Source organism: Cervus elaphus, chromosome 16, assembly GCF_910594005.1.
Source record: "Cervus elaphus chromosome 16, mCerEla1.1, whole genome shotgun sequence".
Taxonomy (NCBI): domain Eukaryota; kingdom Metazoa; phylum Chordata; class Mammalia; order Artiodactyla; family Cervidae; genus Cervus; species Cervus elaphus.
In genome coordinates, this window is record NC_057830.1 from 32,511,601 (window position 1) to 33,088,316 (window position 576,716).

Genomic DNA, 576,716 nt, shown 5'->3' on the forward strand with positions numbered 1-576,716 from the left:
ATTTCCACAAGTCCATTACTGCACTTTCTCCCACCACACTTTGACTACCACCACACACAACCGTCTACACGTACATACATTTCCTTTTGCTTCTCTCTATTCAGTATAAAGCAAGTTAGCAAACAATATGAAAGCCAAGTGAATTTAAAGGGTTGATAACCTTTGAGACATGGCTGTGTTGTTTCTGGTTCATAGGGTCTAGACTAGATCCAGAAATTAGAAGTGCAGACACTTAGACTGCTTAACAATTTGAGGTCCTAGGAGAAAATAAAGACTGGTAGGAACAGGCAACAAATAGAAAGGGATAGTCTAATACTTTCCCTGGCACCAGGGGAGTCTACATATACTTAGTGATACAAAGTCTGGCAGATGTGCAGAGGCAGATGACGGTGAACCCAGAAGCTAGTCAAACATGGTGGATCTGCCTGGTGTTTTCAATTGTTGGAACCTGGGGAGCATCAGGGAAATCTCACAGCAGGGAGCAGCTCTATTTCAATGTGCAAAATGGTTGCCCCTGAAAACAAAGTGGCTGAGAAAATGAGTGGCAAGTATCACAGGCTACTAAAACTGAAAATGGGGAAAATATAAAGGGAAGGTCTATGATCATGAATGTCTGGAAAAGGGATCAGCACACTATGGCTCACGGTCAAATCTCAACCACTACTTATTTTTATAAATAAAATTATATTGAAACACAGCTACACCATTTGTATGTGTATTTTGTCTATTTCTGCTTTGATGCTCTAACAGGAGTGTTGAGTTGAAACAGTGATCACATGGCCTGCAGAGCCTAAAATATTTACTATCTGGTCCTTTCACAGAAAAAAAATTACCTACCCCTGCTTGAGAATGTGAGTTCCTGAGAGCAGAGTTTTTCCCATCTTATCTCCGTTTCTATTTTCAGTATCTACATTAGGGCCTGGCACATCTAAAGTATTCAGTCAGTATTTGTTAAGTGAATGGATAAGTAAATAAATGAAGGAAACCCTGAATGTTAAGAATCTCTTAACGTTCCAAGCTCCTTTTCCCAAAGAGGAGGACTGGTTCTGAGGACTAGGATGGGGTCTCTCTCAGCTGTGGAGAGAGCAAGATTTACAAAGAACATACCAGAACCTGAAGCTCATCCTGCAGACAAAAGGAGGTTCTCAGATGCCCCTAACTGCTTTACCAGAAGAAACCTCCCCTGTGTGTCTATTTCTGGAAACTAAGCCTAATTTTAAATCTGTAGAATTAGTTAAGCACCTTGATGGTTTTCGCTAATGAATTCTGATGGTTAATTATGCTTAGTTTCTTAATGGCTTTCTCCCTCCATTACAGCCCCTCTGTGCTGGCTTTTCTCAGAGGGCACAAATGATACCAACTGATTGGAGCTCTTCTTCTTCAAGTAAAGGTTTTGAGTTCACTGCAGGTTTCTTTTCCTTTCCTTGTCAATCCTCCTTGTTTTTACTGTTAATTATGAGCAGATAGAAAAAAAAGAGAATGGCAACCAGAAGAAATTATACTCAATATTTTGTAATAGCCTATATAGGAAAAGAATCTGAAAAAGAAGATAGATAAACAGATAGAGAAATGAATCACCTTACTGTACACTTGAAACTACTACAACATTGTAAATCAACTTTACTTCAATTAAAAAAAATACATGAAGAACAATCAGCTAGTTGTGTTCAATTCTCAGTTTTTAAAGTGTCTGCAACTTGGACTGGAGTGAAACTTGGTGTTAAATGACTACCCTTTCTCCCCAATCACCAAAGTTTCTAAAGAAGTGAAATAAAAGCCTCATTCTTAGAACTAGAGCTTGATAAGGATATTATATCCTACCCAAGGAACCACAACTACTAAGCAAGAGGCACCCCACTCTCTCAAGTCTCCTGGGTGAGCATGTAGTGAAGGCCTTCATTCGCCATTTCCCTCAAGGTTTTCTTTGTTAAATGAGTTTGTGTCACGACAGAGAAGTCTTCATACCCTGGAACTGTGGTCTCTTCTTGTATCAGTCTGCTCATGTTGTTATAACAAGAATATAATTTACTGGATGACTTAAACAACAGAAATGTATTTCTTACAGTTCTGAGCCTAGGAAGTCCAAGATCCAGGTGTCAGCAGATTTGGTGAATGGTGAAGATCCACTTTTTGGTTTGCAGATGGTCATCTTCTCACTGTGTCTTCACATGACAAAGAGAGAGCATCTCCCTGGTGTCTCTAACAAGGGCATGAATCCCATTCATGAAGGCTCCATCTTTGTGACCTAGTTCAGTTCAGTTGTTCAGTTGCTCAGTCGTGTCTGACTCTTTGTGATCCCAAGGACTACAGCATGCCAGGCTTCCCTGTCCATCACCAACTCCCAGATTTTACTCAAACTCATGTCCATCAAGCCGGTGATGCCATCGAACCATCTCATTCTCTGTCGTCCCCTTCTTCTCCCACCTTCAATCATTCCCAGCATCAGGGTGTTTTTCAATGAGTCAGTTCTTCGCATCAGGTGGCCAAAGTATTGAAATTTCAGCTTCAGCATCAGTCCTTGCAATGAATATTCAGGACCTATTTCCTTTAGGATGGACTGGTTGGATCTCCTTGCAGTACAAGAGATGCTCAAGAGTCTTCTCCAACACCACAGTTCAAAAGCATCAATTCTTTGGCACTCAGCTTTCTTTATAGTCTAACTCTCACATCCATACATGACTACTGGAAAAACCATAGCTTTGACTAGATGGCCCTTCATTGGCAAAGTAATGTCTCTGCTTTTCAATATGCTGTCTAGGTTGGACATAACTTTTCTTCCAAGGAGCAAGCGTCTTTTAATTTCATGGCTGCAGTCACCATCTGCAATGATTTTGGAGTCCTCCAAAATAAAGTCTGTCACTGTTTCCACTGTTTCCCCATCTATTTGCCATGAGGTGATGGGACCAGATGCCATGATCTTAGTTTTCTGAGCGTTGAGTTGTAAGCCAACTCTTTCATGACCTAATCACCTCCCAAAGGTGCCCACCTCTCAATACCATCACACTTCAACATATGAATTTATGGGCCAGGCCCCAACTTTCATTCCATAGCACCTATGCCATTAAAGGAAATAGACACATGCTTTCCTGGGTTTCCTGTCACTCTGATTGGTTTACATCTTCTGAGGTTTTCCATAAAAAAGTACTGGATGCAGGTTCCAGTCATCATACAACCCTTCTCTTCACTTCTGCACTCAGTGTGACTGTTTACAGTTTTGTTGTTGTCCCAGCACTCAGTCGTGTCTGACTCTTTGTGACCCCATGGACTGCAGCAAGCTAGGCTTCCCCATCTTTCACCATCTTCTGGAGCTTGTTCAAACTCAGGTCCATTGAGTAAGTGATGCCATCCAATCATCTCATCCTCTGTCATCCCCTCTCCTCCTGCCTTTGGTCTTTCCCAGCATCAGGGTCTTTTTCAACGAGTTGGCTTTGTATCAGGTGGCCAAAGTAGTGGAGATTCAGCTTTAGCATCAGTCCTTCTAATGAATATTCAGCATTGATTTCCTTTAGAACTGACTGGTTTGATCTCCTTGCAGTCCAAAGGACTCTCAAGAGTCTTCTCCAACACCACAGTTCAAAAGCATCAATTCTTCAGTGTTCAGCCTTTTTATGGTCCAACTTTCACATCCATACCTGACTACTGGGAAAACCATAGCTTTGACTATATGGACCTATGTCGGCAAAGTAATGTCTCTGATTTCTAATATGCTGTCTAGATTTGTCAAAGCTTTTCTTTCAAGGAGCAAGCATATTTTAATTTCATAACTGCAGACACCATCCACAGTGATTTTGGAGCCCAAGAAAATAAAGTCTGTCACTGTTTCCATTGTTTCCCCATCTATCTGCCTTGAAGTAATGGTCCCATCCCATCCCATCCAGCATGGGACCAGATGCCATGATATTCGTTTTTTGAATTTTGAATTTTAAGCCAACTTTTTCACTCTCCTCTTTCACCTTCACCAAGTGGCTCTTTAGTTCTTCTTCACTTTCTGCCATAAGGGTGGTGTCATCTGCGTATCTGAGGTTATTGATATTTCTCCCGGCAATCTTGATTCCAGCTTGTGCTTCATGCAGTCCAGCATTTCTCATGATGTACTCTGCATATAAGTTAAATAAGCAGGGTGACAATACACAGCCTTGACACACTCTTTTCCCAATTTGAAATCAATCCATTATTCTGTGTCCAACTCTAACTGTTGCTTCTTGATCTACATACAGGCTTCTCAGGAGGATGGTAAGGTAGTCTGGTATTCTCCTCTCTTTAAGAATTTTTCACAGTTTGTTGTTTACCATTTGCCATGGTTCACCACACCAGAAACTGCACGCAGTGTGTGAGCAGCCAGTCAAGTCCCAGGTATTTATTGAGTATCTTCCATGTATGTGACATTCACTTGGATATGTGCTGGAGACATAAGGATAAATAAAGTGAAATAAGGACCCATGTAGAGAAAAATTAAAGCTCCGAAGCATGCATATAGTTACTATCCAACAAACAATTGACTAAAACCCAGGATTATCTCAAAGTTCAACCAAGTAGGAATTTAACTGAAACATAAAACTTGGGTTCAATTACAAATATCAGTACCACCCAAATATCCCAGTCCTCCCAGGTGAGGTTGGTGGGTCCCGTTGATAAGGCAGTTAAAATTGCCTTTAGCAATGCACCTCTGAGGGCTTCCCTGTGACTCAGCAGTAAAGAATTTACTTGCCAGGGCAGGAGACTCAAGAGACATGGGTTCAATCTCTGGATTGGGAAGATCTCCTGGAGGAGGGCACGGCAACCCACTCCAGTATTCTTGCCTGGAGAGTCCCATGGACAGAGGAGCCTGGTGGGTGACTGTTTGAGGCTGCAAACAGTTGGACACAGCTGAAGCAACTGATCACAGTACAGCACAGCCCAGCTCAGAAAATTCAGGTGATGGGTCTGTTCTCAGTACTTTTTAATAAAGTAAACTAGAGCTCAGAAGAGTATTTGCATAGGACTCTGGGGACACATTGATTTCTGGATTGTCTGGGTATTTTTCAGGATTGATGCTGAATTGGAAACGACTAGTACTTGATTTGGAGTGAGTATTTAGAATTTTTCAATGTCATATTTGTAACTTTCCCTGTAATTTTCCTGTAATCTATTTTCAAAGTGAATTTAGAATTGGCTTTAAAAATAATGGATGCATACTGAAACCATGCTAGCATAAGTTTTTTTAGATTTAATAGACCTCTAGAAAAATGCTGAATATTATATGTCAATTTCAAACATAAAAGCGTACTCCCAATTCATTCCTTATTAGTATTCACTGTGGAGGAGCATGCAGGACTAGAAGGGTATGTTTTGGTCATAACCATAAAATTTTCATTTCTAAAAATCACATTATGAGACCATCTCTTTTATTATATAAAAATTTCAATCTCTCCCTGCTTCTCCTTACTGAATTTCCCTCCTCAAGTGCCATGTCTAAAATGCTATCCTTCACTTTAGCCTGCCTCTTCTCACCTCTTCAACAGCTTTCTCTGATGAATTGCCATCTCCAAGCAGGAGAGCACAGCAGTACTTTTAAGCATGAGAAATCTGCTTGATAAAGCTGCAGTTCACTATCAGACGACTTGACTGTTCAAGAATATTTTTTCAGTTTGGATCCCAGTGCAACTGACTGATTTTTGTGGAGTTGAATGTTAAAACTGGGATGCTTCTGGGGAGAGTAAGATGGGCTATTTGCAGTGGGCTCCTGGTCCCAAATGACAGCTGGTCACAGAGACACAGGGATGAGACTGCAGGCGGAAAATGCCCATTGTGAGATTTTAAATTTGTATCCTGCCAAGAAAAATTATCCATAGCATAGAAACAGGCAAAAGGATGAGTATGAATCCTTTAGTGCCCTGGTGAAACACTGCCTAACAAGCCTACTAAAAAGACACCTGGCTCTCTAGGGGAGTGTAACTTGTTTTGCACAACTGGTTAAGGTCCAGACATTTACAATTCTGTGAAACTGATAAGGTGGGCTGAATTTCTTTCCTGATTCTGAGACAAGACAGCGAAAGATGATACTTTCCTGGCTCTGTGGCATACTCACCAGTGAGCATCTAATTCATTAATCTTATGTCGACATTTCTGGATTTCCCATTGACCATAAACATCCCAAGTTTCCTTTTTTTTATTTATTATTTTTTATTTGGATGTGTAGGGTCTTAGTTGCGGCATGTGGGATCTAAGTTCCCTGATCAGGAATCAGATCTGGGCTCCCTGAGTTGGGAGCATGGAGTCTTAATCATTGGATCACTAGGGAAGTCCCTCATATTCTCCTTTTGAACTGGTGTTGCCATCCTTCTGTTTCTCCATTAATGATTCAGATGCTATATTGTGAAAACTTTGACACACGTTCATTCTCTACTGTCCAAAACTGTTTTTAAGTGTTTTGAACATTATATTTTTACACTTTTTACCAATCCACAATGCCTATACTGAACTATGAGTTGATACTGTTCGACAATATCTCACTGTCCTCATGAATGGCTTAATCATATGGCATTATATGCTTATTAAAAGCATTAATTTCTCTAAAGTACATTTAAATTATGGCATAATCCTGTGTCTCTGTTTTGGTATTTATTTTTGATATAGCAGGAGTTTCAAAAAATGAAAGAGGCCTCACTTGACTTCTGAGAAGTCCTGGTTGATCATCACCCTCTGAAATGTGCTAGAAAAATGTGAGAAAGTCTGTCCTTGTTGCTAAATTGTCAATGGAATTTTAAAGATGTATTGAACGTTAAGAAACATTAACACACACCCCTCTTTTCTTCCTGAAATAAGAACTTGAGGATGTCCCAAGGGGAAGGAAACCTTTCCCCCTTTCCCTTTGATTTTGTTTTTCTTTTTATGTCTCCTTCATAGTCTGGGTACCATTAACACCTGACATCAAAGTCACAGGCCAAAAGCATGACCTTCCTCAAAGGAATTCTAGAGAAAATTACTTTTCAAAAGTGGCCAGTTATAGTCATAGAATTTTGGGAACCTGAAGATAGAGTACAGAGATTAGAGACTGCCTTGCGGGGCTGCCTAGGTAATACTGATCTCTGTGTTCTTGGCAGAAGCCCCCTGGATCCATGAAGCACATCACCTGTATGTAACAGCAGCTCTGGATCTGGGGCTCAGGAAAATCACAAATTCAGCGTGTCCAAAGCTGAACTCATGATGCACTCTTTCTCATCTTCCCCATCTCATTCAAGAATCATATTTTCAGATGACAAATCTTGAAGTCAACTTTAAAGTATCCTTCTCTTATGATGGAATCCAGCCAAGTTCCACCGATTCTACCACCAAAATATCCCTTGAATTCATCCACACATCCCATGTCCATTGCCTGTAGCTAATGTGACACAACATTATTTCTCCCCTGAATGACTGCCATAGATTCCATAACTCATATACCCACACCCATCAGTTTCAGTAAATACAAAAAATAGCAGTCCATCAGCTCACTGCTGCTCCCTTAGAATGAATTCAACCTGTGACTTAGCCTACGAGGCTCATGAGGCCTTGCGCCCACATATCTCTCCAAGATATCTCTGCATGTATTCTTCTCCCCTTTATGCTGTCATCTCTGTCTGCACTGGCCTTCCTTCAGTTTTTGACTATGTCTGGCCCCATACTGCCTCAGGATCTTTCGCATGCTGAGAACACTCTCTTCTCTCCTTGGCACCTCAGCAGTGACTTCCTGACCCCTAGGTGGGTCAGACCTTGCTACAAGTTCTCACTTTACTTTGTGTTTCTCTATCAAACAATTTTCCACAAAGGGAATTGCAGCAGTATCTTAAGTGTTTGAATATTCAATGTGTCATTGATATCTGGAAGTATATATATATATATATGTTTCTCTTTCCCTTTCTGTATGTTTGTGCAAGGATGACTCTAGATCTGAGTGAAAATCTACCACTTTCTCTATACTCTTTCCACCATGTGAACACCAGGGAATTCTTTCTCAAGACCAAGGGCGTTGCACCATTGAGAGTGGGGAAACATGCTTTCTGCAAGAGGGAGGGGCCATTATGTATACCTATGACTGAATCATGTTGATGTATGGCAGAAACCAAGACAGCATTTATTGTAAAGCAATTATCCTCCAATTAAAAATTAATTATTTAAAAAATAAAATGGTTTGGGAACAGGTCTCACAGGAACTTTAGCTTCTCCTGATGGGTGAGGTGCTCCTGGAAGACAAGTAGGGGTTTTGAGCTGAAACATTAGGAGACCAAGGGCAGAATTTAGGACACCTGAGGTGGGAGCAGGTTGGTGATGAGAAAGAGAGGCTTCTGCCTCTGATGACTTCGTGTGTACTTCCTATGAGGAGCCTGGTCCAGATTAGACCTCTGTGAGTGGATCTGCTGCTAGGAGGTGATCTAGCAAGCCCACCAGGCAGCCTTCATACAAGTGGCAATTCCAAGTCACCTGCAGTGAGGCCACTCTCTGTCCCCTATGTGATGAGAGCCCCAGAGCATCTGTGAACCCAAGGGGACCTCTGGGATCCTGTGGGGAAAAAGAGAGAGATACAGACTTCGGGAGAATCTGGAATTTTAAAGACATGTTGGAGCACTCCACACTGATCTAGACTGCATCCTACTGTATCCTCTGGTAATGCTACGCCTAATACTCAGACGTCTCCCCTTTCACCCCAGTGAACTGCAACTTGAAAGAGATCTGGGATTGTCCCCAGATCACTGCATATACTCAAATTAGACAGTAACAAGACAAAAGGCTTGTTCAAGTGTTCCAAGGGAAACGGGGAGACTGAGCCATGTAAATGATTCTTAAGGTGAATATAACCTCAGAAGTGACCCTAATTTAAAAAGAAGCAAGTTTAGAATCCCAATGTGGACATTGGTAAAAAGAAAATGAGGGTTCTCTGACTGAGTCAGGCATAAGCATTTGGCTTTCAGCATCTGAGTAGACCCCTGACTTCCCTGCTCTTTTCTCAAGACATGCCCTGCTGGGCTGCTTGGAACACCACTCAGCAACCCAGGGCTGGATCATTCATCAGTGAGTCTGCTCTTCAGTTGCACAGAATTTGCCAGTTACAGCATGCTTTCTCATATGTTGTTCTCACTAAATTAGTGAACTGAAAATGTATTCTATCCTAAGACTCTCTGAAATTTGTACCTAAGAAGATTGTAAGCTTTAAGGGTCTTAAGGATATTCTTGATGTTGAAAGCTGGAATTTCTGGTTCCCAAAAAAGGTTCCTTAGTACACTGTGATGAGCTGCTTTTGGAGTTTCAAGGAAATAAGGCAAGGTTGTCCATGACCGAGGGCCTGTCTCTTATACTTTAGGCAGTCAGAAAAGATTAACTTAGCCAATTCCTGCTTTGGACGGAGAGGTCTGTCTGATTTATTTGATTAGTTATCGCATTAGACACACTGGCTTCATCTTAAATCTCCAGCCCTCTCTTACTTACATGTCAAGAATGAGTGTGGGATCCCCATTCTGCCAAGTCTGGGCTCCATCTGCTCACTTCTCCACACTGCCTCCATCAAACCTGCTGTCTGCCACATGTGTACTGACCCCAAGCAAACCCTGCTGTACTCCACCAAGACCCGTCACTACCCTGCTCTCCTCCCCTCCTACGTACTCTTCATCACTGGCTGTCAGACTCAGGGGACTGTCCCCACTTAATAAAGATAACATTGTTTAGATTGCATTTCCTAACATGATGGGGCCAGATTTTCAGCACAAAGCCAGCCCTTATGACAGACATGCAAATTATCTTAGATCCAAAGACCCAGGATCTGAAAGAAATTAAGGGCGATTAGAGCTAATCACTTGTAGGAGAACACATTTTATATTGAAAATACGACTCATGGCTCTAGGATGGGCAATTTGGCCATCTTCTCCTCTTTGTGCAGCTGACTGAGAGCAGTGCCTGAACCCTGCCACTCTAAAATCAACAGGATGCATGGAAAGAGGTCTACATTCTTTAAACTTCAAGAGAAACCTGAATCTTCATGGGCAAAGATGGGCATGATTTTAAGCTTCAATTTAATATTTGATAGACCCTTGAAAAATATCACCTGTGTTTTTTTCATGAAAAAAAGATTATGTTAATCTCTAGCTGTGCTCTGACAATATTTGTCTGACAAAAGACCAGTCAATACTAAAGGAAATCAACCCTGAATATTCATCGGAAGGACTGATGCTAAAGCTGAAGCACCAATACTTTGGACACCTGATGCGAAGGGCTGACTCACTGGAAAAGACTGATGCTGGGAAAGATTGAGGGCAGGAAGAGCAAGGGGCAACTGAGGATGGGATCACTGACTCAATGGACATGAGTCTGAGCAAACTCCAGGAGACAGTGAAGGGCAGGGACACAGGAAGGACTGGCATGCTGTAGTCCATGGGGTAGCAAAGAGTCGGCCAAGACTTGGCGACCGAACAACAGATATAATTTGATGGATCTCCATGAAAATAATTGCTATAGACTCTAATTACTTTTACCAAAAATTATGACTTCCAAATTCTCTTAGAGAGGGGAATACTGTCTCAGTCAACCATCTAGAGCCATTCCCTATCATGGTCCCCTACCTTCCCTATTCCTGTCTTTTCTCCAGATAAATTACTCCATTACATGCAAGGAGAAATTCAGGCTTGCAGCTGCTAAGCTGTGAAGCCAACCATGGAACTCACATCTGTCAATTAATTTCCAAAGGATATGTATTTTGCATTCTCCTGGAATAGGTTATCTGTAACACCCTTTCTCCACCAAGACACTACCCATTTTTATTTTTTCCTTCTCCGTTTATTTCAGCCCATCAACCTACTTCCCAACCTCTCTTCATACCACTGTCACATTAAGCAACTCTTTTTCCTTTCTCATATTTTTTAGCTTCTAAGGTTTTTTTTTTTAAATTTTTGGAATACAGCTGATTTAAAATGCTGTGTTAGTTTCTGTTATACAGCAAAGTGAGTCAGTTATATACATTCATATATCCATTCTTCTTTAGATTATTTTCCCATATAGGTCATTACAGGGTATTGAGTAGGGGTCCCTGCAGCTTTTGTTTGTTTGTTTGTTTGTCTCCTTTTATTCATATTTTACAATGGCAGAAAGAGCCAGAGTGAAAGAAAATTGACTAGAGGATTGGCAGTTAAGTACGATTATATTTATTCTCCATCAATTGCACTAGATAGTCAAGGATACCACAAGCTTTCCAAACAAGTCCCCTCATCTAAATTTGCTTGTCATGAAACAATTGCCTAATTTCCTGGGGCAATGTTATTCTTTTGGGGACTAATACTCCACCTTGGGTTTATTTTAAAATAAAACTTTATTAAATTTGGCTTAAGTAATTAGGAAAGTCCCATAAAGCCCTTGTATTGGGGAAGAAAAGAGATAAATTTTTTGTGGGGGAGAGGGGATCTATAAAGAAAAAATGTGCTAAGCAACTAGTAGTGCCAAGCAGGGACGTGTTTGATCTGCTTTAAAGAACAAACGTTTGATGAACCATGGTATATGCATCATTTATATGCTAATGAGTTCTCAAATATTTGTTGTTCAAATAAAATGCTCAAATATTGCCATAACTTGAACTACATACACAGTTTCATTAATATTTTTCTTTATATTTACTTTCTCATTTTTAAAATTTTAAACATTTTTAGTTGAAATATAGTTACAAGGTGTTAGTTTCAGGTGTACAAAAAGGAATTCAAATACATACATATATGTGTATATAGATAGATAGATAGATAGATAGACAGACACTTTTTCAATCCTTTTCCATTACAAGCTATTACAAGATAGTGGATATAGTTCCCTGTGCCATATAGTAGATCCTTATTGTTTATCTATTTTATATATATTATTGTGTATATGTTAATTCCCAATTACTAATTTATCTCTCATTTTTACACAAATAAGTACATTTTGAAATCACTTCATCTCATCAGATAGATGGAAAACAAGATTAAGTCCATAAATAGAATCTTTCAGTGAACCTTAATTCGAAGGAAATAGCACAAATTATCAAGTTCTGTTTAGATATGGCCTGATAAAGGCTTCTAGTCAATGACTTATTTTCTCTCTGTTTTTAAAGGAGACTGGCAAGGGTTAAAAAGTGTTGATCAAATCATAGTCCTGCATTAAGTTTTTCTCCTTTGGGGAATCAGAATATATGAAGAGGCTTGCAAATGGAATAACTTTTTGCTATGCAATTTTATATTCTTTAATGTATTATGCCCTTAAAACTCCCATTAATTTTTTATACCATGAGTGGTATATTTTGTTCACACTAGTCTCCCTCACTGATGTGTTTATTCACTCACTATCTCTATAAGCAGTATCATCAAGTCTTCTTGTAGATATTTTTTTTAATTTTTTAATTTTTTTTCATTTATTTTTATTAGTTGGAGGCTAATTACTTTACAATATTGTAGTGGTTTTTGTCATACATTGACACGAATCAGCCATGGATTTACATGTATTCCCCACCCCGATCTCCCCTCCCACCTCCCTCTCTACCTGATCCCTCTGGGTCTTCCCAGTAGATATTTTATATTTAGTGAATTGCCTCACCTAAAATCCCAATAGCTAGAGGTGAGCATCTGAGGCCACTTCTGTCAGAAGGTCAGCCTTTAGACCAACCCACTCCCTGCCTGGGCCTTCCCCAGTGGCTTAGATGGTAAAGAACATGCCTACAATGCAATAGACCCGGGTTCAATCCCTAGGTCGGGATGATCCCCTGGAGAAGGGAATGGCTACTGAATCCAGTAGTCTTACCTAGAGAATTTCATGGACAGACCACAGGGTCGTAAACAGTCGGACACACAGTGAATTGCCCAACTTGAATGTAACAAAACTTCATTCCTTTAAAATACCCTATAATTCAGATTGTTACTACTATTTTTGCAGTGAGCCTCTGAGACATCTTCCCTAATAATCAACCCATATTTGTTTCAATATAACCAACCTTAAGCCAAGGAATTCTTACCATCCTTTCTGACACTGTTTTGAATTGTGCCCACCTAGAAATTCAATGAACTCACCATGCAATTTCCCTGCACAGTCACTTAATTTGTAGGTCCCCATTCAATAATTACCAAAATTTTGAGTGAGTTCTTCCTTTTATAGGCCTCTTTGTTCATTTTAAAGGATCCTGGAACACCCCCTACAAGTGATGTCAGATTTCCTTTGCACCCGCCTGCTCAAATGATGAAACTGAGATGTACCATTTGCTGCGCAGTTTCTCTATGAGGACATGGAGATGAGTGAATGACAATTTAGACGGTGAAGTTTACAGGTAGGATCCCATTTTAAAAAAGCAAAATCAGAAATAAGTCTGCATGTGAAATAATGGTGAACTTTGAAATACTGTTACTGATGTGCATGCTGAGTTGCTTCCAACCTGTCTGATTCTTTGGGACCCCATAGGCTGTGGCCCGCCAGGCTCCTCTGCCCATGGGATTCTCCAGGCAAGAATAGTGGAGTGGGTTGCCATTTCCTCCTCCGGGGGATCTTCCCGGCCCAGGGATTGAACCCGAATCTCTAACTTCTCCTGCAACTGATAGGCGACTTCTTTACCAGAAGCGCCACCTGGGAAGCAGGATATTCTAGGCTGTGTGTGTACTTATTTTCTGTAGTAACTAAATCTTCTTCTGGAATCTCTAAATGCCTAAAATGGAAAACTTACATTGCTAATCATTGCATTTTTGGCACCCTTCCCTTCTTGTGTATGAAGCATCCCTGCCCCAGGTTAGCATGGGCTCTTTGTGGGTATCTAGAGTCTAACGCTCCTCCTCTCCATCCTCTTTCCAAGATGGCATCTGGTGAAGTTATTGCTAGGGATTGTGGCTAATGATGGGACAAGGGGCCAGGGTAGCCCATCCAGCTGCTGTTTTCCACTGTGCTCTCAGGGAGGAGCTCTGTCCCACTTATTATTACACACAAGCTTCCTCTCTGCTTAAGTCCCTGCTCCCAGTGACCTTCACAAGGACCAGGATTTAGGTCTGTTCTGCTCATTGCTGCCTTCCTGGCACCTTCGAAGTGTCATCTCAGGCAAACAGTTGGTGCAGGAGAATCACTTCTAGAATAAATGCATGAATGTAATTGGTTCCTCTTGTTCTGTGACCCTGAACTACATTGTTACCACTGAGGCCTTGACCTTGGTGGCCTCCCTGCCTACTCCCAGACCTGTGCAAGCCTGTAGGTGTCTAAGTCTCTCCCTTCACCTTGGAGGCCAACATAGAAATTTCCCCCTTCCTGCAAACTCAGACCCAGAACCACATATAAAAAAGGACGCTGGAGAGTGTACTGAGTCCCTTCTGTAGCTCAGAGAAAAACTCAGAAGAATAAAATGGTGATGCCGAGTCAATAAGAGACTGTCTGGCATTCTTTGCTTAAAAATTTAGAAAAGCTTTCCTCTCTTGCCAGGCTATTGTCTTTCTGCCAGGTCAGAGATCTTATTTTCATGTATCAGAAGGGGAACACTGACCCAGCTCTTTTACTTCCTCTTGCTAGAAACATAATTCTCCCCAAGGTGAAGGTATGCCTCTAACGGAAAAGGAGATGGGTTATGTTCAAGGCAATGCAAGAAAGAAAGACAGGTTTGTAAGTGAATCAGCCAACAACTCTATGGGCATATCCTTCTCATGAATACAAAGTAAAGTTTAAAATACTACTTTATTAACACTAGTACCTGGGGTAGGGGGAGTGGAATGGGCTTAGCGCAGGTATTATTTGTACTTTATTGTTGCATGCATGCATGCTCATTTGCTCAGTTGTGTCCAACTCTTTGCAACCTCATTAACTTTAGCCCACCAGGCTCCTCTGTCCATGGGATTTCCCAGGCAAGAATACTGGAGTGGGCTGCCATTTCCTACTTCAGGGGATCTTCCCCACCCAGGGACTGAACCTCTGTCTCTTGTGGCTCCTGCCTTGCAGGTGGATTCTTTACCACTGTGCCACTTGTTATGCACATCTTTATGTTCAAATGGCTATAGTGAACATTGTTACCTTCAAAATCTTGATAAGTGTAAAAATGTTCTAAGAGTAAAAAACAAACTGCTTGGATCTTCAAAGTTGTATGTGTCTGTATGTTTAAGTGCAAAACAGTACTAAGAACCCTCGGGTGGGTGAAAATCACTGGGGAACTGAAAACCCCAAAGGCCTGGGTCTCACCTCAGGATAACATACTTAGGGTGATCCTTATGCCCAGTGGGCACTGAGAACCACCCTGCAGTGTGGATGGTGGTGACAGGGATGGTTTGGGGTCAGCATGCAAGAGGCCCCAAGGAGTCTTCTGGGAAGACTTTTGAGGCACACAACTTTGCAGCATGGGCTAGAGAGGTGGAGTGATTACAGCACAATTCTATCACTCCGTGTGTTCTGCAGGCCAACTGGAGTAGGCAGTGACAAGCAAGCCAAGAATTCGAGGGTCATTTTAACAGAATCTCAATAAGATTCTAATGTTTCAGGCCCCCTTGACACTGACACCAGAAGTTTCAGTAATGAAAGGAAATAGGGACAGTGGCTTTGAAATCATAAACATACAGGTTTGGGATGACTTATGAGAGCAAAGGTTGGCAAGAACAGCCCCTGGGAAGTGATCAGCAGAAATGTGGTCAGAAAAGCAAATCAGACATCAGTATCTTTGTCACAGGCATCAGCAGGTGGATAATGCAGCCTTTGGTGCATCTTAGGGGCAGGAAACGTAGGCTAACCTGCAGCCAGAAGAGCTAGCTGGTCCATAGAGCATCCATGAGGTCCGTTCTGGAAAATTTTCAGAAGTATTTGTCAGGAATTTGAGGTGGCAACTGAGCTAGAAAAATACTGTTTGTCTCATCATTAGTCTGATTCATTCTTGGGCTCCATTCTGAAAAACGAAAAAAGAAAAAAATCATGCAAATAGCCAATCAGGATTTCCCTGGTGGTAGAGTGGTTAAAAATCCACTTGCCAGTGCAGGGGACACGGGTTCAGTTCCTGGTCTGGGAGGATCTCACATACCACAGGGCAATAAACCCATGTGCCACAACTACCGAGCCTGCACTCTAAGGCCTGTGCACCAAAAGTAGAGAGTAGCCCTTACTCACTGCAACTAGAGAAAGCTCATGAGTGGCAAAGAAGACCCAGTGCAGCTAAAAATAAATAAACAATAAATTCTTAAAAAAGAAATTTAGTTCTTTAGTGGACTTTTTGATTGGGTCTTTTATTTTTCTGGAATTGAGCTGCAGGAGTTGCTTGTATATTTTTGAGATTAATCCTTTGTCCATTGCTTCATTTGCTATTATTTTCTTCCATCCTGAAGGCTGTCTTTCCACCTTGCTTATAGTTTCTTTTGTTGTGCAGAAGCTTTTAATTTTAATTAGGTCCCATTTGTTTATTTTTGCTTTTATTTCCAATATTCTAGGAGGTATAGGGTCATAGAGGATCCTGCTATGGTTTATGTCAGAGAGTGTTTTGCTTATGTTTTCTTCTAGGAGTTTAAGAGTTTCTGGTCTTACATTTAGATCTTTAATCCATTTTGAGTTTATTTTTGTGTATGGTGTTAGAAAGTGTTCTAGTTTCATTCTTTTAAAAGTGGTTTTCCCAGCACCACTTGTTAAAGAGATTGTCTTTTCTCCATTGTATATTCTTGCCTGCTTTGTCAAAGATAAGATGTCCATAGGTGCATGGACTTATCCCTGGGCTTTCTATTTTGTTCCACTGATCTATATTTCTGTCTTTGTGCCAGTACCACACTGTCTTGATGACTGTGGCTTTGTAGTAGAGACTGAAGTCAGGCAGGTTGATTCCTCCAGTTCCATTCTTCTTTCTCAAGATTGCTTTGGCTATTTGAGGTTTTTTGTATTTCCATACAAATTGTGAAATTATTTGTTCTAGTTCTCTGAAAAATACTGTTGGTAGCTTGATGGGGATTGCATTGAATCTCTAGATTGCTTTGGATAGTGTACTCATTTTCACTATATTGATTCTTCTGATCCATGAACACAGTATATTTCTCCATCTATTTGTGTCCTCTTTGATTTCTTTCACCAGTGTTTTATAGTTTTCTATATACAGGTCTTTTGTTTTATTTCTCCAAAGACATACAGATGGCTAACAAACACATGAAAAGATGCTCAACATCACTCATTATCAGAGAAATGCAAATCAAAACCATAGTGAGGTACCATTTCATGCTGGTCAGAATGGCTGCTATTCAAAAGTCAACAAGCAATAAATGCTGGAGAGGGTGTGGAGAAAGGGATCCCTCTTACACTATTGGTGGGAATGCAAACTAATACAGCCACTATGGAGAACAGTGTGGAGATTCCTTAAAAACTGGAAATAGAACTGCCATATGACCCAGAAATCCCATTTCTGGGCATACAGAATTAAAAGAGACACATGTACCCCCAATGTTCATCTTGACACTGTTTATAACAGCCAGGACATGGAAGCAACCTAGACACCCATCAGCAGATGAATGGATAAGAAAGCTGTGGTACATATACACAATGGAATATTACTCAGCCATTAAAATGAATACATTTGAATCAGTTCTAATGAGATGGATGAAACTGGAGCCTATTATACAGAGTGAAGTAAGCCAGAAAGAAAAAAAAAAAAAAAACCAATACAGTATACTAACGCATATGTATGGAATTTAGAAAGATGGTAACAACAATCCTGTATGCCAAACAGCAAAAGAGACACAGATGTGTTGAACAGTCTTTTGGACTCTGTGGAAGAGGGTGAGGGTGGTATGATACGGGAGAATAGCATTGAAACATGTAAATTATCATATGTGAAATGAATCGCCAGTCCAGGTTCAATGCATGATACAGAGTGCTTGGGGCTGGTGCACTGGGATGACCCAGAGCGATGGGATGGGGAGGGAGGTGGGAGGGGGGTTCAGGATGGGGAACACGTTTACACCCATGGAGGATTCAAGTCAATGTATGGTGAAACCAATACAATGTTGTAAAGAAAAATAAATTAATTAATTAATTTTTTTTTTTTTAAATTTTATTTATTTATTTTTTTTATTTTTTTTTAATTTTTTTATTAGTTGGAGGCTAATTACTTCACAACATTTCAGTGGGTTTTGTCATACATTGATATGAATCAGCCATAGATTTACACTTATTCCCCATCCCGATCCCCCCTCCCACCTCCCTCTTCACCCGACTCCTCTGGGTCTTCCCAGTGCACCAGGCCCGAGCACTTGTCTCATGCATCCCACCTGGGCTGGGGATCTGTTTCACCATAGATAGTATACATGCTGTTCTTTTGAAACATCCCACCCTCACATTCTCCCACAGAGTTCAAAAGTCTGTTCTGTATTTCTGTGTCTCTTTTTCTGTTTTGCATATAGGGTTATCATTACCATCTTTCTAAATTCCATATATATGTGTTAGTATGCTGTAATGTTCTTTATCTTTCTGGCTTACTTCACTCTGTATAATGGGCTCCAGTTTCATCATTTTAAAAAAAAAAAAGAAAAGAAATTTAAAAGAGAGCCAATCGCCCTGCACCAGGACAAGCTGAGGGTCAGGAAGGCTTCACTGAGGTGGTGACAAGAAGTGTGCTCCCAGGTGGGCCCACACAATACAGGGTTTGGGTGGAAATTGTCACTATCTACTACTGCCCAATGTGATCAAGGAATCTTCATCAAGGCCTGCTTTCTTGGACTTTACCCATTGGCCTACATGTCTGTATGCCCCTTGGTGACATGGGGAATCCCTGCTTAGCGTATTGTCTGGGAATGTATTTGTGGTTTCATCTGAGTAGAATTTCCAGTTACCAACTTGTAACAGCAAGAAAAGTATCTGTCACCAGCTCTACTCCAAACATGAGGTTCAAAGTCCCAAACACTTAAAAAAGAAATCTGGTGTCTCTTCTATCTTGATTTTTCTAATTTTTATCCAATGTTGCTGTTTGGTTCTTATTTCTTTTTTCTTATTTGTGGAAGACCATTTCCCTCAGGCTCTATGTCTTCTGTCAGCAAGGCCCAGGCTAACTTATGAGATTCATGTGGTAGCTTATTTTTCAATGAAAAACAAGTGAATTAAATGTGATTACACTCAGAAGACCAAAGAATCATCCTACTGTCTCATTTTTGTGGTCCTGTATTTCAACCTCTCTGAAGAAAAATTCAGAGTTAAAAGGAAAAATCCAAAATATCAACTTACCTTTACATCTGCTTCTGCACATTCAGTGACCTTTGCAGTGAGAAACAAACCAGAGCATCGCTTGCCAAGACATATGTTTAAAATACAGATATATTTCAATAAAACTTAAGTATACTTAACACACATAAACTATGCATTTTTGAGGTATATTTTAAGTGCATAAATAAACAAGGTTGTAAAAACCAGTATATTTTACATGTTCTACTAAAGAAATAGTTTTAATGTGATGATGATGCAATTATGCTCTTCATAAAACTTTTAAGAATTTACCAAAAGTATTAGTTTATCACACACAAAAAAGAAATGAAGTCTGAGAATAAGACCTAAGATCAGAGTTGTATAACAAGCATCTCCTTTCATTCCTTTTTAGACTTCTTCTTGGTATAGCCTCAGGTAAGACTTCAAGTAGACTACGAACACCATTCAAATGGCCTCTGGTCCACCATCTCAGCCTTGCTCTCAGGCAGCCTAGCCTTACTCTGCCATGAGGGTCGGTTTTGTGCATCTGCAATGGTCAAAAGAAAAGCTGCTTTTCACTCAGCTAGCTTTTCCTTCTTGGAGCACTTTGGATCTTGCTGGATCATAAGTCCTGTCTATGGTACAAAAGACCCTGCCTTCCCCATCCTGGCCTCCTCCCTGTAGAGCCTAGTGAGCCTCCCTTGAGCTGCTCAGAGATTCTGCCTCATTTTCCCTTATATCACACAGGCTCTTCTCCTGAAGTAAAGGAAAACAAGACACATAAACTTACCCTGGCATAGAAATATGGGACAATTGGCATGGGGCCCTGGCCTAAACAGGGGTTTAGCTTCCCTGAGCTTCCTTAGTGGCTCAGATGGTAAAGAATCTGCCTGCAATGCAGGAGACCCAGATTTGATCCCTGAGTTGGGAAGATCCCCTGGAGAAGGGAATGGCTACCCACTCCAGTATTCTTACCTAGAGAATTCCATGAACAGGGGAGCCTGGCAGGCTATAGTCCATGGATTCACAAAGAGTCAGACATGACTGAGCAATTACCACTTTCACTTTTCATTTTAACTTCCTGGCCTAAATAAAAGAGTAAGGAGAATAGGGAGATATGAATTTTACCTAAGGTTAAAAACAAACTTGAGCGCTGCCCCTCTACAGCTTCATCAGATCCAGGCCTTGTGGTCCTTGGAGGTGAAGGCATAGTGACATTTTGCAGCTTGGAGGAATATTTGTGGTTCGACAAGCAGACCTAATAACTGCACTCTACCCATGAAATTTTCTTGAGCAGAATTCTAATAGAAATCAATCTCTTCCCAAGAAGTTTTCTGAGGAAACTCCAGCATAGATATCAATCTACTTGGGAATATCCATAGACGAAGAAATGAGAAAGAGATGAAGAGGGAGACCAGGTCAAAACAATGTAGGGATTTGTTAATAAGAGTGTGAGGAGAGGTAAGGTCAGCTGATGAGGTCAGCTGAGCTTTGGCCTTGGGCTGAATGCTCATTGGTTGGGGGTGGACGTAGGAGTGTGGATCCAGGTGGGAGACGGTGCCTTGTTCTGAGGTACAGTGTCAGGTCATGGCCATAACAGAGCAACAGGTACATCACTCATGGATTAGGGGAGCAGATAGAGAAAGTCCCCAAGGTACAGAGGAGGGTTGGTTCAATATGGAAACCCTCAACTTTCTCCATCAAGGAGTCAGGTTACTCTGTTTCTCTGGGGTACATATGAGATAGAAAGATGTACATTAAAAACATTGGTTTAAAAAACTAGAAAGACATTAGAACATAGGAAGGAAGAATAGACGCTTAGACCCCTTTGAATTGACTATCAATAACAAAGCAAACTGAACTTTCTGGATCTGCTCTGAATCTTAATGGGCAGGAGAATGTAAAAGTAAAGAGTGGGAATTCATTGCAGGGGATACGTGAGTACAGATGCACAACATGAAGCATCGCGTTAATGTGAGCATCCTTTCTTGGGCCATGTTGTCTTGTTTTATATATACATGAAGTAATATCCAGGGAGGCTTCATCTGTCCATTCATAAACTTGTTGCCACTATGCTGTTATCTCCATGGAGCTCTGAAATCTTTAACTATGGTCTCCTACCTTGAGAATTCCAAGGATGCAAATCTTTGAAATTCCTAGGAGTCTGGCTGTCTTGATAGTGAGTTGTAGATTTGCCACCTCTGGTCCTAGTTTTCTGGGGACCAGAGCAAAAATGTGAGCAAGCTCCGATGACCTTTCCTATGAATGCCTTGTGATTTTTCTAAGACAGGAAACGAAAGCCTGTGAGAAACTGGTAAACATCTCTTCAAGAATATCCTGTCTGCCTGGACTCAGAAGCCCTTTCTCTGTGCCTTCTTTGTGTGACTCACCTGTGACACATCTGAAGTTTCTGATGACAGCCCTGCTCATACGTATGCTGTTTCCTGCCTCCAGGAAGGAAAAAGAAATAAGACCAAATGTAGTTAAAAAGAGCAGTATAACCTGGAGAAGACCATGGCAACCCACTCCAGTATTCTTGCCTGGAGAATCCCACAGAGGAGCCTGGCAGCCTATAGTCCATAGGGTGGTAAAGAGTTGGACACGACTGAAGAAACTTTGCACACACAACTACTACATATAAAACAGGTAAGGACCCACTGCACAGCACATGGAACATACCCAATATTTTATAATAACTTATAAAGGAAAAGAACCTGAAAAACTTTATAATAGGCAATGCAGGAGACTCCAGTTCAATTCCTGGGTTGGGAAGATCCCTTGGAGAAGGGATAGGCTACCTACTCCAGTATTCTTGGGCTTCCTTGGTGACTCATATGGTAAAGAATCCACCTGCAATATGGGAGACCTGGGTTCAATCCCTGGGTTGGGAAAATCCCCTGGAGGAGGGCGTGGCAACCCACTCCAGGATTCTTGCCTGGGGAATCCCCATGGACAGAGGAGCCTGGCGGGCTACTGTCCATGGGGTCACAAAGAGTCAGACATGACTGAGTGACCAAGCTCAGCTCAGAATATATATTCATATATATATTTTTATATACATATATATAATATATATGTATAATTGAATTACTTTGCATACTTCAATTAAAAAAACAAAGAACAGTGTAAAACCTTTGTCCTGGGACCTGGAAATCTAGATTGTCATCCCAGCCCTGCTACCATCTGATTTTGAACCCTTAAGCAAATCACTTCACTTTCTAAGGTTTGAAGTTTCTTGTCTTTAGAATGGAGAGGTAGGACTAGTGCCCTAGGACTTCTTCAGCTCTTACATGATAAGATTCTTTTAAATATAAATTTTCATTTTTTAGGATATAGAATAGATTATACATCTAACACCTCTGTGCCTACCTCCTTTTATGAAACACCAAAAATTACCAATACTTTTCTATATGTAATTCCTTTGTATCAAATTATCTGATTTCAATCCCCTTCCCCCACCTCAGAGAGAATGCTATTCTGAATATAGTATTTATTACTCTTTGATAGTCTTTATACTTTAATTATATACATTTTTTGCCCCTAAGCAATATATGGTACTGTTATGCATTTTTTAAACTTGATGTGTGTAAATGTAGTCAAGTCTATGTGTATTCATTGGCAAGTGAAATTTTATGCTAAAAATTATATGTATGAGAATCATATATGCTGGTATCTGTTGTTTTATTTTATTAATTTTCTTTGTTATGAAATATCATCTTAAGAATACACAGAATATTTGTATTGATTCTCCGGCTGTTCAGCATTTAGGTTGTTTTCCATTGTTTACTATTACAAACAACCATATTTTGGCATATGTAGCCTTGTATACAAAGATATGTTCTTAGGGTATATACCTACATGTTTGACTGCTGGTCTCAAGAGGTGTGCATGTACAACTTTATTAAACTTCTTTTCCAAATTGTTCTCTAAAGTAGTTGTGTTAATTTAAATCCCTACCAGCAGGATATTAGAGTATGTGAATCTAGAAAGTGAGGCCCTGCAATGGTTTCTCCTGATAAAGCAGTGTGGTTTTCTCTTCATAGGTGGTGAAACATTTTGTCTAATTTATAGGTGACAATGATGGAAAGTTCAAAATTATTAACATGGTTCATCTATTCCACAAATATTCTTGAGCATCTGCTACATACCTGGCTCTGAAAAGTGCTGGGTATCAAGAGTCCCTCCCTCATGGAACTAACCATACATGCATTTATTAAATGTCTCTTTTATGCAAGGAGTTTATTATCTATTTTTCTCATTTAATTATTGTCATAGACATAGATTGGCAAGTAAAATATTGCCAATCCCATTTTTCAAATGGAGAAACTGAGGCACAGCAAAAGCACAAAGCTAAGAGATGGGATCAGAGCCCTGATGTGACTGTAAATGTCCTGTCCATTCCCCTGTTTTTTCCTTCCCTGCTGGTTGTCTTAAATCTTCTACACAGGCAAAGAAGGCCCATCCATGTGTGTGGTTCATGCCGAGATCCAGTATGGATAAACTGCAAAGCATGCGCCTACCCTCCAGACTCAGAAACCTGGAACTCCCCGAGGGGGACCTGGTCTCTCAAGCTCTCATAACGGGAAATATTTAGAAACTCCCGAGAAGAGTTCTTATATCTTCTACTGTGTTTTCTTTCTGTATCTTTTGGGGGAATTCATGTTTGATTATGGATGTCTGGATTATGGTCTCTGAGAAACAATAGTCATATCCCACAGAGATATGAAACTATGCAGGTGCCAAATAAAATTGAGTTCTGAAAACTCCAGCTTTGAGGTTTTTTTTTTTTCCCCCACAACATCTTGAAAGCATTTTCTCTGTGTCAACTATGTATTCTAATCCTAAAAGAAAGATCTTGATATTTGGAATATACAATATGCCCTTTTCCCTCGGCAAGGTGTACAATTAATTCCTTATGTTCTTGAATAAAATGGTGGAGTGGAGAGTGTCTCCAGGATCCCCAGAGCTTCCAGGCATACAATAAGAGTGTTTATCTTTTCATTTTCAGAAGCAATCACGACACACCCCTGCTTGCAGGAGAATGAGTAGTGGGGATTTCTTTCAATTGTTTTCCCAAAGACAGAGTAAATGAAGTCCTCAAGCCATCTGGTCGACCTTCAGCAGTCATTTACTATATTCATTTATCACATCTATGAGTAAACTACAATAACAAGAAAAGAGCTAGCCTCAGGAATAAGAATCATGGGAAAAGTTTAAATGTTAAGAGGTTAAAATTTATAAAAGGAAGAAATGGAAAATGGGAAAAGCTTCCTCATGCACCGTGCTCACCTCAGTCTGCTTGTGTTGACCCATCTGTCCTGCGGTCCTGGCTGACTCCTCATGTTGACAGGTGGTTGTTATAGCTCCCCACCCTGGGGGAAGGGATAAAGGGGGAATCAAATTTCTGGAGTAACTCCCTCTCTATCTAAAGTCAGAGGCTGAGTAACTTCTCTGAATCAGAGCATTTTAGACAGATAGCTTGGAATTCAAAACACTGCCAGACTCCTAAATCTCTATCCACCCCCCTTCAGCTCCCCATTACTGAGACCTAACTTGTTAATCAAAACCAAAAGTTTTCCTCAAACTAGAACAGACACACAAAACCAAGAGCTCATGGGAACTGGGGCCAAGATTAGCTATAGAAATGAGCTAGAGTAAAATCTTTCCTTCCCAATGTCTCCCCATTTCCTCTGAAGATGTACATGCAGTGCCCATATCTTCAAAGAACACCTCAATTGTAGGCTATTTGGTAAGAAATGATCTGTGGTTGACTGGTGCTACAGTAACTCTGGATGTGACCATGCATGCAGGAGGGGCAGCTCAGAGTCCACAGTCTGCGTGCCATCATCTGGCTGCAATGGGCTCAGGGAACAAATCCCAACTCCCCACCTGGGGTTGGGAGCCACCTTAATTGTCTTATCCCTTTGTATTGATCTAGAGGATACTTTTAAAACAGATTTGAAGAATCTTAATTTAGCTGTTAATTTTCATCTTAGGCTTCCTTTCCTGAATGACCTTTAGCATATGGATTTGGATGAGTGGGAACTTCTTACATTTTATTACTACATGTGTTAAGTTTTCCTTAAACAACTTTTTATTTTGTATTGCTTTTTCATACTAATCCTTGGAAGAAAAGCTGTGACCAACCTGAAAATGAAAGTGAAATATCCATGGAATTCTCCAGGCCAGAATATTGGAGTGGGTAGCTTTTCCCTTCTCCAGGGGATCTTCCCAACCCAGGGATCGACCCCAGGTCTCCTGCATTGCAGGCAGATTGTTTACCAGCTGAGCCACAAGGGAAGCCCAAGAATACTGGAGTCGGTAGCTTATCCCTTCTCCAGTGGATCTTCCCCACCCAGGAATCGAACTGGGGTCTTCTGCTTTGCAGGCAGATTACTTACCAACTGAGCTAACAGGGAAGCCAGTGACCAACCTAGACAGCATATTAAAAAGCAGAGACATCACTTTGCCAACAAAGGTTCATTATAGTTAAAGCTTTGGGCTTTCCAGTAGTCATGTATGGATGTGAGAGTTGGACCATAAAGAAAGCTGAACACCGAAAAATTGATGTTTTTGAACTGTGATGCTGGTAAAGACTCTTAAGAATCCCTTGGACAGCAAGGAGATCAAACCAGTAAATCCTAAAGGAAATCAACCTTGAATATTCACTGAAAGGACTGATGCTGAAGCTGAAGCTCCAATACTTTGGCCACCTGATGTGAAGAGGAGATTCACTGGAAAAGACCCTGATGCTGGGAAAGATTGAAGGCAGGAGGAGAAGGGGATGGCAGAGGATGAGATGGTTGGATGGTGTCACTGACTTGATGGACATAAGTTTCGGCAAGCTCCAGGATGTGGTGAAGGACAAGAAAGCCTGATGGGCTGCAGTCCATGAGTCACAAAGAGTTGGACACAACTGAGCGATTGAACAACAATTTTGTATTGGGGTATAGCTGATTAACAATGTTATATTGCCCAAATATCTTTTTTCATGGAGTGTGAGAAGAGTGGGCAATGGGAAGAAATTAGGACTGTAGTTGGGGTACACATTTTAAGGCACAAATCTTCCCTAGGCCATTCAAAACATAGACAAGACTACCAAATTTCCCTCTAAACAAGGCTGACCTTAGTTCTACCACTTTTCGGGATAATGGCCTGTTTTCCCAGATGCCCAACATTTTTCAAGATGTCAGGTAAGAGCTGCACATATTTTTTTCATAGTGTATCTGATTTTTACTTATTAAGAAAAAGGAAAAATTTAATTAATTACTGTGATCGACAGAGTCTGTGATACATTGCCCAAGTGCCCCTTTAATGAAGAATTTTTGCCCCAGCTGCTGGGTGTGCTTTTAGCAGATAACCTTTAATAGCAGATAACCTATTTTTGGGTCTCCTGCATCTAGAGAGAACCCCAATTCCCAAAGCTGCACCTCTTTCTATGGAACACAGCATGCTTACAGGGCAAAATCATTAGGTGGCTAATAAGAATACTACTCAATTTGTATCATAAAGAATATCAAGGATGGATGATAAGAAGTGATGCCTTATCACATTTGCCATAATCTATCAGTTACAAGCACATCACAGGTCCTGCCCACACTACAGGGAGCATCCTAGGGTCTGTCTCCCACATTGAATCATCAAAAAGGCTGCCAGCCTCAAGTACCTGAAGCGGCAGGTCCACAGTGCAGTGCCAACAGCACAGCTACTGGGGCCTTAGGACTTGAGAGACCCAATGGTATTAGCAAGGGCTGAAGAAAAGTTACAAGGGATTTATTAATATTTTGAATATCACATTTTATGCAACACAATAATTAATAATATCTTATTAATGTGATATCTTGATTGAATCATGTGATTTTTCTGGTTCATTTTGCTACAAATTCATCAAAACTTAGCAGCCTCATTTTCAATGATATAATCGAAAGCAATGTTGGTTTGCTCTTGGAAAATGTAAGATCAAAAATAATTTTTAATTTTGAGAAGGTTCTTTCTTCTGATAAAACCATTACTGGAATTGTTATGAGTATATTACAGATTGTGACAACACTGGGACAACTTTCAGATAAATTATTTCAAAATAAGACTTTAGTATATCTAGAGCATGATTCTAAATCCTTTTCTAAAAAGATTTAACTCTTCATACAAATCATTTTTGTTTAAGTCTGAGTTTAATTTTAAACATAAATTTATACAATGACATTTTAATGCTTCCTCTGACATTTCCTGTAATTCGTGGAACTTGTACAAGAAATTAAAGTGACTTTGTGATTTGTATATAACTCAAAATGCCTGTTATGTAGTCTATTGCTACATCTTCTTTGACAAGAATACATTGGTTTTTAAATTGCCTTTCTTGTTAGCAACTGGTTCATTGGAAAGTTCATATGAAACTACAGCTCTTTCCATTAAATGGGACAATTTTAAACTTAATTTCTATTTCTAGTGTATGGACCTATGCTTTCCAACCTTGCAGCAAATTCAAAACCAGAAATTCTACACTCTTTGAAGAATTCTAGTAATTCCCTGATATGCTTTATTGCAACGTCCTTGTTTATGCTTTCTAAAGAGCTCTGGTTCTAATAAAAATGTGTATTGTGGTAGTAGGGGGCAGTTCCCCCACATATCCAAGCAATTCTCAGATACCAGCTGAGTATCCCACAATTCAGCTCATTTCGGACACTATCTACCTGCAGATAGAATCAGATTCCACAGGTTAAGGGATCAGTTCTACAAGACTGTTCCCCCTTCACACACACACACACATACTTCAGATGCCAACTGCAAGTCCAGATCATCACTTGACCCATTGATCAGAGGTTCCAACAACCCACTCCTTGGTTTTGGCTAATTTGATAGAGCAGCTCACAGAACTCAGAGAAAACTTTTACTTACTAGATCACTGGTTTGTTATAAAAGGATATAACTCAGGAACAGCCAGATAGAAGAGATGCGTAGGTCTAGGTATGGGGAAAGGGTGAGGAGCTTCCATGTCCTGTCTGTGAGAGCCACACCCAAATCTCCAGATGTTCATCAACCAAGAAGCTCTCTAAATCCCATCCTTTGGGTTTTTACGGAGACTTCATTACATAGGCATCATTGGCCATCGGCCATTGGTTAAACTTCCAGCCCCGCTCCCCTCCATGGAGGTGAAGAGAGGAGACTGAAAGTTTCAACCTTCTAATCATATGATTGGTTCTCCTGGCAATTAACCTACCTCCTTGAAAGTGAAAGTGAAGTTGCTCAGTTGTGTCTGACTCTTTGTGACCCCATGGACTTTAGTCTACCAGGCTCCTCTGTCCATGGCATTTACCAGGCAAGGGTATTAGAGTGGGTTGCCATTTCCTTCTCCAGGGGATTTTCCTGGCCCAGAGATTGAACCCCGGTCTCCCGCATTGAAGGCAGATGCTATACTGTCTGAGCTACCAGGGAAGCCCAACCTACCTCCTTAGATGCTTTCTAAAAGTCACCTCATTAATATAACAAAAGTACCTCTCAGCAGTTAGGAAATACCAAGGGTTTGAGGAGCTCTGTGCCTGAAATGGGGATGAAGACCAATAATATATTTCTTATTATAACTCACAGTATTACACTTTCCTTTTGTAATAACCTACTGAAATGTTCACTGGCTGAGCACAGGTAGTCCCTCTCTCAGCCCTCAGGCTGAAGAGTCAGTATTTGTGCAGACGTCACAGCACCAGGCTGCAGGGATGAATGGGAAAGCTGGCCTCTCACCACAGGTCCCAGCCTTAAACTCAAGAGCTTTCTCTCCTTTCTTCCAAGACTGTGGCTGCCACCATGGTTGTTTCTGTTGCTGCTGCTGCCATCCCAGTCCAGGCCACCCCTGCGATCTTCAGAGCCCTGACCTGTCCCTGGTATGCCTAGGTGCACCAGGTACCCAGGCTGATTGCTTGGTGTGCATGCTAAACACCGACTGCTGTGCCTGTGGATCTTGCAGTATATGTACTGTCAGCTGGTTATTTCCCCTGCATACACACATGCCCTGTTGTTTTACTGGACTTCCCTGCTAGGCATAAGGTAAAAGATAAAATCATTAATAACTTCAAGATGGTGTTCACAGAGCATTAAACCAAGCAAGCAGCCCTTTAGGAGAATGGAGTCCTGTGTGACTACGTTGATTACATGCCCATGAAGCTAGCCCTGATGGCATAACTTGCTCAAAAAGTCAGTGTTCTTGGATGTCCTATGTGTTAGTGGCTGCTACACTGTCACAGGACCAAGCAGGGAAGACCACACAGAACCAAGAAGAGAAGTGCCTCCTCTTTCTAAATCCCACCAGGGTCCCTCTCATGCCCTCTGTTAACAAAGCTTAATATCATGCCAGATGGGAAAGATAAAATACAGTCCGGCTCTAGCATCACAGTGCAGGATGAAGAATGGATTTAGAGAGGTTTTCCCCAGTGGTCTAGTTGTTAGGACTCTGTGCTTCCACTGCAGAGGGCACACGTTTGATCCCTGGTCAGGGAACTAAGATTCTGCATACAGCACAGTGCAGCCAAAAAGAAAATGAATTTAGAGGACTAAAGAGTTGACTTAACTCCATTTGGAAATGAGCAGAGTTTGAAACGCTAAAGGCAAAAGGAATTTTACATGAGCACTGGGTTCTAGTTGATAGTTTTGTTCCATGAAGGTTTGGGTGAACAATTCTGACACCACTATGCATGTATACTTGGGCTGGGCAATTAAGTAGATGGTAGAAGCCAGGTTTCACTGTGATGAAGTGGGAGGTTATGAATAAGCAAGGGAATGAGGCTAGAATGATCCATGTGGTAATAAGTTAGAGTTGGAGACATCAGTATGAACCCATGTTTGGCTCAACATTGGAAGGACTGATGCTGAAGCTGAAGCTTCAATACTTTGGCCATTAGATGCAAAGAGCTGACTCATTGGAAAAGACCGTGATGCTGGGAAAGATAAAGGGCAGGAGGAGAAGGGGGGTGACAGAGGATGAGATCATTAGATGGCATCATAGACTCAATGGATAGGAGTTTGAGCAAACTCTGGGAGACAGTGAAGGACAGGGAAGCCTGGTATGCTGCTGTCCATGGAGTCACAGAGTCAGACAAAAACAACTGAGTGACTGAACAACAACAAAGATATACATGGTTACATGTAGAAATATTCACACAGATGAATGACCTGAGAGGGAGGGCTGGGAAGTGAAGGCCCATTAATTACAGTAAATATATCTAGAACTCAGATCTTGGTTTCTAATGTTGTTCTCTAATAAAGGGAATCAGGGCTTGCTGAAGAACAGGTTGATACTAGGACTGAGGCAGGAAACATTCAAAATGAGCCTGGAGTATCTAAGATGCCAAAAAATGGGAAAATGCAAAAAACCAAAACCAAAACCAATCTGAAAAAATGCACAGTAAGGGGGAGGAGTCCCACTGTAATGGAAAGGAATCCAGATGCCAGCTAAAAGAGTTCCAAATGGCCAGAGCTGGAATGATTTGAGCAATAAGATAAATAATGGAGTGTTAAATTATTGTCCAAAGTATAGTATTAATTTCTATAAGTCCATAGTGATATAAATAAATAATTGAATAAGTTAATAAGTGGGAGAAAATAGACAAGTCTTCCATGCTGAAGAATTCTTAATAATTAACGTAGCTACTCCTTCACCCTTAAGGTAGTACAACATGGAAGAAGATTTATAAAAAGAGTAACTTAACAGTGGAGACTCTGACAAACATCACTGCAAGCCAGATGATCAGAGGTGGCATCAACTCTGACAGGTCACACAAATAACATGTACTCTTCAAATGATGTGAAGAATGGCCCGTAGCTCTGTGACCTTCTTTCCCAAAGCACATTACTCCACAATGAAAAGCTCAGACAAATCCCAACTGAGGAACAGTCTATATAATAACTGACCTCAAAACTGTCAAAATCAACAAAAACCAAGGATGCCCAAGAAAAGATCATAATCAAGAGAAGTCTAAGGAGACTTGACTACTAAATATTATGTGTGGTCCTGGATGGGATCCTGGGGCAGAAAAGAACATGAGGGAAACACTGGGGCAATCTGAAGAAAGAATGGACTTTAGTTAATAATAATATGCTAATATTGATCCCTTAATTGTGACAAGTATATTATGCAGATGTAGGATGTTAGGGAGTACTGGGTGATGGATATACAGTGATTCTCTGTATTTAGATAATTCTCTGTATTTAGATAGATATCACTATCTTCACAATTATTCTGTAAACTTAACACTGCTCTAAAATAACAATTTATTTTTAAAAGAATAGATTTGAAGCTGAGAGACTGAAACTTGATAAGTGCATGACATATTAACGTCCTTCAGAGAGTATTCAACCCTGAAAGAGGCACTGGACTATAGAAGAGACAAAAAGCTTTGGTCCACTAACCTCAGCCAGCCTCTATCCTCAGCTGTTGCAATAAAGGCACAAAGGCACATGTGTGAAATGTACAGATGACCAGGGATGAAGCAGGCACCTGAGTCATCAGCATGTACTCCAACATACCGAGGCTGATCTAGCTATCTTCATGGCTGAATGTCCAACCCGCCCATCATGGGGGCCAATAATGAGCTCTTAATATTGGCATGAGGCAGAATGGCCACTTGGTGTCAAGTTGTCAAGTCAACTACATTGAACTTCTTTCACCTTCCAATCCTGCTTCCTTCTCTTCTCATCCATAAGCATTCATCCCAAGAGCACTGTTTAATAAACATCTTACATGCTGATCTCCAACCTAGCATCTGCATCCCAAGGAAAACCAATCCGTGACAAATGTCTGCTCAGTGTCAAGATCTATGCTGGGTGAGCTGCGTTTGTCATTTCTGCTATTTTTCACAACATCCTGTGAGATATTTTCAGTGGTGCCTACCTTTAAGAGTTGAGGCAGAAAGTCTCAGAGGTTAATGAACTTGTCCAGGGTTCTATCACTCTCAGGTTCATAGCTACTTCAAAGGTCATGTCTGGAAAGGCTACCATGGTAGCTATACCTGTTGTAAGATAAAGAAAAGGACACTAATGATCATTTCCTCCAATAAACCAGACATTTTGCTAGACCCTTGTGCCTGCAAATCATTCAGTTTCACTAACCCAATTAAAGTAGAGAGGGTTATCCCCATTTTAAACATCAATAAAGCCAAGGATAAGGGACTTTGGCTAGAAGAGCAGCAAAGTTGGTTGTGGAATCCATTCCTGTCTGAATTCAAAGGCAGCACACTCTCCTCCAGGTCAAACTGCTTACTCTAAGATCAAGAGCCTCCCAGAGAAAGCCTGAGAGATTGGAGACCCTGAGACACATATTTACCTAGAAACAGCACAAACTATGCTGTATTCATTGACTTATTGATCAAAAAGATGGGTATCTTCTTTCTCAGTGAGTTTCACAGATTTTCCAAAGGGGTCTCCCAACAGCCTCCTAGACCCTGCAGTAACTTATAATAAGTGTTGTTGCTGTTTAGTCACTAAGTCATATCTGACTCTTATCAATCCTATGGACTGTAGCCCACCAGGTTCTCCTCTGTCTGTGGGATTTTCCAGGCAAGAATACTGGAGTGGGTTTCTGTGCCCTCCTCCAGGGGATCTTCTCTATCCAGGGATCAAACTCATGACTCCTGCATCTCCTGCATTGATAGGCCAATTCTTACCACTGAGCCACCAGGGAAGCTCTAATAATAACGGTGCTTACATAATTTTTGATCCAAAGCATGATATGTAAGAGTATCATGGGACAATAGGAGAAAACCAGATGGCCATGAGTAAATGGAGAAAAATGCTCCCCCTACTATTGGGAAAAAATGTTCTATGTTTCTTACATATACTCTTAGTTCACAATTAGTGCCTCAAACTAAATCACACCGTAAGTTGGGTTTTAGGAGAGAGTGCTTTACTGAATGGCCCTGGCTTTAATGCACTGAGTTTTCCCCTGAAAATTCAACCACAATCCTGGCCTCTTAATCACATAGCCGCTTGAGTTCCACTCTGATATAAACACTGCACATTTCCGATTTGTGGAATTGTTTTCCTTTAATTAAATGAAGGGGGGAGGTGTAGTTATTTTCAACTCTCCGCACAAATTACTACCCAGTAGAAACAGAATCATGTATTGTAAGTAGTACTCATTCTATTTATTGTGCCGTCTATTGATGTGTGTTGGACTTGTTCTATTTTGGAGGCACTGCCATGGTAACTGGGCTCCTGACAAAGGCCTGTGTCAGAGCCAAACTTGTACATGCAGAACTTCAGATAAGTGATGAAATAAAGAATCAACCTCAGCAGGCTCAAAAATAACAATTTGGAGAATCATGTTTTGCTCCTGAGTGTTTTCATCCACAAAGTTGGGAAGTTCTGACAGGTAGATCATGGGATTTACTGGACATCAAACTGGATCTGAGCAAAAGGGTGAAAGGAAGTCTATTTTCACAGTCTCTTAGCACCCCCTGTCAACTTCTTTGGCTCTGCCTTTGGGTCAGGCTCACAGATTTAGGCAAAAAGTACAAGCTGGTGTTCAGCCTTTAGAGAACCAGGGTGGCTTTAGAAGATTGGCCTTGACTCCACGGCCCTGAGATGTGGCCTGGAATCTGCCCTTAGATAGCTCAGGGGTTTCCCCAAACCAGGATTCTGTTGCCACTTCTATACATGGAAGCCCTTGGAAGGCATGGGTGCCCTAATGTCAGGTTCCCTCTGAAGCTGGTGCAGGGAGGAGATGGGGAGGAGTCTGCCTGATTCTCCCTCCTCTGTAGAACCAGCAGATCTCAGTGTTCCTGTGGTGAGTGGGCACCTAAACCATGCTGACTCTCTATAGCCCAGGTCTGCAGGGACCAAGGACACAAGAAGGAAGCTCATATGAACAAAACTCCTTTCCCTGGAGGATTTCCCTTTGGATTTGGCATAGAAATAACAGTCTCTCATTACTTCCACTCAATTTCTTACTCTGAAAATCATAAGCAGTGACCAGGCCAAGCTCTTCCTTCCCCATCTCTACCCCATCCTCCTTCTTTTTCCTAGATCCCCTCAGCCTATCAGTTCAGGCTTGGTTTAGCTCCTGAGTTGGATCCAGGAGTAGAAGGGAGCTCACATGCTCAGGGGTGGCTATGGACCAGTCCATAGAACTCATCCTGGGGTTCAACATCAGTGGGAGAATTGCCTTTCCTTTTCCATTAGTTTTAGCCACTGCTCATGGCTTCATGAGCTAACTTATTCAGGTTTGAATTCAATCCAGAAGCAAGATGACCACCATTTATCTGAAACCTGCTCAGAAGAACTAAAAGTAGATGCCAAACAAGTCTCTGTCTGGGGAGCCATGAGCCCCAGAGGGAAGGTTAGTGGGAATGGCAGCATCAGTATGTATCTCCTGACCCCAGCAAGAAGAAACCAGGGCACAGACAAGCAGAAGGGGGAAAATGGAGGGATTTTCCTGTTTATTAGAGAAACAGATCTCACTTGGCTGAAATAAAATTTGTGAGATTATCCAGGAATCCCCACTTCTCACATTAGCCATCAGTTCCTATCCCCAACATTTGAGAGGTGACTGTAAACTTAGTGCAGAAAGGTAAGCTTAGTGCCCCATCCCGTTAGTACTGCAACAAAACACTGGTGCCCCACCTCCTGATCCCTGGTGTCCCCCTACCCACTAAAGCATTTCAGTCCTTAGTGCTCCCATTGGCCCTCCCCTATCCCCAAGCTTCAACCAGAAGGCTTGACTCTCTTGAGGGTTTTTGTGACTAAGGGGTCCTTGGGTCAGAAATAACAGATGTGGGCCTGGATTGACCCAGCTCTCCTCAACTCTCTCACCCTCTGAGTTTTCTTTTATTGATGATGGGAATCCCACATTTCTCTCTGATCCTACTTCTTATTTCTCTCCCCGCAAATCTCCCCCTCCCATAAACAACAGAAACAACTGCTTTCCCACTCAACAGTCTTCTCTCTTGGGATCCTGGGTATTTCCATTTAGGGGAGTCAGTTATCATGCTAGCTATGCCTTCCTCCCTTATTTAATCCATTCTTCCTACAGTCTGTCAAACACTTCCCTTGCTATGGGGGAGGGGAGAGCAGAGTTGGGGACCGTGGAGGCATTGAGACAACAGGTGTAGAAATCTTTTTAGATTAAAAAGCAAACTGACTAAGATGTCCACTGATGGTAATCTTATGATTTTTCTACAGGGTAGAGTTCACAATTTGGATAAAAAAAAACCAGTGCTGATTATCCACATCTGGGGTGAATATGTGTACAGGTGAGGGAGGTCACGGAGGAAGTAGGGAACTGGAGAAAATCTTAATAAACCATAGGAAGAAGACCAACATGGGGCTTTGTATTTTTAGGGGTGACAGAACACTTCCGGCCTGTTAGGACTTGAGATGTTAATTATAGGACCTGTGGATGTCAGCAGAGAGCTTTTAAAAGAATAATATAAGTGCCTAAAATCCCCCCAAGAATACAGAGCCCGTTTTTAGAAATGGCCGTCAAAGACAACAAAAGCCAAATGCGCAAATGCCTTCTACGCAAGGTGGTGCTGGGCAACCAGCTCGCTTTCCAGCCTCCCCCCACGCTGTTGCTAGGAAACCGAAGGGCTATACTTCCATCATCTCCATACTTGCTGGGAGATTGAGTAATTGGTCTCTGGATGTGCGTGTACTGCTTCCCAAAATATCTTTAAAAAGACGTGAGAGAGATGCGGAGCTAGTAGGTAGGATGGTGGAGGGCGGACTGTGTCCCCAGAGGGCAGCGGGTTCCAAAAGCCAGGACTGCAACAGAGGGGGGGCGGGGGGTGGGAGGGGAGGGGAGGACCCACGTTGGGGACGGAAGTGGGCAGCTGTTTGCAGCTTCCCCAGATTCTTTCTTCTCTTCAGTTTTCTTATTTGAGACTGATCTCCTAAGCAGAATCTGGAAATTGGTAGCGACAACTAAAATCTGGAGAGTAATGTGGTTTACTTTTTGTTCTTATTATTGACACAGCAGGGCTAGGAGAAATACTTTATTTTGTATGCACTTAAAATATAAATGCACATCCTTTGCAGTGCTGGATTATAGTTGTTGAACCTCATTTTGTGGGGCAGGGAGCGGGTGTTAGAAATAGGCAGGCTGTGGACATATACCCATGCACACATGCACCCAGGCCACTGTGATGAAAATGCCTCCTTCAGTCGCAGGGAGTCAAAGAAACAGGACATCAGGGCCCACAGCTGAGGATGTCTGGAAGTTGGGAAACAAAGTAATGAGACTTAGCACTGCTCCTAACAGCTGCAAGGCTGTTCATTACCTTTCTGTGCCTCAGTTTCCTCATCTGTGACCCTACATGGTTGAGATAGTCCATCCCCAGTTTACATTTCACATATTTATCTACATCTTGTTCCACCTTCTCCCCAGAGCCAAGGGACAAGGTCATATCATTGCTTTATGAAGGTTTTCAATCTTTCCTATTAATTATGTGAATGATTTCTGCATTTTGTATTTTTCCAATACTGATTCAAATTACTTGTTGCTGGAAGTCTTGAAGAGTAGACTTGCAAACAAAGTAAGTGACATTTAAATTTTATTGTTTTCCTTTTCGTTACACTTTTCATACACTTAACTTGTTCAAAAATTCACTTTTAATAGCATCACTTTTTTTAAAAAGCAAGGGAGGAGGATGGAAGGAGGCAGGGGGTTCAGGATATATTGACATTACATCCTGATCTTATAAATGAGATTTTAGAATCTGGGGAGTTTTCCTTATAGTCACTGGCTGGATGATTAAGTGTTATAAAATTCTATCAGGAATTAGGAAACTCACTTTCTAGTTCTGACTCTTATCTTTCCTACTTTCAACTCCTGGGACCATGACCAGACCCTTCTCTGGAAAATAGGGGGAAAGCCCATGCCCCAGTCCTCAGAGGAATGTTAGGAAACAAAATTGCCATAATATATGTAAATGAACTTTGGAAGTAGAAAGGGTGCACAGAATGTTCTGCATTCTTTTCACTGTGTGCCTGAGAAATTTATTCATTTATTCAGCAGGCATTTTCTGAGATGATGCTGCCACCAGGCCCTCATTAGGTATTGATTCACATGGCACATATCCATGGTCAATGTCATCCCAGCAGTTTGGGGGAGAGGGACCCTCGATTACTATGGATGACTGAATTCTCAACAACCACACCCCCTGGGTACTAGACCTTCTCAGAGGCTGAACCTTTGCCCAGTGTGGAAACTGCTCTTAAATCACTCTCATGAGTGTCTGTCGTACTGTGTTCTCAAACACTCCCAGTGACACAAACCTCAGACACTTTACTTCCTGTGTTAATGAGTGCTAGTTCCTGATCACTATACAAGCAGATGTTCCTGAGCCAAAACAAATAAAATTACGCCTATCTTTAGGTTAGCAAATATCTCCCACCCTTGGCTGAGCAGGCAAATAAGCAATGTTTTCACCTTTTTTTTTTCTCATTAGAGACAATAAAGCTCGTTGTCTCTGGGAACATCCAGACCCCCTCATTTTCCTTGTTTTTGAGACCATCTTGGAAGGTTTTGGATGGGCCTCTATTATGAGGGCTGTGAGGAGTGTTAGCTGTCTTGACATTACCAGTAAGTTGGGAGGAAGAGCCACACCTCACTTTTAATCTTTCTGATCTCCTTAGAAGTTGCTTTCTCCTTGTGCCAAGAGTGAGTTGAAACCTCGAGAACAAGGGAGGGAAAATGGGACTTGTGGGCTGGGCATTAGCTTTATCAGGCAGAGCTGAGTTCCTTCTCCTTTTGTCTTGGGTATTTGGCAAACACTCCAGAGTTTTCTGTAGGGGGGGTTGTGGGAGGAAGAGCACAAGGGAGTCATAAAAGGGTGCCAAGTAATAATGAATGAGAGTTATTCTGTGCACTCCCAGGAGATCTGAGCCCATGGGAGGCAGATGTCAGTTCAGCACCAGGAAGTGCTTGCTTAGGAAACTTTGTAAAATGCAAATGGCCTGGGGGGAGAGGGGGTAGGCTGGAGCAGGGCAGGGCAGGAGGAGGTGTTCAAATAAATTCCCTTTCACTGGGACTGGTCCCCCTGGCAAGGCTGTCCATGGGACTGCCCTCTGCGCCCCCTCCAACTTTGTGAATCTGTGAGGCTACAGGAGCTCCAGGAAAGACATTCTGATCCATAGTCACCCCTCTACCCTAAATCCAGAAAGGTCTTCTTTGTCCCAAACTAAGAAAGTATGATACAACTTTTCAAAGTGCTTTTTTAAAGTCCACACTAGAAAAGTCCCCAGGTCTGGCTGAATTGAGCAAAAATAACTATCATCCCTGGGGCTGGGGTGCTTATAATTTGCATGATTAAGGGAGTACTGGCCTCTCACCTGTAATGGTCTCATGCTAGTATTTCATAGCAATATGGCAGAACTTGAGCTCCAGTGTATCCAGACAGCTCCGTTTTCATGGTCACAGGCTGAGTCCAAGCCTTGTGTTTGCCCTGCCTGTTATGGTAAGCTAGCAGCTGGGTACTCTTCATCAGAACCCATGGTTGGAGAACCACCATCTTCTTCTGCCATTATGGGTAGCTGGAGCCCAGCCTTTCAGTTGATCAGGACTGATTGATTGATTGCTTTCAATACAGGGCCATAATGGATCTCCACGGAGCTTTGCAGGAAGAGAGAACATGTAATTTACTACTTAACTCCTTGGACACTGATGATCGGTTTTTCAAATCTATCTAGTGTTCTGTCTAGCATTGGTGAGAGTTCTAGGCCCTTCTTGGTCTGACCCATTCTCTGTTGGAGTCAAGTCCTCGGATGTTTCTATTTGGATGGTTGAAATTCTGATGCTGAATCTTATCATCCTCTAGAACAGCAATTCTCCACATTAGCTACACATTAGAAGCAACTAGAGAATTTACACAAACACACACACACACATAAAAGCCAAACAGTGTCTTGTCTAACTTGTCCAACTCAGACTAATAGCAACTAATTCTTTCAGGGTGAGGCTTTGGCTTCTACATTTTTCAAAGTTCTCTAAGTGATTCTGATTTACAACAAGAACTGCTGTTGCCAGAAAAATAGGGCTATGTGAAAAGAATCCTCACCTAAATGAAGGAAGAAAGTGTTGAAATTTCCAGGAAGATAGAGCACAAAACAAGTACAGAAAGCTTCTGTCTTGTTCACATACACATGCTTGGTAAAATATAACCAAATGGAAAAAGAAACAGAAAAATCTCCACAAGCCAAAGGAAAATAAAAGCCAAATTAAGGCCTGTCACTCAATTTGAGAGTAGATAGTCATCATACCTTGTGGATCAAGTGTCAGGAGGTGGTGGCCCTCGAGATGGCTATACTGTGTTGGAGGACGACTGTCCTAGAGGCAGAGTTCTCATTTCTGGCATCAGAATAACTGGATTGTGATGGAAGGTAAATGGGAAGCCCTTCTTGTATTTCCTGGGTGTCGATGAATCTTGAGATCTAAAGGATACCCTAGGAAGGGGTGGGGGCACACCCAGTAATTGCTGAGACTGGTTTGCTCCTACAGGTTGTGGACTTGAGTCACATCTTGAGCCTGATCTAAAGGAAATGAAGTAGTGGCATTTCCCACACTTAGGCTGGTATGTACAAATCCATACGTACCTGCTATAGAAGGAGAGGTTGTGGTTGTTGGTAGGCAGGTTGTTACAGCATCTGTGTGACTTTAGGGCTTTGCCTGGTGGCTCAGCAGTAAAGAATCAGCTTGCAATGTGGGAGATGCAGGTTTGATACAAAGGTTTGATCACTGGGTCAGAAAGATCCCCTGGAGAAGGAAATGGCAACCCACTCCAGTATTCTTGCATGGAAAATCCCAGGGAAAGAGAAGCCTAGCAGGCTACAGTCCATGAGTCATGGAAGAGTCAAACACAGCTGAGTTACTAAACAACAATACAATATGATGTGTGTATACAAATGCAACCTATATATTAATACTAAAAGTGATTAAATATCATGATCTATCTAATGAAAAATAGATGTCCTATAGATGAATATGTGATGCCATGTGAGAAGAGATTGAAGTAGTTAATTGGTATTTAAAATGCTATTATCAATACCAGACTGTTTGCTAATGAGGATAAGGGACGTGGCAGATTTTTGTATGTATGTGAAGTGATTGATTCCAAAGACTGAGGATTTATTCTAAGTGTTGTACAAGTGTCGTTGTTCCTACATGAAGGAGGCAGAATCTGGCAGAGCCCAGGTCTCTAATGCCAGGAATGCAGCTTTCAGTGACCAGAGCTCCCTGGGTCTTCCATCGCGTCTCCCCCTACCCCACCTCCATGTCACCTGAACAGAGGCCAGGCAGGTCTTGGGATTAGCACATCATTGCATCTGTGACTTCCATGCAAGGTCAGGGAAGGGAAGTTTCTGGGCCCACATTGCATTTTATATATGCTCACTCAGTTGTGTCTCTTTGCCACCCCGTGGACTGTAACCCACCAGCCTCATAGTCAATAATAAATTATTGCTTGTTGGATGAATTTGGTGTGACTATGTATTCATTGTAAAATATGCATTCATTGTAAAATACCACCTTTGGAAGGCAGGAGGGATGGGGTTTTTAGCTCTCGTATAGCTCTAACTGTGGGAGAGCTGACATGGGGGAAATGGCCAGATTTGCAGAGAGGTAGTCTCACATACCGCAAGCCTCAGCACCTGGTTGCTAGGCAACTGTCTCCACTGCAGGCTTACCCTCCTGAAGCTCATGAGTGGTGTGAAGGGGGTTAATGAGCAGTGGGTCCAGGAAAGCACCCCAAAGACCTTGCCAGATTTGGGCTTTGGCTTCATGTCAAATTCTTACCCCATCCCTAATGACCAAAATCCTTACACTCCAGGTTTAACTTCCTAGAAACTCTCTAGTCTCCTGGAACCTGGAATCTTGGCATCAACCCCCTCTCATAACTCCATCCATAACAGGGCTGGGATGTTGAATTGCTTTCAGTAGTCTCTGAAGGGCCTGGAGCCCAGACCCTAAACACCATGACGCGTGGCTAGGCCACACTCCAGCTGCGGACGTCGGGGAACCAGCTAGGTGCCTGTATTTCTATTCTGCCTGTTGCCTGGAGTGGGACCCAATGAGTTTCTCCCTTGTTGGGGGATTAAATGACTACTTCTCTGACAAATAGTAAGTACTACATTTGCTGGTCCATTTCTTTTGTTCTAATTTTTTGGCAAGTTCCTTGAGTCACAGTGCCTTAGTTTTCTCACCTGTAATGGGATAATAATAGTACCCACCTCTCAGGGTTGATTTAAGAGCTGGGTGAGTTACCATACTGAAGAGGTTTAGAGGGAGGCCTCCAAAAGGATATGCCCACAGAGTAGTCCCTGGAACCTGGTCTGATAAGGCAAAAAAGAGCAAGGAAGAGCTTTTCCTAGATTATCTGGGTGGCTCTTAAATGCAGCCACATGTATCCTTACAAGACAGACATACAGAGGAGGAGGCAATGTGGCTGCTGAGGCAGAGACTGGAGTGATGTGGCCACAAGGAATACCTGGAGCCCCCAGAGGCTGGAACAGTCAAGGACAGTCTCCCTGAGTGTCTCCAGAGGGAGCGTGGCCCCACCCACACCTCAGGTTCAGACTTCCTACCTCCAGGACTGAGAGACAAGACATTTCTGTTATTTTAAACCACTCAGTTGATGGCAATTTGTTACAGGAAAAGCAGGAAACTAATACACATACATAACACCCTGGCATGCACTGAGCACTTGTTTTGTTAGTCAATTTGTTCTTAAGGTTAGGACACCAGTTTGAATGAGGTTTTAGCCACAATACTTCAGAAGATATGTTCCCAGCCAAGCAATTAGGCTTCCTCTCAAGGGTGAACTAAAGGTGTGTATTTGAGGGAGAAAATGGGATGGGGTGTACAAACCAGGAGATGAGGGCTCTGAAAAGTTTGACTTTAGGTTTGGAATTTAAACTGATTATTGGGGTTTCCCTAGTGGCTCAGATGGTGAAGAATGTGCCTGTAATGCAGGAGACCCGGGTTCGATCCCTGGGTTGAAAAGATCCCTCAGAAAAGGGCATGGCTACCCACTCTAGTGTTCTTGCCTGGAGAATTCTATGAACAGAGGAGCCTGGGGTAGGGTATAGTCCATAGGATCGCAGAGAGTCAGACATGACTGAGTGACTTTTACTCACCAATTATAAATATACAAATAATAGGGATATAAAAACATTGTTTGGTAAAGGCATGGATCTTTTATAATCCAAATGGGTTATGACTGGCCAGGGCCTCAGTGGTTTACCCTGCGGTCTGTAATGCTGTTTCTCTGAGTGGGATCTACACTTCAGTCCTGCAGCGACGACAGGCATTCCTACTGGGATGTTTGGACAAGTTATTCCACCCCCCCCCCATGGCTTTGAATTCCCCAAGTCTCTACTGACTTTTAACCTGGTTGTGTCTTTTTAACTCAAGGAACATATATCTAAACCAGTGAGAGGCATTTTCATGGACAAAGCTCCTGAGGAGAATGATTTAAGGACAGGGCTGTCAAACTGTGTTCCTCAAGCCTCCACCAGGAATGCTGCCCAGATGCCTTCTGTGCGTCTCAGAGGAGATGGACGGGCAGCGGTCAGACAGTGGGGAACACGACTGTGAGATGCTAAGAAATACAAGTGTGAGTGGACTGCTCTGATGGCCAGGAAAAGACGGGCTGCCAGATCTCCATGAAACCACCCTTCTTTTATCTTCCTTCACCTTTAATTTAGGAAACACTGGTTAACGGAGAAGCCGAGAAGATGTGAAATTTTCTATCTGGCTACTTCTGTTCCTGAGTCCTTATGATTCTCAGAGCTGCCCCAACCCTAGACCACGATACACAACGTCTCTCTTATGGTAAGTTTCTTAGGTCTGATCTGTTAGAAATCCTGGTGATTCTATCTGCTCGCTCTGTGCTGTTTCACATGGTAGTCTGGAGACTCATGTGACTCTTTAAATGTAAACTAATTGAACTGAAATCAAATTTAAAATTCAGCTCTTAGTCCCACTCGCCACATGTCAAGTGCCCACTAGCCCTACTGGTCAGGACAGATAAAACACTTCTATCATCACAGAAAGTTCTTTTGGACAGAGACATTCTAGTTATCCAAGATCAAAGTTAAAAATGTCAGGTTATGGAAGGGTGAGCCAGGGGGAAATCTTTTATTCTCATTGCTTCAACTGATGAACATGGCAGGTACCTGCAGTGACCTTATCTAAAATACAGACAGACAGACAGACAAAGAGCACACCATGCCTTGTGAAAATTCTAGTAATCATCATGTCACTTTTAGTGTCTCTTTTGGAGGATGTTATTTATTGTAAGACATCATTTTTATTAAATACAGTGTGGTACAAGAGACTTTCCATGTCAGGTTGAGAGAAGCTGGTCACATGATTTACAAACAAAACTTTTTTTGTTGTTGTTTTAAGCACTGATATTCTGGTGTCACTTTGAAATCAGCCAAGATGCAGTGGGTCTTAATAAAGCAATGGACCTCCAAAAAGATTGCAAAACAAGAACCAGTAAGTATCAGTACAGAGACGTCACATTAAAAGGAAAATAAAGCAAATGAAAAGAGAGTTTTAAATACCAGGTCACAATTTAAGGGGCAGTATATCTTTAGATGTTGAAATGTGTGTATGTGTGTGTGGATATGGCCCGGATATATACAAACATCTCTCATGTACAGAAGCAGATCCAGAGACTATCCGCATCTCTAGGCAGATTTATGAGGGATAGATAATGATCAGTGAATGCAAGGAACACTATTTCACCATAATTTAGTCATTTGTCCAGGGATTATATATTTAAAATCCACATTTAATTCAAAGACCTCATATTGAAACACTTCCAGCAGTTTTATACATGTTTAAAGCAACAGTAAGACATACAACCTGCAAGATGTAGGCCTTTACATTTCATTTTCTCCATGTTTTTTTCTCCCAATTCAAACCTGTGGCAATTAGCAGCTTTTATTTTGCTTGCTCCAGTGTGTTGAACATTCAGCCTTCACTCAGGATCATTTTCATTAATGTACAGACCAAAGAAATAAACACAGACCTGGCCTAAAATGCATAGACTAAAAAAAATGGTATCTCATGTTTTCCCATTGCGTCTCCTGAGATGAATGTTAAGATGGCAAAGAGTTGCTTGGTTGCTCTTGTGAAATTCACAGTGTTTTGCCTGCAACACATATACATATATATATATATATATATATATTTTTTTTTTTTTTTTGCTTCTCTTTGTGTCTGTGATGAATGGAGCAAAGGAATATATACATAAATAAATAAATACATAAATAAATAAAAGTAAAAGAAAAAAAGGGAAAAAATACAAAAACTAAGGATATTCGAGAACCTTTGACTTATAGCAGCAGTGATCCATTCCAGCCCTGACAACAAGAACATACCCCTTCATATTTCTCTCCAAGTCCCTCCCACTGTGGATTCATTAGAATATCATTTGCTGTCTCAACCTCAGAGTCTCTGCATCCTACCATCACGAATTGGGAAGAACCTGCTTTAACTGCTCACTTAGCCATCTGAGGAGTTGGGTCTCTGGCATTCCCCCTCATGAAATTTTCTGTAACAGTGATATAGGGCCATACTGAAGCTCATCATGGGAAACAAAAAGTCCTCAAATGGGGAAAAAAGAAAAAAAGGAAAGAAAGAGCAAGAAAATTGAGGGTATGTGTGTCTGTAGTCATTTATTTAATTAGATACATGATTTCATGTTATTGGTATTATAGAAGGTCCAATGTAAAAAGGGAAAAGTTTAAAAAAAAAAGTCTATTCCTGACCAGGGGATCCTGTCGTCATGGTTCTTTGCGAAGGCCAGCGTTGTACACTGTTGTCTTTCGTGTTCCACTAGGATGTGGGAATTCACCTTGCAGGGGGGTCTTGGATCTCAGCACTGGCCTTCAGGACACTGGGCTCCCTACACTCCAGTGCGCTTCTGGAGTGCTCGGCCTCTGAAGACAAGTGTAAAGGGTTTTCAGTGGAACAGGTGAGCATAATACAAATAAATGTGCAAAAGGATTAAAAAAAATAAATTTTCCTTTTCTGGAACTTTACATAAGGAGATCTATTTCTAGCTGCATTTTCCTTTGCAAAGAGCCAGAAAAAAGGACTCGATGTAGTGGGATGGCTTCGATTCAGTTGTTATGGGAAGCACATTATCTTAAAAATGTCTCCCACCCATGCACAGAGTTGAAAAGTGTAATGGGGTCCTACCCACATGAAGAAGGGAAGCACTACCAGCAACATGACATTAAAAAGGTTTTGGTTATTCAGCAGATTTTAAGCAAATTATTCATACTGCACCCTACTTACAATTATGTCTATTACTGTGTGCCTATAAATTTATACATAAGCTCACAAACACACTATGCACGTGTGTTTGTCTATGTATAAATCAAGTATTTATAACACACATATAAATACATGGAAATACCACAGGGAGCGCTGCTGTGAACACATATTGTGAATTCTGATATCAACTTTTATAGCCTAGTTCAAAATGTTTCCTAAATAAGCCTGATTATGACATTGGTTCAGTGTGCAAAGGTTTAGCTGAAGCTATGAAGATGATTATATATCATGAGATCTCAGCTGCTTGCATCTCACATAATTCATTTCGCTCTTCTAATTCATATCCTACTTCATGAGTTTGTTAGCTAGCTTTCTCTTTCATACAGCTTGTTTATATATGAGAGTCTCTCGTGGACCAAATCATGAACTTCAGAGTCAAGAGTACTTAGATTAAGTCCCAGGGGTGCCTGGAGAGTTCTAGCATGTCATTTAACTTCCCCAAGTCTCAATTTCCTCACCTCTAAAAAATGGGAATAATTTGTCACCGTATGTGAAAAAAATGCTTGGGAAACTATGAAACAATGTATAAATGGAAACAACTGTCAGGCGAATTTCAGGCTAGAGAATCGGGTTTGTCACCACTCCTGTTGGAGTTTTTAACGAATCTGATGGCAGGCCCTATTCTGTGACCTTTGCGCTGCTGAATTAGGTTGGCCCTTTTCTTAAAATTATAAGCATGAGAAGAGAGGATTCTGGAGGAACAAGGGTGGAGACTCGAAGATGGTTTGTGTTTCGTCCGGCTACTTTAAAAGCAATCTGGGATCCTTTCAATGTGAGACGTCTCTGCAGTCAGTACATACTCTTGAGACAACAGAGGAAAAAAATTAATAATAAGCAGCAATATAAATAACTATAAAACTTTGCACTTGCATAGAACCTTTCATTTCAAGACCTTGAGGGAGTCAGAAGGTAAGAAGAATTTTTTTTTTTTTTTTTTGCTTTTTTCCTTCAGAGGAAAACACAGCACTGAAAGGGGAGGGGAATCCTTCCCTCCTCTCATCCGCTCTAAACAAATCCTTGCTCCAAAACTGCACAGCCCTCCTTTAATCTGAACCCTTCAAGTATTACCTCCTTTGCTTTCTGTTAAAATCAAACAAGTAACTTGTAGCTGCTTCCCCAGAGCAGTTGGCCAGTTTCACAAAATGACGAACCTGTGGAGGTTTTCAGGTCATTGCTGATGAAATCTAGAGAAGTTTTATACACACCTGCCTCTTCTTACTGCTTCACAGGGTGCCACAGTGTTTTAACAGTACTATGGGTCCTTAATAGGATATATACATGCAGGTATATATCATGGAGATATGGCTTTCATTATATTATTATGTGTGTGTTCCGGAGGGTTTTTTGTCACCAACCAAGAGAACAACTCGGCTCCCATGTCTCACAGGCCAGTGCAGAACTTGAAAGGACTATGGGGTTTGTCTTGTCCAACCCCCTTCATTTGACAACAGATACTACTGGGTTTCCTTTCGTTCTCTGTTAACGGCTACTTCTGATTTTTTGAGAACTGGCTTTCAATGCCTATAATGGAAAATAAGGTGCTCCAGTAATTAAGGGCACAAGCAAAACCTAAACAGAGCACTTGCACCTTCAGAAACAAACATGAAATAAAATGACCTAAGTTGAATTCAAATCACTCCCTTTCAATCTGGCTCATATTATAAAGATGCCAAGTTAGCAAAATTCCCCTCACAGAGGGTAGCAAGTTTTCTTGAGGAACAGAAAAAATTTTCTTCCTTGGTATAACTGATCACCCAGGTAACTGTAAATTTCTATTTAAATTTACAACCTCTTTTTGCAAAACCCGTGACTATGCCCAGAAGCACACCTCCAAAGCTCAGTCTGGGCATAGCCTCCCATTGGTATGCTGTGCCTAATTTTTTATTTTTACTTTTTAAAAATGCAGTGAAAAGAACAAAACGGCCTATTGACAATGGAGGACATTTAGAATGAAACCACTCTCCCAACCAGAGCCCAGAGCAAGGTCTCGGCCTGTGTACACTGAACATCAATGCCGCCCCAGGGTGGGCGAGTTTTCCACTCCCTTGGGGGCTGATTTTGCCCTTCCCCCAGCCCCACAGTGGGTGTGATGTCATTGAGGATATTCAAGTTTCAGGGTCCGTATTTATTAACAACCCATCACCACCATACGACCCAGAGACATTTATACTCAGCTAATGAATTCAATTAACTTCCCGTAATTATTTAAGTTATACCTTTTACGGATCTGCTCTACCTATCAGGGGCACGATGTCTGGAGCGGTAGTTTATGCACACAAGGTATTAATTGACGAAGACCATGCACAGTTTTGCTTGCACAGTTGGATGGACGGGTGGGGTGGAGGGCAGGGGTGGAGGGGAGTGCTGTCTGTAAAGTTCAATGTAAGAGAAACTTGCCTCCGAGTTTAGAGCTTGTCCTCTCTTTTCCAAGTCAGTGGCTTTCCCATCTGACCCTGAAATGATCTCTGGACGAGAATCCACCTGAACTTGACAAAGGCTCCGTGGATAACACTTGGCAAAGCAAACCAGTGCCACCACCACGGCCTACAAGGATGAGACTGTCGGAACGTGCTGTGTGCCATCTTGCCTCCCAGAAGCTGATTTTCTCTGTACTACACTCTAGCATTTCCGGTGATGGGAAAAGAATAGTCCATGGCACAGAGTTCAACAGTCTTTATACTCCTCAGAAAGGTCCTTGGGGGAAGGTGCCCGATACATTCCTCCCAGCTACCAGTGGCTGGGTTTTCTTAAGTGGAAACTGACGCCAATAGATTCCAATGGTGTCTTTGTTCTTCCCATACTGTGGTTGATAATAAATCTTCTTTCTCTCTGGTCTTAATCTCCCATAGATAAAGGCTTCCCAAATTGAACACAAGGTTTCCGTTTTCATACACAGGCTTAAGCCATCCCAAAACAATAAGAACCATAATAATAATAAATAAATAGAAGTGAATCCATAGAAACTCTCGGTGTCTGTACAGCAGAAGTGACAAAGTTTAAGTCAAATATTTGTTTTCCCTTTTTTTCATCCACATCAAAGGCAGGAATACAACAAGGCATTGTTAGTTGTGGTGGGCAAACTGGAGTATCTGCTGATATGACAAATTAGGTTTGTTAAGGCTTTTGTCTATGCAGTTAATAGTAATGCAGACGCCAGATTGATTAAAAAAGAAAAGGTGGAGGTTGTGAAGCAAGGAAGACAAAAAATAAAGGGGGGAAAAAAAAACTCGGGAATAAACCAAGGGAGATGGAAAGAGAGAAAGAGAATGCTAAAAAGAAGTCCATACTGTGTCTAAGAAGTACACGTCGCTTCCCTCGGAAAGCTTCTCGGTGTCTTTGTTGTTAATAGTGTCAGAGCGAAGAACAGCGGATTGATGGCATCGAGCGGCAGTTAAAAGGTGTTCATCCTCTCGGCCCAACTGAGGAAGTGCTTTGGGAAGGGCTGGTCTGGGGGAACGGGCCCTACCCTAGAATATCCAGGTAGACTGGAGATGCCTTGGCCAAGTTCTGAAGGAGGGTGTGGATGCCCTTGATGTTCTTCCGCATATGGGGCTCTCGCTGCCAGCACCCCAGCATCAGCTCGTAGACTTCCTGGGGGCACGTTCGAGGTCGCTGCAGGACGCGGCCCTGAGTGATGCACTCTATCACCTGGGTGGAATGGAGCACAGAGACAGGGTCAGACCAGAGGAAGAATAATGTGGATGCAATAAATGTCAGTGCAAAAAGAGGGTTGTTTTAGAGAAACCCACTCAGTGTTTCCTTTTTTTTTTTTTTTTTGGAAGGAAGAGAGCAATAGTCCTAGGTTTGTATATCATGGTTAATTTGATGGGTTCATATCCACTTTTCAAGTCACACTGATTTCACCAAAGTGGTGGAGAAATAATTTATCTAGATGGAACCCTCCCAAACCACACCCTGGAATTCCAATGGGTTTCAGTTGTACTGGCCTGAGATAGAACCAGGGTCACTTTTGTGCCAGGGAGTCCCAGGGTACAGAAATGAGCAGTCATTTTGGATAATGGAATTGGAAAAAAGACAGACTTGGACCTGAAGAAGTGAGGTGCCTGACCAAGAAGTAATGTTTAAATATAGACATAATTGCAAAAGGATTAGAAAAGAAAAACAAAATGCTTGAGTTTTTCACCAGAAGTAATGTACCAGCAAAATGTGCAAAAAAGGAGAGAAGCTTGAAAGCTTTTTGGAATAATACCAAAAAGCTAGCCGGACTCTCAGGGTGCCAAAATGCCACATCTGCTATCAATTTCCTAGATGAACAGCATGAGATGACTCCTGGATCCCCGCGCCAGAGAATCACAGGCACATCAGCAAATGCTGCTTTTCTCTTTCCAGAACTCTTACGTTTGGAGAGTGACCATGATACTTAGGTACATGGCAGGCCATGGGGAGGTGCTGCTCCCAACAAAGCCTCAGGGATGCCACAGGAGAGCGTTTCCCGACTTCCAGCCCAGGGATCTCTCTCGGTGTCAGCCCTCTAGGCATCTCGGTGCTGCTCGCCACACACGCACCTCGTTGTTCGACAGCTGGTACCAGGGCTGTTTCCCGTACGTGAAGATCTCCCACAACACGACCCCCAGGCTCCAGACGTCACTTTCGGTGGTGAACTTCCTGTACATGATGCTCTCCGGGGGCATCCAGCGGATGGGCAGCATCGTGTGGCCGCCGACCTGGCAGAAAAGGGGTAAGCAGGATGGCATAAGTCACCTGGAGACTCAGTTCCCATCATCAGGGGGAAAAGTGTGGAAGGGAGACGGGGTGCATTTTCCCCCTTTCCTTTATTTGTATTTATTAATTTTAACTGTTTATCAGGCATAAGGGAAATACAATTTGTTTATCCTCTCAAGCAACAGAGACAGAGGGCAAAGAGTGGTCAAAGGAATTTTTCTCACACTGTTTGCAGTTCTCTTTCTCAAAACTATATAGGGGCAGAGATCGTGATTGGGTGGATATTCATCTTGTATAAAACACAAACACACATACTTTCCATATGAGAATGACTTGATTATCTAATTAACAAGATAACTTTGGCCAGGATAACGAGGGTTCAGGATCCACAATGACCCACCAAAGGACTCTGTTTCCTTAGCAAAGCCACAGCTTCCTTATGCTTTAAATTGTCAGGGGATCACACAGAGCTGGCTTGAACATCCTTGTCACAACCCAGCAATGGTCAGGGCAGAAATGACTATTCCCATTTTACAGATGAGGCAACTGAGGTTCAGGTTGCTACAGACACAAAGAAATCGGGCCTTTGAGCTCAAGACTTTACTATGGCACTTCAACTGAAGTGATTTACAAAAGTAAATAGGTTAAGAGTGTAATAGGGAAGACTATTTTGTATTCCATTATAAGTTAATCACTAAAGGGATGCTGCGTATAAGCTTAAATTATACATAATGGCCCATTTCTGGGAATCCTGCTTCCCAGCTAATGAGCATTAAGCTAAAATACCTTTGTTTAATTCACAGGAAACATCCTGACCAGGCCCTTCCTCCACTGCTGGGAGGAAGAAATTAACGCACCCCTCCAGAGGCAGATGGGAACCAGGAAATGCTTGACTTTATCCCCTCCCCTCTAGTATAAAAAAGTCTGAATTCTGACACAGGCAAGATGGTTCTTTGGGGCATGAGCCTACCATCTTCTTGGTCTGCTGGCCTTCTGAATAAAGTGATTATTCCTTGCTCCAACGACTCATATCTCGATTATTGGCCTGCAGTGCAGCGAGGAGTGCAAGCTTAGACTCAAAGACAAGTATGGGTTTTGAAAAGCCCATTTTAATAAAAAACGCTAAGGCTGAGGCATTACATGGCAACAGCGTTAGCACAGGCGAAAAAAACTTTGACCAAAGAGATTTATTATTTCCTACTTCCTGGAGAAAAAGTAAGAATTCCACGTACAGGCTTGTAGCCCATCAGGGCTATCTGATTTTTGAACCGAGATCAGATTTATGCACCATAGGCCTGTGGGTGGCAGGTCCCACTTTTCATGCTGGTGAACCCCGGCACTACCTGCCCAGATGCCAAGCTGACATTGGGGCAGTGGGTGAGTTCATAGGACTTCAGGAATTAGACTTCCCTGACAACTGCCAGACCCTGAGTTCTGAGACCAATGCCACCAGTTTCTGCCTAATTACAATTCTCAGTGTCCCTTGGACAGCAAGGAGATCAAACTAGTCCATCCTAAAGGAAATCAACCCTGAATATTCATTGGAAGGACTGATGCTGAAGCTGAAGCTCCAATACTTTGGCCACCTGATGTGAAGAGTCGACTCATTTGAAAAGACCCTGATGCTGGGAAAGACTGAAGGTAGAAGGAGAAGGGGACAACAGAGGATGAGATGGTTGGGTGGCATCACTGACTCAATGGACATGACTTTGAGCAAACTCCAGGAAATAGTAAAGGACAGGGAGGCCTGAAGTGCTGCAGTCCATGGGGTCAAAAAGAGTCTGACATGACCAAGCAACAACAACAATAATTCTCATTTCTGACTCATTAAGGGAAGGAAATGGACTAACAGTGCCTAAAAAATGCTGCTCCACTCTGAAGTCCAAGGAGTAGAGAGTGTCAGAGACGTCTAATTTGTTAGGTAATTTCAAATGATGCTCTTATTAGCCAAGAAAGCACACATGTGAAAGGGTACCCACCTTTCTCTGTACAAAGAATACGAGTCTGACAAGTGGAGACATAACTTGCTGGCACAGGGTTAAGGTGCCCCTGTAGTTTTACATTTCAGGATTTTAAGGCATCAAAAGTTCAGGTGCTAAGTATGGGCTTGTTGCCTTCCATCAGATTCCAATTTCATCACTCTTTCCTCATTCTGCAGGAACAGGCAGTCACTGTTAAATGACCACTGGAGCTGCCTGGACATGCCTGTAAGTGATGACGGTACTCACTGCCAGGGTTGGTGTCTAAAACACAACCTCTACAACCCAGGTTGAGCAGAAAGGATGCTGGTGGTACTGATGGATATCTGCCCGGCTCTGCAACCCTGAAATCCCATGTACCCAGGACTTAGGGAAAGGAAATCTACCAACATTTTCAGATACTTACAAACACTGGGGACACCAAGCTGGTATGGGCTGCTGGCAGCCCACACCCAGCACCAATGTGGGTGGCAGGGTGGGGAGCTATGTGGTGCAGAGTGACATGGAGTGAGAGGTCTCTGCCTAGCTTTATAGTGAAAAGATATAATTCTATCTTTTATGGGAATAGTGAAATTATTGAAGTTGAAATATTGAAATTAGAATTAGAAAAATGTTGAAATCAGATAATGTATGCTCAGTTGCTTCAGTAGTGTCTGACTCTTTGTGATCCCATGGATTATAGCCCATCAGATTCCTCTGTCCATGGGATTCTCCAGGCAAGAATACATCCAATGAATAGTTAGTCTGTGGTAGTAAAGAGAAGACAGGGATATTATGGGCCAGTGTGGTGTTCTTTTGGATACGTGACCCCCAAAGTATTAAGAGCTAGCTCTCCACACTTGCTCTTAGGTCAGACTCTTCCCAGGTGGCACAGTGGTAAACAATCCGCCTGCCAGTGCAGGAGACATGGGTTCAATCCCTGGGTGGAGAAGATCCCCTGGAGGAGGAAATGGCCAGTATTCTTGCCTGGAAAATTCCATGGACAGCAGAGCCTGGAGGGCTAGAGTCCATGGAGTTGCAAAGAGCTGGACACAATTGACCACACACACACACTCCACATGTGTTCCTAGGTCAGAAGTGTCAAATATACCATAATCTGTAACCTTCCTCATTTCTTGCAGATCCATAATGAACAGAATTCCCTTGAAGTGTACCAGGAGTTTGGCAGAAAGAATAGATTTAACTTTGTTTAACTTAGGGAACTGAATTAATTTAAATGTGTTTTTGTAAGGGAGAAAGAGAGAGAAAGAGCCACTTACATACATTCCTAGAACTAGACAGTATAAATCCCACTTTGGGACACATTAAACTATGAAGATGTCAGGCTTTTGTTTTCTTTGTGTGTTCCCAGCTGTGGTGCAGTGGACAATACTCAACTCATGAATTTAGATGGGGGCCAAAAGGTACAGATTTCCAGTTGTAAAATAAATAAGTCCTGGGGTTACAATGTACAGCATGGTGACTATAGTAAATAATACTATATTGCATATTTGAAAGTAGATCCTGAAAGTTTTCATCACAACAACAACAAAAAATTTACCTATGTTAAGTAGACAGATATTATTAACTAGATTTATTCTGTGGTAGTCATTTTGCAGTACATACAAATATCAATTAGTTATATTGTCTACAAATAGAAGGGCTTCCCTGGTGGCTCAGTCAGTAAAGAACCTGCTGCAATGCAGGAGGCTGCCTGCAATGCAAGAGACCAGGGTTCAGTTCCTGGGTCAGGAAGATCCCCTGGAGAAGGAAATGGCAATCCACTCTAGTATTCTTACCTGGGAAATCCCATGGACAGAGGACCCTGGTGGGCTACAGTCCATGGGGTTGCAAGAGTCAGGCATAACTTAGCAACTAAACCACCAGACAAATAGAATGATATATGTCAAGTATACTTCAATTTAAAAAGCAAAATAGGAAATTCCCTGGTGGTCTAGTGGTTAAGACCCTGAATTTTCACTGCAGGGGCACAGGTTTGATCCCTGGTCTGGGAACTAATTCACATGCCACAAATGAAACTCTGGGCTCCAATACATACTACTCCATGTACTATTTCCTAGCTGGATAAACTTAACCAGTTGCCAAACCTCTCTGTGTCCTAGTTTTTCCAACTATAAAATGTGGGTAATAAACAATATATACCTCCTAGGGTTATCACAAGCTAAATACTCAAGCAGACAATATTTGTGAGGGCTTTTTATGAATTTTAATGCACTAAATGATTTCTAGGTGTTGCTTCTTTCGCTGGAGGCTTTATTATCTAATTCTCCCAATGGGAAGCAGCCATTCTAGACACATTAAGAAGAGTCAACATTACTGGTTTCCCATGTTCCTCCCTTGGCAATGACCAGTGCTGTGGGGCACCTCTCATTACAACACCTACTCTTAAGGGTTCTCTGCCCTGTGTTGCTCATGGCCAAAGAAAAGGCTCCTGTGTCCTTTAAAGGAGAAAAAAAAAAAAGATTGAAACTTTGATTTACATGTTTTCCCATCTGATCATTTATTTTACACTTGCAGTCTCTTTGGGACAGATTTTTCACTCTAATGTTTCCAAGAACCCCCTCTGAGATTTCACACATGCCATTATAAATAATGCTCTCCTTGTTCTAATGTCAAATGGGCCAGTGGTGGGAGCACCTAATAAAAGTTCAGACAGGGTTCACGAGTTATCTAAACCCATTTAGAACCTTTCTGAGTATTTCTTTTACCACCTTTTCTCAGGATTTTGGATCATGTCACAAAAGTGGCCCCCCAAAAAATAAAAAGAAAGAGCCACCCTGGTTACAAAATACTGTCACATTCCAGCCACAGTCACTGGGTGGTTTTTGGATCTCAGACCACCACATACTGTGCAGTGACAAACACAATGAGATATTTGTCCTGGGTTGTGCAACTTGGCAGTCGGCCCTCACACTCTTGCTTAAATATTTGTGAGATGGAAAGTGATCCCAAGTATGACATGCAGAGTCAGAACTGCTGCTCTGGTGCCAGGAGAGACCTTCCAGTGATCAACCTTGGTCAGGAATACGCTCTTCACTAAATGGACCAGAAGGAGCTGATACAACATGGGAAATCCACTTAACTGGGGCGCTGACTTGGCTTACAGTCTTTATTTTCCTCAACCCAAGAGACTGGAATTTTAGCTCTGTAATTAACCACTTGCCACTACTTTCCCACCATAATCATCTGTCAACACACAGCAGCTTACCTTTACAAAGAATTTCTGCTCAGTGATTTCACTTGAACCCACTAATTACCCTCTTGAGTAGACATCGGCTTGCCTTCATATTATAAATAATGCCCCCAAATTCAGAGAGTTGAAGTGGCTTATCTAGAGCCGTACATATAACTCCTCCTCCAGGACACCTTGTGGTTCATTCTGATGGCTGGCTTTGTGTTTCCGGCTTCTGCAGTCTCCAATCCGTGCCCTGAATTCAGCCAGCAAACAGCTGTGGCTCCTCACCCAGGCCAAACCTACTCGTGCCTTTTGGAAACTTTGATCTATTTTTCTTTTTTTTTTTTTAATTAATTAATTTATTTATTTTACTTTACAATATTGTATTGGTTTTGCCATACATTTTTTTCTACCTGCTCTGGAATGTCTCTTAAAGGCAAGTTCAAGTTCCATCACTTCAAGGAACTTATCCTCCCTGCTATAGCTCAGTGATATTTATAAGTGCCACGGAACCCAGCACGCCTTAGCACAGCTCTGGTAAAACCGAGGGCACTCCCTATTCTTGCTAATGGATCACATGCCCAAGAGGGAAGGGTGCCGATCGATCACTTAACGGCTGGCAAGGCATGGGGGACATTGGTTGGTAAGCAGACCATATCTTTGAGTTTCTTCCGAGTGTTGATATTTGGGGAAGAATTTTCAATGTGTTCCTTTGAAAAGATCAGCATTCAGTACTTTCCCATCCATTTGCCAATATCTCTAAACTCTTCATTGAACTGCCCTGAGATTAAATGGTTGGAAACTGCCTTACCTAATAGATGCCCCAAATAAGAACCATTCAGTGAAATTCAAATCTTCTTAATAAAATGTAATCCAGAATACTGGTGCTCACAGGGAGTATAAAAACTCTCTAAGTTGTATATGAAATCCCATTCATTCCTCAGTACACCCTAGACATTAATGTACAATTCTGTACATTACCATCTGTACAGTAGACAGGGGAGTCTATGGTGCAGACTTCATGCTAGTTGATCTGGGAATGAAGTTTAGGGAGATGTCATAATGAGTAACATGAGGGAATATTGCTCTATAAGATGGTCACTGACATCTCATATCCTCTGAAGTTGGAGGCAAAGGACAGAGACTTAGACTTGGAAAGTTAAATGATGGAAAAGGAAAGACTGGCTGGCCATCAAGGCTGCTAATCATTGTGACTTGCTTAAATCAGTGAAGCTAATCAGAACAATGTCTGGAGCCAGTGACCATAAAGAAAAAAAAAAAAAATTCCATACTGCCTAAAGTAAATCAAGTTATGGAAAATAATGGATTCTGTCATTAAAACATCTATGAAAAGAACTGTTTGGTTCTAAATATTTACTTCTATGACACCTCATAATTTTGATGGTGACATGTATAGGATGATCTGGTTAAAAAAGTAAACTGTTCTTGGAAAAATACCTAGACCTAAGCATCCTTTAAATCTATGTGTTTGAAAGGTGTTAAAACAACAAATCCTGGACAAAATACTAAAAGGGCCTTCGTAAAACTGTCTTGTGTCAGAAATTTTGTGTCACAATATTTATTTCTTACCCAAGAAATACTCTTTGGGTACATACTCTTTGGTCATTAGGTTGTAGATTGTGGAAATTTACCCATTGCTTAACGTGCAATGGATTTATTTTTCTACATTGAGAAACTAGGATGTAGGAAGGTCAAGGAACTTGCTGAGCAAGTGGAGACATGAATTGGTGACCAGCAGTATTGAAGCCAGCTTTCTAATCCACTATTATTTGGAGCTTAGGTTCTTTCTTATTACTTTCTTTTTAACAAATACACAAAGCATCTCTATCCTTGGTATAAGCTGAAGAGGAACATGCAATCTGTTTTCCAGGTACCCTGTGTTGATGAGAGGCGATAACAAGCTTAGCTCTCGTTCTCCTGTTGAGCTTCAGGTAAAACACATCTACCATCTTCCTTGCTCCCTCACTGTCTCTCTTCTCTGACAGCATCTATCCCTTTCAGTGTGGATCCTCCCACTCTATCTCTGAGTCCCTTTCTCTGAATCTTCTCTCAAATCTCACTTGTCCAGTCCCCTTTCAAATGCCAACACTGCCCTTTGTTTTGCCTAGTTCTTTTATCTCCCAAAGCATCATTCCTGTCCTCCCCACAGCTCATTCTCCAACCATGGTGATGCTTACTCTCCCCTCTGTGAATCTCAGAGGCATGGCAGCAGGCTGGAGCCCTTCTATAGATCCAAAGCAAGTGCCCAGCTGGCTTTGTAAATACTGATGATTTAAAGGTGAATAAAGTGGCTCAATGGTAAAGAAGAAGAATCTGCCTGCCAATACAAGAGATGTGGGTTCATTATCCTGGTTAGGAAGATCCCCTGGAGAAGGAAAGGGCAACCCACTCCAATGTTGGGAAATCCCATGGACAGAGGAGCCTGGTGGGCTATGGTTCATGAGGTCACAAAGACTTGGACATGATTTAGCAACTAAACAACAACAACACAGCTAATGTGGGACCTTCTAAAGTCAAGTAGCAAAGATCAACGATGCCTGGGAGGCCACGTTCAACTTGTGGTCTTTAGTGAGTGAGTGATAACTCATTTGGAAGCCAAACATTTTACTCCCTTAGAAACATGCAGGCCAAAGGGCAAGCCCCATTAAGGGATGATTAGCTGTCAGAGGCTTTTGGCTGCATTAAATATTGAAGAAACTCCTGGATCTCCTGGTCACACTCTACACCCACTTGCTTTGTTTCTGCAGTTTCTCCTGAGCTGTTCCTTAAAAATTCATGATATCTGTAAATTTTAAGAAATAGTTGGATCTTATGTATTTATTTATTATGTACTGCATCTGTAATAGGAAGTTAAAAAAAAAAGGGAGAGAGAAACAATTTGTGCAAAATCTTCTCCTTGGAGAACCTGGACCACTGTGGTCAGACTGCAAACACTTTATGACCATATCCAGGATCACATCTCCTATTACAAAGAGTGATGGGTGCTTCTGTGGCTTGTGGCTACCAAACCAGAGGATACTTCATGGGAAGTGATTCAGCTCTTCCTAGATGTTGTGAATGAATAGAGCTCCGTGAACACAGCCATGAATGAATGGGGTCAGGAGGAGTGCCAGGGATAGCCTGGTCACCCTCTCTCTTCCAGCGGGAAATGATTATTGCCTTACCTGAGACTGCTGTCACTTGCAGCCTAGAAAATATTTCATCATCTTTTATCAGTCTGGTCATAGAGGGTGTGACATTAATTTCAAGCCAAGTGGTTTCTGGATTAGTCAAAATATTTTCTGAATATTTTTTCCCATTGAGAATTCATTTTGTCTTTATTCCACCATGAAATAATAATATAAATAGTGGGAAAATACCTTCTGTTTGTATACATTTTCTGCTTTTTCATAGCACTTCCATATCTATTAGTTATATAATAATGGTACATACCTCAGAATATGGTTATGAAGATTAAATGAGTTGATATTAGAAAAGCTTTGTGGTGCCACAGTGTGATACAATTTGTATGACATTCTTGAGAAGATAGAACTATAGGCCTAGAAAAACTATGGTTGTCAGGGCCTGGGAATTTGGATGGGAGCTTGTCTTACAGATGTATGAGGGAAGTGGGGGTGGTGATGACCATGTTCTGAACTGATTGTGGCGGCAGTTAAAGGACTGTGTTTGCCAAAACTCAAAACTGTACACTAAAAAGGTCAATTTAACTATATGCCATAAAGCTCTTAGAATAAGACCTGGTACACATTAATAACAAAAGTACAAACCATATTAGCTATTGTTATGCTAAGAATTTGATTCCCTGATAATTTTCTGGGGTAAGCCAAGCATGTCCTTTCATCTCAGTTTAAGAGATGAGGAATCTCTGGTCCCGGAGGCAAAGTGACCTACCAGAGACCATACAGGTCAGAAGGCAGAGTCTACACCAGGACCCATCTCTCCAGAAGCATTCTGCCTCCAGGCTGACATGGAGTCAGACTCAGGGCTAGGAAAGGCTCTCTGCATTCATTTGCTGAGGCTGCCATAACAAAATGCCACAGACTGGGGAGCTAAAACAAGACATTTATTTTCTTACAGTACTAGAACCCAGCATCAAGTTTCCAGCCAGTTCAGTCTCTGGTGAGAGCTCTGGTTTACCAGCAACTTTGTGTAGCTTGTGTGAGTGCGGGCAGAGTGTGAGCTTTTGATGTCTCTTCTTATAAGGACACTAATCCTGCTGATGGGGCCCCACTCTGTGACCTCATTTGACTTCAGTTACTTCCTCAGAGACTGTGTTTAAATGCAGCCACATAGGGGTTAGGGCTTCAAACCTAAATTTGGTGGGGAGAGATACACTCAGTCCATAGCACTCTGCTTGCCACTGCTCCCCCTTCTGATTCTAGCACACTCCCACGAGGAGCAAGAACAGCTCCAAAAAGGAGAAGATGCACAATTCTGATCCAGAAGGCAGATCTGTAGTCCTCGGTCAGCATTTTCAGGGCTTCCCAAGTGGTGCTAGCCGTAAAGGACTCACCTCCCCGTGCAGGTAGACAAGAGATGCGAGTTCAATCCCTGGGTCAGGAAGACCCCCTGGAGGAGGGCATGGCAACCCACTCCAGTATTCTTGCCTGAAGAATCCCATGGACAGAGGAGCCTGGCAGGCTGCATTCCATAGGGTCACAAAGAGTTGGACACAACAGAAGTGACTTCACACACACATCAGTTTTTTTCATGCCTGCAAGTGAAGGCCCAAGCCACTGCTCTCTTCCCTTCCTGGGTAGTTCTCGACAGTTTCCCTGTTATCCGCTGATTCCAGAGCTTAAAAGATGCTGTTTTTCCATAGCAACTCCAGATTCAGCTTGTTCCCCTGCAAACCTCAGGGCAATCTCAGTCCTCATCTTGTCTACCAACTCCACCCCAGCTCCTCTGGGGGTAGCTAAGAGAGAGTAAGCAGACCCTGGGACTTCCCCATCATTTGTAGATAAAGGGAGAAGGACTTCCCAGACTCCATGTCACCTCAAGTGACATCCCTCATGGGTCCTGCTGCTCCTGCTTGTGCTCTCTGTACAGTTTCAGGAGCCAACCACCCCAGTCTTAGAAGTGAGTGTAGTTTTCACTTGATTTTACATTCACTCCAATCAAGAGCAAAGAAGTCTTCTCTCAGTAAAGCTTAAAACTGCAATTTTTAAGCTTAAATCATGTTTAAGAATCACATTGGGATCTAGAAACGAGGATTCTTCATTTTATCAAGAAAATGAAATTAAACAGTGCACCAGCCCTGAGCACTTGTCTCATGCATCCAACCTGGGCTGGCGATCTGTTTCACACTTGATAATATACATGTTTCCACTGTTTATAATAGCCAGGACATGGAAGCAACCTAGATGCCCATCAGCAGACGAATGGATAAGAAAGCTATGGTACATATACACAATGGAATATTACTTAGCCATTAAAGAGAGTACATTTGAATCAGTTCTAATGAGATGGATGAAACTGGAGCCCATTATACAGAGTGAAGTAAGCCAGAAAGATAAACACCAATACAGTATACTAACACATATATATGGAATTTAAAAAGATGGTAATGATAACCTTATATGCAGGACAGAAAAAGAGACACAGATGTATAGAACAGACTTTTGGACTCTGTGGGAGAAGGCAAGGGAGGGAGGTGGGAGGGGGGATCAGGATGGGGAACACATGTAAATCCATGGCTGATACATGTCAATGTATGGCAGAAACCACTACAATATTGTAAAATAATTAGCCTTCAACTAATAAAAATAAATGAAAAACAACAACAACAACAACAACAACAAAGAAAATGAAATTAAACAGTGATAACATCCCCCTTTCTCTGACTGCCTCCCCACGCCTTATCCCACTAACTCTTATCCATTTTGATGGGGAGTTTCCCAAGTGGACCAATGGGAGGATGAAGCCTTGGGAAATAATGAAGACAGCAGGCAGACTGACATGTGGTCCCGGTACCCCTACATCACTCAGCAATGGGAACTTGTACATTCTAACGATACACGCCTCATCCACCTGCCATTATTTTAGTGTTCAATATAACTGAGCTTACAGCCTCTTAAGCATTATGGGTTTTAGCCCAAGAGATCATCTGACTCTTTAGTACTTGAGACCAAAGTATTGCATCCTTTCATAGTGAAAAGCCAACAGGGACCGACCAGTCACAAGCAAAGGCAATCAGGAAAGCAGAAACTATATAGATTCGTGTCACTGTCTAGGTGATCACATTATGTCAGTTTAGTTCCAAAATTCCAATGTGAAATTGCTCTATGGAAATAACTCAGAAAGGCTGGATTCCGGCTAACTTTAAGTAAAGGAAGAAATCAGTGATTTTCCAACAGTGTAGGTGGGGAGGGGAAAGCTTCTCTGTACTACAAACAGCATTCTCAATATCAGTGGTAGCTACTGTGATTCTTGCTGTTCTCAAGGCATTCTGTTTAGTACACGGGCAGATAAGGTTTCTGGTTGGACACCACACATCTGTCCTACCATTAACCCCAGCTTGTTAGTTAACACTGAGGACCCTGTCAGAATGCACATTCCACCATTAACCAGAGATGAGGACTTAATACACCAGAGCCCGTTAAAAATAAGTAAGTTATCTTTCTTCCCAGTTCATTCTGATACAGAAACTGATGTCTGTGTCCACGTGAATGTAACATTAGTGGGAAAGTTGCTTTCTCCAGGGAGCTCTGAATGCCTGCCTGGCATCATTATGGTCCTTTTCTGCTATGTCTGTGATATATGAAATGTGCAGCGATTGTGACCTTGGTTATAAAAGACACGGTGATTTCCTAGGATGATTGTGAAAGCTAAGAAGTCATGTAACACAAGTAACTCTCAATTACAGAGTCCCCATGCTGTGCATGATGTTCTGTGCTAAAGACAATACTCACACTTAAATTTCATTTTTTCATACCTCTCCCAACATACCTACAGATAAAATATACCCATAGAAAATGCACATATTATAAGAAGCAGCTGTTTTGTAATTGTGAAACTGAAACGCAGTTTCTGACCAGCAGCTTTTCTTTTCAGAGTGGACAGCAAACAATTAATAACAGTGGCTGCTGAGTGTCATGGAAAATCAGTGTCTCTGGATGCCTCTTAAGCCATCCTACCAAACCACCTAGAACTGCAGAAAGAAGTAAAAGACCAGCGGTTGGGGAGGACCTGGGACATGTGTCTACGGGCCTAGCACAAGCTGCTTATGGCCACTGCGGAATTTCTTTAAAATCTTTAAAGAAATTTAAAGATAAATAAAGAGTTTATTTCATCTTTAACACCTTACATAACTGTTGCATTTGATTCCACAGCACATTAAGAAAAGTGATGATTTCTCCCTAAATCATGTATTAAAATTGATACTTCAGAAACCTAGATCATGCTGATTTTGTACCTTCATGAGTTCCTGTTCTGGACATGCCAACTTGTGTCCAGAGTCTAGGCAGATACCTGTTTGAGAGGCATTGGTGGCAGAAAGCAAAGGCTTTTCGAGTCAACAGATCTGGTTTCTTACTCTAGCTCAGCTAGTTACTAAGTGAGTGTAAATAAATTACTTCCTATCATAGTATCTTTCATCATATATACATAGGAATAAAATCTTATAAGCCTGAATCAAGCCTATACCCTTTCCCAACAGGCTAAGTTCTAGAAAAGCTGGTCAACAGCCCAGTGGCCAGAAATAGGCAAAAAGAAATATTCTAGCAATCACTTTGGGATGACAATGATAAGCCTGCACCAGGATCCTACACAGCCCTGAGGGGCCCCTTTCCCACTGTGGTCCATGTAGACCCTCCCTCCTGGGGGTGCCCAGCACGGTGTCCTGCATCACAGCCTGGGGGTCTTCTCTGGTGCTGACAAGACTCTCCATGTGACTTTGGCCAAGGCATCACCTCCCTCTAAGTCCTAGGTTTTTCACATATAGAAGAGAGACCCTGTCGTTATCTGTGAGGCTCCAGTGAGGCAGCTGAGATAAAATGTCTTACGTGGTAATACCCGATCCACGTGGCTTTATTTTAGTACATATCAACTCACTTGCACTGAAGTACCACATGCACTGTGGGGAAACAACGTTGGATGAGATTAGGTCCTTGCCCTCGGGAGCTCGCTCTATAATCATAACACAAGCTGGGGAATTGATGCTATGGTGGAAATGTGACCAGCGGCTAGGGCTTGTACACTGGTGCCTTTCGGTCCACTCCTTAATCTACTCTTGCTTCCAGCCCCCTTCCATTTAGAAGTTGATATTAGGATGCCTGAACATTTGCCACTGTGTCCAGAGGGTCACAGGAAAGGGAGAGTATTGGGAAAGAGCAAGAAAGAAATTTGCCAAAGAAGATCAAGGTCCTGATTCTCTGTTGAAGTTTCCTGAGAAGGAGTTGGTCACGCTGCCCCCATAGAGGCTGTGATGGCAAGGGTGTGTTAAGCTTTCTGGCTAATGTCAACATCCAGATAGCATGTACTACAGGCTCAACCAAACACTTTACACATATGATCTCACTGAGCTGCCCTGAACCACAAACTGAGCCAATGCAGGGATGCCGAGGACACGTAAGTCAGGAATCACCATCAGCAGCACGTGATGGAATGGGATCAGTGGCTTAGTCACAGAATGAGGATGGGGAGGCCTCACTTATCCCTTCCTAGAAGTCCTGAAGCACGCAGTCAAGGGTTGGTGAACTCTAAGAAGTCCTTCTGAGGATATCCTTCAAAAGACATCTCAACTCTCTTCATTTCTTTCCACCCCTATGTTGATCTCCTGGTCCTTTCCCTCCCTCAGTCACTGTGTCAGCTTCCTAACTGCTCTTGTCACTTTTCTCCTTTTATTTCTTTCTTTCTTTCTTTCTTTTTTTTTTTTGGTTGTGTTGTGTGAAAAGGCAGAGGAACCAGAGACCAAACTACCAACATCTGCTGGATCATTGAAACAGCAAGAGAGTTCCAGAAAAACATCTACTTCCACTTTATTGACTACGCCAAAACCTTTGACTGTGTGGATCACAACAAACTGGAAAATTCTGAAAGAGATGGGAATACCAGACCACCTGACCTGCCTCTTGAGAAATCTGTATGCAGATCAGGAAGCAACAGTTAGAACTGGACATGGAACAACAGACTGGTTCCAAATAGGGAAAGGAGTACGTCAAGGCTGTAAATTGTCACCCTGCTTATTTAACTTACATACAGAGTACATCATGAGAAATGCTGGGCTGGATGAAGTACAAGCTGGAATCAAGATTGCCAAGAGAAATATCAATAACCTCAGATATGCAGATGACACCACCATTATGGTGGTGAAGAAGAACTAAAGAGCCTCTTGATGAAAGTGAGAGGAGAATGAAAAAGTTGGCTTAAAACTCAACATTCAGAAAAATAAGATCATGGCATCTGGTCCCACCACCTCATGGCAAATAGATGGGGAAACAGTGGAAATAGTGACAGACTTTATTTTTTGGGCTCCAAACTCACTGCAGATGATGACTGCAGCCATGAAATTAAAAGACGCTTACTCCTTGGAAGAAAAGTTATGACCAACCTAGACAGCATATTAAAAAGCAGAGACATTACCTTGCCAACAAAGGTCCATCTAGTCAAAGCTATGGTTTTTCCAGTAGTCTTGTATGGATGTGAGAGTTGGACTCTAAAGAAAGCTGAGCACTGAAGAACTGATGCTTTTTTTTTTTTTTGTAATTTAAGAGAATTTATTTATTTATTTATTTACATTTTTTTCTTTTTTTTTTCCTTTATTTATTTATTTATTTTTTCAGTGGGTTTTGTCATACATTGATATGAATCAGCCATAGATTTACACGTATTCCTGTTGGTGGGAATGCAAACTAGTACAGCCGCTATGGAAAACAGTGTGGAGATTTCTTAAAAAACTGGAAATAGAACTGCCATATGACCCAGCAATCCCACTTCTGGGCATACACACTGAGGAAACCAGATCTGAAAGAGACACGTGCACCCCAGTGTTCATCGCAGCACTGTTTATAATAGCCAGAACTGATGCTTTTGAACTGTGGTGTTGGACTCCTTGAGAGTCCCTTGGACTGCAAGGAGATCCAACCAGTTCATCTGAAAGGAAATCAGTCCTGAATATTCATTGGAAGGACTGATGCTGAAACTGAAACTCCAATACTTTGGCCACCTGATGCAAAGAACTGACTCATTGGAAAAGACCCGGATGCTGGAAAAGACTGAAGGTGGGAGGAGAAGGGGATGACAGAGGATGAGATGGTTGGATGGCATCACCGACTCAATGGACACAAGTATGAGTAAACTCCGGGAGTTGGTGATGGACAGGGAGGCCTGGCATGCTGTAGTCCATGGGGTCACAAAGAGTCAGACACGACTGAATGACTGAGCTGTCTGGCCTTTCTCTGGTTGCAGTGAAGTGGGGTGGGGGGGCGTGTGCCACTCTGCATTATGGTTCACAAGCTTGTCTTCGGTGCCTTCTCCTGTTGCAGGTGGGCTCTCGGATGCACGGGCTTCGGTAGTTGCAGCACTCAGGCTGAGGAGTTGTGGTGCAGGGGCTCAGTTGCTCCGTGGCATGCGGACTCTTCTCTTGACCAAGATTCGAACCCGTGTCCTCTGCATAGGCAGGCGGATTTTCATCCACGGCACCACCAGGGAAGTCCTGTCATTTCCCTTCTTAACTTTCTCCAAACCACTGTCCATACAGTAGCCAGATCAATGGTCTTAAAATATTAATTGTATCAACGCCTTTGTTTTCTGCTATAAACTCTCCAATGACTTTGCATTGCCCTTAGGATAAAATGAAATGTCACTGGAGTGTCTGAGGGCACCCTAGCTGTTCTCAGCGCCTCCCTCCCCAGTCTTCTCTTTACCCCTTTTCTGACAGTAACCTCCATCTGGTCTTAAATGTCCTTAGTGCTTCCTCACCATGGGCCCTTCACACATGCAGCTCCTCAGTTTTTACCTGGTTGACGTCTATGAGTTCATTAGGACTAAACTTAAGTACTTTTGATGCTTAAAAGCAAGTTGGACTCTCAGGGAGTTCTCGCGGTACAAATCACTAGCATTGATGTGCTTATTTGTATGGTCACATGCTTGCCTATCTCCCTCTGCCTCTGACTGCAAACTTTCTGAAGAAAGCACTAGCCGGTGCCTGTATGCTCAACAAATATTTGTTAAATAAAACAGTTGCATCTGGCTCCCCAGCGGCCTAGTCTTGGTAGACAGACACTACAGTATGAAATAAATATGGAAGAAGAAGAAGGGCCAAAACCTCAAAGGCATCTTCCTGTCAACCCTCCTTGGGTCTGTCAGCACACAGTCCTTGGAGCCCGGATGGGTACGGGATGGGGACAGAAGGGGAAGGACAGTAGCCAATTTGCTTGGAGAGCGACACCCGTTTCTAATTTAAACTGCAAATAAGGAATGGAAACAGACATGTGCTGTACACAGAGTAACAAACATATGGGACCAGTTACCGAAAAAAGCCATGGAAGCCTGGAGATCAATGAGTTGAAGTGACACCTCGGGAGAGGAGAGGGTGTGAGGGTGTGGGGAGGAGTCGAAGAGGCAAAGGGCTGGTGTTCTCTCCTGGGGGTTCCCGTCTCTCTGCTCACCCTGAGGTATGTCCCATTGGCTATCCCAACTTCTCTGGATGAAGCCATCTTACTTACAGTGTCCCCCAAGTGGCCTCATCAGAACCTCCCCATGGGAGGGGCTTGTGGGGAGAGGGCGAGGTTGGGGGCAGACACAGGTGGGAGGGGCTGGACTGGAAGCTGTCCTGGATATACCAGCAGTACCTAGTCTCCGTGGCTGGGGAAGTAAGGGGGCAGATAGAGACTGATGAGAGGAGGTCTAAAGCCCTCAAACCTCCACTCAGCATCACTCTGCCTCCTGCATCATCTGCCCTCTGATTCTCACTGACTGCCGTAGCTGCATAGCCTTACATCCTGAGCAGAGTGCTTGGAATAACTAAAGCCCAGAGAAATTCAGCTAAAAGCCAAACCCCCATCTTCAAAGGACTATCCATTTCCATCTTGGCAGATAATATTTTAAAAAGCTATCATGACATGTTTTGGATTCTCAAACCCTCATTGCACAGAGGAGATTGATCTGTTTCATCAACTTGACAATCATTTGTTTGTTTTGGTATCATTCATTCATTTAGCAACAATCTATTAAGCTACCTGGACTGGCTGCTGAGCAATGCTGTGGGCACTGGGGTGGGACGTCCATCAGCTCCATGTTCTCATGAAGCCCTCAATTTAATGGGAGGTACAGACCATACATCAATAAACAGATATCTATGCCTGATAATGCCAGGGGTGAGAAACACTAAGGAAAAGGAGGTGAATAGATGGATAGGCTAGAGGGGCAGTGATAATTTAAACAGGAAGCTCAGCAAAGGGTATTCTAAGCAGGGAAAATCTAAACATAAATCTGAAAAAAGTGAAAGAACAAGACATGCAAATACCAGGAAGAAGGGCTTTCCAGGCACTAGAGTGAATGGGTAAAAAGGTCCTGACGTGGGAATAAACTTAGGACAGTAAGGAGACCAGTGTGACTGTAGTGACTATAGCAAGGGGGGGTGATAGGTAGGAATGGGTGTGGCATGTTACTGGGGTCACCACTGGTGGGGTTTTATGTAAGGGCACAGCTTCACTGAGTGGCATGTCTATAGCTGTGTATGAGTATCTGTATCTTAACTTCTATATCTAAATAATACGCTACATTCCAGATAGTATTTTAAGGCAAGCTACTTAACATTGTTTTAAAGCAAACACATAATCTATGCCCTAACTATCATTGCTATTCACTAAGGAGAGAAACTAAGACACAGACATCCGAGTGCACAATCAGAATCAGAGTCTGAGGTGGCAAAGGGAGAGCCCAAACCCACAAATCTTGCTTCTTTCTCTTTGATTTTTTGCCCCTTGTTTTGCACCACTTTCCCAAATCCATCTGGTGGATGACCAGCCAGGCAAGCCAGCTTTCTCTGAGTCCTGCTCAGGAGGAAATCCCTTCTTCCTCCATCCACACAACTCGACAGTGATAACGGATACTTTCTTTTGCAGAAAGTGATGGATTCAGGAAACACAGTGAGTCTGACCACACGGGTCCCTCGCTCTTTCTGTCAATGGAAGGAGGAGGGGGCAGGAGAAAGATTCTTTAACTTCTAGTCCCTTAAGTAGCACAGAAACATTCCTGAGTTTCTCAGAACCCTGAGTTATAGCCCCCATGATGTTGAGCTTTGGGATTTATGCTGATGGTCCCAGCACACTTCTCTCTGTCAGTATATAAGTAGGAAGTGCCCTCCACATTACCTTGTTTTTCCTGATTCCTCCCCCAATATTCCATCGTTACATGATTACATCTCTGCTGAGGTCACCCCTTGACTACTAAAAAATTTGAGCTTCCTCTGAGGAAGAAAACTACCTTGGTGGTATCCCAGGGGAATTAGGAAAAGATTTCAGAGCCTTGGAGTCCTTAATGCTTATCTATTCCTGTTCTTTCTTTGTGTATTTTGCTTCCTGCCTCTCAATCCCTCAGTCAACCTCCTATGACATTTTTTTTTTCCTGCAAATTCCCTCCCAAGGTCTCTATGCCTGCCAATTATATTTTGTTTATACCAAATCATCCATTTAGGTACAGATCATTGGCATTTAGCATATGACATTTACTGGTTAATATCTACTTGACTCCATTTACGGAAATAGCTTGCATGAAACACATAAAGGTCTTCAAGCACTCCTAATCTCCTCTGTGAACACAGACTCGGGGATAACAATTCTCTTCAGTCCTGAATTTGTCTTCAGAGATGAAGACAAGAACACTCCAGAGAAGGGCAAGGTTTATACAGAACAAACAAGCTACTGCAAATTAACTGAACACTGGGGAGAAAAGATCAGAAACGATTCCCAACTTAAGAATGTTGAACTTTGAAACAATCTGTGCCCCTTTCCAATGGTAGTGTGTCTTCTGCTTACCTAAAGGTTAAATGTCCTCAAATTTCTTTCCTTTTGACTCCCTGTCTCTCCCTTCTTCTTCCCTAAATATCACAGCTATCCTCACGGACCACCCTGTGCATGTGTATATTAGTTGCTGTCATGTCCGACTCTTTGAGACCCCCATGGACTGTAGCCCATCAGGCTCCTCTGTCCATGGGGTTCTCCAGACAAGAATACTGGAGTGGATTGTCATTCCCTCCTCCAGGGGACCTTCCCAACTCAGGGATTAAACCCAGGTCTCCAGCATTGCAGGCAGATTCTTTACCGTCTACGCCACCAGGGAAGCCCACTGACCACCATATTTTGGTTCAAAGCTAAGAGTCGCCATTGATTACCTATTCTCCCTCATTGCCCATATCCAAGTCATCATTAGGTTCTTTCAGTTTGACCTGCAAAGCATGCCCTGAATGCGCCCACGTGCTCACGTCCACAGTTACATAATCCAAGCCTCCTTGCGCATGTACTCAAACTTCTGCGGTTGCCTCCTCTAAGCTCTTCTAGCGCTACCCTCCAAGTGCTGTCCCAACCCAGAGGGCAACTAACCAGAGTAACTCTTACCCTAGCCTGGCCTGATGTTGAAGCATCCTTCGAAGACAACCTTACCTGCTCCCAGAAACTCCTTCCTGGTCTTGGTGGTCTGATCTGTCACCTCTGTCCCATAGCAATGACTTAGTGAATGACCTCTCTCTGCCCTGGGGTCATATTTTAACCTTTGCCTATGACCGTAATTTGAATAAAACTGAATCCTGGAGCAATAAAATGATAAAAAAAAAGCATACATTCAAGTGATTAGTTCTTCATGGGCTGTATTTGGTCAAACTTTCGAAGATAGGAATGTTTATTTTTTGAGGAATTTATGGAAGACTTTTTATCAAATTGCTAAACACGTTAGTGGTCACTTCATCACCTCTCTAAATAAAATCACTAAAGTTGTACCATTATTTTTAAGTGGGAAAAGTGGTTACCCTGGAGGAAAAAAAATAGGTTCAGCAGAAAAGGAACCCAAAGTGATCTTTATAAAGTAAACTGCCATGGAGAGACAGCAGCAACTAATAGCATCTGGGAAGACCACACACCCACACATCTGAGGCTCACACTAGTGGAGGGCCTCACTGGTCAGACTCTTAACGATCTCTGCTAATGAAAACTCAACCAATCAGAACTGGTCTCATTCTGAGAGTTATCCTCTTGGGGTGTTCAGAAATTACCAGCAAGCTTGCTTTGCATTTATATCACCCACGATCCTGGTCAGGAAAACTAGGAGTTTATTCAGCTGGAGGGAAGTAGGCTAAGGGGTGACCAAACATCATTTTCAGGCAAGGGGGCAGAACCTTCAGGAGAGCAATGCCTGGCTACTCGCACTCAAGGGCAGGTCAAGGAAAGGTGACAGACTAACATCTCACATTTGATATAATCAGCTTCTTGACATGAATGCCCAATAGGTCATTAACTGCCTGAGTGCTCAGTGAGGACAGCTGTGAAGTCCCCTGCCCTGCATCCTCTGATGCTCTGGGTTGAGATACCCAGTGGAGCTTTCCCAGTTGTCCCCTGATTTAAAAATTCCAGTCTCCAGCATAGGAAAAAGGAGCTCTGGGCACCTCATATTCTAGAGAAAATCTCTCTATCAGTCAGAGTCCAGCACCTGAAAGTTGGAACAGACTCCTGCTCCTGTAATAGAAAAATCCCTTCAGTAACCACGTACAGATTCCTCCCCTATCTGTCTGTGTGGGGAGAAAACTGGGGAGGGGAAGGAACAAGGGTAATGGATTCACTGGTCTGGGGGCCACTGGAGGAGTGTGTGATACCAACCACATGACGATCTAGAAAAAGCAAAGCTATGGACATAGTAAAAAGATCAGCGACTGATGGGCTAGAGGGAGGAAGGGATGAATAGGCAGAGCACAGAGGATATTTAGGGCATGGAAACTATTCTGTATGATACTATAATGGTGGCTACATGTCATTATAAATTCATAAAAACCCATAAAGTTTCCCAGGTGTACAGGCTTCCCAGGTGTCACAGTGGCAGAGAATTCACCTACCAATGCAGGAAATGTGAGAGACACAGGTTCGATCCCTGGGTTGGGAAGATCCCCTGGAGTAGGAAATGGCAACCCGCCCCAGTATTCTTGCCTGGAGGATCCCATGGACAGACGAGTCTGGTGGGCTCTGACATGACTGAACACACGCACACACACACACATACACACACACACACACACACACACACACACATAAAATGTAAAGTACTAAGTATGAACTCTTATTGAAACTTTTGGTGATAATGGATTCTTTTTTTTTACCATAGAATATACACATTGTTTCCCCCACATATGACTTGGGGCAAAAAACTCTTACTGACTTTTGGTGATAATACTGTGTCAGTGTTCATCCATGATTATAACATACCCTGCAGAGATTTGATGGTAGGGGCCGCCATGCATGTGTTGGGTTAGGGTTGTACAGAAATTCTACTTTCTGATCAATTTTCTAGGAACCTAAAACTACTTTAAAAAATAAAGTGTATTTTTTTGAAGTGTTACAGTAAGCAGGCTGTGGCATTGACTTAGGCCCCGTTGCTTACTTCGCACCCTGCCATCTAAAATTTCTGGAAAAGAGGTTGCTGTCAGCCCTCCTTGGTTCTCACTGTGATCGGCTATCCTTCACTGTGCTGTGGAGGCTCCTCCAGAGGGACTGAGAACCCAAGCAGTGAACACAGAAATATGGCTGGAGGAAACCCACAGAGAACACAGCAGGGTGGAGGCTGGCATGGACTGGTCCACCCTCCCAGCCCCAGGGCAGAAGCCGATGTACTTGGAAGTCCACTCTCAATAAGCAATGGGATGCTGAGCTGCTCAGGCATATCTGAAATGGGGAAGCAATGAGACTTTGGGAAAGAAGCCAAGAGAATTTGGGGCTGGGCCATTCTTACCAAGAAGAAATTAACTTTAGTGTGGAATGCACACATTATTCCCCCCGACATATGACTTGGGGCAAAAATCTTTTTTTGTTGTTTAATGTTGAGAACTTGATAGCTAAATTTGCTAAAGACAATCAGAAGGATGTTGGGTGTATCAGTATAGCAATGACGCTGAGCTAGTATAAATTAAGATGAGGAAGAACTGAAGGGTATTAGTGAGAAGTATCTTTAATGTGATGATTTGTGCCTTAATGGTGTTGTCAGTGACATAGTAAAAGATATTAGAATATGATTTTCATCATAATAGTTCTCTTCAAGGATATTGGAGTCTTGACAGACAGTACAAAGTGAGCTTTCATAAGTTACTAAGGAGGAGGAGTCTCAATTGAGGACAGTGAAAGTCTTACAACCTTTCTTACAAGCTTGGACAGTCATAAAAGAGAAAATGTCCATATTGGGTGACCGAAGGGTGTTCAGTGGGAGAGACAAACAGCTAACATGAGCTGACTGGGTGTTCAACCTTGTCCTCCCGCACATACAGATAAGTGACTGGGTTCTCTTACGTGAGCCAAGGAGGTGGGGCCCCAAGAGGCACCTGAGAAAAAGTATTTGAAAAATGCACCAAGAATCCCCAAGGACAAAGGACAACAGGGAAGAGCTTCCGTGGCTGAGAGAATGGAAAGGCTCCTCGAGGGGCTCAAAAAAGAAACTGACAAACCTCAGCCACAGATGAGGGTCCATTTGGGGCAAGCCTTCCCACAGTGGGGCTTTACTAAAATGACATTATCTGAGTCTGGATGATGGAACCATGTCAGGGGTGACATTGTACCATGGATAAATGAGGTGCTTCTTGTAGAAAATTCCTTTATTTTACTGAGTCAATTCACCATATGTCAAATTCTAAGGAATGAGAATGGTAGCAGAAAAGAGAGTTTCTCCATGCAGCAGAGCCCGAAGTCAAGGGTTCTTGGCTCCTTCCTTCTCAGGGAGTGAAACACCAGTGAAGCCAGGGTGAGGGGAAAGGAGAGTGAGGCAGGAAGAAGAGTTGCTGAGCTGACTCCTACATGGTGTCTGTGTGACTGACTGCCCGCAGGCTGCTTCTGAGAGGCTACGGGAATACTGGGTCTCAAGAGAGTCTGATTGAAGAGCAGACTGGGGAGTAACTTATCTACAGGCTCCTGACTCCTATTACCCAGAGGTTCCAACACCGTGTCTTGGCTTCCCTGAACTTCTATGTCGAGTGAGCTTACATCAGAGTGAGTCCAATAGAGTTTGATATCTCAGTATCAATGGAGAGGCGCCAAGACATGAGGTGAGAGGTACAGAATATGGGCGAGATGTAAGGCACTGTGGAGTCAGCTGGGGAACCCACACACAGCTAGCTGGTCATCGCAACAGGAGCTGGAGCAGAATGAAGGGGCCAATGGTCCCAAAGACAGGCAAAGCCAAGAGGATCTGAAGCAGGGCATGAGATGTATCTGCTACAGGAAGGGGGTTAAGCAACAACACCCCACTATCTCTTCCTTCTTCTGCCATTCCATCCTGGCCGGAGCCACCTTTCCCCACCCAGGTTAATAGACCCATCATTGCTTAAGCAGCCTCAGGTTATTCCAACCTCTTCTTAAATTTTCTTTGCTGAAGATAAAATCAGTCCCCATGTCAGGGTGACTTGGCACTCCTTCCATCTTATGCCTGGATTCACTCTTGTTCTCCAGCCCCAAGGGCTGACAAGCATCTGTGCTGGTCACCACATACTCTCAGCTCAAAGCTCACAGTGCTGGAGTTTCTTCAGGAAGGCTCTTTCCTGGCACAGGATTCGGCTCCATCTTAGTCTAGTTATCACTCCGGTAACCACACCTGTCCCTCAGACTTCCAGAGATGCCTAGATATGTGCCTCTAAACACAAGCTCAGTGATGATCCCCAACCCCTAGGACAAATTCCTTAAAGCCAATTCCTGCCTGACAGGACTTTGAGGTAGCCGTGCACAAAACTTGTGGTCCATCTATTTCATGGGACACTCAGATTCTTTTGGTCCCTGGTGTCAACTGGAGACTGACTTTACTCTTAACCAGTGACTTTGTCCCTGAGCTAATTCCCTGCTACTAGTGGGACCTGCTCATCATTGTGCCAGCCACCACCTGGCCCTCCACCTGCCCTATCTGGCTGCCATGTCTTCTCTACGAACTCTACACTGTGATGACAACAGCAAATCAGGAGTTGATGGAGAAGTCCTCATCAGCTGCCTCCATGGCCAGACAGAGACAGTGTGGATTCTACACTATGATGACAACAGCAAATCAGGAGTTGATGGAGAAGTCCTCATTAGCTGCGTCCATGGCCAGGTAGAGACAGGGATGCAGACACATGTTACTTATGGCTGAATGTGGACAAAGCCCCAGGTGATTCTGCGTGTAGGTGAAACTAGGTTTACCAGCTTGGAAACAGCCACAGAGAGAAATAGGGTTAGCAGGGGTGGGAGGGGGGAGGGGGCAATGAGTAAATCAGTCTCTTTCCTGCTCTTCCCACAGCATGCATCTGAGAGAGGGGTTGGGCTGCTATCTATTATCCTCCATCTCTTTCTCTCCCCATCTCTCCATACTTCTTTAAGTTTTCATGTAATGCCATGATACAGATGGGAGATCTGGTACTTACAGGCCTACTCGAGGCCAGCAGCTTTCTGGTTACAAACCGAGAATAGAGCCCTTGCTCTCTGATTCTGAATCCAGGGCCCACTGCCCTCCACTGCATATCCTAAGGCAACGGTCCCCAACCGTCTTCTCACCAGGGACTGGTTTCCTGGAAGACAATTTTCCCATGGACAGGGATGGGAGATGGTTTCAAGATGATTCAAGTGCATTACATTTATACTGCTACTGATCTGACAGGAAGCAGGACTTCAGCTGTAAAGTGAGCTATAGGGAGCTGCTGTAAATTCAGATGAAGCTTCACTTGCTGGCCGCTCACCTCCTGCCTGTGTGCCTGAGTTCCTAACAGCAGCATCGGGTCATGGTCTGGGGGCTGGGGAGCCCTGACTTAGGGCACTGATCTATGTTCTCTCCTGGGAACCACACAGGGAGAGCAGACTCTGAGGTCCCAATGCAGAATGTCTCTCCTTCAATAAGGTGTGATCAGGAGACAGGCAGGGCAGGGAATAGCTCCATTTTCCATCTGCAAAGCTGAGCTTTAAATGACTTGCCTCTGGGCATCTGTGCTCTGCCCACTAGCCCACAGTCACCTGGGGCAGAATCACTATCTTACTCTAGCTTATCCCTCTAACTGCTGCTGCTACTGCCGAGTCTCTCGGTTGTGTCCTACTCTTTGCAACCCCATGGACTTGTAGCCTACCAGGCTCCTCTGTCCACAGAATTCTCCAGGCAAGAATACTGGAGTGGGTTGCCATTTCCTTCTCCAGGGGATCTTCCTGACTGAGGGGTTGAACCCATGTCTCCTGTGTCTCCTGCAGTGCAGGCAGATTCTGTACCCGCTGAATCATCAGGGAAGCCATCCCCCTGACATGACACCTTAAATCTTCGTTGCTAAGCTTGGTGGAGTAAGAAACCATGAAGGAGGTCATTGCCTGGTCTCATCACAGGTATGTGCTTCATGCTGCATTAATAAATGTTGAGTGCCTAATCACTCACATTAATGGGAAGGGGACTACATCTTTAGAAATGCTTTTTCCCAAGGTTAATATTTCATGTTAAATCTATTCACTTTTTTGACATTTTTATGACCTGTGTACAGCAGTCTCATATGTTCACAATAATGTTCAAACTGAAAGAACATGATGATCACTTCACAAAATAAAAAGTACTCTTTGTTAAGTCGATTTTAAGCATCTCATTACATTTGAGACTCGCATCCAATCAGATCTTTTCCTTTTAAAACTTTGACTCCTTTATTTTCCCAGGCTTGAAACAATATTCAAAGTCTAAGAAGAGAATGCTGACGTCTCTGGGGATCTCAAGTGTCCATGTGTTTCTCATCCCCTCTTAAAGGCTAATTACCTTCAGACAGTTGAATGTGATCTATTGCATTAAAAACTTTACGAGTCTGGAATTGTTAGCTTAAATTTGGACCTGATCTCAAGTTTCTGTTTAGTTGGCTAGATAAAGGTGGTATGTTCCAGTGTTGGAAACATCACCAATCTGCGTTCCAGGCCATATGCTGGTTCTTTACATATGTTAATTTATTTAATTCTTGGGACAACCCAGCAAGCTAGGGATTATGATGTCCAATTCTCAGAAAAAGAGACAGAGGCTCAGAGAGGAGAAACGACTTGCCCAAGTATGTGACAGAATGACCCCAGCAGCACCTTGACTCCCAGGCCGTGACCATCTCTAGTTTGCTGGAGCTCTTATGGCACTTTGCCTTCAGCAGAGAACCTACAGAGGTCATATCTACTCTTCGCTTGAGCATCTGGGATGCCGCGGGTCCCGATGGGCTGAGTGAGACTCAAAGGCTATCCCAATGCAAAAAAAAAGAAAAAAAAAATCCAGGGATAAGGAGTCATTTTTTCTTAAATTCTACCAATACTGTAATTATTAGGGGGGAGAAAAACCAGCGGCAACAGAGTGTAGTCATTCTTGGGCACACAGTCCAGAGCAGTGTGATTCTTTCTGAAGCCCAGCAGGCTTTACACAGCAATTCCTGCTGATAGGGGGCCAGGGACTGCCTGCATCTCAGTAGGAATCTATGGGTTGCATTTCCCTTAAGGAAGGCTCTGCAAAGGAAAAAAAAAATGAAATAGAATTTTTCTAACATGTTTCTAAGGACTCACGTGGACTTTATCATTCACTGGCTATTTTTAAAATGGTTTAAGGCTACCTCTAAGCCCTGATCACAATGTCACCTTGTCTCAGGGGCAATCCTCCATTCCAGTTGGAGCATGTTGCATGCATGGCCACTGGGCTGTCTGTACCTCCATCCTTCTGCACGTTAGCGACTCATCAGGGTCTAATTTAGGCCACAGTGCACGCCGGGCAGGAACTCTTCAATCCCATGTTCTCTGCAATGTTCAGCAGATTTTGTTCACTCAACAAATGTTAAATGCCAGTAATAACTAACACCTTCTCTCTCTAAATAAAACACTATTTTGAGACAGCATATACATGACCATTGTGATTTAATCTTTTATTTAGAGAACAGGAAAAAAAAAAGCCACACTCATATTCTGTCAGCAATGAGTTTAGAAGTCTAAAACTGGGTCATGGTAACAGGATGGAGGATATGGGATGCTGAAGAGTTGGGAAGTATTGGAATGATCTGGGATCACTGGGATTATTCATTGGAATGAATAATAGTGTCTCGAGCAAGGTGTCATGAAGGAGACGGGGGCGGGGGAATGGGAAGAGCACTGGATAGGGGCTGGCCATTGAGTCAGGAGCCAGTTCAGCTGGTAGTTTCACTTTTGTGGGACTCAAGGGTCAAACTGGATGATACCTAAGAAAGGTCTGCTCATTCACTTCATTGAGCACATGCTTAACAACTGAAATGACTTAGCAGCAGCAGCAGCATGCATTTGATATGGGGAAAATATTGGCAAAGATGGTCCTCCCCCTTACAGAACTTAGAAAAAGTGAAAATATTAGTCATTCAGTTGTGTCTGACTCTTTGTCACCCCATGGACTGTAGCCCACCAGACTCCTCTGTCCACAGAATTCTCCAGGCAAGAATACTGGAGGGGGTTTCCATGCCTTTCTCCAGGGGATCTTCCTGATCCCGGGATCAAACGTGGGTCTTTCGCATTGAAGGCAGACTGTTTACCAACTGAGCCACCAGGGAAGCCCACGGAACTTAGAGATATTCATCAAATAATCTCAAAATAAGTGTGAAATTCAAGTGTAATGAATGCTATAGAGGAGTGGTACATGATGCATTAAAACTAGGAGAGATAGTCAAAATAGCTAAGAGGCACCAACTAAACGTAACCTGCACAGAGTTGTGTGTGAAGGTTCCTTATGCCTGGAGTCAACTCTTCAGTGGCTGAAGGAAACGGACTCAGGGCGATGGCTATTTACCAACTTGTGCAGAAATATTTCACATATTGCAGTTAGTGTTCTGGCTAAATATTGGCATTGCCTAAAAGCTTCTAATGGAAGGACTTGCTTTGGGCTGGAAAACTGGTTAAAGACTTCATGTAATGGTGACATTTGAGCCAAGACCTGAAGAATAATTAAGAATTAACTAGGTGAAGAGAGAAGGAAAATTATTCTAGGCATAGTGAGTGGAGCATGTTCCAAGGTCCTATGGCAGGAGGGAATGAAATGTGTTTGAGCAGCTTTAAAACTAGAGAATGCAGTAAGCAATGGAAGTTGAATAGGGGCTGGGGTAGGGGATTTAGATAAGACCCAGAACTTTTAGAATCTTACAGGTCAGGAAAAGGGTCTCATTTTTATTTTATTTTTTTTCTCACTGAAGTTGGTAAAGATTTTAAGCTGACAAGGGCATGGTCAGGTTTGCATTTTACAAAGAATAGCCAGGCTGCCATTTTAAGGAGGAATGGGGAAAAAAAAAAAAAAAAAAGGAGGAATGGCACTGGGAGGAGCTGAAAGGCTGCTGTGATCATCAAGGGGAGAGGTTGGTGGCTCAGACTAGGATCCTGGTGATAAAGGTAGAAAAAGCATGAAGTTCCTTATTTGCTAAATTGGTAGACGATAGCCAGTCACTGAGCTAGACCTGGGGCATGTTGGAGTTGGGAGCAAGAGAGACTGTTGGAAGGGATGGGGTTGACCATGAAGTGATGGAGGGACCACTGCAGTATCCAAGGGGAAATATGAGTGCAGGGGATGGTCTGGACTGGAGGTGTGCCTTCAAAGGTCAACTTTGCAACGGTGGTCACTGATGCCCAGATGGGGCTAAAGAAGCCTAGGGAAGAGTGTCAGGCTGAGGAGAGGCTTGAGAAACTCCAACAGTTAACGGCTGGCCTCTATCTGTGAAGTCTAAGGGTAACTAGGGCAGATGGGAAAGACAAAGTGGTCCAGCATCAAGGAAGCCTAGGAGGGAGAACATTCCAAAAGGTGTGGACAATTGTCAAGTGGGATGAGGACTGAAACAGTCCATTGGCTTGATCTCCTGAGAGGTTTCACTGAAGATTTACTGAGTGCTGCTATACTTTCCTTTTAACTCTTCCCTTTGAATTAATCATAGACTCACAAATAATTGCCTGTATGTGCAGAGAGGTCCCTTGGACCATCATCTAGCTCCTCCAGTATGATATCTTGCACGGATATAACATCAAAACCTGGAAACTGACAGGGCACAATACAATGAGCTGGACTAGAGACCTCAATCACATTACAGTAATAGATGTTCTGATGGAACAATGAGGACAGGAGTGGGCGGGGCAGGGAGTTAGAGGAGGGAACAGAGGCACGGTAGAGAGTAAATATTTATTATATTCTGCTCTGCTCCAAGCATGAGGCCAGACGCTGGGCACAGTGTGGACCCCTGTGGAAACCTTGACATCTACGGGATCTGGACAAGGATTCAGGGAAGAAGAGGTTGAGGTAAAAATCTACCTCTGGCAGTGGGTGCCAGCGTCAGAGGTCACAGCAGGCCCGGAGCAGGCGCAACAGTGGTGAGTCATTGAGAACAGGCTCTGAAGCCCAGCAGTGGTTGGAGAAAGTGCATATAGGGACAGAAAGCATCAGGGCTCTTCCTTCAGGACAGATTTTCTGAGGGGTTTGCCATTCCAATGCTTCTCAGATTTTACAAACTTGTAAGAACAATGGACCTTCCTGCACTGGAGCCTAAATCATTTCACATCTCTTAGGTTTTCCACTTGCATTTTAGAGGGAACTTTAGCTGGTAGGTTGGAGTAAAATATTCCTAACAAGCTCATTTCACAGGTAAATGCACTGAACCTCAACCACATAGCACAGCCCTTCCTAGATCTTGGAATTCAGACTTGATGACATTGGAATAGAGATCTCTACTTCCTACTTTGCCCTGCATCTCTATTGAGCTGTGTAAGTTGTCATTGCTCCCTCTGAAAGTTTGAACATATACTTCTAATATCATCCAAGTTGGCTACCCCCAGGTTTCAAACAGCCAACAATATCCCAGGGCATGTTTTATATTTGTCTTTTGTTCTGTCTGATGGATGGTCAACAACCTGAAAAATAATTAAGTATATAAAAGCGTAAGGATAGATCTTACTGCTGCTCCTCATTCCAACTACTCCCCCGCTAGGGTCATTCCATGAAGCCTTGTTTCCAAGATGGAAGGAGGCAAAGAAGAGGAAGTCAAAGGAAGACACAGGTGGAACATGATAGAAAGACCTGGATCCCCATAGGGATACATGGGAAATGAGGCTGCAGTCAGTCTCATTCAGACAGGTATGCTGGGAGGGTCCCCTCATCTACCCCATTCCATCTCAGCCACTGGGACTTAACGAGTGCTGGCTGCTATGTGAGAGAAGCTGCAACCAGAGGTTCTGGTCTTGCATACTGATTGGCCCACATTAATGACTTTTCATCCCCTCCCTGCAACAGCAACAATCCCCTCTTCCGTAATCACCCGTTCCTAGCAGAGGAGGCTGCTGCCATGGCAACCCAGCCATCCAGTGCTGAGAAAACTCACCATAGAGACGTGGGGAGAAAAATTCCACTGTTGGGTTTCCTAAGTAAAGGGGCTCAAAGGAAAGGGAGAAGGAGAATAAAGATCGGGGAGGGGGGAAAGGGATGATGTGACTGGAGTTGGGGCGCTTTCCCGGCTGATGGCTGAGGGCACCCTATACAAACATGGGTCCAGACACACAAACCCACAGAGAACAGATCAGAGGGGGCCTGGCTCTGTGAGACGCCATCTACATGCACTAACACCTTACCCGTGAGGTGCCCAGTCCAGAAGAGTGAAGACAGAAACACGCCTGCCACGCCTTTCTCCTTAATGAGATGCTCCCTCCAGACTCATAAGCAGAGAGTTCTCACATGCTCTGATCAAAATGTGGACTTTATCACTGAGAGCTTTTTCTATTATTTTCCGCTACTAGAAGATCATATTTGAAATAGTATCTTCTTTGAAAAGAGAGGAAATACATTCAATGGGATGTTCATATTGTCGGCATGTAAGTTTGTTTGGAAGCATCCTGCTTCCACCCAACATTGTGATATTGCTGTGAAGGAAGACACCAGGCCCACACACTCTTTAATAGAACAACAGACGGGGTGTTTGGTGATCCCTTCTAATTCTAGGGTCCCCCTTAGCATTGTCTGAAGCTCTGTCCTTTCTGAAATAGTTGAGTTCATTCTCCTCTGTTCTTTAAAACTCCCCTTCAGATCCCCTTTCTTCCTGTTTCTAAAGCAAGGCAGTGCCTTTTGCGTCATGAGCCCATGGCATCATTTCTGAAACACCCCAGCGTTCAGAAGCTGGAGCGCATAATGTCAAAATGGGGTGTTTAGTTCTCAGAACCAAAGCAAACACACACACAAATGTTCTCTCTGGGACCAACGTGGGAGACAGTTTCTAAAGGCCGACCACAAGCTGATTGTGTTTCTTGACAGTCCCCGTCTCTCAAAGGAACAAGCAAATTCCCCACGCCTTTCTATGTGCTTGACAACTCCCCAAAGCCAGCCAGGGCTGGGAGCTCACTTCAGATCCAAGCCAGAAAAGCCTGAGAGCAGGAGACAGCCCGCGCTTGGAGAACAGAGCACTGGAAACCACACAAAAACAGGAGGCACTTGTTTTTCAGAAAAAGCAGAGCAAAAACTTCTTTCGTTGTGTTAAATAATGTACAACAATGTCACATTTACCTTTGTCCCTCTGATGTCATTTTTGACACAAAGACTTTGTGACGTGCTTGCTCCCAAGCCCTGAATTTCAACGTGACCTTCGACAAATCTTTTGTTCATTTCTTTTCAACAGATATTTATTGGGCAAACTCTTCTAGATGCCAGAAACACAAAGACGAATATCCGCCTGGCCTCCTTTTGGAGAGTAATGGAGATAATGGCAGTCTCTTACATTTGCAGTCCACTTACAGTGTCCAAAGCACTTCACACACATCATCTAATTTAATCCTGGGGAATAGCCTGGCAGAGTGTAGATAAAACCTGGGCTGCAAGAAATGAGAGGCAGGAAGCCCTTGACAAAAGATGCCACCAGGGTTGGCGGATGGTATCCTTGATATTAACAACTTACTTTGCACTTAGGAAATTTAGGTGCTAAAAGTACGTGTTCTCTGGGTACCGAAGTGCAAGCCTGTCTGGGTATGGAAAGCCTCTCGGGAAATTAAATAAGTTATCCTTCAAAGAAATCTTTGAACGTGGGACACTTTATTCAGAAAGAAAATTGGCTTTCCTCTCAACAAAGACTGCAAAGAAGATATTTTCAAAGCAATGGCTTAATGAAGGAAAGAACACTGAACACGGAGTTGGGAAGTTAGTGGCCTGGTCCTACTCTGTGGCTTTTAGCAAATGAGGAAATTGGGCCAGATTATCTGTCAACTGCAGGTCCAAAATGTTGCATGATTGACTAGTTAGGTTTGCCATTTTAAATGTTTTTCAGCAGTTCCTGAAAACAAGTTGAGCAAAGACAGTTTTAGAAATTATGCAATGATTTCTACATACATGTGTACTTATTTAATTTCTAAGTGGTCTGGTGTCAAGGACTAAATAGCATTTTCTAGGACTTCTAATTTTGAGGTCCTCTATCACATGGACTGTAGGAAAGATAAGGATGAAATGCATGTTTCCTGGAACAAAATAGACATTTCATCAATATTTGCCTCATAAACACATGAAGACATGGATAAATAAATGAGGAACACATGGCCTTAGGGAGCAAAGAACAGCATTTTGTCCTGCGGACATCCTGGGGAATGCAAAAGGAGAAGTTCTGAGAAGTGTATCAAAGTATCTTGTGCTAAAACTAAAAGCCATGTAACCAGAAACAAAACAGTGCCTTGCGGGGAGGAGGGAAGGGTGGGTACATGTGTATAAGAAATTTAATTTTGCTACTTTAGTCCTACTAATGTTTCCTCAAGGTTAGCTTGGTGCTTTATTGTTGAGTAGTGAGTTGCCTGTGTTCTCTGATCCTAGATATTTGCATTTGGAAATGAAGTGCTCCCATTCTGACCCCATGCCAAGACAATTCTATGCAGATCCACACTTCAGATTTAAGTCTAGAATCCCAGCTTATAGCAAAGATATTTTTTGTCATTTTATGTCATCCCCTGCCATCAGATAAGCCACTTGTGGTCCTCTTGGCTCCTTGGCATTTGGCTTGTGAACTGTCGCACTGACAGGGCCCTCAAGGTTATGTCCACCCTGTATGTTGTGTAGGTGCAGCCTGAAGAACTGCCACCTCTAGACATCTCTCTCCCCAAAGAAGCCCTTGGCTTCGGCCATAGACGTCTGCCTACGGACCTTCCCGGGCCTCTGCTCTGCATGCAGCTGTGTCTCCTGGGGAAATGCGCTCATTCTTCTGGATCTTGTCAACTCCCTTCAAGTTACGGCATAAGCTTCTTGGTGGCTCTCTACAAACCACTGTCTACCCCCCACCCAACCCCAATACATGAGCTTCATCTAGCATTTACTTTTGCTGATAAAACTACTTATGGCAGTATCACTTTATGCATAAATTTTGTCTTTCCAAATAGGTTTAAAATGTGTAGAGTGCAAACTGTATTTAGCACACATCTATGTTCCTACAGTGACTAGTAAGGGTTAAGCAACCATTTGTTGATTGATGGTGATGACAAATTGAAATTATCATGGAATCATCACAGTTTCGGCATACAAAAATGAGTTGGGCGGCCATTGAGGATCTGGTCTCAGACATGTCTCTGCATCACTGAAAACCTGGACTTTTTTTGAGCTGTACCAGGTCCAAGGACACCAGTAACACCAATTCAGAACAACACCTGCCAGCTACAACCTTTTGGTCTCAAGGTGTCCCCTCAAAACCATGTAGTCATCTGGGGCCCCAACCAATTCTTACTTAACAAACATCCTTCGTGCCAACTCCAATTACAATTATTAATAGACAACTCATATAACTCACTATAACATTGCCATGTCTGTCTTTATAAGCCTCCTCCATTTTATAGTCTGGTGGATCATAATTCAGGTGATTTTAAATATCTATCTCCCGGCTAAAGTCCTAACAAACCCCAGAGAAACACCTTTTTATTTCAATTACATCTCTGCTTCTGAAATTTTGGTTAACAATGGATAATAAATACATCATAGGATGTATAATAAATACATTAAGGAAGTTCAGTTCAGTTGCTCAGTCGTGTCCGATGGCAGCCCACCAGGCTCCCCCGTCCCTGGGATCCTCCAGGCAAGAATACTGGAGTGGATTGCCATTTCCTTCTCCAATGTATGAAAGTGAAAAGTGAAAGTGAAGTCGCTCAGTCGTGTCCGACTCCTAGCGACCCCATGGACTGCAGCCTACCAGGCTCCTCCGTCCATGGGATTTTCCAGGCAAGAGTACTGGAGTGGGGTGCCATTGCCTTCTCCGGTTTAGTCGCTAAGTCATGACCAACTCTTTTGTGACCCCATGGACTATAGCCTGCCAGGCTCCTCTAGCCATCAGATTTCCCAGGAAAGAATACTGGATTGGGTAGAAATTTCCTTCTCCAGGGGATCTTCCCAAACAGAGGTCCAATCCCCATCTCCTGCATTGGAAAGGAGATTCTTTACCAAGATTCTCTGCCAGGGAAGCCCTTATACTTTAGTAATGGTAAGTTAAGCAATCAAGAAGAAATTATTTAAAGAGAAAAGCAGGAATAGAATTATCTCCTCACATGCACCATTGTTTAGTTAATACTTCTGCTCAGAAAAATAATTTGAATTATTCAATTTGGTATTAACTGATTTTTCCCTCTTAATGTTTCACTAAGAATCATGAGCTTTGAATATTTGTGAGACTAAGAGGAGGGATATAAAAAAGAAAGGAAAAGAGGGAATTTAATGATGGAAGATCCTCAAAGACTTGGGTTCCCCTCGCTGAACTGAGGAAATGACACTACTTGTATTTTCCTAACTTCAAAAAGAAAACAGGTGTGGGGTTTCTTACCCACGTGTTTTGTAAAACTGCATCACATTCCATGTGCTGAGTCATCTAAAGGTAGTCACTGGATCATTTCTTCTTCCACCCAAATCAGTTATTGACCAGGTATTGATGAGAGCCCAGCCAATTTAAAGCTGGGGGCTTAATTAACATAAATCTGTAAAAAAATCATTTCAGTGGCGTGGAGTGGCTACAAGGCTGAATTTCCTAAGAATTTCCTTTCACCTCGAAAGGCAATTTCGGGCCATTTTGGGTCTCAAATGCTCACTTTTTAAAATCGAAAGGTATCAAATCTAAGATCTCATTTATAAGAGAAAATGTGACCTTTCTCACTCAGTCTCAACAGAAATAGCCCCAGCTGATTTCACATTTCCTTAGTGAAATCGCCTGTGTTTCAGAGCCCAATTATCACATGATCTCTTCTGATCGAAAGCATACTTTTACAGGGTGTTTGGATAGAATGACCTGAGTGGAACAGTTAAATTAAAATCACTGTCCTAGACTGAAACACAGAGTGCAACAGTGAGTCCCCATTTATGGGCACAAGTTTCTCTCTCCCGCCTGACTCTGTCTTTTTTGCTCCTTCTCTTCAATGATTTATTAAATAGTTTCAGTAGATCTAAAGGAATTAAGTCTACCAACAAATGAGATGCATAAATGACCATGAAATGTTAATATTGTAAATAGAAGAAGTTTTGAGGTTGGCAAAAACTTTCAGTGGTGACTGGAGCAATCCCTTTAAAGAATTACTATCAGTCAGTCTGAATAAGGCATGAGAACCTTATCATTTGGCTTGAGGGGTGCCTGAAGCTGGCCATCTTTGGCCTTCAAATAGCAGTCAGATCAGAACTGTAGTTTAACCTTTTAGTGCCTCACTGTCTAGCAGCCACCTTTTCACTCGGGGTGGTTCTACAAAAAACACAGAGCAATTCTCTGTGTAATTAAAGTTCCAGCTGCATGGATCTGCTCACTAGAAATTCAAAGAGTCCTAGAGACCTGTCTCATAGTACCTTCTTGTTCCCACCGCCCTGACCCGCAATCCTCTTGTTTCCTCCGCTTTCCCACCCTTTCTGGTTTTTAATTCACCTCTGAAATTGTGACAGAAAAACTGTAAAATAATTAATAGACTCTCTTCCTAACTAAATCGGGTGCTCCTTGAAGGCATGTGTTATTTGTCTTAACACAGAGACTTAATAAATGTTGGCAGAATTAATGAAAGTTCCCTGTGCCCATAATGAAGGTGGCAAAAACATTATGTCCATGTGAATAAATTAAGTGTTTTAAAATCTTCAACCCAAATTGTGCTTAACCCATTCAGGGATAGATTTTATTCTTCAAAAAGATACCATAATAGTATTTATCCACATTTATGCCAAACAAGGACCATACATATTAATTCACAGATAGGTATCATCACTCTTAGCAAGTCAATAGCATACTGAAAGGGTAGGCAACTAGCAATTAATTTTCAGAGGGATAGTTAAAATCTTGGGCTGTGCAGGGAATACTCCGCAGGTTCCAATCCTGGCTTTCAATATTTATTGATGGTGTGAAAAGTAGGCTGAGTTTCTTCACCTTGATAGCAGGGTCCAGTATAGTCATGGAGTTGTTGGCTGAATTTTATGAGTGGCACCTATAAAGTATTCAGAGGGGTTTGTCCTCAGTAAGACTCCACAAGCTTGAGTCACCAGCCAGCTGCTCACAGTAACAAAACTACTCTTTCAAGCAGTGACACAAATTATGGGGTTTCAGACAGGGTAACTTTACCTTGTTTACATCATGGAAAAAGAATATGAAAATAACATCAAGAGATTGGTTCATACCTGATTGCCAATTCCCTACGAGCTTGATTTATCTACATAAAATAATATATTAATAAAGGGCTCGGCTGTTTCTACCAACACCCTGGCAAGGACAGATAAGAGATTTTTAGACCTTTTTTTGCGCAAAAGACACAGCCTTGTCCTGGTAGCTTAGTCAAAGACTTTTCTATGATAGGAGAATAAAGTCATGCTCACAGCCTGTAATAATAGCAGTGAGTCTCCTGTCCTGTTGGCTAATATACTAGTACTGTTTCAAGTGTTCAAAACATATGTCATTCATGTGATCACAACCATCTGCCAGAGATACAGGAGAAAGACAAGTGGAGTGAAACAGGGAGGTTTAGGAGGCTTTTCTTTTAAGAGGAATTGGTGGCAACAGTGAGATTGGAACCCAGGTATGTTGGCTCTTAACACCAAGCTCTTTTTAGTTTAACCTGAAATGTTTCTCTATGCACTACAGTTGATTTTCTAAAATGTGAATGCCTGGGGGGCCTGATCTATTTTCCCAAGGCCCCTCTACCATTCCCATGCACACCAAAGTTTGTGAGCCATTTCCCTACAGCGGCAACCCCCAGCCATTTTGGGCACCAAGGACTGGTTTCATGCAAGGCATTTTTTTTCCATGGACCGAGGTGGGGTGGCTGGGGGATGGTTTCGGGATGATTCAAGCGAATTACATATATTGTGCACTTTATTTCTATTATATCAGCTCCACCTCAGATCATCAGGCATTAGATCTCAGAGGTTGGGGACCCCTGTCCCAGAGTGAGGAAGCTAAAAATAACTAAATTATCTTATTCAGTTCTTATAATAGCTCCAAGATCTGTAATATTGTCATTTTAGATAAAAGAAACTGAGGCCCTAAAGGAATAATCAACTTTTCTGACATCATGGGTCAGTAAAAGAAAACTGAAACTCACACCTGTCTCCCTGGCTCGAGAGGCCCAGCTCCTAAACTTACTGCCTCTCAACACCCTCAAAAAGTGGGGTTTGAAAAAAAAAAAAAAAGCAGGGTTTTACTAGAGAACTTTCCAACCAGCTTATCTATAATTTCTACCAGGCTGTTCCTTTTCTTTGCAAAAGACCTTCCCATTTAAAATGATGGCTATTATGTCTCCCCACTCTCATAATGTAATTTAGGGATGAGATGTTAAAATAATCAGTTTGACAATGGAGATCTGAGGTTTTCTAGAAAGTTATTTTAAAATACAAACAAAAAACCCCCTAATTCCAGTGGGATCCATGCTCCTATAGCCTAGGTCACTTGCTACACTCCTCCAAATTTGAAGAACACTTTTGGCCACTGATTGGCACTTATTTTCTAAGGGAATAAAAAGGTAATTGACTTCCATTTTCATAACTAGAACAAGCTCAAGGATGCAAAGAGAATTGTTTATATATAATTAAGCAAAGAGTTAAAATAAAGGCAAGGGCCTGAGTTAGCAGAAGAAACGACCAACGGAAGTCTTTACAGCTCTCTTTTGAAATACTTTTCAAAGAACAACAGGTACTTTGTCCTGGAATCTGTTGATGCTGATCACAGGCCAGGGTCTCTGCTTAAGGGGTTGCATATTTCATTTAATGTTGTTTCTCTCTCCATCAGTCTTACATTGGGGTCATTAAGTTTTCAGGCAGTCATGGGAACAGAACTGATTATAAACTTAAAAAGACAGCAGTTTGGTATTAAGTTGCTGTCAGAAGGCAAATAGGTCGTCATTTTTAAGGCTAGGATTGGGAATACTTATGGGGCCTTTTTTTCTCTAGCTCACACATCTGAAAATGACTTCCCTATTAAGAACTGATTTGAAGGGTCAGAATAGGAAGTGCCCTTTCCCATCTCCCTATCCTTGCTTTGCCTAAAAAAAGTTGGATCCGGAAAGAACAAGACAGAAGAAAAAAACCACCACAGCTCTGAGGGAAAAAAACCCTATACAATCTACTTAACTACACACTATCCATCCCCTTTGACTAATAATCATACATCATTATACTTTATCTATCTATCTATGTGAAATGGAGATTAACTGAGGCTGTCTTATCTTTGAAATAATTTTTAAGTCAGAGTGTATAAATTACTTCTTTTAAGCCTAATGGGCACATGAACATTAAACAGTAGCTCTATGAAAGTTGGACCATAAAGAAAGCTAAGCACTGATGAATTGATGCTTTTGAACTGTAGTGTTGGAGAAGATTCTTGAGAGTTCCTTAGACTGAAAGGAGATCAAACCAGTCAATCCTAAAGGAAATCAGTCCTGACTATTCACTGGAAGGACTGATGCTGAAGCTGAAGCTCCAAAACTTTGGCCCCCTGATGCGAAGAGCTGACTCATTGGAAAAGACCCTGATGCTGGGAAAGACTGAAGGGAGGAGGAGAAGGGGACGACAGAGGATGAGATGGTTGGATGGTATCACCGACTCAATGGACATGGGTTTGAGTAAACTCCGGGAGTTGGTGAAGGACAGGAAAGCCTTGGCGTGCTGCAGTTCATGGGGTCGCAAAGAGTCAGACATGACCTAGTGACTGAACAATAATAACAAATACTACATATTGGACATCTTTGCATTCTGTACCCTACATTTTTGTATTCCATGGCATGTGTGCAAAAGTGTGATTTTATCATTAGCACATTAGTTCGTAAGAAGGAAAACAAATGGAAAGATTAGGGAAACGAGATTAAGGTGGATCTGAGAAAAGCATAAGGATTTTTGTGAGGATGAGAAGGCCTTAGCACACAGAGGAAGAGGCACTTGGTTATCATGTGGACTTAGATTAGATGCCTCCTTTGATACCATTTAAGGTCAAGGTCCTGCTGAGAAAGAATCCCGGACCATTGTGCTTTGCTTTGCGAGTGCTCAGTCAGGGACAGCCACCTGGGAAACTGCTGTGTGTCAGGCTTCACAGTGTGGCCATGGGTGAGTTTTTCTAAAAGCCACCTTGGCTAAGGGCCACCAAACTCTGCTCCCATTCCTAAACCTCTAATACTGACATCTAACAGTAAAACTTTGTGGCATGGGATTGTGTAACTCATAATTCAATCCAGTCGAAAGGGAAAATGTTATTGCATGGGAACACTAAGAAAATGCAAAACATTCTTTAGTTTACATTTGTACTAATCAGAATGTATATGCATTAACAAAGGCACTGGATAGAAATTCAGAAATTAACTCTCTTGGGTAGTTATTCCACATGATGCTGATCCATCACCTGGATTGTTATCCTTCTTGCCCACAGAGTTAGCTAATTTTTTGACTAAGCCAATTTAATTATTTCGGCTGCATATATTCCTCTTCAGACTAATCGATGAAAACCCAGAAACTATCATTTTAAAGGTTAAACTGCTAAATGATTCACAACACAGACATTTCAAAACAATTTCTCTCTCCAGAACTCCTTCCTTTTTATTCTGTGGACATAATAACTGAAGTGAAATGCTATTTTTTTAAAAATGCAATTCTTTCACTTATGGAGAAAAAGGACACTAGAGTTATCATACACTCTCAAATGACTTAAGAAACAATGAAAAAAATCAGCAATTTCCAATGATTATACAATTTGAACTATAGGTTAAATAAACTATGTTTTGTTTCCAAAATAAAATAGAAAACCATGGATTAGGAAAAATATTTGCTTAATTACATATAGATGAGTAATTACATACACACACATGCAATCACATCCCACATATTTTAAGGAATTACTCAGTTAAAAAAAAAATTTAGACCTCAATGTGTAAAAAGCACACAGGCAGAAAGTCTACATTAAATTAGAGAAACAAGAATGGGTTACAAAAAGTGGAGTGTTTGGTTTTGCCATTTGTCCTTTCCAGCCCCTTTGGAAAGGTCTGCTCAGCCTATGAAAGCATCACCTAAATTCCTATAAAAACCTGGCATGGGTATATGAATTTATTTCAGGCTACTTGCTCTCTCACAGTTTGACCCACCAACTCTTGCTTCCATGGTCCCAATTTCTTCATTACATCTACTCTAAGGTAGTTCAGCATCTCATGCTTTGATATCTCCTCTTGGACACCCTACCCAAATTGGACATGGCAAACGTTCCTTCAGATTCACATTCAGCCTCTGCTGTTGTACTGGAAAGGTGGAGGAGGGACTTTCTTGGCTGTTAATTTCCTGCATTGCCCTGGAGAAACTCATCAACAGTCAGAGAGACAGAGATCATGCAACTGTAATCAAAGGGATGCAGATGCACACCCAGGGGACAGTGTTTCATTTAAGAATTTGCCAAACTTTTCATTTGGTTACTCATCTTCTTAGTGTTGGTTGGAGACACCCAGGGATTGGGGATTAGCAACATTCATATCATGGTGCACTCTATCCAACTGTTTTAAAAGCTGGATGATGATACAGATCGAGTCATAAAGACAATCATATTCTGTGAGCCACTACTGGAGTTTATGCTATGTAAATCATTCAAAAGAAAAATATCCTGTGTACAATCATGCTCTTTGTACAGTTATTTAAAGTAATAAGAAAAAATCAATCTAGAAATCAGACTATAGGGAACAGTATGTTAATTATGCTAACTCAACCCAACGGAATATTACTTAGTCATCAAAAATAATCATTATACAATGATCATTCACTGTAACAATAAAAATGTTTATAATAAGAGACTAAGCACAAAAACCAAATAAGCATTTTAAGTTCAAATGACTACAACTATATAATGTGTGTGTGTACAATATATATTCCATAGAGCCTCATTAACCATAAATTTGTTTGCAAGTTTACCTACTCCCTAAAATATGTTTATCATCCCTATATCAATAATCACATTGCTTTCCTAGATATTTACAGGTATGTTCAGAGCAGTGAAAATGTTAGGTCATCTGCACATTCCCAGTTAAATTGGAACAAGGTAAAACTCTATCTTCTTGTTTTAGCTCTGACACTGAAAGGAGCATCCTTTTCACAATCTATTTAATGCCATTAAAAAAAAATCTTCTTTATTGGTGATTTCACTATTTAAAATGGCCTGCAGGGATAAGGCTAACGTGCTGTCTAGCATTCCTAACAGCAAGAAGGATGTGATGTACCTTACAGAGAAAAAAGTATGTGTGAAAGAAAAGTTGTATTCAAGCATGAGTTATAGTATGGTTGGCCATGAGTTCAACCATAATGGATCAACAATATATATAAAACAAGATGTCTTTAAACAGAAGCATGAAACAAGGCTATATTTTGATCAGTTGATGAAAATGTCATGATCAGCAGGAACCTAACCTTGTATTTTCTCTAGGAACAATGATTCAGTATATGCTAGCTCAGTTTCTGTAGAACACAACTATCACTAATAAAAATTGACTTCATATACATACCTATGCATACATATCTATACAGGTATACATATCTGCCTATATACAAATATATATATATGCACACAATATAAGAGAATTAGTGTGTATAAATACACATATATGTAACTATGTGAGTTTAAGAATGGTTTAGTTTTTCTCTTAAAATTTTAAAAGTTCTTTATATTATTGCTTTTACCATGAAAACATTTAAAATGGACAAAAGCCAAAGAACCCCTGCTGACTGATAACAGAGTTCCCTAGTCACATGTACAGATCTCTTAGAATTGGTGCCTTGCAATCTCTGTCAAACAAAACAGGTTGGCCAGCATGTGTCCTTCATGCACATTTCCTGGACAAATCACCTGATCTCCCAATGTTTTAACTGGCTCTACTAAAAGGTAAAAATAATATGGGGCCCTGCATGAATGTGTACATTAAAATCTTGCAATAAGTTTCCCAGGGAGATACTCTGATTCACCTGTCACTGTGGTCTTCAGAGCATCTACTCTGAATGGTTACTTGGTGCTATGGACTGAGTTTTCCCTTCCAAAATTCATAAGTTGAAAACCTGACCCCCTAATAGGAGAGTATCAAAATGTAGGGCCTTTGGGAGGTGGTTATTATTAGACATAGCCATGACTGTGATACCCTCAAGATGGGATTAATGCTTTTATAAAAATGGGAGGCGACAAGGAGCCTCTCTCTCTTTCTCTTTCATTGGTACACTGTGTTCACATGCCAAGGAAGGCCATGTGCTTGTGAAGATATAACTAGGAAGAGAGCCCACACAGCAAGCTAACTATTCTGACCACCAGAGCCCTGCCCTTCAGACCAGCAGAAATGTGTTTGCTGTTAACGCCATCTGGTCTCCAGCATTCTCTTCTGTAGCCCAAGCTGCTTCATGCACTTGGGCTCAGTCCTCTTGCCACCTGGCTCCCCACTGGGTTCAAAGGACAGGGTGCTGGGCGTGGAGTCATCACAGGCTGGCCACCTCCTTCTAACAAAAGGCTCAGCTCCTGTCAGCTGGTCGTCTCCAGGTGACTACCTTTCCGGGTCCAGGTAATCTCTCCTTCGCCCTGTTACCTCAGACCAACAGGTTATGAGGTCCTACACAATCCCTTGTGGTCTCCCTAAAGCCTACCTACATTTTTGTAAATAGTCCTTTAATTCAAATATGTTTCTCTTAAGTTCACCTATTTTCTGCCAAAACTCTGGCAGGATCTAACAAAACATAGGGATTGCTAAAAAGATTCTTTTTATAAAAGTATAATTCCAAACTTCATTTCTCTGATAAAGAGATTGAGACCCAAGAACTCCTAATCAACAGGTAACAATGTAACATCCTCAGGGTCACTGGAGTCATTACCACCGGGGTCACCAGGGACTTCCCTGCTGGTCTGGTAGTTAAGGGCTCACCTTCCATGCAGGGGACATAGGTTCCATCCCTGTTGGGGAGATAAGATCCCACATGCTGTGAAGTAACTAAGCCCAAACGCCACAGCTAGAGAGTCCGTGCAACCCCACGAAAGATCCCCCTGATGCAACTAAGACCCAACACAGCCAAATAAATAAGTAAATATTGGAAAAAAAAAAAAAAAAGCCAACAACAAAACAAAAAAGAAAAAAACGGGGTCACCATGGGGCAGTGGCTGTTTTATGGCCTATACCACTTGGCTTGTGATGACAATGACCATGTGATGGTAAGGAATGAAACCTCTTCTGGTCTGCCTAGAGTAAAACATTCATAAAACATTTTTATTCCCATACTCTATGAGCCAGCCCTTCCACAATCTCTGCTTCCATTTTTATTTCTGCCATGTCTTCTCCTCCCATCTTGGTTCCATTCACTGAAAAGTCTCCATTGTTCTAGGGGTCAGGAAACAAGGGCAGTGGGGGTGCTTGCTGAGAAGTGATTGCCTAGCAACCCATCTTCCTTCTTCCAAGGACAGAGGCTATTTGCATTTTGGGAAGAAAGTAAAAAGCTCCCCTTCTCCTGAGTCCCGGGGTAGGAATATCTTGCTGACCACTCCTCAAAGGAACCTTCCTTTCTCTGCGAACTCCCCCTGGGTGGCCTTTCTCTGCCTGTTGTGCTATGTGCCCTCCCCTCGGGGTGGGCTCCACCTTCTGAGGGGCACCCAGAGCTGCTGAGGGCAATGAGTGCCTTCTGGCAGCACCAGGACAGGGCTCAGAACATCCTGATCTCATTCAAGTGGACTTTCCTTTCCCACACTACTCTTTCCTTTTGTAGCTTTCTTTCCTGGAAACCTGCCACACCTAGGGGATGTCTAGGCCTGCTGCTCTTAACCCTCAAGCTGCCAGTGAGTTCCCTGAACTCACTTAGGGGAAGCTGAAGCCAGCCGAGGCAGGGAAACAGGAGGGCTATAAACTTCACTGGGAAGCTATTAGCTGACCTACACGAGGCGGGGACCAAGGGAAGAGAGACTATTCTTTACATCATTGGGGAAACTGAACTGGGTTTATATATGGAAAAATCACTATTCCAAACTAGAGACCTCCTACAAAAACATCTCATCCTCCATTCTTCTCAGTCTCCATGGGGAAGAAAAAAAGGATGATCCTCTTAAAAGTGAAGTGTGAAGAGTGGTAAGACTGGAGCCCTCCCTGTTTTTTGCTTTAAAGAGATAAACAGAACTCTTGGGCTATCTGGCTTCAAGTTGGGCAAGAACTTCAATCTTTGGAAGCTCTGAATTGCCATCTTTAAAACTGAGATCTTTAAGAATTACATTAACAACTGTCGACAGTGTTTAACTCCAGTAGCGCAAGGCATGTACACTGGGGTGTACTATTTAAAGAAAACCATTGCATTACTGTTTTCACCTTGGTTTCCTCTGCCCCTTTAGGGTATTCGTCTTGAGGAGAGGCCCTGGTTATCCACAGATAACCGACCTACAACCCTATAGAAGATACAGCTGGTGTTTTACCTTCCCAGGTAGCGCTGGTAATAAAAAACCCGCCTGACAAAGGAGACATAAGAGTCATGGGTTTGATCCCCGGGTCTGGAAGATCCTTGGAAGGAAGGCATTGCAGTCCACTCCAGCATTCTTGCCTGGACAGAGGAGAGTGGTGGGATATGGTCCATAGGCTCACAAAGAGTCGGACGTGACTGAAGCGACTTAGCACGTACACACAAGAAGATGTTACCAGGTTTTAAAGAACTTGGCACTCCTTGACCATTTTATGTATTGAGTTGGCCAAAAAGTTTGTTCAGGTTTTTCTGTAAGATGTTACTGATATGCATGTGTATTTCCTTGTGTATATATAACCCAAGACAAAGAACCATGGAAGTCTATATATGGCTAATAAATAAATAAACTTTTTTGGCAACTATATGGGAACTCCTTCAAGAGAGAAACAGTAGAAGACTAATCCTCTTATCTGTAAGGTGAGGAGATAAATACAAAAGAAAATTCTGAATGATTCATGGGAGTTGGTCTATGAGCAGAGAAGAAAGAAACAATTGTTTTTTAAATATCACTAACCGAAAAATTTTATCTCCTGTGGTAAAACAGGCATGGCTTTGTTTTTATTTGCTATTTTTACCCGATTTTTTAATTCGCTAAGAATGGATCTTAAGTCTTCTCTATGTAGAAAATATTTAGTTCAGTGGAACTGGGAATTGAGCTTTGAATTTTACAGCCAGAAGGACTATAGAAGTTACCTGACCCAAACAATATCATCATTTCACAATTGAGGCCCATACACTGAGGTCCAAGGAGGTTTGAATTTGCCCAAAGGACATGCAAGTCACACGGGTGGTTCCTAATGCACAGAAATCATTGCTCATGACACTTTAGGTTCATGTGACCACAGGCAGCTGACTTTATTAATGACAGGAGTAAAATGCTTGTTAGCAGGTCACTTTGTTTCACACTTGAAAGGGTTTTGAGGTATATATTTTTTTATGGGGATTAGAAATCTAGAATGCTAAAGCAAGGGGCTGAAATAGGCCACCATACTTCTATTCATTTCTCATTCATTCCAGTGGGAGCATTTTATTTTATTTTTTTTGTTTTTTTTTTTTGTTTTCCAGTGGGAGCATTTTAGGACACACGCTGTGTCCTACCAGTGCATGGGCAAGTAGAGAAGACAATTACAGCCAAGCATGTTCTTGGGTGGATGTTCTCTCTGCTGAAAAATTGGTGAATCTGTCTTGAGAGTCTAGAGAATAGTGAAGCAGTCATCTGGTAAAAAGTTTAATCAAGCATTCTCTGAGTTTCTCTGATCTGCTTACCATTTCTTTCTCTCATTTTTTTTTTCTCTTTAACTACTGCCGCTGTGTTATTCACAGCTTCAAAACTGTGAACATTTGGGAATTCTCTCTCTGACATGGAGAACCTGTTGGTCATGGTCCTTACACCATTTAAATAATTGTGTCATAAGTATAATGAGATACTAAGCCTTTATATTAGTCCATGCACATGAAATCAATGCCTTTGAAAGCTCAGATGAAGTCTGGCAAGTTTGAAAGAAGCAAGAAGAGTGTAGACTGAGGGCTTACTGGAAAGTGTTGGGTAAATTGGAAAAATAGTTAATTCTGGAAACAGAGTGTTTCATAAATTTCTCCCTGTGAACAGAAGAACTTTATCTGTCTGTATCCTTTTTATTTGTGCTAAAATAATTTACATAAATGAGAGTATGGTAGCTAATTTTGATTGTAAGGATAAAAACCTTGAAATCTTTGAACTATAAAGGACTTTAGAAGTAATCTACTTCACAGAATCCACCAAACTAAGTAAAGTAAAAATGCATCATATCGGTATGAATTTATTTATAAACTTTCACATTAGTTACATTTATGTATTATAAATAAAACAAACAAACAAACAAAAAAAAAAAGAAATCAAAGTTTTGCTATTTTCCAGTGTGTTAAAATTGTATATACAACCCATCTGAGCATGTCGGTTTCCATTAGTTTTTATTAATGGTTATAATGTACTTAGTATTAATAGTTATGTTAATTGTTATAATACACATAAGCAGATGACATTTAAATATAGAACTCACCACTGAGACTCCTCCACAAAAGTCCCTGTTTTCCACAGAACACAGTTTACAAAACACTGAGCCCTTTCTACACCATCATGGAAGATGGAAAGCCTATGCTTGGATGCTTCACTCCAGTGACAAGGAACTCATCTCTTGGCAAGGTTGCCCACATCACAGCTCTCACTCTTAGGCACTTCCTCTTTACCCCGAGCCACATCCACTTCATGAGACTTTTACCCAGCAGCCTCCGTCCTGGCCTCTAGAACTACTGTCTTCATTGGCAGGGAGGAAGCAGCTACTGTGTTTATATCTAGGCCTTCCCTTCTCTCCCCCCAATACTCCCGATTCCCTCAACTCTCTCACCTATGGCCTGGCCCCGGCCTTCTTGATCACTCTCCTCGCAGTGATCTCTTGCTTTTTAGAGCAAGAAATATGTACCCAAGAAACACAGCTGGCTTAAAATGACATCCAACTCGACATGTACCAACTGAGTGCATGTTCTCTGCCCAGCCCCTCTGAAAACCAGGGCAGGGAATCACACCACTGACTGTCCAACCATACAGGTCAGAAATCTATTTCACATCCTTGACATTCCACGCTTTGCATTTTTCATACCCAATCCACCACTAAGTCCTGCAGTGTTGCCTTGTGAATAGCTTAATAACCTCTTTATTGGTTTTGTCTCCACTGTCATCACCCTCGACCACCATACATACCAGCCTGTCTTTCCTGAACTTCTGTAAGAACCTCTTAACCCATCTGCTTATAGCTGCTCTGGCTCTCCAGAGTTGCACTACCCAACATGCTTTCATATTGTGGTGCTGGAGAAGACTCTTAAGAGTTCCCTGGACAGCAAGGATATCAAACCAGTCAGTCCTTAAAGGGAATAAATCCCGAACATTCACTGGAAGGACTGATGCTGAAGCTGAAGCTCCAATACTCTGGCCACCTGATGCGAAGAGTCGACTCATTGGAAAAGACCCTGATGATGGGAAAGGCTGAGGGAAGGAGGAGAAGAGGGCAACAGAGGACGAGGTGGTTGGAAGGCATCATTGACTCAATGGACAAGAGTTTAAGCAAACTCTGAGAGACAGTGAAGGACAGGGAAGCCTGGGGTGCTGCAGTCCATGGGGTTGCAAAGAGTCAGACACGACTTAGCAACTAAACAACAGCAACATCTTGCTTAAAATTTTAGCAGCATCTTACTCTTTCATGATAATGAAAAATGGCTGACAAAGTCCTTTGTGACTCAGTTCTCTCTTCCTTTTTGATTCTCCATCTGGATTGGCACTTCACACTCTGTGTTTAGCACACTGGCCATCTTTTGTTTCCTTCATTATGCTCTGCTTCTCTTGCAACAGGCCTTCCTACCTGTTGTTTTCTCCCCACTGGGCTGTACTTTCCTCCTCTTTTGTCCTAGTAAACCCAACCTGCAGGATTCAGCTCAAAGATTCCTACCTCAGTCTTCCAAGAGGTCAGATCCCTTGTTACAGACAATTATAGCCTGCAGGACATCTGCTTCATGACACTCATCACAGCTCTTACTTACACATGTTCATTTGGTCCACCTGGCTCCCCAAGTGGACCATTAGCTTCACTAGGCTGAGATGTGTTTATTTTTGCTCACTTTTCCCCTCCTATGGCACATAAGGTGCTCCAAAATATTTGTTGAGTAAATTAACTATGCAATTCCTATTTTGATATTTGATATCTGGTTCTATCAAGGCAATTGACCTAAAGTATAGAAACACATGACATAAATATGATCAAGAACAATTTAAAACCCGAAGCAGATGAATAAATGGAGAACTCAAAGTTGTTTCTAAAAGAATGTGTGTCTCTGGGTATAGTTAAAGAATGTCCAGCTTATCCCTTGACAATATGAAGTCTGAGATTTATGTGGATAGTAGGAACTAGGGAAAAGGAAGAAGAAAAGATGATAAAGATGATAAAAGATGATAAAGAAAAGACGAACAAACGTTGACACAATTTTCAAAAGGGAGTGAAGAAGCAAGATTACAAAAACAACTTACAACCAAACATGACCTTTGTCCTGGATTGAATTTTAATGGAAACTATTAACATTTAAAAAGGGTTTGAACGCACTTGGAAAAAGAAGCGATGGTGATCAGGAGCAAGCGCAGGTTCATCAAGATTAGGTCATAGTAGGTGGTCGTCCCCTTCCTGTTAGGTGAACTACAGGATAGGGACAAGGGAGAATGAAGAGCATGAAGTATATTGATTTCATCAAGACTCTTGGCAAAGACCCCTGCAGTATCCTTGAGATATAAGGAAATATGGGCTGAAAAGTGAAGTCGCTCAGTCGTGTCCGACTCTTTGCGACCTCTACCAGGTTCTTCCATCCATGGGATTTTCCAGGCAAGAATACTGGAGTGGATTGCCATTTCCTTCTCCATGGGCTGAACTTGTGGATAGTTAAACATTGGTATGTGCCTGCCTAGTTTAACACTGCCCTGTCCAGGACTGATTCACTCCAATGCTCTTTAGCTCTGAGGGGTTCTCTTTAAATGTTCAAATATACTTAAAATAATGATAGCTGACACACAAAATACCCACTATGTGGTGGGTACAATTTCAAGTGCATTTAATCCTTGCAACAGTAATTTGAAAAGGTATTATGGTCACTGCCATTTAACGATTGAAGAAATTGAGTGTAGAGAGGTTAAGGAGCATGTTCTATGTCACAGAGTTAGTCAGAGGTAGAATTGGAATTTTAACCTAGGCAGTCTGGCCCCAGAGTCTAAGTTCTGTATGCTACCCTAACCCCCACCACTACCTCCATGCTTCAGATGCTCTAGAATGCTCTCAGCCAAGACTCTACCGTATCTGACTGATGGTCATTCATGCACTGGTTTGTAATGTTCTAAAGTAGGACCTGTAATGTACAGACTCTCAAGGGATCCATGGGAAAAATTCAGAGGGTTCTGTAAGCCTGGTTTGCATCTAATTTTCACTAACCTAACAAAAGTTAGTATTTCCAATCCTTAATGTCAGCAGCAAACCACAGTACCGTCACCTATAAAAAGCAGATATTTTCATGTTACATGATTGTTGTTGCAGGTATCTCAACACATCATTTATGCTCATCACCTGTAAATTATAGGGGTTATTAGACCTGTCAACAGATCTCATTATTGAATATTTTAACAAAAACACTGGCATTATTATATTACATTTTAAACATGTTGTAACTGTACTGCAATGGAACGGCATACCTGTTTAGCCCCATGTATTTTATGTTATGCATTTAAAGCCTTCTTTGGGGAAGGAGTCCCTAGACTTCATCAGCTTGCTAAAGGGCAGAGGCTGCCCCATGCTGTCGAAGCCAAGTTTGCGCTACAGGGTGTGTGGCTTAGGCCATGATGATTTCCCTTCATGACATGTGTTTCATGCTCAAGCAAATAGTTATGACTAATCATGGCTGACAAAAGGTAAGCAAGTGATAGTTCTGGACCACAAAGAGAAAAAGGAAGCATATCACACAGAATATTAAAATGGGTTTTCTGCAGTGGCAGCTAAAGTTGTCTTTAAGGATACAGTAGAAGAAATACAGAGTACAAATCAACAGGCAGAAAGGATCAGGGAAGTCCTTTGACATTCTCAAAGACCTCATAAACATCAGTCTAGCCTGGGAGGGCTGCCCAATAGAGTATAAAAAGTGGTTGTAAAACACTCATGGGAGGAATGTCATAAATCCAGGGGACAAGAATTGAAAGAGTGATGGCCAATGTATGTGCCCCTATGTCGACACCCTGAGACCACCCTATAAAGATCTGAAACAGTGCCCACATTTCTAGGAACCCATCCAAGTTTCTGGCATGTTTATCTAAGCATTTCTCCAAACATGGGCGATGGGGCCCAATATACGCCACAGGGTTTCCATATTGTTCCTGTTCATTGATTAGAAGAATAACTCACATACATACTCTCTACGCCTTCCACAGTGGCTTCATGACAGCACCAAGGAAGAGGCAGAACAAACTTCTTTGCCATTTCACTGAGATGGAAAGTAAGGTCAGAGAAGTGAAATGAGTTGCTCAGAGCCGCACACTGCATACATACTGCAGGTGAGGATGAAACCAGGTCTGCTGTTTGCTGGTTCCATGTTCCTTGGCATAGTAACCAGATTAGAAATCTGGAAAGAATCCAGATTCCTTCTTTGAGAAGTCAGACTAGCTATATCTGAAGCCCTTTAAAGCTGTGGTTCTGAAATTTAAAGTATGCATCCCCTTTTCTCCTATAGCCAATCAAGCTTGAGGAATCTGTCCTACAAAGTGAACCAGTGTCCTAGCTGGACCTGTACGGCCACTAAGGGCAGAACTCAGTGAATTCACCGGGCAACATGTCTCCACCTCCCACAAAGAAGACTGGGGAAGCTGGGCATGTGATGAGAGCACCAGGGAGGTTCAGAGTGGGAAGAACATGGCTTTTTCCTTCCAGTGCAGGGGTTCAAATGTCAGTTCTGCCACTTGGATGAGCTATGGGGTCTCAGGAAACTGATTTCACCTCTCCAAATATTACTCTGTTCATCTGCATGTGGTTGAGAAGGTTATGTGTCAGGCTGAGATATAAAAAGAGGCCAGTGAATGATAGTCTTCCTTACAAGACCCAACATCAACCCTCCAAGATATTAGCAGGGGCCTTTTAGGGTCACAATTGTTTCCTACAAGGAAACCTAATGAGTTTTCCAGGAGAAATTCACTACTTGCTCTAAAAGAGCTGGGAAGAGTTCAAATACCTGAGGTGGCCACAAAAACAATAGCAAAATGCTGATGTGAGACTTAATTCACTGCTCAACTTCACCTTGGAGTAAAGTCTCCCTCTGTGCCCTAAAAACTGGAGCATCAATGACTATACTCTCACAAACGGTTTCTGTGCTCAAACGACTTCTGAGGCATGAGCCTCAAATCCTCCTCAGCCTCCTCTGCTGTATCCCCGTCATCAGCAACATGTGAATGAACCAAATTATCTCCAGGGCTGAGGGCGTGGGCCACATAGCTGGCTCCACCGTCAAAGGAGCCCGGCGTCATGTTCTCCACCCCCTTAGGAGGTGGCTACTGCTGTCGTAGGACTGTGAGGGAGGAAGGCAGCCTGGAAATGCCATGTAGGGAAGAAACTGTTCCATTTCAGCGTGAGGATTCTAAAATAGCTGCTAATAAAAAGCCTTCATACTGTGACACTTCAATACAGACACCCACAAGGATACCTTGACAAGCTGTTTGACTCCTCACAAGCTTTTTCTTGCTTTTCGTGCACAGGGCCCCCACCAGTCACCCACACAGACATACATCTATGCAGTGACAGAGAAGGCCAGCAGGGGTCTGCCTAGACTGTAGGACCAGCCGGGGAGCCCCGGTTCCCAGCAGGAGAGAGGCATCGCAGCTCTGATGTTGGCTTGTCCAGGTACCTGTCACAGCAATTTGAACCTGCTGCTTATTCTCTCTCTCTCCTTCTGTTGTCACTGACAATACTTAGCCAGACAATGAGTCAAGCTTACCTCCCGGGATGAGAGGGGAGGACATCAAATGATATTCCATTTACCAATTCAGAAATGCCATGGTTCAGTGGATCTAGGCTCTGAAGATAAGGAGAGTAGAACATGACTCTATGATAGTGATTAAAATCTGAAGAGCTTCTCCCACTGGAAGTCCTAATGATCCATTAATTACTATAGCACTATCTCCATCAGGAAAATAATAGGTCAAGTTTGAAAGAAGTTTTAACAGCACTTATTCTATTTCTGAAGCTTGATAATTAAGATCTTTCATAAAATTACTATGTGCATCTTAGCATAGATGAGACCATATTACCTACTTTCTATAAATGCTGCTGAGCAGAAACCAGATGATTCTTATACTTGACTGTCCTTCGGACTCACCTAAGAAGCTTGTTAAAAGTATTAATTCCTAATTCTCATCTTCAGAGATGCTGGATTAGTATATCCAAGGTGAGACCCAGTAATCAATATTTTGAAGAAATCACTTTGAGTTATTCAGTGGCATGGTCAAGCTTGGGATGCGTGATAGCACTAGGTAAGGTCACCCTGCTATGCCTCTTTAGCATGAAAAGAACTTGAGAAGTTGTCTAACAGTTGGATATCCTAAAATAGGGTTTTCCCAGTGGCTTGGGGGTAAAGAATCCGCTGGAAATGCAAGAACAGCAGGAGACTCAGGTTTGACCCCTGGGTCAGGAAGTTCCCCTGGGGGAGGGTATGGGAACCCACTCCAGTATTCTTGCCTGGAGAATCCCATGGACAGAGAAGCCTAGCAGGCTACAGTCCATAGGGTCGCAGAGTCAGACATGACTGAAGCGACTTAGCATGCATATTCTAAAGCAAATTTATGTTTGAGAATTCTCTTACTGGAATTCAATTTGGAACTTGTTTTTATTAGGTAAGTAGAATTTTTCAGTTTTTATGCCTTTACTAGGTTCTCATGACCACCAATTAATGACTACCAAGAGAAGCTGTTGTCACTCTGCAGAGATATACATCCTGGAGTTTTTAATGTCTTCGTATGTACACAGATTAGGTTAGGCTGTTGTAACAATCTCTTGTAATTTTATAATTCTTCAAATCTGGATCAATAGACGAAACAGGAATGTGAACTAACTGCCTGAGGACAGAATTCTAAGAAAGTTTTATGGAGAGTTGAGAGATAAAGTTAAATCATACTTGCACCTAGGACCTATTTCCACCCTGAAGTCCCACTATTATGGATAAATCTTTACTTCCAAAGACTTCAAGGGGAATGGTGTACAAGCTTTCTCAGACCTTCCTTTTAGGCAATTATCATAATCAATAAGAACCTAGAAAGAGCTCAGCGCTGTGCGAGGCATTACAGAGGTTAATGTTAGAAGCACATTCTACCTGAGAAGTACTTGTAATCAGGTCACCTAGTCTTGATTATAACTTCAGTCATCTGCAATAGTCTTTAAATTCAACACCACCTGCATCTGCTATTCTTTCTTTTTTTTTAATTATTTAAAATTTTAATTGGAGGCTAATTACTTTACAATATTGTGGTGGTTTTTGCCATACATTCACATGAATCAGCCATGGGTGTATATGTGTTCCCCATCCTGACCCTCCCTGCCACTTCCCTCCCCATCCCATCCCTCAGGGTCATCCCAGTGCACCAGTCCTGAGCACCCTGTCTCATGCATCGAACCTGGACTGGCGATTTATTTAACATACGATAATATACATGTTTCGATGCTACTCCCTCAAATCATCCCACCCTCGCCTTCTCCCACAGAGTCCAAAAGTCTGTTCTTTACATCTGTGTCTCTTTTGCTGTCTCGCATATAGGGTCATTGTTACCCTCTTTCTAAATTCCATCTATATGTGTTAATATACTGTATTGGTGTTTTTCTTTCTGACTTACTTTGCTCTGTATAATAACCTCCAGTTTCATCCACCTCATTAGAACTGATTCAAACACATTCTTTTTAACGGCTGAGTAATATTCCATTGTGTATATGTACCACAGCTTTCTTATCCGTTCGTCTGCTGATGGGCATCTAGGTTGCTTCCATGTCCTGGCTATTGTAAACAGTGCCAAGATGAACACTGGGGTACATGTGTCTCTTTCAATTCTGGTTTCCTCAGTGTGTATGCCCAGCAGTGGGATTGCTGGGTCATATGTCAGTTCTATTTCCAGTTTTTTTAAGGAATCACCACACTGTTCTCCATAGTGGCTGCACTAGTTTGCATTCCCAGCAACAGTGTAAGAGGGTTCCCTTTTCTCCACACCCTCTCCAGCATTTATTGTTTGTAGACTTTGATAGCAGCCATTCTGACTGGTGTGAGATGGTACCTCATCGTGGTTTTGATTTGCATTTTTCTGATAATGAGTGATGCTGAGCATCTTTTCATGTGTTTGTTAGCCATTTGTATGTCTTCTTTGGGGAAATGTATGTTTAGTTCTTCGGCCCATTTTTTGATTAGGTTGCTTATTTTTCTGGAATTGAGCTGCAGGAGTTGCTTGTATACTTTTGAGATTAATTCTTTGTCAGTTGCTTCATTCTTCCTTTAAGACTCAAGTCAAATTCTATTTCTCTCCCAGATTTCATCACACATGCCAATAAAAATCAATTTATCTCTACACTTCACAACATGCCTAGCATTAGAGTGATTCATTATGGTTCTTCTCCCCAAGAGATTTGTGGTCTTCTTTAGGTAACAGAATACATCTCATTCAGAATCTACATTTTGGAGAGATATGACTAAAAATTATATATGCAATACCATATTGGACAAATTCAGTCCTTATCCATCCAAGGTGTTCTGTCCCTGACCACAGGACAAAGACTGTGGGAAAATGTGAAAAGTGTGGAGTGTTATTAATATTCTGTTCACACAGCTTTTTCCAAAGCTTTCTTGAACTAGTTCACATTTTGAGTCTTGGGAATCTCTCAGAGGTAACAAGGAAGCTTAGATAATTTTCTCTTGCTCAACACTCACTGAAGATAGAGAAAATCTACTCTCTTGCGAAAGTAATAATCTTGTGTAGGCAGGAAAACTTTGATTGTAGAAGAAGTATTATGTAAATGTAAGTTACTTAATTAAAAAGAAAAAATCCTTCACAGGAAGTAGCTGATCTAAAGAGGTGGGAGAACTTGTTTTCTTTACTGGGGCTTACAAGTAGTTCGCTGATAGATTTTTTAATGACATATTAATCAACATTGAGAGATGGCAACTGTCTTCTACTTTTAGGCAAGGTGGAGCGACAGGGAAAAAATATACTGTCTCATCAGAAACAACCAAAAACTGACTTAAATATATACATGAAACAATTATTTTCAAAACACTAGATAACAGGCAATGAGAGATCATGATTCTTGAGAGGTTAGAAACAAACACAGTGAATCGCATGGTTGCCAAAGTTAATTCATTCATTGGTGGAGCGCAGCACGCTCCTTGAGTTGAGGAGAAGGAGCTGAGAACCCGGAGAGATCAAGGTGACTAGAGTGGATAAGACACAAAACCAGAGAAGAGAGAGCTGCACACAGAAAACTCTGAGGATCTACAGAAGGTGCCTTCCAAGTATTCAGCTGAGTATTGATCATTGCATGCAAGTGAGGACACCCTCAGTGGCTGGGAAAGAACTACCCAAGAGGATCAGTGCCCACTGCTCACATAGGACCAGGGATACTGCCAGTTCCCATGAAGCAGAGTGAAAAATCTCATGATTCATGGGGAATTAGGTCGAGTGCCTAGTAGATCTTGCCTCAGCAATGGGGAATTATTAGTTATAAAGAAAGCAGTGGTTTCGAAATGCCTAATAAATCGTACCAGCAACACACAAAGGGATCAAATAGTTTCAAGGCATTATAACCACATTTCAGAACAAAGCTCAAAAATATTTTTAGTAAGGCAAAATATCCAGCATACAGCAACATAAAATTCACAATGTCTGGCATCCAAAATCATAAGGCACACAAAGCTCTTGGAAAATATGATCCATGATAAGGAGAAAAATCAAACAATGAAAACGGATCCAGGACTACACACATGATAGAACTACAGGCAAACATACTGAAACATTTATTACAAACTTATAAAACATAATTATAAGACTATAGTTTTATAATATAAACATTTAAATATAAATTTAATATACAAATATAAATTTAAATATAGAATGTTTATAATAAACATTTATTATAAAAGTTAACTAGAGGAATGGAAGATATAAGAAAATAGTCCAATGAATGAAAATCAGACACTGCAGAAGAAAAAATTATGGAAGTTGAAGGCAAAATAATAGAAATTATCCAAAATGAAACACACAAAGGAAAGAGAATCCGAAAATATAAAAAGAGCTCAGTGAACCACGAGGAAGCTTTAAGTAACATAACAAATGTGAAATTGGAGCCCCTGCAAGTAAGTGAGAGCACAGAAGAAATATTTGAACAAATAATGGCCAAAAATATTCAAATTGATGAAAATTATAAGCCCACAAATCCAAGAAACCCAGTGAATTCAAGGGAAAATCTTTAAAGCAGCTTGAGGAAAAAGATGCATTATATACAGAGGAATAAAACTCTCCTATTGAAAAATGCCAGCAATTTTGTTTTCTAGCAGTTAATATGTGGCACTTCAATTTATTGTACTCAGCAAGCTTTAAAGGCAGATGCTCATTGAGAGTAAAGAAACAGAGGCCATGATGGCACCTAAGGTGAGCATGGAATGGTTTCTTTGCTCTTCTCAAAGCCACTCACTTTGGCTTCCTTTTCACCTGTAGTACAATCACAGTTTATCTAGATCTTCAGAAAGCCATTGATCTCTGCTAGTAAGTTCAGTCCTTGGTCTTGGCCCACGTGTGGTCAGTGAGGTATAAGAAGGAGTCTTTGCAGAAGAGTTCTGGGAAAGAGTTACTTCCTGACGAAAGAAAGGTGTATAGGTAGAAATTATTTTTTCCCTGCAGCCATCCTGCCTCCTTTCTCCTCCAATTGCAGTTTTGACATGTTTGGAATTGAGGCAACCATCCTTGAGCCATGAATAAAAGACCAAGAAAATGTCATGTGCCAGTAAATTGCTCTGACGCTGGAAAGCTTCTGAACCCATTAGAAAACTGCCCACCTGTAAATTTCTTGTAGGGTGAACAAAAGCAACTCCCTATCTGCTTGGCCTACTGCTAGTAGCTAAATGCTAAGTGCATTCCCAACTAACTGATAGAAAAGGGAAATCAGATATTCAAACTTTTGTCTTTAGGATCGCAGTTGGATGCTCTTTTCTCTGTATCATTGTTAGGTCTTTATTGTCAGTGTCCTTTTTAAGGGGCTCTGGTCTCAGTGATGCAAAGATATGGAATGTGACAGATATAAGACAGCTGAAGTCTAACTGCTTCCAGATGGGTAAAAATGGGAGAAAGTATCTACTGAAGATAGTTCTCAGTACTTTGAAGAATCAGAACCCTTCTGGCCCAGGCAAGTCAATGGGCTATTGCCTACCATCCTTTCCAGCACACCTGAAAACACCAATTTCTGTATGTAGTACTTCTGTGTACAAAGAGGAAGGGCTCTTGATTTCAAGAATAAGAGACTCAGAAGACTAAAAAACAAGAGGATTTATCCCATCATCTGTTAACAGACTCCACTAGTTGGTAAATGGATGGAACCAGGGGTCTGGACAAGGCCAGCTCTTTTGCACAGACTTTGGCCACTTCCTATAGCCCTTCTGCAAAAGCCACAAGTCCCAGTAATAGATTAAAGGCTCTAAGGAGTTCTGTAGCAAGGAAATTATTGCTTACCTTAGTGATCATGGATCTCTTTTACTGGTGAAAGAGATGGATCAGCTAATGAATCTAGTTTGAGAAACACTGCACTAGACCAATCAAATACATAGAGCAGTGGAGTTCTGGGGATCTGTTGGGCAGGTCTATTTTCATAAGCTGCCAGAATGCAATCTGACATGTCACTTTCTGGCATAAAATCTCTCAGCAGCTTCCCACTGACAAAAGGACCAAGTCCAAAGAATTTGGCATTGAAACAGGCAGCTGTGAAGTCTGATAATAATGTGAATAGCCTACTTTTTTAGCCTCAAGGGTATGTAAAGGAGCTTCATTCCCAGGCCATGCATTATGATGTTTTCACACCATCTCTTTTCCTATGCTACCTCCTATGCCAAGAATTCCCCCCTCCCCTCATTGTCCACAGCCTTCTTGCCAATAGAGAAATTTCTGGTTCATATCTTAAATACCAGTTCAAATGTCTTGTCTTTGTGAACTTGACTATGATTTCCCAAAGCAGACTGGTAGCTTTCTTTCTAGGGTTCGCTATACATATTTCTATTGATATTTCAGCATCCATCACATTGTGTTCAGGTACTCAGTTGTGTCCAACTCTGTGATCCCATGGACTGGAGCCTGTAAGGCTCCTCTGTCCACTAACTTTTCCAGGCAAGAATTCTGAAGTGGGTTGCCACTTCCTACTCCAGGGGATCTTCCCAACCCCAGGATGGAACACACGTCTCTTGTGTCTCCTGCGTTGGCAGGTGGATTCTTTATCACTAGCGCCAGCTGGGAAGCCCCTTCCTCATACTGTGCTGTGTGTGCTCGGTCACTTCGGTCATGTCTGACTCTTTGTGATCATACGGACTGTAGCCCACCAGGCTCCTCTGTCCATGGGCTTCTCCAGGCAAGAATACTGGAGGGGATTGCCATGCCCTCCTCCAGGGGGAATCTTCCCAACCTAGAGATCAAACTCACATCTCCTACATTGCAGGCAGATTCTTTACTGCCGAGCCACCAGGGAAGCCATTATCACACGTCTAAAGACTGCCTTTATTATGTAGTATAGTATCTAGCACATGGCAGCTGCTTCATTAATGTGTGTTGAATGAATGAATAAACGGACACTCACACCCTGTTACAACTCCAAAGCATATGTGAAAGGTTTTTAGGGAGACTTGAATACAAATTGAGTTAATTTAGAATCTTAAAACAATTTATGCAAATCCACTTTAACATAGAATCAGCCTGAACTCAATGTTCTGATTCCTGTCCAACAGGCAGGTTCCTCTGAACTGTGCTTTTTCTATGTCACTCAAGGCATAAAATTAAAGATGATTTCATAGAATAAACAACCTCTTATGTTTCTGGGGCCACTTTAATCAAAAGAACCTAACCGGAAAGGTCTATAATTGTTTGTGTGAAAGTTAAGAGTCATCATGTGAGTATCTATTAAGGAGAAAAATAAGGAAATGGTATCTGTAAAAGAGAGTTAATGACATAGAGAACATTCTTTTTTCAGGAAGAAGATGTGTTGCCTTTTTAAATGAATGTTCTTTTAAGGGTTCTTGGCAAATATATCAGAGAAATTTGTCCACTATAGTGTTAATGAAAATAAGTTTCAGCTCTGGGCTTTCTATTGAAAATAAATTGTCTGAGATAAAGATGTCCCTGTATCTCTAGCTTTGCTTCCTGAAGGCAGTGCTCCTAGATCCAGCACTAGGCCTGTCTGCAAGTCTGAGTATCTTCAGTTTTCATCAATAGAGCTAAAAAGACACACTCATCAAGGCTTTGCTTTATATGTGTCCTGTTCAGCATACCTAGTCTGTGCCACGTACTCTGCCAGTTTGCACAGATACAAAGATAGATAAGATTTGTCCTCTCTCTGTTCTCATATCAACAAGAAGACACGAGCAGATTTCCATGATGCAAAATGCTCTGTGCTGTAATGCTTATTTCTAAGAAGTATTGAGGGATCACAGATTTGTCAGCCATTATTCTGCTTAGAGGAAGTCAGGGAAGTGGTGGAACTGAAGTTATCTCTTAGGAATCAGCAGTTATCACCAGGTAGACACAGTGCTGCTCCTCATAGTGGGGATGACCTGGCATTTTACACAGCACAATAAAAACATCTGTGGCATGAGTTAAGATCTACCTATCTACTCATCTATCTATTTATCATCTACCTACCTATCTATTTAGAAATAGATTACACATTACAAGAAAATATTCCTTAAAAAACAAACACTTTTTTTTTTAAGACCAAGGTATGAAAATTAACCCTTGATTATTTTCATGTGCTTGTCTAGTTTTTAAATTACCTAAGCCTTCTCTCCTCTATGGTTCAGGACTTTATTTTCTAGTTTATCACCGTTTTTCCTCCCGGGTAGGCAGAGTAAGGGACAAAGTACCTAAAGTTCAAAACAGTTCTTTTTGCTACTTGTAATATCAGCTTATTTTAACAAAACTTGTCTTCCTTTCTCTATGCTGTTGATAAACTGTATTAAGCACTTGCAGACGATTTCCAGACTTGTTTATATCATTTTAACACTTTAGGATTCTCACCATGGCCTTTAACCAAGTTAGATTCACTTGCTTCTTTAAATGTCCACTATTAACGAGCTTTCTAATTCTGTTTCCTTGTATTTTCTTAAGTGAAAGATGAATTAAAGGATAGGATTGCTTACCCCTACCACCATAAAACTAAAATTCAAAGTGTTGTATAAGACTTAAAAGTGAGGATTTCATATCTTTGAGGCTCTGTACTCACCAATGGTCACCATTCATTTTAAAGGCATGTTGAAACCAAATCATGGAAAATACCAAAGCACACATTTAAAAAAATTCAGTGGATCCACTGAGGCATAGTAATGATCAAGTAGACTGAGATCCTAGGTCTCTGACAGGCAGAATGTGACAGAAATCTGGTTCAGATGCTTCCTAAATGCCAGGCTTCGCCAGTGGAGGGAAGGAATAAAAATGAAATGAAAGACTGGTACTGCAGAGCTGCTAATTAAAACAATTCAGAGAACATAAATGCTAGAGTAATTTTGGACCTGCCATACCAGGCTGGTTTCAATGCAAATGTAGTGTTCCGATTTCTTCCTTCTTTAGGAAGATATAATTAGCTCAGCTGCAACAGGGTGGAAGCTTTGAGGCAGCCGTTTCCTGGTGCTGCCAGCTCCCCCATGATGGAGGAACAGCTGCCACCCGCCCCTCCCGCCATGGATCACACGAGCTGGGGCCACCCCGCACAGCAGCTCACAAGCCACCATGAGCAGAAGGCTCAGGCTGCCAGCGGGATTGGTTCTTGCTTAAAGATAAAGAACATGTAACTCCTTAATCCAGTTGACTCCATGCCCAAACAGCATCTTTCCATGGAAGATACCCTTGGTGAAGACAAAAGTCCTCCTCCACTACTGTGCAGGAAGGATATTAACAGTGGTGATGATGATAGCCCACATCAGCCATAGCAGTTCCCCACCTTGGAGTGTGAAGGCTTTTGAAAAAATTAAGAACAAAATAACTACAAAAATGTGCCCACAAATGAGCTGTAAGGAGAACAGATTCCCCAGCTTCCATGGCAGAAAAGATGAAGAGAAACCATGATGGGGACAGGTTTAACACTAAGCTTATGGATGATTCAACGGATGGGTAACTTACGTGAAAGCAAAAGTGTCCTGGGAGATAGCCACACAAAGTCATGCTGGACTCACATGCAGAAACAGAGCAACAGCTTCTACTTGTTCATTGGACAAACTCAAGAGAATGAACTCCATGGATAGGCTTTTGGTATTTGAATAAGCAAAGATATTCTACAAATGAGTTCTATGACAGTAAATACATTAATGGAACCAAAAAGTAGATCACCATTTGAAAATTTTAGAGATAGCAAAATGAAATTCATAATTTCTTATTTTTTCTAAAGTGAAGTCGCCCAGTTGTGTCCAATTTGTAGAGCGACCCCATGGACTGCAGCCTACCAGGCTCCTCCGTCCATGGGATTTTCCAGGCAAGAGTACTAGAGTGGGTTGCCATTGCCTTCTCCAGGGGATCTTCCTGACCCAGAGAATCGAACCTGGGTCTCTTGCATTGTAGACAGATGCTTTACCATCTAAGCCACCAGGGAAGTCATTTTTTCTAAGCTACTACTAAATCAGCCAGTTCTTAAGCTCATCATCCACTTTGTACCAAATCCTACCCGGCCCACCTGTCACAGAAGTCAAGGTAAGTCTGGTTCTTTCTCCTCATCCTCAATGGGAACAACAAACAACAAAGTGAACATATAAACCTTGCAGCTGCAACTGAGTAGGGACCATGGTGGGATGATTAAATCAATGTGGCACCTGAAGCACATTTCTTAATGACTGGGATAGTTCCGTGAAGAACATTAACAAATAAAGAAACTGGGAATCATTATTTCCTCCAATCTATTCAGAAGGAAATACTTCAAGAAAATGTCACTAAATGGAGGACTTTCTTTTTAACAAAATCAGAATATATGGTAGATGACAAATGACAGTGTTTTAAAATGAATAAATGACCAAGGCTAAATTCTCATGTCTATAATGATGGTCATTGCTTTGCTAGTATTTTTAAAGCTTTCTAAATTAAGATATAATTCTTCTACCATAATATTTACCCTTTTAAAGTACATGTTCAATGATTTTTATTATATTTACACACATACTAAACACCCATCACACTACACAATTATAGAACATTTTCATCACTCCAAAAAGAAATTCCATATCCAGAACCAGTCACTTCTCATTCTCCATTGTCCCCTAGCTTCTGGCAACAACTAATTCACCTCCCATTTTGTGGATTTCTCTATTCTGGATATTCCGTATAAATGGAATCATGTAGTATGTGACCTTTAGTGCTTGATTTCCTTCACTTAACCATAGTAATGTTTTCAAGGTTCATATTGTAGCATGAATCAGTACATCATTCCTTTTAATTAATGAATAATAGTCTATCATACGGATGATCACATTTTGTTTATCTGTTTACTATTTGATGGACACTTAAACTGTTTCCACTTTTGAGCTATTATGAATAATGCTGCTATCTCATTTGTGTACTTCTGTGTGTGTGTGTGTGCGTGTGTGTGTACATGTGGTTTTAATTCTCTTGGGTATATACCAAGGAGTAGAATTTCTGAGTTATATGATGACTCTCTGTTGTACATTTTGAGGAACTGCCAAACTATTTCTAAAGCAACTACACCATTTTACATTCCCACCAGCAATTTATGAGGGTTCCAATTTCTCCACATCCCTGTTAACACTTCTTATTGTCTGTTTTGCCCAGTGGCTGTGAAGGGGTATCTCATTGTGGTTTTGATTTACATTTCCCTAATGACTGATGATGTTGAGCATCATTTTATGTACTTATTGGCCATTTGTATATTTTCTTTGGGGGCACCGAAAGAAACTTAAATCTTTTACCTATTTTATAATTGGGTAATTTATCTTCATGTTGTTAAGTTTTTCAGTCGTTTTCTTCAGAATTATTTTTCTAGAGATTGTAGAAAAGGACACTGAGTCCCACCTCGTTCAGTCACAGCTTTGAGAATGAAGCATAGCTTTATTGATTTGGATAATGATAAAGTTGAAAATATTTACTGAGCACTTATTTTGTGCCAGACCACTCTGAAACCTTTATTAACTTACTGTGAAAGGGAGAGCCATTGCCAGGGCCACATGTTTCTTCCCTGGATGCTCATCAAGATCAGTAAAGATTATTTTAATGGAAGAACCCATGTGTTCATTTGTCTCCTGGGACAGGGAAATGCCCCCATCTCTCCACTTCCTGCCAAGGAAGCAGAGCTAACAGAACACACATCCATTGGCATGTAACCTCCTGCCAAGTTTTAGCTTTCTAGACCAAACTAGTCATCCCTAGACTTAGAACAGGTGCTTATCAAAATGCTTATCACAATGCTTATCAAAATGACAAAGGAAGAAACCCCACAAAACAATCCACAGAAGAATTTGCAGCTAGGCAATGGGTTCATTGTCTTAGACTAATTGTAGCAAAGTCAGCTCAGCTAAAAGGCAGACAATGAGGTGAGGGAGGCTGCAAGGAGGAGTACAGGAGACAAAAGGACGAGGTTCTTGCTCAAAGATAAGTCATGATGGGAGGAGCAAAGGCAAGGACAGGCATGTTCTTCACCAGGCCCAATCTAGTACGAAAGGTAGTTCAGTTATGGGTTTTATCTTTTTAGGTGATGTATTTCTAGAACACTTATTTCTTTTCTTCTCTACATCCTTCTGCCCTTAAAAATCAAACATGACAACAAGAAAAAAAATGGGGGGTTTGAGATGGTAGAACACGATCCCAAATCTTCACTTTCAATATCAGAACTTCCCAGTTTCCAGAAAAGAACCTTTTCTTTCATACCCGAGTTCTGAGATCTCAGTTAACAAATCTAATATTCCAAGGGGGTCAACTCCAGGTAATCAGTGGAGTTGCATCATTGAATACAATTCTAGCCATTAGCATGTTAAAGGGTGGAACCCCAGACAGACTAGCTAGGACAGAACCTCTTATGAAGATGGCCACCAACCAAGATGGTTCTCAGCGGGAATTTCCAACGTCTTAGGGTACCTTCATTTATGTGAACAAGTTCACCTAAAGTCAAACCTCAAACAAAAGGCTCCAGGCATAATTTCACAGGATCAAAACCAAACCTCTAAATCCTTTAGCTTTATGGCCTCCTAAAGTCCTCAGGCTTCCCCTGGCACAACTCTCATGTTGAAATCTTTCTCTTGATGATATCTAGAGAACCATGGAAAGGACAGGATGGTGTTGTGGGCTAAATTATGTCCTCCCCAGATTTATATGTAGAAGCTTTAGCCCCTAGTATCCCAGAATACTATTGTATTCTGAGATGGGCCTTTAAAGAGGTGATTAAGCTAAAATGAGGCCATTAGGGTGGGCTCTAAACCAGTCTGCCTGGCATTCTTATAAGAAGAAATTTAGACACAGAGAGAGACCCCAAAGATGTACGTGCACAAAGAAAAGACCATGTGAGGATGTACACAGCAAGAAGGCACAGACTGCAAGCCAAGGAGAGAAGCCTTAAAAGAAACCAACCCTACAGTCACCTTGACCTTGGACTTCCAGCCTCCAGAGCTGTGAGAAAATCATCTGCTGTGCAAGCCACTGAGCCTGCAGTATTCTGTTGTGGCAGCCCTAGCACATGAATACAAGAGGTCCCCAGGGGAGGAGGGCCCTGGGGTCTCCTCAGGGGTATAGCCACTCACCCTGTAGTAGTCAGTGCTGTACACGTCCCGGGACATGCCAAAGTCCCCGATCTTCACTAGAAGGTTCTCGCCCACCAGGCAGTTCCGGGTGGCCAGGTCCCGGTGCACGAAGTGCTGCGACGCCAGGTAGACCATGCCTGCAGCGATCTGCTGGGCGATGTGCAGCATCTGCGATTGCGTCAGCTCCGTCGGCGGGTTGCCCTCGGCCATCAGCACGGCATCTGGTCCATGAGCCCTGGGGAGGACACGAAAGGCCTCGTGGAACCTTGGCTCTTTGCCTTGAGGGGTCCTGTGCCCCTCATCAGCCTCTGGTGTGGGAGGATACTGCTTGCCTTAGCGAAATAGGAGGCAAGGACAATCCAGCCATAGTTTTACCTCCAAAGCGTCCAGAATACCTAGGCTTCATTTCCCAGAAAGTCTAACATTTCCAGGACCCCGTGGGCCTGAGCAGTGCTCCCTCAACATACAGACAGGTTCACCTTTTAGGGCTCTGGAACTACGCTGGGATCAGGCACTGGCTAGATTCCAAAACCCTAGAAAACAGTGGGTGGCTGAAGCAAAAAACAAGTGAACAACAGCAACAAAAAAAATGCAAATTAAAATAAAACACTGGGGGAGAGTTTCACTCTCCTGGAGTCAGGGGTCATTGCACCCCAGCAGGAGCCCCACCACTCCCCCTCTCAGCCACGTCCTGCAGCAGAGGGCCCTCACCCAGGCTGGTTCCTCCAGAGTGCAGCTCTAATCTCCCCCACTTCACCCGTCCCATGGCCTGACATGGTTTCAAGCTACACTTGTCATCCTCAAGCCCAGCTCAGCAGAATAACTGAGCATCCTCATCCCAGGCATTCATTTCCAGTGAAAACTGCCATCTCCTTCAGCTCATCCCCATCCCTGATCTCCAGCTCCATCTGCACTGGCCGCCACAGAGGGCAGCTTTTTGAATCACAATACATTTATTCTCTCACTGGGGCAACTTTTATTCCCCATACTGTGTGGCGAGTGGTGAAGTATGGTGCTGTTGTATATCTTCTTTATCTTCTGTCTTATCCAGTTTTTTCCCCAGCTGTGCTGCAGCTTAAGGCATCTGAACAGTGGCTTGTGCTTCAGGCAAGGGAGGGTCTCAGTCTTAGGATGCCACTGTTAACCCCTTACCTCCACCCCACATTCCCCAACTTGGAATCCTGCCTGGTGAGCTAAGACTGGAGTCACTGCCCTGACGGACTGAGGGAGCGCTGCAGGGCCAGGGGGAAAGGCTACTTTTGCTGCTGGACCTGCCAGGACAGTCTAAGGGCTTCTGCCTCCCGAAGGCAAACAAGGGAGAAGATCCTTCAGGACAGTTGGAAGCACTTCAAATAAACATGAAGTCGCTCAGTCAAGTCTGACTCTTTGTGACCCCATGGATTGTAGCCTACCAATGTTTCTCCATCCATGGGATTTTCCAGGCAAGAGTACTGGAGTGGGTTGCCATTTCCTTCTCCATCAAGTAAACATAGAAGATTCTAAACAAATTTTAAAGTGGGTGACCCCATCCACAGTGTTTCAGAGCTGTATCAGAGCCATAATAATCCAAGAACATCCAATTATCCAAGAACATCCAACTCGTTTTGCCCCTCCTCCTACAGGCCAGTCCCACAGCCCCTCCCACCATGGCTCCAGCCACAGTGGCTCCCAGAACACACTGTCACCAGATATTTTGTTCTTGCATTTTCAGAGAATAAGCACTGGACAGGGAGGTAGGGAATTGCCCAGCTCTGGCTGTGTCCAGCCCTGTGACCCGGGAAAGTCTTTTAGCAAGTCCAGTTTGTTGTTGCTGCTCTTCAGCTGTTCAGTCGTGTCTGACTCTTTGTGACCCCATGGATTGCAAGCACAAAAGGCTTCCCTGTCCTTCACCATCTCCTGAAGTTTGCTCACACTCATGTCATTGAGTCAATGATGCCCAATCTGTAATTTTCTCATTAGTCAAAAATCTAAAGGTCTGTTATGTTGGGTTATCATTTGATTTGGCTGTAGTTGCTAAGTTGTGTCTGACTCTTGTGACCCAATGGACCGTAGCCTGTCAGGCTCCTCTGTTCATGAGATTTCCTAGGCAAGAATACCAGAGTAGGTAGCCATTTGCTTCTCCAAGGGATCCTCCTGATCCAGGGATCAAACTTGGATCTCCTCCATTGCAGATGGATTCTTTACTGACTGAGCCACGGGGGCTGTCACTGAGGTTCCTCTTATCCGAAAACATCTGGATATATCCTGTCCTGTTTTTGTACAAGGCAAATCCTGACAGTTATTTCACCTCCATTCAAACTCCAGCCCTGACTGCCAATGGTCACACGGAGGAGAATACAGGAAAAGCCTTGGCTTTTTTCTACTGAGACTCTCTCACTGGAGTAAGAAGTCTTACAGTGCAGTGGCCAAGGTTCTAGGTTACCAGAAATGAATTTGATCTCCTTCTACCATGCTAGTTTTGACCTCAGTGGGTGCAGACATCTCTGGGCCTGCTTCCTCATTCTGTGAACTGGGGATACTGACTATACCTTCCTAATAAGATCACACTGACAGACAGAAGAGGCTTTAGACACTGCTTGTACGGTGCCTTGTGGATTTTCAGTTGAAAGCCAGAGGGAAAGGCTTTGAAACCAAGTTTTCCTTAAAAAAAGAAACGGATGGTGATATGAAAATATGCATTATCCCCTGTGCATTTCTTTTTGTGGTTGGCCTGTGACGAGGCTCTCAGAACTGGCCCCATCCCCTCACTAAAGGTTACTCAAGCCCAATCCTTCCTAGCACTAACGGGGCAGGAGAAAGTGACAGTATTTTCACTCATCATAGGCAACACCAGGAAAGGGATCTAGAGATGCACACAAATTGTGAGAAATCCTGAAATACCCAGAAAATGTAAGCCAGGGTGAAATCGTCACAGATTCAGTTCGGAGAGTGGACTACTGTGACAACAGGTAATCTGTGGCTGAAATAAGGCTGTGTACCCTCTCACCGACGTGATGGACATGAATTTGAGTAGGCTCTGGGAGTTGGTGATGGACAGGGAAGCCTGGCATGCTGCAGCCCATGGGGTCGAAAAGAGTTGGACGTGACCGAGTGACTGAACTGACTGACTGACTGACTGACCCTCTCTGATCACATGTGCGTGTGTACTCATGAGGTTGTGTGCAGGCATGCCGAATTGCTTCAGTCATTTCTAACTCTCTGCTACCCTATGGGCCATAGCCCTCCAGGCGCCTCTGTCCATGGGATTCTCCAGGCAAGAATACTGGAGTAAATGTTGTCCCCACAAACTTTCTTCTCTGACACATTTTCCTCTTTATTTTGCTTGATGGATCCATGACCCTGGGAGTTACACCTGCTGCATTGTGGCAGCACCTGGACTGCTCTGTCCTCCAGTTTCTACGGGCACTGGACAGAGCTTTCCACAGAATTAGCACTGGGCGCTTCACGGAGCCACTGGAAGTTGCAGGAACTGTAGGATTTAAGGAACAAGTCAATTGCTGAGAGAAAGTGGGCGGGGGAAAGGGTACTGCTCTGTTCAGAAATGGTACCCCATGGCTTGTACAGTCTGGATCATTTTGACCCTCTATAACCTCATGAATGGGGCTTCCTAGGTGGTAAATAATCCACCTGCCAACACAGGAGACCTAAGAGACATGGGCTCAATCCCTGGGTGGGGAAGATCCCCTGGAGGAGGGCATGGCAACCCACTCCAGTATTCTTGCCTGGAGAACCCCATGGACAGAGGAGCCTGGTGGGCTATGGTCCATAGGATAGCAGAAAGTTGGAAATGACTGAAGCAATTTGGCACACCTGCACACAACCTCATGAGTACACACGCACATGTGATAGGAGAGGGGACACAGCCTTATTTCAGCCCCAGAAGTCCAGACTCCTCTAAGAATCTTTCTGTGACAGAGACTTTAGGAAAATAGAAAAAGTTAGAGGCCAGTGCAAAAGGCCACCTCTGTGTGTGCAAACCCCCCATCCTGCAGCAGTCCGCTCCATAGGACCGGAAAGCAGGCGCTCTCCAGGGCCCCCTGCCCTATACCCCCTTCCCTGGGGGGTGGGGCAGGCTCCTGCATCATTGACCAGACATTTCTCCTGCTCTGTCCTGGGTATCTTGAGTAGAAAGTCCTGGTGTAAAAAGAGGGCAGGCAAGGCTTTTAAATAAGTTCTTAAGAGGAGTGCAAGCAAAGGTGACAACACCTCTCTGCTTCACTCCACAGGGTACCCTGCAGCTCTTGGAAATAACAACATATTTCACCTCTTTCAGGAGTGCCTCAAGAGGGGAGAGCCCCTCTGGGCTTGGGAAGCAGGTAGCAGGGTCAGGCCCTAACATAAGGCCTGTTCCTGTTGGTCCTCAATGGCTTTGGGATGAATAAAAGGGGTGGGAGGATAACTCTAGACATCTGTCTTCACAGAGAAGTTCCAGTGACACTTGAGGACACAATTCATGGCAGCGTAAGGACATGGTTTCCTCCCAGAAGGAGAGGACAGACTGTAGTTCGCAAGCACATCCTTGCACCTGAGAACCTGATTCTTGGCATAGAAAACCTTTTGCTCCCAGAATTCAGGAGGTTCTGAAATTGAGCAGAAGAGGTTTTCAACAACTCCCCACCTTGTACAAGCTGCCAAGGGAGAATCAGGTGCCTGCTCCTTCTGGAAGGCAGAGAGGAGAACTAGGGATGGAGCTGAGACTGAAGGAAGCAACACACACACACATACACACACACACGTGCACAGTCTGAGATCAGAGAGGCATTTACTTGAATCCAGGTGAGTACATTTGAATTTATTTTTCTACAGTTTGGGGAAAGCAAAGCATTTTAAAATAGGGACATAGCCTAGAACATGGGAATAGAAGGAAATTAATTCTCCTATAAGCAGCTAGATATCAATTAAATGCAGCTTCTTTCCTTTCTTTCACATTAGATGAGTCAAACTGTGTATAAGCTCCCACTGTCCTCTCTCCCACCACCTGTGTATGTGTATTCATGAGGCTAGAGATGGTCAATGATCCAGACTGTACAAGCCATGGGATGCCACTTCTAAACACACTAGTACTCTCTCCCCATTTCACTTGCTGTCAGCAATTGACTTATTCCTTAAATTCTACCTTTCCTGAACTTTCCAGTGGCTGCATGAAGCCACTGGTGCTGACTGTATTGGAAAGCTCTCTCCAGGGCCTGTAGAAACTGGAGGAAGACAGAGTAGTCTAAGTGCTGGTGTAACGCAAAAGGTGTCACTTTCCCAGGATTATGGATCCCTCAACCAAAATGAAGAGGAAAATGTGTCAGAGAAGAAGGGCTATGGGTGCAACATCTGTTGATTACCTGCCATCACAATGGGTTTCCCTGATGGCTCAGACAGTAAAGAACTTGCCTGGAATGCAGGAAATCTGGGCTTGATCCATGGGTCTGGAAGAGCCCCTGGAGAAGAAATGGCTATCCACTCCAGTACTCTTGCCTGGAGAATCACATGGACAGAGGAGCTTGGCAGGCTACAGTCCATGGGGTCGCAAGGAGTCAGACACGACTGAGCAACTAACAATACATTAGCCTTTTCTAACATACAACATTAGCCATCACAATAGTCCTAACACCAGTCCATGAGATGGGTGTTATTATACCCCTTTTACAGGTAAGGAAACTGAGGCCGGTGGGGAGCATCTTCCTTATTTCTCTTAAGTTAAACTATCTACCAAGGAATCATAGCTAACAACTGCTAATCTTTCAAAGATTAGTTACATTTTAAAGAAAACAACACATTAGAGCCAGATGTGTCTTTGAGAGGCTCTAACTCAGACCCACCTGAGGGTTGAGGTGATTGAGGCAAAGTGGGTTGGGGACCCACCCAAGGGCCTCAAGCAGCTGATGCAGAACAGGAGGGAGAACTGTGTCTTCCAGCCCTCACCACTGAGACTTCCTACTTTCCCCATTGTGTAAGATCTTAAATGTGTGGCTTCCATTTGCATGTCTGCTTAATGTAAATAAAAACATCACTTGATTTCCTTCACCAAGGAGTATCGGGATCAACACACTTATTCTTGCCCCTGGTAGATGCAGGATAAGAAAACTCACTATGGGTTCCAGCAGGGTGACCACAACCATCCTCTATCTCCCTCATCAAACCCAGCCACCTTTCAGTTTACCTCACTGAGGTAGTTGGTGTATGAGTAGAAATCACTACTAGCAGGATTCAAGCTTCTGCTTGTTGAAAACATCCTACTGGCTTCTATGCGACGAGCTTTCTATTCATTCTAATTCAGCCTCATGCGTACCCTGCTGGCTCAGTAGTGTCATCAGAAGAGCTAAGAGACTTGCCCGAGGTCATTCAGCTAATACATGTCAGAGCTGAGATTCAACTCCAGCTCAGCATCCTGCCTGGATCATTAGTGTACCCTCAAGAGACACTGCTCTGCGATGCCTTTCACTTTGTGAGGTATCTCTCACTTGCTGTATCTTGCAGCCCCTCCCAGGCCCCTGCACCCATTGCCCCAAGGAAGGGACCTGCCTGAGAACCTGCCACTGAAACCAGACCCAGTTTGGCCAGTGCTGGAAATCCAAGCGACAACCCTATTTAGCAACCCAACAACTCCCTTTTATCCACCATGCTTCCCCTTTCCTCATTTTACCACCTTCCAGTTTCTCCCTGACCACACAACCCTCAGGTGAAGCTGGCTATCTTTTCCTGACTTCAGGGACTTGACCTGAGTCCTAATCCTGAGTCTTCCCTAGACCTGTCCTTCCTTCTAGATGTTTCACTCTTTTGATGTGTTCTTTTCACTCAATCCTCTGACCTACTGACCTCCTGGTTCTGCTTTCTGACCTCAGAACAAAGTCCAAATGTCCATCTTTCCAGCCATGACTCCTCCTACCTCCTTGTCTAAACCTCCCCTCGCCCTGGTTTTTCGCATTGTCCGGTGTCTCCAAGACTCATCGCTCTCAGCAGCCCAAGCCTTTCCCTGTGACACCCGGGAGCCTGAGCCATTGGTGTTTCCTTTATCAGAACAACACTCCTCTTATCCACCAGGCAAACTCCTACAGATCCTAAGGCCCATCTCAGATGTACATGTCATGTACCATTTAATAAAGCAACACTCAATAAATGCAGGTGGGAATCATTAGTGTCACATTAGTAGAGTTTGTTGGTTCAGGAAAAGAAGCAATGCAGTGGACTTGGGTTCTTTTTCTGTGGCAGGCATTGGTGTTGTCACTGGGATAGGTGGTTCCAGAGAAAGGTCCCAGGGCCCCTTGGTCATTCCTGGGAACTTCTTGTCCTCACCCCCAGATCGTATGAAGCCTACCTCCCACCTGGCTCCCGGCGCCTCCCGTACCTGAGGAATTTGTTGAGGTCCCCATGCTTCATGTACTCGAAGACCATTATGAGCGGGTCGCCCTCCACGCAGACGCCATAGAACTTGACAATGTGCTCGTGTTGGAGGTTGGTTAGCAGCTCGGCCTCGCGGTGGAAGTCCTTGCGTGCATTATCGCTGGCATCCTTCAGCGTCTGAGGACCAGGGGCAGAGCAGAGAAACCAACACAGCTTAGACTGAGGGCATGAGAGGGAAGCTGTCAAGAAGGAACTATTCTAGGGGGCTTAAGGTTCCTGGATGGGAAGGACATTCATCTCATGTATCACACACTCAGGTATCAAAAAACTGAAAACAAATGGCCTAATTCCCGAGGAAAAAAATGTTTATATGAAGAACTGAGGAAAAGCTCCTTCTGCATACGCAAAGTTTTTACAGTTTATGAAGCAGGTCCATAGGTGTTCTCCATTAAGCGACTGACATGAACTTTTCTTTTTACAAGATGTTGAATATATTTCCTTGTGCTATACAGTCAGTCCTTGTTTATTTTATATATATTAAATAGTAGTGTATATCTCTTAAACCCAGATTCCCAGTTTATCCATCCCTCCTTCTTTCCTCTTTGGTAAACATAAGTTTGTTTTCTATGCCTGTGAGTCTATTTCTGTTTTGTAAATAAGTTCCTTTGTGTCATTTTTTAGATTCCACAAATATTTGCCTTTCTCTGTCTGATGGTATGATAATCTTTAGGTCCATCCATTTTGCTGCAAATGGCATTATTTTGTTCTTTTTGATGGCTGATTAATATTCCATTGTATATATGCACCACATTTTCTTTATTTATTCATCTGTTGATAGGCATTTAGGCTGTTTTCTTGACTGTTACGTCTTGGCTATTATGAAAAGTGCAGGTATAAACATTAAGCTGCACGTATCTTTTTTAATTAAAGTTTTCATCTTTTCTGGATATGTGTCATGAGTGGGATTGCTGGATCATACGGCAACTCTGTTTTTAGTTTTTTAAGGAACTTCCACACTGTCCTCTATAATGGCTGTACCAACTTACATTCTGACCAACAATGTAGGAGGGCTCCCTTTTTGCCACGTGCTCACCAGCATTCACTATTTGTAGACTTTCTGATGATGGCCACTCTGAGCAGTGTGAGGTGCGGCTGCTAAGATTTTTATCATCATCATTTTTAATGGTCCCAACCATCATCTCTCCCATTTGGGGGCCAGCTGGCTTCCCTGATAGCTCAGTTGGTAAAAAATCCTCCTGCAATGCAGGAGACCCTGGTTCGATACCTGGGTCAGGAAGATCCCCTGGAGAATGGATAGGTTACCTACTCCAGTATTCTTGGGCTTCCCTTGTGGCTCAGCTGGTACAGAATCTGCCTGCAATGCAGGAGACCTGGGTTCAATCCCTGGGTTGGGAAGATCCCCTGGAGAACAGAAAGGCTACTCACTCCAGTATTCTGGCCTGGAGTATTCCAGGGACTAGACACTCCATGGGGTCACAAAGAGTCGGACACGACTGAGCAACTTTCACTTTCACTTTTGCTTGTACCTTCTAGGCTGCCCTGTGCACCTCACCCCTACTCATATAAACTTTGTAAAACTTTATATTATGAAGATCTTTGGTAGAGAGAAGAACATAATAAACCCTCAGGTACCCACCTTCCAGCTTCAATGATGAAGACATCTCCAGTCTTTATTACGTAAGCTCTCCAAAAAGACTTCCCTAGCTTGTGCCCCACACACCGCTGGCTCAGGAAATGTCTGTGCCAGCGAGCTCATGAAGGCCAGTCCCGTTGCCACAAAAACCATGTTCAAGAGCATGCCAGACGGGCCCTGGTGCCTCTAGTTTTCTGCTCACTCCATTCTGCCTCCCACCACAGTGTCATGACGGCACAATGAGCATTTGCTGATGCCACACACATGCTGAGTTCCTGTTCCATGCCAGTCCCTGACCAGAGTTGCAGCGGCATCAAGAAGATGTTGACCTAAATAGTGGCCTCAGACACTCATGAGCAAATAGGGTGATAGTCACAATTATAATTCAACCTCCAGACACAGTGCCTGAATGAACTGGCTCCCCTGCATCTTTATCCAGCTTAATCTCTTGACATGCCTGTCTTGCAACTTATGCTTCCACCTTATGAAATGTCTGGAGCTGCGCAAATGACACTGGCCACATTCCTCCTGCCCTGGCCATGTTCATCTCTCTGCCTGGTATGCTGACTTGGCCGGGGTCACCGGTGTTGGAGGTTGAATAATACCCTGCCCCAAAGGTATCCACATTTTAGTCCCTGAATATGTTACCTTACATGGCAAAGGGGACTTTACAAATATGATTAGGTTAAGGATCTTGATGTGAGGAGATGACCCTAGGTTATCTGAATGGCTTCAATGTCATCACAAACAAGGATCCTTATAAGAGACAGGCAGGAGGTCTTCCCAATAATCATGTGTAGATGTGAGTGTTGGACCGTAAAGAAGGCTGAGTGCTGAAGAATTGATGCTTTTGAACTGTGGTGCTGGAGGAGACTCCTCAGAGTTCCTTGGACTGCAAGGAGATCCAACAATCCTAAAGGAAGTCAACACTGAATATTCATTGGAAGGACTGATGCTAAAGCTGAAGCTCCAGTATTTGGTCACCTGATGTGAAGAGCAACTCACTGGAAAAGACCCTGATTCTGGGGAAGATTGAAGGCAGGAGGATAAGGGGACGACAGAGGATGAGATGGCTGGATGGCATCACTGAATCAAGGGACATGAGTCTGAACAAACTCTAGGAGATGGTGAAGGACAGGGAAGCCTGGTGTGCTGCAGTCCATTGGGTCGCAAAGAGTCAGACATGACTTAGTGACTGAGCAACAACAAAGAGGAGCAAGACAGAGAAGCTATTAGGATAGAAGCAGAGATCCGAGAGGAGAGAAGATGCTCTGCTGCTGGCTTGGAAGAAGGAGGAAGAGGCCATGAGCCAAGGAATACGGGGAGCCTCTAAAATCCAGACAAGGGAAGGAAAAGAATTCTACCCTAGACCCTCCAGAGAGAGCCAGAGCATCTTGACTTTAACTCAGAAAGCCTAATTTCAGATACCTGCCCCCAAAACTATGAGAGAAATAATCTGCATTGTTTAGGCCACTGAGTTTGTAGTAATCTGTTATATCAGCCATAAGAATAAATAGACTACAACTACACCTGGTTAACACCCAGCCATCCTCCAAGACTAGGCTCTGCCTTCACCTTCCTGAGAAGTGTTCACTGACACCTGCATTGTTGTCACATCCCTGTGGCCTGGCCTCCCAGGCTAGGTTGGACGACCCTCATAGGTACACCTCATCCCAACTCTATCAAATCACCGGCCATCATACACTCTAATTGCACGTTTATTTGCCTATCTGTGGTATAGATGGTGAGCTTCTTGACCCAGGGACTGTGTCTCTACCTCTACACTGCTGGCTCTGCATATAGCACCAGGCACATGGTGTATAGTCCTGAGGGGTTTGTGGAATGGGTGATAAAGGCCGTGAGGAGCACACACTGGGAGCAAAAGAGGTCAGAGGGAAGCCCAGAGGACTCCTCCTGGGAGAGGTGGCATGTGACTCCCTTCTCCAAGGAGACTGCAGTAAGTCATGATCAAAGTTAGATGGCTGATGGGAACATCCAGATTCACTTAAGCAGACACTGGAACAGAACGAAAGCACTGCCATCCGCCAGGTGTGTCCTGAGTGCAGGCTCAGCACTGAGTCCTGGGTCCAAGCACTGTCGGGTACTTGGTGGTCGTGGTGTAGCTCACTGCCTTGAGTCTGATCTCCCCGTGTGGATGCATCTGACCTGGACAACGAATGGAGCTTGGGATATGCCACAGGTCAAGATTCCTGGAGAGAAGACTGAGATGCAGTTTGGTGGGCAAGACATGTATTAAGGTTGCTCTTGGGATTCATACCTGTGGGAGGAATTGGACAGAGAGTGAAGCTAAGCTGTGATGCAATCTAAGAGAAGCTCATCTGCCTTGCAGGACGAGCCTTCAGAGTGGTCCTGAGTTGGGCAAAGGGGGCTGGGCCTTTATAGCCCCTTAACAATCAGTCATTGGATGGGGGACACACCAGAAAGGGAATATGACCTTGAGGGGACTTGCTGAGTCCTCATAAGTTGCTGGCAGTCAAGGACTGTCTGTTGCAGCTTTCCCAGCAACTCGGGAAGCAAGTCCTTCATTCCCAGCGGGGCTGGGTGGTCTGTCATTGATTTTACAACACAATGAGTTTGCAAAATGCAATTGACCCCACCTAAGACTGCTCTCCAGACAGTACACTGAGAATACAAGGGCCTGCCTTGCATCAGCAACAGGAAATATGAGAGCAGCAAGATCACAGTCTTTTCTGTTATGACCTTTCCAGAAGCTAGCATTTTCATAAACTGCCTTTAGTAGGATTTGAAGCTTTCTTTCCAGTGACCTGACCTAAGGAGACAGAAATTATAGGTATACTTCTCATTAGACCAGACACAGTTGCTTCTTACGTCAAATTCTAGAGATCCTGGAGATGTCATTCCAAAAAAAAAAAAAAAGTGTCTGGTGATGGGGTTCACTATTCTTACTCAAGAATGTGGTTTTCTGAGAAGTGTCCCTAAATGCACCACTGGTTCTGCCTGGAAAGTGAGCAGATTTGGGCCAGTGAGTGCTCAGAGAGGCCATAAAACTGTGATAGAGCCGTTGCTACAGAAACTGCACATCTCTTCATATAATAACAAAATGAACAGTGACTGAAATTTGAGGCCTAGGGCTCTGCTCCCTTTCAGCCCAGAAAACTGGGCTCATACACATTCAAACTAATCTCCTCTCATCTCTGTTGCATTGCAAGTGTGAAGAACTTATCTTGGCGATTTGTTTAGCTTGGTTTCACCCATCGGCAAGTTCTTAGCTGTTTTTTTTTTTTTTTTTTTCAGTCCACCCACTGTTTTGTAGATGAGGTGAGTAGATGGACATGGAGGGATGTCCCTCATGTCCTTATCAGCTTTGGAGTCACAGAGAAAAACACACACAGAGCATTTCTTACACTCGGATTTCCATTATGATTTTGGTAAGTGTCCGTCTCCCCTACGTCCTTTGACAGAAGTGTGTTGTGTTCACCCAATTCATCACTGGCCGCCTATCTCAGTGTCTGGCAACTTAAAGAACCCCTGAACCATGAGGTCTGTGCAAACTAGAGATTTAAGAGCACTGGGAAGGGATGGAAAGTGATTGGTCGTCTGGAAAGACAGAGCATGAGCCCAAGGAAGGAACAGAAATGAAGGGAGCATCTGGAAGAGAAAGCAGGTAGTGGGGTGCAAGGTTGAGAGGACAGCCCAAAGCACTTTCTCCTGGACAGCTGGCCCCAAAGTTTGTGTAGATTTTAACACTGGTGATACCCATAGGGGAGTAGTTCTAGCTTCACATCAAAAGATCCAGGTCCAAACCTTGGCTCTGCTCTGGACCTCTCTGAACTCTGGCTTTCTCTTCTTTAGGGTAAGGAAGGGGTGACAATGTCATCTCCTTCACAGGCTGCCTGGGAAGACTAGGTGAGATAGTCTAAGCTGAAATACCTCCCCAGCTCCCTGGTACAGATATTTGGGAGATTCGAACTTGAAACTCCAACCAATTTGCATTCAATTTGCTCATGCTAAGTAAGATCTTAGAAGGCCAAAAGATGCATGGATAAAGCATGGGGCCTGTCCAAGGCATGAAAGTGCCTCTGAGACTGCCTTGTTCCCTCCAGAAATCCCTTGAAGCCTGTGGAGCTTTCTCAGAGATCCAGTCTCTTTACGCAGTCTGCTCTGAGTTGCTGAGATGGTTCATTTCTAAGGCCTTGGTCCATGTTTAACCATAAATTGGAGAAGGCAACTAAGACTTTTAGGTCATTATCAAAAAGCATGTACACATTCTGCAGGTAAACATTCTTCTCAAGTTTCAGCTATGTAATATTGGCTCAAGAATGTTAGATTGTGTGTGTGTGTGTGTGTGTGTGTGTGTTAGAGAGAGAGAGAGATGAAGGGATGTCAGACAGCAGGGCAGAGTGGGAAGGAAGACAGGATTTTCTTGTGTTGGGGGCACCAAACTGAAAGACTTAACAAACATTTCATATTTCCATTCCCCAAAGCAAAATCCTACGAGAAGAGACTCACTCTCAGTGCAAAACTGTGCTTAAAAACTGTGCTTCAGTACTATTTCTGAATTTAAGAAAGGAGATCTCACTATTCATGGGACAAATGTATTTAACAAATCTGGCTTCATCCTATGTATGTGCCCATCCATTTTTACATGTCAAGTTCTTTTGCTAAATTATGATCCAATTCTATTTTAAGAGATTCAGAAAATATGGCGGTAACGAGTTGGGCAAAATCATCTTCTGAATTTGGCACTCGAAGGACAGAATTTTTCTAAGGATGGAACCATAGCCAGACAGCAATCAGAAGCTGGAAAAATCCTGCTATCAACCCTATTTATAAATTTCATCTCTGTTTTAGCACCATGGCTGATTGTCATTTTACTCAATTAAGGGTGGCTTGGCTAGTTCCCTAAGTCCCCTGGCAATGGACACAGGGTGGCAGCTTCCCTCACTGACAGTCCCTTCCACTTAAGTTTCATTTTGACAGGCATATTTGCCCCATCATTGAACACTGCTATTTTCTTACTCCTAGCATCTGCTTTGTAGCTTCATTTCATCTTATTCCTGGTGAATTTCCTGACACTCTAAAGATGCCATCCTTTCAGAAGACATTCTCAAGGGAGAAGACTTATCCAGAGCTTCAGTGAGTTACTGCCTGGTGTTCACATTGATTCAGAGTTGGAAGAGTGGATTAAAATGAAATAAACTCAAGTACAGGACTGAAGTGAAGGTAAAATAGGAGAAAAAAACAAAGGAAGATTAACATTCATCTGAAATGCCTCCACAGAATATTAAGGCTAATGGGAAGCTAGTAGGAGAAGCCAGAGGACTTATTTGAAATCATTGGTGTGACTGGATGCTGTGGAACATGACAAATGATTGTGCGTTCAAAGTATAGGTGGTTTAGGAGTTGTTGTTTGGTTGCCAACTCATGTCCAACTGTTTGCAACCTCATGGACTGTAGCATACCAGGCTTCCTGTACCTCATCATCTCCGGAGTTTGCCCAAGTTCATGTCCATTGAATCAGTGATGCCATCCACCCATCTCATCCTCTGTCATCCTCTGCTTCTTCTGCCTTCAATCTTTCCCAGCGTCAGGGTTTTTTCCAGTGACACAAGGTAAAATAAAGACTGTATCCTTTTTAACATGCTGATCTTATGGCCTGGCATGCTGTGGTTCACGGGGTCGCAAAGAGTCGGACACGACTGAGCAACTGAAATGAGCTGAACTGAACTGATACATTTTAGAGAGCAGAGAAACAGAGTTAAGGTGAACGATTAAAAAAAGAGATTATTATGGCAAAACCTTATTATGCACCATGCGTGCCACTGTGCTTAAAGCATAAAAGGCAATAAACTCTCCTACGAGGCAACCAGTATCTGTGAGAATTGTTGTCAACGTGCCTAAGTGTTTCTGGGTCAAGATCTGTTTCTAACTGAGACTGTTTACTCTTCTAATATCTTCCAGATCTGCATTGTCCAAAATGGTAGCCAACAGCTACATGTGGTCAGTGATAATCTGAAATATTGCTGGTCCAAACTGAGATGTGCTGCTGCAAGTGTAAAATACAGATTTCAGATTTTGAAAACTTGGTATGCATAAAATATCTCATTAATATTTTTAGATTCACAGTATGTTGAAATGAAAACATTTTAGGTATGTTGAGTTAAATAAAATACATTAATGAAATTAGCTTCATCTGCATGTTTACACTTTTTAATGTGCAGACTAGGAAATTTTAAAACACAAACAGTTTGTGGTTTGCTTTTGTGACTCACGTTGTACTTCTACTGGACAGATCCATTCTATAAAATCCACCTTAATAGGCTGTTAATGGGTCAATTTGCTTTGGGGGAATATAATGCTAAACTGAAATAGCGTTAAGACAGACACCCTCCTCATAAGGTTCCTTACAGGCAATGGTTACTCAAGCATTTAGAAGGAGATGGTGAAGGACAGGGAAGCCTGGCATGCTGCAATCCATGGGTCACAAAGAGTTGGACACAATTGAACAATTGAACAACAACAATAGCCACAAGCCTATATGATCCTTCTAACTTATAGGCTTATCTCTGAAGAAAAGTAGATGAAGCTTCTAACCAATTCTTACAAAAGTGAAAATTTGAGGAGTATATTTTAATAAATTCAGAGATAGAAAGAGCTTGATAGGAATAAAATCTTAGAAACTAAGTTGAGGGTAGTAACTGCCTCCTAACATTCCTAGAAATGTAAAAGCTAATTAGATGACTGAATAAAAACAATAATGATCACACACACACCCCCAGATAGTGCTCACTGTACTAGAAACCAACACTCTGTGTAAATTAACTCAATGATATGTAACCGGCCCTTGCAAGGATTTTAAATATATACCAAGTGGCCGTCTCAAATACAAGATTCATAGCCAGGGTGTTGATTGCTGCTATGTTTATTTTCACAACCATGCTCTTCATGGTTCCAACTCTAACAAGTCAAACCTCTAATGGGAATCATGAGGTTAATTTCTAATTCACATACTTTAAGTACTTGTAGAATTTGGGGAATAAGATTGATGGTTTGTGTGGCATATTATATCAAGTTGCATATTACAAATGCTAATCTTTGAAAGACAGGAAACTAATTCACAGCAATTGTCATATTAGAGAAATATTGACTCAAAAGAAAGAATCAGAAGTTGGCCTCCGATATGGACAATTGCAAGATACTTACAGGCTTTAAGTACACCAGCATTCAATTGACTGAGATAATTCCACTGGAGAGAAAAGAGCTGGTGGGTCACTGTGGACCCTGATTCGACTCTGAGATGGGCTGTCATGTTAAAGTCAATTAAAAAGTAGCCCATCTACCACAATGCATATTTTCCAGAGATGCGGCGGAGGAGTAAAATGAATACCCCATCTATGTTTGGTATCAGATGAGTCTTCCTTAGAGTGGAACGTACTGCTTGGTTTCAGCATTTCTGAAAAGATGTATGTAAATTGGAGAAAAGCCAAGACAAAAAAGGGTTAAGGAGACAAATGAACAAGACAAAAAACAGATCTCCCATCAAAGGTTAAAAGTTGAAGTTACTGGGGAAGGGACATTGATGAAGCAACTTAATAACTGAGGCCCAAGTGACTTCAGTACAAGAGGGATTCTGACACAGGAAATGTTAATGTGTGAGCACATGTGAGTGTGCACACATACACACACAGACACACGAGCACATATACATGCACACACTCACCAAGAAAGAATGCACTTCCACTACAAGAAGATAGAGATCTATTAAGCAATGTCCAGACAATAAGATGATTATGCCTTTTAGCAAGTCACTATTAAAAGTTTTACAATTTGTTATCAGAAACTTATAAAGATGTAATTGATAGTATTTTCTGCAACATTATATTCTGTTAAGGAATATAAACTGTCTTTTAAGGGCAACACTGGCAAATATTCTCTTAACTACTTTAATCTTGTCATCAATTTCTATTTGTGGGAAAGGAATTTCACATACTAAAGTAAATTAAGAAGAGGAGAGGGGCACAGGAAGAGGGAGGAATGGGTGAGAGACTTCACAAATGATCAAGATGTGAGAACAGAAGGATGACTCTTCCTAAAAATTAAAACGAGGAAGGAAAGAAGAAAGACAAGAAGGAGGAAAGGAAGGAAGGAAGAGAAGAAGGGAGAAAGAAAATAGCCATCTGGTTTAGAAATAAACTTGTGTGGGTGGGTAAAGTACTTGAATTGATGAACTCTTGACACTCTTTCTCATCTATAGACTGTTTCCCTGTTCCGGAACCTGTGGTTCTGGAAAGCGGATCTTTTCAAGCTCTTCTGCTGCCCTTACAAATATTTTAAGACCACTGGCTTTCGTTGCTTCTGGCCTATAAGTGGTCTCGTCTGTGTCCCGTGACCACACTGGACGCTTGGACTGCAGGTAGGTGCTTGGCAGGAACACTGAGTGGAATAACCGGACACAACGAATTTCCTTCTGAAGGAGTCTGAAGGTGAGTTATAGAGACCATGGGAGCAGCAGCTGGCAGGAGGCAGCAGCCCAGGCCAGGGGGCAGAGAGCGGGGAGATAGCTGTGCCACGCCAGCAGGGAAGCCTGGAGGCGAGACCTAGTGCCTCCTGCAAGGATAACGAAGGGACTGCCCTAAGGGCCAGCTCAGACCCCAGTGAGCTTCTAGATCCCAACTGCTCTACTCAGAGTGAGGTCCTGCAAGTCCTATTTGAGTTGGTCATCTTTCAGTTTTTCCTGTCAGATCTCCCTTCCCCGTCTTCTCACTTAGCAGCTCTAACATTCCTTCAGGGAACAAACGCCTCCCTACATTTGGTCAACATGTGTGAGGAGAGCTGACCTCATCTCCCATTTGCAGGGATAGGCATGTGACCCAGGCCTGGATAATCAGAACATTCTATTCCCTTGGCTGGAGGGCCTGGTGAAACAACTCAAGATAAACCAATAGAAGTTGGCCCTTTGACTTGTGCATAATTGTTGGGAAAGAGGAGTTCTCTATTGGGCTGTGAGGATGGCTGCATGTAAACCCAGGGCAGTTGTTGCTGAATCTTTACCACAGTATGCGGAGAACCTGCCCAAGAATGCAGTCAGCATAGAAGAAAGCAGAGCCGAGAGATGGTGAGAGAGAAAGAGAGAGAGAGAGGGAATTGCTGATGCCATGGAGCTAGCTATGCCTGAAGCTGGGGCATCTACAGCAAGGTTTTCCAGTAGTTTGGGCAAATAAATTCCCTTTTCTGCTTAAACCAGCTTGAGTTGGGTTTCCAATGAACATTATACTGCTCTTATTATCAAAGCTGATTGAGATATTTTGCTTGCATCCCCTCACGAGACCAAAGCACTCACTCTGGAATTTTCTTTATTTCCACCTATTCCCTTGAATTGCATTTCTACTTGGGAAAATAAGAAAATCTCTCTTATCATCATACGCAATTGAGCAAAACTACCCACTCCTTTGTATTACCTCATACATCATGTTGGATTTCTTCAATGTGGTTTATAGGGCATGTGTAGGATTCAGTACATGAAAATATGATGCACAGTGAGCCTGGGGCTGATGTGGAGGTCCGAGTTTTAGTCCTTGGTCTGACATTAAGAGATCTTGTTTAAGCTATGTGACTTTGGATTGCTCATTTATTTTCTCTGAGCCCCTCTTCTGTTTCCTCAATGGCAAAAAAGTATGAGTTAAACTAAAGAATTTCAATAATAGTTCTATATTCTGCATAGTGATTCAGTTATTTCTAAAATGACTTCTCATTAGATTACATCATATATACACATACATATACATATACTATAGTTAGTTAGTTAGTTAGTTAAGTCGCTCAGTCGTGTCCGACTCTTTGCGACCCCATGGACTGTAGCCCACCAGGCTCTTCTGTGCATGGGATTCTCCAGGCAAGAATGCTGGAGTGGATTGCCTTTGCCTTCTCCAGGGGATCTTCCCAACCCAGGGATCGAACCCAGGTCTCCCGCATTGCAGGCAGACACTTTAACTTTTGAGCCACCAGGGAAGCCCATACTATACACACATATAAATAACTGATCAAATCATTTCCCTACTTGGAAGTGCCACCTGCCAACTCTTTACTTTTTCAAAAGTCCATCCATCCATCCAGCAAGCATTTATTGCCTGCTACTACATACTAGGCAATGTGCTAAAAGGCATGATTCCTATCCTCAAGAATATGCCACTCTACTGGAGAAGGTAGACACATGTTGTTGATTAAATATACCCACAAACACATGTACTGATTAACAGCCTTAACAAATGCTCTTAAGGACAGGTACAGATGCCTTAATAACATGGAACTGGGAGGTCTGACCTAGACCAGGAAGAAGCAAGGGGAAGTCTCCTTGAAGGGGTAACTTGAGATGAGAGTTGATGGGTGAGGGGAGCTGCATGGCTCCTATGCTGGGCTGGGCCCCCAGGCATGGGCATGGCCATGGTGTGTTAGATGCTACATGAGCTGGCTCCTGGTAATGTGCCACAGAGTGTATCAGTCAACGTTGCCAAAACCCTTGCATCATTTCCTCTGCTGTTGACAAGCAAATATTTAGCAATATGAAAAGAAAAAGCCCTTCATTAGATACTAAAGAAAGTGCCTGCTGAGCTCGGATATCACTATTTCACGCCAAGTCTTCTTATGCAGCAAATCTATGACTCGTTTTAACTCACACCTCAAGGAAGTCACCCGACTTCTCTCTGGATTTGTCATTTATAAAACATGAGACGTGGGTTATAGATATGATTCCTAAGGCCTCTCTTGTGTTCAGCACTTTATGTTTCTAGGAATACACCTGAGTTAGCAGAGAGGGGGAAGAGAGGCCATGAATCCTACAAAGCCCACTTGTGGCTATATTTAAAAAAATGAAAATTAGTGCACATTCACAGCACAAGGAAATGTTGTAGGAATTGTAGCTATTGAAAAGCAAATTGGATGGAGCCAAAAATAGTTAATGCATCCACAGTTAATGCAGAGAAACTGCAATGAAGTGTTTCCTTGGCAATTGAGTTACTTAAAGATAAAGGAACTTATTTTGATCAAAGACTGGTTTCTATGCATCTCATTTTCTCTATGGGTTCTCCAGGTGTCTTTCAGTGGGAAGGCACAAATCCATTTCACTAAGAAACAAAGGTCATCCAAAAATATCAAGAAAAGGGCAACCCGACTGAATCCAAACAAGCAGATACTCTAATGGGAGAGGCTGGCTCAGGCCCTAAACCCTTGAGGGGCCTCCACAAGCCTAGGCTAACTCCCATCTTAAACTGACTTCTGCAGATCCCTCAAGCTCTTTAGTCATTTAGAACAAGCAGCGTCAAAATTTACAGGAACCTGACATCTGTCAGTCTGAATGCAAAACCTTGGATTTCAAACCAGTCAGCTTCTTCTAGAGAAGGAAAGAGGACAATAGCTGCTATTTCTTAGCATGCATAATCAATGCTGCAGGGGTTGCTAGGCAACGGGCAGGAAGGCTGTCAAACATCCCTGGGTGCCTCCAATGGAAGAGGAGCAGCCCCGGCAGCCACTCCTCAGAGGTGACAGGCTATGGAGGCCCTGGAGGCCACATTCAGTTCCTTTTTAAAAAAATTCCTTTATTGTGGTCAGGAAGGCACCACAGACATTTTCCTCCCAGACTTATCAGATAGTCTTTGAATACACATACAATTGGCCCACATGCCTAAAAATGAGCAGATCAGGCTGGCAAGAGGCAGCTCCACGAAATGTCCATGTGTTATTCTGATCCCATTCATCCCAGGGCCCAAGAAAAACTGGACCTGTTTCTTGTGTGGCTATAGCCTCTAGATCCCAGACAGTTATAATGGGCCCCCGCCCCGCCAAAGCTTGAAATCATTGTGGCAAAGGTAAGCAAAGCCTCTGATTTCCACAAAAGGCCACACTGGAGGTCAGGGAGATGAGATTTCTTTGGTGTGCGACCTTGAAGTTGAAATGACTTTTTAAGCTGTAGGTATTTTGTTCTCACTACTTGAGACAAAGGGACAAATTTTCTTTGTTTTCTTTTTCAGCAGTTTTGATTAAAGAGCAAACACTCCTCGAGGGTTGTTAATCTGCAAACAATTATTTGGCAAAGCTAGGAGGTTCATGGGGACTGGGGCCTGGGTCTGGGTTGAACATGGGATGAGGATTTAAAGAAGCCTCACCAACAGTAGTGAGGGGAAGCATGCTGTGGGCAGGACCACTGGCTGAACATTGCTGACACCTGCTAATCCTTCATCTTTACTAGATTGAGCTCTGAAATCCTGTTTAGCATGCATTTGGAAGGAAAAGTGATGTCTGAGTTAAAGGTGCCTTGGATTTAGCTGTGTAGCACTGGTTCCTTAAGGACACTGCAAGAAGTACAGAGGAGCAAGCACAGAATCAGAAATAACAGGAACATGAAAGGCGATGCCTGCTGAGAAATTTTGAGTCTATTTCTATCAAGCTGAAGGCTTTCCACGTGGCACTAATGGTAAAGAACCCACCTGCCAATGCAGGAGACATAAGAGATGTGGGTTCGATTCCTGGGTCGGGAAGATCCCCTGGAGGAGGGCATGGCAACCCACTCTAGTATTCTCCCAAGAGAATCCCATGGACAGAGGAGCCTGGCGGGCTACAGTCCATGGGATCGCAAAGAGTCGGACACGACCTGAAGCAGCTGAGTACACACTACCACGCTGAGGCCTCTCAGCTATCCCTACACTATCCTCTAGGCTTCCCTCATCCCCTACGACTTTCTCACATTCAAAGATTTCACCTTGTGACCTCATGAAGCAAACAGATCCCTGGATGGCCTCCAAACATCAGTGGGAGACATGGCCCAGACCTTGGCCCCAGGGTCCCCATTGTCCTTGTCTATGACACATGCAAGACTGGGGTTACATGTTCCCAGAATGTCTTGCAGCTCTATCCCTGTGTCAGGCTCTGAATCTCCAAAAATAGAGGCACCTTTTGGTCCCATTTTTCCAAAGGGGGAAAAAAAAGATAACAGCAGAAGAAAGCGAAGACTGCAGATATAACACTGCCAAATGTTCTGAACATTTTGTGCTTTAAAAAACTAACAAACTTTTTGAGTAAATGAAAGAAAAGAGGAAGCCATCTCAGCAGCAGGAATTAAACATCCTCAGGGTCCCTGCAGGATTCTCCTTTTACCCCGCTCACCCCGCTTGACCTTGATTCTCTCCCGCATCTCCCTTCCCCTCTTCTCTCCTCTGTCTCACGACCCCCTCCCCTTGCCTATCTTAGCAAGATGATGTTTATTTCATAGATATTACATTTCTCATCCCTAGAAAGGCCTGTCCTTTATTCACCCCCAAAGTATAGCTTTTTAGGAGCCTTTCCTGAGAGTTTAAGTGTATCTGAGCCACTCGGTTATGATGGCAAGGAAAGCAGATGCATGGTGTTTCATTAGGATGAACTGTAACAGAAACTGTGTTTAGTCTGCAGGTTGGGAAAGTTCAAGAATCATTTTATTTCTCTCCTCGGTTACCCATTACACATATTTTGAAGTATTTTAAGGCTAAGTACAACCGTAATGGAATCCATAACTCTTTTAAAAAATGAAAAGTTCCTCAGTACCATTTTTCTAGATTCCCTTATATATGCATCAGTATACAATATTTTTTCTCATTTAGACTTATTTCACTCTGTATAATAGGATGAACTGAGGTTCATCCACCTCAGTTCAATTTGCAGGGCAGGTATAGAGAAGAAGACATAGAAAACAGACTTGTGGACACAATGAGGGAAGGAGAGGGTGAGACAGCTTCGAGAGTAGCACTGGAAGATATACAGTACCACATGCAAAATAGATACCTGGTGGTAAGTTTCTGTGTTAACACAGGGAACTCAGCTCAGCGCACTGTGGCAATCTAGAGGGGTGGGATGGGGTGGGGATGGGAGAAATGTTCGAGAAGGAGGGGACATATACATACTTATGGCTAATTCACGTAGTTGTATGGCAGAAACCAGCACAACTTTGTAAAGCAATTATCCTCCAACTAAAAATGACTAAAAGTTAAAGCATTAAAAGACCAGAACAATAAACAAATAAAACACATCCATCAACTCACAAAGAAAGTTGTCCCGGTTATACTGAGGAAATAAATGCCATTTGTACAAATACTTTGTGTTTGGCCAAACAAACAAATAAAAACCAAAACTCAGTCATCTTACGTTAGGTCACGAAGTTACATTTTATTACCTGTCACGTACTTGTTCATTTGGCCCTTAATTCATGTTATAAACATATGCCTCTCTTAAGGGTTTTACATTAAATTGTAACTTGGTGATTTTTAAAAACATTTTGACAGTGCATATATAAAAGATACGCTAATATTTTTTGTGCTATTTGTGTTGATCCTTGTGATTTAGAGGGCCCAGTGGAAATTTCAGCCCTTTCAATAACGTTTATCTTATTGAAGATGCTGCTGCTGCTAAGTTGCTTCAGTTGTGTCCGACCCTGTGCGACCCCATAAACGGCAGCCCACCAGGCTCCCCCGTCCCTGGGATTCTCCAGGCAAGAACACTGGAGTGGGTTGCCATTTCCTTCTCCAATGCATGAGAGTGAAAAGTGAAAGTGAAGTCGCTCAGTCGTGTTTGACTCTTCGCAACCCCATGGACTGTAGCCATCAGGCTCCTCTGTCCGTGGGATTTTCCAGGCAAGAGTACTGGAGTGGGTTGCCATTTCCTTCTCCATATTGAAGATGAGGTCTCCTTTAAAAAAATTATTGTAATTTAAAATATATGCATTTATTATTTTATTCTATTTTCCATGCCATGCGGCATGTGTGATCTCAGGTCCCTGACCAGGGATCGAACCTGCATCCTCTGCAGTGGACGCATGGAGCCTTACAACCGCTGGACTGCCAGGGGACTCCTCAGGTCTCCTCTTTAGAGTTTATGGAGAAATGGTTATGACAAAAGACATTCAGACTTCTGTATTTCAATAAAATCTTGTGTCTCCTAGGGCGGTAAGATCCAACCCCCAGAGACGTTCCCCTTCCAGATGCCATGTCTGGGGCCTTGGAGACATTTGGAAGGGACAAAGTAAGTAAAACAAAACTTCTCGGCAGAACTGAGGCTGAGAGAGGGAAGTGAAGGCCACTGTCCTTTCCAGGTCTCCTGAACATGAGACAAGCTCCAGCTGAACTTGGACATGCTCCGAGCAATCTGAGGAGACAGCGAAGTCTCCAAGTTTGGTGGGTTGAATCATGTTTGACCCCACTGACTTCTGTCCAGAGTTCAGTAAACACTGACTGGGGAGAGTAGCTCAGAGATATCCACCGCCTGCAGGCTGGAAAGATGTTCCTGAGCAGAACCCATCGTCCCTGTGCCCCAAACATCCTTCCCACTGTCCATCACTTTAAAGTCCATCACTTTAAGTGTCCATCACTTAAAGGAATTTGGACACATCCACTATGGCAGATGTACTTTGCTCCTGAAAAGGCCACTGCAATAAAATAAAATAAAGCAACACTTCCACACATAAGTAGTGACCATGAGTAATGAGACATTCTGGAGTGTTCGCTTACCTTCACGGCCACCAAGATCTTGTCCTGCTCAGGACAGAGGTTATAGCATTCAGCGAGGAAAACTTTTCCAAAGGCTCCTTCACCTAGCTCCCTTTTCAAGACAATGTTGTGTCGCTTGATGTGCTGAACAACTGTAAGACAAACACAGAATGAAATTGGAATCGAGGCAGCCAGAGCTGAAGGAAGGCAAAGGGCAGGAGTCGGCAGGCTGCATCCTGAGCTCACAGACCTAGAGTCTCTCCTCTGCACATAGAAAACTGGAGGGTAAACTCAGCATCCATCCTCAAGGTCCACCCAAAGGGCTTCCAGGCAGTTGGTGGTTTAGGCTTGCTGTCCAGAATGGAATCACTGTTTTTGATAGAACCAAAGGAATCACTTAGTTGTTGACTGCAAAACATCATTCATGAGCTTTATGAACTAAGAAAGGGGAGAATTGAGAAGGGGATGGATATGAATGGCAGTTCTCTCACAAGCCAGACGCTTTGCATATATTCATCAGTTATGTCTAGTGGGAAAGGCAGAGAGCTAGCGAGGAAGCCCTAAGCCTTCATTAAGCCCCTTCAGACTATTGAGGGAGACATGCTCAGAGGGCACGAAAGGAAAATGCAAGATCTGTGCATTCCTGGTGCAGGCTGTGTCCTCACCTCACTTTTTGCTTCCTCACATGGTGGGCTCCATAGTTGAGTTTTGGTGACTTCTTCTGTCTAGACCAGAAATGTCTAGCCCATTGTGCTAAAGGCTGGCTTCCTTAGCTCCTTTCTAAGAGCAGGTCCTAGCCTTGGCTGTCCAAAGCCAAGAAGAGACATGTACAGAAGCATCAGGGGAAGGGGGACTGTTTATTCCTCTCATCCAGAGCTGAGCTGGCCCATGCCACTCATCCATCACCTTCCTGGAGGAGGCAGAAGGCGATCCAAAGGTGGTTCTTGGGGAGCCCAGTACTGCACAGTGGGAGGCAAGTGAATGATTCTCAGGCCAGAGTTGGTGGAGAAGCCCGAAAAGAGACTCTGCAGAGGATAGAGGACTCCACAGTGTGAGCTTGGGCCTCGTCAACCAGCACATCAAGTGTTGGATCCCTGAGCCCAGGGCTTTCACTGAGTCACTGCCACAAGGCTTTTCTGAACTTCTCATCCCTGAGTGGCAGACTGAAAAAAGAGACTGTGAGTCCCTCTAGAGCTTGGAATGTGCAGTCAACAACATTCTCTCATTGGACTCTTAGAAGCATTCTTTCCTACATTTTATACATGGGGAAACTGAGTCTGCAGGAATTTGAATGATTCATAGTGTGGGAATGGAGGAGTTGGGATGTGAACTCAGGTTTGTCTGAATCCAGAGTCTGTAATTTTTCTTCTACACCAGAAAGTTCTTTTTCAATTGTAAGTTATGCTAAGTGTGATGAGAGAAAGGGAAGTATGTAAGAGAGTAAAAAGTAAAAATAACCTCCCAGCTTCCTCTCTGCTTAGTTCAGCAGCCAGTTCAAATTATCAAAAGTTCCAAAGAAAATACAAAGCTTATCTCTACAGTTTTATTAATGATAATAACATGAATACCCATGAAGTCACCCTTCCATTAAGAAATAGAACATCACTAGTACTTTTGAAGCACCATTGTATTCTTTCTGGATTGTACCCATTTCCTACTCACCTCCCAGTGATAATCACTATCCTGAATTTTGTGTTAATCATTTCCCTTGTTGGTTTGCTACCACTGACATCTCCCCAATGAGAGACTGTTGCCTGTTTTGAAGCTAATAAATGGAATCATATTACGTGCATCCTTCCCTGTCTGACATCTGTCTCTCAACATTGTTCTTAAGACTAAATTAACACTGTGTGTAGTAGTAGTAATTCTTTTGCTTTTACTTTGTAATATTATGTGGAAGGACTGTAACACCATTTATTTACCTCTGCTAGGTTGATGGATATGATATATACAGTTTCTTCTTAGATACAACTTGATATAAAATGCAAGTGGTGATTAAGGTTTTGCTTTAATAGGATTTCCCCCCTGATAATTCATGTGGTTTGGAGCTATGGCTGCTTCCATGGGCCTCTGGGAACTCAGGGTGATAAAAATCAAAAGGTCTTTTATGAGCAACATTATTAATGAATCTAAGAATGTATATTAATTTCTCATGCTCCAGCAGCAATGCCTGAATTTAAGAGGGGAAAGATGTGTTCATTAGGAAGAGTGCCCATATAAAGAGATGAATGTAATTCTTGCAGAGAATTAGCTGCCCTATTTAAATCTAATATTTAACTCCAAGGTTGTCATATGTTCATTGAGAATTAAATTGCCACTTGATTTACTTTACACTCTAACCAGATCAAGGCTAGTATTTAACTTTCTTTTTCTGCATTTGATTTACACTTTTCTTGCCTCCCTCCTCCCCTCTCTCCTTTCTTTCTCCTTCTTTCCCTCCTTTTCCTTTCCTCCCTCTCTCCCCATCCCTCCCTCCCTCTCTCTCTTTCATTCCAAGCAGTAAAAAAAGCTGATGGGAAATAACTTTCTAAAGCTCTGATGAGGCCACAATTTCATCATCTTCCAAGCTAAAATTGATGAGACCAGTTTTACCACACTGACCTTGAAGGCAGTAGCCATATCTTTTAAGAAATGGGCTATTTTGCATTAATTTGCTTTGCTATGTTTGGGATATAGTAGATTACATGAATGGTGGCCTTTTGCCAATGGACTCCCTCTAAATAGAAGGAATTCCTCTTTTCTAAGGCTGGAAGCCATTGAGGGCACAGGTAACAAGCTTTAGTGTGTATTTGCACTTCTGCCAGGGTCTCATAGTGCTCTGCACACAGCTGGTGCTATCCAAATATTTGTTGGAAAATGTGCCAAGTGATAATAGAAACAGCAGACAAATACTGTTCAGTTTTATTATTTCAGTTAACTGACAATAATCCTACTGAGTGTGCAGGCATTAAAGAAGCCCAATTCTCCAAGATCTCAGGAGTAGGAAGAACAACTAGTCTGAAGCTATCACATACTTGAGCTAAGAATTTCTTCCCATTCTCCTCCAGGAGAGCATTGAAACATATCCCAAACTGCCTCATTGCCCGTTTCCCTCAATCACCAAAGGAAATCCTTGGTACTCTCTCAGACCATCCCTCTTTATCCAGCCTCAAACTGCCAAATTGCTCATAAGTGCCCCAAGCAGAGCCAATGCTAACCCCTTTGCCTCCCTCACAAGTCCTTCCATCAGTTCTTCTGGGCAAAATGCTGATCATCCAGTAGGCCCCTGTATCCTAAATCTCTCCTTAAACTTCTCTTTACCCCCTCAGCTCCAATAAAACCGTGGCTTTGCTGAGGATGGGCTTCTCTGATGGCTCAGCAGTAAAGAATATGCCTGCCAATGTAGGAGATGCAGGTCAGGAAGATTTGATCCCTGGGTCAGGAAGATCCCCTAGAGAAGGAAATGACTGCCCACTCAGGTATTCTTGCCTGGGAAATCCCACGGACAGAGGAGACCAGCAGACTACAGTTCCATGGGGTCGCAAAAGAGTCAGATACAAAACGACTTAGCAACTAAAACACCACCGCTGCGAGGTGCCCGAGGACACCCATGACGTCCCCCTCCAGCCCTCTTGAATGAAAGCCATCCCCACCCTTCACTCCCAGGTATGTCAAGGCCTTTGTGCATGATGTCTGACCATGACCCAACCCCCCCACCACACCATCTCCTGCTAGAGCCCCAACCAGTTGGAAGCATCTGCCTTAGGGAGCCATCAGCCTGTAGCACGTTGGGCCGCTTACTATGACATCTTGGCTGCCCCACTCACTCACTGAGCTCCTTGCTCACATTTTCCCTCTCTCCCTCCTGATACCAGCATTCTAAGAGCCCGAGGCACAGAGGAGTGAAGTATTAATAGTTTGCCCAAGTTGTACAAACACTCAGCTGCCATTTGTCTTGTGTCTTTCAGCAAAGCAGCTAAGAGGAAAGACATTGGGAAGTTTTGTTTGGCTGTTTGCATGGCATTTAGCTGACTTTTTCTTGGGACTAAGACTTTCTTTTTAAAATTTTATGTTATTATTATTATTATTATTATTATTTGGTGCAGGGCAAGCTGCGCTCATGTAGGATCTTAGTTCCCTGGCTGGGGATCGAACTTGAAGTGTGGAGTCCTAATCATTGGACCACCAGGGAAGTCGCAAGACTTTCTTAATGAAAAAAGCAATGCCCTGGTCTCTATTTTAGACAATCTCACTGTGGACAGGTGCTTTGAATAACACTGCCTTAAAGGGCCCTAGGAACATTTGGGTTCATTTTATACAAAGTATCCTTGGTCAAGTGAGTCTAAGTGAAAGTCACTTAGTTGTGCCTGACTCTGCAACCCTATGGATTGTAGCCCACCAGGCTCCTCTGTCCATGGAATTCTTTAGGCAAGAATACTGGAGTGGGTTGCCATTCCCTTCTCCAGGGGATCTTCCCAACCCAGGGATTGAACCCGGATCTCCTGCACTGCAGGTGGATTCTTTACCATCTGAGCCACCAGGGAAGCCCAAAGATTCCATGATAAATAAGCTATCAGGTAAGCATGTTAAAATTTTTTACATTCTTTATTTCTTAGGTCAGTCAAAGCTCTGCTTTTAATTTTGGAGACTCCAGTAAAACCACCTCAAACCCAATATGAATAACTAACAAAAATAAATAAATGAAAAGCCCAGACTCTACCATAAATAGCTTCTTAGATTTGAAGGGAAAAAACTCAAGACAATAGTTGATTTCTTTACATAAACTTTTTATAAAAAGTACCTTTTTAAAATTCACCTTGCCAAAGATAGGAGTACCCAGAAGAGGTGTGTGTGGTGTAGGGACCACCAAACTCCTGTGGTCTGCAGACTGATCTATGTATGTTCATATAGTCAAAACAAAGGGTGTGATTAGATTACTGTGCAAATAGATCTACTCTGTGGAATCAGGGAGAAATTGATGACCAGAAGTAATAATTGAGATGAGGGACTAAAAATTGTGGATGTCTTTATTATTAATGGAATTTTCCAGGGTGGAAATTCACTGCACTTGGGCATTTGCTTCCTAAGTACCAGAACTGAATGGATTTCTAGTTTTGTATTAGCATCACATTACAGCCACTGAAAAATGCATTTTGTCACAAAGAAGTTTCAGTAGTTGGTGGAGATGCTTGTAGTTTCAGATGGTTTAAATAAAATTTCTAGTATCAATTTCTCCCAGAAGTAAATAGCCTCTATAAACATGCAGGCTATAGTTCAACCCAGGTCTATATTTATTACTACTAAATCTAAAAGTAACAAAACAAACAAATAAGTATTACTCCACCCATTTAAGGTTGAAATAGGAAACATATCCTCTCATTTCCTCAGTAATAGAGTTTCACAGAGAACCTTGTCCCCCTGGACATAGTCTACTCATCACATGGACCTTAAATGGAGACATTCATGGAGTCTTTAATATACGCCAACTACTCCACAGTTAAAAGAAAAGACAACTTATATTTGTGAGTAGGACTGTATAAATAATATACCCCAGAAAATAATGTTCTGTATTAGGAGGAATCTCTATGTTTCCCTACAAACCTAAATGTATGGCCTGCCTCAGCAGTTCCAGTGCAAAGGAACAGATGCTGTGATGGAAACAGAAGTTAAAGATCATTGAGACCAACTCCCTCATGTGTGACAGCTGGCCAGTGAGTCTCAGAGAGATGAAGTGACTTTCTCTGGGCCACACAGCTAGAAAGCGACCAAGTTAGAATGCAGATCCCCTAACTCTCAGGAGAGTGACCTTGTACTCTGTAACACAAGCCCCTATTTGAGACTGCATGCAATGAGCATTCCCTGCCAGTAAAGTGAAAACAGGTATATCATTCAGTTAATTATCTCTTCAACTAGAAATACTTGAAACATTCACATTTATCATCTGAAATGGATCAAGCATCTCATAATGAAGAATATCATTACAAAATGGCCAATAAACATAAAATATGAGTGCAAAAAGTAGGCTGCCAAAGCTATGAAAACTGCTTGAGATTGATTTTAAATGCAAGTAACAAAAATTATTTACTAAATATCTTAATGTCTATATCATAAGGAGCATATTGAAACAGGTTAAATCATCCACCTTGAAAAAAGTTAATTTATATGAAAGATAGGAACTATGGTTTTGAATTTCATCTATATTTTTATTATTAAGATATAAATTCAGACGATATTGAAAATAAATGTGATTAAGACAAGAGATGTAAAACACACCAGGACAAGACAAAGCCAAATATTCATAAATAACATTAATGATGAAATAAAACATGTAACAATACTGAGCCATTCTTAAGCACTTTTCAGCAAAAAATCCCAATGTGCATTACCATCGATTAATTTTCATATCCCTCTGAATGAGGTCAATAGTCACATTTATTTTGCAGATGACACTACAATTAATTGACTAACTTGTGGTCATAGAGCAATCCACTTATCCTTTTCCAAGTGCAATTTCCAATGAAACAAGGAAATAGGAAGGAAAGAGAGAGACCCTAATATTAAGGTTCTGCTATTAAGGGCCTGGAAATGTGCTGAGAGGCTTACAAGGGTTATCAATCTTCACAGCAATCCAGTAGGGCATCCTTATCTCCACTTTCAGATTAAAGTAACAAGAAGGGGATCACATGTGCTAAATAACTCGTCTGAATTGATGCTGAAGCTGAAAATCCCAATACTTTGGCCACCTGATGTGAAAAGCTGACTCATTTGAAAAGGCCCTAATGCTGGGAAAAATTGAAGGCAGGAGGAGAAGGGGATGACAGAGGATGAGATGGTTGGATGGCATCATTGACTCAATGGACATGAGTTTGGGTAAACTCTGGGACTTGGTGATGGACAGGAAGGCCTGGCGTGCTGCGTCCATGGGTTCGCAAAGAGTCGGACATGACTGAGCAACTGAACTGAACTAAACTGAATTTGTGTTATACAATTGGTAACAGGCAGAGTTTAAATTCTTTCCACTACAACACTCTATCTTTCCTTGGCCTTCTTACAGCAGACAAAGTGAAAGAGAAAGTGAGCTTGAATTTGCCCACCTAGGGAATCATGGGTCTACATTTATCACTTTAGTTCGACAAACCTTTATTAAGCATGTACTATAGCCTGGGCTTCCTTGGTGGCTCAGATGACAAAGAATTTGCCTGCAATGCAGGAGACACAGGGTTGATCTTTGGGTCAGGAAGATCCCCTGGAGAAAGGAATGGCTACCCATTCCAGTATTCTTAGGGCTCCCCAGGTGGCACTAGTGGTAAAGAACCCACCTGGCTGGCAGTGCAGGAGACATAAGAGATGTGGGTTCGATCCCTGGGTCGGGAAGATTCCCTGAAGGAGGGCATGGCTATCTACTCCACTATTCTTGCCTGGAGAATCCCATGGACAGAGGAGCCTGGCGGGTTACAGTCCATGGGGTCACAGAAGAGTTGGATATGACTAAAGCGATTTCAGGTACTTTATGTGATCATGCAAGGAAAAAGAAAAATAAGAACTCAAGTCAGAGAAAACAGAAAAGAAGGCTAAAACAAGATAAGTAGAAATGTAGATGTGCAGATTCTAAGGTTCCACATAGCTATTAAAATTGCCATAACTCGACTCTTAAGTTTCCTGGCAGCAGAAGCCAAGAGGGAAACATAATAATTTATAAAATTTTGACTACTCATAAGTAAGAGCACAGAAATTCCTATGATAAGTAAGATTCTTCATGGAATTTAGTTTTGAAAGGAATACATCAAATGGATTTTACATTGGAAACCAATGTCCTTAACAACATCTGTAGTGTAAATAGTGAGCTTCCTAAGAATATTTCTTATGGCAGAGCTCAATAAGGAAAAAACATATGACACAAAAACCACCCTCAGTCAAACTCTATACAGGGAGTCCAGAGTGCTTATCATCATAATGGCATAAAAATCAATGTCTATGGGCCTTACTCAGGAATGCTTTGGGGATGGGGTTAAAGAAGAGATGTAATTTTCCACACCCACTGCTGGGCATAGAACATATTAGGCAATCAATACTATTTTATGAATAAATAATAACATGAACATGGAAAAATAGATGAGTGATTGAACAAGAAATGAGCATGGTAGAGATGAGGGCACTTAAGGAGGGGGAAGAGAAAAAGCAAGGATGAGGAGAAGGAAAAAGCCCACAGTGGTATTTAAGAAGTTGTGATTTGTACTATTTTTTCCTAAAGAGAAAGAGCAGACAATATGTAGCAAAAGGAGGATGAGGTTGGATCACAGAGGACTTTGAAGTCCTTATTAACAAGTCCAGACTCTTGGACAAATGACTTCAACTGCTTTTTGCCTTCATTTTGTCGTCTTTAAATAAGAGTTTAGATTAAACAGTACTTTAGGTCTGCTTCAGCACACGCATGTCCCATAATCAGTGAATCCTTGGATTTGTTTTATATGTAAGTCTTATCTAGAAGACTTTTGAGCATGGAAGAAAAGTGACAGGAACTAACGGTTCTTGCAGTAGTCCAACTAGAGGCAAAGGGGCAAGTTTAGGAGTCACGACAGACCTCCCTCTCACAGAGGCCCATGCTGAGCTGAAAGGCGGGCTCCGTCCAGCCACTCATCCATCCTTCCTCTCTAGTTTCCTGTCCAAGAAATGCACACAGCTCAGGGTGACAGACCACGGGGAGGTGGAGATCAAGTCTGTGACCCCAAACGGGACAGATGAAGTCACCAAGGTCTAATCCTGATGTTTTCAGGGACAGACAGAAAACAAGGAGCTTTAGAACAAGATCAAAGTGGATACATGAGAGAGGCAGGAGAAGGGGCCAAGGATGAGCATGAGCGAGCAGAAGGCAGACTGCTGGGGCCGGGGAGTACGTGAGAGGTTAGGAAGCAGAGGTGGTGAGCGTGGACTGCACAAGCGGAGGGTTGGGGCAGGGACAGACAGGTGGGTCTAGGGATGACATGGTGACTCTCAGGGGTGGGTACTTGGGGGATTTTGAGGAGGGAGAGATTTGAGGGTGTTTGTAAGTTAAGGAGAATATGCGTGCTCAGTCACTCAGTTGTGTCTGACTCTTCGCGGCCCCATGGACTGCAGCCTGCCAGGCTCTTCTGCCCGCAGGATTCTCCAGGCAAGAATACTGGATAGGTTGTCATTTCCTCATTTCCAGGGGACTTGCTCAACCCAGGGATCGAACTCTTGTCTCTTGCGTCTCCTGCATTGGCAGGCAGGTTCTTTACCACTAGTACCACCTGGGAAGCCCCAAGGAGAACAGTAGAAAGTAACAAATTAAATAGGCACCACAAAAAATAAATAAATAAATAGGCACCACAAATAGGAAGGAAGGGGGAAAAAAAGGAGAGAAGGAAGGAAAAGAAAACTAGTGGGACAGATGACTGGGGAAGTCACTGAGAATCCAATAAGACGGATGAAGCAGAAAAATTCAGAAAGAGAGAGGAACGGTTTTGAGTGAATCACCTTCTAAAAGGATCTCAGCTTTGATGCTGGACCACTGAAGGAGGAAGTGGACTTTCATGGATCCCCAAGAGGCCCAGTGGGACCCTTTGGGCTAAGCCTTGCACTGGGTCTAGTGATGGACAAAACAGACTCTTCTAAGGTGAGTTTGCCTTGCTGGGAGTGCACCAGGTACCTACTTGGATGCCCCTTATGACATCCAATGGCAGCAAAGGACCTTTTCCTCCTAAATCAAAATTTAATACCATGTGTTGAATGAGTGCAGAGCAGCTATGGGGGTAAAGGTAAGATTGGGTTTAGTCTAACCTGAAATTCACATTAGACAAAAGACTTGAGTTTTTTGAAATTAAAATACTCAAAACTTCTTGTAGAAAACAGCCAGAGAGGGGGAAAACCCCAGAAATCTTTCAAGCTGTTAGACTAAAGGGAACACCACACTTCAAAATACACATACGGCACATCCTTCGCTTTGACAGCCCCTAACAGCCAAAATTATATCTGTTCTACACTCTGGCATGTGGTAGAGTTGGATTGATTTGCCCTGACAGCCCTCCCTGCTGGAACAATACTTGTCAGTCAGCCCCAGCAATGTTTGTATTTTCAAGAATAATTATGCAGAGTGATTGTACAAGATTCTGGCAGGTGGGCCAGACAGGCTTATCTGCCTACTTCTCTAAACTTGTGTCCCTAAGTCCTAATGCTCTACCTGCTTCTGAGGATGGAAAGCACCCCTTTAATGCCCTCCTTCCCCTTCCCAAGCTGTGCATTATCTTCCATTTGAGGGGTCTATTCTGATGTCTGTTTTATCATTTGGGATCCTCCATTCTATGCTCTCCAAACAGAAACCTTCCTTTCTTCAATAATTTCATGTAAATCCATGGCTGATTCATGTCAATGTATGGCAAAAACCACTACAATATTGTAAAGTAATTAGCCTCCAACTAATAAAAATAAATGGAAAAAAATAATAATAATAATTTCAACTGGTAGCCACTATATTTTCCTAATTGACACTTTCAAGTTAGCTGGCCTTTACCAATGTACTTCTGAATGAAAGCTCCACTGTGAAAGACATGTTCCATCTTTGGTGGGGTTAATTCACATATCACACACACACACACACACACACACACACACACACACACACCAGTGTGCATTCAGTGGCCTTCCTATTCTATGTCTTAATTGTAACAGTTTATCCGATCTTAAATATATTGAATATCTTCTCTGTGCACATACTCTAGTAAGGGTAAGAGAAATGCAGATACAATGATAATGTGGTCAGAATGTGATAAACAGAGATGACAGGGGCCAAACAAGTGTTCTGAAAGTGGGGCCATTCAGTAAAGGTTCCTTGGAGTCATTGAGCAAATTCTAGAAAAGCAAGTTATTCTCCATGAGGAAAGCTCTGAATGCAAGAGAATGGGGCAAGCACTTAGCCTAAGAAACAGTGGGAGCCAGTGAGCACTTCATGAGTTCTGGGATTCCTTGCCAGCTTCCCAGGCTGCTTCCCATGGCTGTAGACCTGCCTCAATTCCACAGAAAGGCAATGGTTAGTAGGGCTGATGATACGTGATGAATGAAAAGGAAAGGATCACAGACAACGTTTTTGGGTGCATCCCAAGTGTTTTCCATCTTTGGTTTGGTTACTATACAACTAGTATTCCAAACAGAGTACTATGTTATTTCCTCTTCAATATGATTATTGGAAAACTTGTATTTTTAAAGGTAGGGCTAATTTTGTTTTCCTTAAAGGATTTTGCAATACTTTCAGCATCTTTCACTCCAACATACTTTTTTTTTTTTTCTTTCTCATTTCACCATTTAAGCTTCTATGTGTAAAGAATTGTGTTTGATGCTGGGGAAGGTTCAAGGGTGAATAAGGGCAAGAGGAAGCCAGGCTGATGGTCATTAATTGCACATCTGCTGCATACGAGATGTTATGTCAAGCCTTGGGCATACAATTTCTTATTCAGACATCCTGCTGGACCTAAGAAGAGACATCACTATCTTCATTTGGAGGTTGGGAGAAATAAGTCTTGGAGATGTTAAGCAATTTGCCCAAAGCCCTGCAGCTGGGAAGTGGGCAAGGCAAGTTAGAACTGTCTTCAAAACCAGGCAGTCTGTCCCAATAGAACACAAATATTTCCCCTAAAGGAACTGTAGTCTAATAGAGAGACGAGACAGAAAGTACACAGATAACAGTTGTACAAGGAAGAGTGTAAAACTCACAATGACAGATGTTTGAAATACAGTGTTGTGACTTGCATGTTTAGAAGAAAAAGTAAGTTCTTTAAATACAGGGTATAGGGTTGTAGGATGTGCCATTTGAATTTTCCCCTGTAAGTTGAAAGGGCTTGAAATGTTGGTTAGAAAAAAGAGTGTTGTTGAGTAATGAATTAAGACATCTCCAAATTGCCAGAACGTCACTGAATTGCTCATGTACTAGATATTCATATTAAGGCATATCCATGTTAAAATCCAAAATCTGAAATCTATTTAGATTGAACCAAATGAATTTTTCATTTTTGCAGGCCCAAATGAGACAAACATTAGGTATTTCATGTGACTTATTGTTAGGTTGTATCTTTACAAACAGAAACTCTGAAAGTTAGAAAGGAACTCATATCTTTTAATGTTCAGAAAAAGGAAAGTAATACATGCACATGATAAAAAACCAAGAGCCTTAAGAAAAAAGTTGTACCCTTCCATACTCCTCCCTGTCCTTAGTATTACTCTCTTGGGAAATCAATATAATACAATTTGGATTTTGGTTTTCTAGGGGTGATTGCCATAACTCTAATTAATAAGCTATTGTTTTCCCAATTTAAGACTTCTTTATTGATTCTCCACTTTATTAGAGGAAGATTTTGCTCACACTACCTCCCACTCAGTCTAATAATTAACTGCTGTATTAATTTTTAGCTCTTCTATTGATTATCTATCATACTATACCTCCATTTCAGCCAGTATCCTGACACTCTTCTGTATATAAGGCATATATATGGGCATATTAGCACCCCTATCTTCTCTCTACCCCATTCACACATTGGGGTTTATTCTTTGAGCTTGGTCTTTACTACAACTGTGCCAATATTATTGTCATGTACATTCCATTCACAATATGGTACAATTAAGGCTTTTATGATTCTAAAACTTGAACTGCAATAAACAACATTTATGTTAATATGATGGTGAAGAATCCACCTGAAATGCTGGAGACTCAGGTTCAATCCCTGGGTAGGGAAGATCCCCTGGAGAAGGGAACGGCAACCCATTCCAGTTTTCTTGCCTAGGAAACCTTGTAGACAGAGGAGCCTGGAGGGCTACAGTCCATGGGGTCACAAAGAGTCCGACACGACTGAGAGACTAACACTTCACTTCATGTAATTGTGACCAGCTTAATACTCTATATTACAAGGGTAAGTGAGTGCTGGGTCTACGTTTGTTTTTCATGACTAATGCCATGTAGAGAACTTCTGAGCCACTTGAAGAAGGATGTTCACAGCAGCAAGATCAAAAGACTTCTCTCTTCTAAGCATGTAGATTGTTATAGCATCAAATTCAAACAGACAGATTTTTCATTTCTCCTGCTGGTACTTAGCACACCTCTCAGATGGAAGTCTATAGTACTTCTTCAACACTGGGAGGTCATTTTTTGTTTTTTCTTTGATAATTTTCTCCTACCATTTTTCACAGTTCTCATTATTATCTGGAAATCTTAATAATCACATTCCATTTCTCCTGATACAATTGAATTGTGTGAATTCTCTCTCATGAATTAGTTCTTTTTCTCTTCTTGTCTAGCACTGTCTGCCTCTGCCTTTTTACTCTTTATTCTGGAAGAATTTCTTTTATATCTTTCATACCTATGATTGAAACTTCCATTTCTGCCATCATAGATTTAATTTGTATGAGTTCCTTATCTTATAATTCCTTTTCCTAGCTATCCCATTTTGATTTATGTGTATAAAATCTCAAATCAGAGGACATTTTCTCTTCTTTATAATTTTCTTCCACTCAAAAAATTTCTGTACCTTCCAAGGTCAGTTTTTCTCTCAGATCTTCTCTTTCAGTTGCTATTGTCCTCACATGTAGAGTGGATCTTGAATCTTATTTATATTGAAGAAAGAAAGTCTGGGTAGCTAATAAGGATTTCCTGGGTTATTTGGTCAGTATTGCCAATTTCAGAAGTTTAGTTAAGAATTGGATCATTAGATAAGAATGCCTTGCTTTAGGATGAATAGGCAGACAATGGACCATTTGGCTAGAGTATAAACAGGTCAGAGTAAAGAGAACAGTACTCTGGAGTTCTAATACCCATGCTACTACCAGGGTTTATCCTCTATGACAATCTGGCAATTTCTGCACAGAAGTGTTTTAGATTCTTTTTTTGTATGAAGATAAATATCCACTTCTCTGCCCAATTGGAGATGGGAGTGTATCCCTCTCAGGCAGCTGTCCCTTCCTTGTTTTAAGCCCTTTCTCACTCTTTCCCTTCTGCTGAACCTGCTGCACTTGCTAGTCCCAAGCCTGGAGCCACTCCAGCTTCCCCCAAACAGGGCACCCTTGCCTCTACTCAGATCCCCATGGCATATCCTGAGCTGAAGATCCCTCCTCTTTGCTTCATGGATCAGCATGGCAACCACGCTCCATCTATTTTCCAGAAATCTAATGAAAAATCTCAGCCGTTATAGCCCCAGCCTCTCCTTCACTTCATTGTTATGATAAAGGGCAAACAGATCCATTGCAGTCAGCAATCTATGCAGACTGTCTTCAGTACCTTACTAGGGAAGTTCTCCTTGGAGTCTCCACGCAGATGGAATGTTCTCAAGAGCTCAACCCAGGGTGCCTAAGGCCCTTAAATAAACTATTTATTTCACAGATGAGGACAGCAAGGCACAGTAAAAGCGCTAATTTCCCAGAGCTTAGCCAGGACCCAAAACCATTTGCTTGACCTCAAATCCAGTGCCATTTTCATTATACCCTGGTCCCTCTCATCATAGACGTTTATCAACCAAACACAGCCCATAGTTCAAAAGTGTAAGGACAGAGGAAGGCAGGGAAGATAAGGACTGCATGAAGTCAGCAGAATACGGCTATAGCCTGTCCCCAGAAGTCAAATCACTCTTCCTCTACAGCGACCAGATTTATCTCTTGTGTCCTCTGCCTATTTACACTCTCCATCTTCGATGAGCTGCAAAACCTGGGGTGTGAACTCACATCAAGAAGCACTGTGTTGAAGGCAGTTTATGAACTGAAGGCAGATTTATAATGTGATCGTCATGGTGCTTGGGTTCCATTCCACTCTGTCTTAGGATAAGAACATGTTCTGCATGCTTCTGTCAGCTGGAATACTTCCAAACTTTGCAGTCAACGCTACAAATTCAGTTTTCAGAGGGTTGTTATAAAAAATGCAGAGCTAAGTCATGTTACCTAATTGCACTGCTTTAGAGAAGAGAGGACCATCCCTGCCCACTGAACATGGGGTCCTGTTGGGGATCCTATATTGGGACAGACTAGTCTGGCTCTTGCTCTGGTTCCCCAAGTTTATAATTAAGTCCTTTATAGACACTGCCTTCTCCTGAGAAAGTTTCAGTGCAACTATCACAAAGGAAACTACTTATGTTGCATGATTAAAAATTCTGTTGTTAAATGTTAATAACCACTTACAGCTGCAATTAGTATGATCTAACATATTAAAATGACATCAAATATTCAGAGTAGATTACATCAAATTCATTCAAGAAAATGATGGGATCAACAAGGGATTAATTTCTTAAATATACAAACAGCTCAGTCAGTTCAGTGTCAGAAAAACAAACAACACAACCAACAAATGGTCAGAACAACTAAATAGACATTTCTCCAAAGAAGATATACAGATGACTAACAGGCACATGAAAAGATGCTCAACATCACTAATTATTAGAGAAAAGAAAATCAAAACTACAGTGAAGTATCACCTCACACCTGTTAAAATGACTGTTATCAAAAAGTCTACAAGTAATAAATGCTAGAGAAGGTGTGGAGAAAAGGGAACTCTCCTACATTGCTGGTGGGAATGTAAATTGGTACAGCCACTACAGAGAACAGAATAAAATTTCTTTAAGAAACTAAAAATAGAGCTATGATATGACCCATCCATCCCTCTCTTGGACATATATCTGGAAAAAGAGGAAAACTAATTCAAAAAGATGCATGAGCTCTGAAGTTCACAGCAGCACTAATAAAATATCAAAGACATAGAAGACACATGGATAGAAAAGATGTGGTATATACCTATAATGGAATACTACTCAGTCATAAAAAGAAGGAAATAATGCTATTTGCAGCAATACAGATAAACCTAGACATTATCATACTAAGTGAAATCAGTTGGAGAAAAACAAATATAATTTGATATCACTTATACATGGAATCTAAAAAAAAAAGATATGTGACCTTATTTATAAAACAGAAATAGACTCATAGAGAAAACAAATCTAAGGTTACCAAAGGAGAAAGGGGTGGGGGATAAATTGGGAGTCTGGGATTAATAGATACACACCACTATATATAAAATAAACAAGGAATTACTATACTCAATATCTTATAATAATACCTGTAATGGAATAGAATTTTAAAAAGAATATATACATATACATATGTATATATCTATCTATATATATAATATACATACATCTGAAACTAACACAACATTGTAAATCCACTGTATTTCAATAAAAAATAAGATAACAGAAAATAAAAAATAAGCCATTGTTAAATTTTATGGTATACTGAAGTTGAGGCAGTAATCAGCTGATGACAATTTGTTCCTATGGGTGTGGCTAAATGATGTCAGCCCTGGGTGGAAGCCTAGGGCTGAGTGGACAAGCCTCCAGGTAGAACTTGATTCCTCAGGAGGAATGAAATCTGCATGGGTCCTAACTGAGAGTTAGGACCTAACATGGGACTCAGGTCACTTATGTGATCCAGGTTCTTCTACCACAAAATACTTGAGGGAACCAACAGGATTTAGAAGGAACAATAAAATATTCTTAGATTTTAAGATGAATATGCACATGATTGCAGTGAACTGAACAGGAGTGAGAACCATACAAGTCCAGATGAAACCACCAGAGCCACGAGGGAACCAGTGGAGGCCCAGGAGGAAAATGTCCATTGAGGAAGAAAAGTGAGAAATAAGGCGGAAAGCACCCCATGGCAGGGGCCAGGCTGGTGGTGGGGAAGCAGTGAGTGAAAATGACCCCAGTTTGCAGGCAGGGTCTAAGAGGCAGAAAGGAAGCCTCAGTCCAACTGTTGCTGTAACTAACTACATGCGTGTGTGCATGCATGCTCAGTCGTGTCCGACTCTTTGTGACCCCATGGACTGTAATCCGCCAGGCTCCTCTGTCCATGGGATTTCCCAGGCAAGAATACTGGAGTGGGCTGGTATTTCCTACTTCAGGGGATCTTCCTGACTCAGGGATCAAACCCGCATCTCCTGCAGCTTCTGCTGCATTGGCAGGTGAATTCTCTACTGCTGAGCCAGTTGGGAAACTGACTAACTACATAAGTTACAGCAATTCACTTAATGTATCTGTCCAACTTCCATTTCTCTCCTCCTGCTGTAAAATGAGAATAGAAGTCCCTGACCCTTGCATCCTAGCAAGGATAAAATGGTATTCTAAATACAAGGCACTAAGAAAAGTAAAATGTACTATAACTGTTACATGGTATGACCACTGCTACTGAGCAATCTGGTGCTCAAGATTAAGAGTGCTTTACAGATATATTTTTTGGGGTTCAAGTCAACATTAACTATTATAGACAAACTATAATACTAATGGGGCCTTCTGCTCCAGAGCACTTTGAGGCTTACGAAGTACTCTGACATGTTATTGTATATGAGCATGGAAAAAGCTCTGTGGAATGGGCTATGAACACTTTCCTGAGTTTCATTTCACAGCTAAGGAAGCAGAGGCTCAGACAGGTTGAGGGGCTCATCCAAGGTTACACAGCTGGACAGTTATAGAACCAGAACCCAAGCTTGACCTTTCCATTCCAAGTTCAGTGTTCTTCACACCAGAGTGGCATAGTGGCATTCTGGAGACCACGAATCACAAAAGTAAAAAAAACCATGCTGGAGATAAGACTTGTAGATAAGATGTTAAGATCAATGTAAAACACTAGTGCAAATATAGTGCCAAACATTTGTCTACTCAAAGGATATGAACTCAAGAAAGGAGAAGTTAATGTGAATGGTGATTACAGGAAAAGCTTCACATTTTAAGAAAAGCTCTGGGTTTTCATGTGAAAAATGGAATTCTAAGAATAGTTGGAAATAAAGGAGAAGAAGCAAAAGCATGAAGTCAGGATGGTGAGACTAAAATTGCTGTGTTTAATCAGGGGTGTAGTAAGAGGTGGTGGGAGAGAAGTTTCAACAGAAGCCTTGATAGGTTAAATGGAACCAGATCATAAGAGCCCAAAGGTTAGATGAGGAGGTCTAGCTTTAATTCCATAAGCAGAATCTAGGTTCCTGAACAAGGGAGTGGTATTATATATGCGGTATGTTGAAAAAGACCCTGATGCTGGCAAAGACTGAAGGCAAAAGGAGAAGAGGGCGGCAGAGGATGAGATGGTTAGATAACATCACCGACTCAGTGGACATGAATCTGAGCAAACTCTGGGAGATGGTGAAGGACAGGAAGTCTGGCAGGCTGCCGTCCACGAGGTCACAAAGAGTCAGACACGACCTAGCGACTGAACAACCACAGAAACATACTGTCTGGTAGGATTATGCACAGTGTATCAAACTCACCCAGAAGCACAGAGAGTAGCTAGGAGATCATTGCCTTAACAACAACATACTCATGAAGTCCCTGGGCCACAGCAGTGGCAATGAAAATAAAGGGAAAGCTACAAATCTCAAGAGTCAAGTCACTGGATAATCAGAGCGAGAGAATTACTCACTCAACTCACTCAACTGCCATACTCCACATGACTCTCAGAAACATAAATAGCTTTCTTAATCATATTTTCCCTTAACCATGCTGCCAAATTAAGTGATCCAGAGCTGCCAAAGAAAAAAGTTCATTAAAAATCACTGGAATTTGTCAAAAACGTTCTTTAATTCATCCCTTGGTCTTCTATCCAGGAAGATTTCTCAGAAGTGAAATGACTATATATATACAGGCGCAAACACCACTGTGGTCACCTTCAGACGTTCCCAATGCCCTTAATTACGGACCCATGTCATATGACTCTTGTATCTAATGTCAAAACATATTGTCAAGTGTCCCTTTTCACTGGACCCATTTAAGCTCTGAGGGGGTGAAGTGAAGATGGGGAGAAGAAGCTGACGCAAAGAAGCCTCAAATATGAAGCATAGGAGGAGGAGAAGGACAGGAAGATGCAGACCAGTATGGTACTGTGGATGGACAGCCTGGATCTTAATAGCTTGGTTGTCGGGACCAGTCCAAGCTCAGCACTTCAGTCTGCCTTTCCAGCACTCATTATCTGAACCTTGCCCCAAAGCAAAACAGGCTAAAGGTTGAAATTAGTCCCCTTTCTTGTTTGGCTGGTGGGTTCATAGACATGGTCTGATTTGAACAGCTTCCATTTCCTAAGTGAATTTTAACAAAGACATACTTTCCCTTTAAATTTCAACAGCTCTGCGGTGTTTTCCATTCCCTCTTCATTTCAGCATGTATGCACCACACACACAGACACAGACACACACAGACACACACACAGACACACACACACACAGACACACACACACACAGACACATACACAGACACATGCATAGACACACACACACAGACACACACAGACACAGACACACACAGACACACACACACAGACACACACACACAGAGACGCACACACACAGACACACACACACAGACACACACACAGACACATACACACAGACACACAGACACACACACACACAGACACACACACACAGACACATGCATAGACACACACACACAGACACACACAGACACATGCACACACAGACACACACACACAGACACACACACAGACACACACACACAGATAGACAGACACACACACAGACACACGCACAGACACACACAGACAGACAGACACACACAGACACACAGACACACACACACAGACAGACACACACACAGACACACGCACAGATACACACACACAGACACACACACACAGACACACACACACACCTCGCACGCTGCACTGATAGCTGCCTGCCAGTCAATGAAGTCACGTTCTTCTGTCATGAGGATGTGTGAAATCAGCCATCTCCCAGGAGGTGGGCAGAGGCACGCACGATGCAATCAATGTAAACGGGGAATTTTCTGTCTCCTGAGCCTGTTTTGTTGGCTCATTGAGCGGAGGAGTGAACAAGCTTCCTTGGGTGCAGAACTGTACTTAGGAAAAACCTTTTCTTTTTATTGCCATTATATGTGATAATGACTTCATGAAAGTGTCACCTTTAGATTCACACTGGCTGGATGAAGCAGGCTCCCTGCTCTCAGAAAAATCCCACAGAACTGACCTCTTTTTCTCACGAAGACGTCAACAGCGATATACAACCCACACTCCACAGCCAGGCAGACCAGGGTCCCTCCAATGGCCCCAAGGCTGGGGACAAGCTCCATCACTGCCAGGATAGCTTCAGCACCTCAGAGCATCTCTCTCAGAGCTGATGATCACAGTGCCCCATGCCAGACAGTCATCACTGCTGCCAAGGAACTGTCAGCCCAGGCACTCCTCTGGCTGCACACGTATTCATGGGTCATTCCAATACAAAGACCTCCCTCCCAGACTCCAGCAGCCCAGAAATGGATGACTTAAACCAAGTACTGCAGAGCTTAATTGTATTATTCCACAGGGATTTTGTACTCCATGGAAAGAACTTATGAAAGACAGATGTCTATTTTTGGGTTAAACAAGCTTACATAATGCCTGATGGTGTGCAAAAAATGATTTGTCTTGTCTCACCTGACATTGTTAGACTACCTCCAAAGGACTTCCCTGCCCCCAGAGTTAAACCACTATCCAAAATAAACCAAAGCCAACAATTAGGCTTCCTTGTTTAAATAAGAAATGTACAGAGGGAGGAGAGTTCCAGGACACTGGGAGAGGGTGAGACCCTGGATGGCTAATTAACAGGACAGGGAAGGGAGTGTGACAGTCTCACACACAGTGGGCTGGCAGCCCTAACTAATTAGTAACAAATAATTTTACAGTAAGAGCAAGAACACATGTATTATGTTCTATAAAAGCTTAATAGATGTCACTATAAATCACTCCCATCTCTCCCCTGAAATTGAACTTGCAAGCAGGCCGCCTTGAAATCTTCAGGAATGAACAATGCAGAGCTGCCTGTTATCTCTTGTATCTCAATACGAAAGCAAGATTGCTTTTTTCCTGCCACTGGGCCCTTGACACATCTCAGCTGTTGTAACTGAGGTAGCATCAGTAACCTCTGTGGTACCCCAGCCCTGAACCAATTCTGATTATGGAAGGCAAGACATGATCAGCCAGAGTTCCTGGTAGGATCTCAGATCCATGGTGTTGCTCTGCATTGGATATCTGGTGTTTCCAGAAGGAACTTCCTGCCTGAGATATAGAACAGATTCCTTCATCTATGTCTCCTCCTCCTGACTGGAATTACCTGTGTGGAACATTATGTTGAGATGATGGGGCTTTGGGGAAAGAGTGCCATAAGCAACTAGTAATGTCTGCTAGGCACTGGAATTAGAAGCACTGTTGGTTTTCATTTTCCACCATTAAAAAAAAAGGTAAAATACATATAACACAAAATTTATCATTTTTAATGTGTATGTTTCAGTTTCAGTAAACACATCATAATTCTGTGCAACTATCACTACTATCTGGTGATTCCCAGGTGGCTCAGGGGTAAAGAACGTGACTGCCAATACTAGAGATGCAGGTTCTATCCCTGGGTCAGGAAGATTCCTTGGAGAAGGAAGTGGTAACCCACTCTAGTATCCCTGCCTGGAAAATCCCATGGACAGAGGAGCCTGGCGGGCTCTAGTCCACGGGGTTGCAAAGAGTCAGACACGACTTAGCAACTGAACAAGAACAAATCATTACTATCTACTATCTAGTTTTCAGAATTTTTCCATCACCCCTAATGGAAACCCTGAACCTGTTAAGCACTCACTTCCTATTCCCTGCTGTACCTCAGCCCCCGGCAACTACTGATCTGTTTTCTGTCTCTATAGATTTGCCTATCCTGGATATTTCAGGTGTGGGGAATCACACAATCTGTGCCCTTTTGTGCCTGGCATCTTTTCACTTAATGTTTCCAAGGGTCACCGTGTTGTAGCAGGTGTGAGTGCTGTTGTTCTGATCACCCTGACTAGTCCTGTCAAGATCCTAGACCATCGTTCTCCTTCAGTTTCCTAAATAGCATCTCAGTTCCCTTTGGATTCAAGAACCCACTATGAAACCCAGGCAGGTCTTTCTAGGCCTTTGTGTCAAACAGTTGACCTTCATTCTCATCCTCCCAGGCAAGTGGTGCAACCCTACTCTCAGAGGGCAGAGTAACTGAAACCAGCCCTCCACTGCTTGTTCCGCAACTATTGCTGCCATGCTCACCAACCAGACTGCCTTTCCTGGGAACAGAAGCAGACTTGACCCCTTCTTCAGAGCCCTGTACCTTGCTTATTCATGACTGAGAGATTTCAAAAGCTAGACTTTAGCCAGGTGAGTTCCCTCAGTCTTGAATGTGACCTTTGCTTCCAGGAAGACAGAATAGATATACTTTTCTCAATGTTTCCCACTAAGTACCACTAAAAATCTTTAACAATATACGTAAAGCACATATAAGAAAACTCTAAAAGGTGGAGAGAAGAAGTAATAATTGAAACTTCCCAAATCTAGGAAAGACACAAATCTAAAGATTCAAGAAGCATCCAAGCACACGAGCACTCCAAAAATATACTCTCTTTCTTCTTTTCATTCCTGTATGCTTCAGTCAGAAGAGGAAATGCTTTAGGAATGGATAGAGTGAGAAAGTTGAGGAAACACTGGTATTACTTGAGATGAGCTGGGGCTGTGTATGCACGCTAAGTTGCTTCAGTAATGTCCTACTCTGTGTGACCCTGTGGACTGTAGCCCGCCAGGCTCCTCTGTCCATGGGACTCTCCAAGCAAGAATACTGGAGTGGTTGCCATGCCTTCCTCCAGGGGATCTTCCCGATTCAGGGATCAAAACTGCTGCTGAGGGGAACCCAAAAGGGTGACATGAAGTATTTCTTTCTTTCTAAGTATAGCCAAATAATGATTAATGTGTGTGTGAGTTAGTTGTGTTTGACTCTTTGCGACCCCTTGGGCTGTAGCCTGCCAGGCTCCTCTGTGCCTGGAATTCTCCAGGCAAGAGTACTTGAAGGGGTTGCCATGCCCTTCTCCCGGGGATCTTCTCAACCCAGGGATCAAACCTGGGTTTCCTGCATTGCAGGCAGATTCTTTACCATCTGAGCCACCAGGGAAGTGATAATTATTAATACATTTATTTAATTCCCCTTAAATGAACCAAGTATCCCTCTTCCATGGATAAGCGGTATTATATACTGCCTTTCCTTTGTATTTCTCTAAATAGTACAATAAAAACATTCCCCTGAAAAAAAAGTTAACCCCAAACAGGATAAACCCAAAGAAATACACACTATGAAGATTAGAGTCAAACTTATGAAAACTAAAGACAAAGAAAAAATGTTGAGTGTACTGAGAAAAATGACACCTTATGTATAAGGGAAAAACTATTTCAATGCAGTGGATTTCTCATATGAAACCATGGAGACCAGAAGAAAGTAGCCTGACCTTATCCAAGTGATCAAAGATACTGTCAACTCAGAATCTTACATCCAGTGAAAATATTCTTCAGGAGTAAGAAAAGAAAACAAATCATTAGTAAATACAATATATTTTCCTTCTATTTTTGAGTTTTCTCATGTATGTTTGGTGGATGAAGCAAAAATTATAACATTGTTTTACTATTAATGTATATAGAAAAAATAATGAAGACAATTTTAAGTTACAAAGGGGAGTAACAGTTCTACATTTCATTTGAACTGGTAAAATGTCAAAAGAGTAGACTATGATAAATTATGTTAATATAATACCAAGAGCAAGCACTAAGGTATGCAAAAGGACACACTTAAAAATGCTATAGATACATTAAAATGCAATTATAAAAAATGTTCAACTAACCCGAGGAAATCAGGAAGAAGAAACAAAGAGAAATAAAGGCAGCAACAAAAGAGAACAAACAGAAAAAAAAAATTTAAATGAGAGATTTAAACCCTAAGATATCAATAATAACATTAAATGGGAGGATCTAAATAAGCCAATTAAAAGATAGAAATTCATATATGAATTAATGATACATACACAACTATATTACATCTATAAGAAAGTCACTTAAATATAACAGTATAGGCAAGCTGAAAATAAAAGGATGAATGGAAAATGATCATGGAAGCATCAATCAAAAGAAATCATAAATGGTTATATTTATATCACTTAAACTAAACTTTAGAGCAAAGAGAATTACCAGAGACAGAAGGAGATACTAGATAATTGATATGAGTCAATCAACTAAAAATACACACCAATCCTAAATGTGAATGCACCAAAAAATATGTAAAAAAAAGTGAGATCACTTAAAACAGAAGCAGACAAATCCACAAATAAAATTGGAGACTTCAATATCTTTTAATAACTGGTAAAACTACTCAACAGAAAAATCAGCTAGGATGAAGAAGACCTTTCACAGCATCATCCTTTAGGATTTGAAATAGCTCAACTGGAATTCCATCATGTCCACTAGCTATGTTCATAGTGATGCTTCCTAAGGTCCACTTGACTTCACATTCCAGGATGTCTGGCTCTAGGTGAGTGATCATACCAAAGTGATCATCTGGGTTGTGAAGATCTTTTCTGTTTAATTCTTCTGTGTATTCTTGCCACCTCTTCTTAATATCTTCTGCTTCTGTTAGGTCCATACCATTTCCGCCCTTTATTGTGCCCATCTTTGCAAGACATGTTCCCACCTGACCTGCCACTTGAGAAATCTGTATGCAGGTCAGGAAGGAACAGTTAGAACTGGACACAGAACAACAGACTGGTTCCAAATAGGAAAAGGAGTACGTCAAGGCTGTATAATGTCACCCTGCTTATTTAACTTATATGCAGGGTACATCATGAGAAACTCTGGACTGGATGAAGCACAAGCTGGAATCAAGATTGCCAGGAGAAATATCAATAACCTCAGATATGCAGATGATATTACCCTTATGACAGAAAGTGAAGAACTAAAGAGCCTCTTGTTGAAAGTGAAAGAGGAGAGTGAAAAAGTTGGCTTAGAACTCAACGTTCAGAAAATTAAGATCATGGCATCTGGTCCCATCACTTCATGGCAAATAGATGGGGAAACAGTGGAAACAGTGACAGACTTTATTTTTCTGGGCTCCAAAATCACTCCAGATGGCGACTTCAGCCATGAAATTAAAAGATGCTTACTCCTTGGAAGAAAAGCTATAACCAACCTAGACAGCATATTAAAAAGCAGAGACATCACTTTGCCAACAAGGTCCATCTAGTCAAAGCTATGGTTTTTCCAGTGATCATGTATGGATGTGAGAGTTGGACTATAAAGAAAGCTGAGCACCAAAGAATTGATGCTTTTGAACTGTGGTGTTGGAGAAGACTCTTGAGAGTCCCTTGGACTACAAAGAGATCCAACCAGTCCATCCTAAAGGAAATCAGTCCTGAATATTCATTGGAAGGACTGATGCTGAAGCTGAAACTCCAATACTTTGGCTACCTGATGTGAAGAACTGACTCATTTGAAAAGACCCTGATGCTGGGAAAGATTGAAGATGGGAGTAGAAGGAGATGACAGAGGATGAGATGGTTAGATGGCATCACTGACTCAATGGACATGAGTTTGAGTAAGCTCCGGGAGTTGGTGATGGACAGGGAGGCCTGGCGTGCTGTGGTTCATGAGGTCGCAAAAAGTCAGACATGACTGAGTGACTGAACTGAACTGAAGAAGACCTGAAAACACCATTAATCAACAGAATCTAAATGACATTGATAAGACATCCAATTCAACAACTGTCCAAGTACCTATAGAATATACACAACATAGAACATATCAAACAAATAGCAACAAATGTAAATGAACTAAAATCAAGTAGTGTGTGTTCTCTGACCACAATGGAGTCAAAATAGGACTGTAACAGAATGATTATAGTAAAATAATACACACATGAAATTAAACAGCACATCTAAATAATCCAAGAATCAAAAAGGAAGTTTCAAGGTAAATTTTTAAAAGTACTTTGAACTGAATGAAAATGAAAACATATTAAAATTTGTAGATGCTGAGAAGAAAATTTGGAGCACAAATTCTTACATTAGGAAGAAAAAACCTCAAATCAGTAATCTAAGCTCCTGCCACAAGAAACTAGAAGAAGCACAAAATATTAAATAAACACAAAACAAGCAAGGAAATTTTAGAAGATAAGAGCAGAAATCAATGAAGAAAACAAAAACCTTAAAAAAAAACAGTGAACCAAAAAGTTGTTTCTTCAAAAAGATCAATAAAATTCGCAAGTCTCTGGCAAGACTGACAAAGAAAATAAGAAAGAAGACTCAACAAAATCAGGAATGAAACATTATAGATGCTACAGACATTGAAAGGATAATAATAAGATACTACGTACAACTCTACACACATAAGACCAACAAATTGAATGAAATGAAATAATTCTTTGAAAAGCAGAAACTACCATAACTCACCTAAAATAAGATAGATGATTTGAATAGCTCTATAATTTTTAAGATTTAAAAACTCTCTAAAAGGAAATTTCCAATTCTAGATAGCTCTATTGGAGACTTCTAAAAAATATTTAAAGATTTAATGTCAATTCCACACAATTTCTTAAAAAAAATTAGATGAGGAGGGAGTATTTCTAAATTCATTTTTAAAGCTAGCATTACCTTGATATCAAAACCAGATGAAGACTGTACAAAAAAGAAGATGATAATCAAATATCTCTCATGAGTATAGATGTTAAAAATTTTGACAAAACATTAGCAAATAGAATTTTGTGATACATGAAAAGAATTATACACCATGACCAAGTGAGATTTATTTCTGAGATGGAAAATTAGTTCAATACTCAAAAGCCAATCAATTCAATCTACCATACTAACAAGCTCAAGAAGAAAACTCACATTACCTTATCCACTGATGAAGCAAAAGCATTTGACAGTATTCAACACTGGTTTTGGACAAACACTCTCAAAACACTGAGAATAGAGGGAAACTTCATGAACTTAATATGCACATCCGCAAAAAATCCCTACAGATAACATTATACTTAATGGTAAAAGCCAATGCATTCCCCTCAAGATCAGAACAAGGCGAGATGTCAATTCTCATCCTTCTTATTCAACACAGTATTAGAAGTTCTATCTAGTTCAATAAAGCAAAAAAGGATACAAGCATGCAGATGAGAAAGGAAGAAATGAAATGTCATGGCAGTCTATATAGACAATTACAAAAAATATATTAAAAAAAATCTTATCTAAAATAAATGAGTTCAGCAAGGTTGCAGGATACAAAATAAACATGAAATCAATTTTGTTTCTATAAGCTAACAATGAACATGTGGACACCAAAATTAAAAATTCAATACCATCTTAAATTGCTCCAAAAATACGAAATACTTCGATGAAATGTAACACAATTTGTTTAGGACATGCATGTTGAAAACTACAATGCTGATGAAAGAAGACAAAGATTTAAGTAAATAGAGAATTACACCATGCTCAAAAGCCTTTGGAGGCAGCAAGGCCCTGTTGACATTCATTTCAGGCTTTTGGCCTCCAGAAATGTGACAGAATATATTTCTGTTCTTGGAAACCACCATGTTTGTGATAATTTTTCATGGCAGCTGTAGGAAACTAATACAATAGCATTTCAACAAGAGGTGGTCATGCAATTACACATCATTGGGCAAAGAAACTGATCAAAGTCTCATCCATTATACAAAAACTGACTAAAAATTAATTAAGCTTAAATATCTAACATAAAGCTATATAACTTTTTTGAAAAAAACAAACATGGGTGACAATATTCAGGATTTAGGGCTAGGCAAAGCACTCCTAAATTTGACTTCAGAAGCATGATACATAACAGGAAAAATTAATAAGCTGGACTTAATCAAAATTTAAAACTTTTACTAATGGTTCTGTTAAGGGGATGGAAAGACCTGAAATACACTAGGAGGAAATATTTGCAACCTTCTATCTGGCAAAGTATCTAGAATACATAAATAATTTTCAGAACTCAATTGTTAAAATGCAACAAAAAATCCAATTACAAGATGGACATGAAAAGTATCTAGAAATGGCATGGCAGAAAATGACAAGAAAAGATATTCAAAATAATTAGCTGCTAGGGAAATGCAAGGTAAAACCACAATGAGATATCATTGCCTACCTATCAGAAAGGCTAAAAGAGAGATCATAACAACATCAAATGCTGACAAGGGTGAAGAAATGGGTCACTCATACATAGCTTATGGGCATGTAAAATGGTACAGCCATTCTGGAAAAAGTTTCGACAGTTTCTTAAAAAAAAAAAAAAAAGATAAATATGCAACTATATACCACCCAACAATTGTAACTCTGGGCATTAATTCTAGAGGAATGAAAACTTACATTCACACATTGTGAAAGTGTAAGTGTTAGTCGCTCAGTTCTGTCCGACTTTTTGCAACCCCGTGGACTGTAGTTCACCACGCTCCTCTGTCCATGGAATTTTCCAGGCAAGAATACTGGAGTGGGTATTCCCTTCCCCATAAGATCCTCCTGACCCAGGGATCAAACCTGGGTCTCCCACATTGCAGGCAGATCCTTTACTGTCTGTCCCACCAAGGAAGCACCTGTGTACACACAGTGTACACAAATATTTATAGTAGCTTTCTCCACAATAGCCCTAAACTGGAAACAACCCACATGTCTTTCAATAGGTATATGATTAAACATATACCTATATATGTATATATGTATACATATGCTGCTGCTGCTGCTAAGTCACGTCAGTCGTGTCCAACTCTGTGTGACCCCATAGATGGTAGCCCACCAGGCTCCCATCCCTGGGACTCTCCAGGCAAGAATACTGGAGTGGGTTGCCATTTCCTTCTCCAGTATATGAAAGTGAAAAGTGAAAGTGAAGTCGCTCAGTCGTACCCAACTCTTTCATACATATATACATATGTATATATGTGTATATATATATATACATATATAACATATACCTATACATGATTAAACATATACCATATACATGATTAAATCATATACCAATAGGTATATGATTAAACTGTGATATGTCTATACAATGGAATACAGTAGAGAAGTAAAGTAGAAGTCACTCAGTTGTGTCCGACTCTTTGCAACCCCATGAACTGTAATGCACCAGGCTCTTCTGTCCATGGAATTCTCCAGAGAAGAATACTGGAGTGGGTTGCTATTCCTTTCTCCAGGGGATCTTCCCGAATGGAATACAACTTAGCAATAAATGGAAACTAGTTGTTGATACACATAAAAACCTGAATGGTTTTCTGGAGAATTAGGCTGAATGAGAAAAAAAAAAAAAAGAGAGAGAGAGAAACTTCAAAAGATTGTATCTTTTATGACTCCATTTACATAACATTTTCAAAATGAAAAAATTATAGAATTAGAAGATTAGTGGTTGCCAAAGGATTATGGATGGGAGAGAAAAGTCAGGAAAAAGAAGAGAATGTAGCTATAAAAGGGGAACATAAGGAATCCCGGTGGTGATGGAGAGGCTCTGCATCTTGACTGTATCCTTGGCTACATCCCAATTGTGATATTGTCCTATAATTTTACAAGATATTATCATGGCAGGAAACTGAGGAAAAGATACATGGAATTGCTCTGTATTATTTCTTACAATTGCACGTGAATCTACAATTATCTCAAAGCAAAAAATTTAATTTAAAAATGTCAGAGACATGCCTTGTGCCATCAGGTAAGTTTTAAATATGGACAAAGCACATTACTTGCTTGTGCAGAACAGTTTGCCACTAAAAGCTACCATTCATTATGAACAATTATGGCTTTGGTCCCACCTGCATCATAAGTGAGCTCCTTGAGGGCCTGACTCATGTATTATTTATCCATAAATACCCAACAGTGCATAGAAAGCACCCTGCTATGTAATAAGTGCTCAATAAATGCTTGTTGACAATACTTTTATCAGTAATGCTTTGAGTATGTGAGCATGTGTATGGTGCACAGTTAAAACATTAATTGCTGCAAATGAGGAAGACATTAAAGAAATGCGTCATGGAGCAAATGAATGCCATCGTTAAAAAAGCAATTAGATCCTTTGTTTTTAAACTAGGGTTCTGTTTATTTTTCTTTGTTTTTGTCAGATTACAAATATAATTGATGTTCATTGCAGGAAAGTTTTAAAGTCTAGAAAAGTGAAAAGACCTTTCACTATACTGTTTTAATGATTGGATGAGTTACTTATTTGACATGCTGCATTTCCAAAGTAGTTCACCTCCATTTTCTTGTTCATTGAATCATCCCTTTATCAGACTTGAGTTGCTGTGCTGTACTTGGTCGCTAGTCATATCTGACTCTTTGCGGATGGACTGTAGCCCACCAGGCTCCTCTGTCCATGGGAATTCTCCAGGGAACCCACCGGGGTGGGCTGCCGTGCCCTCCTCCAGGGGATCTTACCAACCACCAGGAAAGCCCAAGAATACTGGAGTGGGTAGCATATCCCTTCTCCAGGGAATCTTCCTGACCCAGGAATCAAGCCCAGGGTCTCCTGCATTGCAGGTGGATTCTTTACCAACTGAGCTCAGACTTATGTTGAGGACTTGCCAAGGGCAGTCATGCATACCCAGAGGTAAATGTGCCCCTCTGCGTTTTCCTACAAATAAAATGAACTCAGTTGTTTGGAGGGTCCAGCCAAAGGACCCTATTTCTCTTTTCTTGTGGTTAGTATCAGAAAAGCCTGTTCCGTATATCTTGGTATCTTCAAGGGACAGTGCTTCCTTGTTAATGATAAATACAGTTGAGAATTTGCCCAGCAGTAAAGGTTTCCAGAAGATAACTCCAGGAGACATCTCCAGGCCAGGCACCACAATCAATAGAGAAGGCAAGAACCAGCCAAAGGCTATTAATTGGCCTTGAATAAGACATTGGGAGTTCAGAAACTGTAAACGTGGGCAAGATCCTGAAAGTAATTGAATGTATCCGAAACAGAACAAAGCAAAACAACTCAGAACAGGGTGCTAGGATACATAATCACGCTATATTTACATCAAATCCATATTCCTGGAAAAACTAGGAAAAGAAAAGTAAGCAAGAAACTTTACAGGGAAAAAAGTAATTACCTCCAAAGACAACCAGGCAAATTCCGTTACTTTATCAAGAGAAATACATTATTTTCCTCCCCTGATATTTGTTGCTGGTATAAGTTTTATCTACTAACCTGAGATGAATTAAGTAAAACTTTTGGAATTTTTGCTAATCAGGTACAAAAAATTTGTGTGCTAGTGTTTGTTCCACGTTTTGAAAGGGAAGTAAACTAATTCAGAGTGTGTTTCTGTTTGTTTATTGCTCCTGTTAATAATGATGGAGAATCAAAGAACCCAGATGTTTACAAAAATACTTAATGGGATGCTAAATGCAACATGCTTTTCAGTTCATTTTCTGAAAATGTTCTTTTGCTATGGAAATGGTTTGCAACTTATCTTGATGAGACCCATTCTTCCCAGGTGAAGGCCTTCTAACTGGGTTCACCATATTGTCTCACCTTTCATAGATAATGATCTAGTTGAAACCTGCATTAGAATCAGTCCTACTAGCTATGAACAGAGTGGTAGGTGTCAAGGTCACATTCAACACCACTTACTATTAGTGGTGCATGTGTGTTAAATCTCTTCAGGCATGTCCAAGTCTTTGTGGACCTGTCTGTGGACTGTAGCCCACCAGGCTCCTCTGTCCATGGGATTCTTCAGGCAAGAAGACTGGAGTGGGATACCATGCCCTACTCCAGGGTATCTTCCCGACCCAGGGATCAAACTCATATCTCTTAAGATGACTATCACAGCTGACTGTGCTGTTTCTACATGTAACCCTCTTCCTTTGTCTCTAAAAATTCTTGCTCACTGACTGTCAGAGGGGGGAGTCAGCCTTTGGAAGGGTGTCTACCACCCTCCCCCTGCCCCACCCTCCTTGACAACATTCAAAATAAAGCAGACTTTCTTTCCTTTCCACAAACCTTGCCTCTTTAATGGCTTTTCAGCAGTAAGCAGCTGGACCTCACTTTCAGTTACAGTATGACTTACTAATGAGCTAAAACATGCAGTTTGAAAAGCATTGGTTTAAAAGACAATTTAGTAAAAACACTGTCCTCTTATCCCCTCTAGTATTTTATCCTGTACCATGCAGGAGAAACAGAAAATTTCAATGTTCTTTAATTATGTCCAGCACATTTATTTTTACTGTGATAGATTACACATAACATAAAATTTAGCATCTTCACCACTTCTAAGTGTACAGTTCACGGGCCTTAAGTACATTCACACTATTGTGCAACTATCACCACCATCCATCTCCAAACTCATTTTTGAAAAACTGAAACTCTGTTTCATTAAAGAAAAACTCCCCACTCGCCTCACCCCCAGCCCTTGGTAGCCATTCTATGTCTGCTCTCTATGGATTTGATTACTATAGGTGCCTCATTTAAGTGGAATCATGCAGTGTTTGCCCTTTGAGGCTAGATTATTTCACTTAGCATGATGTCTCTAAAGTTTATCCATGTTGGAGCATATGTCAGATTTCTCTTCTTTTTTAATGCTGACTAATGTATACTTTCTTCCCTGGTGGCTCAGATGGTAAAGAATCTGCCTGAAATTTGGGAAACTCGTGTTCACTTCCTGGGTCAGGACAATCCCCTGGAGAAAGGAAGGGCAACCCACTCCAGTATCCTTGCCTGGAGAATCCTATGGACAGAGGAGCCTGGTGGGCTACAGTCCATAGGCTCAAACAGAGTTGGACACGACTGAACCACTAACACTTTTACTTTCCTTTCATTTCACTTAGCATAATGTCCTTAAAGTTTATCCATGTTGCAGCACATGTCAGATTTCCCTTCCTTTTTTAAGTCTGACTATTGCATACTTTGTATGAACACACCACATTTTGTTTGTTCATTCACCCACCCATTGATACTGTGCCTTGTGCTTTTATAGCCTTGCTTCTGTGTCCATATCATTTCCTGAACACTCCTAGTTTCTATCACCGCACCCCTAAGACACACACAGACACACCCTTCCAACATCCCACCATGGAGTGGGTATGGGGATAACAGTACTACTTGGTATCTCACTTGAGGAAACTTGGCTTCCTGCCACATCTCCACCAGCTTCCTTCTTCCCCTTCGAGGGACCATATGACGTACTCTCCCTTGTTCCCTACTTGGATCATATTTCCACAGTAAAGCTAACTACACTAACAAATCCTTTCTCATGAGTATGTAAACCATCTCAAGCCCTGAGTACCACATTTCACCTAAGGCTACACAGTCATAACAATGTCATCTCACCATCCACCTTTCTTCTCTCCTTTTTTTAAAGGAAAAACAAATCCATAGTGCTCTTCAGGGTTGACAAGCCTAAGTGAGGCTACAAACATTGGTATGGGAGACAAAAAAAGCCAGAGACTTATAAACTAAAATGGAGATGTTTTCTATTTACTTAAATACTTGGCTTTAAACGGCGTTACTTTCCACTGTTTTTCATGGCAAAGTTAGAGATCTGACTGTGAGAGAAATAGGCTTATTCGAGCTAGCCTCATAGTCTAACACCATGTATGAAATTGTTTCTGTCAGAGTAGTGTATTCAAAACACTGGCTTTATATTCAGCCAGCATATGTAATAGAAGAAAAAAAATCTCCTCTCTCTTCACAGAATACCTTGTGATTTAAAGTGATAACTCTAACTTTTCATCTCTGATATCAAAAGGGAGACAGAATTTGCAAACATTCACAGAAAATTCAGATGCCCTTTTAGCAATTAGTTTCCACTTTCTTAACTATATTTTCTCAAACTACAGTTGTTATGCAAGGATAAAATATAAGGGAAGTGGAGGATAGCAGAAAATGCCATCCAGAGAAGGGGTATGAAGAGGAGATAAAGCAAAGCATGTGATAAAACCATAAGGTGGAAGCCATACCTAGAGAATAAATGGCTGCCTTGCTGAGAACATATTAAAATTCAAAGGTATTTATAAAGATTAAAAATTAAGGTTGGCTGGAGTTATTCAGCTAGGCAAGTTCTCTGCAAATTCCATTAATAATTAAACCTTTTATACCAATCCATGTGATTCCTAGAGGAATGCATTAAAGACATGGTGTGTCCTCTGCCCAAGGTTAGGCAGGAAGCCAATTCAGTGATGAGGATTAGAATTCATGAATTCTCAGTTCAGAACACCATGTGCCTAGCATACATGGTAGAAGAAAATAACCTATAATAAATTCTGATTAAGAAAGGGAGTCCAGAGAAGAAGGTGTTTCGAAGTAAGGTCATTTCCATAGGTAAGCTGTTTTGCAGCACCTATCAGATTTTGGTTTCACTTCTCTTTGGCATTATAGGCACTGTTCATTGAGTCACTCATTTTTGAACAGTCTGTAGCAGCTTATTGTAATAGCTAGAGCACCTGCTTAGTAATACTCTAGGCAGGAAGCTCTACAGATTCATTGATGATGTATCCCCCTGTTTCAGTACAAAGTCCACAGTCTTTCAGTAAAATCTCCTAGGTCAGGTCACATCCTTACTGTGTTCTGGAAGGAGCACAGGATAGGAAGGAAGAAGGAAAGAATGAAAGAAAAAAGAAAGAAAGTAGGAAGAAAAGAAGGAGGAAAACAAATTAATGAATGAACTAATGGCGGTAGGACTGAGAGAAGGAAAGATTTTCCTGACTACTGAGAGTATACTGCTTTTTCTTTTTTTTAATTTAATTAATTACTTTTAATTGGAGGGCAATTGCTTTACAATATTGTGTCCCATCAAAAGAACATGATACATTGAGATCAAAGACTTCATCCAATTTAAGGTAGAGTCAGTATTTTAGTGTTGGAATGACTGTAACATGGGAATTGGGAAAGATGATAAAGTCATAAGAATATGATTAGCTACAGTCTGTTTGCAAATTATCAGCTCAAAATTATATCTCTAGTTTATCCCATAGCTTTCACCTCAAAGTCACCACTGGTCACAACATTGATCCTGCTGCTGCTGCTGCTTTCCAAAAAAACTTTACCCAGGGGCCCTTGCTTATACTTATTGGCCAGAACAGCATCACATCTGTAGCTGCAAGAGAGTCAAAAGAGCCAGTTAATAAACCTTTCAGCAATAAAGGAAATATTCTATCCACGCTCTCCTATGTCCTAGCCATTTGAAATAAGGAACTGAAATTTTAATTTTATTTTATCTTAATTAACTCAACCTTAAATAACTATGTGTATAGATTTTTAGCTGGCAATTCCAATAGAATGGGAAAATCCCCTTGTCTTCAAGTTACCTGGTGACTGCGATGAGATGGGCTGGGATGAGGTAAGGGATGAAGCATCACGAGATAATTTATTTGTAAACATGTGAAACCATGCTGTGCTTAGTCACTCAGTCGTGTCTGACTCTTTTTTCAGCCCCATGGACTGCAGACCATCAGGCTCCTCTGTCCATGGAAATTTTCCAGGCAAAAATACTGGAGTGGGATGCCATTTCCTCCCCCAGGAAACCATGCTAGGAGCTTGATAATTATTGTTGCACTGGGGGTTCACAGAAGTTAAGAGAGTTTTATTGTACTCATTTTACAGAAGAAAGAACTATGGCTTGGTTTGAATAACATGGCTCTAAAAATGTAGAGTTAATAGGAACAGTGTTGAGTCTTGAACAGGAAAGCCCATGCCGTTTTCACTGTCACAGAGAAGTCACAGGGACCAGCAAGGACAAAGCAGGATTCTTAGGCGAGGTAGGCAAAGCTGGAACAGGGGGGAGGTAGCAGCTGTTTTTGACAGGAATACCCTTTTGTCATCCCTACCCTTCTATTACTAAGCCTGTGGATTAATTTGCCTAATTCCCTTCTCCCCATAATAATCTAAAATTTAAATATTAAACAAAATTAAACCAATGATACTCATTGTTTATACAAATTCAGTTCTAAAATTACTGAAAACAGAAAACAAAGAGCACCCCAAATCTCACCCCAAAACTTCTCATCTCTCTTTGCCTTGAACTACTATGAAATAGAACACAGATTCACCCTAATCCCAGGTTCCCAAAGAATACACATGGATCCTTTGAGCTGTTCAAAGAACATACAAGAAATTTTTAAAGTTTCCTGCCTCCTCATTAGTGGGAAAAAGACAAAGCTCCTTACTAATAGTTTTATGGTAGTCTTTAGATTAAACTCTTACTAGGCAAAGATACAAAGCAACATTGCATCACCGATTCAGTGGACATGAACTTGGGCAAACTCCAGGAGATGGTGAGGGACAGGGCAGCCTGGCAGGCTGTAGTCTATGGGGTCATGAAGAGTCGGACGTGACGATGACTGAACAACTGCAGCATGTATCTTTACTTCAAAGGAAAGGTGAGTGTCTGGGCATTGTGAGCAGCGGGGTTATGACTGAGACATGGGTGGATCTGGGGCTTTTCAGAAGCCAGCAGAGGGGAAAGGGGAGCCAAGACCCAGGGGTGAGCCACATTCTCCAGAACCACCATTACTATTGCATTTTAGATACAACCATAATATTTTGAATAAAGCAGGATTATAAATAGACAGACGAAAACACTTATGCTGTTATGCTCTTCATAATAATTTGGGGGTTCTTGTATAAGTATTAGTATGGTTCAGTCTTGCTTATTTTATAGGGTTCAGAACATTGTTGAAATTTTTATAATTGTTAAAATTATAAAAGAGCTTATAGTAATTTATATTTGTCCCTTCATTTTGGGGGTCCTATCTGTAAGTTAATTGTTGGGAAAAACCTTAATTAAATGTGTAACCTGTGATTGTGTGTTTTCTTTTTTAAAACTGCCATTCTGTTTACAATGTTCCTCTTAGTAATTTTATTTCTAGGTTAAAATGTATGTTGTTCATCAGCACAAATGGCTCCTCCCTCCTGTTACCTACTCACTCATCTTTTGGTCAATGTGCTGCTTCCTCATGCTTGAAAAAAAAGTGTTTGCACTTAAATCGATGGCCGTCTTTGGCTGTTAAAAACTCCTTAGCTGAAGATTTGAGGAAATGAATTTTAAGCGGATCAGTTAAATGAGGACTTTTGCATTATGATTTTATGCAGGTTGCCCTCTGTTATCTTAGAAGAGCTGAGGAGGCTTCCTTTCTGATTCAATGATTGGAGAAGATGATATTAAAGATCCAATCCCTGGAAAAGTTGACAATTTATCATTAAACTCACACCTGCAAATATATGTAAATATATTTTTTAAATAGCACTGTTGGATCCTCTCAAAGAATGCCTCTGAAATGCAGCTGCTGTGGCTGACTTCAGCGTTGCTCGCTCTAGAATTATCAACCCTCGGAGCCACAGATCATGTACAAAGTTAAAAAGAAACCATGGAAGCCAAGCTTTCACTGTGCCCATGGAATTCTTAGGACTCTTTGTGGTGGTTCCAGATTTAAGGATGAAAATGTCAAGAATATCCTTTCTTCATGATCCTCAACCCAATGAACATACCCCAAAACAGAATCTTTCACACACCCTGAACCTCAGGAGGGTAAGAGAAGGGCAGTATCAGAACCCTAGTCAGAAACAGGAAGACTGACTTCTCATCCCCTCTCTGCTATTTATTAGCTATGAGATACTGAATTAGTCCCATACCCTTACAATGGTTTTCTTATGTTTTAACTAAAGAGGTAGAACTACATGACCTTTAAGATCTAACATTCTGAATGTGACTGTGGCTATAGAGACACCAGCACTTCCTTTCCTTGATATGAATGAAATCTAATTTCCATCAAGAGAAGCATTTGGTACTGTGTCTCATAGGTAAAATGGAGCAACGAGATATCTGGTTTGCTTGAGATGTCCCCAGACTGAGTTGCTCCCTTATTATGGCCTCCTTCCTTTGTATCCACCCTGATGGGTATTATTACATCAGGTCTCTCCTTGGATTTTCTAACTGGCCCTAAAATACAGGCCAGGCAGGGAGGTTTTTTCCATAGACCAAGGAACTAAGAATTTGAGGAGCTTAGCATCCACACAACAGGGGACTGGACTCCCGGTCTGTGGGCTCATGTACTATAGTGTTGCTGTGTTCTTTGTCCAGACACATTCCCAGTCTTCACTGTCCTCTCTGTCCCTAACTCTATCTCTGTTCCTTCCTTTCTCCTTTCTTTTCTCTATGACTCAAAATAAGCAATAGAAATAGAAATGCTTATGTAAATAGTATAGAGTAGTTCGGCATGTTATTTGCACAACTGGTTCAAATTCCTGACCTACGTTCAAATATGTTACTCAAACAATGCCCTTTTGAAAGACCTAAATAGACATCTCTCCAAAGGAGACCTACAGTTGGCCAACAGGAACATGAAAAGATGTTCAATATCACTGATTACTAGGGAAATGCAAATCAAACCCACAGTGAGGTATCACCTTGCACCAGTCAGAATGGCCATATTAAAAATATTTACAAATAAATAAATGCTGGAGAGGGTGTGGAGGAAAGGGAACCCTCCTATACTGTTGTGGGGAATAGAAGTTGGGTGCAGCCATTATGGAGAACAGTATGGAGGTTCCTTAAAAAAACCTAAAAATAGAGCTACCATATGATCCAACAATCCCACACTTGAGCAAATATCTTGACAAGATGAAAACTCTCATTCAAATATATTCATGCACCTCAGTGTTCAAAGAAACACCATTTGCAATAACCAAGACATGGAAACAGCCCAAGTGCCCATCAACAGATGACTGGTTTAAGAAAATTAGGTGTGTGTGTGTATATATATATATATACACACACAATGGAATATTATTGAGCCATAAGAAAGAGTGAATAATATCATTTGAAACAACATAGATAGACCTGGAGAATGTCATACTAAGTGAAGTAAGTCAGACAGAGAGAAACAAATGTTATATGCTATATATTATACTATATATATATGGCATATATTATTTGCTATATGAGGAATTAAAAAATAATATAAATGAATATGTACACAAAATAGAAATGGACTCAAAAGCATAAAAAACAAATTATGGTTACCAAAGGGGAAAGAGAGGAGGGGAGGGATAATTTGGGAGTATAGTATTAACAGATACAATCTACTATTTTATAGAATAGATAAACAATAAGATGCTACTGTATAGCACAGGGAACTGTATTCAATATCATGCAATAACCTATAATGGAAAATGATCTGAAAAATAAATTGATACATAACTGAATCCCTTTGCTGTACGCTTGAAACTAACCTAATGTTGTAAATTGACTCTACTTCAGTAAAAAGAAAACAATGCCCTTTCGGCCCTCCATGATATAGTCCCAGGGATGGGAACATCAGACAGAGGACGGAGGCCTCACAGCTGGAAGGGGAAGCGACCTCCCAACTTGCCTGAGAGAGGGAAAACAACCAGATCCTAATGACTGACACAACTGTTAAACATTCTCTTTGTATTGAAGGTACATATTTAAAACTCACATAGAAAACACATTTATGATTTCCAGTGGAGGAGGGATAAATTAGGAGGATGGGATTAACATATACACATTGCTATATATAAAATAGATAACCATCAGGGGCCTACTATAAAAAAAAACATGAAAACAAAAGCATTGCTACCATCCATGCCTGGAGTCCTATGCACACCCCCTTCAGATATTTTAGGCACACATCTCCTGTAATTGCCTGAAATACATGTTCAGTTTTTGATGGGGAGTTACTGTAGAATTAGATAAGAGAAAGAATAAAATCTCTAAGTCATTAGAATTTTCTGAAAAATCAATACTCTTGATTGTCTTTAATAGAACCATACTTAGCATTTCTCAGTGCAGTGAGACAAGCATCCATGATGGCATATTTCCAAAGGAATTATTAAGGCATCAGTTTTGAGAACCCTCACCCTCCCCAATTTCAGCACTCAGATCACTCAAAAAAGGGCACATTTGTACTACCCCAGACTCTGCTGGCACTATAGATGAGTATCTTGGTAAAGCAAGCCTTCATTCAGAAATAAACTGAATGAAAACAATAGAAAAGCTTTTTCCACAGTAACTTTAAAGCCACTGTATAATTCTTCAAGTCTGAGTGTGTATATAGCAAAAATAAGGTCCTTCTGTCCAGTCAGAAATATCTACTTCATCTAAATACATTGTTCTCAGCCACAGGCAGACCCGATTTTTTATATCACAGTGTCACTTGGAAAATCACAAGTAATTACAGACACAGCCCAGAGATATTGTGGGTTTAGGTCCCGACTGCCGCAATAAGGTGAATATCACAATAAAGTGACTTGCATAATTTTTTGTTTGTTTCCCAGTGCATGTAAAAGTTGTTTCCTCTCTACTGTAGTCTGTTAAGTGTGCAATAGCATTTTGTCTAAAAAACAATGTACATGCCTCCATTAAAAATACTTTATTGCTAAAAAAAAATGATAATCATCCTCTGAGCCTTCAGTAAGTCACACTGACCACAAATTATCATAACAAATACAATAGTGAAAAGTGTGAAATTATGTGAGCAAATGCTGCTGGGAAAATGGTGCCAACAGAATTGTTCAACACAGGGTTGCCCCTCTTCACTTTGTTAAAAAAATGAGAGAGGGAGAAAACATAGTATCTTTGAAGCAGAATAAAGTGAAGTGCAATAAAATGAGATGCGCCTGCTGTAAGGAGGAGACAGTTTTCTGAGGAAGCAATGGCACCAAGGATATCAGCTGTGAGACAGAAGCAGGCTCCTGCAAGCCCAGGGGCCAGACATATCCAAGCCACTATTTTGTGACTTTAGCAAATCTCCTCACTATCTCTCAAATGGTAAAGAATCTGCCTGCAGTGCAAAAGACCGGGGTTCGATCCCTGGATCAGGAAGATCCCCTGGAGAAGAGAATGGCTACCCACCCCAGTATTCTTGCCTGGAGAATTCCATGGACAGAGGAGCCTGGTGGGCTACAGTCCATGGGGTCACAAAGAGTCAGACACAACTGAGCGACTGATGCTTTCACACTTTCTTTCACAGTCATTTCCCACTAATACATCAGAAGTTGTAGCATTTCCATCAAAGATGAATCTGTCTTACAAAGGGGGCTTTCAAAACCAGTTATGGATGTCATGGAAAGAATCAACAGTAGCAGACAGAAGCCCTCATCTCTGTCTGATCTATAGGCTTTTCTGCCTCTGGGTTTCCTTACAAGTCAAAAGGAGCACCGCACACAAGAGAATGGGTCTGGCTTTCTACCCACCGCAGGGCTAGGCTACAGTTGCCATGGTTACAAAGACAAGGACATCCCTGGTCTTCCCCGCACAAGCCTTTTCAGTTGCCATTTAGTACATCTTCTTCATATCCCTGTGTGACAGGAATGAAATCCATCACTGTCCCAGCTAACGTGGGGGACAACCACCCTGTGAGAAATGGGATACAAGTGCCCCCAAGAAGTGACTTAGGGGGTGTGGGTGAAAGGCTTGCTGCTGCGTCCCATCCTTCTGGGTCCTAAGGCACTGACTACACACCTAACAGGCATTATTCTCAGCTTCACACTGTTTTTGTCCAGGGACAGGACTAGAGGACTAGCACCCAAGGGACTCCTGTGCCTGATTAGGTGAATGACGGTGGTGACTGGTGTTAGAGGCTCCAGAGCAGAAGTCAGAACCACAGCATAAAGAATGTCACAGCAGTACCCACAGCACGGGGTCCCAGAGGATATAGGGCCTCAGTTCAGTTCAGTTCAGTTGCTCAGTTGTGTCTGACTCTTTGAGACCCCATGGCTTCCCTGTCCATCACCAACTCCCAGAGCTTGCTCAAACTCATGTCCACTGAGTCAGTGATGCCATCTAACCATCTCATTCTCTGTCGTCCCCTTCTCCTCCTGCCTTCAATCTTTCCTAGCATTAGGGTCTTTTCCAATGAGTCACTTCTTCACATCAGGGGGCCAAAGTATTGGAGCTTCAGCTTCAGCTTCAGCATCATTCCTTCCAATGAATATTATGGATTGATTTCCTTTAGGATTGACTGGTTTGATCTCCTGGCATAGTGGTTAAGAACTCGGGCTCAGAAGGAGACCTCTGGAGGGCTAGTCTAGCTCTTCCATTGGCCAGGTGTCTATCCAGGAGAAGTCACAGCACCTCCCCCCCCCCCTCCCGAGGTTTGCTTGCCTCCTATGTGGAATGTGGATAATGGGGTTAGTAATAGTGGCATTTCTTGCTTAGATCTGTGACCATGACTCCAGGAAAAGCCAGACAAGTAGCTCTAAGAAAGAAGGTGGCCCACTCACCCCCCACAGGATACCCATTTCTCCTGCTCCTAACTTCCAGCTACTGTCATGGAATTCACCAGGGCTTCTTGACTCTTCACCAACCCATGTCCTCTCACCTATCCTAGTTAGCATCCTCCCCATCCTTCTCACCAGGAGCCACTGCTAGAGAAAGGCAGAAGAACAAGAGTTTTGCCACCTGAGACATCTTGATGTGGGGGCTTTGAGATATCTCATGATTAAATTTTAAAATGTATGGTAGGAGGTCATTTATGTAAAAGTGTAGTCAAAAGGAATGGGTTAAAAAGGGTATTTTTTAAAAAATCAATTTCTTTTAAAAAAGCAGACCCTTCAAATGCACTTGTTCTTGGTCAGTTTCCTTTCAGAGATGTGTTAGAGGAATCCTATAGGACATGAAATCTCTTTAGAGACATACCACAGAGGTCTAACGTGAAATTACTTCTTTCTTTCCAATTTCGGGGGATTTCACAAGTCATCAGAATTGGGTTAGTTTGGGGGAAGAAAATATGAGTTTTCAATTCCCATCACTGCAGACTCCGTCCATCCAACATCTTACTGAGCACTTCTGCGGTGCCAGACAGTGTTTTAGGTACTGAGGGTGCAACAGTGGGTAAAGGAAACTTTACCCTTGTGTAAGGGGTGAGGAAAATCCCTACCCTTGTGGGGTTTACATTCTTGGCACAGTGCCTGATGCATGGACGCATGCATGTACTTTCACCCTAACAACCAGATCATCCTGCTAGATCTAAAGTGGTTCTATAATTTCTTTAACAAGTGGAGCCATGTATATAACTAAAGTTGTTATGTTCAGAAAAAAATGTTTAAAGCAACAGATCTTGAATTGTTTCACAGAAAACCGGTCAACAGAACAACAACAAAACAAGACAGAGAGAGAGTGGCTTGCTCAAATGCGGGCAACCTAAGAATACTAGAAGCGCTGTTTAAACATCAACATAGAGACTTCCCTGGTGGTCCTGTGGTTACGACTTCACCTTCCAATGCAGGGTGCTAAAGATCCTGATCAAGGAGCTAAGATCCCATTTGCCTCCAGCCAAAAACCAAAGCATAAAACAGAAGCGAAATTATAATAAATTCAATAAAGACTTTAAAAAACTGGTCCACATCCCAAAAAAACCTTTTAAAAAAGAAAGAAATTAATATAGACAGAGAAAACAATCTTATGGTGACCAAAGGGGAAGGTGGCAGGGGGGTATAAATTAAGAGTTTGGGATTAATGCATATACACTACTACATATAAAATAGATAACTAACAAGGAACTACTGAACATAACAGGGAACTATACTCAATATTTTTTAATAACCTATAAAGGGAAAATAATCTGAAAAAGAACATCTATAAAGCTGAATCACTTTGCTGTATACGACATTGTAAATAACTATATTTCAATGAAAAAAAATTTTTTAAGAAATTAACATAGGCCTCTGAAAGAGAACAATATATCACACTCTTTAAAAATCTTACTGGATGAGTTTAAGATACTCGGAGCACCACTCACCCTTTATTATTAGATAATAATTCTCCAAACGGACTAAAGTAAGCAAACAAGCCCCTTATTCAAACAAGCTTCTCCAGAAGGGAGAGGGGAAAGGGGAGCACAGGAAACCTGGCAAAGACCAGCCTTCACAGTGCTCCGATCCTTCTCTGCAATACTCTATCGATTGGCTCACACTCCCCAAAGATCTGAAACATTTTATAACCAAGACCATAATTGAATGCCATCAGGGGTTCATGGGGACTTCCCTCTTTAACATTTAAAGAGGCGATAAGCACTAGTTTAAAAGCCATAAACCTGACCAAGAAGCCAAGGCAGTCCCACAGATGGATCCTGCCCTTCCGATCCCTGCTTCTTAATGGTGGCCACAAACACCTGGCCACTGGCTCCAGGGACATGCGGAGCGAGTTCCCCATCGCTCCTCTAGGGTTTGACAATCTGGCTGCCGAGACAGGCCGACAAGCAGGAGAAGGAAAGGGAGCTGCTTGGGAAGAATCATTTCCAGGGAAAAGCAATTTATAAAGCCTTCCATCAAAAACTGCTGACGGGACAGGTAGTGGATCAGATGTGCTAGGAACCTCCCAACCTCTCCACTGCTAAATTCACATCCAGGCAACATCCCTGGCTTCAGAGAAAGGGGAAGTCTCTGTACCAACATCACTGCTTAAACATTAGAGCTGGAAAGTTGCAGAATATGTCCTTAACATTTAAGACATTAAAAAAAGTTTAAAGTCCACGGAGCCTCTTGTCTTTCTTTTTATCTTATGGCCAATATACTGCACCTCCCCACCCTTCACTTCCTCCCCTGTCCTGAGTTTGGTAAGCTGTACACATTGTTGCCCCAGGTTGTCTTAAGATCTAAGCATTATATTTTCCCCATTATTCTTGGTGGTTTAGTCTCTCAGTCGTGTCCGACTCTTTGTGACCCCATGGACTGTACCCTGCCAGGCTCCCCTGTCCATGGGATTCTCCAGGCAAGAATAGCAGAGTGAGTTGCCATTTTCTTCCCCAGGGGATCTTGCTGACCCAGGGATCAAAGCCAAGTCTCTTGCCTTGGCAGGCGGATTCTTTACCACTGAGTCACTTGGGAAGCCCATAGATCTGTATATTTTCCTGCAGTTTTATTGCAGCCATGCCAAGTTGCCAATGCATTATCTTCTCTGATGCCCGTCCAATTTCCTTCTCTCTATTAAGTTTTGTCTGCAGCTAATTAGAGGAAAGGTTTATGAATTGTGTCCCAGTCTTGTATGGTTTTTTTGAAGTCATCATAGACAATATTATAGATGATTGATTGTATCTGTTGTTTTGAGATGCATATGGCACTTTATTAATTTGATGTCTGTCATCACTCATGTTTCCATGTATTTGTAGATTAGGCTTCATGGTAGGATTTTTGGAGAGGAACGGTTTCTTGAGTGATAATTTTACATGAACACCATATTTCCAGACTGGAAAACTCAAGGAAGCTTCTTGCTCTCGGCCAGCCTTAAGCAAGGCACGCTGAAGTTCAGATAGGGTATTTCAGGGGAGGTGGGGGTAGACAGGGAATCTTCCTGTTATTTGCTGACTGATCCATGTAATGAGATAGAACAGTAAGTTGGGACAACTAAACTGCAATAATCCCCTTAAAATTGCTCCACTTTGCCTTCGTTCAGCAACCAATGACCTATTAAAGTACAAAGCTAAATAAAATCATCTGTTAGTAGAGATAAGCGTGATTGCTACTAGTCTGGTTATACAAACTGTTCCCCATTAAATTAAGCATGTGAGATGCAAAACAAAGAGAACCAGCTCACAGTGGGCATGTGTTCAAGGCATTGTAGCAGCAGCTTTCTCAGAGTAATGTGGGTGCACAGCGCAATCTATTAAAACTTCTCTGAGTATGGGGTCTGACTAGTGCATACGATTTCCAGGCACCTGTAAGACTTTTCATTTATCCGAATAACAGTGAACATCCTCACTTGGGAACCTACTTGCTTCACAGCCTGGCCCTCTGGACTTCATAGCCTAATGATACCTCCTTGCAGCACTCGGTTGGAGAGGCCTCCTGGGGTGAACTTCATCTGGGTTGCCCTTTCTTTGTTACTGTATGTACCTCATTTATCTTGGAAAGTAGAGGGACCTGTTTCTTGTCATCGAAAGAGCCCTGTGGGCTTGGAAAAGCCTCAAAGATAACATCAGCTCCCCATGCAGCTCTTTTCCCTACACTGGAGGCAGAGCCGGCGGCGTCTTGCCTGGTTAGCCAAGAATCTTCCCCCTGCTCAGGAGATATACATCGTTCTCCTCCTGGATTGCTCTGCAGGCCTTGAAGCAAAGTCCTTCCTCCTTCATCTCAGGGAACAACCAGAATAAAGCCAATAATACAGGTCTGATTGATAGACACAAAGGCAGACCCCTAATAAACACAGCCAGGTCTGGAGTTCATGTGGTCTGTGTGTGCATCCCCAGCCCTCTGATGGCTGTCACGTGCCTACCTGCACGTCCTCATCCACTTTGTCATCAAGAAGCTGCTGCTGCTGCTGCAGGCTTGAAGGGGCCAAAATCAGCACACAGGGTCGACTGGCCACAAATTGCTGAACAGCCAAGGATGACTCCTGGAGCAAGAATCCCTGCTTCTCTATGAGGCAGCAAATGGAGCCATAGCTCTCAGAGCACAAAGAATTACACTTTCACAATTTAAGATTTTTGAAGTATTAGACAAAGAAGCCCACTTCTCATCCAGAAGACATGTTGTATAGTCTCATTAATAAAAGGCTCTAGAATAGGCAAAATGAATCTAAGCCTTAAAAAATCAGAACAATGATTGTTTCTGATGAGGGGGTGGAAGGGATTGACTGGCAAGACACAGGAGGAAAGTTTATGGGGTGATAGTAAGGCTCTGGGTCTTGATAGGGGTTTGGCCACACAGGAGTAGGCATTTGTCAAAGCTCATTGAATAGGACATTTAGGACTAGGGTAATTCATTACATAAAAGTTTCATCTCAAAGAAATTAGGAGAGAAAGAAAGAAGGAGAAAGAGGAAGAGAAGAAAGAACAGATGGAAGGAAGGAATAAAGGAAAGGAGAGAGGGAGGAAAGGAGGAAGACAGGCAGGGAGAGAAAAAGAGAGACAGACCATAAATAAATATTGAACTCTAACTTTTGTTTGCTGATGTGTTTAGGGTTGAGGTGTCCTGTTGTCTGCAGCTTACTTTGAAATACTTCTAAAAATGCACGGATAGATGATAAAGAGGTCTTCATTGGAGAATCCAGATGGGTTTAGGGATGCTCACTGAACCATTCTTGAATCCTTTTGTTAATAAAATACAGGTAATGGAAGGAAGAAATCCAATTCTACTCTTTAGAAGTCAAGTTTCAGAGTTGGTAATTTGGGGGATATGGCAAGGGAGCCTCTCACCCAGAAAGAAGGCCAAGACATGAGAGGCAAGGCTATCACAAACAATGGCGGTGCACACAGCTCTTCCTGGACATTGCATGGATTCTGTTGCTCGGGGCCTCTCTCTCTCTCTCAGCTCTGCAGGGCTGTAATATACAATTCTGCTTGGCAGCAGAGTTCAGATAACTTAAACAAGAAAAATGTCCTTTGGATAATTTGCAGACTTTGACCTGAAATAAGGGCAGATGCATTTAGATATATGATTTGTTTTCTGGCTGCTGCGCTATTTCAAAGTATCCTTGTTGCTGCTTGTGATGGAAAACGCCCCCACCATCAAGGAAATGAATCAGACTGGGTTACTAAAACCTTACCCTTCAGCTCTCCTGCCTAATATCCATCTTACTATCATATTGACCTAAGTTCACCTCTTTAAAAAAATTCTTTTAGTGTGATACATGCTGTAAAGAATTTTTTTTCTTTTTTTTAAAGCAGACTATATTGGCTGAGCCAAACAAATTAAGTTACATCCCTGGACACCTTAACAAAACAGGGTCCTTTTAAAATTTCTATAAATTCTAATTTATAACTCTCAATTCTAAGGACTAAAGAATGAGAACAAAGATATGAACATCAATAAAAATGACTGGTATTTGCTTTGGGATTCAGTCCTAGATAAGTGAGATAAATACATGAACCAACCATCTAGTGTCTCCTAGATGTATCCCACTTTCCTCCGAGATTAGCCCTCCCACTAAATTCCAAGACCCAACCAGACAGACAGCTGAGAAAAGAAGAAAAACCTGGAACTCGTTTTCCTAAATGGCATGTCCATGGTAGTGTGTCAAGGTTAAGTAAAATCAGAGTAAATATTACCATAACTCCCATAAGAGTTCATTTTACTTGACTATCCAGGGAATATATTTTTATACTAAAATATAACACATATATTCTGGGACAGTATGCAGAATTCCCATATTGTAGTAGACTGTTACTTTGGTGGCCTCAACACACTCTGACTCCTTATTGTCGTGTTCTTATGTGAGCTCCTGACTTTGAATCCAGACCAGCTCTAGGATCTGATTTAACCAATAGAGTGCAGTGAAAGCAAGACTCTGCTGGTTCTAGACCTTAACACTTAAGGCCTTTCAGCTTTCAACGCTGTGCTTTTAAAAAAAAAAGTTTGACTACCTTGTTCAAGAAAGCACAAGCATCCATGTGCAGAAGTCCACGTGGAGGGGAACTGAGTGTCTTGACTGACAATCCTAGCTGAATTCCCAGCCAGCTATCACACAACTTGCTGCTGTGTGCAACAGACCATTGTGGACCTTCTTGAAGTCCAAGCCAACACTGTATGAAGTAGAAAACCTCCTGGTCAACCCACAAGACTATGAGAATTAATCCATTGTTCTTGTTTTAAGCTGATAAATTTGGGGGCAGTTTGTTACTCAGAATTAGATAACCAAAGCTTATGTTTAAAAATAAAATTTGTGATTTCAATGAAATGTTAGAATTGAAAAAGGCATCTTACTTAGAATTATCCCCTGAGACCTCTATCTACCAGTGAAGGTAGTTCAGTGAAGATGATCAAGAAGCATTTCCTCAAAATGCAATTCATGAGAAGATGAGAGATCCCCTAGATTCAGGTGTATTTCCTAGTTATTATATGATCGAGAGGAACCGAATGTCCAATGCCTTTGGTAAATGATCAGAGATAAGCATTTTTTAATCCTGCCTGTTCATACCAAGGTGATTGTTAATGGGATCATTTCAAGACATTATGAAGGCAGGAGCCTCGTTTATATCAGGCATTCTCTTCTAGTTCTCTTATCATTCCTCCCTCAAATTACTGTTCTTCTAAGAGCCTCTAGCCACATGGCCAGTTGCAACTAATCCTAGACCGGGAGAAAAGATCAGGAAAGTCTGGTCTATGTCTGTTACACCCAGGATAAAGAACCTAAAGCTACGGCTAAGAAAGGGACTCTCACTCCACCAGTGCATCAAATGGACCCTTCATAGCAAGACCTTTAACACCTCCCAGCCAGATTAAATCTCTGAATTAACATAAAGAAGCCATGGCCCAGGTCAGGACCCATCACATGAGGGCAGTAGGGGTCATAGTCATTAGCAGCGATCAGTCACACCCTTGGACTTTATGCAGAGCACATGGTTGGAGCCTGAGCAATGGGAACCTGAAGTGACCCAAGTTGAGGAAGAAAAGAACAGGAGACACAGGAGAATATCTATTGACCACAATGAGCCATGCATTAATGCACTGCAAATCAGTGAAGGTGATTCGGTGAACCAGAGCAGGTGGGTATCACTATCTACATTTGTGCATACTGCGATGATGTTGACAAAGTACTTAGAATAGCAGTTGGCTCTTAATAAATACCCCAAGGCATAGCCATGAGTATTTTTTATTGTGTAGTTAATATCATTTTACAGAGTGGAAACTGAGGCTTATTATGGTTATGTGACGTGTCCAAGGCCACACAAAAGCAACTGCGTGGGGCCAGGATTAAAGCCTCAATCTGCCTGATGTCACTGTCTCCATACTCGGAATAAGGATGGTGTTGTAAGGAAAGTAGTTTCCTCCTGGCAATGGCTGAAAAAGTGACACCTTTAGACTATGCCCCAATGATATGGTAAAGTTATGTGGAAATTCAAAATACAAAAATTTGGGGGGTTCTGTTAAAAGCATTGAGGATATTTTAGAATGACATGAAGGGGAAAATTTCTTAAAAGATGTATTTTTAAAAAGTCATTACTTTCAGTAATTACAAATGAAGAAAGTTCATCTATGAGGCAATTAACTAATAGATAAAGGCTGAGCTTTGCAAGGATTTCAACCAAAGCAGATTTTGTAACCCATGATTTGCCGCGATAATACACTCAATCTTCTACTATTATGGTTGGACGTCTGGGGTCAGGTCAATTTCACAGTGCGTGACACTCTAAGGATGAAGCCCCACCCCCTGGGAATTTTCCTAGGGTCCATGCCCAGGTGCTTGGTGATGAGTGCTTGGAGACAGAAATCTTCAGGTGCTCTGAGGTGGGAAAAGCTGGGTTTTCATCTTTTCTCTGCCACTTTCTCCTGAGACTTCAAGTCTTACTTAAACTCTCCAAGTCTCATTCGTCTTATCCCTAAGAAATTGCCTGAGTCTGAACTTTATCTGAGATAATGTAAGTGGAAACAGTTCAAGGTAAGTCTCAAAAAATTTCCTTTCCTCACCCCTTTCCAGAACTGGTTAAGTTCCTCTCTAACATCTAAACCCAAGAATAACATTTTCTTCTTCTTTCTTTGCCCTGACTGACTTTAGTTTGCCTTGTTAACTACTTGGAAATTAATGAGGCAGAATTTATTTTGTTTTCTGTTCTACTCTGTGGTTTGTCAAGAAGCCATGTACCTTAAAAAATGGGTTTTGTCTCTTCTTGTAAAATTAATTTGAATCTTAAGCAAATAGGACACAAAATAAGATCATGTGTCCTTCTTTTTCCCCATTATATCAAGAAAATAATTTGCCACCTCCAGTAACATTAATAAATGATCTTTCCCTTAAGGGAAAAAAAAAAAGTGTAAACTCAGTCCTTTTGTCTAATCCCAATGTAAGAGATTTTTCTACTGGGGGTCCAAGCCAGAAAGCTGAAATCTAGATAACAAAGCAAAGCTAAGAATGGACGCTGCCATCTTGCTGGAGATGGTTATCTAACGTCCTAAGAGGCAGTGACTAGCAACAGCCAGAAGGAGAAACAGCATCTGGGGCCACACACAGGACTCCAGCTTTTACATCACTGATATATTTGGTCCGGCGATGGAAAGAACGCTCAGAATAGTCAAGATGCAGGGAGGCTGCCATTTTTGTTTTTGGATATAAAATAATTTTCTTCCTGAATCTCAAATAATTTGACTCCAAGGCTTTACCAGCTGTCATTAAAGATGCTAGTATCATTTTTTAATTCCTTTGACAGAAGGAAAACAGCTCCTCAAGGGGGGTACTTAATTTCGTGCTAGTCACTTGATGATGAATAGGTCTCTAGGTCTTTGGCAGCTGTTGGCCAGATTCACACCACCAGGGGAGGATGCAGGATGATGGTAGATAAGCTCAAGTCAATCCCTAAAAGTTCCCTTGCCTTGAAAAACTCACTTAGGGAAAGCACCCGGCTTAAGGGGATGAGAAGAAAAAAGCAACACACACATTTGGTTACAAAACACCAGTTTTGGCCTTTGCAAGAACCTCTTCCATTTCCTGAAATATGATCCATTATCCTAAAATAAAATGTGTGACGAAATGACACAAGTCATTGATTTTTTTTTTCCCCCTTGGATGAACCACATACCTTCCGCCCAAGCAAAATTTATTCTCAGGAACAGCGTCCAAACCCACGCGGAATCTTAATCTTTTGTTCAAACCCCACATACGTTTTACCCTCAGTAAGTTTAGGTAGAAACTGATAGCTAATGCTTTTCATTAAGCCAGTCAAGAAAAACTGCTTACTGGGTTTTACTCCTTCATCAGCCTAACTAATTACACCCATTCACTGTTCCTTTCAGACAGAGATTTCAAATTCCGACTCTCAAAGACTCACACCACCCAAGAGACATCTGCTTCCTGGCTCACTCTGTCTCCTTTTTATATTACCCAGTGAAAAATACTCGGTGGCCCAGAAAATGCCAGTTAAGCAAAACCTGGAAGTGAGAACTTCCAGGTTTCAAGCTGGTGAAGGGTCAGGTCAAGGAGAAGGTGTTGAGATAAAGGTCATGGGAGATGGTGAGATGGAAGACAGAATGGAATCTTCTCAGTCAACACACTCAAGGAAAAGCATTCAGCCTCCAGATTTCAGTGACCAGGCTCAGATACCTCTGCATGGTGACAAAATGAATATAATGTGCACATGTTCCTGAGGCCAAGTTGGCCTGAAACACTCTGAGGCACAAAGTTGGAGCGAGGGCTCCAAGGAGGACAAAAGCATGAGGTTTGAGTGATAATAACTAAGGCTGAACTTGAACGCCAAGCCTAGATAGTTTTCAGGTAGCAATTCCATTTCTCCAAACCATTAAATGTGGGATATTTTGGAGATTTGGGAACCAACAGCTCCACAAACTTGGGAAACAACTTCCCATTCACAGTCCAAACTAAGATCCCATGGATCCCCTAAATTCAAACTAGGGGAGGGAAGGAATAGAAGTTTGGGATTAGCAAATGCAAACTATTATATATAGGATGAATAAACAACACGGTCCTACTGTGTAGCACAGGGAACTATATTCGATATCCTGTGACAAACCATAATAGAAAAGAATATGAAAAAGAATACACACACACACACACACACACACACATATATATATATATATATAAAACTGAGTCATTTTGCTGTACAGAAGAAATTAACACAACATTGTAAATCAACTTTAATAAAATCAACTTCAATAAAACTTTTTTAGAAAATAAAAAATATAGAAAAGCTTAAAAAAAGAAAATATGGGGGTACAACTTCAACCTTATAAAGTATAACCTTAACTTTCTAAGTAAAGTTCTTTGTTTGGGAACTGCGTTAAATGAGTCCACACCAAATTCTTCATAGTAGTCACAAAGATCTACAAAATCATAGTGTTGAGCTAAAGAATGAAAATCGATTTCCCCTGTGCAGTGTATTCTGAGTTCTTTGAAGATGTGATCTTTCTGGCTAAATAATCTATTGGTAGAAACAATGTAAAGAAGCAGAGCATCTTCAGAATTGCTGTTGGAAAACTATTTTGAACACTGGGTTTACAAAACCTCATAGGAAATAGGTCCTCCTGACGCCTCTTTCTTCTAAAGCTGCCCAAGCTGACTCTTGTTTATGCTTTCAGCTTAGGGCTTTCATAAGTGCATGACATAGTGCTTCTCTAGATTATTAAAAGCAAATAAATAAATAACTTCTACTACAAGTTCATTTCACGTACTCAATTTATTACAGCACAAAGAACACCAGATGTGGTTCACATTTATATTGCATCTTTAATAATAAATATCTAGGGGTACTGAGATTGCGCATATGTGATAGCCTTACTTCACAAAGCTGTGTAATAGCTGGAGATCATGTTTTGAGGGCCTGATCTCACTAGTTAGAACTTGGTTCTTTTTCAATGATTTGTCACTTGAATCTCATTTTGAAGGGATTATCAGAATACAGGCTTCTGGCCTTTCAATTTTAAATTAGTGAGGTCATATTTTAAAGGCTTAGTAATTTTTGATCAACGAATCACAGATTTCTGAATCGAGTAGCTTGAATGGGTGATAGTAATCATCTCTACTTCAGAGAGTTATAAAGTACTGGTTAGTCCAGGGGCACATCTCAGGCTAGCCAATGGCCTATTTCTTTCCACTCTCTTTGGCTAAACTAAGAAGCAAGAGAAGAGCCTTTTCCCATTAGTTTCCTTACCTCTCAACCACATCCAGGATATATTTTATACACTGCATATTTAGCTTTGTGGCATTAGTTTTTACGTTTAATGTTTTGAGAAGGCACTTCGATTCTGAGAAACACAAATAATAGCGTCATTGCAAAATACCCTATTTGCACTGAAATATAATAAATAAAGAAAATGTTTAAAATCACTCTTCCTGGCACTATCCACCATGTAATCAGTGTTAAGTGTCTGTGATCAATTGTGCCTAACAAATTGCTCAAGCACCATAAGCATTATGAAAAGACCACAGTTTTATTAAACACTGGAAATTGTATTTTTCCCAGTGGTTTTACTGTAAGATAATGAACTCCCTGTGAGTGGCGGCAGAGATGCAAATTCAATTTTTCACAAGACTCACAAATACCATGATATATTATGCTGGTGGAGACACGGTCTCTGTCTAGACGAAATGAAAAAATTGCCTCGGATTTAGTAAATGTGTATAATTAAGAAAATATGAACAGCTAATCATCAATATTGCATGCATGTCTGTATCTCCAATCTTGTTTTTTTAATTTTAAATTCTAGTTGAAAGCTGAGCCACTTCTTCTGGGTTTCAGGTTTCACTTTTCAAAGAGACGATTGATATTGATGAAACCAGAAGGCACTCTAATCAGGCCCCAAAAATGTACTAACTTTTCCTTAAATTTTTCTTTCAACCGAGTGGCATGCCTGGGTTTTAATTTATAAGAGCAGGCTTTATTACACAAATAAGCAGACACTGTCTGGGGGGACAAAATTGAAGCAGCTCTGATAGTTTTATTAATTTATTTTATTTACTTCTGGTTTCCCTTACCCAATCTTATTTATGTCAAAGTAAGTTGAAGCAGAATTCATTATGTAGTGAAATCCAATTTGAACACTTTTTATTGGGACATGGTGATTCAATCATTTCTCTCCTTAAATCCTATTATCTCTTCTCACATTATTTTGTACAGATCAAATCACATAAGATGAAATTCCAAAAGAAACTTAAGATGTTCCGGACAGGGATGAAATAATATCTGAATAATTCCTTATACTATGAATACTATTATACCACAGTTAACATTCTTATCATTTTTCATTCTAGTAGCATATTTTCACTGAAGAAAATTAACTGAGTTAGCAAACTTTCTTAAGTAAACTTTTGAAGCAATATTAGTTTCTAATTGATTTGATGTAGTATTATCAGAAGTGCTGAATTTAATCTGACCCTGTTTGGGCATTTTGACACTTGGTTTATTATGTGTAATAAAAATTTGCCTAATTACTACCAAATCTTTTCCTCTTTAAATAGTAGAGTTTAGGAATTCTCAAATTTTGGTAACTTTATAAAATGTTTGTGAAGAACTATTTATCTCCCTGTGTCATTGTGTCAGGTATATTGTTAGTATGTCGGGACTCCTCAAGTCATAAATGAATCTAGTTACCAAAGTCCACTTCCTTGTTAATTATTTAGAGTCCTTTTCTCATGGAAACACTGAAGTTATACATAGAATGACAAGACTATCCCCTAAATGCCTTTTAAACACCTGTGCCACCATACCATACCTTCCAAATCACAGTTTCTTTGTTTTAACCCATCATGAGTGAAATTATTTCCATCTTTAGAGACCTGTAAAAGCTCTATGCAGACCAGAGAGGGTAGCCAAATCCAGCAATTCAAATGAAAATGTTGCCTAACTTCTACTCCTAACAGAATCAGAGGGGAATTTAACTGGTTAGCCATGTCAGATGCCTGGTGAAATACAGATGTATTTTTCCCCCCAAAACTACAGTCAGATTACAAGTACAACAATCATATACGTGCATTCATGTGTTCCTTCAGTAATTCACCACATGTTTATTGTGCAAAGTCCTGGACACTGTTTTAGGAGCCAGAGATGCCAAAGCACTTGTGTGTCCACTGAACAGCCTGTGATTGAAAACTTACAAAATTGTCATTAAGTCTTTCCATCTGCAATTTTCAATATCACTCAGTGACTACTGCCACTCAATTCCTCGGTGAGACATGACTTCCTGAGTAAACACATTAATCATCCAATATATGACTATACATGCTGAACCTAATCTGAACTTGCATCCTCAGCACCTCCCTACACCACCCCATCCTAGAGTTTTCTTTGTTAAAGATTCCAGATAGTATTATTAGCCAGAGATTTGTTGAATTTCATTTCCTTAGGAAATTTTCCATATTGGCAAATGGGAGATACACGTAAAATACACATAATGCTTATTCCAGGGTAAGCAAAAGACTCATCAAATTCTCTTTGGAAATATTTCAACTCTGCTTCTCCGATGCCTCATCCTCTTTAGTCTCTCCAGCCGCTCTTGGGCTGCACTTCCATAAACGCTAAAGGGCTGCCCAAGCTTTGAAGGTTTGTGCTGACATAAGCATGGAGGTTCAGGGGGCCTAGAAATCTCCAACAAACAATAGTTTGATTGTATCATTATTTGTTATGATGGCCTCTGAATGGCAATTGAATAATTCATACCCCAAACTCTGCTCTTTTCTAAGTTTTTTTTTATTTATTCATTTTTAATTGCAGTATAATTGCTTTACAATTCTATGTTATTTTCTTCTAAGTTTTTTTTTTTTTAAGATAATTAGGAAAGTAAACAGTGGGTCAGAAAGAATTTATTCATTTTGGCTCACCTCACCGTTCTCATTCACCTGCCGTCATCATGCACAGTGAAGAGTTGCTATGTGATGTTTTGGGGAAGCATGTACTATTCTACCTAATAGGAGACAAACATGAGATCATACACACAAATCTGTGGGAGCAGATACACCCATGATAAAGTAGATACCTTAAAATAACAGCTCCTCGATGTCCCCTGACCTTATTGAATGTCCAGATGAATGCTCTTCTCATGGAAAAAAATGCCACTCATCAAAGTGATTCATGGTTTTTAAAAAGACTCCTTAAAGGCTAAATATGTACAAGAATCTTGACCCCTTTCAAATAGGCAATTTGGAAATATGGATCTTTGCATGGAAAATGAAAAAAAAAATGAGTCATAGAGGATGAACCAGAAATGTGATTCGTCTGCCCTACAAAATGTTCACACATGGCTGGCACCAAAATTGGCTGTCTGTAGAATGGTCATCGAGAAGGCAATATTAGCCTGTGTCTTCTTGGTCTTCCTGGAGCAGGGTAACCTGGGAAGGCACTGTGGGTGCCTTGACACTTGCAACATTGCTTTATAAAGCTCAGTAAAAGTGTGCACTTCAACCGGCTCCTAGAACTCTTGGCACTCTGAACTCTGTCTTTGGAGAAACAGACATCAAGTTCACCTAGGAAAAGTGATGTGCTTATCTTGGAGGAGGGCTTCCCTGGTGGCTCAGAGGTTAAAGCGTCTGCCTCCAATGCAGGGGACCCAGGTTCGATCCCTGGGTTGGGAAGATCCCCTGGAGAAGGAATGGTAACCCACTCCACTATTCTTGCCTGGAAAATCCCATGGATGGAGGAGCCTGGTAGGCTATAGTCCATGGGGTTGCAAAGGGTCAGACACGACTGAGCGACTTCACTTCACTTCACTTGTCTTGGAGGAATGAAGGTGTTCAAGAAAGAGTCAAAGATCTATGATATATGATTCTTTTCCTAGGATTTTCTGAAATAAGACAAAAAAAGGCAAACTTTTTAGAGTGTGCTGAGCTAGGGGAAGGCTTCCCAGGTGGTGCTAGCGGTAAAGAACCCTCTGCCAATGCAGGAGATGTAAAAGATGTGGGTTCAATCCCTGGGTCAGGAAGATTCCCTGGAGAAGGACATGGCAACCCACTCCAGTTTTCTTGCCTGGAAAATCCTGTGGACAGAGGAACCTGGTGGGCTACAGTCCATGGGGTCGCAGAGTCGGATATGACTGAAGCAACTTAGCATGCATGCACGCATGGACGGGGTGGGGGAAGCAGGATTTAACGTGATTTTAACTAGCAAAAAATAAAAGTAAGGGTTTATTATTATTTATTTATTATTCATGATTATTTCGTATTTCTAGTAATGACTCCATCAAGAAGACCTACCTGCTGCCCCAGTGGGCTCTGCTAACCTTACATTAGAGAATGGGCCTGGGGTCAGTCTACCACTGGCTTCTTTCTCCTCTAACAATAAGCTCACTATCTGCCATCTGGCACTTCCCTGCCTGTGTGTTTGAAGGTTAACACACTCAGCTTACCTTGATCAGCTCACATGAAAGGTACAACACCAACAGTACACTTCCTCTTGCAGAGTTTGAAAATTGCTCTCCATTATTTTTGGAAAAGGTCAGCAGGAACCCCCAGCTGGAAAGAGCCCCAGACTTAAAGGGGGCCAACTGGGGACTGAACAGAAACTCTCCCACATTAGGACTGTAATTTGGGTTCATTATTTCCCCTCCTAGCCTCTCTGAGCCTCAGTTTTCTCATCTATTAAACAGAGTAATAATATCTATCCTGCGGCGCTGACAGGGTTTCATTTGTTTTTTATGTGAAAATGCAACTTGTATAAGGCTGGGCACATAAAAGGCATTCGATATTGGTTGCTTAAGATAATCAAAAAGGCACACATTACAAAAGGGGCTCGTGGCATTAAGGAATAGGCTGAGTGAAACTGAAGTATTTAAAATCTCAAAAGGTATATCTCGAATTTATCAAATCTCATACTAAAATTCCAAATGTGGGAAAATGAAGCAATATCTATTATCTAAATTTCACTTTTATTTTAAAATTTTATCCAGTTTTTTTCTAGATTAATTCTCAACTTTGCTAAGAAGATCTCCTGACCCTCCTCTCCTTTCTGCCTTTTTAAAAGAATCTTTCTCATTCTGTCTTTTCTTTTTCTCTCCTTCTCTTTCTTTTCTCTCTCTCTCTCTCTTTGGCAGTCTTGTTCATTTCCTCACTCTGGAGAGTCACATATGAAAAAAAGTCCATCAGAAGATGAGAGTGCCTGTCTGTGCAGATATTTCAGCAGACAGCACTGGATGGTTAGTGCTGGGGATGCTGAAGCTGGCTGATTCAGAGGAATGCATCTCCAGGGACAGAGGAGATGTGGGGAGGGAGAACAATTAGGTCAGGAATGCAGGAAAGAAGAGAAGCCTGAAAGCTAATCAGCCCAGCAGCTAATGTACACAAAATGGCATTTTGCAAAGACCAGAGATTTACACAAGATCCTGGCCAGGAGTCTTGAGTCTAGGGCTGAGTTAAAGTGAGCAGAGTGAGATTCTTGCCCTGTGCAAAAAATTTAAGGGAATACCCCAGATTCAGTCATTAACATGAATAATGTTTTTTATTCTCCATTATTTATTATCACTTTTTCAGTGAGTTGATGTACAGTATCATATAAGTTTAGGTGTACAATATAGTAATTCACAATTTTTAAAGATTATATTCCATTCATAGTTAGTATAAAATATACTAAAATATTAAAGCATTACAATTAATGTCTTAATGCCATGTTTTTAAAAATTAAACATTAAAAAAACAGTTGTGAAGGAGAAATATGAAAATTTAAAAGCCAGGATTTGACCTTGGATTTGTAGCACTCACCCTAATCCCTGCTTTCTCAAGTCTGTCTATTAAGAATTTTGAAATTTTCTTCATAGGTTTTTCATTAATTTTTGTCTTTTAAAATATTGCATTCAAATGAGATTTATCTCGACAGCTGATATTGTTTGGTGCTCCTTTAAATTCTGCACTTTAATTGAGGGCCTCACCCATATTACCCTAATGCTGGCTCTGCCAGGTACAGTGGGGGCTGTCTGAAAGCCCAGAGGAGCTGCTTGGAGCTAAATGGGAGTCAATGGAGACAACTTCTTGGATACTGTTGGTGGTGCTTTTAGGAATCCCAACACTGAACTAAATTCTCAAGTTTATGTAAGAATAACTATTAGTTGGTGATAAAAAGTAGGCAACGGACACCACAAATCTGACACTCTTGTCTTTATTGGCGTAAGAGTTTGGCTCTGAATGATTAACTACATCACAAATTCCAATGCAACAGATATCATTTCCATCAACAAGCCTCTACAGTAAAGATTTCCAAGCTCCATTATCATTCATACATATGCGGGACAAGCCCTGGAGGTTCTGAACATAGTAAAAGAACGCAGATCATGTTTCAGGCCCTCTCTTCAAACATAAGAGAGGGAAATAAAGGTAAGCAACACGTAGCAATCAGCAGAGTCCCCTCCCTACCCCACCTCCGCAGACCCTGGTGCAGCATCAGAGGGCACAGCAGCTGAGATCAGCACTGCCAGGCAGCAGGCAGGAGCCCAGCCAGCAGTAAGAGGCTCATTGCTTGTTGTGGAGAAGCAGGAAGACTTTCGAGACAGGACCACACCAACACTCAGACTGGGTGCCCCTTAGCTGAAGTGTCTCCTTGGGGAACATCATCAATGCGAATTCACACAAGCCCCCTCTTTCCAAAAGTGGGCATAAGGTATGAGGACCACATGGATTCATCCCCAGTCCTACAACCCCTCCCTAGCTTGGCCCGCACACAGAAGCTTGACCCTCGATAACACAGAGCTCTTCTAAGAGAACAAAAGAGGGCCCCCTGGGATGTCAACACCAAGGACCATACTCACATATCAGCGATCAGACCCCAATCTGGCTAAGATTCACTTTAATTTAAAACTTGGGATTCAATGTGCAGGAAACAGCAGAGTATACACAAACTCAGAGAAGACACATCTTTCAGGAAGTGAGTGATACGGTTATTCTTGGCCATCAACTTCCTCAAAGTCTAGGAGCTCAGGAATCTAAGGCAGAGCTCCTCGTCACCAAAGTCTTCCTAGTTTTCCTCTTCGGAGGCCAATGCTAATAAAGGTCTAGGTAGGGCTCAAGGCAAACTAAAATCTTGTATGTACCCAAGGAAATTTTAGTCAAAATAAAGGTTCTTAAGAGAGAGAAAAATATCCTAAAAATGACAACACTTGGGAAAGAAGAAAATGGCCCTCTTTAAATAAGGGTTAAGAAGCGACACAGAAGCACAACTGCTTCTCTGGATATCAGATAATGGCATTAATTGAACTAGGAATAAGGATGAAATGTCACCGTTAGCATCATGGTTCCTGAACCTTCATACATAGAGAAAAGGAGGGAGGGTGATAGAATGATATGAACAAAGGAATTTATATTTATGGGCCAGAGGAAGTAAAGCCAGGATAGAGACAATGTGAGGCCAGTTAGTCCAGCTGGCTGGGTACTCTATTAATAGAAAGTAGGAATTTGTCCCTGGGTAACAGTTTCTCTCTGTTCATTAGCAACAGACTAAAGGCCAACCCACTAGTTAAAGCAAACTCTTTTCAGGAACAAGGGTGGAGATGAGTATTGGGCATGAGAGCATAAATGAATCTGAAAATCCATCCTTCTTTCAGGAAAACATGTCGGGTGACCACTCAGTGGTGCAGAGATATCATGTAATCTCCTGTAATGAAGGCATTCCATAACATGGAGACCAGCTCTTTTAATATAATTAGATAGTGTGGGATTGTATCCTGTCCCCCCTGTATCAACCACTTATTGGAACATTAGGAATATGGCACTTAGTCTAAATGTCATCATTATCTAATAATCACTTGGGTTCCACTTTAATGCACCCAGAAGGTCAATGGCATGGTTAAATAAATGTGCTAAATAATAACAGCAGGGTAAAAAGAATGTTGATGTCTACCTATATTCATAGCATGTACAGGAACTGATGAAAATAATAGAGAAACTAGATGTTAGATTATTGTTTTCTTTCTAGAATTCCCCTTTGGTTCCCCACTCCCTTTGGTTCAACACTGAACAAATCTAACTTCTTACATATCATAGGAATCTATGTATTCTGGAATTACTTTTAGAACCTATCAACTTTAATAGGGCTCTGCAAAATACCAACTCTGAAATACTCTAGTATGTCACACTGCTGGTAGAGGTCCTCTGTCCAGAACGCCAGCTTAGGCCTTGATGCTTGAGACATTAGAAGAGGAAGCCTTTCATGAGAAGACTCCTGAGGAAATCTCATGAAGAGGATTACTGGGCCACTGACTGCATCAAGTTTAGGTAAGGCAGGATGTCTAAGGAGAGACTCCAGTTTATCAGAGGTCCTTGCACAGCCCAGGAATCCTGGGAAGAAGAAAAGGCATCTCTACATAGTGGAAAGCAAATCAGATGTAACCAGCCTGACCCTTTCAGATCCAGGACTCCTGGCTCTCTGAAAGGAGCTAGCCTGTCAGGGTGAAGAACTAGGAGGCAGAAAGTGATCATCTGCTCCAGTTGAGCAGCCAGCTACATCTGGAGTCATGCAGAGAGCTGATCCTAAACTGAGGCACTCAGGCTTCCTTGGCAAATGAGGGAGCCTTTTGCTCCCCAAGTCCTCTCAGCCTACAGCTTAAGGTTTGTCTCCTCTGTGACACTCACCCTGAAAAAGCTGAGCTCCTCTGGATTAAGGGTCACTCGAAACCTGAACTGCCAAGGTCAGCCCAGCCCACCTCTGTCTTAACTCCTATGTTGCTGCTGTTCAGTCACTAAATCACATCCAACCCTTTGTGACCCTGTGGACTGCAGCATGCCAGGCTCCTCTCTCTGCCACTATCTCTGGATTTTGCTCAAATCCATGTCTACTGAGTCAGTGATACTATTTAACCATCTCATCCTCTGCTGTCCCCTTCACCTTCTGCCCCCAGTTTTTCCCAGCATCAGGGTCTTTTCCAGTGAGTGAGCTCTTCATATCAGGTGATACTCCTGCGTATAACCAAGCAAATATAAGATCTGACACCAGCAATGATACACCCAGTGAGCTTCCTACAGACTTTCCAACACAATTCACCCAAGACAACCCATTACTGCAGAGATATGAACAAAGCCCAGTACAAATAAAGGCCAGGGTTCAAGAGGTTAGACTTTATATCATGGGAGGTTAAAAGGACAGTCACAAGATGACAAAGTTTGATATCCAAATGATATTATCAGTAGTTATCTCTGTCAGAATTATAGGTAAGTTTTTATTCCATCTTTGTTTCTTATGTTTTCCAAATTTCCTACTATAACTTATATTATTTATTTTTAAAGAATTGCATTTTAGGGACTCTGAAGGCATTTTGGTGAATGAAGACTTAATTAAGTCTTGCCTGTCTTACTAGCAGAAATCAATCATCAGAGCTATGCCAACTAGGGAGATCAATCCATTATGATTTGCCCAAGACTGTCCTGTTTTAAAAGAACCTCCACAACCCTGGTTGTGAGGGGGGGGAGGTACAGTTACTGTGATACTTACATGTCCTTATCCTTTGGATCACAAATGCTACCTTCTAATTTTTACGTCCCTGAGGGAGCTCAGGCATTCAGAAATACACAGTATCTTCTCAGCCAAAGGAAGTGGGCTCAGACAGCGAGCCCCATGAACACTCTGGGCTGCTGTCTCCATCTCAAGAGGCTGCTTTACTCCTAGAAGCTAAGCCTGAAGAGGGAGATTGCCTTTTGTGGTTGGCTGTCAGGTTGAAATGAGAAGTAGATCTCTCTCCAATTCTTTCCTGGCCATGGTATGGAGCAAATTCATCTTACATACTTCAGGAGAAATATCCACTATCAAGGGGCTTCCCAGGTGGAGCTAGTGGTAAAAAAAAAAAAATCCACCTGCCAATGCAGGAGATGTAAGAGACACGGGTTCCACCCTTGGGTTGGGAAGATCCCCTGGAAGAGGGCATGGCAACCCACTGCAGTATTCTTGCCTGGAGAATCCTATGGACAGAAGAGCCTGGCAGGTTACGGTCCATAGGGTCTCAAAGAGTCTAACATGACTGAAGCGACTCAGCATGCACACACTCACCAATTACCAAGACAAAGAGCAAACAAAGAAACTGCAACATAGTGAAGGAAGGGCAGCATGGCTGTGCCTCAGAAGGAGAGCTGGCATGATGACAAATCTGAGAAGAAGCCCAGCCATCGTGGCTTACCCTTTCTAGCTGGCAGAATTAGCTGAGACAGAGAAAATCTGCACTTCACAAAGAGAAAGCCTGCACTCTGTTACATTAGCTGCCATGAAGGATTGAGCTATGAGCAAGTATCACATCCAAGAAAAACTCCCCTTCTGTCATCTCTACTTAACCACAGGGAGCACTCAAGTGTTCAAAGCATCTGGGTAACAGGAGCTCCCCAGCAACATAAGGGGCTCCTCTGCATATGTGTTTGCTGAGCTGGTTCTAGTCCCCAATCTGCTGGCATATATGAGAGTGACCAACCGGAAACCAAAATGGTGCTGCATTTGATTAGATTCATCCTGCTGGTATCCCTCTCCAGTTGGGCTGAGCTTTGGAAAATATCCAGAACAAACACTGTAGGATCCTGCATGTGCTGGGATGCTTCTAGCACATCAGTGATGATTTGGCGAAATTGAACTGAACTGTCTGGTGTGTGAGGGGGTGCATAATTTCCTCTTGATTGGCCAATGATGTGGAAGTAAAATCAGAATATCACTGTGAGTGTCTCTGTGACCTAAATCCATAATCGTTTTTTCCTTTTTTAGCCATTAACTGTAAGATGGATTGTTTTCTCTAAGAGGTCTAGGTATCCTATAATTGGGTGATATTTCTTTTTTGATAACAAGTCATATCACCCAGGGGTCAAATGCTAATAGAATGAAGTCTCTTATTTTACATAGTCATAAATGTGCTTGAATTTTCTTCTCAGAGGGGTTTTTTAACATGTCTTACATTGTACATGTAATTATGCAGCATGTATTTATTTCCTTTCTACAAGGAAATTCAAGTTGCTTTTTTTAAACATTATTTGCTAGCTTCTTACCATCTCCTCTGGAGTTGAAAGGAGAATATAGTATCAAGCTGTTATAGCTAGCAATGGGAAACTATGGCACCAAGAGACAGAATTGGATTGGGACTTTACAGAGTCTATGAGCAGTGTGCCATGAAGACCCCCGTGAGATAGGTTGTCAGCCCACTGTGCCATAAACGAAGCAATTTCTAAGGATCCTAAAATAACTGCATTCTCTTGTCCCTAACACTCATACTGGCCAAAATAGACCTAGGTTATTTTTAAAGTGCAGGCCATAGCCTTCAAAGGGATATAAACAGTTCCCAAAGCAGCTATCTTTTGGCCAATTAAATACTTAGAAGCAAACGTACTTTTGAAAGACAAAATTAGTAGGCAAAGGACATAATAAAGTGCTAAAGCAATTGTTTCTGCCTGTTTTTAAACCCTATAAAATGGACCGTCATAATGGACCATGGGCACAGATTGCACTGAAGTTTGAAGATGACCTCCAATAACTCTCAACCCTTGATCTGATGAGCTCCTGGGGTCTTGGATATACTTCAGAACTTTTGCTCAGGTGTACTCAAAGTAATGTTACAAATATGTTCAAAACCTCTGCAGTTCTCTGAAAAATACCACTTCCATTACCTCCCCTGGCTGGTAACACAATGACAGTGTAGGTATGGCAGCTAAGAGAAGCAAGAGGGGTGCCCTGCATGATCTTTTCAGCTACTGTTAAAACACTCCCTCCCTTTATTATGTTTTATTTCCTTAGTCTTTGCTGGTCTATGAATCTGTGCATATCTACATAGTTGCCTAATAAGCATGTAACCAATGGGAAAACACACACACACACACAAACATATACACACACGCAAACTCTAATGCTTAGAGGAGCATGGCACACCCTGCAGGAAATCAATCAATGTCCATTTCATTGGAAATGAAATCAAAATGGGGAAAATTCGGGATTCCTTATCTGCATCTTCCACAGAGAGTTAATTACTAGCCCTAGATACACATAGAGGGCATGCGCTGTGAGAACAAACACATACAGTACATATTTAGAGACAATTCTCATTTAATGAAGACCCTCCACCTAGGATTCTAGCTAATTTATAAGGCTGCTCTAGGAAAGACACAATTCTAGAGATGTCAACAAGTCTAAATGGCATTTGCTTTTCCTGCAGGGGAAGCTATAACGCATTCCCACCCTTCAAAAGAACCCAAGATTGATGATTCAGGGGTTTTGTTGGGTACAGTGGGTTTTCTTTCTTTTTTGTTTTTCCAGTTCAGAAGGTGTGTTTCCATTGTACCCTGTCAAAAATGTTCTTAGCAGACAAGGAGAGGACAGTAGCACAGCTGCCCTTGAGCCAAGTTGGTCAGTCCTACTAGGAAACAACCCCATGTGGTCAGATGACATGGTTTTCAGACACGTCTACACAGACTAGTTGAATTAAAGACCAACTGCAGCCTTGATGTCGCTGAGCTCCTCAGCTCCATCTTGCCATCCTGATTGATCGAGGAGATGGGTCTATAGTTAAAGTGGCATAGCACTCTGAGGGCTTAGTCATTAGAGCACACTGCTTTCTCTCGGGAAGGCAACTTCTTGCTTGGCTAGGTTTTGGAAGCTAAGGAGTGACGTCAAGATGTTGTCTGGCCAGAATTTGCAGATAACCATAGAACTCTTCTCCTCCATCAGGCATGGATTTAGCCTCCTTTAGTTCCTGCAGTGACACAGGAGCCTCCAAATACCAAATTATTATCAGGCGGTCTTGGGGGAACCTCTGGGCCCTGCAATAAAGTAGACAGACTTGCTATTGGAAAGTGCTCGGGAGCAATTCAGCCTTGTTCAGATTGTTCTAAAATCCTGCAAACCACCTCTAGATTTTGAAAACCTCTCATAGCTCCTGAGAGTGAAAAAGTACTTTGGGGGATATAATTTAGCATCATCCTTCACTCAAATAATCTTACACAACATTTAAAGAAACATGGTTTAATCGTGATTTTTGGTTCACTTATTGTTTTGGTTTTAGAACAAAGTTACACAAGCAGGGAGGCTGTGTCACTTTGGACAAGCTACTTCTGAGCTTGTAAAATCTGTAAAATCAACTGTTTTTATTCATTGATCTTTAAAGCCATAAACAGTTGGTGTATTGTGGACCAAATATGATTTGTGCTAATGTATTTTGTTGGTCCCACTCATTGTTTTAAATCTTGGAGAAATCACATAAAAAAAAAAAAAAAAGCCTGCTCTCTGGAAAATTTGGAATATCTGGTAATACCAGGCCCATGTTCCATCATGATCTTCACCACAGCAGGTCATCTTTCTGATCCAGCCTGTTTCTCATATTGACCCTATAAGTCACTGGGGTTTAGGATGCTTGCTCTAAGCTATCCTAACCTTGTGCTTTGTAATTACACAGCGTCTTTCAACACTGGACTCTCTAAGAAGACTGCATGTGGGCAAGGAACAAGCCATCATTATCACCCAATTTCCAATTCTTAATATTATAGGAATATTGTGGGTAGTCAATAAATGTGTGATGAATTGAACTTCACTTTCTACATTAGATTCTTACAATTCAGTGAAATACAATGGGATCACTGTTTGTAAGATCATACACGTATTCTAAAGCCAAAATCTTTGAATAGCAGAAAGCTTTAGGAAAGAGAAGTAAATGTGCTGGTTTGTGACCCAAGCCTCTGATGGGTCCATCAGAGACTGTATGTTTCATATGATATGTTGCTTTAAGCATATGAGGAAAGTTCCACACTTTTTCTGAGAGCTTCTTAAATTTGTTTTTCAGATGTAACCTATCCAACTCCTTGGAAGAGCCCCTCTTTAAAGGTTAGCTGTGAAAATATTTGAAGGGAATAAGCTAACTGAAAGCTAAGCTACCAAAATTTCGTGGGCCTACAGTGACAAACCCCTCTCCTTCTGTATGTCAGATCTATGCATTTTGAATATTTTAATTTTTGAATGACTACAATTAGGACCTTCAAAGAAAAGATTCTTTGTTAAAGGCTTTTTTCTGCTAAAATTCTATCTAAATCTACTTAAACTGGTTAATACGTAAAAAAGTCATCTGACATTAAAAAATCTATGTAGGTAAGTTTAATAACAATAGACCCAATGAAAAAGTTTCAATGTAAAAGGTCATTTATACTTGTTACAAGTCTGTTAGTAATTAATATTTCAGTAATATATAGCCATATCTGGTCAACATCTGGCCCACATCAGAGGCAAATAGTGTCCCATGCTATACTGAAGTAGTTCAATGGGTATAGTTTCTGCCCTCTAGGAGCTTACAATCTAACCTGATTTTAATCAAGACTACAGAAACATATACCAGAGTGGAAACACCCAGGGCTTCACAAAAGGTGACAGACACATTCAGGATAAAGGAAAAACAAATATGGGGTAAAAAATGACATTTAAGAAAAGGTAAAGAGAGAAGAGAAGTAAATTGCTTCTTCATTCCCATTTCTTTGAAAAAGAATTTATGGAAGATGTGTTATTTTAAGTGTTCTTAACATCATGAAAGAGCATATGGCTTGATGCTTGAAAGAAAGAAAATTTCTGCTAGTATAAGATGCTAAGTGATTAAGAACACTGAACCAGTCAGGATGGCTGAGTGAAGGGCTAGAGTTTATAAGGAAAAACCAATGGTCTGGACACCTCTGGTAGAGGACAGAAGCTGAAGAGAAGCTGCCAGTCTCCTCAACTGTCTTCCAGTTCCTTTCAAATGGGAGTGGTATAGAGTGGTTGAACCATAAAACCAAAACTCCTTAAAATTACCAAAATGTCTAATCAAAAACCTCTGTAAAAACCTGCATGGATGCTAGACTAAGGAAATAACCTTTATAAATTTTCTTGTGGGATTTTGAAGGAAAGAAAGCACATTTAGAAAGAACCACAGACTCAGAAGCCATCTAGCCTATTTGATTCTATAGCATATGTTTGTTTGTTTGTTTCCTTGATCATTGGTTCATTTTCTCTTATTAGGCTTGTTGGACTAATGCTACCTGCTTGATTATTTAGCTTTAACTTTTCTCCATGGACAAAAGCAAATTTTTGAGTACAGTTTAATTTTAGTCAACCTCAACTATAACAGCCTCTGGTTAACTGAAGTATATTATATAGTCTGGTACTGGTAGTGGTGACAAGGGGGGCTCAAAATACTCTGTTCCTAGTGATGACAATCAAAATGATGACAGATTCTCTCATTACAGTATCTTACATTGCTTTATCATTTCACTGTTACGCATGCAGGACATTTCAAGAACTGTTAGGGGACGCTTATCTCAACAAAGAATGCACATTATAAGCAAGGCCTCCACACATCTTGTTTACACCATAATTATAATATCAGAATTAATAATATCTTGATTTCAAATAATACCTTTTATTCCAAGGAGCTCAGTATTCTTCATATATGCTATTCTATTTATCTTGTCATATTACAAATTCAACTGAAATCTGTGGTAGGGTCTCACATATTACAAGATTATAATACTGTTCTTCCTAGTGATTAAATTCAAATTCAAATCCATTATTAAACATACCTCAGGAAATATTTGAATGAACAGGAGGAAATTACAGATGTTTGTTTATATTTAAAAAATACTCACTGCTAAATCCCCTTATCCATGAGAGTTCTCAGTCCCCAAAAAAGACTGACTTTCGGGGAAAGTCAGTCCCCAAAATCTAACCTTGAAATAGTCCTACCTTACCTGAGACAGGTAAGAGCAGGAGAAGAGTATTTAAGATGGGGTAAGAACATGCAAACAGACAAAAAGATACCCACTTGTCAGCGCCAGGGAACCTAGGGGACCTTAGCCACCTGATAGTCTGACCCTCAGAGTCCCTTATTCGTGTTTAAGGGAAGGCCTATAGTTCCGATGACATAAGCCTGTTTGTTCACTGTGGTTTTATTTCTTGTTGTCCTTCAGGCTTTGTTCTGTTCTTTGTATTTGAGCAGTGGCTCAGAAAATAGGATAAGAGTCTCCAAGAAAGATTTAAGCTCTCCAGTAGAGGCTAATGTGTTCATCTGGTTCTGAGAAACATGATTCAGTGTAGGCATACCTGTTGTGAAGTCCCTTTGTTATTGTGATATCACAGTAAGTCTCATGATAAGAACTAAGACTGAACAACAACAACAAAAAAACACAGAGCTACTTAAATTGATACCACCTGTGTGCAACACAGACCATTCCTGACAACCATTGGTGTATTATTTTAAAGACTTTCAATAAACCATATTTGAATCCCACCAATTGCTTATCTTCTGTAACTGATGTATGTGTATTCTAATGACACTTCTGGTTTCTGTCTCTATCTTTTTCAAGATAAGCATGCCTTAATTCCAAGTTCATGTTGACAAATGGTTTTGGAAAATGGATCCCAAGAGAAGTCAGTTCTGCCCACAGTTCCAATCCCAGCAGGGGACACACCCTAAGAATGCTATAATCAACAAACTAAATGATCTATTCCACGGGCTCAAAGCCTCAAGAATCCTTAAGACATTTCACTTCACCCTCCCCTCAATCATCCTTGTCAGGGACCCTGATAAACATGCTGTGAGATATAGCTATGAAGCAAATGGGCCAGTAAGTATAAACAGCTGTACTTACATGTGTCTGGCTTGAGCTGACTGTTGGTAATGCCAAAGTACTGGGGATTTTCAATGACAGGAATCTTGGTCATTCCAATAATGACAGCATCAGGGCCGCCCTCTGAAGACGACGGGGTGTTACTCCCATTGGAGATGTGATGGAGTGGGCTGGCAGAGTCGTCATCATTGCTGATAACTGAGGCTGGGCCTGAAGTTGGAAAAACATATATTCTCTTATAATTCTTCATGGTTTTGTTGAGCTATAATTCATATATATAAAATTCACACTTTTAAAGTATACAATCCAATAGGCTTTAACATATTCAAAGAGTTGTAAAACCATCAGTATAATCTAATTTTAGGACATTTTTATCATTTCAGTTAGCAGTCACTCCCCATTCTCCCCACTTCCAGCCCTAGGCAATAATGAATTTACTTTGTATCTATATAGATTTACCTATTGTGGACACTTCATATAAACGAGGTCATATAATATGTGATGTTTTGGGACCAGCTTCCTTCATTTAGTGTAACATTTTAAAAGTTGATTCACATTATAGCATCATTACTTTATACCTTTTTATAGACAAATAGAATTCTATTGTATGGATATGTCATATTTAAATTTTTGGCTGTTATGAATAATGTGGCTATGAGCATTCATGTACAAGTTTTTGTGTGGACATGTTTTCATTTCTCTTGGGTGGAATCGCTGGGTCATGGCAACCCACTTCAGTATTCTTGCCTAGAGAATCCCCATGGACAGAGGAGCCTGGCAGGCTGCAGTCCATGGGGTTGCAAAGAGTTGGACATTACTGAGAGACTAAGCATGCACACACAGTAGCTTCATGGTTAAGGTTTTGAGGAACTGCAAAACTATTTTCCATATTTTATAGCCCCACCAGCAATGTATCAGGGTTTCAATTTCTTTACTTCCTTTTCCTGTAATTTGATATGAAGCTTTCCTCTCTGTTCTCTGAAAATCTTTAGAACACTCATTGAAACTCCCAGCATGAATCTAGGATTCCTGTTGTACAGTGTACTGAAAGATGACCTATGAGTTCAAAGATCGGATCCTTTCTCCACTCTTTGGACAGGCACTTACCTTTCTGTACCTCTGCATCCACTTACATGTGTAAAATGTGCAAAATGATATCTTTTTGTTACTTTAATAGGCTTTGAATGAAACTTCTGATGAAAATTTGCTTCATATGTATAAATTACTAAAACAAACTTACAACTGGTCAACTAAAATTGCATTGGACTGTCCTATTACTATGTTCACTTTCTCAAAGACTACACCATTTTTGCCTACAAGATACTTCCACAGCAATAATGGATCAGTCCAATAGCAAAGTTCCGTGCTTTGCCTTTAGCTATAATATTATTTGTAAAGCAATTACTTGCATATCTATATTAAAACAATAACCATAACATTTTTTCATACCAGATTTGAACTTTACAATCCAAAATCTCAGAATGTATATGTCTATAAATATGTTCTACTGTGTCTTATGTAAACAATTCATCCATTGACCACTAAACCCATAATGTTTGCAACCAAAACACATTTCCAAAGATAAAGGTCTACATTCATTAAAAACTTCATAACAATTAAAATCTCATGGGTTCTTAATAGACACACCCTACAGGAAAAGTAGACAAAGTCCCCTAGACATATAGTACATGTTTCTGTAGTATATTGAATAGGTACAAGGTCCCAAAAAAGGCTCCCAGTGGCCAGGGCTACTATAATAAGCTAAGAGAAATATAGGAAGAAAAGGATATGGAGGAAAGACAAAGAGAAGACTAAATCCAACGTGCAGCCAAGACAAATGTGTGGTAGGGAAATGAAAGCCTGAATGCCTATTTCCTGAGCAAGGCCATGTGTGTCCATCCAACCCCCAGGATGTCTCAGCACCTCCATGCAATCTCTACCTTCTCCTTCACATTTAACATTTTATGTAAGAAGCACAGCAATTCTAGAAACAAAAGCTGTTGCATCATACATTTTTGAATACCCTCTGAAATATCACAGCAATCCATCCCCAACCCCCAAAATCCATTTTCTCTCTTATATGGGGATTATTACTGTTTAGAGGGATAACAATTGGACATTCCCCAGCTAGCTGTCTTAAACTATGTAGAAGGCAGCCAACTGCTATTACAGGTAATTTTTAAAAGCATTCTCTCATGGGGATGTGTATTTAAGTTGCCTTTAATGATACACTCTGGCTTACTTCTGCAAGCAAGTTATCACACAGCCAATTTAGAAGCCACCGAACACTCAAGCCGAGGGAAGCTCACCGGTTGTGCTCATCTTGAGCCTCGCTCACTGGTGTTTGTAAACAGTGGAAATTCTGCCAAGAATAGCTATACAAACAAGTTCTTTCTAATATCCTTAACCATCCCTGTTTTATGATTTGCTTTCTGACAGGCCCCTATCACCTAGAGCTTAAACCCAGAGGTGGAAAATGGAAATGCGCTACGCTAAGGTTTCTGCATCTTGTCAATAAGACCTTCCCCTACGGGCTTCCTTGCTCCAGTCCTGGCTCAGCTGTCCCCTCCTTCGAGGTTAGCAAAGCATGCTACTACCCGACCTCCCCGGGAAGAGTGCGGGGAAGGCATTTCTCAGCAGATTCCAGGCTGCACATTTACCCCAGAAATGCAAGAGCTGTCATGTTCAGACACTCCACATGCTGTCAGAAGGCCAGCAATATTTGCTTCTGAATTCCCTGCAACAGTTAGAAACGCACTGATCCCAGTTGCTTTGTCTCTGATTCTCTTTTGGCCCAGGGCAGGCTATCCACATTCCCATAGCATTCAATCATTTTGGAGGAGGTTGATACTTAGAAGACAATGTTGAAATTCCTCCAGGAATTCAGGCTCTGAAGCATCTGCCATGTACATAGCAGAGCCTTACTTAAAGAGTTCAACCAAGGGACTTGCTCTCCGCTTCTCGCCCATCACCAAAGAACACCCTTTCCTTCCCCCGCCTTGCTAAGTAAAACCCCCAGCTCTGAGGTAACAGATCCCAAGGGAACGGGCTCTCTGTTTGGAGGGAAATTTTTTGAGCACAGAAATGGTATAAAGCACCAGAGATAATTTTTCAAAAGCCTTTTCACTTTGCCAGAAGGTCACTGTTGACAAATCTGAGCAACATATAAACCTCAACAATTTATCAAGTGGCATGTTAATTCAAGTGCTGTTTGTTTCATTATTGATGTTCCAAATCCTGGAAGATTGATACGGCTGGCAAGGCTGCAGAGTTTCAGCCATTTTTCTATGAACATTTTGATCTAATGGAGCACAGCAAAGTCGGGAAGGGGAAAGCTCTCGGGGGAGACGATGAATGTCTATATAATTTGACAGCAGCCTGTCTGTGCATATCATGGATGTCTCGTTGTGTGTCTGCGCACGTGGAAGAAACCCTGAGAAAAGGCAGACAGAAGAAGAATCGGGGGCACATCACAGCATGTGAGAAATTCATAGGAGGACTTGAAAAGATGTCTTATAATATTAATAAGAAGCTTTAAATTGCTGGGTATGTGCAGCTTGCTGAGTTTGGGGTAGATAATTCTAATTACTGAGCTGACAAATAGGAGCTATGCCTGGAAACATTTTTAGCCGATTTTGATTTTACTGTGTCTCACATACAAGGAGGCATTTTTCTTTTCCCAGAGCTGCTCAGTAATATATCTGGCATACATGACTTTACAGACATTGTTAAGACTGGCTGAGACCTTTTTGCCCTAGTAAGAATCGATGTAGGTCATCTGGAGAAGCAGTTTCCTTTTGTCAAGGCCAACATGATTTCGAGGAGAGAAACAGATTATTGTTAATCAGATAGCCATATCAACCATGTCTTTTGTTTTCTGCATTCTGCTGCTTCAACATCTGGGGCCTTGGTGATGGAGGAGGGACTGCCAATTCCTAGAGATAATAAAGTGCTTGCCTACAAAAGTATGTTTCATATACAACATACATGTGGTTAGCTGACCTATCCACAGTCTATGCCCCCAAACCACATTCCTTATCAGGCTGTCACACTCCAGGCCACTACCCACCTGCCCCATTATCCCAGAGCCATGTATCAGACAACTAGGGACGGTCCCTATACCCCAGAGCCCATTGCCCTTACTCAACCCAGCCAATCCTATCCTGCTTACCCTGCCTCACCCATTCCTTTCTGCAGAAACCATAGTAGAGGCTCTTGTCTATGTTTTACCCTCACTCCCTCTGCTTCCTGATGGGCCCCGTGCCCCCTTCAGCATCATGGTCCCCACCATGGCGTGGTGTGCCCTCTTCTCTTGGGATCTATGAGTAACAAACTACATTTTCAGTGGCAATCATCTCCTGACTATGGTGTCAACGCACCTGAATAATAACAAAACCTACAAAGCACAGCACCTCTGATGAGCTGTAGCTGAAAGAACAATTCTGAAGGATTCCCTCTGCGGTAGCCTGAAAGGATGAAGCCCGGTTTTTGAAGCTTACAGGGAATAAGCACCTCTCTGCAGAACAAACTGGCCTGGAAAACATTCACACGGTTGCAGTGATTTGCTGTTTAGTGGAGGAAAGACCTCATCTCACAGCATTGTTGTGGGAGAGTTTATCACTCAATTCCCCTCTTCAACACAACCACAGACAGAGTGAGCACAAAGCCTTGGAAAGGGCACCTTCAAGATTGCACAGGCAGACAGCCTTCTCTCCGCTATCTTGGCAATATCTTGGCAAATCACCTACGATCAGCTGGATCTGAAATTTGCCCCAGGTCATTGCAGACAAGTCCTGAGCTGGTTGTACTTAATGTTCCAACTTTGCTACATTCCACCTTCTCTTTGCTGGTTAAGAGCTTTAGTTATTGGAATTCCTGGGGCAAGTTAAGGGTCAGGATGACATCCAACATCAGGTCCCCTCTGGCTCAGTGTCTGCCACGTCTGGGCCCAGCGAGTGCGATATTTTGGATCACTGGACAGACAGTGAGAAAGATTATCCTTTAGGAAAGTTCTGCTATCAGGCTCGACAAGGGAAAGGAGACAGGTTTCTTTGTATGAATGGGATGAACACGCAATAGGTGGATGGTTTAGAACTAGAACACTGACCCTGGTATACTTCCCCTATTTTACAATTTTCCCTATAACCAACTTTGCTACCAAAATAAATGCCAACCAACAGATAGTCAAGATGGGGCCAGATCTTGGAAATACACAGGCAAGATGTAAAGACAGTGTTTTTTCATGCCTTCTAAGCAATTCCTGTTCATTGTCTCTGTACCCATAGAAAATACTGAACAAATTAGAGGCCCTGGGAGATCACACCTGATTCCAATCCTAGTGATGAGCTACATTATCTGCACTCATTTGGTAGCTACAAACTCTGCTTTTCAATTGCCGGCACATAGTCTGAATGCGAGGAGCAGAATGCAATCAAGCACAAATCATAGCGTCTGGACGTTAGAGTCTTGCTTTGAAAGAGAAGTGGTCATAAATGAACAGCTGATTTCCCAATTCAGAAATTTATTACATGTTGGCCAATGGAAGAAAGTTAAGATCCAAGCTTGCCCAGACTTGAATATTCAGCCAACTGTTTGCTATACGTGGAGTATAGTCTCATTTTATTCCCTTAACCTTTAAAATGCAGCCACAAGCTAGATCTGGACCACAGTTCACACTTCCTCATAGGATAAAACAAGTTGCTGCCAAAAATACAAAACCATCTACTGAAGTCAATTTTCCTTTTCTGGAAAATTCTAGACCTCTTGCTTCAGCAAAACAAAATTTGGGATCACAGAAAAAGAATCAAGGGCCAAGAAGTATTAATAAAGAGAGTCAAAGCAGTTTCATCCTAAATTAAACAACACAAACTCATTACTTATCCAAAGAAGTAGGAACTACTTACCAACACCTTGTCTTGATTTTACTTTCCCAAATCCAAACCATGAGAAATCTGAAAACCACAACAAAACATAAAATAAACTTCGAAAGGGAAGCGTAAACCAGAGGCATTCAGCCCTATCCCTAGTGAAATAACAAACCCCCAAAAAGCTCCACTGGGGACTAAAGCTTCCCCTCAAACACCTGGAAACAAACCCTTGGGTTTTTGTGTAAAGATTTATTTCTCGTCCTGAGAGCAGGGAGGTTGGGATCAGATAAGAGGCGGCAAGAGCCTGTCTTCACGAAAAATGGCCAAAATCCAGGGTTCAAGGCACTGAGCAGATTTTCCTCCTCACTGTCTCTCTCTCCCCTAAGTATCAAATCATCAAACAGGGAAGCAGGGGTGAAAACAACACAGTGCATTTGACAAACGCACCCTGGTTCGCAACCATGGACATGTGGGGAAATAATCAAAGAAAACAAATCTTTTCTGGAGCAAAGACAAGCAGTACAAAAAAGGAACATGAAATCCCATGGGAGAACTGACACTCAGGCTGGATGGGGATTCAAGAGGAAGAAAGAGGATCACGATTCTACATGGATTCCACAACCGGCTTGCTGTGTGATGGTGGGCAGCTCCCAACAGCTTCACACCTCTTTGTAGCACAAGACTCCCGAGGCAGGTGAGGGGAAAGGTCTGCCAAATGTTTGGAGGTCCTCAGTGAAAAAACCCACAGTGAAATTCCTGTTTGCTTCCTGGGCCCTACTGTTCCTTTCTAGGTAATTTCCCCTGGGTTCAAAGTAAATTCAGCACAGCAGGGAAATCTCTGGATAAGAGGCCAATAAAGGGTTTGTTGTTGTTCAGTCACTAAGTCGTGTCTGACTCTGAGATCCCATGGACTGTAGCATGCCAACCTCCCTGTTCCAAATTTACCCAAGGTAATGGAGCCCCAGGTATGCCTAATAAAGAGAATGGAGCCCAAATAAGTAGCAACTGTGTTTCTCAGCTCCTTAGATCTGCAGTGATTTTTACAGGCAGCTAGGATAAAAGGCTGGAGAAGGCAATGGCACCCCACTCCAGAACTCTTGCCTGGAAAATCCCATGGATGGAGGAGCCTGGTAGGCTGCAGTCCATGAGGTCACTAAGAGTCGGACACGACTGAAGTGACTTAGCAGCTACAGGATAAAAGGCTACATAAGAAAAGAGCCCATGGAAATGAAAAATGTATATAAAAACTCTTTGCACACTCAAAAATGCCTTACAAAGTTGTCATGATTGCTATCTTTTTAAAGTACATTTAAGCCTTTCCTTTATTGGTATTCTACAACTTCAGCTGTAAGCCAGTTTTTACTTCTGATTGGTACTTCTCTGAATGTTTTTTGCCAGATTTTAAAAGGCAGAGGGAAGGCCTGGCCTCTAACCAATGCTAAAGAAAGATTCGTTTGCATGAAGGCAGTGACCTCATTTACTGGGTCCTTGGGTAGCAAGGCCTATGGATTTCTTAGTTACAACCAACCTCTTTCAAAACAGAGTGAATTTTCCTAAAGGTCACTTTTGTTTTTCTATATTCTTTTGATTTACTTAGTTCTAATTATCATCATGGATTAAATATTTGGACTCTTTTTTCACTTGAGTATTTTCTCAAAATCATCTTTCTATCTAACCGAGCACTCACTGAAGGGCAAGGCCATAGTGCCCCTCACAGATTACCCACTTCAGATTATTGTCCATTATCCACTATCATAACCACAACTTCCAGGAATATCCTGGTATGTCTTAGGTGCTCCCATCTTCATTTTTAGAGATCATTCCCTCAAGATAAATTCCAGAAATAGAATTACTGGGTCAAAACGGGGAAATACTGTTAACGTTCTCAATGCACATTATCTAATTGCTTTCTCGCTACATGAGGTCTTACTTTCACCAACAGTGTATAAGAAGGTGGATTGTGTAATTCCAAAAGGAAAGTTAAGGGTGAACCACTTCTGATATCCATCCTGCCATTGGTAGGTCTCTGACTAATTGAACAAACACTTGCCTCCCATCTTTGCCACATGAAACCATTCACTCCCCCCATCTGTCCTAGGCTGGTGTTTGGTCTCCCTAGGTGCAGTAGGGAGAACTTCAGGTATGAAAAGAATAACAGTAAGGCAGATACCACTTGTGTAGTTATTATAATTCACCAGCTTCCTCTCCCACCGCAGACTCCTCCCCTTGTTCTCAGCCAGACCTTATAATAAACCCCTGCTCCTTGACAAGAGACTGAGACTCAGAACAACTGGCTGATAGGCTTAACAAACGCCACAGTTGTTAGCGACTGAGCAGGGACTCAGCTTTCTGATGCCAAATCCAGAATTTCTTTCTTTCATAATTGCTTTTCCAATCCTCCAAATAACCAAAATTAGCCAAAGTGAAGAGAATGGCAACTCATTCCAGTATTCTTGCCTGGAGAATCTCATGGACAGAGGAGCCTGGTGATCTTACAGTCCGTGGGATCTCAAAGAGTCGGACATGACTGAATGACTAACACTACTACTACTACAATGTCATGATTAGGATCCAATTTTATACATGGAAGAACACTTGAATTAGTCATTCATTCCTCATTTTTTTCTTCAGCCGGCATATTTGAAGAGTCAAGAAAAAAGAACTGCATGTTATTCCCTCAAGGAGACTAAAATCAAGGATCAGCTCTCCTAGAACAACATCAGGGGTATAGGGGAACTCAAAGGAGGGCTATTTAGCTGAATCTGGGAGGCAGGGTAGGGGGGAAGTTATGGGGGAAGAGTTCTCTGACTTCTTGACAAGAGACTAAAATTCAGCAAGAATGGGAAAAAGCAGAGGGGGATATTTTCACTGTAAATTGTTCAGTTATGATCAGAGTGGGAAGCATCATATTTGTCAAGGGGCTGATGCAGCTGGAAAGAGAAAAAAAAAAAAAAGCTGAGACCATAAACAAGGGCTAAGCCAAGAGTTTGGAATCTATGGTGATATTGCAGGTAGACCCTAGAAACCAATCAACCAACCTTAGGCCAGGAAGAAACATGATCAAAATTAATTTTAGAAAGTGATTGCAGGATAGCAACAGGATGATACTAGAGAAAGACTGAGGGCAAGAGACTGGTTGAGGAGGCTTTTAGAGAAATCAGGGCCTGAGAAAATCATGACCTGAGCCTGGTAGTAGGGAAATGAGACAGGGACAAGATGGAGACTGCTGTCTGGTCTATTCAGGGGAATCAAGAGGACTTGGACATGGATTGTAAGTAGAGGAGAGTATCAGAAGTGAACAAGGATATTCTTGAGTTTAGACAACAAGACACATGGTGATGCTGCCCAATGTCTCCAAGGAAACTGACAGAGAAATAGACCTAGGGGTTCAACTCACAGGGTGGATATGGGGCACAAATCCCAAATAAGGTGACTATGTGGAAGATTCCCCTGAAGTAGGAAATGGCAACCCACTGCAGTATTCTTGCCTGGAAAATCCCATGGACAGAGGGGCCTGGTAGGCTACAGTCCATGGGGTCATAAGGAGTCTGATAGAACTGAGCACCTAAGCAGCAGCAGCACGTGCAGAAAACCTAAGAGGGAGACATCGAGAGTTTGAGTCTCAGGTCTCGAGCTCAAAGTTGTTGTTGTTGCTGAGTTGCTAAGTCATGTCTGACTTTTTGCAACCCCATGAACTGCAGCACACCAGGCTTCCCTATTCTTGACTATCTCCTGGAGTTTGCTCAAAGTGAAAGTGAAGAAAGTGAAGTCACTTAGTTGTGTCCAACTCTTTGCGACCCCATGAACTGGCTAGCCCACCAGGCTCCTCCATCCATGGAATTTTCCAGGCAACAATACTGGAGTGGGTTGCCATTTCCTTCTCCAGGGCATCTTCCTGACCCAGGGATCGAACCCAAGTCTCTCACATTGTAGGCAGACGCTTCACCATCTGAGCCACCAGGGAAGCCCAAACCCATGTCCATTGAGCCAGTGATGCCATCCAACCATCTCATCCTCTGTTGTCCCCTTCTCCTCCTGCCTTCAATCTTTCCCAGCATCAGGGTCTTTTCGGGTCAGCTCTTCGTATCAGGTGGCCAGTGGATCTGATCAAGTTTAACCAGAACCCAGAGTCCAGTGGAGAACAAAGGCTAGAGGCTGCATCTGAGACACATTTCTTCTTTGGGCATGCAAAGCACTCTTTTTGGCAGGTACAAATTAAAGAGTACAACTGAGGCTAACTTTTAACAAGCTTGTTCCTAAGTAGCTAAAATATTTCTAAGTCCTTTTTAACATTAGCACAATTATTATGTAAGAGAGAATGTAACATCCTTGACCATATGCCAAAGTTCTTGGAAAATTGAACAGGCCAGGCAGAGCACTATCACACTGATACCTCTCTCCCCCTCCAAAAGCTGTCCCTTGCTCAACAACTTTTTCTTGATGAATTTCAGCAGTAGTCTTAAAACCGTGATACTAAATGTTAACCGCAAAACTTTCCCATGAGGCCAAAAAGAAACAATTTCTCAATTTCCTGCAACGTTTCACCCATTGGGAGCAGAGTCCTGCCAAACATTCATTTATTTTCTATTTAATAAGAGACACTTTATTCACTGAAACATAAAGGGCTCCTTCAAAAGCAAATATAGTTGCAGCAAGCTTAAAGGAACTCCTTCTTTTGGAATCTAGACAAACAAAGACTCAATATTATGAAATTAACCAATTAAATCCACTTCTATTGAAGAAAGTTCTAGAAAGTTTTTCCTCATCCAGAGAAAAGGAAGATAGAAAAGAGCATATCACCACATCAACAGCTCTAAAGTGAGACTCAAACTAAATAAAATAAATAGCAATAAAGATTGCTTTTCAAATGTCTCTTAAAGGAAAACTTAAATTTAGGGGTTGAAAAGAAATATTTATGATGTAAGGGAGAGAATCAGAGGAAGGAGGGAGAAACAGGCAAAGTGGAAGAAATTTAATCTTCCCTGTGGTGCTGAATGGTACAAACACTAAATGTGATTGTTAGAAGGGCTCTGATCTCAAGAGGATGTCATTTATGGAGTTTTGATTTGTAAGTTTCAGAAAAAAAATTGTTTTTATACGTTAGAAGGGAAAGCAACTCTTCCAACTCTGGAGGAATTAAAATTTGCTGAGTTGTCAATTAAAATTTCTTTATAATTTTCTTTTTATTATTGAAATTTCTCTATATTTCAAGGCAAGGTTCATCACCCTTCAACCCCAAGAAGAGCATCTCTAATGCTGTGATGATAGAAGCACATGGGAAAATATGATTTACTGACAAAAATGCACTTCACCTCCAACTTTTCATGGCCACACCCATTCCCTGGAGGACCAGTGAGAGAGGAGCCAGGGAAAGTGTTCAGCCCAGAGTACACTCCGTAAGTGCCTGGGTGAGCAGCTGACTGCCTGTCACCTCACACAGAGAAGGAGGATGACTGGTCACTGCATTGCAAAGGAAATGAAAGAAAAGGACCGCTTTGCTGATGATACAATCATCTCTCTTTCCAACTGACACATAATCAGAGTGAGTAATAGTTTGCTTCAAATTAATTCCAGTTCCACAAGGCACAGAACAATGTAGTTTGGGGCCAAGTTTCCACTTCGATTTAACTTAATCTTTTAGTTAAGGACACAACCTTTATATAAGTCCCATCTCCACAGACCAGCAAGAGGGCTCGCTTTAAGTTAAATCACAGTTCCAAAGGGTTACAGATTCCTTCTGACCAGCCTCCATTGGCTCCATCCTTTTCCTTCCCTCAAATTTCCAATGTGACTTATGTTCACTATTCCTAAGAAAAGTAACACTGAACACCTCCAATTGACAAATTTGAAGAAAAATATCCATATTGTGGGGCTTCCCAGGTCTATTGGTAAAGACCCACCTGCCAATGCAGGAGACATAAGAGATGCAGGTTTGATCCCTGGGTCGGGAAGATCCCTTGGAGGAGGGCATGGCAATCCATTCCTGTATTATTGCCTGGAGAATCCCATGGACAGAGGAGTCTGGCAGGCTACAGTCCATAAGGTCACAAAGAGTCTGACACAACTGAATCGACTTAGCACAGCACAGCACACACACACACAGTGATTAACTGACCCCATGACCTCTAAATTCCAATTCACAAATTCAAAATCGCATTTCATGTATATCTGTATTTTTCTGGAGAGAAAATCCACATATGTTTCTTTGGATTTGAAAATGGTGGTGCTGCTGCTAAGTCGCTTCAGTCGTGTCCATGTGCAGAGTGTGCAGGAGCAGGAAAGAGACCACTGTGGCCGTTGGACCACTTGTCCAACTCTTTGTAACCCCATAGACGGCAGCCCACCAGGCTCCTCTGTCCCTGGGATTCTTCAGGCAAGAACACTAGAGTGGGTTGCCATTTCCTTCTCCAATGCATGAAAAGTGAAAAGTGAAAGTGAAGTCTCTCAGTCGTGCCCGGGTCTTAGCGACCCCATGGACTGCAGCCTACCAGGCTCCTCCAGCCATGGGATTTTCCAGGCAAGAGTACTGGAGTGGGATGCCATTGCCTTCTCCTTGAAAAAGGTACTTCACTGCAAAATGCTAAGAACCAGTGAAATACATATAAATAGTTTCAGAGACAAAAGTTTAAATGCGTAGGTACTCCACAGCTGGGCTTCCCTGGTGGCTCAGTGATAAAGAATCCGCCTGTCAATGCAGAAGACACGGGTTCAGATCCCTGGGTCGAGAAGATCCTCTGGAGAAGGAAATAGCAAACCACTCCACTATTCTTGCCTCCCAGGGACAGAGGAGCCGGGTGGGCTACATTCCGTGGGGTCACAAAGAGTTGGACAAGACTTAGTGACTAAACAACAACAACTCTGCATCTAAATTCTGTTTAACTATATTCCCTATCAACTGTTGAACCAGGTCCTCAGAACCATCTGCCATCTCCCACTTAGACTTCTACAGTGACCTTCTCCCCTGTCTCCTGCTCTCGTGTTCTTGCCCCCTCTGAACCTCTTTTCCATAGAGCTGCCAGAGTAATATTTTCAAGTATCGGTCAGATTGCATTCCCCCACTGAACACCCTGTAAAGCTGTCTTGTCACATCTAGTATAAACTTCTGATGATGACTAGAGTCCTGTACTACGTGGGTTCCCCCACCCTCCCATCCCCTAGGAAACGGCCACAGTGGTCTCTTTCCTGCTCCTGCACACTCTGTACATTTCCCTGCCTCCTCCCCAAATCCTCTGCTCAGGCTTTCCTCACAGCTAACCACCTCTAATCCTGCAGTTTTCAGGGCAACTATCACACTTCAGAGGGGCCCTGGCCTCAACCTTGTAACCTGAGTCTTTCTCAGCCCCTCTCACTCACTACCATCCCTTTCTCCTCAGTGCACATGTGCATGTCTTTAGTCCTCAGTCGTGTCTGACTCTTTGCAACCCCATGGACTGCAGCCCTCCAGGCTCCTCTGTCCATGGGGATTCTCCAAGCAAGAATACTGGAGTGGGTTGCCATGCCTTCCTCCAGGGGATCTCCCCAACCTAGGGATCGAACCCAGATCTCCCACATTGTGGGTGGATTCTCTACCGACTGAGCCACCAGGGAAGCCCAAAAATACTGGAGTGGGTAGTCTATCCCTTCCCCAGGGAATCTTCCCAACCCAGGAATCAAACCAGGGTCTCCTGCATTGCAGGTGGATTCTTTACCAGCTGAGCTACCAGGAGCCCCCCTTCTCAGTATGTACCAATGAAGAATCTGACTCACTTCCGGTATTCTTTCTTATCTTTACCCTTTTCTAGAACTTGAGTTCCACGAAGTCAGTGACTGTCTTAGAAGAGGCTCCACCCTCCTGAAACAGACTCTGACACAAGGACTCGAGTGATGAATCCTTCAGTTTACTAGGAAGGGATCCAGGAACACTAGAGTGGGGGATAGCCCATGACACAGGGAGAGAAAGAAGCCTGGAGAAGATATGTTACCCAGTGGGTTACACTGGGGACAATGAGAGCTCAAATCCCTGGGTGCTTGCGGAGAGGGTGTAGAATGCATCTCAGAGTTTTTCTAACCAAAACATGAGGAAGTTGTGTCGTTTACCTTCCAACCACCGTTTGTCATTCTGCTAAGAGAGAGCCCTGGGGCAGAGTTCCGAGTGTTTGGAGCAAGACACTGGGGGGCAAGCACAGGATGATGGGACCCGAGGACCTGGTGGGGGCGCCAACAGGATTTGCCACAGGAATCTTGTCTATGTTGCTCACCACCACCTCTAGCGCCTAAAACAGGCCCTCAATAGATACTTATCAAGAATAATCATATTTAAAAGCATCACAGTAGGAAGGACTGCAAGTCTAATAATAGCATCAACAGGCAAATTATACACTCAACATAAAAACCACAATATTTTGCAAGTATATTTGCTGCCCTCTTGATTAATTTTTTCTCCCCACCTGCCCTACCCCCGATCCCCGACCATGGAATCTCAGAAAAGTATTTAAAAGTGAGCAATACCCAGAACCCAGCATTCTGGGCAGGAGTGTGGAATAAACATGCTGGACCAGATGTCACATGCGAGGTGTCACTGGATGCTGTAAGAAAAAACTTCATGACCCTGGGTGGGTCATTTCTCCCCCTCATGGGCTCTGCTGCCTACTCCATGAAGACAGGGGCTGAAAAGGGGCTGAAAAGGTCCTTTTGAGCCTTAGAAATCCATAGTACTAATCATCAGGCATGTATGACTGGGAATAAATTGCCACTTGGCCTTCCATAGCTTTCCTGAGCATGGGTATTTTGGGATTGTGAGATCATGGGCAATTTAAAGAAAAGCACTCTGTCCACCGGCCTAGATTTCCTCCTGCTAAATAATACTCAGATCCTTTGGGGTCACTATTTCCTCATCTTGTGAGAAGAGCCTGTGCTCTGCAAAAGCAATTTCTAAAAAAAAAAAAATGGTACTTATTGAATACTTGCTAGATGCTAGGACACTTACTAGAGATTAGATATTACTTTAATTAGGGAAAATTGGTCAGCTTCTATTCAAGCATTAAAAAAAAATAAAATTAAGCTAAAGTGATTTTTAGATCCTACAAACTGAAGTTTCAGAAGCCGCAAGTGAGAAGAGACAAAACAGACTTGCTCAGAATGTGGCAAAATGGCCTCTTCCCCTTGAAACATTTAATTTTGAGTCCAAAATGTTGCCAACCACATCCCTCTTTCATTTTGAACATGTAGACTATTTCAAAGAAAATTCATTTAATCTACATCTCTGTCATTTACAAACATTACAAAGTGTTGGGTGTTTTGTTTTTTTTTTAATCTATTGTAAATTCTGAAGGTTTATTCTTTAACAAAGGAGGTCACACTATCTACTCTGAGTGGATAAAAAAAGGAAATTGTAATTCCAAAGGGTTAGTTTTAAACTTGGACCTTTGAGAAAGCCAGAAGCAGACTCTGTTTACTAGTAATAGTTGACAAACGTTGAGAGAGGCATATCAAAGCTTTGCCTTTCTGAGGTACCACCTCAGCGAGAGCTCATAACACTCTATAAACACTTTTTTTCAGCTGTCACAAACTCCTTGCAGGGAAGACAGGTGATGTCTGGTTGCACACACACAACATTTCCCTAATACTGTCTTCACATTCAAGAAATCACTGCCTCAGATTCACCCCACACACCCCTCTCTCTGCAAAGCAACACTGGTAAGCACTTGGAGCAAGTCTTTTGGGAGGGAAATTGGCTAAGTTTCATCATTTGAGAAGTGATATTAGTGGCCTCAAAGTGAATGACAAACCCATAGAGTCTGACAAACACTTTATGTCAGACTCCCCTGAGCTTTCATTTCCATGGAAAACCTAAACAGTGGCTCAGAGACCTGAGCCGACTTGTTCAGACCTGTCTGAGGTGCCTTCACCAATTGAGGCCAAAAAGTGCTTTCTGCTCTTCCTTGCACAAAAACTGTCACCACAGGACATGCATTTGAAAATGCTTTTGCAATTGTTGCTATAGATTCATAGTTATATTCATATTTATGCATATATATAAATATAACATGCAAATTCTTTTTTCAGTTTCTCTAAACCAACATTTGCTGCAGCTAATTCAAAGCACCATGAAGGAATTTTTTTTGTGGTTTTATTATGGAATTTTAGAAGGAGTAGGAGGATGGCAGCATTTCTAGCCTTCTCACTTTAAAATACTTTCAATTGTATTCAAATCCTTCTCTCCAGTCTTGGGATGTGGTGACCTTTGCCTTTCTTTCCAGTGACCCACTGTCAAGCTCCTTCCCCACCAAGACTCTTGACTCAAGACTCATCCAGCCAAGGTCAGGAAATGTGTGAGGCTGATACAATAGCTAAGATGTTTATTTAATTTTATTACCTTGTGCTCTTCTATTAGGAAGCTCCCATAATGGAATAGAACATAATAGGATTATATACACTTATAAAGCTGGGTGCTGAATAAAAATAATTGAATAAAATAACCATAAATAGAACAAAATGAAAACCCACTGTTGAAAATGCAGCACCAGTGACATGAACTAACTATCAGCCATCCACTTGCTGCTTAACATCACTAGAGGTGGTTACACACTGTTAGTGGAAGAATCTCAAATCCATAAGATGTAACTGCATTTCTTTCCTTTGTGTTTCCTACTAACTGCCCAATGTGCTCTTTAAGATCCACTGCTTTTCTGAAAATTAATCAAAATTGACTGGCTAGGTCAGGGATTCTAGAATTTTTGCCTCCCCAGGGAAGTTGGACAATGTCTGGAGACATTTGGGGTTGTCACCATGGGAAGGGTGAGGTGGAGGAGGTATGCTTCTAGCATGTGGTGGGTAGAGGCCAGGGATGATGGTAAACAGCCAACAGTACTCAGTCCACCTCACAACAAAGAATTTAAGTCTTAGAACATCAAGGGTGCCTTAATGGAGAAACACTGGCATAAGTCATAGCCCAGCAGAGGTGGAATTTCTCCCCAAATCCTGTTAAAAAGAAACCTTAGCCTATTTGATTTCACTGTCACTATAAAAGTCTCTTCTCTCATGTTATCCAGTGTTCTGGTCACTGGTCCCTCTCAGTTTCTCATACCTCACAAGAAATAGCTATAACGTCATAATTTTTGTTGCTCCCAAACACCAAAAAATGCTATCCTGGTCCACATGGGATAGGCAATGCAGTATGGGAGGATGGGAACTGCATTTGGACTCCAAGGCTTGGGTTTGAGTCTTAATACAGCAGTGTGTGTGTGTGTGCTCAGTCACTGACCTGCCTCTTGAGAAACCTGGATGCAAGTCAGGAAGCAACAGTTAGAACTGGACATGGAGCAACAGACTGGTTCCAAATAGGAAAAGGAATAAGCTAAGGCTGTATATTGTCACCCTGCTTATTTAACTTCTACGCAGAGTACATCATGAGAAACTCTGGGCTAGATGAAGTACAAGCTGGAATCAAGATTGCCGGGAGAAATATCAATAACCTCAGATATGCAGATGATACCACCCTTATGGCAGAAAGTGAAGAAGAACTAAAGAGCTTCTTGATGAAAGTGAAAGAGGAGAGTGACAAAGTTGGCTTAAAGTTCAACATTCAGAAAACTAAGATCATGGCATCTGGTCCCATCACTTCATGGCAAATAGACGGGGAAACAGTGGAAACAATGGCTGACTTTATTTTGGGGGGCTCCAAAATCACTGCAGATGGTGACTTGCAGCCATGAAACTAAAAGACACTTACTCCTTGTATGGAAAGTTATGACCAACCTAGACAGCATATTAAAAAGCAGAGACATTACTTTGCCAGCAAAGGTCCATCTAGTCAAGGCTATGGCTTTTCCAGTAGTCATGTATGGATGTGAGAGTTGGACTATAAAGAAAGCTGAGCACTGAAGAATTGATGCTTTTGAACTGTGGTGTTGGAGAAGACTCTTGAGAGTCCCTTGGACAGCAAGGAGATCCAACCAGTCCTCCTAAAGGAGATCAGTCCTGGGTGTTCATTGGAAGGACTGATGACCACTACTTTTTGTATTTCCAAGGCACACTGTTCTTTGCCTGTTATATTATCTCACTCTGAATTTTAATTATCTACTTCCTTTTTGAAACTTCTCCTCACTGGAAGTTCCTTATGTGCAACAAAAATATTTCTGTCTTGTATCTCCATGGTACTTCTAGCACTGAACACAGAGGCTGGTGCAATCTAGGTGCTCGATAAAGATTTATTGAATGGATAGACAAATGAATTCCAACTTTTCACCATTGCATTCATCAATCAAGAGCCAAATTTGGAGTGATGTGGGATCACAGTTGTGTTAAGACGCTGCACTGCTCCCTCTCCTTCCTGGCCAGCGGAGGATTAGAAACCACCCCCCCGCCCCCCCACTATCACCAATCCACATAACTTGCTTTTACAAATGAAAGGGAACAGAAATGACACATATTTAATAGTTAGTCATAAGTTTTCTACTTCCTTTTCATCCTATCACCATGAACCATGAAACCTCATGTTTGGATGTACTGTGTTGTACATGGAGCATGAGGAAAAATAATCTCTGTTTTAGTGGTTACTTATTTTTACAACATCACTAAGCCTATTCTAACTGATACAATAGTGAAGTTTCAAGTGAATCTTACTAAAAGATAATCTTATCTATAAAAATATCAGGCTTTTATTTCATTCAAAGACTCTGATATGTATGGTTAAGAGAATACATTCACACACATGGACTCTCTAAAGCATGTGCAGGTGTGGGCATAAATACATAATGTATAAATATTCATGATAAAAGAATACAAAAAGTTAAAAAAAAAAAAACTCACTGTAACTCAAGTGAAGAAATTAGAATTGGGTGAGAAAGGATGGAGGGTCAGTAGGAGGTTCAAGAGGAAGGGGACATGTATACTTGTAGCTGATTCACAGTGTTGCACTAGCAGAAACCAACAAAAGATTGTAAAGCAATTATCCTCCAATTAAAAAATAAAACAAAAGCAAAACAAAAACTAATGCCTGAAACAAAATGTTTTTCTTTCAGTTCAGTTCAGTTCAGTCACTCCGTCGTGTCTGACTCTTTGTGACCCCGTGAATTGCAGCACGCCAGGCCTCCCTGTCCATCACCAACTCCCAGAGTTTACTCAAACTCATGTCCATCGAGTCGGCAATGCCATCCAGCCATCTCATCCTCTGTTGTCCCCTTCTCCTCCTGCCCCCAATCCCTCCCAGCATCAGGGTCTTTTCCAATGAGTCAGCTCTTCGCATCAGGTGGCCAAAGTATTGGAGTTTCAGCTTCAGCATCAGTCCTTTCAAGGACTGAACACCCAGGACTGATCTCCTTTAGGATGGACTGGTTGGATCTCCTTGCAGTCCAAGGGACTCTCAAGAGTCTTCTCCAACACCACAGTTCAAAAACATCAATTCTTCAGTGCTTAGATTTCTTTAGAGTCCAACTCTCACATCCATACATGACCACTGGAAAAACCAGACCTTTGTTGACAAAGTAATGTCTCTGCTTTTTAATATGCTACCTAGGTTGGTCATAACTTTCCTTCCAAGGAGTAAGTGTCTTTTAATTTCATGGCTGCAATCACCATCTGCAGTGATTTTGGAGCCCCCCCCAAAATAAAGTCAGCCACTGTTTCCACTGTTTCTCCATCTATTTGCCATGAAGTGATGGGACCAGACGCCATGATCTTAGTTTTCTGAATGTTGAGCTTTAGAACCACTAAATATAAAAGTATTGTACTAAGCCATAAAGGAGAGGGGAGGGATAGTGCAAATCAGAATGAATAAACAGATGAGAAGAGAAACAAGAAACAAAAAAGCAAACAAAGAATTCAGACTTGTAAACTTGCAAGCAGTCCCCTTAGAAGCCCATGCCTTCATTCCAAGGATTTTGGTCCTATTTTTCACATTTCCGAACTTGTCGTGGGGAATTATCTTTAATTAATATAACAGAGTCTTCAAACTATGGGAATCTTCATTATTGGAGAGGAAACTTTGATATTTTAACAGTCAAAGATCACTTGGAGACAGGTCTGGTGGAATGTATGGGTGATTAAGCTGGACCACATCACAATTATTCTCCAGGGGGGTCCAATTATGTAGGCTCAAGTCTCCACCATTATAGAGCTCATAACTTTTCACTGAAAGCACTTCTGAAAGATGAATTCTAAAAATGCACAAGCTCTCTTTTCCAGTGAGTCTCAAACTTTTACATAGTTCTAAAATCATGACTAAATGTCAGTCACCAGTAACTTCCTGGCCCCTTAATTCATGGCGATTAAGTAGAGACAATGTGAGTGGAAGCATGGCTGGGTGTTCTTCAAGGCATCCATTAGAAGCTAGCTAAGCACATTTACTCCCAGACTGTATTATCATAAAAGCAATTGAATCCTGGTGGATAAAAGCCCACTTAAAACAGAACTTATTAGAGATCATTTTTGTTTGTGTTCTGGATTATATTGTATATTCCCCAAATTCATATGCGTGCACATGTGTGTACTCTTTTGTGACCCCATGGACTGTAACCCTCAAGGCTTCTCTTTCCATGAGATTTCCCAGACAAGAATACTGGAATGGGTTTCTATTTCCTTCTCCACAAATGCATATGCTGAAGTCCTAATTTCCAATATATCTGTATTTGGCCTTTAAGGAGGTAATGAAGGTCAAATGAGACCACAAGAGTGGGAGTTTAATCTCATAGGACTGGTGTCCTCTTTTTCTCCACAAGGCCACAGTAAGAAGGTGGTGTCTTCAAGCCAGGAAGAGGGCCCTTGTCAGGAACCTGATTGACTGTACCTGATCTTGGATTTCTAGGCTCCAGAGCTGTGAGAAAGTAAATGCTTTTTGTTAAAAAAGCCACCCAATCTGATATTGTGCTATGGTGCCCTGAGCAGACTAGCCCAGTTTGTTTGTTGGCTTTTTCGTTGTTGTTGTTTGTTTGCTCTTGTTGTTGCTGTTTGGATTGCCACCCTGTATCCACTTCCTTGTCCCCAACTGGTCATGATTTTCATTTGGTTATCCACCTACTCCCAAACAACCAATTTGATTCAAGATGGAACCAATGGCTCAGGCACAAAAATTCATAATTCCATTCCCTGCCCATAGTGTGGCTCCAGAACTGGCATGTGACTAAAGTGAGACTGAACAAAATCAAGTCTGGGATGCGTGTACAAAGGTTGACGGAAGTGATCCCTGATGGATGGGATCTGGAGGGATTAGCATCAGGACTGAATGAAAATCATCTTTGCTGCAACCATGAGAGAAAAGTTTGTCTCTGAGTCAAGCCAATCAGTGCTTGAGCCTCGGATCAAGCCATATCTAGAGCTTGGTATTTACTCCCTGATGGCGTCCTTATTGTTCAAGGCAACTGTAAGATGCCAAAGTAAAACAGGGATGGGGCAAGAGTCATGTAACTGTCAGTAAGTCGGTCCTGCAGCCCCAGAAGCTGGAGTAAATGGGTACCGTATTCTGGAGTCCTTCCACGCACCCAAGTTTTATTACCACTAATGTTGAATCGGCCTGTTATGGAGATGTAAATGTCCTGTTCTTCAAAGGCTTGTTTGACAGGATGAAAAGCTTTGGGTTTTCAATGACTTTGACTCTTCAGGAGATGGGAGGACAGCCTATTTTAGCAATTTCCATGGGAATGAATAGACATATACTTTAGCTATTCAAATATTTAACTAGCTCCTTTGTTGTTGTTTTGAATTCCAAGGAGCTGCAGCTGCCTGTTTGTGTCTGTTGTGCCTTTAAGGGGCTTGCTGATTCAGTGGGATCCCTTGAATGCATTAATTAGCCTTCTCTCATTTTCCCAGCCCATGCCTATGAAGAAATGAGCATTTACAGCTCCAATTGTGGAACCATGTGAGTCTTCAGGGTGCCAGATAAAGGCAGGCTCAGAACTACCTGCTTTTTGATGGGCAGTTTTACACTGGCAGCAGCCTGCGAGATGAATTTATTGGTGATTACTATTGGCAGGAGAATGAAACACGGGCCTGGATTAAAGTGTAACAGGGGAAAGGGGATATTAATCAGCCCAGGTACATGAGTCAGAAAGAGGTGAGGATGCACAGAAAATAAAATGTTATGGAAGGCTGGAAAATGATTTATCATTTTTAATATATATCATCTAAACTCACTCTTTATAACTGCTTGTAGGTCTCCATGTTGTGAAGACTTGGGCAATAAAACACTCCTTTAAAACACTAAGGTTAAAGATGCGGGTGGGGAAAATAAAGAAGCATGAAGAGTGAACTGACTGTAAAAGAAAGACAAGTGTGTGGCTTAAAATTAAATTTCCACTCTTTTCTTTTAAAATTATTTATAAATAGAGATTTTGCTTGGAAAAACTGCATTCTATTGATAAGACAGAAAGACGAGAAGTCTTTCTGGGAGGGTTCATTTCTCAGATCATTCTTAAAATTATTATTATATGAGACAATGTACTCTTAAGAGCATATGTCCATGACAGGCTTAACTGTTAAGCCAACTGATTAAATTATTATTAACATTGAATCCTTGAGCTTGGAAGCTTGGTTCTACACAATTAAGCTCTAATTTATGGAAGTTAGCAAGAAGAAAATCTAGTTGACAGTGATATGAAATGAGACATCTCTTCCCCTATTAATAGTTACTAGTCTTACTTGAGATTTTTCAACCCAGGAAATTGTACAAAGTATTTTCAGGAGGGTTTCCCTTTCTGCAATGGGAAGAAACAAATAACGGCACATCCCTCAGCATTCTGTAACACTTTCTAGCTTCTAACAGTAACTGTTTGTCTCAGTTTCCCTTCAGAAATATCAGCTATGTCTAGGACATGTGTATGTTCCCCAGAACCACCTGGAAATGTAGTAAGAGAAGAATATCAGGGGCTTCATGGTCTCTTCTTCATTTACCTCCTTCACAAAAGTTCTCTGATGTTCTATGACAAGCTATGTTTGTAAACACAGAACCCATTGCTTTTTTTTTTCAAACAGTGGACCATCTATGGCTGGACTCATGCTAGCTGAAAAAGCAATGGCTTCTGCTCTGGTCCAGGCCTCTCCAGGTCTCATGACAACCGCTATCTCGACCTACTTAGCCTCTGCCTTGTTTTTACCCTCCTTAGTTCCATCCTCCATTCTACAGCTGGACAGAACTTGCTAAAATGTGCAGATCTTCTTCAACAACACTACTTAAATTTGATGGAGGGCTCCACATCACTGCCCCACAACCCAAACTCCTAATCTGGGGCTTGGATTCAAGTTCCTCTCCAGACTTGTCTCTTCCAGTCTCTTTTCTCTCATGTTAAGCCCTAGAAACTGAGGTAGCAACTGAGGTAGCAACTGAGGTAGCAGCTGGTAGCTCTTTGCTTAAATTGTGCTGTGTCTTGTCTGTGCCTTAACCCTATGTCTTTGCTTACGCCAATCCTTTCTCTAGTTTTTTTCCTATGCATCCTTTGCTACTCAAGGCGCACCTCCTTTAGCATGCCTCTCTGATCACTTTGGACCAGGCTAAATATTTCTCTTCTCTGCTCACATGAAACCTCCTTGCAGGGGAGGGAGGCAGAAGCGGGGATCAGGATGGGGAACACATGTAAATCCATGGCTGATTCATGTCAATGTATGGCAAAAACCACTACAATATTGTAAAGTAATTAGCCTCCAACTAATAAAAATAAATGAAAAAAAAAGAAACCCCTTGCAGATCTTGATTAAAATCAAGCATTATAACAATTTTTTCACATATCTAACCAAGTCCTTGACTAGATTATACATCTTTGAGAAGCCTCCAGTCTTTCAAGTTTTTATTGCTAGACAGTACATGGCATACAGCCTCTGCCTCCAGAAAGAGGAACATATAAGGCTGACTCATTGCACACTACCCCACTGGTGTCCTTGGAGTTGTTCAAGTCTGGGCAGGGTAAGGCAGCATGTGGTCCTCACTAGAGGTCCACATCTTTGACCTCTAATTCTCTGCCTTCAAAAATCACTGTGGAAAATGCAACCATCAAATCCATAAGAACACATCAAACCATTACAGCTACGAAGACCAAGCATCATTTAACTGAGCAGCTAGCCAACCTGTCAGTAGGGCCCTGAGGAATGAAGCACAACGGGCAGCCACCTTCAAGTGAAGGAAAGTGAGAAGCAACTATGTACAATATCCAAGACATTGAAACAACGCAAATGCTCATCAACAGATGACTGGTTTAAGAAGACGGGTATGTGTGTATGTATATATAATGGAATATTACTCAGCCATAAAAATATGAAATAATGCCATTTGCAATGTGGATGGACCTAATGAAATAAGTCAAAGAAAGACAAATATTATATGATATCACTTATACATGAAATCTTAAAAATAACACAAACAAATCTATTTACAAAACAGACTAAAAGTCAGAAAATAAACTTTTGGTTACCAAAGCGGAAAGGGAAGAGGGATAAATTAGGTGCATGGGATTAATAGACACAAATGACTATATGTAAAATACAGAAGCAACAAGGATTTACTATATAACAGAGGAAACAATATTCAATATCTTGTAATAACTTATAATGGAAAACCATCTGAATATATGTATAACTGAACCACTTTGCTATACACCTGAAACTAACACAATATTGAAAGTCAACTAGACTTAAAAAACGAAAATCCCGAAGCTTAGGAGATTTCTTCAGTGCTAGCAGAAGCCTGCACTGGGCAAAGAGGCTCTGAAAGGGGAGTGAGGGCTACAGGAATCAAGGTTTACCTGCTTCACAAGCCTTCCTGAACACCTTCAGGTATAAGAACTACTCAGTTATTGTAGAACCAAGAAATCAATCCATCGATTAAAAGTGTGTAATACAATGGGAAGGATTAGCATTTCCTGAGTTCCTCCTATGTGCCAGGCATCTTATTATTGGATGCTCACCATTACACCATCAAGTAGATATTACAACCACTCCTGAAATGCAGAGGAATTCAGTAATCTTTGAATCATACAGACAGGAAATGGAGCAGAATAAATGCATAGTCAAGAATTAGTCGGAAAGCCTCGGTCACAGGGATGATCTGGGGAGTCATCCAAGTATGTACCCTCTCTCATACTTCTCCCCATACAAATCCTCAAGGTCTTTCATAAACTTCTGGAAAACTGAGTGTTCCCAATCTAAGGTTTCCTAAGACCTTTGAGTTGGGTCTTGTAGTGGATCTAGAACATGTCTGTCCATGTTCAGACAAAGTCAGATTCGACCTAAAGAATGAAGGATTCTCATCAGTGAGGCCAGGTCGTAGTGCCAGACTGTGGACAAAGTGAGGTTACAATTCTCACATGGAGGAAAACCCCAATCCTTCACTGAAATCAGGGGCCCAGGGAGAGTGGGCTCCCACAGACATGCAGGTCATCTCCTGACACAGTGTGAGCGGCAAGACAGCACCAAGTGCGTGACAAGGAGAGGAAGAGTCAGAGCCCCAGCCCCGGGAGCGCAGCCAGACACCAGCAGTCCTGCCGCTAAGTCGCTTCAGGCGTGTCCGACTCTGTGCGACCCCATAGACAGCAGCCCACCAGGCTCTCCCATCCCTGGGATTCTCCAGGCAAGAATACTGGAGTGGGTTGCCATTTCCTTCTCCAATGCAAGAAAGTGAAAAATGAAAGTGAAGTTGCTCAGTCGTGTCTGACTCTTAGCGACCCCATGGACTGCAGCCTACCAGGCTCCTCCGTCCATGGGATTTTCCAGGCAAGAGGGCTGGAGTGGGTTGCCATTGCCTTCTTCAAGTGGAGGAAAAGCCTGGAGGCAAATCAACAACTTTGGCTGAGGGTCTTCCTTTGAGTTCAGAGCCAGTTTTATTAAGTCATCCAGAATGAGGATGGGATTCACACACAGAGCCTGAAAAACAGTGTTTGCCCTCCAATAGTGTAAACATATGTTTTATGAAGATAACCCTGGCAGTCATGGGAAAAATTATTTACAAGAGGGCAAGACTTGAATCAGAAGGGTGCTGGGCTATGAGGTCCCTGATGTTGATCAAAAAACCCAGGACCTGGTCACATGGAATAGAATTGTATCCCCAAGGACGTGAACACCCAGACAGAGTGCTCGGTCCTTTACTGTGCTTCGGAGCTACAGAGGCATGCAAGGTGGATGGAGACAGGAGAAGAGGTGGGATTCCAGAGTCACCCACATTGGCTGGGTCATCAAATTTCTGGGGAAAGGGATTAATAATTTTGCCTGTGGCTTTAATGTTCTGTCTATAAGATGCAACATATCTGAATGTGTAGCCTGTCTGCTAGTGATTAGGGCTCTGGGGACAAGTAAGATGGATGATGACTAACCAGTTGCCATAACTATCACAATTTGACAATAATAAGTGATCGGGGAAAGCCCCCCTGAGGTGGTACTTGAGCAAGGATCTGCAAGAGGTAAGGAGAGCATTCCAAAAGAGGGAACTACATGTACAAGGTCACGGGGAGAGTGTGCCCAGGGTGGCTGTGAAGAGCAAGATGGCTTGGGAGTTCAGGTATTCTAGGAGGGAGATCAGGAGAGACAGAGAAAGAAGTGGGTGTCAGTGTTTGTGGTCTGGGGAGGTCGAAGGACTCTTGGCTGGTGGCAGAGAGTCAGTAGAAACAGGATTGGTGGGAGGGGTTCTTGAGATGATGGAGGCTGGCAATGACAAGGTCAAGCAAACATCTCCAGGAGAGCTTGACCACAGCAGGACAGACGGCACATTTCTCACAAAGGACCAAACGGGCTGTGTGTTTTCCCTAGTCAGTGAGAATAATCAATAAGGAGATCTTATTTTACTTCTAAAGTCTTTAGGAATGGAGGAAAGAGGGAGGGAGGGAAAGAGAGATATCGGTGGCCAGACACACCACTCGAAACATGGAATTTCTGAAAGCAGAGCTTGAGAAAAAAGACCCGAGAAACCCAATACCCTGTAGCTCAGAGCATCCCTGAATCCTTCGTCCGGACCGCTAATAAAGAGAAGCAATTTGTCTGCATTTTGCAGACAAGTCTGAAGTGCTGGCAGCCTCCACACATGCACCGTTTTTCAGGGATCCAGGAAAGAGGAGGCGGCAGCAGGACTCCCGGGCAGCAAAGCAGAGAAAAGCCACAGGCATGCTGGGGCCTGGCCTGGAGAGGGAGCCTCCTCCTCTGTGCTGGCTCAGGCTCTGAAATCAGCTCCATGGCAGTGAAGTGCACGCTTGGCCAAGTTCAGCACAGACCCAGGCATGGAGCAAGCACTCCGTAAAGGTTTGGTGGTGTCCAAATGAAACCTCTGCTCTGGATCTTTCTGGAGCCTAAGTGCCTTCGGATGTGGGCCAGACTGTGCCAAGCCCCTGCTGAGGGAGGGATGTGCCACGGTGAAAGGAGATGGTGGGGCCAGTGGTTTGAAGCTCCAGATTTTTATTCTCATTTCTGTCCAACCCATAAACCTACGGTGAACGACGACTGTGTGCAAAGCTCTGTGCAAAGAACAAGGGATCTCATGGAAATCCGTCCATATTACATATTTATTAAAGCAGAGAAGACAAAGTAGAGGGCAAAAGAAGTCAAATTAAAATTTGTGCTCACCTGTGGTCTATAGTAATGGGCTTCCCTGGCGGCTCAGAGGGTAAAGCGTCTGCCTGCAACGTGGGATACCTGGGTTCGATCCCTGGGTCGGGAAGATCCCCTGGAGAAGGAAATGGCAACCCACTCCAGTACTCTTGCCTGGAGAACCCCACAGACGGAGGAGCCTGGTGGGCTCTAGAGCCTGGTGGTCTATATTGTTTCAGCTTTTTAAAAAGTCTATTTTGACATATATGCATTAATATATGATATGTAGAATCTAGAAAAATAGTACAGATAAATCTATTTGCCGGGAAAGAAAAGAGACACAGATGTAGAGAACAGACGCGTGGACATGGATGTGGGGGAGAAGGAGTGTAGGATGAATTGAGAGAGTAGCATTGACATATATACACTTCCTTGGTGGCTCAGATGGTAAAGAATCTGCCTGCAATGTGGGAGATGCAGGTTCGATCCCTGGGTCTGGAAGATTCCCTGGAGAAGGGAATGGCTACCCACTGCAGTATTCTTGTTTGGAGGATTCCAGGGACAGAGGAGTCTAGTGGGCTACAGTCCATGGAGATCACAAAGAGTCAGACACGACTGAGTGCAGGTACTTTAGATAGTTTACACGTGTAACACAGCTAGGAAGAACCTGCCGTATGGCATGGGGAGCTTAGCTCGATGCTCTGTTATAACCTAGACAGGTGGGATGGGAGGTGGAGGTGGAAGCAGGGCTCCAGAGGTGGGGCGGGAAGAGGGGCGATATGTGTAAACATATAGCTGACTCACTTTGTTGTATGACAGAAGCTACCACAACAATATAAAGCAACTATGCTCCAACATTTTTTTAAAAAAATGTATATTTTGACTCTTTTGGAAAGAAATTCTCAGAACAGAAGATGAGAGCTACCTCAATGTTTCACACATAAAACTTAAAAATACCCATTAGGTTGACAACCAAACCACAAATGCAGAGTAATAAATAATACATAGCATTCGTCAGAATCAGTACCAATGTGGGTTAATTACTACAGTAATAAAGGAAGTGAGGTAATTTATTTTTTCTAAGAGTTAATGAAGTCAATGTTTCGCCTTCTTGTACACCTCGGCATTTTCTTTGTTTTAAAAATTGAATCTAAGTCTCATAGGAAGACATGGCAAAAAGAATCATTAAGGCTTCTGTGTAGAATTTCAATTATTTCTAATCAATGAAGCAGAAGGTAGATAGTATTTAAAACAGTTCTACATTTTAAAGACAAGACTTGACTATTTTCAGCAAAGAAGCCATTATTTATTTTACTTTAAATTATATGTCAGCAATAAAAGTTGACAAAATAGTATATGTTATGGGAAGAAAAGTAATACTAAGTATGTTGAACTCACTCCTGTGGTATAATTTTTTTCCTTAAAAGCTTTGGAATAACTTTTTGCATTATAAAACACATGCTTATCTTCTATAGAAAATTTGAAAAATACAGAAAGTATAAAAAAGAAAATGTAATCCCACATTTCATAATATTGACATTCTGATGATTTTATTTCATTTTTTTTTCTGTGTAAAAATTAAGTTTGAAATCAGGATGCATATAGACTAGATACAGTCTAATATTCTAAATGTTTCACTTTACATGGTGAGCACATCATTTACCTTACTATCTTTGGAATTTTGCTATCATTTAATTAGTCATTCTCATACTATGGAACATTTAGAGTTTTTTCTTTTTCTTGTGCTTTTTTGCTTGTTTGTTTGTTTGTTGCTATTGTAAATTCTATGGAGAGTATCTACTTTATTTATTATTTATTTTGACTGCACGGGGTCTTCACTGTGGTGTGTGGGCTTTTGGCCGTGGCAGGCTTCTCTTGCTGCAGAACATGGGCTCTAGAGCTTGAGGACCCAGTAGTTACAGCATGTGGGCTACAGCGTGTGGGATCTAGTTCCCCAACCAGGGATGGAACTCACATCCCCTGCACTGGAAGATGGATTCTTAACCACTGGGCCACCAGAGAAGTCTTGAGAATATCAACTTTAACCAAATAGCTTCCTCCCCATCTCTGTCCCTGTTTTCTTCCAGATTTACTGTACTGATTGCTGTTGTTGTTTTCCTACTCTGAGGGATATTACTTTACCATTATATTGTCTAACATTATTGCTTACATATGGGTGAGCTATTAAATAATCTGGTATCCTGCCAGAGCATAGAAACTTTAGATTCAGTACTAGGTTTAAAAACCGCTTCTCTGCCATTTTCTAGGCACTAATAATATCTATAAATATTAAATCTTTCCCTTTTCCTTAAATAAGTCTCTTCCATCCACTTGACATCTTGCTGCATTAGCTAGAACTTCCTGAACATGATCAAATCATAGTGATGATGCACAGATTCTTGTGTTGCTTCAGATTTTAATGGGAAAACTATTGAAATTTCACCAGTAAGTCTGATGGTAATCATATCAGATGTAGACTTTTTATCACACAAAGAGGGTATTCTTCTTAGTCTAGCAAGTTTTATAAGTTATTTAATATTGTAAACACCTATACCAGATGGAAATCACCAGATTTTCTTTTGTGAGTTAATCACTGGATTCTTACCTTATCATAGTAGCTTTGGGGTTATTCTTTTATTATTAGGTTGTATAAAAAGTTATCTGAACTTTTATCTTTTTATATATAAAAGTCCTCCCTTTAAGGACTTCCTTGGTAGTCCAGTGGTTAAGACTCCATGCTTCCACTGCAGGGGGTGTGGGTTCTATCTGTGGTTTGGGAACTAAGATCCCATAATCCCCAAGGTCATGCTGCATAGTATGACCCCCCTTCCCCCCAAAAAGACAAAATTTTAAAATAATAAATGTCTTAAAAAAATAAAGGCCCTCATTTTTCCTTTGGACAAAATGCCATGTGACAAAATCTACCCCCAATGCCCCAGATTTCACTAATCTTAAGAACGTACTGGTTCCAAGCAGTTTCTGAACATTTTACATGCATCTCTAAATGCTCCTATAAGGTGGATAGTATAGCTACTCCCATTTTAAGATTGAGGAAATGTAGATGCAGTGTTGTCAAACATTTGGTTTGTGTTCACACAGCCAGTGAACGGTAGAGTGAGGACTTGGCCCCAGACAGCCCAACACAAATGTATGCTCACAGCTACCATGGCCATGCCCCTAGCTGGGATTACATTTGTATCACCTGCCATGAGGGCCTGCAGTGAGTCACTTGACTTCTCCTAGAAACAGTTTTCTCATCTCTTAAGTAAGGATGATAATAGGAATAATACCCACCTAGCAGCACTGGTGTGGCACTCTCTATGACACAGAAGAAACACTCAATGAAATAACAGTTAACATTTCTCATTACTGTTTTTAATGTTCTTAACAAATATTGACTAAACGTCTACTCAGTGCCAGACATTACTCAGGGTATCTGAGAAATAACACAGCCCTCATGGAACTTCTGTCATTGTATATTCCGAAATTATTTGAGATTACTTTATTCTATACATATGACACTTTACCACAACTCCCAATCCATTACTTGCACATTTGAAACTTAAAACATTCCCAAAACCCAAAATTAAGCTCACTTTGTGTTAAAACCAGACCTGAACCACTGTGAGGCTATTTGTAGACGACTTATTTCAGTTGGCACGACTAGTCCTAGCTTCACTGAAGAAGTATCATGGAGGGTGACTACCAAGAGCTCCCCCAGGTCCTACTTGAGGTGGTAGCAATATTCACTGGAGGAAGCATCTTGCATTTCTAAAATTTAAGAAATCCCTGAATCTAAAGCATCTGGTTCCAAGGGTAAAAAAAGTGTGGTCCTATACAATGTGTGATAATATTAGATTATGTCAGAAAAGAATCACATTACATTAGAGTAGAATCTAATAGTGCAATTAATTCCTTCTCTCAATTAGAACACAAGTCCTGGGAGGGAGGGAGGGATAAATTAGGAGTTTGGGATGATTAACATATACACTCTACTATATATAAAACAGATAAACAAGGACCTACTGTATAGCACAGGGAACTCTATTCAATATCTTGTAATTACTATTAATGGAAAGGAATCTGAAAAAGAATATATATATATATATATATATATATATTTGTATGTATAACTGATTCACTTTGCTGTACACCTAAAACTAATACAACAGTGGAAATCAACTTATTTCAATACAAATTAAAGAAATAATGACTTTCTCAGAAAACTAAAGGGCGGAAGTCCCTTGAAGGCACTGACTTGTCTCACCCATCACACTGTTTCCCTCAGTAACTCACATGCTTCCAAGTCCCTGGTAGTTCTTGACAATCATTCCACTCAAATCAATTCAGTCCAAGAGCATGTTCTTTGATCCAAGATATTTTAGTTCCCTGAAGGGCTTTTCCTCAGATAACAGTATCAATCCAGCCATGTTTTTTAACCAACTGTGGGGAAAACCGGAAGGGCAGACCATAGGAATGGCTGCCCTTGACTTGCATGTCTATATACCTAGAGACGCTTTTCTGCCTCATATCTACCTGTTTGGTCTTCAATATCTGCAAAGTAGCCTTTTTATTAATAAAATTCTTGAAAGCTGTCAGCCCATCTTAACGATTTTATCTTCACCATAAGGCTAACTCAAAACCTTTTGGCAAAAGAGTAGAACTATGGTGCTTGCTCAAATAGTAAGCAACTCTTATTTCCCTATGGTTTCTGTTCAAAGATGGCTGCCTGATCGAATGGGATTCAGCGTTCTGCCTTGGCACAAGGCACGTGATGTTAAATTCTGCCTTACGCTTCAACCACAAGAGCCCTCTTATGTTGCTGGAGCTGCTTCATCGTGTCAATGGTTTTGAGTTGTATATTAGACGAGAATCCCTGCACAGGTGATTCCAAAACTGCCTCAAGCCGGCTCTATGAGCCATGACTAGGAAGAACAACAACTGACATGACTTTCACACATTAGATTTTTCAAAGTACTTACACATACATGACTTCAGAACTGTTTCCCACCATTTGACCTCCCCAGGTCAACCTTAGGGGCCATTACCTGCGCGGCTATCTTCAGCGTGGACAGAGCCATGATTTTGCAGGACTTCACAATATGACAATCACAAGGGATGTGGGAGGAGGACAGCTTTGATTTGTAGCCAACCTAATGCATCATCTGTGGATTTTAGTGGGCTTATTATTATCTCTATCTGAATCTCACAGTGGCAAATGCCAGAAAAATTATCCCATAGTTCTGGCATCTGACAGACACACCCTTGTTTGATGTGGAAAAACCCACAGTTCCAAAGGCAACAATGGCTCCTTTTAAAGCCAGGCTAGTTTCACCAACAGGAAATAGCTCAGCACACTCTATCTTGCAGGGCTGGGTCATGCACAGATGAACATTGACTACGTCTACTGTGATGATTGATAAGGATGACAGGGCAAGAGAGGAGAGGTGCCTTGCAGGAGGCCAGGTGCTCAATAATTGCTGATTGATGAATGGTAACAGCTATTAAATGCCATCCTACTCTTGAAAATATACCTAAGTTAATTCAAACTCCCTGATAAAATGGCTGTGATTGAATTGTGCAAGTCTTTCTTAACACAGACATGCCTGAAGCAGTGGGAAGAAGTGCATAAGTAGTTGTTAGAGGTTTCCCCTGCCAAAGGAATTCCACTTACCCGCAAGAGAAGACTAAGCAGTGTCCAATAGTAAATGATATGGGGGCTCCGTGTTCATAAATTATTAAGAATTTCAAAAATGTTGACAGCAAAGCATTAAACCAAGAACACAGCCCTTTGGCAGGGGACTTGTGTGAAGACACAGATTCACTCCCGTGAAGTTGGTCCTGAGCATGAGTAATGGTTTGTATGTAATGTTACAGTTATCCTTCTTGTTACCTGTAATTGGTGGACTTCTGGAGTAACAGACGGCTTGACAGGTGGACAGACCTAATAACCTGAGTCAGGAAAGGTGGGATCAACTGCTATCTTGGTTCCACATGAAACACTTCCCTCAAATAAGAAATGGAAAATGAACAGGAAAACTGGAGGAGTCCCAGAAGCTCCAGGCAAAGTGTTGACCTTGCTAATCAAGGAGGAAATGTGATTAGGAGTTGATGTTACCCGATGGGCTCTAAAGTCATTCCCACCTTGTAAAAAGAGGCTCAGTGAACAGAGGCTCAGAAGTTAGCACTCAGTGAAGAAGTGCTAACCCTCTGGGGCTCAGGTCTGATTACCCTGGAGGCAAGCACCAGAGCACCCCAGGGTCTGCTAGCCTGCTAGCCTGTTACCAATGTAGAATCAGAAATCTGCCATTTACAATTTTATTTTGACCTGATTTCACTTCTTTTTTAGGTTAGATAAACACAGGAATGCCCAGCTAAATTTCCATTTCAGACATTGAGGAAATAATATTTTGGGTAAGCGTTTCTAAATCCAGCAACTTTTTGATAGGTTCTTGATAGATTCTGCCTCCATATTTTATAAAGTTCTATAAGAAAATGTCGACTTCTCCCAGCTGAACTAGAGTTTGAGGGAGGTGACAGTATAACACCACAGGCAGGAATGGCCCCAGTGACTATAGCCAAGCTCCCCAACTGGAAGGGAAACTCAAAAGAACTAAGCAAAGGAGACACCTCTGTGCCCATCCTCACCTGTCTGTGGTTCTCAACCTTCCTTGCCCCCTGGGATCCCCTGGGGTGTTTTAAAGACATGGATACCAAGGTTCTATACCCCAGAAATCCTTATTTAATTGGTCTGAGAGGTAGTCAAAGAAGATGGAATTTCACAAGTTCCCCAGGAGACTTTGGGATCGACATGTCCACACTGCTATATTTAAAATGGATGACCAACAAGGACCTACTGTATTGCACATGGAACTCTGCTCAATGTTATGTGGCAGCCTGGATGGAGGGGAGTTTGGGAGAATGGACACATGTATATGTGTGGCTGAGTCACTCTGCTGTGTACCTGAAACTACCGCAACATTGTTAATAGGCCACACTGCAATATAAACAATTTTTTAAAAAGATCAGAAGGAGAAAAAGGTACAAAAGGCCACCGTGAGTAATGTTTTTCCATCAAGTCAGGCATTTATATATGTGAACATATTAGTGGGTGTTTTAGAGAAATATCTTCTTGCTTTTGGACTGACTTTGCAAATGAGGCACTCGCATTACTAGATAACAGTAGCCATATGAAAACAGAAAACAAGTGAAACTGAAATCATTACTAAATATAGATGGAGTATTAGGCTCTTCTAATTATTATCAGGAAGTGAAGCGAAGTGAGGTGAAGTGAATGTCGCTCAGTCTTGTCTGACTCTTTGCGACCACATGGACTATACAGTCCATGGAATTCTCCAGGCCAGAATACTGGAGTGAGTAGCCTGTCCCTTCTCCAGGGGATCTTCCCAACCCAGGGATTGAACCCAGGTCTCCTGCACTGCAGGCGGATTCTTTACCAGCTGAGCCACAAGGGAAACCCAAATAAAGCCTATCACAGTTTCCACACTGGGGAGGGTAGCCTTTATAGTAAATAGCTTATTGCTTCTTGTTTCAAAATGTAATAATTTTAGACATGAAAGTTACCCATCACTGGTGAAAAGTCTGGACTACATTGACATTGAATAAAATATTTATTGTGCTTAAAAAAAAAAAAAAAGAAAGTTCCCCAGGAGAGAACTATTGTGCTGAAACCCCAGTGAGTTACTGGATTTGGTTCATCAATGGATGTCACTATTAAAATGTCAAGTATATATCTTCCAAACAGAGGGTAAGAAACAGATTGGACATCCACTTAACCATCTACAGAAGTGATCATTTCTCTCTTTCTTTTTTTCATGTGAAGTGCTAAAAGTGCAAGCTTCACCTTAGAATCAGTTGGTACCCAACCACATCCCTAGATATTTGTGTTGACTTAATCTGGTGTGGGTCCCAGGCAAAAGTATTTTTAACAGCCCTCCAGGGATTCTAGCCTACAGTATGAACTGAGGACCGTCTCACAGAACAAGGGCTCTCAAGCTTCATAGTGCATCAGAATCCCTCAGGGAATGTTTAAATATGCAGATTCCTCCTCACCCCAAACCACCATCCCATCACAAGTAGGCACTTTAACAAGCTGACTCTGCTGTAGCTGGGGCAGTGGACTTCTCTGACAGAGAAGTCCTCCCCCACCCAGCCTTGCCTTCACAGGACCCAAAAGAGGTGCAGGGTCTGCTCAGACTCCGTTTTGGGACTGGAACAGTTACTGATATCACTTTATGGTTCTGACAAGAAAACCAAGGATTGGGGCCAATCCCCCACATCCTTGCATGAAGCCAGAGCCATGGACAACAATGTGATATTTTCAACACATAAACTATCTCATCATGTGATACAACTGGGCCTTCTTTTGCTGTTTCCACATTTCCCTGTTTCTGATATGTTGCCCTAGGCCCCCCATCACCTCCATCATGTCTTACCTATCCTTTCAGGGTCAGCAGAAATGCCAGTTCCCCAAGAATCCTTCTCTTGATCTCCACAAAACAAGAAATTGTGTCTTTCTGTTCATAGTATCCCTGTCTCAGTTTAAACCTCTTGAATGGTATCTTATTCCATCTTGCTCTATTTCTTTTGTAAACTTAAAATTACCCGTGAGATTATAAACCTCTTGAAGCCATGTCTCATCTCTCTGTATCCCTTTAAAATGCCCATCATTATTGTGTGAATGTCAGATGCTTGTGTACTAAATTGTGATTATTGCTACAACATCTCAAGCCCATAACTAATGCTACAACATTTCAAGCCCATGAAACCTATTGTGTTCTCAGTTAAAGGGACAGCACCAAAGTTAACAGGAGAATACAGGAGGATCTGAGTTCATTGAATTTACATTCTGAATAACAGCACGCAAGGAAAACGCGTCTCTCTATTTTTAAAACAATGCTTTCTGGACATAACCACAAATGAAATTTCTGAATCTTTTGGAGTTGATTAGGATGCTACCATGAAAAATAATTTACAAATTCTATTTTCTGAGACTGTAAAAGACCTTCCTGTTTGAGCTCAAATAGTTTGCTTTCTTAAAGATGTATCTTCCTTTAAGCTTGGGACCTATACCTACTTTCCCATTCACAGAGAAGAGCTTGTGAGAATCTAAGTTTACTTCTATCTTGCGAGCGTCTCCTGATCACACATTTTGTTACTTGGCCTAACCCCCAAAGTCTCCCTTTTCCCCTTACAGTCACTGAAAGTTCTCCAGAAATTGTTGTGTGTAGACGCTGGCAACAGAAGGATTGGATTGAACTCTGGCTGTGACATTTATTAGCTCTAGGACCTTAAGTAATTCAATGGAGCCTCTGTTCCATCTCTGAAAAATGGGGATAAAAGTAGTACCTACTACGATTAGTATGTACCACTACCACCCTATCTCATAGGAATGTTATGAAGATTTCAGGAGCTGGCATATGCTGACCACTTAAAAGCACTGCCTAGTACACGGTACGGCTTCCAAGGTGGTGCTAGTGGCAAGAACCTGCCTGCCAACGCCAGTGCAGGAAATGTAAGAGATGTAGGATCAATCCTTGGGTCGGGAAGATCCCCTGGAGAAGGAAATGGCAACCCACTCTAATATTCTTGCTTGGAAAACCCCATGGACAAAGGAACATGGTGGGCTACAGTCCATAGGGTCGCACAGAGTCAGACATGACTGAAGCGACTTAGCACTCAAGTACATGGTAAGTTGCCTCTCTTTGACTCTGGGAGACCAGATGCATTGTCTTTTCTTATTGGCAAAGAGTATACACATGTGCGCACACACTTTTAACTATAGGTTCACACATATACAAAATAACATATAAACATGAAAGCAAAAAATAGGGGAGAAAACTAACAAAACTCAAAGCTAATAAAAATGTAAGAGATAAGCGTACTATATGTCTTTGGTGTGACTGCAAATTAGCCAATATGTCCAGAAAGTAAATACTGTAAGAGTCTTAAAAATATTAAGACCTTGCGATTTAGAAACATTATGTCTGTGAATTAACCCTAAGGGGAAAAACCCAAAGATATGAACAACGGTTTAGGCACAAAGATGTCCGTGACAGTGTTTTTTAAAAAAGAAATTGGAAATTATTTAAATGCCCAATACTAGGAAATGATTATAAACATTAGGATTTACTCACATGATGAAATATTATGAAGGATTATGGTATACTCACAGGATGAAATATTATGAAGCCATGAAAAAATGTTTATGAGATATGTTAATTCCATGAAGAAATCTTTATAATACACTCTTTAGTATATATAATAGAAAATAAAAACCATTTCTATTATTATACATGATTGACCCTTGAATAGCATGAGGTTGAACTGCATGAGTCCACTTACATGTGAAGTTTTTACAATGGTCAATGCTACAGTGCTTCATAATTCGTTGTTGACTGAACCCAATGATGTGAAACCACAAATATGGGAGACTGACTATATGGAGGCTGTTCACTGGAACAGAGGGTCAGTGCCCCCAGTCCCTGAATTGTCCTAAGGTCAGCTGTATAGCATTATTTCAGTAATGTGACAATTATATAGAGAGATAGGTTACTGAGGGGAGAAACCTAAAATATTTCTGGGTGGCAGGGGTCTTGTAACTTATACAGTTTTTAAAAACAGAGTATAAGGATTTTAAAAATCACATGGGAAAGGGCATAACATAGAATATGGACATCAGAATTAATTCATTCATTGTATAGAAATTTCAAAATATTTTATGTGATGTTTGAAAAAGCTTTAGATATTAAACCACTCCTACCTGAAATAGGGTAAGAACACATTCATGCAATAACCTCTCTTATTTATTGCATGACCTTTCTCTCTTGTAGGCTAAGATCTATTCAAAGAAAGCTGAAAAACGAAACAACGGCAACACACATACCCCTCAGGCTACCCAGTAAAGCATGAAAGGGAGTGAGGGGAGTAATAAAAAGCCCAGTTTGCTTCAGCTTTATGAGCTACTTATTCCCATCACCTTTCTAACCAACACTGCCAGAGTGGAAACATTCATAAAGACTCATAAACCCTTCCTGGTTTAGCTGAAATGAGATGGTGTAGAGCCTTCCAGGTGTGGACCCTGTACACAGAGGTGAAGGGCGCTAGGACCGACAGGAGCTCCCTTTCAGGGAGGCTTGAGCCTAGAGAGTGTGATCCCAGGATGGGGTGGGGAAAGGTGGGGAAACAGACAACGGTGGGGTCTGAATGCACAAGTGTCTCCTAACCTGCTCCTACTGCCAAAGCCACTGTATGTTTCCATATTCCACGTAAATGACAGGAATCCCATAATGCCTTAAATCCAACTGCAAGCGGGCTAGGTAAGGAATGTCAATTGCTGAGGGAGGGGGATCTAAACCACTCCTATTCTAGAGAAGTGACAGCCCAGCTCTGCCCCCAGATGTTTTTGATGGCACATTTCCAAGAATGATTAGTGTTGTCATGCATTGATAGATGAGACGCACAACACCTTCACATTCAGTGAGAGAAAAAACAGTCCTTGTTATCTCTTGTGGAAAGGCAATGACCATCCAGAAGTTCCCAGTACAAAAGAAAAATATGGGGCTTAGTGAAGAGGATTAAACTGCTTCATCCATCAAAGGCAAAAAGAGAGTCATAAATCCGTGAACAATCCCAGAAGGCATCAGATGGACCCCACCATCCATCTTGGAACGTCAGAGAGGAGCGCATGTGGGTCTTTGAGATGCACCCCCATCACAGCCTCCTCTCACACTTGATCTGGATCCCGACAGCTACTCAAGCCACAGAGACCAACCATAAGATGATTTAACAAATCTGATTCTAAGAAGAACTTGAGAGCAAAATCAGCTTGATTGTTCCATTCGGAAGAAGCAAAGCCATGCTAAACTGTTGGTAGCTTGCATATAGCAGAAATAGCATCCAGGAGTCCATGGAGGAAATTTGTCCCCAGATGTGCCTAGTTTGACTATTACATTGTTTAATAAATATTCCACATGACCTGCCAGTGTTTTAAAATCAGGAAATTTCATGTAAGAAATACTGATTTCTGATTTTTCTTAAAAAAAAAAAAACTAAAATGAAATGGACATCCCTACAGAATGAGCCACAACCTGTCAGCAGAAGTGGAAAAGTGACACCCTTTGAAGAAGTGGAAAAGTGGCCAGGAGTCCACTGCACAGATTGATGTATTTGCCTGGACCCCAAAACAGGCAATGAGTCCACAATCCCTGAACCACTGGTGATATCAGTAAATGTAACAACTACACATTCCATTCTGCCCCAACTTGTTGAAGAGACTGACAGACATTTTCTTCCTTCCCTTTCTTTGAATTTTACTAGCCAAAAACAAAAGTCAACCAATAAAAAAATTTCATGTTTTTCCAAGAAAAAAAAACATACTGAGTGAGATTCAAGAAGGATAAATCTTTTACTGGGGGGTTACTAATGAGTCTTTTGAGTTCTCTTTGGAACAGGTAAGAGAATTCATCTGTTTGGAGGGGAGGATGGAAGGTGGGGAATGTGTCTTATTCTCTAGAAAATCTTCTCCTGAAGCCTGAATCTCTCTAACCAAAAGCAGAATGAGGGAGAAGAAGGAAATCTATGGAAACGTAAAATTTTCCTGTCATAAGAATAAATCCTAAAAGACAAATTTTTAGCTTCAACATAGAACGAAGTTATAGCTTTTTGACAAACGATGTTCTGGGTTGCCATGACAACCGGGCCTGTTAGAGGTGTACATAGAGAGGCCTGCCCATAAATCAGAACACTTTAGGAAGGGGTTAAAACAAATATTTCTAGACTATTCCCAAGCGGTAGTGCCAAAAATGTAATTATAGACATTTGTATCAGTCTGCCATAAAGCATGACAGCTCCAATTTTACAAAACGTTAATTAAAAAAATCTATTAAACCCATGTCCCTCTGAGAGAAATTAATATCACACCTAAGGTTGGGAATCAGTGCAACACGGAGGCTGTGAAAATTGGGATGGCAGAGTCAGAAAGAGAGGCTTAGAAGCAGACTACTCCATAAGCAGTTTAATGAAGAGTTTGTGCTAGATTCTGATCCTCCAGAGAAGAACCACTCAGATCCAGATGACAGTGCTGAGAGCTTTCTGGAAGCTTGAGAGAACTCCAAAAAGTAAAGATTTGGAGATGGAATTGGAAAAGAAAAGCTGATAGATGGAAGTTAAGCTCATGTGGAAACATGAGGATGAAGCACCTAAGAATCATTCAATCCAGGAAGACACGATAACAAGCAGTAACTTTCAATGAGGTCAGGAAAAATGAGAGTTAGCTTAAAATCAGACACTGAAAAAATGCTTCTCAAGTTAAAGGTCATGAGACTCCATTCCAAGGGTCACAAATTGGCAGCCTGAGGCCAAACTGAGTCCAGAGAGAAGTTCTCTCTGGCCTGCACAGTGTTCTTTTTAAAAATGTAGAGTGTTTGCCAACATTTAAAAATCAAGAGATTGGACATAACATTCTGAATTCTGCTCTTTAAAAAGCAGATGATTTGGCAGCAACAGGCCTAGATTGCTGTGTGGCCTGTAAGTGGAGCTGGGATAGAAAGCATAAACTCCATGAGGACAGGAATTCTCCTTGTTCAGTCCTTGTCCTGAGCAACAAGAATAGTGCAGGGCATGTTAGAGATGTAAAAGGTATTCGGGAAAGTTTGAATGGATGAGTGGACAGCAGCTGCCATCTTCCCTCTTTACATAAGACTCTCCTGAGGTCTCTTACCCAAAGTACTACCTGCCTAGCCCCTAAAGTCATCTGAGTTTTCCACTTTGCACTGTAAGATTTGTATTTAGTTGGGACATCATGACAGGAATTCCCCACAGAACCCTTTCTCATGGCCACATGTGCAGGCCACTGAAGCAAAATGACAATGCAGTAATATTCTTTAAGGACTTAAATCATCCAAAAACAAGCTTCCCTTGTAGGTTTGGCATCAACTTTCATCCTGCAGGCAGAAAGCAAAACTGTGAGACTTGCCACAAACCTCCTTCAGTGCTTGGAGCAGAGCAAGTAACACTGATAGATTTGATCATTCATTTGTTCATTCAACAAACACTGAACCACTTCTAAGTGTTACTGGCCATGTGATATGTCTCTTTAACCTTGATGGCCAGAGATTTAAATTTTTATTAAATGAATGAATGAGTAGTAGAAACCACTATAGACAAGAAATATATTGTGAATCTACTATGTGCCATATATATGTGTGTGTGTGTGTGTGTGTGTGTGTATAAAGTAATCCTCAACTTTTTTGTTTGAAATTCTTTCCCCTATTTTGTAGAAAAGGAAGCCTAGACTTGAGTCCATAGCATGGGTAGAACAGGAATTTGAGCTTAGGTATGCTTGGCAGCCACACTGCGTGCAATCCATTCTGCTACCAACCTCTCAGCTAAACTCTGTTCTCAAGAGGAGTGGGTTCAATAGTCACCTCCAAAAATAGTTTCAATTCTGATCCCTAGAGCATGGGAAGGTGATTTTATTTGGGAAAAATCTTTGCAAGTTAAATAAGGATCTCAAAATATCATCCTGGATGCAGGGTAGGCTCGGAATCCAGTGACCATTATTCCTTTAAGAGGAAGAGAAGACACAGAGATACAGGGAGGAGAAGGCTTTGTGAAGACAGAGATTGGAGTGAAGCATCTATAAGCCGCAGGACCCCAAGACTTGTCAGCAAACACCAGAGGCTGGAATAGAGGCAGGGAACCAACTTTCCCTCTGATCCACTAGGAGAAACCAAGCCCGCCAAGACCTCAACTTCAGACTTCTGGTCTCCACAACGATGACAAAATGCATTTCTGCTGTTGGAAGCCACTTAGTTTGTGGTAATTTGTTGGACCAGCCCTAGAAAACTAATACCTTATAATATTCCTGGTCCACAGGACTGGAGAAGTTCCCCCAGAAAACTCTGTACTGTTCATGGTGAGGACTGTGCTGCATTTGGGATCCTAAAGCTTTACTGATCATCTTTACCTCAGAAGCTCCCTATCTTTGATGAAGCCTTTCAGCCTGAGGTCCTACACAGCTGTATCCAGAAACTAGCTCAAACCTCAACAGAAGTGAACTCAGTTGAGAGCTACATATACTTCCTTTGCTTCTTTGCAAGCACAGCGTGTACCTCTGTCAGGAACGGTATGTGGTTCAGGGCTTTGGAGAAATTCAACTTAATGCAGCAAAAGAGGACCCATGCTCTCAGACCAGAGGATCAAATAAGGCTTGATACCACTATGTGAGGATGAAGTGAAGTGACGTGAAAATCGTTCAGTCGTGTCCTACCCTTTTCAACCCCATGGACTATATAGTCCATGGAATTCTCCAGGATAGAATACCGAAGTGGGTAGCTGTTTTCTTCTTCAGGGGATCTTCCCAACCCAGGAATAGAACCCAAGTTTCCCACATTACAGGCAGATTCTATAGAAGGTGTGAATTTTGTGTGAGCTGTTCTGGGGAAGCTTCTGGGAGAAAGAAGGGAATCTGTGCTGGGTCTTGAAGAAGGACAAGAGTGAGGATAATCATCATGTTGTTCTTGTTTTAGTCACTAAGTCCGACTCTTTTGTGACCCTTGGACTGTAGCCTGCCAGGTTCCTCTGTCCATGGAATTCTCCAGGCAAGAGTACAGGAGTGGGTTGCCATTCCTTCTCCAGGGGATCTTCTTGACACAGAGATTGAACCTGAATCTCCTGTATTTGCAGGCAGATTCTTTACTGCTGAGCCACCAACAATGGTATTATTTACTGAGCACCTGCAATAGGTCAAACACTGTCCTACTGACCTGCAATAAATTTCCCATGTATTTCTCCCAGTCACCCCACAAGCTAGACATTTACTTTCATCATTTTCTTGAGAGGAAATTTGAGACTCTGAGAAATAAATGCCAAGTTCAAGTTCACCCAGATAATAAGTGGGAGGACTCAACAGTTGAAAGTACAGGTGGTGGGAGAAAGAGGCTCCAACCAGGTGGAATGAGCATCTTGGGAAAGAGAAATAGAGGTGATAGAGGGGGAGGGGATGGCTGCAAAAACAGACTGGAGAGAGAATTACCTTTTGAGGAGATTGGTTTTGATCTACTTAGCTGTGTGAGTCCCTAGAGGTGTGAGAGGACAGAACCAACCAGCACAAGTCTGCATTTTGGGAGGAAAATGGTGCACTCAGGGATGAAAGCAAGAGGGTGAGAACACCCATTTGCTCCTCTCAAGGGTCTTATGGGAGGCAGGGGTGATGGGAGTGACAAACACAGAGCGGGTTTGACAGCCTGGGGGGCAAGACCTGGCTTGATTTTAGGACCGCCTTCAAGGGGTGAGGCCAAGGAAGCTGTCCTGGCTCACTCGGAAGTTGGGAAGGAAGAGTCAGCCACAGACCACAGTAGAGGGCACAGGGCAAGGGCTGCGTGGGCTGACGTGGTAGGCTCAGGTAAAAAAAAAAAAAGAAAAATCTGATCTTCCCTTGCCTCTGAGCCCCTCAGACTCCAGCGATGTCTGGTAAGCAGATGGTGCTACAGCTTCTGCCTTTCTCCCTGTCTCCAATGGATTCCCTTCAAGGGGAACTGCTTGGAGTTTAGAGAGTATATCTTTAATTAAACACATGAACAGTTTTCAATCCTCCAAAGGAAATAGAATATTCTAGGTTTAAATCAGGCAAGATGTGTCTTACACGCCCAGAACTCAGTACTAGGGCACAGGGCACCCCAAATACTACCTACATCTCAGATATGAAGCATCAAACCCAGTGTGAAAAACTTGGAGCTGGGAGCTCCGGGCTCAAGCGAGCCCTCTCAGAACTGTCTAGGGAGTCGCCGGTTCACAGCATCTTCCGAGTTTCTACTGACCTGCCCCTGCCTTCTCCAAAGAGCCATGCTGTCCTCCCTCCAGGTAACCCAAGAGGAAGAGACCAGCTGGGAATCTGGGGCCAACACACCAAGTAGTCAGGATCTAAGATACTCCCAACTCAGCACCCCGATCTCTGAAATAAGCATCTGGAAAAAGTGTCAACAAGCAGGGGACGGGACTGGAGGCAGAAAATCCAGGTTGGAATTCTGGCTTGGCCTCTGCTTCTGTGGGCTCACTGGGCAAAGTCACAGTTCCCTATGGTGGGATGTGCTGGGCCTGGCTGTCGTGTGCCTAGTCTGGGCAACAGCCAGCACGTGTGTCTCTTTGCTGGAGGGCCACCCTTGAGCTTCTGGAACCCACTTCTGTCTGTTGGGACCCTCAGCCAGTGATCAGGGGGACATGAAAATGAAAGCCTAACTTCCAAATCTCTGGGGGACAACTTACACTCAGGGGCTCCCCCTCCACAAGGCTTTGTCTGAAACCCTCTCCTGGGGGCCGCCTACCCTGTCCTGCCTTCCCCACTCCTCCCCTGGGCAGCCCGGAGACTCACCCTTCATCAATCACTCCCACGGGAATCCCCAAAGCAGGGTCGGCTTCCAGGAAACTCAACCAAAAGACCAGTATCTGTTCAAGGCCATTGTGCAGGAACAGATCTTAAAAGCAGCGAACAGAATAGTCAGCACAAGGGTCACAACAGGAAAAATCTGGCAAAAAGACGTGTTTTGTTTGGCTCGCGGAGACTTTAAAAAATGTGAAGAGCCTTGCCAACATTTAAAAATTGGGAGATTTCACACAAAACTCCAGATCTTCCCTTGCCTTGAAAAACCAGAAGGTTTGACGACCGTGAGCCTGCATTCCTGCACAACAACACTAGCTGGGGTGGGCTAGCTCTGCCCGTGCACGGGGCCACTCCACCTACTCATTCCCATGACCCATCTGGTCTCCTGAGTCAGTGGAGTTGGCAATCTACGGTATAGCCCATAGAAAGCATTCAGTAAAGTCTGTCGAATCTGAACAAGGATTTTTCTTGAAAACAATTCAACTCGAGGCTGGGGTGAAGAATTGTGTAAGAGGACACCTCGCTCTGCTCCACTCCAGCTCTTTCCTCAGGCCTGGCAAGGGACTTCCATAAACACTCTTCCGAAAGAAGCTGAATCGATGAGGAGAGCTGCCACCATAGGACATTTGTTTGACAGGGAACACAAAATGAAGTGAAATCAAGTCACTGGTAGTTTGGGGAGGCAGGCAAGGAAAGCAAAAACAGGTCTTAGCTTCAGATGTCGTTTTATGTTGCCATAAATAAAAGGATGGCTCCAGCTCAAAAATGACATTTTAAACATTTCAAAATGTTGACTTGCCCAGTTTGCACTTCTAAAAAAGAAACATGTATGGTTGAAGCCCTTTAAACCAATATAACTGGTAGTAGGTCATTTAAAGAACTAAATGTTCCCTTCAACTCTGGAGCCCAGTGGTCCAGCCAGGGGTGTGCAGGGCACTGTCAGATGGGCACTACGTTTTACAGAGAGATGGGAAGTGAAATCATCCTGTATATCACACAACTGGAGGTCAGATAAGACTGCGCCCATTGTATGACAGCACCCTGTGGACCCTCAATGTCAGGGAGCAAAAGTGATCAAGCTACACCCTGAAATCCACCTGTGCTCTGAAATCCACCCTTTCATTTGCATAAAGTCCATGCTCCTGGGGGCTGCTCCAGCACCAATGACTGAGCCTGGTCTGGTTGTAAGGCAGACACATCCCAGAAGACCAGGAACTCCTCGGATGGCCTTCTGTGGCTCACAGACACCCAGCAGCCCCAAATCCCCCAAATCTACCCCAAAGCTCTGCCAACACCTGCTTAGAGAGTGGCAATCGAGGGTGCTTCACCCAGGCTTTCTTCCCGCCCCATCCCCGCAAAGCACTGCTTGCTAGGCAGTCTGATGCTCCTGCAGCCTTCTCCGGCTTCTTCTCCATTTTCTCTCACACAAGAGTTTTTCCTGATTAAAAAATCCTTGCAGCTTTAATCCCCACTTGGCGCCCGCTTCTCCAAGGACACATTCTGCATTCAAAAATTCATCCTGCCTGTATTCTGAAAAGTCTGTATCCTCTACGCAATAATCAGAGGCTCCCAACTTTTGTGACTTTACAGGAATCCAAAGAAAAAAGTACTTAAGATGAGTATTCAAGGAACTGGATATGGAGTTAAGATAAAAAGAAGGAAGGGAAGACAGCTTCTCAGTAGTTCCCCCATTCTGACAATTTTCTACTGAGAAAACAGGCAGGGAGATCCCCAGAACACAACCAGCTCATGCCTCTCGGAAACACTCCCTGAGACTTTCCTGATTACCTGTCTTGCTCTGGAGTACCAGCCGTTAAACTGCCATTTGAGGACAAGATATACAGTCCGTTGGAGAACAGCTGACCAAGAAGTCCTTTGTGGCCACAATAGAGACCACAAGCCTATCATTCTGCATACCCCAGACCTCAGCATTTCCGACTGTCATTTTGTGGAAAGGCAGAAAAGGGAAGTTCACTGCCTGTATGAAAATGTAAATGTGCCTGACAACCAAGGAAAGAAAGAACACAGCCACACACACACACACACACACACTTATGCTGCTAAGAGGGTTAATGCTTTAACCTTCAGGCTGGTTATTTCATAATTCACAGCAAAATAGAAAAGGGAGACAAAATCAGCAACATCGTTTATAAGCCCTGGAAGTTTCCAAGCTGTCATAAATAAGGATGGAAGAACTTGCCAAGTCAGAAAGTTGGCCAAGTTTGAATCCACTCAATCCTTATATCTTGGAGCTCAGAATGGAACACCAACCTTTTGGGATTTGTAATAACTTCTTCTCAGCAAAACTTTTTGCTATTTATAAGGAAGTAAAAACAAAAAGCAAAAAATACAATACAGAAAGTTTTCTAAAGGAGCATTAAATCCCAGTGAGCAGTGGGGAGGTGATAATAGTATAATGTACTGGAATTAACTTCTCATTCAATCAAAGCTTAACTTATGTGATACACCTTTTCCATGTGTGTGTGTGGATGTGTGTGTGTGAGAGAGAGAATTATTATGTCTTTTCTTCCTTCCTTTCTCTGTTTCACTCACATACCATCTCACTTTTTAAATACATATTCCACCCAACCAATTGTAAATTTAAAATTTAACTGTTAAAATTAAAGAATAGATAAAACATAGCTGTGTGTGTTTATGTTGGTGGAAAGGCAGCCAGAGGAAAATAAAAAAGAGGAAGGAAAAGAAAAAAGAGAGACAAAATAGGTACCAAGAGCTGGGACACCTTTCACAAATTTATAGTGGGTCAAAAAGAATTAGAACCACCAAGGTGAAGAGCAGAGGCCTGACAGCTCTCTCAGAGTTTGCAGCTGGGGGTCCCTCAAGAGAACAAAAGAGCACTGTCCTCAGAGAGTGAGGGCCAGAAGCATGAATTCCTAGGCAGACAGATCTCATTTGTGGAACGTTGGACAAGTTAACTTTTCAAGTCTCTTTTCCCTCTTGTAAAGTATGCATGATAACAGTGTCAACATTGCAGACACTGTAACTGTAAAACCATGGCCCAGGAGGTCACGGAGGATATCTGTTTTGCTAACTGTGGTATCTTCCCAGTGCCTGGCTCATGTGTGATCTATAATTGATGATTAATACTTACTGGATTTTGAATAGGATCCGGCTAAGATAAAACAAGATAATGTATTAAAGAATTTATTGATACTTCCCTGGCGGCTCAGATGGTAAAGAATCTGCCTGCAATGTGGGAGATCTGGGTTCGATCCCTGGGTTGGGAAAATCCCCTGGAGAAAGGAAAGGCTACCCACTCCAGTATTCTGGCCTGGAGAATTCCATAGACAGAGGAACCTGGCAAGCTACAGTCCACAGGGTCTCAAAGAGTCAGACATAATTGAGTGACTTTCACTTTCACTTTTCACTTTCATACATAGATCGCAGTGGGGTGGTGCTACAGAAAAAGAATTCACCCCGGGTGGTTTCACATGAAGAGATGTAGGGATGATGTAAAGACATTTGGGCACGTTAAAGGGACAAACAAGAGGTGATGAGACATGGAGACTGACCACAGAGGGAAGTTTTTCCCAGAGGGTTGAAGGGACAAAGGAGTTCACCAGCATTCAGCTCAACAGTATTTAGAGCAAGAGGGCCATAGAGAGGTAGTTGGCCTCCCCCGAATCCAGGAGCCTAGGTAAATGCAGAGAGAAACGTGGCTCTGAGTGTAATATCTGAATAGCCTGAAGCACCCTCATAGATTACCTATTATTACTATTCAGCAATCCCTATTGTGTCTGAGCCTTTGTGACCCCACGGATGGCAGCCCACCAGGCTCCTCTGTCCATGGGATTTTTCAGGCAAGAATACTGGAGTGGGTTGCCATTTCCTCCTCCAGGGAATCTTCCTGACCTAGAGATTGAACCCAAGTCTCCTGAATCTCCTGCATTGCAGGTGAATTCTTTACCCACTGAGCCATCTGGGAAATAGACTATCTTAGTTCAGGATTCATAGTTCATGTTAAAAACCTAGAACTCCCCCAAAAGTCCAAACAGTGCTGGCACCTCTGTACTTCCCACCCAGCTCCAGGGTTTTCAGAGAAATTGTGTGAGCTTACCTGAAGCTGAATTCTAATCCATAAAGCAATCTAATCTACCTTTTTATTTATCAATTCAACAAGACTAATTACTGTAGGATGAGAACTAGTAGAAAGAGATGGAAGAGAGGCAAACCAACACAAAAGAGGCTTTGCCCTTCTTCCTTCAAAACGCAGTAAAAATTTCAAAAGAAGAGAGTGAGAGAATTGTCTGTTCATTAGTTTATGGTTGAGCAGAGATTTTGATTCAGTAAACACAGGCCCCGGGGTCTGTGGTATGTGAGATGGGACTTGACCAAATGACTGGAAAATTAGCATGTGCCCTTGGCAGTCTCTCTCAGTCACTGGCTGCAGACAGGACATTCAAGGACAGGAGCAGCGACATGACCGTGCGGCTCAGAGGCCAGAAACTGCTCAGCCATCTCCAACACCTTGTCCCAAAGTCCAGGTCCTCTCCATGGAGATAGCAGGGTGTGTTCTCAAGCAAACCTCCCCTTCACGTCCCCGACCCACCTCTTCACTGAAGTGGTTTCTCTACCTTCACGTATCCTCACTGGAGAGCTGGGCTTAGTCGCTCAGCCATGTACAACTCTTTGTGACCCCATGGACTGTAGCCTGGCAGACCCCTCCATGGAATTCTCCAGGCAAGAATACCGGAGTGGGTTGCCGTGCCCTCCTCCAGGGCATCTTCCCAACCCAAGGATCGAACCCAGGTCTCCCGCACTGCAGGCAGATTCTTTACCATCTGAACTACTAGAGAAGCCCCAAAACACTGGAGTGGGTAGCCTATCCCTTCTCCAGGGGAACTTCCCAACCCAGGAATCAAACTGGGGTCTCCTGCATTGCAGAAGATTCTTCACCAGCTAAGCTACCAGGGAAGCCCAAGTGACTGCCTCATATGAATAGGAAGTGCTCCAGATTCAGAGCAATAAGAAAACTCACTTCGGAACAATCAAAATCAACAAATCCATCTTCAGGCACAATGGAAAAAAGGCAAACACACTCTGAGTTTTCAACAGCTAATTAGCAATGGATACATACTGGATGTAACTTCTGTTTTATAAGGTGAAATTTAGAAAGCAAGTGTCAAGTTCACTACAGTGCCACGTACTGTCAAGTCAAGACTGGCAAGGACTTTGTGAGCGGCATGAATTACTGAGGGAGACGGGTGGGGGGGGGGGGGCTGTTTACTGGGATAGAGCCTCTCCTGTGACTTCAATTAACCTTACTGTTCTGCATCTGGACAACAAGAATCTCCGAGTTAGCCTGTGTGTGCTCAGTCACTTCAGTCATGTCTGACTCTCTGCTATCTTATGGACTGTAGCCGACCGGGCTCCTCTGCCCATGGAATTTCTCAGGCAAGAATACTTGAGTGGGTTGCCATGCCCTCCTCCAGGGGGTCTTCTGGACCCAAGAATTGAACCCACATCTCCTATGTTTCAGGCAGATTCTTTACCCACTGAGCCACCTGGGAAGCCCCCCAGAGTTAGTCTACCTGAATTCAAATCCTGCATTCCCCCTCATTAGCTAGGTAACTTGGAACAAGCCCCTCATCATTCTGTTCCTCAGTTTCCTAACCTTTCCAATGGGAGCAATATTAGCATCTGCCTCATAGACTGTTAAAAGAACCATGAAGCACTTAAAATAGTGCTTGGCACACAGTTGGAAACCAATACCTATTTGCCTGATACCTGTTTATCATTGGGTCTACCTTTTAGATCCAATGATAAACACTGCTTTTAAAAGTGTTAGAAAAGGCAGTAACAACTGTAAAAATACTTTAAATTATGTGCTGGTAAAACTTCAGTGCCACTTACTTAAAATGATTTAATAAGAAAAAAAAAGCCCCAAATTACAAAATATTTTTAAATAAATGAAATGTCATTACCCCAAGTGTGACCAACTGTATTGCCTGCTATAGCTATTATGAAAAACTACATCAGGAATCAGAAAACCCATTGTCTGTAAACACTTGTTTCTAAAGGAACTTGAAACAAGTTTTTCCTTTCAAACAATCTCTTAGCCAATTCTTGTGTTATTTTTATCCTTAGCCAAAGATTTTCAAATATATAATTCAAAAGGTAAAGATAATGGAGGAACCCCTTCAAATGACGAAAATTTCTGACTTAATGAAGTGAGAACAAAAGAAGAAAACCATATTTGGGATATGACCTTCAATGCTTTTCTTCCAGAATCCTCAAGCTGCAGAGCATCACTTGAACTCACTGAATAATCATAATACAAGTCCAAACTACAGCTTCCCATGTGGCTCAAATGGTATGCCTGCAACGCTGGAGACCCTGGGTTGGGAAGATCCCCTGGAGAAGGGCATGGCTACCCACTCCAGTATTCTCACCTAGAGAATTCCATGGACAGAGGAGCCTGGAAGGCTACACTCAATGGGATCGCAAAGAGTCAGACACGACTGAGTAACACACACACAGGCCCAGTCGAATAGGACTAGGAGACGAGGGGACCGCGGAGATGCTTGTTGCAGGGGCCGGGGTGGGGGGGCGGTCCCACAGGCCTCTTCCTATCCCCTTTCCTCCTAACCATACCCTGCCCCCCTACACACAAGGAAATGCCTGGGCTTGGGTCACTTTGAGAAAACAGTCCTTTGTCCTACACAGGTCTCCGTTTCCCTATCTGTAAAGGCCATAGTCAGGAGAATTAAGGCAGAGACCGAAAACTGGCAGCCTGGGAGTAGTCCTGGAATGTTTTACATGGTCAGCACCCTCGTTCTGCAAAGGCATGAATTTGTAGCTGCTCTTTAAGAATTAGAACATTTTGCAATTAAAAAAAAAAAAAGTCTGCACAGCTGACATCTTTTGGTAAATAAAGGATCTGGCAGCACTGAGATCCCAGTTCCATAGGAACACAACTGACTAGTGCTGAGAACTGGCTGCCACCTATGTGCTATGAAGAAAACAAAAGTAGGCTAAGGATACAGGATGTGATTACTTTCCAGGTGGCGCTAGTGGTAAAGAACCCGCCTGCTCCATCCAGGGTCAAAAGGATTCCCTGGAGGAGGGCATGGCAACCCACTCCAGTATTCTTGCCTGGAGAATTCCATGTATGGAGGAGCCTTGCAGGCTAAAATCTAGAGGGTCACAAAGAGTCGAACACAACTGAAGTAACTTAGCATGCATGTATTAGCATGCAGCATGCATGCATGCAGGCCCAAACAGATCATGACCTCTTATTCTATCAAAATCAAATCTGACTGTGATCAGTATGCAAAAAATCACCTGGGCAGGGAGAGGAATCTAGGAAGAGATTTAGGAGAACCCCTGAGAAAGCTCCTGCTTGGACCACATCCAAAACGACCCAGGGAGGGAAACGCCCCCTTCGTGAGGACTCTATTATTGGCACCCATGCAATTGCTGAATGACCCATACATGCAAGTGAGTCTGTGAACCCAGGGCATTTATGGAGGCACACTCAAGCACAGTGCAAACCCATGTACTTTCAAGTATTATTATTAGTGATACCCAGTACTTCTCCCCACGCCAAGTACATCATCTAGGTCTCATAGGAGCCCAGTGGGGAGACACTGCTCCCATTATCCTCATCTCTTGAGGAATGAGGTCATGAAGTAGTTTCCCAAGGTCATTTAGTCTGCGGGCAGAGCTGGAATTCAAATTCGCTAAGTCTGCATCCAGTGCCTACCACCTCAGATTACCACACAACTTTCAAATTACCATCAAAACCCATTCTCAGCTCAGCACATTTAAAAGTGCCTTAGAAAAAACACAAGTCACCAGCACTAAACAGGTTCTTTGAAGGCGGTCGGCATACTTGGCTCAATAAGTATGTATGACATCAGGTCACATTGTTTTTCCAATTCCTAAGTCGTTGATTTAGAGTGAAAACACTTACAAGGTTACAAGAAAGTGAAAGCAATCTCAAGTGAATCAAAGCTGGGGACCTTGATTTTAGGTCCTATCTGAAAAGGGGAAAATGAGAAGAGACAGTGGGGCCAGGCAGGAAACGGAGACCAAAGGGGTGTGAAGTATGGGCACCACGTTCACAGTTAAGATTCAAGATGGTACCTTATCTCTGTGCCCACTTGTCTTCCTCCCTGTCTCCCTCCCTCCTTCATAGCACAAGTTATCAGGTTCATTTGACCACAAAGTCAGTTAGAACGGAGGGACAGAGCACTGAAAATACCTCCTGTAGGAAGGTGAGTCATTCCAAAGGACTTTCCCACGGGATGTTACGTTTCATCTTTTTAATCCCTTAAACTTCTTGCTGTTTTTTAGGATTGCCTTTTAGCCAATGAAAATATATCTGATGCAAGAATCAATAAACCGTAAATGTGCAACTCACACTGATTGAAATTTAAAAAACCTTTTTTAGAAGAGATTTATTTCAGAATCTCCAGGGGCTTTGGGACTCCCCCACACTCCAGTGACATTTCTCACACTTTCTTCTAACACCTTTAGTTTTGAACACCACCAACGACACATGAGGTGATGGTATGTATTTGAATAAGGTGAGGGGTGGAAATATACAAGTCCCTACAGAGAATGCAAGACACATGGAGATGAATTACAAAACTTTATTGACTTGTTAAAAACATGAATGAATTCAGCAAGTACATTTATGGTCTATCCACATTGTTAAAACAGTACTTAAAAATAAAATAAAAATGATTATCCATTATTTACAGGAAATGTGGAAAAATGACTTTAAGACCTGGAACATTATGGGGAACAAAACAGGGCATGAGAATGATTCACAGGCTGCCTATATGGATTACAGCAAATGGATTTAAACATGACATGAGTGAAACTCAAAGATCTGTCTTTCTCTGGAGTCTCCTGCTATTTTTTTCCATTTCTCTCTCTCCCTTTTTTTTTCTTTTGTATTTTCAGCGTCACTGAGGTATAATCAACAAAGAAAATTGTAAGATGTTGAAAGTGTACAGTGTGACAATTTGAAATACATATACAATGTGAATAGAACCTCTTGCTATTTTATATTTGTTTATAGAAGCTCCATTCATAAATGGATGGTGGTGAATTGTAAAGGTGGTGAAAATCTCTGTTCTTTCCTTTACCTCTCACATGCTTATTTTTCTGTGAAACTAAGACTCCTGACATACCAGCGTCAAGCCATCTTGGGTACGTACCAATGACCAGCCTGAGGCTCCAAACCACATTAGCCTGTATTAAACTCAGGGTGATCTCACTGTCAAAATTAGATGGCTGGGAGGTCCCTTTGTCCCTGAAGACCAAAACAAGGAAATGGGCTAACTTTTGAGTTGAAAACTGCCTCCTCTGACAACTGTTTTCATATCACTTTCTGGATTAGGAAGTCTCTTAACTTAATTCAGCCTGGCAGCACCCCACAGAAAATTGTATCCTTGCCCTGTTCAGCAGGGTCCTTAACCTTCCCAGGTATCCTTGAACAGACCTGTCATGGTTTATAGGCACTGTAGGTATGTGAACATAGCAGAACGCACTTAATGGAATGGCTACTTCTGCCCTAGTTTCCCCGGAATACAGTCTGCTGAGTAGCACAAGCCTGGGGGTCCGCTGACCTTCACCAGCGGGGAACGGCACAGCCCACGTGGCTGAATGCAGCAACCCTGTGAAGACCCTGGAGTTTACGGAATCTATTACCTGGAGTCTGGACAAAAGAAGATGAAATGAGCTTCTATTGTAGTGGGAGGAAATTAGATGAAAACCAAGGGAGGGGGCACTAGACAGAAAGCAATGGAGCAAGTGAAAGCATAAATCATCTTGGAGAGCTAGAGAAGAGTTAATACTGGTCCCAGTTTAGTGCTTCGATTCCATTTTGCAAAGAAAAAAAAAAGTGTGTGCAAAGTAACCAAATAAAAATAAACTCTCTGTCATGGAGTCAATTTAGAGTGTTGGAGAGAGAGGAAAAAAAATCAGAGATTTTAACAGAATCAAGGAAAAAAAAGAGGAGAGAAAAAGCAGGAGAGCTTGCATCATGCTGGCCCTCACCCCTGGCCTGAATTCATGGCTGTACTCCTTGAGTTGTTTACTCATCCAATGGCTGAATCCTGATGGCCTCTGGTCAATGTTGGGGGGTGGGGTGTAAGCCGGGTGAAGGGTGGGAGGGAGAGTTCAGAGCCAAAAGTGAATCCTGGGTTCTGCATTGCAGGCTTGGGGCTGGGATTGTTCATGCCTCATTTCTATTCCTTACTCTTGGAAAGAAGATTCAGTGGGTCAAAATGAAACCAGTGCCTGCTGCAGACCAGGAGAGAAAACCCATGAATGCATGAAAGTATGTGGAGATTCATTCCTGCTGTTAAGAGACTGATCTCCTTTAGTCTCAGACTGATGTATCATGCAATGACAGTGGGAGTTTATTCCTCTCTCTCTCAGCTTCCTGGGAGGGTCTCAGTGGGACCTGAATCAAGATACAGGACCTGAGACACACCTCTTGAAGAGGACACACCTGCTTTGCATTCACCAACGGGCTGTATCAGTACATTAAGGAAAACCGACTAAGTGGGGCCATGTGCTTTCCCATCTGAATCTGTGCTTTCCCATCTCTCACTGGATACAGTGAAAGAACAATGATCTTGCTTTAAGACCAGAGTAACAAACTGGCAGCCCACAGACATGTTTTGTTGGCCTACATAACGTTTTAAAAATAACTGAGCCAACTTTTTAAAAATAGAGACATTTCACATAAAAAATCCAGGTTTCAAGTTTCTCTTAAAGAATCAGAAGGTTTGGAAATCTGGACCGTCATTCCTGGGAGGCAGGAGTTGGCTGGTCTGGGTGACAGCCGCCCCTCTGGAGGGGATGGTGTTCACTCAGCTGGCCCACGTTGCTCACTTAGGATACCTGCCTGGCACTAAAATGCCACATCCTTATTGGAGGATGATGGACTTGATCTCAGCAAAACTGCTGCCTTTCTTTTTATAATGCTGGAAAAATGCATTCTATATCACTTTAGGATGCTCAAAAAGATTTCTTACAGTGGACATCAAAAGCAAAGAATGAGAGGGGTGGTCTGGTGCACAGAAATGAGAAGTTGGGTTACTGATGGAGGTCTTCAGAGATTTAAGAAAAAAATGAAAAATAAAGAACACAAGAGCAACTGAAACCATTTTCTAATAGCCTGATGTTTTCATTGTTCCCTAGGAGATGTCAACTGCTCTTTGATTCAATTGCCTTATCTGTCCACTTTTCTCCATTTTCTCCAAAAATCTAGCTGCAACTCTTTTAGCTATTGAGGACAAATATTCTTTTTTTTTTGCTTCTTAGAGTCTGGGATACTTATAAAATAGTCCTTAGAGAGTTTATTGCCTTTTTATGACTCCACGGAATAACATAAAAACTTTAAAAAAAAATGCACCAAATGGCCGATATTTAAGAACCCTGACTGTCCCGACAGCCTGTGACAGGCTCTCAGTTTGAATATCATTTTTCTTTTAGGGGGTCAGGATTTCTGCAATAGCTGGCCTTTTTGTAAATTGACACCTTTGGGAAAGATCAAAATCTAAGTAGTGACAGGAACTGTCATTCAACAGTGGGCAAGAAAATGGGAATTCAGAGAATATTCAGACCTCTCCCTGCCCAGGGTCAGCTGCCCGCACACTCAAAAGCCCTTTGGGAAACACAACTTCTGAGAACAACAGCCTGTTTCTGCCTTGGAGGAACCACCCTTCTTTCAGGCGTGGATACTGAGCAGCCAAGTCAAATGCTGTAATCCATAGGACTCTGTGAAATGCCCACGTCAAGCAGTAACACATTTCGTGGCTAATGTAAAAGATACAGTACAAAGTATTCATCTTGGAAAATCTATTTATATCAAATGGTGCCTATATGGATCCCAGTTTGTTGAGATTAATGCCTTGGTTACACAGAATTCAAAACAATGTTTCTGAATATGTTGGACCAGTTAAAAATCTATAAAACCTTAAAGCTGAACTGCAAAACTGGAGTAACTATCCCTCCCGCCTCCACCGAAAGGGCTTTTTTAAAATGTCAGTAAGTTTCTAATTCAGCTGTGACATCTATGGGCAGGTGTGAACAGTCAGAGCCAACTGTGTTTTCAAACAAGATGCTCCGGGCCTGGCTCTGAAGTTCCCCCAACAGGAAAGGTGTGAGGCAGGCAGGAGCAGCCAGACCTCACAGGGATCCCATCCCGCCTGGTGCACACTCAGCCAAGTGCATGCAAAGGTCACTGTGATGGCCACGTGCGTGAGACGGGTGTCCATGTAAGACTAAGGCAGGGATGCAGGATTCTGTAACTCGAAGGCTGCCCCCGCAGCACTGAAGCTGGACATTATAAAGCACGTATTCATTAGCGACCTGCCACCTGTGTGCTGCTGGGGTCAGGAAGAGCTGTCCGGCTCGGGAAAACCCAGCGGAGTGGAGTATGTTGCAGAGGACTACCCTTCTTAGAATGTGGTCTCCTGCTCACAGCAGGCCAGCCATTCGGCTCGCGGGCCTTTTCAGAGCAAAAAGCTACAGTTCTGTCACGGGAACAGCATGAGATGCTGCGGCCCTCTCACTCGGAAAACTTCTAAAAAGCGGGTGGATCACAGAGGTCAAATAAAAGGGCATATGCACCATATGTATATATTTTACTTCTTTCCGATTTTTCTGAAACTATGCCTGACCAAAATCCACAGCCCCTGACCAATTAGCCTGTTTCTTTTCATTTTTCATTTCTTTTTTTGTCTGCTGATAACCTTTAAGGAAAGCATTATTGGTGATTACATTGACTCTGGACCTTAACAGCCAGTGAAGGAAAGAAACTCCCAAGGATATCCCCAAGTCTCCACAGCAAAGGAGCATATGCCCTTAACTTTTTTAGTCACTGCTTTCTAGGTGGAAAAGTGAAACTTTCTGAATTCAGTACAGATTAAACAACAGAAAACAGTGCTAAAATTCATGTTAAATGGAGATTACACTGTTTAGTGTGTACTTATACCTGTTCCTACATGTAGATTTGTTTTAAAACTTTGCAGTTCACCTTTAATAAACAGCAACATTGAAAATCAATACATTTCCAGTAGGGTCAAACAGCACACACCTTTCTGAAGAGAAGCACAATCCAACAGTATTTCAATTCAACTTTGTATTTGAATGATCGTGAGAACAAAAGAGACGCATTAATTTGTTTTCTTGACTTTCTTAGCTGCCTGTGAGCTGTCTCTGCATTGGTGTCCCCAATCCACAGTTCACAGCACCTGCGGGCTTCATGCGGTACCTCCTGCAAATACCACCCACATCTACCAGGAAATCCCAGGTAAGTGGCACTTCCCAGGAAAGGTCAATGCCGGCCCCCAGAGTCCAGCTTACAAGGCGGCATCAACCAACAAGCACCACAGCCCCCTTCTCTGTCTTTTCCTGTATTTCAGTTACCCATCCAGTGGAATCTTATGAAACAAAACAAAACCTAAAAGAAACACAAAATAAAACATAAGTCATGCTCAAAAGAAAAATCAATGGAAAATAACATGCAAGTACAATCACTTTTAAAAGAACATAATAAACATCAAAACTGAGACACAACATGGAATATGCCTGAAAACATAAAGATAATGTCATTACAAAACCGGAATCAGGAGAAAATGGGATTCTCAGTATCGTCCAGCTTAGCTTTAGACTTAAAACTGACTTTACAGGGCACGGGAAACGCAGGAAAGAGATGCAAAGGATTCCCGCACACAGTTCCACCCACAGCTGTCTCAGATGTTAACACCTTAATTTAAGGAGCAGAAATCTGTGCACAGTAAAAGATGACCCCTCAATAATTTTTATATATAAGGAAAAAAAATCCGAATAATAGATATCTACCCAAATTCTAATTTTCTTTTCCTACCTATAAAACCAAATTATTTCTAAAATAATTAATTAATTACTCAGCCAGATCAGAGAACTGGCTGACTTCACCTGGAGAAATATTGAGCTCATGTGAGGATTTAGATTCTTTTTTAGGGATCCTACTATTAATTGTGTGTGTGTGCATGTGTGTGTGCGTGTGTGTGCACGCACGTGCTCAGGCATGTCTGATTCTTTGTGACCCCATGGACTGCAGCCTTCTAGGCTCCTCTGTCCATGGAATTTTCCAGGCAAGAACACTGTAGTGGATTGCTATTTCCCTCTCCAGGGGACCAACCTGACCCAAGGATCGAGCCCTTATCTCTTTCATCTTCTCCAATGGCAGGCAGATTCTTTACCACTGTGCCACCTGGGAATCTCAATTAATTAACTGCATATATTTAATTAAGTACCATACCATATCTATGGCACATATATAGAATCTACTATATAAAATATGGTATATAGCATATAGCATGAAGTATATTTGTATGTATATACATTACATATACAATTTAAGACATGTAGTATCTAGTACACATAATATATAAAACATATATAATACTTAATGTCAACTAATTCTGCACACATCTACTGAGCACCAACCAAACAGTAGACACTGTAATACATGATGCAAAAATAAGGAAACTGGAGTTCCTTGACTTCAAATACTTCACTGACTCCAGATGGAGAAAGAAGAGGGAATCACTTGCACAGTAAATCTACTTTGTGCCAGGCTATCTGCCAAGCTCTTTGCTTAAATTAAAGTCACTATAACCTTAGGAGATAGGTTCTATTGTTATACCCACTTAACAGGTGAGAAAACTGAGGCCCAAAGACTGAGCAGCCTCTCAAGTTCTGACAGCTAGTGTGGGACAGAACTCAAATTCCCACCCAGAACCTCTGGTGCTGTGGCTGCCCCACCATGACCTGAGAAGTGATAAGCTTTTTCCAAACTTGCCTGTGAAAACCCAGCAGGAACAGCGAAGGTTTTACTACATAGAATTCTGTGAGTAAATTGCATGAATCTTCATCAGCTTCATAAGTGACAGAATAGATGATGTCATAGTAGAAACCCCCAAGATGCTTCCAAGACGTTTTCAAGTTTAGCTTTGGAAGACACTTCTAAGCCCAACCCTCCAGACTCTCGATTTTCCTCAACCTGGTGTCTGGTCTGCCAAGTGCTGCTGTCATCTGCCTCCAGAGCTGTAATTACCATCACCAAGCTGTATGATCATTTACGACAACACTAAGAAAGTCTATGGAGCTTAATTTCCATGGCATTTCTCTCTGCTGCCCTTCCAAGTCTCAGGAAAAGAACTAGGGACAAACGCCAAACATCGTTTATGGATTTAATCACCCACAGAGCACTGAGAATTTAGGAAGCACACAGGGATGCTGATTAAGTCTCCTTCATAGCTGTCTCTAGTCTCTTTCTAAAAACCCAGCCTCCAGGCAAACACAGGCAGCACTCGTTGAAGAGTGCCCTATGGCACACAGCTCGAGAACACCGAATGAACTAACCTTAGCTACTCTTTCAGGTTTCAAGAGGGTGGATCTCAAATTCCTTCCCATTGAAACAGTGGGATTAACAGGAGGATGTCAAGTTTGCCAATAAAAGCAAGAAAAGCTTGGAGATACAAACAGAAGACATCACCCTCAAACAAAATCTTTGTAGATTCGATATACCAGTTTCTCTGAACATGCAATTTTAAAGCGTTTACTTGATTAAAATAACAACAGATTAAACTGCTAATGCAAACCTTATTTCCACCGGGTTTATGGTATTGGGTTGGCCCAAAAGTTTGTTCATGTTTTTCCATAACATTTGATGGAAAAACCCAAACAAACTTTTGGGCCAACCCCATACAAGAACTGGAAGAGTCTACTGATGTCAGAGTGTTTAATTGGAACCAGGATGCTCTTCCAATTTGCTTCTATTTGCCACTTTCCTCTGCCATGCATCTCCCCAACACGCACTACAGGCTCTTCTTCTTTTTTTTTTTTTACATTTTTCAGACATAGAGAATAGGCTTATGGACATGCAGAGAGGGGAGGAGAGGGTGAGATGTATGGAAAAAGTAACAAGGAAACTTACATTACCATATGTAAAATAGATAACAATAGGAATTTGCTGTCTGGCTCAGGAAACTTAAACAGGGGCTCTGTATCCATCTAGAGGGGTGGGATGGGGAGGGAGACGGGAGGGAGGTTCAAAGGAGGGGATATATGTATACCTATGGCTGATTCATGTTGAGGTTTGTCAGAAAACAACAAAATTCTGTAAAGCAATTATCCTTCAATAAAAAATTAAATTTAAAAAATGAAAAAAAACAATAATGTAAGGCTCTTTTATTTATTAAAATTGGGAGAAACAATTTGCTGGACTAGATGAAAGCTCTTTTAGACTGCCATTTGCTCCGGCTGCAACAGCATCTGCCTCATTTAAGTTGATGTCATGTCCCTCTGTAACCTTCTTCTGCTCTGCCTTTTGTGATGTGTCCTCAAAGACAAACATCTCAGTTCCACACACCCATGCAAGAAAAGCAAGTAAAGCCACCCTAAAATACACACTTTATGTCTTTCTTGATGAAAAACCAGCTTGTTATAATGATAAGCAGTATGTAATGTCTGCGTGAAAAGCATGGCTTACACCACCCCTCACCTCAAGCAAGGCAAGTTAGTCTCCTTCCCATATACTTGAAACTCACACATACCACTGATACACTTAAGATACACCACCAACTCATGAAAAATTAGTTTCATTTAAAACTTGACTTCCTTAAGAAAATGCATCCAACGCTTCATGTTTCCAAAGGGTTGATGGTAAATTTCAATTAGGACCCCAATTGAGCCACCAGGATCTAATGACTTGTGCCCTCTCATGTTATAAGAAACCCCCAAAAAGGGCCACAAAATGATATAAAACAATAGATCATTATTTTCTCCTAGTGAGGGGGAAAGTTTTTAGACCACAACAAATGGCTGAACATCTTGTGGGTTTAGCAGCCAAACGAGCTGTCTAGCTTCTGAGTCTGAAATATAGATATTTTGACAATGTGACATTCTGAAGCGTTTGCAGAATTCCGATGGTGCACGGTAGTTATCGTGACAACAGCTCCTTTATCAAAAACAACTTTAGAAAAACTGCCACCGCTGCTTACACTTAGCTGAGCTAAATAAGAACAAGGATAAAGCAGGTGCTGAATGAGAAATGTGATGTCAAGTTGAAAGCAGAGAAGAAAAACCCGGATGGGTCTCTGCTATTTGCTGATTCTGGATCCATTTATCGACCTCTTCAAAGAGAAGGACCAGGGGGCTGAAGGTCAGTGAGGCACCGTGCTTTCTGTACCATTGGCTTCTGACCCATTTAGATTTCTTTACATTCAAACATGCACACATTTTTCCTCCTATTACTCAGAAGCAATCAGCCATAAAATGGCAAGGATCTGCAGTACATTTAAATTAACAGCAATTTATCTGAAGCAAAAAGGAAAACTGCTGAGTTGAAAGGATGCTAAGGGAACGGAAGAAAGATGCAGCTGCAATCTAAAAAAGCAGATCTTATCGCATTTGTTATTGGAGAAGCAGAAAAGTGCCAGCTTGGTGTCTGCAGGGCACAGCGCCACCTTGAAGACAGCAAGGTGCCCAGGGGTGCCAGAATGGCAGCTCACCTTCATTGGAAAGCAAAGCAAACATCGCCGGAGCCTTGTGGGAAACGTTTACCGGGTAAAAATCAGAGAATCTCCTGTGTTCTTATAGGACTAGGTGTCCAGGAAATGGTGGGGGTAAAATGCTTTCCTTCAGTTAGACTTGAGCTAGGTGCAATTTTGTTTTATTTTAGCACTTGGGCTGAAACCCTGATTGTCCTTACTTGACATCTCTGTAAAACATCTAGTATCAGTTGGTTGTTGCATCAACTAGCCTTTGCTTTTGTGCCTTTTCAATTATATTTTATAGGTGAGTCACTCAGCCCACATGGCTGTTGTGATATGTCCATGGTCACCCAGGAACAGAATGAGAGCTGAAATATAAACTCAGAACTTCTGGATGGTCAGTCCCTCTTCTTAAATGGTATCACCTGCAACTGTGGCAAAAAATTTCCCAACAGTTAAACTTAGATCCTTATCTGCACTCATTCCAAAAGCTGCTTAACCATCCTTCAAACACCCCGTTTTCCTTCCCAAGGATGTTCCTTTTGTCTACACACCATCACACCTCCTAAGATCACCTTCTAACAAGCAAGCCTTCACCATTCTCAAAGATCCAGCATAAAAGCCATATCCTTCGAGTAATTAGTTCACTCTCTCTTAACTTCTACAGCATTCTCTTCCATTCACTAACATGTTCTTCTTTTGTACTTTTGCTAAACTTCTGTATGTTTTCTGTTTACTTTCCTGCATCCTAGACTTTAAGCACAGGAGGGTAGAGAGAACATATCTCTACATCTTCTATGCCCTACTTGCCTCTCATGCTACCAAGGATAGCATGCATTCTAAGCCACAGCATAGTAATGTCTAAAACTTTTATTGAACTTTGATAGACTTGAGAACAGAACCAAAATGGAAAGGAGGGGAGAGACAATACAGTATAGGGTCTGCTGCTTCTCGCTGCTAACTGGGTTAATCAAATCACTTCAAAGCTTCCTGTATAAAATCACACATTTGGTCAGAAGTGTATGGAAGGTTGCAGAGTTAAGACACAAGAGCACCCAGTGAGTGCCTCCTGAAGCATTTTTAGCTCTTGGGGGAAAAGTACTAGACTTGGTTCATTCTAATTCTCATGATGATCAGAATTATGGGGTGTGGATGTGGGGAAAAGAAAGCTGTTGCCCATTTGTTAGCTGAAGACCAAAAACTAAAATAAATGGCTAAGGTCAGCAAGGCTTTTAAAGCTCAGGTTTGACTTCATAAAATGAAGTTGAGTTATGAGCTGAAAATTAAAGCAGGAAACACAAAGTTCTTGGCAAAGCCTGAATGTGTAAGGAAAACCAAAGCTCTTGCACAATTAAAATTCAATGATTTGAAGGAGGATGTGATCTGATCAGCAGGGCCTGATGAAAAGTGTTCAAGACCACAAGCACCATCACATCAGGGATTTCACATAGGATGGGAGGCACATCCAAAGACCAAGGCCATTCCAATTATCTGTGGAATAACCTAAATATGCCATAAGCAGAGTAGGAAAGAAAAAAAAGTTTATGGTTTAAGGGGCATTAAATACTCAAAAGGCTTGTACTGCAAACACAGTGAAATACCCAAATCAGTCTATTATCTTCCTGTGGGTTGTGCCTTGCCTTCTGACTTAGGACAATAAATATACACTGCAAAATCTATAGGGTAACTCTTTGTAAGGTGAAATGAGATCTTCCTAAAGACACTATTTCATGATTCTCAGACCAGAGGCTTATCAATGACTCAGACATTCAATACATAAGCATGGCATTGTCAATTTCATTATAGAAGACCACATACTTGCTGCTGCCAATATAGATTTGTGTCTAGATTTGTTTTTGCCAAAATACTCCAGACAATGATTCTTCTTAGGATATGAATCCAGAGTACGACAACGTAGTATCCAAACAGAAAACAAATGACATAAAACCTGTTGCTCAATTAACCTATAAATTCAGAAACCTGCAAGAACCTCAAACATACAGAAAGGAAGTTGCGCAGCTCTGCTCAGTCATGGGTAAAACTGAGGCCCACAGACCAAAATGGATCTGGAAATAAACTTCAAGAAAAGTAAATAATGCATAAAATAAGCAAGAGAAAACTAGTGGACGTGGGGCAGCCAGAGCTGGTCTGATGTTGATGATGATGGTGATGATGGGGTGGTGATGATCATAGAGAAGATAACGATGGTGGTGATGACAGTGGCGGTGATAATGAAGATGAAAGTAGGAGATGGAAAAAGGAGGAGCAGGAGGAAGTGGAGAACTTAGAGGTAAAGTACTGCTGTTGATGTACTTGGGAGACCTCAAGCATGTAGACAGGGAAGCCCCAATTATTGGAGAGTGAACACAGATATAATAAGGCCTCAGAGTAGAACTATGACCCCATGTCTAAATTCAAGCTGATCCTTCAAAGAAGAGAGTAGGTAAAAGTAAAATTTGTCCTGGACCACCACTTTTTGATTAGGCATTCCCAGACATGCTTCAGCAACAGAGTCTGAAAATTATTAACACTTAGGATGCCTGCTAAGAAAGCAGCTATCAGGGGTCTTTGGAGTGCCCAGTGTCCCTGCCTATTACTGCAAAGCAGGAAAGTCAGATCCACTAATGGTTCCAATGAAGCAGAGAGGAAGGTCAAACAAATTACTTTCTCTTGAATAGAAGTACCTCATAAATCTCATCTCCATTCAATTAGCAGAGTGCACAAGATAATGAAACCTCAGCTAAGCACCAAATATTCCAGAAGGCAAAACAAAGAGAAGTGAGGTTGATGATCTCTACTATCTGACTACAATAAACATGAATTATCCAAATCCACCTGAGAACAGGCTCAAAACACAAAGGCCTTTGAGCTATCTGGAAATGGACATCTTGGGAGGTGGGCTGCATTCGATGATCTGGTGCAGACAAAGTGAAATTGCCAAGGGCCACATCCTGAGGGCTTAACTCTTGCTCTTCAAGGAGTCCAGTTACTGTGGGCACTCCCCCACCCTGGGATGCTTCCCTCTCTCATATGTTGCCTCCATACCACCTCCTCCTCACTGCCCAGCCCCCACAAGCAAGGACATGACTGTCAGCTGCCCAGGGACCTGCTCCCAGACTATAGTTCTACCTCCATGGCTGCTTCAGGCACATTCAGGAAGCTGCCTGCCTTCCAGATTCTCGTCTGGCCTCAGCCATTTACGCAGAAAAGTGTGTGTGACCGAGTTTAGAAACAGGAGACTCTCATGGGGCAGGAAGGAGGTCCTCCACCTAAACGTGCCCTTTTTCTCTGGGACCTTTTCTCCAGGACAACATAAGCAGAAAGACTTCCATCATCTCAGAAGTTATCTCACCAGAATGAAAAATAAAGCATGCCTCTCCTCCAGAACATCTGAGATGCGATAGGGAATTTGGGGTCTGGAAGGTGGTTCACCTGCCCTTGGTGAGCCTATGAGGGACATGACCTGACACTTTTATGCCAAATTGAAAGTCCCAGATCAGACCCTTCAGAAGTGAATCCAACTCATATCCAGCGGTCATCCCTTACCCTAGCAAGGTGCATAAGGTAAAGGCCCAGACGTGCTCACCAGTCTGAAAGAATACCAGTCCATTCCTGCCACCAACAACAGGATCCATAGTCCAAAAGCATTTCCCCATCAGGTGGAACTCCTGGGATGTTAATGCCACAGCCAATACCTCTGACCACTCCTTATCAGCAGCAGGTGACCCATTTCAAAAAGTCTCGATAATATGGAGAACCTACTCTAATCGCCATAGGAAACATGAAAAGTGCAAAGTCAATCCCATAGACACAGCATTCAGACTTGGGCAGCCAGCTGAACCCCTGACTTGACTTAACCCCAAAGTTCTGGAAGTCTCCACTGTTGTGACATTCTTATTTGCTCAAAAGAGCTTTTCTTGGAAAAAGCCCATCTCGCCTCACGACCCTGACTAGCCCAGCAGCAATATCTTACAGCAGCTGGAACAGACGTCAACCTCAGTGCTTTAAGCCTGGCAATACCCCTATCTGAAAGACAAGAGATTCTCTCTATGCCTCGATTCTTTCATGCAGTAACACAGGAAGTCCCTTCATATTTCCTTGGTTCAGGTACAATTTATACATGTAGAAAACTCTGAATTTTCAAGATAGTGCATTTTTACACACACCAGATTTCACAGTTTATTTTCTTTTTTAAATAAAGTATGCATGGCATACATGGCATACCAAATATAACAGCTTGGTTAAGAATTATAGCAACCATGCCAAGAATCAACTAGAACCAAGACACTGGAAAAACAATGTATTCTAGTTGTTTTTTTATAATGAAAATTTAGTGTATCCAAACATCTGACATTATTTTAAAGAATGCTTTCCATACCTTACAGGAAGTTCTTTAGTAAGTCAAAGTGATTAAAAGGGAAAGGCTATTTACCTTGTAACTCTACACACATTATTACTTCAAAACAGAAATCATCATCCACGTAAGCACAGAGGCATTCAAAGGACATGTGACGGACAAATGCACTGCCTTATGTGAAAGTTGTAAAAATCTATAATGTCACATAGATGAAAGGACAGAGTATAATTACACGGGCATAGAAGTAATGACCGGATTATAAATTGTTCTTCCGTTCTTCATAATTATGGCCACTTACCATCCACTGTTTAACTCTACAAGATTCTAGAACTTTATTTATAGCTGGCATTGTAATCAGAATCTTAATAAGTACAATTGCCCTATATTTTTATCTTCCTTGTTAATTGCATGAGGCCTGAAAGAAAACCACAAAGATGGCTGTTTATACAGCAAAAAGCAGCCTGAAGCCAGCAGAACTGAGCTTGGATCCTGGCTCTCCTGGCCACGTTGGGGGGGCCTCTCTGAGCCTCAGTTGCCCATTCTAGAACAGTGATGAAATAAATCTAACATACTGAAGTGAGTAGAGTTCATATGAGTACCTAATACTCCCCAAGCCATTTACAAGTTCCTCAGCTCAGTACAGTCGCTAGAATTAGGACATTCAGACAAGGTGCCAAGCCTTGGAAATTACAAACTCTCCTACCGATTTTAAAAAAAAATTTCATTTGAAATAATCTCTCTCCTGACTGTGGTCCACATTCATTGAGCCCATTTAGGACTTTGTAGTAAATGCTCACTATGACTTTGAACCAACTAATGATCATATCCTCCCTTAAAGCTTTCTAGATTGGAAGTTTCACAAACACTTGCCCTGTTCCAGGCTGTGTAGCCAAGAGTCTTTCTAGTTTATCTCCCAATTTTATACCCTCTTTTGTTTCATTTTTCAGAGATGCCCAAATGTGTTTTTGAGGCTATATTCTCTCTTATTCTCTCTGACTCTATCTTTCTCTAACCCTGGCTCTGTCTCTCTCTCATGTCTTACTTTCTCTGTATCTCTGGGCCCTTCTCTCATTTTCTCCTGTGGACAGGGAAGAACTGAGGCATATGTTGACATCATTATTTTTGTTTATCGAGTGGAACTTATGTTCTAGATTTTAATATGATATAATTTTCTCTTTAATAACCTAATTTAGTTTCCACTTTATTGGAAGTTATCTTACTATTATGCTTTTGGAGTTATTTTGTTTTACTCTACTAAGACACTAGGCGCTAAAAACATTCAATTTATAAAAATCTGATTTCCCTATACCTTCTCAAGTATATATGAATCATATTTAACCCTTCTTTTGGGAAGGGGAATATCATTTGCTTGTTAAGTATTGAAAAGGAAGGTAAGCATTTCCATTTTACAGATAAAAACACACAGGCAGAAGTGGGCTCAGTGATCACATTTTGTTTAAGCATACTTTTTTTTTGAAGTACAGTTAATTTACAATATTGTGTTCGTTTTAAGCATATAGCAAGGTGACTCAATTGCATGTGAATATATATAAATATATATTCTTTTCTGATTCTTTTCTGTTACAGCTTGTTACATGGCATTAACTATAGTTTCCTGCACTATATGGTAAATCCTTATTGTAAGTATATGTTTCATTCACTGATCATACAGTAATAAATTACCTTTCACTGTGATGACAGGACATCAAAACATCTTTTTGAATTATCTTGCATAATTCAGCCTGGCACTTTAGGACAAAAAAATATTCTCCAGCTTCATTTCCAAATCAAGGACATCTGTCATCCACCAAGAGACAAATGCTTCAAGAACCAAGGGGACTTTAAAACAGGTGAAGTCCATCCACCACTGGGGTGTGCTAGGATGCTTCTGTGCTATTCTCTAGGATAATCATATGCTACTCACGGTAATAATTGTACTTTCCAGATTTCCATTCACAGTCATGAGCAGGACACTTCAATCCTGCAAGCAACTCAGCAGCCACTGCAAATGATGGCTTTCAACTGCATTTTCAATCATAGGCCTAAACAAAGTTTTTGTCATAAGCTATCAAGTAAAAACTCACAGAAGGAAACTTTGCTCAAAACGTCCATTTTCACACTCCTGCGAAACTGTGGTCCTCTCAGTTAGAAGCCCTGGGACTGATGGAGAAGGCTGTGTTGAACCACAGCCAGCCACCAAAGCCACGGGCTGGCCAAGGACACTTTCCCACTCCCCTCAGGAGGTAAAATGGCCTTTTGATGCCAAAACTGTGAGCTCTGGTTGGTGACACCACTGACTGCGAAGAGGGATTCAGGGATTTCACACCCATGATGGAAGACATCTGAAAACCATTCCATGACTTCAGTTCCAATTCCAGAACCACACACACAGAAAAAATTGCAACTCTAGATCCAGAGTTGCCTCTGAGATGTTGCTCATTTCCTCCCATCTAGCATCTTCCAGCAGTAGCTAAATGAACCAAACCCTAACTAAATTTAACTTAATTGCACCTAAATTACAGTCACAAAGCCCCTTCAGAGATTCAGTCAATTTCTTGAGGGAGAAAGTAAATGTTTTAGTATATAATTATAAACTTAATTAACATAAAATAAATTAATTAGGGACTTGCGCTCGTACTGAACACCATAGTTTAGCTGTTTACGGTTGTATTTTCCAAGGAAAGCTAAACCTGGAGAAGAGGGCAAACATGTTTTAACTAATTCCATCTCACCTCTCTGAACCCCCAACTGAACTGTCAGATTACTGGTTTATACATGGCATCTAAAATTCTACAGAACTCAAGTGGAGAGAGCTTACATGTTCCTCTCTAGGAAAAAAAAAATTCCCACCCTAAACCATCATAGCTCCACTAGTTCCGAGCTGGCAGTTCACTGAAATAACAGATGATTATTCAAAGCAGAGTTCTCCGTCCCAGAGTATAATGACAAAAACTCACCTAGAGCCGAAATAACCATCTGCCACAGATTTTTCCACATGGTTTGTTTGCTTGTTTGTTTTTTTTTTAATTCTGAGAAAGAATTAAAAAATGGCTTTGGCAAAGAAAGATGATTTCACAAAAATGACCCAGTTTCCAACCTGTGTTGCCTGAACTACTGTCCTAAAATTGCTTTTATCTGACTAAAGAGAGGAAGAGGCTGAGAAAAGGAACCTTGAGGGTGATCTTGATGGCACAGAGTTAAGTTTTTTGGTAGGTGAAAAAAAGTCTTGTTCTAATTTTCAAAAGTGTCCATAGTTTCTAGGAACTCCAACCTGCATCTCTCATACTTTTCTCCCTTGACTGCTGTGAAGGTGGAGAATAGCTGCTGTGCAAAATCTGACCCACGGGGAGGCAGGAAGAAGAGTGGTTGAGAGTAGGATTCTGAAACTAGGATGTGTTTCAAAGTCACACACAATGATGGTGTGGCTCTGGGGAGAGGCTGCCTCGTTCACTCATCAGTAAAATGGAACTAATGATGGTATTTAATGTGGGGTTCCTGTGCAGATTAGATAAGTTAATATACATCAAGTGCTCAGAAGAGGGTGTGACGAATGATACACATTCAATAAATATTAGATATTTCTGCACTCCAGCTCTTAGCATTTGTCCCTTTGAACCAGAGAATGTGCTTTGTTCAAATCGAGTTGTGAATGTTTACTAACACAGACCTAATATGCTGGGCCTTCTGGTCAACACATGCACCAAGTGGAAAAGACAGCCTGGTACTGATATTGTTAATAAAAGGAATCCCCGTGTTCTAGATAAGAAGTGATCTATGTGGTCACAGAATCAGAGAACTGAGGGAAGAAAGGACACTCAGAGACCCTGTAGCCCCTGCACCCTAGTGTCCCCAAGTCACCTCAAAGGCACAGAGCCAGCGAAGTGCAAACTCAGGTGCTGGCTACAGACACAGACCTGGAACAAAATGTCAACGTGGTGCCAAAGACAGAAATAGAACCAGGTTGTTGTTGTATTTTTTTTTTTTTAATTTTAAAATAAATATCCCCATGCCCCAATGGATCTTGTCCGAGAGTTTTGAATGCACTTCTGCTAAATCACCTATTTATCTTACTTTATTTTTATCCAAACATTAAATTGATTTCCACATGGAAGGGAAGTGGACCCCAATCACTGTGTTCAGCCATCACAGAATCACCCATGACCAGTGATGGTCACATGTTTTCTGTGAAGAGCCAAATAGTAAATATTTTCAACTCTGTGGGACATAGTCTCTGTTACAACTAGCATGTCCCTCTACTGCTGTAACGTGAAATCAGTCATGAGATATGTGAAGGAATGAACTGCCTCTGTTCCAATAAAACTTTATTTATAAAAGACAGATGGTAAGTTTCACCTGACCCACAGGCCATGGTTTGCAGATCTTTGATTAATGCAACCATTGCCTTATATTGCTTTTACCTTAGTTCCTTTACCTTTGCACCTTAAGTTTCCTCCTTAAATGAACTTTCATACTATTCCAATATTCTTACTATGATATGATCGATATGCAGTAGAATCTAATTTATGGTGTACTAGAAAGAAAAGCCTGCATGAATTTATGAAAACTCTAAATTATGAAATATGTTTAAAGAAATGCAGCTTTATTACTTTCATATATATACAGGAATTGAAATTAAGCCAATAAAGCATTTCCAGCATGTTTTGGCAAGTAGGGGGTAATTCAGCCTTACCCTAAAGAAAAGAAAAACTTAAATTTATATAATTCATCAACTATTTTCATGAGATTTCTTCTAAAGGGCTTAAAAAGTTTGTTCCCTAAGACAGTGGACTATGATTCCTACTACCCTGTCTTATTCCACGATTAGACTATGGTCTGATTTGGTGATTCTTTTGTTCACAGAAGATGCCCAAATACTCCACCAAAACCAATTTCTCACTAAATTAATGATCTGAATCAGCCAGAGTTTTTGAACTGTCAGAAAAACTAAACAAATTGTAATCCTATGACATCATAGACTGCCAGCATCTCTTGAAACAGCTGACCTTTGGTAGATATTGTGGGTTGCTATTCAAAATCCAACCACAAACCCCTTTTCCCTTGCCTCCCTCTACCTTTGAGGAAGAAAGGCCAATATTATTGATTTTCCAGTCTCCCTTGAAGCTAAGGGTGGGCATGTGTCATAATCCTGACCATTGAGATACAGCAAGAAGTCTGGGGCTGGTGGGGGCAGGGGGGTCCTTCTCTTCTTGAATGAAAAGGTCAAACTTCATTGCCTTCTTTCTACCTGGCATATAGATTTGACACGTGGAGGCAACACAGTCACCCTGAAACCACAAGGTCACGAACATGAGAAAAAGGTCTACCTGATGCTTCCCAAGTGGTGCTAGTGGTAAAGAACCTGCCTACCAATGCAGGAGACCTAAGATTCAGGTTCGATCCATGGATCAGGAAGATCCTCTGAAGGAGGACACGGCAACCCATTCCAGTATTCTTGCCTGGAGAATCCCACGTCCAGAGGAGCCTCACAGGCTACACAGTCCATGGGGTCGCAAAGAGCTGGACATGAGTGGGGTGACTTAGCATGCACACAAGCTAAGGAAAAGGTAGAAAGCCAGGGTCCCTGAAGGCTCCATTAGGTCATCATGATAGCTTTGGATACAGGAATCCTGGTTGTATGAAACAGGCCTCTGTATAAGTGACTGCTTGTGTTTGCTTGACGCATTTCAAGGAAGCTTTGGGCTTATTTCTCTTATTCTCAGGGCTGGGGACAGGGAGAGGTGGAGGGTAAGGAGGACTCTAAAGAGCCCTACCTACCACCGAAAAGAAGTGATTGGCTTTCAAGTGACTGTGCTGCATCTGTGTGACACCTGGAACTCTCTGCAACAAGCTGGGTGAGGAGCCAGGACAGAACTGCCCTAAGGACAGTCACCTGGGGCCCCAGAGAGCCCGAGGGTGGGGGTAGCCAAACCTCCCCCACGCCTCCAAAGGGGTCACAGAAGGACCCCCAGAGAAGAATGATGCCCTCAGTTACATGATCAAGGAGACAAAGAAATTTGGGGCAAGAAAAGGGGTATTCAGAAGAGGAGAACTGAGCAGAGAAAAGATGCAATGTGAACGTATAACTCAGTGAGCCAGGCACTGAAGAGGAAGCATGGGGACTGGCCAGCCATTGGCTGAGTCCCAGGGTTAGGTAGAACTAATAGACCCCCCAGATGTCTGAGGGTATGGGGGCTGAGGAGCCTGCAGCGGCTCTAGAAAGCAGCTGCCCTTCATGCATCTTCTCTTCTCAGGGCCCCTAAGAGCTGTAAGATGATGCTGTGCTTGACCTGGGCCCATCTGTGTGATGGCCTCAGGTCCTCCGGGTTTCCCTTGAGCCCAGAGCACTGAGCAAGAACATCCATCAGTACCTGTCACCAAAGAGGACCAGAGAAATGACCAAGAGCATCAGGGGGCATGAAAGCAGGCAAGGGAGCCCCAGAAGAACCTGGGTGGCCTAATGCTGGAGGCCATGGCAGGCCTCAGAATGTGGGCAGTGAAGAAACCCAGGATGGAGGACCAGAGGCCAGGAAGATGGTGAGAAAAGTCTATCCCACCCTGTCCTTCAGATCGCTGAACTTCCAGGGTCTACCCGAAATGACAATATTAAGAGGAAAACACAGACCATAAGTGATAGTCTCTCCTAACACAGATCTCACGAGACTGTGTGTGTGTCTTCCCTTGTTATCTCACTGAGTCTGTCTTCTCATCAGACACAGCAAGACGGAAACACGGCAACGAGGGTGAGGTGCCCGTGCTGCAGACCACGATGTGACAAAAAGGAATCCAGTCTACTGAACATCAGATTCAACCCTCGCCCCAGACCCCCCAAGTCCCTCGACAGCCAAGAATTTCCCTCCTCAAATGATACTCACCTCGACCATAACTACACATCTGTGAAAGACATGGTTTCCTCACATGTGTGATAGTGTGAGGCACTTCATGAGTACACAAACTAATTTAAAGTGAGCTTTCTCCTCGTATCAGAGATAAGAAAACCAGGAGGGTAAATAACGCGCCCAGTCTCCAACAAACAGTAAAACACAGCTCTATCCAACCTCAAAGCGCACCTCATGGTACTGTTTTGGTTTGGCTTTCAACTGGGCTCTGCCATTTTGTTAGCCCATCTGCATTGCTTTTTTAATCTGTTAACTCTCTCTCCCAAAGAGGAAAGTCAGGAGCCCTCACAGCCTTTGCCCCAACCCAGAAACGGACCAGTGGCCCCCATTTGGAGGTGATGCCTCATTCTTATTTCTAGTCAATTTCCCCCAATCTTCTTTCCTGTAATTTGGTATTTTCATAGATACAATGTCTCCTTTCTCTGTCTCTCTGTCTGTGTGGTTCTTAGGCACCATCAAATGCTGAAGATGAGGGTTGAAATGCTCCTGGATGTAGTCCCAGAGAGACACACATATCAGCTGTGACTACCAGGCCTCCCCCTCCTTGCCAAACTTGCGTCTCTGGACATGAAAAGAAAGCAGTGCGAGCTTGTATGTCGTCGACTGGATTATCTGAAAGCTCCCCGGCTTCCACAGCAGGGACTGGCATGGGTTTTCTGGAAAGGGCCGAGCAGCAAAGGTTCCCAGCTGTACGGTCTACATGGCGTCCCTCTGAGGCAAGCATGCCACTCTGTTGTTTTAGCAAAAAAGCAGCCATGGAAAATAACACACGGAAGCTGCCATATTCCACTAAAATTTTATTCGTAGAAACAGATCTGGCCCACAGGTGTGCCGATCCCTGTTCTGTAGTCATTTCTGTGACCCACACAGCAAGAGGGCTAGTTGTCCTCCCTTCCTCTGAAATAGCATGGAAATTATTTCACATTAAAATATCTCAACCTGTATAAGTTTACCTATAAGCTGTACCTCAAATGCCTTCTGGAGAAAAAAAAAATTCAAACTCTTGTTTCATAAAATAATCATCTGTGTTTGTGACTGGAGAAGTGAATGCCTCAGGGTGGGCAAATGGTCCTGGAGCCGCTGGGGTCTGTGGGCCACAGCTGGGAGAAGATTCCTGGCCGTGCTCACCATCCCCAACTTTACCATATGAAAAATTCTGCCTCTCAATTAGCAGTGCAGAAAGAGTAGTACTTTCATTATAACTCATGCTCTGCAATTTAGGTCATGCCTACGGCAATCAATAAAACCCTCCACTTAGATTCTCCATGGTTAATTTGATTCCCCCCCACAACCAGCTCTAAACCAGTAGAGTTGTTTTTTTTTTTTTTTTTCTTTTTTGTTTTTTTAGTTGTTTTCAATTAAACCAATTTGTCACAGACACCTCTGTTCTCGATAGGGTAGTTTCAATGCAATTTCTTTTTTGTTTTGAAAAGTGGGCAAAATGCATGTGCAAGTGTTAGGTTCCAACCGCTATAGTTTGTGCAAAGAGCTACTGGAAATAGAGAAGAGGTCACACACCACACACACACACAGTTGACTTCCTTCATAGTCTGATTGTGCACATTCTGTACACACCTTTGAGTGTGTAGAATGTTAGATCGTGATAGTGGTGCTGATGGTGACGATAGCTCCACTTTAATCCATCATTGGTACATGACGAACACCCTCACACATGTCATCTCAAATCCTCATGGCAAATCCTCTCCCTGTTTACAGAAGAGGAAATCGAGGACTAGAGAACTGATATAATATCTATTTCACAGGGAGGCTGTGAAACACTGAGGTCAAAAGATAGCTCAGGGCTTAAATCTCCTCCACCTTACTAATTTGTGATGTTGAGCAACTTTCTTAATCTTGGGCAAGGCTAGGTGTTCTCACTTGTAAACGGTGATAATTACATCTTTCTTAAGACTGTATTGAAAGAACCAGATGAGAAAATATCTATAAGCTCCTAGATGGACGGCTTAGCACATGCATTAGTCTGAACCAGAAGAAAAGGGCTCTATTTAACCACATCCTAGCCTAGGAAAGTGATAATTTCATATGGCTTAAACTGATAACAGCTCAGCAAATGGCAGTATTGTTGTTACTGCTCCAGGACAATAGCAGGTGGCAAAGAAGGGATTTTAATCTGAATGTGACTGATGATAGAAGCCAGTTCTTTTTTGCTAACCTAGTGATCTTCAGAGAAATACAATGATATTTCTTACAGAGGGGTCTCTTGATAAACTGAAAATGACATCATGGAACTGGTAAATGATAAGAACATGGATGTTTTTTCAGTTTACTAAAAGCATTTTATGAACAGGGCAAAGCTATTTCATAATCAGCTTGGTATATCCAAAACTTGTTTGGAGTATATTAACCAAATGTCAGTTGAATAAAAATGTGAACTGTCTCTCTCCTTTAATGTATGAAGGTTCATGATCTATTGAAAATTGGGATCTGCCTCATTAAACAGTTATAATTAACTCTGCTCATAATATTCTACAGTGGAATTGCTGTTGTGGTTGATACTTAACGCTAGGAGGATAATTCAGCAGCATTTGAAGAAAGAACAATCAGATTTTCTCTTTTCACATTTCATGTTGGGAACTGGGAGCAAACTGAACTTTCTCTTCCCAGGCTGGGGAATCTTAGGGTAAAGAGACTTCCCTTCCCCTCAAATGCCTGTCTGCTCATTGAGAGGTTTAAAAGAAATAACTTCCCATCTGAAACTAAACTACTTGTTGTTTTACCATGTTCCCAGTGGTTACATATGTTGAAAGAGTCTAGACATTCTTCAAGCTTGAGTTACTTTTTAGACAATGTCTTTCAAACTCAGAGACAATTATAAAAGTTTTTTCCATAAAATATGAGATTTTAATCTCCAGGGTGTTGCCTTATAGGATCTTAAGACCCAATCAGAAAGAGGAAATTCTCCCCTTATTTTTTTTCTAAATATCAATAAATAAGGAAACATCATTCTTCGGGGCAAAAAATAGAGAGGAAATACCATAGTCAAGAACGCATTTGAAAATGTTTGCATAGTATTTTCACTGGAAACCACATGTGTTCTCTGGAACTTTTCAGGGTGTCTACCCCTGAGGTGTCCACAGTCAGAAAAACTCTCTGGTGAGAAAGTTTTAAAAGTAACTGTCATCAGCACTGGTTCTGCCTGCCTTTGAGTCTGAATGGAACCAAGGATTGCTTTGGAATGTTGCAGAGAGAATGGTCAGTTATTTGACTCTTTTCGTTTGTTTGTTTTTTTCCCTTTTTGGCTGATGGAGACATAAGCAAATATAAGAAAATACTAGGACAAAAGCAGTTAACTCTAAGTGTTAATATAGATATTCTGGCCAGAATCCTCAAACAATGAGACGACCAAAAGGAACACATCTACTGGACAAATAAGAATCATAGGCCAGGCCCCCCTTTCATCTCTTGATCACCATTTGGATGCTGGGTTGTACAACCATCAAAGCCCCCTTCATAAGGTACCAAAAGAGCATCACACTTGCTCTGTTCAGCAGAAGAATAAGATGCTTGAATTTCTCTAACAGTAGTCTGTCAGAGAGAACCTTTATTCTAAAAAGCTCAACTAAGCCAATATATACTAAAGTAAATAAACAGAGGACCTCCCAAGTGGCTCAGTGGTAAAGAATTTGCCTGCCAATGCAGGAGACACAGAAGATTTGCAGGTTCGATCCCTGGGTTGGGAAGATCCCCTGGAGAAGGAAATGGCAACCCACTCCAGCATTCTTGCCTGGGAAATCCCATGGACAGAATAGCCTGGCGGGCTGCAGTCGATGGAATCTCAAAAGAGTGGACATGACTTAGTGACTAAACAACAACAAATAAACTGAAGAAATGACATGACTAGGCAAATCCCTAGGGGGCAATGTTTACGTTTAAAAGGAAAGAGCCAATGAAAATATAACACAGAAATAACTAAAGAGGAGACACATGGATTAATAAAACCACGTTACAGCGAGTGTTTTGTTTAGCAATAATGATTGCCTTATTGGTACAGATCAGCAATTCTAAGAGGGATTTCTCCATTGATTCCCTAGTTTCTATCTTGAACTAAATTAGTCTTTCAACTCCTTGAAACTGTATTGTAAACTCCCCTTCATACACCCACCACACTGACCCCCATCTTCTCCAACACCCCTATTGGCTCCATAAAACCTTATCTTTCTGCACTACATCCACCCAAACCTTTTAGGACGGATGCATGGGATAGTTTTCAAAACTTTAAAAAAGACTAGCTGACATAGCAAATACCAAGCATGAGTGACCTTGAGGATATTGATCAAGCTCTGTCTCTCTGTTACAGAGGTAGAGAAATGAAGCAGTCTTCTAAATCATTCATGGATTCCTTTTCTATTCTTCTATTCAACTCCCACATCCCTCACCCAAGCCAGGAATCTTCACCCTTACATCTTGGTGGGAAACAGTCATATTTCTTCTGTCATCATGTTTGAGAAGAAAGTGCAATTTTCCCACTACTTAAAATAGTCAAGGAAAAACTGATCCACAATCAACTAAACAACTGTCTTGGAAAGATTTACTAATTTTTGCTCCTTCTGTGAGGCTGATGGTTAAGTCTCCCTTAGAAATCTATTAAGAAGGTAACAGCAAAGAAGAGAACAATTTTTAGCTAAAAGTTTGCTTGACTTCATTTTTCTAGTTAAAAGTTTTCTCTGATAGAATATTAAGATTGGCATATAGACCACTTAGCTTACAGACTGAGAGTGTGTCCATGAACTAGGGAGAAACCCATATTAAAAATGTAATTGGGAGAACGCATTGCCTGGGAGAAATAGAATGTCATATCTACTACATCATCAACACCCTAACACACAACCTATTTATTACATATCCCTAATATACAAACTATTTATTATGTTTCTCCAATACACAAGCTATTTACTACGTACCACCTAATGTGCATGCTTAGCTGCTAAGTCAGGTCTGACTCTTTGAGACACCATGGACTGTAACCCACCAGGCTCCTCTACTCATGGGATTTCTCAGGCAAGAATACTGGAATGGGTTGTCATTTCCTACTCTAGGGATCTTCCTGACCCAGAGATTGAACCCACAGTTCCCGCATCTCCTGCATTGGCAGGTGGATTCTTTACGACTGAGCCACCTGGGAAGACATGTACTCACAATATACACAAGCTATTTTGTTAACCAACTACCTAACAAGCTCCTAGGAAGAGAGTAGCAAGAGCTGCTATGGGTAGGAAGACAGCAAAGTGGTAAAGAAGTTTAGGGTTAGGATGAGCTTGACTGATAATCTCTGTCTTCAGAGGGCAAGAAATGGCATCAGGCAGGGGGTGAAGAGAGAAGAGAGACTTTGGGGGGGGGGCGCGGTGGAGGGCAGACAGGGGCAAAAAAGCCCTCCTGGATTTAAGACTGCCACCAACTCCAGGCTGACCTCAGCAAGCCCTGGGGTCACTCTGGGCCTGTTTCCCCAAGAAGGCTGAACCAGGAAGCCTCAGACCCCCATTTGCAGCTCAAACACTCAGAGGTCCTGTGATGCAAACTTGTCCTTCTTTGCCACCTCTAGACCAAGCCCTGCGTGTCGGCGTTTTCAGTTGGTGGATGCGTGGCAGCTGCCTCTGAGGGCCAAGTAATTGAGGCATTCTGCCTCCTCACTCTGTGCGGCCAACGCTTGGGATGCTCAGCTCTGGGCTATCAAGACCTGGCATGAATACAATTAATTCAGCTCACCTCCCCAGGACTTCTGGCTGTTCCCCAATTGCTCAGTAATTTCACAATCTGCTTGCTTGAAGCCAGTTCGCCTAGTGATCACTTCTTCAGGTTGCACCTGAGGACAGCCAGCAGCTGCCATCTGTCCCCACAAGCCTCCCTGCTTCTTCTCACCTCTTCACGTCACAGGGCTGCAGCAGACACCCCAGCCCCTGCCGTGGCAGAACCAAATGGGTCTTCAACTTGCTTGACTCTGGGCTTCTGGGCCCTGATACTACCAAAACGCCTGGGCAACACTTTCTCAGTGGCCTTTTCTCCAGCCTCTTCCAGTTGACCAAGCTGGGGCCTTCAGTACTGGTGAGCACAGGTAAGCACAGATGATTTCTAACTGTCTCTGTTCCCTGGATTCCTCTAACACCTCTGTCAGGCATCTCCAGCCTCCATCTGGCCATTTTCTCCTCTTCCCCTCCACAGTTTTGTGGTCCCCAAGCTTCCCCGTTCCTAATCCTCTGGCAGCTCACCCACGGCTACACCGTCCCCTTCCTGGGCTCTGGTCTGTGTTCTCTGGTCTGTTTCTCTCTGCTAGAAACAGACACCTGTTCTGGAAGGATCTGAGTTTATCTGCACTCAACTTGGTAACACTCAAGGTTGACAAAGCCCCTCTCCTACTGAAAGTTCTCTCCAGGCTCCCTCTAGAAACAAGTCCATCCTAGGCCACCTGGCCACCCTCTCCAGCTCTGTCGCCTGCCCTTGGTCAGTCCACCTGGACAATACTCGACACTCCTCTGTCCTCCAACATCTTGTGTCTCAGACACACATGACACCATTCCCCCAAAGCACCCGACCCTGCCCTCATCCCACAGTTCAAACCTCTACACAGACTTCCCTTTGCCACCTCCCTGCCTGGGGGACTCTTACCTTCAACGGCCAAGCTCAAGTACTTTCTTCTACATAAAACAGTCCTGGGTCTCTGAAGCTGGGGCAGAAGAGCTCCCATCTGAGGCCCCAGAACAGACACTGATAACAGAGTGTATCACACTGCTCTCTTTGACTCAGTTTTCAGCAAATTCATTCAGCAAATACTTCTCCAGGGTGAACTTCTACTCTTGATAGCCCACATAAAGAACAGACACTCAACCAAATGTCAAAAAAGGGGCCTCAATGAATCTGATCAATAACAGCCAAATTTATATTCTTGTTAATTTAGATTTCATTTTCCTCCCATTTTTGGGACTTTTTAAAATTTCATTTTCATTTTCTTATGAAGTATATTACTGTGCATGCTAAATTGTTTCAGCCATGCCCAATTCTTTGCAACCCTATGGAGTATAGCCCACCAGGTTCCTCTGTCCATGGAATTCTCTAGGCGAGAATACTGGAGTGGGTTGCCATGCCCTCCTCTAGATCTTCCCAACCCAGGGATTGAACCATCCCTTCCATCTCCTGCACTGGCAGGTGAGTTCTTTACCACTAGCACCACCTATGAAGCCCACATATATTACCACTGCTATTTAAAAAATATTCTAATTCTGAAAGGTAATATTATATTATACTATATATATAACAATCAAATATCATGTGTGTGTGCTCAGTCATTCAATTGTGTCTGATTCTTTGCAACCCCATGGACTGTAGCCCACCAGGCTCCTCTGTCCATGGATTTTTCAGGCAAGAATGCTGGAGTGGTTGGATTGAACCCACATCTCCTGTGTCTCTTGCGTTGCAGGTAAATTTTTTACCTGCTGAGCCATTGGGGAAGCCCACTTATAATAGTGATGATAATAACTAAGACTAATAATAATAATAAACTTGTTGAATGTTATTTTAAAGCTTGCTATGTGCAATAATATAGCTAATATGTGATGTTAACCATATACTAAACTTTCTTCTAAGTACTTCACATGTATTAATTCATTTAATCTTCATAACAGCTCTAGATGTAATATCATCATTATTCCCTTCTAGAGGTGAGTAAACTAAGGCACAGAAAGGTTGAGTAACAAGGCCAAACTCACAAAGTTAGTAAATGCTGGAGATCCAGTTAAAACCCAAGAAACTGACTAGTGTATTAAACTGGCCGCCTCTCTGTATCCTATCCCACTCACCACAAGAGCATCTAATAGATATTCTTTAATTCTTACAACTCTCACAACTCAGAACAGGTTTTGAGAGGTTAGAAAATTCACCAAAGGTCACACAGCTAGTAAGGGATGGACATTGGAATTAAAAACTCAGTGTTCCACCTAACTTTACACGTGTGAAAAGATGAGATGCAGTAAGAACATACAGAGTTTATTAAGGCCCATCCATACAGTCATTACTGTTTAGGCAGCCACATTTCACCATGCTCCAGTCCCCCAAGTACATGAGGAACCTGTTCATATCATCCTAATTTCACAGATATATAAGGAACCAGTGCCTTGCTCAGTCCAGGAATCATGTCTCCTTGATCTGAGACTCCAGAGCTAGCCCCATTATCTGTGTCATTACACATGAGATCATTTTGCACCAGGCCATTCTGAATACGCAGTTTTCAGTAGCATCACTTCAAGCTTCCAAAAATCTGACCAGCTTGGAAACAGAGTTGCTTCCCCCTTGGTTCAGGAACAATACTTAAAAAAAAAAAAAGAGCTTAAAATTAAGGGTGGGTTTTAAAGATGTTTATAAAGAAACCCCTGATTCTTAGAGAACCGCTACCTACACCTGCACTCCTAGGGTGTCCACAGTTCCTTAGAGCAGACAAGGTGTTTGCAATCACAGATGTGTGATGATCTCTGGGAGCTGGGAACCTGGAAATCAAACACTGCAACATTAAAATCTTTCCCAAAAATAAGTTTATTTCCCACTGTCCCTTTTTCAGTTTTGAACTAGTTTCTTTCTTTTCATAAAGTTTTCATTTTTCTGGTTATTCGACTAAAAAAAAGATTAAAAGACTAGCCTAATGAAAATAAAGAAAACAATACATCCTATTTTGGAGAAAAACAGAAAAAGTAACCAGAAGCAGAGACAGAAGGATCAAAAAAACAAAGGGGCAGGGGGAACAGAAAAGAATAATGAAAAGTAATAATACTAACACTGAACATCACTGAAACTCTGTAACTGATAACTGATATCACCACTCATCAGTCAAGTTACTTCATCTTCTATATCTTTAATTGCCTTATCTGTACTTCCTCATCAACTCAAGAGGTTTTTGAGGCTATCAAACGAGATAATACATATAAAGTATGGAGTCATTTCTGGAACAAAGCAAAGGCTCAAAAGTTGATAACAATTTATGGTGGTGATTATTTTAAGGAAGACATAAATTTCACCATCTTAATTATCCCCAGGGGACTCTGGGAACGTGAAACTCTTAGAGGACTGGGGTTGGCAACCAACAATGTAGAGACTAAGGGCTCACACTGGGACTCGAAGGCTCTGGTTGCCTTGGTTTTGCACAAAAGTATGCATGACTTTTGGAATTCTCAGGTCATGTTTCTAAGAGATTTCTCAGTCCCTTTCAGACCAAAGGTACAATAAATTCTGGTGCACGCTGCCAGGGGAGAGGCTCTGATAGTGTGGTGCTTGTGTGTAAGTCACCAAATTGGCTAGAAATGAAAAAAACTTCAGTCCATCCTTTGTCTGCAACGAGGAGCTTTCCCTGACTCTCTAAATTGATGTTTTAAGAACAGTGAATGCCTTCCAAGGACATTTTCCTAATGCAATTTATTAAAAAACAAACAAAAATCTCATAGGAAAAAATAAGACACAATACACAGTTGAAAAGCATATGCCATAAACTCTGTGTAATTAGGGACTTTTCAGACTGAAAGGTTCTTTAGGACAGTATTTTGGAGACCCAGTTCTTCTATGAAAGCTTTTTTTTTTTCTTTTTTAAAAAAAGTATTATTATTTTTTTATTTTAGAATACTTTTAGATTTACAGAAAGAAAAGTGTTCATGTACTGCACATTCAGTTTCCCCTATTATTAGCAATTTATATCAGTATAGTACATTTGTTTTGCTTAACTGTTTTTTCTAATTGGAGTATAATTGCTTTGCAATGTTATCTTGGTTTCTGCTGCACAACAATGCCAACCAGCCATATGCATACATACATCCCCTCCCTCATGAGCCATCTCCCCATTGCACCCTTCAGCAGGAGCAAAAAGTAACCTTTCTCTCCAGAGGACCACAGCAATACCTCTGTCTCTCTTCTTAAAAATTAGTTATGTTGGCCTTGAGTCATATAGAAGCCACTTGACTGCAAGGGTTACTACTTATTTAGCCTCATAATCACTCCTTTTTCCATGCATCTACATAGCAGGTCCTTCACAAACATTTGATGATTCAGCAAATACACTCATTAGATTCAGAAATAGTTACTGTTTTCTAACCAGGGTGGATGAAAAAGACAGCTGGCCTGGGGCAGCCATCTTATTGCTGGAAATGATTTGTTTTGACCAGTAGATCATGATTTTGGTTTGGGGTTTACCATTCCTATTGTATCAAGAGGGAAAAGAAGTGGGGATATTCCTTTCTAAAACTTCTGTGATGCTATTTGCATTCTTAAATTGCTGCTAACACCATCTGTTTATAGGTCTCAGGAGAAATACAATGAGAGGATAAAGAAGGGAACTTCTCTCATGAAATGCATGAAATCAAATTAAATAGGATTTATGACTCTCTGTCTCCTCTCTCTATCCAACCTCCTGGAGAAAATGGATTCTACTGGGTTCACAAAAACATTTCATGAGTGTTCAGTTCTCAAAGTAACTAAATTGTGATAAGGAAAAAATACTCAATAAGAAATGAATGATGCCCCCAAAGGGTTATTTTTTTCCAATTGATCTGAATTAAAATGTTAATAACCCAGATGAGTAGTGTTCTAGTATTTTGATTCAGTGGACATTGGGTACTTTTTCTTCATCATATGTAAACACCAATTACTTGACAAACATTCTCTGGCCCCACCCCACAGGAGATGTCACTGAGAGGAACAGAGTCCTGGCCTGGGACCTTGAACATGGAGACCATGAAAGGTGTATTGGTTGAGTGTGTAGCGTGGAAATGAACAGTGTTGAATCAGCACACAGAAATTACATGCCCAAACACACACACGTGCCTTCAAGAGCAGCTATCAAAACCTACACATTTAACACAGATACAATCTCATTTCACTCTCAACACACTCTGAAGAAGAAGCATCACCCTGATTGTCCGGAAGGGAGAAAGACAACTGAGAGATGAGGAAACTACCCAAAGCCACACAGCTAGTAACCCAGATCTGCCAGACTCTGCCCATGCCTTTCCATCAGGTCACACTGCTGCTTTCTACCACGCTGCCTTTGCCACACATTTTAGGAACTCATTTTTTAAATCTTACCCTGAAAACACGCTAATATCAGTTTGAATTACTTGAACTTGGTCAACACTATTGGCAGCCCTGTCTCAAGCCCTGCTCCCCAGCCCTCCTACTCACACTTCCTGATGCCCCAAGTGTTCTTTCTACAACATACACATCACTGAGATACTTCCGCCATGCAAAATCCTTTGGGATAAATCCTATCCACGGGTTACCCAGGGACCTCCAAGGTGGTCTCATCTCCCCAACTCCCTTCTTGTCTCTCTGCCCAATTCTCTACACTCACTCTGCTCAGCTAAACCAAAGTCCTTGCAAATATATGAATGCCACAAGTTTTCTGATTCAGTCATGCCTTGGGACAGGAACCTCCAACCTAGAATGCTGCCATCCTCTTTCTTCCCACCCCTCTCCCAATTCTTACACTCTGCCAGTTCCAAAGCCCCCTCCAGTATTCATCTTTAGGACCAATTTCTAACATTTAGATATTTTTCTTCAAGGCTCCCACAGCAATCTGCACTTACCCTCTCCCAAAGCACCCTCCAAATTATGGTTAAAGTATCCAGTGACTCTCTACTTTCCCAATAAAGTGCAGGCTCCTCAGAGATGGGGCCATCTGCCCCAATGCTTAATATGGACACATGTTTATAAATGAATGAAGGTAAGTGGGAAGAGATGACAGTAAACATTTAACCTTTTAGGGTGAATCTGACTCAGAGAAATGTCTGAGAATTATTCAGAGCCAACTTGAGTAAACAATGGGCTTGATCAATCTGGGTAACATTGCTTAGGGTTAAAAACCACTTCAACAAAATATATTAAGATAGAGGCTGTTGTTGTCAAGAAGAGAAAGTCAACCCCTGTACATACAAAATGTCCCTTCATAGGCTGCTCAACATTTCCTAAATAAAACACCTGTGAATGGAAACATCATCAGGAGTGCTTATTATCAATACATGACACTGATGGCTTCTCATATCGGGGTTTGTGGGATATACCCAGTAAGAGGGTATACCCAGTAAGAGGGTATCCATAGGACAACATCAGTCATGCACTTCTTTTCTGAGAAATTCTTGCAGCTCTCCCATAAGAAGCTTTAGCAAGCCTCTCTTGGACTCCTACATACAATCTCTTTCCCAGTAGAGAAGTCAAATCCCATATTCTCACCCTCTTCAAGATACAAGTCAGTGGATAACAGAAGATTAAGCATCAAAGCTTGATCAAAGGCACTAGTTTAAGAAACATAATTTTGCTGAAGTCAATTCTCACCAAGCCATTAACATATCTGTAAGTTCTTGCAAGTGAACAGACACTGTTAGGCTAGGCTGTTAGACTCCAGAGTGCAGTCCCTTACAAATGCTGAGGCAAAGAGATGTCACTGTCTCAGAAAATATGGTACTTGGTGATATGACAAGTACAATGGTATTTATCATCTGCGTCCACGGCTTAGTGGACACGAGCCATATCTGAAAAGGGAAAGGGTGATTCAGCTTATTAAGTATGCAGAACATCATCTTTCAATACAAAATGGTCCTTGATGACTTTTTTTTTTTTTTCATATCCAGTGGTTCCATCCAATCCAAGTGGGAAAAAAAGGAGGAGAACAAACTACAACTTTTCTGCTGCAGCTACAGTCACAGTAAAACTAGGCATTGTCAGGCAGAATGGAACTCAACAGAATATACAAACAACCTCTTCTTTCTTCACAATTCTGTCCCCTACAGAAGGGCCACTTCCTCATACTTAACTCTTGCTGCCTCCTTTCCCTATTTACTTACAAATGATTTTACCAAGTCTTCTGAGAGCTAGATTTCAAGTGTGTTCAGATTAGAAATTTCCAAAATAAAGCTTTCTATAAAAACTTGAGTTCTGGCAGGCCCACATCCCTGGCTTGGTAAGCATTCCCTGTTGAACTGAAGATGAATTGTCTGGCAGTTAATGAGACAAATGACATAAAGTTGTCATTTGGTGAAACTTCAATGCCAAACCCTGCTCCTCCCTTCCACTGGCTTTTTTCCTAGCAGGTTATCATATACTCTTTTAAACAGTTCTCTCTTATGCAACTATTTAGTTTTAAAACACCCTCCAAGGTATTCTCTAAAAGTCCTCCATTAAAAAATCATTACAAATGGCCCTGCTTACAAATGACTTTACCAGCTGAGAGATTCTCATGTTAAAGTAAAAGGCACTAAAGGAATTATCATAATAAGTGGTTAGTTAGCTCCTTGTTGAATCTTTTGTTTTCAGTCCTTACAGAGAAGACTCCTACAACTTGAACTATCTTCTATTTACCATACTTACATGGAGCATATGCTTAAAATAACAAAGAAATGTCTAAGTTATGTCAATTATATCCCTACACTGTCCATGATTATACTTGATATATTTGTACCAGTCCTACCTGGGGCCCCCAAATGTAGTCAAGTGCAAAACTTTGGTGATGTTTCCACCAGAGGGCATTCATCTCATTGAAAACAAATATTTTTCAACTGTTTGCCTAAATTCAGGATACAAGGTAAAGAATGTTAGTTATACTGAAATGGCTAAAGCACATAATTTGTTTATGAATCTAGACATTCACACTTTCAATAGGAGGCAAAAAGGCTGAGTCTTCTAGTGTGGGCTGTTCTTGAATCATATGCTTTCTATATAAGGAAAGATGTACTATGAGTATGGGAAAGTTTTTCTTATGTTCTAAGAGGTAAGATACATTAGAGAATATTATGAACTCAACAAATGTGTCAACAAAACATGCATGTCAAGAGCAACTCAACTATTGATTTTAGGAGATATCATTAATTATAGATTAATTTGAGGAGCTCTAGCTCTTAAAATTCTTCCACATCCTAAAAGCATTAAAAGACCCCCATAAAAGCAAAGATTATTATTTAAAAAAAAAGCCTGTTTCTCAAACATTGTATCATCTTTTCTTCTGACTGGACAACACAGTTACTTTGCACATGTAGGCTTGGACACTGGAAGACAGAAACAGGTCTGACCTTCTTTGGAAAAGCCATGAAAAAAGGAAGAAAGAACAATAGCATACACAAAGATCACACATCTACCATCATTTTATATTCTGAATCCTGATAGTCCTCTATAAAAAATAAAACCCGTGTAGAGCCATAACAAACATTGTCCAGAAGGACTCACATACTGAATTCCTGAAAGAATCCATATCATCATCATTCCTTTTTGATGTTGTTCTTGATAAGCAAACATCAGTCATATTCCTGAAATTACCACACACAACCTAGAAAACTTCCCATTTTTTCTTTACAAAACAGACAGAAAAATATTCCAGGTATCATAGTTTACATTTCTACCTATAATCATGTGATATACTAACTTTTAACTGGTCAGTAAAAACTATTAATCAGTGAAATCTAGCACCACCCCTGACCCTGGTGGCACTTTTGAACATATCTCACTCCCTTTCTAAACAGTCTTCAATTTTATATAGAAAGCAGATGCATCCACAGTAGGGACCACAGATGCTTAAGGTAAAGTTGCAACAGAGCACTGGGCCTTGATATTCCTTTCAACTAGAACTGCCTTCTGTCTGCATCTCACTACTCATGCACCCACCAAAAGAAGTTAAATCAGCAGCCTGTTACAAAATATTAATACATAGAGTATTGTTATTTTATTAGCAAACTGCTGTTTGTTCTCGTAAGGCAGGGGTCAGCAAACTTTTTCTGTAAAGGACCAGAGAGCAAATATTTTAGGCTTTGGGGGCTACACAGTCTCAGTCATAACTACTCAATTCTGACTCTGCAGCATAAAAGCAGTCAGTGACAAGCTATAAAGGAATGGGTAGGGCTTTGTGCCAATAAAACTTTATTTACAAAAACAATGGGCCAGACTTGATTTATAGGCCTTAGTCCAACAATTCTGTCTTGAGGGGATGCCGCTGCTGCTAAGTCACTTCAGTCGTGTCTGACTCTGTGTGACCCCATAGACGGCAGCCCACCAGCCTGCCCTGTCCCTGGGACTCTCCAGGCAAGAATACTGGAGTGGGTTGCTGTTTCCTTTTCCAATGTACACATGCATGCTAAGTCGCTTCAGTCATGTCTGACTCTGTGTGACCCCATGGATAGCAGCCTACCAGGCTTCTCTGTCCACAGGATTCTCTAGGCAAAAATACTGGAGTGAGTTGCCATTTCCTTCTCGACTTGAGGGGAAAGCTCAAATATTTTTTCTTCTCCTGTACTGGTGGAACTCTAATTGCACCATAGCCCAGAGGTCCCTAATGGCAAGCATATTAATCATAACCAGATTTTCAAAGAAAAAAAAATAATATACAGTCCCACCTACAGTGACTTATTTTCTATTTGCAAAATCTAGCTGCTAAGGGTCTTCTCTGACCCACTAGTGATGTAGGTTGTTAATGCTGGTGGTCATGGCCATTTGGTCATTGACATATCCACAGTATTGATACCACATATAAAATAGATGGGGCTTCCCTGGTGGCCCAGATGGTAAAGAAGCTGTCTACAATGCAGGAAACCCAGGTCCAATCTCTGGGTCAGGAAGCTTCCTGGGAGAAGGGAATGGTTACCCACTCCAGTATTCTTGCCTGGAGAATTCCATAAACGGGGGAGCCTGGAGGTCTACATCCATCCATGTAGCGTCACAAAGAGCCAGACATGATTTGAGTGACTAACATTTTCACTTTCACTTTTCATAAAATAGATAACTAATGAGAGCCTAATGTATAACACAAGAACTCTACTCAATGCTCTGTGGTGACCTAAACGGGAAGGAAATTCAAAAAACAGGGGAGGCAGGTATATGTATGGCTGATTCACTTTGCTTTACAGCAGAAACTGATGCAACCTTGTAAAGCAATTATACTCCAATAAACTTAAAAAAAAAACAAGCTAATAAAAAAGAATTGTCCTGATTTCTTCTTGGTGCCTCTGCTGTTTACTTGTCTTAGCAGTGGATAGAAACAGTAGGAGGCTTCACCAGAAAAAAGTCCTACGTGGCATTAAGATTTCAGATGCAATGCACTGTGAAAAGTTCCTCAAATGTACACACTCTTCTCCTTTCTAACTAAACACCTCACCTCCCTTTTACTGAAGAATATCTGAAGAACAGATAAGTCACCAGCACCCTGCTTGAAACGACTCATCACTCCTGAGACATCCCCTCAACAGGGGCAAAAGAATGCACAGCAGACATTTGGGCTGGCATGGTATACCCTTCTCAGAGAATCTTCTCCACTTGCAGACCAAGAAAACTCCTGAAGATAATTTGTCTGAGTGTGTCTAGACAAAAATCTGGGACAGTTAATGCAAAACCCTCTTTTTAAAAATTAACTTCTATTTTTGCTTTCCTCAACAAAGGCAAGATGGAGGAGGTGGTTGGAAACTGACATCTTGAACATGGCAGTTAAGTCGTCTTTTCAGTTTGGCCTGACCTTAAGCAATAAATCTATGTATTCCATCTTTTCACTTGTTAATTCATTTGCTTTATGCTGGAAGACAAACCCCCTTGGAAATGGGTGCATCATATTATTAGAAAAAAAATCAAGTTGTAAAGGAAGCTCTGAATCAGTGTTACCAGGTTTCCAACAGAGTTGATGCAGAGCCATCAGATGTGCATCTATGTTTGGTGGGCTTTTTTTATTACTATTATTCATTAATATTTTTATTCTTGTCCGTGTGCCCAGAGACCTTGGCAAGATGAACATTTTATAAATCTGATAAATAATTGAAGCCTCCCAATCAATACCACCCAAGGGAGAGGGACGGCAGCACTCAAGTCTGCATTAACGTCAAGGTCCTCCCTTCTAGTAAATGCTGAGGGAAGAAGACAAAGCCAGAGGCCAGGAGAAGCTCATCTCATTGGGGTGGGCTCACTGCAACAAGCCAGCTCCTTCTACTTGTCCCTCCGTGGCTTGGGGGAGAGAGGGCGGAGGAGAGCAAGTCAGTCCACTATGTCAGGCTCATATGATGGGTACAGGTAGGCTAAAAGATCAGGAGTTCCTGTGAAGCCCAGGCCCGTGAGCTGGGCAGTTCACACAGGAGCGAGACTTGCACTTCAGGAGCTTCACTGGAACTGCAGTGTCTGGGCTGATGCTTAAACTCTGGGAAACTGTTTCAGTCAACACAGCAGTAAAGCGCTCCAGAGAGGGACTTCACAGAGCTCTGCAGCCAAACTAAGCCCAAGGGGAATTCCAGGGTCAGTCTCATAAGAGGGAGGCGCAAAGCCTCACGAGTGCTAAGAGGATCACCATGCTCCTCATCCATCCATAAACACAGGTGTCTGGTTCCCAAATATATGTCATTACGATTCTACCGATAACCCCTTTATAAAGACTCATCACTGGTTGGCACCTGAGCAGCTTTCTGCTTTTCTAGAAGTATCAGTGACGATCAAATGGCACCTACCGGCCTTTCCATAGAAGAGAAATAAGTTGAGCTGGCAGTTGGTTTATTTAAAGGAAGCAAATAGCTAAGCTGGTGGTAACCACAATGTAAAGGAAGACTTTTTAAAAAAAGAAGAAAAAATCATACTGTTGGAAACGAACTACAAAAAATCATTTAGGCTATGATCCTGCCTTAAGGTAAGCCTATCTGTGAATTTCCAGGGGCAAACAGAACATACATTATCGTAGAAGATCGTGAAATGGGGGGTGGGGGGGAGCTTCTACAAGCAAACTTGCATGGTCAAACTATCTTCACTGTCAAAAAATTATTAATTTTGACTGCTCTGCAACGGATTGCTCTTCTCCAAACACTTGAATTCTTTGAAAGCAGAGAAAAACACCAGAAGTCAAAGAAGAATTCTCTTCTGCAATCTTCTGGAAGATTTAGCCTCTACTTAGACATTCAAAGCCAAATGAAATCAACTACTTTGCAAGATAATCCATTTACAGGCAACAAAACTTATGTATTAAAAAGTTACCATTAGTCCAAATTTTCCTCTGCTATTCTCCCTTGTACTATTTGCCAATTTTGTAAACATCTCTCAGAGTCTCTTCAGAGCTCTCTGAGTTATGTTGTATCTGTCAAACGAGGATGAGAACAGGTTCAGTACTTAAGCAGTGCAAGCCACACTATAAAGCGCCATAGGTGATCCCACTATTCATAAGACATAAACACTCTGTTTTCTTAATGTAAATTGCTCCCCTCCTGTAAGGGGCTTAGTTGAATGCCCAGACTGGAAGTTATTTACCTCCTAGAGTCTTTCTGATAGAACCAACCCTCAGTACAATCTAGGGATTCAGAAACATTTTTTTCCCATGGTTTCTAAAAAATCTATTAATTGGACCTAAAATTAATAATAAATATGTCCTACTATCTATGGTTGGGTTATGATACTCTGTGGGTTCCTTGCATTTCTGTATATTTTACACTGAGAGGCAGTCACTGTTATTGGTTCTGGATTATCATTTTAAGGATGTGTGTATGGTAAACAGCCTTTAGAGATAGAATATCTTTGGAGCAAAGGGAAAGTGTGTTTACTGCCCACTTTAAAAGATTCAGATTCCCTATGTCTGTGTCTCTGTTTCTGCTTTGCAAGGACCAGTATAGCACAGGGAAGAAAAAAAAAGGTACAATCTGTTTGTAGGACACTGCTGTTTAGTCGCTAAGCCTGTCCAACACTTTTGTGACCTCATGGACTGAAGCCCACCAAGTTCCTCTGTCTATGGGATTTTCCCAGGAAGAATACTAGAATGGGTTGCCATTTCCTTCTCTGGGGGATCTTTCCAACCCAAGGATTGAACCCACATCTCCTGCATTAACAGGCAGGTTCTTTACCACCAGGCAAGCCCAACACATATATTGTAAAGAACCTGCCTGTTTCACACACACACACACACACACACACACACATATATATAGTAGGATATATATTGAACCAACCTAAAAATGAATTCCAACACACCTTAGGTGCAGACAAATACTATTTGATTCCATGTATACAAGGTACCTAGAAGTCAATAGACCTGAGTGTGAGCAAGCTCCAAGAGTTGGTGATTGACAGGGAAGCCTGGCGAGCTGCAGTCCATGGGGTCACAAAGAGTCAGACACGATGGAGTGACTGAACTGAACTGAGAATAGTCAAATTCATAGAGTCAGAAATACATTGGTAGATGCCAGGGGCCAGAGAGTGAAGGAATGGGGAGTTAGGGCTTAATGGGGACAGAGTTTCAATTTAGGAAGGTGAAAAATTCAGGAGATGGATGATGGTGAAAGCTACACAACAGTGTGAATGTTCTCAGTGCCACTGAACTGTACAGATAAATATGGTTAAAATAATATGCTTTATATGACTTTTACAACAATAAAAATATTTTAAAAGATTCAAGACTCCCTAAATTTTGGGGTCTTTTTCTATAATACCACCCAGAATATGTGCAGACTTCTATCTGAGTCCATCTGCATCACCTCCGTGAGATGTGGGTCAGAGAGAACTGATGTAAACATGCTGCTCATGCCACTTCCTGTGGAAAGAGTAAGAAAGCCCCAGGTCTTTGACTCAGGAGTCTCATGTCTTCTGCTGTCATCTATGAAACTGTGGCAAACCAACTTGTTGACTTGCAAGTAGAATAAAATCTCAGACCCTTCACTGTTCTCAATACCTGCTGCTGATAGAGCTTTTAAAAAGTAATCTATATCTATATTAATATTTCTGTCTACCCACCTACCTACCTAATGAGGACTAATTATTTGCCTCAGAGATTCTTTATAGCTGTCTTGGGCAATTGTGTATAAGACAGCCCACAATGAAGTTACTGGGATGGAAACTGCAGAGCTGTTTCACTCTATTAAAGGTAGCCATAAGAAGCTAGGTAAAACGGGCATAAACAAAACGAAGATTAACCTTAATGTCGTGTATGTACTCTAAGGCATGGCTTCTCAAACTTTAATGAACATATAAATCACCTGGGAATCTCATTAAAATGCAGATTTGAATTCAGGAGGTCTGGGATGAAGCCCAAGTAACAATTTCCCAAGTGATGCTGATGATGCTGGTCCAAGGACTGCACTTTGACAGCAAGGCTCTAACAACAACTAATATATATTATATGGATATTAACACTCTGATATTTGCATAAGCTCTAACATTTTTCATAAAAATATCTCCACCAATCCAGTAAGTCCATATGAATCACTGAATATTGGTCTAAGAAAGAACACTGAAAACATTCTTGAGTACATGATTATGAGTGCTTGTACACTTAAATGTGGGAAATATGAATATTTGTTATGAATTATCCTTCAGTAGAAACAGTGGAAGACTTTATTTTTTGGGCTCCAAAATCACTGCAGATGGTGACTGCAGTCATGAAATTAAAAGACGCTTACTCCTTGGAAGAAAAGTTATAACCAACCTAGACAGCATATTAAAAAGCAGAGACATTACTTTACCAACAAAGGTCTGTCTAGTCTATAGTTAGTCTAGTCTAGGCTATAGTTTTTCCTGTAGTCATGTATGGATGTAACAGTTGGACTAAAAAGAAAGCTGAGCACAGAAGAATTGATGCTTTTGAACTGTGGTATTAGAGAAGACTCTTGAGAGTCCCTTGGACTGCAAGGAGATACAACCAGTCCATCTCAAAGGCAATCAGTCTTGAATATTCATTGGAAGGACTGATGCTGAAGGTGAAACTCCAATACTTTGGCCACCTGATGCGAAGAGCTGACTCATTTGAAAAGACCCTGATGCTGGGAAAGATTGAAGGTGGAAGGAGAAGGGGACGACAGAGAATGAGGTGGTTGGATGGCATCACCGACCCAACGGACAAGAGCTTGAGTAAACTCCAAGAGTTGGCAATGGACAGGGAGGCCTGGTATGCTGCAATCCATGGAGTCACAAAGAGTTGGACACGACTGAGTGACTGAACTGAACTGAACTGAACTGATCCTTCATTGTGAATTATAAACACATTCTATTCAAAGAACCAGTAGCAAAGGGAACACACAGGAAAAGACCTTCCTTGAGAATACAGAGTCTTTTGACTGTAGCAAGAATAAAAGAAACAGAGCAAATTACAATCTTACAGTTTATGTTGCTGGTAACTGTATTTCTGGTAAAGCTTATGTTGATGGGTTAAGCATAACAGGGAAAGAGAACATAATATGTGGACATAAGACAGACTCTGGGAAAGCAAATATTCTGTGGGGGAAAACCCAGTGGGCAGGGCTTCAGGGGCCTGTGCTGTGGTCCCAACCCTATCACCCCCTTGCTGTGAGAGCTCAGAGAAGCAGTCTGTCCCCACCTGGCCACTTCCTCACTCCTGCTTCTTGGCAGTAGGTTTCAATCAACCACACACAGAGACTCTCAGCCTCACAGACCCTTTTTTAAAGAGTGTCATCAGCCCAAATAAATCAATCTCTCTGTCTCATCTTATCCACTTGGGGGAAAGTTGGTGAGCCAATTTGAAAAGCATGGGAGAGGGTCCAGAAATAAATGAAAGGTGGAAATTTATGTTAGAATTGTATCAGGAAATACTTGGTTGCACTTTTACTTCATTCCTTTTCCTTCTTCCACTGTCTCCTTTTTTTCATTTCTTTGGTCTTCTCTTCTCCTTCCTCCTTTCCCTCTCTCTATACTCTCCCTTCAAAAAGATAGCTGGAAAGGCAGCAAGGTGTATTTCAGTATTCCACACATTTGTTTCTGGTGAGCTTAATGACTTGCTTTTAAATAGATTTCTGTGGTAAAATATGCTTAGGAAATCCTGGGTCAAACAGATAAGAAATGCAGCATTGCCTGCCACATCAGTAAACAAAGATGTCATAGTCATCAGCAACTGCAGTCCTCCAATGTGAGACAGTCAGCCCTGAGGAAACTCAGCAAAGAAAGGAAAACTTGCCGTCTAGTAGCCATCACACTGCAGCCACTCCCTGTGGTGAGCCCTGAGGAAACACAGGATACTAGCCTCAGACAGCTGAGGTGCACTCAATTCAAAGATATCTCTACTGAGAACCGTCTCAACAGAGATGGTCTTTAATAGGCAATGTACACCCTGCCTCTCTGAGAGGGGACTGCAGGGTGCTGTGTTTTCTGTATTTGACAACAGGACCACATAAACCAGTCCTCCCCCTGCTAGGGTTCTGAAGAATTCACTCTGAGAGAGTTCTGGCACGAAGATTTTGGATGCCAGAAACAAGCTATCGTGTTTCACCTCGAACAAGCCTTGGGCAAGTCATATAACCTTAGCCTCCAGTTTCCTCATGTGTAGCTAGGAGGTCGGTGACATCTAACAGATGGGGCTATTGAGGAGACAAGTAAGATGAAGTATAATACGTGTCAGGCACAGAGCCCCCTCTCCAACCAGGGCTTTTAGATTCACAGGTGAGGTTAAGCCGTGTCCCTTAAGGGCTAGCTGACAAAGCATCCATCCTACTGAAAAACTGCCCCTGGAGACGAGGCCACTGGCCTCTTCACTGACTAGTGTTGTCTAGTCCTATCCCCTCAGACCTGAACATTCCCTTCTAGGGGCTTCCCACTCGGCTGTGTGCGCTTGTGACCACAATCCCAACAGATGACATTTACCAAATGAATAAGGGAGAGGAAAAAAAAAAAACATTGAGATAGAAAAGGTCACAGAAAATAAGCAAAGGCAGAAATGAGGGCAGGTCAGAGAGTTTCAGGCATATCTGTCCTGAGGCAGCCTCAGTTTGGCCTCCTGAGGGGAAGCATGGCCTCAGGCAAGTAAAATATAACCTCTCTTCCATTTAAAAAATAAAGATAATGATGCCTTATCTCACAGCGCTGTGCTGAAGAATTAAGAGAGATCAGATATGTTACGCACTTAGCACAGAAGGTAGCACAGAGTTTATGTTGCTCAGAACAATAAAAGCAAAGCTAAATGTTCTTTTGAAGCTAAGGGGGAAATATAGATGCTGTTACTCGCAAATCCAATTCTTTGACTTCTAGATTGGAAACTGGATATTATGCTCCTTCTGAGGAAATGCCAGAAAAAGGAATACACACAGGGCATCATTTCCTACATCTGACTTCAGCTACACCCTGTGAGTGGTGGTAGATGTAGTTTCAATGCTGCCATTTTGAGTGAGTGAGAGAAAGAGAAAGAGAGTCTCTATTATGTAGTGGCCTCCAAAAAGATTAAAGTCAACAATGGAAAAACAATATCTCAGATTTGCTGAGAACCACTCCCCCGCACTCATCCCCTTCCTCACAGCAGTCAGGTACAGAGATCAACAAGACTCCCCTTACCTCCTCCACCCACTACTACATTTTCCCCATGCCCCATACATTTATCAGTCTATTGTCATCTCCCTCTCTCTCTGTCCTCAGGGCCTATCACAGGGCAGAGTCTCTTGCTGGCCCAAAGCATTTGTTGAAGAAGTGAACAAATCCCACATTAGTTATTTAATAAGCATGACCACTCAAGGATTTACAGTCTATCAAAATAATATGAAGACCATGAAAACAGAATTTTTTTAAAATAGTAATGTTATTATAACTCATTTGAACAGTTTTATTAATCACTTCTAACTCAAATAGCAAACCAAGGCAGCAAGTAAAACGTCATGACAGAAGCCAAGAAATCAACATAAACAAGATCACTCTTCACTTTGAGATGTTCTAACCCTGCCTCTCAATGACTTCCTGACCAATCCCTAAATTCAGTAGCTCCCCTGTGACCTCAGGAATAATTCTAAACTCCGTGGCACACAAGAAGGCCTTTTGCATTTTGGTCATTGTCCATCTTACTGTTATCATCTCGTGTCATTGTCCTCTTGTATCTGCCCCTCCAGCAACATCCAAACTACCTGATAAGAACCTTCATGCTAGGACAGGTGCCTTCTCCACCCCCTCCTCCTTTACTCTACCTTCCAGACTTTACTAGAGGGTTGACAACCCTCTGAAGCACTCTCTGATTTCTCTTCAGTTCAGTTCAGTTCAGTCGCTCAGTCATGTCCGACTCTTTGTGACCCCATGAATCGCAGCATGCCAGGCCTCCCTATCCATCACCAACTGCCAGAGTCTACCCAAACCCATGTCCATTGAGTCAGTGATGCCATCCAACTATCTCATCCTCTGTCATCCCCTTCTCCTCCTGCCCTCAATAAATCAGCCCCCTCCTACATGGGGCTATTTAGATTACTGCCATGTCACCTTCTTAGATGTCAGACTTCCTCTGGACTACAAACTTCTGGAAGACAAGTAATGATGTACACATATTTACTCCCTGTGCCTGATACACTGTATACCCTCAGTAAGTTACTGGAAGAGCAAATAAATGGATGCATGTCCACTGTTACACACTTTCTATTCTCTCATCACTGTCCCTCCCAACTAATCAACGTTCAACCATTGACAAGAAACACTGAAAGGATCTGAGGTGAACTTTATGAAACTTTAGGGAATACTTAATATCTACTGAGCACTATCTTATTAACCTTTAGATTAAATCAGAATTCCTCTCTGAAAGTGAAGCGGGTATGTTGATTTTACAGATTAAAAAAAGAGAGGGAGAGAAGGAAACTCAGAGAGGATAAGCCACCAAAAAAGAACTTAGCAGGACTTGAGTCCATGCTCCTTCGGCTACCCTATCTGAACTCAAATGCAAATTTCTTTTCATCCTTTATCATTTCAAAGGATGCTCTCTTTCCAATTGTCCTCCATTATAATTCTCACCTTTTAAACTATGTCCCCTAGCAGCCCTCAGATGGTGTCTGCCTACCAAATCTCTTCTAGCCTACTGAACACAACCCACATTCCTCTTTCTTCCAGATCCTCCTGCCCCAAAAACCTGACCAAGTGTTTCCACTGCCTTCTAGTTCTTCAGGGTCTCTTCTGCCCAAGTCTCTTGGATGGCTTTGTAACAATTTGCAATAACATAGCATGTACACCAAATATGCATGGATCTTTGCTTTTTCCTTATGGTGAAGTCGCTCAGTCGTGTCCGACTCTTTGCGACCCCATGGACAGTAGCCTGCACCAGGCTCCTCCATCCATGGGATTTTCTAGGCAAGAGTACTGGAGTGGGTTTTTTCCTTATAGTTTAGTTCAAAAGACATTTACTGACCTACTGACCATTAACTCTGACTTGCACCATACAAGTACTAAGGACACAGGGATTCAAAAACAAAATTGTTGACCGTGAGGAGATCTCACGTTAATGGAAGGGGTAATAAGTATGCATATTCCTTCAACATGATGGGTTAAGAATTTTTCTGGATGATTATTCATGGTACAAACACAAACATGCTGTGGTAAGTTGCTTCAGTTGTATCCAACTCTGTGAGACCCCATAGGCTACTGCTTGCCAGGTTCCTATGCCCACGGGATTCTCCAGGCAAGAATACTGCACTGGGTGGCCATGTCCTCCTTCAGGGGATCTTCCTGACCCAGGGATTGAACCCATGTCTCTTATGTCTAATCTGCATTGGCAGGCAGATTCTTTTACCACTAGTGCCACCCAGGGAGCCCATATGCAAATTCACAAAAAAAGAACTTTGTCCATTGTGAAGTATCAGAGAAAGCTTCCTGGAAGAAGTGATGCCTGAGCTTCATGTTTAAAAGATAAGTAAGAAATAATCAGACAAAGGAGTAGAGGAGGGCACTTGAGAAACAGGAAACAACTAGAGTTTGTAATAAGTGCTATCACCTTATAGAAAATTCAAAGACATCTGATATGGTTTCTGTGTACTCTTGTTGAAATTTTTACATGTGCAGGGTTTGTGTCCGCAACGAATAATTCAAACAGGTTCGGATACAGATGGCTGATGGAAGTCCATCTTGATGACCAAGCCATCATTGCCATTACCCTTCATTTTTTTCTTTAAGGATCTCTGTTTGGAACAGACTGATGATTCCTGTAGAGGAGTTAGGGCTCTCAGAACATGATGCTCCATTTAGGGGCCAGGACAGTCATTTTCTAAATAGCATCCTGGTACAACACGGTCCCAGCACTGAGCATGGCCATCCCGGAAAGAGAGCCATGAGAGAAACCTCCAACCTCTGCTCTGGGAGCACATTCCTGGTGCCCTGTTCTGCTTTCCAACTTCTCTGGAATTCTGTTTTTCTATGAAACACCCCAGATTCGGTCATGAACTGGACAGAGAACTCCCTGTTCACAACAAATGGATGTGACTTGATTCAAGCACTTATTAGAAATCATTTTCAATCACTCCCATTCTGGGAAATTAAGTTTGGTGTTTGGTAATGCATTTTGCTATCACTTAATAAAGAGACGGTCTCCTCCAATATTAGTAAGTCATATGAATGCTGATGTTGGGATGCCTCTTTGATAGCATCTAGAACTAGAACTAGGCAAAGGAGTCAGCAGGGTAGCAGTCAAAAAAGCTAAATCAGTAAAACCAGAAAGATTTGGGGTTCAAATTGTGATTCTGCCAATTACTAGCTCTGTGACTTGGGCATGTTAATAAATGCCTCTGGACTTCAATTAACTCATCCTTAAAATGCAAGGTTATTATGAAAATCAAAGAAAATGTCTCAAGAAAGTGGCACACAGTGGCTTCCCTCAATAAATGATAACTATAATCTATACTTCACTTAAATTTTTAATTAAATTTTAAGATCACTCACTTGCAGATTATAGCTCAAATTGGCAGACAAGGGATTAAAAATAGTTTTAAATATATTTATAAAAAGTATCAAGTAACATATTTAATTTCTTAGAGCTCCTACAGAAAATGCTGTCTTAAGTCAGTTGCTCAGAAGTTGACTCAGAGCAGCGTTCATGGCAGGTGATTTATCCAAGGGGGGGTCCCAGGAGAGAGGAAAGCGGGAAAGGGAAGAAGAACATCCAAGAAAAGCTGCAATTTCAGGTGAAGTCTCAGCCTCAGCCTGACCCTGCAGGGAGCTCTGGAGTGTAAATTACACCATATATCCTGCAGAGAACTTGTGAATTATCCAACAGAGTTGGCCCAGCCTAAAGGCAAGGGAGTGAGCTTGCTCCTTGTAAATGAGTCAGTTATCAGCAAAGCAGTTGAAGGAAGAGAGTGCAGAGTACTGAGCTCCCAGCCACTTTCAGTTCTGTGTGTGTGTGTGTGTGTGTGTGTGTGTGTGTGTGTGTGTGTGTGTGTATGTGCTGGGGTGGGGCAAGAGTGACACACTCTCAAGGCTAAGCCTCTGAAGGAGGTCTCAGATGCTAGCCCTTAGGAGCAACTGTACACAGAAACCAGGGAAAGTGCACAGGACCAGTGAAAGGAGTTTGAGAGCAGCTGGGTGGAACAAGAACATTTGCAACATTAATCAAGAGAATTTCACGGACCCACATCTATGCTGACTTTGCCTTTTCATCATTGGACTTGGGCAATCGCCCAATAATGTACCTTACACTGAAAATAAATCTATTTTTATTTGGTAATTTACAAAATCTAAGTTTGAAGTAAATATTTCCTAGGAGTATGAGACTCAATTTTGAAGGTTTACCCTGAGGCACCCAAAAAATGAGCTCTTCAACCTAATATGATTATGGTTTTCTATTGAAGAAAGTTGTGCCAGTCACTAATAGAGGGCACTGACCCTGCTCAGACAGAAGTGATTGAGAAAGGACAGTGGGCAACTCCTCAAATACCAAGAGAAAAACTGGCAGCAACGATTCCTGGGATCTTCATGCATATTCATTTAACCATCTATGTAGCTCAAGATCCTGGGATGCTATTTAAATTGAGTTGTATAATCTATGCATCTGGTTTAAGACAGATCTATACTGCAAGATTCAAGACTGCTTTATTCAAATAAATTCTCATAATGTAAAAATATAATTTCTTATATCTTCATGAGCTTATCTGTAGAGAGTGTAAGGGGACTTTAAGACTTCGGGAAATAAGGACTCAGTGGAGACAGCCAATTGGATAGATAGCCTGGGGCACAAGGTCACCTGAAGATTAACTAATATATTATTATAAGTGACTATAAAAATATGAAATATTAAAATATTTAAAAAATAACACATGTACTTAATTTGTTAGGGTCATGAATGGTTCCATACACCCCCTTTTCAAAAATTTCCAATAAGATGCATAATTTAGCAATTTACAATTTAAGGCATGTATGTCAGTACAAATACTGTATAAGCAGATATATTATAATAAAATTCATGAAAAATTTATGAGGAGCCTAACAGACAGATAACAGTGGTGATAATGGACACCTCAAGTCTGTAAACTTAATAAGTTACAATTATAAATAAACAGCCAGTAACCACAACAATTGCCACCAAAGAGCAGGGGTTGTTTCTACTTTTGGACTCTCAGAATACCACAGGAACCCAAGAGATTTACAGAAACTCCTATGGATGTGGGGAGGGTGGGAGAAGGGGAGATGACAGAGCCTAAGAATGACTGTTTTCTTCAAACAAAATTCTCAACTTTTACTACTGTTACAAAATATTTGCAATGAACTATCATCTCAGGGTAAAACGTTTGATAAAACTGGTGCTAAAACAAAAGGATGAAGCTACTTAGACTTGGTAATCCCCACTCTTGGCATAAATGGTACAGACCTAACAGAAGCAGAAGATATTAAAAAGAGGTGGCAAGAATACACAGAACTGTACAAAAAAAGATCTTCACGACCCAGACAATCACGATGGTGTGATCACTCACACTCACCTAGAGCCAGATATCCTGGAATGTGAAGTCAAGGGGGCCTTAGGAAGGATCACTACGAACAAAGCTAGTGGAGGTGATGGAATTCCAGTTAAGCTATTTCAAATCCTAAAAGATGATGCTATGAAAGTGTTGCACTCAATATGTCAGAAAATTTGGAAAACTCAGCAGTGGCCACAGGACTGGAAAAGGTCAGCTTTCATTCCAATCCCAAAGAAAGGCAATGCCAAAGAATATTCAAACTACCACACAATTGCACACATCTCACACGCTAGTAAAGTAATGCTCAAAATTCTCCAAGCCAGGCTTCAGCAATACATGAACCATGAACTTCCAGATGTTCAAGCTGGTTTTAGAAAAGGTAGAGGAACCAGAGATCAAACTGCCAACATCCACTGGACCATCAAAAAAGCAAGAGAGTTTTAGGGAAAAAAATCTATTTCTGCTTTATTGACTATGCCAAAGCCTTTGACTATGTGGATCACAATAAACTGTGGAAAATTCTGAAGGAGATGGGAATACCAGACCACCTGACTGGCCTCTCGAGAAACCTGTATGCAGGTCAGGAAGCAACAGTTAGAACTGGACATGGAACAACAGACTGGTTCCAAATAGGAAAAGGAGTACGCCAAGGCTATATATTGTCACCCTGCTTATTTAGCTTATATGCAGAGTACATCATGAGAAATGCTGAGTTGAATGAAGCACAAGCTGGAATCAAGATTGCTGGGAGAAATATCAATAACTTCAGATATGCAGATAACACCACCCTTTCGGCAGAAAGTGAAGAAGAACTAAAGAGCCTCTTGATGAAAGTGAAAGAGGAGAGTGACAAAGTTGGCTTAAAGATCAACATTCAAAAAACAAAGATCATGGCATCTGGTCCCATCACTTCATGGCAAATAGATGGGGAAACAGTGGAAACAGTGGCAGACTTTATTTTGAGGGGTTCCAAAATCACTGCAGATGGTGACTGCAGCCATGAAATTAAGACACTTACTCCTTGGAAGGAAAGTTATGACCGACCTAGACAGCATATTAAAAAGCAGAGACGTTACTTTGTCAACAAAGGTCCATCTCCTCAAGGCTATGGTTTTTCCAGTAGTCATGTATGGATTTGAGAGTTAGACTATAAAGAAAGCTGAGCACCAAAGAATTGATGTTTTTGAACTGTGGTGTTGGAGAAGACTCTTGAGAGTCCCTTGGACTGCAAGGAGATCCAACCAGTCCATCCTAAAGGAGATCAGTCCTGGGTGTTCATTGGAGGGACTGATGTTGAAGCTGAAACTCCAATACTTTGGCCACCTGATGCAAAGAGCTGACTCATTTGAAAAGAGCCTGACGTTGGGAAAGATTGAGGGCAGGAGGAGAAGGGGATGACAGAGGATGAGATGGTTGGACGGCATCACTGATTCAAAGGACATGGGTTTGGGCAGACTCTGGCAGTTGGTAATTGATAGGGAGGGTTGACGTGCTGCGGTTCATGGGGTCACAAAGAGTCGGACATGACTGAGCAACCGAACTGAACTGAACTCTTGGCATATTTAAAGTCTGATTACAGTTCTCTGCTTTCTCATGCATTGTTTTGTAATTGAAAAGGTTTGGGATTGATAAGAATATGATATGTAGTATAAGACACTGAACAGAGGAAAAACTGAGAAATCCAACCAAAATTAATACTGTCCAAGAATCTGTGCCAATGAATGGGATTATCCAAAACTGTGGCCATGTTTTCCACTTTAGGTTCTCATAATGCAAGTCCAAATATGGCAGATGTGCCTTTTCAAATATATATATATATATATATATATATATATATATGCTGGTAATATCGGAGTTTGTTTCTTTGAATTTGCTAACCCATTAGCATATAAAGTGATAGGTGAGAAAATAAGCTAGAATAAATGCATATTACTGGGAACTTCCTAAGCAGAAAGATCTACATGACAATCACATACTCAAGAACCCAATGCAGATCTCATGGGGAAAGGATTCAGAGGATTCTGCTCTACATCACCCAGGCTAAAGGATAGGAACAGTGGATTGAGGGAAAGGAAGGAGAGGAGAGAAGATTCCCAAAGATGATGGTCAAATACTTCCAAAAGAGGGAATAAAAAGAGGGCGAAGCATAGAGACAGAAAAATATATTAAGGAGATCTGGTCATAGAACAATTACATCATACCAAACCCAGACCCCTTTGTGCATCAAGAAAGAAGACCAATCCACACCACATGATGGCAAAGTATTATCAGCAATTTGTCGGGAGGATAATAAGCAGGATAATCAAGTGCATTCTTACTCTGTGGAAATGCACAGCTTCAAAAAAATACAGCCTGAGCTTAAGTACTAGCCTTGTGTTTCAAGACAAAAAACAAAAACAAACAAAAAAAAACATCATACAGAGAACATGGCTCCCACTTAATATCTTAATATTTAAGCATCATGATAAGAAAACACAGAAGAATCTACATGATGTCTTTGCTCACTGTGAAAATACATCATTTGAATTTTCAAATAGTTGGCACTTTGCTCCCAATGGCAACTGAGATCTCAAAAAGAGAGAATTTACTTGAATTATATCAGATATGAAATTAACTGGAATGTAATGACACTGTACAGGAGGCAGTGACCAAAACCATCCCAAAGAAAAAGAAATGCAAGAAGGCAAAGTGGTTGTCTGAGGAATCCTTACAAACAACTGAGAAAAGAAGAGAAATGAAAGGTAAAGGAGAAAGGAAAACATACACCCAACTGAATGCAGAGTACCAGAAAACAGCAAGGAGAGTTAGGAGAGCCTTCTTAAGTGAACAATGCCAAGAAATAGAGGGAAACAACAGGATGGGTAACATTAGAGATCTCTTCAAGAAAATCGGAGATATCAAGGAAACATTCCATGTAAGGATGGGCATGATAAAGGAGAGAAACAGTAAGGACCTAACAGAAGCAGAAGAGATTAAGAAGAGGTGGTATCTTACCACAGAAGAACAGAAGAACTTATACACAGAAGAACTGTACAAAAAAAAATCTTAACGACCCAGATAACCATGATGATGTGGTCACTCACCTAAATCCAGACATCCTGGGGTGTAAAATCAAGTGGGCCTTAGGAAGCTTTTGGAGGGGATAGAATTCCAACTGAATTATTTCAAATCCTAAAAGATGATGCTGTTAAAGTGCTGCACTCAATGTGTCAGCAAATTTAGAAAATAGCAGTGGCCATAGGACTGGAAAAGGTCAGTTTTCATTCAATCCCAAAGAAGGGCAATACCAAAGAATGTTCAAACTACCATACGATTGGGCTCATTTTACATGTTAACAAGGTAATGCTCAGAATTCTTCAAGCTAGGCTTTAGCAGTATGTGAATCAAGAATTTTTAGATTTACAAGCTGGGTTTAGAAAAGGCAGAGGAACCAGAGATCAAATTGCCAACATTCACTGGATTATAAAGAAAGCAAAAGAATTTCAGAAAAACAACTTCTGCTTCACTGACTATATGAAAGCCTTTGACTGTGTGGATCACAACAAACTGTGGAAAATTCTTAAACAGATGGGAATATTAAACCACCTTACCTGTCTTCTGAGAAACCTCTATGCAAGTCAAGAAGCAACAGTTACAACCAGACATGGAAAAACGGACTGGTTCAAAATTGGGAAAGGAGTACATCAAGGGTGTATATGGTTGCCCTACTTATTTAATTTATATGCAGAGTACAACATGTGAAATGCCAGGCTGGATGAAGCACAAGCTGAAATCAAGATTGCCTGGAGAAACATCAACAGCCACTGATAAGCAGATGATACCACTCTAATGGCAGAAAGTGAAGAGGACCTAAAGAACCTCTTGAAGGTAAAAGATGAGAGTGAAAAAGCTGGCTTGAAACTCAACACTCAAAAATTAAAATAATGCCATCTGGTCCCATCATTTCATGGCAAATAGATAGGGGAAAAATGGAAACAGTGGGAGATTTTATTCTCTCGGGCTCCAAAATCACTGCAGACAGTGACAGTAGTCATGAAATTAAAAGCCGCTTGCTCCTTGGAAGAAAAGCTATGACAAACCTAGACAGCATATTAAAAAGCAGAGACATCACTTTGCTGACAAAGGTCTGCAAAGTTAAAGCTGTAGTTTTTCCAGTAGTCATGTACTGATGTGAGAGTTGGACTATAAAGAAGGCTGAGAGTCAAAGAACTGATGCTTTTGAATTATGGTTCTAGAGAAGACTCTTGAGAGTCTCTTGGACTGCAAGGAGATCAAACCAGTCAATCCTAAAGGAAATAATTCCTGAATATTCATTGGAAACCGAAGTTCCAATACTTTGGCCACCTGATACAAAGAGTCAAGTCACTGGAAAAGACCCTGATGCTTGAAAAGACTGAGGGCAGGAGGAGAGGGGAGTGACAGAGGATGAGATGGTTGGATGGCATCACTGACTCAATGGACATGAGTTTGAGCAAGCTCCAGGAGTTGGTGATGGACAGGGAAACCTAGCATACTACCGTCCATGGGGTCACAAAGAGTGGGACATGCCTTAATGACTGAACAACAGCAAGCCCTTGGAGTGAACAGGGCTGCATAAAAGGAATCAGTGAAGATGAGAAAAATTATAAGATAACTCAAGGCATAACTCAAAGCCTTGGTCCTACCCTTTTCTGGTCCCAAGTGGCCATGGTCTTGTGAAAACTAGTAATCACAGAATCTTATGAGTGCGTAATGCCGGGGAATGCTGACCACTAGAAACTTTAGACTATCATTTCAGAGTGTGTGCTGAATGTGTATCTGGGTGTGTATACATGCATGAATGTTGGAGACTGGGAAAAGGTGAATCCTGATCTCGAGCAACAATGAATTTTCTGTCTCTCTCCTGCTAAGAGTTTAAGCACCATGAGGCAGAAATTGGGTTTAATATTACATTTCCAGAGCCTTAGAATAGTCCTACTCAGATAATCATTTTTTAAACTGAAATCAAAATGATTTAGTTACTATTTTTCTTTATTGCATATTTTTAAGACTTAAGCCTTATCCTAAATAATACTTCCAGGAAACCAAGGGTATGATGTACCAGGCTTATTTTTCCTAATTAATATTAAAATAAACATAAAACTATCAAAATTAAAGGCATTATTCCCAAACATCCCTTAAACCAGTTTTGTTACCAGTGAGTATATACGTCCCCAGCTTTGGGAAATATGGTATCATCCAATGGTAATGCATACCAGTTGCAACACATATTGGTGACATCCAGTGGCAGTACATAAAAAGCAAATTTCGTGTGGAAATAGAATTTGTTTATTCTTATAATATTTCTTAGTTTCGTAGCATAAAACATTAAAGCTGGAATCATAAGGCCTGGCTCCCAGCCCTATATCTGCCACAAACCAGCTGTGTAACCTTAGGCAAGTCACTTAAGCTCTCTGGGCGCCAATGTTCTCATCTCTGTAGTAAGGACTTGGGATGATTCCTAAACTCACTGGCAGTTCTTACTGTCTTTGATTCTACCAACAACCAAAAAGGTGCAGGAGAGAATCTAAAGTGATTAGATTTATTACACCTACTTAATATTTAATCATAGTGAAAAGGAAAAGCAGAAGAATTTGCATAATGCTCAGTGACTTTGAGGAGCACAAAGTAAAATCTTACAAAATAAAATAATATTTTAGACACAGTAATACTGTGACAATAAGTCTTTTCTGTAACCCCACGACCCTCCCTAGTGTAGGCAGCTGGATACCAAACCTCCATGGCCTCAAGGAAGGATTATCCAGGATCCAGATAAAACTAAAATTAAAAAGTAGAAATTACTGGTCAAGATCAGAATGCTCTTTTTTAATTTTTTTAAAATAAAATCTAGTAGAAGGAATGATTAAAGCAGAAAAACACCCTTTTACAACACTCATAAATTAAATAATTGTTTGAAGAAAGCATCACAACTGAGATTTGGCAGAAGAAGATATCTGCTAGATGTCAAATTATCACTCTACAAATTACCTACTAATTGCAAAGGGAAACTTACGTTTACAAAGAAAGGATCTGATGATCGCCATTTTTAAAAAGCAGTCCAACTTACAGAAATAGTGTATCAACCTGACATTATGGGCTTCTAACTGTGATACACTGTGAACATACAGCACCTCTGTGATGGTCTTCTTCCCAAAAACATTTCACGGGAGATAAGCAAGTTAGGTTCCAGAGGACAAAGCGTGTAACACCCCCCGCCCCAGTCAAGCATGGCAGCTGGGGAACCAGAGAGCCTCTAGTCAAGTTTGGAGATTCCACAAAAGACGACCCCCTTTTTGGAGGGACCTGATAAGGTGGCCAAGAAGTCAAGACAATCTCAAGCCTAAGACGGCAGGAACTGGAGCCCACCCTGGGTCTAGACAAGTCTCCTAGAGTTTCCTGAGTCCCCAGATCTTCAACGACACCCTTGCAGAGAGGAGTGTGAAGGCAGGGGACCCTTCTTAGGAACACAAATGTACAACTGAGACCCGTACCACCTGGTAGCCAAGGACGCCAACCAACACAGCAGCCGCCAACATGGAGAAATGACCACCAGTGACCACACAACCCCCCCTCCTATACAGTGGCACCTCAGCATCTCCAAGCACACGCTCCCCTTGAGGAAATGAAGGCAAGAAGGAGAGATCAGACTTGAGGGGAGAAACACTAAATCGTCCATGGTTGCCCATAATTATCTGAGATTACCCAGAATGGTAAGAGGTTAGGTTTCCACTGCCTAGTTCATAAAGAGCAAAGAACAGATATTTAATTGAGCTATGAGAAATAAAGTCACACATCTTACAATCTGTGCCCGAAATAAGTGCCTGCCCCATCCACCATCCTGTACTAGACATTTTAATATTCCTCCACCCTTGTCATAGCCTCACAGGAGACCAAGATATAATGTGGGGAATACATTAGGCATATAAATATACATCTGAAGTCACCTTGCAGTTGTCTACACTCACAGCTACATGGAATACAACACAGAAATTATTTATAGTCTATGGAATGCATGTGGCTTTCCAATATGAATAAATCAAGATTTATTTCAAATCAAGTAAAAAAGCTATGCTATGAAGTCTGACTCAAAAGAGTTGGGAAGAAGATCAGCTGTTGGTCTGCTTCCTGAGAAGCCCACACCATTGCAGAAACAGAGAGCTAGGCGGAGCTGCCTCTTTTTTGAAGCTGGGATGCCAAAGGTACCCCTGCTAGGATATATGCCTCGTGCAAATTAATAGGAAACAGACTTACTGGGAATGCCAGTTAGATAAGGAATAGCTTCTGTTTATAACTGAGAGGCAATATTTTCTTGAGATGACTATAGGCTGAAAACATATTCAGGATTATTTAGTATTGACCATATAGACACAGTATTTCCTATGTTAATAATAGATCACGGTTTCAGAGTGGAGAAAAAAGACTTCATCATTACACACCAAAATAATAAAGGACATCACCAGAAGTGCGTGGCAGACTCTTTTTAGTGATTGTCTGATGGTTCTGAATGGTTTTGTAACAGGATAGTAGATATTAAAGCTAGAGGAAACCCAGAGATGTCCTTTGATCCCACACTCTTAATTCTGGTCTTTACACAATCTTCTTTTACAGGTACGGGAAAGGCTCAGTTGGGTGGTTGACTCTGCTTAAGTCTTCCCAGAACTACTAAAGTTGACAACCATGAGTGTAAACAGAAACATGATCTCATTCCCAGCATCCTCCCCTCCCACTCCACTCCCACCCTAAACTCGAGTCCCCTTCCTTCCTTCTACTGGCACTGGTTAGGGCTGAGATGACACCTCTGCCTTCAACTCAGGATATTAATCTCTTACTGAAGACTTGGTGAGTGAGAATGGATCTCTCTCTCCCTCTCTCTCTCTCTCATTGTTTCTTGTCTTCAGACCACTAAAGCTCCTAAGTGATCACAGAAGAAGCCCATGCTATTCTATTTCTGCTGATGTCTTGATAAAAACAAAGATCTTCCACGGCCATTTGCCTGCCCAAGCCTTGACTTTTCTGGGAAAGCAACATCTTAGTCTGTGATTATATTAATATGAGTTACAATCAACTGCATAAGGAAAATTTTATTTTCTCCAGAATCCCTCTTTTCATCTAGTTTTTTTGGGGGGAAGTTTTTAAATTTTTATTTTATATAAAAGAGCTAGTATTGCTTCTACATAAGGATGATCCATTCAAGAGTCATCAAAAACTAAAGCCTGTTTTTGTTAAAAGAAATTATTTGTAATTCAACACACAAACGGGAAGCATATCATAATAGGAGCCTCCATGAGCTCATATTTCTAGACATAAGCTGATGGTTACTGAGGGAAGAAGGGCTCCCTTTCCCATCCCACCCCTGCTTGCTCTTTCTAATCCTTCCCTACAGTAAATACTCCTCCCGAAAGAAACTAGGAAAGATTACATACCAAATCAATCAGTACATGAAATAGATTTCTCATAAACTCCAGAACAATTTAAATAAATGAATTGCTCAAAGGATGATAAAATTAGGAGTTTGCAATAATTTGTACACAGTATCTTCAAGGACAGAAGAGCTTAAAATAAGCATATGATTCAGCAACTTTACATTCATAATGCATACCCATAAAACATGGACACATTAAAATTACAATTTTTTCTACATATTCAACTAATAAACCTTAAATATACACGGTATGCATTTGAGACATTTTTTTGCAATCCTGATTCAGAATATGTTCAAACAGGACTCTCTCCATATTCTTTTCCTGAGTTTGCATAAATGCGTGTGTGCGTGCTCTGTCGTGTCCCACTTTTTGCAGCTCCATGAACTGTAGCCCACCAGGCTCCTCTGTCCATGGAATTTTCCAGGCAAGAATACTGGAGTGGGTTGCCATTTTCTCCTCCAGGGGATCTTCTCAACCCAGGGATCAAAACCGGATCTCTCGCATTGCAGGCAGATTCTTTACCACTGAGCCATCGGGAAAGCTCAGTTATATATTACTAAAACATAAATCTCAACAATAACTATCTTACAGAATTCATTCAGTGAGCCAGGCCTGAAACTAAGCACTGATTTAATCCTTGTAATCAATTAAGAGATGGATATTATTCCCTCTACCAAAGAGGAATCTAAGATTTACAGAGTTTAAAAATCTGCCCCAAATTATGGTTAGCAGGTGGGAGACATGAAATCTGAACCCAAACTTGTCTGATTCATAAGCTTCCAATATTTCCATATACTCCTAGGTTTGAAGACTTAAGAGTTAACAACTTACAAACATGAAGGATGTGCAGTATTCAAACAGGCTGTCTTCTGAGTTACCACGTGACAGTTCCGCTGATTTAGAGCTAAATTTACTCCCCGAGTCATTCAGTATTCTTGCCCAAAATAAAGTAGGATAAAACCAGAGCATATGTTAGAACTTAAGCCAAGTTATTATCTGTCTTCTTCACAAATTCTGAAAAGCTGGTCCACCAAAATCAGATGCTAGGAATGAGGAGGAAGAAAATCAAAATAGGGAGGGAAGAATGCTAAATTAGGAAGCACAGAGATGTGGAAGGACAAAATGACAGGGAGAAAAATGAGAGGTTAAAAAAAAGAGAAACAAAGGATGAAAACAAGAAGAAAAGTAGCAGATTTTCCAATTTTGGAAGCCTTTTTTCAGTGCATGATGATCTGTGTAAGGTCAAAGTGAGTTCACCACAGGATTTATGGAGGACCAAAGAGAGGATAGCAAGTGCTCCTGACGTTTAAGTACAAAATCGAATTTCTTAAAGGACTCTCTATCTTTTCGCAAGACTCATCGCATGGGAAGTCCCTAAACAATACAGCTGCACCCTCTACATAACAGGCATACCTGGGTTCTCCCCTGAATCGCACGGGGCTTATGGGAGGTCTACGTATGACAGGGAATTTTAAAAGTTTGAGGTCAGTGCACTTGAAAAGCTAATGGGAAAAACGCTGCTGCTTCGGCTTCCTGCAGTGCCTGATGGAGCCATTCCTGAAAGTTCTGGGCCCATTTTCAATATGCTGCAAAGTAAAAGCATGTTCTGCCCTCATGTAGACAAAAGCCAAATGGTGACCCTACAAGAAGTAAGAGACTTCAGATAGTAGATCTTCACCTCATGAACATAAGGGTAAAGCTTTATATAACATCTCCAACAGACAAGAAAGGCACACTTGGGCTCTTTTGACAAATTTTCACTTTGTCAAATTACTCAATAACTCTTGCAACTGAACATCTTTTATGAAATTTCCGAGGATTTGATTGCTATTGACAAACATAGTTCTCTACTAAGAGAATGCTAAACTCTACTGAAGCTGGGGAAGGAAGTTTAAAAAAAAACACCAACTATATTGTCTGATACTCTTGGGTGAGAATAAAATAGGAGACCCAACAAAGTTTATTACTTATTTTTTTTTAAAAGTCACTAAGCTCTTCAAAATTTCTTTTTATTAATGACTTTCTGATTCCAGAAAGTTAAAATAATATTGTTGGTCTCTCTCTAAAAATGTCCCACAAACATCTTTATTGAATCTATGTCTGAAAAAGACAGAGTACTTCACATCAACTTAAAAATAAAAAAAGAATTTCAAAGAGATTAAAGATCAAGTTAAAAAACATACATACAAAGTAAAACTAGTGAAAGGAATATCAAAAAAGTATGTTTACAGTCTCAGAGACGGGATGACTTCCTCAGCAAAATGCAAAACTTATATGGAAAATATGGACAGATTTGCGTCTACAAAAAAATGAAATGTTTGCCAAAAGCTACTATTTTAAAAGTCAAAAGAATAGAAGAAAATGTGAGCAATATATATAGCCAATAAAAGATTAATAGAGACAATTTAGAAGGTAAATCAACAAATAAACATTTCTTTCTATTCTCCACTTGATAAAGATGCTTAACCTTATTATTAATCAGAACAGTATTTTAAGTGAATTAGCAAAAATATAGAAGCTTGATAATATCTGATATGGGTGAAAACATAAACAAAACGATGTCTTCATCTACTATTGGTGGGAGTAAAAATTAATAAAGCATTTCTGCAAGGTAATCTGATAACATTTAAAATCAACATATAAAATATACAAACCTCTTCTCTCAGCAATCCATTTCCAAATATCTATCTTTATAAGTAAGATGTTAATTACTTCTCTACAGATTGGGTAGAAATATAAGTCTTTTTAAGGTTTCCAATTCATTTAAAATAATAATGTTACAAAACAAAGTTACAGTAAATATTTGTATTGTTGCTGTTTAGTCACTATAGTAATTATTAAATGCCAGTAACATTTCAAAATGCTCCACACACATGAACACAGTTTGTCTTACAAAAACTCCCTGAGATCGGTACAATTATTGCCCTAGTATGGAAATCCTGAGGATGAGAGGATGAGAAATTTTCTCAAAGTCACACACTTGAAATGAGGAGAGTCAGGATTCAGACCCAGGTAGCCTGATGCCAGAGTCCTCAGAAATACTAGGAACAGAATGCAGTAGATGCCTAGAAACTGATTCAGAAAGATCTATAAGTTAAATTGGTACTTCTAAAAAGAAGTAAAGCAAATTTGTGTTATGATTTCTTTATGCAACCATAAATGACTGTATTAAAGTATCTACATAATGAGTAAGCCATGTATTTTATTATTGACATAATATATGCACTGGGAATAGTTAAAGGAGGTTATCATTAGGAGTGGAAATGGCAGTGGAAGAGGAAGGTGAGTTCTATATATCTGTGTATCTCTAATATGCTTGAAATTTTGAAAAACAAGAATGTATTCACATGTTACTGTTATAGTACTTCTAGCTCTATGAATCATAAATGTGCTTGAAATTTTGAAAAACAAGAATGCATTCACATGTTACTGTTATAATACTTTAATGTGATTTGTCTTAAAAAAAATAGGAGAAAAGGGAACCCTCTTACACTGTTGGTGGGAATGCAAACTAGTACAGCCGCTATGGAAAACAGTGTGGAGATTTCTTAAAAAACTGGAAATAGACCTGCCATATGACCCAGCAATCCCACTTCTGGGCATACACACTGAGGAAACCAGATCTGAAAGAGACACGTGCACCCCAATGTTCATCGCAGCACTGTTTATAATAGCCAGGACATGGAAGCAACCTAGATGCCCATCAGCAGATGAATGGATAAGGAAGCTGTGGTACATATACACCATGGAATATTACTCAGCCGTTAAAAAGAATTCATTTGAATCAGTCCTAATGAGATGGATGAAACTGGAGCCCCTTATACAGAGTGAAGTAAGCCAGAAAGATAAAGAACATTACAGCATACTAACACATATATATGGAATTTAGAAAGATGGTAATGATAACCTTATATGCAAAATGGAAAAAGAGACACAGAGATACAGAACAGACTTTTGAACTCTGTGGGAGAATGTGAGGGTGGGATATTTCAAAAGAACAGCATGTATACTATCTATGGTGAAACAGATCACCAGCCCAGGTGGGATGCATGAGACAAGTGCTCGGGCCTGGTGCACTGGGAAGACCCAGAGGAATCAGGTGGAGAGGGAGGTGGGAAGGGGGATCGGGATGGGGGATACGTGTAAATCTATGGCTGATTCATATCAATGTATGACCAAAAAAAAAAAAAAAAATAGTGTGTTGGGGGAAGGGTCATATGGAAAACAGTTTGTCCTTACAGATGTTTCTATACAACTGTGTTTCTGGCTTTCAGTCACATTTTTCCCTCTTTTAAAACTTGATCCAAATATCTGTTAAACTCAACCTCCTAAATTTTCCAGAATTGTTTTCAGCTTATATAAAAGGCGTTAACCTTTAACCTCTTTAGCTTTGGCCCCACTCTGTTTATGAATATTTTTAAAGAACTGAAATTTTGGTTGCTCTTGAAAGACATTTAGAAGATCATTTATCTAAGAGGAGAAACTTAAACTAGCGGTCTCGAGTCTGGGGTTAAAACCTGGTTCTGTGTTCTCGGGCAGTATAGTCTTTTGGTCAACTATGAATTGGAACTATCAGAAGGCATCTGGGTGGTTTATGTGTAAGCAGAGGGGCCTGCAGAGAAGATCTGTAGGCCATCAAACCTAAATAAGAGAAAAGGTTTCCTATTCTAGTTCCTCCTGTGGGATCTCTTGAGGTCACTTGGATACTTACTCCAGAAGGACAAAGGATGCCTCTTTATGGAGGGAGTAATATCGTACGTGGACTTCCATCAGGAAACACAGCTAACAGAAAGCTGATGGCCACCACTGCTCTTCCCCAGTGTGACGGCTGCCAGCCCCGCTCTGCCCTTCTGGCTCCCTTGCTTTTTTTCCAACCCTGTCCCCATCAATGCCATCGGGCAGGGCTCCCGAAGTGGAGCACTCTGAGAAGACTTGGCAACCCTCATGCCCCTAGATGCTTCCATTTCCCCTTTATGTGAACTTCTACATTTTCAACAAAGAAAGAGGGCCAGGAAGCAATGTGAGAACTAAATACAAGACTGGGTTACAATAAAAATGAGAGAATTCAAAAGCCGGGTTGCCCGTTCCTTTGGCAGTAGAGCTGCTCTGGAAAGGGCCTTGAGCTCTACTTCAGTGAAAATTAAAATGAATCATAGGCAGTCTTCAAAGAAAAGGGATCAAATTATGTACTTACCTATGGGGTATTGATATAAACATAGATTTAGATAGAGGCGTTATACAGTTCATGCATCCATATTAAGTACACATATGACTAATCCCTATACAGAGGGCCAAACCCTAACAGAGGAGCTTTATTCAGGACTCTGGAATTATGGTAACTAGATATTCAACCAAAAACCAAAAGAATGGTGTCAAGACACAGAAAGAAGCATAAAGAAATGGACTAGGGTAAATTCTACCCCTCAACATTTTTATTGAAACAGGGCTGGTAGTCTATTAGATGTGCCAACAAGAGGTTTAAAGCATATCAAGCGATAATGAAACATAATTTCTAGGCTCACACCAAGATGGGAGCCACCATCTGGCACTTCTGCCAGCCTCAAAGCTGGACAAAGCCACATATTCTGAGGCCGTAAATTCAAGAGGCAGACAGGAAGAAATTGAAGATGCTTATGTGCAAAATGGAAAGCCAAAGTGAACCCTCCAAACTTCAACAACAATAATACTTTAAAACTGTATGTGAAAACCTATATAATCCTAAGACAAAACCTGAACAAAATGACTTCCTGTCTATGACCATTACTTAACTGGAATAATTTTTTTAAGTATAGAAGCTTAGAAAAACTCCAAGATCTTTCTTTAACCATTCACATACAAGCGAAAGTTGCTAGTTGTGTCTGACTGTTTGAGACCCCATGAACTGTATATACAGTCCATGGAATTCTCCAGGACAGAATACTAGAATGAGTAGCCTTTCCCTTCTCCAGGGGATCTTCCCAGCCCAGGGATCAAACCCAGGTCTCCAACGTGGCAGGCAGATTCTTTGCCAGCTGACTCACCAGGGAAGCCCATTTACATACCAGTTGGCCTCCAAATATTTACTGTTTTCCAATTACTAATGTGGATGGAGTTGAAAATTCTCTGTGGTCTTTCATTCTACCAGTTAAAATTAATCAACTCTCAACTTTGGCCTCAGCACTGGGTAAGTAATGGTGAACAAGATCATTATGAACTCTGGAGCTCATAGTCTGGCCTCTGTCTTCTAGATTACACCATCAGGATTCAGTTACCGTGAATTGACAGAAGAGATTAAAAAAAAAAAAAAAACCCTACAAAGCTTACAGTCTTGCAGTCACATAGACCTACCTGAAAAGAACGCAGCACTGCTGTATTCTAAGATCTAAGTTTAACTCCCCGCTTTGGAATTTAAGGATCACCTTTCCATGGAAAGCAATGCCATTGATGATGTTTGGGTTCTAGGGTTGACCTATAAAGCTTGAGTTGCCCTGCATACAGCTGCAGTGTGATTTTAAGAGATTTCTGGTTTGGGTTACCCTGGACCCATTGAATCAATAGTATTACACTGTAATTTACAGTCTCAACACTGCTACCATGGACTGAAACAGTGGAGGCTGAAGCATTCAATGCTGGGATGGGTGAAAACCTAGAAATACCTAAGGATGGGCTGGCTGCCACCCTTCAGTCTCAACTTATCTCCAGGACAAGGGAATATGAATGGGGGTAGAATGTCCCCGAAGGTGCTTAGGAGGGTAAGAGTTTCATTTGGAACAGCTCATTTGCACATCAGCCATTGGCCTCTCATAAAGAACCAAGGCACTGGTTCTGGCCAAGCCTACATACATTTCTTACTGCTGTCACTCAGAAACCGCTAGTGATGTGTTTTCTGTTTATTTCAGAGTATAACAGTGTTTTCACATGTTCTCTCCTTTTTAAGGTGCATGTTTTTTCAACAGTAATTCAAGTTCTAATAGCATTTAAAGTACATTAACTTATTTTTAGTGAAGTATAGTTGATTTACAACTATACTTTCAGGTTTACTGCAAACAAATACACACACACACACACACACACACTTATATATACAATATATACACAAGTATGTTTGCATGCATGTTCAGTCACTTCAGTCTAGTCCAGCACTTTGCAACCCTATGGACTGTAGCCCTCCAGGCTCCTCTGTTCATGAGATTTTTTTTTTTTTCTTTTTAGGCAAGAATACTGGAGTGGGTTGCCATGCCCTTCTCCACAGATCCTCCCCACCCAGAGATCAAATCCGCATCTCCTATGTCTCCTGCATCCCACTGAGCCTCCTCGAAAGTCCATATATAAGTGGATATATATTCTTTTTCAGCTTCTTTTCTATAGTAAATTATGACAAGAAATGGAATACAGTTCCAAGCAATACAAGAGGTCCTTTTAACTTACATTAATTGCTAAACACCATGTTTTATGCAGTTTCATTACATGAACCTCATCTTCTTTTCCAGATCCCCAAGTTACAGCTCAGCATCTGACCATAAAACAAGAACCTCAACTCAGGCCCATTTGCTCAAACTATGGCACAGATAGACATGTAGTTAAAAGTAGAGAAGGAAGCTATTCTAAACAAGAACCTGAGTCTCTGAGACAAATTTTTAAAATTTGTAATTTTTTAAAAATTTTTTATTTTTTTAAAAATAAAATTTTAATTTTATGTCTAAAAATAAGGGAGTAAAACATAAGCTCTAGTAGTTACTGCATGAAGAAAGCCATCTATTGGCTCTGTGACAAGGTTAAGTAAAACCTTCTCTTACCGATCATTAAAAGTACATTTAGGTTATACCCGAAAAATTATAGGTGCTTCAGAGTGGTCATCCCAAATTATACAAATAAGATACATTTTTAGTCTTAGTGCTGGAGTCACTATATGAAACAGGATCTTCTGTGAAACAAAACATCTGCCTTTTATTCTTCTCTATCACTACACTACAGAGCATGTTCACATTTACAGACCATTCTTCTGTTATTTTCTTAACACAAAGTAGAAATGAAGACTGACTCCCTAATATTGCTCCTACAGTTTCCAAAGCCTTTCTGAGCTCCCAGGAGGACCTAAGACATATCCTTTCTCTGAAGACCTCATAAGATGAACACTTCCAACGCTACCCTCAAGGCAGAAAAGTGATAGAGCTAGAATCTCTGTCCAGTAAAATTTCTCCTTGGGGATATTCACCACAAGTGCTTCTAAGGAAAAGAAGCATCTGATCAAGATGAGGAGAACCAAATCCCATGGCAGGTGGCTGACACACACAGAGGAAAACCCTAGCCCAGACCAGGGCACCAGCTGAATCCAGGGACACAGAAAGGTCCTCAAAACCGTGGGTGGGTCTGGTCTGCAATGCTTATCCCACAACTTGTCACTCTTGGAAAGAGACCTGGGAGCCCATGTGTATCGCATAGAAAGGTGACTCTCCGAGAATGTTTGGGAAAAACAGCATCAGCATTCCTTGGAAACTGTTAGAAATGCCAATTTTCAGGCCCACAGCAGATCTATTAAATGAGAAACTCTTGGAGTAACCCAGAAAGTCTGTGTTTTCATAAGCCCTCCAGGAGTTTCTGAGGCAAAGTCAAGTTTGCAAACCACCACCGTAGGACTAATAAAAAATCACTGTAGTACACCCCCCTCCACCATCACCACCACTCACGCCTTATTCATAACTGCAGAATGAGAGATCTTTCCTCCTTCAGAAGAAAGAGGCCAAAGGCGGAGTCAGGAGGAGGTTTAGCCATTATATTTAAGAACTTTACTGCTGTTCCTCCTCATTCATTTCAGGTTTGGGCATCTTGTTCATGGGCACACACAAAGAGAAAGGTGAAAGCATCAAAATGGATCTGATCCACCCCAGAGCCTGCTATACACTGGATAACCTACTGCTACTTAAACATCACTTCCAAGTAAGAAGGCAACAATACTAGTAAACGTGACGAGCAATATAGACCAAGAAAACCCACCCAGCTGTCTCCCCAACACAATTAAGACACCACTAACTGTGGTGTCACAGCTTTCCCCAGCTAGTGGCATTTATAAGAGACCATGCAGAACTCACCAATAACATCAGTCAACACATAGGTTTAAATATCGGAGCAAATGCTTTTTAATCACTAAAACTCTTGCCTACTTATATCGCCCCGAAATGAATTTTCAATTTTCTAAAAGAGACCAATAGTCTATTGTGGGCAACACAAACCCTAATTTTTAATCGAGCACTAGGAACTTTTCCACTAAAATAAAAAATGACTCATTCACAATGCTTCAGTGTACCTCCAAAAGCTGTTCTTATTTTGCTTCCCAACACTTTAAATTTCAAAAGATGAGAATCTGAAAATGTAGCAGCAACACAAAAAGCATGCCACGGAAATTCTAGAAGTCAAATGTACAACAGAAAGGACCTTTTTTACACAAAATATGTGTGTCTGTCACTTGCCTACAGGCACTAGCCTGCCTTTCTGAAGTAAAAGCAAAACTCAGACATAATTAGTCACTTGAAAACTCAAGAAACCAGTTCCATGTCTTCTGGGACAACTGTCCTCAATGAAAGTGGGTAGTGCTGAGTAATCAACATGACTTTGCTCTGTCTTGATTTGTAGTATCATAGCTTTGTTGCTGTTTTCTCAGCCTTCAATCCTAGTCATTGTAAATCTAGCTGCTTCCTTCTTTAGTGGTAATTAGCATTAGTCATAAGCCAAAAATGATTCCACATAAGTAGGAAAATAAACACAACCCTTCTTACCTTTCATGCCAAACTTGGAGTGTCTTGCCAACTTTAGCAGAAATAGCATTACCAGTAGACAAAATCCCACTACAGATGCAATTACCACCACAGCATAGACCTACAGAAAAGAAAAGAGGGCAGTCATGACCTTGGTAATTAGTTCCTTGTACCCTGAAGCTGTTGCTGCTGCTGGAGACAGTTAATATTTATTGAATAATTACTACTTGATTTTCTGAGAACTTTATGGATATCAATTCACTTATTCTTCAACGAACCTAGGAAGAAGTATATAGGTCCTATTATTATCCCTATTCTACAAGTGAGAAACTGTAAGTTAAGGCTAATAGAAATATTCATCCAATTGATATTATATAGATAAACTTATTACTAACACATCATATATTATATAATATATAAATAATGGGTATTTTATCTATCTATCTATCTATGTACCTACATACCTATCTAGAAAGAGAAGAGAGTGAATATAAAACATGAATGACAAAGACCTAATAAATTTTGAAGCTGCTGAAAGATACAGGAGAGTTCATTTCTCTATTCTCTCTGCCACTGTACATGTTTGAGAGTTGTCCATAATAAAGATTTTTTTTTTAAAGTTGGCTATTGTTGCTCTTAGGAAATCAGGATGCCTGGAGCAGTGAGCAGGTCTAGAAGGGAGCAAGAAAGAACTGGAAAGTGAGCTCAGCCTGTGAAGGCTCATGGGGTTGTAGACTTGACATGTGACCTTTTTTGTACATATGAGAAAGATCAATAGAGGTTTTTTTTTTTTTTTTTTAATTTAAAAGTATGATTGCAAGTTGTGAATCACACAAGAGAGACAGTAAATGCAGATCTTTGTGAATCTTGTCACAGCTCCGAGCTGGAAATCACAAAGGCACAAGTGCATAATGCTAAGTACACACTAATAATTTAGAAACAAAGATGGACATAGGGTTATCTTCCATTTTTGTTATTCACCCCAAAGTCTCACTTCCAAAATATGTCTGTTTTTATAAACCAGGAGTTGGCAAACTTTTCCTGTAAAGCCTCATACTGTAAATACTTTAGGCTTTGAGGGCCTAGAGACTCTGCTGCAACTAGTCAATTCTACTGCTGCAGTGTGAAAATAGACACAGAAAATATGCAAGCAAATGGGCTGGTCTGTGTTCCAATAAAACTTTATTGACAACAGGAGATGGGTAGCTGTATCTGGGTATAGTTTAGCTGGAACTTAATTAGCACCCTGTGGAAAGAAGTGCTTGATGGTTAAGGTGATTTTGAAGTGAAATGAAGTGAAAGTTGCTCAGTCGTGTTCAACTTTTTGCAACCCAATGGACTATATGGTCCATGGAATTCTCCAGGCAAGTATACTGGAGTGGATAACCGTTCCCTTCCCTAGAGGATCTTCCCAACCCAGGGATCAAACCCACATCTCCTGCATTGCAGGCAGATTCTTTCCCAGCTGAGTCATCAGGGAAGCCCAGGGATGCTGCTAAACATAGTGAAGTGCCTGGGACAGTCCTCCACAAGAAAAATTATCCATTGATAACAATGTTAATAGCACTAAGGGCAGTGTAGTCTTACTTGGTGCCAAAATAAATGCTAAATTTTCAAAAAGTGGCTGATGTGTCTGCCTCATCTTGGAATGAGGATGAGGCTGACAGAACTCCCAGTCAATACCTGTAATGAAACAAGAAATAAGCTTTTATTGTTTTAAGCCACTGAAATTTTGGGATTTTTGTTACTGCAGCACAGTTTATCCTGATTAATATACCTATATAATAGACTATATAGGGTATTCATATACCATAGTGAGAGGCAGTGTCAAGTGGAGATTAAGAAGATAGATTCTCCAAGTTCAGAATTTAGATTTACCACTTATTAGTTGCATGGTTTACAAATCACTTAACCTCTCAGCATCTCATAATCCTCATACATAAACTAGGGGATATAATAACTCTACCTTGCAGGTTGTTGTAAGTCGTCAATCAGTTAATACAGGTAATGGGCTTGACACAGTGCCTAGTTTAATAAGTAATTAATTATGTTTGCCACAATGATGATAATGATGATAATAATAATAAAACTGAGATTTAGAAAAACATAAGAAAGCAGCCCAAGATCATACCTCTGCAGCTTGGGACTGAAATAAAAGTCTAGCAAATATAAAACCTGTGATTTATGTGTGATTTATCCACTACATTGCATTTTCAAAGTGTGTGGCTGAGAGTGAAAGCAGAGTAATAAAAAACACATGACTATAGCTTCCCAGGTGGTGCTAGTGGTAAAGAATCAGGCTGCCAATGCAGGAAACAGAAGAGACACATGTTCAATCCCTGAGTCAGGAAGATCCCCTGGAGAAGGAAACGGCAACTCATTCCAGTATTTTTGCCTGAAAAATTCCATGAACAGAGGAGCCTAGCAGACTACAGTCCAAGGGGTCACAAAGAGTAGAACATGACTGAGCACATACACACTCAAATCCCCCCGGCAGAACCTTCAGATGGGGTTAGATGAAGACAGCATTAAATAAGCCGCAAAACAGAAAAGAGCACATGCCAAACACTTGTCCAGGGTGGAACAAAGGTGTGATATTTCTCTTTCTCTGCTGCTTCAGTTGGGAGTGGCTCTCCCAGGCAACACGTCTACAGATGTTTGAGCACACACTTAATTCTGTCTCTGTGACCTATATACAAATAGAATTGTAGTGATTCCTAAAAGACAAGTTAGGAATCAACTTGTTCTAACCAAGATCATTTCCCTCCAACTCATCTGACGGTTTTGTGTATTTCTTTTTCAATCTTTATTTCTAACTAACATTTTCATGGGAAAGAGATCATCAGTTATAAGTTTCTCTACCCTATTGTTAAATTCCAAAATTATACAGATAAGCAAGTTCAAGCACTATCTTATAGGAAGGAATCTGAGATGAAGAGAGATTTGGAGGACCTGCCCTGAGTCCCAGGATCTCTCTGCAGAGCCACAGTACAGTTTTCCCCACTTTGGAAAGTACATGGTTGGCATTCAGGAGACCTTTGTCCTTATGTTCCCAGGATACCTCATCTTTACCAGATGTGACAGCTCACGGATGCTTCACTTTTCTAAGACTCTGTTTCATCATTTGTACGTGGGGATAATATACCTACCCTGCATTCTTTATTTCATTATGGAATGTTTATGTTAACTTAGAAAATGGAAGGTGATTGACTCCAGAAAAGTAGTTAATGATCTTCTAGCAAATATTTAAACTTATTGAAGCAGTTCTAAATGTAAAGAATGCTTTAATAAACAAAGACTCCTATGGCAACGAGAAGAATCATTTCCTCAAAGACAAATTATTTGATAAATACAGAGTTTCATGTACTGTGTATATTTGTGTTGGGGTGGAAGTGTCTTCACATGGGAGAAAAGGAGTAAGTTTGTTGGCTAGTTGGTTGGTTGCTTTTATTTAAGGCTGCTGCTGCTGCTGCTAAGTCTCAGTATACAATAATGAGCTGTTTTGCTCTGAAAATTCAGCAGCATTCATGAGGAGCATTTGTTGCTTGCAAGTGTCTTCCAAAGGCTTTGAAAATACCACTAAATTTTGTATCAGCTCCCTGACTCTGAAACTTTTCTTCTAATCTAATGATTTCTGGTGATCAGGAGCTATTGATGTAGTAAATGCTTGATCCACACATAATTTTGAAATTTTATTTAAATTCTACAAAACACTGACCTGCAATCTCATGCAAATTCCTAGGGGCTACAGGTGGAGTCAAAATATACAGACTTTCAACAAAGATTATTTTCACTGATCTTGCTCTCCAATACCCTACTATAGACAGTTCAAACATTGAGATATACCAATTAGGGGTTTAAATTTAGCATTTGGATTCAAAAGAGAAAACTGAAGTTAGCATACAATTTTTAGTAATTGATATACATACACATCAGTGGGTTTAATACATGCTCCTTGGATTCCTTACATACTCAAACAACATTCTCAAACCAAGAAACATTAAGTGGTTTGGTATGAAAGTAAAAACTTAAATGACTGCACAAGGAAGGAATTAGAAAACATCCTGCAGTTGATTTAACACAGCAGTTTTTCTTGCGTTTCAATGCATGTAGGCATCTGTGGAAACGTGTGTGTGTCTCAAAATACTGGATGTGCATGTTATAAGTTGCAGTTAAGTTGCATCTCTTTTTGAGCCTCCTGGTCCCACTGCCATGGTCCTGGTTTAAATATTCAACATATCTCTTTATTATTGAAACAAACACCTAAATCATCACCCCACTTTCAATCCTTCTCTTCTGAAACCCATTGCATAGTGTTCATAATCAGTCTAATCACCTCTAGGTGTCAGGTACTATTCCAAGGACTAGGAATACAGCTGGGAAAAACACTGACCAGGTCATCTATACTAAGAATCTTACTAAAGAATCAAGGGAAAAAAAAAGGGAAAAAAAAAAAAAGAATCAAGGAAAGGAAAAAGATATTAAACATGTAAACAAATAAATACTCAAGATAATTATCACAATAATAACTGTTCAGAAGAAAATGAAATAGGGTAATGGATGCTGCTAGCCACTCTAGATAAAGCTGTGTGGTGAACATTGGGAAGTGCACACCTCCTAGAGAAAAAAGCAAATGTGAAAACTATGAGACAAAAGTAAGCCTGGAGCATGCAAGAGAGCATTTTAAAAAGATAACTGGTACACAGTGAGGAGAGTGTGCAGATGAAGTCAGAGAGACAGACAAGGGCAAGATATGTAGGGCCCTATTAACCATCATGAGGAGTTGGGTTTATAAAGCAAAAGTTTCATTACAATACATTGAGAAGACTCTGAGAATGACAATAAAAGAGTGACCCTATTTGTGCTTTAAAAAGGTCACTCAAGGGAGAGGGCTCAAGACGGCAGTGTAAGAAGATCTTAGACTCATCTCCTACTATGGATGCAGCAAGTCTGCAACTAAATATGAAATAATTCCCTCAGAAAAGGGTCTGAAAACTAGATGAATAGAGCCTCCACTTGTTCCATGACAAGTATAGTCATGGGAATGGTGTGTAAAAAAGATAAAGCTTTGGAATGTATTCAAACTTAAGTTATTACCAACTTCAAACAAGATAGTGCTTATATACAGTGTTATATGTGAACCTCCCAGTAATCACAAGGAAAAAACTTATAGTAAAAAGAGGAAAAAAATGATAAGAGAATCTAAACATAACACTAAAGAAAATCACCAAACACAAGATAAGAGAGAAAGAGAATAAGAAAGGAACAGAAAAGAACTACAAAAATAGCCACAAAACAACTAACAAAATGATGACAATATATACTGGTCAATAATTTCTTTAAACGTAAATGGGCTAAATTCACCAATCAAAAGACATGGAGTGACTAAATGGATTAAAAAGCATGATCTGTTTGTATGTTGCCTACAAAATACTCACTTCAGAAGAAAGAACACACACAGGCTGAAAATGAAGAGATGGAAAAAGAAGTTCCATGAAAATGGAATAAAAAGAAAGCTAGAATAGCTATATTCATAACAGACAAAGCAAACTTTAAAACACTGTAATAAAAGACAAAGAGCATTAAATAATGATAAAGGGGTCAATCCAGCAAGAAGATATAACATTTACAAATGTATATGCACCCAATACAGAAGCACCAAGATTCACAGAGTAAATGTTCAACATTCAGAAAACAAAGATCATGGCATCTGATCCCATCACTTCATGGCAAATAGATGGAGAAACAGTGGAAACAGTGGCAGACTTTATTTCTGGGGGCTCCAAAATCACTGCAGATGGTGACTGCAGCCATGAAATAAAAGACGCTTACTCCTTGGAAGAAAAGTTATAACCAACCTAGACAGCATATTAAAAAGCAGAGACATTACTTTACCAATAAAGGTCCATCTAGTCAAGGCTATGGTTTTTCCAGTAGTCATGTATGGACATGAGAGTTGGACTATAAACAAAGCTGAGCGCCGAAGGATTGATGCTTTTGAACTGTGGTGTTGGAGAAGACTCTTGAGAGTCCCTTGGACTGCAAGGAGATCCAACCAGTCCATCCTAAAGGAGATCAATCCTGGGTGTTCATTGGAAGGACTGATGCTAAAGCTGAAACTCCAATACTTTGGCCACCTGATGTGAAGAGCTGACTCATTTAAAAAGACTCTGATGCTGGGAAAGATTGAGGGCAGGAGGGGAAGGGGATGACAGAAGATGAAATGGTTTGATGGCATCACCGACTCGATGGACATGAGTTTGAGTAAACTCCAGGAGTTGATGATGGACAGGGAGGCCTGGCGTGCTGCAGTCCATGGGGTCACAAAGAGTCGGACACGACTGAACGACTGAAGTGAAAGGGAGAAATTGAAAGAGATACAGTAATAGCAGGAGACTTAACACCCCACTTATATCAATGGATTGATTATCCAAAAAGAAAATTAATAAGGATGTATCAGACTTTGACATGTTAGACCAGATGACCTTCCAGATTTACATAGAACATTCCATCAAAAAGCAGTAGATACACATTCTTCTCAAGGGCATGTGGAAGGTTCTCCAAGACAGTTCACATGTTAGGTCAGTAAACAAATCTCAATAAATTTAAGAGGATTAAAATCCTATCAAACATCTTCTCCAAAGACAATTATATGAAACTAAAATTTGGTCACAAGAAAAAAATTGGAAAAACTACAAAAACTGGAGATTAAGCAACATGTTACTGAACAACCAATAAGTCTTTGAAGAAATCAAAGAAGAAATAAAAATTCATAGAGATTAATGAAAATAGAAATTTTTCATACCAAAGTTTATGGAATGCAGCAAAACTGGTCACAAGAGGGACATTCATAGCAATACAGGTCAACCTCAATAAACAAGAAAAGTCCTAAATAAGGAAGCTAACTTTCCACCCAAAGGAACTAGAAAAAGCATAACAAATGAAGCTAAATATTAGTAAAAGAAAGGAAATAATAAAGACCCAGACATAAATAAATAAAGACTAAAAAATAGAAAAGATCAATAAAACAAAAAGCTAGCTCTTTGAAAAGATAATATCAATAAAACTTCAGCTAGACTAATAAAAAAGAGACTCAAATATATAAAATCAGAAGTGAAAGAGGAAAAACAGCAATGACATCATAGGAAAACAAAGGATCATAAGAAGCTGTTACAAACAATTATTTTCCAAAAAGTTGGACAAACTGGAATAAAAGGATAAACTCCTAGAAACATAATTTTTCAAGACTGAATTATTAAGAAATAGAAGATCTGAATAGACAAATTACTAGTGAGGAAATTAAAACAGTAATCAAAATTCTCCCAACAAGCAAAAGCCCAGGACCAGGTAATTTTAATGGCAAATTCTACAAAAACATTCAAAGAATATTTAAGAACTATCTTTATTAAATTCTTCAGAAAAAAAAAAAAAACAACTGAAGAAGAAGGAACCTGCCAAAAGCATTCTACAAAGCTAATACTTCCCTGGTACCAAAACCAGACAAGGACACCATGAAAAAAGAAAATAACTGGCCAATATCTTGATGAACATAGATGCAAAATCCTCAACGAATATTAGCAAAATACATCTGATATGCATTAAAAGGATCACACACCACAGTGAAATGTAATTTATTCCAGGGATTCAAGGATGGTTCAATATCTGCAAATCAATCAATGTGATATATAACATTAACAAAATGAAGGATAAACAATCACACATGATCATCTCAATATATAAAGAAAAAAGCACCTGACAAAATTTAACAACCACTTATGATAACAACGCAACAAAGAGGTCAAGAACAAGACGAAAATGTCCACGCTTGCCGTTTTCATTCAACATGATGTTGGAAGTCCTAGTCATAGGAATTGGGCAAGAAAAAGAAATGAAAGCACCCAAATCAGAAAGGAAAAAGCAAAACTGTCATGATTTGCAGATGACAAGATACCATATTAAGAAAACTCTGGAGTCCACCAAAAAATTATTATAACCAGTAAATTAATTCAGTGAAGTCACAGGATACAAAATCAATGTTCAGATATGTATAGCATTTCTACACACTAATAATGATCAGAAAAATAAACTAATAAAACAATCCCCTTTGCAATTATACCAAAAAAATAAAATACCCAGGAATAAATTTAACCAAAAGTGAAAAGACCAGCACACAGAGAACTAAGACAATGATGAGAACTTGAAAAAAAAAAACAAAACACAAATAAGTGGAAAGATATTCCATATTCATGAACTGGAAGAATTAATCTTGTTAAAATGTCCATAGTACCCAAAGCAGTCTATAGATTCAGTGTAAACTCTATCAAAATTCCAATGGCATATTTCATAGACCTAGAATAAATAATCCCAAGATTTGTATGGTACCATTAAAGAACCCGAATAGCCAAAACTATTGTGAGATAGAAGAGCAAAGTTGGAGACATCTCACTCCCTGATTTCACACTGTACTAAAAAACTACAGTAATCAAAACAGTTTGGCATGGGCACAAAAACAGACACACAGATCAAGAGACAGAAGTGAGAACTCAGAAATAAACCCATACATACAGACAATTAATATACAATATATAATATACAATATACAGACAATTAATTTATAACAAAGGAGCAAAGAACATACAGTGGAGAAGAACAATCTCTTCAACACAACAAATGGTGCTGGGAAAACTGGACAGCCATATGCAAAAGAATGAAACTAGAAAACTATCTCATGCCACCTGCAAAAATTAACTCAGAATGGATTAAAAATTTGAATGTAACACCTGAAACCATAAAATTCTTAGATGGAAGCATAGGCAATAATCTCCCTGACATTAGTTTTAAAAATGTTTTTGTAGATCTGAATCCAAAAGCAAGGGAAACAAAGGCAAAAATAAATAAATAAGACTTCATAAAACTAAAAAGCTCCTTTACAGTGAAGGAAACTGTCATCAAAATAAAAATTCAACCTATGAGTAAAAGAAGATATTTACAAATCATATATCTGATAAGGGGTTAATATCCAAAATATATAAAGAACTCATACAACTCAACAATAGAAAACCAAACAACCAGATTAAAAATGTATGGAAAATCTGAATAAACGTTTTTTCCCCAAGACATACAGATGGCCAACAAGCACATGAAAATATGTTCAACATCACTAATTATTAGGGAAATGCAAATCAAAACCATGTAAGATATCACCTCACACCTGTTAGAATGGCTACAATTGAAAAGCAAGAAATAACAAATGTTGGCAAGGATATTGAGACAAGAGATTCTTCAAACACTGGTGGTGAGGATATAAACTGGTACAGCCACCATGTAAAACAGTATGGAGATTCCTCATAGAATGAGAAGTAGAATGACCCCGTTATTCTACTTCTGGGTATTTATACCAGAACATGAAAACACTAATTCAAAAGGATATATGCACCCATATGTTCAATGGACCATTTCTAGGGAAGAATTTTAGGCACAGAGAGTGTGTGTCTTCTATTTATTATCTCCCAGCAATGAACAGGTATCTGGGATTCAGTGTCAGGCTGCCTATTTCAGGACAAGGGGAGTCTGGTCACTGTAATCCTCTCTCCCTTCCAACCCAGCTTTGGGAACTCAAAGAACACCTAGTCCACCCTCTGTCCCTGGCCTCCCCTCCTCAAGAATCCTGCTCATACATTGCATTCCATGCTCAGTGGTCATGACTGTCCACTGGGAAGCAACATTCATGGCTTTCCCATGAATGATCCCGTTATCTACTTGGTAAAGCTCTGTTCCCACCACCCCCATGCCACACCACTGCACTGGGTTTATGGCAGCCAAGAATGGACAAGAGGCTTGTATGATACTGTATGATATCACTTCTCTGCAATTTAAAACAATACAAATGAATACACATGCAAAACAGAAACAAACTCAAGATTTAGAGGCTTCACTGGTGGCTCACTGATAAAGAACCTGACTGCCAGCTCAGGAGATGTGGGTTCAATCCCTGGGTCAGGACGATCCCATGGAGGAGGAAATGGCAACCCACTCCAATATTCTTGCCTGGAGAATTCCATGGACAGAAGAGCCTGGCGGGCTACAGTCTATGGGGTTATAGAGAGTCAAATGTGACTTAGCAACTACACACATGTTCAATGCAGCATTATTTACAATAGACAAGATGTGTTGACCACCCAAGTGTCCATCAGTAGATGAATGGATAAGATTTGATATGTGATATATATACATATATATATATATAGGAATATTATTTAATGGAATTATTATTCAATGGAATATTATCCAGCCATTAAAAACAATGAAATCTTTCCATTTGTGACAATATGGATGGACCTTGAAGATACTATGGTAACAGAAATAAGTCAGACAAAAGATAAATACCATATGATTTCACTCATCTGTAGAATCTAAAAAAACAAAACAAACAAACAAAACAGAAACCAACTCATAGATACAGAGATCAGATTAGTGGTTACCAGAGAGAGGGGGTCAGGGTGCGCAAAATGAGTGAAGAGGGTCAACTGTATGGTGACAGACGGTAACTAGGCTGGTGGGATGATCACTCTTTAGTGTACACAGATGTGAAATCACAATATAATACAGCTGAAACTTATTTAAAAAAAAACTATTTTAAAAAAAGTCACTCAGGCTGATGCATGAAGAAAGGCCAGAAGATCACAAGAGTGGGAGAGGGAGACAGGATGGAAGGCTGTGGCAGTCATCCAGGAACAAGCAATTGTGGCAAACTTTCTCTGCAAAGAGCCAAATGATAAATATTTCCAGCGCTGCAGGCCATACAGACTTTGCTACAACTACTTCATATGCCCTTGAGTGCAAAAGTAGCCACACACAATATGTAAATAGGCATGATTCTATTCTAATAAAACTTTATTTATGGACATTGACATGTGAATTTCATATAAAGCTCATGTGTCACAAAATATTATCCTTCTTTTGTTTTTTTCCAAACCACTTAAAAATGTTAAAACTATTCTTAGCCTACAGACTACATAAGCTGAACTTGGCCCAAGGGCCATAGTTTGTGGACAGACAGGTTTGAGGTTTACAAGGAGGCAGAACTCACACGATATCTGACTGGGTGCACATGGCAAGGAAGGAAAAGAAAAGAATGGAGGAATCTGCCGGGTTTTGACCTGAGCTGCTGCCCGAGAGTCCTGGGGAGATGAACTCACACCCCCTTTAATGTTCTTCACTGTGCCATAAATCTAACCACCTAGCACTGAGGTTCAAGATCTCACGGCCAACTTCCCCAGTCTTGCCTCTGACCACCATCCTTCACACGCCCTGCCTTCCAATCAAGAATGTTTCCAGTTTGCAGGCTCTTGCTCACACACCTACAAGGCCCTTCCTCTTCTTTCCTCTGTGTCCAAATCCCATGCATCCATCACAGGCTGTGACACCTGTCCTACAGACTCCTCCAGCTCTCCTAAGAGGAAGGACCAGGGTGCCGCCCCTCTACATCTACCACTCCCATTGCCTTGCTCAGCCTCTGTTTGCATTTTAGGTGCTAATATTCACATCTCAGGTCTCTGACCTAAGTATAAGAACCAAAGGGATAGATCTGTATTTCATTGATATTATTATATCCTCCCATGGCCAGCCCCTTTCAGAACTTACTGGATTTCTTACATTCTGTAGGCACTGAAATTTTTATTAGGATATTTAAGGAGACAAGTGTGAAGATGTGGAAACAAGAACTATACATATTCCTGAATGAGATGCTGGGCTGGATGAATCACAGGCTGGAATCAAGATTGCTGGGAGAAATATCAATAACTTTAGGTATGCAGATGATACCACCTTAATGGCAGAAAGTGAAGAAGAACTAAAGAGTCTCTTGATGAAGGTGAAAGTGGAGAGTAAAAAGCTGGCTTAAAATGCAACATTCAGAAAACTAAGATTATGGCATCTGGTCCCATCACTTTATGGCAAGCAGATGGGGAAAAAAATTGGAAACAGTAAAAGATTTTATTATCTTGGGCTCCAAAATCACTGCAGATGGTGACTGTAGCCATAAAATTAAAACATACTTGCTCCTTGAAAGAAAAGCTATGACAAACCTAGACAGCATATTAAAAAGCAGAGACATCACTTTGCTGACAAAGGTCCATATAGTCAAAGCTATGGTTTTTCCAGTAGTCATGTGCAGATGTGAGAGTGGGACCATAAAGAAGGCTGAGTGCTGAAGAAGTGATGCTTTCAAACTGTGGTGCTCAAGAAGACTCTTGAGAGTCCCTTGGATGGCAAGGTGATCAAACCAGTCAATCCTAAAGGAAATCAACACTGAATATTCACTGGAAGCATGGATGCTGGAGCTGAAGCTCCAATATTTTGGCCACCTGATGTAAAGAGCCAACTCATTGGAAAAGACCCTAATTCTGGGAAAGATTGAGGGCATGAGGAGTAGGGAGTGACAGAGGATGAGATGGTTGGATGGTATCATTGACTCAGTGGACATAGTTTGAGCAGACTCCACAAGATAGCGAAGGACAGTGAAGTCTGGCATGCTGCAGTCCACGGGATCACAAAGAGTCAGACATGACTGAGCAACTGAAGAACAACAACTGAATGAGAAATTTGGTTTCTTGATAGTCTAGTAATAATCTTTTAAAGGACAAAATTTTTTTTGAGAAACAAAGTTTTTGAAAGTTACCATACCATGTTTTATTTTCACTAACAATATCTAGGGGCTTCCCAGGTGGCATTAGTGGTAAAGAACCTGTCTGCAGGAGACCCAAGAGTTGCAGGTTTCATCGCTGAGCCAGGAAGATCTTCTGGAGGAGGGCATGGCAGCCCACTCCAGTATTCTTGCTTGGAGAATTCCATGGACAGAGGAGCCTGGCAGTCCATGTGGTCACAGAGTCGGATATGACTGAGCAACTTAACAGGCACACACGCATGCCCGCAGTAATAGCTAAGGCTTTCTATTTTTCTACAACCTTGCCAACATTTGTTTGTATCTGTCTTTTGTTTTGTTTTTGGCTTCCAAGTGACATGTGGTATCTTAGTTCTCAGACCAGGGATGGAACTCATGTCCCCTGTTGGGTGCAGGGTCTTAACCACTGGACAGCCAAAGAAGTCCCTGAAGGACAGAAATTTAAAACAGGAATCATCAGCAATAAGTCAGAGGCTATACAGCACCTTTATGTGTGTGTGTGTTGTTCAGTCGTGTCTGACTCTTTGTGACCCCATGGAATTCTCGAGGCAAGAATGCTGGAATGGGTTGCCATTCCCTTCTCCAGAGGACTTTCCCAACTCAGGGGCTGAACCTGCGTCTCCTGCATTGCAGGCAGATTCTTTACCATCTGAGCCACCAGGGAGACCACAGCACTTTTATAAAGTCTCTTAAATCTTTCTATTAGTTCCTCTACCCTTCAACACCATATTTACATCTGAATAAAAGTGTTTTGTTGAACGACTGACATTGAAGGTCCCTCAGGCATTCAAGCAATCAAAAATGCTCAAAACCAGTTTAGGAAACAAGTAAGCATTTCACTCACCGAGAGGTGTTCCCGACCCGTGTCAACAACACCTGTGGGAAGAGTTCCATTGCTTTTGTTTGTGGTGTCCCCAATGTCATTTGCTGCGGTCCCGTAATCTTAAATTGGAGAAAGAGGAAAAAGAAGGAAGTATGAAGTTGTCTTTAGGCTGCAATCCAACATGAGCCACAGTAGAATCCAGAACAAAGCAAGACAAACCACAAGCTTCCAAACCACTGACAGTGTGGCTGGGGAGAAACATGACGCCCCCCACCCTGGTTTAAATTCACTGTAAGACTGAGTGATGTCAAAATCGTATTCAACTCAGATCTTTACATCACTGCTTTGTTGGTCAAATTCCAAACCAGGTTTAGGATTTTTCTCTGCACATGAAGGTTTTATATTATATAATATTGTATATAATATCAATATATTCCTTTTTTGATAAAGTATTTAATGAAAATACAAAAAAATTGGCCATACAAGAGTCATAGATTTATAGGCCTAGAAGAGTCTTCGGAAATTGAGCCTAACCACCAGTTTTACAGCTGAAGAATGAAAGCTCAGAGATGTTACTAGTAATTACTAGTTTTAAGGTCAACTGGCAAGAAGGCAACAGAGTCCAGAAATCAGACTTGAAATCAGCAGCACTGATTTCCGGACATCTTACTTATTCACTTAAAATAGAATGTGGACTCAGCACTGAGAGCGACTTGAGTCCACATTTGAACTTTTTAAAAGAGTTCTGAATTGCCAATATTTCAGTTGCAGAATTAATGTATAGGGAACTTCACCAACACAACACTTAGAATTGTGAGGCTATGTTCTCATAGTTCTCAAATTTAGCTGCTCCTCTGGATCAATTTTAGCCTACATGGATCAGGATAGAAATAAATGATTTTTCTGTAGGGAGCATCTTTATTATTATATATAAAAGTCATAAATAGTTTTTAGTAAACTTATTGCAGACAATTTTTTTTATAACTGGTTTGTATTTTTATTCTAAATAGACATGGTGCCTTCAATTTCCATCTTGAACAACCAACCTCATTAAGCCAGCCCCAGCTAATCTTCCCTTGGTAGAAATATCATGCTGGCCTCAAGGCAACCAATTTAAATTATATTCTTATTAGCAGAGTGTTCCTTTGAATGTGAATGAAAATTAACAGAAATAGCATTTATTTTCTATCTGTGGCTGTTTCATTCTTAACTGCAAAACTATATTTTTACCATTTTCATTTTGAAAATATTAGAACTTATTAATATTTCAAACACTAGGAGATATCATTTATTTGCTTATTTTCCCTCTTCATATTATATCCAGCTACTCATACAAAATTAAATCATTAAAGTATCTACAGTTTAATATAACAACATTTTAGGCCAAATATCCAAAGTGTGATCTGAGTCCAATGGAAAGACTTAATTTTAGAGACTTAAAATTATTGGAAAGGAGTTCAAAACATAATTTTAAAATGGAAAAATCACAATACAATTTCTCTGTGATGCAATTTGACGTACACTTTCTTTAAACTATATCAGAACAAATAAATATAAAAATACACAAATCACATCCACAAAATCACCCAAATCACAACAGCCTGGAGGATATATGGCTTAACATGCATAAAGCAAGAAAAGACAATTTAATTCCCTAGATAAAATTAGCTCAAGTTAAATATACACACATAAACACAGAGAGAATCATTTTATATTTAAAAGTGCAAATTATTTTTACATTAAAAATATAAATATACACATTTGTCAAGGTGTGCATCAGAATTAAAGAATAGACTATTTTATAAAATAATTATATGAATGCAACATTTTGATCAATGTAACTTTTTATCAATTTTAAATTTCAAGCCAAGTCTTGAAATTGAGCCTGCCATTTCCCCAAAAGAAGCCTCCTGGTCATGAAGGTGGTTTCAAAACTATTAACAATGGATTCTCATACCTAGTAAAATGACCCTGGAATTCAATTAAAATAGCAAAGGAAAGATGAGATATTTGGTAAGCTAATACAGTGGACAGTTTGGTTCTCTCCTTCCACATTCCAAAAGTAAAAGGGTTAGTTCCTCAGTTGTGTCTGACTTTTTACAACCCCATGAACTGAAGCCCTCCAGGCTCCCTGTCCATGGAATTCTCCAGGCAAGAATACTGGAGTGGGTATCCATTCCCTTCTCCAGGAGATTCTCCCAACCCAGGGATCAAACCCAGGTCTCCTGCCTTGCAGGCAGATTCTTTACCATTTAAGAGAGACCCATTTTATTCAAGGGAATTTATTCCTCTATTAAAGTTGATCTAAACTCCAGGGGTGGATCTATTTAACCAAGGGTTAATCCAGCCCTCAATACTGGAGGCAAAAAATGAACCATGACCAATTGAGTCCTGAGTCAGAAACAGGGAGGGTTTGATGGAGGTCTCTGGGAAAGTTCCCCTTCTTCTGGAACAATTTCAGAAGTTCCTCCCTTTCTCCCATCAATGTGAATGACTCATTTTAAGACCATAAGAGAAACAGTCTTCAGTGAAGTCAGCACAATGGGCAGGAGGGTGCAGAGATGGAAAAACACAAACAAACCTGGATCCCTGATGATACAGTTGAGTTGCTGGTTTCACCAACCTTAAAACATGCCTTGCCTTTGAGGTTCCTGTCTCTGAGCCAGGCTTTTTCATTACGTAAGAAACATAATTTTGAATTGGGTTTACCGTCATAGCCAGAAACTGATACACCTCCCTTTTCTTGGTAGTCAAGGCTTTTAAACAGGTAATTAGTTCCCAATTATGGAAACAAAATGTCTGTTACAGCAGAATGGATTTACTACTTCCAAGAACAAGCATGAGAGAGAAAACACTATTTACAGGCATTGTAAATATCAAGGGAAAACAGCCATCAATACCGAATGATTTTTGAAGTATTATTTTGGCCTAAGTCATGCTTGAAGTGTATATTTAATTGAGCTTAAAGTTCTTCTTTCAGTTGATTTATTACATTTTAGACAAATATTTTGAAAAAATACAAAATACAGACCACATGATAGCTACCTTCATAAATTACATCAGGATAATTTGGGTTTGCACCTAAAAAGCAAAACAAAACAAAGATATCTTGTTAAGTATGAATTCAAAGTTAAAAAATTACTAACTAAACCCACTAAAATTGGCTAAATACATATTGAAGGTTTTAATTGGCTAAATACATATTGAAGGTTTTAAATTCAACAGGTTATTTTATAGGTAAATAAAATCTGAAATTCTAGGTTTGCTTCATGCTAACCTTGTTGCTCTTCCCAAGCCCACAACCCCTGTCTCTATTCCAGAAAGGAAAAGAAAAGGGCAAACAGAAATTAAAAATCACTTTAAGGAGAAAAAAATTCAACCATCAGTGAACTATGACCACTTTTTTTTTTTTGCTGTTTTCTATTAAACATTTGATCAATTTAATTGTAATTTTGGTATTTTCATTCCAGAAAAAGATAATTTCTGATTCACTTTGATTATTCTCTGATGACTCAGGGTTTACTTTCAAACTTTGTTTTGGCAGGTCCATTTGTATTCACAAACACATTATTAACCAGACTGGATGATAAAACCTAAAGTACAATTTTTCTCTCCACTTTGTCTTGAGGGATATTTCCAAGACAGAATAACCCTTTTATTACCCTAATATAACACAGAAAAATAAAAGTACTTTCTCTACTGAGGTTACAAAAAATGTTATGTCAAGAAGGAAATTCAAGAGTATGCCATTTTTTTTTTTTTTTGGATATGTCTTTATTGATGGTCAGGATATTCTGTTTTAAAATAGTCCTAAGAAAATTTGCAAAAAAATTTTTTGCCTTTTTAAAATCACTGTTAACAAGAACAGGTGACAAAAAAAATTTGCTACTTATTCTTCAATCAAAACTATTGAAACTATAGTATCTATATGAAGGCCTGCTTGGAATTAAAATCAAAATTTGATGTAACATTTAAGTGATTACAAAATGAATTTCCAAAGTCACTTTCTATGCTTTTAGTCTTTCCTCACTGTGTGAAAAATAAAATTTGTAAACTATAAAATTTACTTTATTCTCATTTGATTTCTGAACTCTTAGCAGAAAAATACTTAAAATGAGTGAACTTTGAGCCTATTTTCTGTTTTTATAGCTCTTAGTAAATAATCAAGATTAATCTAAATGAAGAGCCAAATAAAAGTGATCCTAATATTCAAATCAGAATTTCAATACAGTTCACCTAGAAGATACCTATTTTAGCAGGAGAAAAAATAAGTAGATTGCTGTGCACTTTGATTCAGGGATATTACATACTGCTGTGCTTTGTACAACTCTAGGGGGCACCATTAAGACTGTCATCAATGTTAATAGAATCACCTGAAATTGTGACATGCGCAACCTGTACAGACACTTCTGATGACCCTATGTCAATTCATGCAAAGTCATCATTCCAGTCATTCTCAACTATATTTTGAGTTTTATAATCCCAAACATCATTTTGAAATAGCTTTGAGTTATAAAATATCAATAGACATTGTCAGAATTATTTGTAGCTGACACAACATTCCTGAGAAGACTCTTGAAAGTGACCCTGCAGGTTGAAGGGGAATTCAGTGAATAAAATGAGGGAATGTCTCAGTGGAAGCTCTGGGAATGTCATTAACAGGACATCTGCCCATCCTCTGAAGTCCTTTCTCTTTGCAACATCCTTGGACCTAATGACATCCCCCCAAAGTTAGGATTTTCCACAACTGCTGAAGAAAAGGTTTTATATTCCCAAGAGAGAAAGTCATTCTTTGCACTGCTCAGTAATGTTACTTTTTTTTTCTTTTGCTTTTAATTTATTTTAATTGGAGGCTAATTACAATATTATAGTGGTTTTTGCCATACATTCACATGAATCAGCCATGGGTGTACATGTGTTCCCTATCCTGAACCCCCCTCCCACCTCCCTCCCCATCCCATCCCTCAGAAGATCCCATTCTGATCCAGTCCCGCTGATCTCTCAACATACAATCTGAATCTGCAAGGCATCTGCCCACTAGAGTCTGGCTCCTCACTTCTAGACCTCACTCTAGGTCTCCAAGGCCCAGAATCTTCTCACCATGGCCCTGCACAAATTTCCTAGGACTGGTCAGCCCCTTCCCTACAACAGGGGGCCATGCCACCAGCATGAGCACCCTCTGACACAAGACCCAGGGAGGGGTGAGGAGTGAGTGTGAGCCAGGACAGGTGGGCTGAGGTGTCCACATGCACACCCATCCCCTTCATACAGCTCTCACCATATCACCGGAAGCCCAGGGCAGGGGCCATGACTGGGGACCAGCTCTACTGAAACCACTGTGCTCCAGCTTGGAACTCCAAGAGTCTGAGAATTCGACCTGCAAACCCAGGCTTCCAGGTCATTATAAATATATATTTGCCAAGGTAACAGAATGGACTAAGTCGCTTCAGTCATGTCCGACTCTTTGTGACCCCATGGACGGTAGCCCTCCAGGCTCCTCTGTCCATGGGATTCTCCAGGCAAGAATACTGGAGTGGGTTGCCATGTCCTCTCCAGGGGACATTCCCAACCCAGGGATTGAACCCACATTTAGTATGTTGCAGGAGGATTCTTTACCACTAGTGCCACCTGGGAAGCCCAAGGTAGGAGAACAGAACTTATTTTTTTTAATTTAACAAGTCATTAACTTGATTTATATTTCTTAAGTATTTCAATTGAAGTATGTGGACCCTCATTTGTACTAGATTAAACAACCATCTAAGATGGCCTGAGGTCAAGGAGTTTAAGTTTTAAACCCGGGACAGTTCTGAACAAATTCGTGCAGTTTGTCCAGGATGGGGGCCTTTCCTGGACATAGGAAGTGATAAAACTGGGACGAGTCGGTCACTCTGATTTCTTCTCATACCCTCAACAACCCCACATGCAGCCACCACCTGATTCCATCAGAAAGTAAAGAGGCTCTATGGATTCAGAGCCAGATTTATCTAAACTACACATGAACGAACTTCACCGAATATGACTGATATACAGGTATATTCAGGCTCATCACAGAAAGGGAACACCCAAACTCATTATTCACACAAAGCCCTAGGAAGATCCAAAATGTTGAATCAATTCAATATAGCAAATGGATACAGAAAAATGGGATTTGGGGGGGATCAAAAGGAAATAGATTAACTCAGAACCTGGAAAACAGGTCCTTTTACAGACTTTTGATTCATATCAGTGCATGGCTTTTCTACCAAGTTCACCATCAAAACCATGAAGTCAGGTCTACACATTCTGAAAAGCACTATACTTTCCTTGTTTCATTGTCCCAGATGCATGAGAAGTATTGTCATTTTACTTTCATTGTCAGGAATAGCCAAATTTAGCACAAGATTATGAAACTCACAGAAAGACAGTGTGGGAGGAGCAATTTTTTTTTTCCTCCCTACCATACTGTACTATGTCTGATGAGGACCTGCTCATCAAAAGAAAGAAATGTCTCTTCCTGTACAAAGGTTTAGAAGGCCTGCTACACGGAAGAAAGCACGGACCCAGACTTTACAAAATGCTAGGGTCACATTACTCCAGCTGACCCCAGCTTAACAAGCATATTATTTTGCTTCTGGCAACTTCTGAGTCAAGCTAAGCTTCAATGATGTTTACATGCTAATAGCACAGTAGCTATTAACATCATATTAAATGCAGAAACAGGAAAAAAAATCACCATTTCCTTTTCAGAATTTTGGCAATGGTCAAAATTCAAAGATAACTGCCATTTTAAAGTCTAATTTCTCACTGGTTCCTTTTATTTAGCTTGAATTCATTCACTATGTATCATTATGTGCTAAAGGTAGGAACCACTGTTGGAGACAATCAGTATTAAAAAGTGAGTGAGAAAAGATAAACACAGGCTAGGAGGGGGAAAAGTCAATGAAAAGAGAATGAATGAAAGACAAATGCACTTGAGTAATGCACTTGTCCTGGAAATTTGAGAAGGGTTATGGGGCGACTGAACTGAACTGAACTGATGGTTCTTCAAACCAGAGTCTCCTGCATTGCAGGCAGATTCTTTACCATCTGAGCTATAGGGAAGTCCCCGAGAGAGAGAGAGAGTTATGGTTTCTTGAGAGATTCCCCAGTGGCTCAATGGTAAAGAACCCGCCTGCCAAAGCATGAGATGCAGGAGATGTGGGTTTGACACCTAGGTCAGGAAGATTCCCTGAAGGAGGAAATGGCATCCCACTCCAGTTTTCTTGCAGGGAAAATCCCATGGACAGGGGAGCCTGGAGGGTTATAGTCCATGGGGTTGCAAAGAGTTGGACATGACTGAGAATAGCACGGCATGATTTCTTGAAGACTATCCTAGTAGCTCTCATCAACTAAGAAATCTCAGACAGAAGCAACAGAGGTGGCCTCAAGCTCTAACGCTTCGTGTTGGGAATCTCCAGAATAAAATATGGACTTCCTGGGACTCCCTTAACACACTGGCATTCCAAAGGAGCAGCAGACTGTTCTCTACCTCCACGGCTCACTCAGGTGTAAAAGCTACAACTCTTTCCCAACCAAAACAAGATGAGTGCCCATGTCTGTCTGTCTGATGTTCAAGGACTATCTTCTGAAGAGTCTGTTGAGTACCTCAGGTGCTACACTCACTAGTACCTTGTTGCTGACCTAAGGCCTGTGATCAGAAATTATGGGAAGAGAGTTAACAGGTCCAGAGTGCAGCCTGAAAAACCCCAAGTGAAAAAGAACCATGACGATTGTATTACAGCCACACATACACTCCTGACAAGGCTCTGTGTTCAACGTGCCACGCCTGCACCTCCAAAAGATGGACCCTGAGGACACTTAAGCTTCTAAACATGGATGACAGAATCACTTCCCCCACAACGATATCCAATCAATGTCATCCACCATTCCCTTAAATCCATGCTGAATGGCTTAATGTGAGGGCCTATTTACTTCTATCTTCTAGACTCATTTATAGCTCATGAGTAAATCTTATGACTTTGTATAAACCTTCATAAGTAAATCTTTATGATTTTTTAACTGCAAAACACTACAGTAAAAGGAAAAACACATTTGCAGGATTAAAAAAATTGGGGGAAGATAGGTAGCCTGACCAGAGGGTTCACTTTCCACTCTGCTCTAGAGATAAAAATAATAGCGGAGGCCAGAAGACACATCTGTTTCTTTCCTTTAGGCTTTTCGTCTCTAACGCTTTAAAAAAATTTTTTTTAAGACTTTCCTTTCAATTCTTTTTGCAGACTCTCTTTAGTGTGATTTTTTAAAATATTTCAAAGGATTCCATATGATAAAAGAATAGCAAAAGATTTGTTCTTTTAAAATAAACTGTCCTTTGCTTTGTCAACAGTGTTTTCTAACTCAGGGCAGACCACCTTTTGATTTCCAGAGCCTTCTCCCCATCCCTCTCAGAATGGCAGGTGGAACTCAGGGACCAAAAACATCGGTGGTTCAGGCGTCTGGGTCCTTTTCTGGCTGAATCTCTGCAGTGCCTGCAGCACTGAGAGCCTCTTCCCTTTTTCTACAACAAAGGAGTCTTCCACCCGACAGAAGAGGATAATAGCATTGGCTTGGCAACTCCTCAGGAGCTTCAGGAGGCGTAATTAATTAACATTAGTCCTCTTGAGACAAAAAGAGCTATTTAAGTATAAATCTTAATTATCATGATTATTATGAGTCTATAGCCGAACCATACCCTTCTCTGTTTTTAAGGCAGAAAAGCAGGCAAAACTTTTCTGCCGTTCACTCCCAGGACAAGACATGGGTCCTGACAAATGGCCTTAAGAACAAGTAGTGGGGGTGGGGGGTGGGGCTTTATATTTTCTGAATGTGTAACATTTGGAGAAATTTCCTCACACTACATTCTTTGGCCTAAGTACACCAAGTCTAAATCTGCCAGTTCGAGGGCAATTCTAAGTGCTGTAGAGAGCGCTAGTTCATCCAGACGTCATGAATCTTTGGATAAAATGGCACAAATGAAAAGCTGTGGGGAAAACTCTTCCAATATTTATAGTTTGCTTCTGACGCACATTTTGCATAGGAGACAACTGCTCCCGAATGAGGCAGCATAAGTCACTAACTCCCACTGCTTGTGTGAATGAGCATTCTTGAGCTGTGACATTCTTCCTGAATGAGTGGGCCATAAAGGCACTCTTTATGTACCGCCTAAAGAACGGAAGGCTTTAAAATCTGGGTATTTTATCATCTAGCACTCTGGTTAGGTTTGTTCCAAGCCTAAAACATTCATCATTTGGGTCATGATTTCGACAAGAGAATCTACTCTTAAACAATCGATGTGTTCATGTTTACAATAATACCTGACCTTGAATATTCTTGGAACCTGTACCTTCTAATCAGAAGATGCTAGCAAAAGCTCCAGGTTTCTTCCACATGGCCCTCACAAGCAATCTCTCTGCTGTGAATTTCTGCTTAGAATTCTGCTTAAAAAGTTACCCTCTCCACTTCTAATCTCCACTCAGTCTCCACACACATTCATGTTCATGAAGCAACTTTTCTATATGTGGGACTGAATTCCAGTGACAGCCACATAATGGATCAATTTCATCTTCAGTCAGTCAGTCAGTTCAGTCACTCAGTCGTGTCCGACTCATTGAGACTCCATGAATCGCTGCACGCCAGACCTCCCCGTCCATCACTAACTCCTGGAGTTTACTCAAACTCATGTCCATCAAGTCGGTGATGCCAGCCAACCATCTCATCCTCTGTCGTCCCCTTCTCCTCCTGCCCCCAATCCCTCCCAGCATCAGGGTCTTTTCCAATTTCATCTTAGACAAGTCTTATTTTTGACCCATAAGCTAAATAGGATACAGAAGAATCGTTGGAGAATCTGCAGATAACCCCTTGCTTTCTATGTGTGTGCCTGCACCACCATCTCTACTTATTCCCTCTCCTAAGCCTCCTTAAGTCATCATGTTATTGTTGTTGCTTAGTCACTAAGTTATGTCTGATTTTTTTGACCCCATGGACTGTAGCCCGCCAGGCTCCTCTGTCCACGGGATTCCCCAGGCAAGAATACTGGAGTGGGTTGCCATTTCCTACTTCAGGGAATCTTCTCGAGCCAGTTATCAGACCCCAGCCTCCTGCATCTGCTGCATAGGCAGGCAGTTTCTTTACCACTGAGCCATCCCAGAAGTCCCGAGCCATCCTGCTTTTAGCTAAACCCAATCAGAGTGCTTCTCTGTGCACCAACTACTCCATGTTTTTATCATTATTCCTGGTTAATGCCCTTGGAGAGTCAGCGAGGTAAGCTCAGTGGATGCCTGAATAGTCCTTCCAGTGTTCACACTGCCCCCGCCCCAACCCTCGCCAGATTTTGCAGGGAAAAAGTGATTAAACTGCCTTCACTACTCAAGTGTGATCCATGGATTTGCAGCACCACCTGGGAGCTCACTCATTAGAAATGCAGATTCTCAGGCCCTTCTCCAGATCATGGAATCAGAATCCGCATTTAACAGGATCCCCAGGAGATCTCATCACTCATTAAAGGTTGAGAAATCCTGATTTGCAATTCCTTGGCAAGTGTGACCAAAATCAAAAGACCCCAGTGTTCAAAAAGGATAGTACTTTTTCAGTGGAACAGAGTAAACCTGAAAATAGCGTACCTAAATATTGAGGGGGCTGGATAACGACTGCAAAAATGTTAGGGGTAAGGGCAAGAGATGTGTTTTGCCTCTAGAGGCATATCTCTGGGTCCCACTGCAAATGGGAAGGGGGAAGGGAGAGAGCTTAGACACCTGAGGCAGCTTATATTCACCCACCCTCTCTCGGAACCTAACACTGACTCAGTTTTCTGCTAAAAAGGCCAATTCTAGAAAAGCTCCTGTAGTCAAGTGACAGAGTCCGGGGGTCCTCTTCTCTGGGCAAGCCCAAGCCCCCAGATAAGTGAGGATAAAGCCAAAGCTGAGATGAAGCAGCTCTGAGATGAAGAAGCTCTGCTTCTTAGGAAGCAGCAAGTGTCTTCCTAAGGCCGGAGAGCATAAGCACTAGGGAGGTGAGGATGGGCATACGGTCATCATGTTCTTGCCCTTCCCCCAGGAGCAGACAGCACTGAGCTCCTCCCTGTGTGAGGTGAGGGGCCCTGAGGCCACTCCCAGACATATTCCTCTTCACAATCACCTTTAAGTAAATGTTAGAACCTGACATTTTACAGAGAAGGAAAGCTAGATTCAGAGGTGGTAAGAAAATTGCTCAAAGCCACAGAGGTTATGAAAGACACAACTCTTAGGCGAATCAGAGCCTAGTCTCAAACCCTTCCCACTGTGGCAAAGATTCCCTTTGAATAACGGGGAGAGTGGGATAACAATGATTAAAATTCCAAGCTCACACACCAGATCTGAGTGAGTCATGTAGATCAACACAAGAGACAGGAGTTTATTTCACTGAAAGTAAAAAGTAGAATGTTTGAGGTTCTACCTACTCCACTTAGTTTTTCTGTTCAAGTTGTCTACAAAAAGAGAACATTCAAAGGAGTGCTTACTTCTTTATTGCCTGCAATTTCTGCATATCTTCGGCTGAATAGGGTTCCTTCCTTTCATGAGTAGGTCCTGCCTAATAGCAGGATAGGGACATCCCGGGGAATTAGAAGCCAAGAGAGACAACCACAAAGAGAAGCAGGAGACAGTAATGAAAGCCCAAGTGTTTCTTCATCTTTTATCATTTTGTGGGTAGTTGAAGTGTTTTCTATTATTGGGAAAAAGGACTGTGTTTCATCACCATCCAGTAGGTAGCCCAGCATTTTCTGTTTCTCAAACCTCCAGAAAGTGAAAGTGAAATCCTTCAGTCATGTCCGATTCTTTGTGACCCCGCGGACTGTAGCCCACCAGGCTCCACCACCCATGGGATTCTCCAGGCAAGAATACTGGAGCAGGTTGCCATTTCCTTCTCCAGGGAATCTTCCCGACCCAGGGATCGAACCCAGGTCTCCTGCAATGAAGGCAGACGCTTTACCCTCTGAGCCACCAGGGAAGCCCTCCAGAGAGAGACCTGACAAATTATTCAAAATCCTAGAATTCCAGTACAACAGGATGTTAAGCAAGACTCTTTCTGCCTTAGTAAGTGACACCAAAGTGAGCACCAAAGGCGGAATTCACAAAAGCAATGACAGAATCCATGTCCTTTGAAATATCTGATTCATGAAGAGATTTTCAAAGGTCCCAGAGAGGAGAGAAAAAGGAAGGACTTATAAAGAAGTTTCTTTAGGGAGAAGTGTCACCATCATCACCACCCCACCGTGGGGCTTCCAGAGCTGCACTTGAGAATGTGACCTGTCTTCTCTGCAGGTGAAAGGCTCAAGGACCAGCGGCTGACTCTGCCAGAGATGGCTCAGGCCACGTGTGGTGGTGGGATGCAGCTGACATCTGGGTCCCACCTGTGCACCCAGAATTGTCAGGACAAGGGATCGTGAGGGCTCCCCTGGACCAGATGGAGGCAGCACAGAAGGAAGTCTATGGGGGACTCTAGAGGGCCAGAGGGAGCCCCCAAAGTACAAAGCTACATTCCTGGGTATGAAGGAGGAGCTACTTTCAGCAGCCAGAACACGGATGCATTTATGTCATGGGAGCTTCAGGAGAGGGGGCTACAGAGAAAGGAATCCCAAAGGTCTCCAGGAAAGATGATCTGTGAATCAACATTGAACACACCCAGGTCCCAAGAGCACAGACCACCAGCCAGTACACTTCCCTGCCCTCCATCCCCATGCCCATCCCCTCCACCCAGGCAGCACAAATGCTTAAGTCTCATTAGCTAGCTCTATCCCCCACCCCCATGCTGCCAGCCTGCGCAATGAGGGGAGAGAAGACTGACCCTTAAATCAAGTCCAGAGTTGATTTCTAACTCAGAAGCGACATTCTGCTTTGCAGTTGAGGTTCCATCTGCAACCTCAAGTGATCCAAGGATTGTCTGTTACTCAACAATGAGCAGAAAAATCTTGCTTGGGTCAGAATTCCATCCCAGACAAGTGACTCTCACCCTTGGCTGCACACTGGGATCACTGGGGAATCTCAAAAATGAAAAATGCCAAAGCCCAAGCCTCACCCTGGAACCACAGAATCAGAATTGCTAGAGATGGGCCCCAGAAATGTGTCTTAAAAAATGAAATGATAAAAAAAAAAAACAATTAAAACTCACCCATTAATGTGCAACAAAGAACAGGATGCTACTGTTCTAGTAGACCAATAAGTGACTAAATAGTAAAGGGACAATGGAAAACCAAGAGGAAATGAAATGAATTTGTCACCAGCTGTGCTCTTCCATGTGCTAGAAAGATAAAAATCACTGTTCTCCAGATGTATTTTGAAGCAAAAAGCTCCTTGTTGTACTTTAAATATAATTCAAAACTGACCAGAGCTGAGTTCAATTCCAAGCATGAGGAGAAATAATCAATGTAGTGTTTGAAAATCTTGACTCCCTTTCTCAGTTGCAAGTCAGGTTGCCAGTGATGATCTGGACTGGTACCTGGGTCCTGCTGACATCTAAAGACCTGATAACACCTGATCCTCCTCACAGCACCCTGGCTGGGGCTGGTGTCTGGTGTCAGACTCTGCAAGGTTCCAGCACTCTGGAGAGACACACGGGATCTTTACTTCCAGTCTCACATCCCCACACCTGTAGATGGCACCCTCTTGGCCTGGCTGATGCTGGCTTGGGGTCTCTCTGCTCCAAGTGGAAAACAGAGCGTCTGCCGCAACATCCCATGTTTCCACTCTATGCAGTGTGAAAGGCAATTGGGACGGTCACTAAGTTCAATCAGTCATCCTCTTCCATGCTCACTCATTTTTATATTTTTAGGTGCTTTTTATTTATCTGTTTTTATTCCTGTTTTAATTTCAACATGCTTCCTTCTCTATCTCCAAAAAGAGAGTGAATTCTTAAACAAGGTGACCAGATTTCATGGAAATCTGAGTTCTGAGCTGAATGAGGAACACACGTGACTAAAGACAGAAGAGCTGCTGTTTTAATTCGTCTGGATTCATACAGTGATGCAACTGACTTCACAGAAATCCCAGACTGCCTGGTTCCTGGTAAGTCCAGAAACTCGCAGTGTAAACAAAAGGATCTCATCAAAACAACTAGGGGAAAAGTAGCTGTAACTTCGTATCATGGAGATTTGTGACAGCTGAACTTCTTGATCAACTATTGTATGATGACAACAGAAATACTTAAGGACCATAAACTCAAACATGACCTTAAGGTAGAATGTACATTTAGACCAGCAGGGTCTAAATATATATAGTATTACATATACATATATATAATATTTCCCTTTGTAAATTTTTTTTTTAGTTTTCAGAGGAGTTAAGAGGGAAAGAAAGCATTTCTAAGAAAAGCCATTATCTGTAGGCTACAAATCGCATAAATATCCACAAAGATTCTATCATACAAGCCAAGTGAGGTCAGTCTCTTAACTGGTCTCACTGGTTTATGGCCCATATGGGCCATTTATATCCACTTTCACCCTGGGCCAAGTCTCTTTCATTTCCACTTCCATTTATTACTCCCTGATAATGGGTCCTTGAGTAAATACTTAAAGTGAAAGAAAAATCAGTCTTTTCTAAAGCCATATTTATTTTAAAGATCTGATAAAAAAGAATAAATGGAAAGAAAGAAAAGGAAAGAACATCTTTTAAAAAATATGGCTTAATTTTTGTTGTAGATAAATAAACAATTATTTCCTTTTAAGGGAATACTTGAGAGACTTCGAGCTGTTCTTAGACCAGAGAACCACTTTTTCCAATCACTAGCTAAGTTAAAACTAACAAAAGCCATCGATAAAAATGAGGTCACATGGATGAGTTAAACTGTATCAAATATTGGTATTGTATAGAAATGTTCAAAAGAAAACACATAAAAATCCTATCTAAAATAGAAGCTTCTGGCTTTACACTGACAGAACTGTGCTCATATCAAAGCTTACAAACCACTTCTAAAACTTTTAAATGCCAGACCTTCAACCTGGAATCAAGTTCACCTCCAACAGTTTCAGAAGCCAGTTGCTGGCGAAATTCACATAAATCCTTAAGTTTAGATGAGAATAATGTACCAATGTGACGTCAGTTTCTTAGTTTTGACAAAAGTAAGCAGTGCAAGATGTTAGCAACAGGAAAATCAGATGAGGGGTAGCTGTGAACTCTTGGTACCATCTCTATAACTTTTGGTAGATTAAAAATTATTCACAAATAAAATGTTCATTTAAAAACATAAAAAAGCCACTGTCCCAGAAGCAGAGATTCTGGATTTAACTATAAAGCTGTTATCCCCATAAATGTGCAGGAAGAAAATGAACACAGTAATCTAGCGATTTACTACAGCGAATGTAGCCAAGCAACTAAACTCTCAATTAAGAGGAAGATTTAATGAAACAGACAACAACTGCCAGGGTGTCTGGGTAAGGCATCCAAACATAGCTTGTTTTATGTGTTCCTGAAAGGCTGTTTGTAAATCAAACTTATATAATTCAAATCACATTTTGAGCACACTAAGGAAGCTGGTGCATTTTAAAAGCTGTTGAATAAATACCAGGATAACAGGAAGATGGATTGTGTAACAAGAATTATTGCCCTCTCATTTGGTGAAGGTGGCTTGGCAGCCATCACCCTTTGTCCATGGGGCTGTCCTGGGAGCCATACTAGTACCTGCTGCCCAATTAGCCCCTGCCCCACTGGCCTCCAACTTTCTATTTTCCCTTCTCTCTGCAAGGCTGGCTTTGTGTGGCTTTGATTAATTCAGAGCTATCATGGTGAGGAATTCTAATCATGAACAGTTCCAATATCCAAACACATGGCTCATCCTCCACAATGGTATCAGGTATTTGGGCAATACGATCAAGCAAGTAAGAATACTTTCACTGAACAAGAGTGTCTGGAGCAAGTAAACACATGATATTGTCCCTGCTGTTACTGGGGCTCCCACTGAAATTCTTCTGCTGACCATGGACTGGACTCCCAATATGATCCATCCTTATCCTAATTCAAACCATTGGTCAGATGGGAACATGTATCACTCTTTGAAAAATAATTCAGGATTCCATCAATGGATGCCTTAACTCAGTCAGCCCAGGTAAACAAAACATTCCACAACACTGGTTTCTCAGCCACAGATGAGGGAGCAGGATTCTGAATCCCAACTGGTTAAAGGGTCAGAAAATATACCTCAAACAGTGCATGAACTGACCAAATTCAGTTCACCTGCTCACAGATTTGCTTGTATTTTGTCACTGTGGGTACAAAATCTCATATAACACTTGAGAGAAAAATAATGGGTGTGTTGTCAGAATATTGTTCAAATTATTCATCCCTATCACCTCCATGGGAGAAGTATGAGGCCCTGCCCCTGGATTGGCCCTGGCCCTATGATTTGCTTTGGCCAGTGGCATACAAGTTGAAGAAACTGTGCACCAATCCCAAAAGGAGGCCTTCTGAAGGCTTGCATTTTTTTTTTTTTTTTTTTGCTGTCCTCCTGCACTTTGTACTTATCCTAAGAAGTAGATCTCCTGTGTAGCTGCTGCTTCTGCACCCTGCACCCCAGAACAAACACATGCAACAAAATTCCCCTCGCTGATCTACAGGCCCATGAGCAAGATGAAATGTTTGCTTCAAGCCACTGGGTTTGGGAGTGGTTTATTATACTCATGATGTTGTCAAGAGTTGAGTGATACACACTAGCCCTCTCCAGATGCAAAAACATAAGGTACTCACCATCATCGATTCCAGGCCAGCCCATGAAGTGAGCAGAAATCTGTTTCTCATCCTTCCCATATTCATTCTTGGCTACTAACTTGTAGTCCCCATTGTTCATGTGAGTGGGGTTATCCAGCTGGAGGCAGCCGTGGTACTCCGTATGATTGGTAACATGGATTTTAGTACAGATGTATTTGGACTCATTCAAAATTGCCCCGTTATAGAACCACTGAAGCGCTGGCTTGGGATTGCCTTTCACAGTGAATGGAATGCACCAGTGGTGGTCTGAGGTTGGAGATTCGAGAAATGTGATAGTTGGAGCAACTAAATTGAAAAAGAGAGAGTTAATAGCATCAGAAAGCTCAGAATTCTCCCCATCTCCAAATCTCTGTGTCATAGATAGCGGGGATCTTACTCAACCATTGTTTGGTTTAAGAAAACATATGACCTGCAACTCCGGAATCCATCAATATTTTGTATCATCATCAAATTTGATTTAACTTTTACAGAGAGCTTCAGAAAGAATTTGTTCTGCCTAAGATCCATGCATCATAGGCATCTTTACATCTATTCAGTGTGAGAATCAACTCCAAACAGATCCCAGTGATTTCTGACAGTGGAAAGGGCTCATCTGAAGTTGACTTTGGTTTCTAACACATATGCCTTGATATTATGGAGACATTGAGGACCACTATTCTTACAGGGCTGTGCTAAATAATACAATGACAAAAATGACTTTGGAAATCTTGCCTGAAGCCCGGATTGCACATAAATTTTCCAAAACAAATAAAACTGGTCAATGCAAAGAATGTTACTCCTGATGTTGACTGATTATTATAAAGTCTGATAAATTGATATATTTTTCACTGATTGTCAATAGTAAATGCTCTTTAAAAGCATCACTTTTCATTATAGTACAGTCCATTTTTGCTAGAATTTCAGATACATCAAAGTTTTGATCCTTTAAATGTCTGAGACCCTATCTAAACCTGAAAAACAAACTAGATATTATTTTAAAATTAAATATAAAGCACTTTATTCTTAAGGGAAACAAACACTATCAGGTAGCATCTTTAAACAGAGTACTTATCCTGAGTGAAGACACTTAAAACCCCTCTTAAGTGGGATTCATGCGGTCCATTTTCATGGGGTCTGACTTTGATAAGTATAAAATTGAGGACTGGAAAAGACCTTTGAGACCTAATAGTATCATTTTTTCAGATGAAAAAACCCAAGTGCTATGAGGTTAAGTGATTTGGCCAAGGTTACTGAGTGAGGAAAATCTGGACCAGAAATCCAGAACTCCTAATGCCCTTCCCTTCATGCCTCACTTCCTGGTTATACATGTTCATCACACAAAGTGGGGAAATCATAGCCTGGCAACTAATACATCTGAGTGGGTCACTGCACAGGATCTCTCAGTTGTTAATATTCCCTATCACTTATTTCTCATTATCTAAACTTTGATAGGCTAGACCAGCTCTCCAGACCAGGGAGTCTACATAGATACTAACCTAAACTGAAAAACGTTTGAATTGGAGTGCCCTTATTTGTAGGTCTGTGTGACACAAGGACCACAGTGGGGGAGGGACAATACTTACCTTCCTCCCACCAGCCCAGGTCCCCACATGCCCAGGCCCCACTTCTTCCTGCCACCACACTCTAATATGCTTTTTGTGAGGTGCTGACTTAAGGACATAAAGCTGGAAGCTTGGTTGTACGTGTTTGGGGATGACACTGACTTCAAGATTGGTCAAAATCATCAGAAATTATGAGTCCAGGACCTTCTGGGCATCGAGATAGTATTGACACTGGCAAAAGGTTGGTGATTTCAATCATTCACTCCAACAGTCACATAAGGAATGTGTGTTATGAGTGAATGCTAATCAGTGTATCAACACCTTGTGTCCTCATGTGTATTATGCACATTCCTACTTGTGCACACTCGTGTTTTTCTCAGCCAAATCCTCATTTAGAGTAAAACCTCATTAATTTATACCACGGCAGCTCAGAATTTGCAGTGATGTGAAGATTATATACTTTTTACTGAATACGTACATCATTCACATTGAATGAGACAATCTGGAATGTTAAGATATACGTTGCATTGTTTACGATACTGGAAAACAATGTACATATGCTAAAGAAACATTAATATCCTTTATCTTCAGAAGACAGAAACTTAAAGCAATTATAATAATAAAAGTTTTTTGCAGGTAATAATAATTTTCGGCCATTTTAGTAGTATTCCTTCCACTTCCCACAGAAGCTTGATGTCAAACTAATGAGGTTTATTTTTTGTATCGACAATATATTGAGTATGAACAGCCAGCCCAATACTTTAGGTATCACAACTTTAAAGGTTCATATTGCTTTTATAGAGAACAAAATTTAGAAACTAGTTTATCAAAATTTAAACTACAACTTATTAACAAAAGGAAGATAACCAGCTCAAAATATGTTCTATCAAGAAAAGACAGGATAAGGCACAATAGGACAAGTTTAAGATCGATATAGAAGCTTAAAGACAACACATGAACAAGAGAGATTAGCAGAAATAGAAGGAATGGAAGGAGCTGGTAACATTTCTTAATTAAGGACGCACAAAACACTGCATATACTTTTTTCACGCACAAAGCAGCAGAGGTCCCCGACCACAAATGCAGGTGTGTCCACGATCTTTTCTATTAAAAACACACGTTGATCTGATTACGTACAATGTACAGTGAGGTTGACAGAATCTTGATCTTCTCCTACAAGATTTTCTGCCACACAAGAGATTTGCTTTCCACTGTCATCAGATGAAATGTTAGTTATCCTTAAGGATCCCTGTGTGTGGCTTGTTTCATTCTACAAATGAATTAACAGACAAAAATAATCTTGATTAGAACTGAACCCAAAAGTGAGAAGATTTGGCATTTCTTCCCCTAACTAGAGCAAATCATCTATAACATTAGAAAAAAATTCCAGTTTAATGAAGCTCAATAAAAGGGGCAACTCAGAAGTTAGTCTGTTATCTCTGGATTTCAATGATAAATGTGTGAAGCTGATTTAATCCTTGACTTCCTATCTACCTTCTTCAAAGGGAAAAAACCACAATGAGAGTCACTCACCTTGCTCATGATGAAACAAAAAGCTTACTAGAGACCTACAGACTTTCCAATCTATGAAGTATACATAACTAAAATACAATCTGCATTTGTCTTTGTTTAGTAAGAATAGACAGAAAGTAAATATACAAAAAAAACTCATTGTAAATCTCTCTATGTGGACCTATGAAATATTAAATGATCATCACTAGGTTAATACAATCTCAAGTTCAGAGACATTCTCATCTCTATGCACACAAACACAAGCCTTACCATGTGCTTGGAAACCAGATTACCGACATCCCAGTACAAATTCGGAACTGGGTCACCTGCAACAGTACAAGATAATGTGATAGACTTTCCCTCCTCCACAGTGAGGTTAGGTGCGGCCAAATTTGCTGATGGCAAACCTGTGGAGCAAGGAAAGTAAAGGAAGACATATACAAATAGTTAGGTGCATTATCAAAATAACAGCAACAAGCTGAAAACTCTCTCTGCTTTAAAAATCAATCATTATTTGCTTTCTGAGACTGACTTATGTTGATCTGAAAAAATGCCAAATTGATAAGCTTTACAGATTTGATGAGAGCCAAGAGATAGATGTGCAAAGAGATTTGAAAACAAATTTTGCATGTGTTTCAAAAATATCACTGCAGAATAATCTTTTATTTAAAAAAAAAAAACCCACTAGTTTGTAGAACTACATCTTCTGGTTCTTGTTCTGTTTTATAGTTATCAATCCAGTTGTTTGCACATAGTCATTGTATTTGTAGAACATCTTATTTTTTCCTCAGTTTTCTCTTCCACTTTTTTTTACAGTCAAGGACAAAAGGGTGGGAGGCATCTACAATTTTTGCATATACACACTTTTTTCATTAAATAACTCACAAATCTAACCCACTACCAGAACTATATTTTTAAAGAGATAAACTATGATCTTGAAATATAAATTTAAAAATCAGATGAAGATTCTGAAGCAGTCCAATTACAGAAGTTGGTTTCAAAGCATTTTTCAAAGATAATAAATTTGAACCATACAGCATTAGAATGTTTAAAAGCTATATAAATCATAGTTAAATATTACAGGTATACTTGGTCACCCTATTTATGACATGATGAAAAAAGTTGTATAGATCATTATCCCAGTGAAAAGCTATTTTTTGGAAAAACCCTGAGAAATTGTTACCAGATGAAATTCTGATGCTTATAAATATTTTTTTAATATTTCAAGACAGCTTCATTTTTATACTTTTATATTACAAAAGTCAGCTTTTCTTATTAATGCTATCACTTCATTAAACTATTACACTATTTGGGTGTTTATGCTGCTCTTATTCATAATGTTTTTAACATGAAGGTGGGTCTCAGAATACGTCAGGTCCTGCCAGTCAAGTAAGCCTCTCACTTGGTATCAGAAACTCAGCTTAGGACTGCATTCACCTCAACAGCTCTGTCCCATGGAACTATGACACATCATTAAACTCAGGAGGAACCCACAGGTCAGAAAAGGCAATTCATCTTCAACAGCCGTGAAATTTCAATTAGCCTGCCCACCTAGGGGTTTCTGACCTGCCACCTTCACGATATTATACATAAATCCTCCTCTTAAGACATAGTCCTTACTGACAACACTATTATTATTTATTCCTGAAACCAGACTACAGCAAGATTTACATAGTATACGTCTCATGGTATTCCCACAATTGGTAGAGGACTTCCCAACAAGATCTGGCTTTCAGTGGCTGGTGTGACATCTTCAGAACCCTTCCTTCTCGTCAGCCTTTAATAGAGAGCAATGTTGAATCTTTCACAAGGTTCCAAACAGCCCCCTAATATCCTGAGCTTGTATTGAGCAATGAAACATATACAAGTGATCAAGAGGCAGTGCAGTTGACTGGAATGAACACTGGGTCAGGAGTCAGAAGCCCTAGACCCTACACCTGGCCCATACTTATGCCATCGGGTGAATCATTTCTCCTCTCTCAATGTGATTTATTCTATATTAAATATACTGTTCAATCAGAAAATTTAGCTAAGATTTTTCCAGCTCTAGAATTCGGTGACAACTTTCATGACAATTAAGCTTCCCAATGTAAGAGGCTTGTCATGGCAAGATATTAATATAAGGAATGGGTTTATTTTTAAAAAAATCTTGAAGCGAGTGGTATGATCTAGGTGACTTTTTCCAAATATGCATTTCTTTAACAAAAAATACACTGCCACATAGTTTGAAAAGTCTATAATTCTACAAAATGTGTTATAAAAAATATTCAAACTATCTTTCAGATCAGGAATAAGACAGTGATGCCCACTTTTGCCACTTTCATTTAACATAGACTTGGAAGTCCTAGCCACAGGAATCACACAAAAATAAATAAATGAAAGATATCTAAATTGAAAAGGGAAAGGAAAACTGTCACTGTTTGAAGACAACATGATATTATACATAGAAAATCCTAAAGACACCACCAAAATACTGGAGCTCATCAATTAATTTAGTAAAGTTGCAGGATACAAAATTAATATACAAAAATCTGTTGCATTTCCAGACATTAACAATAAACTATTTGGAAAAGAAACTAAGAAAAAATTCCATTTACAATTGCACCAAAAAGAATAAAATACCTAAAAATAAATCTAAGAAGGTCAAACACCGTACCTGGAAAACTTTAAGACACTGATGAAAGAAATTAAAAACAACACAAACAGATGAAAAGATATATGGTGCTCATGAATTTGAAGAATTAATATTGTTAAAATGACCATAATACCCAAGGTAATTTATAGATTCAGTGCAATTCCTGTCAAAACACAAATGGCATTTTCACAAAACTTGTATGGAAACACAAAGGACCCCAAATAGCTAAGACAATCTTGAGAAAGAACAAAGCTGGAAGTATCGTGCTCCCTGATTTCAAACCATATGATAAAGTTACAATAATCAAGAGTATGATGTTTGTGTTTATCACTCATTCGTGCCTGACTCTTTGTGACCCCATAGACTATATAGCCCACCAGGCTCCTCTGTTCATAGAATTCTCCAGGCAAGAATGTTAGAGTGGTTGCCATTCCCTTCTCCAGGGGATCTTCCCAACTCAGGGATCAAACCTGGGTCTCCTGTATGGCAGGCAGATTCTTTATCATCTGAGCCACCAGGGAAGCCCAAAGAGTATGATACTGGCACAAAAACAGACACACTGATCAATGAAACTGAAGAGAGAACCTGGAAATGAATCTATACTTATATGAACAGTTACTATTTTACAAAGGAAGCAAGAATATATAATGCAGTAAAGACAGTCTCTTCAAAAAATGGTATGAGGAAAACTGAACAGCTACAGTCAAAAGAATCAAAGCTAGACTACTTATTTATACCATGAACAAAAATAAATTCAAAATGAATTAAAGATTTAAATGTAAGACCTAAAACCATAAACTTCCAGAAGAAAACACAGGCAGTATACTCTTTGATATTGGTCTTAGAAAAAAAAATTTTAAGGAAGGGGGGAAAAAAAATAAATGTAACTTTGTTGTTGTTGTTTAGTTGGTAAGTCATGCCTGACTCTTAGCAACCCCATGGGCTGTAGCCCGCCAGGATCCTCAGTCTATGAGATTTCCCAGGCTAGAATACTGGAGTGGGTCGCCAGTTCCTTCTCCAGGGGATCGTCTCAAACCAAGGATCAAACGTCTCCTGCATTGGGAAGTGGATTCTCTCTCTTTTTTTGTTAATTAATTATTTTATTTATTTAATTTTTCCTTTCCATTTATTTTTATTAGTTGGAGGCTAATTACTTTACAATATTGTAGTGGTTTTTGACATACACTGACATGAATCAGCCATGGATTTACATGTGTTCCCCATCCTGATTCCGCCACTCCCCCCCCACGCCGCCTCCCTCTCCATCCCATCCCTCTGGGTCTTCCCAGTGCACCAGCCCTGAGCACCTGTCTCATGCATCCAACCTGGGCTGGTGATCTGTTTCACCCTTAATAGTATACTTGTTTCAATGCTATCCTCTCAGAACATCCCACCCTCGCCTTCTCCCACAGAGTCCAAAAGTCTGTTCTGTACATCTGTGTCTCTTTTTCTGTTTTGCATATAGGGTTATCGTTACCATCTTTTTAAATTCCATATATTATGCGTTAGTATACTGTATTGGTCTTTATCTTTCTGGATTACTTCACTCTGTATAATGGGCTCCAGTTTCATCCATCTCATTAGAATGGATTCACGGGCCTGGTGCACTGGGAAGACCCAGAGGAATCGGGTGGAGAGGGAGGTGGGAGGGGGGATCGGGATGGGGAATACATGTAACTCCATGGCTGATTCATGTCAATGTATGACAAAACCCACTACACTGTTGTGAAGTAATTAGCCTCCAACTAATAAAAATTAAAAAAAAAATCACAAAAATACAAAAAAAATTAAAACAAACCAAAAAAAAAAAAAAAAAGAATGGATTCAAATGAATTCTTTTTAATGGCTGAGTAATAGTCCATAGTGTATATGTACCATAGCTTCCTTATCCATTCATCTGCTGCTGGGCATCTAGGTTGCTTTCGTGTCCTGGCTATTATAAACAGTGCTGCAATGAACATTGGGGTACACGTCTCTCTTTCAGATCTGGTTTCCTCGGTGTGTATGCCCAGGAGTGGGATTGCTGGGTCATATGGCAGTTCTATTTTCCCTTTTTTAAGGAATCTCCACACTGTTCTCCATAGTGGCTGTACTAGTTTGCACTCCCACCAACAGTGTAAGAGGGTTCCCTTTTCTCCACACCCTCTCCAGCATTTATTGCTTGTAGACTTTTGGATAGCAGCCATTCTGACTGGCGTGTAATGGTACCTCATTGAGGTTTTGATTTGCATTTCTCTGATAATGAGTGATGTTGAGCACCTTTTCATGTGTTTGTTAGCCATCTGTATGTCTTCTTTGGAGAAATGTCTGTTTAGATCCTTGGCCCATTTTTTGATTGGGTCATTTATTTTTCTGGAATTGAGCTGCACGAGCTGCTTATATATTTTTGAGATTAATCCTTTGTCTGTTTCTTCATTTGCTATTATTTTCTCCCCATCTGAAGGCTGTCTTTTCATCTTGCTTATAGTTTCCTTTGTTGTGCAAAAGCTTTTAAGTTTCATTAGGTCCCATTTGTTTATTTTTGCTTTTATTTCCAATATTCTGGGAGGTGGGTCATAGAGGATCTTGCTGTGATTTATGTCGGAGAGTGTTTTGCCTATGTTCTCCTCTAGGAGTTTTATAGTTTCTGGTCTTACATTTAGATCTTTAATCCATTTTGAGTTTATTTTTGTGTATGGTGTTAGAAAGTGTTCTAGTTTCATTCTTTCACAAGTGGTTGACCAGTTTTCTCAGCACCACTTGTTAAAGAGGTTGTCTTTTTTCCATTGTATATTCTTGCCTCCTTTGTCGAAGATAAGGTGTCTGTAGGTATGTGGATTTATCTCTGGGCTTTCTATTTTGTTCCATTGATCTATATTTCTGTCTTTGTGCCAGTACCATACTGTCTTGAAGACTGTGGCTTTGTAGTAGAGCCTAAAGTCAGGCAGGTTGATTCCTCCAGTTCCATTCTTCTTTCTCAAGATTACTTTGGCTATTCGAGGTTTTTTGTATTTCCATACAAATTGTGAAATTATTTGTTCTAGTTCTGTGAAGAATACCATTGGTCGCTTGATAGCGATTGCACTGAATCTATAGATTGCTTTGGGTAGTATACTCATTTTCACAATATTGATTCTTCCAATCCATGAACACGGTATATTTCTCCATCTATTTGTGTCCTCTTTGATGTCTTTCATCAGTGTTTTATAGTTTTCTATGTATAGGTCTTTTGTTTCTTTAGGTAGATATACTCCTAAGTGTTTTATTCTTTTTGTTGCAATGATGAATGGTATTGTTTCCTTAATTTCTCTTTCTGTTTTCTCATTGTTAGTGTATAGGGATGCAAGGGATTTCTGTGTGTTAATTTTCTGCTGAGCCACTAGAAAAGCCCAAATTTAACTACAGCAAACTAAAAAAGATTTTGCAAAGCAAAGGATATGATCAGCAAAATGAAAAGTTTCCCTTTGAATGGATAAATATTTGCAAACTCTGTATCTGATAAGGGGTTAATATCTAAAGTATACAAAGAACTCATGTAACTCAATGTAAAAAAGAACCATTTAAAAAATGGGCAGAGGATCTAAACAAACATTTTCCAAAGAAGAACTATAGATGTCCAATGGGCACATGAAAAGTGGTTCAACATCACTAATCAACAGGGTTAAATCAAAACCACAATGAGATAACACCTCATATTATTCAGAACAGCTACTACCAAAAAGACAACAAATGATAAAAGTTGGCAAAGAATGGAGAAAGGGGAACTCTCATGCACTGTTGGTGGAAATTGAAATTGGTTCAGCCATCACAGAAAAGAGTGTGGAGATTCCTTGGAATTTTTTTAAAAAAGAACTATCATATAATCCAGCAATTTCACTTCTGAGTAATTAATCCAAAGAAAACAAAAACACTAATCAGAAAACATATCTGCACTCTTATGTTCATTTCAGCATTGTTTTTACAATAGCCAACCTAAGTGTTCATCAGTGGATGAAGATGAAGAGGTGCTATATACATACAGTGGAATACTAGCCATATAAAAGAATGAAATCTTGCCATTTGTGACATCATGGATGGACTTAGTCTCATGCTAAGTGAAATAAATCAGACAAACACAAATACTGTATAATTTCACTTATAGGTGGAATCTAAAAACCAAAGCAAATTAAACAAACACAAAAAAACAGATATACGAAACAATCAGATAGTGGCCAGAGGGGAGTGGGGTAGGAGAGGAAAGAAATAGGTGAGGGAAATTAAGAGGTACAAATTTCCAGTTGCAAAATACTGATAGGTTTGAAATGTACAAAAAGGACAGTGTAGGCAATACAGTCAATAATTATGTAATATCTCTGTATGGTAACATAACTAAGGCTGAGCATGGTGATCATTTGAAATGTATAGAATATTGAATCACTATGTTGTATATCTGAAACTAATAGAGTATTGTAGGCTCTTTATACCTGAAAAACACACAAAAAAAGTAAACTTATAGAAAAAGAGATCAGATTTGTGGTTACCAGGTGCTGGGGATGGGTGGAAGGAGTGTGGAAGGAGAGTGAATAAAGCAGTCAAAAGGTACAGGCTTGCAGTTAGAAGTAACTACTAGAGATATAATTTACAACACAAGGAAACACTGTTTCCATTTCTTTAATTTTGTACCTATATGAGATGATGGATTTTCACTAAACTTACTGTTAAAATCATTTCATGATGTATTTAAATCAAATTGTGCTGTACACCTTAAACTTATACAGTACTGTCTGCCAATCATATCTCAATAAAACTGAGGAAAAATATAACAACTACAAACACAGGGGGAGAAAAGAAAATATTCAAACTACCATGTGAAAAATAGTACCCATATGGCATTATTTCCTGTTCCCCAGAAACACTCATTTCATCTCTTTTAACTTCCTTTTGGGTATTGATCTCTGTATCACTAAATATTGTGCTTATATTGCTGCTTCTTGGTTTTTCTGTTTTAACATTATCTACTGGCCTCTCACCATGGAAGATGAGAACTAGGCTCATGCTCATACAAAAAGACAGCTCTCCTACATGCCCATACCACATTCACACCACTCTATGTTCATATCTTGCCAAATGCTATGAAGTTTTGTTGTCTCAATGTAAACATGAAGTTTACTATAACTATATAAACCTTACTGACATCTGAAGCACTGTATTAGTTATATTTTATCAAATTTAAGACTGCATTAAATATAGGATGCAGTACTGTGATAAGAACCACTAAGAAAGGGCAAAAATGATGTCAATTCAACTATGATGTAATGCCTTCTCACCACTTACATCTGCATTTAGTGATCAGACTTATTGGGTAACCCATCTGTTTTAAACCTTTCTTTCCTGTATCCTGTCTTTTTTTTTTAATCTGCTCTATTTATGGGGAAATTTCCTCAGATTTACCTTGCAAGCTTTCTCTTGATATTTTCATTTCTGTCATACTTATAGTTTCCAAGGCTTGTTGTTGTTGTTCCTGAATGGTCTGCTATTATTTAACACTCTTGTGTTTATTTCATGGAAGCAAGAAGAGATTCTAATCCCTAGTATCTATGAGACATTAATGATAATTTCTTGTGAATTTTTCTTCTGTCTAAATCAACTTTGTTTCTCACAACTTTTTCTTTCTTTGGATGTTTTGTATCTGCCTTTAATAAAAGCTTTTCTCAAACAGTTTGTGATCTTTGGCTATTCTTTAAACTTTAAGAATGGGGCACTAGAATCATTACATATTAACTGCCAGTATCATTGTAGAGTTTCACTATTATCGGCCTCTTTAATGGATACCACCTGGAATCAGTATCCTTAAATCCTTCTCCGGATGGTATTGGTCAGATTATGCAGATAATGCTCTTCCAATGTCCTGTTCAGAAGAGGAAGAAAAGTAGAAATACAGGTTTCTCTGGCTTCCCTGGTAGTTCTACTGATAAAGAATCCACCTGCAATGAAGGAGATCCCAGCTTGATTCCTGGGACAGGAAGATCCCCTGGAGAAGGGATAGGCTACCCAAAACTCCAGTATTCTTGGGCTTTCCTGGTGGCTCAGGCAGTAAATAATCTGCCCAAAGTGCAGAAAACCTGTGTTCGATCCCTGGGTTGGGAAGATCCCCTGGAGAAGGAGATGGCAATACACTCCAGTATACTTGCCTGTAGAATCCTCATGGATAGAGGAACCTGGGTTTGCAAAGAGTCAGACATGACTGAACGACTAAGCACTGGCTATTTGAAAACAGAACTTTCCTATGAAACCTTTTGAAAGCCGAAATGACATAAAGCAAAGAAGCAGTAACCTTAGCACAGAATAAATCAAGATAAAGCATAAATTCTCACAGACACATCTCAAAGCTATAGTGACTTGATGAGATGCTGAGTGTAGTTCCCAGGAAGGAGTTTGGTGGTGCTACTCCCACTGCTCAGGGTACCCGCTGCCTCTTAACAGCTCCATGCAAAACAAATGCTGAATGCCACTTTTGCTCTTCACCTTGCTTTGTACAAGCAAAAATCCTCTTCAGATTTCTTTTAGAAAAGCAAAGTGGTGTAAAGCAAACAGCTGTATGTAAACCCATCATTCTATGACTCTCTCAGCCTCAACTCCACTTGGAGTTCCTCATGATCTTTGTTATATCCTCTTTAGAAAATAAACTTCTAGTCCATATACACCTTGGATGTATGGGGCAAAAATCTTTCAACCACTCTCCTGTATTCAGTGTTACACTGAACTCTTCACTTTCTGAGCCTGGTAGAAGTTCTGCCCTATAAACCAAGCTCTCCTCTTGGCTTTCCCCATTGCTAACTTGGTAACCAGTATTTTCAGCATTCACTCAGTTACTAGTCATCCATCTACTTCCCAGTTTGCAACTGCAAAACCACAAAGGTTTGCTGACTTCTCTCCCATTTTCTTATATTTACAGATTAATCTGCTGAGTCCGGAAAAACCCCAGAGCCAGGGCTTGCCATGGTGCTTGTTCTTGAGGTCTGAGCTCCTCACTAGCTGGCTCCATCAACAGACACCTTTCCTGGCACCTCAAACATAAACCAGTGGTGTAAACCTCTTACCTTTTACAAATGTATCTAACAGTGTGGAAATTTCAAGCACAAAAGAGGTTAAAATAAAGATTCTCAGCAGAGAATGCTACACCATAACCTTAATTTCCCCTGTAAAATCTACTATGTTTTTTTTTTCCTTCAAGTTGAAATTTCCATGATTTACAATTCTAAAAATGTTTGCTTAATTACAGTACTAGCAATAATGTTTATTGTGCATTCACTGTACTAGGAAGTCTTATCTAGTACTTTATATTTTTGTTTAATTTAATTATTACAACCAAACTTGAAGTATTTATTCTCATTCAATTAATAAAGAATGTGAGTTTTGGAAAAGTCAAATACCTCTTCCAAAGTTGCCTAAGTACCTGGGATTTGAACTCAAGACAAAGGTGTTCACCATATAACACATTATCTTCCCAGACTGCATATATCCATTTTAGCACAGACTATAAATACCAATACATATCCATAATCTGGGAATTTGGTTCATTTAAAAAATACTTATACATCTATTTGTGAAGGAAGAGTGAATCTCCTTTATTTACAGAGAAATTGTATCACCCTGTCATAGCAGTTTCCAAAGGAATCTGTGAAAAATTGGCCAAGTCTAGATCTTTTAAATGTAAAGTCTTCCACAAATGAGTAAGCATCTGACTCACGTTAATTCTACAGCATTAATATGCTGGCCAAAGACTCAATAATGGAAAAAACAATCTGTACTTGAAATATCACTTGAGGTTTAATTAGCACAATAAAAATGAATTGGGAAGCATGAATAGCCAAGGCAGGATAAACCATTTGCCAGGCACTACTTCCTGGCTTAATAAGATTTGAAATCAGCACAAGTACAGAGCAAAGCTCAGCAATGCCTCCAAGAGCCTACAGCGCTACAGTAATGGGATCCTGATTTAAGTTTCAGGGCTGTCTTCCTTTGCACTCGGAGAAACCTCACTAGAGATAAGAGATGACCAGCTGTCTGGACATACAGGCAGCTCTGAGGCCTGGAAGAGCCCAGAAAAGGAGGCAGCTCATCAATGTATTGGTTAAGGCCCTGGACAGACAGATGTCAGTGAGAACCAGACTCACTCATTAGCTGTTTATTCGTAATACTTGGTAAGCTTTCATTTCATCATCTAGAAATAGGGATACTGATGACACCTACTTTCTAGAGCTTTTAGGATGGCTAATAAGATACTATGGAAAATATTCCAGATAAAGTCTAGTGCATATAAAGCCCTTAATAAGTATTAGCTATTACTGTTACTGGAGAGGTGGCAAGAATACACTGAAAAACTATACAGAAAAGATCTTCATGACCCAGATAATCATGATGGTGTGATCACTCACCTAGAGCCAGACATCCTGGAATGTGAAGTCAAGTGGGCCTTAGGAAGCATCACTATAAACAAAGCTAGTGGAGGTGATGGAATTCCAGTTGAGCTATTTCAAATTCTGAAAGATGATGCTGTGAAAGTGCTACACTCAAAATGCCAGCAAATCTGGAAAACTCAGCAGTGGCCACAGGACTGGAAAAGGTCAATTTTCATTCCAATCCCAAAGAAAGGCAATGCCAAAGAATGTGCAAACTACCACACAATTGCACTCATCTCACACACTAGCAAAGTATTGTTCAAAATTCTTCAAGTCAGGCTTCAACAGTACATGAACCATGAACTTCCATATGTTCAAGCTGGATTTAAAAAAGGCAGAGAAACCAGAGATCAAATTGCCAACATGCACTGGATCATTGAAAAAGCAAGAGAGGTCCAGAAAAACATCTACTTCTGCTTTATTGACTATGCCAAAGCCTTTGACTGTGTGGATCACAACTAACTGGAAAATTTTGAAAGAGATGGGAATACCAGACCACCTGACCTGCCTCCTGAGAAATCTGTATGCAGGTCAAGAAGCAACAGTTAGAACTGCACATGGAACAACAGACCAGTTCCAAATATGGAAAGGAGTACGTCAAGGCTGTATAGTGTCACCCTGCTTATTTAACTCATATGCAGAGTACATCATGAGAAATGCTGGACAGGGTGAAGCACAAGCTGGAATCAAGATTGCCGGGAGAAATATTGATAAACTCAGATACGCAGATGACACCACCGTTATGGCAGAAACTTAAGAAGAACTAAAGAGTCTCTTGACGAAAGTGAAAGAGGAGAAAGAGCTGGTTTAAAACTAAACATTCAGAAAACTCAGATCATGGCATCTGGTCCCATCACTTCATAGCAAATAGATGGGGAAACAGTGAAAACAGTGAGAGACTTTACCATTTTGGACTCCAAAATCACTACAGATGGTGACTGCAGCCATGAAATTAAAAGACCGTTGCTCCTTGGAAGAAAAGTTATGACTAACCTAGACATCTTATTAAAAAACAGAGACATTACTTTGTCAACAAAGGTCTGTCTAGTCAAAGCTATGGTTTTTCAGTAGTCATGTATGAATGTGAGAGTTGGACTATAACGAAAGCTGAGCATCAAAGAATTGATGCTTTTGAACTGTGCTGTTGGAGAAGACTCTTGAGAGTCCCTTGGACTGCAAAGAGATCCAACCAGTCAATCCTAAAGGAGATCAGTCCTGAATATTCATTGGAAGGACTGATGCTGAAACTGAAACTCCAATACTTTGGCCACCTGATGCAAAGAACTGACTCATTTGAAAAGGCCCTGATGCTGGGAAAGATTGAAGACAGGAGGAGAAAGTGATGACAGAGGATGAGATGGTTGGATGGACACGAGTTTGAGAAAACTCCAGGAGTTGGTGATGGACAGGGAGGCCTGGCGTGCTGCAGTCCATGGTGTCGCAAAGAGTCGGACTCGACCGAGCGCCTGAACTGAACTGATTTACTGTTATTGGGCTTCCCCAATGGCTCAGTGGACAAAGAACCTGTCTGTAATGTGGAAGATATAGATGTGGGTTTGACCCCTGGGTCAGGAAGATCCCTAGGAGGAGAAGATGGCAACCCACCCCAGTATTCTCCAGAAAAATCCCATAGACAGAGGAGCCTGGGCTATAGTCCAAAGAGTCACAGAGTCAGACAGGACTGAGTGACTAAGCAAGCAAGCAAGCAAGATTACTGTTATTACCAACATTAATATGAATATTTAGCTTTAATTGGTACATCTGGATTTAAAGATGTGTATATTTTACATTTTGTCAGATTTCTTCAAATAAAAATAACAAAGCCATAGCATAATATCACAAAGAAATGAAATGTACTCAAACAATCATGGGGGCTATAAGATCAACGGAAGTTAAATGGTTCTTTTAAAGCAGGATTTCTTAGCTTTTAATATACTAATGCACATAGTGAACATCAGAGTTATAGAATTTTCTATAGTTCTTTCTTTCTTTAATCTTGGATTATTTTTTCATACACAGAGCATCTCAAGGACTTAAAAGCTGCACAGAATGTAGGGTGGGAAAAGTTTGGTGGACTAGATGTTGACTCAAGTTCCTGTCAGGGTCAAGAATAAATAATTGTACAAGCAAAAATCCAAGACCCACGTCTAAACCCTTGCCGCTCAAAGTATAGTGTATGGAACAAGATATTTGTTAGAATGTAGACTCTCAGACCCCAACTCATACCTGCTGGAAAAGAAGCAGTTTGGTGGGGGGAGGGGAGGTGGTGGTGCTGCATTGCATGGCAGGCAGGATTTAAGTTTCCTGACCAGGGATTGGACCCATGCCCCCTGCAATGGATGCATGGAGTCCTCACCCCTGGACCACCAGGGAAGTTCCAAGAAGCAATTTTTTTAACAAGAACTGCTGGTGATTCACATGCACATTAAAGCAGCTTGGGAAGCACAGATCTAAAGAAAGTCAGCCTTTTCACTGGATAGCTGATGATTTTCTGCTGAGGTCTGCTAGCTGGTATGTCCTTTCAGCCACATCCAGGTCAACAACCATTGACACTGCTTCATATACTGGTGCACACTTCTTGAAAGTTGATGATATTGACTAGATCACTAATTCAAAGTATGTGTGTTTTCAATTCCTAATAATTGAGGAAAACTAACTTCTACACTTTTTGAAATATCAACTCAACATTGCAATAAATGAGATGGGTCAAGTTTGGGTTTTAATTTCAATATCCATCTGCAGGTCTGGATTATGTTCTTTTCCACCTCATTTTAGTGAGCCTTAGCTCTGTTCATTTCTTATTAGATCATCACTCCATGGGTATAAAAATATTCAAGTAAATTATGATTTTTGCCTGCTTTCTGTCTTCTCTCCACTCACTTTCTATCTTCTTGGCATATCTTCCTATTTTTGTGTCCCCTAAGCATATATATTTCACTGCCAGGAATGAAGCCAAAATGAGCCTGACCTATTTAGAAGTGGCTGCTTTACACCTGGTTGCAAAAATGACAGAAAATTAGCAAAGTGACTTTCCAAGCTCAAATGAGAAGCTGTGCTTCTAGGCTTCTGTGAGCTGTCATGACAGTGACAGCAACCACAAAACTTCTAAAAACAAAAATCTGAACAGCTGCTGACAGCTTAGAAAAAACAGCTTTATTTGCCTTCTAAGAAGATAAAGAAAAGCAACGGTCCACTGTGTGGCTGGCTGTATTTTAGAGGATAAAAACCAGTCTCTAATAAAAGGAAGCAAAGCAGTAAACTAGACTTTGTAAATGTTTTTCAGAAAAAAAATATCAACCCAGCTAAGATGCCAGGGAAATAAAGTTGTTTACCAATCTAAATTATACATGGAGTATTAATATAGCATTTCATCTTCTGTGAATGCTAACAATGCTGAATTACTATCAGTCTGTTTTCCTGGTTTAAAACAAACAAAAGGAGTATATACATATATGCTAAAGAAATATGCATACTATAAATTATAGTAGAAACAAAAGTAAACAAAAAATAAATCATTAACATCAGTTTACCTCAAGGAAACAGGCCTCTCTTCCTGGACACCTGTGACCCAACCTTTCACAACATAGATAGTATTTTGTTGATGTATCATAAGGAGGTTCTACACTAAAAGTCCAAAGGTTGGTAAAGTGGAAAATTGAAATTGTCATTACAAATAATGAAAAAATCAAAGGCAAACCTAATTTCAATCCATGGGACCATTAAGGGTGTCTTATATGATAACTACACAGACAGTCAACCCTCAACTGGAATTATCAGCTTTTATTCACTGTGGTTATTTAACATATATGCAGAGTACACCATGCAAAATACCAGGCTGGATGAAGCACAAGCTGGAATCAAGATTGCCAGGAGAAATATCAATACCCTCAGATATGCAGATGACACCACCCTTATGGCATAAAGTGAAGAGGAACTAAAAAGCCTCTTGATGAAGGTGAAAGAGGAAAGTGAAAAAGCTGGCTGAAAACTCAACATGCAAAAAATGAAGATCATGGCATCTGGTCCATCACTTCACGGCAAATAGGTGGGGGAAAAAAGGAAACGGTGACAGACTTTACTTTCTTGGGCTCAAAAATCACTGCAGACGGTGACTGCAGCCATGAAATTACAAGATGCTTGCTCCTTGGAAGAAAAGCTATGACCAACCTAGACAGCATATTAAAAAGTAGAGATATTACATTGCCTACAAAGGCCTATATAGTCAAAGCTATGGTTTTTCCAGTAGTTATGTATGGATGTGAAAGATGGACCAGTAAGAAGGCTGAGCACCAAAGAATTGATGCTTTTGAACTGTGGTGTTGGAGAAGACTCTTGAGAGTCCCTTGGACTGCAGGGAGATCAAACCAGTCAATCCTAAAGGAAACCACTCCTGAATATTCATTGGAAGAACTGATGCTGAAGCTGGAGCTCCAATACTTTGGTCACCTGATGCAAAGAGCCTACTCATTAGAAAAGACCCTGATGCTGGGAAAGATTGAAGGCAGGAGGAGAAGGGGATGACAGAGGATGAGATGGTTGGATGGCCTCACAGACTCAATGGACATGAGTTTAAGCAAGCTCCAGGAGTTGGTGATGGACAGGGAAACCTAGCATACTACAGTCCATGGGGCCACAAAGTGTCAGACACGACTGAGGAAGTGAACAACAATTCACTGTGGGGCCAGCATGTTCTATGGTAACTAGTTACCAGTAAAATAGGTTGAGGGCTTTGACCCAAAAGAATACTGCCTTTTAAATACATCTGTTGCCTGCTCAGAACCAAGCATTTCATCCACTACTAACACCTCCTGAAGACACTCTCTTCCAGAGATTTAAATCATAATTACAGTACAAAAAAAAAAAATTACAATATAAAGCATGCTGTTTTTTAATAATTCCATCCAGCCAGGGGAAAAGACAGAAAGGTTTGTACTGCAAAACTAATTACTGAAGATCAACCAAATGTACAGGAACTAAGTACAAGAATTTAGAATATATAGTGTTATAAATAATGTCATTGAAAAACACTAAAAAAAGTAGCCAGAACACTTCTATGTGGAGTAATAAATCAGCACAGTCTGGAATAAGAACCATTCTTCACTAGCACTTGTGTGATTCAGTTTCTGTCTTCAGAACTACTGCTCATAATACCCCCTTTCTTCTGATTAATGTGGAAATTTTGCATGAATATGTTTTGTTGCCTTGTAATTAATAGTTTTCCTAAGGTTAAAAGGGACTTGGTGGAGAAACAGACCACAACATGTTTCACAGCATGAATAAATTTACAGTAATTCACGGCAGGAGGGGCTGTTAGAAAAATATTGTGAGACATTTCAACTGTGCTGTGAATGGGAACGAGAACTGTGCAGTTCAACTTCCCAGCCTTGCCTACTGAGCTCACTCAATCACTAAGGGCAGAGGAGAAAGAAGAAAGGATATTCTTCCAAAATGCAAAAATGACAAAACACTTCAATGGGAACTGCAAAGTGCTAAAATATGGAATAACTTGACTGGAAAAATATAAATGTTTAAGTCATCTCTAATTAACTGACATATCTGGAACATTATATCCAAAATCTAGTCCAATCTGATCATTAATATAATGCAGTTCATGCATTTATTAATTGATCAATTCAGCAAACACTAATCAAGTGACTGTTATGTTCAAGGGATACATCAGGCACCATGGAGGATGTGTTTTTGCTTATTAAATGGAGCGAATTTGGGGACTTACCTGGTGGTCCAGTGGTTGAGAGTGTGCCTGCCAAGGCAGGGACACAGGTCCCATCCCTGGTCCAGGAACTAAGATCCCATATGCTGCAGGGCAACTAGGCCCATTATCTGCTGAGCTGGAGCTCTAGGGCCCATGAACCACAGCTACTGAAGCCCCTGCACCCAAAGCTTGTGCTTTGCAACAAGAGAAGTCACCACAGTGAGAAGCCCACGAGCTGCAACGCAGAGGAGCCCTCGATGGCAACAACTACAGAAAAAGCCCTCACGCAGCAACAAGGACCCAGCACAACCAAAAATAAATTAACCAATAATTTTTAAAACGTAGAGAATCTGTTTATCATATAACGCTTACACAGTTCAGTTCAGTTCAGTCACTCAGTTGTGTCCGACTCTTTGCGACCCCATGAACCGCAGCACGCCAGGCCTCCCTGTCCATCACCAACTCCCTGATCTTGCCCAAACTCATGTCCATTGAGTCAGTGATGCCATCCAACCATCTCATCCTCTGTTATCCCCTTCTCCTCCTGCCCTCAATCTTTCCCAGCATCAGGGTCTTTTCAAATGAGTCAGTTCTTCTCATCAGGTGGCCAAAGTATTGGAGTTTCAGCTTCAACATCAGTCCTTCCAATGAACACCCAGGACTGATCTCCTTTAGGATGGGCTGGTTGATCTCATTGCAGTCCAAGGGACTCTCAAGAGTCTTCTCCAACATCACAGTTCAGAAGCATCAATTCTTTGGCACTCAGCTTTCTTTATAGTCCAACTCTCACATCTATACATGACCACTGGAAAAACCATAGCCTTGACTAGATGGACCTTTGTTGACAAAGTAATGTCTCTGTTTTTTAATACGCTGTCTAAGTTGGTCATAACTTTCCTTCCAGGGAGTAAGCATCTTTTAATTTCAAGGCTGCAGTCACCATCTGCAGTGATTTTGGAGCCCCCAAAAATAAAGTCAGCCACTGTTTCCACTGTTTTCCCATCTATTTCCCATGAAGTGATGGGACCGGATGCCATGATCTTAGCTTTCTGAATGTTGAGCTGTAAGCCAACTTTTCCATTCTCCTCAATGCTTGCACAACACAATACTAAAAGGGGAAGTTTTTAAAGAAAGCCCACCTTATAAAGAAATAAAATCCCAATAGCTCTTTTTTATTGAAATTAAAATATTACCAGTTGCAAACCAAATGCAATAGCCATAGTTACTGGCAAATTGTTGGGTTTACAGTGATGAACTACATAAGCTCATACTTCTATGAGTTACTCTTAGAGTTAGCTAACAAGTTTCATCAAAAAAGAAAAAAAAGTGGCAATAAGATAAACTCCATCAATCTGTGACTTAAACACAATAGATATATAGATATGTTTTAAAAGTTTGCTGAGGGTGAGACCTAAAAGAAAAGCCAACTGACCATTAATCCATGTTTTAAAGAAGACTTGAGGATATTATCCAACTTATCCAACATGGAATTTCAGAGAGAGAATTTAAATCCAACAATCTATTTGATGCTCAGTCTAACTTCTCCTAAAGAACCAAAGTTGGGAAACTGTTGTTAGGAAAATTAATATGTGACTAAGCCCCAGACTAAAGCCTCTCCCTTTCATCTCAAATCTCTAGAAATTACATCGATTTTTTTTTTTAAATACACAACCACATTGGAAAATGAGAAGCCATAGTATCGTTGTATAAGAACTATGAGAAACTGCTGAACAAAAGAAAGTAGGGAAATGAAATTTAAGAAAAACAGCACAGTTCCAAATAGACACAAGAGTATGTACTGCAACGAAACAGGGAGGCTGCAGTGCTGACCTGAGACTGTAGGGCACAGTGGGGCATCTCCTCCACCAAGCCACTGGCTAAGAAAACAAGCAGGAGTGACAAGAGGAATAAGCCTTCCTCACCCCACCCTGGCCCTCCCACCTCAGGCATAGCATCCAACAATTGCTGCTGCTGCCCCCAGGTAGAAGCGATGAGTACGGGAAGTTTACAGGAGAAAATCAGTCATGCTAGGTACTGAGGATACCCGAGAGATAAGATGAAACACTGTATGGAAAAGGGTGTTTCAATCATTAAAAAAAAAAAAAAAAAAAGCATCACTAGCGATGTCAGAAATTAAAAATTGATTGGCAGAAGGAAAAATTCAGTAGCTGGAGAAATAGCTGAAGGGCAAAGTAGTGAGTAAACAGGCCCCCATTATGCAGCACAAAAGAACCGGCAGATGGAAAGTATTATAAAAAGAGTGAGAGGTAAGGAGAGAGGAGCCAGCAGTGTAAATAACCAACTAAATAAATTAGAAAATTCTTCCAGGACTGAAGATGTGAATACTCACACTGAAAAAGTACACTGAATGTCAAACAAAATAAAATTTTAAATACACACACACACGCCTAGTTACACTGTAGTAGCATTTAAGAATAACGTGGATAAGGAGAAAATCCTAGAAGATTCTAGAGAAAAAAGAAAAGCATGGGCTACCGATCAAGAAAGAAGCATCAGGCTGGCATTGGGCTTCTCATCAGCAATACTGAACACGGAGAAAATGTGGTGATATCTGCAAAAACCTGAGGAAGTTATCTTGAGTCTAGAATTTTACACTCAGTGAATTCCAATGAGAAGAAAAAATACAGGCTGATTTTCCACTGGGCAAGAACACGAAGATTTTTTTTTTTTAATTTCTCTGAAAGAAATATTAGAAGATACACTCCAGCAAAAAGAAAAACCACTCAAAGAGGAAGTAGTGGAATACAAAATTCCAGGACATACAAAGAAATAGTAAATCCTCAAAAACATCAAGTAGCAATCTAAAAATAAAATCCCACATAATAACAATCTGAGAGAAGGGAGGTGAAAGTACAGGGAAGTAAAAGTATCTTTTCTCATCTTGTTGGGTATTCTTTCTGGATACTTACAGAAAATATGTTTAAGTATGTATGATAAATATTTTGGCCTTCTATAGTTTATACATAAAGAATTTATAACTTTCAAAAATTAAGAAAAAACAATGACCAGTATCAGTGAAAGAAAAAGGAAAGAAAAGGAGTAATCTTATAGAAAAACGGGCAAGACATAAGTAGGCAATTCAATGAAGAATAATTGCAATGTCCAAAAACAGAAGATACTCAATAGCAATCAGGAAAATGCAAACTAAAAAGTAATGACATACCATTTTTTTTAGAGATACAAAAAATAAGAAGCTTGCTATAAGGTACAATTTGCTAGGGTGGCTATAAATTGGTACAATCACTTTTCAATGTACAAACCATATTAACCAAAAATGCTGTTTCCTACTCTGTACTCTAGAAAAGGCTTTGCCTCTGTATGTATGTACAAAGATTATGTATAAGGATACTTGTTGAAATACTTTTGTAATAAAATGGGAAATACCCATCAATATGGAAAATTTAGCATAATCAAGATATATTTTACCATGAATAGCACACAAGGGTTAAAAAGATATGATAGATCTATGGTTGCTGATCTGAATGCTCACAAACAAGCAAAAGACAAGTTTAATATGTAAATGTGGGAAATTATTTTTGCAAAGTTTATATTAATAGTATCTGTGCAATTATAAGGGAAAAAAAAACCTTTGGAAAGAAAGTAAAAATCAGCAGAGAAAGAACATAACACCTTAAGAACACATACAAAAAAGTCTATCAGTTCATCTTTTCTAATGTTGCTTTATGAAAAGCATTGTTGACATTGAAATTAATTGTGAATATTACCATAAAAGTAATCATTCAGTCCTAATCAATCAACCAAACACATGCCCTCTGACAGTGGATTCAAGGCCTCACTCTTATACACAGAGTTCATTGACTAATTTGTAGGAAACAAATTCAAAAACATTAAAAATTGGCAAATTGGTCAGGAAACATTAGAACCAATTCACTCCTATCCCTCCCCTACCCTAATCACAATGGTCTATCAACAACACATTAGGGTGGGTGTATTACAGGAATGTTCTCAAGACAATATGGTCAAAAGTTAAAATTTAAAAAATTGAATTGGTTTCAGGCAAGGGCAAAGCAGACGTCTATTAAGAGCCTTTTGTGAAATCAGAGCAGGAGTCAGATGCTTTCCCTTTTGCCCTCTCAGTGGCTGCTGAAACAGTGTGGCCACAATAGCCATGGGGACTTGGGAGCTAGCCAAGAGGCCAGGTGACTCAACATTCAATTTCTTGTCCCTCTAGGAGATTTCTCTTGGTGGTACAAATTTATACCAGAATAGAGAACAGTTATCAGGAAAAGATAGATATTAAAAGCTTTTTTTATTTTTTAAGTATTGGCTCATAAAGAAAGCTGAGAGAAGTTGACAAGGGACAAAGCTTTATTCCCTATTGTGAAATCAAAGGGCCCTCGGTACAACAAAAATCTGGGGAAAGAGTAACTGCTGTCTTCTAAGACTCCTTGGGGGAAGAAACAAATGTTTATCATTCCTTTATTACATTCTCATTAAAAATGAGCAGCAGCTATATTTTCCTTAAATAAAAATTGACTCCAAACAATAGACCCCTCTGAACATGAAGACTTGAAAGTTTATGGTTAATACACAGATTCCCCTCGGACAAGAACCAGGTGCTACATGACAGTCCACTGTGTCACCAGCCACTGGGCCAGAAGATCACATTTAATTGTGAACTGATTAACTGGTTGGCTGATTAAAATTTCAACAGAGGAATAATATGCATATGTGGCTACTGCAGAGGAATGTCCCAAGAGCCCTCAGCAGTAAAATCCTAACCAGAACCCTTGGATTTTCCTTTCTTGTAAACATGCTGGCACTCACAGAGCTATGATACAGTGCCCTTTTAAATTCTGGAAGTACAAATGCTGGGGAGAAAAATGGGGGACAAAACTAAAAGAGACTGCAAACCCAGACAATGGAGAAAGCAGGTTTAAGGGCACATCTGTGGCGCCCTACCAAGAAACACTGACATCTGCCAACAAGACAAGTTTAAGGGCATGTTCTGTATTGAATCGTGTGATCTCACACTGCCAGGACACATTATGCCCTGGGATCCTTCCTTGACATCAACAGTAGCCAACACTTTTGGTACCAGGGATCACTCCACAGAGTGAGGTTGTGGGGAGCGGAGGTGGGGGGGGCAGTTCTGGCAGTAATGCCAGAGTGATGGGGAGCAGTGGGGAGCAGCAGATGGAGCACTGACCACTCTCCCACTGTCCACCTCCTGCAGTGCAGTCTGGTTTCTAACTGGGCGGTCCACAGTCCCAAGGGTGGGGGACCCCTGCTCTACAGAGCCTGGGTGCCAACCAAATGTATATGGCTAGTGAAGTACCACACTCTCAGCAGACACTGTTTGGATGGACGGATGGATGGACAGAAGAATGAAGAAAGAAACAAAGGAATAAACAGTGTACATGTTTTCTGCATGCTTAAAATCATCCACTGAGCATTAATATTCTACTTGCAAAGAATGCTCAGCCAAGTTGCTCTTAGCTACTGCACACAAAAGGGGCCCAACCCAGTTGAGACATCCACAGCATATATACAGACTCTGGGTGATGATAACCTTCACAGTCTCTCTATCACACAATGGCACTTAGATAATTAATAGCAAATAGAACTCATTGATTCAAAGGTATATTACCACAATGGGGTATTTGCAGGTTTGCCAGTGAAATATTCTTGCTGTTTTCATCCAGACAGTACAAATCCTGAGTTTCTGGACTAGGTTTAGTCTCCTGAAGAGTCTTGATCCACATAATGTCACAGGAGCATGTAAATGGGTTGCCCACCAGGATCCTACATGGAACAAAAATGAAATCCAATCAGTCTTCTCTTTCTCAGTTTTAGCTATAGAAGTGTTTAACAAAGCACTAATAACATGAATGCCTTCCAGCTGGCAATCTGTGGAAGACACACCCATCTTTATAGTATAACTACTTATTATTCACTCATTAATTGAACACTGATCTTCTGCTATGTGTAAACAGCCCCATAGAGGCTAAAGGGTGCAGAGTGATGTAAGACCTTTCAGACCCATAGGGAAACAAGATAGGAACAGAAGTAACTATAATGTAGTACAGAAAACAATGTCTCATAAGATGGAGGAAAATAAGATGCCATGACAAATTTATCAGAGTTATTACACTGTTACCTTCGTAACAGTGGCTTCTTAAGGGAAGAAGCCAACATCACGTTTTCAGGAACACCAACATACTGACTTCTAACCAGGCTAGAGATTCACGTGTTACCATTTAATAAGTTCATACTTCAGTGGAGGGCAGAGCAATTTTATCTGAATTAAAAATGAGATTATGAATACAAGACAAAAGTGTGAGTGCCAGGAGGGTATACAATGACACAATCACAGTCCAGTTTTGTGCAAGAAAGTCAAATTGGAGTGAATGTGACTGACAGAACCTGGAAGGAAGCTCTCAGACATCTCTCTCTCTTTCTCTTTCTCTCTCTCTCTCACACACATACACACACACAGACAGAAAAACACACAGACACATACACACACATGCGTGCACACGTCCCAAGCTCAGGTTTCCTGAGAGCAAGGGCAACAGAGCCACAGGCTGAACTACTTAGCCCCTTGTCAGAGGGTGTTCACAGAGAAAGCCACCATTCAGCCATGCTGCCTTGGACTCCTGTGGCCTGTGATTGGTAAAGGAGGAAGTAGTCAAGAGGAAAATAAAAACCACAAGAAAAAAATCTTTAAATGCTTTTTTATAATACTCAGTGGCCTATTTAAGATGACTTCCATTTATGGAAATGAGCCTCTAAATGAGGCCATTTAAAATCATTATGTAGGCTCTGCCTGGCATTAACCACAATACTTGAGATTTCCTTGAGGACAGGACCTGGGCTTTGCAACATCATTTACTCCTGTGGTTTTCTGGTTGGATTCTAAGAATCTCAGGGAATCCCTGGAGACTTTTCCAGGAGTTTCTTTGGGGAAAATGTGGTCAAGGCATACTCATTTAATTTGTGTTGGCTTGATGGCCTCCAATTATCCCTCCAACACCAAAATAAGAGTTGACACTACTAGGTGTGGAATATGCAGTTGAAATCCACAATGTTTAAACCCCAACTAAGCTGTTTCCTGGTGTTCTGAATCCATGAAAAACTAAGAAGGAATAAAGAAGCAAAGGGATCTTCAATTATAAATACACGAGTGTTCATCCAACCATACAGCACAGGCAGACAGCTGGCTTCTTCCTCTCACACACTGAGCAGGCTTCTTTTGCAGTGATGGTTACAGCAGATTAGACTTAATCTGTTTAGGCTTCTACCTCTTCCACTGGATAGCAGAGTCCTGGAATGCACAAACCTTTCTCCTTACATCCCCATGGCCTAACATCATGTTAGTTTGATTTGTAACAGGCACACAGTTAACATTTGTTGAGTGAATTGATCAAATATGCTACAGGGAGACTATTGAGACATGTGAAAATGAAACCAGAATCCAATTTTTAACCCATCACGAAAAGTCTGTGCAGTGATGCTCAAAATTTTTATACTGAATAGCTTATTCTATTTCACATATCTTCCTTAAGTTTTGTATGCCCATCCCTAAGTTAGAAACTTAACTCAAATGGCTCAGATAGTAAAGAATCCACCTGCAAAGCAGGAGTCCCAAGATAAATCCCTCGGTTGGGAAGATCCCCTGGAGAAGGGAACAGCAACCCACTAAAGTATTCTTGCCTGGAGAATTCCAGAGAGAGAGGAGCCTGGTGGGCTACAGTCTATGGGGATGTAAAGAGGTGGACACAACTGAGCACGCATGCACAGGCTTCATTGCTAAAATAGGCCAACAGAAGCCTCAGTTCATCCTAAACTAAACTCTTGGTGGGTTAGAAAACCAGTGTTGCCACTTTCTGAATTATGTTCATTCCAAAAGAGTTGCCACCATGCAACTCTCATTATTACCTAACTCATTAACTTGGTATTGCTCTACCAGTAGCATCTTCTAATCTGCACAATTTCTTTGTGAATATGGGTGGACCCTACATCCCAGGCCACATATAGGTTAAGAAAAAGTTATTGCCTAGTATTCAAAGACCTGGTCCACCTTTGCTCACTTCTGACACACACATCCTGTGCCTTAGGGTTCTTTGTGGGGGAATGTCAACAGTTTATACTTGCTTCACAGTGACAGCACAAGAATTAAGAGGACTTCCCTGGTGGTCCAGTGGCTAAGACTCTGAGCTCCCAATGCCCAGGTTCAATCCCTCATCAGGGAACTACATCCTACATGCCGGAACTAAAAGATCCCAACTAAAAGAACTAGCAAAGCCAAATAAATAAACAAATAAGAATTCAGCACACTTGGAAATGCTGGCTATCAAAGATGAATAAATTTCAATGATTTTCCTAAAGGGGATTTAGGCATGAGGATAAATTCTGAACACAGTGACCGACCCTGTAGGAAATCTCACAAAGATAGGTGGGTAGGGAGAGTGTTGTCTCTACTCCAGTGTTCACTAAGGGCCAGTGGGCACTGTCATTTGGAGCATAAACCAACAGCGCCTGCTGGTTTTGCCCACTGGTATTAAAACTTCCTCCTTGAATGCATTTGCTCTCCATTAAGGCCTGAACAGAACAAAACCTAACCAATGCTATGAGATGTGTAGCCATATTTTTCACACAAAACCCCTGTCTTTTCCTCTCCTTTAGAAAACAAGTCCTTTATGTAAAAACAACATTTAAACTCATCATAAATGATATATTACTATTGAGATTTCTATTTTTTTACTGCTGAATCATACTCTCGTGAAGGAATAAAAAAAAGTTAGCCCACAATTAAGAAATCATTTTTCAACTCATTTTCAAATTTTGATATAAAAATAGATCTTCAGCATCACTTATTTTTAAAAATACTTAATTACACTTCCTTTTGAAATTATTTTCCCCAAATGCCATACAAAATTATTACTTACAGCTCAGACAAGTCAAGGTGACGAAAATGTTTCCTAGACAAAATCGTCAGTTTATTTCGGGTAAAATTGCTGAAAGGAATCAAAAACATTAAATGTGAATTACAAGCATACATTTCAGGAATAAAGTATTTAGAATTTTTTTCAAAACATAATTTTATTTGATCATGGTTCCTGCCTTACTTAGATCCAGTAATCTTCTTTCACCTTGAGTGATAGCTTAGTTTTTCCTGCCTCTGCTATAATTCTCACTTGAAAGTGGAGTTGGGGTGGGGAAGTTATAATTTTCATAATGTCTATTTTAAATCTCTTTTTTACCCAAAAGTTTCTTTTCCATATTCTGAGCCAAGTTATATACCTCCTAGAGATATTTGGCCTTCTGAACAATTAATAGGAGGATTAAACTAAACTAAATTTAAAGCAAAACTCATTAGATGAAAAGATACTTCAAAAATAAAGAGCATCATGAATATTCTGAAATATTAACATGACACACAAAATTTTGAATATTAACTGAATTTAACACATCCTAATCAAAAAGATAATACCTATTGATTAACTCTATGTGCTTGCTTCTAAATAACTTCCAAATAACCAAACAATTTCACAATGAGAACAATAAAAACAAAATACCAGATAAACAAATAATATCTCAGATTTTGTCCAGAACAAATAGTCTAGCAACATATCATTAGATTTGGACCATCCAGATAATGAAAACATGTCCTATTTGCAACTGAAAAATACTAACAAATTTGCTGACATGTTTCAAATATATACTAACAGTTTCATTTAATGAAACAGGAGTTTCCGTTTCCAGTGTTCAGAGCCATGAGACCTTGAGCTGGGAAATTCAAAGCACTAATACTGGCAGCTGACTCCTGTGAATTTGTTTACTGGTTGAATTTATTTTAAAAGGGTGCAATGCTTGGGCCTCTAGACATGTGTTTAAATAAGTAACATGAATGTAAAACAAATATTAGCTTTTACAAAACAGCTGAGCCTTCAACAATTTGTGATGAGCCTTTCAATGCATGATTCCAGTTAAGCAAAGTGAGCACTGGGCTGAGTCAGGTAAATATGGGAGAGCTAAGGGGGAGCAATCTTGGCCGCCCTGACGCTAGTGGGTCGTGTCCATCCCACAAAATCATGGGTCAGAGTCTCCTGGTATGTCTGGCCAGTCTCCTGCAGAGAGAAGTTAAAGATCAGGAGGAGCTAATATATGAACTAACACTAGTCAGTGGATGGATAAAGATAATGCCACTTTGGCAGCTCATAATTCAAGAAGGCACGTGGTCACTTCCAGCTTAATTCTGTATTGAGATTTCCTCTCATCCACACCAAGATGCCCTCTTTCTTCTATGCTGGCATCTTCTCTCTTCACACTGAGTGTAAAGTGCTCACCCACATGAAAAAATAATCCAGAGGAAAGTTGTCAAATGTGCCCACATAAGTCTTTTCTTTTGGAATGTGAATTACAAATGGGTTTCACTAGAGTATAATACATTGACAAGTTACTCTGTGTCTTCACCACAGCCTGTGAGGCACACATGTTTTCATCTTCATCCCAAATCCCCATTCTTCTGAAGGAAAAAAAAAAAAACACCCTTATTTTCCTCCCAAGAAGAATGAGGAGTGAGGACGCAAAGAAAGAGGACATACTCATTATCACAGTTCCAGGTCAGCTAGCAAGCCAGCACAGGGGCAGCTGCCCTGTCGAGCTGCTAGCAGCACAGCCCAAAGCCGGGAACAAGATGAGTTTTATGAACCATACTTATTACTGGGGCCAAAAGCCAAAAGGGAGGAGGAGGGGAGGAAACAAAATCAACAATCCTCTTACTGTTTGATTATAGAACGTTTGCAAAGGAGCTAATTAGCACCTCTGCAAAGCCCCTGGAAAACACAAATACTGGTTTTTCTCACAGTTTCTAAGTTCTCAGGGCCTGGGCAGGAATTAAAGGCACCTAGAAATAAACTCAGGGATCAGTCCTAGGGGGCTCTGGACAATCAGCGTGGTGTACTAAATAAGCACAGTGTAGGAGAGGAATGATGAAAGTAACAGACTGGATCCAATCTGAATGTCCCTAAAGCCCAAAGTGAAACAGATGCTCTTGTGAATATTTTTATTTTGTTGGGAAAACTGAGAGAGATAATCAGTATATCCCAGGGGTAGAGAGAAATAGCCTTTCCTACACAGATCTTTATCAGCTCCCTTACAGTCATGGTGCTGAGAGTCAACTAAGGATGCTGCTCAGGAAATCAAGAACACCAGGGCCCCGAATTCTCAGTCATAGGAAGAGGTTGAGACCCAGGTCTCGAAAGACAGACACCTGAATGAATCCCTTCCTCCCTGCCACTTCCTAAAGCCAACTGCTGAAATGAATTTCTATTTTGGCCATTAGAAGCCTCTTCTGTCATGTGACTTTCTGAAGCTTACTGACACTCTGACTTCTGTCTGAATATCAGCCTGACTTCGTGCTGTCTTACCATTTGACAATCGCCACAAATACCAATAATGTTTGTAGTTTGATCAATAATTAGATTTCCCAGTTGTTGGCTTTTAAAAAACTATATTATGTCCATCTCCTTGGTTTCTTATTTTCAAATGACACCTCTTTGGGAGACTTGAACAAATAATTGACTTTAAATAAGTAAGTAAAGCCCAGAGAATGCTATTAAAATTATTCTACCATATATCAGCCTAAAAAAAATTACAAAAGGTGGCTTTGGTTTTCATATAAATATCTTAGAACAAGGAAAGTAGGGAAAATAGAAGAGGCACAGTAGAGTCATAAATAAATCTATTTGTAAAACCATAATTAACCATAACCCACTATATAGATCATAACGTCAGGGGAAGTGATGTAGTAAAACAGCCCGTCAAATGCAGTCGTTGAGTAATTCAGATCTATAGTCAGCAGTAATGAAAATACCAGTACATAACCACCAAGGTCATTAATTACACTTAAGTGATTGCATTAGAGCATTTCACCTTTTACTTGTGTCCAACTTCTCTCTTGTTTACGTTATCAAGGCCTACGTAAAGACACCAGAATTTGTGCAGGCAAACCAACTACAGAGATGCTGCCAAAAAGCCTCTAAATGAAATGTGTTAAGAAAGTTCCTTGGAGTTTTATCACCTTTCTCCAAAAGTTCTGCATTTTAATTCTACAGACTTTATTTTCAAATTGACTTCATCATTAATGCCACCTATGAAATATAAAGCCATTGTACTAGCTTGATGAAATTAAGGTTTTTCCTAAGATCAACAAATCACCATGGAGTGTCCAGGCAATCTACTCAAAGAGAATGACTTATTTTATAGACTGGCCTGAATAACAGTCAGGGAACTGTTCTACCCAAGACAAAGAAAGAGGACAAATGTTACAAGGGATGATTCTCTCATTATATGCAAAACACATTTTATTTTCTGTATTATTACGAAAAGAACATAGCCAAGATGAGCCCTGCATCAAAATTCTGCCACTCTCCATCTGGAGACCTGATTTTATGAATACATTTATGAAATGGGAATCAGAAAGATCCTTCCTACCAACTGTTAGAAAAATCAAGTGAGATCAAGCAGGTAAGAATTCTGCAGGTAGACTGTAGACTATGAAATACATAAGGTGTTGTTGCAGAGAACCTGCAAAGCACAAGAGGTGAATGCAGGCAACAGTCCTCCCACAGAAATTCCTGTTGAAAACTTGGGGTGTGGGGGGTGACAATCAGAGCTTAAGGGTGGGTAATCCTCTGCTTCATGAAGAAACATCTTAGGAAGGCCACACCTTATTGACTAAGTGCCATGTCTAAGAGGATTTAACAGTAAACAGCCTAAGCATTCCCACTGTCTATATTTCCATTTGACGTCAGTTGACATCACCCTGACTTCAGTGGAAGCCTTTGCTATTGTTAAAATTGTCTGAACCTCTGGCAAGTTTCGTGATTGATTTTTCTCCACTTTTATCAATCACGGCAGATAGCTTTTAGAAAATGAAGGTTCAAAAGAGGACCTACCGTAGGAGAAAGTGCATGAGCAATTTTTAGTTCCCTGTGAAGGCCAAGGCCAAGTCAGTTTCTTTCAATTCCACTAGTTTGATGTCTTCCAGGGAACATGTCATGAGTCCAAGGAAAAGAATCGAGAACGCTGCACAGGACATAGTTTTCACATCAGACTCCTTTCTGTTGGCCTATTGCTCCGTCCAAGATGGAAATGGCCCAGAAATTCATGAAAGGGAATAAGTAGGCTGTTCTAAGTACCCCTCTGAAGCTATTCAGAAATCAAAGCTAATGTTTCTAAGCTATTGTCGAAGCTATACTAACTTTTAAAAAGGAGATTTCTAGCTGGGAAAGGAGGAAAATAAACAGAGGGGGAAAACACTGAATAAATTGGGTCCTGGGAAGCAAAAGAACCAAGCTTTACTTACATGTGCTGTAAGTTGCTGTTTTTCAGGAATGCTTTATGAGCCACAGACTTTAATCCAGAATCCACAATGGTCCTAAGAAAGTACACAATGGCGTGAATGTTAGAACTAATGAACACCCGTCCCTCTGACTATTACAGAGCATAAAAAAGTTCTGACATAAAGTATGCAAGTTCTGAGTACTCACAGGTTTTTCAGTCCCACATAAGCTTCAAGATCATCTTCGTTGATGATTTCTAATCTTTTCTGATTTGCAATGTAACTGCAAAAAAAAAAAAAAGTGCAAACTCAAGACTCAATGCAGGCAATCCATAAAAATTAGGTAACTTTCATCCAACCTCATCAGACTGCTCAAGGTGATCCCTCCTCACCCACCTGGCCCCACCATTTACTTTAAATACAGCAAGGGGAGGAATACCGAGTGTGATCAAGGAGAAACCATGGTGGAGCAGGTTTCATATTCAATGACAGGACCATCAGGTTTCTTATTAAATTTTTATCACTCTTTCAACTAACAAGTTCAGTTTGCCTCTCCACTCAAGGTATCCCCTGGATACAGAGGTGAAAATAACTTACAAATGCATCCACTACCTCTCAAAAGCATTTCAATCTGTGACAGCCACAGGGATGCTGGAATCACCACACAAGACAAGTCACATCTGCTCTTACCTTCCAAGAGTAGCAGTCCCTCCTTCCTTTTACCTCCGGAAACACGGAAGCAGATTCCCCTCCCCCTTTCTCTATCTTCATCCCTTCTTCCCAACCCTCTCTTTTCCTGGCCCAGGATCCACTCTTTCTGCTTTTGTCAGTAATGAAATGAAATTTTGCTTTCAGGAGCCACATTTCACAAATTCCACATTGCCCTCATGTACTCTCTGTAAAGGGGCTTCCCACATGACGCTAGTGGTAAAGAGCCTGCCTGCCAAAGCAGGAGACTTAAGAGATGTGGCTTCGATCCCTGAGTTGGGAAGATTCCCCAGGAGGAGGGCATGGGAACCCACTCCAGTATTCTTGCCTGGAGAGTCCCATGGACAAAGGAGCCTGGCAGGCTACAGTCCATAGGGTCACAAAGAGTCAGACACGACTGAAGTGACCTAGCACATATGCACGCAGGCACGCACTCATTCTCTGTAGAAACCTCTTCCCCATCTGCCAGTCCTTCAAATACAGGAGTAGACAGGGAATGCTGGTTGCAGAGAGAGCTCCATCCCCTGGCCCTGATGACTGGCTTAGAAATGTGCTCTAACCTTGACTAGACTAATGAGAAGCTTCCCTAAAATCAAAAGATGAATGCTGTGACCATGCCTTTCTCTTTCTCTGGGATCTTAGCTGAAAGATTACACAGGCTTGGGGATTCCATGAGAAATATTTCTACCACAGGGAAAGGTAATGTTCAAGAAGGAAGTCAGCACACAGGAGGAAAGAGAGCTAAGAGATAAAAAGAGGGAGAACTCTGAAAATGCCACTTAAAGCCTTTGGATCCACTTGTCTCTGAGGTTAGTTTTCACTAATGAAAGTTTGATCTGAAATTTCTGTCACTTGCAACGAGTAAAATCACTGGTAATATAAACACAAAGCTATCAAACCTATTACCATGGAATTACCCTGTGCTGAAGTTATCTCAGCATCTGTCTATTCACTTTTCTTAGATCATGACCTCTTTCTGAAGATAGCTGGATCCTGTTTTATAATTCTTAACATGTACCATGGGGCTTCCCTTGTAGCTCAGTCAGTAAAGAATCTGCCTGCAACGCAGGAGACCCAGGTTCAATTCCTGGGTTGGGAAGATCCCCTGGAGAAGGAAATGGCAACCCACTCCAGTATTCTTGCCTGGAGAATCCTATGGACAGAGAAGCCTGGCAGGCTACAGTCCATGGGGTCGCAAGAGTTGGACACGACTTAGCAATTAAACCACCGCCACAACATGCACCATAGCATCTAACAAAGCACCATGTGCAAAGTAGGTCTTAAAGGATGAAGGATGGACAAATGGATGGATGGATAGAAGAATGAATGGGCAATATCTGGAGCTCCATAGACAATGCAGGAAGTTGTATTAGAATGGATTTTTCTTTCTTTTCCAAAACATTTAAGGTATATAACATCCCAATTAAGACACTGAAAACAAATATGTAACCCTACTGTTAACAACATTAATTAAATGAGAAAAATAATAGCCAATGAGGGAAAAGATATAGCATCTATAGGTCCCTTCTGCTCAATCCAAAAAAGGAAAAAAGATATCAAAATACATGGTAACTATTGGGACACCCATTTTTAGAAGATAAATGTTAGAAATAAAATAAAACACTTATTCTGAGAAAACAAACTTTAGAAATAAAATAAAAACGTTCTGAGAGAACCAAATCACACAAAAGAGAAATAATTTTAAAAGGACCCACATAAATTTGTCTCCTGTTACATAAGAAAGCAACATCAGGCAACGTCCAAGAAAGGGGAGCATCTTCTACTCAAAGGGCTTGGCTCTCCCCAATACCCGGGGCCTGGAACATAACAGACTTGCAGGAAGGATTCACTCCCTTTGCTTCTACTTCACACAGAAAGAAACATTTTCAGACTCCGCCATGATTACCAAACAACAAATTTTAACATTATGAGTTTTTATGAGATATTTCAAAATTACCACACTTTAGATATTTTTTTCCCCCAAGATTTTCAATCCACTAACATTTTCCAGTAAAAACCATAGTAACCTCCCTGTTCTAAGTCACTTCCCAATAAAAAACCACATTCCAGAGAGCCCTACATTTTAATACTTTTTTCATGCACTTGGCAGAAGAAAAGGACAAACAACGTAGGCAAGGTTTCCTTCAGGGTCACAACCAGGATTCCAGAGAACTTGTTCCCTCCTCACAGCTGAGCTAACACGGTGGCTGTCACTGTTCTTAAATCCTCAGATTCTTCAGCTCTCTCTGCCTGCCTCGTCACCGATAGCATCAGGGCTTGACACTCAGGAGGTATTTAATCAATGTGGCACAAAGCATTTATGTTTAACTTTTCCTGTAATTATTTATGCCCTTTATTTTATTTTTATTTCATTTTCATCAGATTTTCAATTTATAAACTCCCCACTTGTATTCAATAACATACAATAAGCTAAACATAAAAACGAAAAGCACTGAAGAAAGCAAAGCCAGGGCAGAGATGTCAGTGAAGCTAGGAATTGGGTTTAAAATGCATATTTTGGGTTAGCCAAAATGTTCATTGGGGTTTTTCTATACGAGCTAATGGAAAAACCAAATGAACATTTTGGCCAACCCAATATTTGCTGGAAAAGGACCACAAGCTTAATTCTAAGCTTTCCAGTGACCAATGCCCAGGAAGAGAAGAAAAGAAAGATACATTTACTCAATGGTAAATTCACAGTGATCATGAGATGAAAAATAAGTCAGATGTTAGGCAACACATAACTCTTCTTGAATCTAAGACAAGACAGAAGATTTTGCTGAAAACCATCAAAAAAAACCATGCGAAATTATGAAAAGTGGTCACTGGAGAATATTCTTCTACTGTGGAGGCAGTAATGCCCTGGATAAAGAACGGATTTTCCTCCTGGTCAAAATGGAAAAAAATCAACTGAAGAGCTGGATGAAAAAGTCAGCAAGTGCCCCTCTGGATGCCAAGAATTCCCTGTCGTAAGTTACCGTCTGCACAGATGCCCACAACACAGCTGCAGGCCAGAAACTGCTCATGAAATCTACCCCTTAAGAAACATTCTTTAGGTACCATTATGGAGGAATCATAGACTGGAAGCCAATAAAGTTAATAACAAACAATTCACAGAGGGGAACACCAACAGTCCAGGAACATATGAAAAGCTGCTCACCCCTCAAGGAATCTGAAATGCAAACTAAAATAACATGGACTTACCATTCCTTTCCTGCTAGCTGGACACAATGTTTAAAATCTGACTATATAAAGCATTTCTAAGGATCAGTTATTTCTCTCACATTGCTTGGGGGAGCATTGCTCAGGGGACACAACCACTTTGAAGAGTAATTTGCCAGTACCCTAGAAAATCCTACATCACACGCTTTATAGAGTCCAGCAATTCCATTCTAGGTTTTCACCTGAGAACCACACAAGGAGACATATGCAAGAATATTCACTTGTAATACAGTCAGAATAAAAAGCTGGAAACTACCCAAGGGTCCATCAATTAAGAAACAATAAAATGAGGTATGTTAAATAAGCTGGATTGAACCAGATCGTCCTATTTGAGCAGAAAGAAATCTTCAGGCTAAGTGAGAAAAAAAAAATAAGCAAAATTTCAGACTGATATGTGCTTATAATATAAAACAATTAATGTGAACTTTTAAAAAGACACAGCAAGGTGGGGTGGAGGGATAAATTGGGAGACTGGGATTCACATATACACACTACTGTATATAAAATAGATAACTATTAAGTACAGAGAACTTTACTTAATACTCTGTAATGACCTATATGAGAAAAGAATCTAAAAAAGAGAGGATATATGTGTATGAATAACAGATTCGCTGTGGTGTACAGGAGAAAGCAACACAACACTGTAAATCAACCATACTCCAATAAAATTTTTTTTAAGCAAAACAATAAAATGACATAAAACAATACTACATAGTGAGGGGTATTTTTAAGGTATAAAAAGAAGAATGCAAGGACGGTCATCTTGGGAAAGGAGAATGGGTTTGGGTCAGGGATAAAGAAACAGAAACTGTAAAACTATTTTATTAAACTATTAAACTTTCTTTTCTTAAAAGAAAAATGTGTTTGCAACAAAAAAGACAAAAATATTAAAGTATCAGTTCTGAATATAAGCACGTGAAGTTACTGTTATGTTATTACACTTCTAGGAATTTTTTTAATGTATGAAGAAAAAAGAAAGTGGGAAGGAAGGGGAGGAAGGAAGGAAGGAAGGGAGAAAGAGGGGGGGGGAGAAAGAGGGAGAGACAGAGAAAGAGAAAGCCACAAGAGAAATGACCACAGGGAAGATGAACTCCGCGCTTCTCAGTTACTAGGTGACCAAACACACTTGGGCTCGAGTCCCTGGTTCCTTGGACTGCCCAAAACCAAACCTTCTAAAAGCCTTCTGCTCCCTGCCCCGGAGCTCCTGGATGGGACCAGAAGACTAAGGAGCAAGCTGGGCTGCCCCCTACTGGTGACTTTCACGTGCCTCCACCAGGCTCTTGGCAACACCAGGACTTCTGCCCTCTCTGTCACTAATCAGAAAAGCAGAAGCTACAAAGACTAACCTGGGGTTAAGAAGGAGGAGGAAGGGCCAGGCCAGGGCAGACAGCTGAGAGATGCATGGACAGGCAGCCAGGCAGACTCTCTTTTGAGAAAACCTTTTCCTGTCACTCCAGTCAAGGTGATGTCCAACTCTGAGGGCTCTTTACTGAGCCAAGCTTTGCTTAATAGAAGCTTCAAGAAGGGTTTCATTGTCAACAAAGCAGTGGAAAGGCCCAGCATTTTGCTACAGACCTTTCTCTCCCTGACAACCCCTAGCTCCTCTGGCCCGTGCCTACAGGTCTGGAAAGCTAAGGTCCCAGGGGCTTCAAAGCAGAAGCCCATGCCCCAGCATTCCCATGAATGCAGACAAGCTTTCCAGCTTCTGTCTTTCCAACCTGCAGATGCTGCTGCCTTAGCTCTCTCTCGTTTTAACTTTTTTATTTATATTGGAGTATATGATAAGGGTGAAAGAGAAGAGTGAAAAAGCTGGCTTAAAACTTAACATTCAAAAAGTGAAGATCATGGCATCCAGTCGCATCACTTTACAGCAAATAGACGGGGAAAAAGTGGAAGCAGTGACAGATTTTATTTTCTTGGGCTCCAACGTCACCATGGACGTTGACTGTGACTGTGACAGTGACTGCAGTCATGAAATTAAATCGGAAGGCAAACTATGGCAAACCTAGACAGCATATTAAAAAGCAAAGATATCACTTTGGCGACAAAGGTCCATGTAGTCAAAGCTATGGTTTTTCCAGTAGTCATTAGGGATGTGAGAGTTGGACCATAAAGAAAGCTGAGCACTGAAGAATTGATACCTTCAAATTGTGGTGCTGGAGAAGACTCTTGAGAGTCCCTTGGACAACAAGGAGATCAGACTAGTCAAACCTAAAGAAAATCAACCCTGAATATTCACTGGAAGGACTGATGCTGAAGCTGAAACTCCAATACTTTGGCTGCTTGATGCAAAGAGCCAACTCATTAGAAAAGACCTTGATGCTGGGAAGGATTGAAGGCAAAAGGTGACGAGGGCAGCAGAGGATGAGATGGTTGGATGGCATCACTGACTCAATGGACGTGACTCTGAGTAAACTCCGGGAGCTACTGAAGGACAGGGAACCCTGGTGCACCGCAGTCTGTGATGTCACAAAGTCAGACACAACTTAGTGACTGAAAAACAACACCACCATAGCCGATTGACAATGCTGTGATAGTTTCAGGTAAACAGCAAGGCAATTCAGCCATACATACATATGTATCCATTCTCCCCTGAGCTCCCCTTTAAGGACAGTAGGCAGCCTTTGAATAGTGACAGAGACTTGGTGGATTTAGATGCTTAAATCTGATACCCCTTAAGGATTTCTCCCTTTTACCTCCTTGACCTCCAGGTCCCTCTGGCCCACCATCTGCAATATGTGCAAAATCTTCATTGGCCTTTGACCATCCTGTTTTGCCCAAATATGCCTTTCTCCTTGATCAAATCTATCTCTACAGCTCCTTCTTGGACCTCATATTAAAAGGGTTGTTTCCTACTGTTGATATTTACTTTCACTACATCCTACCTAGTGGTAGACCACTATCTACCACCCTAAAAGCTGGAACTTCTCAATGAATTCACCTAAAACTATTCTGTTGTTGTTTAGGCACTGTCTAACTCCTTTGCGACCCAATGGATTATAGCCCACCAGACTCCTCTGTCATTGAGATTTCCCAGGCAAGAATACTGGAGTGGATTGCCCTTTCCTTCTCCAGGGATCTTCCCCACCCAGGGATCAAACCCACATCTCCTGCATTGGCCGGTGGATTCTTTACCACTGAGCCACAAGGGAGCCCCAGAACTAATCTAGGCCCCTCCAATGTCTGAGATACTTCCTGACTTACAGGCAACATCAAAAAGGCTTTTTCACAATCAGAACGTTTTTATTCCATCAGTTGGCAAGCATTTTTTTTTAGCATTTATTTTCCTTCTTAACTTCATAATTAAGAATTAGAGGGAATGGAGATACACTTTGTACCCACCACAGTATTTTTCTACTAATCTATATAACTCTCCTAAAGTAAAGTCACTCAGTCGTATCTGACTCTTTGTGACCCCATGGACTGTAGCCTACCAGGCTACTCTGTCCATGGGATTTTCCAGGCATGAGTACTGGAGTGCAAGGGTTGCCATTTCCTTCTCCAGGGGATCTTCCAGACCCAGGGATCGAACCCGGGTCTCCAGCATTGCAGACAGACGCTTTACCGTCTGAGCCACCCTTATCCCTGGATATATAACTCTCCTACTGAATTGTTAACTCCTCAAACGGAAGAGTGTTACCCATCAAACAGTTGCATGTCCATTTCCTAACTCTGAGCTGATTCTCATGGAATACTGGGTAACTTAAAGCAATCAATCTGACCTCCACATTCCCCATTAGAGTTTTTATTATCTCACTGGAATGACCAGACATATATACACCATAAACATTAAATGAAGATTGTGATAATAAGAGACTTCCCTGGTGGCACAATGGTGAAGAATCTGTCTGCCAATGCAGGAGACCCGGGTTCAACCCCTGGTTCTGGAAGATCCCATATGCTCCGGAGCAACTAAACCTGTGCATCACAACTACTGAGCCCAAGTTCTCAAGACGGAGAACAGTAACTACTGAAGCCCATGTGCAAGGCACAATCAAAAAAAAAAAAAAAAAACTGTGATAACAGAAAATAAATTCATTTGTCATACAGAAAACAAGGACACAAAGTAATGATCAGAACAGAAGACAGCCAATTTTGAAAGCAAAATTTGTCCTATCAAGAAGCAAATTTAAATCACAAACATACAACCTAGTCAATCTAAATACTCATTAATTTTTCGTAAATGATAAAAACTAACTGCTCTCGGAAGAAGAGCATTCATTCGCCATCTCGGTCTCAGGAATGTTAAGGCTGGAAAGAATCTTCGGATCCAGCTGTTCTTGACCTTGAGGGGGTGATGCTCCTGAGGGTCAGTGCTCACTGCCACAGCATCTGATGAGCAGAAGAGATGTTTCTGGGCAGAGATGAAGCAGCTGCACCACAAGGGCATAGTGAAAGTACCTACAAGACACGACTGGCCAGTGAAGGCTTCCATAAGGTCAGTCCTTGAAGGGTCCCCAGAAAGTCAACAGGTAAAGAACGCAAACGTAAGCAAAGCCCACACTATTTGCCATTTTATTCTGTTTCATCACCAAAGCTTCTCCAGCCTCAATGTGACATCCAGGACCCTAGGCCTAACGAAAAGTTCATAGGTGGCTTTTCAGGGAAAAAAGAGAGCGAGTGAGAGAAATTTAGGAAAAATTCACAGAAACGTTTTTGAATTACAGTTTCCTAGAAAGGATACTCATCCCATTTGAAAATATTTCACATTGGCTTTAACAACCTATCAAATAATTCCTCCAGGCAACCTTTCCAAGTAACAAAGAGTGGTTTCTAATGCATCTTTTCTTCCTGTGTATTAGCTTAACAGCAGTATCACTCCAAAGTAAAATATCCCTTTACTTTAGACTTTGTTTGGAGAAGGAAATGGCAATCCACTCCAGTATCATTGCCTGGAGAATCCCCATGGACAGAGGCACCTGGCTGGCTACAAGTCCACGGGATCACAAAGAGTCGGACATAGACTGTGCTAGCTAAACTGTACTTTGGCAATATATCAAGAAGAAATAGAAAGAGCAGTGAATATTTCTAATGGTCACTCCTCAAAATGGAATCATTTCCCAATACTCTGGCCACCCCCATCCCACCCCACCACATAAATAAGTCATTAAGCTAACAAAAGTAGATAAACTCAAAATTCACAAGAGACTGTGATATGAGCTAAGGCTTACAGCCATGGGGTGAGGCATTTCAACTCTGATCGGATCCTTTCTGCCATAAGCTATCCATGACAGGTAATAAGATAGTGCTTTTTTTTTTTTTTAATTGCCCCTTGGGCTTCCTGGTGGTCCAGTAGTTAGGAATCCACCTTCCAAAGTAGGGGACACTGGTTTGATTCCTGGTTCAGGAAGACCCCACATACCATGGGGCAACCAAGCCCCTGCACCACAATTATTGAGCCTGTGCTCTAGAGCCCAGGAGCCACAGCTACTGAAGCCGCGTGCCCCAGAGCCCATGCTCTACAACAAGAGAAACCACCACAATGAGAAGCCCACACACCACAACTAGAGAGGAGCCCCCACTCTCTGAAACTAGAGAAAACCCGCATGAAGCGATGAAGACCCAGTGCGGCCAAAAATAAATAAATAAATAGTTAAATAACTGCCCTTGTTCCCTGAATCCACAATAGGGTGGCTTTAGTTTCTCAGCAAACTGCTAAGAAGGAGCTTTGAAGATCAGTCCATGATGAGCCAAAGCAGGATTCGAAAGAAGACTTTCTCACTCCTTCAATCCAATCTTCACAGAGGGTCCACTACCCCACCTGTGACAACATGAATGCAGAGAATACCAAGTAAGCAGGCTCAGAACCTGAATTCCAACAGCCAGTCTAATAGCACAAGCTAATTAGCATCAGCACGCCTATGTTTTTGACCAAGGGCATAGAAGTAGCCCCAGTAATTCTTCTTGATAGAATGCTGTGTGCCGGACACTGGGGTATCCATGGGTGTCTCACTTAACTTAGCAAAGCTACCAGAAAAGCACTATGATTTTTTTTCCTGCTTTTTGAAAGAGGAAACCAAGGCCCAAGCTTGCCAGGTCACATCCCCAAGATCCCAAATCTACCTGCCTCTGAATTCTGAGCCCAGAACCACTGTACAGCACTACTAGGACCATTAACTTGTAAATCCTTCACCTATAACAAGAAATAATTTCTAAAGTTTCTACAAAATGGTCCTTTGCAAATAATCACAGCCTGAAAACAACAGTCAATGAAAAGGAATGAGGACATTTTATAGGATGCTCTCATGTATTATATCTACATAGAAGTAACAGGAGATAAATAAAATATCTTCTCAGATTTTACACAATGCCAAGCTCTGAGAACTGCAGCTTCCTAGAATAGCCTAAATTCCTTGGGAACTTAAGAATTCAAGTGCCTGTGGAGAGCATGTAGAGAAAACAAAACCCTCCTACACTGCTGGGGGGAATGCAAATTAGTGCAGCCACTATGGAAAAGAGTATGGAGGTTCCTTAAAAAACTAAAAATAGAGCTACCATATGTTCCTGCATTCCCACTCCTAGATATACACCCTGAAGAGACAAAAGATCTAATTCAAAAAGATACATGCACCCCAATGTTCATAGCGGCACTATTTGCAATCACTAAGACATGGAAACTAACTAAGTGTCCACTAGCAGATAAATGGACAAAGACTTTAAATATATATATATATATATATACACACATACACACACACACACACACACACACACACATACACATATATATATATATGTAGGGAGGCTTCCCACATGCCACTAGTGGTAAAAACCCACTTACCAATGCAGGAGACATAAGAGATGTGGGTTCGATCCCTGAGTTGTGAAGACTCCTGGAGAAGGAAATGGCAACCCACTCCAGCATTCTTGCCTAGAGAATCCCACGGACACAGGAGCCGAGCAGGCTACAGTCCATGGGGTCGCAAAGAGTCCGACACAACTGAGCAACTAACACTGTTCACTTTCCCAGGTGGCTCAGTGTTAAAGAATCTGCCTAATGCAGGAGACACGGGAGATTCGGGTTTGATCACTGTCGGGAAGATGCCCTAGAAAAGGAAGTGGCAACCCACTTCAGTCTTCTTGCCCGGGAAATCCCATGAATGGAAGAGCCTGGTGGGCTACAATCCATGGAGTCACGAAGAGTCGGACAGGACTAAACAACTGAGCATGTGTGCATGCATATATATATATGGGCTATTACTCAGCCATACAAAAGAATGAAATAATGCCATTTTCAGCAATATGGATGGACCTAGAGATTATTATACTAAGTGAAGTCTGACAGAGGAAGACAAATATTGTGATATCACTTATATGTGGAACCTTAAAAATAATACGAATGAATGTATATACAAAACAGAAACAAACTCACAGACACAGAAGACAAACTTATGGTTAACAAAACAGAAGAGGAGAGGGATAAATTAGGAGTAGGGGGTTAACAGATGTACATTACCCTATATAAAATAAATGACAGAAATTTACTGTATAGCACAGGGAACTATAGGCAACATCTTGTAACAAACTATTAATATAATGGAAGAGAATTGGGAAAATATAATAAAGATATACATATATATATGAATAACCAAATCACTTTGCTGCACACCTGAGACTAATACAATATTGTAAATCAACCATATTTTTTGAAATCCAAGTGCCTGGAAAATAATGTGCAGTGCGAGGGAACTACACTACCCTTGTGTAAACAGGCCCCACTAGCTTCACCTCTCACCAGTTGTATGACCTTGGGCAAGTCCCTACACCTCAGTCTCCTTGTTTATAAAACAGAATAATAAGAGTACCTGCCTCAGGGAGTTGTTGGAACAGTGAGAAATCTGCCCAAGCACATATGAGGAACTCAATTAATGCTAATTATTAACAATGAGCAGAAGCCTGGGGCCCAGGGGCCAGCTTGGTCACTAGCTGATGAAATGAATCTCAACCTACCTCCAGTGCCCACATCCATGCAGGTGGAAATTTGGGCTTGATAATATCTCAGTTCCCTTCAGCACTCAAATTATAAGAAAAACCTCAGCAACATATCACGAAGGAAAAATACCTTGGGTTTCTCTCTGAGTATTTATATAGCACTTTTCTTATCCATCTCTATCAGTGGAGTGATTACCAAAAAGAAACACTGCACTTTGTGACCAGAAAAATTAATTACGGAAAAACACCTTAGAGCTGAATTTCTACCTAAAACATATCAGTCTCTAGCAGAAAAATATAAATTTGACTTAAGCTAAATAATAGCCTCCTATGAAAATTTAGGATTAGACCTCAGCCTACAAATAATGTGTCATGTAAACCTTATACCGGAGGGTGAGAAGAGTGTCAACATCATTAAAACAAATAAATTCTGTTTTTAGCTGCTAGCTTTCCAAAATGGAAAGATTTCCCATTTAAAAAATTCTGAATTTCCATATTCTGTTATAGATCCAGAAGGTCTTTCAAACTAGACTAGCATTTCTTTCTGGCAACCTTCAACAGCGAGCATTGCCGCTGGGGGTCTGGGGCACATTTCCAGTTGGTCACAGTCCATCCTCAGCTATTTCACTGGCCCATGGAATGATTTAATGACACCTGATTTAATTCTTGCTTGTAATTTCCTCTGAGACGTCAAACTTCCAACTCTTCTCCTACACTGGTATGTCATCTCCATGCCCAGAGATCCTTAAAATGAGTCTTATCAGTTAAAATGACACAGAGATCACAATAAAAATACCTCTTGTTTTTAAAGAAGTTACTTCTACCTGTTCCAGAACCTTTAGAAACTTCTTCTGCTGTTAGAAAAACGTAACTAAAATGGACACAGACATAAGCCAAGTATAACTTTATATTGTTCTTGGTAGAAGGGTAGAAAATCCCCAAGAGGAGCAAGAGATATGTTTTTCCTGACCAAAAAAAAAAAAAAAAAGGTTTTTCTTCCCACTAATTTATTTACTATTTCACATTAGTTTTCAGATCTTTTGATAGATCATAATAACCTTCCATAGCAAACCGGAGGAGACAAGTAACTAAAATGTGTACCATGACACAGTTTCGCCACGTCAGATGAACAGCTCTGGGACAGAAATGGTCCTGATACAGAACTGCTATCAAGAAAGAGGCGTAAGTGATACTGGAGCCAAAATTTTTATTTCAGACAGGTGTACTCTAATATTGGTCGATGTGAAAGTGAAAGTGTTAGCTGCTCAGTCTTGTCTGATTCTTTGCGACCCCCTGGACTGTAGCCCGCCAGGCTCCTCTGTCCATGGAATTCTCCAGGCAAGAATACTAGAGTGGGTAACCATCCCCTTTTCCAGGGGATCTTCCTGACCAAGGGATCAAATCCAGTTCTCTTGCATTGCAGGAGGATTCTTTACCATCTGAGCCACCAGGGAAGCCCTTGGTCAATATGAAACCACCAGGAATACAAGTCAGCTCACTGGGTCACTCAGGGTACACTCTTCAGTTAATTTATCCTGGCAGACCCATGAGAGGCCATCCTTCTCAAGGGTGGGGGCACCCAGGAGCCTGAGAGGACTTTTTGTCTGGCTGGGAAGCCGTCTGGTCACACCTGCTCTGAACAGTTTCCAGGCTAAAACCATCTCTGCTGGGCTCTGTGGGTGGATCTCTGTGGTCTCGATCAAGCATCTGTCCACGTTCCGAGGCTGTCCCAGCACTGCTTCCCTAGGCAAGCCTGGACCTGCCTGCTGGTACCTCGGCAGCTCATCTTGTCCGCAGACAGGGTGGCTTCCACCTGGGTGGGCACACAAGTTGGGCTGCTTGGTCTCGTGAAAGGATGTCAGCCCCACCATCTGTTTGTCTGGCTTCCAAAGAGAATGAATCCGGCTTTAACCAGGAACAGAGTCAAGCTCTAGTCAGAGGGGACAACTTCAGATCATCTGCAGTCCTGCTTCCAGCCTTGCCTGGCTCAGCAAAAGGGATGAGGGGATGGGTAACTAAGATCCTGCATTGCTTCAGTTTTATAATTACAGTACTGGGAGATGAAATTCTTGGACCATTTTAGTGTCCTTGCAGAACTGATGCCCTTGTCATTGCCCCCAACTTTCACTGACTTTCTCGGTAAGAAGAAAATGAAATCTGCACTTTTCATAAGAGCTGTGAATTGCATCACTCATATTCCCTGTAAAAGAAACTCTTTTCAGAACAGACTGCCAGACAAAGCTCTGTTCCTGCAGAATTAGTAGGCATTCTCCCCGCTAATAATGAGCTTCTCTTACACTGCCAAGAAGTTGAGGACAAATGTTGTGCTCAGTTACAGCAACTATATCAACCGTTAAGAGTTAGTTGCAGTTCTTGTCTCTTTTTTTTTCCTCACTCCTCTCTCTCATTTTTATCTTATTAACCTTATTGTGTAAAATAATCATCAGTTATTCAAATACTAGTGATAAGTTGATTAATTGTGACATTTCTTATATTCATTACTCAATATGTGGTTGCCATTATGATCAGTATGCTGGTACAACAGGGTCATTTTATAGTTTTCAAAAGATGAACTAGAAAATCACTTAATCCACGATTTTTTGTGTGTTTCAAAGTGACTGTTTACAAAAAGTAAAATCTTGCAATTCCAATTCAACACAAAATTATCTTTTTTCCAGATTATCTCTTTTCCTCTTTTCCCATTATTTCGGGTCAATCAAGCTTTCATTGACAAATAGTGTAAAAAAAAACTTCCGATGATTAGCCCAGGACTTAAGAATTCTAAAAAGCATTCATGTCAGCACAAATCACAGCATAGCACACTTTTGAAAGCTCCTGGCTTCCGATCAGGTCAAATCATTCCACAGGAAGAGAATTTGGGGAACTGATATTTCTGCTCTAACTTCCAGATAGATCAAACGTGGCACAGGGGGAAATGAGCACCAAGCATAATGTCAAGAAAAAAGAATGATTCAAGTGGTAAAATTTTAGAATTTCTGTGAAGGTCTGTTTTGATATTGGCACAATTTTTCGGCCCACTTTATAGGCTGTGGGAGTAAGATGAATGATAGAATGTGAAAAACACTTCCAATTTTGCCTTCACCGGTTTCACGTCACATGCGAACCTTTAGTGGCTTTTATAGAAGGTTAGAGATTATTTTCTTTGGAGTTAAACTACAAAGATACTGGTGAAAAGGGATTCTAGTCATAATTGGCCATGTGAAGTCACAATAAAGAGAAGCCATTTTACAGAAAAGAAATGTGAGTGCATCAAAAAGTCCCAAACAAATCTCTTGTAGAAACGTTTAATTCAAGGAATATATTATAGCTAGAAAAGATGCATATTTTGGAGGTACCTAGAGAATCAAATACATGGAGATGGAAAGTAGAATGCTAGTTGGGGGAGGGGAATGGGCAGTTGTCATTCAACAGGTATAGAATTTCAGTTTTGCAGATGAAAAGAGTTGTGGATTTGAATAGTTGTGTTGGTTGCACAATAATGTGAATGTACTTAAGGACACATACTGTACATTTTAAATATGGTAAGATGATAAATTCTACTATGTGTATTTTACCAGAATTTTAAAACAAAGAAAAAGAGAAGGTATATACTCTGTAAAGGTCTTGCAATTAAAAATGAGAAAGACAGTAAAAAGAGAAAATGCAATACAAATTGATTGATAACCTCCAGAGACCATGGGAACTGTTGCAAACAATCTCATAGATAAAATGGACCAGGACTATTGGAGAAAACAAAGTTTCAGAACCAAGATCATGACCTGAGTCACAGGAGCTAAATCTGACCCATCACTGCTCAGCACGCAAATGTCCAGTATCCCAATCAGCTGAGCGCACCAAGATGGAACCATGTACGCCAGGGAAAGGGTATACAGAGGCTCCAATAAGGAGAACCAGCACCCTTTTACATCCATGCTCCTAAACCCGGCAACTTTCCAGTGCCACACTCAAGTCAGATTCTTCTGCTTTTCTGTACTTCCCAAGACCTATAGCGTCTACTCTCCTTCAAAGCACAATTGAGGATAGCCACACAATAAAAATAAAAACAAAAATAAATAAATAAAATAAAAACAGACAGCCAAGCTCTAACTATGTGTTATGCATAGGTACAATCATTTTACATGCATCAGCTCATTTTCACCTCACAGAAACCCCACGAGAAAGGTTCTATTATTATCTCCTTTTACAGATGGGGAAACTGAGAGAGCGAGGCCTCTATTTAACTAGTCCAAAGTAGCAGGGGCAGACGAATCTCAGAATAAGGCTCTGAACCCTCCAAGTCATCCTGCCTCATAACCTCTGTGATTCCCAACACAAACTTCCAAAGAAAAGGAAATATTAATTTGTTGATCCATCTAAGCGTTGCTATTGACACATGATTTTTCAATTTGGAAAAAATATATAATGAGAAAAGAAACATTTTAGGCACAGTTTTCACAATTCCAGAATCCTCCTAGGGTACCTTTAAAAAGAATTATCCAACCCTAAAGAGCAGAGACATTACTTTGTCAACAAAGGTCCGTCTAGTCAAGGCTATGGTTTTTCCAGTAGTCATGTATGGATGTAAGAGTTGGACTATAAAGAAAGCTGAGCGCTGAAGAATGGATGCTTTTGAACTGTGGTATTGGAGAAGACTCTTGAGAGTCCCTTGGACTGCAAGGAGATCCAACCAGTCCATCCTAAAGGAGATCAGTCCTGGGTGTTCATTGGAAGGACTGATGCTGAAGCTGAAACTCCAATACTTTGGCAACCTGATGCGAAGAGCTGACTCATTTGAAAAGACCCTGATGCTGGGAAAGGTTGAAGGCAGGAGGAGAAGGGGATGACAGAGGATGAGATGGTTGGATGGCATCACCGACTCAACGGACATGAGTTTGGGTGGACTCTGGGAGTTGGTGATGGACAGGGAGGCCTGGTGTGCTGAGGCTCATGGGGTCACAAAGAGTTGGACTTGACTGAGTGACTGAACTAAACTGAAAGAGCTGAATAATTCTTAAAATAGTACATTCAGATCTAGAACTTTCAGGAGCAATAATAAAATCTGTATGGGGAAGAGAGAAAAGTGGAAACCTGCAGCTACTGATGTTTAACTTCTGGGACAGATTCCCCATTAACTTCTGGGGACAGAGTCTATGCTTTGCTGTTCTGTCTGTGTCTGCAATATCACAAAGCTTGTAGGAACACAAGTTGGGGCGGGGGGAGAGAATCCTGCACAGTTGTTCTTGGAAACATGGATCCCCATGCTTGAGAATTCCCTTGAAGAGAGGTGAGGGTACTGCAATGGGCCGAGCAGTCTGGAGAGCCTGACCACCCCTCTGTATGTGTGTGTATTAGTCACCCAGTCACGGGACTGCACCACTCTTTTTGACGCCATGGACTGTAGCCTGCTAGGCTCCTCTGTCCATGGGATTCTCCAAGCAAGAACACTGAAGTGGGTTGCCATTCCCTCCTCCAGGGGATCTTCCTGACTCAGGGATTGAACCCGTATCTCTTGGATTGCGGGTGGATTCTTCACCATCTGAACCACCAGGGAAGGCCACCCGTCTGTATCAGGTCAGTTCAGTTCAGTTCAGTTCAGTTGCTCAGTCGTGTCCAACTCTTTGTAACCCCATGAACTGCAGCTCACCAGGCCTCCCTGTCCATCACCAACTCCCAGAGTTTACCCAAACCCATGTCCATTGAGTCGGTGATGCCATCCAACCATCTCACCCTCTGTCGACCCCTTCTCCTCTTGCCCTCAATCTTTCCCAGCATCGGGGTCTTTTCAAATGAGTCAGCTCTTCACATCAGGTGGCCAAAGTATTGGAGTTTCAGCTTCAACATCAATCATGACTGCATGGATCACAACAAACTTTGGAAAATTCTGAAAGAGATGGGAATACCAGACCACCTGACCTGCCTCTTGAGAAATCCGTATGCAGGTCAGGAAGCAACAGTTAGAACTGGACATGGAACAACAGACTGGTTCCAAATAGGAAAGTGAGTATGTCAAGGCTGTATATTGTCACCTTGCTTATTTAACTTATATGCAGAGAACATCATGAGAAATGCTGGGCTGGATGAAGCACAAGCTGGAATCAAGATTGCCAGGAGAAATATCAATAACCTCAGGTACGCAGATGACATAACCCTTAAGGCCGAAAGTGAAGAAGAACTAAAGAGCCTCTTGATGAAAGTGAAAGAGGAGAGTGAAAAAGTAGGCTTAAAGCTCAACATTCAGAAAACTAAGATAAAAAAAAAAGAAAGAAAAGAAAACTAAGATCATGGCATCTGGTCCCCTCTGTATGCTCCTATGCAAAAGCTCTGTACTTCCTCTATTCTACAGCACATAATGGCTCAAAACTACCATGAAGTCAAGGTCAGATCCATAAGGCAAAGACCCAGACAGCCTTGTCCCTGGGCCCCTTAGCTCTAGGCAGTGGGCCCTGGCATGTCAGAGGCCCTCACTCTGGTCCTCCTCCATATGAGGCAGCAGGATACTCCCGCCTGGAAATCACACCTGCCCTTCTTGACCTAGTAGGACCTCAGAATTTTCTACCCAAAGACCCTAAAGCCCATTCCCCGGGCCTGTGCAGGCCTTTCTGTGGGTCTGTCCTCCTGTTGCAGATGAGCATGTTCCTAGGCACAACTCTGTCTGTGTGTGTGTCTGTGTGTCTGTGTGTGTGTTGGTGGGGGTGGGAGGGTCCAAGGTTGCTGTCTGTGGTGCTATTGATGAGTTCAGTTGTGTAGGACAATGATCTGACTGGGGACCTACAACAAGCCATATAAACCGGAGGAGCTGGCCTAGGTCTTATTACCTAGGACCCAGAAAACTACCTGGTGGGAGAACATAGTCAAACCATATTTGTTGATTAACTAATTGACTAGATGAATGAATAAATGGATCAATCAAGCAATCAATCCATGTATAAACAGTCAATGCCTATCCTCCATTTCAGGTATCTGCTGGAAAAAATAACTTTGTCAACAGAATGTCTATGGCACACTGAACTGTACATGTATAGATATTAATCTACAATAAAAGGAGAGTGCTGACAGACTGGACTCTAGGGTAGGCTGGCGTAAATAAAAGGTTCAGCAATGCTTTCAAGTCACCAGGCAGTTAAGCTCTAGGAAAGTTCTGGAGTTTTTGTTTTTTTTTTTTTTTTTTTAATGAGAAAGCAATTCCCTGAGAAAATAAATGAGATGGCAAAGAAGTTAAGCCCCAGAGGGCCACCTGGGTTTACCATGAGAGTCAGTGACTCAACCAAAAATAAGACTTTTCTCTTAAGAGTTTTATGCTCGTTCCATAATGACCATTCCTTTTTAAGTTTAAATTTCAAAATACACGAGTCTAAACTATTTTCATTTGTTATGTATATTATGAACATACTGCATCGTGTAAACATAAATAAATGGATGTTATTTATCTCAAGGGAGAATTATCTCTTTGGATTATTCAACACAATCTGTTCACCTATATTCTTCCCCACTCTATTTTTAGAAGACTTGCAAATCTCATATGTCTATCAGTTGCTTTGTGATCAGTTTTGCAAACAACCATCAAAATGTCTAAGATGACTGATAATGTCAATTATTATAAATATAAATGAAGCACCATGAAATATTACAGGATCAGCCCAACGCACCCTGATTGCAAAGGTGCAAAAGGACGTGCAACAGGTGCTTCATTAAACTGACATACTGTTCACACCCCTGACAAATGCACAGCCTCTACCATCCACACTACAAGGATAAATCACATCTGAAATTTCACACCAGAGTCGCTTTTTAAGTGAAGCGCCATAAATGCAGTCGCAGGGAAAACTGCATTTGATCCACAGGGATATCCATTATTAGCTATTATACAACAGAAAAGGCACAAATCTTCCTCATTAGACCCATGTGTTCATTGGAGATCGAATTTCCCTAATATGACTCTTCTTTCCTGGATTTACCCCTGTTGTTGAGCTGATTGGTTCTGCATCTCTCTTCATCTGCTTACATTCACCCTCCATCTCTTCCCTGTCTCTCCTTCCTGCTGGACACATAATAATCCTGTCTCATCAAAGCTCTTCCTTTCTTCCTTTCCAATGATGCTGTGTCTACGATGAATTGATTTCTTACTGTGCAGGAACCAGCATAGTGCTATTTAATTCCATAAAGGTTATTTATTTAAACAAACATCTTAACCTGATGACTTTATGAAAATCATGTCTAGAAATGTACACACTGACAGCCCAAAGAACAACTTTATAAATACTCTCATTTGGAATTCTAAAAGATAGATTTGTAGGGGAAGGGGATACACATGTGTGTGTGTGTGTGTGTGTGTGTGTGTGTATCCTTGTGTCTGTAGACAATAGGGAGATCTAGGACACTGTGCTAGGGAAGAGCAATAAACAAGATCCACGTGGTCCCTGTCTCCCTGATGGCTCAGACAGAAAAGAATCTGCCTGCGGTTCAGGAGACCCAGGTTTGATTCTTGGGTCAAGAAGATCCCCTGGAGAAGGGAATGGCTATCCACTCCAGTATTCTTGCCTGAAGAATCCCACGGAGAGAGGAGCCTGGCGGGCTACAGTCGATGAGGTCCCAAAGAGTTGGACTGAGTGCCTAAAACTACTTCATACTATAAGAGGGCATACAGACTGGTAGGTAGGCCTGCATTTACTATATTAAGTGACCTATGATGGGGTTGGGAAACACTGGGTGGGGGCTGTAAAAGCACTTGGTAGAGACATATAGCCCAGAGGAAGAGAGGCAGAGGAGGTTAGTCAGAGGCAGGAGCCATGAGAATGGTATTCCCGGCAGAGAGGACAGCCAGTGTGAAGCCTTGGAGGTGAGTGAGACTATAACTCCATAGGGCAATTTAAAACTCAGGGAGACTGCATCATCCTATTAAAGAATGGGAGAGGAAAAAAATGAGGCTTGAGAAACGTGCTTGAATTAGAGGGTGCAGGGCTTTTATGACTTATTAAGAAATTATGAGATTTTAATATACAAATATAAATGTTGTCTTAATTTAAAACATCGATATTATGTGGGGGGAGCTAGGAAAGCAGTTCCTAAAATGCATATGGAAAAATTAGCATGTAAGAATAATCCTGAAAATTCTGAAAGTAATTTATGAGTAAGACTAATACAAGTAGAAAACACATAAATATATGTGAAACTTCAGAAGATAAAAAGTTTAGTGCTAGTATGTAAACAGACAAACTGTTTAACAGAAGAGGATAGATCCCAAAATAAGCCAAAACACAAAGATGATCTTTATACTTAACCGTATCAGAATTCATTTAAAATTTAAGTATTTAATTTAAAATTGTTATTTAAATTAGTGAGGGAAAAGTTGAATAATATAATCAATGGTGTCAGGAGACCTGATAGACTGATTAGCTATCTTGAAACAGTTGTTTTTACTACTTCACATTTTATATTTTAAAAATCCAGATAGAGAAATGAAGCATGAAATAGTAAAGGTAAAAGAAGAAAATATAGGAGACTTATTTTATACTCCTATAGAAGGAAAGACTCTTTTTAGCCACATTTACAATACAGAAGTCATAAGGAAATAATAAATTTTACTACAAAAACATTTAATTCTGTGTTACCAAAAACTATGATCAACATCAGAAGACAAGCAAAACATTAGACAAAGCATAAATTTTCTTATTGCTAAATAGATTTTAGGAATCAATTTTTTGAAAAGGTCACCAATCCAATAGAAAAAGAAAATGCCTAAGGGATATACAGTTCACAGAAAAAGAAGTACAAATGGCTTGTTGTGTGTTAGTGGCTCAGTCTTGCCTGACTTTTTGCGACCCCATGGACTCTAGCCCACCAGGATCCTCTGTCCATGGGATTCTCCAGGCAAGGATACTGGAGTGGTTTGCTATTTCCTTCTCTCCAGGGGATCTTCCCAACCCAAGGATTGAATCCAGGTCTCCTGCACTGCAGGCAGATTCTTTACCAACTGAGCTACTTACATATATATATAAAGATTTTTAACAAATCATAATTAAAGAATTGCGAAATAAAGTGATGATGCTACACTATTTCCCAGAAATGTGATTGACAAAGGTCAAAGGTTTTGATAACAAACAGTATCAGCTTGGCTGTAGAAAAACAGGTGCTTCCAGTTTGGGTGGCAGAATAAAACGATGTGATCTTTTTGCAAGACAACTTGGCAATATCTATCAAATCACAAATGTCATGCACATGCCCCTGTAATTCAAACTCTAGAGACGTTTCCTATAGATAAAATTATGCAAGTGTGAAAGAACTTGAACGCAGGGTGTCCAAGTAAAAATTAGTCCAATGAAATCTATTCCTCAATGACTACTGTGTGAATGTGAAAAATAAGGTTGCAGTACATATGCCGATGCATGCATGCTTGCTAAGTCCCTTCAGTCAGATCCAACTATTTGGGACCTTATGGACAGTACCTCGCCAGGTTTGTCTGTCCATAGGATTCTCCAGGCAAGTACACTGGAGTGGATTGCCATGCCCTCCTCCAGGGGCTCTTCCTGACCCAGGGATGGAACCCACATCTCCTGTGGCTTCTGCATTGCAGGCAGTTTCTTGAGTCACCAGGGAAGTCCCACATATGCTGATACAGAAACATTTTTAAGATACACTGTTAAGTAAAAAAATACTAAAATGTAGACAGTTATATACATATATATGTATACATAAACGTACATATGTATATACATACCCACATATGTGAGTAGACTCATATGCTTGAGTAGACTACTTCTAAAAGCAGGCACACAAACTAAAATCAAAGTTTCTACTGGAGAAAGAGACATAGGGATTGGCTAGTTGGAACCCATGATGGAAGAGAGACTAACTTTTCAGGATATACTTCTTTATACTGTTTATATCTCTTAAAACATTCAAATATTAATTTTAAAAAACTAATTATGAATAAAAGTCCATATAATAGCGTTAATGCATTTCAAAGAAAAAAAATGTGCAAAATCACTTTAAAGACTCAGAAGGGCTCCCAGGCTTGAGCAAGTCTTGGCTAAAGGCACTAACCTTTCTAAAGAAAGAACGTGTCAGTCAGAATTGGTGCTGGGCAGTGAATAAAGGCGAGAGAAAGGAGTGTCCATCCAGGGGACACAGGCCTGGGCCAAAGTACTTCAAGTTCTGCATTCCCCTTTGTAAAGGCTCTCCCATTATGGAGATGGATGCCTCAGGCAAGCTTAACTTAATGCCATTTAACATTCTAAATGCAGAATTAAGTGCCCTTGCTCTAATTCCAAGATCACCAAGCAAGCTTCCAGTTAATAATTTGTTCTCTTTTATAGATCTGCTGGTGTAGAAAGCAACTGTTATGCTGACTGTGTGTCTGAATCTATGTGACAGTTATATGTTTTACTGTATAGCAATATAGTAATAATCTGGTTTTGTTTTAACCTAAAAAACCACAACTTTGGGCTTTATTTTAAGAGACATGGGGAGCCATGGGGTGATTAGAAGCAATGACATAAGGTCAGCATTTTGGAAAGCCCACTCCAACATAGTGTGGTGTATGGATACAAGGAGGGTAAGACTGCAGACCAGAATGCCACATAGGAAGCTGCTGCATTTTAAGCAAAAAATGACGGTGGTTTTGAGTTAACTATTTGGTTGTATAAGTATTTGTTTGATGTTTCTTACTCCTCCCAGACTGCAAGCTTGGTAAGGAAAAGAAACTAGGTCAGTCTTGCTTGCAACCATATCCCAAGTACTTAGCATGACACAGAGTAGATCCCAGTTAGTATCTGTTGGAAGCAAGAATAAATGAATGAGGGAATCTGGACAGTAGAGATAAAAAGAATTAAAAAGAATTAGACAAATATAAAAAATATTTAGAGAAGTGAATTGACAAGATAACTGAATGAATACAGGGGTTAAGGAGTGGGAGGAGCCAAGGTTTTGCCATGCAAAACAAAACATTTTGACCAAGTGGGCAGTGGCGCCATTCATTAAGGTAGGGAACACTGGAAATGGGTTTGGGGTGACCATGATGATTTAATTTGGAAATGTCAAGCGTGATGCACTATGACATATCCAAGAAGGATGTTCAGTAGACAGATGACCCAAAGGTCATCACTATAGTTGATGGGGACAATTATTAGGACATCAGGAGAATGCAGAAGGCAACAGAAGTCATAAGTGAGGGTGACATAGCTCAGGAAGAGAAGCAGCCCTAGGACAAAAGCTGAAGGGACATCGACTTTAAGGAGAAAAGCAGAGAAAAGGAAGCCTTTAAGTAAGAAGACTGCCCCCAGCCAGATGGTTAGGGAGAAAATGAGAAAACCTCATTGACACCAAGGCCAAAAAAAAGAATGCTTCAGGAGGGAGTGAGAAATGAGGCCAAGTTCTGCTAAGAAGCAAATAAGAGAAGGGCAGAGAAATTTGCCTTAGATTAGTTCTATGAAGGTCTTTGGGATGCAGTGGAGAGCAAGTTTGATGAAGCAGTGGATTGAGATTGGATTCAGAGGGGAGGAAACAGACAAAATGCAGACCAGACTTCCAAGATCAGGAGTCAAAGAAAAAGAGAAAAGGGCCAAGACTAAAGGGACCTGGAAGGAGAAGAAGGGGACAGAGCTAAAGGAAAAGTTTTCTAAGATGGAAGGGACCCAGTCCTGCTTAAATTCTGACACTGACAAGAGGAAGAGACTGAAAATTCAGACGGGAGAGGGCAAGTCATCAACAGAGAAAATTAAAGGGGATGGGTTCTGTCATAGAGGGGGAGTGATTAGTTTTAGCTAAAAACACTCCTGCCCTTCCCATGTACTGGAAGGGAAAGGTTGGTTTCAGATACAGGCAGTGTGTCCATATGGAATATAAGTGGATAAAGCCACAAGAACATCACAATATTGACAGAGAAAAAATAACCAAACTCAGCTGGGCTGTTGTCATCATAGAAAGCAGGCATGCGGATTGCTCACATCCCGTCTACACGTCCACGCCTCCCACTATTAACAATGAAAAGTATGCACATTTGGGAGGAAACACCCTCTGTAATTGGTCCCAGGTCTGGCTGAAGCTGAAAACAATCGCCACGTAAATGTGGGTTTTAGCCTCATGTGCACTGACTGTCCTTATCACATTATATTAAAATTATATCTCTCTCTCTCCCACTATGTATAAGCTACTCAGAGGCTTCTTGACTCAGTAAAGTACCTAATGTGTCTGTAGCATCACCAGTGTCCTCAATAAACACTAGGTAAACTGAACTAATGTTTGCATGAAGTTTGACTTAGATGACAGGCGGCCCACATGACGATCAGGAAACGTGGTAAACTATTCCAGCCAGGACGAAAATGAAACTTGGTGGAGGCAGAAAGATGAAAGCTGATTTCAGGCAAGTTCCTGCTTAGGGGGTCATGGAAGGTGAAGAGTGGCAAAAAGGCAAGCCAATTAGAGATCCTTCTGGAGCAGCAACCACAGAAATGGACCAAGAGTGGACTGAAAAGGTCAGAACACACACACATGGTAGCAGGTATTCTGAGCAGACGGAAACGGGTGGATTAGCTGATGCAGTTGCCCAAAAGTGCAGGTAGACAGTGCATGTTAAAAACACTAACCTCCGGGGGTGCGGGGGAGATAGCTGTTTCAACGGGTGGGAAACCTTGGGAGCACTGCCACACAGGCTGGCAAGGAGAAGGTAATCTGCAAAGCCATCTAACCTGAACCAAAGCAGTTAACCTAGAGAAACTCACAGATGGGACTCTGTTCTTTAAGATACCTAGAGACCTGGAGCAAGATCTAGGTTAGCCCTGGAGGAGGAGGCAAGGGTGAATTCCAGAACAGAACAGAAAAGACTGGCACCTGTGGCTGCCTGACTCAGAATCACAGAATTTTTTAGAGATTAGCATCCAACTAAGCCCAACCTTCAGTTTCAGGATGAGGGAACTGGCTGATGAGATTAAATGGTTCATCCAGGATCCTGAGTTCTGAAACTGTCAGAGTGTGGACTTGAACCCCAACTCCCATCTCCCCATCCAGTTACCCAGGGTCCTTTACGCTGCTCCCTCTCTGAGTGAGTTGACCTTGGCAGGCCAGTTTCAGTTGGAACCATGGTGGTTGATCCACGGGTTCTGCAACCCAAGACTTCTTCACTGTCCATGAAAGGGGCTTTGCAGCCAACCATCTGCCTGAGCATGTGTGTGCCTGTATGTTGGGGGCAGTGTGGAAGGGAATAAAGAACAGAAGAAGGAGACTGAAGGGTCACAAAGGGAAAAGGCCAGACCCAGGAGGGCAAGGGCAATACGATGGCGTGCACGTGCTAAGTTGCTTCAGTCATGTCCGACACTTTGTGACCCCATTGACTGTACCCAGCCAGGCTCCTCTGCCCATGGGATTCTCCAGGCAAGAATACTGGACTTGGCTGCCATGCCCTTCTCCAGGGGATCTTCCCAACACGGGGATTGAACCCACGTCTCTTATGTCTCCTGCATCGGCAGGTGGTCAGTTAGCAGAGGGGCTGTGAAGTAAGGCTGAAAGCAGACCAACAAGGCTGTGAGGTTGGCTGGGTTTTCTCTGGCTTGCCAGAGAACTCAGCGGCCATCGTGTCAAGCTCTCTGCCCACCCCAGTTCCCAGGCCGGCACACACATTCCAAGACAACTGTGCCAAGGCCGAAGAAGGGAAGCAAACTGTTCCCACTGTGAGCCACAGTCAGAGGATTCAGGCCCAGGCCCCTCTGCCACTTCGCAGCAGGGGACTTCAGGGCACATGAAATAGAAGCAACTTTTATGGCAAAGATTAGAGTTCACAAGAGCCTATCTTCTTAAACGGCACCGTATTTCAGAGGTCGAAAATCAAAACTCTAATGTCTTTTGGTTTAAATAACACTATTGTAGAACTGTTCGAAAATATTTTTTTGTTTCTGTTGAGACTTGATCAAAGAGGACAGACACATGGGTTTCTGAGTAGCTGGGTCAGCTAACCCAGCACGGAGTCACTGCTCTGAAGCTTACAGATTTCACCTAGAGAAGACCTTCTGTCAGGTCCTCGTTGAGAGAAATCCAGAATGAGTAAAACAAAATTAAAAGTCTGAGAGGGGATATAATATATAGCATGGTGACCACAGTCAATACTGTAGTATATTTTTGAAAGTTGCTAAGATAGTAGATTTAAAATTCCCATCACTAGAAGAAAAAAAAAAATGTTCTAACTATGGGTGGTGATGGGACTTCCAAGGTGGCGTGGTGGTAAATAATCCATCTGCCAATGTGGGAGATGCAAGAGACTCAGGTTAGACCCCTGGGTCGGAAAGATCCCCTGGAGTAGGAAATAGCAACCCACTCCAATATTCTTACCTGAAAAATTCCATGGACAGAGGAGCCTGGCGGGCTATATAGTCCATGTGGTCACAAAGAGCAGAATACAACTGAGAGACTTGCACACACAAACACACACACACACATGTGGGGTGATAGATGTTAACTAGATTTATTAAGGTACTCATTTTGTAATATATGCAGATATTGAAAATCATGTTGTAGGCCTGAAACTAATATAATGCTGTGTGTCAATTAAATCCCCAAAATGTCTATCTAGATGGTTTAAAGAAGCAAATCTTTAACTGTTAGAAAAAATTTTACAACTCAAGATACTTAAGTCTGAAAGGCCCACACCAAGCAGAGTTTTATACCTATATTTATATATTCATAGACACATTTGTACACACAAATATAACTCTAGGGTGTGTGTGTCTGCTCTGTTCAGAAAATGATTGGAATATGAAGATAATAGGAAAGGGTGGGCAATAATAGGTCATTTTTTGCAATAAAAAGAGGGATTCTAAATGATGTATGGTTATCAAAATTTTTATTCTATACTAGAAGATCCCATATTCTCCAGGGCACACAAATCATTTACCTCTTAAGAGTACAACAGATGACGAAGGAGAAGATGATGGTAGAAGAGAAAGATACAAGATGAAGCCTCAATCCACCTCCTTCCCACTACTGTGCTGTTTAACTTGTGAACATTTATTTGAATAACTACACTTCTCCTAAAATTGCCTGTACTCTCAAGGCCAAATCTGAATAGGCGGGTCTGAGCAGACAAAGCCCTAAGCAAGACTGCATAAAATTCTATCCTGAATTACGCTCAGCTTGACCAGAGAACCCCATGCAAGCCAACCAACCTGACAGTCCCTCTGAGGCTGTCAGGACCTTCCCACCTACTTCAGAGCGAGGTTTTAAGCCTAAATAAGCAGATGTCTGTAAAGTGCTCTCCAGGACCCTTGGGGAGAAGCCCTGTGTGAAACCAGAGGTGTGTCTCAGAAGTGTGCTTGTACTGGAAAAGGCTTAGCACAGGCCACATACAATGTATAAAATGGTACCAGAATGAATTCCGAATGGGAGTCAACAACTTAAGCTTGCGCACTGGCTCAGCTATCCATCTTGGGGCAATCAGAAGGCAGAGGCAAAGAGAAGGCTGGAAAGAATAGTACACTCCAGCCACAGGACTTTCATGGGAGCTAAGACAGTCTCTGTATACAAGGCTGTGGGTTCCTCCACCTACATAACCACCCCTGACTGTGGCAAAGACTCGGGGGCAACAGCCTCCATTATGCTCTGTCTGCTCTGCCCTCCCTCCAATCCTAACCTGCCCGGATGGTCCAGTAGGTGCAAGGGCAGCGTCTCTCATGGCAGCCAACTCATGAAGGCCTTTCTCTGCAACCTAGCTTTTGTGAAAGTGTTAGAGAAGAGGAAGAGTTAAAATTAAAACAAACAACCACACTCACAGTAAAGTAAACAAAAAAATATATTTGCCCCCATGCAAAGATCAGGCTATTGATTTGTGATCAATAGTTCATGAACTTTTAACTGCTCTGTCTCCAGTAGAGACAGGTTCCCATAGACTTAGCCAGACTAAATTTGTCTTCACATCCCTAATGCTTCTAAAAGGGTGGGCTGGAGTCAGGTTCAGTCCAAGGAAACAGAACAGAGGGGAGGCCCCCTAGAGGGAAGGTTTTGGCACTACCTTTGGATGCTAGCAGGAAGCCTCTTGGTGCCATGATGTCTTTAATGTGCCATGGCCATAAAAGCAACTCTCTTCTCTGCCCCTCATTCATGCAAGGGGGGTTGAAGCAGAGCATTTCTAAGGCCCCTTCTCCTTCCTTGATCTTGATTTTAAGTGACCCTGTGAACTTGGACTCATCACCCGAGCACTAACATGCCACCAGTCTTCTTAGTCTCTCACATTTAAAAAGACGTGGATGTACTCTGTAATGACCCATATGGGAAAAAAATCTTTTAAAATGTAGGCATATATACACATACAGCAGTTCAGTTCAGTTCAGTCACTCGGTTGTGTCCGACTCTTTGTAACCCCATGGACAGCAGCATGCCAGGCCTCCCTGTCCATCACCAACTCCCAGAGTTTACCCAAACGCATGTCCATTGAGTCACTGATGCCATCCAACTATCTCATCCTCTATTTTCCCCTTCTCCTCCCGCCTTCAATCTTTCCCAGCATCAGGGTCTTTTCAAATGAGTCAGTTCTTCACATCAGCTAGCCAAAGTATTGGCATTTCAGCTTCAACTTCAGTCCTTCCAATGAATATTCAGGACTGATTTCCTTTAGGATGACTGGGTGGATCTCCTTGCAGTCCAAGGGACTCTCAAGAGTCTTCTCCAACACCACGGTTCAAAAGCATCAATTCTTTGGTGCTCAGCTTTCTTTATAGTCCAACTCTCACATCCATACATGACTACTGGAAAAACCATAGCTTTGACTAGAGGGACCTTTGTTGGCAAAGTAATGTCTCTGCTTTTTAATATGCTAAGTTGGCCATAACTTTCCTTCCAAGGAGCAAGCGTCTTTTAATTTCATGGCTGCAGTCACCATCTTCAGTGATTTAGGAGCCCAAAAAAATAAAGTCTGTCACTGTTTCCACTGTTTCCCCATCTATCTGTCACACATACATTTATATATATATATATATGACAGACTCATATATATATATATATATATATATATATGACAGATTCATTTTACTATACACCTGAAACTAACACAGCATTGTAAATCAACTATATTCCAATAAAAATTAATTTTTAATGATTTAAAAAGACATGGATGGTTTGGAGAATTCAGAGCAGATGCTGAAAACATGCACACAGGACATGATGATGTGGAAGGTCCTTAGAGTCTCTCACTGCCAGGCTCTAAGCACCACTCCTTACTTCAGAGCTGATATATAAAGTGAACTTTCTCCACAACTGAAGCTTTGTGGAGCTTCAGAATCAGAGTACAGGGTCCAAAGCCCTTGGTTTACATCTGACAAGTTCAGACCTGGAAACATTAAGGAGCTGCTTCCAGATCACGTAATTCCAGCTTTCTGTAACATGGGTGGAGCGGGGAGTTGAACTATGCAAGCTTAGTACCTATGTGTTATTTTTCTCCCCAGGTTTATAACAACCATAAGCATTCATTCATTCCTTCATCTCTGAGATCAATATTTACCATTTCACAGTCCTCTGGACAGCCCAGAGAGCAAAGCAAATGGTTAGAAGGCATCCTGATTATGTGGGCTCTTTTCCTCTTTTAATAGAGATCTATCAGAAATCAAATATGAAGCTAAAATTATCAGGCCACTGCAGGGCTCAGATCTCTGCCACCTGGGGGTGGGATTTATGTTTTTAAAACTTAGAACAAATAGATTATGAAAATGATCAATCAACTATTAATAACTCAAGGTTCAGATTTTTTTTCCTATCCCTTTCTTTCTCTTACATACACCAAACGAGGGAAAAAATTGCCCTGTCTAAATAACCTCTCCCCTAAATCATCCAACTGATTTGTAAACCGTAAGTAAAATCAAAAACTGGCATTGCTATAAGCAGCAGCAGGTTCAATGCTACATTCTACCCTACTGCTTTGAACCTACAAGAATTTCTTTAGAGAAGCAGTAAAGTTAGTTGGGTGGATAATGTCAGGATATAATATTCAATAATGGCTTGATATTGTTTCTTTTCAGAACAGGAAGGATGAACAATGAGCTAAAACTGGAGGCACCTGCTTGGTACCAAAGATTTTTTAGAAAGAAGAAGAAGAAACAAAAAGTAGAAAAAGAAAAATTAAATTCCCTTTCCCCAGCTAAAGAAAAGGTCTAGGTTTTATGCCCCTACAACCTAGAGATAGTCAAAGCAATCATGCAGAATGTTCCTGGGGAGAAAGAGACCTCAAGTCTCAGCTGTTCAGCCAACTTTTTGACTTAGAAAATGTCTTTACAAGGGAATACTGAAATAACACAAACAGAGGTTTACGGGATAGAAACAGTGAAAGATCTTAAACAAAACTAAACACAGAGCTGGGGAGCTATGACCACATCATCTTAATTTCCCATTACTTGCTTGTAATAATATATAACCCAGGCTCTTCGCTCAACTCTAGTGCTCTGAATTCCCATAAGGAAATATCACTTTTCAGAGAAGAAAAATAATCAAACACATTTTCCTGTATAGTCAGTGAGAGGTGATAGAGAGGGAGAGGTGGAAGAAAGTAGGGTCAGAAGGTCACAGGGCTTTTCGATTGCTTTATCCAATGTAATAAAAACTTCCTCAGTGTAGAGATAGAAAGCATGAAACTGAGATTTCAAATGGCTGTGCTGAGCTGAATTGTGTGAATGCCTTCACTAGGAAGAAAGACTGTTTTTAACTTGTTTGCAAGTTTTATTGAATAATGAATGATGTAAGTAAGACCGCCTAATTTATTAACAAGTCCAATCTGGCTTATGCAACCACAATCAAAACTTAGGCTGCAGTTCTTAAATGCATGTAAAGCACAATTCAAGGTTCTAGAACTCCCAGTGGAGGGGCTGAGAAGTAAATATCAGAGTGATAAAATCTGATGCCTTTGAATCCTTCTAAATGCCAGAATTTTTTAGTACAATTAACTGCAGCAGTGGAAAAGCTTACGCAGGTGAGAGAGCCAAATTTAATGTATTAATGACATAACATTACAATTGCTTAACCAAGCCAACAATGAATCGCACACAGAGGCTTGAGCAGCAGAAGCTACAAATCCTATTTATGTTGTACTAAGAGGAAAAATATTAGATTGGTCTCCAAATATCAATCCCAAATCAGTGAATGTCACCAAAGAAATTTAGAAATAAAAAGTCCCTGCTGGTCTTCATAAAATACGGGCAATACAAAATTGCATGCCCTTTAACAGCCATGTGAATACACTTAGCACTTCTGAACAGTACATTAAAGATGGTTAACGTGGTAGGTAGATTTTATGTCATGTGTTTCTGACCATAATTTTTAAAAATCCATGACCTATTTTACGTTTAAACCATATCTCTTACCACTGGGTGAGACAGAAGTGTCTTTTGCGAAGCATTTTGACACAATCTGAAACTTAAATGGCTGATTACATAACTCCAACAACAGACTTTACTCTTGCATCCTGTTTATATGTGACAATAGTATTGTTTGTAAATTTAACTTAGCACTGCTTTGGGATAATCATCTCCAAATAACAGAAGCTGGCACTTTCTGGCAGTGTGACCTTAGGCAGGTGTGATGTGTAACTATAGATGGACATAGACCTAGACATAGGTCACATCAGTGGGTAAAGAATATGAGACAGATACTGTGAAGGGAAGATTTTTAATAAAACAGGTTCAAACAAGGACTCTGAAAATGAAATGTCAGCATGGCTTAAAACATACATGTAGAATCAAAAAATAAAATCCTCCCCCTTAATTAGTCTACAGGTATATTTTTTAAATGTTCTACCATGGCTTCTCTCTGAACCTTAAAAGGCACAGTGAATGTGACTTTTCCCTTGTGTGCTTAGCCACTCAGTCGTGTCCAATTCTTTGCGACACCATGGACTGTAGCCCGCCAGGCTCTTCTGTCCATGTGAATTCTCCAGGCAATTTCCCCAACATATAGATATTGAAAGATTTACTTTTTTTTTTAAGATTTACTATTTTTAAGTGATATAGTAAACTGTTTCAGCAAGTTCTAATCACACTTTATTCAGCTACATTACTCCTACTTTTAAAAAACAGAAACATATAATTTCAGCTAAACTTCATTAAACTAGAACTTTAAAACAGGTTATTTTAGGAATACCACTGGGTCTAATAACAAAGTTAAAAAAAAAAAAAAGGAAAGTGTAATTTGGTTCCAACTGTAGCTGGTATCCACTGGCCAAGAATTGAAGAGCTGTTCAAGCAAATATTAATATGTAAGAAAGAGAGCACAGATGGTGTCATATAAGGATGAGAGTGAAACAAGCCCAACCACTGATGTCATTTTGATATCAAAGCAGCAGAATTCAAAATAATTATATGAAGTGCTTTCCAAACAAGGATCTCAATACATTTTACAGATAAGGCCACTGGGGCATAAACTGATGAGGCACAAATAAAACTGAGGGAATGAGCGGAGAAAAGTACTTTTTCTCAGAGCTCACCTCTATCAGCTTGACTCCTGTTTCTAAACTAATTCCCCATTCCTATACACTGAGCTTACACACCTCTCCATTCTCTGAATCTCAATGGATTTTCAAATCAGAAGAAGAAATTGAGTAAAAATTAGGAATTATGATTACCATTATAAGATGAACAACTGTGACAAATGTTTTAGTAAATGTAAAAAAAAAAAAAAGTAAGCCTGAAAATAGGAACCTGCCATCAGATAAAAGGAAATAACAATTGTGAGAACTGACATAGGAAAACTCTACTCAAATCTGTTATTAATAATTTCATATCTATCAGGAAGCTAAGACCACTCAGGCGTAAAATAATATTTTTAAAGAGAGTTTTCCTCCAATTACGGCCTTAAAATTACTAAACTGAAAAAAATAATAATTAGCCCTATGTTTCCTCCTTCATTATCTATCTAGCACCTAATACAGAATTTTAAAACAATCACAAAAGAAAATAACATCTAACTGTTTTTAGGCACTCCTCATGGTCTCAAAATAGTCTGAAGGGCTCTGAATTCCATATGGCTTCCTCCATCTGACTACTGACACCCCATCTCATGAAAAAGACACAAATCCTGACAAAAGGCCACAGACACTCTGACCAGCCTGGCGAGGCTCTACCAGCCCAAGCCAGGGTCGGCGCGGTCGGGACCCTACCCACCCCTCCTCTCCAGCTCTGCCTGCTGCTCTCCTTGCCAACAGGATTGCGATCTGAGCATCCTGGATCCAGCCTGACAGCTGGCGGCTCCCGGCACGTCTCAGCACTGCTGGGCCGGCACGCTTTCCTCTGTTCTGTTGTCATTTCCTTCTGCCTGAGCCCTCTAACAAGAGCATCACCAACAGGACAAACAGCAGAGGCTGGGAAGGCCTCTTACTTACATTAAAAAACAGGTTGTCTCGGTCAACAACGTTGGCATAACCAGGGTGTGTGTTATCCGTGGGGGGGGTGGGGGGAGATGCATGCGCACTCGCCAACCGGAAGGCCACAGCCCAAGCCCTACTTTCAACGCTGCCTATGGTGGTGTCAACAGCCTCAAGTAAACCGGGAGAAACTTTGCCTTACAATCCTTTTTATGGATGAATAAAACATCATGTTAATGAAACATATAAAAGGGCAAAGTTGCTGGCTGGGGGAGTCTCTAATAGAGGGAACAGGGGAATGCTAGAGAAAGGACTGGTGAGCCCCTAGTTGGTAACAGATTTGTCACAACGCATCAGACGAGGACAGAAATACACAATTCTGCTTCTCCAATGGACCAGGACAAGCTCGAGCACTTCCAGGGACACAGGGGTCCCAGGGTGAAGACAGCATTCATCAGAGTATCCCATGCTGCTTTATCATCCAACCTCCTCCTGGGGAACTGTTCAATGGGCAATTAAGATTTATAATCCAAATGATCTCAAAATTCTATCTCTGGGAAGTCAAGTCCAAATTAAATCAGACCAGGCTTTTAGGCTTCCAAGGATCGCATTTTCTCTTTTGAGCCAGTGCATTTCAACACTCGGAACTTCTCCTCTTACAGATTATTTTCAAGGCCATCTCTGGATGCAATCTCCTATGCAAAATCTGATGTATAAAATGAAAAAGGAAATTGGTGAACTCCAACTCTCAGAGAAAGAAGCTAAGGGGGAGACACTCTAACTTCCTTCAGCAGATTTTTCAAAAGTTACTTATTTTAACCTCCTTTCTCATAAATATTACTGGAACTGCTCCTAACCCAATATACACAGAGAACCTGATGAAACAAAAATGTCCAAAACTTAAGTTATTGCATATGGAAAGACTAAAGAACACCCAGCAGGGCTTCGAAATATAAAGGGCATAAGAATAGTACATAATAGACATCTATTATTTAGAACATTTTAAATTATCACACTTCTCCCAGTGTTAACAGCACCAAGGCAGTAAAACAGGTAACTGACACACGGCCCAGCCCTGCACCTCTCTTCTCTGACTTCTCCCCAGACTTGAGACAACATTCATGCCCAAGAGGGACCCCCCCCTGGCCAGCCTAGCCCTAGAGGCAAAGAGAGGATGAAGAAGGAAGAGGACCAGGAACTCACATTTCGGTGATGTTCTCGGGATCTGCACTGGTAGACTCCAGCCTCGGAAATGCCACGATGCCAGGAGAAGGATCGCCGCACCAGATCCTAGAGGCGCTGCACTTGCAGGATGTGGGACAGGCAAGAGCGGCCCTCCAGAAGCCCACAATCAGCCAGCAGAAGCCCCAGAGCCGCGCCATGGCAGGCCCATGCCACCTGGTCCAGGACGACATTCCTAGCCACCAGTGCCAGCCCAAGTTAGCCTAAGTGCGTGTCGCTGAGCTGTCCCGGCCGGTCTCCCCTGCCAGTGCCGAGTGGCCTTTGCCGCGTTCACCGCTCTCTCCTCTCGCTGCTGGTCTCAGGCGCGCAGAGCCGAGCGTGTCAGGGGCTGAGCGTGTCCTGTCGGGCGGCACCGTTCACAGTGGCAGGGGCATCTCGGGCCTTCTCACAGGGGGCGCTCCCGCCGCTCGGAGCTCCGCGGCGGCCGCCGCTGCATGGCCCAGCGAGCCGAGCACCGGCCCGCGGCGCTCCCGGGATGCTCTGGGGCTCAGGCTTCTGGCTAGACGCGCGCTGCGATCCGGGACGCACCTCGGGGCTGCGGACAAACAGATACGCGTAAGGCTGAGCTCAAGTCCCCATACGCCACGAACTGGGGTACTCTCCCTCCGCGCTCGCGTCACCCCCACCGCGAGCCCAGCCGGGATACTGTGGATAGATGAGTGCCCAACTCCGGCCGGCCCTAGAAATAAACTTGCCCCTCGATGGCACTGACGCCGCGCCCACTGTGCCCACTCTCTCCCGGTGCCTAAGGCTGAAGGAGGGGAAAATGGGGCAAGGGTCAGGATCCCATGGCACCGGCCAGGGGTAGGACTCCTTAAAGGGAGGCGCGGAGACTACCGAGGACGCTGGTTCCGCGACGGGGCCCCCGAATGATGCTGCAGAATCCGCCACGGCCCCTGGGCGCAGGGGGCGCGGGCAGGTGGCGCGGCGCGTCCCACCTGGGGAGCCGCCGCGACCACCCCTAGGGGGACAATAAGGGCCGAGACGACGGAGGTCACTGTCCGCGCTGCTCACCCCGGCTCCGGCGCCTACCGCCCGCCGGCGGCGCCTGGGTCCAGGCTCCTCCTGCCTCTGGGCACGGAGCTCGGAGAGCTCGGGCGAAGCAGCGAGCGAGGCTCCTGCTCCAACCTAATTCCGGGAGCCGCCGCCGCCGCCGCCGCCGCCGCCGCCGCCTCTGCTACTGCTGGCGAAGTGACGTGAGGGCTGACGCAGAGCAGGGGCAGAAACTCCAGAAAATTAGTCTGAAATCCAAAAACACACACGCTCATACACACACAAACCCATAACACCCTCCAGACAAAAGCAACAGGGAGGGGAGGGGAATCTGGGGGTGAGCGGGGAGGAGGGAAGCATCGGTGCCACTGGCCAGAAGCAGACAGCAGCAGCATGTGGGAGTTCACACACGCGCACACCCGCACACAGCCTGGCCGTGTAGACGCGCGCGCCTGTGTGTGCGTGTGTGTGCGTGCATTTAGACCCAGGTACCTCTAAGCGGAACCATTCCCCGGCTCTGACACCTCCCAGTCCCTAATTCACACCCAGGTCTCTTCTAAAATCGCAGTAGAGGCCGTCTCCTTTTTTGAAATGGAAACCGGGCTCGGTTCAGCTCTGAAAAAATGCGCTGATTCTTATTATAGGAATCCTCCCTCCCTTTTCCCTCCCCGCTGCATTCTCCTTTCCCATCCTGCCTAAAAGAGAGGACGAGCTATCCTAAAAATAAATAAATATTGTAAACACCGAAACGTGTCCAGCGTTGGTAACCAAGGATAACCGCCCCCATTCCGGGTCATCTATTTGGGGATCGGTGTTTTCGGAGGGTCTTCCCGTTGGTGCTTTGGCAGACGGAGGGCAGTCTCCAAATGCAACTCCGGCTCTCTAAGCGGGTCTTTTTTCCTATCGTTTTCTGGCATCACACGCCCGGGAAACAGAGACTTGTGAGGGGAAGGGAGCGCGCCTGACGCGTATTGGGTTCCCTAAATGCGCGGTAGCAACCCTGGCCTGTCCGATGTGTGGCGCCGCGTCATTTTGTCTCATCCTTCAACCTGGCAGGACGCAGCCATTCCCAGATCTCAGCTTCACTCCCCGCGATGCCCACCCCCACGCGGGGCACCCAGAGCCCTCGCTCCCCTGCCGTACCTTGCGCGTTTTCGTGTGTGCGTGGGTGAGAGCGAACGCGTGCCTTGCGCCCGCGCTGCCCGGAGCGCGACACACATCCAGCTACTGAGAAGCCCGGCGCGGGCAGAGCCTGGGGGTCTCACTAGGGACAAACGAGGTGATCCGGGAGGGTCGAGTGACAAACCGTAACTGCTCTGAGGGCGCAGTTAAATGATGGCTGCGGGGCATTCGCAAGCCTTGTCTGAGAATCCGTCTTCGCATTTGCGGCTCGGAGAGTCTCTTTTTCCGCAGTCATTTAAAAGGGAACTGGGAAAATGCACCGCAGTGCCTGACACTTCCGAGGGCTCTGGTGCCCCCGCGCGGGGAGAGAGCGCCCGGCACGCTTGGGAGCACCAACCCACGGCCGCGGCGGCGCCAGGCACTGCGCGGGGGGCGCTCTCTGGCTCCAGATGCGCAACCCGCGGCGCCCGACGCGTGCGCACCCCTGCCCGACCCGTGAGCGGCTCACCAGCTCTCGCCAGCTTCCTCCCGGGAAAAAAGGCTGGCAGACCTCCCCTCGAAAAAGGGCGACGGGGATGGGATCTCCTCCAAAAGATAAGCATGGCCACAAATCTATCCGAAAATGCTGGGGGTGGGTAAGATCGAGAACCCTGAACGCCAAGGTGAATGCTGAGATCTCGGCTCTGCCTTAAATATTACAAGGGAACTGAAAGCATTTAGTGGGGCTTTCGTACAGACCCTGGGCGCTGAGTGTAAGCGGGAATCCTCGGGCAACATCCAAATGATCTCTTTGCAGGGCAGGAAGACAAGGCCAGTAGGCCTTTCCCTCACCTCCATCACTTGGCTGTGACACGCCTTGAGTGCTGAACTGGCCAGCCTAAAGTTCATTTCACTGCTCAGCCCCTGTTGGGGGAAGATATGCCAAAGTAGAGAAGCCAAAGGCAAAAATGTTTTGGTCCAGGTCATACAATAACATTCCTCCTCGTGTCTTGCCAGTGTCCTTAACGGAGCTGTCCCTGCGGAACACCTGGGGGAAGTGTGTGTACAGAAATACATCTCTCTCACATCTCCACTAGATTCCCATTTTTCCCAGAAGAGGTCCATTTGCACCCTACTGGCAGTAAAGTGTCAAGGCAACATCCAAAGGACCGCCAGTTTTAGAGTGGTTTGCAGATCAGAAGATTCTAATTATGTTGGAATATTTTTAGAATTTGTATTGTAAGAGATATGTAATACTAGTGTATTTAGAGTCTAACTATGCCCCTACCGAATATCTCTTAAAATTAAAACTAGCAGCCCCACTTCTGATCAGCTTTCTATTCCTGCCCTGTTTCTTCTATAGTTCTTACCATCTTTTAATAAATAATTTACTTATTATATCATTTATAATTTACATTCATATTATTTCTCTTTCAGTAGAATATGAACTCCATGAAAGCAAGGATCTTTATTTTTCATTAATATATCTTAAGGATGTAGTCGGTATTAAAATATACGTGTGTGTGTGTGTTTAATGAAATTAACTGAAGTTGAGTTTCCTCAAACAGGCCAGCTACATTTTCTTACCCTCTAACCCTGCAAGTCTATCTGAATAATTCTGCCTGGACACCTTCCTTTCCATCTCTACAGTCTTTTCTGTGCTGTGAAAACTCACATCAGTTCTTGGAGCCTGACTTTCTGTCTTCTCAAGTCACCAGGTATGTTCTGGCAGGAGACCAGGGACAGCCTCCCTCTATTTCACACTGGTATGTCAACATTTTCATGTACAGTGCCTGAAACACACTGGACAATCAATAACTGTTTCTTAACTGATAAAAGTACCAATCTACCTCAATTTAAGACCTACAAGATATCAGGGTTTCTCAGACCATGTCTGTATATGTGATAGTGAACAGTTTTCAGGTGAACAAAATAAAATAGGGATAATTTCCCCAAAATCATATGAACTCTTCAAGGCAGAGATGGAGACTAAGCATTGCAGACTCTTGTCCATATTGGACCATGATATTCCTAGAACAATGTTTCTAAGACTATTTTCACCATGTGCGATATACTAAGTTGCTTCAGTGTGTCCAACTCTGCATGACCCTATGGACTGTAGCCCCCCAGGTTCCTCTGTCCATGGGATTCTCCAGGCAAGAATACTGGAGTGGGTTGCCATACCCTTCTCCAGGGGATCTTACCAACCCAGGGATCGAACCCTAGTCTCTTACATCTCCTGTATTGGCAGGTGGGTTCTTTACCATTTGCATCACCTGGGAAGCCCATGGCCTACAGTAAAAAATGCCTTTTAAATCAAAATCCAATGCACAGGTACATATATGCATATGATTAATACAAAAGTTCCACTAAACAAAATTTGTTTTAATACATGGAATACAGTGGTATTTTGTTTTCTATTTTATGCCATTTCATTTTCTAGTGCTTGTAATAGCATAATAAGTTGATCTTAACCTTCCAAACTGGGTGATTAAAACAAACAGAAACACTGCCAGTTTCTGCCTCTGACTAAGATGGAGTAATAGGCAACATTTAGCCTCCCAACCAAACCAACAACACACTGAACAAAACACCTGAAACAACTTTCAAGACAGTGGGCATAAGGCAGTGAAGGGTGTGGCTCAAGGCAAGGGAACTCAGGCAGAGTTCAACTCCCTGATATAGCTGAAAGTTCAGGGAAATCAAGGAAGGCAGAGTTCCCAAGGACAGAAGCAGTGAAGAGGGTGATGGAGAGAGAGAGAGCACTCCAGAGGTCTGCAGAAGGTCCATCTTAAGTATTCAGTGAAGTGTAGTACTGATTAGCACATGCAGATAATTAAACTACTTGAAAAGATAAAGGGAACCAGGTCAAAGAAACATTCAAAAGGGAAATTGAAAATATGACATATCAGAATTTGTGCTCAGCAAAGCTAGGAGGGTGGGGAAGGCAGATGTTAAACAAATATTTAGAAAAAGAATTCGTGTGATGCCACTAAAGCCTCTTCAAGTATTTAGGAGGGATTTTATAGCCTATGTCAGGTAGGTAGCCTACTAAATGCCTATGTCAGCAAAGAAGAAACGTCTCTAACCAATGACCTCAATTTCCACCTTGAGAAACCAGAAGAAGAAGAACATATGAAACACAAAGTAAAATGGGAGATGAAATAATAAAGATCAGAATGGAAAATAATGAAATTTTTTAAAAAACAGAAAAACGAGAGAGAAAATCTATGAAGCCAAAAGACAATTCTTTGAGAAGATGAGTAAAATTGATAAATCTCTTGCTAGGCTAGCCAGAAATGAAAGAAAGAAGACACAGATTATCAATCAGTTCAGTTCAGTCGCTCAGTCATGTCCAACTCTGCTACCCCATGGACTTCAGCATGCCAGGTTATCAATAACAGCAGTGAAAGCAATGACAACGTCAGAGAGTTGGAAATATTGTGAACAATTCTATGCAGATGAAGTTGACAGTTTAAATGAAAGAGGTGTATTTTTGAGAGATAAAAGATAACAAAGCTCACTAGAGAAGGAATAGATTACCTGAATAGTCCCATATCTATTTGAGAAGTTTAATCTATAGTTTAAAATCTTCCCATTAAAAAAACTCCATTTTGTTGTTGTAAGGCAAAAATCAGCACAACATTGTAAAGCAATTTCCTCCAATTAAAAAATTAATCTTAAAAAAATTTTAAGAAAAGAAAACTCCAGGGCCAAATGGCTTCTTTGATGAATTTCACAAAATAATTAAGGAAAAATAATACCATAAAATATTTTAAAATTAACACAATTTACCATACTTACAGACTAAAAAGTTAAAATTATATCATGATTTCAAAAACCTTAGGAAAGTATTTGATTACATCTACCCCTGAAAACTCTTGGCAAGCTAGAAATAAAAAGTAACAGCCTCAATTGATAAGTAAAATCTATGAAAAAACCTACAGCTAACATAATGCTTAAAGTGGAAGACAGAATGCTCTTTCCCAAATATCAACAAGGATATCCAATTTCACCATTTCTATTCAACATTATACTGGAGATTCTAGTCAGTGCAGTGAGTCAAGAAATATAGATTTTTAAAAATCCATATTGGAAAATAAGAATAAAACCACCTTTATAAACAAACAACATGATCTCTTACATAGAAAATTCAATAAACTCTAACTACAAAAGTGAGTGAAGTGAAGTGGTTCAGTCATGTCCGACTCTTTATGACCCCACGGACTGTATCCTACCAGGCTCCTCCGTCCATGAGATTTTCCAGGCAAGAATACTGGAATGGGTTGCCATTTCCTTCTCCAGGAGATCTTCCTGACCCAGGGATTGAACCTGGGTCTCCTGCATTGTAGGTAGACACTTTACCATCTGAGCCACCAGGAAAGTCTTCAACTACACAAAAGTTACTCATATTAATAAGTGAATTATGAAGTTTGCAGAATGCAACTTAAGTGTTTACAAATTAATTGTATCATATACTAGTGATAAAAAATCAAGAATTAAAATTTTAAAATAATACTAATTACAATAGCATAAAATATAAAATACTTAGAGATAAAACATAATGTAAAAAGGAAAAATTGATAATTAGGTTTTATGAAAATTACTAATTTCTGCTCTTAAAAACACACTTTTAAAATAATGAAAAGAAAAGCCCAAAACTGAGAGATTTCTTCGCAAATCATATATCTAATAAAGGGCTTATAGAGACTTTATAAAGAACTTGCAAAGCTTAATAATAATAAACAATTGCAAAAGTATGCAAATGATTTCAACATGTATTTTATCAAAGAAAGTATACAGTTGGCAGATAAGCACATGAGAAGATGCTCAACATCATTAGGGGGAAATGCAAATTAAAACTATAAGGAGATACCTATATACCAATTAGAATGGCTAAAATTTAAAAAGTTCACTATATCCAGTGTTGGCGAGAATGTGAAGCAATTGGATTTCTCATATACTACTGGTGGGAGTCTAAAATAACACAACCACTTTGGAAAAGTAGAACAGTTTCTTAAAAAGTGAAGCATATACCTATCATGTGATTCAGCCATTCTATGTATTTCAGTTTCAGTTTTCAGTTCATTCACTCAGTCGTGTCCAACTCTGTGTGACCCCATGAACGCCAGGCCTCCCTGTCCATCACCAACTCCTGGAGTTTACCCAAACTCATGTCCATTGGGTCAGTGATGCCATCCAACCATCTCATCCTCTGTCGTCCCCTTCTCCTCCTGCCTTCAATCTTTCCCAGCATCAGGGTCTTTTCAAATGAGTCAGCTCTTTGCATCAGGTGGCCAAAGTATTGGAGTTTCAGCTTCAACATCAGTCTTTTCAGTGAACACCCAGGACTGATCTCCTTTAGGATGGACTGGTTGGATCTCCTTGCAGTCCAAGGGACTCTCAAGAGTCTTCTCCAACACCACAGTTCAAAAGCATCCATTCTTCAGTGCTCAGCTTTCTTTATAGTCCAACTCTCACATCCATACACGACTACTGGAAAAACCATAGCCTTGACTAGATGGACTTTTGTTGACAAAGTAATGTCTCTGCTTTTTAATATGCTGTCTAGGTTGGTCATAACTTTCCTTCCAAGGAGTAAGCGCCTTTTAATTTCATGGCTGCAGTCACCATCCACAGTGATTTTGGAGCCCAAAAAATAAAGTCTGTCACTGTTTACCCATCTATTTGCCATGAAGTGATGGGATCAGATGTCATGAACTCAGTTTTCTGAATGCTGAGCTTTAAGCCAGTTTTATCACTCTCCTCTTTCACTTGCATCAAGAGGCTCTTTAGTTCTTCTTCACTTTCTGCCATAAGGATGGTGTCATCTGTATATCTGAGGTTATTGATATTTCGCCCGGCAATCTTGATTCCAGCTTGTGCTTCCTCCAGCCCAGTGTTTCTCATGATGTACTCTGCATATAAGTTAAATGAGCAGGGTGACAATATACAGCCTTGATGTACTCCTTTTCCTATTTAGAACCAGTCTATTGTTCCATGTCCAGTTCTAACTGTTGCTTCCTGACCTGCATACAGCTCAAGAGGCAGATCAGGTGGTCTGGTATTCCCATGTATTTATCCAAGAGAAATGTCCACACAAAGATTTAACATGAGTATTCAGATTATTTTGTATAACCAAAAACTGGAAACAATTCAAATATTCATCAATAGGTAAATGGATAAACAAATTGTAGCATTTCCATAAAATGAAATGCTTCTCAACAATAAAAAGCAAGCAGCTATTGATACCTGCCACCAAATGAATGAATCTAAGAATAATTATGCTAAGTGAAATAAACCAGGCAAAAAGAGTATATCCTGTATCTTCGCATTTTATAAAACTGTAGAAAATGTAAACTATCATGACATAAAGCAAATCAGAAATTGTTAGTGATAGGTGCAAGGAGTGGGCAGGGAAAAGCCAGAAGGAGAAATGAAATAGGGGCACAGGAAAGTTTTGAGGATGATGGATGTATTCATATCTTTACTGTGGTGATGGTTTCAATATTATCAAATTGTTTATTTAAATTTTTTTAGTTTATTATACATTAATAATTCCTTGATAAAGCTATTTTTAAAACCATAACGAAACACTATCCTAGATCCTTCTAATGTCAATTTCTTGTTCCCATTGAAGTGCTATTAGAACCACCCTAAAGGAAGCACTTTCAAAGTTTGGAGGCTTTTTAATAAATTCAGATTCAGTACTTTTCTAATTTTATAACAGCCTACTATGTAAGAGTTTTTACATTTGGGGGCTTCCCTGGTAGCTCAGATGGTAAAGAATCTGCCTGCAATGCAGGAGACCCTAGTTTGATTCCTGGGTCAGGAAGATCCCCTGGAGAAGGGAATGGCAGCCCACTCCAGTATTCTTGCCTGGAGAATTCCATGGAAAGACCATGGGGTTGCAAAGAGTTGGCTACAACTGAGCAATTAACACTTTACATTTTGAGGGGAAAAAAAATTGTGAAAACTATCACTCAAAAGATGGATAGCGGCCCAACCTAGAAATAGCCTAAAGGTCCATTAATAGTAGACAAATTCAGTAAATTACAATGCTTCCATCCTTTTTAATATTATACACCCATTTAAAATGTTAAAACTATATACATTTACCTGGAGGTATGTCCATAGTTTATTAACTGAATAAGGCAAGTTGCATGGTAATATATAGTCTGATTCTACACAGAAAGCCAATATTGTACTTTGTGGATGTGTGGAGAAAGGCAAAGAATTATTGACATCAAATATAATATTGGTAACCTAGAAAGATCAGAGAGGTTGTTGGCAGGAGAAGTGGACAGATCAGAAAACTTGAGAAATATTTCTTTGGTGTTAGTAACTTTCTTATCCATCATATGCCTCCTTTTCCCACATTTCCTCTCTTTGTTGACTTTTTCCCCCTCAGATTCAGTGTTACCTTGTTTCTAGAGTTTCTCTCTTGGGTGGAAAGAACTGAATCTAAAGCATGTTTATAATCTAAATAATGTTCACCACTGGATGTTTCACTTTCCTGAGAATATCTGTATGTTAGTAGAGGAAATGGGGGAAGACATAATCCAAAGCAATTTCAGGTACCACAGCATGTACAAATGGAAAATATTTTGGTATGGAGGAAGCTCAACACTGGAACCAAAGGCTGTTACTCATCATTACCCGCTACTCCCTCTCACCCCAAAGCCCTGTTTTACTGTTCAAAGGTTTTCAGATTTACATCCTCCAACTCTGAGTTGGGAGTCTCAAGTTTTCCTGTCTCTGCCCACATCGTCTGTGAGCTCCACGCTGCCCTGTCACTCTGAACCTTAGTCACACCCATGATATCACCCCACTTTCTTTCTTCCCTGTGTCCAAACCTTCCAATTTTAGCTCTTAGTTGTACACTTAACACACACTAAGTCAACACAGACTTATGTAGTTTATGAACAGCTAAAGAGAAGAGCATATGGAGAATATTTGAGAGCTCCAGGAAATTGACAGGAGACAGGGATCAAGAAAAAGAAATGCAAGAGAGCAAAATGGCTCTCTGAAGAGGTCTTACAAATAGCTGTGAAAAGAAGAGAAGCAAAAAGCAAAGGAGAAAAAGAAAGATATACCCCATTTGAATGCAGAGTTCCAAAGAAGAGCAAGGAGAGATAAGAAAGTCTTCCTCAATGAACAGTGCAAAGAAATAGAAGAAAACAATAGAATGGGAAAGACTAGAGATCTCTTCAAGAAAATTAGAGATACCAAGGGAACATTTCATGCAAAGATGGGCTCAATAAAGGACAGAAATGGTATGGAACTAACAGAAGCAGAAGATATTAAGAAGAGGTGGCAAGAATACACAGAACTATACAAAAAAGATCTTCATGACCCAGATGATCACGATGGTATGATCACTCACCTAGAGCCAGACATCCTGGAATGTGAAATTTAGTGGGCCTTAGGAAGCATCACTATAAACAAAGCTAGTGGAGGTGATGGAATTCCAGTTGAGCTATTTCAAATCCTAAAAGATGATGCTGTGAAAGTACTACACTCAATATGCCAGCAAATTTGGAAAACTCAGCAGTGGCCACAGGACTGGAAAAGGTCAGTTTTCATTCCAATCCCAAATAAAGGCAATGCCAAAGAATGTTCAAACTACTGCACAATGGCACTCATCTCACATGCTAGCAAAGTAATGCTCAAAATTCTCCAAGCCAAGCTTCAACAATACCTGAACCGTGAACTTCCAGATGTTCAAGCTGGTTTTAGAAAAGGCAGAGGAACCAGTGATCAAATTGCCAACATCCACTGGATCACAGAAAAAGCAAGAGAGTTCCAGAAAAGCATCTATTTCTGCTTTATTGACTATGCCAAAGCCCTGGGCTGTGTGGATCACAACTGTGTGGATCAGACCACCTGACTGCCTCTTGAGAAATCCATATGCAGGTCAGGAAGCAACAGTTAGAACTGGACATGGAAAAACAGACTGGTTCCAAATAGGAAAAGAAATACTTCAAGGCTGCATATTGTCACCCTGCTTATTTAACCTACATGCAGAGTACATCATGAGAAATGCTGGGCTGGAGGAAGCACAAGCTGGAATCAAGATTGCCGGGAGAAATATCAATAACCTCAGATATGCAGATGACACCACCCTTTTGGCAGAAAGTGAAGAGGAACTAAAGAGCCTCTTGATGCAAGTGAAAGAGGAGAGTGAAAGAGTTGGCTTAAAACTCAACATTCAGAAAACTGAGATCATGGCATCCACTCCCATCACTTCACTGCAAATAGATGGGGACACGGTGGCAACAGTGGCCAACTTTATTTTTGGGGCTCCAAAATCACTGTGGATGGTGACTGCAGCCATGAAATTAAAAGGCGCTTACTCCTTGGAAGAAAAGTTATGACCAACCTAGACAGCGTGTTAAAAAGCAGAGACATTACTTTGTCAACAAAGGCCATCTAGTCAAAGCTATGGTTTTTCCAGTAGTCATGTATGAATGTGAGAGTTGGACTATAAAGAAAGCTGAGCACCGAAGAATTGATGCTTTTGAACTGTGGTATTAGAGAAGACTCTTGAGAGTCCCTTGGACTGCAAGGAGATCCAACCAGTCCATCCTAAAGGAGATCAGTCCTGGGTGTTCATTGAAAAGACTGAAGCTGAAGCTGAAACTCCAATACTTTGGCCACCTGATGCAAAGAGCCGACTCATCTGAAAAAACCCTGATGCTGGGAAAGATTGAGGGCAAAAGGGAAGGGGATGATAGAGGATGAGATGGTTGGATGGCATCACTGACCCAATGGACATGAGTTTGGGTAAACTCCAGGAGTTGGTGATGGACAGGGAGGCCTGGCGTGCTGGAATGCATGGGGTCGCAAAGAGTTGGACATGACTGAGCGACTGAACTGAAGTGACTGATAACTAGGTGACCCTGAAATTTAAGTGTGAACTATCTATCTGACTAGATCTCATGGTAACCTCCAGATTGTTTTCCTAGTCTATGTCAATAGTGTTATATCAATACCCATACCTGTCCTTGTGTTGTCCTATTTTACCAAGAGTTATCTTATGACACCATCAAAGAACTGCTTTTTTTTATTTAAACAGAGGAGTTTACTTATTCCTCAATAAGCAGTTATGGATGCCTCTTCTGTGCCACCCAGCCTAGATTTATTATGGTAGTCATTTTCCTGGTTCTTACTCAATACAACTACAATCCACAGTGTTTAAAGCCATATAATCCTTAAAGTTTTAAAAGTACAATTATTCAGTTGTGTCAGACCTCTACAGATATTTAACTAAAAGTTCCTCCAACTGAAGTAGTAACCCATTAATTAGTCAGTTTAGTGGGTTTGATGAGGATATTTCTAATGAAATAGACTAAGCTGTACTAGAATAGAAACCATCAAGGCATATCACACATGTAAAGATAATATTATTTCATGAAACTCATTATGGGGTGGACTGGATTGTGGTATGGATTTATTTCTTACTGTGATTCACAAACAATTTTGAGATCCACTGTCATTTGCAGAAATCCTCTCTACAAGGGGACATAATTCTAACTTGGCCTAAATACTTCCAGCAAACGTCTTTTATCAGTGTATTAGTAATAAGCACTTTATAGATTATATTGAAGTTAGTCATAAACCATCACCAACTCTTTGAGGGAAGGAATTCTCTTATTTGTCATGGTAACCTTGTCATCTAACAGAATACCTTACATGGAGCTCGATATATGTTGGTTGAACTAAAGTTAATCCCATTTTGTACACCTCTAATTACTATAAAGTTCTACTTTTATGAAAGTCTGTATCTGCATCCCTAATAATTTTCATCCTTTGTGCCCTAGTTTTAACCTCTTAGCTACCAAAGGAAAAAAACATGAAATCCTTTTTCCATGTCACATCCCTTTCAATATTCAAATGTAGTGTTTTTGTCCTATTTAAATATTTTATCCATTTCTTATTACTTATTTCCAAGGGTTTCAACATCATTGTGATCCTCAAGGTCCATAATCCTCTACCAATATCCTTCTAGACCCAAACTGTCCAATATGGTAGCCAATACCATGAGTGGTTGAGTACCTTAAATATGGCCAATCCAAAATGAAATGTGCTATAAGTGTAAAATAAACACTATAAAGATTTAGTGGGGAAAAAAGAAAGAAGGAAAAGTCAAGAAAAAGAAAGAAAAAAAATATCTCATTAAAATTTTTTATATTTGTTTACACTGGAATAATATTTTGAATTTATTATGTTACATAAAATATATCACTAATATCACTTATGTGTTTCTTTTTACTCTTTTTAGTGTGGAAAAATCTATTTACTTTTGTTTTAAAAATTGTCAACTCAACATTTATCCTTCCTCATTGCTGTTTTCTTTGATTCAGTGACCCAGATAATTGAATCTTTTGGACTCTTCCATATAATCTTACAAAATCTTAAATCTTACATCCAATATTTTAATTGTTCTTCCTATATTTTTTCACCTGAAGTTTTAATATACATGCTTTCCATGAATCTATTCAAATCATTGACAAAAATTATTTAACATGATAGGTTCAGACATTCAACTAGAGACATTATTTAGGGTGACGTTCATTCCTTAAGTAATTAATTCATTTTTACACTGAGTGTGGATGTTTAACCAAGAATTCACCAAACTGAATTTCATATGATGTCTCCCTGGAACTTTGGCCTGAGCTATCTATGTGCCACATACCCAATTGCATAAAGACCGAGCTTGTATTGTCCACTAGTAGTTCTTCGTTTGAAGGGATTTGTTTGTTTTTGGTTTTGATTTTATTTTCTTTTTTTTCAATACCCTTGAACTCATCTCTCATGCCAACTCCAGATCTGTCCTCACTCTCACCTGAAGTCAACCAAGAACTCATATTCCAGCTTTTTGACCTGTATCTCCATTTCTTCCTTTGGTCCCTCTTCATCCTTACACCTTGTTGCTATAATATTTAAATATCAGCTCCTCCAAATGAACTTGTCTTAGCTGTCCTTTCATTACTTGTTGCACTGGGTCATCTTAGATAAAAATTCCTCCTTTATAGCTTAGGCTTATGAAACTCAGCTACAGCCTGCCTGTCCAAATTTGCACTCCTCCTCCTTTCCCTTGATGGGGAAAGACTGGGCTTAAAGAGCAGAAAGGTAGAGTAGGCAAGTGAGGGATGATCTGAGAAACAGAATGAATAGTAATTTCACTCTGGAAATCACTTTTGCCCCTTTTTATATAACTGAAGCATTTTGTATTCTGTTCTTCCATGTGCCATCTCTTCCCAAGTATTACTTCCAGTTGTTCCTTGATGACATAAATAAGGTTGGTAATGACTTTTATCATCTTTGCTGCCATTTTAAAATATTATGTTAAAAAATGTTATCAATTTCTTTCAGGTACCAGATGTCAGGTTCTTGTTAACCACCCACATGGGTGCCAAGTCTCTTCAGTAGTGTCCGACTCTTTATGACTCTATGGACCATGGCCCACCAGGCTTCTCTGTCCATGGGATTTTCCAGGCAAGAATACTGGAGTGGGTTGCCATGCCCTCTGCCAGGGCATCTTCCCCAACCCAAGGATTGAACCTGTGTCTCTTATATCTATCTGAATTTGCCTCATGGGGATCACTCATGCCTATGTGGTGAGACTTTTATATTTTAGAGCTTGCCTTCTCCTTCAAATCAGTGTTCTCTTTTAGGATCAGCAGGTCAAAGAATTTTATCTATTTTTTTCTAAAAAAATAAATAGATGAAGATAAAACAGATAAAAACAAAACAAAACAAAAAATGAACAGTGTTACCTGAAGTCTAGGATGCATGACAGTCTTCTCAACAGCCCCTACTTAGCCAGTATGATCTCTAGTGCTGCAGACAGGGCAATCTTGTGGGTGTCCATGGGCCTGTCATGAGTGTCCTTGCCTCCTCATCCACTGAGTCCTAGGGAGCCCTATAATATCCAAGCAACATTTCCTTGGGAGAAGGACAATGGTATCATCCATGACTGAAGTGGAAGCATCCCAGCAGAAAAGAGGATCAAGGGGCAGAATCAGGCTGAACCAGGGTTGCCTGACACTCCTTTCCAATTAGAGATGCTCTTTGTGAGACTCAAAATTTGTGCTGTGCTTTGTTTTAATAAGAGAGACTCCTCATTCCTCTGCACAAGTCTTCTCTTCCAAAGTTGTGATTTCACCTAAAAGAATTGAGGAACATCTGTGTGGAAGGCTTATATTCCTAAGTTTTTCCTTTTCTGAATTAAATAGGATGGAAGTTAAGCAGCTTCAATAAAGAGACCCCAGAATTCAGTAGCCCAAACAAGTAGAAAATGTGTTTCTTTCTCACATCACAGTTTAGAACCAATGCATATTCCAAGAAGGATGTGTGGAGCTACTTCGTGGGGTTATCCACAGACCCAAGCTCCTCTGAGGGTGTATCTTCAGGTACTATTTCACCAGCCTGTAGAAAGAAAGATGACAGGACATGGTGGGCAAATAATTTCCTTCTGAGGAAATGACGTGGAAGTTTACATCACTTCCACTTATTTCTCTGGTAAGAATTTAGCCAAGAGGCCATTCCTTTACCTCAAGGGTCAGGATGTATAGTCATTTAACTGCATCTGACCAAACATTCTGAGAAATTTGAAGCAGGAGGTTCTGTTACTCAGGAGAAGAAAAGGAAAATGGACACTGAGACCAACCAGCAATATTTGCCACCATTTTCTAAACAGAAGTTCAGCAACATACAATCTAGATTTTTCCTGACTGAATAATCTTTAATTTAAAACAGTATTTAATGGACAATTTAAACTTCCAGTGACACCTTGACACCTTCCCTTGCAGTCCCTGAGGAAAAACAGCCTTTCTGCCCCATTGATCCCTTCAGCTAACTCTGAAGTCAGCCTTTTACACATGACTTCATTAATAAATATACACACAATACTGTGAGTGGCAAAAACTACTGCCTTCATTTTCATTTCTAAGGATAGCTCTAAATTTTAACTATTACTCTAAAAAAAATCTATAGGGAACATAATTTGTTTGTGCTTATTCCTTCCAGTAGCTTTAACTAAAGCTTTCTTCCCATTATCAAAATAATAATGATGAACTGACATAGAAAAGGACTATCTGCAGCATCTTGCAATATACTCATTTTTGCTCTAGAAACCATTAGGCTTGAGTTTCAGTCTCAACCATGCCACTTACTAGCTTGTGTGGTGTTTCTGGAAAAATAATTTACCTGTTCTAATCCTCAAATTTGCAAGCTTCCTAGGTGGCACAGTGTAAATAATCCACCTGTCAATGCAGGAGACACAGGTTCGATCTCTGGGTTGAGAAGATCTTCTGGAGGAAGGAAAGGGAACTCGCTCCGGTGTTCTTGCCTGGAGAATTCCTTAGACAGAGGAGGCTGGCGGGCTGCGGCCCCTGGGGTCACAAAGAATCAGACACGTTGGAGCACGCACAAATCCTCAAATTTTCCTGTCTGTAAAGTGAATATGGCAGCTTGGAAACATGGCTGTGGATTTTTTATACCACTCCCACTGAGAAGTAGACTCTGTGTCCCCTCCCTCGAATCTGGGCAGGCCTGCGAATTCCTCAGCCAATATAAAGTAGCAAGGGAATCACTGTATGACTTCTGAGCCCAGATCATCAAAGAAGATGCAGCTTCCACTTTTTGCTCTGTAAGACTTGTTCTTGGAATCCTGAATCGCTACATGAGAAGCCCAGCTACCCTGGGGCTAGCATGCTGGAAAACATCTCAGTTGACAGTCCCAGTGACATTCAGCTTTCCAGACATACTTAAACCCTACCTAGCCCCCACTCATAAAATGGAGCCTCTTAGATCCTCCAGACCAATCTCTCCACCAACTGATTACCACTGAGTGACTTATGTTGATGCCACTAGGAACAGAAGAATTAGATGAACCTGGCCTGAATTCCTGACCCATGGACCTATGAAGCAGAGGAAAATAATGAAATTAGTAGTAAAATTAAACCCACTAATTTTGGGGTAGTTTTGCTACACAGCAGTGGATAACCAAAACCACAGGGAGTAGACCACCTCAATGGTCGCTTTCTGCTCTGATATTCTAGGATTTTATCAGTTAGAAATGGAGGTACAGCTACCTCATTTTCACTGACTGCAAAATCTTCTCCATGTCTCTTATATTTCTCTTCCCAGATCCTCACCAGCATTACATAATTAATTAATTAACCATCCATCTTTAAAGTAATTGCTTTCCAGCAAAAGGATAACTCCTGTAATGATACAAATAATATTTGGTTATTGCTTGGGAAGATGATACTTTCTATAACCTTGGAAATTTTGAAGGTACTCTAAGACTGCTAACAATAAGCAGCATCTATTGATACAAGTCAGTGAAGAGCTACCCACTCAATTTTCATATCCTGACTTCAAGGGAGATGTTTGGTAATGGTGGATCCTAAACCATCAGAACTTCGCTTCTCTTAATTGACAAATACTGCTTAGCACTGGAAATATAAAGAGAAATAAGACATAATCCCTGTCTTCCCAGGTGCCTCAGTGGTAAAGAATCTGCCCGCCAATGCAGGAGATGCAGGGGACAAAGACTTGATCCTTGAGTTGGGAAGATCCTCTGGAGAAGGAAATGGCAACACACTCCAGTATTCTTGTCTGGAAAATCCCATGGACAGAGGAGTCTGGTGGGCTACAGTCCACAGTGTCTCAAAGAGTCAGACACGGCTGAACAACTGAGAATGCACACATATACTGTCTTCTAAGAGCTTTTAGGCCTATGGGAAGATGTGTAAAAGTAGAACATTTCAATTTGCATGATGTAAGACTGAAGGTATGTGCTGGGAGATATAGAAGACAAAAGAAGAACAGAGATCTCCATCAGAGATGTAAGTATGGTTTCAAGGAAGCAATTAAAAATGACCCTTGAGCTGAGTCTTAAAGGATGCACTTGATTTCTCGGGAGAAATGACCAGGAGGATGGCAAGGAGGCTGGAAACAGCTGGCATCTGGGTGGAACCACTGCCTGCACCTTTCCTCTGCTCTGCTCCCCAAATTAGCACCAACTGTTTATGCTGGCTTCTTGCCCCAAAACTAGACTCTAAGAGGAATTGATGACTACTTTCTTACTATCAATACTTCCTTTTGCTCTGATCAGACTCTGTCCTGTGGTCAGTCCACCCTCAGTAAAGCAGCTACTGCTGCTGCTGCTAAGTCGCTTCAGTTGTGTCCGACCCTGTGCGACCCCATGGATGGCAGCCCACCAGGCTCCTCCGTCCCTGGGATTCTCTAGCCAAGAATACTGGAGTGGGTTTCCATTTCCTTCTCCAATGCATGCATGCGCGCTAAGTCGGTTCAGTCATGTCCAACTCTGTGTAACCCTATGGACAGCAGCCCACCAGGCTCCTCTGTCCACAGGATTCTCTAGGCAAGAATACTGGAGTGGGTTGCCATTTCCCTCTCCACGGTAAAGCAGCAGCCTCTCTCAATAGCGTTTAGTGATTCCTGCCGAGACCTGCAGCTGACAGGCCCTGAAACTTTGCAACTGCTTTCATGTGTGTTCATCTCGTGGTCTTTCTTTCTACCGAAGGGCCATAGCCCTTGGCTTTATATGATCTTAGAACTATTCTAGCCTAAGTCTGATGAATAGAAAGCCCTATACACAAAGTCTGTATCATGATTGCATTTCTGAAGTCATCCCGGGGGTGGGGAAAAAAGATTACTCTGTAGAACTAAATTCACCTCTTCTTTTACTTATATATTTAATGTTTTATGTTGTGATAAAAGTCACATAATATAAAATATACTGTTTTAAACATATTTAACTGTATATTTCAGCTACACTAAGTACATCCACATTATTGTGTGAATCTCACCATCATCCTTGTCTTGATTTTTCACTTTCTTAAACTGAAACTCTGTCCCCATTGAACACTAACTCTGCATCCCCCAACCCCTGACCCCTGGCATCTCCCAATATACTTTCTGACTCTATGAGTTTGACCTCTTATAAGTGGCAAAATTCACCTTTCCTTGAAATTCTGTTTTTCACCTATGTGATTCCTCTTTCTTAAAGGACCTTCATGTTGAGTGACCTCATGCCTTTATAATATAATTTTCTGTCAGAAGTCTTGGAGATTCTGCAAGGCCCTTTAACAGAAACTGCAGCTTTTGCCTTTCCCCTATCACTCTTTGAAAGTTTCAATATATCTTCTCTACTGCTGGAGGCCTTCTCCTGAACACAAGGTAAGATTTCTTGTGGATTAAGAGGGAAGGTGCTGGGGGCTGGGAAATGCTCTCCAGCTTCCCATCTCCTCTCACCCTCACAAGTGAGCTGAGCAGAAGAGAAAATTCTGTCCCCAAAGACAATCCAATTTCTAAGGATAGTCAAAGCTAATTCTGGGTTTTCTGTACTCCAGGATATTTCCAACGATCTTCAAGGAGTGTTATCAGATTCATAAAACACAACCAAGAAATCTTTTTTTTTTTCTGCTTCAACTTGAAAAGCCTTGTCGCTTGGTTCTTCTAGATTGAGGGGGGGCATCCTGAGAGCCATCCCCAGGAATCTTACAACTCCAAAGCCATTGTCACCCACTGCCCTCCAGTGTCCTTTGAACTCTTTGTTCTCTAAATAACTGAAAAAGAATACTGCAAGAGAGATAACAGATTATTTATGAAGCAAAGGCATGTGCAGTTTTAAATTCTCAACTTGCCTGTCTGTGCCTGCAACTCCACCTTTAACAAACAGGGAGAATATTTTCACACATCTTCTATCTCACAGTGCTCTTGGATGAGTAATTAGAAATTGTAATTGAGTATGAAACTTTAAGTCTGAAACTTTCTTTATGTGATGGATATCACCTCCAAAAGTGGTGGTATTGCTTTTATGAATTTCATTTTGCAAATGAAGAGTCATACAATGCAGGCATCACATCACTTCGCTGTAAGTTATTGAAGGATTGAAAGTGTCGAGGTTGTCCACATTTTCAAGGTGGAGAAAACAACAATGATGGGAAATGCTACCTCTGTGTCTGGGAGGGACGGCCCTGCAACTGGCCATCATGAGAAATGGCAAGGCACAGAAAGAACTCATCTCATCCCAGCAGCAGCAGCCTGCCAGCTTCCTTTGCTTTGGGGATTTTGACATAGTTATGGGTTGGTTATAGGACTGGGTTACCTCCATACCACCTGGGCAACCTTGGGTGTTTCATTAGAGAATGCCAAAGAGCTTCCTGCTAAGTTAGCCGTTACTCCTCATTCAACTTTTTATCCTGAATATGATTTTCTTTGCAGAAAGGAGGGTGTCCCAAAGTGGTTAGCATTCTCCTTCATTTTGGATTTCAGTGGCTACAGGAGGAAGAGAGGGTCTTTTATTCTTCTTTTTTTATATTTGCCTCTGAGTGGAACCCCATCTGAATGCTTGCTCAAGTTTGGCATAACTCTTTGTGTAAAGAAGATATTTCTTTTTCTTGTTTTCATAAGAACACTGAAAAGAGGTCATCATAGGCTAGCCCAAGACCCCTTCCATTCCAGAACCAAAGCTGCCTGTCTGCTCCCCCCCAACCCATATGGTCTCTTGTTTCCCCACACCCCCTGTTCCTTCCTAGGGTCTTTGCTTTGGAACAGCCAAAACACGCACATGGGACCCAAGCCCACATGTATTTATCAGAGACTTGAGACAATGAGTGGAGCCAAATTTTAAAACAAAGCAAAACACAGCACAAAATAAACTGCTTGCATTTACTTTAATCTCTTTCCTTCCCTCATCATCCTTCTTGATTGCTATTTATTTTTCAGTATTTCTCAGCAACATGAGCAGTTTTGTTTCTGCTCTGTTTTCTATCACTTTTCTCCAGACAACCACAGGCAGTGAAGCAGACCTAAGACTGCCATCTTGTGCTCAAGATGGTTATCATTGTTTCTTTTGAAATCAAAAGTGATTTGTGGGATTTGGGAGAGGGCCTTGGAGTCCAGGTCTGATGTCCTCTGACCTAGGTATTCCCAGAAGCTTTTGAAATTTCCCCTCCTTTGGCATTACTTTTTCTTGGCCTTCCCTCTCCAGAGTGCCATGAGTCATCCCTTAGTTGAAAGCCATATTTTTCCCCAAATGACTCCAAGTGTGTCTTAGAATAATTATAGTTGATGTGCCACTAGCTAGGCTTTTATGACTGAGCCCAGTGGCCCAAGCTATGGATCACTAACTGCTCAGGGGCATTTAATCACTAAGGCATAACACGTAGTTTAAAACCAAAGACCTAGTGAGTATTCCCCACACCCCACTACCATCTCTGCATTGGAAACTGACCACACACAGATGGTGAAATATATGCCAGGACCTGGGCTGGATATCCTCTGGGGCCAAGATCCCAAATGTGCTGTACTCAGAAGCTTTGGTTGTGTCCGACTCTTTGCAATCCCATGGACTATAGACTACCAGGCCCCTCTGTCCGCAGGATTTTCCTGGCAAGAATACTGGACTGAGTTGCCATGTCCTCCTCCAGGGCATCTTCCTGACGCAGGGATGGAACCTGTGTTTTCCTTCATTTCCTGCATTGCCGGCAGATTCTTTACCTGCTGAGCCATCAGGGAAGCCCAAGATCCCAAAAGGCCTAGAAATAACCAGATAGGCTACTCTCAGGTGACATTTTAATGCCAATCACAGTAGAAAGTGGGTTTACATCATTAACATGGGAAAGACAGAGCAAAGGAGAAAGGTAGGGGAAATAGAAGCAAAGAAAAGAACCACAGGCCAAGAGAAACCTTAAAATGATCATAGGTGCAATGGGCCAAAATGAGAGAAGAGAGGTCCACAGAGGAACGAGCTCTGGACCAAGAAAACAATAATCCCAGAAAAACAATGACAAGGGGAGGCAACATTGACAAGGGCTGACAGTGTCAGGGAGTCCACAGGGATCGTCATGAACTGGAATGGGCATGTGCCAGCCAAAGAAGTCAACGCAAGGACCCAGTTGTCAGGGAGGAACATAGCTTTACAATACTGAATCTTCTGATGTTTAAGGAGAATCTATAAATTTACATTTGCACATGAGATCTTCACATCTTTTTAAGTTGGTTCAAAAAAAAAAAAATACTGTGTGGGACAAACCTGTATGTAGACCAGAATGAACCTATGGCAGCTGATTTAAGACACTCCCCTATGCCAAACGCAAAATTTTTATTGAAACATGGGTGCATAAATAGTTACAATACTGTACCTCTGTCCTGTCCCCCTGTGTCTCATTCAAGAAAGTTTGTGCAAACTCAAGTAAGGTAATATCATTGATGGTTATGACTCACTTCATTTCTTTTCAAAAAGCATTCACACAATTAGACATCTACAATCAAAAAAAAAAAGGACCTTGACCTTAACTTTATTCCTTATACAGAAGTTTGTTCAAAATGAATCATAGGCTTAAACATAAAACATAAAATTGTAGAAGTTTTATTTTTTTCAAAAAGCATAGGAGGAAGTGTTTGTAATCTAGGGTTAGGCGAAGAGTTCTTAGATTTGACATGAAAAATGTAATCCATATGAAAAAATTGATAAATTTGACCTCATCAAAATTAAAATTGCTTGTTCTGTGAAACATATTGTTAACAGGATGAAAAGACAAATTATAGAGTAGAAGATATATTTACAAACCACATAACCAACAAAGAGACTTTTGCTAGATTAAATAAAGAACTCTCAATGCTCAGTATGAAAAAAAAATACACAATCCAATCAGAAAATGGATCAAGAGATGAAAAAATATTTTACCAAAGAAGAAATACAGATAATAAATACTCAAAAAAAATTAAAATCATTTATTAGGAAAATGCATATTAAAACCATGATGGAAATATTATACATCTATCTGAATTATGAAAATAAAAAAATAGTGATATCACTAAATGCTGACAAGTTTCACTCAATTGTTTGTGGGAATATAAAATGGTATAATCACTCTGGAATAGTTTGGCAGTTTCCTCTAAAATTAAAAATGTACTTATAAAATGACACAGCAATTGCACTTTTGGGCATTCATCCCAGTGAAATTAAAACCTATGTTCACACAGAAACTTTTATTTGACCATTAATAGCAGTTTTATTCAAAATAGCCAAAAATCCCTTCAGCAGGTTAATTGTTAAACAAACTGTGGTATATGTACACCATAGAATACTATTCAGCCATAAAAAAGGATCAGCTATGAAATTATGGAGACACACAATAACTTGGTTGGAACTCAAGGGAATTATTGACAATAATTGTCAAATTATTGACAATAATTTGTCAAATTATTTGTTAAATTGACAAAAAGTCAACCTCAAAAAGTCAAATGCTGTATGATTCCCTTTGTATAATATTCTCAAAATAACAAAACTGTAGAAATGGAGCACAGATTGGTGGTTGCCAAGGGTTAAGGATTGGCAGAGGGAAGAATGTTAAGGGCTGGAGGGTGGGTATAACTACAGGAATGAGTATGAAGGATCCCTGTGGTAATGGTACAATTTTGCATCTTGAATATGAATGGTAGTTACACAGAGCTACATGTGTGATATAATGCATTCAACTACACATACACACACAACACGCACACAGATGAGTGCAAGTATAACTGGTGAAACCTGTATCAGCTCTCTAAATTGTACCAAAGTCAGTGCCCTGATTTTTATATAGTTCTATATTTATACAAGATATAAATACTGGGCCAAGGGGAGGCAAGGAGGCCCATGGAACCTCCTTGTGTATTTCCTTTCAATTTCCTCTGAATCTGTAGTTATTTCAAAATTTAAAAATTTTTTTGATAAGGGGAAAAAACTTTATTTAAAGTTACTGGGAAGAACAAACACAAACAAGTTATGTTCCCTATAGATTTTTTTTTAATAATGGTCAAAATTTAAAATTATCCTTAGAAGTTAAAATAAATTGCAGCACACTAAATATAAATAGTAATATATCATTCATGCTACACTTTGCAACAGAATGTAGCACACTGTGCATCCTTGCACCTGAATTGAAAATCCAAGCCCTTCTCCTTCCCTCCAAACTGGATTGCACTTAAACAACCTCATACAGTAGCTTTCACAATTACTGACTAATCCAGTGTCCTCAGAGGAGACTAAATCAAACATCTCAGGAACAAAACTGTCTTTGTCATTCCCCAAAATCCCATCGGTTCAGGACTTTTCCTCACGTTACGTGAACTGTGAGTCACCTACCTTAGAGATAAGTTGATGAATAATGAATGATCACAAAGACAGTAGAATGAGTGGCTCAGTGTATTAGCCAGGACAAGCTAAATGCTCTAAGAAACAACCCCCAGTTCCAAGTGTTCTAACACAATAGAAGATGATTGCTCACCATGCCAAGTCCAAAGCAGACATTCCTGATTGGATGAATCTTCTCCCATGGTGACTCAGAGGATCCAGGCTGCTTCAGGCTCATGTACTCTGTCTTTGTTACATACTTGCTCCAGCATCACTCAACTGAAAAGAGCAGAAAAGAGAGAATATACTGAATGGAAACAGGGTGCTTTCTGGGTCATCTGGGAGCAGCATGCATCAGTTTCTCCAGCACTATTCACAGGACTGTACCTACAAGCAGGTGGGCGCTAGGGAATGCCATTCAGCTGAGTGCCCAGGTAGAATGGATTTGCTGAGCACACAGCAAGTCTCTGCTGCACAAATCTTTGTCAAGGGCTCTTTCTGAAAGTGGAAGTTCGCTGCTGAAAGACTAAAGAGGAAATGGGATAAGAGGCAACCTGGGATTTAAGTAACTGGAGTGTGGGACACAGAAGGTTCTATATGGAAGTTTTATTTGCAGGAACTACCAGAAAACTATAACTTGTCAGCATTCAGGGGGATCCTGAAATTTCTACACAACTGAAACTTGCTCTTACAGCTACCACGGTGTGAGCCCATATGTTTTGTCAGTTATTTTTCTTGTTACTTAAATGATATCATGCTTAAAAGTATTCACTGGGTGTGATAGTTATACACTGTAAATTATTCAGACTTCAGTTCTCCCCTCCCATTTCTTAAACATGAAATAATTTTTTTTCTCAAATAGAGCCACAAAAAGAGGGAAACTCATCTCCCACTAAATTCCTCCCTTATAAGAAGCTAAAGCTGAGAGCATAAGATGCCTATAGCTTCTAGAAAATGCAATTTTTAAGTCATCTTTCTTCATAGTACAGAAAACTGCCAGAACTTACAATTAAGAAATTCAGTTACATCATGAGGAGATGACCTAGAAACACAACTCTTCCTTGGCCACACCCCCCAACTGGACTAAATGTGGCTTCTCAATGGCACAGATGGGTTATAAAAAGATTTAGTCATCATAAAAATGCTCAGAATGTGAAACAAACCCTCTAAATATTTATGAAAGATCCATTTCTAGCCCAAGATGGGAAATATAGTTTATCTCTACCTAATATCCACACCAAATAACCCATGGAAATGCCCTTCTGGTTCTGAGCTCCCTACAAAATCCTTGCACATACCCATAGGGCTCCTCATAAACAAACATTGCTCCCACATGCTCCTGGAACAGGCTTCTGAGATGGTCTCTCCTGTTAACGGTGTCATCATGAATCTGACTCATTCTTCCAGCCCTCTTTCTCCCTCACTAGCCTAATAAGAAGATCAGCAAGCTACTTGGAAGAAGATGCAAGTCACGTTTTTAAATTAAGCAGCCAAAAATTTCATTAGAAGTGCTTTACCAAAGCCAAAACAACTGCAATTTTTCCATATACCCATTTCTAGATGGAAAGGAAAAATAACAAAACCTAAACTCCTACAAGATTTTTTCACAAAACCAGCTGTTGGATCACTTAGCTGTATCTTCATTATCTACAGTACAACAGAGAATAGGCAAGGAAGATTCACTTATGTTTCACTGGTTATAAACTCTAGACCAGAGGGTGACTTCATATACATTAGACAGCCTTTGATAACAGTGAATAAAATAGCCAGTGTTCCAGTTAATTGGAACATTTCCTCAGATGTTACCATTCATGGAAGCTTGTACTACATATTAGAGAAGTTGATCATTCAGAGATTAGGTGCACAGTGGAAGGCATTTACCAGCATGCTGCAGTGCTAAAAATTCAGGTATGAAGGAAGGTTAGGTGCCCAGTGATATATCCATGGTGGACACTCAAAACAACTCTGAATGAAACTAGTAAAATAATGTAAAGAATTGAACTGATGTTAGTTGTGCACCTCCGGCATATTGAGCCTTTAGTCTTTATATGATGGCTGTTATTGTTCAGTCACTAAGTCCTGTCCTACTCTTTGTGACCCCATGGACTGAAGCATGCCAGCCTCCTCTGTTCTCCACTATCTCACAGAGTTTTCTAAAATTCACATCACTTGAGTCAGTGATGCTATCTAATCATCTCATCCTCTTTCCCCTCCTTCTCCTTCAATCTTTCCCAACATCAGTGTCTTTCCCAATGAGTCAGCTCTTCACATAAGGTGGCCAAAATATTGGACCTTCAGCTTCAGCATCAGTCCTTCCATTGAATACTCAGGGTTGATTTCCTTTAGGATTGACTGAATAGCCTTGGAAATGAATCAAGATCATTCTGTTGTTTTTGAGGTTACATCCAAGTACTACATTTCAGACTCTTTGTTAACTATGGGGGCTACTCCATTTTTTCTAGGGGATTCTTGCCCAGAGTAGTAGATACAAAGGTCATCTAAATTAAACTAGCCCATTCTCATCTAAGATGTCAATATTCATTCTGGCCATCTCTTGCTTAACCATGTCCAATTTACCTCATCAGTTCAGATCAGTTGCTCAGTCATGTCCGACTCTTTGTGACCCCATGGAATGCAGCACACCAGGCCTCCCTGTCCATCAACAACTCCCAAAGTTTACTCAAACTCATGTCCATTGAGTCAGTGATGCCATCCAGCCATCTCATCCTCTGTTGTCCCCTTCTCCTCCTGCCATCAATCTTTCCCAGCATCAGGGTCTTTCCAGTGAGTCAGTTCTTCACATCAGGTGGCCAAAGTATTGGAGTTTCAGCTTCAGCATCAATCCTTCCAATGATTATCCAGGACTGATTTCCTTTATGATGGACTGCTTGGATCTCCTTGTAGTCCAAGGAACCCTCAAGAGTCTTCTCCAAGGGGCAGTCCTAAGATGGTGGAGAAATAGTAGGGGAGACCACTTTCTCCCCCACAAGTTCATCAAAAGATCATTTGAACGCTGAGCAAATACCACAAAACAGCTTCTGAACACTGGCAGAGGACACCAGGCACCCAGAAAGACAGCCCACCATCTTCAAAAAGAGGTAGGACAAAATATAAAAGATAAAAAGAGAGACAAAAGAGTTAGGGATGGAGACCTATCTCTAGGAGGGAGCCGTAAAAGAGGAGAAGTTTCCAAACACCAGGAAACCCTCTCACTGGTGGGTCTGTGGGGAGTTTTGGAATCTCAGAAGGCAACATAACGAGGAGGAAAAAAATAAAAAGAAAACCCACAGATTACGCGCCTAACTGCAACTTCCAGTGGAGAAGTAGCCCAGATGCTCGCGTCTGCCACCAGCAAGCAGGAACTCAACAGTCAGGCACAGGCTGCATTGCTTAGGGTAAGGACCAGGCCTGAATGCCCTGAGGACAATATGAGGGAGCTAACCTGTGAGATAGTGAAAGGTTGTTGCTGAACGATAAAATGCCAGGATTCTTGGCCTCCGGAGGAGATGAATTCAATCTGGGGCCAGAGACGAGGCTGGATCACTCAGAGCTTTTGTGTAATAAAGTTTTATTAAAGTATAAAGGAGATAGAGAAAGCTTCTGACATAGGCATCAAAGGGGGGCAGAAAGAGTACCCCCCTGCTAGTCTTCAACTGTATGTTATATAGTCACTAGCAGTCTGTTAATGAAAAGAAAGGAATGTCTTAAAACTCAGAATGGCACCAGGCCCCTTATTCCTAAATTGCATTTTGTGAAAATCTTGGCACCAGATAATTCATCCCAGGCCATAAAACGATTGACTTGAATCTTGTAGAAGGGCAGATTACCACACAAATAGTTTCATTTACATAGATTAGGAGAACAATGCCTGAGTATAAAATACAGGTTTGTCAAGTAGGTTCTGAGCCATTTGGCGGAACTTGAAGACAGAGTCTGGGGTACATTAACATAGCTTAAGACAAACATTTCCATAAGAAAAGATGTATAGGTTAACTCAAAGTTTGAGAATAGTTAGCTTCAGGTGAAACCAGGTGTCATGGCAACACAGCATTTTAAGAGAAACTTCCTTTTAAATTTGTATAGAGAAGGAAAAAAAATATCACCAGTTTGTTTCCTCCTGCCGCTTAAGAGAAATAAAAATGTCTGGCACTTGCAGCCTATTTCCTCCATTTGGAGACCCCTGGCCTTCCTGCCTGTTACCCTCTCATTAGCAACCCAAACTGTGGGATAGCCAGAGAGACGGGATAAAAAAAAGAAGAAGAAGAAGAAGAAAGAGAGAGAGAGAGAACTTTCCTGTGAAAAGCTCTAACCTAAGGCACTGCCAGACCCACTCACAGAACAAAGGACTGAGCGAACACCAGAGGAGAGCTATCTGGCTGCAGACCGGCCCATTCCCCACCGGAGGCAGGGAGGCAGGCAGGCAACAGCCAGAGCCAGAAGGCAAGGGGCAAACTCGGCCCCAGAGATGGCATCCTCTACCAAACTGCAAGCAGGTTCCCAGTTGCTAACAAAGTCTTCCTGGGATCCTGGACAGTTGACATCCATCAGGAGGGTTGCTGCCAGAGATCATCTCCCCAGAGGAGACACACGGAACACCTGAGGCGGTGCTCCTGCTCTGCACCCAGGAAACCAGGAGGCTGGGATGGGGTAGGTGATAAGACTCACCGCCTACCTGGAGTGGGCGCTCACCAAGCACCTGGTCGCCTGAGCTGCTCGGACCTGGAAAGGGCACAAAACGCAGGCCCAACTGAGTCTGTGCCTTTGTGGAGTACCCGAGAACCTGAACCTGAGTGGCTTAGACCTGGAAAGTGCACGCAACCCAGGGCCCACCTTAGACAGTTCCCCTGCAGAGCAACTTGGAGCCTGAGCAGTGTAGATGGGGAAAGCACACACGCCATGAGCAGGGCAAACCCAATGTGGCCCAGACACTGTGAAAACTCCCCACACACACCAGTGATATTTGCTTGCAGTGTTCCTCCCTCCCCACAGCACAATTGAACAACTGAGCCTAAATAAGCGACCACCTTCAACCCCTTGTGTCAGGGCGGAAGTTAGATACTGAAAAGACTTGCAAATAGAGGAAGCCAAAATAAACAAAGAAGAGGGAACTTCCTTGGAAGTGACAGTGCAACAGATTAAAACCCTGTAGTTAGCATTGGCCACACTGGAAGGGACCTATAGACCTTGAGAAGTATGAGCTGGAACAAGGAACTATCTGAAACTGAACTGAACCCACATTGCCCTCAACAACTCCAGAGAAATTCCTAGATATATTTTACTATTACCATTTTTTAAAGTTCTTTATTACTCCTTTAATTTTCATTCTAAAATCTACTATTACCTTGAAAAACAAAGACCATATTTTTAAAGCAAATTTCATGGGTTTTTTTTTTTATAACTTTTGCGATTTTTTTTTTTTAATATTGTATTTTTGACAGTCTAACCACTAGATTTTTAATCTTTGCTTTTTGGTATTGTTATCAATTCTGTATCTTTAATAATCCAAGCTTCAGTACCCATTTTTACTTAGGAGTGTGATTACTGGCTTGATTGTGCTCTCCCCTTTTGACTCTCCTTTTTCTCCCTCAGGTCACCTCTATCTCCTCCATCCCCCTTCTCTTCTCTGCTTAACTCTGTGAATCTCTTTGGGTGCTCCAGGCTGTGGAAAACACTTAGGAAACTGATCACAGGCTAGATTGGTCTCTCTCCTTTTGACTCCCCCTCCTCTCCTCCTGGTCACCTCTATCTCCTTCCTCCCTCTTATCTTCTCTATGGAACTCCATGAACCTCTCTGAGCGTTCCAGACTGTGAAAAACAAATACGGAATTGATTACTGGTTAGAGTGCCATCTCCCCTTTTGATTCCCCCTCTTCTCCTGGTTGCCTCTATCTCCCTGTTCCCTCTTCTATTCTCCATTTTACTCTGTGAACCTCTCTGTTGTCCCCCACTGTGGAGAATCTTTTCACCATTAACCTAGATGTTTTATCATCGGTGCTGTATGGATGGAGAAGTCTTGAGGCTACTGTATGATTAAGACTGAAAGCCAGAGGCAAGAGGCTTAAATCCAAAACTTGAGGACAACAGAAAACTCCTGACTCCAGGGAACATTAATCGACAAGAGATCATCCAAAAGCCTCCATACCTACACTGAAACCAAGTTCCATCCAAGAGCCAACAAGTTTCAAAGCAAGACATACCAAGCTAATTCTCCAACAATGCAGGAACATAACACTGAGCACAAAAATACAGGGGGCCAAAAGTCACACCAAATCCATAGACACCACAAAACTCACTACTGGACACTTCCTTGGACTCCAGAGAGAAGAGGTCCAGCTCCACCCACCAGAACACCAACGCAAGCTTCCCTAACCAGGAAACCTTGACAAGCCACTTGTCCAACCCCACCCACAGGAAGAAACCTCTACAATAAAGAGGAACCATAAACTTCCAGCATACAAAAACGCCACCTCAAACACAGCAACCTAAACAGGATGAAAAGGCAGAGAAATATTCAGCAGGTAAAGGAACATGATAAAAGCCCACCAAACCAACAAAAGAGGAGGAGATAGGGAATCTACCTGTAAAAAAAAATTCAGAATAATGATAGTAAAAATGATCCAAAATCTTGAAAACAAAATGAAATTACAGATAAATAGTCAGGAGACAAGGATTGAGAAGACACAAGAAAAGCTTAACAAAAACCTAGAAGAAATAAAAAAGAGTCAATCAATAATGAATAATGCAATAACTGAGATCAAAAGCACTCTAGAGGGAACCAACAGTAGAATAACTGAGGCAGAAGATAGGATAAGTGAGGTGAAGATAGAATGGTGGAAATAAATGAAGTAGAGAGGAAAAAATTAAAAGAAATGAGGACAACCTCAGAGACCTCTTGGACAATGTTAAACACCCCAACATTCAAATCATAGGAGTCCCAGAAGAAGAAGACAAAAAGAAATTGCATGAGAAAGTACTTGAGGAGATAATAGTTGAAAACCTCCCTAAAATGGGGAAGGAAATAGCCACCCAAGTCCAAGAAACCCAGAGAGTTCCAAATAGGATAAACCCAAGGCAAAATTCCCTAAGACACATATTAATTAAATTAACAAAGATCAAACGCAAAGAACAAATATTAAAAGCAGCAAGGGTAAGACAACAAATAACTCACAAGGGGATCCTCATAAGGATAACAGCTGATCTTTCAATATACATTATTCAAGCCAGAAGGGAATGGCAGGACATACTTAAAGTGATGAAAGAGAAAAACCTACAACCCAGATTACTGTACCCAGCAAGGATCTCATTCAAATATGAAGGAGAAATCAAAAGCTTTACAGATAAGCAAAAGCTGAGAGAATTCAGCACCACCAAACCAGCTCTTCAACAAATGCTAAAGGATCTTCTCTACACAGGAAACAGGAAAAGTTTATAAACTTGAACCCAAAACAACAATATATTGCTTATACTTAGCAATAATTACCTTAAATGTAGATGGGTTGAATGCCCTAACCAAAAGACAAAGACTGGCTGAGTGGATACAAAAACAAGACCCCTATATATGCTGTCTACAAGAGACCCACATCAAACCTAGGGACACATACAGACTGAAAGTGCAGGACTGGAAAAAAATATTTCACACAAATGGAGACCAAAAGAAAGCAGGAGTAACAATACTCATATCAGATAAAATAGACTTTGAAATAAAGGCTGTGAAAAGAGGCAAAGAAGGGCACTTTATAATGATCAAATGATCAATCCAAGAAGATATAATAATTATTAATATACATGCATCCAACATAGGAGCACCACAGTATGTAAGGCAAATGCTAACAAGTATGAAACGGGAAATTAACAGTAACAAAATAATAGTAGGAGACTAATAGCCCACTCACACCTATGGATAGATCAGCTAAACAGAAAATTAGCAAGGAAACACAAACTTTAAATGATACAATGGACCAGTTAGGCCTGATTGATAACTATAGGACATTTCATCCCAAAACAATGAATTTCACCTTTTTCTCAAGTGCACACGGAACTTTCTCCAGTATAGATCACATCCTGGGCCATAAATCTAGCCTTGGTAAATTCAAAAAAATTGAAATCATCTCAAGCATCTTTTCTGATCACAATGCGGTAAGATTAGATGTCAACTACAGGAAAAAAAGCTATTAAAAATAAAAACATACGGAGGCTAAACAACATACTACTGAATAACCAACAAATCACAGAAGAAATCAAAAAAGAAATTTAAAAAATGCATAGAAAAGAATGAAAAAGAAAACACAACAACCCAAAACCTATGGGATTCAGTAAAAACAGTGCTAAGGGAAAGGTTGATAGCAATACAAGCCTACCTCAAGAAACAGGAGAGAAATCAAATAAATAACCTAACTCTACACCTAAAGCAACTAGAAAATAGAAGAAATGAAGCACCCAAGGGTTAGTAGAAGGAAAGAAATCTTAAAAATAATGGCAGAAATAAATGCAAAAGAAATAAAGGAGACCATAGCAAAAGTCAACAAAGCCAAAAGCTGGTTCTTTGAGATGATAAATAAAATAGACAAACCATTAGCCAGACTCATCAAGAAACAAAGGGAGAAGAATAAAATCAACAATATTAGAAATGAAAATGGAGAGATCACAACAGACAACACAGAAATACAAAGGATCATAAGAGACTACTATCAGCAACTATATGCCAATAAAATGGAAAACTTGGAAGAAGTGGACAAATCCTTAGAAAAGTATAGCTTTCCAAATCTGAACCCGGAAGAAATAGAAAATCTTAACAGACCCATTACAAGCACAGAAATCTAAACTGTAATCAGAAATCTTCCAAAAAACAAAGGCCCAGGACCAGATAGCTTCACAGCTGAATTCTACCAAAACTTTAGAGAAGATCTAACACCTATCCTACTCAAACTCTTCCAGAAAATTGCAGAAGATAAACTTCCAAATTCATTCTATGAGGCCTCCATCACCCTAATACCAAAACCAGACAAAGATGCCACAAAAAAAGAAAACTACAGACCAATATCACTGATGAACATAAATGCAAAACTCCTTAACAAAATTCTAGCAAACAGAATCCAACTACATATTAAAAAGATCATACATCATCACCAAGTGGGGTGATGCAAGATGATGCAGGGATGCAAAGATTCTTCAATATTTGCAAATCAACCAATGTGATACACCACATTAACAAATTGAAAGATAAAAAACATATGATTATCTCAATACATGCAGAGAAAGCCTTCGACAAAATTCAGCATCCATTTATGATAAAAATCCTCCAGAAAGCAGGCATAGAAGGAACATACCTCAACATAATAAAAGCCATGTGTGATAAACCCACAGCAAACATTATCCTCAATGGTGAAAAATTGAAAGCATTTCCCCTAAAGTCAGGAACAAGACAAGGATGACCATTCTCACCACTACTATTCAACATAGTTTTGGAAGTTTTGGCCACAGCAATCAGAGAAGAAAAATAAATAAAAGGAATCCAGATTGGAAAAGAAGAAGTAAAACTCTGTTTGCAGATGACATGATCCTCTACATAGAAAACCCTAAAGACTCCATCAGAAAATTACCAGAGCTAATCAATGAATATAGTAAAGTTGCAGGATATAAAATTACACAGAAATCCCTTGCATTCCTATACACTAACAATGAGAAAACAGAAAGAGAAATTAAGGAAACAATCCCATTCACCATTGCCATGAAAAGAATAAAATACATAGGAATAAACCTACCTAAAGAAACAAAAGACCTATATATAGAGAACTATAGAACACTGATGAAAGAAATCAAAGAGGACAGAAATAGATGGAGAAATATACCACGATCATGGATTGGAAGAATCAATATAGTGAAAATTAGTATACTACTCAAAGCAATCTATAGAGTCAATGCAATCCCTATCAAGCTACCAATGGTATTTTTCAGAGAACTAGAACAAATAACTTCACAATTTGTATGGAAATACAAAAAACCTCCAATAGCCAAACAATCTTGAGAAAGAAACATGGAACTGGAGGAATTGACTTGCCTGACTTCAGGCTATACTACAAAGCTACAGTCATCAAGACAGTATGGTACTGGCACAAAGACAGAAAAATAGATCAATGGAACAAAATAGAAAGCCCAGAGATAAATTCATGCACCTATGGACACCTTATCTTCGACAAAGGAGGCAAGAATATACAATGGAGAAAAGACAATCTCTTTAACAATTGGTGCTGGGAAAACTGGTCAACCACTTGTAAAAGAATGAAACTAGAACACCTTCTAACACCACACACAAAAATAAACTCAAAATGGATTAAAGATCTAAGCATAAGACCAGAAACTATAAAACTCCTAGAGGGAAACATAGGCAAAACACTCTCTGACATAAATCACAGCAGGATCCTCTATGATCGACCTCCAAGAGTAATGGAAATAAAAGCAAAAGTAAACAAATGGGACCTAATTAAACTTAAAAGCTTTTACACAACGAAGGAAACTATAAGCAAGGTGAAAAGACAGTCTTCAGAATGGGAGAAAGTAATAGCAAATGAAGCAACTGACAAATAATTAATCTCAAAAATATACAAGCAGCTCTTGTACCTCTATTCCAGAAAAATAAGCAACCCAATCAAAAAATAGGCCAAAGAACCAAACAGACATTTCTCCAAAGAAGACATACAGATGGCTAACAAACACATGAAAAGATGCTCAACATCACTCATTATCAGAGAAATGCAAATCAAAACAACAATGAGGTACCATTTCAAGCTGCTCAGAATAGCTGCTATCCAAAAGTCTCAAACAATAAATGCTGGAGAGGGTGCAGAGAAAACTTACAGTGTAAGTAAAACATACTCTTACACTGTTGGTGGGAATGCAAACTAGTACAGCCACTATGGAGAACAGTGTGGAGATTCCTTAAAAAACTGGAAATAGAACTGCCATATGACCCAGCAATCCCACTGCTGGGCATACACACTGAGGAAACCAGAATTGAAAGAGACACATGTACCCCAATGTTCATAGCAGCACTGTTTACCATAGCCAGGACATGGAAGCAACCTAAATGTCCTGTGGCAGGTGAATGGATAAGAAAGCTGTGGTACATATACACAACGGAATATTACTCAGCTATTAATAAGAATGCACTTGAATCAGTTCTAAGGAGGTGGATGAAGCTGGAGCCTATTATACAGAGCAAAGTAAGTCAGAAAGAAAAACACCAATACAGTATATTAATGCATATATATGGAATTTAGAAAGAGGGTAATGATGACCCTATATGTGAGACAGCAAAAGAGACACAGATGTAAAAAACAGATTGTTGGACCCTGTGGGAGAAGGCGAGGGTGGGATGATTTGAGAGAATAGCATTGAAACATGTATATTATCATATGTGAAATAGATCTCCAGTCCAGGTTTGATGCATGAGACAGGGTGCTCAGGGCTGGTGCACTGGGATGACCCTGAGGGATGGGATGGGGAGGGAGGTGGGAGGGAGGGTCAGGATGGGGAACACATGCACACTCATGGCTGATTCATGTGAATGTAATGCAAAAACCACCACAATATTGTAAAGTAATCAGCCTCCAATTTAAAAAAAAAAGAGTCTTCTCCAACACCACAGTTCAAAAACATCAATTCTTCGGTGCTCAGCTTTCTTTATAGTCCAAATCTCACATCCATACATGACTACTGGAAAAACCATAGCTTTGATTAGACTGACCTTTGTTGACAAAGTAATATCTCTGCTTTTTAATATGCTGTCTAGTTTGGTCATAACTTTTCTTCCAAGGAGCAAGCATCCTTTAACACATTCAACAAGACTATGAAATGCGGTATATGGGTGCTATCTCAAAAATGACAGAATGATCTCAGTTCATTACAAAGTCAAACCATTCAACATTTCAGTAATTCCAGCCTATGCCCCAGCCACTAATGCCAAAGAAGCTGAAGTTGAATGTTCTATGAAGACCTACAAGACCTTCTAGAACTAACATACAAAAACGATGTCTTTTTCATTACAGGGTATTGGAATGCAAACACAGGAAATCAAGAGATACTGGATTAACAGGCAAGTTTGGCCCTGGAGTACAAAATGAAGCAGGCTAAAGTATAACAGACTTTTGTCAAGAGAATATGCTGGTCATAGCAAGCACATATTTCCAACAATACAAGAAACGACTCTACACATGGATGTTACCAGATGGTCAATTGAAATCAGATTGACTATGTTCTTTGCAGTCATACATGGAGAAGCCCTATGAAGTCAGCAAAAATATAACCTGGAGCTGACTGTGGCTCAGATCATGAGTTCCTTAATGCAAAATTCAGGCTTAAATTGAAGAAAGAAGGAAAAACAGCTAGACTATTCAGGTATGACCTAAATTAAATCCCTTACAATTATACATTGGAAGTGACAAACAGATTCAAGGGATTAGATCTGGTAGACAGAGTGTTTGAAGAAATATGGACAGAGGTTGTACAGGAGGCAGTGACCAAAACCATCCCAAAGAAAAAGAATTGCAAGAATGGAAAGTGGTTGTCTGAGGAGGCCTTACAAACATCTGAGAAAAGAAAAGAAGCAAAAGGCAAAGGAGAAAGGAAAAGATATACACAACTGAATGCAGAGCTCCAAAGAAAAACAATGAGAAATAAGAAAGCCTTCTTAAATGAACAATGCAATGAAATAGAGGAAAACAACAGAATGGGAAAGACTAGAGATCTTCTCAAGAAAATTGAACATACCAAGGAAACATTTCATGCAAAGATGGACACAATAAAGGACAGAAATGGCAAGGACCTAACAGAAGAAGAAGAAATGAAGAAGAGGTGACAGGAATACACATAAGACTATATAAAAAAGATCATAATGACCCAGATAACTATGATGGTATGGTCACTCACTTAGAACCAGACATTGTGAAATGTGATGAAAAATGGGCCTTAAGAAGCATTACTATGAAAAAAGCTAGTGAATGTGATGAAATTCCAGCTGAGCTATTTCAAATCCTAAAAGATGACACTGTTAAAGTGCTGCATTCAATATGCCAGCAAACTTGGAAAACTCAGCAGTGGCCACAGGACTGTAAAAGGTCAGTCTTCATTCCAATCCCAAAGAAAGGCAATGCCAAAGAATATTCAAACATGCTGGTAAGGTAATGCTCAAAATCTTTCAAGTTAGGCTTCAAGAGTATATGAACTGAGAACTTTCAGATGTACAAAGAGGATTTAGAAAAGGAAACCAGAGATCAAATTGCCAACATCCGTTGGATAATAGAAAAAGCAAGGGAATTCCAGAAAAACATCTATTTCTGCTTCATTGACTACACTAAATTCTTTGACTGTGTGGATCACAACAAACTGTGGAAAATTCTTCAAGAGATGGGAATACTAAACCACCTCACCTGTCTCCTGAAAACCCTCTATGCAGGTCAAGAAGCAACAACTGGACATGGAACAACAGACTGGTTCAAAATTGGGAAAGGAAACCTAGATGCCCATCAGCAGACCAATGGATAAGAAAGCTGTGGTACATATATACAATGGACTGTTACTCAGCCATTAAAAAGAATACATTTGAATCAGTTCTAATGAGATGGATAAAACTGTAGCCCATTACACAGAGTGAAGTAAGCCAGGAAGATAAACACCAATACAGTATACTAACGCATATATATGGAATTTAGAAAGATGGTAATGATAACCCTATATGCAAGACAGAAAAAGAGACACAGATGTATAAAACAGATTTTTGGACTCTATGGGAGAAGGTGAGGGTGGGATGATCTGAGAGAACAGCATCAAAACACGTATATTATGAAGTGTGAAACAGATCACCAGTCCAGGTTGGATGCATGAGACAAGTGCTCGGGGCTGGTGCACTGGGATGACCCAGAGGGATGGGATAGGGAGGGAGGTGGGAGGGGTGTTCAGGATGGGGAACACATGTAAATCCATGACTGATTCATGTCAATGTATGGCAAAAACCACTACAATATTGTAAAGTAATTAGCTTCCAACTAATAAAAATAATTGGGGGGAAACAAATGGGAAAAGAGTACATCAAGGCTGTATATTGTCTTCTTGCTTATTTAACTTCTATGCAGAGTATATCATTAGAAATGTCAGGCTGGATGAATCACAATCTGGATTAAGATTGCCTAGAGAAATATTAACAACCTCAGATATGCAGATGATACCACTCTAATGGCAGAAAGTAAAGAGGAAATAAAGAGCCTCTTGACAAGGGTGAAAGAGGAAAGTGAAAAAACTGGCTTAAAAATTCAACATTCAAAAAACGAAGGTCATGACATCCAGTCCCATCACTTCATGGCAAATAGTAGAGGAAAAAGTGGAAATAGTGACAGATCTTATTTTCTTGGTCTCCAAAATCACTGCAGATGGTGACTGCAACCACAAAATGAAAAGATGCTTGCCCCTTGAAAGGAAAGCTATAACAAATCTAGACAGGGTTAAGGAGAAAAGACATCACTTTTCCAACAAAGGTCCATATAGTCAAAGCTATAGTTTTTCCAGTAGTCATGTATGGATGTGAGAACTGGACCATAAAGAAGACTGAGCACTGAAGAATTGATGTTTTTTGGATTGTGGTGCTGGAGAAGACTCTTGATAGTGCCTTGGACAGCAAGGAGATCAACCCTGTCAATCTTAAAGGAAATCAGTCCTGAATATTCATTGGAAGGACTGATGCTGAAGCTTAGACTCCAAAATGTTGGTCACCTGTTGTGGAAAGCTAACTCATTGGAAAGACTGAGGGCAGGTGGAGAAGGGTGCAACAGGGATGAGATGGATGAGATGACATCACGACTCCATGAAGGTGAGTTTGAGCAAAATCCAGGAGATGATGAAGGACAGGGAAGCCTGGCATGCTGCACTCCATGGGGTCACAAAGAGTCAGACATGACTTAGTGATTGAACAACAATTTACCTTGATTCATGAACCTAACATTACAGGTTCTTAGGCAATATTGTTCTTTACAGCATCAGATTTTACTTTCACCACCAGCTGCTTCATTTCTGCTTTGGCCCAGCAGCCTCATTCCTTCTGGAGCTATTAGTAATTTCCCTTTCCTCTTCCCTAGTAGCATATTGGACATCTTCTATCCTGGGGGCTTATCTTCCAATGTCATATCTTTTTGCCTTTTCATACTGTTCATAAGGTTCTCACAGCAAGAATACTGGAGTGGGTTGCTGTTTCTTGAAATGGCAACCCACTCCAGTGTTCTTTCCAGGAGAACTGTACAGACAGAGGAACCTGGCAGGCTACAGTCCATGGGATTGCAAACAGTCAGACATGACTGAGCAACTAACACATACACACACACACCTCCAGTGGATCATATTTTGTCAGAACTCTTCACTATAACCCATCTGTCTTGGGTGGCCCCGAACAACATTGTTCATAGCTTCACTGAGTTACACAAGCCCCTTTGCTATGACAAGGCTGTGACCCATGAAAGGGACAAAGTGGCTACCAGATAGATATTCCTGTGTTCCCTCTTTGATGAATAGGGAAATGGAAGTTTTGAAATAACTTGACCAAAATCATACAAGTAATTGGAGTGGAGCCAAAATTCACTTTTTATATTCCAAAGACCTTGCTTTTTTCACTGAGCCACACCTCACCTCATGGATACCCCTGTCATCAGCCCCATCTCATTCTTCACCCATGCTTTCTGAGGAAAATTAGTTTCTCCACACCCTGAACACTTTTTTTATCTCAAACACACCTCAACCAATTTATCTTTCATCTTTGAACTTTCTTCTAAACTCTCTCCCAAAAGCTTTTCCCATATTAACCCCACAACTACATGGTTTAACACAATTATGGAAACAGCTCCTAAAGTCACATTCACTGGAAAACTCAAGCTCATTTGAGCACAGAGTGCCTTTCACCACTCTCCCAACATACCCCCAAATCTCCATCTCAAGTTTAAAATTCATACTTTAAATATAAGCCCTTCTCTTAAAATACCACTTGTGTAGATAAGAGAAGTTAATATCACTCTCCCAGGGTGCGCAGAGAAAAACTTTCCAAAAAATGCTAAGCACAACATCAGATGATATCTATCTAGATGTAGCATTCTGGAAACAAGAACAGGCAGACAGACAGAAGGATGAAAATGTTATGAAGTAACTATCTAAGTTCTTTGCTAGAGTATCACAGATAATGTGACACTTGGAAGACAGAAGTTAGAGTCACAAGCACTGAAAACAACAGCCAAAGTCACCAATTGGGAGGAGGTTGAAACTCCTGCAGTGTGAAAAGGTGGGGGACAGACCATTGCTGTGTTGCCCATGCCCTCCATTTAGAACAACCACAGTGAAGACATGCATTTTGGGGACAGTGGATGAGTCAGTAGGCTGAGAGGCCCTTTAAGAATCAAACTGGAATACAAAAGGAATTTAACAAAGATTAGTATTGGGTTGAGTTGGCCAAAAAGTTCGTTTGGGTTTTTATTCTGTAAGATGTTACCGAAAAACCTGAGTTAACTTTTTGGCCAACCCAGTGATAGAAAGACGATTAATAAGATAGCACTGCCAGCAAAAGAAATAAGCTCCTGTCCTTCAGAAACTGAGAAGCTGTTTAAAATATGTGACATAGGGTGTAGGCCAAACAGAAAACACCAATTGTTTCTACCCACAGGCAACCAACACTCCACGCTTGCAGCACAGTCTCCAGACATTTATAAATTGAGTATACTCCCAAATTTGCCAGTGTCCTCCTAAGGAGAGAAATAAGCATCCTGGCTTGTGAGTGAGAAGCAAGGGTCTTACAAGCTGTAGATACTCAGGAACTTTGCTTATTGTTTTATCTGTGTGTTGCATAGTCATTCCCAGTCAGTAAACATCTGACCATGGTCAGAATGCTTTCAATAGGAGTAAGATGTAGCCTTGTGAAATTGAAGGAATTTGTGAAAAATTATAGGATGCATGTTCCAAGTCCACATACACCTAAAGGGATCAGTTATACTCCTTACTTGGTCCAAAAGTGCAAAGAAGGAACATAGCTTTTAATAACTTGGCAAAAGCAAATGAGGATTAGCACTGTGGCTAAAAATTGTTTAGATTCTTATTGTTCAAGAAAGTAATAAAAGATCAGGTGATCACACATGTCATGTTAAGTCAACAGGAGACAATGACCTTGTCCTTTGTTGGTCCACGTGTAACAGTCACCCAATGCACTTTGTTATTTCTAACATCCTATTGTGAGAAAGGCTGTCAGAATCACTATTAACTTGCCACATAATTCATAGAACAAATGGAAGACATCTGCCTGGGGAAATCATACAGATCTGCTAAAAAGATCCTTCCAATTATCCATAAAATCAAATCTGGGGAATTCCTATATAAAAACATAAATAGAACTTCTCAAACTTCTCAGCTTGATGCTCAATAGCTGTGGGAATATATGTTTTTGTTTCATTTTGGTTGTGTTTTTGTGTCTGTGTGTATGTGTCTGTCTTGTTATACTGAGCTCAGCAGTGCACTGCACTCTAAAAAATAAAAATTCATCAACAATTATTTGGCAAAATCACTGGTCAAAGTATTAACTCTAGTGGTTTTTCCAAACATATGTGATTGTATTAGACCAGAGGTCTGCAAACTTTTCCTATAAAGGTCCAAATAGTAAATACTTGAGGTTTCTGTAGCACTCTTCTGTCATTACAGTGTGAAAGCAGCCAGAGACAACACATAAATGAATGAGGTGGCTGTTTCCAATAAAACTTTATTTGCTAAAACAGGTGATGGGCAGGATTAGGACCACAGTACACTGACCATGATAGATTTATCTCCTAGAAGAAGACACAACTCTCTGCTACTGCCTGGGATTTCCTTTTGATCACTCTCTGACAATCTCCTTGTTTAAGACACACACATATAGTGTGAACTCTAGTTACCTCTGTAAAGTAGCTATCATATTTCATGCATTGCCAGGAGGGCTGATATTATGGTCAGGTGACTCAACCTCCATCCCAGTGCTTCTCAGCGTACCTTCCTTTACTGCAAGTGACTGTGAGCAAATTTACTGACTGGATTCCCTTGTAGTTAGGGGACTGGAGATAATGTTGTTGCTTCCTGACCATGGCAAATGTGAAAGCTCCCTGGGAAGCCTAGGTCTGTATGTGATTCGGGGAGTTGTTCCTGTCAGTTCAGGCTATAGCCTGTTCTCCATAACTAATAACTGTGACTAATACTAACACTATTACCAATACTATTAGTGATCATATTAGGAAGTTAATACTAATCCATCTCCCCAAATTTTAATAATAAATATACATACAATGTATGTATAAATATTTAAAATTATTTAAGTTATTATTAATATACTATATTATTTTAATTATTTATTCAGTTCAGTCACTCAGTCGTGTCCAACTCTTTACAACCCCATGGACTGCAGCACACCAGGCTTCCCTGTCCATCACCAATTCCCAGAGTTTACTCAAACTCATGTCAATGGAGTTGGTGATGCCATCCAACTATCTCATCCTCTGGCATCCCCTTCTCCTCCTGCCTTCAATCTTTCCAAACATTAGGGTCTTTTCAAATGAATCAGTTCTTTGCATCAGGTAACCAAAGTATTGGAGTTTCAGCTTCAGCATCAGTCCTTCCAATGAATATTCAGGACTGATTTCCTTTAGGATGACTGGTTGGATCTCTTTGTTGTCAAAGGGACTCTCAAGAGTCTTCTCCAAAACCACAGTTCAAAAGCATCAATTCTTCCGTGCTCAGCTTTCTTTACAGTCCAACTCTCACATCCACACATGACTACTGCAAAAACCATACCTTTGACTAGACTGAACTTTGTTGGCAAAGTAATGTCTCTGCTTTTTAATATGCTGTCTAGGTTGGTCATAACTTTTCTTCCAAGGAGGAAGTGTCTTTTAATTTCATGGTGCTATCACCATCTGCAGTGATTTTGGAGTCCAAAAAATAAAGTCTCTCACTGTTTCCATTGTTTCCCCATCTATTTGCCATGAAGTGATGGGACCAGATGCCATGATCTTAGTTTTCTGAATGTTGAGCTTTAAGTCAACTTTTTCACTCTTCGTCTTTCACTTTCATCAAGAGGCTCTTTAGTTCTTCTTCGCTCTCTGCCATAAGGGTGGTGTCATCTGCATATCTGAGGTTGATATTTCTCCCGGCAATCTTGATTCCATCTTGTACTTCATCCAGCCCAGAGTTTCTCATTATGTACTCTGCATACAAGTTAAATAGGCAGGGTGACAATATACAGCCTTGATATACTCCTTTTCCTATTTGGAACCAGTCTGTTGTTTCATATCCAGTTCTAACTGTTGCTTCTTGACTTGCATACAGATTTCTCAGGAGACGGGTCAGGTGGTCTGTTATTCCCATCTCTTTAAGAATTTTCCACAGTTTTCTGTGATCCACACAGTCAAAGGCTTTGGCATAGTCAGTAATGCATAAGTAGATGTTTTTCTGGAACTCTCTTGCTTCTTTGATGATCCAACAGATATTGACAATTTGATCTCTAGTTCCTCTGCCTTTTATAAATCCAGTTTGAACATCTGCAAGTTCATGGTTCACATACTGTTGAAGTCTGGCTTGGAGAATTTCGAGCTTTACTTTGCTAGCGTGTGAGATGAATGCAATTGTGCAGTGGTTTGAACATTCTTTGGCATTGCCTTTCTTTGGGATTGGAATGAAGACTGATATTTCCCAGTCCTGTGGCCACTGCTGAGTTTTCCAAATTTTCTGGCATATTGAGTGCAGCACTTTCACAGTGTCATCCTTTAGGATTTGAAATAGCTCAGCTGGAATTCCATCACCTCCGCTAGCTTTGTTCATAGTGATGTTTCCTAAGGCCCACTTGACTTTGTATTCCAGGATGTCTGGCTCTAGGTGAGTGATTACACCATCGTGGTTAGCTGGGTCATGAAGATGTTTTTTGTATAGTTCTTCTGTGTATCCTTGCCACCTCTTCTTAATATCTTCTGCTTCTGTCAGGTCCATACCATTTCTGTACTTTATTGTGCCCATCTTTGCAAGAAATGTTCCCTGTATCTCTAATTTTCTTGAAAAGATCTCTAGATCCTTCAAGAAGTAATAATAAAAATAAAATAAATAATAAATAAAATAAATTTTAAAAATAAAATAAAATAATAGAATTTCCCATTCTATTATTTTCCTCTATTTCTTTGCATTGATCACTAAGGAAGGCTTTCTCATCTCTCTCCTTGCTATTCTTTGGTTTTTGTTTTTCTTTTCTTGTTATTCTTTGGAACTCTGCATTCAAATGGGTATGTCTTCTTTTCTTATTACTCATTAATAATTTATAAATATAATGTACAATTTTTTAAATAAATATACACAATGCTGTTTATATAGTTAGACATAATATACACACACACATGCACACAATTTCACTACATAAAACATGATCTGGACTTCAATGACAATAAATCTCCAAGATCTAGAGAAATCAAACATTGTAGTTCAATAATGTAGCTAAATTAAAACAATAATTTATAAATTTCTTAGATTATTTTTCAAACTGTGTATAATTTGAGATGTGCTTCCCTGAAAAGGAATTTCTTTAAAACAAAAATATCAAAACAACAGGATATTAACCATAAAATATCAGAAAAATAAGGACTTCATCATTGTGATTCCACATTTTTATACTAAGTTGCTGTCACAGACAATAAAATGATTGGATGAATGAATAAAGTGATTTTTAAACTTATTGTGAGTTAAAAAAATCTCTGAGCAACTGAATGTTGTTGGTAGTAAGGCTGAATTGCTCAGTCTGATTGAGCCAGGGAATCCAATATTTGTTAATGAAGATGTCTCCTACTAGGAAGATGCTAAAGACAAAAGGAATAGAGATTGTAAAATGAACAGCAGTAGTATTTTTTACTTTACAATCTAATCAAACTGGTTCCAGAAACAAAAATAAGGCAGTTTTACTCACCCAGACTGGCTTATAACATTTAGCAAATGGAGGAAATTCTACTTACCTACTGATCATGAATTTTAATTTATCCTCTTATTAATATGGTTACATGAAGTTGGCTTAAAACTCAACATTCAGAAAACTAAGATCATGGCATCTGGTCCCATCACTTCATGGCAAATAGATGGGGAAACAATGGAAACAGTGAGAGACTTTATTTTTTGGACTCCAAAATCACTGCAGATTGTGACTGCAGCCATGAAATTAAAAGATGCTTGCTCCTTGGAAGAAAAGTTATGACCAACCTAGACAGCATATTAAAAAGCAGAGACATTGCTTTGCCAACAAAGGTCCATCTAGTCAAAGCTGTGGTTTTTGCAGTAGTCATGTGTGGATGTGAGAGTTGGACTGTAAAGAAAGCTGAGCACGGAAGAATTGATGCTTTTGAACTGTGATTTTGGAGAAGACTCTTGAGAGTCCCTTGGACAACAAAGAGATCCAACCAGTTCATCCTAAAGGAAATCAGTCCTGAATATTCATTGGAAGGACTGATGCTGAAGTTGAAACTCCAATACTTTGGTTACCTGATGCAAAGAACTGACTCATTTGAAAAGACCCTGATGCCAGGAAAGACTGAAGGCAGGAGGAGAAGGGGACGACAGAGGATGAGATTAGTTGGATGGCATCACCAACTCCATTGACATGAGTTTGAGTAAACTCTGGGAATTGGTGATGGACAGGGAAGCCTGGTGTGCTGCAGTCCATGGGGTCACAAAGAGTCAGACATGACTGAATGACTGAACTGAACTGATGATGTTATATGGCGTTCCACTCAATGGTGACCTTGTGCAGAATATCCTGGAACATACTGAAACCCTCTGTTTGCCTCTATCAACCCTTCCCTCCTGGGCACATTCCAGGCAGGGGAACATGATTCTGTGGCAAGGGTGGTCTTCCTTTGTTTTTCTTTCTTTAATTTATCCTAAGCTTCTAATTCCAAAATATATATTCCTAATAGGCCAGCTTCATCACCTCCTTTAACTCTTCATAACAGCGAGTTTCCTGTTTTCAGTGATTCCTAACAAAATGTCAGGAAAATTATTCCAGTGAATGTTAAAATGCTTACATTTTAATTTCCTGGTTTATAAAATATTTAAATTTGTAAAGTGCAAACTCCAAGAAAACATGAGAAATAATGAAATGGGGATCGTCCCTGAAGCCAAGCTACATACAATAACCAACCCTTACTGAGTGAGCACTTGCAAGGAGCCATTCATTGCCTCATTTAATTTTGACCCCAACTTACTATTATTATCCCCATTTTACAAATAAGGAAACTGAGGTTTGTTAGTATTAAGCATCTTGGCAAAGACACACATCTGGGAAGTGGCGGACTGGAACTCAACCCCTGGTCTGATTTCAGTGATTGCTCTTAATTACTGCCAGGGGCTCCTAACATCAGTCACAGCTGGGCCTGGCTAGTGACAATGCTTTTGGCATTCAGCACTGCTGAAGCAAAATATATTCATTTTCTTGAAATTATTAGATTATATCCTTTCCACATTTTTTGGTTTTTAAGCACTACTCTTTTACACTACTATGTGATACACTACTATGTAATAGAGGTACATTAGGGCATTAATGTAGCTTGTCCCTCTCATATAACAACCCATTGATTCAGGTTGCTCTAAGGCAGATCTCTTCTGAGCAGCAACTCAAGAATCCTGCTTTCTTTTATTGTATGGATCCACCACTTTGGAGTTCTTTACTTTAACCATAGGCATGAAAATGGGAAAAAGAGTAGAAGAAGCACTCTGATTCTTAACTGCCTTGATCTGGAACTGAATCAAGTCAGTTCTGCTTATATTCCATTGCTGGATCACAATCAAATAGTTTCTCCTAACTAGAAGCGAGACCAAGAAATAGTCTTTCTGTGTACCCAAAAAGAAGTGGAGAATTGAACATTGGAGAACAATAGAAGCAGCTCCAAGAGATGGGAGGCAGACAGTACATGGTTTGTATCAATGTCTTTATCTAGAAAAAACAACTTTGGCAATTCAAGATTGAAGTCCAAAACATTGTAATTATTCTTTGATTTTGTTGTTGTTCTTCAATTCCTAATTTGTGTCTGACTCTTTGCAACCCCTTGGACTGCAGCATACCAGGCTCCTCTGTCCTTCACTATCTCCCAGAGTTTGCTCAAATTCATGTCCATTTAGTTGGTGATGCTATCTTACCATCACATCCTCTGTCATCCCTTCTCCTTTTGCCTTAAATCTTTCCCAGCATCAAGGTCTTTTCCAGTGAGTCAGCTCTTTGCATCAGATAGCCAGAATATTGAAGCTTCAGCATCAGTCCTTCCAATGAATAAGCGAGGTTGATTTCCTTTGGGATTAACTCATTTGATCCTTGCTGTTCAAGGGACTCTCAAGAGTCTTATCCAGCACCATAATTTGAAAGCAATTCTTCAGCACTCAGCTTGCTTTATGGTCCAACTCTTGAATCTGTACAGGACTAGTGGAAAAACTATAGCTTTGACTATATGGACTTCTTGTCAACAAAGTGAGGGCTCTGCTTTTTTTTTTTTTCCCCACCTTTTTTTCTCCTTTTTTACTTACACTAATACATCGGTAAATCAGCAGTTGCATTCTGTTACCAAGATTGTTATGTTGGGAGAGGAAGAAAAGGGAAAAAAGGCAAATGCTTTCTTAGAGGCAAATATATATATATATATATATATATATATATATATATACCCCCCTTAAAAAAAAAAAAAAAACTGATCAGAAGAAAAAAATGAAGAGCCGGGAAATAAAAACTAAGATTCCCCAAGCTCACCAGAGCTCAAAGAAAAGCAGAAGAGCTGCTAGAAAGTAGAAGGAAGGCAGCAGACAGGCCCATAAGTTAAGGTCAATCCTGTTCCTAAGTGGGGCAGTGGAGGGGAGAAGAAGCCTGAAGAAATGGTTTCCCAGCCCCAAGGCAATGAAACATCTTCACTCCTGCTCCATGGGGAAAACTGCACAAAGAACTTCACTTCTAAGAAACTTATGAGAGCCATCTTAGTTCTTCCACTTGTAAGAACGCTCTGGGTGCTTTAGGGCGCTAAAGGGTGCTGGGAAAAGAGGGGGAGAATATGCGCTTCAGGGCCATGGGAACTAAGGCTGCTCCTGGGAAAGGAAGGGAATTGAGGCATAAGTGGAAGAACCTAAGCTCAGTCCTTCAGAATCTCAGCGTCATGGATTTCTCAGCTGCTCTGGAACAGAAAGCAGTCTACAAGCCCAAAAGGCAGAACAGTTCCAATCCTAGCTCACTATGGCCTCTCCTATCTTATTTCCCTCAATTTCCCCAAAATTCTAAGCTAGAGTAAGAAGGAATTTAGAGTTCTCTCTTGCTTTGATGGCTTCCCAAAGACATCTTAAAATACCTGAGGAGGGGCGTGGAGAGAGGCTGGAGATTTAGAAAGGACCAATGTCCTCTGGTGGTGAGACAGTCATGAGGGACCTTGAGTGCCAGCCATTCCCTATCCACGGGAACAGGTGTTATGATATGAGGGGGCCACAGGCAGACCTCGGTGGTACAACTCCCTAGTGGTGTGTGGATTAAACCACTGGTTGCATGGGGGATGGGTTTGGGGCGGTAAGCATGGCCAACTGAACATTCTAACAAAGGAGAAAAGAAATCGCGCCTGATGGGAGGTAGAGGGGGCAGAACAGACTGTACAGTGGGAATAAAGATCATACCTATTTACAGGGAAGTAGAAAAGACACAGTAATGGGTGGATCAAACTGAATGGGAACCATGGGAAAGCACAGAAAACTCCTCCCTCTGGCCGGACTCTTCTTCACTCTCCTACAGTGAGTGGCCTATGCTATCCTGAGACTGAGCAGTTGCTCAGTTAATTTCCCAGGAAAGATAAACCTATACCAAAGAGTTCGGTTGGCAAGAATACAGGTGAAATAAGAATCATAGTTAGAGGAAGCAAGCAGTGGAGACTGGGCTTGACTAGCTGCCACCGGTACTGTTCTCTGCAGCCCCTCCTCAAATCTCATATACACATTGGATTCCGCTTGATTAAAAAGAGGGCAAGTATATCAACCAAACCGCCCATTAAACAAGTATCACAACTGAACTACCATCAATTAAAGTGCAAACTGCAGGGGGATATGGTGGCTGGGGCTGAGGCCATCTGAAGGCCAGAGAGAAAAAAATGCCTAAGTCAGAGGTTGGGTATCAGAAACTGGTCCCTCCTCCATTTAGATCACAGCAGAGCCAAAGAGGCAGGCAACCAGTGAAAATTCTTTGGAGGACTCTGGGGTCCAGAATCTCCCCCATTATGGGGGAGAAGCTACCTAAGAAGTTGGGTGAGGGGAAAATAGGCCTTGGAAGAGTTTACGAGCCACAGATGACACTCCCTCTCCACCCCTTCCACTTCTGCCCAGGCAGCCAATAGCAAGACTCCAACCTGGTGCCCGGGAGCTGGCCGTCCCATTCCCACCTCTACCTAGAAAAACCCTCCACAAGGCCAACTCATGGACTGCAGTGCTTTCAAATATGAGGAACTCCAACCAAACAAAAACAAAAAGGCAATGTTTCCTTACTACCCCCTGCTCTGAGCCTTACTTTCCCCAAGGCCCTTAATGTGACTGAACTGGAAACCTTCCTCAGTTCCTGGGTTCACCACCTTCTCCATCCTGGGGAGAGGAGGGAAAGGAGATCAAGAATAGAGACTGACCAAAAGCAGAAGGGGAAGGGGCAGGAGACAAAAAAAAAAAAAAAATAGTTTTCTGAAAAAATGGGCAGAAGGAGGAAAGATGAGTAGGTCACTGTCTTGCACCTATAATACAAAGTGAAGAAAGTTTGGTTTGGAAGGTAAGTCCTGGGGGATCTGACCCCCAAGCCCCAGAGTAGGGGTAGGAGGCCAGTGGCAACAGCGGCCTGGTGCTGCTGCTGAAGCATTAAAAAGTGCTGTGATGGAGCCGTCAGGAGGCAGCCCTTGGGAGCCAGGGCTCGCTGTGCTGTTACCGTGGGGCTGTGTCCCGAGGAGGGGATGGAGGTTATTTCTTAGTTCTCGTACTAGCTCCATACTTGTTTGCTGCTAGCCACCCCCTCAGTTGCTACAACACTGGCTCTTGTTCTGCTGGGACTGCTCGTGAAGATCCACACCCCGGCTTCGGCCTGCTGCACCCCCCAGATTCTGGGGTTCACCCTTTGGCAACTTCTTAGCTATTGCCAGGAAGAGATCGTTCACGTTCAGAGCTGTCTTGGCTGAAGTCTCCATAAACAATAAGCTGTTGTCATCTGCATATGCCTGGGCCTCTTCATACTCCACCATGCGCTTGTTGGCGAGGTCAGCTTTGTTCCCTGCCAGGGCAATAACGATGCTAGGGCTGGCCTGTCGCTGGAGTTCTTTTACCCATGTCTTCGCTCGGGCAAAGGTTTCCTGATTAGTAATGTCATAAACCACAATGGCAGCTTGGGCACCTCTGTAGTACATGGGGGCCAAGCTATGGTATCGCTCCTGCCCAGCTGTGTCCCAGATCTCAAACTTGATTGTCATGTCACCTAGACAAACAGACTGGGTAAGGAAGGCCGCTCCAATGGTGCTCTCCTGGTACCCGTGGAACTGCCCTTTGACAAAAGGTAACACCAGGCTGGATTTCCCCACCGCAGATTCACCCAGCAGGACCAGTTTGAACTGGCATATTTTGCTGGCCTGGGGCTGCCCGTTGGGCCTGGCTGTGCTTCTGCTAGTCATGGCTAGATTATCAGAGTGGGAAAGGGTGGAGGGAGGGGGATGCCACAAGGTGGCAGAGGGGGGAGGGGGATGAGGGGGGTGTCCAGGCTTCAACAGTTCTGGGGCTCCATCGCCCCCATCGGGCCCAAGCCTGTCATGCCTCTGCTTTTTAATACCCTGTCTACGTTTGTCATAACTTTCCTTCCAAGGAGCAAGTGTCTTTAATTTCATGGCTGCAGTCACCGTCCACAGTGATTTTGGAGCCCAAGAAAATAAAATCTGCCACTGTTTCCCCATCTATTTGCCATGAAGTGATGGGACTGGATGCCATGATCTTTTGTTTTTTGAATATTGAGTTTCAAGCCAGCTTTTTCACTCTCCTCTTTCACCTTCAAAAAACTCTTTATTTCCTCTTCACTTTCTGCCATTAGAGTGGTATCATCTGCATATCTGAGGATGCTGATATTTTTCCTAGCTATCTTTATTCCAGCTTGTGATTCATCCAGCCTGGCATTTCATATGATGTACTCTGCATATAAGTTAAATAAGCAGGGTGACAATATACAGCCTTGACCTACTCCTTTCCCAATTTTGAACCAGTTCATTATTGTTTCTTGTCCGGTTATAACTGTTGCTTCTTGACCTGCATACAGGTTTCTCAGGAGGCAGGTAAGGAGGTCTGGTACTCCCATCTCTTTAAGAATGTTCTAGTTTGTTGTGATCCACACAGTCAAAGGTTTTCATGTAGTCAATGAGACAGAGGTAGATATCCACCATTATGACTTTCAATACAAGATTCAAAAATCTGTGTTGTTAAAGCCTGTATATTTAATTTACAGAATTAAAAGAATGGATGTAATCATTTTCTTAGAAGAGATAATTCAGTGTTCCTTTTGAAAATATCTCATATAAACTTCATCATTACCACACTAATTTATAAGGTGATGGGAGTGAAACAAAATGTCCATAATCTGAAAGAAAAGCAAGGAAAAAAATTTAATGCCTGAAATTGCAATAGCATTTTGGAAACCTTTTTTTTTTTTTGGAAAGCAAGCATTAGTTTTTGGATTAACCACTAAAATGTTAATGATTTCTGGGGAAATTTTTAAAATATTCAATGTGACTGATGAGCAACAAAAAAGGGGGAGGGAGGATTCATCATGGTTCCTTGCTGCCTGGATATAAACACCAATTGATGTTTCTCAGCTTTGATAGCTGTGGAATTTCCCTCTGGTCATCTGCCACTTAAGTTTGGTACAAAAGTAGGCCAAGATGTAAATTATTGAATATTTTAAATAATCTTTCAGAGAAAGTGTTTGTTAAACTTAGAAACTCTGAGGGCTTAACACTTTGACAGTAATCTGAAAATCCACTAAACCCATCTGGTTTTGATTCCTTCATTCAAGTCAACACTGCAGTTTGAGATGATGTCATTTGTACCCAGACTGATTTTTAAAACAGTTGTTTTTAAGGGTTGAGTCATTAAAATTCAGCAACCTTGACAAACTGATGAAGTAAAATCACTATAAAGGTTTGTATAAATTCTAATGCAATGAATTTGAAACACACCTCCTCTTGGAAAAGAATCTCCAATTCGTTGTTTACATACAGAGGTTTTTAAATAGCAATTTGAAAGCCCAATAAATAAAGATCCCACCTGAAACTCTTTAAAACTGCTCAGCTCCTTATTAATCCTGCTTTGACATTCCATAATTTATATATTATAGCACCATTCTGAAAAGGCTCTAACAAGAGCCTCTAAGTTCCAGATTTCAATTCCCCAATAACTATATGGAATATACGTCTTTCAAATTCAACCCACCCAAACTGAACTCATCTGATCCACAAAATCCACTCTCTGTCCCATTGTACCACTCAAGCCACACAAGCTCAAAAAGTTTAAGTCATTTTTGACAGTTTCTTCTTTTCCCCCACCACATCTACATATTTGCCAACTCCTATTGACTGTTTCTTTGAAATAGTTCTTGAGATTTGCCTCTTTCTTTGGGGTCACTGACTATCGCTTTTGTTGAATTTGTTGAAATATTGCTTCCATTGTTTCTTACGTTCTGGTTTTTTGGCTGTGAGGCATCTGGGATCTTAGCTCCCTTACCTGGGATCCAATCTGCACCTCTTGCTTTGGAAGATGAAGTCTTAACCACTGGACCACCAAGGAAGCCCTACTCTAAGGATCAAAGTTTCATAACTGATAGCAGATGGAGGAGAGGAGATGCAGGAGAAGATAGAGTACTCCAACTGGTTAGGATTGTCATGAGCAGAGCTGAAGAGGAAGGCCCTTGGAAGCTGTTTTAGGGCAAATAAGAAAAGCACTTTGGCTGGAGGTTGGATGAGGGTGTTAGAAGAGGAAGAATAGACACAGTTGTAGATGGATGAGGCCAGGTAGAGTTTGGGAGTGGGAATGAGAATCAAGAAATGTTTTTAAATAGGTGGGTGATGTCCAATACAGTATGCTAATGCATATATATGGAATTTAGAAGGATGGTAATGATAACCTTATATGTAAGACAGAAAAAGAGACACAGATGTATAGAACAGACTTTTGGACTCTATGGGAGAAGGCGAGGGTGGGGTGATCTGAGAGAACAGCATCAAAACATGTATATTATCAAGTGTGAAACAGATCGCCAGTTCAGGTTGGATGCATGAGACAAGTGTTCGGGGCTGGTGCACTGGGATGACCCAGAGGGATGGGATGGGGAGGGAGGTGGGAGGGGGGTTCAGGATAGGAAACACATGTAAATCCATGGCTGATTCATGTCAATGTATGGCAAAAGCCACTACAAAATTGTAATTAGCCTCCAACTAATAAAAATAATTGGGAAAAAAAATAGGTGAGTGATGGATGAGAACAGAGTCAGGAGATAGGTGAGAGGTGATGATAGTAAGGTAGTTCTTTTGGTAGTCTTAGGTTTAAGGAAATAAATGGTAGTAAAGTAATAAATATGAGTAATGACAGTGACCCCAAAGTGAAAGTGAAGTCACTCAGTTGTGTCCGACTCTTTGCGACCCCGTGGACTGCAGCCTACCAGTCTACCAGTTAGAACTGGACAGGAAACAACAGACTGGTTCCAAATAGGAAAGGGAGTACGTCAAGGCTGTATATTGTCACCCTGCTTATTTAACTTCTACGCAGAGTACATCATGCAAAAGGCTGGGCTGGATGAAGCACAAGCTGGAATCAAGATTTCTGGGGAAAATATCAATAACCTCAGATATGCAGATGACACCACCCTTATGGCAGAAAGTCAAGAAGAACTACAGAACCTCTTGATGAAAGTGAAAGGGGAGAGTGAAAGAGTTGGCTTAAAAGTCAACATTCAGAAAACTCAGATCAGGATTCAGGGAGAAATTCCAATCACTAGTTGAGAATGAGCAACATATTTTCCTGAATATCTTGTTGAAATTATTAAAGAAGAAGATTGCTGTTCTGCTAGTAACTGTGGAGGGAAAGACATTGCCATGAAAATATCCCTTACCTAACATCTGCCTTTCAAGAACTTTTGAGGCTTTCAGGTACAAGAATGTTTTAATAATTTCCCAGATAAGTGACCTTATTTGAACACTGTTCATAATTGGAGCAACAAAGACTTCAGTGTAGAGTTTGAATTTCAATAACTGCAATTAGGACTCTCAATAATTTTATTTGAAATAGAGATTTTGCCCCCAGATTACTTAGGGATAGAGACAAAAGGCAAGTCTTTGAAAAAGCTTGTTTACCAGCACAAACCTCATTTACTTAGAGAAGAGCAGCAGACATAAATGGGGAGAGGTATAGAAACAATATGAGATCTCATAGATTCCATGGCAGGTCCAAGGACCTCTGAGGACACATGAGCAGGCAGAAAGAATGTCTGTCATTAAATTCCAAGGTGGAAGTCATCCACTTATATTCAAAGGTGAAGCTGCTTCATTTGGAGGTGGCTAATTCAAGTCTCTCTTCATACTAACATGCAACAGGCTGATGGAGGCCAAAGCATTGGTCTGAGTGACAGTTTTGCCTGCATTGGCTCTGTCCCATCCTTATCTGCAGTGAGGTCTCCTTACATAGCCTCTGGGACCTGTGTCTGGGTGGCTAGTTCATACCTAGTACTACAGATATTTCTTTTCCTCTGGACATGCTATATCCCCAACAAGCAGTGAACAAACCTAGTTCACAGAAGAGGCAGTTTATTGTGGTATTTAAAAATACAGACTCTGAAACCAGACTCCCTGGGTTCAAATCCTGCCTCTACCACTTAGTGAGAGATGAGGGGAAGCTGACAGCCACTCTGTGCCTTGGCTTTCTTACCTATGAAACAAGGATAATAACACCCTCAGACAGCTGCTATAAGGCTGCAGCTGGAATGAATGTAAAGCGTTTAGGTGTTTGCCATTGATATTTTCCAGTACTTTCTCTGAAATCATTTGGAGAAGTTCAAAAAAGTAAATAAGTGTATATTGTTAAAATAAGTCAACAGGACCAAAGCGGCCTTAGCCATGAGGCTAAGCCCCACATCACCAAACCGAGACTTGAATCCAGTTTCAACTCTCCTAGAAATGGAATCTTAAACCAGTCAGTTGGGAATCACATGATAAGCATTAGTTAGTAGGTAATCTGCCAGATAAACTTCTACCATCCCTAAAAAGGGAAGTAAACTTGCAATCACTGATCCCATTTTCTACTGACTCTTTGTATAAAGTTGATAAAATCTATAAAATTTATTCAGTTGAGTTTTGCTTTTTAACACTATATCTTCTAATATAAATAGCTTTATAACTCTCACATGCCACAAGCCACTTCTTAATTTTTTTTCAAGATATAACTGAACCAGAGAAAAGATGGTTAGATGGAAAAGGCAAGTATTCTACCTAGATGGAAAAGTATTGTAGCCCAGAGAAAGTAGAAGATTTCACCCCAAATCATCTTTACCATAAATGCCTAAGCTTGCACAAAGTGAAGTGAAGGAGGCCCTGCATAGGGGCATGACTGCAGGGCTCAGACTCCACTGGAGAAAGAACCGGCTGGCCCTGAGGCTTCCAGGAGCCTGGGCCTCCAGGTGTGAACTCTCGAAGGACCCCTCTCAGCTTTCCTGCCCACGTCAGCCTCCTCTGGGGCAACCCCCAGACAATGACCGTGCTGGGCAGTGGTACACAAGCTCAGTGTAAGGCCCCGGTGAGGGACTTGTCTAAAGGGCATCTTCTTCTTCCCAGGTGAACAGCTGAGGCTTTGCAATGTTTGCATCAGGGTCTGAGGTCTTCCTCTACTCTACTTTGCTTCTCCCCTTTTCCTCTCACAGGTGTCTCAACCCACAGACTGGCTGCACTCCCATCTGCCCTGCCATCTGCTTCCCTGAGACCCAGACTACCACAGCATTTTTTCTAGACTTCATTAGACCAGTGGTATGAGAACCTCAGAGCTTCCCAGTTGGCACTAGTGATAAAGAACCCGCCTGCCAATACAGGAGACTTAAGAGATGTGGGTTCGATTCCTGGATCGGGAAGATGCCCTGGAGAAGAACACAGCAATCCCCTCCAGTATTCTTGCCTGGAGAACCCCACGGACAGAGGAGCCTGGTGGGCTATAGTCCATAGGGTTGCATAGCGTTGGACACAAATGAAGGGACTTGACAGGTAACGCACAAGAACCTCAACCAGGGTTACCTCGTGCAGAAAAACTCCCCCCGAAAGGAATTTTTAATTTTCATTTTTTTAAAACATTTACAATGTGATCTTATGAAAAAGTAATTTTGTTCTTTATAAGAAACTCAAATATGGCAGAAATTCATAGTGTACAATGCAAATATCTCCTGAAGCCCCAAACCTCTTAACCATCCTGTATATATCCCTCTAGGCTTTCTTCATATGCACACACTAATATGTATGGTTGCTATTTTATTATAAAATAGAACCAGACTATACTCTTTTATAATTTGCCTTAAAAATACATGATAAATATCATCTATGTCTATATATAGATACCTCATTTGATTGCTGTCTACAAGAAATTCCATTATATGAAAATTTTGTAACTTATTTAAACATTTCCACACAATTGGGCACTTGTATTGTCCCCAGTTTTTCATGATTCCAACAGAATTTTTACATTGTTTAGGGTTATATATTGAAATATTTGTGAAAGCATGTATATGAGCTTTGCTTTCATTTATGTTTGTCATCTATTTTGGAATCTTGAATCCTTAGTCACTCAGTCGTGTCTGACTCTTTGCAACCCCATGGACTGTAACCCACCAGGTTCCTTTGTTCATGGGATTTTACAGGTAAGAATCCTGGAGTGGGTAGCCATTCCCTTCTCCAGGGGATCTTCCTGACCCTGGGATCAAACCCAGATCTCCTATATTGCAGGCAGATTCCTTACTGTCTGAGCTACCAGGGAAGCCCTTGGAATCTTGGGGGGTAGTATAAACTGGAATTTCAAGGACTGAACCCACATTCATTATTTTGGACTTTTATGTAGCAAGGATTTGTGAATGATTTTCTGCCGAGTGGCATTTTGCCCGTAGTGGTGAGGGATTCCCACCCTCCACCTGTCCTATTTCTCTCACTTGCCTTATGACCTTAAGAACAGAAAAACGAGGGCTGGTCAGGGGCGAGGGGTGCTAACTTCTAGGACAGACCCAGTCACTAGCGATACAATGGCTCCTCCCTTTTAGATCTTGAGGGCTTTGGGCTTATAAAGGCTTCCTACAAACCCTCACAGTGTGCAGTAACATTCTATATTCTAATCTAGATTCTAGATACTAGATAATCTAGATTCCAGATTCTAGAGAGTACAATATGTTCAAACATAGCCTAAATTATTTTTCTAGAAAAGTATACTTTTCTTGCTTTTAAGAATTTCTTTTGTATAAAAACCTCCTTTTGTCAAACTTCTTTTTTCTCAGGCAGGGGGAGGGGGAGCATCCCCACAGCATATGGGACCTTTAGTTCCATCCCTATCAGAGATGGAACACACGCCCCCTGCAATGGAAGTGCAAAGTCTTAACCATTGCACCACCAGGGAATTCCCTTGTCAAACTTTTTGAAAAGAAAACAACAACAAAAGATAAGGACATTAAAGCTATAAGCCCAATCATGCTTACACCATGGCCAGCTGAGTCTGTTTGGCCAGTGGATCAAATGATTTTGCCAAGGTGAATTCACCCTGTCAGACATTCCCCTGTCTTTGAGACAGCTTATGAACCCTGTGCAATTTCTGCCAGTGCTACCCTAGCAAAAATGTCCTTGGCTTACAAATGTCTGTGCATTTGTTTGGTTAAAGGACCCAGATAATCTGTGGGAGGCAGCCAAAGAGACCTCCCAGGTGAGCAAAAAGAGCTGAAAAGGCAAAACATATCATACAAGTACCAATAAATGGAGACCAGGATGTTGATAGAACATACTTATTAGTGACTCATAGGTAGCCTAATTCTCCTTGAAAATAATGAGAAGCACTTAAATGTCTGCTTTTAAAAAATAAACCAGATTTTTTTTTCTTTCAGTTTCTTTTTCCTACTTGAATCAGGAAAACCAGGGTTGAGTTCCTAAATTTTTCAATTTATATACGCATGAAGCCAAGCAAAGTTCACACAAAGTAAAGATGTACACCTGAGGAGTAGTTCTCAGACTTTAATATGCTAAGGCCCACCCAAGGAGCTTACCAAAATGACAAACTCTTCAATCCACTTGCCAGAATTCTGATTCAGGTATTGGCATTTTAATAACCCCAGGTAATTCCCATACAGGGGACAGGGAGACCACACTTTGAACTAGCTGAACACGGCCCCAAAGCCTGCAAGACTTCTTTTTCTAGTCATAGTCTGTTAGTGAGTTTCAACATAACTTTGGACCAAATCACATTCACCACGACCCAATTTCAGTCTATAAAGTGGAGATGGTCGTATTTGTCACCTACCTCATTACCAACACATGTATATTCATGAGATAATGCCTGTGAAGTCATTTAAATTCCTCAGTAGAAAGGCGCTGTATTTCAAGTATTTATTTCCAGTATTACAGTGACACTTTGTTTTTTAGGGACCTACAAAATGTAGAACCATTCCAGTGAAAATATGTTAATAAGACTACTACAATACAGGTTCAATCAAATTACATAACTTGTACACTGAAGGGGAATGGGTTCTTCTGCCTCAAATTTGACTGACTTAAAAACTCACTAACATCATAATCAATATCATTTTTCTTTTTTATGATTTTATTTGTTGATTTGCTTTTGGCTATACCAGGTCTTCATTGCTGTGTGGGTTTTTCTCTTGTAGCAGCGAGTGGGGACTACTTTTTGTTCTGTGCAGGGACTTCTCATTTCAGTGGCTTCTCTTGTTGCTAAACACGGGTTCTAGGGTGCCTGGCTTCAGGAGTTGTGGTATGAGGTCTCAGTGGTTGCAGCTCCCAGGGTCTAGAGCACAAGCTCAATACTTGTGGCTCATGGGCTTACTTGTTTCGCAGCGTGTATGCACCACCTGGCAGGCTACAGTCCACAGGGTTGCAGAGTGTCGGACACAACTGAAGCGAGTTATCATGTGGGATCTTCCCAGATTAGGGATCAAATCCATGTCTCCTGCTTGGCAGGCAGATTCTTTGCCACTGAGCCACCAGGGAAGCCCCTCATTTTTCAACTACAGATCATAATTTGACATTCCATGGTGTATCAATCAGAGTTCTACCAGAGAAACAGAACCGGTAGAAGACATATCTATGTATCTGTATGTACAATACACTTACACATATTTGTATATACCTATACATATAAATAGGCTTCCCTGGTAGCTCAGCTGGTAAAGAATCCTCCTGCAAGGCAGGTGACCCTGGTTCAGTTCCTAGGTCAGGAAGATCTCCTGGAGAAAGGGTAGGCTACCCTCTCCAGTATTCTTGGGCTTCCCTCGGGGCTCAGACAGAAAAGAATCCACCTGCAATGCCAGAGATCTGGATTCGATCCCTGGGTTGGGAAGATTTCCTGAAGGAGGGCATGGCAACCCATTCCAGTATTCTTGCCTAGAGAATCCCCATGGACAGAGGAGCCTGGTGGGCTATAGTCCAGAGGGTCACAGTGTCAGACACGACTGAAGTGATTTAGCATGCATGCACATATGTATAAATATGGGTTTCCCTGGTGGCTTCCAAAGGAGTCCTGGCCAGTCAGATGACTGCCCACAAAGATGGGTTCAGGGATGCGCAGACGACTCAATCAGACTGATAGACTCAGTCTTAGAATTCTTGCTGTATCAGGTAGGAAAGGGGTGCTCTCTTTTTCTTCTGGTCATAAAGCTAACAGAAAGCAGTCCCGGAGCTGTTAACAATGACCTTGTCACAATAGGAAGAGCTGCCAGAGAAAGCAGAGCTGAGATGGAGAGAGATTCTGAAGCCATTCAGATTTGGAGCTGCTTAGCCAGTAATTCCCTCTCTATGTTTAAGCCAATTTGAGTTATGTGTCTTGAACTCTTCACTAAAAGCTTCTGACTACACCAGCTACAGTTCCCCTGTTCACATTCAGGATGGTACTCACCAGGAGTTTGCTCTGCAGAGAACTAGAAAAAGGAGCTTTGCGTCCCTCCCTCAGGCTTGCTGTTGGAGCTGGCATTCTGATGTTCCCAGGACCGCAGCTCCTCAGGAGGCAGCCAAGGTCATCCACTGGACAAAGCGGGGGCTCGGCTGTCAAGGAGCACCATCACTGCCGCTGACCTCTGCTCAGGGGCGGTCACTTCTGCCTGGGTCTTGAGGAACAGTAGGCAGCAGTAAGGTAGAAGGACAGTAACTTCCACAACTTGGGTCGACGTCTGTTCACACCCAGGCCAGCCCTTGCTGCTCCCAAAGTGGGACTAGAAGAGAGGGAAAGAGGGAGGTGGGAAGTAAAGGAGAAAGAGGGAGGAAGGGAGAGGAGGGTGAAAATAAACTTTTGCTCAGCTCCCACTGTGTGCCAAATACTTTTCACGTAACTCTTCTCTCTGGATCCTCACCATGCTCTATGAAGCTCTATGAAATAGTTTTGTGAAGTGCTTATTACCATCTTCATTTTAATTGAGAAGAAAATAGATCCAGAGAGATTACCTGATTTGCCCAAGGTCACATGCTTATACAGTCAGTGCAGAGCTGAAATTTAGACGTTTCTGATCCCAACATCTGTGTGTGTGAAAGTTCCTATCTTTGAGAACATTCTTATAAAGCACCCCAAGATATAAAAGAAGGGTGGGCCACCTGCTCATCCTCTTTTCTCAGCTCCATAGAAGATCCTGAGGCTTCCCCTTGGCAATGCAGGACTTCAAGAGCACAGAACAGGTGTGATGGGAGAACCTCTGGGCCAGTTAGGACTCAACTCAGACATCAGCTTTCCTGTGATAGGAAGGAGTAAGGAGGATAGAATAAACAAAGTGCTCCCAAACCCTTTGCAGTTCCAGTACATATACAGAACCAGACACACCATAAGTGTTTAAGAAATATTTGTTGAACAAATAAATAAATGAATAACATGTGCATGCTAAGTTGCTTCAGTCATATCTGACTGGTGCCCTATGGGCTGTAGCCCACCAGGCTCCTCTGTCCATGGGATTCTCCAGGCTAGAATACTAGAGTGGGTTGCCATGCCCTCCTCCAGGGGATCTTCCCGACCCAGGAATCGAACCCATGTCCTTATGTCTCCTGAATTGACTTATTACAGTAAAGGTAAAGGGGGAAGTTTGGCTTCCTGGTTTTATTTCTCCTTACAATAACAACTTCCTCTCAGTTCCGCATTGGATTGTATTCTCTAAGCTGAAGATTTAATGATGGTTTGCTGGCTGATTGCCCAAGAAGATGTGGCAGACACATTATCCACCACTTGATTGCTGGTCTTCCTAGCAGAAGAAAGGATGTGGAAGATTTTTAGGATCACTGAGGGAATATGAGGAAAGAGGATAGAAGGAAACATTCAATAAAATGCAAGGAAGGTAAGGATGGACTTTCTTGCAATTCTAATGATGACATCTATTGCCCTGTTAAAAGAAAGTTCTCAAATGCTAGTTAACATAATTCTGAAAAAGATGTTTCTGAATGGCATGGTGTGCATTCCAACACAAGAACAGACCTGAACCTAGGATTTATTGAGTTTTTTAAACAGGTCAGGCACTAAAGTGGTGAGTAGTTACTGGTGCTCTGCATTCACTTACTATTACCTTCAGAAGGATAAGCATTCTGATTTTTCTTCCAGGGAGACACCCCTCCCTGACTCCTAACTTCCATCCTTCAGGCAACATTGACTCCACTCCTGATTCCAGTTTCTGACATGCCTAGCTAATAAGAGCAAGCAATTTCCCCAGTCGTAGTGACTAGTTGGAGGAGGGACATGTGACTCAGCCCAAGTCAATCAGAGTGAATCAGGAGTAATTCCTGCTAATCCCAAAGCCCTCGCTTTTCAGTTGAGTTTAAACTTGAACAGTTCTGGGGTTGGAAACCATCTTGCCCTCACATGAAATTAAGAATGAAGCCAATATAAAGAAGAGAGCAAAATGGAACTGAAAATGGGGAAACAAAAACAAAACTAACAATATAGATCACTCCACTGGGATATTAATTCAGCCTGGGGTGTATCCTGTGACTTTTCAGTTACAAAAGCTGTTAAGTTGGGTTTGCAGGGTCACTGATAACTGAAAAAGACCCAACTAATCAGGCATTTTATGTACTCCTCTCACTTGATGTCTCTAACACTCATTTAAAAAGGCATTATTATCCTAACTTCACAATAAGAAAAAGAAGGCTTAGAAAAATTAATTACTTGTCCAAGGCCACATAGAGATTGTCAACTGTAATTTTAGAGAATGAGAATCTTTCTTAATATCTGTGACAATTTAAAATCATGCACAAGTTGCTGTCATACCTATTAAAAAGGATCATCTGTAGAGAATCTGAGAATGGAAAACTTGCCTTTTACGTTTTTTCTTTTTTTTTTTCATTTATTTTTATTAGTTGGAGGCTAATTACTTTACAATATTGTAGTGGTTTTTGCCATACATTGACATGAATCAGCCATGGATTTACATGTGTTCCCCATCCCAATCCCCCCTCCCACCTCCCTCCCCATCCCATCCATTTTTTCAACATGATGTGTGTTTGAGGTGGGATGTACACGAATGCATGTGTTTTTATTCAATATCAAGAGATTATCCGCATAACAGTTAAGAGCTTGGATTCTAGAGTTAAACTCCCAGGTTCAAATTTCAGCTCTTCTTCTATTAAGTGCGTGATCTTGGACAAATTAATCTCTCTGTGCCTCAGTTTACTCATTTGAAAGCTGGAATGAGGATAATGAAAGCAGTGCCTTGTGGAATTGTTGGATTAGGTGAGTTAACACATGAGAAGTGCTTAGAAGGTATCAGAAAGAAGGAAAATTTCCCCACCATTCTGGATTCTTTTGACTGATGTAATTATTAAACTCACACAAGAGAAATTAATGAGAAAAAAATTAATTCATATATACAGAAGTCTCAAATAAGTGGAACTTCCAAAGTTACCAAAGAAGGCTGTTTATATATCATTTTTAGACAAAGAAACAATTTTATGTGAATATTTAAGCAAACAAAAGGATGTGTGTCTGGTGCAGCAAACTAATGAAGAAGTAGCTAAATTTATCTATACAGCTTTCTTAGCCTTGAATTTCCTAACTCTGATGATAATGATTCTTTCTATCTTCCTGATATAAAGAGGATGCCTTCACCTGGGAGATTTATTTCCTGCTTTCAGAAGGAAATAATTGGGTGCCAGAATGCCTTTTTTATTTTTATTGGGATATAGTTGATTTACAGTGTTGTATTAGTTTCAGATGTATAGCAAAGCGAATCAGTTACACATATATCTATTCTGTTTTAGATTATTTTCCCATATAAGTCATTACAGAGTATTAAGGTTCCCTGTGCTATACAGTAAGTCTTCATTAGTTATCTATTTTATATACAGTAATGTCTATGTGTCAATCCCAGTCTTGCAATTTATCCTTCCCCTGCTCTTACCCTTCAGTAACCATAGGTCTATTTTCAGATCTATTCTCTGAATGTCTTCTTTTAAATATAATTTGCATTTCACTAGCCATTCTCAAGTAGTTTTAATTCAAAATAATCAATACGCCACTGGCTAGGCAAGAAACATGGGAAGAAGTGTCCAATTAGGGTGAGTACTCCTACCCTTGTCCAGATAGAATTTCTCTGGTCTGGTCTGCTAGTCCCTGAATGATTGAATCATGGAGTAGGCATTGCTTTTCTCCAACTCACACTGTGTAAAGGCCATTGGGAGTCATTTAATATGGAATAGATCAACTCCAATTAGGTTTAGCTGTAAGTAGTATAAAACCCACATTAGCAATTGTTTAAATTAGCTAAAGGGACATTTTTCTTGTCTAAACCAAAGCAGTCCAGGACCAATATTGCTGTCCATGGGATCAAGGATCCAGCTCACTCTCTATGTTCCACCCTGGTCCACTTCATGGTTCAAGGTGTTTACTAATTTCCAATGATTATTTAAATTTCAGTCACCAGAGAGGAAATAAGCTGGAAGAAGGGACAAAGATTTCATGTTAGCATTTTAACAAAACAATGTCCTAGAGCCTGCCCATATCCCCTACCTAATCTTCTTTAGTAACATGGAGTTACCAGATACAGCAGTGAATAGATATCAGATCCAGTGGATCCTATACACAAACACACACATAATTATAGTCTAGATCCTGGCCCCCAGAGCAGGCAGAACAGGTAAGCATCATCTCTTACTGAGAATGCCACCTTGGCCAGACTCCCTCTCTGCAATGCAGCAACAAACCTCACACTCAGACCACCAGCTTCTCTGGAGTCTGTGTTAGGGTCAGTATTTTCCACATTTCCCTCTCTCTGTCTCTTTATCTCTCTCTTTTGTCTCTTTCTGTATCTGTCTCTCTTTTCACTGGAAAATAGACTTGCTTACATCTTAAAATTGATTTTGGATCATGGAAAAACTTAATATAAGTATTCTTTTTTGAAAATATTATCTTTCTAAAATTTATATTAATATTTTAAACATTGCTATCACTGCATTATTAAAATATAACCCTATCACCAAGAAACCAGGAGAAGAATCCAAGATATTTAGACCACAAATCTTTGACACTGACCTAAACTTTCAGACAGACTTGCCACAGGCAACTTTACAGCTTTGGTTTCCCTTCTTCCAGAATCTGCCAGGCTGGAAGGGGATGAGGGGCCTAGCACCTTCTATCCCTGTATATCACTCTTGAGTAAAAAATAAGGGTCCCACCTATGTGCTCGGGCCTGGTGGGCACATTAATTGCCTCTGCATAAAAAGGGGAGGTAGACAATATTCTTTCCTTTTAAGGATAATGAAAAGAATTCATTAATCAAATATTTATTGATAAAATACTATAGTTTGTCTCAGTTAAGCACTTATACCTGTGGTGGTAAAATGCGAGAGAAGAATGGAAAAAGGAGGAAGGGAAAGAGGAAGAAAGAGAGGAAAGGAGGCAGGTTGGCAGGCAGACTGTGTAACAGCCAGCCTCTGAGTGTGTACTTGGGGACCAAAATCATCACTGAGAAAAAGAAAACTATTGCTCCCTGAATTTTTGTGCATTTCCAATCCCTTGGGTAAGCTCTCGTCTGAAACTATCTAAAGGATGTGTGCACACCCAGGAAGGAGCAAGTATTACTCTACATAGACTAGTTAATAGCCATCCAAGAAGGATGTTTTAACCATTGACACCAGAACCAGAATTCTGTATGAGGCCTTTCCTGCATGGTAGCGTACATCATCACCAACATCATCACCATCATCATTACCATCACCTTCACCACCACCACCATTAATAGCATCATCATCGAGGTTTCCTGACTTATTACCAACAACACAAACATTCCCTGCCCAGTTCTATGTGCTAGGCACTGTGTCAGCACCAAAGATAAAAAGATGAAAGATCTGGTTTCTGGTCCCAGAAGCCCTCAGTATAGAAGGCAAGGCTGTTTGGAACCGACAACAGTGAGGTATGATGACAATTATGTGGGGAAAATGAACTAAACTCCATGGGAAAGTGTGATTAATGGTCTGTTTTCTGCCTAAAATGGGATCTTTTACCCTCAAATATTATTCAAGAGCCAAGAAAATTCATCAAACAAAACAGCATTGATAGCAGGAAACAAATGAACACAACTACAAAGGAACATACTTCCTTAAAAGTCTTTTTTGTGGCAGAGAATTTATTTTTTAAAATTTTATTGGGGTGTAATTGATTTACAATGCTGTGTTAGTTTCAGGTGTACAACAAACTGAATTTGTTATACATACTCATATATCCACTCTTTTTTAGATTCTTTTCCCATATAGGCCATTACGGAGTATTGAGTATAGTTCCCTGTGCTTTAAATTGGAAGATTGGGATTGGCATATAAAATTGGGATTGGCACACTACTGTAAATAAAATATAGATAACTAATAAGTTCCTTAAAAGTCTTATAAAACTTCAGAGAAATGGCAGACTGAGGCCCTTTTCCTTGATCTGTCTCCAAACCTATAGCAGATAAAACATAGCCATTAAAAAGTCCTATTCTAATTTCAAATCAGGGACCAGGAAATAAAAGGAAAAATCAAAGCTACAGAGTTAGATCCTACAGTTGATGCCATGGATGCCCAAGGAAGAGAATTGTGGGTATCAGGAAAGATCCAGGAATTCCAAAGATTTATGACCTAGAGACCTGGAAGGGCTATTTGCTTTAAGAAAAAGAACCGGGCGGGGGAAGAACACTATAAGTGGGCTTCCTTAGTGGCAGGAAAGTGTTATCTTGCCCGTGGCTTTGGATGCATGTGTTTATGCATACATGCGTGCGTGTAGGCTCAGTCATGTATGACTCTTTGTGACCCCGTGGACTGTAGCCCACCAGGCTCCTCTGTCCATGGGATTTCCCAGGCAAGTATACTGAAGTGGGTTGCCATTTCTTCCTCCAGGGAATCTTCCAACCCAGGGATTGAAACCATATCTCCTGTGACTCCTGCATTGGCAGGCAGATTCTTTACCACTGTACCACCTGGGAAGCCTGGCTTTGGATGGATGGAACTAAAAACTACATGCCTATAGTTAGGAATCCCAATTAGACTCTTTCTTGCATGGGCACCTTCATGGTGCCATGATGCCAACTGCAGAGAAATGTTTCTAAGTAAGTAAAATCCTTTGGACACCTGGTAGAACCAAACAGAAACCACTCTGTAGGGATGCTTCCACATTCTGGAAATCAGAGATCCTGGTAGGAGAGAAAACAGCCCCCAGTGAAGATACATTCACAATCAAAACTGAAAAGCTTGTACTGGGAAACTATCCCCTGTGAGAGAGACTCCATACATGCAACAAAGAATGCAATAAAATACCTGAAAGAGACTTTAAAAAACAGCAAAATAGTACAAACAAAACTGAACACCCTAACTTGACACAACTGAAAAAGCAAAAATATTTAATCTGACCCAATCTAGAAAGGTCTTCACCCAAAGACCACATCCCCTCTTGTGTTTGAATTTCAACTGCTAGTAAATCATTCTTTCATATGAAATATTTTCTTCTTTCAGCGTTCCTTTTACAAGATGCAAATTCTCCTGAGAAAAATTAATATGTTAACCTTTCTCAAATTTCAGTGTTTTTTGGAATAATCTGTGGAGCCCTTTCAAAATGAGACCCACTCCAGTGAAACGCTGAATGAATTTAAGTGAATTTAACATGGGGCCAGGCATCTGGATATTTAACTAGTGCCCCAAGTGATTTCCAGAGTAAAATAAGGATGAGTTTAAACTGCTGACCAAGTGATCTGCGGTAGAAACTGGTGAGGGGCTGAGAATCAGTTGAGAACTTTTATTAACAACTCTATATTTTGAATGAGAATCTCTTCATTTGTATGAGTTATAGTCTGTAGATATTTTTTTACATACACACATTTTAAGTCATATAGACTTTCTACTTTTCATTTAAGATGATATTTTAGCAATGGTCATGGCTATTGGTAGTAGAAGTGGAAAGGAAGAATAAAGTCAGGGAGATCTGCTAAATCCAAAGCTAAGAATGAAGGAATAATAAGGAGAAATTGTTATCTCTGCTATGTCTGCCTCAAATACAGCTTGGGCTGTCAGGGACATGTACTACTTGCCAGATATCTCTAAGCTCTTCCACATTCCCACACCTCCCTGCAGGGGCCGTGGCTGTGTGGCTAGTTCAGTGAGCAGAAGCAGCATATGTCATTTTTAGAACACACTCTGTGTGCAACTGTTTGCCACCCAGTTCCTCTTCTCCAAGCTTGGGGGTCAACTCCCCAGGGAGGGTCACCTGAACTCAATCAAAGTTGCATGAGTTATACATAAACCTTTGTGGTAAGTTTGTTCAAATTCAGGAGAGGATATGTTTGTTATCACAGCAAAGTCTAACCTAATACACTTGTCTATAAGAAAAGGAAATGGGTAAAATTTTGTTTAAAAAAAAAGCGGCCTCCCATGCCCAATCTAATGGTTGTAGAGAACAGTTCTTTTCTTGCACCCTCTTTTTCTATTTACTTTCCATCACACTCCCAACATCTTTAACTTGCTAAAAATGAACAAATATCCCAATAAACTCCAAGATACCACTTGTTCATTTTCTTTTCCTACTATCTCATCCTTTAAGCAGAGTTCCATGAAGCCATGCTGTGTGTGTTGGTGTGAAGGTGTTGTTTTTAGGAAACAAAAGATCCTGATATTTCATGTCCATACCTGATAAGAGTAACAACTGGCAATGCTCACCTTTTACTGACCTCTTTAGAGCTCGTTTCCTTTCGGTGTAAAGAGACTAGCAGAACCAAGCAGATGTTCTGGCCACTGCAGCTGCTTGATTTACAATGTGACACCACATTTATGAAATCAGCTGGGGGACCCCATGGCATCCTAAGGTTTCAGGAAGGGAAATTCACGAGTGTGAGTCAATCCAGCTTCCATGCGGTCAAGCGCTCTGCAATGGGAAGTTGCTGTGAGTTTCCCAAAGGATGGCCACGGGTCCTGGGGGAGGACAGGAATGAACATAAAGCACTGTGCTTCCTTCCTTGACAGGACCAGTGGGAGAGACAGCAGGAAGAGAACGCGTGGAGAGGGATCCCAAGAAGCAAGGAAAGAAACCTCATTTTTCAAACTGATACCTTCCCCTAAGTGTTCTTCCCAACTCCCACTCCAGCATGAGGAGGATTCAGGAACAATCTCCACTGCAGTGAGGGAACACCTGCCGGGGCACGTCCAGAAGTTTGCACGTTCCTTTCACACACATCCCACTCTTGTGCTCACAATAAAAAATGGGGTCTCTGTGGGCTGCAAAGAGGTCTGGTTTGGAGATTAGTGAGCCGAAGAGAATCAAATAAAGTTTGACAGCATTAGGGTTGAGAAAGCTATCCTGAGGCAACATACTTAGTAATTTGCAATGATGTTTCAGTGCAGCAGCTTGCAAAGGCACAGTCTCAACAGTCTATTGTTTACGGCTTCTAAGTGAACTGCATGCTAATTGTATTTAAAAAGATGTGCTCAAACTTCTCTCATGCTTTTTATAAAATTACAAAACCATGGGTCATGAAGTTTGCCAGCCACTCTTGTGATAAAAATAAAAACAAACTCAGTAGTCCTCTGGCATTGCAACATTTGTTCAATCAATGAGTGAATGAAGGGCCAAGAGGAGAAGATAGCTGGGGAAACAGGAAGAAATGCAGTGTTAGACATTTTGGGTTTGGGATGCTAATTGAAACATTAGATTGACAGATTTGACTACTTAAAAATCTAAAACTCTGTATGACAAAGCATATCACAAATAAAAAGTGTAAAACAAGCAACACATAGAAGGAAAGTACTGCAACATACTAAATGAAAGATTAGTATCCAAAATATATGTATTTCCTAAAAAATGTACAAGAGGCCCACATCTCAATAGTTAAATGAGCAAAGGCTATGAACAGGCAGTTTGCAGAAGAATTTCAAATATCAATAAACAGATGGTGAAATGTCAATAAAAAGATAGTGAAATGTATTAATAATAAAGAAATGCACATGAACAGCCATATTTCAATGTTTTTGCCAATCAGTTTGGCAAAAAAATTGAAAACATTGACAATTTCAAGTATTGAAGATGATATTAAAAAACAAGCATTCTCATTCAACATGGAAGAAGTATACATATTAAAGTCTTTTGTTTGGGGAAGGGAAGCAATCTGGCAAGAGTTATCACAATTTTAAATGTGTCTACATTTTTAGCGATTTCATTGCTACCAACCAATCTTACAGAAACACATGTGCCCATATAGCATGAACTAAGATGTTCTTGGCTGCTTCATATTTAATATTGAAAACTGGGGAAAATCCAAACACCCATCAGTGGTAGAGTGATCTTGTATATTATGATGCACCCATTTAAAGAAATTTTATACTGTTGTTTAAAAAAGAAGGTAGTATACTTTTATACTGAAAGATCTCCAAATCAAAAAGCAAGTCAGCTGGTAAAGGATACAATATGTGAGTCCATTAAATTACATGGCAAGAGGAGTGGAAAGATATCCACCACACTATACACGCTTGTTTCCTTTGGGATAGGTGATCATTACAGAAAAGGTGGAGGGGTTACTCTTACATTTTACCTCAACCATTTCAATATAGTCTTTATTTACTACTAGGAATTTTAGGAGACAGGAAATTGACGGAGCATAAAGCAAGAGAATCCTTTTGATTTTGTTGCCGAGAGAGGCAGAATAGTACCGTGGTTAAAGACCATGGCCTCTAGAATCTTACTGCTCAGTTTCAAATTCTCTCCACCCTGCTCTACTCAATGCTATGTGAATTTTGAGCAAAGTTCTTAATCCCTTGGACCACTGCATCCTCATCTTCAAAGTGGGATTTATATATTTCACATAAAAGTGATACCATTCAGTATTTGTCCTTCCCTGTATGACATTTCACAAATACTGTAAGATATCACTTCTTTGTGAAATCTGAAAAGCTAAGCTCACAAAAACATTGCAGAATGGTGGTTACCAGAGGCTAGGACTGGGGGAATTGAGGAGATGTTATTTAAGGGTATGAATTTCCAACCAATAGATGAATAAGTCCTGGAGATCTAATGAACAGCATAGTGACTATAGTCAACAATACTGTATTATAAAGTTCACAGTTACTAAGAGACTAGATCTTAATCTTTTCACACCACAAAAAAGAAATCATAATTGTGTGATGTGTTAGAGATGGTAGCTAAAGTTATAATGGAAATTGCAATATATATGTATCAAATCAACACAGTATATACCTTTAATTACACAATTTGTTGTTGCTGTTTTAGTCACTAAGTCGTGTTCAGCTCTTTTGTGATCCACATTGACTGTCGGAGAAGGCAATGGCAACCCACTCCTTGACTGTAGCCCACCAGGCTCCTCTGTCCCTGAGATTTCTGGCAAGAATACTGGAGTAGCTTGCCATTTCCTTCTCCAGGGGATCTTCCCAGCTAAGGGATCGATCACACCCACCTATACTGCATTGCGGGTGGATTCTTTACCACTGAGTCACCTGGGGAGCCATATTATGTCAATTACATCTTAATTAAGGCAAATTTTAAAAATAAATAAGCAAGGTGGAATTGACAGTGCTTCATATGTACTAATGTTATTATTAATATTGCTTCTAGTGACAGCAGGTTAGGTTATATTTCATTTTCTCAGTGTCTCATCACAATAATCAGTTTGGCAATAAATAACATCTACATAGTAAAACATAAATTTTGATTAGTTTTAATATTAAGAATGAACATATGGGAACAATCCATAGATTAATGAATCATATTTGTGAAACAGAAAACAAATGTTATTAAAATTGACACTATGAAAGTAATAGCTATTAAAGCTGTATTAGAAACCAAATAATGATTTAAAAGGAAAGAATGGCTTAATTTAAAAACTGGAAAGAGAGGAATCACATTTGCTAACTTAGGTTGATTTAGTTAAAATATTTCAAAATAAAAAGTACTATATCCTATCTAAAGTTGGTAAGTAAAGAAACAGAGGTATATGAACTTTATTCCAAGTACAGAGCTGGATAACAGAAACACTAAAAAGTAAAAGTTGAAGAATTTTCTTCAAGGAGAAGCATCAGCGAGCCTTTCATTTTGAAATTGGTACAACTGAATTTTATAATACATAATTTGAATTTGAATTTTATAATATAATGCATTGTCTTCATGATATTAAAACAATAGAAGGTTTTTACCATAATGAAGGCATGATACGTATGGGTTATGTGTTGACTGTATACAAATTCATTAGATGGGGAGTTATACCCCAAAATCTGATGGCAGTTGTTGTCACTAGGGAAGGAAAGAGATGGCTGAGGGACAGGAGTAGGATAAGTACTTTTCACTGAATTATTTTTCTATCTATTAAATTTTGTGCCATGTGCATGTATCTGCTGCTGCTGCTGCTAAGGCACTCAGTCGTGTCCGACTCTGTGCGACCCCATAGACGGCAGCCCACCAGGCTCCCCCGTCCCTGGGATTCTCCAGGCATGAACACTGGCGTGGGTTGCCATTTCCTTCTCCAATGCCTGAAAGTGAAAAGTGAAAGTGAAGTCACTCAGTCGTGTCTGACTCTTAGCGACCCCATGGACTGCAGCCTACCAGGCTCCTCTGCCCAGGGGATTTTCCAGGCAAGAGTACTGGAGTGGGGTGCCATGTATCACTTACCCCCAAAATAATAATTTTGTAAAACCTCTGCTTTTCTCCACATCATGGCCCTGTCCAAAGGGAAGAACCCTAAGCTTCCACATAAAAGTGCTACCAAGACTTGTACCACTCTCCCAACTTCCTGTGCCCATCATCACTGTTTCTCCTCTGTCAGCCCTGCCTGCACCCTCACTCATGGACACCTCCAGAATTCCAGGAAGAACAGGTGTACCACATTCAGGAAGGCTGTGAATTCACATTGAGACTAATTTTGCAAAATGTTACAGAACAATAAAAATAACCCACCTCCTTCTATATTTCAACAACTGTGGATAGAGAACAATGCAAAGCCATATATGTGACTGGTAACAAGGTAAGAAAACAGGATTTTGGGGGCTGGGGGCTGAACCATGGCTGGGGCCAGAGTTGTCTGGATAACTCTCCAGCTTTGTTGAACATGTGTCTGTAGACAAGAAGACCGTGGTCACATGCAATCTAGCATGACTAATGACAACCATAATTCCAAAGGAATGAAGAGCATAAATAGTGATAGGGTCTACATGGGGGCTCATTGTTAAAATGGCTCATTATGTTGACCTCTCAAGCAAAGAATAAAATCACAGTGACCCTTGAGACTGACCAAATTGCCCAAATGACATTCTGTTTTCTCACTGGCTACACCTTCTCAAAGCTACAAGACCACCCGATTCCAGACCTCTGGCTACGTGACCACAGGACTCAACTACTGGCTAAAAATTAACCATCCCTTCAGAGAATTTTTCATTGGCAGGATACAAGAAAGACCCCATTAGAAAGGGGGGACACTGGTTCTCCTTAAGGGCCAGTCACCTTCTCTTTCCCTCTAATACATTTACCTTTTGCCTGACTGCCTGGTTCGCTCTTTTTCTCTGCACTCACCTTACAAATAGTATTTCAAGATAACTGTAACAAATGTAATAATATATGAATATATCATCACTTTATTTTTTTGCTGGAAAAGTCCAAGCATCATAGATAGTGCTAATATTAATGGGTTGTGTTGCCTATATTCATACAAGAAAATGCTGCATTTCAGTTAGAAGTCAGTGAAAATAAATATGTAATTGGTCTCATCTAAGGTCATGGACACCTTGAATTTCATCTGTGGACCTGAAATTAAGACCCTGATCTAGACCCATGTGTACTCAGAATTATGAATCCTATTTAAGATGGACTGGTTGGTCTATAGTGAGTCTTGAAGATTTAGACACACTTTGACAGCAGACAGAAGCCACATGTCAGGCTAGAGAGAATTCTGTATTGACTCAAAATCAAATACATTAAAATTCAAAAGAAGAAACCTAGACTTTTAAGTGGATTACCTGGGGTATGTGGCATTTATCATAGTTTGGGGAAATTAGAATTGTCCTTATTCACTTTATCTCCCCAGGCTGGTAAGAGATGATCAGAGAAATCACAAATTAGAGATATTTTGCACTTTTGATGAAATTTTGCCCCTTTAGTTGAATGGCCTCCTTAATGTTATGTGCATGGGGATGTTAAATAATGTGCCAGGCTATATAAATTTTTAAAACCTCGCCTTAAGTGTTTTGACATTCTTTCCATCAAGAACCCCATCAGGTGGGGTTCTATGTCTTCTCCCTTCAAGTCAGGGTTGACTTGTATCTGTCTTGATCAATAATGTGCTATAGAAGTACAGCATAGTACAGAATCTTTGAAGGCTAAATCCTAAAAGGTTGTGGAGCTTCTACCTTGCTTGCTAAAATACTCACTCTTGGAATCGTGCACCAGTAAGAACTCTGAATATCCTGAGGCTGCCACGCTACGAGGAAACTTCAAGCACACTATGAGGCATTGTGTATCACCCCAGTCAACAGACTCAAATAGCTCAGCCTTCACCTATGTGAATGAAAAGAACCATCAGATATCTCCATCCTCCAGGCATCTGAGTAGGTCCCCAGACATTCAAGACTTCCCAGCCAAGACCCCAGTCACAGAGAAGCACAGCCAAGTCATTCATGTTCTACTTACCCAAACTCCTGACCAAACTCAGAATAAAACAATTGGGTATTGTTATGCCATGAGGCTTTGAAATAGTCTGTTATACAATCAAAGATAACAAAACATATAGTCAAATACATAACCAAGAGGAAGTTGCTGGAAAAGCTTAAGGGGTCAGTAAATAGATTTAGTGACCAGACACTGGTAGAAATTCAGCAGAGCAATCCCAAACCAACCTTTTATGTTCATTAAATTGTTGTTCTAAAGCAATGCATTAGCCATAGGCCAGGGATCAAGCAAACAATTGGCAGAAGCACTTACTACTGTATGTTACTTCTGAGCCAAATCTATGAAAAAGCTGACCCTACTCCACTTTATTCTTCCCCACCCACCACTTGCATGCATAGGATTCTGAGGCTTAGAATGCTGAGCCATGAGATAGGTGGAGTCTGAGACCCTGAATGATTGTGTGGAGGAAGGCTATCCACTCCCAGAGACAGCCATTGGATTGTTACATGCATAACCTGATATATTTCTATATATCATTGGGACACTGAAATGTCAGGGTTCATTTGTTACAGCAACTTGCATTTCCCTAACTAACACAGTAATTATAAATAGCAACTCACACTTGACCTCCATGTCAAGAGAATAATAAGAAATGGTAATGACTATGGAGAATCTAAAAACATCAGTCCCAGCTCAACCCCAGCCAATTTCTGTCATGCGAAAATGTGAAATTGATTGCCAGATGTTCCTATCTATTTGAGAGAAGCTAGAAGTCATATTTTTACATTAGTCTTCCAATTTTTAATGGTTTATTTCCTTTAAGAAAAATCTCTGTGTGGCCAAGCAAAACACACCTTCAAGCCCATTTCATGACACTGTACCTCCCTGAGCTTTTTAAAGGATTGGTGGGATCCCTTTCTAATGTTGGTATTTGATGAAAGGGCTAAGACGACATTGTAAAAATTAAAAAAGAAAGAAAGAAAGAAAATCACATCATCAGACACTTATCCCATCTGTCACATCTTCATCAGAATTATGATCTCAAAACAGTTCATCTCCAGTTTCATCCATCTCATTAGAACTGGTTCAAATGAATTCTTTTTAACAGCTGAGTAATATTCCATGGTGTATATGTACCACAGCTTCCTTATCCATTCATCTGCTGATGGGCATCTAGGTTGCTTCCATGTCCTGGCTATTATAAACAGTGCTGCGATGAACATTGGGGTGCACGTGTCTCCTTCAGATCTGGTTTCCTCAGTGTGTATGCCCAGAAATGGGATTGCTGGGTCATATGGCACATTATACAGAGTGAAGCAAGCCAGAAAGATAAAGAACATTACAGCATACTAACACATATATATGGAATTTAGAAAGATGGTAATGACAACCCTATATGCAAAACAGAAAAAGAGACACAGAAGCACAGAACAGACTTTTGAACTCTGTGGGAGAAGGTGAGGGTGGGATGTTGCGAAAGAACAGCATGTATATTATCTATGGTGAAACAGATCACCAGCCCAGGTGGGATGCATGAGACAAGTGCTCGGGCCTGGTGCACTGGGAAGACCCAGAGGAATCGGGTGGGGAGGGAGGTGGGAGGGGGGATCGGGATGGGGAATACGTGTAAATCTATTGCTGATTCATGTCAATGTATGACAAAACCCACTGAAAAAATAAATTAATTAATTAATTAATTTAAAAAATTTAAAAAATAAAAAAATTCATTGGGGAAAAAAAAAAAAAACCAGTTCATCTCTTCCTCAAAAAAGCCTTCCATTTCAACAGAATAAAGTTCTTTTTAGCTCAACAGTCAAGGCCCTCCACAATCTGGCTCTAGCCTAATCTCCTGCAGTATCTTTTTCCAGCTAAATTTTTTCCAGCTGCACCTTTTCCATACTCTTTGCCACCCCATGTAACTTCCAAACTCTGCTTTGCTCATGCTGTTCCATAGAACAATTTCACCTCATTGCTAAAGGTTCACCTGTTGGACATCACAGGGCAAAGAGTAAGAAAGTTGTGGGATTAAAAAAACCTCAGCAGCTATGTTCACAGATTCACAGAGTCAGAGATAACTGAAGCAACTTAGCATGCACGCTGGCACAGCTAAATCAGGCAGGATAGGCCTGTAGTGGGAGTTCTCATACCCCACTATGCACCTGCCAATTACTCCAAACAGGATTAAACAAACACCTACATCTGTGACAAGGAGGTGCTCGTACTTTACTATCCAATAGGAAGAAGAAAACTCTCTGCCTCAGGACAGCCCAGACTGTAGCAGCCCAGCCAATAGGAAGTCTTTGTACTTTGGTTGCCCAGCTTCTTCCAATGGACTCTTTGGTTAACACAGCCCCTCCCAACTCCTCCCTTTTCCCTACAGAAGCAAGAACCCCTTCCTAGTTCTCTGGATTTGCCTCTGATCCACCACAGTCTACACCTCTGGAGTTGCAATTCCTCTGCTATTCCCAAATCAAATCACTTTTGCTGGTCAAATACCTGTGTATCAAGTTATTAAGTTGACAAAACAGATATATCTGCTCGCAGAATCTGTGACGCTTGCTGAGTAGCCTTGGCCAAGTCACTAAAATCTCTGTAAGCAGCCTATCATAGAGGCTGAAAATGCCAGGTGCCCCAGCCATCTATTCAGATAGCTCAGAGGTCAGCAAACTCTTTCTATACATGTCCAGATAGTAAGTATTTTCAGTAAATATTAAGTATTCTCTCCAGAGTGGCCTTAGCCACTGGACAGTGGAAGCAACCTTAGTAAATGTATAATCAATTCAGCATAGCTGTATTCCAATAATACTTTATTTATGGACACTGAACTGTGAATTCTTTCAATTTTCATGCAATCAAATATGATCTTTCTTTTGACTTTTTTCAACTATTGATGCTGGGAAAGATTGAGGGCAGGAGGAGAAAGGGATGACAGAGGATGAGATGGCTGGATGGCATCACCGACTCAATGGACATGGGTTTGGGTGGACTCCGGGAGTTGGTGATGGACAAGGAGGCCTGGAGTGCTGCAGTTCATGGGGTCACAAAGAGTTGGATATGACTGAGTGACTGAAAAGAACAGAACAACTATTTAAAAATGTAAAAAACATTCTTAGCTTGTGAGCTGAATCAAAACAGGTAGCTGGCTAGATTCGACCTTTGGGCTAGAGCAGCAGCCTCTAAACTTTTTGTCACCACTAACCAGTTCGAAAATTCTGAAGGAGATGGGAATACCAGACCACCTGACCTACCTCTTGAGAAACCTGTATGCAGGTTAGTAAGCAACAGTTAGAACTGGACATGGAACAACAGACTGGTGCCAAATAGGAAAGGAGTATGTCAAGGCTGTATATTGTTACCCTGCTTATTTAACTTATATGCAGAGTACAGCATGAGAAATGCTGGGCTGGAGGAAGCACAAGGTAGAATCAAGATTGCTGGGAGGAATATCAATAACCTCAGATATGCAGGTGACTCCACCCTTATGGAAGAAAGTGAAGAAGAACTAAAGAGCCTCTTGATGAAAGAGGAGAGTAAAAAAGTTGGCTTAAAGTTCAACATTCAGAAAACTAAGATCATGGCATCTGGTCCCATCACTTCATGGCAAATAGATGTGGAAACAGTGTCAGACTTTATTTTTGGGGGGCTCCAAAATCACTGCAGATGGTGATTGCAGCCATGAAATTAAAAGACACTTCCTCCTTGGAAGGAAAATCATGACCAACTTGACAGCATATTAAAAAGCAGAGACATCACTTTGTCAACAAAGGTCTGTATAGTCAAGGCTATGGTTTTTCCAGTAGTCATGTATGTATGTGAGAGTTGGACTATAAAGAAAGCTGAGCACAGAAGAATTGATGCTTTTGAACTGTGGTGTTGGAGAAGACTCTTGAGAGTCCCTTGGACTGCAAAGAGATCCAACAAGTCCATTCTAAAGGAGATCAGTCCTGGGTGTTCATTGGAAGGACTGATGTTGAAGCTGAAACTCCAATACTTTGGCCACCTGATGCAAAGAGCTGACTCATTTGAAAAGACCCCGATGGTAGGAAAGATTGAGGGCAGGAGGAGAGGTTGGTTGTATGATGAGATGGCTGGATGGCATCACCAACCCAATGGACATGGGTTTGGGTACACTCCAGCAGTTGGTAATAGACAGGGAGGCTTGGTGTGCTGCAGTTCATGGGGTTTGCTAAGAGTCGGACACAACTGAGTGACTGAACTGAACAGAACTGAACCAGTTTGAAGACAAGAAGACAAGTTTTCCATGAACTGGGATTGAGGACATGGTTTGGGGATGATTCTGGTGCATTACACTTACTGTGCATTATATTTCTATTATTATTACATCAACTCCACTTCAGATCATCAGGCATTAGATTCTGAAGGTTGGGGACCTCTGGGCTATAGTGTCAAGAGTTTGCCAACCCCGAACTAATTCATGCTCATATCACCCAACCCTGGACAATGGGACCTCTGCAAAAGCTTTCTAGGTTGTCCCCATGGACAACGGTTCTCTCTGTTTAAAGAAACATTGGAGGAAACACATCTCTTCTTGGCCCAGACATTGTCTTATCTCTACCTAATGGCCTCTTGGGTCATAAGAGGCAAGCTTGATGATGTTGCCAGGATGTTGAGAGGAATGACAAAGAGAAAGATTCTGAATTTTTGTTGATATTACTTAGTTGCCAAAGCAACCCTGAAACCATCTGATGCCAGACTTTATTTCATGGGAAAACGAACTCTCCTCACTGTAGGATGTGTTTCACAGTGATGAATCAAACAGAGGAGCAGGAAGGCCAATCTGCCCAGGTTTGGGTTGTAGGGGAAAGTGTGTGTGGTCCACAGAGAATTCAAAAACTGTAATAAAACCAACTAAAAGTCCATCTGCTTTTTATCATCTCTATGTACTAGCAACACTAAACCACGGCAGTGATAAAATCCTCACCCTTGTCCAGGCTCAATGTTCCCATGGCTCCCCTACCTTGGTACCCAACCAATATTTTATAACCTGCAATCAGGAGTTTCCTAACTGGCATGAAGCCTGCAGCACTTAGCCCAGTGTCTTGATTTTAAACCCTCTGCTGAAATGTTGAAGAACCCATTATCCACACACATGCACGTGAGGATGCATATGAACACATGTGGTAAAATATGCGGTAAAGTGAGTCATGTTATAATTGCATTCTACTAGCTTAAGAAAATGAAGAGTATTCTCAGGTTTCTGTCACTTGACATTTCTTAAACCCACAATGGAATTACAAGACTTCCATCTTACTGTGGCCTCACATAGCTTTATAATAGCTTCTCAAGGCCTGGCTGTGTTTATTAGGATAGTCCTGGAAAAGGGTGCATTTGATTGAAGGAAAAAAGGAAGCATCCAAATTAAACCTCAAGTAGCTCACTTGAATTTACTCAAGAAATGCACAATGTCCCCAAATAAAAAAGTTAAGCCCACACCCTGTTGGCTCAGACAGTAAAGAATCTGCCTGCAAGGCAGGGTTTAATCCTGGTTTAATCCCTGGATCGGAAAGATCCCCTGGAGAAGGGAATGGCTACCCACTACAGTATTCTTGCCTGGAGAATTCCATGGACAGAGGAACCTGGTAAGCTACAGTTCATGGAGTTGCAAAGAGTTGGACACAACTGAGTGACTAACACTCTCATTTTCACTTTCAGAAAAAAATGTAGCCAAAGCACCCTGGATTCAGAATCATCAAAAGTGGAGGATGCATGGACGGCTGGAGAGGACCCAGCACTTACACAATATGCCTCACTCCTGCTGACTCTGCTGAGGCATCCCCAACCATTTAATCAGGACAGACTATGATGTAGCATGTCCTACAGTCATTTTCTGTAGAAAATGTGTGCACATGACTGAAACATCAAACTTTTATTTTTAGCAAGGTTCTTTCTCAGCTGCATTTTTGCTGGGCTCTAAAATCACACATTTATGCATTCATGCATATACTTTCATACATATCCACATGTGCGTGCATGTGTGAAAATTGCTTTGGCCGTGTCTGACTCTTTGTGACCCTGTGGACAGTAGCCCACCAGGCTCCTTTGTCCATGGGATTCTCCAGCCAAGAATACTGGAGTGGGTTGCCATACACTCCTCGAGGGGATCTTCCTGATCCAGGGATCAAATCCATGTCTCTTATGTCTCTTGCATTGGAAGGCAGGTTCTTTCCCACTAGCACCACCTGGGAAGCACACATATGCACATACAAATACACAAAAACATATATGTTGACAAATAAACCAGTGTGCACACAGATTCATGTATGTATGCAGACATACAACACACATAAACATACACACATAGGCAAAAAGACAATTGCATATACAAGCAGTGCACATATACATCTGTACATAGACGTGAACACAAAGATGCATGCATGCACTTGTGTCTCTTATACACACACAAGACAATATGTGCCCACATCCACAACCCTCAGCACCTGGACATTAGATTTCTTTGGTTTAATTTAACATAGCAGAGTTGACAAAGAATGGCTCAAAACTCAGACAAAACTGGTTTGAAACCCAGCCCTGACTCTTTCTAGCTAGATGATCTTGAACAAGTTATTTAGCTTCTCTGAACCTTAGTTTTCTAACATAAAATGAGAATAATAAGAGTCCTTCTCTGATAGAACTGTTGTAGGCATTAAAAGATATGATGTTTATAAATGCTCAGCACAATCCTTGTCTCTTATGTACTGAATATATGTTGTTATTTTTATCATCATCATCATCATTCTCTCGGTCACATTTAGACAACCACATGTAATGATCAGGAGCCAGACTTGAGGCAGTACATGTGGTTCCCTGGTTCAAAGGGGACAAGAACCAAAGGATTTTATGTGAACCCAGCCTCCAGAAGTAGGTAAGGGCACAGTAGCCCATTGGAAGACACCTGCTGCCTCCAAGCCCCTACCGTGGCCTGGCCTGCCTCCTGCCAGTAGAGGGGTTTATCTGGTCGGGCCGGGTCCAGATAGCACGGCTCCTGTCCACAGGCCCATCTGGGTGGCATGTAGTGTCTTTTAACATGCATTTCCAGGAATCAGAACAACTGAGTCTCACTTTGGAAAGTGGAAATCTCTTGACCTGAAGGTTGGATTAATGCTGTGTTCAGCATCCTCAGAGCTCCATCAGCATAGCCAGGCAGGAGGAGATGTAGGCACTTCTCACCCTTAGCCCTGACATTCAAGGCAAAGTTGTGGATGCAAACAGAAAAGCACACCCCAGACGCAAGCAGGGTCCATCAGGAAGAGGAATCAAGGACAGGAGAGACAAAATTGTGGAAGTTAAGATGAGGAGTGATGATGGAAAGGAGAATAAGGATGATGTCTTAAAGGAGGCCTGGGACCTAATCAGAATCATCTACTATCAAATGAATTTGTCTCTCTCTCTCTCAGTCTCTCTCCAAGAGTACATTCAAAAAGTTGCTGTATTTTCCTATTACTTCATGAACTAAAATTAAAAATAGGTCAAAGAATTGTTTATTATTCACTGAGCCAAAACATCTGCACCTTCAGTTGAGATCTACAATAAACAGTCTGCTTCTATCTTGTCTTACAGGAGAGCTGTTGCCTGTAAGTGCAGACAGATGCACACCAAAATAATAAATAAATAAAATAAACAAAATAAAACACAGTCAGACAAACTCCAGAACAAATTTGTTCCATCTGGCCTCTGGAAGGGCAATAAGGATTGTTGCCATTTTGAAATTGCCCTAGTGCTTTCTGTTTATCCAAGATCGCTGGCTTTCCTGAAATTTGTAACCATTTCATGTTTTTAGCTGGGAAAGCATTTTACATTTTTAGCAACTGAACAACCACATGTTTTTTAGCAGATCTGGATAAAATGTTAAAACCCCACTGAAGTATAGTTGATATACAATATTAGATGTTATGGGTGTACAATATAGTGATTCACAATATTTAAAGGTTATACTCCATTTAGAGTTATTATCAAATACTGGCTATATTCCCCATGTTGTACAATATATCCTTGTAGCCTATTTTATACCTAATAGTTTGTACTTCTTAATTCTCTACCCCTACATTGCCCCTCTCCTTCCCATCTCCCTACTTGTAACCACTACTTTGTTCTCTATATCTGTGAATCTGCTTCTTTTTTGTTGTATTCACTAGTTTGTTTTGTTTTTTAGATCCCACGTATAAGTGATAACATACAGTATTTGTCTTTCTCTGTCTGATTTATTTCACTTGGCATTATACCTTTCAAGTTTATCCAAATGGCAAAATTTTGTTCTTTTTTATGGCTGAGTAGTATCCCATTATATATATGTACCACATCTTCATTATGTACTCATCTATTGATGGACAGTTAGGTTGCTTCCAAATCTTGGTAATTGCAAATAATCACCGCAAAGTAGTATTAAATGGAGATATGGATGTAGTTTCTTGATCCAGGGCATAGTTTCAAGTGGACCTTCCCAGGATAAGAGACTGGGAAGCTTGAGTGAGGACAAGTTCATGAGAGATGGTGGGTTTTGTGCCAAGATAGTGAAAGTCTACAAGCAGCAGCAATTTGGAGATTATCTTTATTGGTAGTTTTATAGTCTTAAAAAATAAGTGAACGTGGAATTTGGGGGCTATCTATGAGACACGTGGTTTATATTTATATAAATATAAAATATATTTATATTTTCTCCTTCAGCCTTGCTCCTGTAAGCTCAGTTTCACCTACCTATCAATAAGAGTAGTACTTCCTCACGGTATCCACAAAGACCTTGGATAGTACTTGCACCTTTAAGAACCAGAAATGCTTCCATTTACCTGTTAGTAGCATTTTTTAAAAAGTGTTCTACATCTCAATGGAGTAAAACTTACATGACTAGTACAGCCAAGGCTGTGTTAGCTAGCTGAGGCAAAACTCAGGGTGCAGAACCCCTTCAAAATGACCCTGAGAGAATGGAATGGGGAGGGAGGTGGGAGGGAGGGTCAGGATGGGGAACACATGTACAACCATGGCTGATTCATGTGAATGTATGGCAAAACCACCACAATGTTGTAAAGTAATTAGCCTCCAAATAAAATTTTAAAAAATTAAAAATTAAAAAAAAATATATTCTGCTATTAAGGCTTAGCTAAGACCTGATGAGCCCGCAAAAAAAACACGTTCTCTCCAATGAGATTCAGTAAGGCCATCAGCAAAAGTATAAAAGAAAATTCATGGAGCTACTGATGCTATAAATAAAAAAATTAAAGAGTTAGCTTTAAAATTCAGTAATAGTATTGATACATTGTAACAAGAAGGATATTGTACCTCTGTAGTCTTCCTCCAAAAACCCCTAGCCCCAGGCTAATTATGAGAAAACTATCCAACAAACCCAAATCCAAAACTGAGAGACATTCTACAAGATAACTAATCCACACTCCTTGATGTTGTCAAGGTCATGAAAAACAGAAAGTCTGAGGAAATGACCTTAGGCCAGAGGAGCCTACGGAGACATGATAACTAAGTATAATGTGGTATCTTGGGTGAGATCCTAGAATAGAAGAAGGACAGTGGAGGAAACCAATAAAACCCAAATTGTTTTGCTGCCTCAATTGTGACAAATGTGCCACAGATATAAGGAAGATGTTGACAAAAGAGAAATCTTTTGTGGGGTATATGGAAAGTCTGTATTATCTTTGCTGTTTTCTTACAGATCTGAAACTATCAGAAAATAAAAAATCAACTTTTTAAAAAGTTCAGGAGTAGCTGATAATGTTACAAGCTCAAGCTTGTACTGTTCGCTGCATGACAAAACAATAAATCAAAAGACAAATTGTTGGAGCAATGAATAGCGACTGTATTTGGGAAGTCAGCAGACCAAGAAGATAGTGGGCTAGTGTCCCAAGGAACCGCCTTAACAGAATTAGAACTCAGGATCCTTTTACACTAAAATGGGAGGGGGTGCACCTGGTTGTTGGTAAACTTCTTGGTGCCAGAATCCTTTGTTTTTGCAGCTATCCATGTAGGTCAGTTAACGATGCTACTATAAGCATCCAGCAAGACAATTGTTATACTCTGTTCTACAACTTCTTCAGTTCAGTTCAGTCACTCAGTCGTGTCTGCCTCTTTGTGACCCCATGAACTGCAGCACGCAAGGCCTCTCTGTCCATCACCAACTCCCAGAGTTTACTAAAATTCATGTCCAAACAGGAGCCTAAAGAAGTCTCTTTCTATGGTCTGTTGGCCATTTCAGATCTTCGAAATGTAATGGTCAATTCATTAGAAAGAAACATCTCAGTCATTTAAAAAAAAGAAAAAAGAAAAAAAAGAAAATTCATGTCCATTGAGTCAGTAATGCCATCCAACCATCTCATCCTCTGTCTTCCCCTTCTCCTCCCGCCTTCAATCTTTCCCAGCATCAGGGTCTTTTCCAATGAGTCAGTTCTTCACATCAGGTGGCCAATGTATTGGAGTTTCAGCTTCAGCAGCAATCCTTCCAATGAATATTCAGGACTGATTTCCTTTAGGATGGACTGGTTGGATCTCCTTGCAGTCCAAGGGACTCTCAAGAGTCTTCTCCAACACCACAGTTCAAAAGCATCAATTCTTCAGCACTCAGTTATTTTTATAGTCCAACTCTCACATCCATGCATGGCTACTGGAAAAACCATAGCCTTGACTAGATGGATCTTTGTTGGCAAAGTAATGTCTCTGCTAATACTTTTGCTGATGGCCTTAGTGAATCTCATTAGAGAGAACATGATTTTTTGCTGGCTGAGAAAATAGTCTCTCACTGTTTCCATTGTTTCCATCTATTTGCCATGAAGTGATGTGACCTGATGCCATGATCTTAGTTTTCTGAATGTTAACTTTTAAGCCAACTTTTTCACTCTCCTCTTTCACTTTCATCAAAAGGCTCTTTAGTTCTTCTTCACTTTTTGCCATAAGGGTGGTGCCATCTGCATATCTGAGGTTATTGATATTTCTCCCAGCAATCTTGATTCCAGCTTGTGCTTCATCCAACCCAGCCTTGTTCATGATGTACTCTGCATGTAAGTTTAAAAAGCAAGGTAAAAATATACAGACTAAATGTACTCCTTTCCCAATTTGGAACCAGTCTGTTGTTCCATGTCCAGCTCAAACTGTTGCTTCCTGACCTGTATACAGATTTCTCAAGAGGCAGGTCAAGTGATCTGGTATTCCCATCTCTTGAAGAATTTTCCATAGTTTGTCATGATCCACACAGTCAAAGGCTTTGGCATAGTCAATAAAGCAGAAGTAGGTGTTTTTCTGGAACTCTTGCTTTTTTGATGATCCAGAGGATGTTGGCAATTTGATCTCTGGTTCCTCTCCCTTTTCTAAACCCAGCACGGTTCACGTATTGCTGAAGCCTGGCTTGGAGAATTTTGAGCATTACTTTACTAGTGTGTGAGATGAGTGCAATTGTGTGATAGTTTGAGCATTCTTTGGGACAGCCTTTCTTTGGGATTGGAATGAAAATTTACCCTTTCCAGTCCTGTGGCCACTGCTGAGTTTTCCAGATTTGCTGACATATTGAGTGTAGCACTTTCACAGCATCATCTTTCAGGATTTGAAATAGCTCAACTGGAATTCCATCACCTGTACTAGCCTTGTTCATAGTGATTCTTCCTAAGGCCCACTTGACTTCGCATTCCAGAATACCTGGCTCTAAGTGAGTGATCATACCATCGTGATAATCTGGGTCATGAAGATCTTTTTTGTATAGTTTTTCTGTGTATTCTTGCCACCTCTCCTTAATATCTTCTGCTTCTTTAGGTCCATGCCATTTCTGTCCTTTATTGTGCCCATCTTTGCATGAAATGTTCCCTTGGTATCACTAATTTTCTTGAAGAGATCTCTAGTCTTTCCCATTCTATTGTTTTTCTCTGTTTATTTGCATTGATCACTGAGGAAGGCTTTCTTTTCTCTACTTGCCATTCTTTCAAACTCTGCATTCAAATGGGTATATGTTTCCTTTTCTCCTTTGCCTTTTGCTTCTCTTCTTTTACAGCTCTTTGTAAGGCCTTGTCAGACAACCATTTTGCCTTTTTGCATTTATTTGTCTTGGAGATGGTCTTGATCTCTGCCTCCTGTACAATGTCATGAACCTCCATCCATAATTCATCAGGCACTCTGTCTCTCAGATCTAATCCCTTGAATCTATTTCTCACTTCCACTGTATAATCAAAAGGGATTTGATTTAGGTCATACCTGAATGGTCTAGTGGTTTTCCCTACTTTCTTCAATGTAGTCTGAATCTGGCAATAAAGAGTTCATGATCTGAGCCAAAGTCAGCTCCCAGTCTTGTTTTTGCTGACTGTATACAGCTTCTCCATCTTTGGTTGCAAAGAATATAATCAGTCTGATTTTGGTATTGACCATCTGCTGATGTCCATGTGTAGAGTCTTCTCTTGTGTTGTTGGAAGAGGGTGTTTGCTATAACCAGTGAATTCTCCTGGCAAAGCTCTATTACCTTTTTCTCTGCTTCATTCTATACTCCAATGCCAAATTTGCTTGTTACTCCAGGTATTTCTTGACTTCCTACCTTTGCGTTCCAGTCCCCTATAATGAAAAGGACATCTTTGGGTGTTAGTTCTAGAAGGTCTTGTAGGTCTTCATAGAGCCATTCAACTTCAGCTTCTTCAGAATTACTGGTTGGGGCATAGATTTGGATTACTGTGATATTGAATGGTTTGGCTTGGAAATGAACAGAGATCATTCTGTCATTTTTGAGATTGCATCCAAGTACTGCATTTCAGACTCTTTTGTTGACTATGATGGCTACTCCATTTCTTCTAAGAGATTCTTGCCCATCTGAGTTTAAATCACCCATTCCCATCCATTGTAGTTCACTGAGCCCTGAAATGTCAGTTCTTGCCATCTCCTGTTTGACTGCTTCCAATTTGCCTTGATTCATGGACCTAACATTCCAGGTTCTGATGCAATATTACTCTTTACAGCATCGGACTTTACTTCCATCACCAGTCACATCCTCAACTGAGTTTTGTTTTTGCTTTGGCTCCATCTCTTCATTCTTTCTGAATTTATTTCTCCACTCTTCTCCAGTAGCATATTGGGCACCTACTGACCTGGGAGTTCATCTTTCAGTGTCCTATCTTTTTGCCTTTTCATACTGTTCATGGGGTTCTCAAGGCAGGAATACTGAAGTGGTTTGCCATTCCTTTCTCCAGTGGGCCATGTTTTCAGAACTCTCCACTGTGACCCATCTATCTTGGGTGGCCCTACACGGCATGGCTCATAGTTTCATTGAGTTAGACAAGGCTGTGATCCATGTGATCAGATTGGTTAGTTTTCTGTGATTGTGGTTTTCAATCTGTCTGCCCTCTGATGGAGAAGGATAAGAGGCTTATGGAAGCTTCCTGATGGGAAGGACTGACTGAGGGGGAAACTGGGTCTTGTTCTGATCCACAGGACCATGCTCAGTAAATCTTTAATCCAATTTTCTATTGATGGGTGGGGCTGTGTTCCCTCCATTATTTACCTGGGGCCAAACTATGGTGGAGGTAATGAAGATAATGGGAACCTCCTTCAAAAGGTCAGTGCCCTTCGCCTTCTCCCACAGATTCCAAAAGTCTGTTCTGTACATCTGTCTCTTTTTCTGTTTTGCATATAGGGTTATTGTTACCATCTTTCTAAATTCCATATATATGCGTTAGTATACTGTATTGGTCTTTATCTTTCTGGCTTACTTCACTCTGTATAATGTAGGGCAAAAACCACTACAATATTGTAAAGTAATTAGATTCCAACTAATAAAAATAAATGGAAAAAAATTAAAATAAATGTAAAATAAAGTTTTTAAAAATAGGGGGAAAAAAAAGAAAAAGGTCAGTGCCCCAAACCCTGCAGCAGACCACCACTGACCCATACCTCCACTGGAAGACTCCTGGACACTCATAGGCAAGTCTGGGTCAGTCTCTTATGGGGTCACTGCTCCTTTCTCTCAGGTCCTGGTGTGCACAGATTCTGTTTCTGCCCTCCAAGAGTCTGTTTCCCAGTCCTGTGTAAGTTCTGGAGGCTCTGTGGTGGGGTTAATGGTAACCTCCTTCAAGAGGGCTTATGCCATACCCAGGTCTGCTGCATCCAGAGCCCCTGCCCCTGCGGCAGTCCACTGCTGACCCGCACCTCCACAGGAGATGCTCAAACACAGTTCTATCTCAGTCTTTGTGGGGTCTCTGGGTCCTGGTGCACACAAGGCTTGTCTGAGCCCTTTGAGCATCTCCGGCAGGCATGGGGTTTGATTCTAAATGCAATTTTGCCCCTCCTACCATTTTGCTAGAGCTTCTCCTTTGCCCTTGGTATTTTTATCTCCTTTGCAACTTTTTATCTCTGTATAAATGGAAAAGTATTATATCCTCAAAGGCCAGAGCCTTGAGAATGGGCTATCAAGAAGGTAACATTTTTCCAGTTCAGTTCAGTCGCTCAGTCACGTCCGACTCTTTGTGACCCCATGAATCGCAGTACACCAGGCCTCCCTGTCCATCACCAACTCCTGGAGTTTACTCAAACTCATGCCCATCGAGTCGGTGATGCCATCCAGCCATCTCATCCTCTGTCATCCCCTTCTCCTCCTGCCCCCAATCCCTCCCAGCATCAGGGTCTTTTCCAATGAGTCAACTCTTCACATGAGGTGGCCAAAGTATTGGAGTTTCAACTTCAGCATTAGTCCTTTCAATGAACACCCAGGACTGATCTCCTTCAGGTTGGACTGGTTGGGTCTCCTTGCAGTCCAAGGGACTCTCAAGACTCTTCGCCAACACAATTCAAAAGCATCAATTTTTTGGCACTCAGCGTTCTTCACAGTCCAACTCTCACATCCATACATGACCACTGGAAAAACCATAGCCTTGACCAGATGGAGCTTTGTTGGCAAAGTAATGTCTCTGCTTTTTAATATGCTATCTAGGTTGATTCATTTACTAAGGTTCAAATCCAGCATGACTAACCACAGGCAAGAGAGCACAAAGATTAGAGCAAAAGGTATAGATTCAATATGGAGTCAGGTTTGTTTTTCTTTGTTATAGTAAGAAGTAAAGTTTAGTATAAAAAAACTACCAAAATGCCCCTACATATTTGTGATTGTTTACATATTACTCCTAATTGAATTAATACTATTGGAGCATGTAATATACCTAGTTTAGAACTAGGAAATGGAATTTAAAATTTTATTTCTATAGACAATACCAATTAACTAAAATCTGATATTTAGCAGCTGGCCCTATTGCCACACCTGTGGCAATTCCAGCTGTCAAAAGTCCTAGCATAGTGTCCTATGGGAAAATGAAGAACTCAACTTTGGTGTCATATACGAACGACTTACTCATTCATTCTGATTTCACCCACTCATTCATTCATTTGCTCAGTTTCTTTCATAGAACATCCAAAAATATGTAAATGGCCACCAGCTTCCTGAAACTCTGCTAGAGCCTGGTGCCTGCATTAGCAGAGCTAGTAATCAGTTATAACAAAGTTGCTAAGACCTTATGCTTAGAGCCTGGGCTAAAATACTGGTTTTTGCAACTTGGTAGCTTTGTGACCTGGGGCAAAGTATATGAATCTTTAAGGCAGTTTTCTCATTTTTTAAGTAATAAACTGAAGCTCAGTTAGTAAAGAATCAGCCTGCAATGCAGGAGACCCTGGTTCAATTCCTGGATCAGGAAGATCTGCTGGAGAAGGGATAGGCTACCCACTCCAGTGTTCTTGGGCTTCCCTCACGGCTCAGCTGGTAAAGAATCCACCTGCAAATAAGTGAGAGAGACCTGGGTTTGATCCCTGGGTTGGGAAGATCTGAAGGGAAAGGCTACCCACTCCAGTCCAGTATTCCGACCTGGAGAATTCCATGGACTGTGTAGTCCATGGGGTCACAGAGTCAGACAAGACTGAGCGACTTTCACAAGTAGTAATAATAGCAGCAGGACTTTGTTATATTATTACTGTGAGTTAATGCACGTGCTGTGTGGAGCACACATTGTCAGCTATTAATATTTATCAATATTAAAAGCTCTGAGAGCTTGGATAGAAGAATGGGCAGAGTATGACAGGAGCAAATCATTTTTCTGCCACATCCATGTTTAATCTTAGAATACAGGTAACCACACTAGGACTCAGTTTCCTTGTCTGAAAAATACAGAAAACATTTCCCCACGTTAGGTTTTGAAGAGAATTAAAAGAAATACCACATTAAAAACTCCCCAAGGTGCCTGGCAGTTAACACACTCTCGACCACTGGGAGCTGTTCCTCCTGAGATACAATGGTGGGCATAGCAGTCACAGAACAAAATACAAAGGATTTGTCCTGGGCAAGGAAAGGGGTCTGATATAAGAAGAAGATAGCTACAACAAGACACTACCTGAGGAGGCATTTTGGGTTCCTCACAAGATGGAGATAAAAAGTTTGTTGAGGAGCACAAATCCAGCCAGCTCAACCCAAATTCACTTTTCCAGTCTGCCTGAAATTACCCAAGTTATTACCTTGGCACTCATATCACTTCAACTTCTTCACTTACAGCCAAAGTCCAGCAGCATCCTGAAACAGTGGGCAAAACATTGAGCAGCTTAACCTGGCTTTGCTTCCCTGAAACAGAATGTTGATTAATTGAACCTGGAGTTACTTTACAGAGATAGAGCTGTGTGTGTGCAAAATGGAAATCCAAGTCTCTAGGATGACCTCAGGACAAAGAATCTAAAGTACATGAAACTCAAATATATGGAACTTAATCTTAAGTATATGGATCTCTGAGAACAGAAATCTTGCCACCAGAGCCCTTTTTTAAGGTGAGAAGTCTTTTAGTAAGGAGAATCTGGTTTCCAGCAGCACAAGTAGCTCCTACAAACTGATTCAAGACTAGTCAATCCGTTTCCAAGTTTGAAATTCCCCTAAACTCTTAAATTTTGCCTTGAACCCTGGATCAGTGAGACAGATTTGAGATAGTTGCTTCCTCTCTCCTTGTCAGCTGACCTTGCAAATAAAGCTCTTTCTTTTCTCAAAAGCCAGTGCCATAGTGTTGGCTTCTATGAGTGTTGGGCAGTGAGCCATTACTAGGTGACAATCTGTCCCCAAATGACCTCTCCAACCAAGTGTTCATCTCTGCACCAACATGGCACTCAGTCTCCTCCCATTCCCCTGGCTCTCCTGTTTCCTCTGTGTGCCCACAGTTCCCCTCCTTAACTTTTAGTCCCATGTATGATCCACTTTTATGTATTCAAATCCTACTAGTCTGCTGGACTGGATTTAATCTTCACCTTTATTGGAAGTTTTCCCCCACTCTTCCAGTTGAAATCAACTTTCTTTGCTCTCGACTTATAGACTGCTCTGCTTTCTCTGTGCTTTTCTTAAAGTACACACCGCCTTCTCCTTCATCTTAGAGGTACATTTTAACCTTGCACTACCTTAGGAACTTCTTGAGGTCATGCTTTATTTCCAACCTCATCCCTTTGCCATCCAAAGGTCCAGGGCAGCATTTCCCACACAGGCATATCGTATTTGTTGAATGCTCTAGACTAGAAAGATCATTCATGACAGCCAACGTGCACATAAACTGCAAAATGTGATGTGATAACTCAGTAAACTCCAAGTATCTACACTACAGGGAAAGCAGTAATAAAGATGAATTTTGTGGTAACCGTTTGGTTCAGCTGTACAGGCTTCCTGGCTTCCTTGCTAATAGAAGTGAGGCTGAGATGTGGGGAGTCACACAGCTGAGGACTCGACTAGGAAGTCTCGCTTCTCTCTCTGAACTTTGTCCCAGAGCTTCTGGACTTGGCACATGTCACTGGCTTGGGTGGCCACTTGGGGCAAGAATCAATTAAGCCTTGCTGCTACTGCTGCTGCGAAGTTGCTTCAGTCGTGTTCGACTCTGTGCGACCCCATAGATGGCAGCCCACCAGGCTTCCCCATCCTTGGGATTCTCCAGGCAAGAACACTGGAGTGGGATGCCATTTTCTTCTCCAATGCATGAAAGTGAAAAGTGAAAGTGAAATCGCTCATTCGTGTCCGACTCTTAGCGACCCCATGGACTGCAGCCTACCAGGCTCCTCTGTCCATGGGATTTTCCAGGCAAGAGGACTGGAGTGACGTGCCATTGCCTTCTCCCAATCAAGCCTTGGAGGGACCCAAATTTCAAGGATGACTGTGACACACGTCTATTGCCCTACCTTGGACTATTTGGGGCAAAGAGAATCACTGAAATGATGTTTAGGCCTCAGTTTCCCTGTGACATAATAAGAAATGTGTGTGTGTATATATATGTATCTATATGTATATATAGATATATATAATATGTACATATCTATATATACACATATCTATATATACACACACACATATATCTATATATACATATATATATATATACATATATATATATATATATATATTTGATTTCTGCCCCCAGTTCCAGAAACAGAGCTCCCAAATCTCTTGTCATTTTCTGAGTGATAAGGGTACTATGAGTGTCTTGTTCTAATAGTTGGTCTTTGACCCTGGTTTTGACACAGAGCCCATGTAATTTCCTGAGCGATAGTGAGAGGGTAATAGGCAAGAAGGCTAGGGGTCTCCAAAAGGAGAAAATAGGCTGCAAGTGTCAGACAGTTTTTTATCTCGCTTAAGTGGCAGGAGGAAACAAACTATGTCAGATTTTTTTTCCCTTTCCCATACAAAATTAAAAGGAGGTTTCTCTTAAAATTCTGGGTTGCCATGATGACACCTGTTTCCACCTGAACTTAACTTTTCTCACACCTTGAGCTAACCCATGCGTTTTTCTTATGGAAATGTCTTCCTTAAACTATGTTAATGAACTATGTATTTACCCTAGACTTTGTCTTTCTTCAAGTCCGTTCTGCTTAAGACACAGAAACAATACGGGCTCAACAAACTAGTATGTTTTACTCATACATTGTTCTCCTAATCTATGTTAATGAAACTGTATATTTACTCGGAAACCTGCCTTTCCTCAAGATTCATGTCAATCATTTTACGGCCCAGGATGACTCACCTTGTGCCAATGTTATCTCAAAATGCATGTTGTGGGTGAGGGGCCTGGTGCCACTCTGCGTTTTGAGACATTTCTTTTCTCTAATTAACAACTTGCAGATAGGTATATAACATACTGCTAAAGACTAGCAGGGGGGGACTCTCTCTGCCCCCTTCTGATGTCTATGTCAGAAGCTTTATCAATCTCTTTTATACTTTGATAAAACTTTATTACAAAAGCTCTGAGCTATCTAGCCTCATCACTGGCCCCACATTGAATTCCTCTCCTCCAGTGGCCAAGAATCCCGGCATCTTTCATGGTTCAGCAACAAACTTTCAATGGGACCATCTTTTGTTCTAGTGAAGTGAGGTAGGCTTCTGAATGGGGACTGATCACCAGCGAGGCCAAGCATGATCAGAAGCTTGGAACTTTCAGTCACACTTAACTCCCATCCTCTTGGGAGGGGAGAAGAGCTGGAGATTGAATTAATAGCCAATCATGCTTATGTGATGATGCCTCTATTAAAAAAAATCTCTGAAGTACAGGTTTCAGAGAGCTTCCAGGTTGGTGGACACATGGATGTGCTGGGAGGCATGCAGGCTCTGTGCCCCTTCCCCACATTTTGCCCTATGCCCTTTTTCATCTGAATGTTCACCTATATCCTTTGAAACATCCTTTATGAGACCAGTTTGAAGGTGGGGGTTCCCACAACCCTCCCCTCAGGTATAATAATTTTATAGAATTGATCACAAAACTCACACAACTCCCTCATCCTCTGGGGGGCACCAGGACATGTGAACTTCCATGATTAGTGAGAAGTGATGGTGTAGGACCCTGTGCACTGGCGGTCAGAAATACAAGGGACAACCCAAGTACAAGTGGTGTCTGGAGCGGGGACAATCTTGTGGGGTCTGCACTAACCCTTGGTAGTTAGTGTCAGAACTGAGCTAAACTGTAGGCACCCAGTCAGCATCCACAGACAACTGGAGAGTTACCTGGTGTAGAAAAACCCACACATTTGCTTCAGGAGTGTTCAGAGAGTAATAGAAAGTATTCCTTTTTCTTTTACTCCCAAATTTAGTAGAAAATCTGCCAATCCCTCCCATCCTGAGAAAGAATGGATATGGAATGGATATCCTTCTGATATGGAAGGATGAAAGGAAGGAAGGAGGGGGAGAATAACAGGGAGGGAGGAAATAGAGAGGAAGGGCAGAATTTAGCTAACAGCGTGTCCTTGTAACTACCACTCTTGAATTCTAATCTGTTTTGTCCACCATTTGATGGTCTACAACTAAGTGCTACAGAGTCTCACCTGGGCTTTCATATGCTTAATGCGTGCAACTAAAAATGGCATTTTTAGTGTAAGGAAACTGACACCCTCTGGTTATCAAATAAAACACTCAACTCTAACATGTCTAAAAGGCCCCATTAGAGTCCTGTAGGACCCCATAGGCCTGGCTCATCTTTATAAAATTACTTCTCTCAGGACTTCCCTGATGGTCCAGTGGATAAGACTCTGCCTTCCAATACAGAGGACTTGGGTTCAATCCCTAGTCAGGGAAGTAAGATCCAATATGTTGCCCAACAACATACTGAGCATGGGCCCACTACTGAGCCCATGTGCTGCAACGAAAGATCCCGTGTGCCACAACTAAGACATGATGCCGCCAAATAAATACTAAAAACCCAAATCAGTACATACTAAAAAAAAAAAAAAATAATTCTCTCCTAGTCCTAGCTTGGGTGGAGGGTAGAGAAATGCTCTTAGGTAAAGGCCACTATATGAGCAGATGAGCAGGTTGATCAATAGGGGGAAGGGTTTCACAAAAACTTTAGAATTCTTTTTGAATAGAGTTTTCAATCGCTCAAACTTAGTCTGGTATAACATAGTATTTCCCCCTTCATTCAAACTCTCATTTTTTTCAAAGGAAATTTAAATCAAAAGTGCTGTTAGAATTAAATAAAGGACTCAGTCATTCAAATACCAAAATTCTTTCTTGAAAAATAAATTTTTCCTGGCTTTCAGGACTGCCAGGGAATTTTTAAAGGAACTGTGGCAGCTTTGAGCTAAGAGTTTTCACAGAGCCAGGGGGAGAAATTTAACCAGGAATTTATCATCTGAGTATGTTGTGTGGAGCCTGAGGTGGATGAAGCTCCTCTCCTTATCCTCATCATTCTGACTACAAGCGTAGCTGAAGCACTGATGTTTCTGCGAGAACTCAGGAGCCTCAGCAATCCTTCATTCTTGGTGAGTCCACAGCACAGTGTATCACACCTCTTAAAGAACAACCCACTGTTCTGTAAATCCCAACACGCAGTAAACGCCACATGAAAAATTTTGTGGGAATTTCAGCTGTGTTAGTTTATCACCAGCAATGCTTCATCCCAGCCACTGACAACCAAAATAATCAGCTGACGGTTATTCTCCTGGATAAAATATGAAGTTTTAAATGGAAATATGGGACAGAATGAGGATGCTTGCAGAAAACTGAAAAACAAATTTAACTTCTGGGGAGAAGACCAGACAGAGTCTCTTCTAATGCACCAGGAAATGCCTGATTATTTTCTGCATTATGGCAACGCTGCCCCCATGAATATGGGGTCATTTGCTATATGCTCAAATGAGGACAAAGAATCCAAACTGGGGTCTGGTTCCAATTAGGTGTAAGAATCCAATGGGATAGCCTCAGACAAGGTCATCCTCTAAACACTGTCAACGGTGAGGCAGATGGAGATTTGGAGAGAGAGAAGGGAGCGAAGGCTATAAGGAACTATGTTAAAATACAAACCTAGTCCTTTTTCCTCCTTTGGACAACCACCTGGATGGCTAGTCGTCCTCTTCTGGATAAGGGCATGTTATTTCCCATCCTGACACACAGTGCCACTCTCATGTTATTTCAGCTCAATACTAAAGATTTAGGAATTGATGAAAAGTTTACTCCTAGAGCAAAGGACCAGGGTCCTACATCATCACTTCTCATTATTCAGGGACGAATTTGTGTCCTGGTGGCGCCAGAGGATGAGGGCGTGTGTGAAAGAGCAGTGCATCTTACCTATGATATAAAAGTCATATCCCAGGAAGACCATTCAAGGCAAGAAAGCCAATCAAGCAAAGTTATCAGTCTATAGCAGGATGTGGAAACTAAATTAAGGTAGGGTAAACAACCAGTTCAGATGAGAGAGAAGTGGGCAAACCAACAAGGTTTGGATAAACTCTAAATGCTGCTTACCAAAACATGGGTGTTAATGGATGAAAAAGGCTCAGGTAAAAGAGCTGTGTAGGGACAAAGATGCCCATATACTCAGCTACAACATTAATGAAGCAGTTCCTATATGCCACTCTTCTAAGGGCTGTATATATATTCTCTCATTGCATCCTCACAACCCGGCTACCTGATTAGGTAAAGTGATCATCATCTCCTTTGTTTAAGTGAGGAAGCCAGGACACAGAGTGGTTTAGTAGTTTGCTAAATCCCCCTGCTAGCAAGTGGAAAAGCTGAGATTCAAATCCAGGAGTTGGCTCCATGGTCCATGAGCTGTAATCAACAAGCTGGTAGGCTCTCTGACCAGCAAAAGTCTGTACCCAGAACTCACTAGATATTCAGAGGTTCAGACAATACACCCATGTTGGCAGGACTACTTTATAGGTGGGGTAGCAGTCAGTCTCAAGAGTAGAATTCACCCTCTCTCCAACACAGTAGACCCCAGAGCCCAAGAGACAAGTCATGCCAGAAACAGGGTCACCAGGATGTTCCCACCCTGGAAGAATAGGAAACTGCGAACATGGATAGAAGGAGACCCATGTTCCTTCTTGGACCCTGCAGACCAGGATTTAATCTCCTCATACTCACAATGTTCAGTAAAACCCCAATTTTGGAGTTAGTGTTAACTAGCAATGCTTTCAGCAGAAAATTGAATAGAAGAGTTACTTAAGACATTAAAAGTGGGAAAGTTGAGCATGCAGGTAAAGACACCTCATAAAATGGTTAATTAGCAAAGTATTTTAAATATTATAAATGCTTACACTTTGAATATTCCAAGTATTTGCATAACTTTATATCAAGAGGAGACTTAACAAGTTTTCAAACTTTCAGAGGCTATAAAAAGACATGGGTATTGTTTTCCTTGTACTTGTTTTTAAGCAAAGCTCAGGAATTGTCTGGCAAACCCAAAATGAGGCATATTTTCCTTCAGTAAATGTGGCAGAATCTGCTCTCATTTCTGGTCTAAATTCCCTGCTCCTGCTTTTTTTATCACACTCATTACATCCTTTTCTTCCAAGTAAGCTCTGCTTTAAGGATCAAGGATGCGCAGGGCATCACACAAAGCCCTCCACTCAAAGTCTGCATTCTAGTGGACAAGACAGATATTGAACAAGCGAACATTTGGAATATCTGTGGGTTGTACTCAGCAGTGTGAGAGAAATACACAGGAGCCTGTGATGAACAATAATAGAAGGAAAACCTGCTTCAGGATGGATGACAAGCACAGCTTCTCTGAGGATGTGATATTTCAAATAAGACTAAGAACTGTAGTTTTTTGTTTTTTTTAAAGATAAGCAAAATCGACAAATCTTTAGCTGGAGTCACTAAGAAAAAACAGCACCTAAATAAATAAAATCAGAAATGACAGAGGAGACATTACAACTGATACCACAGAAGTACAAAGAATCATAAGAAACTACTGTGAATCAGTGATACACCTACAAATTGGAAAACCTAAGAGAAATATATAAAGCTCTAGAAATATACAACCTACAAAGACTGAATCAGGAAGAAACAGAAAATCAGAACAGATCAATAACAAATGAGGAAACTGGGTCAGTAATCAAAAAACCCTCAACAACAAAAAAGCCCAGGAATAGTCAGTTTTACTGGTGAATGTTAGCAAAAAACAAAAATCATGGCACCCAATCCCATCACTTCATGGCAAATAGATGGGAAAACAGTAACAGACCTTATTTTCTTGGTCTCCAAAATCACTGAAGATGGTGACTGAGCCATGAAATTAAAAGACGCTTGCTCCTTGGAAGAAAAGCTATGACCAACCTAGACATTGTATTACAAAGCAGAGACATTACTTTGCTGACAAAGGTCCATATAGTCAAAGCTATCGTTTTTCCAGGAGTCGTGTCTGGATGTAAGATTTGGACAATAAAGAAGGCTGAGTGCTGAAGAATTGATGCTTTCCAACTGTGGTATTAGAGAAGACTCTTGAGAGTCCCTTGGACCTTGGACTACAAGATCCAACCAGTCCATCCTAAAGGAAATCAGTCCTGAATATTTATAGGAAGGACTGATGCTGAAGCTGAAGCTCCAATACATTGGCCACCTATGTGAAGAGCCAACTCATTGGAAAAGACCCTGATGCTGGCAAAGATTGAAGGCAGGAGGAGAAGAGGGGTGACAGAGAATGAGATGGTTGAATGGCTTCACCGTCTCAATGGACATGAGTTTGAGCAAATTCCAGGAAGTGGTGAAGGACAGGGAAACCTGGTGTGCTGCAGTCCATGGGGTCACAAAGAGTCGGACATGATTGAGCAATTGAACAACAATATTAGCGAACATTTAAAGAATAATTAAAACCAATCCTTCTCAAAGTCTTCCAAAAAATTGAAAAGGGGAACACTCTCAAATTCATTTTACCAGGCCAGCATAACCCAGATATCAAAGCTAGATAAGGACACTACAAAGTTTAGAACGCCTACACATTAATATCCCTGATGAATGCAGATGCAAAAAATTCTCAACAAAAGATTTGTTGTTGCTGTTCAGTTTGCTAAGTCATGTCCAACTCTTTGCAACCCCATGGACTGCAGCAGGCCACTTCCCTGTCCTTCACTGTCTCCCAGAGTTTTCTCAAATTAATATCCATTGAGATGGTGAGGCCATCCAACCATCTCGTTCTCGAACACCTCCTTCTCCTCCCTCCCTTAATCTTTCCCAGCATCAGGGTCTTTTCCAATGATTTGGCTCTTTGCATCAGGTGACCAAAGTATTGGAGCTTCAGCATCAGTCCTTCCAAACAATATACAGGGTTGATTTCCTTTAGGATTGACTGACTGGTTTGATCTCCTTCAGTCCAAGGAGATATACTAACTGAATTCAGCAGCATAGCTCTAGTAATCAAAAGAGACATAAACCTATGGAACAGAATTGAGAGCCCAGAAATAAGCCTTGCATACACAGCCAATTAATATTTGACAAGGGAGCCAAGAATACTCTATGGGAAAATCATAGTCTCCTCAATAAATGGTGTTGGAAAAACTGGATTCACATGCAGAAAAAAAAAAAATTGGGCCCCTAACTTACATCACTCACAAAATTGCCTGGAAATTGAAAAAAAAAATTAAACATAACTGAAACCATAAAACTCCTAGAAGAAAACATAGGGGTAAAACTCCTTGACATAGGCTTTAGCAATGATTTTTTTTTGGGGGGAGGGGGAATTTGACACCAAAAGCACAAGACAAAAGCAAAAATCAACAAGGACTACATCAAACTAAAAATTTTATGCACAGCAAAAAAAAAAAAAAAAAAGAATCAACAAAATGAAAAGGAAACCTACAGAATGGGATAAAATATTTGTAAATCATATACCTGTTAAGGGGTTAATTTTCAAAATATAAAAGGAACCAACACAACTCAATAGCAAGAAAATTAAATAATCTAATTTTAAAATGGATAAAGAAACTAAACATATATTTTTTCCAAAGAAGATATACAAATGGCCAACAGGTACATGGAAAGATATTCAACATCACTAATTATCAGGGACATTAGGGAAATGTCAAAACCATATTGAATATCAAAACCATATTGAGATATTACCTCACAGTTGTTAGACAGGCTAGAATCAAACAACAAGAAATAAGAAGTGTTGGTGAAGGTGTGAAGAAAGGGAACGCGTGTGCACTGGTGGTGGGAATGTAAATTTGTACAGCCATTATGGAAAGCAGCATAAAAGTTCCTCAAAAATTTAAAAATAGAACTACCACAGTATCAGCAATTTCACTCCAGGGTATGTAACCAAAGAAAATGAAAACAAGATCTTGAAGAGATACCTGTAATACCATGTTCATTGCAACATTATTCATAATAGCCAAGATATAGAAACAATCCAAGTGTCTATCGGCAGATGAATGAATACAGATGTGGTACACATCAATGGAATATTATACAGCCATGAGAAGGAAAGAAATTCTGCCATTTGTGACATGGACGGGTCTTAAAGGCATAATGTTAAGTGAAATAAGTCAGAGAAAGACAAATGCTGTATGATATCATTTATATGTGGAATCTAAAACAAAACCAAATTGATAAAAACAGAGTAAAATGGTGGTTGCCAGGGCTGGAAGGTGGGGCAAGTGGAGAGAGGCTGGTCAAAGGGTACAAACTGATGTAAGTTCTGGGATATATAGCACAGTGACTATAGTTGCTAATACTTTAATACATATTTGAAAATTGCTAAGAAAGTAGATCTTAAGTGTTCTCACCACAATTAAGAAATGGCATGTGATGTGCTGAGGGTATTAGCTAACATTATGGTGGTAATCATTTCTCAATAAATAAGTTCATCAGATCAACACACTGTACAATTTGAGGTCATATGCTTCTTTGCATATATCTTTGCTGACACACAGTGACTAGATATGTGCCTCATAGTCACTTATAACATTTGGTCACTATAATGTATTTGGCAATTTACTTAACTTTCTCCTTAATAACTCTTGCATCCAATTAAGCATGAAGTCCTACTGTGTCAGATTTCTTTAGATCTCTCATATCTATATGTCTGTTACCATCATCTCATCCACCCCTACTCTAGTTCCACCAACCATTATTTCCCCACTTTGATCAGTGGAATAATCTCTTAACTGGTTTTTCTGCCTCCACTGTTACCCCAATGAACCACTCAACGTGCAATGCCAGAGTGGTCTTTCTAAATTGCATATTTGATTACGTCACTTCTCGGATGAAACCTCCTCTATGCGTGTCCATTGTACTTAGTGTGAAAACCGAAAGTATCTCCTAGTCTCTAAGGCCCTGCTCACTTCTCCCATTTTGGAGCCACTCTTCCTCTGATACCAGCAAAAGTCTCTTGTGCGGCAAAACTCTAATTTCTACCTGCCCACTCTATGTCCATGTCTCCATCATGCTTGTTCCTGCTCATCCTTCAGAGAACATCTCATGTATTCTTCCTCAGAGGATGTGTTCCATCATATCCTCATAGCTTGTGGTCTTACCCTTTGCATCTCTGGTCGCAAGCATGAGTCTATAAATAATTAAGTAATGTATGATTTCATGTCAGTCTCCCTAACTACATCTACGTTCCCAGGAAGAGAAACCTTTATTTTCTTGTTCACTATTTTATCCTGAGCTTCTAGCTCAGTGCCTGGATTATAGTAAACCATAAGTATCTTAAATAAACACATTTACAGTTTAAGTATAAGCTCTTCAAAGCATGAAGTCTGTCTTATTCACTCTTTTATCCCCTACACCTAGCATAAGGTCATTCATGTAGTAGACCCCAAATTTTCAGTTGGTCAAAAATTTGTTCAGGTTTTTCCATACCATCTTATAGAAAAAACTGAACAAACATTTTGGCCAATTTGATACTTTTTTTTTTTTAATAAGCACCTTTATTCATAGTGTTAGCTTTGTATTTTACCAAAGTTCAAGGATGCTAAGAAAGTAATAAGCATGGAATTTTGAAAAAAGAAACATTAAATGATGGACTTTTTTAAAAACGCAAAACTTTTGGTGCTGACTTAGGTCAAACACAAATATATATTTACCTCTACTGCCTAGAGAGCTAAGGCTTGGATTTGCATGTGAAGCTATGATCTTGAATTTACCAGTCTTCAAAGAAAATATGACTCTAGACCCAAAGTTTAGACATCATCTACGAATACAGACGGGGCTTCTCTGGTGGCTCAGCAGTAAAGAAAATGCCTGCAATGCAGGAACTGCAGGAGATGCAGGTTTAATTCCTGGGTTGGGAAGATCCCCTGGAGGAGGGCATGGCAACCCACTCCAGTATTCTCGCCTGGAGAATCCAATGGACAAAGGAACCTGACGGGCTACAGCCCATAGGATCACGAAGAGTCAGACTTGACTGAAGTAACTTAGCACACACAGCACATAAATACAGATAAGAGCAATTTCCCATGCTAAACATGGTTGAAAGGTCATTCATTGTTTGGTTGTTGAATGATGTGTTCTTGCGCTGTTGCACTTAGAAAAATAAGCAGGACATTTGTTTTGAGTTATCAGAGAATTTGAATCTTGGCAGCTTCCACCTCTGCTGTATGCAGAGCCAGGGTCTCTCAGACATAAGCTACTCTCTTAGACATTTTCTCAAGCTGTGTTAACTGCTTCAGGCAAGGTGGAAAATATGCCAAGAACAAATGGAGATGCATCACTAAAGAACAGCCTGTGGCGGTGATAAACCTCGTAGACTAAACTCAAGACTGCACCCCAAGAAGGGAAGGCTCTGACGGGCACCGCTAATGTATAATAGCAATGCTACCTTCATCGGAAAACAAACCAACCATTGGGCAGCAGTACAGCTTGAAAGTTTCCAAAACTGCGTTTCTAATTTGCATGCCTAGCAACACAACATGTGTTGATAGAGACAGTTTGCTGAAGTTAAGTGTGAGAAGAAAAAAAAGTCTTGTTGCCTGTTGCTTTAAAGTAGAGATTCATGAAATGTATTCCCTGGAGCACTCATATAGGATGATAAAGAGGAAGGGTGTCTATAATCCCTCTTGGAGACTCACCATGCATGCAATCACATTGAAAGCCCTGGTGTAAAGAAATCTGTTAAGCCTGGCATTTCTCAAAATTAACTGAATATGGAGCCTTTTTCCTATGTAACATCCTGTTATCATTTATCACTTTTTTGGCTGCTAGGCATCTGCAGCACCTGCCTACATTTAGGGAATTCCCAACTGCGTGAATCTTACCAGGAGGCAAGGCCCATCTCTCACGACAGAAGGTGAAAAAGGCACATAGTCTCACTCCGCCTCACTTCGTGGAAACCAGGGCCAGTCGGCTGCTTCCCTGGTACTCTGACTCTGGAAGTAAGAGAAGCAGGAGCAGTGTTGACTCATTCTGGTGGCTACGAGAGGCACAAGGTTCAAGTTCAGCGTCTCTGGTGAGGCAAGGAAAGTGCTGCGTCTGCAGCTGGTGGCGGTGCTGTCCCCACCGGGCTAACCCGGTGGCCTGATGTTGGTTGTGATTCCAGCCACCAACCTCTCCCTTGGCTCCTGACCATTTCCTTGACCTGCTCATCAGTATTCCCTGCTGCGAATTCATCGCTGTGAATTCATGCATTCATTCAAGTCACCCTTCTTCTGTTATTTAGGCATCCAGGATCAACACCTGTGGCCTGTAAATGGAATTTTGTTATTACTAGTCCTTAAACATCTGGCAGAGGCAGTGCAGAACTACCTTATTTTTTCTTTTTCTTTTTTTCTTTTTATTTATTTATTTATTTATTTTTCATTTATTTTTATTAGTTAGAGGCCAATTACTTTACAATATTGTAGTGGTTTTTGTCATACATTGACATGAATGACTTCAGACTATACTACAAAGCCATAGTCATCAAGACAGTATTTTTTCTTTTTTTTTAAACTTTTTATTTTATATAGGAGTATAGTTGATTAACAATGTTATGATAGTTTCAGGTGGGCAGCAAAGGGACTTAGCCATACATATACATGTATCCATTCTCCCTCACACTCCCCTCCCATCTAGTTTGCCACTTAACATTGAGCCATTTCCCTCAGTAGGATCTTTCGATTATCCATTTTAAATATAGCAATGTGTACACATCCATCCCAAACTCCCTAATTATCCCATCCCTCCAATCTCCCCCCTCCACCTGGCATCCATAAGTTCCTTCTCTAAGTCTGTGAGTCTCTTTCTGTTTTGTAAATAAGTTCACTTGTATCATTTCTTTTTATATTACACATATACAGGATGTCCTATAATGTTTCTCCTTCTCTGTTGGACTTACTTCACACAATATGATAATCTCTAGGTCCATACATGTTGCTGCAAATGGCATTATTTTGTAGCAGAACATGTTACATGTTTAGAACATGTTACATTTGTATGTAAGTTGGATGCTAAGGTGAAGTATAGTCAATCAGTGGGCCTTTTCTGCCTTGGTGACCAGACACACTAATACAGATTCCAAAAGCGATTTACTACTAGGTATGCAGTTTATGAAAAAAAAAAACAAAGTCTCAGAAATAAAATCATGTCTGAGCTCATTCCCAGATAACTTAAGAGATTTCTAGTAGGCACCACTTAACACCCTCTGATTTGACCATGACCCCTCCTCCTTGACCCTCCCCCAAGCCACAATCGTCTAGTGTTGACCATTCCCTTTGTCTTTAAACATAATCTAAACTAACCCCTCTGTCTTACTGCTAAGCAGTGTGAGCTCTGTTCTGATTATGTAGGTTACAAAACTAAAAAAATGGTAATTGTGCAAGACAGAGAGGTTTCAGCCAACTTAAGATTATAAACTGTTAAAATGCTAAAATTTAGCTTAAAAATGCTAAAATTTAAAAAAAAAAAACAAAAAAGAAAATATCTCAGAGTTTTCTAGGAGCAAGAACCAAGTTCAAACGGGCCACCTGAGTAGCACTAGGAGTTGGCATCCTCTGTGTCTCTGGCCAGGAACTGGGAGATCATGAGCCTGCAGGTAAAAACAAATGTTAGCTTTGGAGAGGTATTTTTTTCCTTTCCTGGTTGGTGAAAGCAGTCTCATATGTTTCTACTAATAATGTGATATCATGGGGGTAGAGATGACATATTTCTTCTTCGTGTGGGTGACCTTGGGATCTCTGCTTGAAATACATCCTCATCAAATCTGATGCTGTTACTATTTAGTTTGTCACCTTGGTCTAGCATGTCACTTGTGATAATGGACTGATCATAGATGAAATGGGATTCCCTGTTTGTTACTAAGGAAAACCTGGATTTCTGAGCTTAGCCTCTCTCATCTGTACACTCTGGCTCACTTCAGCTGATCCTACTTATCCCCCTACCCACACATCCTACTGGTTCTTATAAGAAAATGAGAGGTGCTATACTATGCCTTTTTAAAAGCATTGACTAATACAAATGATTTCTAGCAAGTTCTTTGCTTTTTACTTTGCATGCAAAAAATATCCAGTCGAACAATTTGGCTTATTTAGAGAGATAATACACTGAGTCATTAATTAGGATGGCTTTCCCCTTTTCCCATCATCCCTCTCTTGGGCTACAAAACTATAACTATCATTTTCCAGGGGTTGAAGGAAGGTTTAGAGGGTCAGAAAGAAAAAAGATAAGAGGCATCCAGTTCTTTGGTATAAAGCTCAAAAGCTAGGGGTTTGGGTACAAAAATAGAGAATGAAAAACTAAATGTATGAATGAGAACTGGAGTCTTCTTCCTTCCAACTGTCCACCAAGGGTCTGATAAACCCAACGCAACACTCAGCAGACAACCAGACAGAAGGGGCCGATTTTAAGGAGCAGGTAACACAAGGTACATGGGCTGGCAGCAGAGAACATGACCAGATAGAGAACATGACCAGATAGAGAACAGAGAGTGTAATGACCTGGGGACATTTGAGTAAACCACTCAAGCTTTCCTAAAGCTTGACACCAACCTGAGGAGAAAGGAAGTTTACTAAAAAAGAGGGGAGAGGGGGCACGGATCCCAAATGTAGCTAAGTTTTTAACTTGAAGTGATTGAAAGTGAAAGTGAAGTTGCTCAGTCATGTCCGATTCTTTGCGACCCCATGGACTGTAGCCTGCCAGGTTCCACCGTCCATGGGATTTTCCAGGCAAGAATACTGGAGTGGGTTGCCATTTCCTTCTCCAGCAGATCTTCCCGACCCAGGGATCGAACCTGGGTCTCCCGTGTTGTAGGCAGATGCTTTCCCATCTGAGCCACCAGGGATTGAGAAATTACAAATGTGGACAGACTTCACCTAAACGTAACAAGATCCCATGTTTCTTTCTTTTAATTTTTGACTGCACTGGGTCCTCACTGCTTTGTGTGGGCTTTCTCTGGCTGCAGCAAATGGGTCTCCTCTTCGCAGCAGTGCACAGGCTTCTCATTGTGGTGGCTTCTCTTGTTGTGGAACACAGGCTCCGGGCACATGGGCTTCAGTAGTCGCAGCACATGGGCTTGGTAAGTTGCGGCTCATGGGCTCTAGAGCACTGACTCAATAGTTGTGGAGCATGAGCTTAGTTGCTTCCGGTCATGTGGGATCTTCTCAGACTAGCGGTCAAACCTGTGTTTCCTGCACTGGCAGGAAGATTTTCTATCCACCACACCAGCAGGGAAGTTCAATCCTACATTTGTGTATCAGAAAAAGTGGAAGCTTAAGATTAGAAACAAAAATGTTATTACCAAAAAATACACTCCATTTTGTACTGCTGAACTTGAGAATTGTGAAGTTTGTATCCACTACACTTAGATTTGCTTAAAGGACTCAGGTCTGAGTGCAGTCCAAGCAGAACTGGCCTTTCTCATCATCCTGAATTTCTCCAAGTCTTCAGAGATTGTTGAACTGGGAAGAGAAGGGAGATGGGGAAAGATGTGGAATGAGGCAGCACCTGGAAAGGTTATGAGAAGTACAAGTCGGAAATGAGGGAAGGAAGGAAACAGGAGGATGCAAAGAAGAAAGCATCATTGTCTGTCTTTTCTGAAGTCCCAGAGGGGACAGATTCCCTCGCTCATCACTTATGCAGGCTTGGGGCAATGCAAGAGGGAAAAGTCAGGAGTTCCAGGCTACTGGGAAGATGTCTGCAGGTGATACAGAAGAGATGGATCAGATGCATGCTTTGCAGGAAGCATCTAGCTTAGAAATAGTGATTTTGAGAAATTCAAAAATAAAACACTTTCTTCTATAAGAGTATAAGAAAGATATGTGGTGAAATAGGCAATGAAACTAACTTCCAAGCTCCTTTATATTTGAGCTGCCAGAGTGATATGATCATCTTCTTACATCCAAAGTCTGATAGCTTATTCACTTCTAGTGCTGTGGTGCAATTCCAGTTCAGGTAATTACATTCTCTTACCTAACTCCTCCTGGAACATCTATTAAATATGTTTCCCATCCCTTCTGGCCCCTGGTTATTTCTTATTCCAAATCTCTAGTACCCAAGGGATGGTGAGCCATGTTAAGCAGCATTTATCACATACCTTGAGATCTCTGAATGAGAAGTACTGTAAAAGTGCCCATTGATCTTCTTTAGCAAGAGCAGGCCAGCATTTCATAGGCGGTCCAAGTCATTTCCTAGATCTCCCCTCCTTATTTGCAAGTCCCTCACATTTATCTTGACCCCTTCCCACTTCCTTAATTGTAAGTATCTCAAGAACAAGGAGTATATCTTTTTCTGGTAGCTTCTAGCAAATTATAAATACACCACAAAGCCTGGTGACAGATTACTTAATCATACTTGCACCAAGCTGCAGCCGAGTCCTCTTAGGGCCTGTCATAAACTCATGCTCCAGAACCTCCCTCACCAAGTCTGCTTTCCAACCTATCTAAACTAAAATAGCTATTAAAAAACATTTTTCCTTGTCTATCTGACATGGACAAAATGACACAATAAAGAGGAAAATATGAAAAAGACAGATAAGGTGGGAAAGACATGGGAGAGCTCATAAAGCGTGTCACTCAGTAGGTGCTTAGAAACATCCCTGAATGTGCACATAAACCTACAAAGGAGTGAAATGATCAATCAGTCAATGGAGATGTAAACCTAGGGCCCTTTGTGGTTGCAGTGGCAGATACTCACTCAGATGGAGAGCATAGGAAGAAAGGCGTTTGGGTCTCAATTCAGAATCTAGGGAAGGTCACCCCCTGTCCCCCCGCCCAGCTGTACTCAGAGCCGCTGCTTCTAACTGGGCCTCAGGAATGAAGGGGAACGAGCACGCTCAAGCCACCTCTCCATGCTGTCTGCCTCCACGTATCAGCTTCATTCTGTTTTCTTTTGTTCGTTCTCTAGACACGGAAGGTCTCGAAGAGTTCCCAGATGATGTATCTGCAGCTTATTCACAGCCTGGAGAGAGATCCTAAAATGAGCCCCAAGTCCAAATGACCTAGGAAGGCCCTCCTTGGTCCTGCTAGAGTCAAGTGTCCACCCCAGGACCACAGGATATCATCACCAGGAGAGTGTGAATGGGGGAGCTCCCAGGTATGCAACCCCAAAGGTCGAGAGCTAAGAATGGACTAAAGATTGTGTAGAATTGAGTGCATTTTAGCTTAAATATCCAGTCAGTCAGATAGAATAAAAAATGTCAACAGACTTGTCTCTGTCACTTCTATAAAGCCACCTCTAATGCTAGAAGGGGAGCATGAGAACCCAGCCCCCTCCCCAGCTACGGCCACAGTAGCCTGGTGGGATGCTGGAGGACCTCCACCCCTCACCTAAGGGCCTTCCCGGTTGCTTAAGTGTGTGCTTAGGCTTGTAAAGGCCCATCCACCAGGCCTTGTGTTCCTCAACATGACATGATAAGTGAAAGAGAGAGGAAGGACAGATGCAGGGACATGGAAGGGAAGACATTGGAGGGGGTGGGGTGTTGACATGGAAGACAGAGGGTTGACTGGCTGCAGGCCCAGAAGGAGATCAACTCTTTGGGTTCCTTGAGCCCTGCAATTCCCAAGTCTTTCTGGAACTTCAAAGCCCTGGTCCCAAGGCATGCCACGCCACCAGGAGGGAGGCAGTGAGACAACCGTTTTCACCCTACTCTCAACAAGTCACTTCCATCCTTAGCGTCAGTTCCCTCCTTGGTAATACAGCGGACTGGTCTGTGTGTTTGCCACTACCTCTCCGCAGCTGTTGGCTTTTACCCCTGTGATAACAGCTGACCTAGGCAGGCGGAAAGATCAATAAATTAACAAGTAACGTTGCAGCAAGAGACAAGCAGGCCAGGAAGCAATCTTTTCAGCATCTTTTGAAGTCTCACAAAAATTCACTCTTGCTCCTGCCTCTGGCTAGCAAATTCTGACCCAATGTCACCCTCATCCTATAACTGTGACTTTCTTACCTTGGTATGAGTCAGGAATTTTGAGGCCTTTACACAAACACCGCAAAGGTTTTGGTTTCAAGAGCTGAAGTATAAAAGGCTTTGGTCCCACGGTGATTAACTGGGGTTTTATAGGCACTTTTTTAAACCAGCTCTGGGCAGCATGTATTCAGTTACTGTAGTTATGATTTCATTAGCTTCTCTGATAAATAATGCAATGACTTTAATGATGCATTTCCTCTTTAAAAAGAAAAAAAAAAACCACACAATGGAAACTCCATTTCATAAAACAAGGAAGAACAATGACTTTAATTTTTATTACTTTTAATCTGTAAGGTTTTAATAAGTGAAAACTACTTTCTGAGGAAAAAAATGCCTTAAAAAGGAAAGAAAAGGTTAACCTGTTCAAAAGGTACAATCATCTCTGGGTGAGTGCAGAATGGATATAGGTCAAGAAGCAGCATGAAAGCTCCACCTTCTTCGGTTAAGCCCTTTCTAGATCACAAAAGGAAAATGGTCCTGCCAAATTAAAACCCTCCATAACAATAAAACCTGATTTAATGCAGTCATTATTTTTCCATTAAATCTGAATATCATCTAATGCATGGATGTTATTTTAAACCTACCACACTAATGCAAATCCAGCATCACTTGTAAATCAGACCTAAATGTTCCATCAGTTGTCATTATTGCTATTGACAATCTCAATACTTCATCCCCAAGGACATCATGTCCTCAACCTCTGACTCCAAAGATGGCTGGGGAAAGAATAAAGGAGATGTATTTTAATTTCTAACAGAGACCTGCTTACTGAAGTGTAGAGGTTGGGTCAGTAACACTCTAGAGGTCTCAGCTGAATTTGGTTCAAACGTGTAACCCTTGCTTCCCCAGGCCACATTAAGCTGGAAAAACATTCCAGGCTTGGGTAAGGAACAAGGGGAAAGAAAAGGCTCTCTAAGTGTTTAAACCCGAGGAAATTTAGTGGGTATTGGTGACACGGAGGTGGAAGAGAACGGAAGAGCTGAGAAGCTGAAGGGAGATGGTGGCGCGACCCAGAGGTTGGCAGCCACAGGGACCGGTTGCCACACCTTGGCTGGAGGCACCGGCTGAAGTGGTACCGGGACCCAAGGGGCAAGGGTGCTGGGAGGACGCTGGACACACAGCGGGCCTGGAACAGCTCTAGGATTTGGAGCTATGAGCTCAGAGGAGACCTCACTGGTGCTGGACGCTGCCCGAGGCAGGGGCTTCTCCCTTTTTCCTACCCTCTCACCCCCTACCAGCACCTCCCACTGGCAAACCCAGCTAGAAGACAAGCGACCTCAGAGCCTGGGAAAGGCAGTCTCTGGACATCTGTCCTCTTGCAGGGCAGAGCAGGAGAAGGATGAGGAAAGGGTGTGAGAACCAACTGGCCCGGAGCTGGCAGAGGTCACAGCTGTATTAGTTTTCCAGGTCTGCCTTGCCAGACTGGGCTGCTTCACACCCTGCCTCAAACTGCACCTCTGCTGAGAGCTACAGAAGTCTGGGGAAGGCTTTGATCTGCAGTGTGACAGTTGTTTGTTTGTTTGTTTGTTTTAATCAACTTTAAATTACCAGACCTCCACAAGCAGCTGTCCCCTCAACTCAGAGTCTGTGAGTGGTGGGCATCACCGTCCACTTGCCAGCACCTAGCCCACCCTCTGTGGCGCAGACATAAGGTCTGAGGGGTTATATCACCACCTCTGGCTCTGTTACAGTGACTTCTTCAGAGATAGCAGACATGTGGGCTCACGAAGGGTAGAGCACGGTATCAGCCTCCTCAAGAGGACGGATTCAAGTGAACCGGTGTCTTAAGAGGGCACTTATTCTACAAATGGAGGAAAGGGAAGCGATGGATGAGGAAGCATGTGGCCCCAGGAACCAACGTCAGAGACTTGGCTACCAGCCTGAGATGAAGGAGCCACCCAGAAGAGGCAGGACTGAAAGAGTCACAGAGAAAGCAAGCCACAACTCTGATGACAGCATCAGGCTGGAAAACAAACCACCGCCACCCCCACCCCAGCACCTCATAACTTCGTGGGGGACAACAAATTCTCTTGTGGTTTAAACCATTTGAGTCTTCTGTTGCGTACAATGAGTCCTAAATAAGATAGGGAACCAGTTGCTTCCTCAAAGGTTTGGCACGTGGTGGGTGTGAATGAGGGACTTCCTAGTAGCTCAGCTGGCAAGGAATCTGCCTGCAATGAAGGAGACCCTGGTCCGATTCCTGGATTGGGAAGATCCCCTGGAGAAGGGATAGGCTACCCACTCCAGTCCCTGATAGCTCAGACAGTAAAGAATCTGCCTGCAGTGCAGGAGATCTGGGTTCAGTCTCTGGATTGCGAAGATCCCCTGGAGGAGGTATGGCAACCCACTCCAGTATTCTTGCCTGGATAATCCCATGGACAGCGGAGCCAAGCGGGCTACAGTCCATGGAGTCGCAAAGAGTTGGACACAGCTGAGCGACTAAGCACAGCGCAGCAGAAGATGTGAATGAACCAGTGCTTATTGTGGTTTTCTTAAATAGCTATTGAGAATTTCACTCCAAGCTCCCTGGGAACTGGGCTGGGGGTGGTCTAGCTCTCCTAGCAAGACATCTGATTCTCAGTATCAATGACCTGCGCTAAACCTGTCTCCAACACAGGGCATGCATCCCCACCAGTCTCTCCACCTCAGGTGTGTTTCCTAATTTCCAGTAGCTCCATGTGCCACACCACACCCCCTCCTCGCCACCTGAAAAATTTGAAGCCTCCAACTCATCTCCTTTGTTAAATGGGTTCTAAGAGTCTAATTGTAATTATTTCCCTTGCAGACAAGGGAAAAGATATAAATCACAGCTTTTCTAGGTTAGAAAGATTTAGCCTCACCCATGAATCTGTTCTTGTGGTGTCCTTTCTATGAGCTGGGCATACCGCAACCTGCCAAGAATAAAATAGCTGCAACCCGAAATTGTAGGTAGAACCTTTCTCATAACAGAAACTCATTTGCATCACAGTCATAGGTAAAGAGCTCTGTGGCAGCCTTCAAAAGCATAAACTTAAGAAAATAGCTGCAAGAAATTGTTATTTGGGCTTAAATGAAATTGTGTTTCATTTTGTGAATGATATAGACAGGTAACAAATTGACATCACGTGCATAAAATGTCTGGAGACAGGATGTCATAGTGGATGTTTCTCTAGGGCAGTGGTTCTCAATTGGGGAGCAGTTTGTTGGGGGATGTTGGCAACGTCTGGATACATTTTTGGTTCTCACAACTGGGGTGGGAGTATTACTGGAAAATAGTGGGTAAAAACCAGGAATGCCACTAAACATCCTACAATGCACAAGATTAACAACAAAAACTTAGAGTAACCAGCTTACAATGTTCACAGTGTCAAGGTTACTGAAACCCTGCTCTTTGATTTAAAGCCATAAGTAAACACAGAAGAAAAAACAATTAGATTAACATTGTTCATTCTAACAGATCTAGAGTACATTTAATTTTGGCTTATTTTTGGTTGCAAGATGTAGGAAATCCTTCAAGTTTTTCTTCCTATTTATTATACATTTAATTTCTTTATAGCACCTTACTACTCTGACTAGACTATCCAGCACATTAGAGAAAGAAGTAAGAACTTCATACACCCTTTCTTCTTCCCTTCTTCACCATTAAGTATGAGATTTGCTGAAAGCTTTTTATAGTTACCTATTATCAGGTAGAAATTCTTCAGCTTGCTACAGGTTTTGGTCATGAATGGATGTTAAATTTTATCCAGTGTTTTTTTTTTTTTCTATGTCTATGGAGATAATCAAATAGTTTTTCCCTTTCTGCTGTTAATGCAATGAATTACATTAATCAAATTTTTAACATCAAACCAATCTTTCATGCCTATCATAGAGCAAACCTGGTCATGAGATTTTGTGTTTCTATGTATGTTGAATTCAATTTGCTAATATTTTGCAAAGGATTTCAGTATCTGTATCAGGAGCAAGAAGACTCTGTGATGTTCCTTTCTTTTAATTCCTTTTCTGATTTGGCATCAAAATTATAGTAGCCTTTTTAAGTAAGTTGAGGAGTGCTCCCATTTCTATATGCTTTGGAAAAGTTCATGTAAGATTGAAATTTTCTATTCCTCAAGAGTTAGGGAGAAATCCCCTGTAAAACCATGTAGGCATGCTTTTTTCTTTCAAGAGAAGATTCTTAAGCTATCAGTTATAGGACTATTCTGGTTTTTCATTCCTTTTTGAATCTTCTGCAGTAAGTTACATATATATTTTTAAGAATTTGTTCACTTTGCCTAACTTTTGTCAGAAAGTTGGTTCATAATGGTTTCTCATTATTTTTTAAATCTGGCACATCTATATCCTTGTCCTTCATTTTTTGCTTATTTAGCTTTCTTCTTTCTTTCCTTGTTCCTCTTGCCAGAGTTTTATCAATCTTATTAATGTTTATAAAGAATCCTCTTTGGCCTTGTTGATTCTGCCTGTCTATCTGTACTTTCAATTTATATTTCTACTGTCTGTAGGTTTATCCTATTATTCTTTCTCTAATTTCTTAAGTTGAATACTTACCTCATTAATTGTTAGCCTTTTTTTAAATACAAATATACGGTTTTAATTTTACCTCCAGATCCTAGTTTAGCTGAATCTTATAAGCTTAAGTATTTTATTAATATTTTGTTCTATATACATCCTTACTTCTTATATGATTTTCTTTTAACCATGAGTTAATTAGTGATTTTTTTAAAAAATTCCACTTATGAGTTTTTCTACTCACCTTTTTTGAGTATAAATAGATAACAAAAACATTTATTCTCTGGTCAGATAGTATGCTCTATATGTTGTCAGCTCTTTGAAATCTATTGAGATGTGCCTTATGACTATTTGGGTGATTGCTTTTCATAGATTATTCATATGCACATAAAAATGTATATTTTGGAGTCCTGCTTTATAGACTATGCCAAAGCCTTTGACTGTGTGGATCACAATAAACTGTGGAAAATTCTGAAAGAGATGGGAATACCAGACCACCTGACCTGCCTCTTGAGAAACCTATATGCAGGTCAGGAAGCAACAGTTAGAACTGGACATAAAACAACAGACTGGTTCCAAATAGGAAAAGGAGTATGTCAAGGCTGTATATTGTCACCCTGCTTATTTAACTTATATGCAGAGTACATCATGAGAAATGCTGGGCTGGATGAAGCACAAGCTGGAATCAAGATTGCTGGGAGAAATATCAATAACCTCAGCTATGCAGATGACACCACCCTTATGGCAGAAAGTGAAAAAGAACTAAAGAGCCTCTTGATGAAAGTGAAAGAGGAGAGTGAAAAAGTTGGCTTAAAGCTCAACATTCAGAAAACTAAGATCATGGCATCTGGTCCCATCACTTCATGGCAAATAGATGGAGAAACAGTGGCAACAGTGGCTTACTTTATTTTTTTCTGGGCTCCCAAATCACTGCAGATGGTGACTGCAGCCATGAAATTAAAAGATGCTTGCTCCTTGGAAGGAAAGTTATGACCAAACTAGACAGCATATTAAAAAGCAGAGACATTACTTTGCCAACAAAGGTCCATCTAGTCAAGGCTATGGTTTTTCCAGTAGTCACGTATGGATGTGAGAGTTGGACTATAAAGAAAGCTGAGCACCGAAGAATTGATGCTTTTGAACTGTAGTGTTGGAGAAGACTCTTGAGGGTCCCTTGGACTGCAAGGAGATCCAACCAGTCCATCCTAAAGGAGATTAGTCCTGGGTGTTCATTGGAGGGAGTGATGTTGAAGCTTTAACTCCAATACTTTGGCCACCTGATGCAAAGAGCTGACTCATTTGAAAAGACACTGATGCTGGGAAAGATTGAGGGCAGGAGGAGAGGGGGACGACAGAAGATGAGATGGTTGGATGGCATCACCGACATAATGGACATGGGTTTGGGTGGACTCCGTGAGTTGGTGATGGTCAGGGAGGCCTGGTGTGCTGCAGTCTATGGGGTTGCAAAGAGTCGGACATGACTGAGTGACTGAACTGAACTGAACTGATAAATGTATCCATTTGGTCAAGTTTAATTGTAATATTCAAACATTCTATATACTTATTGACTTTTAAAAGATCTGTTTTGTTACTAAAATTGATGAATGAAAATCTCCCACTGTGATGATGAATTTATCTTTTATTCCTTATACTTTTATCAACTTTTGTTTTATGTGTGTGGTAGCTATTCTATTTAAAGTATATAAGTTTTTTGAATTTTAAATCTCCTGGTGAATCAAAACTTTTATATTATGTAGTGACTCATTTTGCTCTGCTAAATATCATTTTAGATCTATTTAATTAATATAATTATGCAGCTTTTTCCATTGCTACTTACTTTGTACATGTTTTTTTCCATCTTCTTATTTTCAACATTTCTTTGACCCTATTTTCAACATTTCTTTGTCCCTATTTTTAAGTTTTAATTAGTAGCATAAAGATTTTTAATTCAGTCTGATAACCACTACCTCTTCAGATTGATTGCTCATTAACATTGACTGGATTATTAGTATTTGAATTTACTTCTGTCATTTGCTTTTGTGCGGCCTATTCTAATTTCTCTCTTCTTCTTTTTTCTTAACCCTTTTGATATTGACTCCATTTTCATCTCATTTCAATTTTTCACTCTAGTAATTTGAGAATTTTAAAAGATATTTCTTTCTTTCTCTTTTTGAGAGGTGGTGATTTCCCTAAAAATTTTAACATGAAAAGTTAACCTAAAAAATCCAAAATTGATCACTGTGTTCACCTTTGTCACAAAGACTCACCCACAGATATCTATCTGTAAAGGAAATCTGGAAATGTCTATGTTAGGGAAAATGAAAATTTTCCCAGAGAGAAGATCTGAGATGCAGGAAGGAAGGAAAAATATATAAACCCGGTAAAGATAAAGGTCAATATGAACACATATGATTAGGTAAAACTCATAATGATTTGTGGAATCATTATTCCACAAACTCAAGAATATCTTAGCTCAAGAACTCAAGAATACCTTAACTTTAATCACCTTTACAATTGACTCATATGCCACTTTTAATCAGTGTTTATGTTCTTTTAATCCACAAATCATTATGAGTTTTACCTAATCATATGTGTTCATATTGACCTTTATCTTTACCGGGTTTATATATTTTTCCTTCCTTCCTGCATCACAGATCTTCTCTCTGGGGTAATTTTCATTTTCCCTAACATAGACATTTCCAGATTTCCTTTACAGATAGACATCTGTGGGTGGAAACACAATTTTTGTTTATTTGATAATAGCTTTTCTTAACTTTGAAAAGCAGTCTCAATAGATATAGAATGTAGAGAATAGATATGCATTAGATGTAGACTTGAACTTATGAAAATTACTTCATAGTCTGTGATTTCCATTTATGGAAGTCAGCTGTCTAAGTTGAATTGTCATTCTTTTGTAGCTGATTTTTCTTTTCTCTTCTTTGTCTTCTTTTGATTTTTTTTTTACATGTCTCTGGTGTCCTCTCTGTTTTTCCTAGATATGGATTTTCCTTTATTTATATGACTTTGGATTTATTGAGCTTTCTGAAACTGAAAATTGGTGCATTCAGTTCTTGAAGTACTGAGCATGGCTTTTTGACTTGGAATGTTGAGTTTCCTTTATTCCCTCTCTTCCCCCCTTCTTGAATTCTCATTAAACATACATTAGACTTGTTTCATTTTTTCTATCCCTTTGTCTTTTTTGCTGTATTCTATAGAATTTCTTCAGCTCTATTTCAGTTCACTTATTTTCTCTTCAGCTGTGTCTTATCTGAGGTTCAAAACAGCCAATGCCTCTTACATATTAACTGTGACTTTTTTTCAGTCTTAGAAGCTTCAGTTGGCTCATTTTATATCTGCTTAGTGATTTTAATAGTCTCTTTTTCCCATAATCTTATTTCATTCTCTTTTTTAAACTTTTCTCTCTGACCTTACATTCTACTTCTCCCACTTGACTCCCATCCCAGCCATCCTGACTCCCTTCTATTGCAAGTATACTCCCACCTCCAAATTTTTGCTCTGACTGATCTCTACGGAAAACAAGTAGAATGTTTTCACTTGACTACAAAGAAATATGCATGTCTTACTGCTTTACTTCCTTCAAGTTTTTATTTAAATGTCACCATCCTACACAGGGCTTCTCTGGTGGTTCAGATGATAGAAAGTCCACCTGCAATGTAGGAGATCTGCGTTCAGTCCCTGGGTGGGAAGACACCCTGAAGGAGGGCATGGCAACCCACTCCAGTATTCTTGCCTGGAGAATCCCCACCAACAGAGGTGCCTGGCGGGCTACAGTCCATGGGGCCACAAAGAGTTGGACATGACTGACAGGACAGCACATAGCACATATCACACATATTCCTTATATCCACTCCTTCCTTTATCTTCCTCTAAAGCAACTCTTACTTCCAAAAACTATATAGTTGATATATTTAACTTGAATGTATATGACTAAAAGCAGAGATATTTTCTGGGGTTTTTTTATTATTATTATTATTGTATCTCCAATATTTAAAATAGTACCTGACACTTAGAGGACACTATAAGTATTTGTGAGTAAATACTAAATACACTTACTCTTTCTGTTGTATCCAGTAATCTTGGTTCCTACTTTTATTTATGATGTTTTGTCTCCTTGAGTTCAAGTTCCTTGAATTTACACATGGGAATTCTTTAAGGCCTGGACTGAAGCTATGCTAGCCCAGAAATTTACATCAGCTTTTGTCAGGCATCTTGGATTACAGTAAACTCATGGCCTTGCATTTATTCGTCTGAAGTTTCTCAGACTGCATACAACATTGTCCCTAATTATATGTCAAAAACTATCAGAAATGAAAATAGTAGGGTACTTTAATGTACTTTTTTCAGGGCAGATCTTGAAGGCAAAAAATAAATAAGGATATAGAGTACTTAGCACATATATAAGAATTGACATCCCTGAATAGAAAAATATGCTTATTTGTATGCCCAAAATAACTCAAAATACTTGGCCATAAAGCAAACCTTCATAAATTTTAAAAAGTAAGAGTTGTCGAGGTCACATGCACAACTATAAGCTTAATAATAATAAATTCAACTATTATAAATTTAAAAAAATATCTATCTGATCCTTGTATCAGAGATGAACTAAAACTACATTTGAAAGCTATCTAGGAAGTCATTAAAATGAGAATACTTTAGAACAGAATCTGTGGAACACAGCAAAAGCTTCACTTAGAAGAAAATTATAGCCTTAAATAGCCTCAAAGACTAAAATCAAAGATACTTTGAGTTCATCTTGCTGTTGGTGGTGGTGTTGTTTAGTCACTAGGCCGTGTCCAACTCTTTACAACTCCAGGGACTGTCGCCCACCAGGTTCCTCTGTCCATTGGATTTCCCAGGCAAGAATGAGGGTTCATCTTAATAAATTAGAAAAAGAACAACACAGTTAACTGGAATTAGAAAGAAAAAGAGTTAGAAAATAAAAAATTAAAGAGAAAAGAGAAATAAAATAAAAATCTCATTCTTTGAAAAGATCAGTAAAAAAAGATAAACCCTTCTAAGCCTGATTTGGGAAAGAGAGAAAAATCATTTAGAGTTAAGAATGAGAAACAAGACATAAACCCAGACACAGAAGAGATCAAAATAACCTTAAGAAAATATTCTGTGAAAATTGATGGAGATGAGTTTGAAAAATTAGATAAAAAGGATAATTTCCTAACAAATTTTCAGTAAGAAGCTTGTTTAGAACAATTACAATAGAGGAGCGAGAGCATGAGATTCAAGGTCCCCTCTCAGAATGCATCTTTCAACCCAAGAAAATGGACTGACTTCTAGGGCTGAAGCATGCAGAGACTCCTGGGCAATTCCAAAGTACACAGCTCCAGAAGAGCGTGACCCCAACATTCTCTCCCTAAACACTGTGTGAATCCAATTATAGAATAATCAGGCCTAAGATTACAACATTTTATTGAATCTTATTGGGAGCCCTGGATCCAGACCTAGCTCAGGGGCAGATTATTTGAAAGATGCTGAGAAGATAACCTAAGAAGATGTTAAGTCCCTTTGGAATCAATATGCTTAAAAGGTTATAAATAAGTTTCTAGTAAATCCACGAAGCGTGGCCCTCTTGGTGCCACTCCCTCGGCTGGAAATGCCAACAATTTCTCAAAACATGCAGATCATCAAATTCAGCCTTGTCAAAATATGCATTCCTGAGCTATTGTTGGTATTGACCATTTCTTGGGAAAGTGTCAACATCATAGTCATATGATTAATGCTCAGATGGAAACATTTTTAAACTCATGAAAAGGAGAGATTAATGAGAATGCAGTTTTCAAGGTCAGAGTCATGCATTTCAGTAAAAATTTACCTCCTTCCAAAATAAACAAACAAAAAAAAAAACTGATATTGAACCACAGTTTCTGCTGGGAGGCAGAGGCTGTGAAAGGAGTAAATTAAGCAGTATTTATCAAAATTGGCTGCAGAGATTATATATTACAAGGTTTTGTATTACTATTATAGTCACCATTGAACCATGAAAATTGTATGATTGTTTTGTGCAGCAGGGTGACAACTTGAAGCAGAGAATCCAGCTAAGGGGCACCTTGAGTCCTGACCCACAAAAACTGTGAGATAATAAATACATGTGTCATTTTAAGCTGCTAAATCTGTGACAACTTGTTATTCAGCAATAGAAAAGTCATACAGATGCCTCGGACTCCCCTCACCCTCTTCTCACTCTCTGTACAGCCTCCCTCCTCTCCCATCCATCCTCCAGATAAATCATCCCTACTCACCTTTTCAGGCTCAACTTGAACATCCTATCTTTCAAAACCCTTCTCTTCACTCTTCCCTCCTCCCCTATCCTTCGGCCCCATAATACCCACAGATACCCATTATTATACATTTATATCACACGTGTGTTTGAAGCTCCCTCATCTTGTATGTCTGACCCTTTGACTGAAGGGCCGTGTCTTAGTCATTTCTATATTTCCAATGTCAAGCATGATGCCTGCCATAAAGGAAACATTCAATAAATGTTTGTGTGTTGGATATACACCTAAGTCCAAAAATTCCTTATTTTAAATAAGTCAGTGAAATTATCAACCTCAAATCCCCTCTTCACCAGGCTGGCAGGAAACTTACTCTTAATTTTTCTTAATTCTCCTTCCCCTTTTCTGAAAGTCATCCAGAAATCTAAGAACTTACCCTGTGCCAAAGCATTTTGGGTAAGAGTCTCCGTCACCGGTTCACCCGGGTTGTGCTAACATATTCATTGTCTCTGTCTACATTTCGTTGTGGTGTGCAGGCTTCTCGTCTTGGAGGCTTCTCCTGTTGCGGAGCACAGGCTCTAGGTGTGGGCTTTAGTACTTGCTCCATGTGGTTCAGCAGTTGTGGTACATGGGCTTAGTTACCTCTCGGCATGTGGGGTCTTCCTGGACTAGGGATCAAAATTGTGTCCACAGTGTAGGCAGTCAGATTCATAACCGTTGCACCACCAGGGAAGTCCTATAAGCCCTCTTGACTTGAGCACACCTAACGTAGACAGCTCTCGTGTGCTGCCAGCTTCACATCTTGAGTTTCATCTCACGGGCCTCTCTGCTTTTCTGCCTCAAGGCTTTATCTTAAGCCCTGAAGCTCAGTCTGCCTAGATTCAGGCTCGTTCCAGAAGTAGGGAGGTGTTAACTTCCCACCCCCACCCCCCAGGCAGCCATTTGCCAAAGGGTCACAGGAGTTGGTGGATAAATGTCCCAGGCTCCTAACATTCAGAAGGACAATTCAGAGGTGCATTGTACAGTTTCTTCCTGAGAGCCCTAGTGGCCTGAGCCTCTGTGGCCTGCAATGGTGACCAGCCCTATGGCATGTCCCTGCTGGCTTTTCCTCCCTCTCCATCTCACTCCTTGCTCCCACACTCTGGATTCTAGAAATCACTCCCAAATAGCTATCTTTCCCAGGCTCAGCTTTCAGAGGAAACTCAGACAACCTAGGGCACCTTTTCTGGAGAAAGTGCTAATGAGGAGCGATAAACCCAAGAAGCAAGTTCTAGACTGAGCAGAGCGGATGGAGAGGTAAGGTGGGAATAGACAAACAAGAAAATCGGATGATAACCTACAGAGCTCTCCCAGTGAAGGAGATGAAACTGGCCTGTAAAGGTTCATCTGTGCAATGTCTGGACCAAGTTCAAGAGGAGGAGCACGTAGCTTCCAGGATCTGGGTATTGACAGATTGTTGCTCATGGGTAGACGGAAAGAATGCTAGCTCAGTCTCTGACAGCACTGCGTGAGCAGTGTAAATGCTGATGCCACACTGTGACCTCATCCCCAGCCTCTCAAAGTGGGACAGCATGGGGAAAAGAGTGCTTAGACAGCTCTCTGGGAAAAGGAACAATGCCAGCATAAACTGAGAGGTATAAGCAGTGAGGCTGCTGGGAAAGACTGGAGCATCTAGAGCAAATCAGTGAGGTCACAGTCAAGGAAAGGGAGAGAAAGAGAGAGAAAGGGAGGAATGAGGTCAGGCATTCCCAGAGCTCCTCTATGGTGCTCAGCCCTGAGCTCAGTGCTCAGGGTTCCCCTGGCCACACCAGTCTAGAGTTAAATGTGGGCAAATACTGTTTCAAAATGTAGGTTTTATTATTATTCAAGTATAAGGAGTCTTCCCAGGAGGCGCTAGTGACAAAGAACCCACTTGCTAATGCAGGAGATGTAAGAGATCCTGGTTCAATCCCTGGCTCAGGAATATCTTCTGGATAGGAAATGTCAACCCCCTTCAGTATTCTTGCCTGGAGAATCCCATGAACAGAGGAGCCTGGTGGGCTAGAGTCCATGGGGTCGCAAAGAGTTGGACATGACTGAAGTGACTTAGCATGTACAAATGAGGAGGCCAAAATATTAGGAGTCAACTACCATTGAAAAGACAGCTTATTACTCAGCAAGCCATGCTAGGCAGGGCCACATGGAGAAGCACCAGGGACAGTCAAGAGGCCAAAGGAGGAAGGGAAAATAGTGGGCAAGAGTGTTTATTGTGCTTTCCGTGGGAAGGAAAAGGAAAAAGCAGATTTGCTCAGATGCTGAGTTATGCTCAATTCTTTGCAACCCCATGGACTGTAGCCCACCAGACTCCTCTGTCCACGGGATTTTCCCGACAAGAATATCAGAGTAGGTTGCCATTTAAGATTAGCTAATTTGAATAATTTCAGTGAGCTCTGGTATGGAGTGTGTGTCTTCTGGTACCTGGATCTGGAATGATTAGGACAGGGAACTAATCGCCTGAGTATGACAATAAAGAATATGCCTGCAATGCAGGAGACCCAGGTTCAATCCTTGCATTGAGAAGAACTTCTGAGAAGGAAATGGCAACGCACTCCAATGTTCTTGCTGGAGGATTCTATTAACAGAGGAGCCTGGTGGACTACAGTCCATGGTGTGGCAAAGAGTAAGACCCAACTGAGTGATAGACCTGTGAAAGCCTAATGAAGATGGTGATTGGGGTATGGGCTTCTGATTGGCTAGTTTGCATATAAAAGGCACTCTCTTGGTGAGTTCTTTGCTCTCTCTGGGAATTATTTAATCCTGGGAGGGACAGTTACTTCCAGTGTCAGCAAGCCCCAAGATGTCAAAACATAAAAATAAAATGAAGTGCTCAATATACATATTAAGATTAAGAATCTGCATTTTTAATATGCTCTTGCCCCTGCCTGCTATTGCAGGAGTTCCAGCCTCTACAAAGGCTTTCCCATTATTTTTGGCATGATCAGTGGAATTAAATATGTGCTTGGCAAGAAGTCTGGACATTCACTACATAGTAATTATCACTGTCTTTCTTCTCTTGCTCTGAGACAATATAAGTCTATAAACCTATAGGAAAGCAAGAACACCCTACTTGGGCATTGTTTTCTACAGTTTATTGTCAAGCTGGCTCCCACCAAATGCCAAGGCTGGTTCTTCTGGGAATCAGTGCTTCTGTCTAGCATGGCCATCTCTGGCATGCCTGCTAGGTGTCACAGTTTCTACAAGAAACTATTCCTGCTTCCTCCTCGGGTAGAATACTACCCTTGGGAACACCAGGGACACCTCTGCTGGAGACCATTCCCCGCAACACAGCACCACGACCACTTCCACTGCCTCTGTAGTATATTGTCAGCCTCAAGGAACCAAAGCTCAGCAGTGTTCAGATCAAAGGAAAAAACACTCTTATCTCCATTTATTATTTTACATTCAGTTGAGGTATAAGAAAAATAAGAGTGGTCAATATATATTAAGCTTTCAACTTAGGCCAATGTGCTGGTCACACAATAATGACCTCTCAAAAGTCATAATCTTCAGAACCTATGAACATGTTACTTTACATAGCAAAAGAGATTTTGCAGATATGATAAAATTAATGATCTTGATAGGGAGAAGTTATCCAGGATCCTGTGGGGTGGGTCCAATCTAATCAAAAAGTCCCTTTAAGTGAAAGATGAAAGCAGAAGCATCAGAATCATAGATAGAGCTGAAGATATTATACTTCTAGCTCTGAGGATGGAGGGAGGAGCCACAAACCAAGGAATAAAGACCGCCTTTAGTAGCTGGCAAAAGCAGGAAAATGGATCCTTCCTTAGTCTCCAGAGGGAATGTAACCCTGCTGGTACCTTAATTTTAGGTCAGTGAGACCCAGTTCAGACTTCTTCCAGTGTTGTAAGACACGAAAATTGTTTTGCTTTATGCCATTAAGGTTGTGGGAATTTGTTACAGCAGCCGTAGGAAACTAACACAGCCAAGTTCTGGGCCAAGTATTTACTTGTGTTATCTCAATCCTCCCAAGAACTCGATGAGGAAATAGCATGATTATTACTACTCAGTAAGTGGGGAACTAAGTCATGAATAGTTGGGTTAATTGCCCAACTCACAGCTCACAGTCTCAGAGCTATTGTGTGGCAGAACCAGGCCCTACCCTATCTGAGGCCATCTTCATTTCAAGTCAGTGTGCTTAACCCTTTTGCAGCATGGTCTCCTGGCCACACATGGAGTTGTACTCAGCGTTCTGCCGCATTTTCAGGGAAATGGTCGTAGCTGGAGTAGGACAGGCCCACACCTTTCCAGTCTCAGAGAGTATGCCTTACCAAGACAGGGTAATAATTGGGTAATCTGGTCATTCTCTGCTTCTCCTGGCCTGAGAATTTTCCAACCCTAGTCCAGCCAGGATTCTAGTCCAGCCAGAATCCTCTAAAGAAAGCTGGGCTGTCACGGCTCTCCCTGGCCTTAGCCCCACCCATACCATCTGAGCCAATCATGTGCAAGCATGTGGAGTTCTTTACTAAGGAGTCTAATGGATCTCAGAGTAGGGAAACAAACACTGGTGCTTTATTGAACTTGCTGTTATTTTGGATCCCCTGGGGAAGGTCTGATAGCTTAAGACCTTCTAAAGAAACATGCCCAATGCTGGCAACTTCTTTCCTGACTTGTGCCAACCCCACATCCTTCTGTAAAGCTCCCTTTTCCAGGTACCCCCAAATGTCTGGGGTCCCCCTGCCTTGGGGTTCTCTGCCCGTCTTAATTTCCTCTTGTTATTATATTGCAAACCACATGTTGATGGGGTCTTTCTCTGCTCTGTCACTGGATCTGGAAGGGACAGTTGTGAGCTCAGGCTATAAGATAAGGACAGAAGTAGTAGAAGCTGAATTTTAGTCCATTTTCCCCATCAGTAAAGGCTGTATCTGGTTTCCTCACTCACTCAGCTCACCAAGGAGAGCATAATTGTTCTCAGATTCAGCACCATCCAGCCCAGTATGAGGAAAGCTCATTGTCCTAACAGCAGGGCTGTGGCTATTTGTGAATAAATGACCCTTTCCTCCCTGGCTGAGGATCAACTTGCTTTCTTAGGTCAGACTTAGAACTACCAGCCCAGCTGTCCTGGATCTCCCTTGGACAGCCTGGAGAAGCAACAGTGGCTTTGAGTCCATAAGAGATGGGCAGGAGGGTTTCAGGAAGGTTTTGCCATTCATTCTAACTCATCCATCCTCCAACTTCCACTTCCAGGCTGGACCAGGAGACAATGGGCTGCAGATACCATGATGCTCTTAGACTGGCCCCAAGTGCTGAACCTAACTTGTCTCCCTGCTTCTCCCTGACTTCAGGCTACCTTTCTCTAGAGATGCTCTTTATCTCCTCATGCAAACAGATGTCCAGAAGGCTTGAGCACATGAGCAAGTATCCAGAGTTTTTGCAAAAGTCTTTGACACTTCTTGGAAGGCAGGAAAATGGACCTTTTCTAATGATTATTGCTGCTTTGGTGGCTGTCATTTTTAACTGTGCTGATGGTTATTTGGGGGCTCTGCTCATGGGAAGACCGAAGTTCACACACTAAGCAACCCTGAGGGGTTTGAGTGTATGTATATATGTGTGACCTTCTTCCAAAGCCTCAAGAACTCTGTGAGTCAGTCTCAACATTGGCCATATGTCTAGACCATCTGAATGTGGCTTTAAAGCCCCATCAGGGCTCTCACCTGTCAAGCTTACTCAAGCAGGCAGAAGAGCTGTCATGCTCAAGCTCTGTGGAGAGAGCTTCGGAGCCTTTGGGGTGAGGACAAGGACAGTGGTAGCTTTCTTTAGCTCAAAGGCAATAGCCTGAGTCTGAGCCACGTGGCCGACCAGATAGGCTTTCCCTCAACCATAGCTTCTCCCCCAATCCCGCCCCTGGGTCCTCTGGTATTCCTGATGGGCCGCCTCGATTACCCAGCTATCTCCTACATCCTCTGACCTGTACTCCCCAGCAAAAGAAAGGGAAAACGGGGTGGAAGTCAGCTCCTGATCAGGGACATGGAATCCAGAAGGTATGCCACTCACCATCATCTGGGGAATGAGTCCCAGTTGACACGGTGACATGCCTGTGCATCAGGTGGGTAGGATGGAGACTGGGATGGCTGTCAAATAACAGCAGAGGGAAGATACTCAGGTGACAGTGGGCAGAAGCTATGCCAGACACTAACTGCCAATAACAGGAGCGATTCCTTACACTCCAGCCTAAGCTGTGTGTGTGTGTGTGTGAGGGGGTTTATTCTCACAACTACTAGAGTCGGTCCCCAAAGTCACCTCAGATACTTCTAATCACTTTAAATCCTGCCCCTAGCTTTGGACATGATTTTTCTGGCTCTCTTGGCATCCTTTCTCAGGCACTACTCTTATGCACCACCACCATGGTAGGAGATCATATTGGTTTCCTGTGGCTGCTGTAACAAATACGACAAACTTGGTGGCTTAAAGCAGCAAATGTTTATTCTCTCACAGCTCTGGAGGATAGAAGTCCAAAGCCAGTTTCAGGGGGTGAGAGTCAAGGTGTCAGCAGGGTCATGCTCCCCTCGAGGCTCGAAGGGAGAACTCACTTTTCTGCCTTTTCTTAACTTCTGGTGGCTGCCAGCAGTCCTTGTAGTCCGTGGCTTGCAATTCCTTCCTCCATATTCAAAGCCAGTACATAACACCCTCAGACGCTTCTGTCCTTAGCACACTGCCCTATTCCTCTCTGTGTCAGAGAGCCCTCTGCCTCCTTCTTATAAGTGTGTGGGCGCTAAGTCACTTCAGTCATGCCTGACTCTTTGCAACCCTATGGACTATAGTCCACCAGACTCCTCTGTCCATAGGATTCTTCATGCAAGAGTACTAGAGTGAGTTGCCATGCCCTCCTCCAGGGGATCTTCACGACCCAGGGATGGAACCCGCATCTCTTATGTCTGCTGCATTGGCAGGAGTGTTCTTTACCACTAGTGCCACCTAGGAAGCTCCTTCTTATAAGAGACTGACCCAGATAATCCAGGATAAGCTCCATCTCAGGATCCTTAACTCATGTCTGCAACAGACCCTTTTCTCCACATGAGGTGACATTCCCAGTATTCCAAGGCTTAGGACTTGGACCTCTTTGGGGGATTTATTCAGCCTATCATAGGGACATCCCCACCTCCTTCTCAGACCTGGAGAGAATCAGACTTATGAGAGGACAATAAAAGGATTTAAATCTGGATCTTTTACTCTCTGAAGCCCAAACTTTCCCCTTTCCATCATATTACTGTCATGAAATAATTGTGAATTTCTGAATCTAGGAGGTTACAAATTTACCCACATGGATATAGACCCTTGAGCTCCAGAGCCTCTTAGAAGCAACTGGCTGCTGCCTGAACTAAGGATGACAGGGCCTCTGCAATCTTCCTTGTGGCCGAAGTCCTTTGCCAGCTCCTGTGAAGCAGACTAAGTCATTCCAAACCGCTGACTGTCAGAGAAGAGAGTAAAGTAGGACAGAAGGAGTGTTTGCGTGGTCAGCCGAGGTTTCTCGTGGTTTTCAAAACACTGCTGGTGTCAGTTATTCTGTGAGGAGTGGGTCAAAAGTATAGCTTTTATGGAGGCAAAAGAGAATGCTCATTCCATTATAAAAATACCTGTGTTGGCTAAATGCTAAGTCAAATAATACCAAATACCACCGCAGCCGGGCTCTGCCCTTTTTGTGTGTCATCACATGTAAATCCTAATTTCATTAACCTTGCATGCATCCCATTTACCCATTTAAATTATTCCCAGAGATGCAATCTCTTGCCATCTGTGTAAGCAAAGCAAATGCAAGCGTTGTCTCGCTCACAGTCAGCTCTCAGCTAAGATAAATTCATGTATATTTCGGCAGCTTTCTCTTTGCTGTGGTGCTTGTGCACAAAAACAACACGGCTTGACTCATAAATGCCATCACCTTAGTTGACTCTCCAAGCCATGCAGAGAAATATTGGCAATAACATTCCACTTTGAGAGATTCCTTTTTTCATCAGACAGGTGTACTTAGCTTTATGGGAGAAGCATTCCTAAAGCATTGGCTGTCCTGTAAATTTTGTAAAGCAAATCTCTTTTTAACATTGATTTCCATTATGTCTGAGACATTCTCCCAAATCTTTTGCTCTTACTGCTTAGTTGTGATGACTGTGCAGACAAGGAGGGGAGAAGTGAGTTCCTTAAGGGCCAGCTGCCTGCCTCGTAGGGACAATCTAACAAACAGGGAGCCTCGGGCTGCAGAATGTTTCTGAATCTCTCCTGTGAAATGACCCAAGGCCTGTTCCAACTCAGGCAATCTCCGACTCCTCAGCTGCCATGAATTTGATGGGGAAGCAAGGGGGAACAGAGATATAATATGGGAGAAATAGCAAACCAAGGCATGCGTTTGCTCCTGCAGAGGCACAGGAGCTGTGGGCGGTTCAGCAGGGCAGGAAGGACAAAGTGGAGGTCACCTGGGTGGTGAGGAAGGCAGAGGCCTGCAATGAGAGCTCTTGGACTTTGGTAACATACTGGATGGAGATCAAATGTTGGTTACAGTCAAGCCAGATGTGCTCACCCTCAGGAAAGTCAGGCACAATTTCTGAGGCTGTTTCCCCATTTGTAAAAGAAAGATAGTATTACTTACCTGGTGGTCAGTTGTAAGAGTTAGACGTAATCTGAAAAAGTCATCCAGTGAATGCTTTCATCTTTTCAGGCCATATGGTCTCTGCTCCAACAACTCAACTCTGCCCATGTAGCACAAAAACAGGCATAGACAGTATGTAATATAGGTTGTGGCTCTGTTCCAATAAAACTTTATTTATAAAAACAAGCAGTAAGCTGGATTTGACCTGTGGAGGATAGCTCATCTGTTAGCAGAACATGCCTGGTACACAACCTGGTTAGGGTGCTGTTCCTGGGCCTATTTGCACTCAAATCCATTTATCATCCTTCTGTGCACCTCTCTGGACCACTCCAGGATTAGGAAAACTCTAATCCTTCCCCTCGGAGAAGGCAATGGCACCCCACTCCAGTACTGTTGCCTGGAAAATCCCATGGATGGGGGAGTCTGGTGGGTTGCAGTCCATGGGGTCGCTAGGAGTCAGACACGACTGAGCAACTTCACTTTCACTTTTCACTTCCATGCATTGGAGAAGGAAATGGCAACCCACTCCAGTGTTCTTACCTGGAGAATCCCAGGGACGGGGGAGCCTGGTGGGCTGCCGTCTATGGGGTCGCACAGAGTCGGACACAACTGAAGCGACTTAGCAGCAGTAGTACCAGCAATCCTTCCCCTCCTTTGCCAGCGAGCTCCTGGATGGGTTTGGCCAATAAGAAGGGTGGGTGGGAGTTGGAGACGGGTTACTCTCTGTTAGGCCTGTGAATCTAGCCGCATTTGCCTCACTAGACAGCCCATCCCTACACAGCCTTGGCTTCCTGCTTCTGAGCACCTGGGAAGCAGCTGCCATCTCCTTATCTTTCCCCCACCCACCTTAGTGTGGTCATAGCTAATCTCTGGGATGTCTCACCATCACCTGATGGCTTTCTAGCTCTCCTGGCCTTTTTGTAGTTAGCTCGTGTATTAGTTCCCTGGGCTTCCCTGGTTCTTCAGACAGTAAAGAATCCACCTGCAATACAGGAGACTCAGATTCAATCCCTGGGTTGGGAAGATCCCCTGGAGAAGGGAATGGCTATCCACTCCAGTATTCTTGCCTGGGAAATCCCATGGACAGAGGAGTCTAGTGGGTTAGAGTCCATGGGGTGTCAAAGAGTCTGATACGACTGAAGGACTAGTGCATGCACACACACACACACACACACACACACACACACACACACACACACACATTCAGTTACCTCTCCTGAACTATCTGGCTTGAACTCACTCATTTTCCTGACTAGACCCTGACTAAAAGATTTAGTTTTCTATAAACAGTTGATGTTCTTAATTCATTCATTTTAACACCTGAATATATTTAATTTTGTGAATTAATTTTGTGAAACATCATGTTATTACAGAATAAACATCTGTAAATAGATTCTTACCTAGTTCTTATAAGGAGAAATGCAGAATTTTTGTCATTCAGTCAACAAACAAGTGTGTTTCAGGAATTGTTCTATGCCCTGGAAATGCAGCAATGAACCCAAAGTTATACAGTCTAATAAACTAGCTGATGACTTTATTCATCATGCAATCCAACTACTTTGTATTACATGCAAGGAAAATAAGACCACAAAGATAATCGAAGCTAATATGTATTGGGGGATGTAATTTGTGGGAGGCTTTCATCTAAGTACTTTGTCTTGATTAACTTCCTTAACACTCATGACAGCCCAGTGAAGGAGGGAGTATTGTTTTCCCCATTTTAGTGATGTACAGAGAGGTAACAGAATTTATCTGAAAGCATTTAGCTAGCAAATGATGGAGCTGGGACTTGAACCCAGGCGGCCTGGCTGCACATCTCAAGCTTCTAATCATACCATAGACTTCCTCCCTCCCAAGAGAGTGAAGGACATGCTCAAGGCCATGGTTACTGGCATAGTCAGGGCCAGAACCAGGTTCTCAAGTTCTAGTTATAAGCTGCAACCTTTAGTGAATTGGCAGCCACTGCTGTAATCATTAAGACAACAGCCATCCCTCTAGAAGAAATAACAAAAAATCACTATATGTCTCTTTATAGTCTTTAATATACTCCATAAAAGAACACAGAAGTTGATGAGCAATCTGCTGCACCAGCCAGCAATAACACTTTGCAAAATGTCCAAAATCTAACAAACACTGGAAAAAATCATAAAATCAGAATTTCACAGGTAAGAGATCATAGTTAAGTGGTTTTGAAATTATTTCAACTTTGTAAGCCTTTCTTTAAATCAAAGCTTCTGAAGGATTCCAATAAACCAATTAACCAATAAAAGTGGAACTGCCACAATTGGGATGGGTGGAAAGTGTTAGAAGCTTCCTCTCCTGGCCTCTGTTTCCCTTTCCCATAGCCCTGAGCAGACTCCCCACCAGTGCCACCACACCCTAGTCTCCTTAAACCCCTGAGAAGTGACAGGACTTCCCCCAAAGTTTTTGGGGTGATTAGGACACAGTCAAGATCACAGCCCAGACTCTGAATCCCTCACCAGTGCTATTCACAGCATCATCACTGTATGCTCTGTTGTCTTAGTTTGGGGAACCGTGAATATCTTTCCAGCAGGCAGATGTGTGTGTTTTTTGAGCCCATCCATGTGGGCAGCAATAAAAGAAGACGGAATGGCCAGCAGGGACAAGATAAAAGAGAAAGCCTCAGAGCAGGCCTAATTTCTGAGGCTCTAACCATCCCCAGCTACATGGTCAAGGCTGTACTGAGATAAATGGAGGAAAAAAACAGCTCTCTGATCTACTTGGGGGGTGGAATGGGGGGAGCACTCGAAATGGCTTAGCAAGAAGAATTTCCCAAGATATCAAAAGTCTGAGCTCCTAGGACTATTACGAGCTGGCAATGCAGCCCCGGGCTTGCTGTTCACAGTTGTTTTTATGGCAGAAGAGCAGGGCTGGCTGCCACAGCGCTGGAGCCCAGAATCTTAGAGGGCCCACGGGTTTCCAGGCTGCAATGGCTCCTACCCCTGATATGTTTCTCTAAGGCTTTCCCCGATGCAGCCGACAACCTCCAGCTGCCATTTAAACTTCACGGGGATTCCCAGTTCGCAGCAGGGAGAAAGGAAAGCCCTGGAAACCCCCAGCTTTGAGACAGCTCTCTTAGCTTAGGCGCCCAATGATGCAGAGACAAACCCTTGATAGCTGAGCAGGGCGGGCTGGATAGAGGAAGAAGCAGGGTGATAGACCGGGACCCCACTGCCCCAGGGATTTTTGTTGTCTGCTTTACATGTGCCAGCCCAGTGACCAAAGCAAGGTCACTAAAGATCATTAACCTCCAGAACCACTGGCCACGTTTCATGTGTAGCGACACATCATCTCTTTGTTGAGATTTCCACCTCTCCTAAATAGACTGTATTATCCAATGGTATTCTCTGCAGAACCAGACCTGAATGCTTTGTTTTCTTTGCCATTAAGGTCTGGTTGAAAACTCAGAAGTTTTGCTTGAATTACCATCAAACCATAGGGGTTCCCTGGTGGCTCAGATGGTAAAGAACCTGCTTGCCAATGCAGCAGGTATAAGAGACGTGGGTTCGATCCCTGGGTCAGGAAGATCCCCTGGAGGAGGAACTGGCAACCCACTCCAGTATTCTTGCCTAATTCCCTCCTCCCAGAGGAGCCTGGCAGGCTATAGTCCATGGGGTCACAAAAAGTCAGACACGATTAAGCGACTAACATTTTCACTTTTCACCATCAAACCCAGTCTTATAAAGACATAGGGCCTGACAGCTTTCCACTTATGGATTAGATACAAGTTATTTTTTCTGACTTTTAACAGTTTTTCAGTCTAACTTGTCACCCCAATGTTCTTCCCATTTCAGATGACAATGCAAATTGGACTTGCAGCACGCACTTAGAGCTGCCCTTCCAGAAAGCCTGAGTACCTAATGGCTTGTGATACTATTGGCTATTTTTTTTTTTCAAGTAAATTCTTTTTAAAATTCCAGTAAATTGGTTAAGTTCATGTCTTAAATGAAAAAAAAGTCAATGTTTTCAATTGCTCTCTCTTCTCTCAGGGTATCCTCTCTGGGAAGAGGCTTCATCAGACTTGGCGGAGGGTCCAACATTGCCTTCCTCTCACGTTCCAAGCTTTCCCCTCTTCCTTTTGTCAGAGCCTTTCTGTAGTCACGGGCCTGACCTTGAACACTTCATTCAGGAGCTATGCCTAAGGCCCACGATAAGCAGGCTCTACCCTACTCTGTTCTGGATTCATCCATGTCTGTCGTTCAATTCCAGATTCTTCCCTTCTTAAAAAAGTGAAAAAAAATTAGCGGTGCATGCTAAGACACTTCAGTTATGTCCAACTCTTTGCAACTCCTTGGACTGTAGCCCACCAGGCTTCTCTGTCCCTGGGATTCTCCAGGCAAGAATACTGGAGTACACTGTCACGCTTTTCTTCAGGGGATCTTCCCAACCCAGGAACTGAACCCGAGTCTTCTTCATTGGCACTTGAGATGTTTACCATTAGTGCTACCTGGGAAGCCCCAAATTAGCAGTAATCATCTCTAATCAGTGGGATTTGGGGAGATCTGAATTTTCTACTCCTTTACCTATTTTTTCTAATTCTATCTTGTATCTCCCACAGAATAAAAGAATTATTATCTTTACTTGTGTGATAATTGCCCCTCCACATTTTGTTCTAATTTTACCATACTCATAAATCTCCAAGAAATAAATTTTTTAACTTTGTTTTTAAATTTCAGATAAAAGGAATAATACATTTTTTACACTTTTAAGAGTTTATTAAATAAAAGACAAAAATGTGAGCATGCAGAAGGAAGCTGTGTAGAACTATACCATCCAATATAATAGCCACCAACCACATGTGACTGTTGAGTATTTGAAATGGAACCAGTTCAACCTGAGATGAATAGGAAGTGACAAATGCACACCAGATTTTGAAGACATAATTTAAAATGAGAAAAGGAATGTAAAACATCTCATTAATACTTTTATATTGACTGCTTATTGAAATGTTTATATTTTAAGTACTTATTTTAAATAAAATATATTACCATAATTCATTTCACTTGTTTCTTTTTATTTTTTAATTGTAGCTACCAAAAACTGTTAAATTACACATGTGGCTTGAATTGTATTTCTATTGATAGCACTGGTCTACAGGCTTTATGAATCCTTTACACTAAAAATTCCCACAAAGCAACACTTCTAAACAACTGTTGGTGCCTACTAGACATCCAAAGCAAACACCCTCTTCCAACAACAAAAGAGAAGACTCTACACATGGACATCACCAGATTGATTGACATCACCAAAATCAGATTGATTATAATCTTTGCAGCCAAAGATGGAGAAGCTCTATACAGTCAGCAAAAACAAGACCAGGAGCTGACTGTGGCTCAGATCATGAACTCCTTATTGCCAAATTCAGACTTAAATTGAAGAAAGTAGGGAAAACCACTAGACCATTCAGGTATGGTCTACATCAAATCTTTTATGATTATACAGTGGAAGTGAGAAATAGATTCAAGGGATTAGATCTGATAGACAGGGTGCCTGAAGAACTAAGATGGAGGTTCGTGACATTGTACAGGAGGCAGTGATCAAGACCATCCCCAAGAAAAAGAAATGCAAAAAGGCAAACGGTTGTCTGACAAGGCCTTACAAATAGCTGAGAAAAGAAGAGAAACAAAAGGCAAAGGAGAAAAGGAAAGATATACCCATTTGAATGCAGAGTTCCAAAGAAGAGCAAGGAGAGATAAGAAAGCCTTCCTCAGTGATCACTGCAAAGAAATAGAGGAAAACAGTAGAATGGGAAGACTAGAGATCTCTTCAAGAAAATTAGAGATACCATCTTTCATGCAAAGATGAGCACAATAAAGGATAGAAATGGTATGGACCCAACAGAAGATATTAAGAAGAGGTGGCAAGAATACACAGAAGAACTATATGAAAAAGATCTTCATGACCCAGATAACCACGAATGTCAGACATCCTGGAATGAGAGGTTAAGTGGGCATTAAGAAAGCATCACAACGAACAAAACTAGTGGAGGTGATAGAATTCCAGCTGAGCTATTGCAAATCCTAAAAGATGATGCTGTGCAAGTGCTACACTCAATATGCCAGCAAATTTGGAAAACTCAGCAGTGGCCACAGGACTTGAAAAGGTCAGTTTTCATTCCAATCCCAAAGAAAGGGGCAATGCCAAAGAATGTTCAAAATAACACACAATTACACTCATCTCACACACTAGCAAAGTAATGCTCAAAATTCTCCAAGCCAGGCTTCAACAGTATGTGAACCATGAACTTTCAGATGTTCAAGCTGGTTTTAGAAAAGGCAGAGGAACCAGAGATCAAATTGCCAACAACCACTGGATCATTGAAAAAGCAAGAGAGTTCCAGAAAAACATCTACTTATGCTTTATTGACTATGCCAAAGCCTTTGATTGTGTGGATCGCACCAAACTGTGAAAAATTCTGAAAGAGATGGGAATACCAGACCACGTGACCTGCCTCCTGAGAAATCTGTATGCATGTCAAGAAGCAACAGTTAGAACTGGACATGGAACAACAGACTGGTTCCAAACTGGGAAAGGAGTATATCAAGGCTGTATATTGTCACCCTGCTTATTTAACTTTTATACAGAGTACATCATGAGAAATGCCAGGCTGGAGGAAGCACAAACTGGAATCAAGATTGCCAGGAGAAATATCAATAACCTCAGATATGCAGATGACACCACCCTTATGGCAGAAAGTGAAGAGGAACTAAAGAGCCTCATAAATGAAAGCAAAGAGGAGAGTGAAAAAGTTGGCTTAAAACTCAGCATTCAGAAAACTAAGATCACAACATGCAGTCCCATCACTTCATGACAAATAGATGGGGAAACAATGGAAACAGTGACAGACTTTTTTTTTTTGGTGCTTCAAAATAACTGCAGATGGTTACTACAGCCATGAAATTAAAAGATGCTTGCTCCTTGGAAGAAAAGTTATGACTAACATAGACAGCATATTAAAAAGCAGAGACATTACTTTACCAACAAAGGTCCAACTAGTCAAAGCTATTGTTTTTCCAGTAATCATGTATGGATGTGAGAGTTGGACTATAAAGAAAGCTGAGTGCCGAAGGACTGATGCTTTTGAACTGTGGTGTTGAGAAGACTCTTGAGAGTCCCTTGGACTGCAAAGAGATCCAACCAGTCCATCCTAAATGAAACAGTCCTGAATATTCATTGGAAGGACTGATGCTGAAGCCGAAGCTCCAATACTTTGGCCACCTGATACGAAGAACTAACTTATTTGAAAAGACCCTGATGCTGGGAAAGATTGAAGGTGGGAGGAGAAGGGGACAACAGAGGATGAGACAGTTGGACAGCATCACCAATGGGATGGACATGAGTTTGAGTAGGCTCCGGGAATTGGTGTTGGACAGGTAAGCCTGGCGTGCTGCAGTCCATGGGGTCTCAAAGAGTCGGACACAACTGAGTGACTGAACTGAACTGAACTGGACATCACTTTGCCAACAAAGCCTGTATAGTCAAAGCTATGGTTTTTCCAGTAGTCACGTATGGGTGTGAAAGTTGGACCATAAAGAATACTGAGAACCAAAGAATTGATGCTTTTGAATTGTAATGCTGGCGAAGACTCTTGAGAGTCCCTCAGACAGCAAGAAAATCAAACCAATCAATGCTAAAGGAAATCAACTCTGAATATTCATTGGAAAGATTGATGCTGAAGCTGAAGCCCCAATACTTTGGCCACCTGATGCGAAGAGCCAACTCATTGGAAAAGACCCTTATGCTGGGAAAGACTGAAGGCAGAAGGAGAAGGGGGTGACTGAAAATGAGAAGGTTTGATGGCAACAGCTACTCAATGGACATGAGTTTGAGCCAACTCCAGGAGATCGTAAAGGACAGGGAAGCCTGGCATGCTGCAGTCCATGGGGTTGCAAAAAGTTGGACACAACTTAGCAACTGAAAAACAACTGAACAACTTGCTTCTCCTCCTTGCAGCAGAGATTCCTCATCTATGAAGGAAGATGTACACAGTGGTTTCCAGGGTCCCCCCAGTGATAAGATTCTACAGCAGGAAGTTGTGTGGTTCCTCTTATCTAAGTCTCACTTTCCTTCTCTGCAAAAGCAAAACAATAGTGGCACTATGTGCCAACAATGCTAAGCATGGTGCTGAAAACTTATTACTTCAGAAAAGCATGCTAGTTTATGCAAAGACCAGTAACAGCCCCTGGGGGAGCATATTATGCTCATTTTAGTGTCTCCTTACACTCGGTAGTTATTACTTTAGGAAAGTGTGCTGAATTTATTTTTACTTCCTTGAATCAGGCCTCCTCTCAATTTCCTCTCTTCCTGGCTGATTCAGATCAGCTTCCAACAGCAACATGGCTGGTAGAATCACAGCTGAGGCAGGAATCTTTTCAGCTCTCCTCCATCTCCCATTACTTCTCTGCCCAATATCCATCCAGATGTTTTCTCATCAGACCCAACATAAGTGAAACCAGAATCTTAAATCATCCTCTTGCTCATTTTGGAGACATTGAATCAACCTCTTCCTCCCTCCAGCCAGGAGTCTTATCAATGTCTGAGATCATTTTTCACCTCATCAGAGACCCTGTGACTACATAGTCAAATTCGTCAGCCACTATCCATATGTGACTATTGAGCATTTTAAGTGTGGCTATTCCAAATAAAGATGTGCTGAAGCTTTAAAATATTCTCAAATTTTGAAGAGTAAGTGCAAAAATTTTAAAAAGGAATGTAAAGTATCTCATTAAAGACTTTTTTTATATTGATTACACATTGAACTGATAACAGTTGAGATTTATTGGTTTGAGTTAAAATATATTATGAAAATATATATTAGGTTAAAATATATTATGAAAATAAAATTCACCTGTTTATTTGACTTCTTTAATATGGCTACCAGAAAAGTTTACGTCACGTGTGTGATTTGCATTGTATTTCTATTGGATAGTTAGTGCTGCATTTACAAAGATCAGCTTTTAATGCTTACTACTCTGGAGTAACAGCACAGAGCCTTCCTTGTAAACTACCAGACTGCAATCAGCAAATGGAACAAATGGACATCTTAGGTGTAAGAATAATGTGGCTTATTTTCTTCTCCCATTGTCAGAAGAGATAGACTTGTTTTCCCCTGCCCTTCAATGAAAACTTGATTTCCAGTCACTCTTAAGCATTAGAAAATCTCAGAATCATTTGAATCACAAAACACATTCAATTTGTACTTAAAATTCCAACACACATACTATCTTCTAGCTTCATTCAAAGTTTGGGGGACTCACCCTTCCTTAGCTAGATCTGCAGCGAGGAAAAGATGTCAGAGTCAGTGAAGGGGGCAGGCCTGTCACATTCCTCTTTCTCGCTTAGTCACTCTTCCCCAACTTGCTAACAGGTTTCTGATTCCCCAGTGCTGGAGAGCAGGCAGCCATGGGGGTGGGTCCTGCTGAAAGCTGGCGGTGGGACCCCGGGGTCCTACAGGTGCTCCAAGCTGGCTCTGCCTCTTACAGGGTTTCCACGAGGTCTTTAGAAATCTGCCTCGTGGCTAAGAACCGTTCACTCAAAACACCCTTGGCGTAGTTAACGTAGTCTCCTCCAACTTTTTGCTTACTCTTTCTGTGGCCTAGAGGAATCCAGCAACACTTTGAAATTCTCTCTGTCAAGCCTCTTTACTCACATAAAAGCAGTTTTTAGTGTGTATGATGTATGTATAAGCAGACCACTTGAGACGTCTCGAGGTGAGTAAAAGTGTGTGATCATCACCTGAATCAACAGTCAGTTCACTAGTCTAATGGCTCTTCTGGAACAAGGCCTCATATGCCAACCCTCTCTGTGGTGGGCTCAATCTGGTCCTGGGGAGGCTCATGCCCCCTTTGCCTTCACAAAGTCTGAGATATGCCCATGGCCGGAGCAGCCCCTCCTTCTCTCCTCCCACCAGAGCAGGAAGCAAGCTTCATGCTTCTTCATGTGTGAATCAGACCCTGGTCCACCCAGCTGCTGGGACTGATGTCAAGCTCACTTAGTGGACTCAAAAAGCCCTTCCACTTGCTTTAGGGTGAAGGAGGGCCATCTTCAGCCGTTTTTCTTGAGGGCTGACACTGGGGCTTATAACATACCGAAAACCATTCCTCCTTCACCACTCCATATGGGGAAAGGGGCGTTCACACTGGTTCTAGGCTACTCGCATTGAACGTGTTCATCTTGGCCTGGTGCCTCACTTGGTATCTTATATTATCTTAGGGCTTCCATCAAAATGTGCATTTTATTGTCCTGTTTTAGCATCTTAGATGCCCTTCTTACCAAGTTCCACTTGCTATGAGAGATTCAAATGTCTCATCAACAACGTCAAAGCTGCCACTTGCAGCCACTCATAGTGAGAGACAGTAGCCCAAGCAAGGTTGATGGAGGGTGGCTCTTTAGTTCATCCAAGCTCTGCATTTACCAGTTTCTCAGAGCCCTGGTTCCTTGGTTGCAAAGATATGCTTTGCTTTGCAGGGTGAGGAAGAACAAGGAGAAATGATGGTAGATGCTTAATGAACAAGTATATAGTTCTGCACTATCCAGGAGGGCATGACAACCCACTCCAGTATTCTTGCCTGGAGAATCCCATGGATAGAGGAACCTGGCGGGCTACAGTTCATGGAGTCACAAATAGTTGGACATGACTAAAGCAACTTAGCACACATGAAACCTTCCTTAAGTCAAAATGACATCAAGTGAAGAAGCAATTACCTTAGGATCATCTTGCTAATAGATGCACAAATGATTGAGATAAGCACAGATGCTCACAGATACAGTTCAGAGCTATAGCAGCTTGAGGCTGAGATGCTGAATGTAGCTCCTGGAGAAAGAGCTTGATGGCACTACTCAGTACTGGGGGTGCTCACTGCCTCTGTAACTGTGTGGGTGTGTGCTCAGACGTGACTGACTCTTTGCAACCCCAAGGACTGCAGCCCACTAGGCTCTTCTGTCCAAGGGATTTTCCTGGCAAAAATATTGGAGTGGGTTGCCATTTCCTCCTGCAGGGGATCTTCCCAACCCAGGGGTCCAACCTGCATCTCTTAGGTCTCCTACATGCAGGTAGATTCTTTACCACTAGTACCACCTTGCAACTACTCATTGCAAAACAAATGCTGAGCACTATTTTCATTTTTTGTAAATGTAAAAATCCTCTTCTGATTTTTCTGATTCTGAAAACAGATAATAATGGAAATCCTTATGAAAGCAAAGTAGCATAAAGCAAACTCAAAATGCAGAGATACCTGTCAGCTACACAACTGTCCATGCTTTTTTTGGCTCACAAGACAGTATGTTTTTTCATCTCTTCTTCCAAATCCCTTGTTGAGCTACTCATTTGTTACATAACTTTCCATAACTATGTCCTACTGGAAATCTCCTGGGCCTAAAGAAGGGATGCAAAATACTCTAAAGCAAGAAATAAGGAATAACAGTCTAAAAAATCATATTCATTTCTCATAGAACAGAAAGCTGTAAAGACTTTGAGACAGCATCTCTCTGGACCTCACCAGGATAATGATACATGTCAAGATCAATCTTCTTGACTTTCCATGTCTTATGTGAATGAATATCACTGCTCCTAAAACTCAGGTTACCTTTTTTGTCACCAAATGTACATTTTTCCAAGCAGATTCAGTTAAAATTCTACTGCCCTTAAAAGAATGGATATGTGGATATAGTTTATACAGTACTTTAAACTTGCAAGAAGTTTGGGGTTTTTTCTTAACTACTGAATCCCAATCATTGTAGTTTGATGTTGTTTTTTTAAGCAAAATAAAAACTCTCACAGTCAACTGCTTCTACCACTGACTAACATGAATGCCACCATCCTCAACTTCTCTGGGCTGCTTCTCCAACAAGGCAATCTGCAGATGCAATAGGATAGCTGAGCAAACAAAGAAAAGAGTTGGCCTCTGATACAGGACAGAGGATGTATTATGAGGCTGCCCAGCCTACCCATGAACCCCACACATGTTTTCTGAAGTTCATGCCTGGGTAATCCCACTGTGACAGGAAAAATGGCGGCTGTGCTTGGTCTATGCCTACAGCTCAGTCCAAATGTTGACTGTGGAAAACTCTACGGAGGAGAACTCTGTCCTTAGTTATGGACCCCGGCCAGAGAGCATGCAGTGTGTGTGCTTAGTTAAATAGGGACCAGGACAAAAAGTACTAAAGGGTCATATGACCCATTCTCTCAGTTGGGAAAACAATTCAGTACCAGTCCCGCTGACAGTGGGGTTTTCTCGGAAGGGGACCATACCATGCTGTGGGGAGGTGTCACTGACCTGTGTGGGTCTTTTCAACCACCTTCACACACCTGGCTACTGGGTTTCATCAGATGCACCATCTGGAATATAAAAGGCCAGAAATATAATAGAAACCAAAGAGTTCCTGTGGTTATGAGAGAGAATAATGTCTGAAAAGCAGGGCAGACTTGCTTCTTGCCTGGGCCAGTAGCTTACTGTGTTAGACAGGAAAGGAAAATGTCTGTTACCATTTGTGAGACATGAAACAGGAATAGTAAAAGCTGTGTTCAACACCAAAGGATCCATTGTTATAAAATACTACACAATACTCCTGTGTAGTTGGTTCTTGCAGTTTACAGAAGCTCCCCAGTGGAAACTGTAGTTTTGCTCTTTGTGTTTTTTTTTACCTTCTGATGCAGCTCCTAGACTCCTGCACGTCAGTCAGAGGGGCAAGGAGAGGTCACTTTACTGCATCCTTGCCCTTTGAACCCAAATGGATAGCATGAGCTTATCTCTGCACACAGGAAAAAAAAATCTTTGGAAGTTTCTTCTTCCCACTCTGACTTTACTTGCCTAAACCAGTTTGTGTCCCATGAAGAGAAATAGGCAATGAACTCTTTAATGAAACAGGAGACCCACACACACACACATGCACACACACCACCCTAGGCCTAAATCCTCCAGAGAGATAGAGAATGTTTCCAAGCCCAGCCAGCACCTGAGTAAAAGTCATTTTTTAATTAAAACAGACCCAATTTCATATTTCACATGGTGATGTAACGGCAGATCCTTGTGGAAACTGTGCAACACACAGCAACACATGTGAAAGGGAGGTAAAAGGAAAGATTAAATGAAAACACATATTTGAGCTGGTTATAAGGAACAATAACATTTTTCAGAATGGGTCACTTGGGAAAGCAGTTGATTTGGCTGGGGATAAGCAGTGCCTCGTAGGTGTGCCCTAAGAAGAAATGATCAGAACTTAATTTTAAATCCGAAGACTGTAATAAGAACTTGGGTTATTTAAAGTGACTGCCAAAGAGAAGGGAGCCAGAATAAGCCAACCCCCAGAGGATGAAGCATGGAAAGATGGTGTTGCCCTTGAGGTCAGAAGGAGGGCCAGAGACAAGTTCAATATGCTAAAGCTATTTTCTACTGGTCTTTTCAAATGCTCTAGCAGCATGAAAAGTGAATTTGCTCAGTTGTGTCTGACTCTTTGTGACCCCGTGGACTGTAGCCTGCCAGGCTCTTCCATCAGTGGGATTTTCCAGGCAAGAATACTGAAGTTGGTTGGCACGCCCTTCTCCAGGGGATCTTCCCCATCCAGGGGTTGAACCTCTGTCCCCCTCACTGCAGACGGATTCTTTACCAGCTGAGCCACCAGGAAAGCTCTAGCAGTGGGAACCCTCTGAGGATACAGCTCTCTAGCTGGCGCTAGTGGTAAAGAACCTGCTTGCCAATGCAGGAGACAAGAGAGAGGTGGGTTCGATCCCTGGATTGGGAAGATCTTCTGGAGGAGGAAATGGCAACCCACTGCCAGTATTCTTGCCTGGAGAATTCCATGGACAGAGAAGCCTGGCGGGCTATAGTCCATAGGGTCATAGAGTCAGATATGACTGAAGCAACTTAGCATGTACTGCCACAAAGAATGTAACGATGAGTTTCTGAGATCAGCATTAATGTATGGGGCAGAAAAGATGGCTCAACGAGGAGAGTCCATCTGCCGGCAATGCAGGCAATGCAGGAGACTTGGGTCTGGGTTGGGAAGGTCCCCTGGAGGAAGAAATGGCAACCCACTCCAATATTCTTGCTGGGAAAATCCCATGTACAGAGGAGCCGGGTAGGCTATCGTTCACAAAGAGTGGGACATGATTAAGCACACTAACACACAAAGAAAAGAACAAGGATTCATTCCATAGAGAAGTCTCTTCCACTTAAGGGTTTTGGTGAAATGTTTATAATCCAATGCTTTGTCTTCTCATTTATAGACTGATTTCACATTGCTGGACACTCACTGTGCTTTTTTCAGACCAATGTTATTTTTACAGAACAACAGCATGACAGTTCTCTTTTTGTCTGGGCTGAAATCTAAAATTTGAAATAGCTGATATTCTCTTTTTTAAATAACTAAAACACAGATTTAGAACTTTACCTTGGTGTCCCACCAAGAGTGTGCTCGAATGGGAATAACTGAACTGCGCAAAGGTTAGGTATTGAATGGGTGTGTGGGTGGGGTGGAATGACATGATTGGGTGAAAATAAACCATTTCCTGAGGCTGTGCAAGGGAGGATAGCTCAGGGCAGTGCTTGGAAATGGAGAATTTGCAGCTAACAGTCCCTTAGGTATAAACCTGAGATCAAGAGAAAGCTAATCAAACAGTGATTTTACTGCCTATGGCAGAATCAACAGAATTAAAGAGGATCTTAATTTTACATGTTATCATAAAGTTTACAAATAAATTATGCCAAGTGTAAGCTTCTTAGAGATTAAAATTGACTGTATTACTCTTTCTTTAAAGCATCATTATATTTCTCTGGAACACAAAAACAAATGCTATCGGTCAAAAAAGTGTGCAATTTCAAGGTCATTTGATATCATGTCACTCAAGACTCCCAGATACCAAATAAAAATTCCATTACTTTTGTGTCTGTCTGACTGTCGCTCCTCTAGACTGACTACAACTCAATGACCTTCAAATGCAATATCTGTTGTTGCAGTAACTTTCATCTCTACCTGAATGAAGCAGAATCAATGCACTTGAACAGCAATTCCAATTAAGCCACTGTAGATGATCCTGCTGAATCTGCAAGCTTTGAATTTATACTGAATTAATGAAAGCTGAAAGGGGCTCCCATATTACAGCCACACTTAATGCACCCTCATCAAAAAGAAGTGTAATTACAGTATTGCACCTACACAGTAGGTTGATCAACTTATGCAAAGTGACAACCATGAATTGATCATGTTAGAGTATCAATAAAAGTCCTCGTAGCTATTATAGAATGTGCCGCTTTTAGATTATTTAATTCCCTAGAGCCTGAATGGTTCAGATGATTGGTAAAGCGATACAGTTAGAGTCACTTATCTTCATGTCAATAGTTTAAATAGACTGGTGGGTAGTATCAAAGGCAACTGCTCCATATCAATTAGTTTTTATTAATCAAACAAAACTCAGGTCTTAGTCTAATTTATTGCTTTTTTTAAATTTATATTGGAGTGTGCTTGCTTTAAACTGCTGTGTGCTTCAGGTGCACAGCAAAGTGAGTCAGATATATATACAAATCTTTTCTAGATTCTTTTCCCATGTAAGCCATTACAGAGTATTGAGTAGATTTCCCTGGGCTATACAGTAGATCCTTATTAATTATGTATTTTATAAACAGTAGTGTGCATATATATAGTGTAGAATACCAGACCACCTGACCTGCCTCTTGAGAAACCTGTATGCAGGTCAAGAAGCAACAATTAGAATTAGACATCGAACAACAGACTGGTTCCAAATAGGAAAAGGAGTACATCAAGGCTGTATATTGTCACCCTGCTTATTTAACTTATATGCAGAGTACATCATGATAAATGCTGGGCTGGAGGAAGCACAAGCTGGAATCAAGATTGTCGGGAGAAATATTAACATCCTCAGATATGCAGATGACACCACCCTCATGGCAGAAAGTGAAGAGGAACTAAAAAGCCTCTTGATGAAAGTGAAAGAGGAGAGTGAAAACATTGGCTTAAAGCTCAACATTCAGAAAACTAAGATCATGGCATCCGGTCCCATCACTTCATGGCAAATAGATGGGGAAAGAGTGACAGACTTAATTTTGGGGGCTCCAAAATCACTGCAGATGGTGACTGCAGCCATGAAATTAAAAGACGCTTGCTCCTTGGAAGAAAAGTTATGACCAACTTAGACAGCATATTAAAAAGCAGAGACATTATTTTACTAACAAAGATCTGTCTAGTCAAAGCTATGGTTTTTCCAGTAGCCATGTATGGATGTAAGAGTTGGACTATAAAGAAAGCTGAGTGCTGAAGAATTCATGCTTTTGAACTGTGGTGTTAGAGAAGACTCTTGAGAGTCCCTTGGACTGCAAGGAGATCCAACCAGTCCATCCTAAAGGAGATCAGTCCTGGGTGTTCATTGGAAGACTGATGTTGAAGCTGAAACTCCAATACTTTGGCCACCTGATGCAAAGAACTGACTCATTTGAAAAGATCCTGATGCTTGGAAAGATGGAGGGCAGGAGGAGAAAGGGGCGACAGAGGATAAGATGGTTGGATGGTATCACTGACTCAATGGACATGAGTGTGAGTAAACTCTGGGAGTTGGTGATGGACAGGGAGGCCTGGCGTGCTGCAGTCCATGGGGTTGCAAAGAGTCGGACACGACTGAGTGACTGAACTGAACGGAATGTGTTTATTTCAATCCCAATCTCCCAATTCATCCCTCTCCCCCCAGCCCACTGGCAACTATAGGTTTGACAATTTATTTCTAGATGAGTAAATCCAAGAAAAAATCTTTTAAAATATTTACAGTTAATCTTCGGAATGAAAAAAAATTCTGAAAAAAAAAAAAGAAGCAAGGGAATTGATAAGATTTACATCTATTGTCTGGGGACTTCTGATTTAGACTTAAGGCATTAAAGCATTAACTTTGCTGATCACATTTAACATTAGTTTATGGCTTGCTAGGTTAATTAAAAGAGAAAAAGAATCTAAGCTGTAAAATGATTTTTAAAAAATGAAAGAATAGTTTCCCTAGTTACCTAAGTACTGTAATCAGTTAATCTCTTTAGTAACATTGACATGTTTGACATGATGGTTGGCAAGCTTGACCATCTTCTTTCATCAGCAATAGCATTATGTTAATCTCTCATTTGCAATATTCCAGGAAAGAAGTCCCTACTCCCTTTTTGACCCCTACTAACCAAAAGAAAGAAAGAAAACTAGGAAACACCACAACCCTGAACCATAACTTATGAAGAAGGACTGCTGAATATACAGGAAACTGTGCCCAAGGAAAGGAAGACTCAGAAAGAAAAGGTCTGAACTCTGCAGACCTTGAGATAATATGTTCTCTAGACTAGAAGGGACATGGGAGGGGTGAACCAAGCTGCTTTGATTAGAGCAGCAAAGTGGGGGGCATGGGCTAGCCAATTCAACATTCCACAGAGAGGCAGAGCAATTATTTTTGCAAGAAATAGTCTGTCAGTGAGACTGGACCTTGAATAAAGCTGGGCACAGCTCTGGTCACATGAAGATAAGTAAAGTTTAAATTGCCAACCAAGAAGTTGTGTCCAAGGAGCCAGAGTGAGTTCCCCCACCTGAAGACAGAATCATACCAACCAAGGCAGAGGGCTGTGACAAAGTAGTGAGAGGCAATATAGAAAAATTTTCTGTTATTCCAGGTTACCCCAGCTTATCCCCACACTTTTGTTCTACAAAAGGCAAAGCCAGGAAAACTTCCAACATTCAATGGTGGATACCAGCATGGAATTTATACACATACTGAAAGAAACAAGAAGGAAAGGAATACAACAAGACAAGGTAAGTGAAGAATACACACCAGAAAATTATATCACAAATCAGTTTGAGATTATGATCAAACATCTTCATGAAAATTAAAGAAAGCAAATGTGATTTGACTTCAGAAGGAGGAAAAAAACAGAAAGAAAAAAATCAGGAGTCACAAGAGAAAAACTTGAGGAAATATTTTGCTTTTTAAAGTACTTGAAAGAAAATAAAAGCATAGCAGAAGTGGAAGTCATATTATAAGTAGAAATTACTGGGAAAAAGTTAGAAATTTATAGGAAATGATTTAGAAAATTTGAGGATATTGAAAAGGAAAATAGAGTGTTTTTTTTTTAAATGACTAAAAAGTAAATGTTAATTATGGAAGACAGTCAAAGGAGAGCAGCCACTGTATCCTGAAGAAGATAACCGAAAAGTAGCAGAAAAATTCAAATATAAAATAGAAGATCCTGTAACTTTAAATTAATTAATTAAACAAAATGAAGAACCATACTAAATCCCAGGAAAATTGATACAAAAATGTTCTGATAAACTTTTCTAGAAAAAAGTATATAATTTCAATAATTTTAAAAAGGAAGAAAA

The 576,716-nt window shown here is 41.2% G+C and overlaps 2 protein-coding genes, 2 long non-coding RNA genes and 2 other non-coding genes across 13 annotated transcripts; 3 read left to right on the forward strand and 3 right to left on the reverse strand.

The window, feature by feature from the left end:
* Positions 1–43,361: 43,361 nt before the first annotated feature.
* Positions 43,362–431,652, reverse strand: NTRK2 (neurotrophic receptor tyrosine kinase 2). 8 transcript variants are annotated; one of them, XM_043927526.1, is made up of 20 exons: positions 431,379–431,652; positions 430,257–430,483; positions 429,204–429,777; positions 394,029–394,103; positions 393,845–393,916; positions 389,421–389,489; positions 386,120–386,274; positions 363,990–364,126; positions 363,345–363,477; positions 360,646–360,951; positions 346,967–347,002; positions 343,943–344,040; positions 330,438–330,537; positions 216,027–216,074; positions 210,145–210,333; positions 140,414–140,544; positions 123,255–123,427; positions 115,919–116,153; positions 49,969–50,127; positions 43,362–49,090 (listed from the first exon to the last, which is right to left on the reverse strand). In XM_043927526.1, exons 3-20 carry the CDS (start codon positions 429,413–429,415, stop codon positions 48,905–48,907), a joined length of 2,514 nt encoding a protein of 837 aa, XP_043783461.1. In that variant the 5' UTR covers positions 429,416–429,777; positions 430,257–430,483; positions 431,379–431,652; the 3' UTR covers positions 43,362–48,904. The 8 variants fall into 8 exon arrangements, with proteins under 8 accessions (XP_043783461.1, XP_043783462.1, XP_043783464.1 ...); XM_043927527.1 differs by lacking the exon at positions 431,379–431,652 and adding an exon at positions 430,980–431,125; XM_043927529.1 differs by lacking the exon at positions 431,379–431,652 and adding an exon at positions 430,728–430,854.
* Positions 197,110–197,181, forward strand: TRNAW-CCA. Its single transcript has one exon. It is a non-coding gene; the product is annotated as a tRNA-Trp (tRNA).
* LOC122710070 lies at positions 317,501–330,538 on the forward strand. Its single transcript, XR_006345807.1, has 3 exons — positions 317,501–317,512; positions 320,296–320,298; positions 330,411–330,538. It is a non-coding gene; the product is annotated as an uncharacterized LOC122710070 (long non-coding RNA).
* Positions 431,653–478,617: 46,965 nt separating the features above from the next.
* Positions 478,618–480,245, reverse strand: LOC122710095 (ras-related protein Rab-5B-like). Its single transcript, XM_043927616.1, has one exon. The coding sequence runs from the start codon at positions 480,216–480,218 to the stop codon at positions 479,571–479,573; it is 648 nt and encodes a 215-aa protein (XP_043783551.1). The 5' UTR covers positions 480,219–480,245; the 3' UTR covers positions 478,618–479,570.
* Positions 480,246–514,032: 33,787 nt separating this feature from the next.
* Positions 514,033–514,165, forward strand: LOC122673106. Its single transcript, XR_006334596.1, has one exon. It is a non-coding gene; the product is annotated as a small nucleolar RNA SNORA2/SNORA34 family (small nucleolar RNA).
* A 23,703-nt stretch (positions 514,166–537,868) lies between these two features.
* LOC122673070 lies at positions 537,869–558,380 on the reverse strand. The gene is made up of 3 exons (XR_006334573.1): positions 558,345–558,380; positions 538,953–539,171; positions 537,869–537,964 (listed from the first exon to the last, which is right to left on the reverse strand). It is a non-coding gene; the product is annotated as an uncharacterized LOC122673070 (long non-coding RNA).
* Between the last annotated feature and the right edge of the window lie 18,336 nt (positions 558,381–576,716).

Bases quoted from the DNA above. Each gene is read 5' to 3' on its own strand.
- LOC122710095 (XM_043927616.1), bottom strand. From the start codon at position 480,218: ATGACTAGCAGAAGCACAGCCAGGCCCAACGGGCAGCCCCAGGCCAGC.
- NTRK2 (XM_043927526.1), bottom strand. From the start codon at position 429,415: ATGTCGTCCTGGACCAGGTGGCATGGGCCTGCCATGGCGCGGCTCTGG. The intron at 386,275-389,420 runs GTAAGTAATAAT...TGTTCCATGTAG, and splicing joins CACCTTGACTTGTCTGAGCT to GATCCTGGTGGGCAACCCAT. The intron at 116,154-123,254 runs GTACGGGAGGCG...TGTCCTCCCCAG, and splicing joins GACCTCAACAAATTCCTCAG to GGCTCATGGACCAGATGCCG.